This window comes from Grampus griseus, assembly GCF_964374135.1.
Source record: "Grampus griseus genome assembly, chromosome: 18".
Taxonomy (NCBI): domain Eukaryota; kingdom Metazoa; phylum Chordata; class Mammalia; order Artiodactyla; family Delphinidae; genus Grampus; species Grampus griseus.
The window spans coordinates 55,248,829-55,788,851 of record NC_139012.1 but is presented as its reverse complement, the minus strand read 5'-3'; the positions used below and the strand labels follow the sequence as shown (position 1 = coordinate 55,788,851).

The 540,023-nt window shown below is 40.0% G+C and overlaps 2 protein-coding genes across 2 annotated transcripts; one reads left to right on the top strand and one right to left on the bottom strand.

Annotated features, from left to right (window-relative positions):
- Positions 1-77,444: 77,444 nt before the first annotated feature.
- Positions 77,445-445,315, top strand: VWA8 (von Willebrand factor A domain containing 8; the record flags this gene model as incomplete). The annotated part of the gene is made up of 45 exons (XM_082676017.1): positions 77,445-77,607; positions 95,705-95,782; positions 119,964-120,094; positions 123,131-123,241; positions 145,053-145,220; positions 150,164-150,328; positions 150,922-150,971; positions 151,679-151,787; positions 153,774-153,878; positions 157,372-157,503; positions 159,666-159,800; positions 159,890-159,967; positions 186,245-186,405; positions 190,848-190,961; positions 212,221-212,389; positions 214,916-214,993; positions 219,087-219,202; positions 229,432-229,538; positions 232,540-232,646; positions 239,150-239,221; positions 255,910-255,986; positions 282,733-282,808; positions 284,859-284,994; positions 287,327-287,446; positions 290,430-290,635; positions 292,154-292,305; positions 312,980-313,088; positions 314,223-314,361; positions 316,939-317,138; positions 323,280-323,390; positions 324,364-324,428; positions 324,857-324,982; positions 326,247-326,356; positions 326,997-327,151; positions 331,058-331,250; positions 338,408-338,489; positions 342,321-342,525; positions 391,627-391,735; positions 395,132-395,288; positions 401,238-401,346; positions 420,906-421,031; positions 423,092-423,250; positions 436,889-436,987; positions 437,784-438,022; positions 440,063-445,315. The coding sequence occupies 45 exons, from the start codon at positions 77,445-77,447 to the stop codon at positions 440,169-440,171; spliced, it is 5,718 nt and encodes a 1,905-aa protein (XP_082532143.1). The 3' UTR covers positions 440,172-445,315.
- A 66,953-nt stretch (positions 445,316-512,268) lies between these two features.
- Positions 512,269-525,489, bottom strand: RGCC (regulator of cell cycle). The gene is made up of 5 exons (XM_082675473.1): positions 525,269-525,489; positions 524,538-524,723; positions 515,778-515,885; positions 513,943-514,005; positions 512,269-512,654 (listed from the first exon to the last, which is right to left on the bottom strand). Exons 1-5 carry the CDS (start codon positions 525,315-525,317, stop codon positions 512,647-512,649), a joined length of 414 nt encoding a protein of 137 aa, XP_082531599.1. The 5' UTR covers positions 525,318-525,489; the 3' UTR covers positions 512,269-512,646.
- Positions 525,490-540,023: the final 14,534 nt, after the last annotated feature.

Here is a 540,023-nt window from a genome sequence, read left to right as displayed (position 1 = left end):
AGCGGTCCAGGGAGCTGGGTGGCTCCTTTGCCCCATATTGCTATTCCATCCTCCAGGGTGTTGCCTTTATCTACATGGTAGAAGCAGATTAGGGAATTCCAGCTTGAGGAAGAAAAAAGCATGGAACCGAAACCCAAAGGCCTAGGCCCAGAGGTGACACACTTCTCATCTGCTCATATCCCATCAGCCAGAACTTAGTTACATGGTCACACCTAGCAGCAAAGGATCAGGAAAATGAGGCCACTAGCGGGGTAGCCATGTCTCAACCACAACTCTATAACCATGAAAGAAAGGGAATGGATTTTTGGTGAAAGCTAGCACACTTTGTCACATTATGATCATTATCTTTGAATTTATTACCACCCTCCCATTTCGTATTTATTTAACTTTCTTCCTCTTTGCTTCTTTTTTCTCCTTTCTCATCTCCTGTTCTAGTCGTTGAATTTTCTTAATATACTCCCTTTTTCTGAACACTTCTACTGATTTGGAATTTATACCTATTCTATTTCAGTTCTTTAGTGGTTACCCTTAAAACTAACGTACAGATGTAGCACCTAAGATTAGTCAATATGTTCATCCCCTTTCTTTAAAGATAATTTTAAACAAACAAACAAAAATAACTAAAACACTTTAACTCAAGTTCCTCTCTTATAAACTATCTATTGCTATCTTGTATTTTTTAATTCTCCCTGATGTTTATGCAGTGGTTTTCTCAGAGCAGGTTAGGAGTGTTTTCTTTTGGAAAACTACGCAAGGAAGAAATAAAGGCAAATAGAATGAGATTTGGCCCTTTGCCGTTTGAGGTATACTAACATTGAGTGGACGGTGCATGGGATTTGCTATTAAAGTGAACTGTGCCCAAATTCCTGCTTTTCTACTTATTAACCTTGAGACCTTGGGCAAGTTGTTTCCTCATTGTAAAACGAGCCTAACAAAACCAATTTCCCAGTATTGTTTGAGGACTAAATGAAATACTGTAGTAAAAATGTCTGGCATAAAATAGGTGCTCCTTACAAACATAAAAAAGCTCCAGCTGAAAAGGAAAAGAAGTGGAGGGAATATGACTTTTATGTCACATAAATTAGATGGGGAACATTGCCCCTCATTCCCTCAATGAGGGAAGTCATATACTCTGCAATTAGCAGCTCCTGGAATTAGAAAACCATAGATTTTGCCAAAGTTTACACGTAACAGATTTTTTAAGCTCCCTTTTAAGTAAATGACCCTTTGTTTTTAATCCTCAGAACAACCACATGGGGTAATTCTTGGCATCCTCATTTTGCAGATGAGGGGACTACGTTTCAGGGATTAAGCAATTTGCCTGAGGTCACAGAACTTGTAAGAAACAGAGCCAGCATGTCGAGTTCTTAGCGTGTAGGAGTCCCATCAAAGATGTAGAAGAAGCAGGAATAGTGGTACAAAGGCAGGAGCAGTAAGGAGAGTGGACTACATACTCTTCAAGAACTTTGTTGGGGGGCGGAGTTTGGTGTTGGTTTGTAGTCTAGGGAAGCAATCATGTTTCTAGGCAAGTGGGAAGGAGCTAGTGGAAAGAAAAGTGACCAAATGCCAAAGAGAGAGGGACTTATTCCCGGGAGAAGGTCTGATGCCCAGGTTGAGGAACAAGGCTTATAGAACTCTATTTCTTCAGAGCTGATAATAGAAGCATCAAGGAAGAGAAACGCACCATAAATGTTAACTGTTGTTATGACCTAGACTGGAATCTAGCCGTCAAGTGTGTTTTCTTTCCCGTTGCCCCAGGATACAGCAGCTGCCCTCAGTACAAAGGTCTGATCCAGACCGGGTCCAGTCTGTCCCTCCCTTTCCCCGGCCTCCAGCCCAAGACACCCCTTTACTAGACACGTTCCTTCCTGCACCACTGCCTGCCCACCCACCCACCCAGGGGCCTGGCCAGTCTTCCTCAGGTGCCCCTTCCTCTCATCCCTACCCTAGCCTTTTTAGCCCGGGGAAGGACCTGAGGGACTCCAAGCAGAGGACGGGACAGGACCTCAGAAGCTTTGCCTGACCCAGCTGGTGGGTAGCAGCTGTCACTGAGCCCAGAACAAAGCGGGTGTCATTCTATCTGCCCAGTCCTGCCTCTCCCACTTACGCAGCCCTGCCCCTGTGGACACCCAGTGAGGCTGGCAGCAGGCCGGGGGTCACAAGGGTGGAGGCTGAAGAGGTGGGGGAAGGGTAGAAACTGGGGGGGCTGGAAGAGTGGGGCTATTTGCATTTCATCTTCATGGAGGATGGGGGTGGGCACTGCAGCACCCAGAGAAAATATCATAGGGCCGCTAACTTGAACCTGAAAATCACTTAATGATACCTCTGCTTTTTGTGTCAGCCGGAAAGTGTCTCAAAACCTTACATTTTAATTTCTTTACTGATAAGAATTCATTGAACACTGACTTTGTGCAAATCATTAACGTTGGCTTTCCAGAAATGATGTTAAACAGTTCCCATTAGCTAAGTGTCTCTGGTCGTGAGGTGTGGAACTTTTAGAACTTTACAAATGGTTACACTGAAGCTATTTATTTAACGTATTATTTATTATTGTAATATTTTGGAATGTGTTAAAGGAAAATATTTTTTAAATTTATTACTTACCAAATCATAGGTATTCAGTTTATTCATTCAATAAATATGTACTGAGCACTTACTATACCTGAGGCGGCGTATCAGGGAGATGGCTGGACCCTTAACACAGAGAGTGATAAGTGCCATGATACATGATAAGTTACCAGAGCACACGGAAGGGATGCCTAAGTCAATCTCGGATAGTTGAGGGAGGCTTCCTGGAGGAAGTGACATCTAAAGTGAGACCTAACTCTCATTCATTAGCTGGATCAAGTCAGATATGGAGGGGTGGCGTGGAAGGAAAGAAGGCCGAGGGAAAGAACGGATTCTTTATAAGAGCTCAGAGGCAAAGGAGAGCTCTGCTGGTTCTTTCATGTTCTGAAAAGAATTGTCATATGGGTGTTAACCACAGTATGAGGTGGAGAAGTAGAGTTGCGGCTGAAGAAAAGAACAGATAATGGATCACGCAGGGCTTAATACAGCAGCGAAGGCTTTCTGAGTTCACATCTTTTTTTGTGGTACGCAGACCTCTCACTGTTGTGGCCTCTCCTGCTGCAGAGCACAGGCTTCGGACGCGCAGGCTCAGCGGCCATGGCTCACGGGCCCAGCCGCTCCGCGGCATGTGGGATCCTCCCGGACCGGGGCACGAGCCCACGTCCCCTGCATCGGCAGGCGGACTCTCAACCACTGCGCTACCAGGGAAGCACGGGAAGTCCCTGAGTTCACATCTTTAACATAATGATAAGAGCGAGCAGTGAGCACATCATCTGATTGATTAATGAATCCTTTGAACTCCGAGAAGGCAAGTTAGGTTTGATTATAACAACTTATTATCTTCCATCTTTAATACCTGATATTATGTCTTCAAAACTAGAGAGCACAGGTACCATTTTAAAAGATCTCTTTTCTAATAGTTTTTTTAAGAAGGCTAAAGAAGTAATGGAATCATAGGAGTGAAGATTGAAGCGGGGAGGGAGGTATTTTGAACAAGCTTGGAAATCCTCTGACTAACCAGTCTGGCATCTTGAAAGATCTGGAAATTAACAGTTTCCTCCAGGGTGGAGTAAGAATACAGGCTGGAGCAGGCTTTACCCTTTGGGGAGGGGGTGGGGGACACGGTTGGAAACTTATTTCAAACACAAGTTCTTATAATGTAGCTTTTAAAGCACTGCTTTGAATAAGGAAATCAAAGCGTATAAACAATTGCAGGTTCACCTGGCATATTATTAGAATAAGATATTCTTGCCTCACAGTCTAAAAACACACCCTATCTATGACTAGACATCAGATGAGTGTACCTACAGAGTGAACTTTCCTAAAGAGAAATTTCCTGTTGGAAACAGTCAGCGACTAGGCCACAGAATTAGTCATGTTGCTTAATTTGTTGAAACATATCATTAACAAGATTAAAGGCTTTCCAAAAGCTGGGATTGAAGGTAAAGGGTCATTAGCTGTGAACAACTATACGCCTCAAAATGAAGTGGTGATTTATGAAATTAATATTCTAACCGTTTCTTCTCAGTAGTAAAGATAATCGTAGGTTAGCGTTCTCAGCGAATTGAGAGAGAAGCAGATAGATTGTGACAGAAACCGAGGGCCCACCGAGGCCAGCTCTCCTCAAGGGTTCTTCAGAGATAAAGAAAATGCTGAAGCAGACAGCGTGCCTCCGAATTACTAGGAGGCTTTGTCCCAAACCGTGATGCAGTCCCTTGCTGAGCCAGGGTAGGCTGAGGCAGGCCTACAGTTGAGAACCAAAGCAGGCTTCTTTTGCCCTTTCTTCCTCGAAAAAACAAACTGGCTTTTCCTTGCCTTCTTTTCTTACTACTCTAATGGTGAGGAAAGAGCAGTCCAAAAAAAAAATATATATATATATATATAGTCACCCCCTCCACTTCCCCAGTCCCCAACCTCTCCTTAACTCCTGCACGATCCAGCTCTGCCCTTCCCCACCACAGAAGCCAGTCTTGTCAAGCTCTCCGGCATCCTCCACGTTGCCAAACCCAATGGACCCTTTTCAGTCCTCACCTAACTTAGCCTTTCAACAATACTTGACTTTTACACAGTTGACCACTCCCTGCTTTTGGACTTATGTCCTTCTCTTGACGTCCATGTTTACAAAGAACCAGAAAATGACACTCGTTTAGTTTTCTTCCCTCCTCACCTGCCACTTCTTCTCCATCTCCTTTGCTGGTTCCTCCTCCTCTGCTCATCCTCTGAATGCTGATGTGTCCCAGGGCTCAATTCCAGGGCCATTTCTCTTCTCTATGTACACCTTCTTCCCAGGGACTCTCATTCAGCCTCACGGCTTTTACCTTCCAATTACACGCTGATGGCATCTACGTTTCTATCTCCAACCCTGACTCTTCCTCAAACTCCATTCTTATATATCCACCTACACTCTTGACATTTCCATTTAGATATCTAATAGGCATATTACACTTAACATATCCAAAACAGACTTCGCCTGTAACCTGTTTCTCTCTCCATTTCCCCGCACCAGTAAAAGGCACCAATATCCACACAGTAGCTCAAGTGAAAGACCTACAATAAATCCTCTTTTACCCTCAACCCCCATATCCCCCATCACACATGCTGACAACTTTACCCCCAGAATGCATCTCTCCATTTCTAGCTCTCTCCACGTTGACCCTAGTGCAAGCCGCCGTGATTTCTCACTGGACTATTACACCAGTGTCCTTATTGGTCTCCACTATTGCCCCCCTTACTCAGTCCATGTTCAACATGGCAGAAAGAATGACTTCTTTTAAAGCATAAAATCATTTCAGTTATCTGATTAGTATTTACTAATGGCCTCAAATACCACGTGGAAGGTATCCAAAATTCTTGCTAACGTGCTGAAATTTTCAAGGTGTTTTAAATCTGTCCCCTGCCCACTTCTCTGACCTCATACCATGCCACTCTCCCTCTATTCGCTATACTCCAGCCACATTGTCCTTTGTGTCCCCCAAACATGTCAAGCATCTATCTTCCTGCCTTGGAGACTCTGCACAAGCTGTTCCTTTTGTCTGTGATGCTCCTTCCCTAGTTTCATGCAGTGTTATCTCCCCTAAGAGGTTGTCCCTGCCACTCTAACCAGAGTAGTGTCTCAGACTCTCTCAGTTACTTCACCCTTTTTTATATTCTCCACAGCACTTATCACGGCCTAATACTATCTTGTCTTTTTACTCTTTCATTTGTTTACTAACTGCCTCCCTTCTAGGATGTTTAAGCATCATGTAAGGACAGATCTGGTCTCGTTCACTGCTTTATTCTCAGTACTTACGTGCCCGACACATAGTAGATACTCAATAAATTATTGTTGGACGTACACTTTGTCTCAACGTCTAAAAGCTGACATTTGTATAACACCTGCTAGGAGTCAGAGACTGTTATAAAAATTTTACACATACGTCTTCATTTCAACCCCAAAGCACCCCTGGAGCCAGGTACCATGATTTCTGCACTTTACAGATGAGGAGAAGGTAGAGGTGAGAGGTAGGAAGAAGGAGCTGGGATTTCACCCAAGCAGCCTAGCTCCAAAGTCTATGCTCTTCAATACTGAATGATACTGCTTGGCTTACGTCGCCCACGGAGGCCTTCCCAGGTCGGGGAGGGGCCCTGCAGCCTATCAGTCCTCCTAAGAGCCCTGAGAAAAAGAGGACCGTAAGAGAAATTAGGAAAAGCTGAACACTATGTTAAGAGAGAATGTCATTCTGATCTTAGACCTTTGTGGCTAGTGCCGTCATAGTGGGATGCTCCAACCACCCCGTGTATGTGAGTGTGTGTGAGTCTATGTGTCCACTCCCACCACACCCCACCCCCAGTGCAGAGAGGGGAAGGAGAACGAGGGACAGCATTCCCCTGATTTGGGTGAGTCAGAGGGGAGGAGATCAGTACAGCAACGAAGAGCCCTGCCTATACCTCCAAGAGGCTGCTGCCCACCTGTGCCCTTGCCCATGAGTTATCCCCCTAGGACCCCGGACCCATGAGAAGGGGACTCAGCTGCTTGAGATCCACATATGAGTTTGCTATGTCTCTCTGGCCACAGCGCTCAGAGGGCACCTTTCACCCTTCCCAGGACATGAGACTCTTCAGCAGGGATTCTAGTTTCATCTCTGATCTTCCCTCTGCCTCTATAAATCACATCGAATCCAGTCACCAGTCTTGAACACAGAACAGTTCAATCTTGCAAAGCAGTCAGACCCAGGTCCACATTCTTTCCCCCTTTCACCACGCCAACCTGACCACTAACATCTCAAGCCACCACCGCTCTGGATCCTTTTCTCCTTCAGCTAAGTCTAGTCTGAAGCTAAGACTGTTTCCTGGGCGACAGCCCTCTATACATTTGTAACACCCTCTGCCAGCCCACAAAAGACGTCCCACTGTTTCTGTACCAATCGGACTCCCCTTAGCCCAGCCCATCAAATACTTTTTTTCAGTAAGGCCAATGTTTAGATTTTTGATGGTCTCACTTAGTCTTGCCTCTGTCCAGGAAGAAATTACTTTTGCTATGCGACAAGTCTGCCCATTCCTTTGTATTTGTTACTGATGGATTTCACCACTCTGGGACCCTGAAATCCTTAGCCACAATCTAGGCTTATCTAAGATGCACAGGGACTTCCTTTGGTCCTGCTGTCAAACCACAAAGATCGCCAAGCCAGGCTTTGTTGCTCATTTCTCTGACATCTCCCCACATAATTACAGAGAACAGAGATCTGTGACTAGAACTAACCTGTGAGCTTGAGGTAGCAAGTTCGGAGAGACTGCTGATGAGCCAGAGGCCTTCCCAGAGTTGAATACTCCACTTCCTTGATCCTGGAGTGGCTCGAAGATGCTAGCAAAGATAGGAAAACAGTAAGAAGTTAAGGAGCATGACCTGGGGCAACCAACCCAGAGGCACGTGCAATTCACAATTTAAAAGCCACAATTCTCACACATCAAAACACTGTTTATCTGAGGGTGACCCACAGTGACCAGGTGGAATTTCACCACTATTGCAGACAACCAGTAGTAGGTCACGTGCAAGCAAAGTGGGTAAAGCTAGATAGAGAAAGGAAAAATCTGGCTAACGCACAGAATTTTAATTCTGTCTGTGGAAGTACACAACATTACTTCCCACCCATCCTCAAAGGGGAAGGGTTCTATGTATAAATATGAATTCCAGTGATATTCCTCTGCTCCTTCAATGACACACTATCATCGACTGAATCAAGTTCGAGTTCTTTGAACTTGATTCAAAGTTCAAAGTTCTTTGAACTTTCAAAATCAAGTTCTTTGCTGTGTATTCAAGACCTTTAAAAATTTAGCTTCACCCATGCTCCCTTTTTTAGATTATCATTCATTCACTGTATTTCCCAGACTCTGGAATTTCATAAACCAGAGAAATGTTTAATGGAGAGATCAATGTGGAAGTTGTCATGGACAGCTGTCATTCAAGGCTGCTCAAAACCTTCTGAATACCCTCTACACAGTGTAATAATCCTCTATATTGGAAACCCTCCTTCCCAGAGTCAAGTCCACAAAGCTCCACTTCTCAGCCTCTCTGGTCTCTAGGCTTCAGATCTGTGACTGAGGTTCTGCCAATAAGACACACCCCCCAGGAGAGTTTGATCTTGGCCTGTGCTTAAGACTTTTGTTGTCTATGTGTATGTGCGGGTGTGGGGAGTGGCAATTTTCATTCAGAAATACACATAAGTTAGAGGAGGCAGTGAAGGGAGATACGATCCCACATCAGCCCAGGGAGAGCTAATAAACATGGCATCAGAGAACATCTTAGGTTCCTCTATCCTCCAGACAGTTTCAATAAAGGCAAACAACAAAGTCAGCTCACCTCCTCTATCTTTTCCTTGCTACTGTCCTCTGAATAATACCCAGCCTGCCTTCTGTAGAAAAAAATCTGCACCGTGAAGACAATTCGTCATTACCAAGTAGCCATATAATTTGTTCAATTTCTACAGTAGTTTATCGTTACGGTATTCTAAATTCATTAGCCTTGATGGTTTGGAAATTTGTTTTCCATTAATGTCTTTTTCTCTAGATCGTTGTCTTACATAGAACAAGGGAAAAAGAAAAAAAGAGGCAGAGAGATAATGAGGAGAAGACAGAACCATGGAGTTAAGGAGAGAAAACACCGAGAAAGAGAAGGAAAGAAAATATTTCAAAGCTAGGAAACATACTAGACCAAATTTCCCTTTCCCTTTGCATAGGTACCTTGTATTTCCCTGATGTCATCCCACTTAATTCTAATAACCATCATTTAGGTTGGTAAACAGACTGATATAGCAGATTCTGCCTAAATGAAGCCAGTGGCTATGCCATTTCCTTGAGAACACCTTCCCTGATTCCTAGACCCCTTTTCAAATACTCCTTTTTTTTTAAATTTATTTTTTGCGGTACGCTGGCCTCTCACTGTTGTGGCCTCTCGCGTTGCGGAGCACAGGCTCCGGATGCGCAGGCTCAGCGGCCATGACTCATGGGCCCAGCCGCTCCGCGGCACGTGGGATCTTCCCGGACCAGGGCACGAACCCGTGTCCCCGGCATCAGCAGGCGGACTCTCAACCACTGCGCCACCAGGGAAGCCCGACCCCTTTTCATAAGCTCACATAGCATCTTCTGTGTCTTCATTTTAGTACTGATCATTACTGTAAGTAAATAATTGTGCAGAAAGAACTATTACTATCATTTCATAATAGAAAGGTCTTTTAAATATATAAAATATTTAGGAAGAGACAACCTTATTTTAAGAAGATGCAAAATGTTTTCAAATGTAGAAAAATCACACCATAATTTAAAATACACATTTTATGTAAGTGTTTTTTATATAAGTTTATTGACTTTGGCATCTTTATTGGACACTGCAGTAAAGAAGGAAAGCTCAAATGTCCAACTTGCTGTAGTAGTGTGGTTTTTAACAGTTCACCGAGAATGTCGAGCAACGGATGCCACATTCTCACACAATCCAGCAATATTCTGGGTGAACTAAGAAAGGCTAAGGAACAACAGTTCCCACAAGTTTAGCTGCTGTTTCCGTCTTATCCTCAGAGAATGAGGCCAGGTGTCTGGCTGGTCAGGCTGCAAGAAGAACTCTCTGCCTGGGGCTGCCCAGCTCAGGCCTTTAATAGCCCTGAACAGTCAGAGATCCATATCAGAAGGCTGCTGTGGGCCAGAAGACACCGGGGAGGAACTGGCTTTAGCCTGTGGACAGGTGTTTGGAGACCACCTTGCTTAATCCTTCTAACCGTTCCCCGTACACGTTCCTTTTGCTCCCTTCTCCCGAGGTGTTAGAGGTAGGAGCTTGTGTTTTATTCGTATCGAGTTTAGAAGTATTTAAACACTTTTAATACTTTTTCCTCTTTGTCAGCCATGGTACATAACGATGGTATTTTCCAATATAATTTCAAAGTTTAACTGGGGTATTTATAATTTACTTAGGCAGATGCTCTGTAAAGATCATAAAGCTGTTTTTAGTTTCTGCATGAATATATAATAGCTTTACCATTTGTTGGAAGAAACATAAAAACAATCAGTCTTAATTCCATATGACTGTGTGTTTAAATTCTCAGTTTGACTCCTGTAAGAACCAGTTGACTTCTATACATCAATTCAGTAGAATTAATTCCCATAATAGGCACAGTTTACCAATCGGGTGTTATTAACACACAACCATGTCTAACCTTATAATTAATCAAAGTGATTTTAAAGGTCTTCTTCAACAAATATGACATTTTTTTACAACTGGCAATTGCACACCAGTAATATGAAGATCCAAACATAATGACTGAGTCTGGTATTGGATTTTCAAAATCAAATTTCTTGAGAGGAATATTTGAAAAATCATCTCAAAATAAATGCCCTCAAAAACCACTTGATAGGGACTTCCCTGGTGGCGCAGTGGTTAAGAATCTGTCTGCCAATGCAGGGGACACGGGTTCGAGCCCTGGTCCGGGAAGATCCCACATGCTGCGGAGAAACTAAGCCCGTGCGCCACAACTACTGAGCCTGCGCTCTAGAGCCTGCAAGCCACAACTACTGAGCCTGTGTGCCACAACTACTGAAGCCCGCCTGCCTAGAGCCTGTGCCCCACAACAAGAGAAGCAACGAGAAGTCCGCGCACCGCAATGAAGAGTAGCCCCCGCTTGCCACAACTGGAGAAAGCCCACGCACGGCAACGAAGACCCAACGCAGCCAAAAATAAATAAGTAAATAAATAAATTTTTAAAAATAATCAATAGCAATAATCAGTTGTCCTTTAAAAAATCCTATTCATCCCCTATGTTCATAGCAGCACTATTCACAATAGCCAAGACATGGAAACTACCAAATTGTCCATCGAGAGATGAATGGATAAAGAAGACATGGTACATATATACAATGGAATACTACTCTGCCATGAAAAAGAATGAAATAATCCCATTTGCAGCAACATGGTTGCAACTAGAGATTATCATACTAAGTGAAGTAAGTCAGAAAGAGAAAGACAAACACCATATGATATCACTTATATGTGGAATCTAAAATATTACACAAATAAACCTATCTATGAAACTGAAACAGAATCAGGGACAAAGAGAATAGACTGATGGTTGCCAAGAGGGAGGGGGGTGAAATAGGGTTGGATTGGGAGTTCGGGATTGGCAGGTGCAAACTGGTATATATAGAATGGATAGACAACAAGGTCCTACTGTAGAGCACAGGGAACTATATTCAATATCCTGTGATAAACCACAGTGGAAAAGAATATGAAGAAGAAACTATAGATATAACTGAGTCACTTTGCTGTACAGCAGTAATTAACACAACACTGTAATTCAACTATACTTCAATAAAAAACAAATTTTAAAAAATCCTATTCATTAAAGAAACAAAAGATATAACATATCTAGGGTAAATAGAAATGTGTAAGGTTTATATGAAGAAACTTATAAAACTTAGCTAAAAGGCATTTAAGAAGATGCAGATACATCCTATTCCTGCATGAAAAGATTTAAATATTATATAAATATAATATTTATATATACAGATATTTAATATATAATACTACTTATATTACATATAATGTTAATTTTCCCCAAACTGATCTACAAAATCAATGCAAATCCTAAAACCCCAATGCTTACATCCATCTGTAGACATTAACATGCAAAGATGTCCCTAATATATTTAAAAGCAATTTATGGGACAATATGTACAGTACGATGCCATATTTAAAACAAACAACAAAAACCCTGTGTGTGTCCACATATACATGCACACAAAAAGGTTTGGAAGTAAACTACTAGGAACGTTTTGTTAATTGAAAAAAATTCTAAATATCTACATTTATACAATCAATCAATATAACCAAATCTATATACCTGTAGATTAGATAACCAGTATATATTCATGCACAAACCAAACTATAAAATTATATATGATATACCACATACACTCAATCAATCAATATAACCAAATGTCAATTTACCTAATAAATCATGTACCAAGGAGTTATATTTGTCAAATATCCATCTGACAATATACAGAAAAGTTGAAGCTCCTTTGAAGAAGTTTTTGTTTTAAGATTTCTACTTTTGCCCAGCAATCCCACTACTGGGCATATACCCTGAGAAAACCATAATTCAAAAAGAGTCATGTACCACAATGTTCATTGCAGCTCTATTTATGATAGCCAGGACATGGAAGCAACCTAAGTGTCCATCAACAGATGAATGGAAAAAGAAGATGTGGCACATATATACAATGGAATATTACTCAGCCATAAAAAGAAACGAAATTGAGTTATTTGTAGGGAGGTGGATAGACCTAGAGTCTGTCATACAGAGTGAAGTAAGTCAGAAAGAGAAAGATAAATACCGTATGCTAACACATATATATGGAATCTTAAAAAAATGGTTCTGATGAACCTAGGGGCAGGACAGGAATGAAGACGCAGACGTAGAGAATGGACTTGAGGACGCGGGGAGGGGGAAGGGTAAGCTGGGACGAAGTGAGAGAGTGGCATGGACATATATACACTACCAAACGTAAAATAGATAGCTAGTGGGAAGCAGACTCGTAGCACAGGGAGATCAGCTCGGTGCTTTGTGACCACCTAGAGGGGTGGGATAGGGAGGGTGGGAGGGAGATGCAAGAGGGAGGAGATATGGGCGTATATGTATGTGTATAGCTGATTCACTTTGTTATAAAGCAGAAACCAACACAACATTGTAAAGCAATTATACTCCAATAAAGATGTTAAAAAAAAAAGATTTCTACTTCTGCATCCTCTGAAGATTATTTAACTAACTTATTTAACATATTTTAGGTAAACAAATAGATTTTAAGCTACTAACTGGAAAAAGGACCAATACTCTCATGAGAATAAAAAGAATCAGAGCATTTCACACCTCTTTGTCATCTCCTTCACCTTTTTCCTTTTGTTTTATTTTGACATGATGACAAAGAGGAAACTGAGACAGTATAAATGAAGTCATTTTCTCTGGTAAACTATAAATGAGCTTTTAGAATCATAGTTCATACTATATATCAAAATGAATTCTCAATGAGAATTACCAATTTTGGAATTGCTTCTGACCAAGGAACTAATTTTACAGCAAACTAGTGGTGCGATGGGCTCATGTCCATGGAATTCACTGATCTCACCAAGTCCCCATCATCTAGAGGCCCCTTAGAGAATGCTGAAATGGTACAAGGTTGGCATGCTGTCCTATAGGATGGAGTCCACCCTTTCATGCTTTGAGCCAGTGATCAATATATGGTGGTGTTTCTCTCACAGCCAGAATGCCAGCCCAGGAATCAAGGGAAAGGGAACCACTTGGGTCACTTTCACATGTAAGAACCCACTCACAAATATTTCCTTCGTATGCCTGCAACTTTAGGCTCTGCTGGTTTAAGGTCACAGTTCTCAAGGAAGTAATGTTTCCTCCAAAGTCTACAACATTTTTTCTATTGAACTGGAGGTTGAAACTATTAACTGGCCGTCTGGAGCTCCACTGAATTAACCTGTAATGAGGAAGAGAACACAAGGTGCCTCCTCCATCCTAAGCTCACTAAGAGAACAGCAGGCATCTTTAAAAATTCAACAGTAATAGAAAAGCAAATCCTAAGAGAGATGTCTTAAAATTTAAAGAAATTCAAGAGAAACCTGTAGGCCCAAAGAAACGGATCTCTCCAATTGAATCCGTGAACAGTGTTGCCAGAGAAAAAGAGAAGAAAATTCTAGAATGAGTACTGAAAGAGATAATTGAAAATAACTTGTCCTCAGTTAAGAAAGAACAAGAAGTCTGTCTTGAGTATGTGGAGGACTATTCCTGGATGTGTACTTGTCAAATTCTTGAACTACAGAGGCATACGATATTATTATTATTATTTTTTGCACTACGCGGGCCTCTCACTGTTGTGGCCTTTCCCGTTGCGGAGCAACAGGCTCCGGACGCGCAGGCTCAGTGGCCATGGCTCACGGGCCCAGCCGCTCCGCGGCATGTGGGATCTTCCCGGACAGGGGCACAAACCCGTGTCCCCTGCATCGGCAGGCGGACTCTCAACCACTGCGCCACCAGGGAAGCCCAGAGGCATATGATATTTACCGGAAACAGTTGAAGAGGAGAGAGAGCTCTCCCTTAAAGTTTCGAAGAGTAGATTTTTTTTTTTTTTTTTTTTTTTGGCTGCCTCAGGTCTTAGTTGCAGCACGCGGGATCTTAGTTGCGGCATGTGGGATCTTTCCTTGCAGCACACGCGCAGGCTCAGTAGTTGTGGTGCGAGGGCTTAGCTGCCCTGTGGCCTGTGGGATCTTAGTTCCCTGACAAGGGATCGAACCCACGTCCCCTGCATTGGAAGGTGGATTCTTAACCACTGGGCCACCAGGGAAATCCTGAGAGTAGAAGTTTTTTAAACTTATACAATAAAGAGGACATAAGCAAGCCCCAAGAATAAAATTATCATAGATCTCCTGAAAATGCTTGATTTTCACTGCAAATTCATCATAATGGCCTAATGGCCCTGGGGTTTTTTGTTTGTTTTGTTTTGGTTTGGTTATTTTGCTTTGGGCTTTTTTTTGGGGGGGGGGTGGGGGTTGTTGTTTGTGTTTAAGTCAGAAGAAAGTCTTTTGCAAACACAGAACGTGAAGGAATATTTGAACACAATCTGCATCTACAAAATAAATTACAAAAGATCGGAGCTATAGAGAGGAACAGTAAATTTAAGTGATTTTGATGACTATCACAGCAAAGGTAGTTAAGTACCTTAAGTAAAGTGTTATTGTTACGAAATCCAAAATACGAAAAGAGAACACAAAAAGTGAGAAAAATGTTTCTGATCTAAATTTAAAGTGTGAAAATGATACTAAAGGATAAACATAATCAATCTATAATAAAACTTGGTACATAGTAGGGAACTCAATAAATGTTAATTTTCTTCCTTTCCTATACCAAAAGAATCTGTAAAAACACAAAGAAACAAAGGAGAGGTGAAAAAAAAAAGCTGGATTTTATAAAAAGCTAGGATATAAACATATTGGAAAATTAGAAAGCAATTTTTTTGATAAACTGAAGCAAGGGTTGGTTTTTCTGTGTTGCCAAAATTGTTCAACCGCAGGATTAACTGGGCCAAAAGGGAGAGAAACCAAATTTAAAACTCTAAAATAAGGAAAGATCTATAATAAATAATATGAAAATGATTAGAGGCTGTCATATACAATTTGTATACAAGTTTTTAAACCTAAGTGTAAATTTCAAAGACGATATGAAATAGACATGATATGATATGACATGGTATGAAATAGAAAACAAAATCTGAGAATTCTTCTGTTCTTTCAAAGCTCAGGAAATTATTCCCTCCCTAGAAGTTTGAGATAAAGTCCGTTTCATTGTCTTGTCTTTGTAACCTGAATTACATTGATTCTGGCCTCCATCCAATCAGGCAGAAACTTCCACATTTTACAAAGTTCTACACGGCTCTCCCAAAATTTGGGGGGAGGTCCCTAGAAGGTACTTCAAGGAAGCTGTGATCAGTCCAAGTTGTTGCCTTCTTTGACTGTTGCCAGGCTCTGCTAATGACACTGTCTTTGCCCTTCTAAGGTGCAGATCTTCTCAAACCTCGTGGTGTTAAGACAAATTGGCACACTCACGTGAATGGCGGCTCTCTTCCACCTGAGTGATAGCCTGTTACAGGGCTCCCACAGTAAGATTAACGGGTTACAGAGGTGTGCCAGAGTATAGTAAGGTCTGTCTTTTGGTTTACACACAGCTTCTTCCCCTCAGGGCACAAACTATCTGTCTTGGTTGAGACCGTTCATATTGTGGCCACCACTCCCCTTTGACTCTGACTCTCTTCCCATCGTGCTTGACTCCTTTTACGGTGGGCTCTGCCACAGGGTTTATATTCTTCTAGTAATTTATCACCTCTCCTCACAACCCCTACCCTTATAACTCACCCACACATCAGTTCTCCTTGTGCCTACGTCTATGTCTACAGTCCAGGTAGAAGCCAGATTTTATTTCTCTTCAGGAGTCTCCTGGCTTCCATGTAAGTCAGTGATGCAAGCAGAGGTGGGCAAGGATAGCAGGTACCACATAATGGCACCTACCCAGTGAGTTCAAACTTCAGCCTTGACCTAGCTGGTATGTGTTGTGTATTAATGCAGACCCAGTCAGGCATCGCTCTGGGTACTGCAACAGATGGAGCTTGATACAATGATAAAATGCATGCGAGAGTGCTTTACAACACCACATACAATGGAAACCGTTTTTAATAAAGTCCCCAATGAACTCCTAAATGCCAAATCCACTGGACAGTTTACAGCATTAATATACTTGATTTCTTTGCAATATTTAAAGCTGTTGGACACTTTCTTCCTCTCAAAACTTTCTCTTTGCTTAGCTCCTCTTATACTTCTCCATCCCCCTATCTCCTGCCTGTCTACCACACTCTCTCAGGCTCTTCACAAGGTCTTCTACTTCCACCTACCTTAGCACTTGCTAAATATTTGCTGAATAAATTAGCACTGATAATCAAATATTTATAATATGACTTAAGCAACCATTTTAAAACAAAAAAAAAATCTTTCACTAAAAAAATTTCCAGGTTATCAACGCTTAAGCACTTTGTCACAGAGACTTAATTCAATTTTTGTTTTTCTGAAGAAAAAAATTCAAGACTAGAAGTGAAGTCGTGCACTTAAATCTCTTAAATGTGTTAAAATCAAAGATCTAGTGACATTTATACATGCCTGACTCCTGGTTTTGAGCTATGGCCTCAGACAATACTACCTCTTCAAATAATAAGCAAATAAAAATTCCCGGGGAAGTGACAAAATGCCAACAGGCATTGTTTCGTGTCATTTCCTTGTTTCAGTTTTAATTTACTTATTTGTCTGTTTGTTCTGTGAGAAAGAAGTTAAGAAAGAGCTATATACAACATGCATATTTCTATCTTGTCTATTTCTTTCTCTCCTCCACCCCTAATAATATTTTTAGAGTTTTGAAAAGTTGTTTTCACTTAAATAGATTTAACTTAGTGAGTTTATATATGATATAACAAAATTATTCATTTAAATTATTTTTTATTGAATTATATTCACATAAGTTCATTTTTAATACAACAAACTCACTTGTTGGAATACATTTAGCTTACTTAACTTACAACGTTGGATTATTTTACTGTAAATATTCAGCCTACTCTGCATTCGAAAACATTAATTGCTACTTTGATTGACTTTCCATAAATTGCTTAAGTGAAGTATTTTAGGGCTCTATGAATTGGTTTTTAAGATTTAGTCTTTGGACTGTGGGAAAAAAAAAATGCGATAAAAACAAGGTGGAATGGTTCCATAATTTGAATGTAGGCCTTCAAAACCCCACATGACGTGCTCTCAGTCCCACTCCTTAACTCTCTGGCTTTTTCTCCTTCTGCCTCCCCCTCACTCACACTGCTCTTCCTTGCTGTACTTTATTTATTTATTTATACTGGATCACTGGTTTATTGTATCAGGATATAACCCAGTAACAGCAAGATGGAAGATATGCATAGGGCAAGGTATATGAGAAGGGGTGTGCAGCTCCCAAGCCCTTACCAGGCACCTCCCTGAATTTCCACATGTTCACCAACCCAGAAGCTCTTCCTTGCTGTACTTTAAATATCTAGGCATGCTCTACCTGAGGACCTTCTACTCAGGAATGTTCTCAAAACCTCTCATGACTCGCAAGCTTACGTCTTACAGACCTTTGCTCAGATGTCACCTTCTCCACAGGCCAACTCTGACCACCCTGTTGAGAATTGCAACCTGCCCCTCCCTCCCAGGACACTCTGGGTCTCCCACATACCTTACTCTGCTCTGCTTTTTTCCATAGCACTTCTCATCTTCAAACATTCCATATAGCATGTATGTTCATGATAAATTTGTGGCTTTAGTGCTTACTGGGACAGAACTTAAGCTGAATTTGAGGCTCCCTCCCACTTTTGAGAAAGAGACAAGGCATAACCACCTGCTTATTCTGTTCACAAAGTATCAGCCAAGAGGGGAGGAAGATGCCTTAGGTTCAGGGCTTCAATCTTTGTTTTTTCTTTTTTTTTTTTTTTTTTTTTTTTGCGGTACGTGGGCCTCTCACTGTTGTGGCCTCTCCCATTGCTGAGCACAAGCTCCGGACGCGCAGGCTCAGCAGCCATGGCTCACGGGCCCAGCTGCTCTGCAGCACGTGGGATCTTCCTGGACCGGGGCACGAACCTGTGTCCCCTGCATCGGCAGGCAGAGTCTCAACCACTGCGCCACCAGGGAAGCCCACTTAATTTTTTTTATTTTTATTTTTTGTCAGTTTAAAGTCAGTGACTTATAAGCAAAGCAAAGCAAAGACAGTCTGATTAAGGCCGTTGCATTGTTCTGGCATTTTTTTAGGTCTCACCCATTTCTGTGGCCTTTTTAGAACCCAAGCTTCTAGGGCACAGAGAACTTCATCTTGACGTAGGACTGAGCAAATGCACGGAGAGGTTCTCAATAAATAGGCATTAAATTCTAAGTCCAGAAGGGGCCTTGAGATGCCCTCTCTTTACTCCTTGGTAGAACTGTTTTAACCAGCAGGGCTTCAATCTTTTAAAGGGACAGGTTTTCTGTATTTTCCAAGTAGGTGTCTTAGCTAGGACTTGCTCAGGGCTATGACACCGTGGAAGTCGCACACCTTACGATAGAAGGGTCTGCTGAGTCACTGATAACACTTAGATTTCAACAAGAAGCCTCACACTGCTAATAGCACTTGCGAGCTTTAACAATCATGACCTCTCTTGGGAGCATCCGTTTGTGTTCATTCACAGGAGCATCGGTCCTTTAGGAGGAGGGAGACACAAACGGGGTCATTTGCCTTGGTCTCCTCTCCTTTCCAGACCCACATAAAGGCAACCATATACCTCTGCCTACTTTCTGGAAATGATAATCAAAAACACTGGGAAAAGAGGAGGAAGAGAAGACCCTGACCTGGATAATCCAAAAATTATTGACTGAATTGTATGACTAAATTTAGTACTTTTGCCTGAAAAGTACATAATAGGAAAATATATGATATTCAATAAATGGTATTGAAACATTTGGAAAAAGATAACATTATATCCCCATCTTATACTTGATATCTTACACCTGAGTAAATTCCAATAGATTAAAGTGTGAAAAAGAAAAACCAAAAATATATAATAAAATATAAATTAATATGCATTTATTATTAGAGTGGAGTAAGCTGTTCTTTATAGATCACCAAAGGTAGAAAAGAACAAGTTTGAGAGAGTTCATAGATTTTACTCCATTCAAACTTTTATACAGAAGAAAAGCTATAAACAGAGTTAAAAACAAAGCATACCAAGGAAAATAGTCAAAGGCCTGATTTTCTTCATATAGAAAGGTCTTATACAAATCAATAAGAAAACAGAATGTTTAAGAGAAAGAAAATAGTCCAAGGAAATGAACAAGCAATTCATGCAAAAAGGAAGCCAAAAAGAAACCAAGAACAACCTTTACCTTGACGAATGCCTAGTGCTGGTGACGACTGTAGAAAACTGATGTTCTTAAATACTTTCTGTGGGAGTGTAAATTGGTACACATTTTTAGAGATAGTGTGGCAATAGGAACCAAGATGAAAAAATGGATATACTCTGTGATATAGCAATTTCATTTCTAGCAAAGTATACTACGGATATCTCATATACATAACCAAATATGTGCCTAGAAGGATGCTCATGGTTGCTTTTTTGAAAAGTCAAAACCTGGAACTACCTAAATGTCCATCAACAGTGGACATCAAATAAACAATAGTATATATCCAGACAATGACATTATGCAAGTGTGAAGTGGCATGAGGTAGATGTACATGTACTGATTTGGAAATACATCCATGATATTTCATTGAATGAAAAAAGTAAGCTATAGGGGCTTCCCTGGTGGCGCAGTGGTTGAGAGTCCGCTTGCCGATGCAGGGGACACGGGTTCGTGCCCCGGTCCGGGAAGATCCCACGTGCCGCGGAGCGGCTAGGCCCGTGAGCCATGGCCGCTGAGCCTGCGCGTCCGGAGCCTGTGCTCCGCAGCGGGAGAGGCCACAACAGTGAGAGGCCCGCGGACCGCAAAAAAAAAAAAAAAAAAAAAGTAAGCTTTAGAACAGTGGGAATGGAGGGATTATACTTGTGGGCAAACAAACAAAGGATATCTATAAATGTGGTGGAATAATCCTTTGAAGTGTTTACTAATGTGTCCCCCTCCTGCTACCATCACCTCCTCTGACACTGCCTTCCACCCCCCCACCCTCCCACCTCCACCCTCCCACCCCCCCCACCCCCCCCCAACAGCCAGGGCAGCCCAGGCCTTGGGGGAGCTGGACCACAATGGAACAGAAAACAAAAGAATCAATTCTCAGCTTTTTAGTTTCAAAAGAGAATTTTGAAACTCCTGGCAGAGACAATAGGTAAAACAATAGCTTTGAATGAATGAATGTTGATAGAAGAGCCAGTTTTCCTGCTTTAAACTAGATAAAAATATTCCAGGAGAGAAAAGAGAAGCAGAGAGCGGAGAGCTGGTGGGAGCAATACAGCGATGAGGATAATCACAGCGCCTACCTTGGGCTGAGCCACAGAGTCGGGGAGTCTGAGAGAATGCGGAGCTGTGCCCAGCTTCCTGTCTAGGGCCCCCAGAGAGTTCCTTTTGCTGCCTTGGCACAGAATAGAGGAGAGACACCTGTAAGGCAGCTTCTTTGGCTGGGGCCCAGGGAGCAGCCTCAGGATTTCTGTAAAGAATCAACAGCCAGTGGACACCTCTGGGCCAGCACGAGGCAACACCATCAGCAGATGCAGCTTCGGCCACCTGGCCACCACCAGATGCCAATCCGGAGGGCTGATGGGTGGTAGCCCAGAGCCAGAGGTGGTGGTGGGCATCAGCGTAGATGCCTGCGTGTGCAGGTCTGACGTGTGGTTGGCCATCTCCTCCACAAAGCCTGTGAGCCAACCTCCAGGAATGTAGAACAACAGCAATCCAGGGCAGAGGATGCTCCTCAATTGACTGAGAAGAGCCTGAAACGCCTGTGTTGCCTTTGCATTGACAAACATTTTCTGCCACTTGACAGAACTGGTGCTCAAAATAAAGCTTAAGATGTTATTTTTAAAAAAGATACATTTTTGCACTTCTGAATGTAGTGTCCTGAAAATAATCGTGCCTGCTATGTATAGATATATGCTTGTTTATAAATAGAGATATTCAGGATGGTATTTCATAAATTTAACGAGGGACACCTATGGGGAGTAAAAGTGAAGGGATGGGGCAGTAGGGACTTTTCACTTCCACTCCATTTGAATTTTTGAGCATGTATTCATCTTATAATCTTTCTTAAAGACCCTGTCCTTAAAGGGTCAGAATATATGAAATCAAGCAGACAGCTAAAGAAATATTTGCAGTAGAGTGTGTTACATGCTCCATTTCAATGTCCAAAGAAGCACAAATGAGACCAGACAAATGTTCCTTAGAGGTGACTCTGCAAGGATTTAGGTGACTCTTTGAAGACCCCGAGACCTGTTGTAGGTGCAGTGTCCACTGAAAGCCCCTCCATCAGGTTTATTTCAGATGTCTCCTGAGGACCTCGTCCGTGAGGAGACGATGAGTTAAGAATTAAATTTTTGACCTAGATCCAGGAAGAAAAGAAATGAAAACTTGAGCAATCCAATTATATTAATTCATTCACTCCTTTATATGAACCCATACAAAAGCTTGCAAATAAAATTCTCTTTTAAAAGACAATTTTTAGAGTGGTTTTAGGTTCACAGCAAGCTTCAGGGGAAAGTAAGAGATTTCCCGTATACCCTCTTCCCCACACGTGCATGGCCTCCTCCATTATCAACATCCCCCAGAACGCTGGTACCTTTGTTACAGTTGATGACCTATGTTTACCCAAAGTCCAAAGTTTACCTAGAGCTTACTCTTGCTGTTGGACATTCTGTGGGTTTGGACAAAATGTATAATAACATGCATCTATTGCTATAACATCATACAGAGTATTTTCATCAAATGTAACATTTAAAAAAGTCTGATTGGAACAAACTTTGCAAATAAGAGCCAAAAAAATTGATCGGTATCCTTGAAATATTTTTCACCATGTGTTTCCAAGGGTGGTACATGTCAAATGACATGTACATGACAATTCTGTGTCAAATGAACTTATCTACGAAACAGAAACAGACTCACAGACATAGAAAACAGACCTGTGGTTGCCAAGGGGGACAGGGAGGGATGGATTGGGATTTTGAGATCAGCAGATGCAAACCATTATACATAGCATGGATAAACAACAAGGTCCTACTGTATAGCACAGGGAACTGTATTCAATATCCTGTGATAAACCACAATGGAAAAGAATATGAAAAAGAATGTATGCGTATGTATAACTGACTCACTTTGTTGTACAGCAGAAATTAATGCAACATTATAAATCAACTACACTTCGATAAAATAAATTTTTTAAAAAAAGAGCATCTGTGTCTTTACTGCCTTTACAAGGTTTAAATCCTGCCTCTTCCCAGAGTGGCGAACGGAGGGACTACTTGTAAAACTTTAAACATGGAAGGAAAGACTATGTTTTTATTACTACTACTATTGTTATTATCATCAATATTCTTCTTATTATTGGTGGGACTTGGGAAGGGTAAAAGAATGAAGTGTCATTTGAGCAAAGGTTAAACAGATATCTGGGGGGCATGAATTCCAAGCTGAGGGAATTATAAGAGCAAAAGCCACAGTGTGGGAGCCTGAGGTGTTTGATGACAGCAGGAGGTCACACAGGTCAGAAAGTTCACAGGGCGCCACTATGAGGACTCAAGTTTTACCCTGAGTGCGATGGGAAGCCCAGGGGAGGGAAGGTTGTGCAAATACGACTTAGAATTTAATGTCATCATTGGGTTGCTATGACTGTCAGGGCAGGGGCAGAAACAGAGCCTCGTTAGAGGTTAGTGCAATACACACATTCTGTGCAAGACAAAGGGTTTGTCTTTCCCAGGTGGTGCTTCTGAACTGCCCCCAGGTGTCTTCTTTCTCTCTTTAAGGCAGGCCTCATTGTTCACTATAATTTAATCTCACCACGTAATAATGGTGAGTGTGATGGGTGATTAGGCCACAGTGATTTTGCCCCTCCAACGTTCATAAAATCATCTCTTTTGGGTAGTAATTACTGAAAACTGTAGGTAGGAAAACCAGCAAGATGGTAGTTAAGGCCTAGAACGAGAGAATCAGGAAGAAAGGCTATGTTTTTGTTACTATTACTATTGTTATTATCATCAGTATTCTTCAATATTCTTCTGATGTGGTGGAGACACAGGAGCTCAAAGATGGAGGAGTTAAAGGAGTGCAGAGGCATGGCCTGAACATTTAAAAATTTAAGACCATTTTGTTTTTTGGCCGTTCCATGTGGCGTGTGGGATCTTAGTTCCCCAACCAGGGATTGAACCCAGTCCCCTGCAGTGAAAGCTCTGAGTCCTAACCACTGGACTACCAGGGAATTCCCAAGGCCATTTTTAATCAAATTACTATCGTTTTATTTTGAAAACACGGGCTTCTTCGCACATTAGGGGATGGCCCTTTGTGTATCGTGATGTCCTTTCAGGCAGTGGAACTACCGCAGGAGTTCATAGTTACTCAGAAAAGGAGGAAGTACTTTCCCAAAGGGCTTCCCTAAATAGAACAGGTAATGAAGAGCGACCCATTCCCTGAATCTGAACAGCCTCAAGCCAAAGCTGGAATGACCACTTGGATTCTACGTGTGTTATTTTGCTAGGGCTGCTGTAACAGAATACCACAGACTGGGTGGCTTAAACTATAGAAGTGGGTCTTCTCACAGCTACGTCTAGAAGTTCATGGTCAAGGTGTTGGCAGGTTTGGTTTCCTCTGAGGCCTCTGCACTTGGCTTGCAGATGGCTGTCTTCTTGCAGTGTCCTCACATGACCTTTTCTCTGTGTGCGTACATTCCTCACGTCTCTGTGTGTGTCCAAATTTCCTCTTCCTATAAGGGCACCAGTCAGATTGGATTAGGCACATTCCAACAAACTCATTTTAACTTAATAACCTCTTTAAGGCCCTATCTCCAAATACAGTCGAGTTTTGAAGTACTGGGGATTAGGTCTTTCACATTTGAATTTGGGAGAGACAAATTCAGTTTATAGCTCAATGATTATATATGTTTTTAAGAACCACAAACATACATAACCAAAAATGGATTCCTACCCCAGGGAATAAGTATAAAGGAAGAATAGAGATGAAATTTAAATGCACGAAATTACATTGAAAAGAAAAAAAAAATGCTTAGTACAAGTTAAAGAAAAACATTTCCCCAAAGAGTTAAATCACTGTCAAATCATTTCAAGCCAGTGGTAAGCTGGGTTAATTGTCAAATACTTCAGCAAGATCTAATGGGGGAGTTAACAGCAGTTATTATCTTAAAAAGAACATATTTCTTTGAAATGCTATTATGTTTTAGAAGCACATAAAAGGTTTCCAAGGAGAGTCCCTTTTGTGTAATGGTGCAAATTGAACTGAGGGGTATGCATCATTTCTGGGTGACATCTGTGGGTAAAGTCAGAAAAATCCAAAGATTGCACACTAGATAAAGGTAAATTTGCTTGAACTGGAAGATTTGAGATAGCTTCTGCAGATGGAACACAAAAAGCTTTGTAAAAACAGAGACAATAAAAGGGGAAATAGCAGGTTTTAGAACCTTGTAGGTTTCCTGCTGTTTATAGCTCACAGATCCAAATATAGCTGTATTTTAAGTTTTTAAAACATTCATTTTGTGTGAAAATCCTTCTCTATAGGCAGTCTTTGCCTTAGTGGAACAGGCTAGGAATGGAATATCTGTTAACTTCATACGTCTCTTTAGCAGGAAATGATGAGTACCAAGGATTCCCTCGGCTATCTAGATTTTCTGAACATAAACGAAAGAACTTCTGGTGCAAGAATAGTGGAATAAATAATATTAAAATGGGAGAAAGGAAAATAAAATTATTAAAGATTAAAATTGATTTAACTTAATTTTAAAGTAATTAAAAATAAATTTAAAAGGAAAAAAATACATCCAAAGAGAGCCAAAGACTAATCCTTAGTCCAAAGGCTAATCCTTACTTCTCCTAAATTATTATTTTCTCTCCCGGCACCAATCCCCTTCAGAGACCGAGAGCTCCTAGCCCACTTCTTTATGGTCTGTTCCAGCTCTTTCTCCTGAGATTGGTATTCGAGTAGTATGAAACAACTGAACATTTGAAAGTGCCTTAGCAGTGAGTTTTGTTTTGTTTTGTTCTTTTACTGTGAATCCATTAGACCTCTGCCTTTATTACATCTGTAAATGGACCCTCAGTCTAATAAAGCTCTGGGTGCATCTAGGCCATGCCTCAAATACCTCTGAAGTATTTAGGTGCCACTGTGATGAGAACTTCATAAATAATTATATGCCAGGGCATCACATTATTCACTAGTGAAGCTTACTCTCTTTAAAAAGTTGTTTTGACAAAATCATCTGTGAAATTCCAGGAAAGGATTCATCCGTTTTTTTTAATCCCCCCCCCGAGCCTAGCCTACGTTGGCTGCCATCTCCCGTATTCCGTTTTGCTTACGAACGTCCTGAGGGAGACGGAAGCAGTTCGAGGGCAGTGCCGCTACTGATTCCATCTTTATCACTGTCTCACAGGTACTTTGTTCTAGTCAGGTCCCCCAGAGAATTCTTTTTCTGGTTTTGTTCATGGCTAATCTGAGATGGTGTGTCACAGTTGTAAGGAGAGGCTGCGTCTCATAATCGCTCTATCATCAAGAGAAAAACAAATCAAAAGTCTACTCTGTGTCTGTGTCCTACTTTTCAAATGACTTTCCAAAAATATTCTACATATGCAATGCGTTATTCAAATTTTTACCTTCACAAAGTGAGAGGTATTTCAGTAGGAATAGACAGCACGAAGCAAGTGTTGTTGGTCAAAGATTTGTCTTCCTTCCTTCCGTGTTTCTCTTCTTTCTCTCTTAACCTCTCTCTCTCCTTCTCTCTCTCCTACCTGCTTTTCCATATTTACATAATGTCTATTTTAATCCACAATGTCAGGGCACTGGCATTTCAAAGTGGCAAAGCTGAAAAAGGTAAAGCTTCAATGATAATTCAATGGAATAAGTGCTACGACAGCAGTGTAGACTGGATACTATTAGCGCATGTCTTAGTTGGGTAACTCCATCCACATAAATCAGAGCCTAAGAAAAATAGTTGGATACAGGTAGTTTATTTGGGTGGTCATGCCAGGAAGCAGAGGTAAGTGGGTGAATGAGAGAAAGAAGGAGGAAAGCTAAAATATGTCTTCAATGAGCAATGATGTCCTCAGGGGTATAGTCCCACTGGAGACCCTGTAAGTAACTGTGTGGAAAGGGCCTGAGATCACCGCACTGGATGATCCGCTGACTCTTTTTTTTTTTGCGGTACGTGGCCTCTCCCATTGCGGAGCACAGGCTCCGGACGCGCAGGCTCAGCGGCCATGGCTCACTGGCCCAGCCGCTCCGCGGCACGTGGGATCTTTCCGGACCGGGGCAAAAACCCATGTCCCCTGCATCGTCAGGCGGACTCTCAACCACTGCGCCACCAGGGAAGCCCAATCCGCTGACTCTTGTCCACTACTAATTGGGGTTTGCCTCTGGGGCTATTAGCTTCTGCCACACTTCCATGCTCCTTCTGCAACCAGGCTGAGCAGTTTCTCCTTGATTCAGAGAAAGCTCCAAGGCAGCAAAGTACAGAGACATTTCAGAGAGGACTTGATGCGGGGAGTGAGCAAAGCACGTAAAACTGTCCCCAGGTAGGGCCACAGGATGTGGCACAGAGCATCGCAAATATTTGCTATAGAGAGTATCAAGGGGCTCTTAGTTTGATCTTGGCGTGGTGGAGGAAGAGGAGGTTTCTTAGAGGAAACCAAGTCTAAGCTTAATCTAAAAATAAACAAATCAAAGTATTGATGCAAGATCCCTTCCCTTTTCACAATGTACTAAGTCCATAAAATGTATAATAATAATAGACTGCCATTTAATATACATTTCAAATGTGTAATATTAATAGACTCAACCTAATGGGAGCCCAAAAGAAAGAAGAAAGCACGTGAAGGGGACGTCATGGTTGAGATTGTCGAGTATTCAGGATTCATCCTAAACAGATTCTCCAACAGCCTCAGCACCATGGCAACTGTGAACTCAATTAAATAACTTTTCCTTTTCCTCCATCAGTTGTTAGCGATTTCCTAAAGTTGCTCCCCTTTGGATAAATTTATCTTTCCCTTTTGGCTCTACAACAATTTTTAACCAATCCTTGTATTAAATCTCCTCTGTCTGAAATGCTTCAAGTGTTTTTTTTTTCCTCCTGAACAGACACTCACTAATAAACATACACTGGTGTGTGTCTATGTGTGTGTGTGTGTGAGTGTGTATGTTAGAGAAATATCCTTTTATTTGTACTGGTAATATCAAGCTGTTCGTGTTATCCCATATTTCATTTTTTTAATTAATAATACATTTTGGAAATCTTTCCACATCATCTCATATGAGCTAGATACCTCATTGAATTGAAGAGCTGCAAAATTTTCCCTTGGTGGGACATACCACATTTTATATAACCCCACTGGCGAACATTTGGTTGTTTCTAAGGTTTTCACTATTACCAGCAATGCTGACATTAACAACCTTTCATGTATGTATTTGCATACTTGCACAAGTATATGGGGAGAATGACACGGAATTTCTGACTTGCTCCAGTTTTAAAAACTGCATTCAAGACCTAACCACAGTCTGCGGCCTACTTCTGGTAATTGGGTCACAGATTTGATTTTCCATGTGGGAGTTTTGTCTTTTTTTCACCAGTACCCCAGTCCCTAAAGAGCAAAGACTCTGCTTTGCTCTTGTCTAGACTAAAACTGCCTGCAGAATTGAGGAGGCAGGAAGAAGAGAAAAAACCTCAAAGTTAAAAGTTATGAAAATCATGGACTAATTAGGTGAGACTGACCACACACACACACACACACACACACACACACACACACACCCCTCTCTGGACCAAAAACAGGAGGAATTTACAAGCATCTCACTGAAACTTGTAGAGGGAAGAAATTCTTAAAAGTTTCTACTTAGCAAAAAGTGATAAATACAAAAAGCAGACTGCCAATTATTGTTAATATAATGTGTAGAATATCAACGTTATTGTATGTGGTACACTGCTTGCATTAAGTTAGGGAATATAAAAAATATCTATGAGGTTTTTAAACATTTATTCTCAAATTAGTCCTCATCATCTTTTTTTCCATAAAATCGTGAAGTTGTTAACTGGAGTCAGTGGAGTTTTTCAGGGCTCTCTCCAATTCCTACAGTCAGAAGGGCCTAATACACAGTAAGTCTACCTGGGGAAGGTAGTGGCATTTTCTGGTGGCAGTTGTGCCTGAGATGTGTCTTGAGTGTGAAGAATAGAGTTTGTCCATCTGACCAGATAAGAGGGGATCTCTAGGCAAGGAAACATCGTGGACAAAAGTATGTAAGCCTAGGGGCTTCCGGGAAGATGGCGGAAGAGTAAGACGCGGAGATCACGTTCCTCCCCACAGATACACCAGAAATACATCTACGCGTGGAACAACTCCTACAGAGCATCTACTGAACGCTGGCAGAAGACCTCAGACCTCCCAAAAGCCTCAGAAGCAGCGGATTAAAGCTCCACAATCAACTTGATATACCCTGCATCTGTGGAATACCTGAATAGACAACGAATCATCCCAAATTAAGGAGCCCTGTGGATGAAAGGCTCTTGGTGCTGCAGCCAGGAGTCAGTGCTGTGCCTCTGAGGTGGGAGAGCCAACTTCAGGACACTGATCCACAAGAGACCTCCCAGCTGCACATAATATCAAACAGCAAAAATTTCCGAGAGATCTCCATCTCAACGCCAGCACCCAGCTTCACTCAACGACCAGCAAGCTACAGTGCTGGACATCCTATGCCAAACAACTAGCAAGACAGGAACACAACCCCACCCATTAGCAGAGAGGCGGCCCAAAATCATAATAAGTCTACAGACACCCCAAAACACACCACCAGATGTGGACCTGCCCACCAGAAAGACAAGATCTAGCCTCATCCACCAGAACACAGGCACTAGTACCCTCCACCAGGAAGCCTACACAACCCACTGAACCAACCTTAGCCACTGGGGACAGACACAAAAAACAACAGGAACTACGAACCTTCAGCCTGCAAAAAAGGAGACCCCAAACACAGTAAGGTAAGCAAAATGAAAAGACAGAAAAACACACCGCAGATGAAGGAGCAAGATAAAAACCCATCAGACCTAACAAATGAAGAGGAAATAGGCAGTCTACCTGAAAAAGAATTCAGAATAATGATAGTAAGGTTGATCCGAAATCTTGGAGATAGAATGGACAATAGAATGGACAAAATGCAAGAATCAGTTAACAAGGACCTAGAAGAACTAAAGATGAAACAAGCAACGATGAACAACACAATAAATGAAATTAAAAGTACTCTAGATGGGATCAATAGCAGAATAACTGAGGCAGAAGAACGGATAAGTGACCTGGAAGATAAAATAGTGGAAATAACTACTGCAGAGCAGAATAAAGAAAAAAGAATGAAAAGAACTGAGGACAGTCTCAGAGACCTCTGGGACAACATTAAACGTACCAACATTCGAATTATAGGGGTTCCAGAAGAAGAAGAGAAAAAGAAAGGGACTGAGAAAATATTTGAAGAGATTATAGTTGAAAACTTCCCTAATATGGGAAAGGAAATAGTTAATCAAGTCCAGGAAGCACAGAGAGTCCCATACAGGATAAATCCAAGGAGAAATACGCCAAGACACATATTAATCAAACTGTCAAAAATTAAATACAAAGAAAACATATTAAAAGCAGCAAGGGAAAAACAACAAATAACACACAAGGGAATCCCCATAAGGTTAACAGCTGATCTTTCAGCAGAAACTCTGCAAGCCAGAAGGGAGTGGCAGGACATATTGAAAGTGTTGAAGGAGAAAAACCTGCAACCAAGATTACTCTACCCAGCAAGGATCTCATTCAGATTTGATGGAGAAATTAAAACCTTTAGAGACAAGCAAAAGCTGAGAGAGTTCAGCACCACCAAACCAGCTCTACAACAACTGCTAAAGGAACTTCTCTAGGCAAGAAACACAAAAGAAGGAAAAGACCTACAATAACAAACCCAAAACAATTAAGAAAATGGGAATGGGAACATACATATCGATAATTACCTTAAATGTAAATGGACTAAATGCTCCCACCAAAAGACACAGATTGGCTGAATGGATACAAAAACAAGACCCATATATTTGCTGTCTACAAGAGACCCACTTCAGACCTAGAGACACATACAGACTGAAAGTAAGGGGATGGAAAAAGGTATTTCATGCAAATGGAAACCAAAAGAAAGCTGGAGTAGCAATTCTCATATCAGACAAAATAGATTTTAAAACAAAGACTATTAGAAGAGACAAAGAAGGACACTACATAATGATCAAGGGATCGATCCAAGAGGAAGATATAACAATTGTAAATATTTATGCACCCAACATAGGTGCACCTCAATACATAAGGCAAATACTGACAACCATAAAAGGGGAAATCGACAGTAACACATTCATAGTAGGGGACTTTAACACCCCACTTTCACCAATGGACAGATCATCCAAAATGAAAATAAATAAGGAAACACAAGGTTTAAATGATACATTAAATGAGATGGAGTTAATTGATATTTATAGGACATTCCATCCAAAAACAACAGAATACACATTTTTCTCAAGTGCTCATGGAACATTCTCCAGGATAGATCATATCTTGGGTCACAAATCAAGCCTTGGTAAATTTAAGAAAATTGAAATTGTATCAAGTATCTTTTCCGACCACAACGCTATGAGACTCGATATCAATCACAGGAGAAGATCTGTAAAAAATACAACCACATGGAGGCTAAACAATACACTACTTAATAACGAAGTGATCACTGAAGAAATCAAAGGGGAAATCAAAAAATACCTAGAAACAAATGACAATGGAGACACGACGACTCAAAATCTATGGGATGCAGCAAAAGCAGTTCTAAGAGGGAAGTTTATAGCAATACAATCTTACCTTAAGAAACAGGAAACATCTCGAATAAACAACCTAACCTTACACCTAAAGCAATTAGAGAAAGAAGAACAAAAAAACCCCAAAGTTAGCAGGAGGAAAGAAATCATAAAAATCAGATCAGAAATAAATGAAAAAGAAATGAAGGAAACGATAGCAAAGATCAATAAAACTAAAAGTTGGTTCTTTGAAAGGATAAACAAAATTGATAAACCATTAGCCAGACTCATCAAGAAAAAAAGGGAGAAGACTCAAATCAATAGAATTAGAAATGAAAAAGGAGAAGTAACGACTGACACTGCAGAAATACAAAAGATCATGAGAGATTACTACAAGCAACTCTATGCCAATAAAATGGACAACCTGGAAGAAATGGACAAATTCTTAGAAAGGCACAACCTGCCAAGACTGAATCAGGAAGAAATAGAAAATATGAACAGACCAATCACAAGCACTGAAATTGAAACTGTGATTAAAAATCTTCCAACAAGCAAAAGCCCAGGACCAGATGGCTTCACAGGCGAATTCTATCAAACATTTAGAGAAGAGCTATCACCTATCCTTCTCAGACTCTTCCAAAATATAGCAGAGGGAGGAACACTCCCCAACTCATTCTACGAGGCCACCATCACCCTGATACCAAAACCAGACAAGGATGTTACAAAGAAAGAAAACTACAGGCCAATATCACTGATGAACATAGATGCAAAGATCCTCAACAAAATACTAGCAAACAGAATCCAACAGCACATTAAACGGATCATACACCATGATCAAGTGGGGTTTATTCCAGGAATGCAAGGATTCTTCAATATACGCAAATCAATCAACGTGATACACCATATTAACAAATTGAAGGAGAAAAACCATATGATAATCTCAACACATGCAGAAAAAGCTTTTGACAAAATTCAACACCCATTTATGATAAAAACCCTGCAGAAAGTAGGCATAGAGGGAACTTTCCTCAACATAATAAAGGCCATATATGACAAACCCACAGCCAACATCGTCCTCAATGGTGAAAAACTGAAAGCATTTCCACTAAGATCAGGAACAAGACAAGGTTGCCCACTCTCACCACTCTTATTCAACATAGTTTTGGAAGTTTTAGCCACAGCAATCAGAGAAGAAAAAGAAATAAAAGGAATCCAAATTGGAAAAGAAGAAGTAAAGCTGTCACTGTTTGCAGATGACATGATACTATACATACAGAATCCTAAAGATGCTACCAGAAAACTACTAGAGCTAATCAATGAATTTGGTAAAGTAGCAGGATACAAAATTAATGCACAGAAATCTCTGGCATTCCTATACACTAAGGATGAAAAATCTGAAAGTGAAATCAAGAAAACACTCCCATTTACCATTGCAACAAAAAGAATAAAATACCTGGGAATAAACCTACCTAAGGAGACAAAAGACCTGTATGCAGAAAATTATAAGACACTGATGAAAGAAATTAAAAATGATACAAATAGATGGAGAGATATACCATGTTCTTGGATTGGAAGAATCAACATTGTGAAAATGACTCTACTACCCAAAGCAATCTACAGATTCAATGCAATCCCTATGAAACTACCACTGGCATTTTTCACAGAACTAGAACAAAAAATCTCACAATTTGTATGGAAACACAAAAGACCCCGAATAGCCAAAGCAATCTTGAGAACGAAAAATGGAGCTGGAGGAATCAGGCTTCCTGACTTCAGACTATACTACAAAGCTACAGTAATCAAGACAGTATGGTACTGGCACAAAAACAGAAATATAGATCAATGGAACAGGATAGAAAGCCCAGAGATAAACCCACGCACATATGGTCACCTTATCTTTGACAAAGGAGGCAGAAATGTACAGTGGAGAAAGGACAGCCTCTTCAATAAGTGGTGCTGGGAAAACTGGACAGCTACATGTAAAAGTATGAGATTAGATCACTCCCTAACACCATACACAAAAATAAGCTCAAAATGGATTAAAGACCTAAATGTAAGGCCAGAAACTATCAAACTCTTAGAGGAAAACATAGGCAGAACACTCTATGACATAAATCACAGCAAGATCCTTTTTGACCCACCTCCTAGAGAAATGGAAATAAAAACAAAAGTAAACAAATGGGACCTAATGAAACTTAAAAGCTTTTGCGCAGCAAAGGAAACCATAAAGAAGACCAAAAGACAACCCTCAGAATGGGAGAAAATATTTGCAAATGAAGCAACTGACAAAGGATTAATCTCCAAAATTTATAAGCAGCTCATGCAGCTTAATAACAAAAGAACAAACAACCCAATCTGCAAATGGGCAGAAGATCTAAATAGACATTTCTCCAAAGAAGATATACAGAGTGCCAACAAACACATGAAAGAATGCTCAACATCACTAATCATGAGAGAAATGCAAATCAAAACTACAATGAGATATCATCTCACACCAGTCAGAATGGCCATCATCAAAAAATCTAGAAACAATAAATGCTGGAGAGGGTGTGGAGAAAAGGGAACCCTCTTACACTGTTGGTGGGAATGTAAATTGATACAGCCACTGTGGAGAACAGTATGGAGGTTCCTTAAAAAGCTACAAATAGAACTACCATATGACCCAGCAATCCCACTACTGGGCATATACCCTGAGAAAACCATAATTCAAAAAGAGTCATGTACCAAAATGTTCATTGCAGCTCTATTTACAATAGCCCAGAGATGGAAACAACCTAAGTGTCCATCATCGGATGAATGGATAAAGAAGATGTGGCACATATATACAATGGAATATTACTCAGCCATAAAAAGAGACGAAATTGAGCTATTTGTAATGAGATGGATAGACCTAGAGTCTGTCATACAGAGTGAAGTAAGTCAGAAAGAGAGAGACAAATACCGTATGCTAACACATATATATGGAATTTAAGAAAAAAAAATGTCATGAAAAACCTAGGGGTGAAACAGGAATAAAGACACAGACTTACTAGAGAATGGACTTGAGGCTATGGGGAGGGGGAAGGGTAAACGGTGACAAAGCAATAAAGAGGCATGGACATGTATACACTACCAAACGTAAGGTAGATAGCTAGTGGGAAGCAGCCGCATAGCACAGGGAGATCAGCTTGGTGCTTTGTGACCGCCTGGAGGGGTGGGATAGGGAGGGTGGGAGGGAGGGTGACGCAAGCGGGAAGAGATATGGGAACATATGTATATATATAACTGATTCATTTTGTTGTGAATCTGAAACTAACATACTATTGTAAAGCAATTATGCTCCAATAAAGATGTTTAAAAAAAAAAAAAAAAAAAAAAAAAAGTATGTAAGCCTAAAAGAGCAACCTGTGTTCAGGAACTGCAAGCAGATAAGCATTGTTGGAACATAAAATAGAAGGGGCAGTGTATTCGGTATCTATTGTGTAACAAACTACTCTAAGTTTAGTGGCGTAGAGCAACACCCATTTATCAGCTCACAGTTTCTGTTTTTTAAGAGTCTGGCGTGTTTCACCTGGGTCCTCCACCTGGGGTCTCCTGAGACTAAAATCAGGGTGTTGGCTGGCTGTAACTTCACCTGGAGGCTTGGCTAGGGAAAGATCTGTTTCCATGTTTCCTCAGGTTGTTGGCACTTGTAGGACTTGAGGTTATAGGACAAGGTCCCTGCTTTCTTGCTGGCTCTTGGCCGGGGACCACTCTCAGCTCTTAGAGGCTACTGTCAGGTCCTTGCCATGTGGCCCTTCCATTTCAGCAGTAGAGAACCCCCCTCACAGTGGATCCCTCTCTTGCCTTGAATCTTTCTAACTACTACTTCTGCAAATAGAAGGAGAAAACTCATTGCTTTTAAAGGGTTTGTGTGATTAGGTTAGGCTAACTTGGATAATGTTACTTTCAACTTACTAGTGACCTTAATTCCAACTGCCATCTTAGAATTCTGCCTAGCACAGGCAGAATCTGGGGAAATGATGTTGAACAAGCCATAGTTCTGGATGTTTCATTTTGAATGGATATTGACCACCTAATGGATGTCTAAAGGAAAGCAAACTGGATGATAAAGGACTGGAAAACCACCTAAAATAAAGTCTCTTGCTTCAGCATAACTGAGGTGCTTTGCCTCAAGAGGAGGAGACCAAGTCAAATTTTGAAAGGCTGTTCAAAGAGGATGGCTTGGCTTTATCTATGCAGCAGCTGCCTGTGGGTGGAAATCACAGGTAGAACTAGTGCAGTGGAATACAAAGAAGAACTTGTATTCTCTGCATTCTTGTATTTTTTTAAGGCTCTTAAAAATATTGATCCTGGGACTTCATCCAAATCTGTGGATCCAGAAAATCTGAGAGTAGAGCAAATGATCTTTTGCCCAGAGTCAAAAATTGCCTCTTTTTTTCATGCCTTTTCCTGTTTATTATAGACTTAGCCCACCACCATCACTAACACTATTTTGTTCCTTTGGGTTTCTCTTAAAGGGGCACTCAAATCATACCCCACGCAAACTTTCTGAAGCCCCTTTGAAGTAAAGTGGTATGAAATGTTGTATAGACATGAAAAGTTTAAGTGAATGTGGCTGCCTTTTTTTCAGCTACCAAATGGGAGATTGTAGGCACATGTTATAGCATAGATAAACCTTGAAGACTTTATGCTAAGTGAAATAAGCTAGTCACAGAAGGACAGATACTGCATGACTTGACGTATAGGAAGTACCTAGAGTAGTCAAATTCATAGACAGAAGGGGATGGGGACTTGTTTAATGGCGACAGAGTTTCAGCTTTGCAAGATGAAGTGTTCTGTGGATGGATGGTGGTGTTGGTTGTACGACCATGTGAATGTACTTAATACCCCTGAACTGTACACTTAAACGTGGCTAAGATGGAAAATTCTATGTTATGCATATTTTACCACAATGTTAAAAAATTTTTTTTAAAAACAGAGATTGTATCAGTGAAAAGGTTGGAGAGTTCCTTAGTGAGTGTCTTTCCCTGGTGATTCCTACTGTATCCTCACAGAACTAAAGCATTTTCATGGAAAAAATTTTCCCAACTCAATGTAATGATTTTTTTTAATTGAAGTATAGTTGATTAACAATGTTGTGGCAATCTCAATTTAATGATTTTTAAGAATGCTGGACTTCAGCCGTAGGCTGGCTACATATTGGAAAGGAGCATAGCTCTCTGAATACAGACGATTTTAATATATTTGATTTATTTTATTTGTCTGGTACATATTGTTAAACAACCACTTGACTAGATTGTGATATAGAGAGAAAACACAAACACCAGGACTTGTTTCCAACAGGCAAGTCTTCACAGAGTGATAATAGGTTATCTATAATAAGACCTCCTCTTCCTCTAAAATATGTGTACAAATAAGTAAATATTAGGGTTCCAAATTCCACCTACCTTCATATTCATGTCTAGTTGCTGAATATGCCTTGTTCTAAATATAGACCAGGCAAGAATCGAATGCTAAACATGATCAAGACCTGTCTAGAAATAAATGCTATTAGGAACATACAATGCTAACCATTATTTTTCCACTTCTAGGAGAGTTCCTAATTTTACAGTCTATTTCTAAACTATAGATTAATCTCCCTCGTTGCAAATTCCTTCTTTCTTAAATTTTCATATATAATATTCGATTTTAAAATTTCTACCCCTGAAGGAATTTTTTAATTTGGCATTAGCATAGTATTTGAGGTTTCATTCTTTCAGAAGCCATCATATACGTAATTAAACATACTGAAATTCCCCATACCCTGCTTCCCATGCTGATTTTTACAACACTCAGAAAGGTTTTAAAGTAAAGAATCTCATCTCAATGGGTTACATATTTTCTATAGCAGCCTCTGTCTTTTATGATAGTGATGAAATAACACCAGCATTTTGTTGCAAACAATGAACAGATCTGAAAATGAGGAATATTTTGTACTCTTCCTTGGGGACTTAGATGTAAACTCCCCATTAAAAGGCAATTAAAAGTTTATGTAAAATTATACATTATTATATATATGTATACATATATAATTACATAAAATTATTTATATATCATGGTAATGCTCAACACTCATTTGTTTATTTCTGAAGGCAGGGATTTGGAGTCATATAATTTCTAATTACTTAGGCTAATGTCTAACTCTGTTGTAGAGGCTACTGATTCTCCACCCGTGAGTCAGAGAGACTGGCGTCTAGGAGTTAAATATGACATAGGGTTAATTGCAAAATGCTTACAGCGCTACAGAAGGCACCCCCTTTTTGTGCCCAATCTGTCGACACCCACGGGCCCATGTTGTGGGGTTTGAGGCCACGGCCTCCACCGCTTCTCCAGTGTCATCATGACGCTAGCCATATTTGGCACTTATCTCTATTGGGTGTTTCATCACCATGACTCTGCATGCGAATGTGTGTACATGATACAAAATTAGTCCAGGCTGGAGGCACTTGAGAATGTTCTGTTCACTGACCACAAATTTTAATGAAGCATATAATCTGAACTTGGGCTCTGTTCAATTATTTGACTCCTTGAAATTGTTTACCTTTGTGGAAAATTGTCAGCAGTTACAATCCAATACTTTTTTCTTTTTTTTTTTCCCCCTTGGCTATAGACCTAAGCTACTGAATTTCTTTTCAGTTCACCATGGTGGCCATGCTATCACAGTCTAGCTTTTTTTTTTTTCCTGGTTGTGGCATTCTTTTAAAAAATTCTTCTCCTTTTTAATATATTCTATATACTACTAAATTTAACTTTTTTTCATTATATTATATTCTTTCCTTAAATATGTACACACTTGTCTTCCTCTTTTTAAATAAACCAAACTCTTCCTTATTCAAAAGCTCTGCCATGTATTAAAACTAAAACATTGTTTTTCTTAATTAATCTATATGAATAACAAATTGCATTATGGTTTTCTTGTTAAATGGAAATGGTTTGTATAAATAAATTTCAAAGAGGAAAGGTGAAAGGAATCACTTAGAGGCTCACTAAACTGCTAACACAGCATTATACTGTTTACATTTCACACTTAACTCAATCTGATAAGCTTGGTTAGATAACATAGCTAGAGTTTAACATAAGAAATAGAGTTAGGTTAGCATTTTTCCAAGAGTGTTCCATAGACCCTGGTTCCATAACATGTTCATTGCCATTATGCCTGCAATGGTTTTTTTATCCAAAAAATTGGGGAAGCAATGGTTTAAATAAAGTCAAACAAGCTTATTTACTGAATAACTTTTAAGCACACAGCATAACCTTTAACATACCAATGTGCACTGTATAGCTGTAAGATTTGGATACAACAAGTAGCATTTCCAGCATGAGTGTCCATGTTTAAGGACATCGATAAAACACACTCTGAGTAATACTGAAATACTGATGAATTCTTGGTGATTCGTGAATAGTCTGGTATGGTATACGGTTAGTTGAAGCAATGCTCTAAAATATTTTAGTAGTTTCTAAGAATCACATTGAAAAAACTGCATAAAAAGTCTTGAGGGCTTCCCTGGTGGCACAGTGGTTGAGAGTCCGCCTGCCGATACAGGGGACACGGGTTCGGGTCCGGGTCTGGGAAGATCCCGCGTGCCGCGGGGCGGCTGGGCCCGTGAGCCATGGCCGCTGAGCCTGCGCGTCCGGAACCTGTGCTCCGCAACAGGAGAGGCCACAGCAGTGAGAGGCCCGCGTACCGCGAAAAAAAAAAAAAAAAAAAAGTCTTTAGGTCCTCCACTGTCATTTAAGTAGTTAGCTTCATGTTACTATTTACACAGAGACAGATGAGGCATGAGGTGTGTGGCTAGGACATGAAGTGAGTAGACAGTAGTCCACTAGAGCAGCTGCTGCCAGGGGAATGTCTAACAATCCCACTCCGGAGATGTCACTGTAATGCCTGATGGAGAATCTGTTTCCAGCTTGGACCAAATGGAAAGTTAAAATTACTTCCCCCCAACCTCCGCTAACACACACACACACCAGTGAACGCAGGAGGCACTGGTGGGAGGGAGCTCAGTGCAAGTTTGCAGGTGTGCCTTTTCTCCTTCTTCCTTTGCACACAATGCAGACCCGTGGCTGAGAAGTGCAGCAACCAGAAGGTGACTGTGGGATACCTGAGAATAGAAGCTGATGGGCTAAGGAGGGCAGGGCAAAAAGGAGGAGAGAGAGCCTCCTAGAACCAGTGCACAGGCCCTGGACTGTGGCGTCTGAGTGTTTTGTCACAAGACGCAAATGAAATCCTATTTGTTTAAGCTACTGTTAGTCAGGCTTCATGTTATCTGTAGCTGGAACACCTTTGTAACCAAACCAATATTCTTTCTTGGCCGGGAAAGGACCGCTGTGGCAATAATACATCTGTAGAACAGGTAAACGGGAAGTCAGATGAGGCTGAGCATATCTGACAAAACAGTGGGATGAGCCTTCTGGAAGCACAGTTTCCTGAGCTCTGAAAGGCCTCTTGGGAGGAACTTGTCCTGTAGAAAGCAGATGCTAGACATTGTGAGACTGACTGGGTAAGAAAGCTTTGGTTGTTGGAGTAGGAGGGAGTATTACGGAAACAGCACTGATATTCAATTATCAATCTCAAGTATCAAATACTGATGCTTAAATGTGTTTCCCGACCCAGGACTCACTGGACTTCTGTTGGGTTATTAGGAGGAGGGTATCCATAAAAGAAAACTTAAAGGAGACCCTTACCTCCATGGAACCTCAGCACAAGCTTGGCTCCCTTCTGCTTTAAGAGCGTAACACGGAAGAGACACCCTCCTCTGCTTTGGAACACAACACTGAAACGCTCTGACGCCTTAAAAGCTCAGATGCGTCATCAGCTGCTTCGGGAGGTGCTGAGACTCCAGCAAGTGGGTAGATGCCAGGTGTGCTTTGGGGGTACCCAGTGAAGAGAGGAAATTTGTTTGCAGGGACATATAAGATATTGTCTAGGGACTCCCAGAAGTATCTGGAGGAGTGTTTGCAGGGGAGTTCCTCCTCCGGGTAAGCTGGATGGGGCAGAAGTCCATTTACCCAAAGGTAAATTCTAGTAACATAATCCCATCTATATCCATAGGCTGGTGAAACCTAAGGTGATTTACGTTATAGCAGCTGCAGAAGTGTTAAGCCACATACTTGGCTTCATCCCTTCCTTTCAGCCCCTCGGGGAAGACCTCTTCAGGGCTGGGGGCCATAACACCTAGCTGGAGGACTGACAGGATTATAAACCCATCTTTCCCTCTCCTTTCTCTGTGCTCTCTCTCTTGCAGAAGAAGGCGTGGGCTGTATGTGTCAGCTTAGGCAACATCTTTTTTTTTTTTTTTTTTTTGCGGTACGCGGGCCTCTCACTGTTGTGGCCTCTCCCGTTGCGGAGCACAGGCTCCGGACGCGCAGGCTCAGCGGCCATGGCTCACGGGCCCAGCCGCTCCGCGGCATGTGGGATCTTCCCGGACTGGGGCACGAACCCGTGTCCCCTGCATCGGCAGGCGGACTCTCAACCACTGCGCCACCAGGGAAGCCCAGGCAACATCTTTGATTCTGGCATTTTAGGAGGAAACCAGGTGAGGCTAAAGAGAGGAGAATGTAGAAGTTGGCTGCTTAGTGTTGGCCACAGGCTTAGGAAGAGGACACACCGAAGGTTACAGTGTCTGTGCTCTCCAGCTCGTTCAATAGGACAGAAAAGCAGACAAAGATGCAGAGAAGAAATTCAAGGAGAGTATGCATGTGGCTGGAATAATTCTCTGTATTTTATTTCTTATAAATCATAGCCCAGCAATAAGCAATAAGCAGGATTCAGGTACACCTAAGTGGAGAAACTCAGTAATACATACTTGGAGACTAAATGGGGGCAACACTGAAATGAGTTCATTTCTCCCTCCTTCTTAGTGAGCATGTGTAATCACACACACACACACACACACACAGCATCCCTGAGCATTCCTCTGCCCTACCCAGTAGTTGAACTTCTTCAAAAAGAGGGAGGGGACAGAATTTGGGAGGAAGGCAAAGAGATAGATACATAGAAAAGACCACAGACTTGATTCTTGGTTTTGCACTTGCTAACCATCAAATTGTGGGTAAGTCATATACTGTCTTGAATTCTTAGTTTCATCGCTTGTAAAATACTGTACTATCTACCTCAGAAGAGTATTGTCAGGAAAATAAAAGATATGTGTAATAAAGCACTTTGTAAGCAGTGAAGTGATATGTGGATGTTCCTTACTTGTGTCGTGTGTTCAGAATATGGTGGCATCCGAACAGGGTGTGCAGAAGAGGCCAGAACTTGGAGTGCTGCAGGGTGATTCCAGCAGGGATCCTGATCAAAAAGGTCAGAGAAATATGCAAGATTGGAAAGATTATCTGGATAGTGAGAATCAGGAAAGCTAAACGTTGAGTACAGGGCAGGAATGTCCAGATGTATTTCAAAGATTTTCATTTGGCTGGAATCATTCACTCTTTTACCTCCCAAAATTGTATAGGTCCAACAAAAAGAGAAATACTGTACAATTCCACTTATACAAGGTACCTAGAATAGGCAAACCCATAGAGACAGAAAGTAGAATAGAGGTTACCAGGAGCTAGGGAGACAGGGAATGGAAAGTTATTGTTTAATGGGTACAGATTTCCTGTTTGGGTTGATGAAAAAGTTCTGGAGATGGCTAGTAATGATGTTTGCACAACATTGTGAATATAATTAATGACACTGAATGGTACATTTAACAATGATTTAAAATGGTAAATTTTAAGTTATGCATATTTTAACCACAGAAAAAGATATTGGTTCAGTCTCCAAGATTTCAAAGCGTTCTAACACAGAAGAGCAGTAACAGCATGCTAATTTCAAGCCAAGGCCGTGGAAATACACACACTTGGGTTGAAAACCAGGCTTTTTCACCTAATAGCTACGTGAGGGGCCTTATCTGTAAAATGGGGATACTAACAGATCCTGCCTCATGATGTTGTTTGAGAGTTAGCAGAGACAATGTAGAAATGTACTTAGCAGAATGCTCAGAACATAATAGGTGCTCAATAAAGGTTCACGCGTGGCAGCAGTGGTAGTGAACAGGAGGCCCTGCTCACACTTATGTGCTGTGTGTGAGCAGAAAAGACTCACAAGTCTGGGCTTGCCCCAGATGAACAGGAAGAGTTTAAAATATGCAAATGAATCCTCACTACAGAGGGAGCAGTGGGGATAGAATTCCTAAGATGCTCTTGGAGAAGGAAATGGAAAGAGGATGGTTGATGATTGGGGTTGGGAGTCAGGATAATAGTGATTTTATCCTAAGTAGGGGGGGATTTAAGTTGCTAAAAGACAAGGAGGGCATCTTGTCTCATTTCTTCTAGTCTTGTACTTCAGGCAATGTTGGATACCTTATGGAAGGAAGAGAGGGAGGGAGGGAGGGAGAGAGGGAGGAAGGAAGGAATTAAGTCATCTTGAGGCTTCCTTGCTTCGGCTTCCATTTGTTGACACATTCGTTGACACATGCTCACACATTTTCCCAACCCCGCTAAGACAGCAGCCCTGCCGGGAGTGTAGGCTCCACTCTCTTTGATTTTATTTTCTCTGAAAACACCTGTACACAGCACACAAAAACTTCTGCTGCAGGAGGGCAACTGGAGCTAATGTGGAGAACTTAGGCTGGGAATTGGAAATGAATTTAGTATTTTTAAATTTTTCCCCCCAGAAATAGAATGAAATCTGGGCTTTTGGTTCCCCTCTGATCTACTAAATAAAAGCTTTCTTTTTCCTTTAGCTGATTTCTATCTCTAGAACTCACATATGATCCCGGGATTTAGAAGATGCACTTGACTTGCTAAATAAAAAGAATTTGAAGAGCCACACTTCTCCCTACACCTTCCTGGGAGCTGCCGCTCTCACATCTTGCTCAGTCAATGGAAGTGGCCTGTTTAACTTTTGAGAAATAGTCAAACTGTCTTCCAAAGTGGCTGTACCATTTTACATTTCTACCAGCATTGTACGAAAGTTCTAATTTCATGATATCCTTGCTAAGACTTGTTATGGTTGTCTTTTTTATTATAGCCATCCATGTGTGAAGTGGTATCTCATTCTGGTTTTGATTTACATTTCTCTAGTGACTAATTATGTTGATATGTTTTCATGTTTTTTTTGTTTTTTGTTTTTTTTCAGTACGTGGGCCTCTCACTGTTGTGGCCTCTCCCGTTGCAGAGCACAGGCTCTGGACGCACAGGCTCAGCGGCCACGGCTCACGGGCCCAGCCTCTCCGTGGCATATGGGATCTTCCCGGACCAGGGCACGAACCCGTGTCCCCTGCATCGGCAAGCGGACTCTCAACCACTGTGCTACCAGAGAAGCCTCTCTTTTCATGTTTTTACTGTACTTTAACATACCTTCTTTGGAAAAATGTCTCTTCAAATCCTTTGCCTATTTTTAAATTGTATTATTTGTTTGGTTTTTGTCCTTAAATTGTAAGAATTCTTCATATGTTCTGGATACAAGTCTCATATCAGATATATGATCCGCAAATATATTATCCTTTTCTGTGGGGTTGTCTTTTCACTTTCTGGAAAGTGTCCTTTGAAACAAGAATTGAGTATAAAAGCAAAAGAAACCATCAACAAAATGAGAAAAGGCAACCTAGGGAATGGGACAAAATATTTGAAAATCATCTATCTGATTAGAGGTCAATATCCAAAGTACATAAAGAATTCATAAAACTCAATAGCAAAAAAAAAAAAAAAACAAAACTGTTTAAAACAATGAGCAGAGACTCTGAATAGACACTTTTCCAGAGAAGACATACAGATAGCCATCAGGTACATGACAAGGTGTTCAACCTCACTATCATCAGGAAATTGCAAATCAACCCAATGAGATATCACTTCCTACATTTTAGAATGGCTATTATCAAAAAGACAAGAAATAAGAAGTGCTGGTAAGGATGTGGAGAAAGGGAATTCTTGTGCACTGTTGGTGGGAATGTAAATTGGTGCAGCCACTATGAAAAACACTATGGAAGCTCCCCCCCAAATTAAAAATAGAACTACCATATGATCCAGCAATTCCACTTCTGGGTATTTATCTGAAGGAAACAAAAACACTGACTTTAAAAGATATATATGCAACCATACTCAATGCAGCATTATTTAAATACCTAAGACATTAAGACAACCCAAGTGTCCATTGAGATGAATAATATCTATGTATTTGTATGTATATGTGTATACATATACACACACACAATGGAATATTATTCTGCCATAAAAAGGAAGGAAATTTTGCCATTTGTACAGACAACATTGATGGATCTTGAGGGCATTATGCTAAGTGAAATAAGCCAGACAGAGAAAGACAAATATCATATGATCTCACGTATATGTGGAATCTAAAAACAAAACAAAACTGGACTTCTAGATACAGAGAACAGATTGGTGGATACCAGAGGGAGTGAAGGTGGGCTGGGCACAATGTGTGAAGGTGGTCAAAATGTACGAACTTCCAGTTATAAAATAAGTATGTCCTGGGGATGTAATGCACAGCATGATGACTATAGTTAATAATACTGTATTGTATATTTAAAGTTGCTAAGAAAGAAGATCTTAAAAGTTCTGTCATAAGAAGAAAACAATTTGTAACTATGTGTGGTGATGGATGCTAACTAGACAGAATTTGGTGATCAGTTTGCAACATATACATATATTGAATCATAATGTACACCTGAAACTAATGTAATATTATATGTCAATTATATTTCAATAAAAGTAAATTTAAAAATGTTAAAACATAAAAAGAATTGAGTATAACTTTGCATGTCACGTATAAGAGTATCATTCATGAATTAGGTGAGGTGGAGAAAGAATTGAAAACCAAGAATGGCTGAAGGAGGTGTCAGTGTTTAACCTGGAAAGGAGAACTATAAAGTGATGTTTGCTTCAAATCTTTAAGTGTATAAAGAGCTACCATATAGAATGAACAGCAGACCTGATACGAGTCACTCCAAAAGGGAAAACTGGTACCAAAGATGGAAGGAATAGAGCAGATTCAGATTCAAATTAAATGACTTCTTTAATCTCAGAGTTGTTTGGCTAAAATGAGCTTTCCTGGGAGCTGTCTATAATGGAGGCATTCATGCAACAATTAAATGGTCACATGTCAACAATGTGGCTGAAGAGAATTCCGCATTCTATGGGAAGTTAAGCTAGATAATCTGCTGGTTTTCCTCCAGCGTAAATTCTGTGATTCTACTAAGGTACACATTTTCAAATTATAAAAGATAATATTAGCTAACATAAAAGTTTTTCTTTTCACTTAATCAAGATCTGTGAGAATTTTGAATAGTCATGGTAAAGTTATATTAAAAAGTAGCCATTCCAAAAAAAAAAAAAGTAATTTGGTAAGAACCATTCTAGAAATACTGCTCAAAACTTTAGAAGTTTGGAGGTTTTAGCATCCTAGAAAAACAATGTTTTCCAATTAATAGAGAATTATTTCATAATATGATAGTTCCTGTCATGTGTTAATAAATAACCCAGACAAAAATAAACACGATTCTTGCCCATTTAAGTTCATTTTTTTTCTCTCAATTGTAGGGATCAGATCCAAATATTTTCACAGAACAACATTACCCTACTCTCCTTCTGTGGGCATGACAGGTAGAAAAAAACTGCTAAATTGTTCACAGAGCATAATAGCCAGAGAATAAAAGTTCTAGAAAACATTGGTTAAAATATTTCCTGGCCCATGGTACAAAGAATAAAAGAAAAAATTCCTTTAGACACAGAGCTTAGTATAAAGAGCTTGAAGCACAAAAAAGGTCAGTAAAATCATTGTTCATTTCCCTTAGAAAAGTTACAAAGCCCAGAAATAAAGTCCAGGAGAAAATTGAGCGTGAAAAAGAAATCCAAGGATAATTATTTTTACTGCTATAAAGCAGGTTTAACAATAACCACTCAGACACTTGCCCAGGGCAGCTGAGAATTTGTACCAGATGAACGATTAATAAAGAATTTTGACTAGATTACTCTTATGGGAAGTGTTGACTGGTCAAAGCAGAATCACAAATTGGTAAATGTTTTAAATTTGTTTTCATTTTTGTTTAAGAAAGATGTGGGGAGAGGAAAAATAAAAGTCCCAGAAGGACTTAGGAAAGCAAAGAAAATACAACTTAAAAAAAAAGAAAAAACAGGGACTTCTCTGGCGGTCTAGTGTTTAGGACTCCACGCTTCCACTGCAGGGGGCAAGGGTTCAATCCCTGGTCAGGGAACTAAGAGTCCACATGCTGCACCTGTGCGGCCAAAAAATAAAAAAATACAAAACGAAAAACAGAGCATGAGCTCCTAGAGTACAGACCATTTCCAGGGCTTAACCAAAGGAGGTTCACCATAAATGTTAAAATACAACAACAATAACAAAAATAGGGACGGTAAAACAAGGTAGCAAATTCACCACAGGGAAAAGTATAAAGGATTACTTAGACGTAAGAAAATATTTGTTGAAAGAAATACTGATTCTGAGGGGGAAGCCCACACGGTAGGAGGACTTACATGCATCAAAGAGAAGCACAAACAACTGCGATCAAAAAGTTTAGAATTGGGGCTTCCCTGGTGGCGCAGTGGTTGAGAGTCTGCCTGCGGATGCAGAGGACGCGGGTTCGTGCCCTGGTCCGGGAGGATCCCACATGCCGTGGAGCGGCTGGGACCGTGAGCCATGGCCGCTCAGCGCCTACGCGTCCGGAGCCTGTGCTCTGCAACAGGAGAGGCCACAACAGTGAGAGGCCTGCGTACCTCAAAAATAAATAAATAAAATAAAACAATGGTCCTTTAAAAAAAAAAAGTTTAGAATTAGTAGGAAAAATGATTTTAACTTTAAATTTCTTTTAAATAATTAAGATATTAGAAAATACCTGCTCATGTAAGTTTTTCAACAAGTCCTATCATAAAATGGGTGAGAGTCTGATATAAAAACTAGGGGAAAATGTGTAGTTGTTTTGTTGTTGTTGTTTTTGTTTTTGTTTTTACTAATGCAGACTCTCATATCCCCTGTAAAACTCACTGTGGTCTCGTTTAAACAAACAAATGTGCTTCCTGGTAGCACTAGAGGCATCTAATGGTGAAAAAGTACTATGGTACTGCTCTTTGGAGGCCTGACTTCCACACCTAAAGCATTAAATTATTTCAGTCCCATAAGATGCCTTTCTACATTAGATTCAGTTATTTAATAGGAAATGGTGACCCAATGGCTGCAGTGTATTGCAAGACGGGGTGGGGGCGCAGTTGTGGAATAGTATAAAGAAAATCTAATTAACTTCTAGATGGGTGACTCCATTCTTCCATCTGTAAAATGGGTATAACAAAATCTACCTTTTGGGCTCTCATGGTGCAAACTCAGTAGACTGCAACCCACCATTGATGGCATAAGTTGCCTCTGGGCTTATTACCTAGGAACTAGGCCCCTCAGAGCAATTCTAACTGTTTTTGAGGGGCTCCAAGTGACTCCTAGGTGAGCTCAGGAATAGCCTCACTGGTCCTCGCTCCAGCCTCTTTGTCAAGCTGTCACGCTGCTACTACAAGGATCAAAGCTCTGCTGAGAGGTCCTCCTTCTACTCTCCCAAGCTTCCCATCTTTTCCCCCCTGCAACGTGGTGAATACAAACATGTGACTTTTAAAGGTGACTTTCTGACATTTAAGGGATATTAGAAAGGAATTATGACCGTGAGACTAACTGTAACTTCCACGCAGGTCCAGACCCATTCTAGGACCTCTCAGTGTGACCACCTCTAAACGCCTCCCCCATCCCCCCCTTCCTCGTGGCAGGGTGTGTCAGGCCCTTGGGGAAGCAGATGGGGGCATGGGGCTGGGAGTGCAAAAGGTTTACTGGGGAATAAGACCTGCGGGAAGAAAAGGGAGGCTCTGGGATTGGGTACATGAGCCATCAGATGAGATGCAGACCTGACAAAGATCCTTCGTCTCCAATGGGAACCCAGGAGCAGAGACTGTCTTTGCAGAGCTGGACCTGAAGGAGTTAACAGCTGGAGACTGTCACTGACCATACTCCTCACAGCTAGGCAAGAGTCTTTCTTGAAAGGTTCTCTGAGCAACACACATTCTCGTGTCTGCAACAAAGCTCAACACAAACCCCATTCCAAATCGTCAGAAATGCCTCAGCATCACTTTGCCCCCCATTCTAGCCGAACGGATCCCCAACCCCAAGAGGAGAGAAAGTCTGAGGCCTGATTTCCATAGCCTCATGTCCTACCCCAAGACAGACCTCTGTCCCACAGGACTGACAGTGGGAATGTCCATTCCACTCATAGAAAACCCTACTGCCACCCACAAGAGTGTGGCCTGGCCTATGGCCCTAATAAGATAAACACACCAAAGTCTAATATTAGTATATTCCCCAAATATGGATTATTCTATTTTGAAAAGTACCACATGTGTCACATCAAGAGCAAATCCAAATGACACTGTGCCAATCTCAGGAAAGATCCTTATCAGTCTCTTCTCTTCAACGGCACCATAATCTTGGAATCCAGTTGTATCAGGGACACCTTATTAAAAGAACAATATTATGTAGAAGTGTTCAGAGACACATTTTATATGTAAATGCAAGGAATTATCTATATAGTATCAAATATTTATGGGTGTATGAAAACATTCTTGACTGAATTTCTCACTTTCCTTCTAAATATAACTATCATGTACTTTCAAATAGTGAGTAATCAGCAAGAAAAAGCCAAAGTTTAAGAAGAGAGCATTTAAAGCATTTTCTGATTTTCCTCTTCATAGTATATACTTAATATGGTTAGTTTTGAGCTCAAGTACAGATATTTTCCAAGACCTAATTGCAAGACATTTGTTTGGAACTCAAAACTTACTGCCCATTGAAGCAATGCATTTCCTTTCCTGGGTGAACCCACAAAAGGCAAAGTATCTGGAACTGTAAGGACTTACTTTTTCTTCTATTACAAAATACACTTAGAGATATTTTTAAGCAGACAGATGATTCACTCCCTTTACAATACAATTCAACATGGCTACTCACCGGAAACGAAAACCCGAAAAATACGAACAGAAACTCCAAAAGGAGGAGGGACGAGGGGCTTGCAGGGTGGATGTGAGGAGAAAGGCTGAACTAATGTTCCCCTTCCTCTTTTCTGATTTCGATTTGTCTTGGCTTTCACCATCTCTTAATTTCTCCAGTCTCTCTCCATTTCCTTGCAAACACAAACCCATGCTGCTGGGAGTGATGGGAAGGGCAGTAATGGAAATTTCCTGTCCTTTCTCTCTCCTGCTTTTGCCTGTTCCTCCAGTGCCGTCTCTCATCTCCATTTCTCTCTCCCCAGTCTCCTCCATCTTCTCTCTTCTCTAGAAAGCCTTGTCTAGTGTCCTTCGTCCCTGAGCCACATGCCCCATGGTTCCTTATAATGTATTCTTTCCACCTTCCAATTCATCCCTTGTTTGTCTCTTTCTTGTGTCCTTGGCCACCGCTGAGGTCGGGCTCTCACCCTCTCTCCTCTGCAATTCACATGATTCTCCCTGCCTCTACTCTTCTGCTTTTCATCCACCCTCCATCCTGTAAGTAAGACACATTTCGTCATCTTGCTCTCTTACTTAAGGATCCTGGTACTCTCGGGATCAAATCTAAACTCCTTATATCTGGCTCCCGTCTACCTCCTGTCATGCCCTTGCCACTCCTCCACCCATTTCATCTGACTGATTCCTTCCTAGACCCTCAAGCATGGTTGGGCAGGACTCCTTATGGCCCCTCAGTGTATTCTGCTAACTTAGCATTTCTAGTTGCATCCTTCTGTTTCTCCTACGAAACTGTGAGCACCCTGAGGGTAGACACTAAGTCTTTTATCTATAGTAGAGTGTTGCAGGATTAAGTCCACCCTGCTCCCAGTTTTGGGCACAGTGACTAGTAAAGTGAGGCAGAGGAAAAAGGTGAGAAGTGATGAGAAGTGACAAGGTCTAAGGAAGAGCAGCACACATGAGAGACGTGTCATTCTGGGCATCAGAGGGTCTTTACTCGCATAAGGTAAAGGGATCCCCAATGAAGGAGGGAAGTTCTCAGCAGCTGATGTGAGAGAGTACCTCTTTCATAGCAGCCCGCTAGAGCACAGGCAAAGAACTTGGGCTAAATGGGCACAAGTAAGCCAGGAACTTCTCCTGTTGTAATATATTATACCATAAACAAAAGCAAATATTAAAAATCAGCATCACAGCTCTAATGCTTAAGTCTTATACGCTCCATTGAAAATGAATGCCAAAAATTCTTTGAAATGCAGTAATTCTTGTGAAAAAAACTTCCTATATTTTTCTAAAACAAAAAGAAACAAATATCTACATGTATATATCCGTTTATCCATCTGCCTATCTATCGAGTAAATTCTGAAACAAACCCTGCTGAATGGTACTTAATAAGGAATATTAGTTAAGACTCCCTTTTGCGTTATGAAATCCTCCTTTATTTTACAAAGCCTTTTCCTCTCAGGCAAATCTTGTCCTAAAAATAACAATACTTTGAACAAAAACAACAAAACTAGACCCAGATTCCTAGTAACACAAACATTTGTCTTAGAGTGTAAAATTCTTAGGAGTTGGGGTGGCCATGTATTAACCATGTCAGGCCATAAGGGAAACACCACTTCACTAATTCTGCAACAGAAATTCTTTTTCTTTTTTCTATCCAAATCTGCTGACACCCAGAAACAACAATAAAAATCAATCAAGGTCTACATAAATATGTAATTTAATATAGGTTTTAAAAAGATAAATAGAAAATGTTCCATTTCATACTTTAGTACAATGAATATTGAATATATACAGCAAATAAAAAATACTGTTGTTCTTTCTTTGGGTAATGGGGAAGGCAGAGAATAAGGGAAAATGAGGAAAGAAATAGAATTAGAAAGTGATAGAAAGATCCAGAGACAGAGACCCCAGAGAACTCAATATACAAGTGGAAAGATAGAGAAAGACAAAAAGCAGAGCCAGAAAGGTAGAAGGATTAAGCTTTGGTGGTTGATTGAATGTGAGGCGTGAGAAGAGAAAGATGTTGCAAAGGACATAGAGGTTTCAAATCTCAGTAGAAGGTGGTACCACTATCCCAGAGGAGGAACACCAAAGAGGAATGGGATAGGGAAAGGAGCTATCTTGATAGACATAGTTTATTTGAAGGAGCTGTAGATGAACCAGGTGAGGTTATACTTAAAGAGTTGAAAATACAAGACAGAGCTAGGGACTTACATTTTGAATTCATCCCTTTAGAGATGACAACTAAAACTGTGAGAGTGAAAGGAAGTGCTAGGTGGAGAGTGAAGAAAGAAAAGTGCAAAAGTAAACGTTTAAGAACGACCTCAGAGGAAGCATACAAACGGCCAACAGGTGTGTGAAAAGATGTTCAGCATCACTGATCATTAGGGAAAGGCAAATCAAAACCACTGTGAGACATCACTTCACACCCGTTAGAATGGCTATTATCAAAAAGACAAGAAATATCAAGTGCTGGCCAGGATATGGAGAGAAGGGAAGCCTTGTGCACTGCTGGTAGAAATGTAAATTAGGGCAGCCACTATGGAAAACCACTATGGAGGTTCCTCAAAAAATTAAAAATAGAACTGCTATATGACCCAGAAATTACACTTCCAGGTATTTATCTGAAGTAAATTAAAACACTAACTTGAAAAAATATATGCACCCCCTGTTCATTGCCGCATAATTTACAGTAGCCAAGGCATGGACACAACCTAAGTGTCCATATAGTATAGTATGTGTATAAACATAATATTATTCATCCATAAAAAAGAATGAAATATTGCCATTTTCGACAGCATGGAAGGACCTTGAGGGTGTTTTGCTAAGTGAAATAAGTCAGAGAAAGACAAATACCATATGATCTCACACGTGGAATCTTTAAAAAAATAAAATGAGCTCATAGACACAGAGAACAGTTTGGTGCTTTTCGGAGCACCGGAGGCAGGGATTGGGGGGTGGGCGAAATGGGTGAAGGTGGTCAAAAAGTACAAACTTCCAGTTATAAAATGACTGAGTCCTGGGATGTAATGTACAGCTTGGTGACTATAGTCAATACTGTATTGTATAGGGTAAGTTTCTAAGAGAGTAGATCTTAAAAATTCTCATCACAAGAAAAAAGTTTTTGTAATTATGTGTGGTGAAGGATGTTAACTAGACTTATCATGGTGATCATTGTGCAATATCTACAAGTATCGAACCATTATGTGTACACTTGTTATATGTCAATTGTATCTCAAAAAAAGTGAAAAAAGGAATGGCTTCATTAAAGTATTGTGACAACCTTTTTTTTTTTTTTTTTGCGGTACGCGGGCCTCTCACTGCCGCGCCCTCTCCCATCGCGGAGCACAGGCTCCGGACTCGCAGGCCCAGCGGCCATGGCTCACGGGCCCAGCCGCTCCGCGGCATGTGGGATCTTCCCGGACCAGGGCACGAACCCGTGTCCCCTGCATGGGCAGGCGGACTCCCAACCACTGTGCCACCAGGGAAGCCCTGTGATAACTTTTTAAAGTGAAAGCAATGTGATTGAATATGCAGCATTATTTTGCAATATTTTGGTTTGACATTTTGTGATAGATTGATCTAAATGCCTAGTTCTAATTTGATTTATGGTTATACTTTGCTTTAATGATAAAGTATCTTGCAAAGATACACAGAATCAAAGGGAAGAAGTGAATCATTGGCGCCACTTACTAAAAAAAGATGCTCATTCTTCTATTCTATACATTAATTATGCAAAAGTTTTTACTGAAATCCAGATGGTCAATTTCTGTCTTTCCTGGTATCAATTGGTTGTTTTCGCATATTAATTGGGAAGTGTTGTATTTTAAAATTTTTAACAAATAGGTTGAAGGCCCGCTGAAGCTCTTCATTTGGTAGATCTTTAAATTGGTTAGAAAATTATAGTTCCAAGTTTTCTCTCAAGTTTTTTAGGCGTGTAGATATGAAAGGTTTAGTAGGTGTCGTGTTTGCATTCATTAGGCAACAAAATCACTTCACAATGAAAACATCGCCGAAATTCAGTTTTCAAAATGCCCCTCTCTGTAATACAGGTTTGTTTTGAAAAGTAGTTAATTTCTCACTCTTTAGCTGACTTCGTTTCAGATCTGATTAGACCATTGCTGTTTCCTAATGTGGCTGACGGAAGCCACTTGCTAAAAGGTCATTTCTGCCATTTCCTGTTCCCTCACAATATCATCTTCAATTTGTAGCTACTTTGCAGGGATTATTAAAACCATTTGTTCATTTTTTGAGGATTGGTTTGTTGAAAACTGGTTATTATAATCCATACATCCATGTAAACTGCAGTTTGTAGCAACATGCTGAAAGCAAGTGAATGGATGAGATCACAAAGGTCAAACTCATCATTGCCATCCCCAGTCTTCCCTGGGACATCTTGTGTACCTGACGTGACGCAGATGGAGTGGGGGCAACAATGCTATTCTGTACATAGATGTTAGTAAAGCCTTGAAAGTGGATTTCAAAACGTTAGGAAAGCATAATTTCCTACTCATCTTTAGATTTAAGAATATATATATAAATAGGATTCTATTATTTTCTCCCCATACCCCAGGGGTTGGTCTTCTAAAACCCAGAGGATGTGTGTCCCCACTTTGGAGACTACTGCTTCAGAGTAGTAGTTCTCAAACTTTAGAGTATCCAAGAATTTATTGGAGGTTATTTATTTATTTGTCAGATTTATTGAGGAATAACTTACATGTAGTAAAACTGACCTTTATAAAAAATTTATTTATTTATTTGGCTGTGTTGGGTTTTTGTTGCTGCGTGCGGGCTTTCTCTAGTTGCAGTGAGCGGGGGCTACTCTTGGTTGCGGTGCGCAGGCTTCTTATTGCGGTGGCTTCTCTTGTTGCAGAGCACGGGCTCTAGGCACACGGGTTTCCGTAGTTGTGGTTCGCAGGCTCTAGAACTCAGGCTCAGTAGTTGTGGTGCACAGGCTTAGTTGCTCCGCGGCATGTGGGATCTTCCCGGACCGGGGCTTGAACCCGTGTCCCCTGCATTGGCAGGCAGATTCTTAACCTCTGCGCCACCAGGGAAGCCCTAAAATTGACCTTTTTAGGTATATAGTTCTACAAGTTTGGGCTGCTGTGTGTATAACCACCACCACAATTAAGATATGGAAAATTTCTATCATCCCCACAAATTACCTTGTGATTCTCTGCAGTCCGTCCCTTCTCCCTACCATCAGCCCCTGGCAATCACTGATGTGATTTCTGTCCTTATAGTTTTTCTTAAAAATTGAGATAAAATTCACATTAACTTACAGTTAACCATTTTAAAGTGCACAATTCAGTGATTTGTAGTATAGTCACAATGTTGTCCAATCATCACCTCTATCTGATTCCAGGAGATTTTTCATCACCCACAAAAGAAACCCCATGCCCATTAAACAGTCTGGAAATATTTATTTTAAAAGCTAGTTAAACATGCAGATTCCCAAGTCCCAGAGATTCTGATTTAGCAAATATATGTTGGGGCCCTAGAATCTGCATCTTTAACAAGCGTCCTGGTGTTTCTGAAGCAGGTGGTCGCCAAACCACATTTTCAGTAACTCTCTTCTAAAGAGAAAGCTATTTCAATGTAGCACAATACAGTCTAATTTTAGAAGAGACATACAAGTAGTAATCAGACTGTTTCCTTAGAAGTATAACCTAGATCTCCCTGGGACCTCACCATTGTCTTCCAACAAATGAGGTCTCATTAGCAAGGACAATTAAATTTTTTTCTTTCATTAACCCCCTGCTCATTCAGGACCTCTATCTCCTCAGTAAAGACTCTTCAGATATTTCTGAGCATCTACAAGGGATGTTTCACATCTCTTCGTCTCTGTCCTCTAATCAAAGTCACTTAAAGACTCCCTCTAGTGTCACAATTCATGGTGGCCATGCCAAGAATGTCAAAGTCCATGGCAAAGATACTGTCTTCCAAGCCTCCCTATCTTAGGCTGGGTTCCCTGACTCTGAGATGGAGAACTGTGGGCAGAAAGTTTAGGCAGGAATGCTCTCAGGAGATACACCTGCAAAGAAGTAAGGAAGGCAGATTGAGCAGAGGGAGAGGCCAAGAGCTCAGCTAGTGTTGTGGCCAAATCTGGAGAGAGGGTGGCATTTCAGTATTGTCCCATATTGAGGCAAGCCACCTGCACCTTTGTATTCCTATCCTGGTCTAGCTGGCTTGCCTAGTAAAATGACTCGTACTATCATTCCTGAGGAGTCTGAGCCCTTGTTACCATGATTCTGCAGCTTTTGTGATCTGTTAATTTACTATTAAAACAAGCAAGTGAGAGCCAAGAGATGCTCCTGTGGATTACTACAGCACCCTGTCGCCATTGTGTAGTGGCATCTCTTATCTCCTCCTGAAGATCAGGGTCTAGTACCCATCCACCAAGCTCCAGCGAGAAGGGGATTTTGACAGAAAATATCATAATACTCCTGAAGTCCGTGGAGCTTTAAGAGACCGTACTGTGCCTTTAAGATGCTCTGATGTGTAACTTGTTTATTAAAAAAATATTCTAGGTGGAAAAGAAATAATTTGGTGAAATATTTCTGAGTTGCTCTGTTCTGATACCACAAGAAACCAAAACTCGTTTTTCATCAAGAAATCAAAACTCTTCATTGATTCTGAATGCTTGTCTAGCTACTTCCCACCTCTTTCTTTTCTTTCAAGGACAAAATATTCAAAAGATAGTCTATACCAGCATTTTCCAAAGCATCTAAGAAATACTGGTTTCATAGTATTGAAAAGCAATTTTATGGTAAATGCATTTGGGAATCTTAGTTATTAGTAATAGCTAAGTTTTGCTGATGGCTTACTATAAATCAGGCATTATGCTAAGAGATTTCAAAGAATTATCTCATTTATTTTATTCAGGCAGTTACTCATTCAACAAATATTTATTGAGTTCCTACTATGTACCAGTCCCTGTAATAGATGCTGGGAATATAATGTAATATAGCAACTACAAAAGACATAGTTCTGGGCTTCCCTGGTGGCGCAGTGGTTGAGAGTCCGCCTGCCGATGCAGGGGACACGGGTTCGTGCCCTGGTCCGGGAGGATCCCACATGCCGCGGAGCGGCTGGGCCCGTGAGCCATGGCCCCTGAGCCTGCGCGTCCGGAGCCTGTGCTCCGCAATGGGAGAGGCCACAACAGTGAGAGGCCCGCATACCGAAAAAAAAAAAAAAAAAAAAAAAAGACATAGTTCCTACCCTCGAGGGGCTCACACTTTAGTGCAAAGAGAAATATTAATCAAAGAATCACAAACAAATGTAAAATTGCAGTGGTGCTTAATGATATAAAGGAGAGATACATAGTAGTATAGGAGAATGTAGTTGAGAAATTGAATTAGAAAAGTTATGGGCAAGGGGGGAAGTGGGGAGGTGGTGGTGGGATGAATTGGGAAATTGGGATTGACATATATACACTAATATGTATAAAATAGATAACTAATAAGAACCTGCTGTATAAAAAATAAATAAATAAAATTAAATTTTAAAAAGTTATGGGACTTCACTAAGGAGCTAGAAACTGGGCTTGGATTGGAATAATGAATAGGATAATTTCATTATGACATATATAATGAATATATATATATATATATATATATATATATATATAAAGTATATTCCAGAATGAGAAGAAAGAAAGAATGAAGAAGAAAAAATGTTTAAAATTATTGACCAAGAACATGGGATGTCTTTCCATTTCTTTGTATCATCTTCAATTTCCTTCACCAATGTCTTGTATTTTTCAGAGTATATGTCTTTCACCTCTTTGGTTAAGTTTATTCTTAGGTATTTTATTCTTTTTGATGTGATTTTAAAAAGGATAGTTTTCTTGTTTTCTCTTTCTGATAGTTCATTATTAGTGTATAAAAAGCAACAGATTCCTGCATATTAATCTTATATCCTGCAACATTACTGAATTCATTTGTTATAATAGTTTTTTTGGTAGAGACTTTAGCGTTTTCTACATATAGTATCATGTCACCTGCAAATAGTGACAGTTTTACCTCTTCCCTTCCAATTTGGATGCCTCTTTTTTTTGTCTGATTGCTGTGGCTAGCACTTCCAATACTATTTTAAGTAGAAGTGGTGAGAGTGGGCATCCTTGTCTTGTTCTTGATTTTAAAGGAAAACTTTCAGCTTTTCACCATTGAGTATGGTGTTAGCTGTGGATTTGTCATATATAGCCTTTATTATGTTGAGATATGTCTTCTCTATACCAAGATGAGAGCGTTTTTTTTTATCATGAATGGATGTTGAATTTTGTCAGATGCTTTTTCTGCATATGTTGAAATGATCATGTGATTTTTATCCTTCCTTTTGTTAATGTGGTGCATCACATTGATTGATTTGTAGATATTGAACCATCCTTGCATACCTGGAATAAATCCCACCTGATCATGGTGTATGATTCTTTTTCTATACTGTTGAATACAGTTTGCTAATATAATATTGTAAATCAACTATACTTCAGTACAAAAATTATTGACCAACATTCTTCCATATTTGATTTTTTAAAAAAATCAACCCATAGATCCAGGAATCTTGGTAAACTCCAAGCAGGATAAATACAAAGAAAACCATACCTAGTCATACCATAGCCAAATTGCTGAAAACCAAAAATAAAGAAAAAAATCTTAAAAGCAACCAAAAGAAAAAAGAACCCCCCCCCCCCCACACACACACAAAAAGAATCAAGCTGCCTTTCTGGTCAGAAACAGTGGATTCTAGAAGACAGTAGGCTTTAAAGGACTGAAAGAAAAACAAATTTTCAACCAGAAATCTACATCCATTGAACATATCTTCCAGAAATGGAGAGATTACAACGTTTTCAGATAAAAATGGAGAGATTCATTGCCAGCAGACTTGCACTTCAAGAAATGCCAAACGAAATTCTTCACACTGAAGGGAAATATCACCAGGTGGAAGTTCAGATCTACAAGATGAAATGGAAGACACTGGAAATGGCAAACATGTGGGTAAACATATACGATCATTTTAATCTTTTCTTTAAATTTTAAAAATCAAGGGCACGTGTGCTGAACTGCGTATGGTCAGGTTGGCACCACCACTCCCAACTGGGCTGCACTTCCTAGAATCCCTATGCCTGTGTGGTTCTAGGTAAGAGTTGACCAGAAAAGAACTTACCTGAGATCTGGAAAGCAGAAATAAAGCAGAGGTCATTACTCTGGAAAAGCTGTGGTGGTCAGACATACCGATAGACATGTGCAGAGATAACTGGCTGATTTCAGTTTGTCCTCATTCTCCTTCTGTTCTGTGTCCAGCTAACCTTGCCAACTACTGAACCTGCTCACCAAGAGTGATCCCCAGCTCAGCATCAAGTACTTGACTGCAGGCCCACAGAGCATTAGAATTACTTTGGTAAAAGTTGCCAACAACTACCATATTTTCTTTCTGATATGTGATACTATTTTTAGTCTTCAGCTTAACTGACTTCCCTTTATGGTATTTGACGATCTCACTTTCCTTAAAGCTATCTGCTCTACTCTTGGCTTTGTGGACACTATAATCTCCTGGTTCTACGTCACTGGTTGCTTTCCAGTCTCCTGATGTCATCTGCTGATCCTAAAACTGTGTGCCCTTCAGGGTTCTGTCCTAGGTGCTCTATTCTTCTCACCCAGCACATTCTCTGAGAGTGATATTGTCCATTAAATCAGCAAACGGAAGTTGGAACTGTACTAGCTACTGGGAGACCAAAGATAAAAGATACTGATCCTGCCCTCAGGGTGCCCAAAGTCTATTGGGAGAAACAGAATATTAGTAGAAGCTTGTTTATAATATAGCAGAGTGAGTGGGGGGAGAAGGTTGGACCATGAAGGGCCTTATGTAATTATAAGGAGTTTTGAATTATTCTTGAAGGTAAAGGGAAATCAGTCAAAGATATCATGCAATGAAGTGACATAATTAGATTTTCATTTTAGAAGGATCATCCCGGAAATGATACGGAGAAGAGATGAGAGGGTAACAAGATTGGAGAGAGAAAAACAGGAGGTTTCTGCAGCCAACCAATAAGTTATGATTAAGGTCAGAACCAGGGCAATGGCAGGGAGATTAAGAAGAGGGGAGAGAATAGATGGCTATGAAAGAGGTAAATTTGACAGGATTTGGTTATCATTTGGATATAAAAAGTAAAGGTATGAAAGGTTTAAGGAGGACCTAAGGTTTCTAATTTGGTTAACAGATTAAGATGGGTTACTACTGAATAGGATAGGGACCGAAGAGGAGAACTTTTTTTTTTTTTCTTGTGGTACGCGGGCCTCTCACCGATGCGGCCTCTCCCGTCGCGGAGCACAGGCTCGGGACGCGCAGGCTCAGCGGCCATGGCTCACGGGCCCAGCCTCTCCGTGCTATGTGGGATCTTCCCGGACCGGGGCATGAACCTGTGTCCCCTGCATCCGCAGGCGGACTCTCAACCACTTGCGCCACCAGGGAAGCCCTGAGAACAAGTTTTGAGGGAGGAAGGATGAGTTCAGTTTTGAGTCTAGGACACCTGCAAGTCCTTATATTAGGATTATTCAGTGTTGGCACTATTGACAATTTAGGCCGAATAATTCTGTGTTTTAAGCGGTTGTCCTGTTCATTGCAGGATCCTTAGCAGCGTCCCTGGCCTAACCTACTAGATGTTAGTACAGCCTTCTTCCTAGTTCTGAAAATCAAAAATGTCTCCAGACATTGCCAAATGTTCCTTGGGGGGCAAAATCATTCCCTGTCGAGAATCACAGATTTAGATGGAGGTTGTTCTCAGGGTTTCAACTGCCACGCATAAGCCAACATACTCAATTTGCATTTCAACCCACTTCTTCTTCCCAACTCTAGGCTCATGCAATAAACAGCTTACTAGACGTTTCCAGCTTGGCTGGGCAGGAAGAAGGCCCAATGCAGTTCAGGATGATATTTAAGTTCCATCTGCACAAATTCTGTTCAAAATCCCATTCAAGGTTGTGTCAGTTCTTTAAAATGCATAAGGGGCATAAACTGTTGTCAAATCTTGTCTGTATAGAGTTTGTATATTTAGGAATGTATTTTTGAGAAAGAAAATTTAAATGAACTAAAGCAGTGTTAAGTTGCTGCTCTTCTTAAAATAAAATTGTTTAGATTGTTTCTTTCTTTTTTTTTTTTTTTGCTCCAGCTCTACCTTCTAGAGGTTTCACTGCAATAAGAAGTAATGTTTGGGGGACGGTAATCCTCACAGGACATCCTGCAGATGTCACAGCACAGCTGACCTTTCCTACTTAACATATTTTGTACAATAGTGAAAAAAAGAGTGAACGGGAACTGTTTGGGGGATTCTGAGGTGCACCCACGAATCTTCATGAGCTGTGAAGTGAGAAAGAAAAAATTTTATTTTTATTTTGGGGCTCTCTTTTCTCCTGGGAATAATGGGTCCTTAGTACTTAAAGAGGTAGATCTCTTAGGACCTTAGGGAAATCTGTGAATTCAGAAACAGACTGTTCACTTACCTGACATTGGCCGGATAATAGGGTTGTCCTAAATTCATGGATTTAAGTATGTCAAGGAGAACTCATTCTCTCAGTGTGGGAATACAGGCGACTTTTTGGCCTTCATTTTATTATCTTCTCCAATAACACAATGAGAATATGTTTATAGTAGAAAAGTTTTAAAACATAAAAAGGATAAACAAACATGTTTACGAACTGGCTGCTCAGATATAACCTAGATTTTATAACCTTATTATGTGTTTTTTAAAAGTTGGAATCCTGTTGGATATATAGTTTTGTGTTCTAGCCTTTTAAACAATACATTGTGAAGATTTTATGACTCTACTATGATTTCGTTAGCCATTCCTAGTGAACAATTCGTTTTCAATATTATAAATAATGCTGTACAAAACATCCTTGGACCAAATCTCTGATACCATCTCTGTGTATTTCCTCAAGCTGGAGTCCTAGAGGGGTGTAAAATGTTTCCAGGCTCCTAATGCACGCTGCATTGCATCCCAGGATAACCGTGCCACTTTACACACTCACCTAATGTGTAAGGTGAGCCACTTACCCCATTCTTATCTTTATTATCAAGTCTTTTTAAAAAATCTTTGCCTGTCTGATGTGCATAAGCATTTTTTTTTCACCTTAGGATGGGCCATAAGATTTGTGTTATTAGTTGTTTTCTAAGGGGTCCAGTGCCCACTGTTACAGTGCGGAAGGAAAAGCATTCAGGCTGATCTGCTGCTTGGGGAGCCTAGGCCCGGTCACCATGGGGAGGGCTGTGAAGTGGGTTTGCAGCCCCACACCCTTTTATGCTCAGATGCCTCCTCCAAAGTCCCCTGCCTTAGCGGCGTCCAGCATCTTTACGCTTCTCTCCCCTATCCAATCTTGCTCTCTAAAGGATTTAATAGATGTTGGTAAGGCTAAATTTCTTCACCAAGGATAGGCATCTAAATTTTGATTTTATTTGTTTTACTTACAAACACAATGGTAAGTTTCTTCTACCCTGCCGGGTCCTACAAGTCTTGGAGGGTTAAGAGACGACCCCTGTCCTGAAAGACTGAGCTGGTCCTGAGATCTCGTCCTGAGAAAGCGAGATCCATGCCTGTATGTTAAGTATCTACTCTTGAAACCTGAAGGACCAAGTGGCAGAACAGAGGGAGGGAGGAAATAAGGCTGCCTGTGGGAGCAGGCAGACCTGGGGATGAGAGAGTCCAGTTTGCTCTGTTGGTTGGTGCGTTGGCTTTGTGATGTGTCTGTGGTGGTATAAGATACTCTTTCCTCTCTTCCTCCTTCTCTCCCTTCCCTTCCTTCCTTCCTTCCTTTTTCACATTACAAAAACAACACATGCTCGTTTGAACCTGCATTTGTTCCAACAAGCGTGTGTTATTTTTGTAATTTAAAAGAATACCAAAGGAAATAAAAGGTTTTCCCTTACCCCATCATCCGCCCCTCTGAGGCAATCATGTTAACAGACTGGTATGTGACCCTCCACACCTCTCCCTGCACTTACACACCACGTACCACTACGGGCTTGGCGGGGAACTCTTCCCTTCTTTTCCTTTTCTTATTATGCCTATTATCAGTATTATTGCTATTGTTATGCCTATTACTATTATTATTATGCCCGGTACCCTGCAGCTTGCTTAGTTAACTTCATAATACATCACGTACATCATTTCAAGTCAATGTACATAGGCTAATTCCTCCTCCCTTTAAAAAATAGACAGTTTTGGGCTTCCTTGGTGGTGCAGTGGTTGAGAGTCCGCCTGCCGATGCAGGGGACGCGGGTTTGTGCCCCCGTCCGGGAAGATCCCACATGCCGCGGAGCGGCTGGGCCGGTGAGCCATGGCCGCTGAGCCTGCGCGTCCGGAGCCTGTGCTCCGCAACGGGAGAGGCCACAACAGTGAGAGGCCCGCGTATCGCAAATAAATAAATAAATAAATACATAGACAGTTTTTCACTAAAGAGGAGCAAAGTTCAGGCAGTACAAATGCACATGGCGAAATGTTTGTCTGCCTCCCATCCTAGACCCTCAGTCCTTGTACCCAAAGGTGACAACTGTACATAATAACAGAATGTTAGGAAGGATTTTTCCTTTCTCCCCGGAATTGGCAAGTAGATCCAGAGCTGAGGACAAAGAGGCAAAATGACTGTACATTCTAGAGTCCTGCCAACATTTGGAGCTGGACACCTTCCCCTGAGTTGACTTGAGTGGCCGAGAGGCGCCCTAATACCATTAGCAGGCACCCTGCCTAACGCCCTAGTATTTAAGAAGAGGGCTGGTGAGGTGAGAGAGGAAACCGTTAACGTGGGCCTTGAGCGGAGACAAAAGGCGGTTTTCTCGTGCATCTTACCCCTCGCACCCCCGAAGCCAGGTGAGCGGGGAAGGGTCCAAGGGGAAGACATGACTGGGGTTGGCCATGGCTCAGCCGCTTGCCCATGACTTTGCTCAGCAGGGATGCCAGAGTTTCCTGTGAGTCAGGAGCACAATTTCATGGAAAGAAGTGAGAGCCACGTGGCTGCTCTACACCAGAGGGCAACACCAGCCGCAAAGGCTGTGGGATGTACCCCCAGGGCAGGAGCAAGCGGGGGCAGGAAGAGGAAGTTTGGTGAGAGGTGGGTGGTCTCCTCAGGACACTGCGGCGGAGGGGGGACGCTGGGCCTGTTGCCCTTGAAGTGCCCCCTTTGGACAATGGCCACACAGAGGGCAAGATGACCACGGTTTAGCTAGAAACAGTGTCAAGCAACAAGGAGAGGATTATCATCGTCCCCACGTAAATGAAGAGACCTTCATTCTCTGCCCCAGATGTCTTCTCAATCTGGGAAACTCTGGGCAGTCGCTCTCCACTGGAGTAGTGCCACCTTATAGGATGCAGTTTGGAAGTTTGTGGAGGTGGTTTTGGGAGCTGTCAGAATGACAGGGAACCATTCCCGGCACCCTTGTCGGGGACCAGGGATGGTAGATGACCTGTAGTGCACAAATGCCACCTTACTGTGAAATGTGTCCCACACAATTATTCAGTGCTCTGCTCACTCACGTAAGTGAGAAACCTGTATATGATTATCTGAGCCTAGGACCAAACTATGTTTTAAGTGTAAATATCTTTATAATCTCATTTTAATATGTATTCAAGTGTGTAAATACTAAATATAAATACAAAAATTATTTGCAATGTTTTAATATATGCTGAATTTCATTATGCAGTGATTACGGGTTATGATTTGGCATGACCCTTCTCCAACAATCCTAAACTTTTATCTAGGGGCTACGGGACACACTGTGGTATTTCTGCTATAATCGCAGAATTTCATTGAGTTTGTAAAAGAGTCTTAATAAATAGTATAGATTTTGAACAGGCTGAAATGGTTGCATTTCTGGTTTTTTTTTGTGGTACGTGGGCCTCTCACTGTTGTGGCCTCTCCCGTTGCGGAGCACAGGCTCCAGAAGTGCAGGCTCCAGACGCGCAGGCTCAGCGGCCATGGCTCACGGGCCCAGCCGCTCCGCGGCATGTGGGATCTTCCCGGACTGGGGCACGAACCCGTGTCCCCTGCATCGGCAGGCGGACTCTCAACCACTGCACCACCAGGGAAGCCCTGCATTTCTGTTTTGGGTCACTTATCATATTTTCCTCCTGCTCTAACTGCACACACTAAGGAGGAGGAAAGAGAATTACTGTCTGCTGAGAACCTGAAGTTTGCCGAGATACTGCTGTGGAATTAACTTGGAATCCTCAGGATCGTTAGTTCTCCATTTTATCCATGAGGAAAGTTAGGCATTCATTACGAGTAAAGTCACCTGCTTGAGTCATCCGTCTCTCCCTACTCCCCGCCCCCTCCCGCCCCTGGCCCTTTTCACTCACATTTTGAACTTCAGATGTTTTTGTTTGTCTTTTATGCAAAGTAACCACCTTTTCTCAAAGTGACATCCTTCTTCTTCGGTGGTCTGTTGATATCCCCAAACCCTGGTCTCCTTTGAGTCACAACCTAAATTGACTCTGGCTTCTTTCTCTTTTGATTTTCACAGATAGTTTTTCACATGTAACTTTTCTTCTACAGTGGCTCTTGAATTTCACCTTCTCTTCATAACCGTCAAGTCCCCTCATAACACTCAAGTCCCTTGAGGCTTCACATTTGTATACAGGTAGGTTATGTATCTTCTCTAAGGTTTTCCATTTGTGAAATAGAAATAACAGTGACTGCTGCTTAATAAGCACTCAGTAAAGGTTACCCAGGATGCCAGTAAGGAAAACAGAATTTACAAAGAGTACTGAGCCTTAGCAGGCCCTGAAGGGGTTCTATTCAGACCCCAATCGGTTGCTGCGATCCAGTTCTGGCACTGACCATCTGGAGTGAGCCCAGATCCCACAGGTTAAAGGGCATAGTCTACGGCATGACTCCCCTCACTTCAGACCAACTGCCTACAAATCTGGGGCGTTCCCAAGCCCCCCTCAAGTGCGATAATTCACTAGAATGACTTATCGAACTCAGGAAAATGCTAAGCTTATGATGACAGTTTTATCATAAAGGATACAAATCAGGAAGAGCCAAGTGAAGAGACACATAGGGTGAGGTCTGGCAGAGTTCCACACACAGATTTCATGCCCTCTCCCCATGGAATCAGGGTGCATCACCCTCCTAGCACACTAATGTGTTCACCAACCAGGAAGCTCCCCTGGGCTTTGGTGTCCAGAATTTTGATTGGAGTTTTGGCCATGTAATTAAGCTCAGTCTCTAGCATCCCTCTCGTCCCCAGAGGTCAGGAGGTTGGGCTGATATCACATGATTCAAGGCTCCAACCCTCTAATCACGAGGTTGGCTTTTCCAGCATGACTAGCCCCCACCAGGCTATTTTACTATGAGTCACCTCATTAGCATAAATTCAAGTGTGGCTCAAGGGGCTCAAGAGTAACAAAGACACTCCCATCCGTGCCCAGAATCTGAGACAAAGACCAAATTCTTTATAGGACAGTCTCCAGAGCACAGTGTGAAAACCATTGACCAACAGAACAAACTAAGCTTTTCAACATAATACAGCCTAAATAGATTATAAATTCCACGAGGGTAGGGACCTGGCTTATTCACTGCTATTCCTCCAGAGAAGAGCGCAGCGCCTAGCATACAATGCGTGTTCAATAATGTGTATGGAAGGGTTTCCTTAAACTCAGTCATATGTTGTCTTAGGACTTTGTTTTGCTAGTTACTTCAAGCACCAAGATGTATTTTCCCTCCGCCACATCTAGCGTGTAAGCTCCTGGAGGCTAGAGGCCATTGCACACTCTAAGCGTGTGATAAATGTGTTAATCCTCCACTGTGAACCGTCACAGTGCTGCATGCTCAGAGAATGATCTACATCAAATGGCACTGTAGCTTAACAGAAAACAGATACCATACACGATCTGGCCAGAACACAAATAATTCACAATGGCAATTTCAGAAAATCATTTACAATTAAATTCTGGTGTCTCTTGTTTCATTGAGAAAAGACTATAAAAGTTTAGGGTGTGTGGAATCACTTTAGAAAAAGGGTAAAGTGTCCTAAGAGATAGCTTTTTTTTTTCTTTTTTTTTCCGCTCTGTTGAGGTATGATTGACAAAACCGTAAGATATTTGAAGTGTACATCACGATGATTTGAGATATATATATATACACACACACATTGTGAAAGGATTCCTTGCTTCCAATTAATTAATACATTCATCACCTCATCTTTTTTTTTCTAAGAACATTTAAGTTCTGCTCTCTTAACAAATTGAAATTATACAGCACAGTGTTATCAATTATAGTCACCATATTATATATTAGATCCTCACACCTTATTCATCTTATAATGAAAGTTTATATCCTTTTACCAACCTCTCCCTATCCCCCCAGCCCCCAGCCTCTGGCAACCGCTTTTTTACTAAGAGATAGTTTTTGAAGCTGTTAGTAGATTTACATTTTATTATTAGATATACTTGTTAACATTTCTCTCACGCCAGTGATGGTCAGTGTGCTTGGTATGAAGTCATTTTAGACGATGAGGAACTACACTCTCTTTTCCTCCTTCTTGCCTCCCACTCCAACTATAAATATAAATGACTGTTTACTATAACCATTTGGTTCTGAGAAAAAAGATTTTTCCATAACCCACTGCCCACATCCATGCCTATTTCCTCTTTGCTAACTATTTTGATTGTTTTGCCCAGACCTAACCACTTCCTATTTCTTCTCTTGCCTCTATTTACAATTTTGTCCTTTGGAAATTACCACTAAATAGTACTGCTTGTCATCTACACCTGGACCTGCAGTCTTACAGGGGTATTGCCAAAGAATATAGTTAAAGTGACAAAAATGGACAGAAAGTGACCAAAATTTAAATATAAAAGAAACTAGTATCTACCTCATACCCATTAGGAAGGCTGCTGTCAAAAAACAAAATAACAAGTGTTGGTGAAGATGTGGAAAAATTAGAACTTTTGTACGCTGTTGGTAGGAATGTAAAATGGTGGAGCTGCTGTGGAAAACATCATGGCGTTTTCAAAAAATTAAAAATAGATTTACCATGTGATTCAGAAATTCTTCTTCTGGATATATATACAAAAGAATGGAAAGCAGGGACTAGAAAAGATACTTGTACACTCATGTTCATAGCAACATTATTCACAAAAGCCAAAAGGTGAAAGCAACCCAAGTACCCATCAGTGGAAGAATGGATAAACAAAACGTGGTGTATACATACAAAGGGATATTTTTCAGCCTTCAAAAGGAAGGAAATTCTGACATATGCTACATGAACAAAGTTTGAGGACATTATGCTAAGTGAATTAAGACAGTCACAAAAGGGCAAATACTGTATGATTTCACTTATATGATGTGTAAAGGAAAAAATATGTTGCCTGCCATTCCGGTTCTACAAGGATCAAGCCATTAGCCACTGCAGTTGCCCACCGACAGTGTGCCTGAGGGGAATTCAGGATGGTGAAAAACAGGAAGCATTCTGGGCTTTGGACACCAGTCCCTAGATAGTTAAGATACATATCTAAGGAAAAATTTCAATGACCCCAGATTCCTGCATCTTCCCATACATAGAAAAGCACTAACATCATTGACTTGAGATGTCTGTTCTTTGTGATAAGTGGTAATCTTTTGATGTTTGACTACATGTTTTTTATTTATTTATTTTTGGCTGCTTTGGGTTTTCATTGCTGCAGGCGGGCTTTCTCTAGGTGCGGCGAACGGAGGCTGCTCTTCGTTGCAGTGCACGGGCTCTAGGCGCGCGGGCTTCAGTAGTTGTGGCACACGGGCTCAGTAGTTGTGGCTTGCAGGCTCTAGAGCGCAGGCTCAGTAGTTGTGGTGCATGGGCTTAGTTGTTCCGTGGCATGTGGGATCTTCCCGGACCAGGGCTTGAATCTGTGTCCCCTACATTGGCAGGTGGATTCTTAACCACTGCGCCATCAGGGAAGCCCATGTTTTTTTTTTTCCCAGCAATAAAATTCATATATATCCTGGCTCCTCCTTTACTTCTTTGAAACAGTTTCTCAGAGCTATCTGAGAGGTTGTCTCCAAGGCTACAGTTCTCAGTAAGACACTGAATAAACTCAACTCACAGCTATTATGTGGTGTGTGTGTCTGTGTGTGTGTGTTTATGTTGACAGATGTGATGATTAATTTTATGTGTCAACTTGACTGTGCCATGGGATGTCCAGTTATTTGTTCAAACATTCTGGGTGTGTCTGTGAGGATGTTTCTGGATGAGATTAATATTTGAATTGGCAGACTGAATAAAGCAGACTGTCTTCCCTAACGTGGGTGGCCCTCCTCCAATCAGCTGAAGGTTTTGAATAGAACAAAAAGGCTGACTCTCCTGTGATTAAGAAAGAATTCCTCCTGCTTGACTGCTTGAGCTGGGACTTCAGTCTTTTCCTGCCTTCAGACTCCAGCTGAAACATCAGCTTTTCTTGGGTGGCAAGCCTGCCAGATTTCAGACTGGAGCTACACCCTCAGCTCTCCTAAGTCTCCAGCTTGCCAACCGAATAAACCGATAATAAACAGACTTCTCAGCCTAGATAATTGTAGGAGCCAATTCCTTATAATACATCTCTTTGTTTCTCTATCGTTCTGTCTATATTTATATCTATACATCCCGTTAGTTCTGTTCCGCTAGAGAACACTGCCTATTACATACGAGATACCAACAGTAGTCAAATTCATAGAGAGAGAAAGTAGAATAGTGGTTGGCAGGCGCTAGGAGCAGGGAGAATGGGGAGTTGTTGGTTAAGGAGTACAGAGTTTCAGTTTTGCAAGATGAAGAGTTCTGTGGATGGATGGTGGTGATGGTAGCACAACAATGTGAATGTACTTGATGTCACTGAACTGTATGCTTAAAAATGGTTAAGGTGGTAAGTTTTATATTCTATGCATTTTGCCACAAGTTAAAAATTTTTTGTCTAAAAAAATGACTAATAGTCTTACTTATTAAACATACCAAAGTTAGCTGTGATGACAATAACCAAATGTGGCAGTGTAACTGTCATTGTGTAATTTACCAACCTCATTATCCATGGTTTGTGTCATGAAATCTGGTATTGGTGGGAGTAATGGCAGTCATCACCAGCCTTTGCCAATTTCTTGAGACGTGTTAGAATGTAGAATAAGAAGAACATTATCATTTACTCAAGAAATATTTAATGAGCACTTACTCTGCCAGGTCATGTGTTACACACTTGGGAGAAAACGCCCAACCAGATACTCCTCCTGAAGCTTAGGGTCCAGTGAAGGAGACAGGCAATAAAACGCAAATAGTACTTATAGACTGTGATGAGGGTAATGAGATAGAAATTAAAAAATAGAAAATAGGGAAATACTTTGATAAAGTGAATAGGGACGCTTCTCTGAGAAGTAGAATATAAAACTGAGAACTGAAACTGAGAAAGAACCACTTGTGGAAATATTGGGGGAAGAGCATGACAGGAAGAGGGAACAGCAAGAGTAAAAGTACAATAATCCCTGAACTACTTAAGAAAGTCGCACTTACATGCAGTGGCGTGCCTGAAATGGTGCTGAATGAAGGGGACTTCTATAAGCTTACAGAGTAATGAAATAGGAGATGGGACAGTTTGGCTATAAAATAAGAGGGTAATTAATATTCTGTGATGACTGGATTCTTTTTAAGAAATATTTTGAGGATAAATGTTTGTACAAAACTTTTAAAAATCCCTAAAATAAACAGAATAGTTCTTAAAAATTTGAGCATTTGTTGATTTTTATCAATTAATTATATTCACTATGGGGAGACCATTTTTAAGAAATCTTGTAGATGATCCTTTTAAATAGAGAAAATTGGTCTCTAATTCAGCTTCTTGATAACTCATATATGATGAAATGGATTTGCAATTGTGGTCCTTAGACCAAACTCAGTACTAGAATAATTGACGTAATAGGTATTAAATCAAAGAGTGGCTCTGGCAGAACACTGGAAAGTATAGAGCAGGGACGCCTGGGTTCACCCTGCTCTCCCTTGCTGGCCTTTAGTGGTGCAGGAGTAAAGTCAAAGACAAAAAGAGCCTGACATCAATACTTCCTTAGTTATAAGTACAAAGGTTGATTACGTTTTTCCTGAATAGGCCCTGAGTGTGATGGAACTTATGGTGCTAGAAGGGTTGAGCTTTCCACACTTAACAAGACCTTACATTGAGTGGCCAGCTGTGCTGGAAGGACGTTCACCCATTTAGGAACTTTGAGGGCAAAGGGAAATACTCATGTGTGGCCAGCTTGCTTCCACCAAGATTTTCCTTTGCTAGTAAGTTAGGAGCTTAATGTAATTAATAATCTACAGCCCACCATATTTCCACATAGGTAAGGAGGCTCTATAAAGTGGTGAATACCAAGGACAGCCATATCTCTCAGTCAAGCATCTCTGGCAAGACTTCAGGGATAAAAACTCTTGAAATTATGAGTGACAGAAAGCTAAGTCAAACTTCATTAAGTAAATATTATTTACTCACAGATATACAAAGGGACGGTTCAAATTTGGCCGGTTCAGGGTTCAAAGAATATTGCCAGGACACTGTTTCTTTTGTTTCAATCATTTGCTTTGCTCTGCTTTTCTCTGGCTCAGGCACGCTCTCCCTGAATTACAGCAAAGATGGCTCTGAGAGTGCTTGACTTACATGGGGGCTGTGAACAACCGTAATTTTAGTAAGCAAGAGTCCTTGCACCCGTAGCCAGCTCTGATAAAGTTCGCTGGTGCTGAATCAAGCTCTGTGAGTCTGAGTCATGTGCCCAACCCTCATGCCCGGTGAGGTGGGACTAGGTAACTGACAGCCTCACCAGGTCTGGGAGATGCAGGTACTGAATGGAAAAGGGCTTACTTCCATTAGAGGAAGTAGAGGAAGTGGTTTCTCTCTAGTGTAGAGAGAAACCTAGATATTGCTGCTTTGGGGGAAAAGGGATAGAAGAAAGTTGTGCCGTTTTATAAGTTTTCAAATGTAACCATAGTTACTTAGTAATTAAGACTTCTAGACTCTCCTCCAAACACTGAATTTACATGACACTTAAAATCCTTTAAATTATCAAGTTGCCTAATTTCTGAAGATTGGTTACTCAAATTGTTAACATTTCCTGAAAACCTACAGTGTGATCTGCTAGACACTTTACATGTATTATTAAGTCCTCACAACACCTTACTGAGCATTGTTATTTCTGTTTAAGATGAGGACATTGAAGGCCAGAAAGGTGGGTAATTTGCCCAATGACACACAACTAGGAGCGATGACGTGTAACTGGAGCCCAAATTCACCGAGTTCCAAAGCCCATAGTCTTCCTACTTCCTACTTCTTCCTTGGTCCAACTTATTTGCTCACAAGTATCTGAGGACTTGAGCTGCAAAAATGCAGAGGAGGGAAAAAGCAAGGGTGTTGACAATCTACTGAAAAAGTGTTCATATTCTTAATATGGAGAGAATTCTTAAAATCAGAATAACATTTCAAAAACTACATGAAGGAGAATTAGACAATTAGTAACAGAAATACAAAAGACTTTTAAACTTATGAATAAATGTTCATCCTCACTGGTAATCAAAGGAATAAAAATTAAAATAGCAATGGATGTTAGTTTCGGGGTACTACATAGACAATGATTTCCTTTCTTTTTCTTTTATCCCCCCCTTCCTCCCTCCCTCCCTCCTTCCCTTCCTTCCTTCCTTTCTTTATGATATCCTGCGTAGGCAAGGGATCATGGAAGCTGAGACTCTTGTACAAACTGATGGGAGTAAATATTGGTACAATCCCTTTATTTTACCCAAATTTAGTTTTCTTAAGATTGTTATGAGAAACCATCCATCCCCTGAGCCCCCCTTCCCATCTCACAACTGTTTTCGAATACTTCAGGTGATTCTTGGTATTTATCTTAATATCTCTAACATCATGCTGGTATTGCTACTTCTTGAGTTCTCAGAACTATCTTGCTAATGCAGTCACGTCATAATTTTGGCTAGCTTAATAGTCAATGTTTACATCATCACGGCTATGTAAATACCAGGTACAGCTGAGCCACATACTACACTATACCTTTCCAGCACATTCTACTTTCCTTGAAATTAATAATTTTTTGTTCTTTTAGCTTTTCATGTATTCATCAGTAACTCACTGCATTCAAACCCACTAGTGTTGTTTTCCATTTTCTTGACAATAACTAGTGACTCTGACCTTCTTGAAGAAGTCTCTTTGAACCCTGATCTGACCTTATGGAGACTGGTGGCCTCCTGGCCTGTTGCACGGCTACCTCCTTTGGATCTCTCTTCACTGTCATTTGGGAATTCTCTTTTCCTATCTTGCATCACCATGTCTTTTCCCCAAGGTCTCTTCCTCTTTCTTGCCTTACTCCCTCTCTTCCTGTGAAAAGGTGCATAGGAAGTAAGTCGTTTTTGAGATTTTGCATGTCTGAAAATGTCTGTCTTCTGTCTTCACTCTTAATTGATAGTTTGGCTGGGTAGTAATTCTTGGCAAAAATTTTCTTTCAGAATTTTGAAGGCATTGCTTCATTGTCTTGTGGCTTCCATTACTGCTATAGCAAGGGCAATTTTCTCCCTGGGGGAAGTGTACTGTATAGCAAATATACTTCTTGCTATAATGTACTCGTAATTTAAAAATACACCACAAAAGCACCATTTCTGTATTCAATGTTTCTCTCTGGAAACTAGCAAACTCGTTTCTTTGTCCTCAGTTGACTGATATTTCACTTCCAAGGGCTTCCTTGGACTGAGCCCTTTTAATCTGGACACTTCCTTCATTTCTGGGAAATTTTCTTGAATTTTGATGATTCAGTGATTTCCTTCCTCATAAATTCTATTCTCACCTTCAGGAACTCCTGAACTCTGGACTTGTACATTGGACCTCCTGGATGGATCTTCTAAATTTGAAATATTTTCTTCGTCTTTTTGTTCTCCTTTCTGGAGGATTTAATCTAACTTTATCCTCTAAACTTTCTGCCGAGTTCATTTTATCTCTGCCATAAAAATTAGTCTTTACACATGACTAACTTTTGCCTTTGTTGATTCTTTTTCTTATCTTTTTCACTTCATTAATTTTTGTTTATGTCTTTATTATTCCTTCTTTCAACTTCCTTTGGATTTAATCTATTCCTTTTTTTTATACTTCTTAAGTTGACAAATTAGCCTATTAATTTTTAGGCTCTAACCACAATATGGCTTTAGCACCACATCACAGGATTTAATAGGAGGCATTTTCATTAATGTTCAGTTTCAAGTGTTTTCTAATTTTTTTTCTTTGACTCATGAGTATATAGAAGTATACCTATTATTTTAATTTTCCTAAAATTGATTTCTCATTTGATTGCATTAAGATCAGAAATAATGTCCTCTATTTTTAAATTTTTGTTGACACTTGCTTTGTAGCTTTTAATATAACCCATTTCTAATGTTTTACTAGTTCTTGCAAATAACAGGCACTCTCCAACTGATGCTTTTTGATTTTTTTGTATGTTCATCAAATAAAGCTTGTTAATTGTGCTGCTCAAATATCCTATATATCTACTGAGTTCACTTTAAATTAAAATCATTGGCTTACATTTTTCTTCATAAAATGCAAATACTGTATCATGCCTTAAACCCGTCTGAGTTTCAAGTAAAAGCCACAATTCTTAGAGGGAAAAAAATAGTTCTACCTAGAATCAGGAAGACAGATGTGATTTCTTGCTGTTTCCCTTTGCAAATTTTTTTTGTAGTCCACCATTTAGCTAACTGTGTAGCCCTTTGTCAGTTCTGGCTTTATGCAGTCTACTCCCTGCCCTGTTTCTGCCCCTATAGCTATGGGCACCAGGGACAGTAGATATCCCCAGGGCATCCGGCACCTTCAGTGAATCCTTACCTTCCCAGTCTCTTCTTCCAGCTTCACTCCTGGTTTTAGAGAATTTCCCCTACTTTCACATAAGTTTACAAATTCATTTTAAATGAAAATTTAAAATAGTTTATCCAGCATTATTAGGTGTTTTGTAGTGGGAGAGTTTCTGCTAGTGTAACTTTCTTACTTTACTCATCTCTCCCCCTTGCTCTTTTCCTGCCAGTGTCCTAAAAAACATTTTATGGATGTAAAAGGGCCATCACCTGTTTTCTTCTTTCCTTTTTCCCCCAATTCCCTGCTCAGTTTTTATTTTATTTTATTCTATTGTATTTATTTATTTTTTATTCTGGTTACTTGCAGATGAAGGGAGAGCACTTAACAAAGTGTTGATGAGGATAAAGAGGTGAGACAGCCTTCGCAGCAAAACAGTAACAGAAAGAACTGTTGTCTAGCTTTATAACTGAAATATGTGGGATGTAGGTGATCTCCTATACTTATGGCTAAAGATGCATCTTCTTGGGCCCTTGCAGACCTACTGGATCAGAATCTCAAGGGTAGGGGTGGGGAATGAAGCCTGAGAGTGGACATTTTAACAAGTTGTCCAGATGGTCAGGAGGCACACTAATGTCTGGGAACCACTTGTATGGACCTTTGATTTCTCAGTAGGGTGGGCAGTAAGGAGGGATGAAGCAATTGGACATAGCATGGATGGATTATTAATTGCACTTTCCATCCAGTTACTGTAATGTGGCAGGCAAGAAATATTCCTCCCAGACTCTGGAAAAAGTTTAACAGTAAATACCAGATTTTGGCAGTGTGTTTTATCAAAAGTACTAGTTATTTTAGGGAGAATTTGAGAGAGAAGTTACCTAGAGGTTATGATGGACATCTCTTAAAATAAAACACCTCTGGTTCATCTATTGAACATTCCTAAGGTCTACTCTTCTACTTGTTCTCATTCAGCGTCATAGCCACCAACTAGGGTCTCTTGTTTCAAGTTGTTGTTTTTTTTTTACCACCACATAGCTAGAACTTGATGCTTCCTGTCTTACTCAATTCATGGTTCGTCACAGATTAAAATATTATGATCAAATTGATCAAATATGATCCATTGTATCATCTAGTGGTGACCCAATTTGCCTATGAGGTCCAACTTCTTCATTTGAGATTACCCAGCCATTCAAGATTCTTCAGTCTATAATCTTTTCCGCTTTCTCTGACAATACCTTCCCACTCTCCAAAGACTATACCTCTCTCATCTGGCTGGTTTCAATGTCTCTGTAAATTAATCAGGCTTGTCAGGACTCTAAGCCTCTACTCATGCTTTCTATCACTCTTCTTTGTTTATCCAGATCTAAACTAGCATTGAAAGTGAAGCGCAGATGCTACCTTTGCTCTGGCTGCATTTTCTTCTTCACATTGCAGATCTGTCAATCCAAAAACTCTTCACCATTTTTCCATTTCCCAGAGGTTAAGATGCAAACTCTTTCCCCTTGCATACAACATAGCCCCACTTTCTCTTTCTGGTCGCATCTCTACAAACTACTTTAGGCACTTGACCTCCAGACACAGTGACTCACTTTCTGATTCTCAGTCTTGCCACGCATTTTTAGTTTTCTGTACTTTGTATCTGTTCTCTCCTTTGCCAGATATGACTTGCCCTTTTCTCAGCCTGAAAAATTGTTGCATATCCTTCAAGAACCTCTTCAAACATCACCTTCTCTGTGAAATCTCCCTGACCTCTCCCAGGTGAAGCACTCCACCCCAGAGTGGTTTGAGTCTAAATATCCTAAACATGTGGCTCATTGTGTTGTAATTCTTTATTTGTATATCTGTGTTCTATACTTGATGTGAGCCTATTGCTACACAGTACCTGGCAGAATACTGTTTATCTGATAGTTGCTCAGTAAACGTTGCCCAATGACTGAACACTGTAACCTGTACTGATCTCCCCAGTGCCGTAACTGCAAGGGCTCTTAGTGTTTATTCCAATCATTTTGCTAAATTGCCTTATATTATTCTTTCACTGTTTGAAGCATGTTCTAGATTCCAGTAAGATTAAATGGAGATGCCCTGGCCAAGGTACTTAACTCTCCCAGCCTCAGTTCCTTCATCTGTAAAAGGGGGGATAATAATAGCACCTCAATCAAAGTGTTGCTGTGTAAAATGAGACAATGCATTAAAATATTCAGCACAATGCCTGACACACTCAAAGTGGGAGAAGCATTTCATTAACTGTTACATTCTACATTTATGTCATTATCCCTTAGTATTCTCAGAGGGTTGTTGTGAAGATTATATGAGAACATATATGTGAAACCATGTTGTAATGCACTATGCAAACGTAGTTACCTTTATTTTCACTGTCTCCGCAACTAGGTTAGAAGCCCGTCTCAGCCTGAACACATTAAGTCCAATCGTCAGCAAGATGCACAAAGCCTTACCCAGCTCAGCTTCTTTCTTTTAAAGTCTCCCATTTTCTTCTCAGCACCTATCACAGGGTCATGCACATGTTAGGCACTCAAGGTAGATTTAAACATAGTAACAGCTCGAGAATTAGCAAGGCCTTTAGCTGATAGTGAAGCCTGCTGCATTCTTTTTGTTTGATGTTTGTTTTGTATAACTTGATTGAAACATTTTTCCTTGGTCAATGTACTCCTAATATTTTGGAGATGCTGTATAATTGTATTAGGCTTAGTTAGCTTTGTGGTAGGACCGCTTCCCCTTTTGACATGGATGCCAGGGAGGCAGCCTTAGCCAGGGTCCTACTTTTTTCTCTTACTAAAGACATAAATTATATAACTCTTGCATTGCAGAACGACTGAAAAAGTGCTTGATTTGGGTCCTTTCTGACATTTTGGCAACTTCTGTGTATCACTCCCGTTTAGAATTTATTAAGATGTGGTAGTAAAACATGTAGAAAAAATAAATTAAAAGGGTAAGGCTTTCAGGTACTGATTGGAAACACAGGTGTGGGTACAAGGAATCCAGATAGGTGAAAGTTCCCACAATCTTCAGAAAACGTACTCAAGTTCTGAAAAGGGTTTGAAGCAGTGTACAGGGAAAGCGCAATATATTAAGACAAAGAGAGTCGAATGCTCCTTAAACCCTTAAGCAACTCCCGAGCACAGGGGAACGACTAGAGGCCTGCCTGGGGAATCCACGGGGACCATCGCAGGTGAGGGCGAGGAGGGCGAGGCGCGCCCCGGAGCCACAGGCCTGCAGGTGCTCCGCCCTGTCTGCCCCGCGGCGGGGGCCGATTCCCTTCGCCCCGCTGGGCCAGGGCGGCCCGAGACGGCTGAGCCGGCCGCGCTGGGGGAAGGAGTTTCCGGCGGACTCGGCGCGGTGCCGCTTCCTGTCCCCCTCGTCGCGCCGTCTCACACCGCCCGTCCGGGACGCGGCTCGCACCGGACCCCCTCCCCGTGCCCGGCGACGCCCCCGGCCCCATGCAATCCCGGCTCCTGCTCCTTGGGGCCCCGGGCGGCCGCGGAGGCCCAGCTGCGCGGCGCGTGAGGCTGCTCCTGGGGCAGGTGGTGCGGCGCCAGCCGGGCGGTGACGCGCGGCGCTCGGAGGTCAAGCTGCTGCACGCCGGGGCGGGGGCCGACACAGGTAACCCCGGGACGCCTCGCCGCCCAGCGCTCCGCGCGGGGCTCCTGCGCACCTCCGCGCCACCCCCCCCCCCACCCCCGCAATCCCTGCTGCTTCAACTGGGGAGGAGCGCTGCGCCGGAAGCTAGGAGATGGGAGATGGAGGTTCTAGTATCCACCTCGCCGCTAACTGCTGTGTAACGCGGGGCCAGGCGTATGCACTCTCTGAGCCTCATGTAACCCGTGGGAACTGGACTTAGGTTTCTGATGACCTGGAATAGTGCTTTCTCCTTCCCGCACTGCTTCTTTCACCCCCCCCCCCCGCCCCCCGGGATTCTGACTTAGATTATAGCATACGCAGAGCTTAATGCAGCAGCCCTCAGAGGGTGTTGAAAGCTGGACTTGACCTTGCTCTCTGAGTCCCAAGGGCCTGGAAGTCAGTCTGTGCCATGTTCCAGCCAGGGTCAGTGGCGGCTTAGAAGCGTACGTTCTCGCCAAAGAACCCCTCGTTAGGTTTTAAATGTATCCACGAGTTTTTCCAAGTTTTACTTGGAGTTTTCATTTCTCACAGGTTCACAAGTTCTTAGAACTGAAAACCACAATTTAATTTAGTTAAAACCCCTGACTCTATAATGGAAGTAATTGAGACCCAGAAAGGAAAAGTGACTTCCAGAAGATCACACAGCTAACCCTAGGCTGTGAAAGCGCAAGAGTCCTAACCACTGGACCACCAGGGAATTCCCAGCTCTGATTTCTAAGCTCAGTATTTCTTGGCTCTATCTGAGATGGTTTTAGGGGTGTGTGTGTGTGTGTGTGTGTGTGTGTGAGCGCGCTGGAGTTAGAGCATTTGTGCTGGTTAAGGGAAGGGTTGTATATTGTTGCTCCACGTGAATGGCTAAGTGATTCTAGGCAAGATTTTGTCAGTGTCATTGCTTAGAATAAAGGAGGTATTCACCTGAGATTGCTAGTTTCATGGTTCTTCTTGCACCCCCAGCCCAATAATTTTCCTTGTCAGAAGTGAGGGAGTTTAAGTCCCATCCATTTCATCATTCATTCATTAAACAAATTTTTTTCTTTTTCCTGTATAGGGTTGTGATTTGAGATTTTGCCCCTTTATAAATTATTATGCTTCTAGGGTGTTTGTTTTTTAGTCTTTGAGTTTTTTATTTGTTAGTTTCTCCTTTGTCCTAGAAGGCAGAGGTCAATGGTAGAAGTGTAGCGTAATCCATAACTCGTGATTTGGAGTGAACAGTCTGAGTTGGAGGCCATTTCTGCACCGTCTAGGTGTGGGGATTTGAGGGTAGGTTACTTAATTTTGTGTCCCAGTTTCCTTAACTGTAAAACGAGGATAAGGAAAGTATATTTGATAGGGTTGTGGTAAGGATTTAGTTTATACAATCCCTGGCACATATTAATGTTCAATAAAAATTAGCTTCTTTATTATTCTTAGTATATGTTATTTTCAGCTATGTGAGATTTATTGTTTCCTTGGCTTTAGAAGAAATGAAACCAGTTCCTTTTAGGTTTGAACTGTGAGAACTGTCTAGGTAGGCTGGTGGAGCAGGGTTAATTCATGGGAACTTTAAAAAGAAAAATGTTCTTTATACATGAATAATACATGTTGATTATAAAAACATTAGACATGGCCTCAAAATTTGTGGTATGTCCAGCAAATCAAAGTACAGGCTTTGCTTCAAATGTGAGAGTCATGTACACATTACAAACAACATATTAACTTCTTAGACTCAGTCACTTAGCATGACACCACATGGAGTAAATTATGTTAACCCTACTTGCCTTGCCACTGCAAAGATTCTCAAGGTTGAAGGTATGAGGGCTGTGGATAAATGTACCTTTTGAAAACTCACCCGAGATCTGGACTCAAGTAAGAACAGCTGTGAGCCAGGTAAACAGGAGGCAAGTTCTGGGCTTCCCTGGGACATAACATTGGCCCTCAAGGTTGAAGTGTCCCATTTTGAACCAGATGTCACACACAGACAAATGTAAACCACAAATAGCATTATGCTGTAATGAATTACAGTTTAGATTGGAAAGATGCTCTCAGCTGCACTCAGACATGTGACTAGTAGCTCGCCTCTCTGCAAGTAATTGACCTTGCTTCCTAGTAGTTTGGAAAAAGAACAACACGGATACAAATTATATACTATTCTTATCTCTCCTGCGCTGTATGTATGTCTTATGTATCTTTATATTCCTTTTTGTGCATGTCAACTCTTTGTACCTAAGAAGTATTCAGTGGCTTATTATCTTCCGGTTTGTACAGAGAGGGAGCAGGAGAGCCTGGAATTGCCTTGCTGGCTTTCAAGATAGGAGCTTTATAAAGCCTGAGAAGCAGAAGGAAGAGAGGGTCATTTTGTTTAAAAAAAAAAAAAATCCCCAAACCCACTGCTTTTTATCTTTTGCTATTAGGTAGTCTACACATCCATAATTTGTAAATTCTTTATATCTCTTTACACTTCAATTGGTTGTATTGTCTCTTGGTTTTAGGAACAAAGTGGTTAACAAGGAGGTTAGCTACTGCAGAGTTGTTTTTTTTTGTTTGTTTTTTGGACGGCTGCGCGGCTTGTAGGATCTTAGTTCCCCGACCAGGGATTGAACCCAGGCCCTTGGCAGTGAGAGTGCAGAGTCCTAACCACTGGACCGCCAGGGAATTCCCTGCAAAGAGTTTTCATAACAATTATTGTAGTGTTTTCACAGAAGGAGCCAAATTAGTTCAGTAGGATTCTGATGTCAAACAGGCTCAGATATACCATAGATTAAGATCAAATGATAAATCTGGAAACATAACTATAAATCCACTGTGACATATTGAGTGCCATCCTTTTACACCCTTATTATTAAAGGGGTTCACTATTTTATCTTTCTGACTTTTGTGTATAAGTTTGTTTATAGAAATATTTAAAAATATTGATACTTTTTGTACAAGAAATCTATGTTCATTGTAGTGAAAAATATAGACAAATCCCCTAAAATATCTTTCCATGCAAATTCATGATTGTCATTTTTTTGTGTGTTACTACTATCAGTTTTTGTAAAAAATATATATAATATGCATTTATATAAACACATATTTCTTTTTCTTTAAAAAATGGAATCATGTATGTTTTACAGTTTATTCTCACTTAGCCATTATTGTTAATGTACTAACATAGTGATAAATATTGTTATATATGGTCATTTTAAATAGGCATTAAGTTCATACATTTATCCATATAATTTATTTTACCAGTTTCCCATGCTTAGACATTCAGGTTGTCTATTTTTAAATATATAAACAGTGCAATAAACATCCATCCATATGTATTTTTGTAACTTTAAGATTATATCCTTGGGTTATAATAGAACTAATGACTTTGGGGAAGGGAAATATAGAACTCCTGCTTCAATTCAGAAATATGGTGTAAAGGGAAAAACTGTACTGTGTGTGTGCAGGTCTTAGCTCTGTATTTACTAGGTATTGAACTTTGGGGAAATTATTAACTACTTTGAACCTGCAGCAGGCTATTTTGACCCTGAGGACATTGTGACTTTTGTGTATTAAAGAATTTAGCAGTAAAATCCCAGAACAGTTGTAACCTAATAAATTGCTGGACAATTTATTGGGAACATGCAGACTGGCCTGGAAATTGCTGATATATTTGGTTTTCTCTTGGGTCTAAGTTTTGTATTAAAAAAAACCAATGGTGACACTTAAGGGTTCTTAACCAGGGGTAATTCCCGTTCCCCAGGGGACATTTGGCAGTGTCTGAAGACATTTTTTGGTTGTCCTAACCAGGGGGAAGGGGGTGCTACTGGTATCTAGTGGGTGGAGGCCAGTGAATCTGCTGAACATTCTACAATGCACAGGACAGCCCCTAACAATAAAGAATCATTTGGCCCAAAATGTCAGTCGTGCTGGCTGTTGAGAAACCCTGACCTAAACCAACTTCTTTGGTTGGTTTAGTTCAAAGCTACAAGTCATTGAATTGTGAGTCCATTTCAGAGTCGAATGTCCTAAGGTGTGTATATTCATTAACTTAATTTGTAGTTTACAGTTCAGAAGGCATTAAGCATTAAGCATCTCCCATTTTAGGAGAAGGGCTACCACAGATGTGCCTGAAATACGTAACTAAGAAAAGCATTTTTGAGATTGGTAAAGATTTTGACAGTAGAACAGCTTTGAAATATCTGAGGAAAATACCCATATTTCTCCTGGGTTAGCCAAGAACTAAATAAAAATTATTAATCATATAAAAAATTTAAAGTCTTATTAGAAACTATCAATACAAAATAAAACTCTGACAAAGCTATATACTAAAAAATTTGTTATTGATTAAACATTGAAGAAAGAGCAAAATCTTTTTGGTATTCAGTCCACGCTGATGGCCACAAAGGAAAACAGAGTTGCAGAAGATATAATTGGTGAAATTCTATATGGACAAAAAAAGTGATTGATAAATCCTCACTATAAAATAATTCTTTAAATAAAAGAAAAATAAAAATGTGCTCTATAAAAATTGATCAAGGAGTTCTTTTGGCTTAATTTTGCTCGAAAGTTAACTTTGATGAAAATTTATGAACGCTAGTATCATTCTGATTAAAATGTTTGTTTTCAGAATATCCTCAGGGTCAAAATGTTATATATTCCTCTCTGAGTATGTATCTTCTTTGTAAAATAGGGATAGCTACACTTGCTTTGCCTGCCTTTACCTTACAAAAATTGTTGTGTTAGTCAGCAGTCATTAGGTTTTAAGTGACAGAAATGTGCACAGAAAAGCATATGATTGGTTCACATAGGTGGAAGGTCCAATGGCTTCAGACTGGACTAGATGCAGGATATTAGAACATCTGTAGGGCTTGGGCTCTCTCTGTCTTTCCCTATGGTTCCCCCACTCTCCACTCTTCCTTTATTGGATCTACTTTTTGCAGTATTGGTTTCAATGTCTGGCAGGCTTTCTTCAGCTGGTAGCAGTGACAGTCTTACTGACAGCCCCAGACTTTGACCTTCCTTACAGTTCACAATGTGAGAAGAAGACAGAACATCTTTTCCTGTGAGCTCTGAAAAATCCTGGCGAGAAATCTTATTGGCCAAGCTTGGATCACAGGCCCATCTCTAAAACAACCACTGTGGTCAAAGAGTGGAATGTTCTGGCAGGGCTTGTGCAGGGTACTCATTTCTGGGCACTTGGATGCAGGGGTAAAGGTTGGGAGGAGTGGTATAAACTACCTAAACCAAATTGGGTGGGTTCCTCACTGGAGAGAGGGATTCTGTTGTCAAAAGAGGAAAGAATATGGGCATGTAAAACAAAACAGCTGTCCACTAAAAATCAAGTGAGTAGGGCTTCCCTGGTGGCGCAGTGGTTTAAAATCCGCCTGCCGATGCAGGACACACGGATTCGTGCCCCGGTCTGGGAGGATCCCACATGCCGCGGAGTGGCTGGGCCCGTGAGCCATGGCCACTGAGCCTGCGCGTCCGGAGCCTGTGCTCCGCAGCGGGAGAGGCCACAGCAGTGAGAGGCCCGCATACCGCAAAAAAAAAAAAAAAAAAAAATCAAGTGAGTAATCTCCGAACAGGTTTGTACAAGAGTGTTATGTAAAAGATATTAATTTTTATCTTGAATATAGAAATTATTTGCCTGTAAACTTTTGGAAAATCCCTTTAACTTAAGATCATCGCAAGTGATAAAATCAAGCCTTGTTACTTTAAAAATGGCCTTAAATTTGATTTCGTTTGGAAACTCTTCGATTCTTTTCAGGGTTTTTAATTTTCAAGTCCATATTTTCCATGCTTGAATAAAATACATAATTTATTGGTAGTAGTAGTTATGTGACAGTTTGTGTACTGTACACGGATTTAGGTTAATCCGTTATGAGTTATGTGTGCTTGCTTTTTTGCATTATTTGTAATAATAAATGTAATTAAATGTTAAGCAGCTTACTCTATAACAATTTGTACTTTTTGTTAACTCATTCTTAGTTATTCTAACAATTTCCATTATGAGTATCTTATATTATTAACTAAAATCTTTTTAAAAAATGATTGCACTTGACCAAAGTATTTATTTGGTTTATTTGAAGAGAGGCATACGTTAGTTTCTTTTGCCTAAATTGTATTACCTGTTGTATAAGTATTGCCATTCTCCTTTAGATTAATACTTACACTATTTCACTTATATGAATCCTTTACAAATAAATGACTTGATTTCTTTTCTCTTTATTTTACATTTTTGGTTCAGTTTTTTTTTTTTTTTAATAACTTGATTTCTGAGCATGTTGGAAGATGGGCTGTTCTCAAAGAATACAGAAAACAGGGGGTTGAAACAATACTTAATTAAGAAAACAGTATCTAATTAAAGTGAACCAGGGCTTAAAACAATACTTAATTAAGAAAACAATATCTAATCAGAAAGTGGAATCATTCATTCATATATTCACTATTGAATACCTGCTTGGTTTGAGGTATTATTTTTGGCACTGGGAATACAAAGGTGATTAAAACATAGACTTGACCAACAAAATGCTATAGTCTTATGGACTGAACAGTGGTCTTAAAACATTTTTCTCACTTATATCCTAAAAGGGTTTTGCAAATATATATCCCTTTATACATTTTTAGGTTGATATCTAGAAATTTCCCTAATAAGTATGAATAGTTGAAGAGCATGTTGTCTCTGTTGTAAATATTGACATTTGACACAAAAATTGTTACAATACTCTTTAAAATGTATCTTTTAAATGTGTCATCTGAAAAAAATGCACAACCTATAAGTTGAGAGTTATGTTTTATTTGGTGAACTTTCTGAGAACTTCAAGCCCAGGACACATCATCTCAGATAACTCTGAGAGACTGCTCCAAAGAGGCAAGGGCGGGGGTGGGAGATTTTGCAATAAAGACCAGGTAGTTGGAACATCAAAAGATTACTGTTAATTAAAGAAAACCAGATTTATCTCAAGGAATTTAGCACTTTTCTATGTATGGGAATGTGCAAAGTCTGGGTTCATTGAAATCATTCCTTTGATATGCCTCTCAGGTATTTGGGGCCAGTACCCTGTGCTTTCTAATCCCAAGTCTCCTCAGGGTGCACTGTCAGGGGTGGCATTTTGTTTCCATCCTGAGCTCCCTCAGGGCTCACCTTAGGGGTGACTGTAATGTGGTGGCTTGATGGCTGCAACATCCTTTGTTTATTAATATGGCAGCCAGTATTTTATTTTATTTTTTTTAACATCTTTATTGGGGTATAATTGCTTTACAATGGTGTGTTAGTTTCTGCTTTGTAACAAAGTGAATCAGTTATACATATACATATGTTCCCATATCTCTTCCCTCTTGCATCTCCCTCCCTCCCACCCTCCCTATCCCACCCCTCCAGGCGGTCACAAAGCACCGAGCCGATATCCCTGTGCCATGCGGCTGCTTCCCACTAGCTATCTACCTTACGTTTGTTACTGTGTATATGTCCATGCCTCTCTCTCGCCCTGTCACAGCTCACCCTTCCCCCTCCCCATATCCTCAAGTCCGTTCTCCTGTAGGTCTGTGTCTTTATTCCTGTCTTACCCCTAGGTTCTTCTTGACATTTTTTTTTCTTAAATTCCATATATATGTGTAAGCATACGGTATTTGTCTTTCTCTTTCTGACTTACTTCACTCTGTATGACAGACTCTAGGTCTATCCACCTCATTACAAATAGCTCAATTTCGTTTCTTTTTATGGCTGAGTAATATTCCATTGTATATATGTGCCACATCTTCTTTATCCATTCATCTGATGATGGGCACTTAGGTTGTTTCCATCTCCGGGCCATTGTAAATAGAGCTACAATGAACATTTTGGTACGTGACTCTTTGAATTTTGGTACGTGACTCTTTTTGAATTTTGGTTTTCTCAGGGTATATGCCCAGTAGTGGGATTGCTGGGTCATATGGTAGTTCTATTTGTAGTTTTTTAAGGAACCTCCATACTGTTCTCCATAGTGGCTGTACCAATTCACATTCCCACCAGCAGTGCAAGAGTGTCCCCTTTTCTCCACACCCTCTCCAGCATTTATTGTTTCTAGATTTTTTGATGATGGCCATTCTGACTGGTGTGAGATGATATCTCATTGTAGTTTTGATTTGCATTTCTCTAATGATTAATGATGTTGAGCATTCGTTCATGTGTTTGTTGACAGTCTGTATATCTTCTTTGGAGAAATGTCTATTTAGGTCTTCTGCTCATTTTTGGATTGGGTTGTTTGTTTTTTTGTTATTGAGCTGCATGAGCTGCTTGTAAATTTTGGAAATTAATCCTCTGTCAGTTGCTTCATTTGCAAATATTTTCTCCCATTCTGAGGGTTGTCTTTTGGTCTTGTTTATGGTTTCCTTTGCTGTGCAGAAGCTCTGAAGTTTCATTAGGTCCCATTTGTTTATTTTTGTTTTTATTTCCATTTCTCTAGGAGGTGGGTCAAAAAGGATCTTGCTGTGATTTATGTCATAGAGTGTTCTGCCTGTGTTTTCCTCTAAGAGTTTGATAGTTTCTGGCCTTACATTTAGGTGTTTAATCCATTTTGAGCTTATTTTTGTGTATGGTGTTAGGGAGTGATCTAATCTCATACTTTTACATGTACCTGTCCAGTTTTCCCAGCACCACTTATTGAAGAGGCTGTCCTTTCTCCACTGTACATTCCTGCCTCCTTTACCAAAGATAAGGTGACCATACGTGTGTGGGTTTATCTTTGGGCTTTCTATCCTGTTCCATTGATCTATCTTTCTGTTTTTGTGCCAGTACCATACTGTCTTGATTACTGTAGCTTTGCAGTATAGTCTGAAGTCAGGGAGCCTTATTCCTCCAGCTCCGTTTTTCATTATCAAGATTGCTTTGGCTATTCGGGGTCTTTTGTGTTTCCATACAAATTGTGGCAGCCAGTATTTTAGTTCATGGTCTCTCTGGCCCAAATTTGACCAATGTTTGGAAGACGTTTCATGACCAGTTTTTTCCCATGTTGCTAGGAATTCTTATTCCTGGGTCAGGCAAAGATTCTTGTTGGTATGCAGCTCCAGGTGCTACTTTCTGGATTAGGCCCTGTTGATAATTTAAAATTCTCCGGATCCTCTGTCTTACTAGTCTGTTATGATCCAGGAGATATTTTCTCTTGTTGCTTCTTCACATACCTAGAATTACACTATTACAGTTATTCTATGTAGAGTTATAAATGTGATCTAATTCCTCAAGATGTTTAGCCATTATCAATTTTGTTGGAGGCCTGGTTACACATTGGGTAATGTAAGAGACAAGAATCTTATAAAATAGACAGGATGTAAGTAATAGAGCTGGTAACGTTGGCAGTCGTAGTGTAGCAGGGAGACACAAAGCATAAACAGTTTAGAAACAAAGAACAAATTAAAACAATGATTAGTGTAACTAGTTGTAATCTGGTTGCAATAAACCATCAAGAATTTGGAGAGAGAAAATTAAATCTAGTCTTGCACCAGCTTACTTTTAACAACAAAATTCACTTACTTAATTAACTTTAATCTAAACCTAGCCAATCCTGACCATCCACAAACCTTCCATTACTTTCTGTATCCATATTAGTTTGGCCCTTATTTTTTCCATCCAGAAAGAACCAGCTCTAAGATAAGCTTACTTTCTTTTCCCTTAATAAAATGCAATTCCATTTCTAATATCTTATTTACAGAAAAACACACATTCTACTTTCCTACTGTATACTGAAATGTTTACGTTATTATTTCAATTAGCTTTAATTACATGTTTAAATTTGATGGACATCTCAAAGACACGGGAAGAGAAATGCCAGTTCCCTCTACAAGGCTTTTGTTTAAGGTCAGAATTCTGAGAAGATATTTTGTCAAACTTTTTAACTTAACTGCATACACACACACGCACGCACACACACACACACACACACACACACACAAATTAGCCCAACTTGGCCATTTAAGGTTGAGATCTCTTTTAGTATAATTTAGGTACTTGCAAGTGTGATCTGGCTGGCGTATTAGTTGGAGGTTGGCTTTCTGATGCCCCTTTAAAGATGTCAGGTCAGCCTCCTCCCCAACCTCTCAGCCCAGACTTCTTGGTTTCCTTTACTGAGCAAATCCCAGGTTCCCCTAATGTCTTCCAATTAGGGGGGTCTCCCAGTGTTTTTCAGCCAGGCTCCCCTAATGTTACTGAGTCCAAGCTCACTCTGCTCGCTGCATAACAGGCCAATAAATCGGAGACAGGTGTTGAGGCAAGGAATAACGACTTTATTCAGAAAGCCGGCAGACCGAGAAGATGGCAGACTAATGTCTCCGAAAAACCATCTTATCGGGGTTTGGATGCCAGTTTCTTTTATACAACAGAGAGGGGGAGGAGACGAGGAAATAATGTAAAAAGGCCATAAGATTTGCAGCTGTCCCCTGGAATGGCCAGCCTTGGGGAGGGGATGTGTTAATTTCTTCTTTCTTGCAGCCATCCGCAGGTGGACAGGGTCAGGATGTACAAAGGCACTTTGGGTTTAACATTCCGGCAGAGGGGCAGGGTTCCCTGAGGCAGTCCATTGCGTATAGACAGCATCCTTTTAGTGAACAAAAGCAGCGGAAAGCAAAGGTTAAAGTAAAAGCAATAGATTCAACATATAGTCAGATTTGGCTCTTCCCTGTTACCCTAATAGCTTTAGATTAGGGGGGTCACTCCCTAATGTCTTTCAGTTGGGAAGCCAGGTACCTGTTAGATACCGCCAAATGAAACTCAGGATCATCAGCTGTTAACAGGAGATCCTAGAGCCAGGGGAGACCCAGATTTGTCTGGACTCTGAGGAGGCGGATGGGCACAAGAGGCCTCTTCTGGTATCAAGGTTCTGGATCCTTGTAGAGTTTAGGCAAAGGAGAGAAGTATGCTCTGGGTCCCTTCGTAATTGGTTGCCAAAACTGTCAACTGAAAAAAATGTACAACCTAGAAGTTGAGTTATGTTTAATTCGGTGGACAGTTTGAAGACTTCAAGCCTGGAACACAGGATCTCAGATAACCCGGGACTGCTTCATCGAAGAGGCAAGGGGGGAACCAGGATATATAGGAGTTTTTTCAATAAAGACCAGGTAGTTGGAACATCAAAAGATTACTGTTAATTAAAGAAAATCAGATATCTCAAGTTAAGGAATTTAGCGCTTTTCTATGTATGAGAAGATACAAAGTCTGGGCTCATTGAAATCATTCCTTTGAAATGCACTTAGATATTTAGGGCCAGTACCCTGTGCTTTCTTATCCCAAGTCTCCTCAGGGTGCACTGTCCGGGAGGGCATTTTGTTTCCATCCTGAGCTCCCTCAGGGCTCACCTTCGGGGTGGCTGTAACGTGGTGGCTCGATGGCTGCAATGTCCTTTGTTTACTGATATGGCAGGCAGTATTGGTTCACAAATGGAATCAGAATATCCTAGTGATTGTTAGCTACCACCTCTTTTTGAAAATAGATAAAAAGCTCATCCTTAACTGTCAGAAAGTGTATGTTATTTCTTTATTTCCTTGATTTGTATTGTAATTACACTTACTCATAATTTTATCTTAATATATTCTTATTCTTGAAAGTTTTATCTTTATCATATTTTTCTGCAATGAAAAATGTCTAAATGTTAAAATGTTTCTATCATTATAATTATTAGAGCACAGTTGTTCAAAAGAAATCAATATGTTTCAAATTTTCTTAGAAACTAAAATTTTGTGGAAACATACCTATTAATAACATGAGTAGCACTTTTTTCCAGTTGACTATAAATTACTGTAATGAATATTCCCTAGTTTTATTGCTGAAATATAAAGAATTTTGATATAGCAATATCACTCAATTTTTTGCAGACTTTCTAAGTCAAAAATATGTTGATTTATTATCAGAAATGATATTTTTAATGATCTATAAACTGGCAACTTGATTATAGCCTTTTCATTTTGTTCATGGCAAAGAATTGGAAACCACTTGACTTGCAAGTAAAGTCACTGACCCAGCCAATAGAATCATTCTGCCTGAATATCTGGGAAGTGCACTGAAAAGGCTTCACGAAAATTTATCAAATGGCTATGGTTATTTTCTCACGTAGAGGCTGCTTTTTTATTCTAATGTACTCAGAAAGAGTTGTTAAAATAAAACTTTCATTCGACATACCTTTGCCAGCACAATATTTTTTGGTGAAAACGCTTTTACTTTATCACATGTTTAAATACTTTCTGTCAAATTCTTAGTTTTCATAATTAACAAAGGTAGTCTGTCCTGTCAATCCGATCAGCCAAATTAGACTTTCTGACAGAAAAAGTATTTTTCCCTTTCAATTCAAATAAATGTGTTCATGTATATTTTAAGAAATGTTATAAAAACCACTGAAAAATAAATGGGACACATTTTGAAGGCTAGATTACTAAAGGCAGTAAAACCAAGAATAAAGGAATCTCGTGGTTACATATTTAAGTTGTTTATTTCATAATATATGATAATATAGTTTTGCTCTTTAATGTATAGTAAAGTAATATAATATGGTTAAAATTATTTATATAAAGAGGACTGTGGCAGAAGTCATGTTTTTTTTTTTTTTTTTTTTGTTTTTTTTTTGGTACGCGGGCCTCTCACTGCTATGGCCTCTCCCCTTGCGGAGCACAGGCTCCGGACGCGCAAGCTCGGCGGCCATGGCTCACGGGCCCAGCCGCTCCGCGGCATGTGGGATCTTCCCGGACCGGGGCACGAACCCGTATCCCCTGCATCGGCAGGCGGACTCTCAACCACTGCGCCACCAGGGAAGCCCATGTTTTTTTTATTAAATGTGCAATGAACTTTGTTTATGGGCCTTAGAGAACAATTAAATAGAAATCATGTATAACAATCAGTAATAAATTCATCCGTTTCTTTAGACCTCATGATCAATCTTTGACTTTGTATTTAGTGGAACAGAACACTATTTGGTTCAGAAGCTAGTATATAACATTTTCATTATAAGAGTTAGAAAATAGCATTTTATAAGATGAGGAATGACTATATTGGAATGAATATTTTATGATGATGTTTGAGAATAACTTTTTGTCTACCTTTATGAAAGATACACATCTGATCGGGAACATTTAAAACTTTTCTCTGTTCTTTTTATCCAGTGTATTGTGAAAAATTTGGTAGTGCTGAAACCTATTTCAGTTACATTAAAATGAATCAGGATTAATAATGTGTACTGCTTCAGATGTTCAGAGGTGCCTTTTTTTTTTTTTCTATGAATAGCATGTTCTCAAGATAAGAATTGAGAAAAGCTGAAAAAGTAGCTTACCTTTAAGGTTGTGAAAAGCCAGTTTTCGAAGCTTTCTTTGCTTTGCTCTCTGAGCTCTCCCATCTTGGATTTTTTGACAATACTCACTCACACTTCCTCACTCTGCAATATACTGTATCTGACACAGGCCAACACAGGCCAAACTACTCTGGTCAGTTCTAAAGCTACTCTTCACTTTTAGTAGAGCTATATGAGACGGAAAGAGTATTCCTAGGCAGGTTTATGTTGATTTGAATACTTCTGAAAGCAGGCTTCTCCTCAGCCATAATTAAATATGCCCCTTTGTTTGGTCCCCTGGAGCAACGCACCGTTCACTGTAGTAGTAAACTAAGTGAGAGAAGGGCTCCTGAAAAGACCCGTGGGGATGGAGAGCCTGTAGGGCCATTCTCAGTCAGGTCAATGTTAGGGAAGAACACATGGAAGTGAAGATCTGAAAACGGATCCCCTTCAGACTGTTACGCTCTATCCCCTTGGAAAGTCCTTGTGTACCCTAATTTAAAGACGCTTAATGTAAAGGAGCCATAATCAATAGTTGTACAGTGTGAGAAATGCTATTACAGAAGGATGAGCCAGATACTGTGCAGAAGGACAGGAATGGAGTGATTAGTTCTTGAGTGAGGTGGAGATGGTGCAAAAGGGAAAGTTAGGGTAGATTCAGTGGGGAGATGAAGATATCTGAGGAGTACTTGTGTGAAGGAAAAGTGTGAGAGATGTGGAAGGGCTTCTAGGTCAGGGAATAAATCATCGGTTCCTGAGATAAGAATACAAGAGGTAGAGCTGGTTGGACAACACACACAGAGAATACAGAGTTCCGTGTTTCTCATGTTAAATTTGAGGTGCCTCTGGAATACCATAGTGTCCAACAGGCTACTGAGAGATATTGAACTCGGGAGAGAGATCTGAGCCAAAGTAGACATAGAAGACTTTCATTGTACAGAGGTCAGATGTGGGCTATGGGTGTGGATTAGATGACTAGTCAAGTGTAGCATGGTAACCGCAGATGGCCAAGAACATGAGCATTTGAGGCAGGGAGGGCAAATGTCTAACCCCTATGAATGTCTTTTTCCTCTTTGCCTACAAATGGCTAATTGATCACTGCCCTGTTTCTTAATGAGTCCAGTTTCCATTGTGATTTCTTCTTTGGGTTTTTTGGAAGCCTGTTTCTTGATTTCCAAATGTTTAGAGATTTGCCAGTTATCTATTTGGTGCTAAGTTCTAGTTGAATTCCATTTTGATCAGAAAGCATACTTTGTATGATTTTAGTCCTTTGAAATTTATTAAGACTTGCATTATGGTGCAGCCAAAGATCTAGTTTGATGAATATTTCATGTGCATTTAAAAAGAATATGCATTCTACCATTGTTGGGTGTAGTGTTCTATAAAGGTCATTTAGGTTAAGTGGTTAATAAGGTTTTCAGATCTTTACTTCTATACTTGGTCTTAGCCAAAAGGCCAAGAACTGATTGTTTTTACTTCTATATCCTTCTTTTTTTTTCTGCTCTTCCATCACTTACTGAGAGAGATATAGTAAAATATGCATATATGATTTTGAATTTTTCTCTTCCTCCTTTCAGTTCTGTCAGTTTTTGCTTCATGTTTATTCCCCAGCTCCCTCTTTGCCAGTCACCACCTTAGGTTTGCTGTCTTCCCCCACAAAGGGTCACAGCTCCTTTCAGGAGTTATTCTAAATACACTCACTCTCTCTCCTTGCTCTCCCCTGGCCCCTTCAGGCTTGTGTCAGTGGTGGTAATGGCTTTCTGTTATTGCTAGTCCCAGGGTACTGGACCGTCCTTGCTGGTTTTCCCAAACTCTGCCCATACCTTCATAAATGGTTCCTTTATTATTCTCTCCTCAGTTATTCATTTTGAATGGACTACCAGTTTCTTGCTGGGCTCCTGATGGATAATGGATATATTTAGGAAAAGCATTTCAGTTAGTAGGAAAATCCAGTGCGAAAGCCTGTAATGAGTATATGTCTGACATGCTCAAGGAGTAGCGAAGAGACCCACGTGGCTGGAGTAGAATAAGTGAGGAGGACACTAGTAGGAGATGAGCTCAGAAGGGAAATGGGGTGCCAGATCAGACATAGCCTTTTAGCCCACTGCAAAGATGGGGGTTGAGCAGAGGACTGGCATTACTTGATTCCTATTTTCTTATGATCACTGTGGCTACTCTGTTGAGAATTAACTGTAGGGTGCCAGGGTTGAGACAGGAGATCTGTAAGGGAGTGAGAGGTAATGCTGTTTAAATGAGAAAATGAATTTAAGTAGTAAATCCCTACCTGGCTTGGGTCAGCATTGTGGTGGTAGAGGATGTAGAGGGAAGTGGGTAATACTACATATATATTAATGACAGAGTCGCTACAATTTTCTGATGGGGGGTGGGAGAGAAAAGTTAAGAATGGCTGCAAGATTTCTGGTTTGAGAAGCTGGAAGGATTAAGTTCCCATTAGTAGAATTGGGGAATACTGTGGGTGGAACACACACAGTTCAGAAGTTCAGTTTTTTTTTTTTTTTTTTTTTTGCTGTACGCGGGCCTCTCATTGTTGTGGCCTCTCCCGTTGCGGAGCACAGGCTCCGGACGCGCAGGCTCAGCGGCCATGGCTCACGGGCCCAGCCGCTCCGCGGTATGTGGGATCTTCTCGGACCGGGGCATGAACCCGTGTCCCCTGCATCGGCAGGCGGACTCTCAACCACTGCGCCACCAGGGAAGCCCAGAAGTTCAGTTTTGAATATGTCAACTTGAAGCCGACTATTAGGCGCCTCAGAGTCTGTTGGAATCCATGCTTCGAGTTCTGTGGTCTGGATTAGAGATATAAATTTGGGAGCAAGCAACATATTAGTTGCACTTAAGGGCATAAGCCTAGATGAGCTTATCAAGGAGAGGTTATAGATAGAAAAGAAAAGAGGCTAGAACCGGGCCTCCGCACCCAGGGAACGGAAGTTGAGGAGGAGAGGAAGAAAAGGCGAAGAAGACTTGAGTCATAATGAGGTAGGAGGAAAAGAGACAAGGTGAGAGGGCAAGGAGAGGGGGAGAGAGAGAGGTGGAATCCCTGTGGAGTGAGTCGTGATTGGATGCGGGGCTCTGACTCCACTCCAGATATCATGGTGGTTAACTCTTCCTGCTAACTGTACCGTGGCAGCCAAGCTGTGGCTAATGACGTAGGCTTGGCCAGTTCAATGTTCCTGCCCATGACTTCGAGTCATGAGGGAGTTGTGCAAAAGCTGCAGGAACAGTTTATTTATGGCAGTGCCCTTTTTATTAGAAGATATATCTGAAGACTTTAAGGATGAAGAATCATGACTTTTGCATCTTAAGGTAGTGTTTTTCCAACTTCCCTACAGGTTTGAGAAATATCAAAATAAAATGGGGGAAAAAGTTGTCCTCTGACTGTGTTGTCCCACAGTATGGATCTAAGGGTGCCTGGGGTGGTATCTCAGTGAGTTTATCCTGGGGTGTGACTTTGACTGTGCTTCCTGTTGCCTTCCCTAACATATTGTGGACTAGTTTCTGAGCCTAGGTCTCTTCATGATGGGTTCATGCTTCCTGTGAGGTATTTCATAGAACCGCTGTAACAAAAACCCCAGTGTCCTCATACTAACCTAGTTTGAGATGGAGTTTCTGTTACAGTAGTTCTCTAAAATAGCTCACAGGAACCATGGGTTACTTAGAGTCAAGATTAAATGAAATAACATAAATATGTCTATAATAGTATTTGCCAAATAGCTGGTACTCAGTAAGTATTAGCTGATGTCTAGACTAATTCAGAGGAAAATTCCTTTGATTCACACTCTAAATGTATGTGCATTGTGTATTAGAAATTATACCTGTGTTTTGTACAATGTTTCTACTTATCTCTTAATTTACCACATACCTGTAATATATTTCTTCATCTATAAAAACTTTTTTTTCCATAGATTTACAAATTTCCTCATTTATAAAGTCTCTGTCTCACATATTTGGGGAATGTGTAAAGGACTTAGAAGATAGTAATCATTCAACAAGTGTTGGCTGTTGTTAGTACCATGATTTAAGGCCTTGTTCTCCAGGATACCTCACTAGCTCAAAACTGGCAGTGTTGAAAGATGTGTTTTACACAGCTACTTTTTCTAAGTGTTTTTGAGCCCTTTGCAAGTGAAGTTCCAGTTGCAGATGGGATCAATATGTCTATTTTGCTGTTGGAGAGAGCAAAGCAGAGATTGTTTGGTTCACTCCTGCACTTTAGAAGATCAACCAGAAATTAATGTTACTTTAAAAACTTAGAACCATGTAGAAGTGACTGAGAGCTTTTGCTCTGTTTTGCTTGTTTCATGTAGGAATTCTTGGCATATATGCCACTGGGGCTTTGCTCTTTTCATGTACCTAGAAATGTTGAATTTGGGAGTTATGTTGCTAGAGAACTTGAATTTGTATGTAGTAAAAATAAGAACCTATAAAGATGTAAAAAGGTTGCCCATACATGTTAAAGGTACCACCTTATGGGTGCTTTGGACGCTCTTAAACAAAAATGCATCCTTCTGTATTGTTGACTTTATCAGTATTGGTATTAATGAGAAAATAAAGCTGGTTAATATATTTTATAGTATTTCACCTGTTTTGCTAAAATAGCATTTAAAAAGTGAATTTCACCGACACTTCTTCTTTATATATATAACTTATACTATGGATACTAGTTGTACAGCACAGTGCCTGACATAGACAGGTGTTTCTATGGATGCCCAACACAGACAGATCTGTGGTACACACATCCCTCTCTGTAGGTCAGGAGAATCACTGTTGCAAAAGCCATAGTGTGTTGTTTTCTTGTCTCTTTTAATGGTTGTGTTTCTGTATTCTCTTTTTAGGTGATACAGTTAATATTGGAGATGTATCTTACAAGTTGAAAACGCCTAAGAGCCCGGAACTTGTGCCACAGAACTACTGTAAGAACTAATCATTTATTTTATGAATTTATCACTTTGTTTCACTTCATCCATGAATATTTCAGTAAAATATTTATTTTTCCACATATTGCTGTTTCTGTTTCAACTGAAATAAACTTTACACTTAATAAAATGCACAGACCTTAAGTATTCCTTTTGATTAATTTTGACAATTTTATAAATGTGTATAACCACCAAGATTGCTTTCATCACGTCTGAATGTTCTCTTGTGCCCCCTTCCCTGCTCTCCTGCTCTCCTGCTCTCCTGTTCTGGAAGCCACTGTTCTATTTTCTACGATGGTAGATTAGTTTTGCTAATCTAATTCGTTCTTCAGCTTTCTATAAATAGAATCATATAGTATAGTTTTTTTTGTGTGTGTGTATTTGGTTTCTTTCCACCGAGAATAATTTTGAGATTCATCCATATTCCTGTACCAATCAGCTTGCTTTTAACTGCTGAGTAATATTCTATTGTATAAATATACCATAATTTATTTGTTCTTTTGTTGATGGACAGTTGGATGGTTTCCATTTTTGGACTTTTATGAAAAAGGTACTGTGAACATTCCTGTAGAGGTCTTGTAGTCATAAGTTTTCACTTATCTTAAATAAATAACTAGGAGTTGATGTGTCATAGGGTGGATGCCTGTTTAACTTTACTAAACACTGCCAAAAAGTTCTCCAAAGTAGTTGTACTATTTTACCCTTTGACCAACAGCAGTGTTCCACATCCTTGCCAACCTTGCCATCCTTGGTATTTCTAGTCTTTTAGATTTTACTCATTCTACAAGGTGTGAAATGGTCACTCATCATGGTTTTTGTTTTATAACAGCTCTATTGAAATACAATTCATATACCATAAAATTCACCTTTTTAAAGTGTACAACTCAGTGGTTTTTAGCATATTCACAGAGTTGTGTAACCGTGCCACTATCTAACTTTAGACCATTTTTCATCAAGTCAAAAAGAAACCTCACACTCATTAACAGTCACTCCCGGTTTCCTCCTCCTCCTCTTCCCCCTGCTGCCCCTCTAGCCTTTGACAATCATTAATATACTTTCTGTTTCTTTGGATTTGCCTATTCTTAACATTTCATATAAATGGGATAATATGTGGCCTTTGTGTTTGGCTTATTTCACTTATAATGTTTTCAAGGTTCATTCATGTTGTAGCATGTATCAGTGCTTCATTCCTTTTTATGGCTGAGTAGTGTTCAGTTGTATGGATATACCACTTTTTGTTTATTCATTCATCGGTTTGGGGATATTATGAATAATGTTGCTATAAATGTTCATATACAAGTTTTTATACAGACATATGTTTTCAGTTTTCTTGGATATGTGCCTAGGAGTAGAATTGCTAGGTTATATGGTAACTCTGTTTAACATTTCCAGGAATTATCAAACTGTTTTCCAAAGAGGCTGTACCATTTTACATTCCCACAAGCAATGTATGAGGGTTCCAGTTTCTCGATATCTTCAACACTTATTACTGTCTGTCCTTTTTATTGTAGCCATCTTCATGGGTATGCAGTGGTATCTCATTATTGTTTTGATTTGAATTTCTCTAATGACTCACAATCACTTCTTTGCTCAAAATCATGTCAATTCTTTTCTCAAAATTCCTTAAAGCACTCTAATACCTTAGGAACAAAGGTCAATCCTTACCTTTAATGATCTAGTCTCAGCCTCATCTCCTGTCACTGTACTTCCCCTGTTCTATGTACCAGTCATTGGGCACAATATAAAATATTTTTTTGTTCACTCTTCAGATTCTTTCAGTAGACAATGCGCTCCTTGAGGGAGAATATCTCACTTTCATCCAATACAAATTTCCATTGACTCTACCTCCTAAATGGCTCTGCGATCTGTCCTCTCCACTCTGTCCCACTTTTCTTTTACTGTATTTTTTTTGAGGTTTTTTCTGTTGGCTTTTTTTTTTTTTTTTTTGGCCATGCCACGCTCATGCAGGATCTTAGTTCCCCGACCAGGAATTGAACCCATGCCCCCTGCAGTGGAAGTGCAGCGTCTTAACCACTGGACCGCCAGGGAAGTCCCCTGAGTTATTTTCTTAGTGGTAACTCTAGGGGTTATAATTAACAGTTTAACTTAAAACAAACTTGTTCATATTAATACTAACTTAATTTCAATAGTATATAAAAACTTTGTTCCAGTATAGCTCTGTTCCCTTCTACTTTCTTTGTACTATTATTGTCATACAAATTATAGCTTTATATATTAAAAATCTAGTGACACAATTTTATAATTATCATTTTATGAAATTGTCTTTTAAATCAGATAGAAGAAAAGAGTTACAAACAAAAATATGTTTATATTGTTTTTACATTTACATATATTTTTTACATTTACATATATTCCAGTTACCTTTACTGGAATGCTATTGTGTGGATTTTAGTTACTGTCTAGTGTGCTTTTATTTCGGCCTGAAAGAAGGACACTCTTTAGTATTTTTTATAGGGCAGATCTGCTAGAGATGAATTCTCAGTTTTTATTTGTCTGAAAATTTCTTAATTTCACCTTTATTGTTTGAAGAATTCTTGGTTGACAGTTTTTTCTTTTCTGCACTTTGAATATGTCATCTTACTGCCTCTGGCCTCCATAGTTTCTGATGAGAAGTTATTAATTTTACTAAGGATCCCCTCTACATGATGAATCACCTTTCTTTCTGCTATCAAGATACTTTGTCTTTGTCTTTTGATAATTTGACTATGACGTGTCTGAACGTGGTCTGTATGAGTTTTCCTACCTGATATTTGTTGAGCTATATATACTATACTTTCATTTACATCACATACCCTTTGTACTATTGTCAACATATATTTTAATTCCATATATGCTAAAACACTATGATATTTATTGTCATTTTTGCTAAAACAGTGATATTTAGTTATTTTTGCTTTAAGCAATAATAGAGTTTTAAATAAAATAAATATATAGATATAAAATGAAGATAGTTTTAGAAGCTTTTAATATTTATTCATATTTTAATGCTTTATACTGCTTTTTATTCCTTTCTGCAGATTCAGGCATACATCATCTGAAAGCATTTCCCTTTAGCAAGAAGAGTTTCTTTTAGCATTTCTTTTAGTATGTTTGCTAGATATGCATTCTCTCATCTGTTGTCTGTCTTAAATTGTGTTTATTTTGCTTTCATTTTCAAAGCATTATTTTTGTTATTGTTGGATATGGAATGCCATTTTTTTTTCTTTTAGTACTTTAAAGACATCATTTTATTGTCTTATGGTTTCTATTGTTTCTAATAAAAAGTCAGCTATAATTTTTGTTTTTGCCTGTTTGTAATTTGTCTGTTTTCTGTATCTGCATTTAAGATTCTTTTTTTATTTTTTATTCTTCACCAGAAGTTTGGCTTGATGTACCAAGGTACAGTTTACTTTGAATTTATCTTTGTTGTGTTTCTCTAAGCTTCTTGAATCTATGGGTTAATAACTGTCATCAGTTTTGTCATCAACTTCTTGTCCATAACTAAGTTAATTGATTCTCTCTTCTGTTTCGTATGTTGTCTTAGTCCCATCTGATGATTCATTCATTTTGGTTAATATATTTCATTTCTACCATGTCCATTTGGTTTTCCTTTTTTTTTCTAATTTTTTGGCCACGCTGCCCCGCATGCAGAATCTTAGTTCCTCCACTGGGGGTGGAACCCATGCCCACTGCAGTGAAAGCATGGAGTCTTAACTACCAGACTGCCAGGGAAGTCCCTAGTTTTCCTTTTTATTTTTCATCTCTCATGCTTGAATATGTGAATGGGAAAGAATTGGTGGTAGGTGCAGATTTTCTCTGTTGCTGGGACTTCTCATCATGCCAGCCCATGTATGGCCGTTATAGGTTTGTTAAAAGTTCAACTTGTTTACCCTGACACATCTATGGCAGATTCTTCCTCCTCTTGCCATTCTACCAGGGATGAAAGTTAGCTGTGGGTCTCTTCTCTCCTTGAAAGGGCTCATTACTTTCTATAATCTAGTTCATTTAGATTTCTTTGTATCCTTAGCTGTATGATGGATTTTAAGAAACTGTGATTTTTGTAGATTAACTGGTTTGTCCTGGTTATTATGTTGGAAGTGAAATTCTCTTGCAGTTCTCGCCATGCTAACTAGAAGTGGGAGTCAGGAATATTTATTTTTGATGTTTATTATTTAATGGTTATGCCTAATCATATTATTTTAATAGACAGGTTTTCTTTTCTAGGGGTGAGACTATTGGCTTAATTCTTTAACAAGTTGTTATACTTGTCTAGAGAAAAATTAACAAAATAGATCTATAACATCTTACATGTCATAGGTACGTGATAATTGAAAAAAAAAACCACTCATTTTTCCTGATTTCTGGGTCTTTTCTCATTATGAATGTAGCTAATTTTTATAATAAACTTCAGATGTGAAGAATAATATCTGCTCTTGATAGACAATAAGAAAAGTGCTGTATAGTTTGAGTTCTGTAGGGAAACAACTACTTGGTGGGGGGAAATTATGTTTAAAATTTTGACTGTACTACTTTCTAGATGTATGAATTTCCTTCCTTCCTTCCTCCCTCCCTCCCTTTCTTTCTCCCTCTCTTCCTCCCTCCCTTCCTCCCTCCCTCCCTTCCTTTCTTCCTTCCTTCCTCTCTCTCTCTCTCTTCCTCCCTTCTTCCCTTCTCTCCTTCCCTCCTTCCTTCTTTCTTTTCAGATGTGTCAATTTCCGTAGTCATATAACTGTTCTGAGTCTCCTTGACTATATGGGGATGATCATTTTAACCTCACTGATACATTGTAAGGATTAAATCAAATAGCATATGTGAAATATATACGATAGTGCCTGGCACAAAGTGCTGAATACATATGAGTTCCAGATACAACCATTTCCCCAGTCTCCTGATTCTTGTTCCTTTTCATCTTCCATTATCGCATGCCTGTGACACTATTGAGTACGGGGATTACTAAAGGCTGCTGTGATTCTGCTTAAGAGATATGCTAAAAACAGTCATCTTCAGTCAGTCTTATCCCTAAAAAATGAATCTGGAATATATTTCAGCTAGATTTAATTTTGAATTTGCTCTCAGTTAGGTTGTTTGCAGATCACCAATGTTGGTAGGCTCTTCAAATACTTCAGTTTAAGAAGATCAAACTTAACACGTTTACAGTGTGGAAAGAATGTTGGCCTTTTCAGTCTCACCTAGACCTGAAGCATGGTCATTGCCTGATAGCTATCAACAAGGGATAGCACTACCCATCCCTTCTTTTAACAGCTAAGATGCCATAGTCTCTTGTCTGGGGTCTGCTGAAGTACTTTGTCATAATCACAGATACTTACTCATTTTGAGGATCTTCTTATTCAGTGAGAGAATTAACAAGACTGTCTGTACTAGTTTCAAGAATTCAAGGGATCCTAGCAATAATATCAATTTAAAAACTTACAAGCATGTGCTTTGAATGAATGTACTCTCATACTTTGCAAATGACTGAGGGACAATACAGTGGCTGGCTCAGACCAAGTCCCAGAGTGTAAAAGGTATCTGTTCCTAAATATAGCAAAACTCCCATAAATTGTCACGAAAACCCCCCAGAAAAACAAAGAAAAGCCCTCAACATTTTCTGGTTTACATACTTTCAATTTTTATTATTGTTTGCATGCATCTCTTATGTAATCAAAAGTTTTCTTTTGTGTTTCGTTATTAGTAGCCTACCCTTTGAAATATATCAGAAGAGAGTTTATACTGAAATCAGTTGGATGGTTTGTGCCTGCTATCCATTCATCATTGTTCCTACCATATATCAAGAGGATGATAGCATATGTTTTACCCAACAGTAAATTGTTATATTGCCTCTGCTAGTCTTTCTTACGAGCAACTGTGCCATTTGTAAGAAAAAGACTGTTGGGCGTTTGTTAACTTGAAATAGGAAAAGTGGCCAAGCTAATTCAACCAAAATCTCACATATTCACATAAGTTTTACGTGTTGGTTGCTACACATTGATTAGACAGATATATTGTATTGCGTAATATAATATGTTTTTATGCATCTGTTTACTGTATTATGTTCAAATACAGTTCTTTGAACGTTTTCTCCCTCTCTCAGGGACTGTTACCAGATTGGGAAAATTACAGTTCTTTGGCTTCATTCTTGCTATTACATGACTGATTAGGGATTATGGGTTTTGGCCATGAGAGAACTTTGGTGGATTTTTTCTCCCTAAGAGTTATTTTTTAAAATATGTTAAAATATTTTGGAAATGATGTTTTGTTGAAGTTTGATACCCTATTACTTTCCTTCCTGTATTTATGCTTCATTTTAGCTTTTTGCCTCTTGGATATTTAATATTTTGAAATGAAACATAAAATGATAGACTTTTGTTAAGGAAAGGAACTTTAGCAATTATTATCCTCTCTGGAACTCATTTTATAGCCGGGAAAGTAGGATCACAAGAAAGAGGTCAGAAGACTAATTAATTAGTAGCAAAACCCAGATTTCCTGACTTCTGTTTGATTTTTCTTTTATAGTCTGCCACAGTGTCTCTGGCGGCTTTCTTTAGAATAAGTCCTGCGATGTTGGAAAACTCTTTTGGAATTTAAAAGTGTGAAGGATTACTGAAAAATATTGAAATAGTTGAAGCATGGCAGTTTTATTTTATCTCTATCTTAAATTAAAGTTATTATTTAGAGCATTGAAAATCACTATTGTATTTTAGTAATGAAGAAATAAAAGTCACAATGTTGAACTATGGTCCCTGATATTCATATTAAGCGTCTATTTAATGGAATGGTAGAAATCCTGCTAACTGGCAGAAGCTATAGACTGGAGGTATTCTTAAGTGGAAGTCTAAAATTCAACTAAAAGCCACACAAAAGCAGTATTATCTCATCAAAGTAAAATTTAATTCACTGACCATTTGATTGAGATAATGAATGCTTATATTTTGTAGTCAGTTGTCAGCTTCTCATTTGAACTGTTTCTGTCTTCACAGCATTGGGCACAGCAGGACATCTTTTTAGCTCCAGTATCTAGCCCAGTGCCTGGCATATAATAGACATAAGAGTTGGACTGTTCTTTAGTTTTTTTATTATCTAGGTCTTGTTACCTCCTGCCTTGACCATTATAACTTCCACTTATCATCTTAGTCCCTAGTCTCTTACCTGCAAGTGTTGAAGTGGATAATTGAAGCTTTTTTGCCTTTTTGTATGAAAACCAAACCTCAAGGCTTAGTTGAAATTGGCAGCTATTGAAAAGGGGTTCCTTCATGTTTTTGTGCTTGAAGTTAAACGATATTGTATCAAAGCTGGTATTTCTTCCAAGGTTTGACTTATGAAGTGGTGCTCAAGGTAGCAAGTTTTCAAGAGATGACTTTAAACCTGACCTCAGAATTATATTTCTGCTTCCTTACATAATCTTCTTGTTGCAGTCAGTGAACCAATTATATGTGAGGTCATTTAAGGTTTACTGGACACACTGAACTCTTAGGGCCCATAAAGATTTACTGCAAGAATTACAGCATTGTGCTCTTAAAATGGCGAGTTTGGGCATAATTAACGGATGAGAGTTTTTTTAGGGGGGAAAGAACCTTTGTCTTTAGTTTGTAAATGATTTTAAGAGGTTTGAGAAATTCATCAATGTTATAAATGACAGAATAGCATGGAAAAGCTATGTCATTTTTGTGTCAGGGTAGATAATGTGGAACAATCATTGCAGCTACTTGTCAGTTTTAATAAATTAGTGACAGAGGTTACACAAAAGGCCTCCAGGGAGGTGTTACCTCAGATTCCCTTACTTAATCGTCAGTGCTTGAAAAACAATCTGAGAAGCAAAGCCTCCAATCCTTAAGACTTGCCTTAATTTTACTAGTGTCCTAATTGCCTCTCATTACATGAGAATTTACTTTGGAAAAGGATTTCATTTGAGATTCCTTTAGATATATTTTTAAGCATGGAGTCCTCAAAAGGAAGAGTCCCACCAACTTTTAAAGCTCCTGAACATGCCCTGAAGTTTCCTCTGGGGTCTCTATAGCAGTGTTTATTCAGTGCCTAGTTTTTCTTTAATTTTCTTTCTCCCAAGTACCATACTGAAGATGACTTAAAGTTTATTGATGTGTTTTATTGCTTTTTATTTTCTATTTAATGACTGTTGTTGCTTTCTGCAACTTTCATTGCATATGTACATTTTTTGAGCTAGGTAGTAGGCTTCTTTGTATTTACCCGGCAATTTAACCACCATTAATGACATTGTTTAAATGAATTCAAGTACTAAACCCCTAACTTAAAAATCACATTTTCAATGCATGTATAACATATATGATAGGCAGAGGTTTAATACCCTTTATATACAAATATAGCATATAAATTGATGAGAAACATCATATGATCCAGTAGAAAATAGGCAAAGGGTTTAAATAGGCATACCACAGGACAGGAAATCCAGATGGCCAATATGTGCATATGTACATATGTTCTAACCCTGCTTAGTGGTTAGAAAGATGCAAATTATACAATAAGATAGCAGTATTCATACATCATCTGGGCCAAAATTAAAAGGTATTATAATGTCCAGTACCTACAAGGTCGCAGGGAAATGGCATTTCGTACATTGCTGTGGAAGTGTGAGTTCATTTGACTTCTTTGGAAAGTAATATAGTAATAGCTATTAAAATAAAATACCTTCTGGATGTAGCAGTTTCTTTATTAGGTTCTGTCCATTAAGGGAAAAATCAGCACATAAAAAAGATATTTGTACACAATATATATTGAAGCATTTTGTTGTTTTTGATAGTGACAAAAACTAGAAGCAATCTGAGTGTGTCAGTAGAGGAATAGTTGAATAAATTGTTTTACAGATATATTATGGAAACTTCTGCAGCTGTTAAAAAAGAATAAATTAGATTTATATCTGTGGACCTAGAGGGTGTCCATATGATTTGTTAAGCAAAAATGGAAGACTGCAGAGTAGTATATAAAGTATGATACAATTTTTGTTTTTGTTTTAAAAAACAAACAAACTTGGAACACCCTTTGCAGGTGTATTATATGTCTCCCTGTACACAGAGAAAAGTGTGGAAGGCCGAGCTCCAGGCTCTTTGACTTCTTTCTGGGGCATTGGGTTAGGAGTGGGGTTGGAAATGAAAGGGATCATTTAATTTTTCGGATTTTTTTCTTTGTTATAGTAAGTATATATTAGACTGTAACTTTAAAAAGCTATTAAACTCCCATGTTTAAAGTGAAACTTTATTAAATTAGAGAATACATCCATTATAACTGCTTTTTCTGTGAACTGACTCATACAAATAAAAAGTTAATGCTTTGTGTTTAAAGAATTTGACAGGATCTAAAAATTCTTGCTTCTTCTGAGATGTGTTCATAACTGAAGGTCATTCCTTGATCTCATTTTATGTTTTTGATTATTGTTGTTTTGTCATGAATATGACTAGCTACATTAAGATCAACAAAGTTGTCTTTTGTAAATTATCACAATTTAGCAATAGTTTATGGATAAGCATTTTAAGAGGCTGAATTGCAAATTGAATTTGGGGTATTAAATTGTGATCTATTGATTAGTCAAAATATTCTAATATATGTCACCCATCAAATTGCTACTTTCTCTGTGTATCACAATTATTTTCTACTTCCAGTATGGCTATGATTACTTTGCAATATGGTTTTTCAAAAGAAATATAACTGTTCCTATCCCAAAAACAAAACATCAATACAAAAACTTGGGAAACACTGAAACAAAGGATAAAATGCAAATCATTTGTAAGCCTAATTATAAGCACTGTTAACATTTTAATTCTAATCTTTTAAAAAATAGTGTTACTAAGTGTAATTTACATACAACAAATTGTACATATTTAATGTACGACTCCATAAATTTTGACATATGTATGTAACCATGAAACATCACTAAAATCAAGATAATAATCAAACTCATCACTCTGAAAAGTTTACTTGTGCCCTTTTATAATGCCCCCTGGTTCCTCCCTTTTTTGGGAATCACTGATCTACTTTGTAGATTTATTTGGATTTTCTAGAATTTTATGTAAATGTAATAATACAACATGTGTTCTATTTTTGTCTAGCTTTTATCTTCATGTCCTAATGGCCTCCCAAAGACCCCACCTGCGAATACTATCATATTGGCAGTTAGGATTTCAACATATGAATTTTGGAGGAACACAAACATTCAGTCCATAACTGTGGTGGACTGAATGATGTCTTTGTCATATTTTGGTATTCGGGTAACACCGATCTCATAGAATGAATTGGGAAGTATTTCCTCCTCTTCCTGTGTTTCCTTATGCAAATACAAGAAAATTTGCATAAATACTCTTATTCTAACACCTCTACACAAAAAATGTATAGCTTGATACTTAATGTATATGTATATGCTCTGATTTATTTAATGTATATTGAAGTATTTTTCCAATTTTAAGGAAAACTGAATACCTTTTCTATGCTCAGTACTATACTGGCCATTGTTATACTTCTCATTTAATTTTGATTACAGCTATCGGTATTAGATCAGTCCCATCAGCCCACTTTATAGATGAGTGGCTTATATAAGCTAAGGCTTTATATATATGCATTTTTTTCCTTTGACACCTTCAAAGGATCTTATTGTACTTATCTTCGTGTTCTTGGCGCTAAGCATATAGAAGATCCTGAATAAATGTAACTGTGTGAATGATTTAATTTCTTAGTTCAGTTAGCGCATGTGGTAAATAATGAGGACTTTGATTCTAAACATATTGTATTATGCCCCTTGCTCCCCTGTTTTTCCCCTTGATGTCTATTATATCCTAGTAGAGAGTGATACACGGTAGATAGGTCAGTTTAGTAAATGAGCGTGCACTTGCAGTGAGATTAGTTGTGATTCTTTTGAAATCTCTCTTGAGATGGTAATGCATGCAGGGAGTGTGATGAGCCTGGGTTCACATTCTTCTGAGCAATCTTATAGGATGACTCTGGTGAATAAAATGTAATGTCTTGGGAAAGCACCTCACACAGGCTGTACTAGTTAGGTAGGTTCCTTTCTCCCTTATTTTTTCCGGGTGGTCTCTAGGTGCAGGAGGTAATTTGAGTAAACCCAGAAGCTCATTCATGACCACTGAATCCATACCTTGCAGCCTGCTGTCCAGGGTGCACACCAGGTAGAGGACGGTGCAGGTGAGGATGGGCTTTTAATATCCTTCCACACCTAGTTCTCACTATCTGAGGGACTGGACAAGGTGCTTTACCTATAATCCTCCCAATAACTGTACTCAGTAAGTATTATTACTGCTCTCTTGAAAATAAGAAAACTTAGGCCCGGGAGATTCAGAATACTTGTCCAAGGACACTGATAAAGGACAGGATGAGAAATCACAACTAGGTCTGTTTGGCTTCAGAGGCTTTTTCTTTCCATTGTATTATGTTGCCCCTTGGGATACTAAGAAAACATCACTAGTTTATATTTATTTATTTTAACGTCTTTATTAGAGTATAATTGCTTTACAATATTGTGTTAGTTTTTGCTATATATCAAAGTAAATCAGCTATATGCATATATATATCCCCATATCACGCCCTCTTGGGTCTCCCTCCCACCCTCCTTATTCCACACCTCTAGGTAGTCACAAAGCACCGAGCTGATCTCCCGGTGCTATGCAGCTGCTTCCCACTAGCTATCTGTTTTACATTTGGTAGTGTATATATGTCAATGTTACTCTCTCACTTCATCCCAGCTTACCCTTCCCCCTCCCCGTGTCCTCAGGTCCATTCTCTATGTCTGTGTCTTTATTCCTGTCCTGCCCCTAGGTTCTTCAGAACCATTTTTTGTTGTTGTTTTTTTAGATTCCATATATATGTTAGCATATGGTATTTGTTTTTCTCTTTCTGACGCACTTCACTCTGTATGACAGATTCTAGGTCCATCCATGTCACTACAAATAACTCAATTTCGTTTCTTTATTGGCTGAGTAATATTCCATTGTATATATGTGCCACATCTTCTTTTTCCGTTCATCTGTCGATGGACACTTAGGTTGCTTCCATGTCCTGGCTATTGTAAATAGTGCTGCAATGAACACTGTGGCACATGACTTGTTTTGAGTTATGGTTTTCTCAGGTTATATGCCCAGTAGTGGGATTGCTGGGTCATATGGTAGTTCTATTTTTAGTTTTTTAAGGAACATCCATACTGTTCTCCATACTGACTGTATCAATTTACATTCCCACCAAGATGATTCCCCTTTCTCTACACCCTCTCTGGCATTTATTGTTTCAACATTTTTTGATGATGGCCATTCTGACCAGTGTGAGATGATACTTCATTGTAGTTTTGAATTGCATTTTTCTAACGATTAGTGATGTTGAGCATCTTTTCATGTGTTTGTTGGCAGTCTGTATATCTTCTTTGGAGAGATGTCTATTTAGTCTTCTGCCCATTTTGGATTGGGTTGTTTGTTTTTTGATACTGAGCTGCATGAGCTGCTTGTATATTTTGGAGATTAATCCTTTGTCAGTTGCTTCATTTGCAAATATTTTCTCCCATTCTGAGGGTTGTCTTTTGGTCTTGTTTATGGTTTCCTTTGCTGTGCAAAAGCTTTGAAGTTTCATTAGGTCCCATTTGTTTATTTTTGTTTTTATTTCCATTTCTCTGGGAGGTGGGTCAAAAAGGATCTTGCTGTGATTTATGTCATAGAGTGTTCTGCCTATGTTTTCCTCTAAGAGTTTGATAGTTTCTGGCCTTACATTTAGGTCTTTAATCCATTTTGAGTTTATTTTTGTGTATGGTGTTAGGGAGTGTTCTAATTTCATTCTTTTATATGTAGCTGTCCAGTTTTCCAAGCAGCACTTATTGAAGAGGCTGTCTTTTCTCCATTGTATATTCTTGCCTCCTTTGTCAAAGATAAGGTGACCATATGTGCGTGGGTTTATCTCTGGGCTTCCTATCCTGTTCCATTGACCTCTATTTCTGTTTCTTGTGGCAGTACCATACTGTCTTGATTACTCTAGCTTTGTAGTATAGTCTGAAGTCTGGGAGCCTGATTCCTCCAGCCCCGTTTTTCTTTCTCAAGATTGCTTTGGCTATTCGGGGTCTTTTGTGTTTCCATACAAATTGTGAAATTTTTTGTTCTAGTTCTGTGAAAAGTGCCATTGGTAGTTTGATAGGGATTGCATTGAATCTGTAGATTGCTTTGGGTAGTATGGTCATTTTCACAGTGTTGATTCTTCCAATCCAAGAACATGGTATATCTCTCCATCTGTTTGTATCATCTTTAAATTCTTTCATCAGTGTCTTACAGTTTTCTGCATACAGGTCTTTTGTCTCATTAGGTAGGTTTATTCTTAGGTATTTTATTCTTTTTGTTGCAATGGTAAATGGGAATGTTTCCTTAAATTCTCTTTCAGATTTTCATCATTTGTGCATTAATTTTTTGTCCTGCTACTTTACCAAATTCATTGATTAGCTCTAGTAGTTTTCTGGTAGTATCTTTATGATTCTCTATGTATAGTATCACATCATCTGCAAACAGTGACAGTTTTACTTCTTCTATTCTGGTTTGGATTCCTTTTATTTCCTTTTCTTCTCTGATTGCTGTGGCTAAAACTTCCAAAACTATGTTGAAAAATAGTGGTGAGAGTGGGCAACCTTGTCTTGTTCCTGATCTTAGACGAAATGGTTTCAGTTTTTCACCATTGAGGACGATGTTGGCTGTGGGTTTGTCATATATGGCCTTTATTATGTTGAGTTAGGTTCCCTGTATGCCTACTTTCTGGAGCGTTTTTATCATAAATGGGTGTTGAATTTTGTCAAAAGCTTTTTCTGCATGTGTTGAGATTATCATATGGTTTTTATCCTTCAATTTGTTAATATGGTGTATCACATTGATTGATTTGCATATATTGAAGAATCCTTGCATTCCTGGAATAAACCCCACCTGATCATGGTGTATGATCCCTTTAATGTGCTGTTGGATTCTGTTTGCTAGTATTTTGTTGAGGATTTTTACTTCTATGTTCATCAGAGGTATTGGCTTGTAGTTTTCTTTTTTTTGTGACATCTTTGTCTGGTTTTGGAATCAGGGTGATGGTTGCCTCGTAGAATGAGTTTGGGAGTGTTCCTCCCTCTGCTATATTTTGGAAGAGTTTGAGTAGGATAGGTATTAGCTCTTCTCTAAATGTTTGATAGATTCGGCTGTGAAGCCATCTGGTCCTGGGCTTTTGTTTTTTGGAAGATTTTAAATCACAGTCTCAATTCCAGTGCTTGTGATTGGTCTGTTTATATTGTCTCTTTCTTCCCGGTTCAGACTTGGAAGTTTGTACATTTCTAAGAATTTGTCCATTTCTTCCATATTGTCCATTTTATTGGCATATAGTTGCTTGTAGTAATCTCTCATGATCCTTTGTATTTCTGCTGTGTCAGTTTTTACTTCGTTTTCATTTCTAATTCTGTCGTTTTGATTTGAGTCTTCTCCCTTTTTTTCTTGATGAGTCTGGCTAATGGTTTATCAATTTTGTTTATCTTCTCAAAGAACCAGCTTTTAGTTTTATTGATCTTTGCTATCATTTCCTTCCTTTTGTTTTCATTTATTTCTGATCTGATCTTTATGATTTCTTTCCTTCTGCTAACTTTGGGTTTTTTTTGTTCTTTCTCTAATTTCTTTAGGTGTAAGGTTAGGTTGTTTATTTGAGATTTTTCTTGTTTCTTGAGGTAGGATGCTATTGCTGTAAACTTCCCTCTTAGAACTGCTTCTTCTGCGTCCCATAAGTTTTGGGTCATCATGTTTTCATTGTCATTTGTTTCTAGGTATTTTTTGATTTCCTCTCTGATATCTTCAGTGATCGCTTGGTTAATTAGTAGTGTATTGTTTAGCCTCCATGTGTTTGTACTTTTTACAGTTTTATTCCTGTAATTGATGTCTAGTCTCATAGCATTGTGGTCGGAAAAGATACTTGATACAATTTCAATTTTCTTAAATTTACCAGGCTTGATTTGTGACCCACAATATGGTCTATCCTGGAGAATGTTCCATGAGCACTTGAGAAGAAAGTGTATTCTGTTGGTTTTGGATGGAATGTCCTATAAGTATCAATTAAGTCCATCTTGTTTAATGTGTCATTTAAAGCTTGTGTTTCCTTATTTATTTTTATTTTGGATGATCTGTCCATTGGTGAAATTGGGGTGTTAAAGTCTCCTACCATGATTGTGTTACTGTCGATTTCCTCTTTTATGGCTGTTAGTATTTGCCTTATGTATTGAGGTGCTCCTATGTTGGGTGTATAAATATTTACAATTGTTATATCTTTTTCTTGGATTGGTCACTTGATCACTATGTAGTGTCCTTTCTGTCTCTTATAATAGTCTTTATTTTAAAGTCTATTTTGTCTGATATGAGAATTGCTACTCCAGGTTTCTTTTGATTTCCATTTGTATGGAATATCTTTTTTCCATCCCCTCACTTTCAGTCTGTATGTGTCCCTAGGTCTGAAGCGGGTCTCTTGTAGACAACATATATACAGGTTTTGTTTTTGTATCCATTCAGCCATTCTGTGTCTTTTGGTTGGAGCATTTAATCAATTTACATTTAAGGTAGTTATCGATATGTATGTTCCTATTACCATTTTCTTAATTGTTTTGGATTTGTTATTTTAGGTCTTTTCTCTTGTGTTTCCTGCCTAGAGAAGTTCCCTTAGCGTTTGTTGTAAAGCTGTTTTTGTGGTGCTGAATTCTCTTAGCTTTTGCTGGTCTGTAAAGGTTTTAATTTCTCCATCGAATCTGAATGAGATTTTTTGCTGGGTAGAGTAATCTTGGTTGTAGGTTTTTCCCTTTCATCACTTTAAATATGTCCTGCCACTCCCTTCTGGCTTGCAGTGTTTCTGCTGAAAAATCAGCTGTTAACCTTATGGGGATTCCCATGTATGTTATTTGGTGCTTTTCCCTTGCTGCTTTTAATGTTTCTTTTTTGTATTTAATTTTTGATAGTTTGATTAATATGTGTCTTGGCATGTTTCTCTTTGGGTTTATCCTGTATGGTACTCTCTGTACTTTCTGGACTTGATTGACTATTTCCTTTCCCATGTTAGGGAAGTTTAGGAGTATAATCTCTTAAATATTTTCTCAGATCCTTTTTTTTTTTTTTGCGGTACGCGGGCCTCTCACTGTGTGGCCTCTCCTGTTGCAGAGCACAGGCTCTGGACGCGCAGGCTCACTGGCCATGGCTCACGGGCCCAGCTGCTCCGCAGCATGTGGGATCTTCCCGGACCAGGGCACGAACCCATGCCCTCTGCATCGGCAGGCAGACTCTCAACCACCGCGCCACCCGGGAAGCCCTCAGATCCTTTCTTTTTCTCTTCTTCTTCTGGGACCCCTATAATTCACATGTTGTTGCGTTTCATGTTGTCCCAGAGGTCTCTGAGACTGTCCTCAATTCTTCTCATTCTTTTTTCTTTATTCTGCTCCCTGGTGGTTATTTTCACCATTTTATCTTCCAGCTCACTTATCCGTTCTTCTGACTCAGTTATTCTGCTATTGATTCCTACTAGAGTAATTGCGTAATTGTTCAGTGTTCAGTAATTGTGTTGTTCATCACTGTTTGTTTGCTTTTTAGTTTTCTAGATCCTTGTTAAATGTTTCTTGTATTTCCTCATTTTGTTTCGTAGATTTTGGATCAGTTTTACTATCATTACTCTGAATTCTTTTTCAGGTAGATTGCCTATTTTGGCTTCATTTATTTCGTCTTGTAGGTTTTTAACATATTTTTTTGTCGTTTCTTTTTTTTTTTTTTTTTTTTGGTGGGTGGTTCTGTATCCCTGTTCTACTGGTTGTTTGCCCTGAGACGTCTAGCAGTGGAGTTTGCAGGCAGTTGGATAGAGCCATGTCTTGGTGCTGAGAACCTCTGGGAGCCCTCCCTCCAATTAATATACCCTGGGGTCTGAGGTTCTCTGGTAGTCCAGGGGTTTGGACTCAGAACTCCCACCACAGTAGCTTGGAGCTGACCTCCCGCAGGGAACCAAGATCCTGCAAACTTTGTGGCATGGTAAAAAAAAAAAAAAAAAAGAAAAAGAGAAACAAAGAAAGAAAAAAAGGAGCAGTACAATATCAAGAATAAAAAACTAAATAAAGTTAGAAAGATAAAAAATATATTAGGAAAAATGAAATATAATTGAAACAACTGCAAAAAGGTAAAATAAAACCATAACATAAAAAAGAGAGAAAAAAAGGGATGGGGGGAATAAGCAAAAGGAGAGAACAATAAGAAAGTATAAAGAATAACATAAGATTAGAAAAATAAAAGATTTATTAGGAAAAATAAAAATATAAAAGAATCCACAACAATGAATCAACAAGGTAAAAGAGAAACCGAATCTAAAAGAGGAAAAAAAAAAAGTCTTGCTATGGGGGCAGAACTTAGGCAGGGGTGGAACTAAGGGAGGGATGGGGTTTAAGGTGGGGTGGGATCTAGGCGGGTGCCTTTTGAGCATAGGGCAGGGCATGGGCGGGGCCTAGGCGGGGGTGGGGGGTGGGGGGTGGGGGTGGGGTGGGGTGGGGTGACGGGCGGGGCCTAGGCGGGGGTGACGTTCTAGCGTGGGGCGGGGCCTCAGCTTAGGACCTGCGGGGAAGGGGAGAGGCAGCAAGTTGAATGGGGCAACTCTGGAGTGTGGAGTTCTGGAGTTTGGAGGTAAGGCTCTGGGTGAGTGTGTGTGGGTGGGACTTAGGCCCAGTGCCTTGGAGGGGGTCTCAGAGGGGGTCTCTGAGTGTAGAGGTGGGGCCCTGGGGGGGTGTAGGGGCGGGGCTTGGGCTCTGCGTGGCAGGAGGGAGGCTCTGAGGGCAGAGGATCAGGCCTATGAGCCCAACAGGCTCCCCAGTACCTAAGTAGACAGGGAAAGCGCTGGCCCCCTTCCCTTCCATTCCTTCACGTCTGTCCCCCACTTTCTCCCCCAGGGTCTCCCCTGTTGCTGCTGGACCCCCATCTGTGGGTGAGTCCAGCTGGGTGTAAGAACTTCTCCCCTTCCCCAGCCACCCTTCAGGGGTGCCAGTCCCAGAGGTCTAGACTTTACTTTTCCTCCCCCTTCCCTCCCTCCCACTCCCTCAGAACCCACGTGGCTGGAGGGGGCCTAGCTGGGCAGAGGATCAGGCCTGGGATCTCAGCAGGTTCCTGGGGGTCTACGTGGGCAGAGGAAACCTGGCCACGGTCCCTTTTGATCCTCTGCCCTCCCAGTGGTTCCCCAATTTCCCCCTTCGGGCATTGGATCCCTTCCCCTCCTGCAGCTGCCCCTCAGGGATGCCAGTCCTGTCCAGCCTCCACTTCTCCCCCTTCACTCCCCCCATGCCCCATGTCATACCCGGTTGCTGGGGGCTTCCTCCTGTCCCCTTAGGTGTCCATGGTCCCCCACCAGTGCCTGATAGGTGCCCTAGTTGTGAAGAGATGCAAATTCCGCCTCCTCCTAGTACGCCATCTTGACTCTGCACCCCGTCACTCCTTTTTGAAGAATTTATTAAAGCTGAATTTGAGCTCTGCATAATTTTCTGAAATTTTAATCTTTACATATATGACAAATTTGAGTCTGTGGAGGGAGAACACTATAATTTATGTTCCTTTAATATAATTATTTTAAAGCCCTTGAATATGCCTGGCCAAAAAAATAGTACGTATTTTTTTGAAACAAGTATTGGCTAGGAATTGAATAAGGAATTTCGCCTAACTTGAACCTGATATTTTATTTTTACAAAGAGAAGGAAATCCTAGAATATAGGATCAAACTTGAACCCGATATTTTATTTTTACAAAGAGAAGGAAATCCTAGAATATAGGCTCAAGCTCTCTGGTATTACTCTGACATCGGTTTATCATTACGTGGACTCTTGAAAGGTAGCATCAAAACCACAATGAGGTATCACCTCACACCTGTCAGAATGGCCATCATCAAAAAATCTATAAACAATTAATACTGGAGAGGGTATGGAGAAAAGGGGACCCTCTTGCACTGTTGGTGGGAATGTAAATTGACACAGCCACTGTGGAGAGCTGTATGGAGGTTCCTTAAAAAACTAAAAATAGAATTACCGTATGATCCAGCAATCCCACTACTGGGCATATACCCTGAGAAAACTGTAATTCAAAAGGACATGTGTACCCCAATGTTCATTGCAGCACTATTTACAATAGCCAGGACATGGAAACAACCTGAGTGTCCAACGACAGATGAATGGGTAAAGATGATGTGGTACATATATACAATGGAATATTACTCAGCCATTAAAAGGAATGAAATTGGGTGTTTTGTAGAGATGTGGTTGGACCTAGAGTCTGTCATATAGAGTGAAGTGAGCCAGAAAGAAAAAAACAAATATCGTATATTAATGCATATATATGGAATCTAGAAAAATGGTACAGATGAACCTATTTGCAGGGCAGGAATAGAGACGTAGACATAGAGAACGGACATGTGGACACAGCAGAGGAAGGGGAGGGTGGGACAAACTGGGAGATCAGGATTGATGTATATACACTACCATGCATAACATAGATAGCTAGTGTGAACATTATAAAGCACAGGAAGCTCAGCTCCGTGCTCTGTGACAACCTAGCTGGGTGGAATGGGGGGGATTGGAGGGAGGTCCAAGAGGGAGGGGATATAGGTATACATACAGCTGATTCACTTCATTGTACAGCAGAAACTAACACAACATTTAAAGCAATTATACTCCAATTAAAAAAAAAAAGAAGATAGCATCTTGTGCCTGGAAACATTGAGTTCGGGAATTTCTCTCGTGCACTGGGCTGTGTTTATATTAGGTTATGCACGGCAGTTTGCCAGTTTGTTTTGCAGATGTTTGTAATGTACAGTCTTACATCTTGTTTCTATTTCTGGAACACTTTTAAGTATGACTCATGTTTTCTTGAGGTCATCCTAAAAATACAGCTAGTTTCAAGCATTAATGTAAAATATACCACAGACACCACACAGTAGTACCTAACGCTTTCTCTCAGTAGTTTAATGTGACTTCCTGACAAATTAAACGTTTTCTTTGACAAAATACGCTCTCCTAAAATATGAATAAGTGAAAATGGGATTTTTTTTGAGAAGTGAGTTCTCTGATAACATAATGTAAACAACAAATTGAATTTGAAATTTTAATAAAAGGAGGTATCACTGGTATCACCAAAGCCCAAGAAATAGAATTAGTGTCCATAAAAGCAAGTCCACTAAATTTGATGGAGCCCTGTGAGGTTCATACTTGTAGGGAAAGTCTTGGACCTGAAGATAGAGCCTGTTAAAAAGATTTTAGAGGAGCAGTAGGACATGGTGGCTGGAGTGCAAGCTTTGGACTCAATTTAGGTCTCAATCCTGGTTTATGAACTTATTAACTGTGGACAAATGATGCCACCATAAGAACTTTGATTTTTTTATTCACAAAATGGGGACAATGAATATTTAACAAATGCTTATACTACTATTGGACACTGTTCTAAGTGCCTAATTTAATCCTCATAACCACCTTATAAGTAAGTTCATTTATCATATCCATTATACAGATGGAGAAACTGAGCACAGAGAATTTAAGTAACTGATTAAGATTACACAGTAAACAGCTATACTAAAAAAAACAGCTATACTAAACAGCTATACTAAACAGCTATACTAAAAAAAACAGCTATACTAAAACAGTTGGGATTTAAACAGTTTGGGTTGAGTCTATATCCTTATATGCGGTAGTCTGCTACCTTCTAGGGTTGTTGTGAGATCTAAATGAGAGTATGAAAAATCATTCGTATTTTTACCCAGCACATGACAGGAAGGCAATAAATTATGACTATCATACGAGTTATTAAGGGAAGACAAAAGAAGGGAAAAGAAGAGGTCTTTATGAGGGTATAGCGTAGACTACAAGGCAAGCCACAGGGTTCAGAAGCTGCTTATCCATATTAAGAAACTTATGTAGAATTGAAATGTAGAGTCAGGCATTTCCAGATGCCTCTGGCAGGCATGGAGTAGTGGCAGTACTGCCACTGGTTGAGAACCACTGTTGAGTGGTAAGAGCAAAGGAAGGGATTGCTGCGAATTGTCAGATATGCCTTAGGGCCAGTGGTTCTCAGCACGTGAGGATCATGCTGAGTGGAAGACACTCCCATGAACATACTCAAAGTTCTACACAATTCCCAGGATCCGGCTTTAAATAACTCCATCTCCATGCCTTTCTCTCCCACTTAAGAAAGTACACTGGTGTACAAACTGCTCTTTTATTATAATTTTGATTCTTCCTTCAGTTTGCTAAGAAAAAGATAAATTATTCCTAAATGTCAGCACTTTGCTAACACTGACAACTTGTGAGGCGAAGACCTTACATTTGATTAGGAAATCCTACCTTCGATTTAAAAAAAAAAATCTTGAAAAGAAATATGAGTTCCAAGGTCAAGGCATTCAAAATGGAATGGAACTCTACTGAGACTCTGTCATTATGAATAGTTACAAATAGTTATAAATAATAAAAGGTGGAGGAAGCTGAAGAGAGCAACTTGGCTTTACCTGATAGAACTTTGGAAATTTCATATTTTAAATAGTCAAGTCCAGGTAATGAAAGGTCAGGCACATTTCCAAAGGTGAATACAAAGAAGCAACATAAAACTTTAAGAATAGTGTAGAGAAGACCTGTGGCCAAAGTAAACTGAGATTTGTGAAAATGTAAAATAACCCAAAGTGTTTTCGTTTTTAATTATATATTTGATATCAAAGTAAGAAGAGGTGGTAGATCTGCAGCATAGGGAACTTTGCGTAATTTTACTGATGGAGAAATTAGAGCTTCTTAACTCTTATTTTGTTTCATCCTTAAACAGCAAGCAGATGGACTTACCTTGAAATAAGAAAGAGTAGACCATATATGACAAAGATTTAAGCCTGGAGTAAGAAAGAAAAATAGTTAAGTGGACATCTGATAGTTAAGAATGAGGTACAGGTGAATTGCCTCCTAGCGTTGTGGAGCTCCTTGAGAGATTCTCAGAGGTATAGGTCTTGGGGCAATGTTTTTTATTCTGTTTTTCATTATTGGGCAATGTTTTTTATTCTGTTTTTCATTATTGTTCCTAAGAACATTTTCCCCCAATTGTCTCTCCCCAATTCCATGGAATTTCAATGCACAGATATATTGTATATCTGTTGATGGACAGCATCCCTTTAGTGGGCAACAGACCATTGTAATAGCTAAGAATTATTCTCAAGTCCCCCTCCAAGAACCAGTTTTTGCCCCCATGGATGGTGTAGAGGCTTCGTAGAGGACGGGAGAGAAGCCAAGCACCTCCACTTGGGTGATGAGTCTCCTGATTTTCAGACATAGAAGCATTGCTTTGGGGAAATTATAAAATGGTTTAATGTGACCCCAGTGATGTGATACACCAACCAGTCTGCCCAAAACCTTGTCCTTGATCTTCCCACCATGATTAAGAAAATCAGAAATTTATCTTTATTTTTTCCAATGATTTAATGTTAACTTTTTTCAGGGAGGGTAGGGGGAACCACCCTAGCAAGATTATGCTGTTGGTGGAGGGGGCGAGGGGAAGCACAGCTTTAGTCCAAGGCAAGCGTTCTTAGATTGATCTTTGAATTCTTTCATGACCTTCCTGGATGATTAAACAAAGATTAACAAGTATGGGTTATTCAAACATACAAAAGACTTTATGTTTTTTATATACATTTACACAATACATATATATACACACATATACATAACATCAGTATTGTATGTGTTTATGTATAAAATGCAACATAATAGTAAAAGAAACACTGTACCCACACCCAATTTAAGAAGTAGAATGTTACGAATACCGTTGAAGTTATCCATGAGAATCTCTCTGATTCCATGTCCAAGTATCCTGAATTTATCACTTTTGCATTTTTGCTTTTTCAAGCACTGTTTTATCACATATGTATGTATTTGTAAAGAATTCAATTTGCTAGTTTATTGAGCTTTATCAAAATAGTGATATTAATCATTAATGTATGATTTATTTTGTGACAAATTTTTTTCTTATTTAAGAGTTAAACATATTGTTGGAAGTGGTGGTAGTTCATTCTGGTTTTTTTTGTTGTTGTTATATAATATTCCACTGCATGCTTTTTATCCATCTCCTGTCTCCAGTTTTATTTTGAGCCACACTGCTGTGAGTATTCTATACGTCTCAATGTATAAGGGCAAGAGTTTTTCTTGTATACCTAGGGAAGCACTTGCTAGGTCACTGGGTGACTTATAAGTGAGCAAACACAAATTAATTGTATTAATACAAACATTTAAAAAAATGTTTAGGGAGAAGATGAGTGGATTGATGGGTGATTTAATAGTAGAGTTAGGGACTTCCCTGGTGGTCCAGTGGTTAAGACTCCACACTCCCAATGCAGGGGCCATGGGTTTGATCCCTGGTCGGGGAACTAAGATCCCGCATGCCACGTGGCAAAAAAAAAAAAAAAAAAAAAAAAAATAGTAGACTTAGAAGGGCATTATATGGAGTAGTCTTCTATTCCCAAAAGAGTTGGCATTAGACTTCCTAACTGTGAAGTTTGAGAGATCTCACAACCCAGTGCCAACTTATTATAGCTTTAAAAATTTTTTCAAAACTGTGATAATCATTAATTGTCTGGGATGATTTGGTCATATCCCCTTTTTAGAACAAAAGAGATGGGCTTTAAAATTGTGACAAAGTAATGGTACTAACTGCTCATATCACCCTTGAAAATCACTTTCATTCCTTTGGTGACACATTATTCAAGCATTCTTATAAGGTTTTTTTTTTTGGCCACACCATGTGGCTTGTGGGATCTTACTTCCCCGACCAGGGATCAAACCTGGGTCCACAGCAGTAAAAGCCCAAGTTTTAACCACTGGACCACCAGAGAATTCCTGTTTCTTAATAAGCTTTTAAGTATGGGATTATGTGGCTCTCTGTGATGTAATAAACTTTGTTCTGTTATAACATTAGATAATAATGGTTTTATTGTAAAACAGTGTGAAAATTCACCAGATGTATGTATGAATGTATATATGTGTATATGTATATATGCATGTGTGTGCATGTGTGTATATATGTGTATGTATATATAATATATATATATATTTTAACTTAATGTACTGTCTGCATTGGTTGCTTGAAGACTTATATGTAGTATTCTGATTTGCATTTCATTTTACCTTTTTTCCACCTTAAAGTTTCAGACTCTCTGGCTCAATCAGTAATTCAACATCTAAGATGGATAATGCAGAAGGATCTTTTGGGGCAAGATGTCTTTCTAATAGGACCTCCTGGGCCTCTTCGCCGCTCTATTGCTATGCAGTACCTGGTAAGCAATGAATTCTTGTGGATTCCTAAGGGTCTTAACTATGATAAGCTATTTTGTAAATAAATTAAGAATTTATAAAAATACCAGGATTAGTCATTGCTTTAAAACTGTTGACGTTGAAGGGTGATTTGTTTATAAAGCATTTGGAATAAGTTACTTGGGAAGTAAATGTACATTTGCCTTTCATAGCTTTAGCAAATGTTGTTGTAAGTAGAAAACCCTCCACTTCCAGTAGGAAAGAGATCTATCTAAATTCAGGCAATGAGTAGCAGATAGAATCAGCAACACTGAGATTACAAAACAAAGTGTAGTTTTATACTATTCAGGAAGCCTTCTTTTATCTTCGGTCCACATTTTGAAAAGCCAAATAATTCTGACTTTTTGATGTTATGTGGTCTTTAAAGGGAGCCTAAGGATTACAGAATCTCTCTTATGTGTTAACTTGCACTCTTTTTTTTTTCTTAAATAGATGAGAAAATAAGTTCAGAGAAATTAAATAACTCACTCAAGCTTTATACGTAAATGATGGAGCTAGACTTCAGATCTCACATTGCTTCCCCTTTCTGACATGTTATCCCCTTAAATGTTCGTAGTTCTCTGAGTACGGTTGTGAAGCAAGTTGAAATATTCAAATCTCGACACAAATTTTAAAAAATTACAGGACTTGTTTTCTACTACTTTGTCAGCGTTAATAGGCATTGCTCTAATGATTCAAGGAAGAACACTATCAGATAAGTAGGTCTGTCCCAAAGATACTTTTCCGGATGAAGAGAAAAAGCTTACTTAAAGTTTCCTTTGTAACTTGATATTAAATAATTGATTTCTAAGCTATTGAAATGTACTTCGCGTACTCTTCTATTTCGGTGGTGAATTTATCTTGGTACTTTCAAAATCATGTAGGGCAGAAATGATAAAAATAGAATGGACATATCAGAAACTAACTCCCTCTAGCTCATAAATTTCATATTTTTATTTGTTCCTAGAACCAGTTTGTGAGGTACAACGTGCCATTGTAGTATTATCCTCACTTTATTAATATGCAAGGCAAAAGTATCTTGTCTAAGAATGCAGAGTCAGCCACCGAAAATCCCAGGTCTAGAACCTCTTTAGTTTTAAGATGTGCACTCACTGCCTAGCTCATTTCAAAGGCCACAATATCTCACTTTGATTTTGTTTCTCACAAGACTTTGAAGCTTGTTAGAAATGTGGAATGAGCCAGGCTAGGAGATTATAGGAGTCTTGTTGGCTCAAAAATGCAACTCAAGTTTATAAGTACAAAGCTTGTATCTTAAAAAGACAACAAGCACCAAACTTTAAATTGTGAATTAGAGCTGAGGCAGCTTTAGGATGTGGAAATACATGGAAGAAAACTTAATAGCCTAAGCTGCCTTCCAAACTCTGTAATAGCTACTGCTGTCATGAGCTATAGGATCCTATGCATAGTAAGAGCCAGAGTAGATGACATCTTTAAAGGCAGAAATTTGGGGGCAAGCCTGTTGAACCAATGAGAAATTAAATAGAAATAATTTGATAGTTACGTTTATTTCATATTTCACTCATATGAAATGAGTTTTGTAGATAGTTCAAAGAAACCTCAACAGACCTCTGCCGCCTCTCCCATCTGCTGCTTCTGGTGCTGTTTGTCAACTTGCTGGTACCGCTTCTGTGAAGCCGCAGCTGAGGAGACCTTGGTGCTTGTCTTGGCTGGTGAAGAGTCCCAGGAAACTCAAGACTGAGGATAACATCCTCATTGTGGCAGTTCAGGGTGCTACCGTGGTACAATTTAACAGTAAGAGGCGTACACCACTTTGTCAACCAGTGTGAATGACAGGGTTTTTCAGTGTGGGAGATCGTATTCAGACAATCAATTAAACAAGACAGGAAGACGAAGTCAGAAGGAGGTATCTGCTAAAAGAAAACCTGCTACTTAACTTCAAAATTGTGCTCTCGTGGGCAATTCATTCTTATTTAGAGAAACATCATTTGGTATCACCACATCTTCACCACTATGGTGTATGTTTTCTCTATTTAAAACTTTTCCCTTCTTTCCACATATACTGAAATTTATGGGTGCATGGGACCCAGCACATTTTAAAAAACTAAATGACAATAATAATGTATTTTTATCAACATCACATGGAGACAAGGTGGAGAAAAAAATCCCATTGTGTGGAAATATCCCCTTTCACCATTAATGGCATGCTCATTCAACATTTTTCTTTATACTCGTCCAGTAAATTAATTTGTTCTTCCTGTTTAGTAAAAACATATTGTATGCCTTATTGGATTGGAGCACGTCATTGCTTTTAATTCAACATTGTAAAACCAAGGATAATGTTAGAAACTTTTTGTACATAGTTGCTACATATATGGCAAAATTAATTAGGGATAGATTAATTATTCTAAAAGAAATGGATTCTGGATGGTTTCTCCTTCAAATCAAATGACTTTTTGTGTGTGAAATAATAACCCCCTTACCCCTCTCCTCCTTCTCATCTTACTTCCTTTCCTTCCTGAATAGTTATGTATGTGTCTCTCCTGACTATTGATATTTACCTTATTTTCACACTTGTTAAATACCTAGCATATTGTATCAATATATAGTTGGTAAACATTGGCTCCTGGAGTAAATTAATTTAAATCACCCTTTAAAAAGAAGATGAACACTACTTACAGCGATGACTATCGTTTGTCTGAAAATCAAGTAATAGCCAAATTATTACTCTTGATATTTGAAAAGAACTCTACAGGAGACATTAAGATTTATAAGATCTAATTTTGATTATTATTGCTTAAGTAGTAAGTAATTAAGTCATAAATTATTGTGTACAGTAAAAGTAGAGCTCTGAGGAGAGATATATGCATATTTTGGTTAATGCTGCATTTATTGCATTTTTCTTAAAGCTGAGGCTCAAAAGGTTTTAATCTAGAATTACATTTAAAATGCTCTTCTGTAGAGTGACATCGTCAGATAACTGGCTCCAAAGCATACGTTGGGAACTTGATTTTTATTTTGGGACATGCTCTGCTCTTCAGGAGTTGACCAAACGGGAGGTTGAATACATCGCCTTATCAAGAGACACCACCGAAACTGATCTCAAACAGCGTCGAGAGATCCGCGCAGGCACGGCTTTTTACATCGATCAGGCAAGTGCCTGCCACACTCCAACACGTGACTGTTTACTCCTGGTCTTTAAGAAATTGATTTTTGAAGTAGAAAAAGAGTAGCTCATGTAATAGTGAAAGATGGATGTACTGTGCTCTCTCAAGACAGATTTAATTTAGGTTTTTGGTTTTCCTGTTCTTGGAAACGCCTTCTTAGTTTAGTACTAAATAAGAAACCATAGTTGAAATTAGTGGTTCTAAAATGTTAGCTAAAGATCAATATGCTGATTTCTTAATTTTCAGTTGCTTCCTATTAATTGCCTATAGAAATTTGTTTTGTTTTAAAAAAGAATTAAGGCGATTTTAATATAGGAAATTTTCTAGCACATTTATTAATGTATTCTCAATATAAAGGTCAAGTTTGTAAAGGTTTATTAAACATACTGAAATTAGATATATACTTCCAGGAACCGCAGCTTTTTGGAGAGAGTACTTAGGTGTAGGTTACCAGGGTACTTAGGTGTAGGTGTACATTTCTTTAAATATATTGCTTAAAATATTAAATATTGTTCTTTGTTAGGAATACCTAATAGAAAAAAGGACAGAGGCTTTAAACATTTCATAGAGAAAAGATTTCAAATATTCAATAAATTCGTGACAAGATGCTTGATCTTCTTGTTAAAAAAATAAAAACTAAAACACTAGTGAGCTGCTGTTTTTCCTTCACCTATCAGATTGGTAAAGATTAAATAATTTGCTAAGGTCCATTGTTGATGAGGAAGAAGGGATGAGGAAGTAGCATTGCTGTTAACGGGAGCATAGACTGATGCAATTTTGAAAGAAAATTTGGTGATTATCTATCAAAAGAAAATAAATTAAGCATATTTGTATCCAGCAGTAATATTTCTAGCAATTTTTCTTTCCAATGTTATTCACACAAAGCGTGTACAGTTATATATACAAGGATGTTTATTGTAGCATTGTTTGATATCATATAAAACTGTAAGTGAAAATTATAATGATGTACATTTAGGAGACTAATTAAATAAATAATGGTAAATAGAATTCTCTGTCACCATTTAAAAAAATGAGATGAATCTATATGAGGTGATAGGAAAGAAGTCCAGGATATATTAACGGAAAAAAAAATGAAGTTGCAAGACAGTATATATAATATGGTCCCATTTGTGATTTAGAAAAAAAGAAGAAATGTGTAAATGTTTGTGTATACATTGAAAATTTCCAGAAGGAAACACAAGAATCAGTAAACAGAGCTGACCTCTGTGGAGGTATGACTGGGCATTTGGGGTGGGGTGAGGAAAGAACATTCATAGTTCTTTAAATTTGAAGCTTTCCCAGGAGTACACACTATTACTTATAATTAAAAGAGTGAAATTGTAAGAAGCACTGAGTGAAAGAATTTTTGGAGACCAGAATATTCACATTGTCACATAGATGACTAATTAATTACAAAAGGAAAAATGTACTTAAAGTGATTTGACAATAACTACCTTAAACAGTGGTGAGCAAACTTAGCATCATATGGTGGGAAAATCTGAGAAGTTCAGACTTCCAGCAATTAGAAAAGAAATGCTTTGTGGATGAAGCACAGAAGTGTATTTAAAGAAATCCATTTTATTCACATAATGCCAAATGTTCACTTTATTTCTAATTATAAATGGGAAAAAATGTACTTTTACAGTGCTTGCTTCTTTTCGGGACCCAATGAGGATGAAATGAAGGAGATGGGATTTGAGTTGAGATAGTGGGCAGCTGAGGAGAGAGATTAGAACATGAGACCACAGCCTGTGTAGAGGAGAGGGGATAGGAATATATTTAAGTGACGATGAAAGAACTGGTTTTGTCTGGTCGAGCATGGATTTAAAAACATATTTTTTGAGTGGATTTTATACCTAGATGATGGTTGCAATGCAAAGTAAGGAAGAGAAAGGGATTTTTGTACGTTGATTATTTTAAAGACAGCTTAAAACTTTGCCTATTCAGAAATCTCAGAAATGGAGTTATTTCAGGTAACTAAGTTTATTGATTAGCTAAAGATTTATTTCTTGAAGCATAAAATAAATCATTTAGATGAAACTCTGATATTATATTCTCCTTGCCATTCTAAAAAGCATATTTTCAGATGATACCTATTTTACCATTTATAAAATATTGGAAGTGCTATGTAAATGTATGGTAGTATTTTATACTTTCATGTTTTCTTGGTGAATCCTACTTATTGTGATAAACATCAGCTATTTAGGATGCTGTAGTGCACTGACACCTTCAGAGCCTGTGATGGAGATATAGGCGTGTTAGTCCTTTCTCTAAGTTGCTTCAGGCTATTTATGAGATTGTATCTGATTTTCACATTTTTTTCTTCTCTCTTATTTGGCAGTTAATATTCCTTACTGTTTGCTCATAATCGGATCCTATCAGTTCCTTGTTTAAATCCATGCAATCCCATCACACCCAGAATAAAATCCAGACCCTTTAACAAGGCCACCACACTCTACAGGACCCAACCTTGTCAACCTCATCTCCTTTCTTCTTTCCCTTGCTTTCTAGACTCCAGCTACAGTGACCTTCTTGTCCTTTTAAAAATAGACCAAGTGCTTTCCAGCCTCAGAGGCTTTGTACCTGATATTTCCTCTGCTTGGAATGACCTTCTCCCAGATCTGTACATTCCTGCCTCCTCATCATTCAGCTTATAAATTCTCATAACATTCTATAATCACCGATCACGCCCATGCCCTTTCCACATGAACCCTGCTGTCATATACATAATGTAATCTTCAGAGCACCTATCACTCTCTGAATTTACCTAATTATTTGTTTTCATGTTGATTGTCTGTCTTCCCCACTAAAATGTAACTATTTTGCTTATCTCTGGCACCTAAAAACTGTTTGGAATGTAACTGACACTTACATTTTATGACAGGTTTCTCCTTTGGTTAATCAACCTTGTTGAAATTTTAAGTAAATTAAGAATAAATAGGCTCTGGATGGGACCAGGGGGCTTTCCAATGGAAAATACATCTGTCCTTTTGACATCTATTTTGAGTCATCAGAATGAATAATTACCATCTGAATTCTAAATATTTGAAGTTACCAATTGATTACCAGCTACTCATGTTTGTTAGAGTGAAAGATCTTTATTTTATTTAGAAATTTCTTTTATTTAATATTCTTAACTGTTGACTTTGATGTCTGGGATCAAGGGAAAGGCAGTATCCATATAACCATCAGGTGAGGTTTCCTAATGTAGGTGGGTCAACCTAGATGAGAAATACCTGTGGCCATCTAGTGGGTGCTAAGGAGAAAAAGTTTGGGGTTTTCAGTGTGGTTGACATTGTATGCACATATGACTGATGTCCAAGTAATTTCTACTTGACATTTCAGCTGGAAACCTTGACAAAACTCCCAAATCCGAGTTGGGGGTCATGGCCATAGACTGCTTTTTTTCATGCAGGATTTTGGATAATTGATGATGAAATGAGAGGTTGAGCTCAATTACTACTCTTGAAGATCAGAATTAGGTTAATAATTCTGTAGTAGGGAATTTATATTTTCTTTCAAAATAATGTTTATTTCTTCTGATTAATAAAGTCATAAATGCTAATTTTATAGATAAATATGTGTGTGTATACACATATAGTATTTATTAATTAATAAATATTTATTGAAATGACTGCTGTGTGTCTAGGTACAGTGAACAGAAGAAACAAATTCCTCCCATCATAGAGCTTATGTTTTAGTGGGGGAAACAAAATAAACATAGTAAAGAAGGATAGTATAATAGAGCAAGTGATAAAGAGCATAGGGAAGAATATAAAAATTATTTATCTTCCCCTTCAAGACCAACAGTGTGAATATTTTCTGTATTTCTTTCTATGATGCCTGTATTCATATCTATTTAATCAAGTATAGTAATCTTTACCAAAATGGTATACCATGCATATAAAGTTTTACAGTCTGCTTTTTTTAAAACATGATATTTTTTTAGGAGCATTTTCCTGTGATATTAGATATTCCTCAAAAATATGACTTTTAGTGTCTGTACAGTATTTCATCAAATAGATGTGACATTATATATTTAATATTCCCATTTTATCTACCTTCCCATGTTGTTGGCCATTCAGGTTCCTTCTAAGTTTTCACTGTTATAAATAACTCTTTGGTGAATATCTCTGTACTTAGATCTTGTTATTACCTTGGATGATTTTTTTAGACTTGAATGCTGGAAATATAATGAAAGGGTCTAGACATATTCAAGAGTTTCGATATACATATATCGCCAAATTGCTTTCCAGAAAGGGTGTTCCAACTCGTACTCTCATCAGTGTGCACTGAGTGATTGCCTCATGGATTCTTGTCAACATTGAGCATTTCCATATATGTACTTTGCCAAACCGATAGACTTTAATTTGCTTTAAAAAGTACTAACCAGGTTGAATCATTATTATGTTTATTGACTATTACTTCTGTAAGATGTCAATGAACTGAGTGGATATAGAAAAGGAGAGAGATACTGATGAAATAAATAAGTTACCATCTGTCAAGAAAATGTTGACATATACCCCATGTTTGTCTATGTAAATATTTACTGTAACTTACCCACTTGTTAATGTGAAGGTAACTTAAATATTTTTTATGCAATTGTTTTGCTAAATAGATTATAGGAACTTTTTGAAAAGAAAAATAGGTTAAAGAACAGAAATATGAAAATGTATATGACATATTATGACACTTATGGAGAAATAAGGAGATTAAGATTTTTTGCTACCATATTAACTTTCATTTGTCTTTGAAGGTAAAATAACCGAAGAAAAGTCTAAATTGTTGATGATATTCTAACCCTTTAAAAATCTATTACTCTAATTTTTTTCCTTACCTTACTTGTTGACATTTTTATCATTAATTCTGTTTATTGTCCTGTGAGCCAAAGAGTCCTGTGTCCAAAGAGCCAGAGAGGAAGACTTTTAAGTCATTATACATTGCTTGCATTTCTCAAATATAAGCTGTTACAAATTAGCTAAGCTACAAATAAATTGTGATTAAGTTTTTATGTCTGGCTGACAGGAGACATTCTATATAGCATTAATTTGGGGAGTAGAAAGCCAGGATGGGGAACTTCAAATGATTTTTTTCAACTTTTCTAAACCAGTAACTCTTTTCACACTAGAATCTTGTTAATTTGTTTGACATAATAATGTCAAGTTCCTTAATATACAATATACATATTTAATATTACATATAAAATGCACTTTAAACAATTACATAATATTTTAATGTATTCTCTGTTTTGGATAATTTTTTTTTTTTTTGCGGTACGCGGGCCTCTCACTGTTGTGGCCTCTCCCGTTGTGGAGCACAGGCTCCGGACGCGCAGGCTCAGCGGCCATGGCTCACGGGCCCAGCCGCTCCGCGGCATGTGGGATCTTCCCGGACCGGGTCACGAACCCGTGTCCCCTGCATCGGCAGGCGGACTCGCAACCACTGCACCACCAGGGAAGCCCTCGGATAATTCTTGATTCTCTTTTATTGGTAGAAAAATAAGGATTAACTTTTTTTTAATATGCTGCTTAAATGTTACAAGTCACTAAAAGTGACTCTTAATATATTGAATAACAGTGCTATTGATCAGAAGATGAGATTTTTATCTTGTATAAGTGCCGTTTACTTATTTTAGCAAATAGGGAAAAACATTGACTTGTTTTTTGAGAATGATTGATTTCTAGTACCTGCACCAAATCCCTTGCAACCGTATTGTTATAATATGTCCCAGTTGTCACTAGGACAGTTGGAAAAGGTCTCTCTATGTTTACTCTGGCCTCTGTATTAGTCAGAACTCAGGCCGTGGCTCCTTACCATGTTGCCATCTTGCTCAGGCCAACTCTTATCTACTCATATGTTAAATGTTTGACAGACTTATATAATTCATTTAAAAAGAATCAAGGGAGATAAAAAATAACTTTCATTGAGGGGACCTCTGTTGAGCTAGGTGCTTTATATGACTGCATTTAATCCTCAAAACATCCTTAGGATGGAGGTGACTTCCACATCTTATAGGTGAAATAAGAGTCTTTAGGGGGCTATGGTCATACAACTGATAAATAGCAGTGGTAAGATTTGAACCAGGATCTGTCCAGTTCCAAAGTGTAGCTTCTTTCTGTCATATGCTACTTCCTTGAAAGAGCAGTGATGATGATGATGATGATGATGATGATAATGACAACTACTACAAGGATAATAGTATTTGTAATAATAACAGGCAAGTGGTTTTCTTTTTAAGGTTTACTGTGTGCCAGAGGTTATCTTATTTAATCTTTACCATAATCTATGAGATAAGCACCATTACTAGAAAGAAATGGAGGCTTAGAGAGGAAAGTGACTTATCTAAGTCACCCATAGCAGGTGATAGAGCAACCAAAAATCAATCTGATCCTATTCTGATATTTCAAAATAAAGAACTTGAAATATATTTTTTTTTCATTTTTCTTTGGCTTCTTCAATGCTGTTACACTGTAACCATTTTGAGTATTTGAAGTTCTTTGGAATCTATTTTCATTAGATCATGACTGTATTAATAATAATTTATATTTTAATAGGTTTTACAGCTTTAAATATTTTTCTAGTACTGCGTTGATTCATGAATAGTGGCATTGTACAGTACCCCTTGAGGATATTCTCATTTAGTAAACGAGGACACAGACCTCCAGATGAATTGTTTGCCTAAGGTCTTTTATCAAGTCAGAAGCAAATCTAGAACAGGGCTTAGACAGTTTATGATTTTAGGTCATGCAGCTGCTTTTATCTTGAACTACTTTGTATCCATGTGTTAGGTGGTTAAAGCTGCTATATGGGGTGCTTTGTCCAGAAGGATCTTTCTGCATTTTTTCTGATTTCTATTTGAGAAATTAGGTCTCTGGAAGTTCTATAGCTTGAAGGGCAGGAAATGAGCCTTATGGTTGATCTAATTTCTACATTAAGGAATGATCACCAGTATTCATTCCACATAAAATATATATGCACTGCTCCCTTCTTTCTTTTTAAATTTCACAAGAAAGGTTACACCACATTATTTTATTTAAAAATCTGTATAGAAAAGTTTTGAAATATGTAGGCTACATCTCTCATGCTGACAGTTAAACTTGTCAGTTCTGTTTTCATATCAAGTGTGGGCATAGATAAGTATTCTTCATAAAAAAATTCTTTCTAAACTTACATAACAGCGTCTTTTAACTGAATGGTTACATTTTCATTCCATAAACACTAAAAGCCTGCTGTGAGCCAGTTTTGCACCAATATGACATAATAAAACAGGGTTCTCACTCCTTGAAGACCTAAGAATCCTGCTGGGAAGATTAAACAGGTATATGAGAGAACTAGGAAAACTTCAGTGTAGTGTTTCCACACTTTAAGTGCTGAGCAGACAGAGGGCAAAGGGGGCATTAATGCAAGGAGGTTAAGATGCTTGGGCCTCTGTTGGGCCCAAAACTTGTAACCATTTTTTCTCTCCAGCATCTCCTGTTAAGTCTGAGATTTATAGTCTGGTGCAATATGTTGCTGATATATTAAAGTACTTAATGGATTTGCTATTCAGTTTTTAATATCCTTCTTTACAAATATGATCAGACTGCGTTAATAAAGTTTGACAGTACTGATTAAAGTATTTTAATCATTTTATAGACTATTTTAAGAAAGAATCAGGAAGCAAAGAGATCCTAAAATAGTAACGTTTTCTCCTTTTAGCCAATAATTTTGCTTACATTTAAAATTTTTAATTTGCATATGCTCTGGGTATATAACTACATAACCAAAGGGCAAGTTGGGAGGAAAGTTAAAAATCTTGGGTGATCTTTTGCACGTCGATTTTCTTTCATTTTTTTCTAAAAAATTATAGCACTCTTATAAGTTTATAATCCTCTTTTCATATTCTTATCTTTGAATCCAATTGCACTATAAAGCATCCATCCTCACTGCCAATTAAATGTTGTAAAAAATAAATAAATAATTTAACATTGAATTAATAAGAAAAAAGTTTGGATTTTTTGAAATTAAATTTTTTTTTTTATTGAAGTAGAGTTGATTTACAGTGCTGTGCCAATCTCTGCTGTACAGCAAAGTGACTCAGTTATACAGATACAGACATTCTTTTTTTATACTCTTTTCCATTATAGTTTATCACAGGATATTGAGTATAGTTCCCTGGACTATACAGTAGAACTTTTTTATTTATGGGAGGATTTATTTATTTTTTTTAATTTTTAAAAATTATTTATTTATTTATTTAATTTTTGGCTGCATTGGGTCTTTGTTGCTGCATGTGGCCTTTCTCTAGTTGTGGCGAGCTGGGGCTACTCTTTGTTGCAGTGCACAGGCTTCTCATTGCGGTGGCTTCTCTTGTTGCAGACCATGGACTCTAGGCATGTGGACTTCAGTAGTTGCAGCACGTGGGCCCTAGAGTGCGCAGGCTTCAGTAGTTGTGGCTCACAGGCTCTAGAGGGCAGGCTCAGTAGTTGTAGTGCACGGGCTTAGTTGCTCCACAGCTTGTGGAATGTTCCTGGGTCAGGGATCGAACCGGTGTCCCCTGCATTGGCAGGTGGATTCTTAACCACTGTGCCACCAGGGAAGTCCCAGTGGGAGGATTTTTTAAATTATTCTTAATAAAGTTGCGGTAAACCACGTAATCATGTATCTTGCTGCTGAAATAGATGTTATAGATGGCATGATTCAGTCCCTCTTTTCCAGCAGGTAAAATTTCATCACCTTAAGGACGACTGAGGACTAGACATATTGAGATATGGTGCCTGTTCCAATTAGCTCTTTTAATAAAGAAGCAGGAAGTAATGAAGGCTCCCATTGGAACGGTGGCAGTGAGAATGAAGAGAGTTCATGGATGCATGAGATATTTAGAGGTTACACTTACATTGTTTGAGGAATCAGAAGTAATGAATACCGGATGGCAGGAGAATCAGTGAAACTTTAATTGAAATAGACATTAGGAGGAGGGCCTGGTTTAGGGAAGAAGTCATGAGCTCGATTTGATTAAGCATGTTGAGTTTGAACAGTCCTTATGGAGGTATTTTTAAAAGGTATTTGGAAATGTGAGCCTGGAGCTCAGGAGAAAGGCTAGGGTCACACAGTCTATTCCTCAAGAATAATGAAATAAAGAAAATGGAAAAGTCTTATCTATTGTTGTTGTTATACTTAACATAGCAGATAACAGAGCGCCTGCCATGTAATTAATACTCAATGAATGAATAAGAATTTGTGGGTGTAGGTTTGATCTTTGCCAGTGGAATAACCAATGAGAAAAGGGGGGGGAAGGTTAAGAATAAAATCTTGGGAAATACTTGCCTTTTAGAGGACAGGAGGCAGAGAGAGGGCTGGGGAAAGCCAAGGGGAAACCAACCCGGTAAATGTTCATAGAAGATAAAGCACAAGAGAGGATCAACGGAAGAGGATTGAAGGACAGGAGAACACAAAGATCAAGAAAAAGCTTGATTTTTGGCAGTTTTATTTTTGGTACTTTCAAGTGAGCAATTTCAGTAAAATAAGGGCGATGGATGCTTATTAGAGGCAGTTAGTATGTGGACTATTTTCAAGAGGCTTGAAAATAAAGGAGAGGAAAATGGGAGCATATTAAGAGGTATCAGAAGACTGTAGATTTTCTTAAAGTAGAGACATGTATGTAGAAGAAAAGGAATCTGAAAATGCAAATAAGATATGGTATAGTTGATGGAAGATTTTGGAGGAGGTGAGAGGGAATGCCGTAAGCTCAGAGTACAGAGAGCTAGTCTTGGAAGGGTAGGAGTGATACTTTGTCAAAGACAAAGTTCCTCCTCATCATCATTTGAATATGCTCAAGTCTTTGCATCATTAAAAAAAATGACTGCTGCTACACTGTCCCCAGCTCCATCTCCCTTTCTATCAACAGGTCCCTTTCTTCTTCTCTTCATGGCCAGTTATTTTGTAGAATGTTGCTCGGTATGGGTTTGTCTGGTGTTTCCTCATGATTTGGTTAAGATCATGCTTTTTTTTTTTTTAGCAATAATGTGAAATTGATATATTTCATTGCTGTATGTTAACTGATCACTTGGTTAAGATGGTATCTACCAGGTTCCTTCACTGCCGTGTTATTTTTTCCCTTTGTTGCTTATAAATATCTTGTTGGGGGAGATTTTCTTGAGTCTTTGCAAATATCCTGTTTCTCGTCATACTCTTTTTTTTTTTTTTTACCTGATACGCAGGCCTCTCACTGTTGTGGCCTCTCCCGTTGCGGAGCACAGGCTCCGGACGCGCAGGCTTAGCGGCCATGGCTCATGGGCCCAGCTGCTCCGTGGCATGTGGGATCTTCCCGGAACGGGGCACGAACCCGTGTCCCCTGCATCAGCAGGCGGACTCTCAACCACTGTGCCACCAGGGAAGCCCTTTCATCATACTCTTACCCACTAATTTTACCATCCATTGATGATTGTTGCTTCCAACAGTTATTACTATGGTGTGTGCCAAATCGTGACTTTCTATTTCTATCCGTCATTCAGAGTAGAGGTTCTTAACTTGAGGTCTCTACTGTAGACATATACCTGTGTGCATTTTACTCTGGAGAAGAGGTGCAGCATTTATCAGGTTTTCAAGAGGTCTTTTTCTATCCATCACTCCTTTTCAACTATATGATCACAGCACCTAACTCCATTAAGGTAGATGAAAGGAATCCTTTGTGTATTTGACTTCTGCTTCTGATCTCTCTCTGTAGCTTATTCCAGATTCCTCTGGAAAGGTGCAATGCATGATTGACCAAGGTCTCCTGGAGTAAATAAAAGCAGATGCAGTGTCTGTTGTTGTCCTATGTTGTCAAGATTTTGTCTTTCCTGGCCCACAGTTGGGAAACCACTAAATTTTGATATACATATCTCTAGTTTCATCTCAGAGAACATGTATTTTCATCTCTATGAAATGTTTAAAAATTAAATACAGGGCTTCTCTGGTGGCGCAGTGGTTGAGAGTCTGCCTGCAGATGCAGGGGACACGGGTTTGTGCCCTGGTCCGGGAAGATCCCACATGCCGCGGAGCGGCTAGGCCCATGAGCCATGGCCGCTGAGCCTGCGTGTCTGGAGCCTGTGCTCCGCAACGGGAGAGGCCACAACAGTGAGAGGCCCGCATACCACCAAAAAAAAAAAAAAAAAGTTAAATACAATATTTAGTCTGTTCTATAACTAAGATTGATAAAAATTTTAGTTTTTTAAATATAATATTGCCACAAGTTGTGACAACTTAGTTTTTTTCTTTTTTTTTTTAAATTGAGATATAGCTGAGTTTCTTTTTATTATGAGCTGTGTTTTCTTGGAGTAAATAGATTCTTATGAAAGAAAGCTTAATTGAGACCTTATTTGAAACATGAATTTTTATAAGAAGTAGTTTATGTTTTATTTTTAATGTTCTGGAAGCCATTTCTATAAATTTGTCCTTTTCTCAACTAGCAAAAATGAGATTCTTATTTTTTTTGTTCTTTAGGAGATACTAAGTCACTTCTATCCATGCACTTAAAAAAAATAAAGCTGCTACCACAAGATAGTCAGTTTTGTAGGTTTATTCATGAATTGATCTTATTTTTAAAATAGGATGATCATCTTGAGTCCAATTGTGGTTTTCATAAAAGTTTATTTTTTTATGATAGTACATAGACACTTGAAATGAATTCTGCAATATAGTGCAAAATTCAACAGCTTATTAAAAGGAGGCTTGATTAAGCAATGCCTGTGTTTTTTGCACAGTTGGAAAGTCAATGCTTTGCTATTTGAGAAATTTCTTTGTATATTTAGTCTCTAAAAAAAAATAGAGATCGTCTTTTTCCTCCCTTCAGATATTCAGATTGTTTGGGGGCGAATTACTATAGGGAAAATTAAATTTTAAGCAAAGGGGTCAGTATAAAACAGATTTTTCTAGTAAAGCAGTATGGTATATATAAGCATGGGGGAAATCTCAACCAGTTCACTGTTATAAAAATACCACGTGTGTGGCAACTAATATCAGGAAAAGTATTGGAATGATAAATGCCATACTGTGGTAGACATATATGTTAAGTTAAGGAGCTTGGACTTAGAAGGGAGGAGATCTGAGACTTAAGGAGGGCCTGAATTAGAGGAGTGGTAGAAGGAATGAGTTCCAGAAATATTAAAGAAGTCCAATCAGCAGGACATGGTGATAAATTGAATGTAGGAGATGAGATAGGAATCGAGGACCTGGCATGGGTGTATGGTGCTCCCACCTTAAACAGAAAGATAAGAGAAAGAGGAGGTTTTGGGGGAAATCTGATGTGTTCAGTGTTGTACAAGAGAGCCTGAGGTGCTTCTAGAGTCTGGTTGGAGACATCCATGTGACAGGACTATGTGGTGGGGCTCGCGGGGAGCCGGAGGCTGAGAGTCGTTAGCATAACAGTGGTGGTTGCAACTATGTGATTAAGTATGATTACTCAGGCCAGACCTTACAGAATAAGAAGAGTTTGGGGTTAAAGATGTAGTTCTGGCACCACCTACATGGAATGGGCAAGCAGAAAAGAAAGGTTTTTTTTAAGAGAATACAGTGCCATAAAGACCAAAAAAGGAGACTTTTAAGGAGAGAGTGATAACATAAGTTTAACAGCTTTAATCCTAGTCATGTTGTTAAGTACACAGGAGAAACGTCATTGAGGTTTTCTTTTTTTTTTTTTTTTTTAATATTTATCTATTTGGCTGCACCAGCTCTTAGTTGCAGCACATGGGATCTTCATTGCCACATGCAGGATCTTTTAGTTGCAGCATGTGGGATCTTTAATTGTGGTATGTGGGATCTTTAGTTGCGGCATGCGGGGTCTAGTTCCCTGACCAGGGATCGAACCCCGGGGCCCCTGCATTGGGAGCGTGGAGACTTAGCCACAGGACTACCAGGGAAGTCGCGAGATTTCCTTTTTTGTTTTAAAAGCAGATTTTCAAGCATTTTGACCAAAAGGTAGATTTTTCTATTTTGTTCAGCATCTATCAGTTAAAGAAAGATTTTTTTCACATCTTTAGTACTTTTTAAAAAATTATATTTTTCCTGCTTCTTACCATTTGGGGCCTACTTTATTTCCTATTTTTCTCTATTTCTAATTTTCTTAAACTTGGAAGACTTATAGGACTATGGTTATGATCAGCCTGCCGTAGGCCAATGTAAAACCTGACTCTTTTCTGTTTTGGTAAGTTGTTAATGTTGTCAGCATCGAACATGACACTAAATCTGAATCCATTTTGATGGTGACTCATTTAAAACATCACAGTCTTTTTTTCCTTTTTTTAAAATTTTTATTGGAGTATAGTTGCTTTACAATGCTGTGTTAGTTTCTACTGTACAGCAAAGTGAATCAACTATATGTATACATATATCACCATATCCCCTCCCTCTCGTGTCTCCCTCCCACCCTTCCTATCGCACCCCTCCAGGTGGTCACAAAGCACCGAGCTGATCTCCCTGTGCTATGCGGCTGCTTCCCACTAGCTATCTATTTTACGTTTGGTAGTGTATATATGTCAGTGCCACTCTTTCACTTTGTCCTAGCTTACCCTTATCCCTCCCTTTGTCCTCAAGTCCATTCTCTACGTCTGTGTCTTTATTGCTTTCCAGCCCATAGGTTCTTCATAACCATTTTTTTTTTTAGATTCCGTGTATATGTGTTAACATACGGTATTTGTTTTTCTCTTTCTGACTTATTTCGCTCTGTATGACAGACTATAGGTCCATCCACCTCATCACTACAAATAACTCAATTTCGTTTCTTTTTATGGCTGAGTAATATTCCATTGTATATATGTGCGACATCTTCTTTATCCATTCGTCTGTCGATGGACACTTAGGTTGCTTCCATGTCCTGGCTATGGTAAATGGAACTGCAGTGAACATTGTGGTACATGACTCTTTTTGAATTATGGTTTTCTCAGGGTATATGCCCAGTAGTGGGATTGCTAGGTCATATGATAGTTCTATTTTTAGTTTTTTAAGGAACCTCCATACTGTTTTCCATACTGGATATATCAATTTACATTCCCACAAACAGGGCAAGAGGGTTCCTATTCCTCCACACCGTCTGCAGCATTTATTGTTGATGATGGCCATTCTGACTGTTGTGAGGTGATACCTCATTGTAGTTTTGATTTGCATTTCTCTAATGATTAGTGATGTTGAGCATTCTTTCATGTGTTTGTTGGCAGTCTGTATTATCTTTTTTGGAGAAATGTCTATTAAGATCTTATGCCCATTTTTGGATTGGGTTGTTTGTTTTATTGATATTAAGCTGTGTTAGCTGCTTGTAAATTTTGGAGACTAATCCTTTGTCAGTTGCTTCATTTGCAAATATTTTCTCCCATTCTGAGGGTTGTCTTTTCGTCTTGGTTATGGTTTCCTTTGTTATGCAAAACGTTTTAAGTTTCATTAGGTCCCATTTGTTTATTTTTGTTTTTATTTCCATTTCCCTAGGAGGTGGGTCAAAAAGGATCTTGCTGTGATTTATGTCTTAGAGTGTTCTGCCTGTGTTTTCCACTAAGAGTTTGACAGTGTCTGGCCTTACATTTAGGTCTTTAATCCATTTTGAGTTTCTTTTTGTGTATGGTGTTAGAGAGTGTTCTAATTCCATTCTTTTACATGTAGCTGTCCAGTTTTCCCAGCAGTACTTAGTGAATAAGCTGTCTTTTCTCCATTGTATAGTCTTGCCTCCATTATCAAAGATAAGGTGACCGTATGTGTGTGGGTTCATCTCTGGGCTTTCTATCCTGTTCCATTGATCTATATTTCTGTTTTTGTGCCAGTGCCATACTGTCTTGATTACTGTAGCTTTGTAGTATAGTCTGAAGTCCAGGAGTCTGATTGCTCCAGTCTGTTTTTCTTTCTCAAGATTGCTTTGGCTATTCGGGGTCTTTTGTGTTTCCATACAAAGTGTGCAATTTTTTGTTCTAGTTCTGTGAAAAATGCCATTGGTAGTTTGATAGGGATTGCACTGAATCTGTAGATTGCTTTGGGTAGTGTAGTCATTTTCACAGTGTTGATTCTTCCAATCCAAGAACATGGTATATCTCTCCATCTATTTGTGTCATCTTTAATTACTTTCATCAGTGTCTTATAGTTTTCTGCATACAAGTCTTTTGTCTCCTTAGGTAGGTTTATTCCTAGGTATTTTATTCTTTTTATTGCAGTGGTAAATGGGAGTGTTTTCTTGATTTCACTTTCAGATTTTTCATCATTAGTGTGTAGTAATGCAAGGAATTTCTGTGCATTAATTTTGTATCCTGCTACTTTACCAAATTCATTGATTAGCTGTAGTAGTTTTCTGGTAGAATCTTTAGGAATCTCTTTGTATAATACCATGTCATCTGAAAACAGTGACAGCTTTACTTCTTCTTTTCCCATTTGGATTCCTTTTATTTCTTTTTCTTCTCTGATTGCTATGGCTAAAACATCCAAAACTATGTTGAAAAATAGTGGTGAGAGTGGGCAACCTTGTCTTGTTCCTGATCTTAGTGGAAATGGTTTCAGTTTTTCACCATTGAGAATGAAGCTGGCTGTGGGTTTGTCATATATGGCCTTTATTATGTTGAGATAGGTAGCCTCTATGCCTACTTTCTGGAGGGTTTTTATCACAAATGGGTGGTGAATTTTGTCAAAAGCATTTTCTGCATCTGTTGAGATGATCATATGGTTTTTCTCCTTCAATTTGTTAATATGGTGTATCACATTGGTTGATTTGCAGATATTGAAAAATCCTTGCATTCCTAGGATTAACCCTACTTCATCATCGTGTATGATCCTTTTAATGTGCTGTTGGATTCTGTTTTCTAGTATTTTGTTGAGGATTTTTGCGTCATTGTTCATCAGTGATATTGGCCCGTAGTTTTCTTTTCTTGTGACATCTTTGTCTGGTTTTGGTATCCGGGTGATGGTGGCCTTGTAGAATGTGTTTGGCAGTGTTCCTCCCTCTGCTATATTTTGGAAGAGTTTGAGCAGGATAGGTGTTAGCTCTTCTCTAAATGATTGGTAGAATTCTCCTGTGAAGCCATCTGGTCCTGGGCTTTTGTTTTTTGGAAGATTTTTAATCACAGTTTCAGTTTCAGTGCTTGTGATTGGTCTGTTTATATTGCCTATTTCTTCCTGGTTCAGTCTCAGATGGTTGTGCTTTTCTAAGAATTGGTCCATTTCTTCCAGTTTGTCCATTTTATTGGCATATAGTTGCTTGTAGTAATCTCTCATGATCCTTTGTATTTCTGCAGTGTCAGTTTTTACTTCTCCATTTTCATTTCTAATTTTGTTGATGTGAGTCTTGCTTTTTTTCTTGATGAGTCTGGCTAATTGTTGTTTATCTTCTCAAAGAACCAGCTTTTAGTTTTATTGATCTTTGCTATCATTTCCTTCATTTCTTTTTCATTTATTTCTGATGTGATCTTTATGATTTCTTTCCTTCTGTTAACTTTCTGGTTTTTTTTTTGTTCTTTCTCTAATTGCTTTAGGTGTAAGGTGAGGTTGTTTATTTGAGATTTTTCTTGTGTCGAGCTATGCTTATATTGCTATAAACTTCCCTCTTAGAACTGCTTTTGCTGCATCCCATAGGTTTTGGGTCGTCATGTTTTGTCATTTGTTTCTAGGTATTTTTTGATTTCCTCTTTGATTTCTTCAGTGATCTCTTGGTTATTTAGTAGTGTATTGTTTAACCTCCATGTGTTTGTAGTTTTTACAGATTTTTTCATGTAATTGATGTCTAGTCTCATAGCGTTGTGGTCAGAAAGATACTTGATACAATTTCAATTTTCTTAAATTTACCACGGCTTGATTTGTGACCCAAGATATGGTTTATCCTGGAGAATGTTCCATGAGCACTTGAGAAGAAAGTGTATTCTGTTGGTTTTGGATGGAATGTCCTATAAAAATCAATTAAGTCCATCTTATTTAATGTGTCATTTAAACCTTGTGTTTCCTTATTTATTTTCATTTTGGATGATCTGTCCATTGGTGAAAGTGGGGTGTTAAAGTCCCCTACTAGGATTGTGTTACTGTCGATTTCCCCTTTTATGGCTGTTAGCATTTGTCTTATGAATTGAGCTGCTTCTGTGTTGGGTGTTTAAATATTCACAATTGTTATATCTTCTTCTTGGATTGATCCCTTGATCATTATGTAGTGTCCTCTCTGTCTCTTGTACTTGTCTTTATTTTAAAGTCTATTTTGTCTGATATGAGAATTGCTACTCCAGCTTTCTTTTGATTCCCATTTGTATGGAATATCTTTTTCCATCCCCTCACTTTCAGTCTGTATGTGTCCCTAGGTCTGAAGTGGGTCTGTTGTAGAGCATATACGCGGGTCTTGTTTTTGTATCCATTCAGCCAGTCTGTGCCTTTTGGTTGGAGCATTTAATCCATTTACATTTAAGGTAATTATCAATATGTATGTTCCTATTACCATTTTCTTAATTGTTTTGGGTTTGTTATTGTATGTCTTTTCCTTCTCTTGTGTTTCCTGCCTAGAGAAGTTCCTTTAGCATTTGTTGTAAAGCTGGTTTGGTGGTGCTGAAGTCTCTTAGTTTTTGCTTGTCTGGAAAGGTTTTAATTTCTTCATCGAATCTGAATGAGATTCTTGCTGGGTAGAGTAATCTTGGTTGTAGGTTTTTCCCTTTCATCACTTTAAATATGTCCTGCCACTCCCTTCTGGTTTGCAGAGTTTCTGCTGAAAGATCAGCTGTTAACCTTATGGGGTTTCCCCTGTATGTTATTTATTGCTTTTCCCTTGCTGCTTTTAATATTTTTTCATTGTATTTAATTTTTGATAGTTTGATTAACACGTGTCTTGGCATGTTTCTCCTTGGATTTATCCTGTATTGGCCTCTCTGTGCTTCCTTGACTTGATTGACTATTTCCTTTCCCATATTAGGAAAGTTTTCAACTATAATCCCTTCAAATATTTTCTCAGTCCCTTTCTTTTTCTCTTCTTCCTCTGGGACCCCTATACTTCAAATATTGGTGTGTTTAATGTTTTTTCCAGAGGTTTCTGAGACTCTCCTCAATTCTTTTCAGTCTTTTTTCTTTATTCAGCTCTGTGGTAGTTATTTCCAATATTTTATCTTCCCAGTCCCTTATTTGGTCTTCTGCCTCAGTTATTCTGCTCTTGATTCCTTATAGAGAATTTTTAATTTCATTTGTTGTGCTGTTCATCATTGTTTGTTTGCTCTTTAGTTCTTCTAGGTCCTTGTTAAACATTTCTTGTATTTTCTCCATTCAATTTTCATGATTTTGGATCATCTTTATTATCATTACTGTGAATTCTTTTTCAGTTAGACTGCCTATTTCATCTCCATTTATTTGGTCTGGTGGGTTTTTACTTTGCTCCTTCATCTGCTGCATAATCCTCTGTCTTCTCATTTTGCTTAACTTACTGTGTTTTGGGGTCTCTGTTTCGCAGGCTGCAGGTTTGTAGTTCCCGTTGTTTTTGGTGTCTGCCCCCAGTGAGTAAGGTTGGTTCAGTGGGTTGTGTAGGCTTCCTGGTGGAGGGGACTAGTGCCTGTGTTCTGGTGGATGAGGCTGGATCTTGTCTTTCTGGTGGGCAGGACCATGTCCGGTGGTGTGTTTTGGTGTGTGTGAACTTAGTATGATTTTAGGCAGCCTCTCTACTAATGGGTGGGGTTGTGTTCCTGTCTTGCTAGTTGTTAGGCATGTGGTGTCCAGCACTGGAGCGTGCTGGGTATTGAGTGCAGCTGGGTCTTAGCATTGAGACGGAGATCTCTGGGAGAACTCTCGCCGATTGATATTATGTGTGGCCGGGAGGTCTCTGGTGGTCCAATGTCCTGAACTTGGCTCTCCCACCTCAGCGGCTCAGGCCTGACACCAGGCCAGAGTACCAAGACCCTGTCAGCCATGCCGCTCAGAAGAAAAGAGAGAAAAAAAAGCAAGCAAGAAATAAATAAAATAAAATAAATTTATTAAAGTAAAAATTTTTTTTAATTGTTAAAACAAAAAAAAGAAGAGATCAACCAAACCAATAAACAAATCCACCAATGATAGCAAGCACTAAAACTAAGATAAACATAGAAATCATAAACTATTCAGTTGCATACAGCAAACCCCAAGTCTACACTTGCTCCCAAAGTCTACTTCCTCAATTTTGGGATGATTCATTGTCTGTTCAGATATTCCACAGATGCAGGGTACATCAAGTTGATTGTGAAGATTTCATCCTCTGCTCCTGGGTCTGCACTGAGAAATTTCCCTTTCTCTTCTCGTTCGCATAGCTCCTGGGGTTCAGGTTTGGATTTGGCCCTGCTTCTGCGTGTAGGTTGCCCTGTGGTGTCTGTTGTTCGCCCAGACAGGAGGGGGTTAAAGGAGCGGCTGATTAGGGGGCTCTGCCTCACTCAAGGACGGGTACGGAATGCAGGGCCTGCCTGTGGCAGAGCCCGGCATGACCTTGCAACAGCCTGAAGCGTGCTGTGTGTTCTCTCTGGGTACTTGTCGCTGGATCACGGGACCCTGGCAGTGGCAGACTGCACAGACTCCTGGGAGGGAAGGTGTGGACAGTGACCTGTGCTTGCACACGGGATTCTTTGTGGCTGCAGCAGCAGTGTTAGCGTTTCATGCCTGTCTCTGGGGTCCGCACTGATAGCTGTGGCTCGTGCCCTTCTCTGAAGCTCATTTAGGCAGTGTTCTGAATCCCCTCTTCTCACGCACCCTGAAACAATGGTCTCTTGACTCTTAGGCAGCTCCAGAGTTTTTCCTGGACTCCCTCCCTGCTAGCTGTGGCACACTAGCCCCTTCAGGCTGTGTTCACGCAGCCAACCCCAGTCCTCTCCCTGGGATCTGACCACCAAAGCCGAGCCACAGCTCCCAGCCCCGCCCACCCTGGCGGGTGAGCAGACAAGCCTCTCGGGCTGGTGAGTGCCGGTCGGCACCTATCCTCTGTGCGGGAATCTCTCTGCTTTGCCCTCCGCACCCCTGTTGCTGTGCTCTCCTCCATGGCTCCGAAGCTTCCCCCTGACCCATCCCCCGTCTCCGCCAGTGAAGGGGCTTCCTAGTGTGTAGAAACTTTTCCTCCTTCACAGCTCTCTCCCAGTGGTTCAGGTCCCGTCCCTATTCTTTTGTCTCTGTTTTTTCTTTTTTTCTTTTGCCCTACCCAGGTATGTGGGGAGTTTCTTGCCTTTTGGGAGGTCTGAGGTCTTCTGCCAGGATCACACATAGATTTTTTTTTTTTTTTGCAGTACGCGGGCCTCTCACCGCTGTGGCCTCTCCTGCCATGGAGCACAGGCTCTGGACACGCAGGCCCAGCGGCCATGGCCCACGGGCCCAGCTGCCCCGCAGCACGCGGGATCCTCCCGGACCGGGGCACGAACCTGTGTCCCCTGCATTGGCAGGTGGACTCCCAACCACTGTGCCACCAGGGAAGCCCCATAGATGTATTTTTGATGTATTTGTGGGGAGAAAGATGATCTCCATATCTTACTCCTCCGCCATCCTGGAGGTCCTCTGACCCATATCTTCTTTATCCATTCCTCTGTTGATGGACATTTAGGTGGTTTCCATGTCCTGGCTATTATAAATAGTGCTGCCATGAACATTGGGGTCCATGTGTCTCTTTGAATTATAGTTTTCTCTAGGTATATGCCCAGTAGTGGGATTGCTGGGTCACATGGTAGTTCTATTTTTAATTTTTTTATGGAACCTCCATACTGTTCTCCATAGTGGCTGTATCAATTTACATTTCCACCAACCATGCAAGAGGGTTTCCTTTTCTCCACACCCTCTCCAGCATTTATTGTTTGTAGATGTTGTGATGATATGGCCATTCTGACTGGTGTGAGGTGATATCTCATTGTAGTTTTGATTTGCATTTTTCTATTTAAAAAAAGGAAAAACAAATACCATATGATATCACTTATATGTAAAATCTAAAACAGCCAAACTCACGAAAACAGAGACTAGAATGGTGGTTACCAGGGACTAGGGAATGGGGGATGTGGGGACATGTTGGTCAAAGGGTACAAACTTCCAGTTATTGATGAATAAATTCTCGAGATCTAATGTACAGCATGGGGTTATAGTTAATAATAGTGTGTTATAATCAAATAACTTATAAATTTATACATCAATTATACCTCAGTAAAGCTGAAATTTAAAAAAAATTAAAAGTAAATAAATAAAATAAAACCTCACAGTCTGCACGTGTTCTCACCTAGTTTATCTGATCTTCACAAAAATCTTGATAGGACAGATTGTAATCTTCATTTCTCGTTTCTATCAATAGTTAAGTAATCTGCTTCCTTAATTGCATTACTGATCCAAAGATAGCTCTTAGTTTTCTGTTTCATTGGGGATATATCTAAAATGTTACAGCTGAAATGGGAAGTAGCCACATGGCACAGGGAGATCAGCTGGGTGCTTTGTGACCACCTAGAGGGGTGGGATAGGGAGGGTGGGAGGGAGACGCAAGAGGGAGGAGATATGGAGATATATGTATATGTATAGCTGATTCACTTTGTTATACAGCAGAAGCTAACACACCATTGTAAAGCAGTTATACTCCAATACAGATGTTAAAAAATTTTTTTTAAAATAAAATTTACAGCTGAAAGGAGCCTTAGAGATCACCTCTTCTAATCACTTCATTTTACAAATGGGAAAGCAGGCCTAAAGAGAGAAAATTACTTGCTTAATATCGTATTGGCCGGAAAAGCAAAACTATGATCTAGAACCCAGCTTTCCTGACTCCCGGTCCCTATAATAAGAACCACAGTTTAATTTGCATTACAAGTAAAATCAGGCCATGCTCCCCTGTGTTTGATAGTCTCATATTGCTTTTGTTTCTTGGAAATAGTGTGCAGTTCGTGCAGCCACAGAAGGTAGAACTCTCGTTTTGGAAGGCTTGGAGAAGGTGGAGAGGAATGTTCTTCCTGTTTTGAACAACTTGCTGGAAAATAGGGAGATGCAGCTTGAAGATGGACGCTTCCTGATGTCTGCTGAGCGTTACGACAAACTTCTCCAAGTAAGAAAAGAAAAATTTGACTGCTTTGTCTTAGCTGTTGAGCTGTGGGTTGGCCATCTGTTGTATAAGACATGATTGTGTCAGAACGCGGACACATGTTTAGGTGGCGCATATCTTGGACAACCGCCTGAAGTCAGTCATGCGTTTGCAGTTTCGTATGGCTCTTCTGTTTTCCACATCACGTTAGGAGACCTCCCAGATTTTTACTTCTGTTTGCCTATCTAATAGCTATTCTTTCTTTCTCTTTTTTCTCCTTTTAATTCTTCTTCCCTTTCTCCCTCCTTTTCCATCTTCTTTTTCCCTTCTCTTCTTTCTCTCAACAAGCCTAATAGCTTCTAGACTGTGCTGGGCACCAGGAAGACAAAGCTGAATAAAGTCCACTTGTTGGGTTCAAGAAGCCCAAAGCCCAGTAGATATTGACAGAAATGAGTAAAATATTTAAAGATACCCTGAAGGTCCCAGCTACCAGCATCGCCTGCCTGAGTTGTTTGTAAGAGCTTCGCAACTGGAAGCCCTGCTTCCATCCTGGCTCCCCCAGGGCAGTTAGTGATTGCTTTAAACCACGAGGCAGAGCAGGTCGTTCCTCTTCTATAAACCTCTGATGCCTTCCTGCTCTACTCAGAATATAATCTAAAATCCTCACAATGGAGTACAGGGTCTTGGGTGGTCTGGGCCATTACTGCCTCTTTGGCCTTATCTCCTTCTATTCTCCTTTTTCATTCCACTGCAGCTACTAGTATTCTTTTTATTGTACCATAAACTGCTGGATATGCATTATCCTATCTTATCAGTGCTTTGCACGGGCACTTTGCTCTTCTGGAATGGTTTTCTCCCAGATATCTGCCTGGCTCATTCCTCTATCCCTTTCAAGTCTTTGCTCAAATGTAATACAGGCATACCTTGTCACATTGCACTTGGCTCTAGTGTGCTTTGCAGATATGGCGTTATTTACGAATTGAAGGTTTGTGGCAACCCTGCATCAAGCAAATCGATGGGCGCCATTTTTCTAACAGCATTTGCTTACTTCATGTCTCTGTGTTGCATTTTGGTAATTGTAACAATATTTCAAACTTTTTCATTGTTATTATATTTGTTATGGTGATCAGTGATCACTGATCTTTGACGTTACTGTTGCAGTTGTTTGGGGGCTCCTCGAACCACACCCAGGTAAGATGGTGAACTTCATCAATAAATGTGTGTTCTGACAGCTCCACTGATCAGCTGTTCGTTCCCCACTCTGTGTCCCTCTTCTTGGGCCTCCCTATTCCCTGAGACACAACAATATTGAAATTAGGGCAATTAATAATCCTACAGTGGCCTCTAAGTGTTCAAGTGAAAGGATAAGTCACTTGTCTCTCACTTTACATCAAAAGCTAGAAGTGGGACTACCCTGGTGGCGCAGTGGTTGAGAGTCCGCCTGCTGATGCAGGGGACACGGGTTCGTGCCCCGGTCCGGGAAGATCCCACATGCCGCGGAGTGGCTGGGCCCGTGAGCCATGGCCGCTGGGCCTGCGCGTCTGGAGCCTGTGCTCCGCAACGGGAGAGGCCACAACAGTGAGAGGCCTGTGTAACGCAAAAACAAACAAACAAACAAACAAAACAAAAGAAAAAGCTAGAAGTGATTAAGCTTAATGAGGAAGGCATGTTGAAAGCTGAGACAGGCCAAAAGCTTGGCCTCTTGCGCCAGTTAGCCAAGTTGTGAATGCAAAGGAAGAGTTCATGCAGGAAAGTAAAAGTGTTACTCCGTGAACACACAAATGGTAAGAAAGAGAAACAGCCTTATTGCTGAAGAAAATTTTAGGGGTCTGGATAGAAGATCACACCAGCCACAACATTCTCTTAAGCCAAAGCCTAATCCAGAGGAAGGTCCTAACTCTCTTCAATTCTTTGAAGGCTGAGAGAGGTGAGGAAACTGCAGAAGAAAAATTTGAAGTTAGCAGAGGTTGGTTCATGAGGTTTAAGGAAAGAAGCTGTGTCCATAACATAAAACTGCAAAGTGAAGCAGCGAGTGCTTATGTAGAAGCTGTAGCAAGTTATCCATAAGATTTAGCTGAGATAATTCATGGAGGTGGCTACACCAAACATCAGAGATTCTGTGTAGATGAAACAGCCTTTCATTGGAAGAAGATGCCATCTAGGACTTTCATAGCTGGAGAGAAGTCGATGTCTGTCTTCAGAGCTTCAAAGGACAGGCTGACTCTCTTGTTAGGGGCTAATGCAGCTGGTGACTTTAAGTTGAAGCTAATGTTTATTTACCATTCTGAAAATCCTAGGGCCTTTAAGAATTATGTTACATCTACTCTGCCTGTGCTCTATAAATGGAACAACAAAGCCTGGATGACAGCACATCTGTTTACAGCATGGTTTATTGTTAAGCTCACTGTTGAGACCTACTGCTCAGAAAAAAAAATTCCTTTCAAAATATTACTGTTCATTGACAATGCGTCTGGTCACCCAAGAGCTCTGATGGAGATGTACGATGAAATTCACGTTGTTTTCATGCCTACTAACACAACATTCATTCTGCAGTCCATGGATCAAGGAGTAATTTCGACTTTCAAGTCTTATTATTTAAGCAATACATTTTGTAAGGGTATAGCTGCCATAGTAATTCCTCTGACATATCTGGGCAAACTAAATTGAAAACCTTCTGGAAAGGATTTGCTACTGTAGATGCCATTAAGGGCATTTATGATTCATAGGAAGAGATCAAAATATCAACGTTAACAGGAGTTTGGAAGAAGTTGACTCCAACTCTCATAGATGACTTAGAGACGTTCAAGAGTTCAGTGGAGGAGGTAACTGCAGAGGTGACAGAAATAGCAAGAAAACTAGAATTAGAAGTGGAGCCTAAAGATGTGACTGAACTGCTGCAATCTCAGGATAAAACTTTAACAGATGAGCTGTTTGCTATGGATGAGCAAAGAAAATGGTTTCTTGAGTTGGAATCTGCTCCTGATGAAGATGCTGTGAAGGTTGTTAAAATGACAACATATGATTTAGAATTCAGAACATAAACTTAGTTGATAAAGCAGAAGCAGGGTTCGAGAGGATTGACTCTTTTTTTTTTTTTGCGGTACGCGGGCCTCTCACTGTTGTGGCCTCTCCCGTTGCGGAGCACAGGCTCCGGACGCGCGGGCTCAGCAGCCATGGCTCACGGGCCCAGCCACTCCACGGCATGTGGGATCTTCCCGGACCGGGGCACGAACCCGTGTCCCCTGCATCGGCAGGCGGACTCTCAACCACTGTGCCACCAGGTAAGCCCGGATTGACTCCAATTTTGAAGGAAGTTCTACTGTAGGTCAAATACTATCAAACAGAAGTGTCTGCTACAGAGAGTCACTTGATGCAGCGAGCTTCACTGTGGCCTTATTTTAGGGAACTGCCATGGCCATCCCAGCCTTCAGCAGCCACCATCCTCATCAGTCAGCAGCCACCAACACCGAGGCAAGATCCTCTGCCAGCGCAAAGCTGGCTGTTCACTGAAGGCTCAGAAGACGGTTAGCATTTTTTAGCAATAAAATATTTTTTAATTAAGGTATGTGCATTTTTTAGACATAACACTACTGCATACTTCATAGACTACAGTGTAGTGTAAACGTAACTTTTGTACGAACTGGAAAACCAAACAATTTTTGTGACTCACTTTATTGCGATATGTGTTTTATTGTGGTGGTCTGAAACCGAACCTGCAGTATCTCCGAGGTCTGCCTGTATTACCAATGAAGCCCGCCCTCACCCTTTTATTAAATACTTCAATGTGCCCTCTGCCCCCATACTCCTTTATTCTGCTCTATATTTTTCCACAGAGTCTTCTGATATCCCACATGATTTATTTACTTACGTTTGTAGCTCATTGTCTGCCTCCCTCTACTAGATCATACTTTCACTAGGCCAGGAATTTTGTCATTGTTGTTATCTCAAACTTTAGAACAATGCCTGGCACATGGTAGATGCTCAATGACTATTTGCTGAATTAATGAATAAGTGCAATGAAATCTTTAGATGGCGTGATATAAGAGGGTATAAAGAGGACAACAGCAAGGGACTGGGGGGCTCTTCAAAGGCTGAAGAACAGTGAAGAGACATTGGAAGGGTCAGGCAGAGAAGGAAGGTATGACATTTAACAGGTGACTGCTGTGGACCAGATACTTTCATTTTCACATGCATGATCACATTTAACTTTCGTAACAGCCATAGTAATATCGGTGGTATTATTTCCACTTTATAGATAAGAAAATTGAGGCTCAGAGGGTATGATAACAAGTTTTTGGTCACTTAGCTAGAATGTGCACCAAGCACTAGAGCCAGGATTTGTGACTCCGAAATCTAAGCTGTTTCCGGTCTCAGCTCCACCATATAGTAGTTGCAGGAATGTGGGCAAGTTATGCAACTCCTTTGAATGTCAGTTTATTCATCCATGAAAAGGAATTAAATGTCTATTTGGATTGTGGTGAAAATTAAATGAGAAAAATTCATGGAAAGTGCTTATCATGTATTAAGTTTTCAAAGAATGTTACTTATTATTATTAATATACCTTGGTAGAAATATATCCATAAACATAGTTATTTATTGAAGGTCCCTGGGCAGTCTCTGCTCTGCTGGTGGTCTACCCCTCTAGAACTACCATTTTCTAGCTTGAACCAGTTTATTTTCCTTGCTCTTCCGACTGTTCCTTTGTGTTATTGACTAGGGTTTAGAGATCTGACCCACATCGCCTTTGTTCCTGGATGATTCTCCTTTCAAACACCAGTCTTCATTCTGTGAGCCTTCCCTGGTATCCTGTTCCTGATTCCACTTTGCTCCCTTCCTTGACAGTTTGGCTTCAAGAGCGTTCTCCAATACAGTTTACCCAGCAGTCAGGACATAAATTCCTTAGCCTGACTCTTGCAGTTGTGATCTCTATCATTATGCTGTAATTTTTGATTTCTTACTCTTTTAGAATCATACCAAAACAGAATTGGATGCTTGGAAGATTGTCCGAGTTAGTGAAGATTTCCGAGTGATCGCCTTGGGCTTGCCAGTACCTAGGTACTCTGGGAATCCATTAGATCCCCCGCTCCGATCTCGATTTCAAGCCAGAGATATTTATTATCTACCCTTCCAGGTAAGTAGGAACAAGGATAATTTATTTTATTTTTAGATTTTTATTTATTTTTAATTGAAGTATAGTTGATTTACAATATTAGTTTCAGGTGTTCAACATAGTGATTCGATATTTTCATAGATTATACTTCATTTAAAGTTATTCTAAAATATTGGCTACATTCCCTGTGCTTGTAGCTTATTTTATACATAGTAGCTTATATCTCTTAATCCCCTCTTCTATCTTGCCCCTCTTCCCTTAAGGATAATTTATTTTTTAAATAGTTTTCCTGTTTATAATAAATTCAGTTACTATAAAAATGTTACTGTGTTTGTAGATGTCCCCCTCAGTAGTTGATGGAAAGAAAAATGGATACAAAGGTAAAGAAAATCTCTGGAAACTAGAAAGAAAAGTTATTGTGGTATTATTTGTCTGAAAGATTTTTTTAAAAGACCAACTCTTCTTTTAGAAATGACATGTATCAAGAAATGATTTTTTGCTATTAATTACATAGTGTCTGCTTAATTAAAAGGTTGAATTATGTCCGTCAAACATTTGCATTTAATCTGTTACATTCCTTATTAATCAATTTGATATGTTTTATGTTATTTTAGGACCAACTTAAACTGTTGTATTCAGTTGGAGCCAATGTTTCTGCTGAGAAGTAAGTATTTCAGATATATATATGGACACTTAACATTGAATTTGTTTTGCCCATTCATTGATCCACTGATTCATTCATTCATTCAACAACTGTTTGAAGAATTTTTCAGTAGCTATGGAACTAGCTAATGATAAAGTTAATAAGACATGGTCTTTGATACAAGAAACTCAAGATCTAGTAGAGTTTACAGATATGTGTATAAATACCTTACTTTAACAGTGTGGCAAGGGTCATAATTTCAGAGTATTGGGGGATGTTGTGGTTGAGACTTTATAAGGGACATTTGAGATGGGTCCTAAAGAATGAGTAGGCTTTTGACTGATAGAGAATGGAATTAAGGAATTCTAAGAAAAAGTTTTTAAAGCATGTCATGAGAATATATGCCTTATTCTTGGGTCTATGAAAAGCTCCCGGAGGCTGGAGTTTGGATTTAGATGAGAAAGGTGGGAGGTGACACTGGCAGAGTAGTTTTGGGCCAGGTTATGAAAAACCTCACATATTGGGACAGATTTAAGAAATACATCTGTGAACCTAATCAGCTTGAGTTTGAAATGGAATATTATAATATGGAACTATTCCCTAAGACTTAAATAGTGGATGTCAACTTTTTCAATTAATTAAATTGGCCCAGCTATTTTATATTTAACAGATTTTATGTATTATAACTATTAGAATAAAATTTAGTATCACTTCTTGTTTTCCCCTAGAATTTCTCAACTCTTATCCTTTGCCACCACTCTCTGTTCCCAAGAATCTTCTGCTCTTGGACTTCCAGATTTTCCTTTAGATAGTTTACCAGCTGCAGTTCAAATCCTGGTATGTATAAAATAAATTAATGACTGGTGTACCCAAATGTGGCAAAGAAAACTTAAAAGTTAACCCTTGGAGATTAATCATTTCCCTTTGCCTTGTTATACTCCTCTATAAATATTGCAAGGCCTGAGATTAATTTGCTGTGCAGCCCAGGAAACTGTGCAGAGACCAGTGATGTATTCTGAGTCCTTAAAGAGCTTACAGCCTTGGACAGGGGAAGGTAGACATGCAGCTCAGGTGAAAGTTCCACAGAGGGAAGGAGGACTTCTACCTGATCATGCAGAGGTCTGCAGCAGTGTAAGTCATGCCTCAGACTCGCCCCAACCTGAGGCAGGGGAACTGGGACTTTCACACTTAGCACCATCAGTCTCACTGGTTAGTAATTGTCCCAGGGGGCACACATTCCCAGGCACTAGCTGCTCTCCCATTCTGGGAGCCAAGCTGGCTTCAGGAGCTCAAGGGCAGTTTTCTTGGAAAGACCTGCAGCAGCTGGCTGTTGGAAGGGAAAGCTGGGAGGCACATGAAGGAGGAAAATGGGTGAGGGGATTTGGTGGAAAACAGACGTTGTCCACCGCAGTTTCACGAAGGTCATGACAGTAGTGTCTGGAGTGTTCCCTAGGCAGAGGGAACAGCATGGGCCAAAGGTGTTAAATCACAAAAGGGCCTGGTGTGTTTTTCGGAGCATGATAATAAATTGTATCACTGGAGCAAGCATGTGTACCACAATAGGACCTTATTGTGAAGTGTTTTGCATGGTGAGTGAAGTTGTCTGTATTTTCTGGTGTGGAAGAAGTGGCCCATTAGACATTATTAAGTAGATGGGATGTGTGGCAATCAGGTATATGTTGGAGGGAGACACCTCTGCTGGCAGCGAGGTGAGGTGGGGGGAGCGTGGATGCACAGGGAACAGGTAGGAGACTCTGCTAAGGAAAGCATAATCCAAGGTAGTAGTGACACCACTTAGACAAGAGACTTATTTTTAATCTCTTGTTGCGTTTTATTTTACGTTTCCTGGGTCAGGGTGTTAGGTTTCCCAGGTATTGTTTACGCTGTTCTATACATCTGGAACAGCATTTTTCCTCCTATTTATCACATCTTCTACTTTTCATTCTTTTTGTTTTTTCCTTGGAACTTTTTACTTTGACAATTCTCAGATCTAAGAAGAAGTTCAAAAATAGCAAAACATAAATCCATAATCCCTTTAACTGGAATCACCAACTTTTAACATGTTGCCACTTTTGTTTGCACTTTCTCATTTTTTTCTAAACAATTCTGAAAGTAAATTGTAGTCAGTATTCTTAAGTACTTCAGTATGCAACTTCTAAGAATTAGAACATTCTTCTATGTAACCAGAACACCGTTATCACACCCCTCAGCCTGTTAACAATAATTCTGTAATGTCATCTAATAAACAGTCCATATTGAAATTTGCCTAGTTGTCCTTGTTAGTAGACTTTTTAAGGTAGGATAAACCGAATTGGGAAAGCAATTTGGGGGGAAGGATTTGAGGATAATGAACACTTTCTAACTTTGTAGTTATAACAGTGAAGCTAGGAGTATGTGGATGAGATTAACTCAGATTAGGAGTAGAGGAAGAAGAGAAGGTACTTTGGAATGAGTAGGATAGGGAAGTGTGTTCAGACATGCTGAATGGGAGTCTATGGGACATCCGTATAGTCACATCTAATGGGCAATTGAGAGTTTAGGTCTAGAGCTCAAGAAAAAGGTCAGGACTGGAGACAGAGACATGGGAGCCATCAACACATACACGGCAGCTGAAAGATGAGAGTGGGTGAGTTTACCAAGGCAAAGGGTGTGGAACAAGAAGAGGAAACAATGAATATTTGCCTTTGTAGACTTCTGGGAAACAGGAGAAACTTATTGGGTATTGTTTATAATGCAATTTCAATGTCATATGTACATTTTGGTTAAATTTTCTGTGATTATTTTAGGTGTTCTTCATTCCTACGTATTTTTCCTCCTAAATAGGATTCCTTTCCTATGATGTCCATCGAACGTGCAATCCGGTGGCTTTACCCATACACTGTTTTACTAGGACATGAAGGGAAGATGGCTGTGGACGTTGTTTTAAAAGTAAGTATCTGATGGGGATATATGTATGTGTATAGCCGATTCACTTTGTTACAAAGCAGAAACTAACACACCATTGTAGAGCAGCTATACTCCAATAGCAATGTTAAAAAAAAAAAAGTTAAAAAAAAATGTTAAAAAAATGTTAAAAAAATGTTAAAAAAAAAAGCAGTGTCTGCTTCACTTTCTTTCCTTACCTTTCCCATTTTCTCTTCTTGTCCCTTCTTCTCATCTCTCTCTTACCCTTCTTTCCTACTTTTCTTTCTCCATCTTTCTTTCTTGCCCTTGTCTTCTCTTCTTTTCCACCTGTGGAGGCATTGTCATGTCAGTAATGGGGCGTAAACATTCCTTCTGCATTTATTAGTAGGCCTTCTACACTAAGGAAGAGCTTTTCCTTCTCCTCCGTGTATTAATTTATTCATTTATATCAATATGCACTTATGGATCCCTATTTTATTCAGTGGGTTATAATTGATTACTATCGTCATTTATTTTGATGCTAAAATTATCCCAGGTTTTGGCCAGTGGGAGCCACTTCAAGCGGACCCTTGGCGAGAGAGAGTCATTGACTCACCCCAAATAATTCCTTTTTATGAAAGACTGTTTTTGTTTTTCTTACACAGTTTGGGTCAAGGTGTATAGACTTCTAAGGAGTAGGTAGAATGTGAACACTAAGCTGTTGTGGTCTTGTGTGTAGGCCCTTCATTTCCTGGAGGCCAGAATTTGACATATGGAATGGTGTTAGTTTCTCCCTTATCCCAAAGAGTACACAGGGTCTTTGGGAGTACAGAAGTACTCTCTGCAGCTGATAATAGTGAGAAGGGCTCCGGAGAGTGGAACAATAGATTCTAGTTACTTCCGTGGGATTTTATTTCATATATCAGCCAACCCAAGAAACAGTACTTTCATTGATTGGTGATGTCAATCATAATAATAACAAAATAAAACTAACAAAAAGCCGTTCCTCATAAATGCTAAAAAGTATAGGTAGGGGCAGAATCTAAAAGAAAAGCATAAAGAAGCAAGGGGACAGTAATGGTCAATAAAGAGGCAAAGGAAAGTAGAAGAGACAGCAAAGAATAGAAGCAGGGCTAGGGACGGTGAAATAGCAGCCACTGATGAAAGGGAAGAAAGGGATTTGCTGTGTGTGTGAGAAGGGGTGAGGGAGAGGGAGGGGAAAAAGGAGAAGGTGGAAGGGTGTTAGGGAGGTAATGAAGAACCATTTGGAAATGGGGAAATTAATTCCTATGCTCAAGGAGTTAGGAAACTACCAGTCTGACTGTATAGTTCACTCTAAGATTCATTCCAGGCTCTGAAAAACAGAACTAGAACTCATCTTTGATTTAATTAACATCTGAGCTACTTTGACATTGGTCATTGAAATAGAGTACTTAGTGTTTAAGAAAAGAGGCTGTGATTACAGATGAGCTCCATAGATGCCCATCAGCACAAAGTCCACTGCCTTGGGAACAAGGGTACATAGGGTAGAAGAAAATGCCAGAGTTCTGATAAAATGAAGCAATGTAAAGTTTTGTGACACAACCAGGAGAAGGCATCCAGCGTCTAGATAAGTCCGTTATGAACAAAGGTCTTCATTTTTACTAAGAAAACACTTTGATGCGTTTCTGGTCTCTAATTTCAAAATTAGTCATACAAATTCTATAAAGTTATAGAATACCTTTAAAGAGTTGAGTTTTCCAAAGAAAGTAGTCAGTACTGCTTCATTTTGTTTGGCCTTTATTTTGACCTTTATCATTAAGGGGAACATAGAGCACTGATTGAGGATCCATATTACAAACAGGAATTATTTCAAATCTGATTGTAGAGTTTTAAAAAAAAAAGGAAAAAGGGGAATTTTGTTACTTATGTAAGAGAAGAAAAAGTGATTGTCTTTTCTTGCCTTAATTTTGTGAAGAATTATATATCTGTTTTACTCCTCAATTTCCTTTTTGATTAAGAGTCTTTAAATTCCCTATGCCAACACATGGTAACTCACCTTGCAACTTGAGTTCTTTTCCTATTTTAGTGTATTCTAGCCTACTATTTTTATTCTACTGAAATATTTTAGTTTGAATTATTTATAAGGGCATAACCAGTACAGCAAGTGTGGTTCAAGGCATTAGTGTTCATTTCTGTAATATAAATGCTCTGACGTTAACCCTATATCAAGTTAAACTGACATTACTCTGGCTGGAGTGAAAACATACCCTTTAAGCTCATATATATATTTTCTTAGAATTTAATGGGTCTAAGTTCTAAATTCCAGTGAATTTAATTACTTTGCTAAGGCTTCCTTTCCAAATTGAACCTCCTTGAAATACAGTGTACCCTTTTTTTTTTTTTTTTGGCATGAAATTATGGTGTCAATGATTGTTATTTGTCTACAGCATGGAAGCAATTCCTACCACATTGTGTGACACCATGGGAATTTGCATATATAAATTGTGCAAAGTATAAAACTTATGTTTTTTATGGTAGCACAAATAAACAATTTTTCTTAGGCTTGGGAAGAGGAATGAGTCTTGAGTACTTAAGACACAGCAATGAAAACATGATCTGGGCTGTTATGTTTACAGTGTTGAAGTTGAAAATAATTTTCTTCCCCAAAATATATTTTCTAGAGTTGAGTCATTCTGTTGAATAAGCAGTAATCTGTTCTTTCATTGAGTTTCAAGTCTTTCACTATAGTGATAATGTTCTAAAAGTATTGTAGGATTTGGGGAGAATAATTTCTGCCTGTTTAATACTAAAAATGAGTTAAGCTCTTCATAGTGAACATGCTGCTATTAGTAGGGCATAGGATTTAATTAATTTTCAATTAGCATCCTCATTTTTCATATACTTATTTGTGTTCTCTGTGTGCATTTTTTATATAACGAGCTGGGATTAGGGGGTGTAACCTAGTGTTAGAACATTGATCATTGGTCTACATGGAGAAAGAATCAATGGTCTGGGCCTTTTAAATCCAGTTTGACAAATATTGAGAACCTACACTGTAGAAGGCACTGTGCCAGATACTGTGGAAGATTGATTGTTATACTTTATTGTAATCAGTTAAACTAACCACACAAGCAATCAGCAGACTGGTGTCCAGGCAGCTATTAACTTCAGTTGATTTAAGAAATCAACTGATATAGGCCTTATTTTAATTTCCTTTAGCATGTTTTCAAGAGTCTCATCATCCTTTTCTAGGAAACTGGAACCTTCGATCATCAAGCATTGTAGGCTGCAAACTTCTACCAGATCAGAAACTCAGTGATTCCATTTCTTGGCATTTAGTAAATTTTAGGGACTATTTTCATATCACCTTAGTAATTAGCTTAAGTAGAATGAGTGGTATCTGTAAAAATAGGGGAAAAAATTCTCATTAATTTTTTTACCTTTATTTTTATAACATAGAGTGGGTTTCAGTTCTAATTAAGATAGAACCTTCCAGATATCCAACATTAATACTAAAATAAAAAGTAAATTACATGTCTTTCTGGTAATTTTACAGCGCTTTGAACTCCAAGATTCAAGAAGCTCTCTGCTTCCTGAAGAGGTTGTGAGAGTGGAGAAGATGACTGAAAACCATGTCTTCCAAGCTTCTGTGACCATCCGGATTGCAGAAAAAGAGGTGACCATTAAGGTAATGAATGAATCAAGGTTTGTACTTTCTAAGATGTGCCTTGTTCTGTCCATTTTTATGACCTAAATTGGGTTTATGATTCCCTTATAAGTATTCTTTGGTTCCATAGCATCATATCTATATACGTGTATCTGTATATCTATATATCCAGAGTCACATATGTTTGTAAACTGGAAAAGTTCAGGAGAAACATAGGGATAGCTTTTCATCAAAAACCAAAGTCAGCCTCTGGGAAAATCAAATAAAGTGTTTATTAATGAAAGCATTTTGTGTTCTGAGTCCTTGGTAAGAAATAGTCATTGTTTTAACACTTTTTTTTTTTTTTTTTTTGCGGTACGCGGGCCTCTCGCTTTTGTGGCTTCTCCAGTTGCGGAGCACAGGCTCCGGACGCGCAGGCTCAGCGGCCATGGCTCACGGGCCCAGCCGCTCCGCGGCATGTGGGATCTTCCCGGACCGGGGCATGAACCTGTGTCCCCTGCATAGGCAGGTGGACTCTCAACCACTGTGCCACCAGGGAAGGCCCTGTTTTCAAACATATTTTAACAACTAGGGAATGCTCCTTTCAAATAAAATCTTTGTCAGCTACATGAAACAGTTAAAAGATGAGCTGTTGTAGTTGAACAGTTTTTAGAGGAGGGGAACGATATTTGCTCATAGAGCTCCAACTGCTTGCTCTGCCTCCCTTTTTCTAACCCTTCCCTTGAGGGTCCTAAGAACCCTAAGATGTGATAGGAAGCTAACACTAGGAAACACAGCCTGAAAAATGCTGACAATTAGATTGTAAGTGAATGTAGGAAAGAATAAATGCTTGCCTTCTTATGTTATGACAGAGCAAGCATTCATGATAGGCTTTTTTGTTTGTTTGAACGTGATATTAGTAATACTTATTCAGGTCACTGTATTTACTCAATCATCAAACGAAACATTGATTATGTCTACCATGAGCCAGGCTCTGTATTAAAATCCACTCAGTGCCTGCAGTGTACTAGTTACTGTATTTTTCTCTTCACATATATTATGCCATTTAAATCCCCCAATAACCCCAGAGATAACTTTTATTATCTCCATTTTATAGATTAGAAAACAGATGTGAAGAGGGTAATCAATTCACCCATGGTCACCAGCTACCAAATGGCACAGCTGGGCCTTCTAGACAGCACACTCCACACGACACTCTTCTGTCTCCTTCAGATGAGTGACCTCACAGCTGATGGTCTAGGATAGAGGCAGATGAGTAAGAACTGCATTGGAATGGCTACGGAGATGTAGAGACGGAATTAACACCAGGAGTCAGGAGAAGGAGTAGAGAAAGTTTCAGAGAGGAGATGGGGCTTGAGCTAAGCCTTATGACACAGGAGTTTCCCAGTGGCCCAGGAGTGGAAAGGTGATAGGACATTTCAGGCGGTTTGAACAGAATGTCCAGGGACATGAGATATGAACGAGCTTTCATTATTTGCTTCCCTTTGGTAATGGCTTTCTAACATCATTGCCTCCCGGCCCTTCAAGTTAGCCTTCTGTGTTACCACCATTTGTTTTCTTAAAAACAAATCTGATCTTGTCGCTTCCAAACTTGTAATTCTTTAGGGTTTGTCTTGCCTACAGTATGATCAAGTCCAGAGTCCCCAGCAGGGCATGGAAATCCAGGAGACTTTAATAAGGAAGAGATAGGAAATAAAAGGAAGTAGGTGTGAAGGATGGGAGATTTTAAGAACAGATGCTTCTGAGTGGCAAACTAAAATAAGAGTGGAAAAAGATTTGTGGACAGTTTAAAAATCAGGAGATCTTTGGTGATTTTGGAGGGTCCCAGTAGACTGATTTTAAATTCTGTACTTATAACTGAAATTTGGGCAAAACCCTTCATTCTCAAGCAGTGACATTGTTATTATAAGTTATAAATAGTATGAAAATTACTTGATTCATATGAAAATGTCTGACAGCATAGGGCTTTAATTTTAGAGGGATGATTGATTTGGAAGTTTGATGAAAACGATTATCAGATTTGTGAATGAGAAAATAATTGTTGCTCTATTGAAATATCAAAAACAGTATAGAATTGAATTGAGCAGGAAATTAGTAGGGGCTTTCAAATGGCAGTTGTATGCTTTCATTTAACTATTATTTTGAGAAAAACATGTGCATATTATATTTACCTCTCTTTATAGGTGCCAGCTGGAACCAGGCCATTAAGTCAACCTTGCACATCAGACCGTTTTATACAAACTTTAAGCCATAAACAGCTACTGGCTGAAATGATGCAGTCTCACATGGTTAAGGACATATGTTTAATTGGAGGAAAAGTAAGAACAGCAGCCTCACTACTAAGTTCTGTTTCCTGACTTTTGGTGGTTTTGACTTATCCCTTGAATGATTGTGTTTCCATTTGTAGGGTTGTGGAAAAACAGTCATCGCTAAGAACTTTGCAGATACCTTAGGATACAATATAGAACCTATCATGCTCTATCAGGTAAGAAGTTCATTTTTAGCACTTGGACTATAAACATACTTTTGGACCGTCAGCAGAATTTGTGGGTATTCTTCCTTCAGTTGTACCTGTTAATTTTGAAGTAGATAAATAACTGAAACAGCTATCAAATTGGAGTGCAGCTATAATTATTTGGAATTTTTGAAAGTGTGTTCTAGGATATCTGATGTGCCCAACATACCAGGGTCTGTTTTTCAAGAGAGATCCATTTTACAAGCATGTGTACACACACACAGTACATTTAATAGTAATTTGGAAATCTAAATAGAATAGGTTTCAGCAGCAGTGGGAGATAATTAGGTATTCACCAAATAGATTATTATTTTTTTATTGTGGTAAAATGTACATAACATGAAATTTACCATTTTAACCATTTTTTTAATTTTATTTTTTTTCCTTTACTGAATATTTATTCTTAATTGAAGTATAGTTGTTTTACAATATTGTGTTAACTTCTCTACAGCAAAGTGATTCAGTTATATGTATATATACATTCTTTTTAAAATTCTTATCCATTATGGTTTATCTCAGGATATTGAATATAGTTCCCTGTGCTATACAGTAGGACCTTGTTGTTTATCCATTCTATCATTTTAATCATTTTTTTTTTAGTGTACAACTCACTGGCATTAAGTACATTCACAATGTTGTGAAACCATCACCACTAGCTATTTCTAGAAAGCTTTATATTCCCAAATAGAAACTCTATAACCATTAAATAATACATTCTCTGCCTCCCTCTAGACCCTGGTAACCTCTATGTGACTTTCTGTCCCTAGGAATTTGTCTATTCTAGGTACCTCATGTAATGGAATCATGTACTTTTTTTTTTTTAAACATCTTTATTGGAGTATAATTGCTTTACAATGGTGTGTTAGTTTCTGCTGTATAACAGAGCGAATCAGCTATACATATACATATATCCCCATATCTCCTCTCTCTTGAGTCTCCCTCCCACCCTCCCTATCCCACCCCTCTAGGTGGTCACAAGGAATCATACACTTTTTGTCCTTTTGTCTCTAGATTATTTTACTTAACATTATGTTTTCAAGGTTCATCCATGTTATAGCATATCTCACACGTTCATTCCTTTTTATGACTGAATAATATTTTTGTTTATCCATTCATATGTTGATGAACACTTGAGTTGTTTCTACCTTTTGGCTATTGTGAGTAATGCTACTATGAACACTGGAGTACAAGTATCTGTTTGAGTCCCTGCTTTCATTTCTTTTAGGTTTATATGTTGGAGTGGTATTGCTGAATCATATTGTAATTCTACCTTTAACTCTTTGAGGAGCTGCTAAACTGTTTTCCATAGCAGCCACACCATTTTACATTCCCACTAGCAGTGCATGAGGGTTCCAGTTCCGCCACATCCTTGTCAACACTTGTGATTTCCTGTTTTCTTGTTTTGTTTTGTTTCTGTGTTCATTTGGCTTTGCTTTTTATAATAGCCATCCTAATGGGTGTGAAGTAGTAACTCGTGGTTTTGATTTGCATTTCCCTAATGACCAATGATATTGAGCATCTTTTCATGTGCTTATTACCATTTATATATCTTATTTGGAGAAATACCTTTTCAAGTTCCTTGCCTATGTTTTAATTGCATTGTCTTCTTGTTGCTGAACTGTAAGAGTTCTTCATATATTCTGCATATTAAGGCATTCTCAGATATATTATTTGCGAATGTTTTCTCCCATTCTGTGGGTTGTCTTCTCACTCTCTTTTTTTTCTTTTTAACATCTTCATTGGAGTATAATTGCTTTACAATGGTGTGTTAGTTTCTGCTTTATAACAAAGTAAATCAGTTATACATATACATATGTTCCCATATCTCTTCCCTCTTGCATCTCCCTCCCTCCCAACCTCCGTATCCCACCCCTCTAGGTGGTCACAAAGCACCGAGCTGATCTCCCTGTGCTATGCGGCTGCTTCCCACTAGCTATCTATTTTACGTTTGGTAGTGTATATATGTCCATGCCACTCTCTCACTTTGTCACAGCTTACCCTTCCCCCTCCCCATATCCTCAAGTCCATTCTCTAGTAGGTCTGTGTCTTTATTCCCATCTTACCCCTAGGTTCTTCATGACCTTTTTTTCTTCTTCTTAGATTCCATATATATGTGTTAGCATACGGTATTTGTTTTTCTCTTTCTGACTTATTCACTCTGTATGACAGACTCTAGGTCCATCCACCTCACTACAAATAATTCAATTTCGTTTCTTTTTATGGCTGAGTAATATTCCATTGTATATATGGGCCACATCTTCTTTATCCATTCATCTGTTGATGGACACTTAGGTTGCTTCCATGTCCTGGCTATTGTAAATAGAGCTGCAGTGAACATATTGGTACATGACTCTTTTTGAATTTTGGTTTGCTCAGGGTATATGCCCTGCAGTGGGATTGCTGGGTTGTACAGTAGTTCTGTTTTTAGTTTTTTAAGGAACCTCCATACTGTTCTCCATAGTGGCTGTATCAATTTACATTCCCACCAACAGTGCAAGAGTGTTCCCTTTTCTCCACACCCTCTCCAGCATTTATTGTTTCTAGATATTTTGATGATGGCCATTCTGACTGGTGTGAGATGATATCTCATTGTAGTTTTGATTTGCATTTCTCTAATGATTAATGATGTTGAGCATTCTTTAACTCTCTTGATAGTATCCTTTGATGCACAAAATTTAATTTAATTTTGATGAAGTCTAATTTATCTTTTTGTTGCCTGTGTTTTTGGTGTTATATTCAATAAATCATTGCCAAGTCCAATGTCATGAATTTTCCCCTATGTTTTCTTCTAAGAGTTTTACAATTTTAGGTCTTACATTTAGGTCTCTAACCCATTTTGATGTAATTTTTGTATATGGTGTAAAGTAAGTGTCCAACTTCAATCTTTGCATGTGGATATCCAGTTTTCCCAGCACCATTTGTTGAAAAGACTGTCTTTTCTCCATAGGATTATCTTGGCAATCTTGTAAAAAATCAACTGACCATATATGTGATGGTTTGTGTCTGGGCTTTCTGTTCTACTCCATTGGTTTATATGTCTGTCCTTATGTCAGTATCACACTGTTTTAATTACCATAGGTTTATAGTAAGTTTTGAAATCAGGAAGTATGAGACCTCCAACTTTGTTTTCTTTTCCAAGATTGTGTTGGCTATTTAGGGTCCCTTGAGATACCAGATGAATCTTAGGATAGGTTTTTTTCTATTTATGAAAAAAAAAAAAAGTTGAGATTTTGATAGAAATTGCAGTGAATCTATAGATCATTTTGGGTAGTATTGTCATCTTAATATTAAATCATGTATTCTGTAAACATAGATGAATTTCTGTTTGTTTATGTCTTTTAAAATTTTTTTCAGCAATGTTTTATGATTTTCAGTGTACAAGTCTCATCTCCTTGGTTAAACTTATTCTTAAGTATTTTTGAATGGATTATTCTGGTGGACGTACATGCTCAATATAGTATTATAAAAAAGCAAACTTACAGCTGGTGTTTTTACAGAGTGAAATTTTCGGTCATGTATTTTTTTTTGTAATGATATCTCTAAGACATTTTTATCCTGCTAATTTACTGATTTCTACGTATTCGTGTTTGGCTGGTTATGGTATCTTTTTACCTCTAGCAGAGTCTGTTTCTTATTCTTGGAACAATTTTGGATAGTGGATGTGATATACTATTTACTTACATTTTAGGAAGCATTTTGTGTTTTTAGTTTATTCTTTTGTTTAACTTTTTAATTATTACTGACAATAAATATATTTATATTAAAATTGTTCTTATTTTTGAAAAATGATGTTTAAACCAGTTTCTTGCTGTGAACTTATCATAGAAAATTTTGTTAACAGCTCATATTTCAAATGATTCTGTTGAGAGTTTTTTCATGCTGCTTTAAGTTACTTTGTGCCTATGGGTTGAATTGGCCAGAGTTAGAAGCAATTATAATCACATGGTACTGGTAACTTTTGGGCTATAAGCAGAAAAATCTATTGTAAAAGATATTTGAGAATTCTCCCTGAAATTAATTTTTTTCTTTCTTCTGGGTAACTTAACTCATTCAAAGCACTAAGGTATCATTTAGTATTTTGAGTTATTTTGAAAAGAATTTTGGAAATGAAAGAGAAAGCATCCTGCCTTGGTATAAAACTGTGGAAGATTTATACCTCCTACTATTTTGTACAGTTTTTGTTATCATATTTCTAGAAATACAGGTAAAGGTAGTTATATAAAAAAATAGGAAAAGATAATTAACTGATTAAGGACTTAAAAGATTCAAATATTTACTAAGAAATACTGCATGATTTTAAAAGATGAAATTTATGAAGAAGCATATGATCCAAGCTTATGAAATCATGAAGAATATGAATTAAGATGAAGAGACTTAAACCAGTACTGCTATCCTGAGTCTTGAGCAATAAACATGTAGGGGAAAGAAAATAAATTTCTACATTACACAGCAGGTGACAAGTCTTAGAACCCACTGAAAAAATACATATTTATATATGTTTTTTCAAAAATATATTTTAAAGTGAGTCTTTATGAATTGATTCTAGGTCTACTGGATTTTTTAAGGGAAGTAAGGAAATTGGCAGGAGAGGGGAGTATATTTTTTGCTTAATTCATGGAAGATGCAATGAAGAATACCCTGCCCTCTTAGAAAATCATCCTCTTGGTGATGGTTAGCTCAATATGCTAGTTCATCAGGCTATACCTTTCCATAGCTCAGGTTAGAAGTGATCTGAGGATGGCATTTTATCATCTCACCAACGTGTTAACCATCAACTTTCTAGTTTCCAATGAAAATACTTTTCTACCAAATAATGGAGAGAAAAAAAATTCCAAATCATCAATATATTTTTAAAGCAAGTTAAATTTAATTATAAATATATCATATTCCACTTATAAGTCTAGAATAAATACAAGCATAACTTAACTTTTCCAGCTGCCATTGCTTTGAAATCATATGGAGAAGACCTTTTGAGGATAATATTTCTTTTCTCTTTGACTCCATCCCCATTTATAGTAATAGTACTTCTACAGTTGTACACATTATTATTTTTTACATTAAAATAAAAACTCCCGGGGCTTCCCTGGTGGCGCAGTGGTTGAAACTCTGCCTGCCGATGCAGGGGACACAGGTTCGTGCCCCGGTCCGGGAAGATCCCACATGCCGCGGAGCGGCTGGGCCCGTGAGCCATGGCCGCTGAGCCTGCGCGTCCGGAGCCTGTGCTCCGCAACGGGAGAGGCCACAACAGTGAGAGGCCTGTGTACCGCAAAACATAAATAAATAATAAAAACTCCCATTCTAATGAAAGCTGGAAATAATTTATGCCTCATCAATTTTTTCCAGACAGTACTCTTTCTGTATCAGATTTCTGTAGTCAATTTATGGTGATTCTTACACTGTAGTGATAAATTATCCTATGAGCATATACTTGAACTGTGAAGATTGCAGTCACCTCAACCTGCTATCCATTAAAAGAACCAAACAAGAGAGTATGTATATATCTATCAATTAAGCTCTCTCATCTCCACTGAAAAACTACCGAAAGTATCCTGCCATTGAGAATGTTATCTTTATGTATGAAACAATTAGTTTAATAGGTTGAGAACAGATTTTCTTATATATTTTTGGAGAGTGACAATAAGTTCACAAAAATATTATTTTATTTTAATGTATTTTTTTAACTTTCCTGTTGGTTGTTGATTGATAAATAAACAAAGGTAGGAAAATTATACTATTAAATTTGATGGCAGACCATTCTATTACCTGATACTCTTCTGAGATATGAAGTCAGTCTCTTCTAATTTCTGCCACAGGATAAGGTCATTTAGTCATATCTTATTAATCTTCTATCTGACAAACATGGATGATGATATTCAAAAGGCACACAAGTTTTGCCGTAAGAATATTTTGCCCATCCTCAGCATACACACTATCTACCTTATAGATGTCCTTCAAGGATTGGGAAAACTGGTACAGAGATAAGGAAAGTAATCACATATTCTGAAAACCCCTTTTCCAATTTTGCTTTTCTGCTCATTAATCTTTAGAGAAATGTCTGGGAGAAAAAAATGGTTTCTGAAGTATAGACTTCAGAAAGGGATAGAGAAGTGTAATAATGGAAACATGTTTTGTAGGTGAGTTTGTTTCTTTCTCTCTCCATATGGCTTCTTTCCAGGAACTGGATCAAAGCATATATTAGGCATTTTATTGACATTTGCAGGTTTTGTAAGCTGTTAATTAGTTGGTTTTTATGATAGAAACCAAGCTGCTGAGATTAATTTGACTCTTTTTGCTTATAATTTCATATTTATTAGTAACGTTCATCTATTTCTTTGGGACAGAGGAACTAATTTAATAGGATTAAAGATTAGATTTTGGTTTTATAATAATATAGCCCATATTAACAAAAAATTTCCAGAAGTTTGACCCAACATAGAGATTTTAGTGGGAATAAGTAACTCAACATCTGTTTTCCTAGAAGATGTAGAGATTTCCCTGTTACTTGTACATGTATAAAGCTACACTTAATATGTGGGTTTTGCCTTATTTTTAGACTTGACTATTTTTAGAACTGGGTTTCATATGAAGGAAAAGAAAAACAGAGCCTTTACACAGATTTGTGGCAGTACATAAAATAAGTTTTATAATAGGTTATAAAAATCTTAAATCATTTGGCTCAAGTGTTAGGTCAGATTCTTTTAACTGGTTATTCTTTTTTTAGTGTTGAAGTCAGTGATTTCATAGTATTGAAGACATACAGGTTACTATTCTTCTCTTTCACAACCAGATAAGGGCATATTTCCAGATTTCTTTCCACACCATCGTAAACAGCACCAGATCTGAGATCTCGTTTTTCTGTTTAAGTACTACTTGGATTAAAAGCCGAGTCAACTCCAATCAAAAATTTAGGTCAAATAAGTTTAAGAGACTTATAATGAGCATAATCACTGTCTAAAACACGTTGAAGTCTTAGGATCATTTTTGACCCCTTAGCTAAGTTTTTCTTCCTATAGCTAAACTCAAACCAAATCCTTTTCTTCATCTTCCATCTAATCTACAATTCCTCCTTCTTCCTGTGTATCCTAATACAGTGGAAATATCTTGACCTTTTAACCTTTTATTCTCTCTCATTTGTTTTCACTGACCTATGTCTTGGACTTCTTTTTTTTTTTTTTTTTTTTTGCGGTACACGGGCCTCTCACTGTTGTGGCCTCTCCCGTTGCAGAGCACAGGCTTCGGACGCGCAGGCTCAGCGGCCATGGCTCACGGGCCCAGCCGCTCCGCGGCATGTGGGATCATCCTGGACCGGGGCACGATCATGTCCCCTGCATCAGCAGGCGGACTCTCAACCACTGTGCCACCAGGGAAGCCCTGTCTTGGACTTTTTTACTTGCTTCTTGACTTTGTCTTGAATTTGCACTTTTTTCATGAAGATTTCAAGAGTCTGTATTCATTTAGGTGGTTTATATTCAACCTCAGAGACTAACTTTCTGTATGATTCTGTAGATCATTTTGTTTTCTTGATTTATTTTGCTGTAATCTGTCATCCTTTCTGTCTTCTTAGTATTTTTTCTTTTTTCCCCAAAGAATAACCTTCATAAGGCTCTCTAGGAATTTACTTGCCTCAATTCCTTCAAATTTCTTTTATTATAAAATTTATTTTTAAAAAATGTATGTCATCATGCAAGTTCTACATCCTCTGAATTTTGAAATAGAAATTATAAACGAAGAGTAGTTGTCTTTTCATAGAGCTCTTCCTCATTCTTTTTCTTTTTTAGTTGCATATTATTCCATCATGTGGTTATACCAGAGTTTATTCAACCAGTCTCCTATATATGGACAATTGGATTGTTTCCAATATTTTGTAATTACAAACTAAGTTGCAATGAATAACCTTTGCATATGTATTTTCACATTGTTAGAAGTATATCTTCAGGATTAATTCCTAGAAGTGGAATTGTTAGGTCAATAGGTAAATATATGTGTAGTTTTGTTAGGTATTGCCAAATTTTCCTCTGTAAGGATTATACCATTTTGCATTTCCACCAACAATGCCAACAGAGAGGGCCACCAAGCTCTTTAATGTTTGCCAATTTGATAGTTAGAAATGGTATCTAAGGAGTAGTTTTGTTTGTTTGTTTTTTGTTTTTATTTATTTATTTATGGATGTGTTGGGTCTTCGTTTCTGTGCGAGGGCTTTCTCTAGTTGTGGCAAGCGGGGGCCACTCTTCATTGCAGTGCGCAGGCCTCTCATTGTCGCGGCCTCTCTTGTTGCGGAGCACAAGCTCCAGACGCGCAGGCTCAGTAGTGTGGCTCACGGGCCTAGTTGCTCCGCGGCATGTGGGATCTTCCCAGACCAGGGCTCGAACCCATGTCCCCTGCATTGGCAGGCAGATTCTCAACCACTGTGCCACCAGAGAAGCCCCTAAGTAGTTTTAATTTGCATTTCTTATATTAGGAAAGAAATTGAAAATCTTTCCTATTTTTAAGGGCCATTATTATGGTCCTTAGTAAATTATCTGTTCATTTCTTTTGCCCATTTTTCTGCTAAGTTTTTGGTCTTCTTTCCTCTCAATATTTAAGTTTCTAATATTAGGCATATTTGCTTTTTATCTGTGATATATGCTGCATAAAGTTTGCTCTCAGTTTGTCAGTTATACTTTGATTTTCTTTATGAATAAATTAGTTTTTGCCTTGTAAATTAAAAAAATTTGTAGTTAAATGTATTAATATTTTATTTTATTGCATTTAGATTTTGAGTCATGGCTAGAAAGCCTTTCCCTATACCCAGGTTAGGGAGGAATTCACTCATGCCTTTTTCAGCTTCTACGTTGACCTCTGTCCGGTTCTTGCACATAACCCCTTATATTTTAGAACCAGCAGTGGAGAACTGAGTCTTGCTCAAGCTGCCATCTCTCTTTCTGACCACAGCTGAGAAACATCCTCCAACCTTAAGGACTCGAATTATAAGATTGGGCCCACACGGGTAATCCAGAATAATCTCCCCATCTCAAGGTCATTAACTTAACCACGTCTGCAGAGTTCCTTTTGCCATGTAAGGTAACATACTCACAGGTTCTGGAGATTAGGATATGGATATCTTTGTGGAGGGTATTCTTCTGCCTACTACACTGACCATTCTGGAAGATCACACCACTGAGAAGATTGCCACTGATGGTATTTGAGTTACAAATGTAGCACACCTCTTTCAGTGTATAGTTTTCATGTGCATAGTGATTCTACATGTAGCTGCAAGCATCCAACTTCATGATATCTTATGGTGTAGCTGTGCCCATACATTTGTTGAAGTGTGTATTACTTTTTAACAAGTTATTTTCCCTATAATAAAATGTAGGCATTATCCTGAATTTTTATTTGAAGTTATGTGTATAGGTATATTATATTACCTATGGAGTTTTTCCAGGCTATAAAGCAAAAATGACAAAATATTGTTTATAAAATGGGGGTGTTTATAAAACAGGGTTGGGTCTAACAGGATTGAGAATGCAGCAAGTTAGACCACAGCATAGGGCTTGGCATAAAGAAGATACTCAGTTGAATATGCACCATCCTAGAGGCCTGGGAAATCTTAAACTATTTTAAGTAGAATGACTTTTGTTTTTAAGTATGTAAGGGATAGATGTGATTATTCAAACATTGTTGTCATTCTCCCCATCAAACACATTTAAGAGCTTTTCCATTTATAGCGTTCTCTAATGCAGAAACGCAATAGAATTATTTAGATCAATTTCTGATTTTTGAGAACTAATTAGTTCTTACAGGATAAGGCAGGAAGCTGTTTTGAGACAAATTCATTTCAGTTTTAGAATTACAATCTTCTGTGTATTTCCTGTTTTTCAAACATAAAATTTTGTGACAATTTAATAATAGCTTTTTGCAGCCTCTTTGAAGTGATTCAAGTTATTTACTAAAATTTATAATTACTCTAAAATAGGCCAGTAAAGTGGTATTTCCTGGCTTTCAGAATTAAGGATGAGAAAGGTTAAGTGCCAGAGTTTATACCTCAAACAAAGCTTCTACAGCAGGTCCTAGCTTATTAATTTTCAAGTCATTTTCTTGCCTACTAGACTGTACATCTTTAAAAACAGTAAGTAACAGACAATGAGGCTCACTCTGAGATGAGAGGAAACTGGGTCAAGGCCCTAAAAGTATCATCTGTTTTTATTTGGAATGCTTTCCTTCACATTAGCTTGATTTGCTTTAGAATGCTAGGGTTCTTGTTACATCACAGTTTGTTTTTCAGTATTGGTCTGTTTTTCTACTTGCCAGCTTTTCAAAAACAACATAATAGAAAGGAGGAATGGAGGAGTTTGCAAAAATCAATGGTTGTTTTCAACTGATAGAAGTCCATCTCAACAGTGTATTATTTTTATAATTGAAACTTTGTGAAACGTTATCTTAGGCTCTTGTTTTGATGGAGAAATCATCTCAAAAGCTGAGTGTAATGACAGTTGTAGTATTTTATGTTAAGCTTGCAATTAGAACTACTTGGAGTGTTTATATGATAGGACATAGTACAAAGTTATGTATTGAAAAGGTAGGTTATTTGCTCGTTCAACTTGATAACTTATTAAACTTATATATTCTAAAAACGCAAAGTGTATCGTAAAGTTTAACTGTGCAATATATGTTATTAAGGTTCATCTTGTATTTGCATAAATTTGCCATTTAAAAGACAGTAAGTTTTATGTTTGCTTTTTAAAAAAATGTATCCAAACATGATATTGAAATCTTTTATAACTTTGCAAATATGTACTAGACTCCTTATTTAATTGAAACAGTGTACATTTTAAGTAACGGACAACATCTTTTGTGTTATGTTAACAAGTTAAGTTATCATGAAGTATTTATTAGATTTATAAAAGCACGCCAGGAGGCCTTTGGGCATGTGTATAAAAATAAACGTTACAGTAAGACCAAATCCATTCGCTCAAGGAAGAAAACAAAAGTAACCAAGGAATCCTACCAAATAAGGAATTCCAGCCTGAAAGGTATTTCATTTACCATCCTTGGCGATCCAGAAACATAGGATCCATAAACTTGAAGAGGGAAAGAATTTCAAATTTGAGGATTCTCTGTAGAATAGCTCCAAACTTAAGGACACTGTGTGATGAAGTCGAAGTACTGTTGTTGAGAATAAATTGTTATGCTTGACCATCTCCATTAGTTAGGACTTTTGTTTTAAATGTACTTTACAGTAATTTTGATTGGGGGTCTTAGGGCAATCTTTTAAGGGTCTTCAGGAACTTATAGTCACCAGAGATCACTGTAAGAGTAAGGATTTGCTAAAGGTTAGTGAGATTAATGATGAAGTTCTGTATTTATATTCTTATGAGGAACATGTCAAGAAAGAAAAGAAAGAGGATATAACTTTGATTTGATTTATTTAATTAATTTATTTATTTATTTATTTTTGGCTGCGTTGGGTCTTCGTTGCTGTGTGCGGGCTTTCCCCAGTTGTGGCGAGCAGGGCCTCCTCTTCCTTGCTGTGCGCAGGCTTCTCATTGCGGTGACCTCTCTTGTTGCTGAGCATGGGCTCTAGGCGCGTGGGCTTCAGTAGTCGTGGCATGTGGGCTCCGTAGTTGTGGCTCACGGTCTCTAGAGTGCAGGCTCAGTAGCTGTGGTGCACGGGCTTAGCTGCTCCATGGCATGTGGGATCTTTCTGGACCAGGGTTCCTGTGTCCCCTGCATTGGCAGGTGGATTCCTAATCGCTGAGCCACCAGGGAGGCCCCATAACTTTGATTTGATTTTGACTTTCACAAATTTCTGTAAGTACAGTATGTTTTATAAATATGTTTTATTCTTGGAAATAAAAAGTAAATATGTACTTCTCAGCTGTGTCATCTAGTTGCCTTTTATGATTTCTAAGTGCTTTGTTTTTCTATTCTTCCCCTATTAAAAAAAACCCCAATTACTCAGGATCCAGCCCATTTTCTGAATATATTCAATTTTATTGCTGATTTACAAACCAGTCTCATAGAAACAGGGCTTTCTGAGGTGTTTGAACTGAAAACCATTTGGCAGAACCAGAGAGATAGTCAAAAAGAACAGCAAAGGGAAAGGCATTAGCAGGCAGAGTTCAACTAGTGCCTCTGGGAACTGAGTTGAAGTAGCTTGGGGTTTAAGCTAGTAAAAGCTGTGAAAATCCTGATTTTACAGTCTATTGACTACTGTTGAGAAATTAACAACCTGAAGAGGGACCTTGGCCAGCCCAGCTCCTGGGATGCTTCGTGTTCATTTCCTGTGGTTCCCTGAAGCTCTCCCAGATTCAGGTAGCTGCTGGCTGGCAGCCTCTATGCAGGTGAGGAGTGGTGCCCATTATGCCCTCACATAGGTGGGAAGATGGACAGGGTGGGAGGGTTGCCCTGCTACCTTCAGCAGTCTGTTTCTTTAACCTTAGCAAACGTTTTTCAGTGCTGCTTCAAGCAGGAGACTCCACGTTTATCCTCAATGATGCTCCCTAAATCCATTAACTCCTCCTTATCTCCCACATAGGGAAAGGCGTTTGCTGCACAGTATCTCCCATGGGGGAGCGATTCAGAGAGAACAGCTTTAGTTTTTTGAGGAAGGTTCCAAAAGGGACACATTAAGCCAATAGAAAGCGTTGTCGAGTATTGCAGCCATGGCACACTTCTTAGCTTTCTCTCCATCCGCCATACCCACCCCACAGCCAATTGTTAGTCTAACATCATTTGCCTTTTGTAGGATCCGCTATAGCTATGGACATCTCCAGTAGCTCTAACCCACCAACCCTGGACCCATTTTTGAGAATTTGCTGGAAAACGCATTTGGCATACGAAATTTTACTTTATAGAGTTTTTTTTTTTTTTTTTTTTGCGGTACGCGGGCCTCTCACTGTTGTGGCCTCTCCCGTTGCGGAGCACAGGCTCCGGACGCGCAGGCTCAGTGGCCATAGCTCACAGGCCCAGCCGCTCCGCGGCATGTGGGATCTTCCCAGACCGGGACACGAACCCGCGTCCCCTGCATCAGCAGGCGGACTCTCAACCACTGTGCCACCAGGGAAGCCCTACTTTATAGAGTTTTTAAGAACACATCAGTTATGTCAGTTGGACATTAACAGACACTTATTCCTCTTTCACGCATGCAAGCTCACTCTCAGGATAACATTGAAGTTCTATTTTCTTAGCCAATTTCAACGATGTGATACAGAGTTATCAACTATAGTCACCATGTTTTATATTATATACTCAGATCTTAATTCATCTTATACCTGAAACTTTGTACCCTTTTACCAACCTCTTCCTATTTCCCCTACCCCTCAGTCCCTGACAACCACTCTTCTATTTCTAAGAGTTTGACTTTTTTTTTTTAAGATTCCACGTACAAGTGATTGCATACAGTATTTTGCTTTTTCTGTCTGGCTTATTTCACTTAGCACAATGCCCTGAAGGTCCAGCAAACGGCAGAACTTCCTTCTTTTTCATGGCTGAATAATATTCCTCTGTGTGTGTGTGTGTGTGTGTGTGTGTGTGTGTGTGTATCACAATTTCTTATCCATTCATTCATTAATGGGCACTCTTGGCTATTGTGAATAATGCTGTAATGAACATGGGAGTGCAGATATCTCAATATTCTGTTTTTGTTTTCTTTGGATATATACCCAGAAGTGGGATTACTGGATCATGTGATAGTTCTTTTTTTAAGTTTTTGAGGTACCTCCATAATGTTTTCCATAGAGGTGGCACCAATGTACATTCTCACCAACAGTGCACAACGGTTCCCTTTTCTTCACATCCTCACCAACATTTGTCATCTCTTGTTTTTTTGTTTTGTTTTTGTTTTATTTTGGATGATAGCCATTCTAACAGGTATGAGGTGATATCTCATTGTGGTTTTAATTTGTATTTCCTTGATGATGAGTGATGTTGAGCACCTTATGTATCTGTTGGCCATTTATATATCTTCTTTGGAAAAATATGTATTTAATTCCTCTGTCCTTTTTTTTTTTTTTTTTTGCTGTACGCAGGCCTCTCACTGTTGTGGCCTCTCCCATTGTGGAGCACAGGCTCTGGATGCGCAGGCTCAGCGGCCATGGCTCATGGGCCTAGCCGCTCCGCGGCATGTGGGATCCTCCTGGACCGGGGCACGAACCCGTGTCCCCTGCATTGGCAGGCGGACTGTCAATCACTGCGCCACCAGGGAAGCCCCTCTGTCCATTTTTTAATCAGATTTTTTTTTGCTATTGAGTTATATGAGTTCTTTATATATTTTAGATATTAACCTTTATCAGTTATATGATTTGGAAATAGCTTTTTCCATTCAGTAGGTTGCCTTTTCATTGTGTTGGTTTCTTTGCTGTGCAGAAACTTTTTCTTTTTAGTCTGATGTTGTCCCACTTGTTTATTTTGGCCTTTGTTGCTTTTGCTTTTGGTGTCAAATCCAAAAATTATCGCCAAGACCAAGGTCAAGGACCATACCACCTATATTTTCTGCTAGGAGTTTTATGGTTTCATGTCTTGACATTCAAGCCTTTAATCCATTTTGAAGTGATTTTTGTGTATTGTGTAACTTAGGGTCCAGTTTCATTCTTTTGCATTTGGCTATACAGTTTTCTGGATACCATTTATTGACACCATTACTGAATATGTATTCTTGGCTCCTTTGTCATGAACTTGTTCACCGTATATGTGTGGGTTTATTTCTGGGCTGTCCATTCTATCGATCTATGTGTCTGTTTTTATGGAAATACCATAAAGTTTTGGTTAGTATAGCTTTGTCATATAATTTGAAATCAGGAAGTGTGATGTTTCCAACTTCGTTCTTCTTTCTCAAGATTGCTTTAGCTATACAGGGTCTTTTATGGTCCATACAAATTTTAGAATTGTTTAATTTATTTCTGTGAAAAATGCCATTGAAATTTTGATAGGGATGGCATTGAATCTGTAGATTTCTTTGGGTAGTATGGACATTTTAACTATATTAATTCTTCAGTCCTTGAGTGTAAATGTCTTTCCATTTATCTGTGTCTTCTTCAATTTCTTTCATCAATGTCTTATACTTTTCAGTTATGGTGGTTGAACATTTATAGATAGTTATTTTTAAATTTATCTCTTTTTTGGTGAGAATATTTAAGTTCTAGTCTCTTTTGTAGACATTAAATATTTGTAACTATTTAATTAGAATATGTTACATTTCATAATCCATCCTCTAAAGAATAGTAGGAGTGACCTAAACCATATCATGCCATTTCTCTGTTTAGAATCTGTCAATGGCTTTCCATTATACTTAAAATAAGAACCCCTAGTCTTGACTTATGAGCCCTCCAACAGTGCTTTTCTACCTTGGCTGCCTATTAGAAACACCCAAGGAGCTTTGAAAAATTTCCATTGTCCAGCCCCCACCATTAGAGAATCTGAAGTAATTGGTTTGAGGTGTGACCCGGATTTCAGGATTTTTACAAAAGCTACTCAGTGATTCTAACAGGGAGCCAGGGTTGAGAGACACTGCCCTACCTGATCTCACCCATGCCTGCCTCTCCAGCCATCTCTCTCCCTGATGGACCCTCCGCTGGTTATGTTTCAGCCTCAGTGGCTACTTTCAGTCCCTTAAATCTATCTAGCTTTTTTCTGCTTCAGGACTTTTGCACAGGATATTGCCTCAGCCTGGAACACTCTTCCCCTGATTTTCACTTGGCCTTTTATCATTTAAATCACCACAGTTTCAGTATACTTAGAGGAAGCATCCTTGACCCATGGAGCCATTTGCTATCACGTTACCCGACATTTTCTGTGCAGCACTGACCACTACGTGATCGTGATATACATATATATATACACACACACACACACTTTTTTTTTTTTTTTTGCTGCACTACACGGCTTGTGGAATCTTAGTTCCCGGACCAGGGACTGAACCCACGCTCTCAGCAGTGAAAGCGTGGAGTCCTAACCACTGGACCGCCAGGGAATTCCCATGGTATATTTTTTTAATTTGCATCTCCTCCCTCCCTCCCTTCCTTCTCACCCTCTGTTCCCTTTCCTTTGTCTGTTTTTGTTCTCTTCACCCTGGAATGTAGGATCCATGTTTATCGTTTTCAGTGCTGTATCCTCAGCACTGGATCAGTGACTTGCGTGTAGTAGACAATCAGTATATGAAGGAATGGATACATACATTTTGAAGAATTTACATTATTTTTAAAGGATCAGCTCTGTCAACTTTTCTTTACTAATTTTTACGTTTCAATATTACCTTTACTTTAAATTCTAAGACAAGAATTTCTTTTGTCATACGGCATTGTTATTATACTTTTATTAGTGTTCCGAACTGTTAACTTAGATTTATTGTTAGATTTAAATTTTAATGTATTAGGATTTTGATTCTTCAATTGATTCAGATTCAGCTATTATTAAATACCCACTAGGTGCCAGACATTATCTCATTTAATTATAAAGATATTTTACTCACTTCACCCATTTATCATATTATAAGTCACAGAATTGGAATTGAAAACCCAGCTTTCCTTATACTGTACCCATTCTTTCAACTGTGTTACTTTCCATGTTGGCTGACTAGAAGGGATTTGAGTGTTGTTGAGTGAGGCCAAATGCTATAACTGCTCCATGTGTCTTTACTGAATACTGAACAGGTTATTAGCACATACCACAACTTTGATTTTATACTTTGTTACTATTGGGTTGGCCAGAAAGTTTGTTTGGGGTTTTTCCGTAAGATGTTAATGAACAAACAAACTTTTTGGTCAACCCAATAATTATTATAAGGCAAATATTATTTAAACTAGAATTGATTGCTACTTTCCCACCTGTTCTCCTAACAGTCAAACATATGTGATAAAATGTAGCAAAGTTTGCAGTACCATTTGAATAAAATGTGGTTCTTCAGTTTGTGTGTCCTGGGATTTTACTCTATAACATCTCTGCTTTTTGCCTTCCTTTTTGAAACTGTTCTTACCCTCTTTTATATATGTAGTTGTCCGTGAACATTTCTAAACAAGCTTTCATAAAGTTGGTTTACTTGTAAAAATTTATTATCCTTAGGTTGTGATTTTCGTTGCGGACAATAGAATCCATTTTGGCTGTCTAAAACTGAGAGGGATTTATTACAGAGTATTACGTAGCTTACAGAATTTCTGGGAGAGATAGGGCACAGTGTTTAGATTTTACCCAGTTAGGAATGACAGAGCCTGGAGAACTTCAGCCGTAGGTTTCTAGAAGAGCGAGTTTCCTTGTGCTGGCTGGTACTTCACTCTCACTGCCAGTTTCTTCAGTTCCCAGTTTTGTGTATGTGAGAATGCTTGGTAGAACCTGGGTCGTGTACAGAACTTAGCTGCAAAGGCATCTAAGAAATGATGTTTTCAGTTTTCTAGCCGCTGTACTACAGCAAGGATAGTAGAAGGGATTTGATTGGGTGTCTTCTTGGAATACATATTACATTATTTGCACTTTCACCGAACTTGACTTTATATTTTATTGAATGACTGTATTAAGATGTCCTTTTGTTGGGTCAGTTGTGACATAGTAGGTTTGACTTCTAGTTAGCTTCAATCAGAAGAATTTTGTTCTATGTTCATGGAATAAATCTTTAGAGTAGATCATCTTGAGATAGATCCCACTGGTTACAGTAAAGAGAGCTATAAATGAATCAAAATCGGCTTCTTCCATTAATAGCAGAGTAACTGAAAACAATCATGGTAGTCTTGTAATGCCATCATTATATACATAAAGGAAGCATTTATTATATGTGTGACAGGTTAAAAATAGTTGCTTAAAAAAGAACTTTAGGAAGAAGCATGGAAGAGTTTACAAATAATTTTACAGTGTATGTAAAACGAGAGGCCTTTTTGTTTGAGATCAAACGTAAATGACACAGGAATGTTGGCAGCACGCCTTGCATTTTGTTCACTGAGCGTGCTTAGACTGTAAATAATGGCTTCATTTCTATTTTGGGACCTAAAAATTATTAACATTCTGTGTTTATGCAATATTTGTGCAGTATTTTACACTAATAGTTATGGACATAATTAATCCCTTATTGTAAAGTTGGTGGCTTGCATCAGCTAGTCTTGGTGTATTCTTTTATTCCCTTAAATCCCAGATTTTCTTAGTATTTTATACTACTGGCAGGATATTTTCTGGTAGCTACTTTTTGCAGTTATTTATCAAACTAATTACTTATATCCAGGTTTCTCAAGGGAATCTCAGAAAAATTAATGTATACCATTCAAAGGTCCTAAAAACATTTAAGGTATATAATTGCTCCAGGGTTCAAATCTATATTCTCTGGTATATTTTGTGCAGTTATGCTTCTTCTCACTTTAATAAGACATTTTTATTTTTAGTAGGGTTTCTCTGTTGCAAATCAAAAGAGCAAAATTCAAAATGACACAGAATCTTAATATACATATATGGATGTTTTCCAGGGATCTGAATGAGGAGGTGAAATGTTTAAGTTTAGACAATGGTGGCTCTAAAGGAACTAGTTTTCATGTCCTGTTATTTCTAAATTTTTTAAGGAAACAGAAAGAGGAAATGGTTCGGCCTCTATGATATCATTAGTGCTATTTTTATTCTCTTAAGTTCAAAGGTTTCAAGGATAAGAAAAATATATGCAAAACTGAGGGCATTCATCTTTCTTGATTTTTATTAGTGTGCTTTCAAAACGCTCGTATGGAATCAGCACATTTCTTCTTAAAATTTTGTCTTTCCACTTGCTTTAGGGATATGTGTGTAGGCAGGAAGAATAAGGAAATGATATATATATTTTTAACAGTTCCATGTTACAGTATATGTTAAAATAAGTAAGGATATTAAAACAACTTCATGGTACTAAAACCCAAAAATTCTATAGACAGAAACATTTGAAAAAGCTGTTACTCCATTTTAAAGATTAGCTTAATATTGAAATCATGTTACTGACCCATTTCAGACTGTTCTGAAAAAATTCTGTTAATTAAGTTTGACTAGGTTCAGTTCTGTGAAAGTTCAGTTTTACTTTGGTGTCCTTGCACTTTCACACAATGGAAAATAACTTTCAGACAATTGAAAATAATTTCTTATTATACCTAATATTATGGAAAGTGGGGGCAATTATCTTTTTAAGAAAAAGCTGGAATTTTCATCTTTTCTCCCAATACAGGATCTTAATTATGAAAACCAACTACTTTTATTAAAGAGGATACTTTTTTTTTCCCCGTAGGAAGGTTTTTATTTTAATGCACAGATATATTAGAAATGAAGAATGGCTCTTTTTCACATGATAGTATGCAGAGACTTGATATGATAAAACTGATCTGAGTTAGTCTTTTAATAAATGCCAGGTGTTTTCCATTTTTTACCCCTCTGAAGATTGAAAAAAGGGAAAATATTTCTGGTCTGTAGTTGTGGTTGGCATTAATAGATTTGAATTCTGTTGGTCTATTACTGCTTGTTGTGTAGCAGCAAATAATTATTTCAGTTTACTTCAGTCAGTAAAAGGGAGTCTCCAACTGCTAGGTTGGAAAAGGGGAGCCGTACATACTGGTTGTCTTTCTCGTCATCTTTATTAGTAAATATTTACTTATTTGAATGAGGCAAGTATTGTAGACATTGTGTGAATTAACAAGATATGAATGTACTTTGGAATCATCCGTCACTACAAAATGAAGTAGTGCTTTTTTATATCTTGTACAGAATGGTGATTCAGGATGTGTTGGTATGAGAGTGAGGAATTTTCTCTGTCAAAATAAAAAAAAAAAAAAAATGTTACCAGTTGCTAGTCTCATCTCCTTAGGAGTTCGAACCTCTTATGCCAGAGACACAATCCTCATCTCCTCTTCTTGGGCCCACGCAAAAGGAGCTGAGTTGGGTTAGAAAACCATCTGTTTTCAGTCTGAAGCTGGGATTTTCAAAATTAACCCCCAATCATTTCTTTAACAATATGGTTTCAGTGGGATACCTTCTTCATGTTACCTCCTTTCTGAATAACAATAGAAATGCTTAAAGGAAATAAGGCCTACTCTTTCCTTTTTTTTCCTTCTTTTTTTTTTTCACCTTTTAATTTATACTACTTTGTTATACATTTTATTAATATATATCTTCCTGCAATCTCATAATTCCTATCAGAATAAGGAAGGGGTATAAATAAATGAGACAAAGTTTCACATTAAGTTAATGTCTCCTTTTTAAAGCTGCGCTTCCCACCTGGGAGTCATTTAAGATATCACCTATGTAATGTTCAATAAAAAATAGGTGGTAAGCCCCACCTTGGATCTACTGAATCCAAATCTTCAGGGTGATAAGGCCTAAGCTTCTATCAATATATTTTCCAGAATTTCCTCCAGCTGTTTCTGATACATATCTTTGACTTAGAACCACTGTGCTAAAGCATGTTTTCTGTTTGTTTTATGCTCTAGGACAATATGTAATGTAATATCCTGACTGTTTTTCTGGAATAATTAATACCAAGAGTTTTCTTTAAATTTACCTGTTTTTATATTAATTTTTTTAAAGGTTTATATATGTGTATATATATATATTTGATTTTTTTCATAATTCAATTATGAAAATGAAACATTTATTTTGAGTTGTCCTATTTTTCTTGCAAGAGTGATCCGTTTCCAGTTCTGTAGCATAGCCATGAGTGTGAATAAGCTCATTTTCACCATGAACCATCTCAGTAAACACTGATGATGATGATAGATTTAGTCTTACATGCTCATATAAATTGCATAGAATTTAAAGTTCATAGTTGAAAAATGAGATACCATGAATGAGTGAAGCTAAATTTTGATAATGTGTCAAAGTCGGATCTTTAGGGCTATGTTGCTGAGTTTTGTCAATGAAAAAAATGAATCAATAGTCAATCTAAGGAAGAAACGGAAAATTTTACTCGAGCCAACGTGAGGATTATAACCCAGGAGACAGTCTCTTAGAGAGCTCTGAGAACTGTTCCGAAGAGGTAAAGGGAGAGGTCAGTGTGTGTGTGATTTTTGCCGAAGGGGACCTTGCAATCAAGCACACATCTCAGTAGAAGGTCACTGCTAGTCATGAGGAACAGACATCTTAGTTAATAGTTTTAGTGTTTTTCTAAGTATGGAGAAATGCAAGAATCCAGGTTCATAAAAAGTTTCTTCTGAAAATATCTAACCACCTGAAGGCCAGGTGTGTCAGTTTCCCCAGAGCACAAAGTGCCGTATCCTGACCTTCACCCTGTAGGTCAGCGGCTGCAGTGATTACTGACTTGATTCTTGTAGAACTGGATGGTGGGCAACATTCTTTATTTTACAATCCCTTCCCTTTTAGTCTTAATTTTGACCAAGGTTTGGGAGGCATTATGTGACCAGTTTGTCCCATGGCAATAGGAATACTCATTCTCAGGTCAGGAAAGGATTTCGTTCACAGGTCACTCAATGTGTTATAGCTGGACTAGGCCCTGTTAGCAGTTGCCAAAAGCCTCTGAACCACCTAGCTTGCTAGTCAGTTTTGGTCTAGGAAAAGGTCGTCCTTTTATTACTTCTTCCCATACTAGAGTTACACTATTACAATCATTGATATATAGAACTGTATTGATAGAACTATATATTTGATCAATCATTTCAAGGCACCTAATCATCATTAATTTTATCTGAGGCTCAGTCACACCTTTGGTAATGCAGGAAACAGTAATCTTGTAAAATAGAATATAAGAAACATAGATAGTAACATTAATAAGTAAGTATTTAAGTTCTTAAACTTCCATTAGGTGCCGCCCAGTATCTCCCCAGTCATCTGATCAGTCTGTTCTGCACCAATCACTGTCTTTAAGGAAAATGATATATTGGCTTTGTACATGAAGTTCACCAGAGATGTTTGCACACATACAAGGCGAGTGGTGGGTCACTGTGACCCCCTCACTGGATTGAGAAAGGAATGCTGTCTTCTAAGGAGTTACATGGTTGGCCCCAGAAGAAGAAAAACTGATCTTTATGATTAAGTAGGCCTTTCTGCCATTGGGAGGTCTGGTTAATACATAAAGCAGATGCAAAATGCACACTAGAGGGGAGGGAGGAGGCCCAAACGGGCAGAGAAAAAAATTACGTTTAAATTTTTCTTGTCTTGCCTTAAAATGTGAATTTTTATTTTATTTTAAAAATTTATTTATTTATAAATTTATATATTTTTGGCTGCTTTGGGTCTTCGTTGCTGTGTGTGGGCTTTCTCTAGTTGCGGCGAGCGGGGGCTACTCTTCGTTGTGGTGTGTGGGCTTCTCATCGTGGTAACTTCTCTTGTTGCAGAGCATGGGCTCTAGGCGCATGGACTTCAGTAACTGTGGCACGCGGGCTCAGTAGTTGTGGCTCGCGGGCTCTAGAGCACAGGCTCAGTAGTTGTGGTGCATGGGCTTAGTAGCTCCGAGGCATGTGGAATCTTCCCGGACCAGGGCTTGAAACCATGTCCCCTGCATTGGCAGTGGGATTCTTAACCACTGCACCAACAGGGAAGTCCCTGAATTTTTATTTCATCAGTTTGAATATTATTGTTTTTCAAGTGTCATTATGATTCAATATAAGCCTATTTCTGCTTCCTAAGTCAGTACTGTTTTGATAGTGAGAAAATTGAAATGATCAAGACTTACATTTTAATCTTGATTTCAATACAGATTTGTTGCACATTTTAATCTTGATTTCAATACAGATTTGTTGCCACTGTGGATATAAACAAATTCATTCACTTTCCATCTTCTTAAGACTGGAGCTCGGTATCAAAGAATTTACAAAAGCCTTTACATTTTTGGATAAAATGGACTAAATGTTTAACTTTTGTTTGATATAAGTGCTACAGAATTTATCTGAAGTTGATAACACAAAAGAAACTATTATCTTCAACATTAACACATGTAAGAAAAAGTTATTCATATTATTAGCACCAAAATTTTTTACAGTAAGTAGATGTTTATCTGCTACTACTATTAATAGCTTGCTTAAACCTGTTACACTGTTTTAGCACTAGTACATTGTGTATGTGCTTTTAAAAATTGCACAACATTGTAAATCAACTGTACTCCAATAAAAATTAATTTTAAAACATTGCTTGTAAGTGCTATTGTTTGTCAATTCCTGTACCTCATCTGATGGCTGTCCTCCTCAGTTTCCTCCATTTTGAAGCCTCTTTATTTTATTTTATTTTTTTATTTTTTTTAACATCTTTATTGGGGTATAATTGCTTTACAATGGTGTGTTAGTTTCTGCTTTATAACAAAGTGAATCAGTTATACATATACATATGTTCCCATATCTCTTCCCTCTTGCGTCTCCCTCCCTCCCACCCTCCCTATCCCACCCCTCCAGGCGGTCACAAAGCACCGAGCTGATATCCCTGTGCCATGCGGCTGCTTCCCACTAGCTATCTACCTTACATTTGTTAGTGTATATATGTCCATGCCTCTCTCTCGCCCTGCCACAGCTCACCCTTCCCCCTCCCCATATCCTCAAGTCCGTTCTCCCGTAGGTCTGTGTCTTTATTCCTGTCTTACCCCTAGGTTCTTAATGACATTTTTTTTTCTTAAATTCCATATGTATGTGTTAGCATACGGTATTTGTCTTTCTCTTTCTGACTTACTTCACTCTGTATGACAGACTCTAGGTCTATCCACCTCATTACAAATAGCTCAATTTCGTTTCTTTTTATGGCTGAGTAATATTCCATTGTATATATGTGCCACATCTTCTTTATCCATTCATCTGTCAGTGGACGCTTAGGTTGTTTCCATCTCCGGGCTATTGTAAATAGAGCTGCAATGAACATTTTGGTACATGACTCTTTTTGAATTTTGGTTTTCTCAGGGTATATGCCCAGTAGTGGGATTGCTGGGTCGTATGGTAGTTCTATTTGTAGTTTTTTAAGGAACCTCCATACTGTTCTCCATAGTGGCTGTACCAATTCACATTCCCACCAGCAGTGCAAGAGTGTTCCCTTTTCTCCACACCCTCTCCAGCATTTATTGTTTCTAGATTTTTTGATGATGGCCATTCTGACTGGTGTGAGATGATATCTCATTGTAGTTTTGATTTGTATTTCCCTAATGATTAACGATGTTGAGAATTCTTTCATGTGTTTGTTGGCAGTCTGTATATCTTCTTTGGAGAAATGTCTATTTAGGTCTTCTGCTCATTTTTGGATTGGGTTGTTTGTTTTTTTGTTATTGAGCTGCATGAGCTGCTTGTAAATTTTGGAAATTAATCCTTTGTCAGTTGCTTCATTTGCAAATATTTTCTCCCATTTTGAGGGTTGTCTTTTGGTCTTGTTTATGGTTTCCTTTGCTGTGCAAAAGCGTTGAAGTTTCATTAGGTCCCATTTGTTTATTTTTATTTCCATTTCTCTAGGAGGTGGGTCAAAAAGGATCTTGCTGTGATTTATGTCATAGAGTGTTCTGCCTATGTTTTCCTCTAAGAGTTTGATAGTTTCTGGCCTTACATTTAGGTCTTTAATCCATTTTGAGCTTATTTTTGTGTATGGTGGTAGGGAGTGATCTAATCTCATACTTTAACATGTACCTGTCCAGTTTTCCCAGCACCACTTGTTGAAGACGCTGTGTTTTCTCCACTGTACATTCCTGCCTCCTTTATCAAAGATAAGGTGACCATATGTGCGTGGGTTTATCTCTGGGCTTTCTATCCTGTTCCATTGATCTATCTTTCTGTTTTTGTGCCAGTACCATACTGTCTTGATTACTGTAGCTTTGTAGTATAGTCTGAAGTCAGGGGTCCTGATTCCTCCAGCTCCATTTTTCGTTCTCAAGATTGCTTTGGCTATTCGGGGTCTTTTGTGTTTCCATACAAATTGTGCAATTTTTTGTTCTAGTTCTGTGAAAAATGCCAGTGGTAGTTTGATAGGGATTGCATTGAATCTGTAGATTGCTTTGGGTAGTATTGTCATTATCACAATGTTGATTCTTCCAATCCAAGAACATGGTATACGTCTCCATCTATTTGTGTCATCTTTAATTTCTTTCATCAGTGTCTTATAATTCTCTGCATACAGGTCTTTTGTCTCCTTAGGTAGGTTTATTCCTAGATATTTTATTCTTTTTGTTGCAATGGTAAATGGGAGTGTTTTCTTGATTTCACTTTCAGATTTTTCATCATTAGTGTATAGGAATGCCAGAGATTTCTGTGCATTAATTTTGTATCCTGCCACTTTACCAAATTCATTGATTAGCTCTAGTAGTTTTCTGGTAGCATCTTTAGGATTCTCTATGTATAGTATCATGTCATCTGCAAACAGTGACAGCTTTACTTCTTCTTTTCCGATTTGGATTCCTTTTATATCCTTTTATTCTCTGATTGCTGTGGCTAAAACTTCCAAAACTATATTGAATAAGAGTGGTGAGAGTGAACATAGATGCAAAAATCCTCAACAAAATACTAGCAAACAGAATCCAACAGCACATTAAAAGGATCATACATCATGATCAAGTGGGGTTTATTCCAGGAATGCAAGGATTCTTCAATATACGCAAATCAATCAATGTGATAAACCATATTAACAAATTGAAGGAGAAAAACCATATGATCATCTCAATAGATGCAGAGAAAGCTTTTGACAAAATTCAACACCCATTTATGATAACAACCCTGCAGAAAGTAGGCATAGAGGGAACTTTCCTCAACATAATATAGGCCATATATGACAAACCCACAGCCAACATCATTCTCAATGGTGAAAAACTGAAAGCATTTCCACTAAGATCAGGAACAAGACAAGGTTGCCCACTCTCAAGCCTCTTTAAATGAATAACTGTGGTGATTCCTAGCATGGCTTATCGGGAGAACTCAGCTGCAAGAAAATGCACATCATTGATAAGCATCTCCTCCCAGTGAGTTTGTATGGCCTCTAATTCTTAAAAAGGAATCCATATATTTTGGTCCTTTCAGGAGTAAAGCCAATTGAGTTAAATTCCATTGAAGTTGGGTAGAAATTACTGCTGTCATCTGTGTAGATACCAAGTGAACATTTTAAAAGAGGGGGAAAATACTAAATAAAATAGAGAAGAAAAACAAAACAAAAGAAAACCCGAACTATATATATTGTGTGGCTGAGTAATAGGAAAAAAATTCAAATGACCAAGAAAAGCTTCTGAATATCTTTCTCTTTGGATTGGAGAAGATGACTCCCCAGTTGTTGTATGGAATGTTATATTCAGAGAGAGGTAACTCTAAAGCTAAAGAAACTATCCTCCATGTCTTAAAAATTAATTCTGCATTTTCTTTGGTGGGTGTTGGGGATTGGTTTCAGGATATGACAGCACGTGAGTTGCTACAGCAGAGATACACGCTTCCAAATGGAGACACTGCCTGGCGGTCCTCACCCCTAGTAAATGCTGCTCTGGAAGGGAAGCTGGTCCTCTTGGATGGCATTCACAGAGTCAATGCTGGTACATTCGCTGTATTACAAAGGTCTGTATGAGTCACACACACAAAAACACACCTCGTAAGCAGCAGACGTGGAACTTTCTCAATCTTCTAATTTAAACTGGGTTACATAGTCCCTGAGGAATTTATAATTCTATATCCAAGTAGAACAGCAGATATTTTTATTGTTTTAAGTACAGTAGAGTAAAACTTCAAATAATGAACATTTGGGGAAAAGCCACCACCGTAGCAAAATTCTGTGTGTAAGAACTGAAAAAAGAAAACTTTTAAGTAGTAATTTTGAAACTTTATATAGGTTGATGGATATATGCAATGTCATACAGCTGAAGTTTCTGCAGTTTGTCAAAGCTTCACTGTTTACAAACTCCTTTTCAATCCTAAATCTAAATTATTGGTGATACTGTCAGCATTTTTCTTTTTTGAGAGAGAAAGTATAGTTCCATATATACATATATATTTACATATATTTTACATATATATTTACATATAGTTTACATATATAAAATGTATAACAGCTCTTTGATTATATTTTCTATAGGCTAAAGTTCACTTTGTGTTTACAAACTTGAACATTTGTGTCACTGTTGTTTTCTTGTTTCAGTTTAGGTGGGGCAAATATCCACACATTCCTAGTTAACTTCTCTTTAATGTTAAGACTTCATGTGTAACTTTCATGGAAACTATTCCCATCTTGTGTCACTTCGGGAGATTAGTGATACCATTTTTGTTTGTTACATCTTGATTCTATCACTTGTAGACATTGTTTTTAACTTTTAAATCTAAAGTTTAACTTATTGGGAAATTTCAAATAAGTGAAATAATCTAGTTCCCCAACTAACCATTCAAAAGTTTTTTGTGCTTGACAAGATGCAAATAGTGAGTGTAATTAAGGATTCTAAGGACGCTGCGTTAATCTCGATTCAATCTGAAAGCACTTAAAAGTAATAATCACAAACTTCCAGTGATTTACCGTAAACATTCTATAGATTTACAGTATTTTTCTCCTCTAGACAGGCAAATACAAACACAAACAAAATAATACCTACTGCCTCCTTTTACTGGCTGTCTCTTGCCTGTTAGGCCAAGTAGTGGTAATAGCAGCAGCAGCTACCATTAATTGAGTACTTTCTCTACACCAGGCATTGTGCTAAGCCAGTGTTTCTCAGATTCGCAACCGTGGGATCTCCTTGTGGGAATGAGGCTTAAAAATTACTGATGCCTGGGCTCCACCTCCTCAAATTCTGATGTAATTGATCCAGGATGAGGCCTGGACATTGGCATTTTTAACTGCGTCCCAGTAGATTCTAATCTGCAGTTAAGATTGAGAACAACTATGTTAAGCATGTGCCTTACATTAGCTGTTCAATTTTCACAGCAATACTGTGAGGTTGGTATTATTGCCCTAGTTTTATAAAAGATAAAATTTAAACAGGCGGGGGCTTCCCTTGTGGCACAGTGGTTTAAGAGTCCGCCTGCTGATGCAGGGGACACGGGTTCGTGCCCCGGTCCGGGAAGATCCCACATTCCGCGGAGCCTGTGCGTCCGGAGCCTGTGCTCTGCAACGGGAGAGGCCACAACAGTGAGAGGCCCGCGTACCGCAAAAAAAAAAAAAAAAATTTAAACAGGCGGATTAGTTCTTCCCCTTCCCAGTCCATTCAGCTAATAAGATACAGGGCTGGGGCTTGAACCCAGGTCTGAGTGACTCCACTGCCCATGCTCTTAACCTCTGCATTATGCAGTCTCTCCTCTCCTCAGTGCTCACCGAGCGGAGGTCTGTGGGGCGACTGTACTATGGGCATCAGGAAACTTTAGTGGTTGGTTTAAGACCTAGAACAGCAGGTTTCAACCTCTGCAACATATGGAAGACAATGCTGTTTGTGCTGTGGATGGCTAGGTCCCATCATAGTTGGTATATGAAATAGCATTAGTTATTTCATTGTAAAGATTTTAGATATTTTAAATCCTGTAATTGTAAAGATAGAAATATTTTGATAATACTACGCCTTAAAGAGTTATGTTAGACTCAAGTGAATATGTACCAGCTGCCTTGTTCATTAATATTTACCTCATGGTTATCCTGAGTCAGTCATTCAGCTGTTTCTCTTTTTGTTTTTTTAGTTGTTTTACAATGTTGTGTTAGTTTTTTTATTTTTTAAACATCTTTATTAGAGTATAATTGCTTTACAATGGTGTGTTAGTTTCTGCTTTATAACAAAGTAAATCAGCCATAGATATACATATATCCCCACATCTCCTCCCTCTTGTGTCTCCCTCCCACCCTCCCTATCCCACCCCTCTAGGTGGACACAAAGCACCAAGCTGATCTCCTTGTGCTATGCGGCTGCTTCCCACTAGCTATCTATTTTACGTTTGGTAGTGTATATATGTCCAGGCCACTCTCTCACTTCATCCCAGCTTACCCCTCCCCCTCCCTGTGTCCTTGAGTCCATTCTCTACGTCTGCGTCTTTATTCCTGCTTGCCCTTAGGTTCTTCATAACCTTTTTTTTTTGTTGTTGTTTTTTTAGATTCCATATATCTGTGTTAGGGTACGGTATTTGTTTTTCTCTTTCTGAATTACTTCACTCTGTATGACAGTCTCTGGGTCCATCCCCTTCACTACAAATAACTCAATTTCGTTTCTTTTTATGGCTGAGTAATAGTCAATTGTATATATGTGCCACATCTTCTTTATCCATTCATCTGTTGATGGACACTTAGGCTGCTTCCATGTCCTGGCTATTGTAGGTAGAGCTGCAGTGAACATTGTGGTACATGACTCTTTTAGGATTATAGTTTTCTCAGGGTATATCCCCAGTAGTGGGATTGCTGGGTCGTATGGTAGTTCTCTTTGCAGTTTTTTAAGGAACCTCCATACTGTTCTCCATAGTGGCTGTATCAATTTACATTCCCACCAACAGTGCAAGAGGGTTCCCTTTTCTCCACACCCTCTCCAGCATTTATTGTTTGTAGATTTTTTGATGATGGCCATTTGACTGGTATGAGGTGATACCTCATTGTAGTTTTGATTTGCATTTCTCTAATGATTAGTGATGTTGAGCATCCTTTCATGTGTTTGTTGGCAATCTGTATATCTTCTTTGGAGAAATGTCTATTTAGATCTTCTGCCCATTTTTGGATTGGGTTATTTGATTTTTTGATATTGAGCTGTATGAGCTGCTTGTAAATTTTGGAGATTAATCCTTTGTCAGTTGCTTCATTTGCAAATATTTTCTCCCATTCTGAGGGTTGTCTTTTCGTCTTGGTTATGGTTTCCTTTGCTGTGCAAAAGTTTTTAAGTTTCATTAGGTCCCATTTGTTTACTTTTGTTTTTAGTTTCCATTTCTCTAGGAGGTGGGTCAAAAAGGATCTTGCTGTGATTTATGTCATAGAGTGTTGTGCCTATGTTTTCCTCTATAAGGTTTATAGTGTCTGGACTTACATTTAGGTCTTTAATCCATTTTGAGTTTATTTTTGTGTATGGTGTTAGGGAATGTTCTAATTCCATTCTTTTACATGTAGCTGTCCAGTTTTCCCAGCCCCACTTATTGAAGACGCTGTGTTTTCTCCATTGTATATTCTTACCTCCTGTATCAAAGATAAGATGACCATATGTGCGTGGGTTTATCTCTGGGCTTTCCATCCTGTTCCATTGACCTATATTTCTGTTTTTGTGCCAGTACCATACTGTCTTGATTACTGTAGCTTTGTAGTATAGTCTGAAGTCCAGGAGCCTGATTCCTCCAGCTCTGTTTTTCTTTCTCAAGATTGCTTTGGCTATTTGGGGTCCTTTGTGTTTCCATGCAAATTGTGCAATTTTTTGTTCTAGTTCTGTGAAAAATGCCACTGGTAGTTTGATAGGGATTGCATTGAATCTGTAGATTGCTTTGGGTAGTATCGTCATTTTCACAATGTTGATTCTTCCAATCCAAGAATATGGTATATCTCTCCATGTATTGGTATCGTCTTTAATTTCTTTCATGAATATCTTATAGTTTTCTGCGTACAGGTCTTTTGTCTCCTTAGGTAGGTTTATTCCTAGGTATTTTATTCTTTTTGTTGCAGTGGTGAATGGGAGTGTTTCCTTAATTTCTCTTTCAGATTTTTCATCATCAGTGTATAGGAATGCAAGATTTCTGTGCATTAATTTTGTATCCTGCTACTTTACCAATAAGCTGTTTCTTTTCATTTCCTTCCTTCTTCCCCTTTCTAGCTCCTCCTCCTCCTCCTCCCTATTCACATCTAGTAACCATGACTACTGTCCTCCAGTACAGAAACCAACAGTTTTTGCCAAGTATAACAGCACTAGCCAACTTAAAATTTCGAAAGGTGCATTTAACAAAATTGCTAGACTCAGTTGCCAGTAATAATACATATGATTAAAATATTAACTGACTGATGCTACCTCTAATAACTTCAGTGTTCAAAACTGATTAATTTGTTTGCTGACTTTCCCCTATCCCATTAGATTGATCCATGACCGAGAGCTAAGCCTCTATGATGGCTCTAGGCTGCTGAGAGAAGACCGGTATATGCGTTTAAAGGAGGAGCTGCAAATGTCTGATGAGCAGCTACAGAAGAGGTAATTTGGGGTATAGTACTGTTATTCTTATTGTCAAGTGTACCTTTTTAAAAATTATTCTTCTAAACCTAGGGTGAATCCAAGATATCTTTGAACAGCTTAATAATTTGATGTCCTAGACAAGATCATGTTTTGGCACTTTTTAATGCTTGAGTTTGCTATCCGAGATGTACTCTGTACTTTCAGCCTTACTTTTACATAAGGGGTTAAACATTTTATAAGAGCATTAGTTTTAAGAAGATAATCCCTCTTCTGCTGTCCGGAGCAATTCAATTTTGGCCCCAAACTTTGTATCACTTCAGAACAAACAAAAAGGGAGCCTCACAGTTAATTGGGCCTACCATCCTGGGAAGTGATCAATGATTTCTGGGGTTTGTCACCTGTTGCAAGATTACCCTTTGTGCCTTATTTTAACATTCCTTCCGGAGCTGTAACAACCAAATTCAATGTATGAGATTGGATTGGATCCTGGATCAGGAGATGAAATGAAAACAGCTGTAAAAGACATTTTAGGACAATTGAGAAAGTGTAAATGATATTGAATTAATATTAATTTTCTTAGGTACCATACTGGTACTGTGTTTATGAGGGGGTTGACCTAAAACAAATAGACTCGAATTGTTTCTCCAGCAAAAATGTGTTTATTCAAGATCAACAAAGAACTGCAGTTTAGGATCACTAACCATGGCAAGCCACGTGCAAGTCCTTATGCAACAAGAAGAGGAGGAAGGACTCTTCTAAAAGGGAAAACGGAAGTCTGGAGAGCTATAGTGAACAAAGAATCCATTGGAGGAATTGAGAGTTCAAAGTGTAGTGGCTTTACATTGACTGAGTCCTGCTAGTCTCTCATTGGCTGAGCTCTTGCCAGGCAAGAAAAGGAAGTTTTTCTTCTTCCTGTTGGGCTCTGCTATTGTCACAGGGCGTGGGAGCTCCCACTTCTGGCCTTCCGACTACTTAATTGAGGTTTCTGTCTATTGATTTTTTTGCAAGGAGAATATTTCTATTCCTAGGAGCTGTATGCTGAAATAGTTAAGGGATAAAATGAAAAGATTTCTACAACTTACTTCCAAATGTTTCAGGGAAAAAAAAGACATGATGAATGGTTACAAATACACACACCACAAAGAGCAAGGGAGAGTGAGAACACAAAGTGGTAAAATCTTAACAATTGGTGAAATCTAGGTGAAGGATATATGGGTGTTCATATTCTATTCTTTCAAATTTTCTATGGGTTTGAAAAATTTCAAATTAAGAAGTTAAAAAGAAAGTATTTCTTTGAGCTGCACACTATAATTTCCTTTAGAAGAGGTTTAGCAATTATAAGTAATTTTCTGTCTCATTACATTTCCATGGATATTTTCATGTAATTAGAGATTGTTACTTTGGGGAATTCCTATTTACTTAATTGAATCTTATTTGATTGTAGCTCCCCCTTCCCCAAAAGGGCTTGCTGCCATATTTAAAACAATAAAATCCTACAAATGATAATTACATATATTTCTTATTGTGATTATGTTTTAAGGAGAATTTTGAAAACTTTCCTTGGAATTTTTTTCTAGAGTGGAAATATTAAATCTTACTATCTCTGTGTAAGTTATTTAAAAATTCACTTGATTACACAGCTATTTATGCTTCTGAGGTGCCTATCATCAGATTCCTCTACCCCAGTAGGTGGTTTGGTTGAGTGTTTAGGGAAGCAAATAATAAGGATCCCTCTCATATCATACCTGGGAATTATAACATTCAGCTACGGTACATTATTTACAGCACGCATCAGGGAACAGTTGTATTTTCAAGGGGATGAATCAAAGTAATTGGGCACTAACTATCAGCAAGACTGCCCATTGGTTTCCCTTAGGACTTAGGGAGCGGTGTCTTCTAGCCAAATGTCCAGGAAATGACAACCGTTTCCTATGAAAAGAACCCAAGTTCTCCCTAATGGTCATAAGCAGTTTTACAAATGAAAACACTTTCAGGAACAAAGTGGCCCTTAGCTTCACGTTCAGGATTTGGCTCAGACTGGTTAGTAGTCCTTCCTTCTCGAAGTGGCCTGTCTTCATTGCTACTGATTCTCATCACTCCCATGAATAGAAACCCAGCTCAGTTCTGTCTCAGAAGTCACTCTGAACAGGTGGAGACAGATCAGAGTGCTGCTTAGTTTCCTTCGCTTATTTTTAAATTTTTATTTGAGTTTTTGTTTTTTTAAACAATTGTTAAATATGCCTGAAATTTGATCCAGATAGTTTTCAAGGCTTTTAATGAAAGATGCCAGTTCTCTGTTATCTGTCCTGGGACACTTTCCTGTTTCCTGTTCCTCAGAGGCTACCACTTTCAACTCTGAGCTGTTTCTTTTGATATTTACCTCCATATCACTAAACAATATACTTTCATTGACATTTTTTGATTTACTTTTCAGTGTCAGGCATTGTCTATTGATTTCCTACTATGGAAAATTACAGTTTAGCTCTCTTTCACCATCCCTCTGCCCACTACACATACATACTTCCTATCTCCCATTTTTCCTAAATATTAGGTAATCATTTTGTTTAGAACTTCATTCAGTGTTTGCATTATTATCATGGCACAAGGACTGTACACAGCTGAACCATTCAGTAAACTACAGTTGTTTTTCTTTTCTTATATGCATTTTGTTTTTCCTGAAGTTAGTAATTGCCTGCATATGAAGAGAGGTAGATATAGAAATAAACAATTAAAATGCAACCTTTAAATCTTACAATAGAGGTCTCTACATAATGTTGTGGGAACACAGATGAGGAAGTGACCCGCTTTTCTTTTTTTCTTGTTACCTCACAGAGATTTATTAGTGAAGGCACGTGCTTTAAAACATTGGCAAATGTAAACAGGTAGTTTATACTTTATTTGCACCAAAAAAACAAGCTTTACAAATTGGCTTGAATTTTTATTTTTTTTTTACAGCTTTATTGGAGTATAATTGCTTTACAACGGTGTGTTAGTTTCTGCTTTAAACAAAGTGAATCAGTTATACATATACATATGTTCCCATATCTCTTCCCTCTGGCGTCTCCCTCCCTCCGACCCTCCCTAACCCATCCCTCTAGGTGGTCAAAAAGCACCTAGCTGATCTCCCTGTGCTATGCGGCTGCTTCCCACTAGCTATCTATTTTACGTTTGGTAGTGTATATATGTCCATGCCACTCTCTCACTTTGTCACAGCTTACCCTTCCCCCTCGCCATATCCTCAAGTCCATTCTCTAGTAGGTCTGTGTCTTTATTCCTGTCTTACCCCTAGGTTCTTCATGACATATTTTTTTTCTTAAATTCCATATATATGTGGTAGTGTACGGTATTTGTCTTTCTCTTTCTGACTTACTTCACTCTGTATGACAGACTCTAGGTCCATCCACCTCATTACAAATAGCTCAATTTCGTTTCTTTTTATGGCTGAGTAATGTTCCATTGTATATATATGTCACATCTTCTTTATCCATTCATCCGATGATGGACACTTAGGTTGTTTCCAACTCCTGGCTATTGTAAATAGAGCTGCAATAAACATTTTGGTACATGACTCTTTTTGAAATATGGTTTTCTCAGGGTATATACCCAGTAGTGGGATTGCTGGGTCATATTTGTAGTTTTTTAAGGAACCTCCATACTGTTCTCCATGGTGGCTGTACCAATTCACATTCACATTCCCACCATCAGTGCAAGAGTGTTCCCTTTTCTCCACACCCTCTCCAGCATTTATTGTTTCTAGATTTTTTGATGATGGCCATTCTGACTGGTGTGAGATGATATCTCATTGTAGTTTTGATTTGCATTTCTCTAATGATTAACGATGTTGAGAATTCTTCCATATGTTTGTTGGCAGTCTGTATATCTTCTTTGGAGAAATGTCTATTTAGGTATTCTGCCCATTTTTGGATTGGGTTGTTTGTTTTTTTTTCATTGAGCTGCATGAGCTGCTTATAAATTTTGGAGATTAATCCTTTGTCAGTTGCTTCATTTGCAAATATTTTCTCCCATTCTGAGGGTTGCCTTTTGGTCTTGTTTATGGTTTCCTTTGCTGTACAAAAGCTTTGAAGTTTCATTAGGTCCCATTTGTTTATTTTTGTTTTTATTTCCATTTCTCTAGGAGGTGTGTCAAAAAGGATCTTGCTGTGATTTATGTCATAGAGTGTTCTGCCTATGTTTTCCTCTAAGAGTTTGATAGTTTCTGGCCTTACATTTAGGTGTCTAATCCATTTTGAGCTTATTTTTGTGTATGGTGTTACGAAGTGATCTAATCTCATACTTTTACATGTACCTGTCCAGTTTCCCAGCCCCACTAACTGAAGAGGCTGTCCTTTCTCCACTGTAAATTCCTGCCTCCTTTATCAAAGATAAAGTGACCATATGTGCGTGGGTTTATCTCTGGGCTTTCTACACTGTTCCATTGATCTATCTTTCTGTTTTTGTGCCAGTACCATACAGTCCTGATTACTGTAGCTTTGTAGTATAGTCTGAAGTCTGGGATCCTGATTCCTCCAGCTCCGTTTTTCGTTCTCAAGATTGCTTTGGCTATTCGGAGTCTTTTGTGTTTCCATACAAATTGTGCAATTTTTTGTTCTAGTTCTGTGAAAAATGCCAGTGGTAGTTTGATAGGGATTGCATTGAATCTGTAGATTGCTTTGGGTAGTATTGTCATTTTCACAATGTTGATTCTTCCAATCCAAGAACATGGTATATCTCTCCATCTATTAGTATCATCTTTAATTTCGTTCATCAGTGTCTTATAATTTTCTGCCTACAGGCCTTTTGTCTCCTTAGGTAGGTTTGTTCCTAGATCTTTTATTCTTTTTGTTGCAATGGTAAATGGGAGTGTTTTCTTGATTTCACTTTCAGATTTTTCATCGTTAGTGTATAGGAATGCCAGAGATTTCTGTGCATTAATTTTGTATCCTGCCACTTTACCACATTCATTGATGAGCTCTAGTAGTTTTCTGGTAGCATCTTTAGGATTCTTTGTGTATAGTATCATGTCATCTGCAAACAGTGACAGCTTTACATCTTTTCCCATTTGGATTCCTTTTATTTCCTTTTCTTCTCTGATTGCTGTGGCTAAAACTTCCAAAATTATGTTGAATAAGAGTGGTGAGAGTGGGCAACCTTGTCTTGTTCCTGATCTTAGTGGAAATGGTTTCAGTTTTTCACCATTGAGGATGATGTTGGCTGTGGGTGTGTCATATATGGCCTTTATTATATTGAGGAAAGTTCCCTCTATGCCTACTTTCTGGAGGGTTTTTATCATAAATGCATGTTGAACTTTGTCGAACGCTCTCTCTGAAACTATTGAGATGACCATATGGTTTTTCTCCTTCAATTTGTTAATATGGTGTATCACGTTGATTGATTTGCGTATATTGAAGAATCCTTGCATTCCTGGAATATACCCCACTTGATCATGGTGTATGATCCTTTTAATGTGCTGCTGGATTCTGTTTGCTAGTATTTTGTTGAGTATTTTTGCATCTATGTTCATCAGTGATATTGGCCTGTAGTTTTCTTTCTTTGTGACATCTTTGTCCAGTTTTGGTATCAGGGTGATGGTGGCCTTGTAGAATGTGTTTGGCAGTGTTCCTCCCTCTGCTATATTTTGGAAGAGTTTGAGAAGGATAGGTGTTAGCTCTTCTCTAAATGTTTGATAGAATTCGCCTGTGAAGCCATCTGGTTCTGGTCTTTTGTTTGTTGGAAGATTTTTATTCACAGTTTCAATTTCAGTGCTTGTGATTGGTCTATTCATATTTTCTATTTCTTCCTGATTCAGTCTTGGCAGGTTGTGCCTTTCTAAGAATTTGTCCATTTCTTCCAGGTTGTCCATTTTATTGCCATAGAGTTGCTTGTAGTAATCTCTCATGATCTTTTGTATATCTGCAGTCTCAGTTGTTACCTCTCCTTTTTCATTTCTAATTCTATTGATTTGAGTCTTCTCCCTTTTTTCTTGATGTGTCTGGCTAATGCTTTATCAATTTTACTTATCTTCTCAAAGGACCAGCTTTTAGTTTTATTGATCTTTGCTATCGTTTCCTTCATTTCTTTTTCATTTATTTCTGATCTGATCTTTATGATTTCTTTCCTACTGCTAACTTTGGGGTTTTTTTTTCTTCTTTCTCTGATTGTTTTAGGTGCAAGGTTAGGTTGTTTTTTCGAGATGTTTCCTGTTTCTTAAGGTAGGATTGTATTGCTATAAACTTCCCTCTTGGAACTGCTTTTGCTGCATCCCACAGGTTTTGGGTCGTCATGTTTTCATTGTCATTTGTTTCTAGGTATTTTTTGATTTCTTCTTTGATTTCTTCAGTGATCTCTTGGTTATTTAGTAGTGTATTGTTTAGCCTCCATGTGTTTGTATTTTTTACAGATTTTTTCCTGTAATTGATGTCTAGTCTCATAGCCTTGTGGTCAGAAAGATACTTGATACAATTTCAATTTTCTTAAATTTACCAAGGCTTGATTTGTGACCCAAGATATGGTGGATCTTGGAGAATGTTCCATGAGCACTTGAGAAGAAAGTGTATTCTGTTGTTTTTGGATGGAATGTCCTATAAAAATCAATTAAGTCCATCTTGTTTAATGTGTCATTTAAACCCTTTGTTTCCTTATTTATTTTCATTTTGGATGATCTGTCCATTGGTGAAAGTGGGGTGTTAAAGTCCCCTACTAGGATTGTGTTACTGTCGATTTCCCCTTTTATGGCTGTTAGTATTTGCCTTATGTATTGAGGTGCTCCTATGTTGGGTGCATAAATATTTACAGTTGTTATATCTTCTTCTTGGATCGATCCCTTGATCATTATGTAGCTTCCATCTTTGTCTCTTGTAATAGTCTTTATTTTAAAGTCTACTTTGTCTGATATGAGAATTGCTATCCCAGCTTTCTTTTGGTTTCCATTTGCATGGAATATCTTTTTCCATCCCCTCACTTTCAGTCTGTATGTGTCTGGTCTGAAGTGGGTCTCTTGTAGACAGCGTATATATGGGTCTTGTTTTTGTATCCATTCAGCCATTCTGTGTCTTTTGGTGGGAGCATTTAATCCATTTCATTTAAGGTAACTATCAATATGAATGTTCCTATTCCCATTTTCTTATTTGTTTTGGGTTTGTTATTGTAGTTCTTTTCCTTCTCTTGTGTTTCTTGCCCAGAGAAGATCCTTTAGCATTTGTTACAAAGCTGGTTTGGTGGTGCTGAACTCTCTCAGCTTTTGCTTGTCTGTAAAGATTTTAATTTCGCCATCAAATCTGAATGAGATTCTTGCTGGGTAGAGTAATCTTGGTTGTAGGGTTTTCTCCTTCATCACTTTAAATATGTCCTGCCAGTCCCTTCTGGCTTGCAGAGTTTCTGCTGAAAGATCAGCTGTTCACCTTATGGGGATTCCCTTGTGTGTTATTTGTTGTTTTTCTCTTGCTGCTTTTAATATGTTTTCTTTGTATTTAATTTTTGATAGTTTGATTAATATGTGTCTTGGAGTGTTTCTTGTTGGATTTATCCTGTATGGGACTCTCTGTACTTCCTGGACTTGATTAACTATTTCCTTTCCCATATTAGGGAAGTTTTCAATTATAATCTCTTCAAATATTTTCTCAGTCCCTTTCTTTTTATCTTCTTTTTTGGAACCCCTATAATTCAACTGTTGGTGCGTTTAATGTTGTCCCAGAGGTCTCTGAGACTGTCCTGAGTTCTTTTCATTCTTTTTTCTTTATTCTGCTCTGCAGTAGTTATTTCCACTAGTTTATCTTCCAGGTCACTTATCCGTTCTTCTGCCTCAGTTATTCTGCTATTGATCCCTTCTAGAGTATTTTTAATTTCATTTTTGTGTTGTTCATTGTTGTTTGTTTCATCTTTAGTTCTTCTAGGTCCTTGTTAAATGTTCCTTGTATTTTGTCTATTCTATTTCTAAGGTTTTGGATCATCTTTACTATCATTACTCTGAATTCTTTTTCAAGTAGACTGCCTATTTCCTCTTCATTTATTAGGTCTGGTGGGTTTTTATCTTGCTCCTTCATCTGCTGTGTGTTTTTCTGTCTTCTCATTTTGCTTATCTTACTGTGTTTGGGGTCTCCTTTTTGCAGGCTGCACGTTTTTAGCTCCCGTTGTTTTTGGTGTCTGTCCCCAGTGTCTAAGGTTGGTTCAGTGGGTTGTGTAGGCTTCCTGGTGGAGGGGACTAGTGCCTGTGTTATGCTGGATGAGGCTGGATCTTGTCTTTCTGGTGGGCAGGTCCATGTCTGGTGGTGTGTTTTGGGGTGTCTGTGGACTTATTATGATTTTAGGCAGCCTCTCTGCTAGTCGGTGGGGTTGTGTTCCTGTCTTGCTAGTTGTTTGGAATAGGGTGTCCAGCAGTGTAGCTTGCTGGTCGTTGAGTGAAGCTGGGTGTTGGTGTGAGATGGAGATCTCTGGGAGATTTTTGCTGTTTGATATTATGTGGAGTTGGGAGGTCTCTTGTGGACCAGTGTCCTGAAGTTGGCTCTCCCACCCCAGAGGCACAGCACTGACTCCTGGCTGCAGCACCAAGAGCCTTTCATCCACATGGCTCAGAATAAAAGGGAGTAAAAGTAGAAAGAAAGAAAGAAAACGGATAAAAGAAAAGAAAATAAAGTAAGGTAAACTAAAATAGTTATTAAAATAAAAAAATAATTATTAAGAAAAAAAATTTCTTTTAAGTAAAAAAAAAACAAAAACGGACAGATAGAACCCTAGGACAAATGGTGAAAGCAAAGCTATACAGACAAAATCTCACACAGAAGCATACACATACACACTCACAAAAAGAGGAAAAGGGGAAAAAAGTATAAATCTTGCTCTCAAAGTCCACCTCCTCAATTTGGAATGATTCGTTGTCTATTCAGGTATTCCACAGATGCAGGGTACATCAAGTTGATTGTGGAGATTTAATCCGCTGCTCCTGAGGCTGCTGGGAGAGATTTCCCTTTCTCTTGTTTGTTCATACAGCTCCCGGGGTTCAGCTTTGCATTTGGCCCCACCTCTGCGTGTAGGTCGCTGGAGGGCGTCTGTTTTTCGCTCAGACAGGAAAGGGTTAAAGGAGCCGCTGATTCGGGGACTCCGGCTCACTCAGGCCAGGGGAGGGAGGGGCACGGAGTGCGGGGCGAGCCTGCGGCAGCAGAGGCCAACACGACGTTGCACCAGCCTGAGGCCCGACGTGCGTTCTCCCAGGGAAGTTGTCCCTGGATCCCGGGACCCTGGCAGTGGCGGGCTGCACAGGCTCCCCGGAAGGGAGGTGTGGATAGTGACCTGTGCTCGCACACAGCCTTCTTGGTGGCGGCAGCAGCAGCCTTAGTGTCTCATGCCCGTCTCTGGGGTCCGCGCTGTTAGACGTGGCTCGCGCCCGTCTCTGGAGCTCCTTTAAGCAGCGCTCTTAATCCCCTCTCCTCACGCACCAGGAAACAAAGAGCTTGAATTTTTTTTTTTAAGACAACTAGTAAGTATTCAGCTATCATACAGATACTTTGTGTGTGTGTGTGTGTGTGTGTGTGCGCGTGTGTTTATTGAAATATAGTTGATTTACAATTTTAGTTTCAGGTGTACAACAAAGTAATTCAATATTTTTATAGATTATACTCCATTCCAAGTTATTATAAATTGTTGGCTATATTGCCTGTGCTGTACAATATATCCTTATATTTTATTTTATACATAGTAGTTTGTACATCTTAATCTTCTATCCCCGTCTTGCTCCTCCCCGCTTCCTCTCCCCACTGGTAACCGATAGTTTCATCTCTGTCTGTGAGTCTGTTTTTGTTTATTTGTTTGGTTTTTTTATTTTGTATTTTTTGGGTTTTTTTAGATTCCATATATAAGTGAAAACATACAGTATTTGTCTTTCTTTGCCTGACTTATTTCACTTAACATAATATTCTCTAGGTTCATTTACATTGCTGCAAATGGCAGTATTTCATTCTTTTTTGTTGTTGTTGTTATAATTATGAATTATTGTTATCTTTACACCAACTTGTTATGCAGACTAATTTTTTTAACATCTTTATTGGAGTATAATTGCTTTACAATGGTGTGTTAGTTTCTGTTTATAACAAAGTGAATCAGTTATACATATACATATGTCCCCATATCTCTTCCCTCTTGCATTGCCCTCCCTCCCACCCTCCCTATCCCACCCCTCTAGGTGGTCACAAAGCACCGAGCTGATCTCCCTGTGCTATGCGGCTGTTTCCCACTAGCTATCTATTTTATGTTTAGTAGTGTATATATGTCCATGCCACTCTCTCACTTTGTCCCAGCTTACCCTTACCCCTCCCCATATCGCCGAGTCCATTCTCTAGTAGGTCTGTGTCTTTATTCCTGTCTTGCCCCTAGGTTCTTCATGACAATTTTTTTTTTTTACATTCCATATATATATGTTAGCATACGGTATTTGCTTTTCTCTTTCTGACTTACTTCACTCTGTATGACAGACTCTAGGTCCATCTACCTCATTATAAATAACTCAATTTCGTTTATTTTTATGGCTGAGTAATATTCCACTGTATATATGGGCCACATCTTATTTATCCATTCATCTGTCGATGGACACTTAGGCTGCTTCCATGTCCTGGCTATTGTAAATAGAGCTGCAGTGAACATTGGGGAACATGACTCTTTTTGAATTATGGTTTTCCCAGGGTATATGCCCAGTAGTGGGATTGCTGGGACATATGGTAGTCCTATTTTTAGTTTTTTAAGGAACCTCCATACTGTTCTCCATAGTGGCTGTATCAATTTTCATTCCCACCAACAGTGCAAGAGGGTTCCCTTATATCCACACCCTCCCTCTCCAGCATTTATTGTTTGTAGATTTTTTTGATGATGGCCATTCTGACTGGTGTGAGGTGATACCTCACTGTAGTTTTTTGTTGTTGTTGTTGTTGTTTTTGCGGTACGTGGGCCTCCCACCGCTGTGTCCTCTCCTGCTGCGGAGCAACAGGCTCCAGATGCACAGGCTCAGCGGCCATGGCTCACGGGCACAGCCACTCCGCGGCATGCGGGATCCTCCCGGACCGGGGCACGAACCCGTGTCCCCTGCATCGGCAGGCGGACTCCCAACCACTGCGCCACCAGGGAAGCCCCTCACTGTAGTTTTGATTTGCATTTCTCTAATGATAGTGGTGTTGAGCATCCTTTCCTGTGTTCCTGGCAATCTATATCTTCTTTGGAGAAATGTCTATTTAGGTCTTCTGCCCATTTTTGGATTGGGTTGTTTGTTTTTTGATATTGAGCTGCGTGAGCTGCTTGTAAATTTTGGAGATTAATCCTTTTTCAGTTGCTTCATTTGCAAGTATTTTCTCCCATTCTGAGGGTTGTCTTTTCTTCTTGGTTATGGTTTCCTTTGCTGTGAAAAAGCTGTTAAGTTTCATTAGGTCCCATTTGTTTATTTTTGTTTTTATTTACATTTCTCTAGGCAGTGGGTCAAAAAGGATCTTGCTGTGAACTATGTCATAGAGTGTTCTGCCTATGTTTTCCTCTACAAGGTTAATATTGTCTGGCCTTACATTTAGGTCTTTAATACATTTTGAGTTTATTTTTGTGTATGGTGTTAGGGAGTGTTCTAATTTTATTCTTTTACATGTAGCTGTCCAGTTTTCCCAGCAGCACTTAGTGAAGAGGCTGTCTTTTCTCCATTGTATAGTCTTTCCTCCTTTATCAAAGATAAGGTGACCATATGTGCGTGGGTTTATCTCTGGGCTTTCTATCCTGTTCCATTGACCTATATTTCTGTTTTTGTGCCGGTACCATTCCGTCTTGATTACTGTAGCTTTGTAGTATAGTCTGAAGTCCAGGAGCCTGATTCCTCCAGCTGCATTTTTCTATTTCAAGATTTCTTTGGCTATTTGGGGTCTTTTGTGTTTCTATACAAGTTGTGAAATTTTTTGTTTTAGTTCTCTGAAAAATGCCACTGGTAGTTTGATAGGGATTGCATTGAATCTGTAGATTGCTTTGGGTTGCATAGTCATTTTCACAATGTTGATTCTTCCAATCCAAGAAAATGGTATATCTCTCCATCTGTTTGTGTCATCTTTGATTTCTTTCATCAGTGTGATAGTTTTCTGAGTACGGGTGTTTTGTCTCAATAGGTAAGTTTATTCCTAGGTATTTTATTCTTTTTGTTGCAATGGTGATTGGGATTGTTTCCTTAATTTCTCTTTCAGATTTATCACCACTAGTGTATAGTAATGCAAGACATTTCTGTGCGTTAATTTTGTATCCTGCTACTTTACCAAATTCATTGATTAGCTGTAGTTTTCTGGTAGCATCTTTAGGATTCTCTATGTATAGTATCATGTCGTCTGTAAACAGTGACAGCTTTACTTCTTGTTTTCTGATTTGGATTCCTTTTATTTCTTTCCTTCTCTGATTGCTGTTGCTATAACTTCCAAAACTATGTTGAATGATAGTGGTGAGAGTAGACAACCTTGTCTTGTTCCTGATCTTAGAGGAAATGGTTTCAGTTTTTCACCATTGAGAATGATGTTGGCTGTGGGATTGTCATGTATCGCCCTCATTATGTTGAGGTTTCCACCCAGACAGACAGGGTTAAAGGAGTAGCTGATTAGGGTTCTCTGGCTCACTCAGGCCTGGGGGAGGTAGGGGTATAGAATGCAGGGTGAGCCTGCGGCGGCAGAGGCCGGCTTGACATTGCACCAGCCTGAGGCGCCGTGCGTTCTCCTGGGGAAGTTGTCCCTGGATGACGGGACCCTGGCAGTGGCGGGCTGCACAGGCTCCCAGGTGCTGAGGTGTGGACAGTGACCTGTGCTCGCACACAGGCTTCTTGGTGGCTGCAGCAGCAGCACTAGCATCTCATGCCTGTTGATAGCCGTGGCTTGGGCCCGTCTCTGGAGCTCGTTTATTAGGTGCTCTGAATCCCCTCTCCTCACACACCCTGAAACAGTGGTCTCTTGCCTCTTAGGCAGTTCCAGACTTTTTCCCAGACTCCCTCCTGGCTAGCTGTGGTGTACTAGCTCCCTTCAGGCTGTGTTTACGCAGCCAACCCCAGTCCTCTCCCTGGGATCTGACTTCCGAAGCCCGAGCCTCAGCTCCCAGCCCCTTCCCGCCCCGGCGGGTGAGCAGAGGAACCTCTTGGGCTGGTGAGTGCTGGTCGCCACCGATCCTCTGTGCGGGAATCTCTCCGTTTTGCCCTCTGCACCCCTGTTGCTGCGCTCTCCTCCGTGACTCCGAAGCTTCCCCCCCGCCACCCCTCCATCTCTGCCAGTGAAGGGGCTTCCTAGTGTGTGGAAACCTTTCCTCCTTCACAGCTCCCTCCCAGAGGTGCAGGTCCCATCCCTATTCTTTTGTCTCTCTCTTTTTTTTTTTTTTCTTTTGCCCTACCCAGGTACATGGGGGAGTTTCTTGCCTTTTGGGAGGTCTGAGGTCTTCTGCCAGCGTTCAGTAGGTGTTCTGTAGGAGTTGTTCCACGTGTAGATGTATTTCTGATGTAATTGTGGGGAAGAAGATGATCTCCAAGTCTTACTCCTCTGCCATCTTGAAGGTCTCTCCCGCCACTCGCTTCTTGTCTGCAAAGTTTCTACAGAAAAATCTCGTGATAGCCATAGGGGGGTTCCCTTATATGTGACTCTTTTTCTCTTGCTGAGTTTAGAATTCTGTCTTTAACTTTTGGAATTTTAATTATGATATGTCTGGATGTGAGTCTTTTGGGGTTCATCTTGTTTGGGACTCTCTAGGCCTCCTATACCTGGATGTCTGTTTCCTTCTTCAGGTTCAGGAATTTTTCAGCCATAATTTTATCAAATACATTTTTCACCCTTTTCTCTCTCTTCTTCTTCTGGGTTGAATATGAATATGATAATTATTATGAATATTAATATGAATATGAATAATATGAATATTAGTATACTTGATGTTGTCCAAGAGGTCCCTTAAACTATTCTTATTTAAATTTTTTTAAGTTTTTGTTTCTCTGATTGGGTGATTTCCATTATTCTGTCTTTAAGATCACTTATGCATTCTTCTGTATCACATAGTCTGCCATTAATTCCTTCTAGTGTATTTTTCATTTCAGCTATTGCATTCTTCAGCTCTGATTGGTTCTTTTTTATATTTTCCAATTCCTTACTAAAATCATTACTGTGTTCATCTATTCTTTTGCTTAGTTCAGTTAACATTCTTATTGCTAATGCTTTGAACTCTTTATATGGTAAATTTTTGATTTCTGGTTCATTAGTTGTTTTTTCAGGTTTTTTCCCTTATTCTTTCGTTTGGTACAAATTACTCTGTCTTCTCATTTTACTTGACTTTCTCTGTCACTATGAAATTAGGTAAAACAGTTACCTATCCCATTCTTGAAGGGGTGCCCTTGTGTGGGAGCATCCCTATGCAGTTCCCAGTGGATTTGGTGGGAGAGGTGAATAGGAAGTGAGCGTGGGTCACATCTTTTCCTAGGGTGTGCTGGCAGCCATCACCTTTTCAGGTGATGGGGCTGGAGATGGAGGGGCTAGAGCCAGAGCCAGGTGTGGCCCAGGACTTCTCCTGTTCTATGTGACTGTCATCGCCCTAGTGGAGTCAGGGTTGGGTCCCAACGTGCTGGAGCAGAAGCCCTGAGGGTCTGGTCTGAGCTCGTTCCATTCCCTCTAAGTGTGCTCCCTCCCCCACTCCCAGCAACAGCATCTTTGCCCTAGAGAGGAGCAGCGTCGGAGCAAGAGGGGCCAGAGCATACCCTTGGCTTGGGCTGGGACGTGGGCTGGGGAGGTCCCAGCACACCAGTCAGATCTTTAGACTGCTCCTGATGTGGCACCTCCACGAACACCAGTATGGCCACCCTCACCCCATTCAGATGTTGTGCTGGATCTGAGCCAGCTCCATCCCCCGCAGCTAAGCACTCTGCTCTGCAAAGGCAGGCTTCTCCCTCGTGTGGAGCTAGAGCTGGAGGGGCTGGAGCGGGTGCCTAGTGCTGGCTGGGCTGGGCTCTGGGCTGGTCTCTGGAAGCCAACTAGAACCCCAGGCAGTTTCAATCTGCTTCCTCCACCTTGCTTCCGGGAGTCAGCAAGTGAGTTTGCCGTCTTCACAAGCAGGTCTAGGTTTCTTAGAGCCCTCCTGTAAGTCCCACTGGTTTGCAAGCCAGCTAGGCGGACTTGTCTTCCCAGAGTCAGACCCCAGGACTGAGGTGCCTAATACATGTTTCGAACTGCTCACTCCCCAGGGAGGATCTCTGAGCCTGTGTTATCCCCCTCCTCTCTGTGTCCCCTCTCAGGGGCATAGGTCCCAAGCTGATCGCTTCTCTTCCCTTCCTACCCAACTCTGTGTGCATCTTTCCCTTGGGGGTACAAGAGTCTTTCTGCCTGTCTCCAGTTTGTTTTCAGTGAGAATTGCTCCACCAGTAGATGTGGATTGTTAGTAAATTTCTTTACCTTTTCCTGGTTAACCTTGCTTTAATTTTGTTGCCCATTTTTGTCTTTCTGAGAATAAATATGTGCTCTTTTAGGGTTGAAAAAGTTAGATTCTTCCTTTAAACCACTTGACTATATCTTTCAAGGCTGTGTTCATTGGGTAGAGAGCAGGCAGCTTGACTAAAAGGACGTAGCATAGCATAAAAACTGGGAAATTTGTACCCTGTGAGAAAATTAATTTTTTCATGGGTTGTTCTTATATGACCCATTACCTAGCTGAGTTGATCCTGTATTGTGTCCGTATCTAATATGTCACTCTTGGCATTAGTATTTGAAGTATAAATTAGAAACTCATAACCCAAGTCTCCTATCCTTTTATTCTGTACCTAAGCACAGAACTGAAGTTCAGCAAAGTGATTATTATTTGTCTTCGTCTTTAAGTAAACTCAGCTATTAATGCTTTGTTTCTTTGTGGGGAATTTTGAGATAGAAAAAATATCAAAGGTAGAATGAAAGGAAATCAGAATTAAGCTTCTTTGCCTCTAGACCCAGTTTGATAAATTTAGATACTTTTGGCTTTTAGATAGGAACAATTTTCATATTTGTGTTTGGCAGGAATCCTGTAGCTACAAGTAAGAGCAACAAAAGTAAAACTTTAAATTCTTGCAAAAAGGAATTTGGGGGTATCTCACATGTTCAAAGGAAGGGAAAGGATGCTCTTGGGCCTCAGGAAATAACTGGAACCTAGGACTTTAATGTTGTCCAGACTCTGTTTTGCTCTATACTTCACCTCGTTGTTTCGAGTGTCACAATACCTGATACGTAGTAGGTCACTTAGTAAATGTTTTTGAAAAATAAATAAATCTTAACCTAGAATAAATTCTAGAAAACTCAAGGTAAAGTAATTCTATGAATCCAGTTTTAGATAACTTTCTGAGCTAGCAATGTTTCCTTTTATGAACCTACTAATTAGTAATACTTTGGCTTTTAATGACAAACCTGATAACATGGGGTCTCATAATTAACATCTACTAGCAGTGAGCTACCAAGCCTTTCAGCTTCATAGGATGAAACCCAGTTTCTATACAATTATATTTGACTCCTTTGCTTACCTTCATTGGGGTCTAACCCTTCACCAAGATCATATACCTTGATCGTTTCCTTAGTATTCTTTGCAGGTAATGACATAGCTAATGTTCCCTTAGAAATAGCTTAAGAAGGGCTTCCCAGGTGGCGCAGTGGTTGAGAGTCCGCCTGCCGATGCAGGGGACGCGGGTTCGTGCCCCGGTCCGGGAAGATCCCACGTGCCGCGGAGCAACTAGGCCCGTGAGCCACAGCTACTGAGCCTGCGCATCTGGAGCCTGTGCTCCACAACGGGAGAGGCCGCGATAGTGAGAGGCCCGCGCACCGCGATGAAGAGTGGCCCCTGCTCGCCGCAACTAGAGAAAGCCCTTGCACAGAAACGAAGACCCAACACAGCCAAAATTAATAAATAAATAAATAAAAATTAAAAAAAAAAAGAAATAGCTTAAGAAATGTGAGAGACTTTCCTTCTTCTGTTGCAAGACGCCAGGAATACTGTGGACATGGTCGTTAGAAATAACATGATGGCCACACACACCAGACACCATGCCTGCATTTCTCACAGGAAATAAGGACCGAAATAGAACTACTTACTTTGATGAGAAAACTTCTTTGGGGAAAGGGGGAGTATACTATAGGCTGCTAAATGTGTCCCTTCCTGCTGTTGGTCAGAGCCTAGATGAGGGGGATGAGAGTTTCTATGAATTGCTAATAGTTTATTTTACCAAAAATAAGGCCTCTGGTTATCTCAGGGAAGAAATAAAGATTAGGGGCCTAGTCTCAGTTGTAATTATATATGCTCTAATGTTTTTGCATTTTTATTGAATATTTTTATTGATTGTGATTAAACATTGAAAACAGTTTATAATCTCCCAGTTTTTATTAATCAGTTGTGAACGGTAAGTGGACATTGGGCACAATCCTCAATCCGTTACATTCCCTGGACCCTTTTACTCTTACTCATGTTTGAAGATAGTTACGATTCAAGCATTCGAGGTAGGTACTCTCCTACCTCCCCCAGAAACCTCAGGATCTCTTTGCTAGAAAATTAGGCTGTATAAATTTTTAACAAAATTCAAGGTAGATCTAGGGTTTTATGCCCAAGTCTTTGTGTTTGATTTCAAAACAAAGCGCTGTATGCAAATTCTGATTTTGAAAAATCATGCTAAACATTTTACAGTCAAGGGAAAGTTCTAAGCTCTGTGCCTTTGAAGGATCTCATTACTTATTATTGTGTGTATTGCTTATGTCTTTTTTATACACAAATGTGTCACATATTTGATATAAGAATGAACCTTGTAAAAAAAAAATTCATTCAAGACCAGATTTAGACTAGCTGCTCTCCTTTTGAAGGGGAAACCATTATTCTCAGTTCTTATCACTTATCTTTGTTTTGTCCTTGCCACCAAAGGTCTTCAAAAATTTTCTTGCAGTGGTGGTTATTAACAGCAGCAATACATTTATCTATCTATCTATCTATCCATCCATCTATCTATCTCTCATCTGTCTTTCATCACACTAGACACTGTGTGGTATAAAGATGTGTTAGGTGTGTCCATGCAGTTTGCTACATTGCAAAAAAGGAGAAATATGGACTGTGTACAGGACTGCATAACCTCCAGGTTCTGAGTTGGAACATTAGTATTATAGTGTGGAAGGCCAGTTACAAAATCCTCTTCCAGTTCATGATTAATATCTTTATAAAAACCTTCTATATTATGATTTCAAGTTCCTTAATAAACACATTTGACAAAAATGTAGCATATAATTTCCTTCAAAATATAGAAATTTATTGAATTTTTTGTTTTATTAAAGCTCTGTTGAGGTATAATTGACATATTAAAAACTGCATATTTAAAGTATACGGTTTGATAATTTTTGGCTTTTTTATACACCTATGAAACCATCACCACAATCAATATAATGACTACATCTACGATCCCCAAAGTGTCCTTGGTCCCCTTTATAATCCCTCTCTCTCTCCCCTTCTCACCCTCCTCTTCTACCCCTAGGAATCTACTTCCTGTTATTCTATACAACTTGTATTTTCTAGAGATTTATATAAATGGAATCACACACTTATTACTCTTTTGGACCTACCTTCTTTCACTCAGCATAATTATTTTGAGATATTCCATGTTGTTATGTATATCAGTAATCCATTCCTTTTTGTTGCTGAGAAGCATTGGAAAGTACTTTACTCTCTAAAAACCTATGCCCCCAAACAAACATATTGACCGCAGTATTTTAATTTTTTAAGTCTTTGTAAAAGATCTTTTGCTTTAAAATTTTTTAATCTTTATGAAATAATATCTGTTTATCTGAAGTTAATCCATATCTTTAGTTTCATTTGTTATTTGTTGTTAAATTCCAGTAAAATTGAAGTTAACCTTGATTTTAACTTTTCATAGTGCTATTTCCTAATTCTCAGTTATTTACCACTGCTTCGGCCTTTGTGTTACCCACCAATACGTCAAATCACCTGAAAGTACATGGCTGATCCTCAGGCGTACTCTGCTCTAACTTTCAGGCTTGGAGAACCTAGCTTCATTAGGAAATGACTTTCCATATGACCTATTTATATGTAAGGAAGCCTTTGCGGAGATCCTAACAAACAAAAAGATCCTTCTCATCCTGTTATTCAGTACTTCGATGGCTGTTTTTATTGTCAGCATACACTTCTCTGCCTGTCAACATCAGCTGTCTAACAAACTGCCCCCTTTAATTTTTTTTTTTTTTTTTTTTTTTGTGGTACGTGGGCCTCTCACTGTTGTGGCCTCTCCCGTTGCGGAGCACAGGCTCCGGACGCGCAGGCTCAGCAGCCGTGGCTCACGGGCCCAGCCGCTCTGCGGCATGTGGGATCTTCCCGGACCGGGGCACGAACCCATGTCCCCTGCATCGGCAGGCGGACTCTCAACCACTGCGCTACCAGGGAAGCCCCTTTCCCCTTTAATTTTATCCAGCTCATTTGGGTACCCTGCTAGAGTCAGTACCAGAAAGCAAGCCACAGACAATGCATGTCATAAGCAATAACCATCCCCCTATATTAGTTAAAACCACCTAGCTTGCTTTCATGTTAATTGTTCTTCTAGGCCTGAATTTACAGCTCATCTATGGTACCTTTTCCTGACCTATTGGTTTAAGGTGTAAATTGGACTTCCTCTTTTGGCTTGCTTATTGGATTTTGGCTTTGTTTATTCCCTAATTTAGTATCCCTCACTGTCTTGAGTTAAAAATTACATTTGCAGCTTTACTTTTGAACAAAGCACAAATAAGCAGACTCTGTCTCTGCCACCTTCTTTTGTCCCGGCTAGGAGAGAGGAGGATCAAGGATGAATCCAACATCTGTTGCTGGGCCATGAAGCAGACTTTTCTGGATTATAGCAAATCACTTAGCAGAAGTGGAAAATGGAATAACCTTTCCTTTTAGCTTTCAGATCATAGAATTTTCTCTGTCCAGGTTCTGTTAGGTGACTGTCTAATTACTAGCAATCATGAGTGATCGTGTTATCCTCAGGACTTTCAGGCATTATCTGTGTCGTTATCCTTTCCTCTTTTCCTAGAACAACTCCTTTGAACAGATCATCCCCGTGCCATTCTTGGGGAAGTCTTTTTTTTTTTTTTCCTACCCAGAGAAATGAAATGGTATTTGGTAGCTTTTAGGAATTCATCCAGACTTTTCATATGACCATTTCTAAAAATTGCTTTTCCCTGACTTACAAATTATGCTGTCACCCCCTAAGATTACAGATCATGCAGTCAGGGACTCAGTGGACCTACCTTTTCTATTGGGAGGACTTTTTCTTATCTGAAATCTTCAGAGTATTTATTTGATTCTTTCTACACATGTCCTATCTCCTGATATTTTCACTGCGCAATCACATAACTTGAGTTCTACCATGATAGTTAATGGCAATGAAGAAACGCCATTTAGGTCCCTTTATTTTGGTTTTTCTGAAGATCTTCGCAAGTGTTTGAGTTTCACCTCTCCTTTCTCAGCAAGGATGATATAACCCTCAAAAAGTCTATTTGCCCTGCAATTTTGAAAATTGATAAGAACTGAGGATATTACTCATGATTAGATCATGATAAAGGATTTCTAGCTCCTTCTTCAAAAGCTACTCAAGTCATTTCACAAAGCATGGGAAGTCTTATTTTATTTCTCTGTGTGTCCTAGAATATTTACATCTTCAGATTCCCTAGCAGAGATTTATCAAAGAGATTACTTTAAAAATCATATTGTTTCCTATAAAATGACAAACGAGTGAGTTATATGGAAGTTCACTTTTCTCTACCTTTTTAAGACCTAAGTATTCATATTGCCAATCCAAAGTTTAATTTTAGTCCAATCCCGTATGCTCCTTAAATTTTCTATATTATAAAAAGTCTTCTTATCCTGAATCATACTTCTTGGTATTTCTGTGGTTGACATAGAGTGGGTTCCTTGCAAGACAGGAGATTTTGACTAAACACAGGGGACCTATGAAATGAATATGGACTGTTTGGGGTTATGTTTCAAGGGACTATGGAGAAAATTTATCGTAAGTATAACAACATATCCAAAACGGTGCTTTGTACCAGGGATGGAGTTTCATCAGTGGATGTGGTACATCATAAATATTAATGGTTGGTGATTCTTCTTTTGTTTTAATCTTAGGTTTTTAGAGTGTCCTGACTTGTTTTTTCAAAGCTTGTTCTTTGGATAATAGCTTTAACTGTAGTACAGCCTTATTATTGGCTAGGCTTTAGCTACCATATCTTAATTTCTAACATAAAAGGTTATGTTTTGAAAATTTTTTTTTTCCTTTTAGATCGATTTTTCCTGTCCACCCCTCCTTCAGAATCATTGCCTTAGCAGAACCCCCTGTTACTGGAAGCACGGCACAGCAGTGGCTGGGACCAGAATTCTTAACCATGTTCTTTTTCCATTACATGAAACCACTTGTCAAAAGTGAAGAAATCCAAGTGATTAAGGAAATGGTAAGAGTGAGGCCAGCTCTAGCCTGTTGCCTTCAGCTGTTCTCTTTTTAAGGTCTTTGTGACACCTGCTTGAGCAGAGTTGGATATTTTGGACTTTTTCTCACTGTTAATTTCCAGATTTCCTCATAAAATGGTTCTCAGATGTCAACATTTTTCAAACTCATCTGGAGGGCTTGTTAAATGACAGATTGCCAAGTCGGTGGTTCTGGGATGGAACATGAGAATTTGCACTTCTAAAGGTGATGCTGACAGCTGCTGGTCTGGGGACCACACTTTGAGAACCATGAATGTTAGGCTATCTCTCCGTTTTCCTCATGTGGAAGCAGTTTGGGGATTCCTTTTCCTTTTATATTCAGCCGAAGGTGACTAAATTTTAAGTTCCTACTATTAGGAGAGGCCAAATATATTTTAGTTCCTTAGATTTTGTAGAAAATACTAAGTAGTGGTTCCCTCGGGATTGTAATATATCCTATACTTAACTGATTAGTTGTCTAGTGGCTTGTTGTGTATGTAAACTATTATTGCAGTGTCTGCCTTAACCAAGCACTGTGTTTAGCACGTTTGGAGTTCTAGAGCTGCACTATTCAGTGTAGTAGCACTAGCCACATTAAATCAAATTCAAAAATTCAGTTTCTCAGTCTTATTTCAAGTGGCCGATAGCATAGATAAAGAACATTGCCATCATCACAGAGAGTTCTATTGGACAGTACTATTCTAGATCACTAATAATTAACTTTTTACATAAATGCGCTCATCCCCTTTGAAATACCAGAATGAATGAATTAATTTTAGGTCTTATGAGCATGGTTGTGGATAAGGGCATAGGCTTTAAAGTCAAATAGCTTGCCTTTAAATGTCAAATCCACTACTGATGAGCTTCTAGGTCGTGGGTAAATTACTCAACTGTAGGCTCTTCATCTGAAGATGGGGATGATACTACTTCTTACATCACAGGATTGATTTAAAGAATAAATGAGTATGTACTGAATAGAGCTTCAAATTTTAAAAGTTCCAATTACTTAAATGCCCAAAGAAACCCTGAGCAGTTTATTTCTGAAATAGTCACGTGATACCAGTCATTGTTGTAACAACTCCTGTTCTTTTTAAATTAAAATTTTAAACTTGTTATTATTTATGTAAAAATTTCTTATTATTCAATACAAATACATATTTAATTAGTTTAAAATTGGTGTACTTAAAAGCAATCAGTATATGTTTTGGGGCAACTGTTCTTCAGCGTTCATTGATAAATAGATCATGCCCCTCAGGTATGTGGTTGGTTTTTATTTATTTATTTACCTTAATGAAGTATAGTTGATTTACAATGTTGTGTTAATTTCTACTGTACAGCAAAGTGATTCAGTAATGCATATATATACATTCTTATTCGTATTCTTTTCCATTATGGTTTATCACAGGATATTGAATATAATTCCCTGTGCTATACAGTAGGACCTTGTTGTTTATCCATTCTCTGTATAATAGTTTGCATCTACTAATCCCAAACTCCCAATCCATCCTTTCCCCACCCACCAGGTATGTGGTTTTAAAGTCCTTGAAAAAATGGACAGCTTGAGCAACCGCCCTTTATACAAGGATACCTTACATCTCTTAGTAGACATAGATATAAGATTACTACTAAATGAAGGAGTTTGGTTTCAGTAAGAAAAGTGCCTAAATTAGAGTTGAAGCTAACAAAAAAGGATATAATATATGAAAAGTTTCTTATGGGTACACTCTGTGCCAGTTTTTAATTGGTTAGAGGCTCCTTTCAGTTTTGTCCTGGTGATGGAATTAGAAATGAAGAGTGGCCTGGTTTTGATTACCTGATTCTTTTTCTTTTTTTAATTGAAGTATAGTTGATTTATAATATTGTGTTAATTACTGCTGTACAGCAAGGTACTCAGTTATACATATATATACATTCTTTTTCACATTCTTTTTCATTATGGTTTATCACAGGATATTGAATATAGTTCCCTGTGCTATACAGAAGGACCTTGTTGTTCATCCATTCTATATATGCCAGTTTGCATCTGCTAATCCCAAACTCCCAATCCATCCCTTTCCCACCCTTCTCCCCTTTGGCAAGTCTATTCTCTATGTCTGTGATTCTGTTTCTGTTTCATAGATAGGTTCATTTGTCATATTTTAGATTCCACATATAAGTGATCTCATACAGTGTTTATCTTTCTCTTTCTGACTTACTTCATTTAGTATGGTAGTCTCTAGTTGCATCCATGTTGCTGCAAACGGCATTATTTCATTCTTTTTTGTGGCTGAGGAGTATTCAATTGTATATATGTACCACATCTTTTTTACCTGATTCTTAAAGAGAAAGCAGAGGCAGATGTGTTTCCTGAGAAAATGAATAAGCAAATTTATCCACAGGTTAAACATGATACCTATAATCAGAGATTTCAAAAATTATAATTCTAATATTGTTTGATAAGTAGCCATAATTTCTGGTTGATTGATCATATATCCCAATTTATTCTTTCTTTCCTTAATTCTCTTATAAAATAGGTCCCAAATATGCCTCAGGAAGCTTTGGACAAATTGTTATCATTTACACACAAACTCAGAGAGACACAGGATCCAACAGTAAGTCTGGGTTATTTTCCATAGGATTTTCTGTTGTTGACATGCTGCTTTATATTCTTAGAGTTCAGTGCTGTAAAATCTATTTTTTAAGCTGATATATTTATTCCTTATGCTATGCTTTCTCCTATGTATATATCTTACTGTTTCAATGACTTTAACATTTCTTCCAGCTCCTCATGGCTGGTGTCATAGAAAACAACTTTTAACTTTAGGGGAGTACTTGGGTATTCCAGGAGGTTTGGGTCTACTTCTCTGTCTCCTGTGCCGAGCAATCTCATGTATTCTTATGGCTTCAAGTATCACCTCTGTGTTAATGCCTGCAATTTTATCTTCAGTTTCTAACTTCTTCCTCACTGATTCTCTATTTCGGACTGTATTTACATTTTGGGATGTTATAGGGGCAGGAAACTTTTACCTTCTTTTGTTCTAGGTCCTTTGGCTAGCCTAGTAATTAAATTGACATGACACAGTTTAATAGGAGAAAAACAACAAATTTAATTTTGTACATGCAGAAGCCCCATAAAAATCTGAAACTCAAAAAGTGAGCAAAGCAGGTAGCTTTTATACCTTTTAGTCAAAGAAACAATAAAATTCTGAAGAACTGATAACACAAAGAAGTTTGGGCTTGGGGTAGTAATTAAGTGAAGAAGAAACAAGGTTTATATAGCCTTCTCAGTCCTAAATTTCCTATTTCTGGTGATAAGGATGCTTTCTACCCTCCTGGTACAGGGAGGGTATCTGTTTCATGGGAGATTCATTTCCTGCTTTCAGGGGGACAAAGGAGGGTCAGAGCGTCCTTGCACCAGCTAAGTCCCATCCTGGTGCCTGGCACATACTAGAAAATTAACAAATGTTTGCTGAGTGCATGAATAAATTAATTAATTAGTTATTAATTTATTTAGTAGATTTCCCTGGAGTTTTCTCTCCCAGAGAACATTACATTTTCATAAAAGAAATGAGGAAAAATAGAAAATTTATTTTTAATAATTTTTGAAAAGACTTTTCATATTTTTAAGCTGAATTCCTATTATTAATCATGTTAATCCAAAAAAAAACCCTTGAGGTGTGCTCTTAAACTGAATAACCATGGTAACTAAGGGAATGTGCTCACATCCTCACCCTTTTTTTGCAAGATAAAACTGCAGTTAGAAATTTGATATTATAAGTGTTAAGTACATTAGGATTTTTAAATTAAAAGTACATTCTCAATTTTCAGTTGGTAATAATGTGAGAACAGAAATAGCAAACCCTTTACTCAACACATAAGTGGCTAAACTTCTTTCTGATTTAATCCTGGATGTTATTGCAAAGCATTTTGGCATTATCAACTGATGTGGTATTTTTTTTTTCTTTTTTGTTTTTTTGCGGTATGCGGGCCTCTCACTGTTGTGGCCTCTCCCGTTGTGGAGCACAGGCTCCGGACGCGCAGGCTCAGCGACCATGGCTCATGGGCCCAGCCGCTCCGCGGCATGTGGGATCCTCCCGGACCGGGGCACGAACCCGTGTCCCCTGCATTGGCAGGCGGACTCTCAACCACTGCGCTGCCAGGGAAGCCCTGATGTGGTATTTTTTAAACTCATGAGAAGTCCTTACTGATCACTGGAATGAAATGTGAAGCCTGAATTCAGTGTCATGTTTGGAATTAGGTTAGAATTTTGTAACCTGGAAAGTTACTGTATGGTTTAATAGGACTCTTGTCATAAGAATCTTCTGGTTGGAGTCATTTGTCATACATTTTCCATGATTAAAATAGGAATTTTTCATGGTCTCAAATATTAAGATGAGAATTACTATCATATTTAACTTCTAATACTTTCGATCATAGTGGCTGAAACAACCTTATCCTTAATTCTTCCTACTTTCTCACATCCGTCCTTCTTTCTCGTATCCATAAGTTGCCAAGTCCTTTGAAACATTGGTCTGATCCCTTCTCCCGCTTCTTATTGCCAGTAACCTTACTGTAGGACTTTCTCTCTTTATAAGTAGGTAACTGAAGTAGCTTTCTGATTCCTGTCTCAGTTTTCTCTGTCCTTAAACTACTTTGTATATTCCTGCCAGTTTAGTCTTTCTAAAATCATGTTACTAAGTCCTATTGCCTTTAGAAGAAGGGCCAAACTCCTCAAAAAGTGATTTACGGGTCTTTGATATTAGGGAGCAAGCTTTCCAGCAGGACCCTCTAGTAAAGCTGGGCTGGTTTCCTCACATTCTGCTTGTATTTCTGTTCCTGTTGCTTTCGTGCCTTTGTTCATAGCATTTCTGCTACCCATTTGAACATTTTAAGCCCCTATAGCAGTTTTGTCAAGTGCTCCACTTATTTTTACATTAAATTATATGCTATTTTGAATTGCAATTTATGCTTTCTTATATGTAAATATTGTCTCCATGTCTAGAATGCAAATTTGTTGAAGAAGTCTGAGTCAAATGTTTTGCTTTTGAGTTCTTTGTAACTTAGAACGTGTTTTTTAATAGAAAAAAGGATATGTCATAAATGGTGGTCATGCTCCTAATCTAGTCCCCAAAGGAGTGTTTAACTCATGTTGTAGCTGAAATATAATGCTAATAACAGCAGTCCAACATCTCATGGAGCTGTGAAATACACGATAAAGGAGAAACCAATTCACTTTCTACTTCCTTGGGATGTATAGAGATGGGCTTAAGCGAAGTGATAAAAGGAACAAACAACGTAGTGTAGTTTTGGCATCCTCCTACCATCCATTCTGAATCCTCGGTTAATTTAATAGAGTCTCCTTCTCCATTTCCTCTGGTGCTCAGGGCCACTTTATTGCCCTTGTCAGACTCTGTGACATCTCACCCTGGTCTCTTCTGTGCCTCCCCACCACCACCACCAGTGGACCAGTTTACTTCAAAAGTTCTCCTCTTCTCTTGATTTTCAGTGAAAACCACTATCTTCTAATGCTGCTGATCTTAGTTAGACATTAGGCGAGTAATAATCTGATGCATTAGATTCCTACTAATGTGTAGGTCCCGTTCCCTTCCTCTGTTAGATTTTTTTCATTTTGAAGAGGCTGACTTTAAATAATAATTGCTGGACTTCCCTGGTTGCGCAGTGGTTAAGAATCCACCTGCCAATGCAGGAGACACAGGTTCAATCCCTGGTCTGGGAAGATCCCACATGCTGTGGAGCAGCTAAGCCCGCAAGCCACAACTACTGAGCCCTCGCGCCACCGCTACTGAAGCCCGCGTACCCTAGAGCCTGCGTGCCGCAACTACTGAGCCCATGCGCCACAATTACTGAAGCTTGCGTGCTCTAGGGCCCGCATGCTGCAACTACTGAGCCCATGTGCACCATGAGGAAACTGGGGCTTCAAGAGACTAAGAAACTTGCCAGAATCAACACAGCTAATAAACGGAAGACCGATTTGTCTGACTACAAAGCTTATAAACTTTACTATTACATTATGCTGCCTGCTAAGGTAATTTCAAATTCAAGTCAACAAATATTCATGGATACTTACCATGTCCTGAGTTCTATACTAGCCCCTCTATTAATGGGATTTGGGGAAGAGTAAGAACACAAAGGGAAATTATTCTGACAGTGTCAGAGAAGGATTCCAAACTGTAAGCTGCCCCCCAAGTGACAACTGGTTGACACCTCTATAATCAGAAGGCTAAATTGTCCACAACTCCTTTTCTATTTCAGAAGTCATAGATTTACTTAAAACTGTAAGCATTTCTGGCCATCTTAACAGTTTGGCTTTGTGTAAGCAGGAAAAAAAAATGAACAAATGGTTAATTGTACATAAGGGCTATTTGTAAGTCAGGTTCAATCTGTACAATGTAACATCTTTCCTCCATCCAGCCTCCTCCCCCCCAAAAAAAACATATATGCACAGTACTTTAATTGAATTTAATTAATAAATAGTTTTTATGGAATTTTTTAAAAATGTCTTTAAGGATGTTTTAAGTGTAAATTGGTTTCTGTTTATTTTATTTGTAATTCATTAACAGTACATATTTATTTTAAGTTTGGCCTTGTCCTTAGGAATAATGAATTCTGCTATGATACCCATCCAAGGGGACTTTCAGCAAGTTGCAACAAGACTCTTAACAGCCTGTCTTTGCCTTTTGGTAGGCGCAGTCATTGGCAGCATCCCTTTCTACCAGACAGCTGTTGAGGATTTCTCGTCGGCTGTCACAGTACCCTAACGAAAATCTTCACAGTGCTGTCACTAAAGCCTGTCTTTCCAGGTAACCATATTCTCCTTTCTCACTGAATTCAACTTTCTGGGTCTTTGCTAAAACAGTGACGTAAGTTTCATAGTCTGTACTCACAGGTCTGGAAAAAGTATCAGTCTGAATATGTAGCTATTTCAGCCTTGTGTTCAGTTTTTACAACATATATTACCTTACTTAGGCATAGTAATAAAGAGATTTTTATAGATGAGAAAACTAAGTCACTCAAATCAGACAGTAGTAAATAAGTAAAAGTAGGTTTGATAGTTGAACACTGGCTCATGTGTCTTCTGAGCGAGTGCTCTTATGTACTTAGCACCTCCCAAATTTGCACTGGAACTTTCCATGCTTGGTAGTACTGTCCTGTCACCCAAATTTGACAAAACTAACATCTTTTCAGTCTACACTAATATTTTTCATACTTGTTTGGAAATTATTAATAAAGCATCAGCTTATATAATTTCCTTACAGAACCATACTTGCATGAAACTATTTTAAAAGAATAATAAGAAAAGATTAATAGCAATGTCCGATAGACCTGGAGATTTCTTTTAGACTCTTTTCATATGATCTGGTAATTATTTTTATGGTGGTTATACCTGTTGTCCATTCATTCCTTGATATATTAAAGGAATTAAAAGAGAATCTATATTCAGCTTAGGAGGATCTCTAACTGCCCTCTATAAGTTTTCAGCTTAGTGGACAATTTTTCTTGTAGTTAAAGTAAGCTCCTTATGTTGCAACTTGAATTTGTTCTGTGGTGAAATGAGGCTAAAATGAGGTTTGTTTCCAGTGTCTTTGGGGTACTTCTTTGAATAACTAATAATTATGAGAAATAATAAAGTTGATTCTCCTTTTCTTTTAAGTAGATTAATATTAATCTACTTAAAAGTAGATTTTCATTTGGAAAATGAAAATTTTCATTTGGAAGATCCAAATGAAAATTAGAAAAAAACATGCTTCAATTGCCTACTTTTTAGGCTCATGAACTGAAGAAATTATTGGGTTGCCCAAAAAGTTCGTTCTTTTTGGGCAACCCAATATATACAGAAAGATTCATTATCTACCCAGTGTTTCCTTAGTCAGAACTTGGTTATAGATGTGTATTAATAGAAGTAAATAGTCAATGCCAAGTAATACAAACAGTTTCAGAGCCTAAGGGAAAATAATACTTTGGAATGAATGAAATAATCATACACAAAGCATTCTAGAGACCGTTCTAGAGAGCAAACAGTGAAAACAAAACAGTTCACTCTGAGTCTAGCGTAATCTTGATGCCTAAACCAGACAAGAATAATGTGTGAAAGGAAAATTATAAATCAAATGCATGGAATGTGAACAAAAATCCTAAATGAAATCCAATTGTAGCTAAATATATATCATATATATTTATATGATATATATAATTTATTTATATATATAAATATGAGCAATTTGGAGTTATCTCAAGAATGTGAAGATTTACTATTCTTTTTTAAAATTCACCATATTAACATATTACTGAAAAGAATATCATTTAAATAAATCAGTAAAAAGGATTGGATAAAACTCAACAGCCAAACTTATAAACAAGCCAAAGCAAAAATAAGCCAAAAATATTCTTAGTTAACCATGAATGGACGGAAAATTCTTTAATCTGATAAAGGATATCTACTAAAACTTTATAGCGAACATTCTTATGGTAAAATACTTGGCTCATTCCCTTTAGAGTTAGAAACAAAACAGGAATGTCACCTTTCTATACTTTTAGATTGGCTAAAGATTATATGATTGGCTACCTAAAAAATTCAAAAGAAGCTACATATAAACTACATATTAGAACAAATAAAATATAATGAGATTACTTATGCACCCAAGTCAGTGATATTCCTATATTCCAGCAAAAATCAATAAGGAAGTCTAATTTTTAAAAATAATACCATTCAAAATAATAATGGAAAGCTTTGAGCATCTAAGAATAAATCTGATGAGTGACATATAATGCTTTTATGGAGAAAAACATAAATCTTTATTAAAAGCTATAAAAGATAGCTGTGGGAAATGGGAAACTGTACTATGTTCATGAAAGGGAATATTAAGTATTGTCAGGCTGTTTGTTTCCCCCCCAAGTTGATATGTAGATGTAATTTGGTCAAATACAACCAAGGTTATACTGAATTAGACAAGCTGATCTCGAAATTAATATAAAGGGCCAATAATATCCAAAGAAATTTTAAGGAAGATTTAAGTGGTGTGCTTTCTCCATCAGATATCAAGATCCATTATACAGTTATATTTACTTACTTATTTATTTATTTTTAACATCTTTATTGGGGTATAATTGCTTTACAATGGTGTGTTAGTTTCTGCTTTATAACAAAGTGAATCAGTTATACATATACATATGTTCCCATATGTCTTCCCTCTTGCGTCTCCCTCCCTCCCACCCTCCCTATCCCACCCCTCCAGGCTGTCACAAAGCACCGAGCCGATATCCCTGTGCCATGCGGCTGCTTCCCACTAGCTATCTACCTTACTACGTTTGTTAGTGTGTATATGTCCATGACTCTCTCTCGCCCTGTCACAGCTCACCCTTCCCCCTCCCCACATCCTCAAGTCCGTTCTCCAGTAGGTCTGCGTCTTTATTCCTGTCTTACCCCTAGGTTCTTCATGACATTTTTTTTTTCTTAAATTCCATATATATGTGTTAGCATACAGTATTTGTCTTTTTCTTTCTGACTTACTTCACTCTGTATGACAGACTCTAGGTCTATCCACCTCATTACAAATAGCTCGATTTAGTTTCTTTTTATGGCTGAGTAATGTTCCATTGTATATATGTGCCACATCTTCTTTATCCATTCATCCGATGATGGGCACTTAGGTTGTTTCCATCTCCGGGCTATTGTAAATAGAGCTGCAATGAACATTTTGGTACATGACTCTTTTTGAATTTTGGTTTTCTCAGGGTATATGCCCAGTAGTGGGATTGCTGGGTCATATGGTAGTTCTATTTGTAGTTTTTTAAGGAACCTCCATACTGTTCTCCATAGTGGCTGAACCAATTCACATTCCCACCAGCAGTGCAAGAGTGTTCCCTTTTCTCCACACCCTCTCCAGCATTTATTGTTTCTAGATTTTTTGATGATGGCCATTCTGACTGGTGTGAGATGATATCTCATTGTAGTTTTGATTTGCATTTTAAGTGTGGTATCGGTGCTAGAAAAGACAAATAGACCATTAGAATAGACTACAGAGCCCTGAAACAGCCCCACATATTTCTGGGAACTTAGTATATGTTAGAGTAGCATTATGAATTAATGTGGGAATGGATGGACTTGTCGATAAATGGTTAAAAATAAAAAATATCCACTTTATTCCCATACGGAAATGTAAAATCCAGACATATGACAAAAACACCGTAAGCCACTCTACAAGTTATAAGCCACAAACTAAGAGATGTTTCACAAGATTTCTAATCTCAAAAGGATTGCTATTCAGGAACTATAAAGTATACAAATTAATGAGATAAAAGCATCACCTCTAAATGGCAAGAGGATTAATAGATGTGCAGGAAAAGTTAATTCAGATAACCAACAAACATTTGAAAAGATGCTCAACTTACTATTGATCAGGGAAAATGACATTTAAAACAATAATCCGCTATCATTTTATACTTTTACAATTTTTACCTGTAAAAATAGCATTTTCCATGAGCAGAATGAAATGGAATTTCATGACTGCTGTTGGGATGGAAGTCTTGTCAGTTTGGGGGTGATCTTACAGTATCTTTATGCCTTAATATATTAATACTCTATGAATTGACAATTCTACTTCTTGATAATCACCTTAGAGATAGATTTACATGTATGTATAAGGAAGCATGTAGAAGAATGTTCATTGCATCATTGTTTCTAAGAATGAAAAATGGGAAACAACCTATCAGTCCATCAGTAGGGAATGAATATATAAACTGACATATTCATATAATGAGGTACTATACAGCAGTTAAAATGAAATAGATCTACATGTATCAACAGATATGGATCATGACAACATCAAGTCAAAAGTTTGAAAGAGGAGATTTCGTATATGATGCCATTTATATAAAAGTTTAAATACAATAAAAGTGCAATATATTTTTTACTTACACATATGCAGCAAAATAAAAATATGGACAAGAAAGGTATACACCAATTTCAGAGTAAGAGTTAGCTTCAGGGATAGAGAGAGATGAATACAATACTTAATATACTGTAATTTTCTGTATGCTTGAAGTAGTTCATGGTTAAAACTATTTAAAAACTAAAAAATACTTTCCATATTCATACAAATATTTCACTGAATCAAATAATACATTTTTCCACTGTTATCAACTGAACACAGTAAAATTCTATTTTGTTACCACCCCATGACCCTTTGCAAATAGTAAAACAGCTATCTTGTTTATGTATCATATGTTGACTTTAGCAAGGCTGCAGAGTCAAAAGCCTTTTTATTAACCTTCTCTTTAGGATAGCACAATGGCAGGAAGGAACAACAAAAAACATTTCATAGAAAATTTTAAAACAAAAATATAATATGATTTATATTCATGAAGTCTATTATTAAGCAGACAAAATCAAAAGAAACTCTCTAGCCTAAATTTGTTAAACATTAAATTTATTAAATATTAACTTGGCTCTTTTATGTTGTTAATTTAATTTTAAAAATATTTTTCATTTACGTATTGTTTATGCCAGTTGAGTTCTGACTGGAACATTTCTTCATCTGAGGAAATGGCTCCCTAAGCACCTCTCATAGCCTATAATATGTGCATCAAGTCTTGGAGCTAGATGCGTAATTCATTTTAGATAGTTGAAAACCTAAGAGGCCAAAAGGAAGAAAACTTACAAGGTTAAGAAGATATCAGGTATTCTGTATTCCAAAAATTACTTTACTGTGGAAGAGTTAACTAGAAATCCCTATAAAAAGAGTTTTACTCCATTCAAGTATTTTGCATTACATTAAATTATTTACTTTTGGAAAATCGTGGGGTGATGATCCCTTAGCATAGAAATTTGGGGCAGAGTTATAAGAATTTAATCAGAAATGAAGATTAACTACCTTTAACATTGAGGTTATGAGGAAATTTTCCATTCATCAAAAACTTAGCTTCTGTACAGTATTTTTCAAAATTCCCTTGTGACATAAAATGAATAACAACTATATAAAATTTCCACTGTTTAAGTTATTAGCTAATTAATTTTTCAAAGTTATAAGCCTGCTAGAACTAATACACAGTGTTAAATGAGTATAATGATTATTGTGGGTGTGAATTTTTTGTTTTCCTGAAGAATGATTTTGTTTGCAGGAAAGACTGTTCAGGAATTTTTGGCTTAAAAACTGCTGTTCAGTTTTTTGTGTTATTTTTTTTTAAACATTTTTATTGGAGTATATTGACTTACAGTGGTGTGCTAGTTTCTGCTTTGTAACAGAGTGAATAAGTTATAGATATACATATATCCCTATATCTCTTCTTTTTGTGTCTCCCTCCCGCTCACCCTCCCTATCCCACCCTTCTAGCTGGTCACAAAGCACCAAGCTGATCTCCCTGTGCTGTGCGACTGCTTCCCACTAGCTATCTATTTTACATTTGGTAGTGTATATATGTACATATATAGACTACCACCCTCTCATTTTGTCGCACCTTACCCTTCCCCCTCCCTGTGTCCTCAAGCCCATTCTCCAGGATGTCTGCATCTTTATTCCCGTCTTGCCCCTAGGTTCTTCATGACCACTTTTTTTTTTTTTTAGATTCCATATATATGTGTTAGTATATGGTATTTGTTTTTCTCTTTCTGACTTACTTCACTCTGTGTGACAGACTCTAGGTCCATCCACCTCACTACAAATAACTCAATTTCGTTTCTTTTTATGGCTAATATTCCATTGTATATATGTGCCACATATTCTTTATCCATTCATCTGTCGATGGACACTTAGGTTGCTTCCAGTCCTGGCTATTGTAAATAGAACTGCAATGAACATTGTGGTACATGACTCTTTTTGAATTTTGGTTTTCTCAGGGTATATGCCCAATAGTTGGATTGCTGGGTCGTATGGTAGTTCTATTTTTAGTTTTTTAAGGAACCTCCATACTGTTCTCCATAGTGACTGTATCAATTTACATTCCCACCAACAGTGTATGAGAGTTCCCTTGTCTCCACACCCTGTCCAGCATTTATTATTTGTAGATTTTTTGATGATGACCATTCTGACCGGTGTGAGATGGTATCGCATTGTAGTTTTGATTTGCATTTCTTGAATGATTAATGATGTTGAACATTTTTTTAAAAATGTGTTTGTTGGCAATCTGTATATCTTCTTTGGAGAAATGTCTGTTTAGGTCTTCTGCCCATTTTTGGATTGGGTTGTTTGTTTTTTTGATATTGAGCTGCATGACCTATTTGTAAATTTGGAGATTAATCCTTTGTCAGTTGCTTCATTTGCAAATATTTTCTCCCATTCTGAAGGTTGTCTTTTCGTCTTGTTTATGGTTTCCTTTGCTGTGCAAAAGCTTTGAAGTTTCATTAGGTCTCATTTGTTTATTTTTGTCTTTATTTCCATTTCCCTAGGAGGTGGGTCAAATAGGACCTTGCTGTGATTTATGTCATAAAGTGTTCTGCCTATATTTTCCTCTAAGAGTTTGATAGTGTCTGGCCTTACATTTAGGTCTTTAATCCATTTTGAGTTTATTTTTGTGTATGGTATTAGGTAGTGTTCTAATTTCATTCTTTTACATGTAGCTGTCCAACTTTCCCAGGAGCACTTATTGAAGAGGCTGTCTTTTCTCCATTGTATATTCTTACCTCCTTTATCAAAGATAATGTGATCATATGTGTGTGGGTTTATCTCTGGGCTTTCTATCCTGTTCCATTGACCTATATTTCTGTTTTTGTGCCAGTGCCATACTGTCTTGATTACTGTACCTTTGTAGTATAGTCTGAAGTCCCGGAGCCTGATTCCTCCAGCTCCGTTTTTCTTTATCAGGATTGCTTTGGCTATTTGGGGTGTTTTGTGTTTCCATACAAATTGTGCAATTTTTTGCTCTAGTTCTGTGAAAAATGCTGTTGGTACTTTGATAGGGATTGCATTGAATCTGTAGATTGCATTGGGTAGTATAGTCATTTTCACAATGTTGATTCTTCCAATCCAAGAAAATGGTATATCTTTCCATCTATTTGTATCATCCTTAACTTCTGTCATCAGTGACTTATAATTTTCTGCATACAGGTCTTTTGTCTCGTTAGGGAGGTTTATTCCTAGGTAGTTTATTCTTTTTGTTGCAATGGTAAATGGGAGTGTTTTCTTAATTTCACTTTCATCATTAGTATATAGGAATGCCAGAGATTTCTGTGCATTGATTTTGTATCCTGCTACTTTACCAAATTCATTGATTAGCTCTAGTAGTTTTCTGGTAGCATCTTTAGGATTCTCTATGTATAGTATCATGTCATCTGGAAACAGTGACAGCTTTACTTCTTCTTTTCCGATTTGGATTCCTTTTATTTCTTTTACTTCTCTGATTGCTGTGGCTAAAACTTCTGAAACTATGTTGAATAGTAGTGGTGAGTGTGGGCCACCTTGTCTTGTTCGTGATCTTGGTGGAAATGGTTTCAGTTTTTCACCACTGAGGATGATGTTTGCTGTGGGTTTGTCATATATGGCCTTTATTATGTTGAGGTAAGTTTGCTCTATGCCTACTTTCTGGAGCGTTTTTATCATAAATGGGTGTTGAATTTTGTCAAAAGCTTTCTCTGCATCTGTTGAGATGATCATATGGTTTTTCTCCTTCAATTTGTTAGTATGGTGTATCACATTGACTTATTTGCGTATATTGAAGAATCCTTGCATTCCTGGGATAAATCCCACTTGATCATGGTGTATAATCCTTTTCATGTGCTGTTGGATTCTGTTTGCTAATATTTTGGTGAGGATTTTTGCATCTATGTTCATCAGTGATATTGGTCTGTAGTTTTCTTTTATTGTGGCTTCTTTGTCTGGTTTTGGTATCAGGGTGATGGTTGCCTCGTAGAATGAGTTTGGGAGTGCTCCTTCCTCTGCTATATTTTGGAAGAGTTTGAGCAGGATAGGTGTTAGCTCTTCTCTAAATGTTTGATAGAATTCGCCTGTGAAGCCATCTGGTCCTGGGCTTTTGTTTGTTGGAAGATTTTTAATCACAGTTTCAATATCAGTGCTTGTGATTAGTCTGCTCATATTTTCTATTTCTTCCTGGTTCAGTCTTGGCATGTTGTGCATTTCTAAGAATTTGTCCATTTCTTCCAGGTTGTCCATTTGATTGGCATAGAGTTGCTTGTAGTAATCTCTCATGATCCTTTGTATTTCTACAGTGTCATTTGTTACCTCCCCTTTTTCATTTCTAATTCTATTGATTTGAGTCTTCTCCCTTTTTTTCTTGATGAGTCTGGCTAATGGTTTATCAATTTTGTTTATCTTCTCAAAGAACTAGCTTTTAGTTTTACTGATCTTTGCTATCATTTCCTTCATTTCGTTTCATTTATTTCTGATCTGATCTTTATGATTTCTTTCCTTCTGCTAACTTTGGGGTTTTTTTGCTCTTCTTTCTCTAATTGCTTTAGGTGTAAGGTTAGGTTGTTTATTTGAGATGTTTCTTGTTTCTTAAGGTAGAATTGTATTGCTGTAAACTACCCTCTTAGAACTGCTTTTGCTGCATCCCATAGGTTTTGGGTCGTCGTGTTTTCATTGTCATTCGTTTCTAGGTATTTTTTGATTTCCTCTTTGATTTCTTCAGTGATCTCTTGGTTATTAAGTAGTGTATTGTTTAGCCTCCATGTGTTTGTAGTTTTTACAGACTTTTTCCTGTAATTGATATCTAGTCTCATAGCGTTGTGGTCGGAAAAGATACTTGATATGATTTCAATTTTCTTAATTTTACCAAGGCTTGTTTTGTGACCCAAGATACAATCTATCCTGAAGAATGTTCCATGAGCACTTGAGAAGAGAGTGTATTCTGTTGCTTTTGGATGGAATGTACTATAAGTATCAATTAAGTCCATCTTATTTAATGTATCATTTAAAGCTTGCGTTTCCTTATTTGTTTTCATTTTGGATGATCTGTCCATTGGTGAAAGTGGGGTGTTAAAGTCCCCTAATATGATTGTGTTATTGTTGATTTTCCCTTTTATGGCTGTTATTATTTGCCTTATGTATTGAGGTGCTCCTATGTTGGGTGCATAAATATTTACAATTGTTATATCTTCTTCTTGGATTGATCCCTTGATCATTATGTAGTGTCCTTCTTTGTCTCTTGTAATAGTCTTTGTTTTAAAGTCTGTTTTGTCTCATATGAGAATTGCTACTCCAGCTTTCTTCTGATTTCCAACATCTCTTTTATTAAAGGTTATACTCAAGGCTATGGGAACCACCAAAGATTTAGAGCTATGGAAAACCTAAATTAGAAGTGTATGTTTTAGTATGTTTATTTGAAACATAGGGTTAGTTTATAGTAATATAGTACAGGCAACCATGGATTAAAAAGTAGTTCTGTGGGCTCACTTGTGATCATAAATTCCAGATATAACTTTATTTATGTGTGAGGGAAACTCTGTTTTCATATACTAAGCCTGTCATATTAATACAATGGAATTGTAAATATAGAATGCCTCTGTCACTCACAAGATAGTTGTTTTGACAACATACATATAGAAGAGATAAACAGGTATATTTTTTAAATGGAAGGAAAAATCAAGCTGAATAATCTTAAAGTCATCTAATAATTTTTATTAGAAAATAAAGAAAACCTCATTAATCCACCTCCACTAATCTGAATTTTTGATTGCCCATCTGAAGTAGGTTAAATTGTGGTTGTCTTATCTATTTAAGAAAATTTGAATAGCCAGTTAAATAAGATGTATGAGGTATACTAAATCCATTTTAAAAAGCAAATTCTTTTCATTCTTGTCCTGCAAAATGTTGTATATAAACACATACTGCTAATTACACATTAGTTTTCTTTATTAAAGGTGATTCAACAAACATACTTCATCTTCACACATACTTGAAGTTTATATTTATTCTGAAATATTTTATTATCTAGCTTTCACAGATCAAGACTGATCATCCTTAATTCGTTATAATTAGTAAGAGAGAGAGTGAGTGAGTCTGTCTGTCTAAGTGTCAAAAGATATTTGGGAATCATAGAGAGCTTTGACTTTATCAATCCATCCTTCCCACCCCACCAGGTTTTTACCAAGCCTTGCAAGGTCAGCATTAGAGAAAAATCTGGCAGATGCTACAATAGAAATAAGTACTGACAATAACCTGGAGCCAGAATTGGAGAATTACAAATGTAAGTATTTGATTTGTTTCTTTTTTAAGTGAAATAATATTTATTAAGCATTTGTATTGTTTATTATTTTAATTTCAATTAAAAATGTTTTTGGTTTCTACCCATCTTGTTTTATGTATTGCGTTGAAAAAATGAATCTTTTATTTTAAAAAAAATGTTTCCAGATACCAGATATATTTCCTCCCCCAAGAGTTGCAATTGACATGAATATATTAAAGGCTCAGAGAATTCCTACTGTAAATAAACATGTAATTTTGTTTTACCTTTTATTCCAAATGTATATTTCACCACAGGTTCTAGCAATCTGTTTTCTTTGCACAAGATTTACATTTTGGGGACTACCAGTGTCCTACATGTCATGTTTTGGAAACTGTTCTAGGTTGATGTAGACTAAACTGATATTCAGAGTCCCATTTCATGCCTTCTTCCTCCTTTCATTTCCACCCGTATTGTCTTCTGTGGTACTTTTCTTCTTGATAGCCATAAGTGTAATTTAGAGTTTTGGGGAAGTTTAGATCTTCCTGTAAAAGTACCCTATTCTTCATTTAAAGCACAATGAAAGGTTCTCTGTTTTTTGAGGGTAATTACCTGTCTTATCAAAATATCCAATGTGTGATCACTCTCTAAAGGGGAGACTTATTGTGGCTCTCTTTATAGATGTTTTTAATAGTCGGGGCTACATCGAGATAAGAATTTGATGTTAAGGAAATAGGTGACTCTTTTAGAGTAAAATTATAAATTCAACATACTGATGGATCTGGGTACAGATACGCAGAGCCAACTCAAAGAGACAGAGTAACTCTGGGATTTGGAGATTCAGAACATTACTTACTTGAATGGTTTAACGTATCCAAAGAAAGACTGCATCATTCAGACTATAGATTGTTTAGTCTTGGCAACAGGCCAGTGTTAGCAGTCCCCATCTAAGCCTTGCATAGGAGGTAAGGAGCCTAAGTTAAGCAACTTTTGATTCATCTGGTCCCATTCAGTTTTAATATCATCTCTGTTGTAGAGAATTCATGTAATTCATTCTCCTTGTTCAGAGGATAAGTTTCACCAAAAAACCTTCTGATGAGGATTTGGCTTTCCACGCAAGGCTCCGTCTATATAAAATGCTGATATGGCAACAAGTGTATCATATAGTCTCTATGAAATTTGCAGTTTTCACTGCAATGTAATATTGCAGTTCTGGTTTTATATATCAGAATTTATGTATAGATCAAAATATATGTCTTTAATGTTCTCCTGAGAGTTAGGTTTGCCCTCAGTCATAATGATAAAATCAAGTTTTGAGCCTACCAGACTGAAGGCCTTGACAAATGTACCAAAATAATGCCATCCTATGAGATTTCTCAGGAGATAGCTAGCCAGCTTTCTCCCAGGGAAGTACTAGCATCACCATTCTCTGAGTTCATTTCCCTTTTCTAGCCTGAAATTTTAGCAATAAACATTAGTTGAGTGAATTAAATCATCCTAAAGCACTAAATGTACTGAATAGATATCCTCCATAAACTAAACTGTAGATGGTATCAAATGCTGTTTGAACCTGAAATCACGTGTGTCATCTCAACATACAAGTATGCAGTAAATTCACTGACGCAATCCTGGTCTTTCCCTTTACAGTTTTATGTTGGGTCTATTTCAGAGACCTGAAAGTAGTCAATAAACAGTAAATTCTCAGCACAGCAGTTCATGCTTTCCTTCCCTATAGAACTTGTGAATAGAAGGAAAATGGCAAAGAAATATTGGAGGGAGAGGTCTACTGTGCTTTGGCAAACGTGTAGCACTCAGCAGTGATTAAACAGGGTGACAGTGTAATTATTTTTAGCTCAGAATTGTTCACGGTACTCCATAGATGCAAATGTTGCTTTCTCTCCTTGTCTTTCGAAATGTGTTAGCACAAAAACAGCAATTTTCTTATTTGAAATAGGAGGAAAAAAAGATGGGTCAGTTGCTTAAGGCATTGTAATTGTCTGTCTGCTTGCTCGGGTATTTCCACAGGATGGAATATTAGTTAGAGTCCACATTGCAGAAAGAATATCGGACTCTACTAAGTTCTGTTTTTAGCTCTACCCATACTAGCTGGGTGATTTTAAGCAAATTATTTAATTTATGTTCTTCTTAGCTTCCTCATAATTCTTGTCTTATTGTTAAGAGATTTCCATGAAATTATATGAGAAAACAGTGAGCTGAAGCTAAGGTCCTCAGTAAATGATAGCTTCTATTATGGTCAGTACTACTACAACAACTACCACTATTATGTTATTATTATTGACCTTGGAATATGTCAGGTAGTGAGCATGTGTATCTCCTTTCTGTAGGGAATACATGTGAGATATGTACCCTGACATAAATTTATTACTTAGTTCCCTGGCTTCAAGGAGCTCATATTCTATCCTAGACCAACTGTTTAAAGCAAATAGGGGACAATACAATAATGATTATCACAGAATAACTGTAGCACCTGTGGTGCATATTTGGAAGTACAGATCTCCTGGACCATTCCTAAAAATAGTAATTTGAGAGGTCTGGGGTCAGTTGGTTCATCTATATTTTTAGCTAGAGCTCTAGGGGACTCTCCTATGGGGTTTTTCAATGGGTGGGTCCTAAGAAAATTATATTCAAGGTACTTCAGAGCTTTCAAATGTATGTATTTTAGAGTTTCTGACCAAACAAGCTCATAAAGGTGGCTTGACTGAGTTCTGGGTTTTTTTTCCCCTTCTCTTTTTTATCTCTATGCTGTTTGCTACATATGTTGTTTTAAATAAAAGTTATTACATTTTGGAACATCTTAAGCCTTTTTGTAGAGATTTTAAGCTTTTTACGTAGTGCTATGATGTTTTATTACCACCTTCAAGCTTATTTCTTTTAGATGTTAGATGAAAATTTCTTGATGAGCCCACAAGGTATTAAAGATGCAGTACTCATTCTATTTGGGCTGGACTTGGCTTCTCTGAGGACAGTGCTACCAGTAATTCTCTGTCCTGTGTGAAATGTTTAGGTGAAGTCACATCTGGATCTCTGAGGATTGGAGCTGTTAGTGCACCGATCTATAATGCCCATGAGAAAATGAAAGTGCCTGATGTTCTGTTCTATGACAACATCCAGGTAAGAGCAGGACTTTGCATTCGTGGATATATCCCTCTTACATTGTGGTAATTAACCCCAATTCAAGTGAAACTGATGTTTATGTTTGTAATTTGCTCAGTTCAATTCAGATGATGCAGAATGAGGTGACAGTCAAAACATCTTTTATTAAGTCGTTGTAAAATTATAAACTCTTCCCAGAGTTACTTGAGAATTGGAAGAGTTGCTGCAATGATTAGAGTAATAAATTTTAAATGCAGACATAACTATACTTTAATAAATAAAATAAATATATTATTAAATTAAAAACAAAAGGCACTAATATTCATCTTCTCTTTTGCGTTCCTGTTAAATCATTTCAAGTAATTCAAAAAGGGATGTGTCCTATGCATTCTTTTCCTCACGTTTCTTTCCTTTTCCCAAAAATGCCTAGTATTTTTCTAGTCTTTACTTTTTCTTATCTTTTTTTAAGAAAGAAGGATAGATAATTTTCCACTTGTAAACTAACCAATAATTATGAGCTTCCACTAAGACACAGAAATAAGTGTGTACCCAGAAAGCTAATTTATAGATGTTCACTTTAATAAGAATTTTTTCCAGAGAAAATTACCCATAATATAAAAAGATTTTTTCTTTTCCAGATTTTCTGTGACGTTCTTATGTATTTATTTTATAATAAAAACCATACTTAAAATTTTCTCTAATATTTGGTCACTATTCTGCATGTAAATAATAATCCTACATTTACAAATTATGTTTGAAGAACTTCTACTTACCATTTTCACTATATTAAGGAATTAGAGAGTTAAAGTAAATTAAAGAATTTCTTTATCTGCTATTTCCCAATCCTATTTGTTGTTCAATGGGTAACAGAATGTATATCTCTACATTATGTTAACAATAAACGGTATCTCAGCAAATTCTTCTTTCTCAGGAAAAGTCTTGATTAAATGTTTTTGAAATCTGTCCAGATTATAATTATCTATGACATAGCAAAAGGCATAACCTGAATTTGTTTTATATTCTTCATTCTATGGGCCATTAACTAATATTGGTTTTATTTTTCTTCCAGAGCATTAATGCTCTTATACAAGCAGTGGACAAATGAACAGAAAATAAGGTTACTTATAAGACACAAAGGAATAAAGAATCTTGCCTGTCAAAGACAAAAACATGATGGCAAGGAAAATGTAATATTTTCAAGCATTTATGGTATCACACTCTGTTCATGTAGTAGAAAGGCATAAAGAAAAAAGAATCAGGGAGATGTCTCTGGTGGCACAGTGGTTAAGAATCCGCCTGCCAATGCAGGGGACACGGGTTCGATCTCTGGTCCGGGAAGATCCCACATGCTGCGGAGCAACTAAGCCCGTGCACCACAACTACTGAGCCTGCACTCTAGAACCCGCAAACCACAACTACTGAAGCCCGTAGACTGAACACCTACAGTCCCTGCTTCACAACAAGAGAAGCCACTGCAATGAGAAGCCTGCACACCACAACTCAGAGTAGCCCCCGCACACAGCAACGAAGACCCAACGCAGCCATAAATAAATAAATAAATAAGAATCAGGAAACTTTGTCATAAGTGACAGTTTGAAAAACTCTATGGCAACAAAGGTTGAAAAGACTTCCCAGCGTATAAAAATGTAGGAAATTCAGTAGCAGGGAGGGCCATTGTACCCTTGAACACAGTGTCTGTTGCCATGGTGTTTGTGACATAGACGTTGAGGACCGCAGGGCTGCTGTGAACTTTACACAGTGGCCCTGAGGGATTTTCTGCAGCCTGTCTCCAAACGTACCTTCTCTTCATAAAGCATTATGAATTAACCATTAATGAAAAATTGTAGCTGTACCAATTCTAGGAATGGTGGCTTGATTAAATTTGCTTTTGTTGCATATATTATTATTGCATATTATTATTGTGTTTTATGTTGCACTTCACCTTTGAAACAGTGGTCTTCAGTGCCTCTTGAGTATTTGGTGCTTCTATGCCATCTTGTTCTATACCCTGTGGTCCCCTTGCCACACCGTGTTGTAATTGATTTTTTAAAACATGTTTTCCACACTACTAAGATAAAGCCTTGTTGTTGTTGTTTTCATTTTAATTTTGTGTCTCTAGCAAATAGCACAGTGCCTGGCACATAGTGACTGTTGAATAAATATGCGTTGAGTGAACTCCTGAAAGAAGGAAAAAGATTTTGAATGTTCATAATTAGGAGTATTATTTTATTATATCTGTCATGAAGGAATTATAGATCGGTGCCCTAACAGCTCCAGTCCTCAGAGATCCAGATGTGACTTCACCTAAACATTTCACACAGGACAGAGAATTACTGGTAGCACTGTCCTTAGAGAAACCAAGTCCAGCCCAAATAGAATGCAGTACTGCGTCTTTAATATCTTATGGGCTTATCAAGGAATTTTCATCTAACATCTAAAAGAAATAAGCTTGAAGGTGGTAATAAAACATCATAGCACTACGTAAAAAGCTTAAAAGCTCTACAAAAAGGCTTAAGATGTTCCAAAATGTAATAACTTTTATTTAAAACAACGTATGTAGCAAACAGCATAGAGATAAAAAAGAGAAGGGGAAAAAAACCCCAGAACTCAGTCAAGCCACCTTAACACTTGCAGTAGTAAGGAGGAGAAATTGGAAGAAAGAGAGATTAATAGCTTCTTAAGCCTAATGAGCTTTAGATTTGAAAAACTTTTAAAAAATATCTACCATGTGTCAAGCCTTTCTTAATACAGTAATTAAACACACACACACACACACACACACACACACACACACACACACACACACACACACACACACACACACACACACACACACACACACACACACACACACAGTTCCAGGGCTCAAGTTGCCAGATTCTGTTACTATAGAGCGTGATGGAAGTACGCACAGGTTACCGTGGTAGCATTGATGAGGTGATGGTCCCAGATTGCAATGATCCTGGAAAATGAGTTCCCTAGGCAACGTGGAGAGGGAGTCTCAGGCAGAGACACTAGCATTTGCAGAGACGTGGCTATGTGAGAGTGTAGATTATTCAGGGAGCTACATCTAATTAATTGTCATGTCCAGAGCTGAGATTCAAATGGAAGAGTGACAAGAGATGAGGCTGATGAGTTAAAAGGTCAGATTATCTGGACCTTGCTAACTGAGGAATTTGGAAGCTATTCAGAAGTGAGGAAGCCGTTGAAAACTTGGAAGCACATTTCTACTTTTGTTAACTTTGCATTCATTCTTTAATGTTGTCTATGAGTTGGAACAAAGGCAGAGAGGGACTAGTTAGGAGGCTGTTTCGATAGTCCAGGTGAACCTTATGAAGGATCTGAACGAAGGCAGTGATAGTGGGGACAGAGTGGAGGGGACACATTGCAGGGCTATGTAGGAGGTAGGTAGAGTCAATGGAACTTTGTGTTGGATGAAAGTCAAAAAGGCTTCCTTACGGAGCACATAGTCTGCTGGAAAAGTAAGCAGAAGAGTGAAGAGAAAAAGATTCTACATTGCGCCCGTGATTGGAACACACAGTAGGAGAGTGATGGGGGATGAGACTGAGACTACATCAAAAAAATAAGGAGTGACCCTTGTTCTGAAGGTATTAGGAGTCATTTAAGGAATTTGGGGGGAAAAAAAGTGACATGATTGTGAACAGAGAAGTGACTGTCAGTACTGTGGAGAGCACATTGACTCAAGGAGAGACTGAAGTCAGAGATGCCACATTGGCTGATAAAAATCTAGGCCAGACATGATAAAAACCTAGATGAAAGCTGTGGGGATGGAATAGAAATGGATAGATACAGTGGACTTTTAGGTGGCTGAATAGCTTAGACTTGGTGTTTAATTGACTTTTGATAAGGGCCAACTGAGATGGACAAGAAGATGATGATGCTAGGCTCGGGTTGTAGAAGATGATGCTATTAATTGGGATAAGAAGTACAGGATAAAGAATGAAGCTGAGGAGAAAGGAATGAGTCAAGTTTTGGATGTGATGAGTTCGAGGAGACTGGGAAATAGCTAGCATAGTTCGATAGTTGCTCAGAAATACGGGGCTGGAGTCAAGAAGAAAAGTCTTGCTGTTGAAGATCAGTGTAAAGTTGGTGGTTGAAGCCATGGAGTGGATGAGAGGATTTAGGGAGAGCAGGGTCAGGAGTAACTCGTTGAGCGCTGATGTGTGGGTCCCCAACTCTGAACATAGCCCTCCCTCGCCCGGTGGGTGCCCACGTACAAGTAGGCAGAAACTACTCTGCCCTATACTGTGACCCCCCAGGAAAGCATGTAACAAGGTAGTGAAAGAGAACAAAAGAAGGAAGAAAATCAATATTTAAGGAACTGCTACCTAAAGAAGATACAAAAGACCACAGAGAGAAAGTGTTAGAGAGGTAAGAGGGAATCAGGAGAGAGAGACAACTGGGAGAGAAGACTTTTTTTTTTTTTTTTTTTGCGGTACGCGGGCTTCTCACTGTTGTGGCCTCTCCCATTGCGGAGCACAGGCTCCGGATGCGCAGGCTTAGCGGCCGTGGCTCACGGGCCTAGCCACTCGGTGGCACGTGGGATCTTCCCGGACCAGGGCACGAACCCGCATCCCCTGCATCGGCAGGCGAACTCTCAACCACTGCGCCACCAGGGAAGCCCGGAGAGAAGACTTTTAAGAAATTGTCTATGTACCAAGTGGGACAAGAGGTTAAGGAAAGAATTATATAGGCCGTGACCTTAGCCTTAGCTAATGTTTGTTGACTTGAATAAGTTAGGTGCAATGAGGGCATGAAGTAGAAGGACATGAGAAAAAGTTAAGAAGACAACAAGTATAGTTTAGATTATTTTTCAATGTTTACATTGCTTTTTTACCTGCTCTCTAGGTGCTTATTCCAACTTTCCTATCTGTTCTTCATGCATATTAGCCCAGGTATTTCTGGAAGAACTTAATGTTGTCTGGAAATTGGCACTGATTTTTCATCTTACTTAGAAGGACGAGGTCTACAGACCACATTATCACTAGAACCCAGATTAAAAGAATGTTCTAGGGACTTCCCTGGTGGTGCAATGGTTGAGAATCTGCCTGCCAATGCAGGGGACACGGGTTTGATCCCTGGTCCGGGAAGATCCCACGTGCTGTGGAGCAACTAAGCCTGTGCGTCACAGCTGCTGAGGCCTGTGCACCTGGAGCCCGTGCTCCGTGGCAAGAGAAGCCACTGTAATGAGAAGCCCGTGCACGGCAACGAGGAGTAGTCCCCCGCTCACCGCAACTAGAGAAAGCCCGCACGCAGAGACGAAGACCCAACGCAGCCAAAAATAAATAAACAAATAAATAAGTAAATAAATTTATATTAAAAATAAGAATGTTCCAGGGCTCCCCTTTAACTAGGATAACCATGTACCCTCCCTCATTTGCTTAAGATAGTCCCTGTTTACATTTGTTGTTCCAGCATATTAATAACACCTCTTTTTATTCTAAAAAGTATTCCAGAATGAACAAAATTGCTCACCCTACTTCGGACCTTGTTAAAACTCCAGTTCCATGGTTTATCTGCAAGCAGTTTTAAAAAATTAAAATTACCAAGATAAACGTTAAGGAATACTCATCTGTTCTTGAAGGAGGGAAAAAACTTTCTCAATTTTTCTAAAAAAGAAACTCTGAGGGAAGCATTGCTTAATGTGGCAAGAAAAAGGAAAAGATTCTAGATGTCAAAAAATTCATAAGCCAAGTTAAAAAGAGAAAAGTGAGTAGCAAACTAGAAAAATATCTGCAGCATATGTGAGATAGAAAAGGTCAATTTGCCTTTTTTACAAATAGAGAACTACAGTAAGTACTTACGAGACCATTATTGTTTTGATACAGAAAACCAAGAGAAAGTAATAGGGACATTAACTGTTCTGGGATATAGTTCTCCCTTCAACTCCCGGATGAGCCTTTGTGACCTACTTATGACTGTCCTATTTTTCAAGATACAAAAGAGCAACGTAATTTCCTCTGTGCCTGTTGTGAACAGCTTTAATCTTGTTCTTTGACTGTATTGTGTCATGATTTGAATTTAAAAATATGAAAGTGAATAATATACTTTTAATTCTAAAGCTATATGTACTTTGAAGGTAATGGTTAAGAAGAAGTCAATGTAAAATGTTCCATGGAAATCTCCAGTTATTTTAGAAAGCCTTTGTATATTTGCATTAGTGTTAATTTAAATATTATATTAAATTATAAGCCAACACTGCATAGTACAATAGCTGAAAGATATTTGAGTTGAATCATAAAAACTCTTTGAAATACGTATTGGTCAGTGGTTGAGTCTTGCTAAGGGGGACCATTTCAGGTTTTCAATATCAGTGACCAAGTTGGTTATATAACTTATTTATAACCACAGCATTACTTTTAATTTTTTTACATAATCAAATTGAGTATTGTCTATTATAATAGATGTTTTACTTTCCATGAAGATATCTTTATAGTTAACTTTCTTATTTCACCTTGATTTTGCAAAACACAATTAACCTCTAGTTGTTTTTCCTCTAGCACATGATAGTGATGGAAGATATGCTCAAAGACTTTCTTCTTGGAGAACACCTATTATTGGTTGGGAACCAGGTGAGTTATGGCTGGAACTCAGGTACTAATGGATAAATGATAGTAGCAGTTTAAAAGTAGTAAGTTTCTTTTCCTTGTTGGAGTACGTTTTTAGAAATGATTTTTTCCCCAGTTAAATGACTAGTTGAATTAAACAACAAGGGTCTTCTACCTTCTAAACCTTAGAATTACCTTATACGTATCTGCTTTTCTTTCCCACGTCTGTCACCCTAGCCCAGCTCGTCATCACCTATCGCCTGGATTACAGCCATGTTTTCCTAATATAGCTTCACCCCAACCTTACTTCCACTGTGATCTACTCTCCACTCTGCAGCCAGATTGATGCTTGTGAAAATAAAATCTAAGTCTCTTTTGTTTTGCTTAAATTTGCTCCCCATCGCCCTTAGGTGTAGGCTTGGCTCCCTCCTTTCTTGCATTTGGTGTTAGCTTGAGCCACTCAGAACTTCTTTCAGTTCTTTTTTTTTTTTGAGCACAGGCTCCGGACGCGCAGGCTCAGCAGCCATGGCTCTCGAGCCCAGCCGCTCCGCGGCATGTGGTATCTTCCCGGACCGGGGCATGAACCCGCGTCCCCTGCATCGGCAGGCGGACTCTCAACCACTGCGCCACCAGGGAAGCCCCCTCTTTCAGTTCTTATCTCCCCTCTGGTCCTTGGCGCATGCTCTTCTCTCTGCCTGGAGCACTCCCCGTTCCCTTCCCACACCCGTTTTCTCTAACTCCGGGACATGTTCCCTTGTCCATAGCTTTTAGGTTTTCCTGCTTCTACATAACTTCCTTCCATCTCTCCATCATCACACTCATCATGTGTTACTGTATTTACATGTAGAATGACTGTCTTCCCAACTTGTCTATATGCCCGTCAAGGGCAGGGACCATGGTTCTCTTGCTCATCTCTGTGTCCTCAGTTCCTGGCACAGTGCTTGCTGCTACATAGTAGATATTGAATGTGTTTATGGATGGAGTGGATGGACATTTTATATCTAGAGGCTTCTGATAATTTTCCTCAATGAAATTAACAGACTCATAATGAACAGCACCTTTGGTTTCTTAAATTAGTTTGAAATTAAGGATAACAAGCTTTCAGAAGAAGTTTGGTCTTTTTGTTTTTTAACTTATTAAAACAATACATATTCTTTATTTAGTCCCTCAAACTTACAAAACAAATTTTTTTTAAAAAAAATTAAAAAGGGCCAATTGAGTGGTTTACTGGTTGAGTTCACAGGCTTGGATGTTAGCTGGCTAGAGGTCCAATTGCAACTCTTTCATAGATGGCTGTGACTTTGGGCAAATTGCTAATCTTACTAAGACTCAGTCTCCTGATATCTAACCTAGGAATGCAAATCACGTGCACGCTGTCGGGCTAATGTATGGGTCACATGAAATAATGCATGGAAAGCACTTCACACAGTCCCTGGCTCATGATAAGTGCTCAGTTAGAATTAAATCTGTGGGTCACTGTTGTTAAAAAGGACTTTAATACTGTTTTATTTTTTTCTGAACAAGAATTAAAGGGTGAGCAATAAAGTATTCATGGTCTTTTTTTTTTTTTTAACAATTGTTTTAAGGTTGCTTATTGCTGATCCATGGTCATTTTTCACTATTTAAAAAGTCCTGGTGAGTCTATGTACCAGAGTGGGAGGCTGAAGATCAGTTAACAGTCCAGTATTCAGTACTTGATATTGAAGCCCAGGAGGTCAAGTTCTCATCTGACTCTGAAAACTGATGACTCTCATCTCACTTTGCAAAATGATGGCTTCATAGCCCAGAGTACCTCACAAACTTTTTATAAGTCATTAAACCCTGGTATACTCAGTGTGTCTTTTTCAGGTCTTCTGTTGTTATTTGAATTGCCTGAGACACAGTCTGCTGGCATCTCAACAGCTGCAGACCAGAGAGTAGACCAAGAGAGTAGGCAAAGAAAGGACCAAGAATACACAGAGCTGGGGCTTGAGGAATAATTTTTGCTGAGGAGCAGGCTTTCAAAAGGAAGGCTCCTAGGGGTCAAGTTATGATGTTCAAGCAGCTTTGAAATATCCTAGATGATACTGATGTCCTTGGGGTTTAGTGGGTGGGATACAGAAGGAGTTTCCTGGTAAAGGCAGGGTTTACATTTGAGTTAGATAATAGAGTCAGGGTTTCACAAGAGTTGTCTAGGTTGAAAGGTTAAAGTTAGAGCCTAGCCAGTAACCAGAGAGACAGGGAGAACATTCTAACCCCTGGGAGCTGGGGAGAGCTGTACAGGATGAGGGCTGAGGTGGAGCAGAGGATTGCTTCTTCTTTATGATAAATTAAAAAGAGGCTATGAAAGTGCTTTGAAAGTACTCTAGAGTGCTATACAAATGTCGATGTGAAATCCAGTATGCTACCTCTAGTCTATTTCGAGTCCCAAAGAAGAGAACAAGACACTAGGACAAAGGGCTAGGCATTGGGTAGAGCGAAGAGCAGCTCCCTCTCTACACATACATGGGGGAACCCCAGCATCCGGTGAGGATGGGAGATCCCACTGGTTTTCAGGCTTGTGTAGAGTTGCCTAAGGAACCTCTGGGTAGAGCCTGCAAAAGATGCTCAGGAGGTGCAAGGCAGGAGGCAGGGGCTTCACACAAACGTTGTCTGTCAGTCAATGCTGTCACAAACCCTGCCTGTCGTCAGCAGATCAGTGTCTTGCCTTCTTTTACCCCTAGTCTGACACCCTCCACTTTGGAGAAACAGAAAAATTGAAAAATGGAGATTGTATTCATTATAAATTTGCTACACTTAGCTGGCGTTTTTCATGGCAGAAAGCTTTTTTATCCTTTCATTATAAACCTCTAAGACACTGATGGTCTTAGATTTTATAAGTAATTTCTGCTACCTGTGTCCATGAAATTAGCTAGTGAAAAAGTCTAAGTCTTTTAGGCTATCATTTGATGTCTTCCATTGTCTCATCCCACTCCGCTTGCAGCCTTGTGTCTCATTTCTCCCCTGGAATTCATGTCCTCAGATAAACACTCTGTTTTCCAGATACCTTCTTATCAGTGTTATATTTTAGCCTTTGATTGTCACCAGCGTGCTCTCTTCTTTCTCCCATCTTTGCCTATTGAAATCCTTCCAATCTCAGAGGGCAGTATGGTGTCGTGGAAAAGCAGAAAGCTGGGAACCCAAAGATCTATCTTCCTGTGCAGATTTTTCAACTCTGTATGTGATATTGGATAGATTGCTATTCCTCCTTAAAGGGCTTTGTCTTTTTTCTTTTCTTTCTGTTTCTTATCTATAAAATGATAGGATTGGAATGGGTGTTTTCTAAGGTCCCCCTGGCTGTAATATTCCATAATATGCTTCTTTAATAAAGTCTTCCTGAACACTGCAGCCTGAAGGTTTGGCCTCATTCTCTGAACTCTTAGAGCACGTCATTTCTAGATTTCTTTTGACTTCTGTCACACTTATGCGTCCACCTGCCACCTCTCTACTGAAAAGAGAGAGCCCCTTGATAAGTCTTAGTTATTTTTGCAACCTCCCTGATGCCTTGCATACAATAGACATTCAACAAATATATTTTAGAGGACTGCCTAGAATAAATTTCTAATGAGTAGCCAAAATGATTTAGAAGTAATATGAATTTAAAATTTAGGCTTACTTGGTTTATTTTCAGGCGATTCTAAGACAAATTGACTAAATTTCTTATTCAGTAAATTTGCAACTGTTTGGTGAAGGAAACAGTGAATAAGACAGAATCTAGGGAGTAAGAGAAAATACTTAAGTGGCCCAGACAGCTGGGTATGATTATATTACTGATGGGATCTGATCAGAGACTGGCAGCATTATCACTAGGACAGAATAATGAAACACTAATTATTTCTAATAATAATTAAGTGCTAATTAGTATTTAGCTAATTAAATGAGATATAACTTTGCACATACTTACATTTACCAAGTCAGCGAGTGAAAATTGGATTTAAGGTGGCTGGTTAAAATCTAAATAGAGGGCTTCCCTGGTGGCGCAGTGGTTGAGGGTCCGCCTGCCGATGCAGGGGACACGGGTTCGTGCCCCGGTCCGGGAAGATCCCACATGCCGCGGAGCGGCTGGGCCCGTGAGCCATGGCTGCTGAGCCTGCGCGACCGGAACCTGTGCTCCGCAACGGGAGAGGCCACAACAGTGAGAGGCCCGTGTACTGCTAAAAAAAAAAAAAAAAAATCTAAATAGAAACTCTGAGTGCTTTAGCCAACTTCAGTTCCTTTCAAACTTGTTTTCAAAAACGAACATCTGTGTTAAGATATGAACAAGATTCTATGGTTAGACTTATATTTTTTCCCAGCTTTATTGAGGTAGAATTGACAAAAAAAAATGTATTTGAAGTGTACAACGTGATGATTTGATATAACCATACATTCTGAAAGGATTCCCCCCATCAAGTTAATTAATATATCCATCACCTCACATATTTACCTTTTTTGTGTGAGAACATTTAAGTTTTACTGTCTTAGCAAATTTCAATTATGCAATACAGTGTTATCAACTGTAGGCACCATGTTATACTAATATATAATATATATTATGATATATATTACTAATATATATTATATAACATATATATATATATATATATATATAAAACTAATATATCCTCAGACCTTATTCACCTTATAAGTGAAAGTTTGTACCCTTTTACTAACCTCTCCCTATTTCCTCCACTGCTCAGATCCTGGCAATCACTTTTCTACTTTGTCTCTATGAGTTCAACCTCTTTTTCTTTCTTTTTAAGATTCCACATATAAATGATACCATGCAGTATTCATCTTTCTCTATCTGGCTTATTTCACTTAGCATAAGGGTCATTACGGTTAGACGTTTGATTGCTTCCATTTGGTTGTATGAGGGGGAAGGAGCCACCTGTAGTATTTGCTAGCAAATGCAGAGCAAGTGCCCCACAGGGATGGGGCACTTCTTAAAAACTTAAGAAGTTTTTAAACAATAAAAACATTATGCACCTATAAGCTCAATCTATAACCCAAAATATTCACAACAAATACTTTGTATATCAAATAGAATATAGCTCTGCAAATCAAAAGAAAATAAGATATGGGGAGGAAGAAAGCTTATTCTTGAGTAGAGTTGTGACAAAAAAAAGCATTACTGGCTTGAAAGTAAATAGCCATTTCTCTTTTTTCCCTGTCAGTAAAGCTGAAATAAATAGAAAGTCATGCTACGATTCTTTTAAAATGCCAGCATGAAACTCCTAATTGTATGAAAGGTACATGTGATGTTATAATTACAGTAAGTAGAATATAACGCATGTAGCAGCATACTAAAGTGGTTCTAGGACATGAAGCATTGTATACTTAGGGAGCATCAAACGTGTAATTTCAGGGCACCCTATCCCTTTTGGCTGACAGGCAGCAATTCTGCTTCATTTACTGGAGGGTCGATGTGCTGTGCCGTAACATCCCACAAAGAAAATCGGAAAGATTAAACGAAATAATTTTATTTCACCAAAAGAAGATGTGGCCTACTTTATTTTGCTATGGTAGGTGATTTTATAGACTCGTTTTTAGCTTCCCAAGTGTTATGAAACCTTGTCTAACGTCAAAGATTCTTAGAAAAGATAGTATGACATGGAAAGAAAAGATGGGATTTGGCTCAATAAAGATAATAAACCTTGAGATACCTCAAAATCAACACTTACTCCCTTTTATTTCCTCATTGTAAAAGTTGCTACTGGTAACAGCAATCTTTCAAAACATCTCTAAATTGACAACTTTGCCTATTGAAAAGTTTCTTTCATGAACTTCAGCCAGTTTTTAGTTTGCAAACAGAAGGATGGGTAAACTGTATCAATCTATAGACAGTTTGTATTAACAGCATTCATTACACTTTATTGTATAATTATAACAACCCACTACTGGCTTCTCTGCCAATATTTAATCCCCAAAGCTTCAATTCTAACTGACTTGTTTTTTTGTTTTGGGGTTTGTTTTTTGAGTAGTCATCATATAATGTTTTAGAAAGAGAAAAGGAGCCTGATCAATTGCTACAAATGGTTTACTTAGTTTCAAACTAAATCATGTAATTGAAATAGGTGTTTTCCAGATGGTTGTCACTTTTCATTTGAGGGAAAACACCAGTGACACTACCCGGGGACAGCTGAGCATCAGTAGACCTTAACTTACCAGCTGTAGCTTCACTTCCTGGTCTTTTTCTTTTTTCATTGTTTTGGTTCACAAGACGGATAAAGGGTGAAGATGAGAAGGTGTGTAAGATATTAAGGTACTGAAATACCACTGATAAATAAAGTAGGGTGTTTTCAAAGGTATCGACAGAGGACCTGAGTTACTATGACTGCAAAAGTACACACTCCTGAAAAAGATATCTCCTAGATGATCAGGACTCAGAGGAAAGCACAGGGAAAGAGAACATATAACTGCATACCAGTCCGTGCTCCGCAACGGGAGAGGCCACAGCAGTGGGAGGCCCTCGTACCGCAAAAAAAAAAAAAAAAAAAACCCTTAAGAATAAACTTCTGTTTCTGAATAAGAATACTTAAGTTTTGAGAGGTTGAAGGAAGAAATACTTTAGTAATGTGGCGTTCTAAAATGCTCAGGTACCCCCCTTACGTAAGAATTATTTTTAAAATATATAGTATTTGTTTTAAGAAATGAAAATTTAATCATCTGCATATAATGTTTCCTGATTTCTGATGTTAGACAAATTGCAAAGCAAGTCATCAAAATTTAATTTATATTTAATGAGGCAAAACTAATAATTCACAATTACTTCTACATGAATATAGTCCAATAATTTGCCAGATTTGTCAACCTTTTGGTTTTTTTTTCCATTTTAAGCGAGTCCTTTGTATCATTTTGCCGGATAATAGCACTCTGGTGAAATATTTATACTTAAGCTGTCCTTGTATTCCACAGTCCATATTTTTTACCTTTACCAAAATTCTAATATATTTTGTCTTCCTTAAAAAATAAAGAGTCAGCTCTGGCTGATTTTCATAGGGGAGGCCTTCTCTGTCTGACTTTCTTGTGCTTTATGTTTCTAGAGTACTGATGCTTTAGGTACTCTTTCCAGTTCCATGGCACTTTCTGCTCTATCAGCAGTGAGATAAATCTTAGAAAGCAACTCTTAATTTTATGAATATTTTCCTGCTAAAAGTTGAAAGTGGCTCCCCCTTGCCTATCAGATAAAATCTCTTTCATAGGGAAACACTCAAAACAACCTATGACCTGGTTCCAAACTTCTTGTATAGTTCTAGTTCTTCCAGATCAGAGTTTCTTAGCCTCCCTAAGTGTACTATGCCCTTTTGTTCTCCCAGCCTTTTTTTTTTTTTTTTTTTTTTTTTGCGGTACGCGGGCCTCTCACTGTTGTGGCCTCTCCCGTTGCGGAGCACAGGCTGCGGACGCACAGGCTCAGCGGCCATGGCTCACGGGCCCAGCTGCTCCGCAGCATGCGGGATCTTCCCGGACCGGGGCACGAACCCGTGTCCCCTGCATCGGCAGGCGGACTCTCAACCACTGCGCCACCAGGGAAGCCCTCTCCCAGCCATTTTTCATATTGTTTGTTTCATGTGGTGCTTCTTCCCCTCATCTTTGCCTATGAAAATCCTACAGTTTTCAAGAGCTCGGATTTTTTTCCTCTATGAAGCCTGTCTTAGACACCCCCAAATAGAAATAATCTTGTTTTCCTCTGAACGTTTATAGTATTTTATCACTATCTAATTCATCTTTCTCTTAAGGTTGTTGTGATTTTTTAATTTCATCTATAATTGAATTACAAATTTCTTATGAGCAAGGATTAAAAATAGTAATAATTGTTATGTTTTACAATTTCCAATATACTTTTAAAAATCATTTCATTTAGTTCTACAGCAATGCTTTGGGATAAATATTTTTATTTTCCATACTTCACAAATAAGCAGACTGAAACTCGAGGTTAAAATATTTGCTCAAGATCACATAGCTAGTTAATGATTGAGTTAGGACTCAGATCTCCAAAGCTCATGCACTTTTTTCACCATACCACACTAACTCTCATACTAGTAATACAACAACAACAATAATAGTGTATAATAGCTCACTTATGTTGAGTGCTTATAATAGGCCAGGAACTATGCTTTACATACAGAGTACAGGGCATTTTAAAATTTTCTATTATGAAATTTTTAAATATGTTCTATAAAAAGTAGGGTATATAATGAACTCCTTTGTACCCATAACTTAGTTTCAACAATTATCAGCATTTTGTTCATCTTGTTTTATCTGTATTGAACATACTATCTATATGTTATCTTTTAATACATCATTCTTTTACATAATGCATTTTTCTTACAGTAGCTCAGTTTTTATCTCTGATATGATCACAATCCCATTATTACTCCTAACAAGTTAATAATAACCCCTTAATATACTCTGATACCCTGTTTTCCTCCGTTATCTCCAAAGTGTCATTTTACAGTTGGTTTGTGTCAGTCAGCATACAGACAAAGCATGATCACTGCACGTAGTTGATGTACCTCCTGAGTCCCTTTGAAAGTTGAAAGATACATTCTCCTGTTCTCTTTATCCTTAGAGGTATTGACCCACTTTCATGAATATAAACATTTTATCAGAATTATACCAATATCAATGAACTTCCAACGAGGAAGTATCTTCTGAAGTAAATTTCATTAAGCCAATTTAACTTCTTGATTAATTTACATAATGAAATTAAACCATATTCATTTCTTCCAGGCTAGAAATTTCTTTTTTTTTTTTAACAAATTTATTTTATTTTTGGCTGCGTTGGGTGTTTGTTGCTGCGTGAGGGCTTTTCTCTAGTTGCGGTGAGCAGGGGCTACTCTTTGTTACAGTGCGCGGGCTCTAGGCGCATGGGCTTCAGTAGTTGTGGCACAGGGGCTCAGTAGTTGTGGCTCGTGGGCCCTAGAGCGCAGGCTCAGTAGTTGTGGCGCACGGGCTTAGTTGCTATGCGGCATGTGGGATCTTTCTGGACCAGGGCCTGAACCCGTGTCCCCTGCATTGGCAGGTGGATTCTTAACCACTGCGCCACCAGGGAAGCCCTAGAAATTTCTTTCTGAATTTCTTCCCAGCCTTTTTTTCCTGAATTTTCATAGCATTTAATTTTGAAATCTTTTATACACTATGAAAATCGGTAAACATACATTTAATACTCACTAAGGAGGACTCTATACACATTGTTATTACATAATTCTATATAATCCTTTGTATCTCATACCATCTATTAATTAGAGGCTTGTAATTAATGGACTTAGTTTTCTCCTGGTATAGGCTTAGTAAATGTTTGTTGAATTATTTAGTATTGAGATGCTGTGAATATTTTATTGCCAAAATTAAAGAATGTGTGAATTTTGTTAATTAATCATTTGAACTGAGCCCTGGCGGATTGCTAATGTGTCACATCAGAAATATACCATGTTGCTATGCCAGAATAATTATCTAATATCTGTAGAGGGGCTGAACAGTGTGTCCAGAAATTTTCCCGCCTGTGTCCCCAGCAAGTAGTGGCAGCAGGGAATTTGATAACTAAATGTGCCCTGTTTCTAGTAGCTACAGCGGCCTAGGAGTCCTAAGGCTATGAAATATTTGGTTTCATCAAATATAATGACACTCATCTTTATTTTATATTACATTATTTGTATCCTTTCTCAAACCTCTTGCTATGAAGTTGCCTGAATTGCAATATGGAAGTTCTTTGCCATGCTGCACATTCTCTCTAACATTCAGTTTATCTGTCCAGTGTTTCTTAGTGAATATTTTTCTTGCCTTTGTTCTGAATTTGTGTATTACTTTTGTAGACACACTGATTTTTTTTTGCCACAGTATTTGTTATGGATGCTTTGGTCATACCTAATGACCAAACTAGCAAAGAATATATCTTTGCCATTTATAGCAACACATTATTTCAAAGGGAAATTGCAGGGAGGTGGATTTTATTATTCCTGTTTGGAAAGGAGGTTTTGACTTTGCCAGGGAACTTTATAAGTATGTTTAAAGCCATGCAAACTGGTAGTGCAATTGAAAAGCGTGTTGTTTTGTCTGACTTCCAGGTACCGTTTTTTGAATCTGTTACAGGGAACCCATTTATGGAAATGTTGGGATTGTGTACTATTTAGTTTTAATTTTTTTCTGATTACATAACTAATGCATGTTCACTGAGAGAATTTGGAAAACAAGAAACTTCCAGTGAGTCATAAAGCAGTGACCTCTCATTTTGTTATTGGATTAAAGAATATTAGAACAAGATAGTGTTTAGAGATCAGCTTGTCTAGGCCCTCTTTATTCAAATGAATAAAGATGGTAGTAGAAACCTGCACCTGAGACAGATTAAGGAGGGATTATTGTCTGAGTCTCCCAACTGCTAGTATAGGGAGTATATTTTCAGGCACTTTGGACAAAGAATTAGAAGTTTCAACGTTTGATGGAAATTTTATGGTTATAGAAAAGCAGCCGCAATTTATTTCTCCTGATTTTGTTGTAATGTTAGTTTTCTCGTTGTTATTTTTGACTGCAGTTGGTATTTGTTGATGATATCCATACAGTAGCTTTTCTAAAAGGAAAATTAGGACCCTATGAAAAAAGTCTTTAAGTATTATACAAACTGAGCTATGAAAATTATTGAAGAATTAAGGGGAACTGGAAAGAAGGCCCAAACGTAAGAGGCTTCAGAGACCATGAGGGAAAGCTGAACACCGGCTGTGGCAAACACTCACTTGGTGTCCGTTTCAAAAGTTACTACAGAAGAAAAGTTCCAGCTTGACTTCCTCACCTTCTCCCTCCTGAACCTTGGATACCATACAGGGAGTTCCTGGACACATGTTTTAGACTATTTTATAATCTTGGAGTAACTGATCTTTGACTCCACGACATTAGCCTATAAACTCTCATGTAAAGCAATTCAGGGAGGCTACCTCCTGACATTCTGTTTTGCCATATAGTGAAACAGAAAACAGCCCAATCTTTTAAGTCAGAGTGGATTTGCCTTCAAAATCCCATTGTGTGCAGGGTCTTAATTGCTTAGAACTTAAGTTTGCTTTTCTCTAAAACAGGAGCATTACCTCCTACTGACATGGCTGGCTTGAGGATTTGAGTGGTAAAGCACTGAAAGGGTGTGTATGCGTATAGCAGCGGGCTCCATAAATGCCAGTTTCCTCCTCTTTGTTGACACAAAGGGAGCAGAATGTTCTGGAAGGAGCTTTCTACCTCCTTTAGCAAGAGCACATCATACGACTGCCCTTTCCTTTTCGTCCCGTCTTTCCTCAAATGTTAATAGTTATGACCTGCAGGTTACATGTGCGTGCCGGTGAGAGAGACACGGAAGAGGGCCGATCCCGGCCTCCAGGAGTGTGTCTTTCTGCCGAGGCACCTGACACATCACTAAGGTACAGTGTGGTGAGGCCTGTGAAAGACAGTTGTTTAGGGACGCGAAGAGGAAACCATGCTGGTGCTCTGAGTTGAAAGAGAGAAAGCATTGGGACAGTCAGGCAAAGCTTCAGAGAAGCTGGGACATTCATCAGAACACTAAGGAGTGAGTGGAAGATGGCAGAGAGATGGGGAAAGGCAGCCTAAATGAGTCCGAAAAAACAACGTCCGCAGAGAAACAGCAGCACAAAGGTTCTGGAGACGGCTGGCTGCTCTTTGGGTGAGACTTCGCAGAGGGCCATCATGGCACGCTTGCAAGTTCATCCGCTGTGAGGGATCCTTCAACATTTCTGTCCCAGGACAATTACTCTTAGCCCAGATCCCACCCCGAGACCCATTTTCTCTTGTCTGCTCTCCGTTCCTCTTTAGCCCTTTTCTTCTACTCTGCTTCTTGCCCCCCTTGACAAGATATAGATTGACTTTCCCAGTCCTGTATCTTCTAGTCCAGGAAGGCAAGCTCTTTTTCTTTACAGGATTTTACTTATGCTCTCTCTGAGGAAACAGCGTAACTGAAATAATGAGCCTGAGAACGTTGAACGAGTCCCAGAATCTTTCAAAGTTCTTGAAGTCATGTCTCTGATCCTTTCTCTCACAGAAGCTGGTAGCAGGTTTACCTCCTGTCCTCGTGTCTGTGGGGCTGAATATAGCCCTTCTTCCTCCTAACCCTGTAAAGGGCCATGTGACTCCTACCTCTGTGAAGGTCCTTCTTTCTAGTATGTTGTCACAAAGAACACAATGGGATGGAACAGTAATGATAACAGTAAGCATCATCCTTATGAGACAATTTGTAGTTTGTTGTGGTTTTTTTTTTTTTTTGCGGTACGCGGGCCTCTCACTGTCGCGGCCTCTCCCGTTGAGGAGCACAGGCTCCGGACACACAGGCGCAGTGGTCATGGCTCACGGGCCCAGCCACTCTGCGGCATGTGGGATCTTCCTGGACCGGGGCACGAACCCGTGTCCCCTGCATCAGCAGGCGGACTCTCAACCACTGCGCCACCAGGGAAGCCCGACAATTTGTAGTTTTTAAAATCTCTCATTCTACAGGTTGCTTCTCCCTTTTTAAATTTTCACTCACTAAATATTTTCCTCAGTAAGAGTCAATTATGATGTAAAAACTATTTATTTTGTGCTTTTTAAAATTAAAGGATACACATTGTATATACAGAATAATGACTAGTAAAGATAAACATGCACAGGAACAAAATGAAACAGATTTACTTTGGCAGCTGCACGTTGGGTAGTGTTTTGTTTTCGAAATTTCCAGTTAAGAAAAATGAACATGTGTAGTTTTTATAATGGAAGAATAAGATACTATTTATGTATTTATTCAATTAAAAGTAATCCTGAGGATTTTCTGTTCTAGGTGAAAATGATGGCTGGAAAGAGCAAATTGCTGTAACTGTTTCTTTTTGCTCAGGATATTGACAGAAATTCCTTCCTAGGTCATGCTTTTAGCATTTCCTTGAAGGAATAATCAAAGCTTTTCAAATGAAGCCAGAAATGACCTGTTGAGATCTCTGTTTTAGAAAAATAGCTAAACAAATTGTGGACTGGCCGGTTGTAAGTCCGGAGGCGAGACCAAAGAGGACCCTTTCTAGGAGTCAGAGCACGATGATGATGGGCTGCCCTGGAGTAGTGAGAGCGAATTAGACAGGAACGAGCAGATATGGGAAGCAGGCACTGCAAAGTGAACATGTTCACAGTTAAACTGCCTTTTTTTTTTTTTTTTTTTTTTTTTTTTGCGGTACGCGGGCCTCTCACTGTTGTGGCCTCTCCCGTTGTGGAGCACAGGCTCCGGACCCGCAGGCTCAGCGGCCATGGCTCACGGGCCCAGCCGCTCCACGGCATGTGGGATCCTCCCGGACCGGGGCACGAACCCGTGTCCCCTGCATCGTCAGGCGGACTCTCAACCACTGCGCCACCAGGGAAGCCCATAAACTGCCTTTTTTTAAACCAGACTTTCCTCTCCCACCCAGCAAATGCACTTCCCCTCCCCTATTTCTTGTGTCGTAAGCAGCATCACCTTCCACCCTGTGGCCCAAGACAGAAAGGTTGATTTGTCCAGCTCCTCGTCCCCACATCCAGTCCATCACCAAGTCCTGTTAGTTCTTTCCCTTAAATCTCTCTTAAATACATTCATTTCTCTCTGCTCCTTACTTTAAGCCACCTTCATCTCCTGCCTGAGCTTTCTAAGGAATTTCCAAGTGGCTTTCCTTTGCTTTCAGTCTTGCTCTCTGCCAGATCATTTCACCAGAGTGATTTTCCAAAAATGAAGATCTGATCCTATTACTCCTCTGCTTCAGTGGCCTTTTGGTGCTTTCAGGAAGCAGTCCAAACGCTTTTACGTGGCTTCCAAGACTTCCAGAGCTAGACCCTGCCTCCTGCTCTAGCCTCCTTTCTCACCCTTCCTCATTCTTGCTGCTTGACATCCCTCAGACCTGTCCAGCTCTCCAGCTCACTAGTACCCACAAGTCTTTACACATACGGTTCTCCCTTCCTGGAACACTTCTCTTTCTGCTCCTTCCTTTACCTCTTTAATTCCTTGATATTTCAACTGAAATATCACTGTGCATAGTGGGGCTTCCTGAGCCCTTAGGTAAGTCTTCAAGCCTTTTGGATGTCCCACAGCAGAACACTTATCACATGTATATCTATTATGTTTGCTTAATTGTCTGTGTTTCCTACTAGATTGTAAGCTATGAGTGTGGCTCAGGGGCTGTAGCTATTTTATTTACCGTTGTATCCTACTCAGCTAGTGCAGTACCTATAACAAGGGAGGAAGGAGAGGAGAGAGAGAAAGAGAGAGGGAGAGGGAGAGGAAAGAAAGAAGAAAGAAAGAAAAAGAAAGAAGGAAGGAAAGAAAGAAAGAAAGAAGGAAGGAAAGAAAGGAGGGAGGGAGGAAGGAAGGAAAGAAAGAAAGAAAGGGAGAGAGAAAGAGTGAGAGAGAGTGGGAGGGAGAGAGGAAGGAAAGAAGAAAGAAAGAGTGAATGAAAGAAAGAAAGGGAGGGAAGGAGGAAAGAAGGAAGGAAGGAAAAACGTTTTTCAAATAGAGACTACAAAGATTCTAGTGACAGTTTGAATGAGATCAGGGAAAAGATAGACAAAAACATTCCGAGATTCATTCATTGAGCAGCTGGGTACATGACAATACTGTTATATTGGGGTGAAGAAAAAAGAAGAGTAAGTCTGGGTGGAAGCATAATGAGTTTAGTATGAACATCTGGTGCAGAAGTTCAGTTGACAATTAGGAATAGGGAATCTCATCTCAGCTAGAGCTTAGGAAAGAAGTGTGAGCCATATATGATGACTAAAGTCAAGGGAGTGGGAGGGAGTGGGTGAGATTCCCAGAGACAGTATATGGAACTAGAAGATGTCTGAGGTTGGAGTTCTGAAGACCCTAACCTTTGTTAAAAACAAGACAACTGGCCCCAGATGGAGTCACCTATGCTAAATCCTACGTCACAAAACCCAGACTTAACTAGGTAACCGTTTCAGCCTCTCCCAGAAATGGAATCTTAAACCAGTCAATGAGGAATCACTGGTCAGCACTAGTGAGGTCATTTGCCTGATAGACCCCCTGCATTCCCCTAAAGGAAAGTGACCTTGTCCCAACCTAGTATAACAATTTTGCTAGTATAACTTCCTTGTCCTGCTCCCTTCTGCCTATAAAAGTCTTTCATTTTGTACAGCTCCTCAGAGCTCCTTTCTATCTGCTAGATGGGATGCTGCCCAATACATGAATCACTGAATAAAGTCAATATGCTCTTTAGGGGCTCCCCTGGTGGTGCAGCGGTTAAGAATCCGCCTGCCAGTGTAGGGGACACAGGTTCGAGCCCTGGTCTGGGAAGATCCCACATGCCGCAGAGCAACTGAGCCCGCGCACCACAGCTACTGAGCCCACGAACCAAAACTACTGAGCCTGCACGCCTAGAGCCTGTGCTCTGCAGCAAGAGAAACCCCCGCTCGCCACAACTAGAGAAAGCCTGCGCACAGCAACGAAGACCCAACGCAGCCAAAAATAAATAAATAAATTTACTTAAAAAAAAAAGATCTTTAAAATTTACTCAGTTGAATTTTTTCTTTAAACGCATTTAAAGCAGACACAGCAAAAGAGCTTCTTAGTGGCAGCTTGGGACTTCACATTGCTTTGTCCTACATTCGTGGGCCTTGTAAGCTCCTGAAACAGTGCTCAGGAGGAGTTTGAAAAGGCATGGCTGATTCTGTACTCTTGCAAGTGGGGAGGGAGCAGGACCTCCCCATAGTGGTTTTTCATGACTTGTTTCTTTCAAGAAATCCTTTGTATTTCTGACATTACAATGCATTTATGATATATGTTTTTCTCTAGGTTTCTTGAACAGAGCTGATATATCAACACACATTTTACTCAGCTGAATTTATTTACTTAAAATTTTACGTTGATTGCGACATGCCATTTAAAGCCCACATGGCTATTTTACCGTACATTCGAATGTGAACATTATAAGAAATCAATGTGTTATTTATTGCTGGAACATACGTTACAGAACTCAGCTTTTTTAACTACTTCTACTCTTCCCACACAACCCACTTGTTAAAAGATTTACATCCCATTAATAGAGTATTCCACCTCTAAGTGAAGACTTTAAAATGGAGCAGTAGCATGGGAATGGATTCCATTTTTAACAGTCTGTCCGCTATGAAAGGACAGCAACTCTCGCCATCAGTAAGTGGTAAGGAAATGAGGGCATTTCTAGGAAGAGCAGATACAGTTGAGACTTATTAATAAACCCTGGTTATAATTTTAGGTTTCCAAGGTTTTAAAGGACTAAAAAGTAGGATAAAAGGAGAAGAAATTAGTGTTTGATTAAAACAAAAGTACAGTATTGTATTTATCTTTATATAACTAAAACCACACTTCTGAAGAGCTGATTAGAAAAAATCATTGTTTTTACACTTATTTGATTTCCTTTAATGCCATTCTTCACATCTGAAATAGATAATATTCTGCTCTAATGTCTGCACTTCAGTGTAAAATTATAGAATAGAAAAAACAAGTCACAGAAGGTTAAAAATAATTATGAATATCCTTTTAAATAAGAACTTAGAGCTACTGTATTTAGAAGTAAAATTTTTTTTGAAAAAGCCTTTATGTCATAGAAGATGTGCTATATACGTTCACTCGTTCGGTTTTCCTTAACAATAAGCTAAAACAGTAAGTAGGTTTTGGTAAGAGATTCTTCTGGTTTGTTTTACCTCCAGACAAAAGTTACTTTTAATGCTTCTTTGTGTAATTACAGGGCGTAGGAAAGAACAAGATTGTTGATAGATTCCTTCACCTGCTCAACAGACCTCGAGAATATATCCAGCTGCACAGGTAAGAGGATGAAACCCACAATCTCTTAAGATCTGGTTTAGTCATTTATTTTGCTCCCAGTACAATTTAAAAATACTTTCTTAAAGGCCCATTTTTAATACACCAGTTTAATTTCTGTTCCTCCTACTGTTATCTCTCCTCTCCTTAAAAGGTAATAAACCCATGCAAAATTTATTTTTAAAGTTACTAATGCTTTATAAACATGAATTAATAGATATTTTGTGGACAAAGAGTGATGAACATTACATTCAGGAAGCAGTTTTCATCAACATAAAGGCTCCTAAATTAGAAGAAAAATATGTAGAGACTAAGCCCACTCTCTAACAGGAAGCTAAAATAGCTCACAAGGAGAAACATAAGCTATATGAATCTCAGGTGTGAGATAAGGAAGGCAAAACTATGAAGCAGTAAGTTATTAGTCTCCTTGCCTTCCTTGAGGTAGATTATTTAATTTTGCGTGGTTAGAATGCTGGTCCAGGGATAGCTTTTAATCAAATAGATTTTCTCAACATGGATTGTTTTTAGCTTTATCAATGAACCTGTTCTGAATATTTTAAAGATAAAATATAAGCAGCAGATCCACCAAAGGGGAGAGAGAAAAAAAAATAAATCAAGGAATATACCAAGTAATAAGCAACTTAAAAGTAGACTGAATTGTTATTGTTTTAATCCCAGGAAATTAACAAAAATATTGTGTAGTGGAAATAACACTGGATTGAGTTACAAGAATTGGTTTCTGGTTTGGATCCTTTCACTAAATAATGATGTGTTCTTGAGAGGAAAATGTAGGAGAAAAGAAGGTAGAGTTAGTGGACTAAAGGAGAAAGAGAAGAGGACCAAAGTGAAGCTGAGAGATGGTCAAAAACTCCTTCTTGGCATTTACACCTCTGGCTGTGATGGAGTAACTAATACCAGGTTAGTCCTACCACAGTAAAGAACTATAAAACTGGACAAGACTCACAAACACTGGGAAAGGAACAACCACTAGGGACTGGTGAGCTGAACAATTACCAGAGTTCCCACATGGTTAAGAGACTTCATTAAACTTACTCCTGGTATTCATAAGATATCCTGTAAAGTTTATGCTTTAGAAGTAGGATCAATCTGCCCCTAGAGTAAAAGCTACTTTATGCCTACCCTTAATAAGTTTGAAAATAACACTTGAAAAAACAAGGATGTTTGCTATTTAACCCTATTTTGTAAGTTTTTCTCATACAAAATGATTTTAAAAGTTAAGGGGATGTATGTTGGGGGAAAATGTTTTGAAAAAAATCAAGCTGACGTGAATTAACTGCTTAGCTAAACAAACTTACCGAGCAGTGAAAGAAGACTACAAAATCCAAACATTTAACAACAGAGCATTCACAATATGAAGCATTCAATAGAATATTACTAGGCATACAGATAAGCAGAAAATAGACCCAAATGGTCAATAGAAATAGACCCTAAAATGACAGATGATAGAATTAGCAGACAAGGACTGTAAAACAGTTGCCTTAAATATGTTCAAGCATATAAAGGGCATATAAAGGGGGAATGAACATAATGAGGGAATAATTAGGAATTCTCAGTACAGAAATAGCAACCTTAAAAAATCAGTCTCACATATGGGCAGTTAGAGTTTCAAAAAAAAGGACAAAGAACGGGGCAGAGTAATATTTAAAGATGTAATGGTGAAAAAATTTCCAAATTTGATGGAAACATGAAGTCACCAATCCAGGAAGCTCAATGAACCTGTAGCAGGATAAGCAGGAAACCACAATAAAGTACATTATAATCAAATTGTTGAAAATTGAAAAGGAAATCTTTAAAGCTGCCAGTGAAAAAAAGACATATTACATATAGGAGGAAAATCATAAAAATTATGACTGACTTGTCATGAGAAATAAATACCACAAGTCAGTGAAATAGTTGTTTTTAAAGAGCCAAAAGAAGAAAAAAAAGTCAGTATACAATAGTATATCTGGCAAAACATTCTTTAGAAATGCAGACATTCTTGGATGAACAAAAACAGAGTACTTTTTACCAGCAAACCTGCATAATATAAGAAAATTACAGTTCAGTATTAACCATGAGCATAGATAACAAAAATCCTTAACAAGTATTAAATCAAATTCAACAATATATAAAAAGGATAATACATCATAACCAAGCTGGTTTTATCCCAGGAATATAAGGTTGGTTTAACATTTGAAATCAAATAATTTAATTCACTCTATTTACAGCATAAAGGAAAAGCCATATGATCATTTCAGTCATTGCCAAAAAACAAACAAACAAACAAAAACACTTGATGAGATGCAGTGCTCATTCATGATAAAATGTTACAGCAAATTACAAATAGCAGGAAACTCCCTCAACCTGTTAAGATGCTTCTATGGAAAACCTATAACTAACTTATATTTAATGGTAAAAAAAAAAAACAACTAAATACTTTCCTCCTATGATTGAGGAAAAGGCAAGGATATTCACTTTTCATCATTATTCTAGTGGTCCTAGCCAGTGCAGTAAGGCAAGAAAAAGTAATAAATGGCACATATGTTTAAACAGAAGAAGTAAAATTGTCTAGAGACAACATGATTGTGTATATTAAAAACCCTAAGAAATCAGAAAAAAAAGAAAAAAACTATCAGGACTAAAAAGTAAATTGAGCTAGGTCACAGGATACAAGGTCAACGTACAGAATCAGTTGCATTCCTATCTAATTGCAATGGACAATGGGAAAATTAAAATATTTAGATACCTTTTATAATAGCATAAAAACATGAAATACTTAGGAATAAATTTAACAAAATTTGTACAAATTTTAATTTACTAATCTTAATAGGGCATGGCAAGGTCATCTCAACTCCTAAACTTCTATAGCTCACCTAATACATAGCTTCAGAAAATTTCTAGCCTATTCCCATATCATCTCACAGTTCTTTATATGAATTACGCCTTATGTAAACCTAGGAATTTCAACTTACCTTTTTTCTTTTTTTAAGAATTTACTATGTCAAGATTACAGGACTAGGTGTTTTAGGAGATATGGAAAGAAATAAGAAACATAATCTCTATCTTTAAGGAGCTGTAATACTGTTCTTGTTTGTGATTATTTCAGTCTTTCATGTTCCACTTAATCTAAAAAAATAACTCCTTTTTTTCCTCACCTTTAAGCCTTTCCACCAGTTTTTTTTCCTACGTGAACAAAGTTTGGGGGAAATAATGAAAGAATCAAAATGTTTGCTAGTTTCACCTGAATAACTTATTTGTAACATATCACAGTTCCAGTTTTTGAGCCACAAGACACGTGGCAAGACCTATATTTTATGTTTTAAGGATGATACAGTGAGCATTGCAGTTATTCATTCTTATTTGTGCTATTTTATCTCTTTCATTTTGGTTTCATTGTGTTTAGTCTGTACTGTTTAGTGGTGCTCTTAAAAATACGTAATTACTTGAAAGTTTTAATGAAGCGTATACTAATGCCACTTATAAATTAGAGCCAAGACAAATGAATTTAAATTTTATATTTTAAAATAATCAAGCAGAAAACCAACTTTTCTCTTAAGGATGACTTCAGAGGTTGAAATCAGCTCTCAAATTTATGCTCAGAAATATGGAAGTCACTTTATATGAGGGTCCCTTTGTATGGTGAGGCAGTTTTTAGATTTCTGTATATTGGACATTAGAATATTTTTAAAGAAAGATACATTAGGCTGAGCTAGCTCAATTAATTCTGATTGTAGATTATGAAGGTTAGTTAATACAAGCAGCAAGAAAGGAAGCAAAGAAATGTAACATGTACTTAGTAATTATTCTTGGGTCTGTGTCACCATCACATTCATTGTAAACAGGCCTTTTGCTTATAATTCATTATCTTTAATAGTTACAGCCCTCAGAATGGGAGAAAATATTTGCAAATGAAGCAACTGACAAAGGATTAATCTCCAAAATTTACAAGCAGCTCATGCAGCTCAATAAAAAAAAAGCAAACAACCCAATCCAAAAATGGACAAAAGACCTAAATAGACATTTCTCCAAGGAAGATATACAGATTGCCAACAAACACATGAAAGAATGCTCAACATCATTAATCATTAGAGAAATGCAAATCAAAACTACAATGAGATATCATCTCACACTGGTCAGAATGGCCATCATCAAAAAATCTAGAAACAATAAATGCTGGAGAGGGTGTGGAGAAAAGGGAACCCTCTTGCACTGTTGGTGGGAATGTAAATTGATACAGCCACTATGGAGAACAGTATGGAGGTTCCTTTAAAAACTACAAATAGAACTACCATACGACCCAGCAATCCCACTACTGGGCATATACCCTGAGAAAACCATAATTCAAAAAGAGTCATGTACCAAAATGTTCATTCAGCTCTATTTACAATAGCATAGCACAGGGAGATCAGCTAGGTGGTTTGTGACCACCTAGAGAGGTGGGATAGGGAGGGTGGGAGGGAGGGAGATGCAAGAGGGAAGAGATATGGGAACATATGTATAACTGATTCACTTTGTTATAAAGCAGAAACTAACATACCATTGTAAAGCAATTATACTCCAATAAAGATGTTAAAAAAAAAAGAAGTTTTAATAAATCTTATTTTTCTAGGAATTATTCCTTGTCTTCTAATTATTGGCATAAAGTTGTTTATAATACCACTTTACGATATTTCAATGTCCTTAGGCCCAGAAATGATATTATCATTTTTATTCGTGGTATTGGTTATTTGCCTTCTCTCTGTTTTTCATGATCGGTTTTGCCAGGAGTTATCAGTATTATTGGTCTGTTCAAGCAACCAGCTTTTGGCACTGTTGAATGTCTCTTTTGTATGTTTCTTTTCTATTTCAATAATTTCTGATTTTATCTTTATTATGCCCTTTCTTTTATTTTCTTTGGATTTAAAATGCTGTTTATTTTTAAACTTTTTTATATGAATGATTAATTGATTTTCAACCTTTATATGTGTTTGAGGCTGTCTATGTTTGAATCTCTTTTTGAGTCTTGGTTTTCTCATCTCTGAGTAATAGAAGTTGACAAGGTCATTTTTAATATCTCTTAGGTCTTTATTCTAATATCTTTGAATAGGCAAGAAGAAGACAGTATTCAATGTGCTTTAGAAAGTTTAGAAGATTAGAGATACAGTCATCCCTCATTATTTGTAGGGGATTGGTTCTAGGACCCCCATGGATGCTATAATCCACAGATGCTCAGGTCTCTTATATAAAATGGTGCAGTATTTGCATATAACCTGTGCACATCCCCCCATATACTTTAAATCATCTCTATATTACTTACAATACCTAATACAATGTAAATGTTATATAAATAGTTGTAAATACAGTGTAAATGTAGTGTGAATATTTGCCACATGACAAATTCTAGTTTTGCTTTTTGGAACTTCTGGAAATTTTTGTTGTCCCAAATATTTTCAATTTGAGATTGATTGATGCATGATGCAGAAACCGTGAATACAAAGGGCCAACTGTACTATGCTTTACTTTCTACCTAGAATGTCCCTTATATCAATCTTTTGTTGAAAAGTAACAAATAATTCATAAATAGTAAAGAAGTACCTGCTGATTATATCCCATGGTAATTCTGATATTGGCTACATAAATATATTTTCTATGAAAAAACTTTCTAAATTCAAAATGTAATAAAATTTTCAAAGTTACAGATTTTTATTATTTTTGCTTATATCACTCATTGCTATATCATTGATTGATGATAGTATTACAAATAAAATATCTACTCATTTAGATACTGGGGTACCTCTCTTTGTCAGTATTTGATATTTAATTTGTTATGTAAAGTTGGAAGTAAAAAAATCTCCATTTGTGTTTAAAATATATATTATTAAAGGATTTTCATTAAATAGACTGACATTCCCACTAATTTCAATGTGGACGGTTTTTTTCTTTATTATGTACAACTTTATGACTATATTTGTCATAAAATTAAAGCTCATGAAATTGCCTTAAGAGAAACATATGTTTTAAAAGATCTAAAAATAGCAGTCAAAAAAAATGTTTGGAACTTCTCTGATCTGTGGGTGACCTATTTAATGTCATTAACTCTGTCAATTTCAGATTCCTTTTAATGGATTTGCAATGTTACCATCTAAGTAATCAGTCACACTGAATTTAGTTTATGGATGCATTCCAACAAAATTGGTTATGTGCCATTCAAAACATAATCTTGATAAGTAAAACCGTCACCAAACATACATGAAGAAAACATACAACCAACGTACTTCGGAGTGTGGCCGTCTTATGTTTTAATGATCAGATCTCATAAAATGAGCAAGCTAGGCAATTCATGTTTTTAGTTAAAATCAAGCTGTTGTCCTAAGAGTATGATTTAGATAATTTAAAAGATTAATGAGTATAATGACTTTTACGGTATATATTTCAAGCAGAGGAGACTACATGGCTCACATTTGTGAAGTGTATTTATTTACTTCTTTTCCCACAATAGTATGTTAATTTGACATTAAAGAAGACACTTGATATGTCAACTTCTGTAGCTATATTTCCTCTTTGGATAAAAATATACTTCTGTATTAAAATCAGAATTATCTTAGTTTTGAAATTCTTATGTTACCAGATTTTTTTCATCCGCTACCCTTCATATAAGAAGACGACGGCGCAGGTCCAGTCATTAGCATGACCCATATGCTTGTTTATTTTTCTAATACTGGTGCCCATTGTAAATATAGAGTTTTCAGGTCCCGCAGCAAAGTCCCAACTTTCTCTTCAGTGAGATGTTCCCAATGTATGCTCAACTTATTCCAGACTGAACCATTCTCTGTCCTACTCACAAGTTTTGAAGTTATATGCATACCTGTCTTTATTCTTCCCTCTAAAATATACTCTGTTTCTCCCCGAATACTTCAAGATTTGGTCCACTGTTACTTCTGCATGGAACTTTTCTGATTTGTCATTCTGGGTGTATTTGTTCCCTCCTCTGAAACTCCACAGGACTGAATTTGTACCATTGTGATAGAAAGAACATGGATTTTAAAAGATAAAATCATGTCTCTACCATTAACTTTTTTTATAATTATTAAAAACTTTAATAATTTTTAAAAATTTAATCATTTAGATTTTTTTTAAAACATCTTTATTGGAGTGTAATTGCTTTACAATGGTGTGTTGGTTTCTGCTTTGTAACAGTGAATCAGCTATACATATACATATATCCCCTTATCTCCTCCCTCTTGCGTCTCCCTCCCACCCTCCCTATCCCACGCCTCTAGGTGGTCACAAAACACCGAGCTGATCCCCCTGTGCTATGTGGCTGCTTCCCACTAGCTATCTATTTTACATTTGGTAGTGTATAAATGTCCATGCCACTCTCTCACTTTGTCCCAGCTTACCCTTCCCCCTCCCCGTGTCCTCAAGTCCATTCTCTACATCTCCATCTTTATTCCTGCCCCTAGGTTCTACCATTAACTTTTATGTGGCCTTGAACTCCTTGAGTCCTGATTTCTTTACCTACCAAATTGAAATAATAATACCCTTCAAGATGGTTGTGAAAATTAGGTGAAAATGTTTGCCAAGGACCAGCCACAATGTCTGGCACATTTTAGGTCCCTAAATACTCAGGCTAACTCATAAGTATTAGTTTCTTGCCACATAGCCCACTTCCTCTCACTCTGATTTGCATTATAATTTCTATATCTTATGTCTATACCCCCTTCCCCAGTCATGCCTCTCCAACTAAATAAGGAATTTTTTGAAGGCAGGAGTCAGGTTTATTCATTATATATTAATTCATTTCACCTAATTTGTATTTATTAGATTCCTGTTGTTTGCCCATAGCTGTTTGGGGGCACGGATGATGTACAGTCATTCCTAGTATCTGTAGGGGATTGATTCCAGGACCCCCACGAATACCCAAATCCAAGGATGCTCAGGTCCCTTATATAAAATGGCATAGTATTTGCATATAACCTACACATGTCCTCCCATATGCTTTAAATCATCTTTAGGTTACTTATAATACCTAATACAATGTAAATGCTATATAACTAGTTATAAATGCAATATAAATGCTATATAAATAGTGGCTGGCTCACAGCAAATTCAAGTTTTGCTTTCTGGAACTTTAAGATTTTTTTTTTTCAAATGTTTTCAATTCACAGTTGGTTGAGTCCTTAGATGCAGAACCTGTGGGTGTGGAGGGCTGACTGTATAGATGATGATCTTGATTTTGACTAGATGTGCTTGCTTGCTTGTCAGTGGGTGAGAATACATCAACATTTATAATACAGTGTTGTATATAAGCCAGGAAAGAAACATGTGCAGGTTCTGTGGGACCCTTGAAGAGAGGTACCCAACCCTCTGAGTGTATGCATGTGATTTGGTGGAAGGGTCTGGAGAAGGTGGCACTCAAACTGAGTCTTTAGGGATAAGTAGGAGTTTTCTAAGTGCAGAACACAGAACAAGGCATTGCAGTTACTGAAAACAAGCTGTCTAGGGCTTCCCTGGTGGCGCAGTGGTTGAGAGTCTGCCTGCCGATGCAGGGGACACGGGTTCGTGCCCCGGTCCGGGAAGATCCCACATGCCGCGGAGCGGCTGGGCCCGTGAGCCATGGCCGCTGAGCCTGCGCGTCCGGAGCCTGTGCTCCACAACGGGAGAGGCCGCAACAGTGAGAGGCCCGTGTACCGCAAAAAAAAGAAAAAGAAAACAAACTGTCTAAAAGTAGGACGTGAAGGCAGCTTGGGCAGCATGGAATGTATGTGGGTAGATGCAAGAGCTGATGCCAAGAGGAAGATGTGGACCTTGTGGGGACTTCATGGGCCTTGCTGAGGTTGGATTTTATCCTGAGTGCAATGTGATGGCATTAAAGCAAGATCATTAGGACCATAGTCTGTGGGTAGAGCAGGGTCAGATGAGACTTGAATCACAGAGAACACTAGGAGGTGATTGCAGTAATCCAGATAAAATTGTTGGAGCCAAACAAACATACTGGCAATGAAAACGGGAAGAAGGGAAGTGGTGAAGTGGGTTTAACTGGCTAATTTTAGGTTGATAACTTTATGGAGGCTGAGGAGAAAAGAAGAGTGGACAAGGGGAGGACGACTGCATTGCACTGTAGATGGTTATTGTTAAAACCCTTGTCTTTCCCCTGTCATATTTTTGTATACTTTTTCTTTATGAAATCAAATGAGATAAAAGGAAGTGTAAAACTGTAGCACTGACCTTCTCCATATCAAATATCCTGGAGCGAATGATGACATGCTTTAAAAAGCACAGCATAATTCAGCATACAAGGCTTTCCTCAATCTGAAGAAAACTGAATGTGACTGTATAAATTTTGAAATTCACGAAGTCCCAAAGGGCAGATAGATGTATCGGTAAGAAATAGAAAAACTAAAAGCTTTTTTGAAGTTTCATGGAAAAAAATATTATTGATCCATCAAGACATTCTGATAAGAGCAATAGAGAACTGGAGATGTGTCTGATGTCATAGGCTGCCGGGATACTCCTTCTGTCTCATCTTCCGCATTATGAACTTGGAAAGGCTATTTTAGAAACATTTTTATCAGCAGTTAGACGGTAGTTTTCCCACTAAGAATGCCTTCTACTGCCTTTTCTTACAGAATGAATTATGCCACTACCTCTAACTTTTCCATGTAGATATTTAGGTTTGTAATAATTTTTGACTCCAAATCCATTTAAATTTCTGTACTATTTTTGCTTTTTCATTTAACAAACATGTAACTAGCAGCTACTCTGTGCTAGGCACTGTTCTACACTGTTTTCAAATTGCAACTCGTTTTTGCACACAACTCTGAGTTCAGTACTGTTACCATCCCAGTTTTGCAGATGAGGACAGAGGCACAGAGAGGTTAGAAAACTTGTCTGAGGTCACACAGCTGTCTTCATACAGTCTGGCTTCAGCCCTATGTTCTAACCACTGCAGTGTGCTGCTTCTTGACTTTGTCATGCTGATCAAATAGTATTTTAGTGATAGTAGCACTCTAGTAAGTACCTCACTAAAGTACTAGCCATGTGTTAAGATTGTTGGTCAACCAATTCTTAGATTTAATACTTCAATCTACATATAATAGCTTGATTTTTTAAATTCTTGCTTCATATTTCTAATCCTTGCCCAGCTTGATCCCAAAGCCTTTCCTTTGGCCAGTTATTCCATATTCCCTTTTCTTTCCAATAATAATATCCTTATTAAATTTCATTTTCTGTTTTCTTGACTACTTCTCCAGATTATTAAACTTCTTTTGTGTCTTAATGCACCTCTCCTGAGGTGTATCATCAGTGTACTTAACAGCTCTGTTTTCTGTTCTGTCACCCAGGTAATTCATAAAATTGTAAACCAAATCATTTCCTGTGATCTTTTATATGATGTTCCTCCCAGGCAGACACGGCTTCAGTTCTCGGTGCACTCACCAAATGGTTGTTGTAGGTTATAGAGGTGGGTGAGTCAGAGCTGCAGACAGACCCTGAAACTGGAGACCCCAGCCAGCAGGCTGCTCTAGACTGTCTTGGAAGAGAAGACTGGAAACAAGCAGGATTCTATGGGATTCTTTTTTATTTTTATTTCCTAAATCACAAGCTAAATAAGCTTGAGAACCACTGATACAGTGTGTGTTTTTTCTTAGTTTTGTTATATCCTTTGCCACTAGAGAATAGCTACATTCTTTTCAAGTGTTACACACTTTTTTAGTTTGAGAAAAATTTCAAAAATCAGAAAAATGTAAATAAAAACATGTAGCACATACCCAAGTTTATCACTCATATTTAACAACTATTAGTATTTTTCTCAAATTTGATTCTACTCTTCTTTTTGCAGAAGGGAAACACTAATTATAGCTGAAATCCCCTTTACCACCACCTCCAATCTCATCTCCCCTTCTTCAAGTCAATCACTATTCTCAATTTAGTTTATAACCTTCCAGTCATTTGTATGCATGTTTTTTAAAATTGTAAAGCAAATTTTTGTTAAGAAAATAGTTATTTCACACTGACTTCCACTGTAAAATCAGTGATGCTCTGATGGCGGGGGCGGGGGGGAATTTTTTAAAACTTTTAGTCCTTAGTTGTAATAAAAAGTAAACTCAGTCTTACAATTGTTTCAATATCAGATTATCTTAACATGCTTAACCTTGCGCTCCAACCACTGAAACCTGCTCTCCTCTCTCTGGAGAGCTTCACCTGCAGGTTTCTTTCAGCAGCATCCTTAGTTAAGCTGCTAGAGTGAAGAAGTATCTTGGGCCAGTGTCATATACTTCCCAACCGTCTTTTAATTCATTAAGATCTAACATGTTTTTTTGTTGAGCTTTATAAAGTGCCAATTCTTATAAGTGAGACAGATATTGCTGTAGCCAGACTCTTCAGATGACAGCAACAGTGACACCATGAGCTGAAGGAGACGGGGTGAGGTGCTTAAATTAAGCAGGTAGATTTGTGTCCTAATGCGATCACTTAGTTCACAACACCGTTATCTATTTCTCTTAATGGATATATATCTGTAATGTTTTGTGCAAGAATTAAGAGCACTACTGGAAAATCTAAGAATTTCTTCTTTATTTCATTTGACTTTATGCACCCAAATAGTCAACAGATATCTAGGTTAGGTACTCTAGAAGCAGAACCAGAGATGGAAATATCTGTATAAGTGATTTTAGAAGGAGAGGTTTTAGGTGAAACTTTCGGGGAAGTGAAGGAATCAGGATAAGACTGTGGAAAAGAAGTGGTTGTATTTATTTTTTAGTTTTTTAGTTTTGGCCGCCCCATGCAGCTTGTGGGATCTTAGTTCCCTGACCGGGGATCGAACCCTGGCCCCTGTCAGTGAGAGCACGGAGTCCTAACCACTGGACCGCCAGGGAACCCCCAAGAAGTGGTTTTAGGTGAAGTCTGGCCTCAGCCTCCTCACAGGAAGCTCTGGAGCACGAATGGCACTACTCAGTTATCCCACCTGGAAGTAAAAGAGCCAGGCTTCTTTGCTCCCACGTCAGTGAGGCATTAGTCAGGAGAGGGATCAGGGAGAACCTCTAACTTCCCAGGCATTTCTGGACAAGATACTCCCCAGTGATGGAAGGCAGTTCTTTGGAGAGGGGTGCAGCTGTGAGCTTTTAGAAGTCAATGCTACAGTAACTGTGGGATGGGTGCCTTTGGTAGCAAAGGAGATCTGGGTAGGACACCAACAACATATACTACCAGCCACCAACAATATACCCTACCAGAAAACTCAGCCTCCTGTTGAGTGCAGCCCCTAGCACTGTTCTAGGCCTTGAGAAATGCAGTGATGAACAAGATAGACAAGGTTGTTGCTGCCATGAAGCTTTCCTTCTAGTGGTAAAAAGGAGGCATGCAATGAACAAATAATTCAGTAAACTGGAAAATATCAATGCTATAATGGAAATGATATAAAAGGTTTTATAGGGTGATGTGATAAGGAGGAAATGAATAAGTTTGGCAGTAGTTACTATCTTCATAATTGTGCTGGGATTTACAGCAAGACGTTCTAGCATTTTAGCAGCTTTGTCTGTTCTGCAGATTCAGTGGTTGAATTGACCCTATGTACGATGGATCCATAAAAGATTACAGATTATAGTAACTAGAGACTTGTGAGAACTTGGACTAGTGATAGTTTGAAACAGGATTCCAGCCAACAGCTGAAGTTACCAGGCCTAGCTAGGGTCTGACCCAGGGGGAATAGGGTTTTCGGGACAAGGGTTACTAGGGATATTTGTACTAGTATCAGTACATCCCCAAATAGGAGATTTATAACCTCTCTGAGCAAAACCAATGAGTCATGTATCTCGTTCCCTGGTTAGAATAGGAAATCAGGAACTGAGCAGGGCTGAGCCTGCAGCAGCTGAGTGAAACTGAATAAAGTAGGGATAGCACTATAAGCTCAGCAATCTACTAACAAAGGTGTCTTTCATGTTATACACACCACATTCTGAATGTGATTTTTTTTTACCAACTCTTAGTGGTAGTGGTTTAAGTTGTATATAATTGAATATCTTTTTCCACCAAGGACTTAAATTCTGCTGCTGCATTATTTGAACACTTTTACTAATACATATTTACTGGTTTCTGCTGGCAGCTGATCAGATGACAGTAGTGCTACATAGTCAGCAGTGTTCATTTGTTTTAAGACATGGTTTTTAGGAATACATTGCATCAAAAAGTATAAACCATTTATTATAAAACTGGGCTAAAATAAAACAGAAGCCTCAAATTTTTAAAAGAAAAGCATGAGTTTGGGTAACCTCTTTGAGCCTGAATTTCATCATAGGATTGTTGGAGGTATTAAATGACATATGTCGCATGTGTCTAGGACAGTGCCTGGTGTGTGGTAGGTACCCAGTTAAAATTAAATCTCTTCTCTATAAATCTGTATTGTCCATATACCTCCTGCCCCTTCCTCTCTTCTTAGCTTTGAATCTGCAGTTTTCTTTTTAAAATATCCACATTGGTATCTCTGGAGCATTTCAAATCCCAAATGTCCATCTCTTCATACCAAATTTTCCTTTATAAATGTCCTCCAGCCCCTTTTCTATACCTCATTCATGGTGGGTATCAGTAAAGCAGTGCTTATGATTGGTAAAGGAAAGAATGGATGTTTCCTCTCTGAGCTTATGGAATCCTGTATCCAGTCACCTGGTCTGTAATCGATATACCTTTTTCCTTTCCCTGTCCTTTATCTTGACAGCCAGTTATTACAGAATCATGTCTACATTTTTCTAGGTCTCCCAAATATTTTCCTCTTTGCCTTTCCTACAGTCACTAGCCATACCTAGACTATTAAAATAGTTTCTTCTCCTTCAACCTAGAATTGTGACCAAGTCCTTTCAATTCCATCCTCTGGGCCATAGATCCATTCCTAATTTTCTCTTGCCTGGATTTTTACAGTAGCCTCCTGGTTAAAAACTCAGCCTTCAATCTGTCTTTCCCAAGCCTCGTACTGTTCCATCAGTAAAGTTGATCACTTATTGTCCTGCTCAGACCCTTCAATGATGCCCATTGCCAACAATATCAAGTCCATAGTCCTTAATCTGAGCCCCATCATTTTTCATTTCGTTAGTCTTACTTCCAACCTTTCTCTCCCACATACTCGGGCTTAATCCATATGAACAGCTTGTGGTTCCCAAGAATCACGTGCCTATTCACGACTCCCTCACTTGCCACTTGCAGCTTTTATAGCCTGGAATGCCCCACTCTATCAAGTCTATCTGGAAAGTTCTTACTTTTTCTTCAAAATGCAAATCAAAGTCTTTTCTTCTAGGAAAATTTCTTAGACCCTTCCTTCTCCTTTTCCTTCACAAGCAGATGTTTCCTTTCTTTGTGACAACATTAGTACAAAGCGCTTCTTAAAGTGGGGAGCATGTACCAAGAAGTTCAAGACCATCCACTGGAACATGGGAAGACATTAGAATTTATATTTACTTTGCTTTTAAAAATATGAAATAAGCATTACCAATATTTAGTATACTGACTGACACTGGCACCCTCATTTGTTCAGTTTGTCACATATGGGAAATGGGACGTATCCAGAGACAACTGTGGGAGTTTGTATTATGGGAAGATGACAGTGGCGCTCTCAGGTATTCATCTGATTGCACAATATGACAACACAGAACAGTTTACTGTGCCCAGTTTAGCAGATTTGTGGTTTACGTTACCCAGTGTTAACTAAGCCAGCCCTCATATAATGGATAGTGGTTTAAAAGATTCTTGAAGAAGCAACCCTGGGTTGAAAATATCGTTAATAATATAAACATAAACAAATGACATGGAATCGGCAGAAAATTATGTAAGTATAACTATTGATAGAGCATCTGATTTGATTGGATAGAGACAAGACTCTTAAATAAGGTTACAGAGGACATCACACATGAAATGTATTCACTCCATGATGATTCAAAACAAAACACTGCCACACAGATTGAAAGCAGACTTGCACCCAGTGCTACAGGATGTCACCAGTTAGATATGTCACATAAAAACAAGAGCTTTAAAGCAAAGCCAGAACTATTGCAATGTTTTGGAATAAGGTAGGAACTGACTGTGAAAATCTTTCATACTACACAGTCTCACTTATAATCTCATTGTAAAGTATTTAAAAGATCTGTCAAACCTGCCCATTTGTCTTTTACCAAGTCAAGAGTTCACAATTTGTTGATCTGTCTGTGTTAATGGCTGTTAGAGAGATGCTATGTAACAGATACTTTAAAAATTAAAAAAAAAAAACACACATTTAATTTGACCCTTCAAGCTACAGGTCATGTTTTAGCAGTAAAGTAGAAAATAACTCCTTAAAAAAAACTTCTCTGGAGAGAGTGTTTTTAAATCAGATGTTTATAACTTTCAGTTAGTTTTTTTGTGGCTGAAAATAATGTATGTCACTCTGTGATATTGTGATATAATAATTATATGTTTGGTTTTCATTCCCTTTCCCAGCACAAGAGCTTCTAAAACGCTTGTAATTTCCTGTGTTATAAGGGTATCTTTTGTTAAAATATTTGGTCTTCGTCTTCAGTTCTAAGACCCTTGGAATCTCCAGAATGATAAGAGAGTCTCATAAGATGACTCTAGGGTCTCTAGAGAATTGTCGGGTGTGGAAAACCCACATATTTGGTGTCAGAAGTAGAAATAGATCGTAGTACTCCTAAAATGTCTCATGTCTGCACACTAAAACAATTTAAAATACAATTTCCTACAAATGAAGAGTTTCAATGAGTTTTGAACCTATTCGTTCAAAATATATATAAAATGTGACGCTGTCTGATTAGTTTGCAAAAACACTGACATCAGGAAAGATGGAAATTCCCAAGCCTAACTGTAACGAAAACCTTTGTATGTTTTGATAGATGAGATTGAAAAATGCATGTTGAGCTATAGGGACTGCAGTCAATATTGCACTTCTGTTTGGAGCTACGAGTCTTTGTGAGCTCTTTTTCAGCTATAATAAGTATTGAAATAAACTCAATTTAGGACTGGACCTTTAAATCACACAAGTAATAAAATGTATTAATCACATTATTCTTTTTAAAATATCCTTCTTTAATTTTTAATGAGAACAAAAAGGGGTTCTTTTGTATTATTAACAAATAAAATTTTAAAGTGTTTTTAAGGTATTGTTTTTCATCTTTAGCTCAATTGTTGTTTCTATTTTGGTGTACTTTAGAATGTATCTTCTTAAAACAAAAACATTTTATTAATGGTACATTTAGAGCCACTGACCTAGAGTAGGCTCTGCTATTATACACGTCGTTCTTTATCACAATCACGTGTTTCCACCTCTGTCTTCCCTGCTAGACAGTGTTCTCTCCCTAAGGGCAGGGGCATTTCTTTGAACTGCCTCCTCCAGCATGATTTCTGGAATATGGTAGATGTTTGATAAGATTTGTTAAGCAAATGAATAAATGCAATGTCTGTTCCTTCCCATCCATCTTTGAGACATCCATTTAGAGAATCCTCTCTCTGAAATGGATAGATGATTGGTCCTCCATTCCCATGAGATGAAAGTCAGACTCTTAGCACACGATATTTAAGAAGAGTGTGCACTCCGACTCACCCCACCTATCCAGCTCTACTCCCCTCCATGCAGCTCTGTTCTAGACATGCTCGGTTCTTCCCCAAACTACTCTTGTATCTCCAAACTTCGACGTGTTTTCCTATTCCTCTATCTGGAAGCACCTTCCACCCATCTCTGCCAGTTAAAATCAAATTTAATCATCAAGATCCTGTTTTCTTCAGTCAGAATTAATTGCCTTCTCCTCTGTGTACACATTGAACTTTGTTTTAATTTCTATTATAGCCCTTATCACATTCTGATGTAAGTTATTTTCATTTTATATTTATTTATTTATTTTGGCCGTGCCGGGTGGCATGCAGGATCTTAGTTCCCTGACCAGGGATTGAACCCATGCCCCCTGCATCGGGAGCGTGGAGTCTGATGTGAGTTACATTTATCTTATATATCTCTTGTCATGTGAGTTTCTTGAGAGCAGGAGCTCTGGATTATTCATTTTATAACCCTTCATACCTAATAATCTGCTTTACAAATTGGTAATACATAATATAGTTTTAATACACTCACGGGTTTATTCATCCTTTATGCAAACATTTATTACATGCATAGAAGGTACAAGGCATGATGACAGGCTCTAGGTATATTAAAAATATATATATATATGATATCCTCTTGTCTATAGATGGTATGCCTAGTGAGGGGACAGTCATAGAAATGTTACCAAGCAAGGGCTCTCTGCCCAATGTACATAGAAGCCAATACCAGGGCTCAAATCTGTCTCCCCAGTCTGGGGTTCAGTCAAACCTTCATGAGTTAGGTGAGGAGGGTTGGTATGCAGAATCACTGGCAGGGCACGTTCTGATTGGAGGGCTTTGGAAAGTGGCCATTTGTGGTTAGGTGTGGTAAAGGGGGCTTCAGCACTGGGTCTTCCTGGACGATGGACCCTTCGCCTCTGAAAGGGATCCCGTGTTCAGGTTCTGGTCATGTCCTGGTCCTTTGGTTCCATGGCCAGGGGAAGGGGTGGGTAGAAATTTTGGTTCTAGGTGTTACTTGAGGACAAAATTTTCTCCTCTGTGCATGCTTGGCCTGCATGACTTGCAGTTTTGTTCTGCTGTCTTTGAAAAGTAATTCAGTAACTTGTTAGAAACAGGATAGGGCCAGTTTGGGCTGGTTCTGCGGTTACCTGAACAACTAAAATGTTTCATGAGTGTAAAATGCTTTCTATGGGCCAGTAGTTCAACTGGGAGTATAGACGTGAGAAATACTTAATGCTTCAAAGAGGAGGCAGTATTTGAGTTGAGCCTTTAAGGAACGGGCCTTAACAGTTTGTCAGGTAAAGTGGGGAGAAGGGAAGAAAGAACTTCCCAGGAAAAGTGCACACAACTGGGCACAGTGCTTAAGGAATTACCAGCAACTCAGGGCAGCCTAGGGTACGTGACTGGAGTAGCTGACTGGAGTGCACCCATTTCAACAAACGTTGTTGAACACCAAGTAGATGCTGCTCACTTTTCTAGCATGAGTGACTGCAGCAGGAACAAAAGAGCTAAAAACCCCAGGTTTCATATTTATATTCTAGTTGCTAGTGAGAGAGAACACTAGCAAAAGTATGTAGTCTGTCCGGAGCCTGTGCTCCGCAACGGGAGAGGCCACAACAGTGAGAGGCCTGCGTACCACAAAAGAAAAAAAAAAAAAAAAATGTAGTCTGTCAGATGGTAGGTGCCATGGGGAAAATAAAGCAGGGAGGGGGGGCAGAGTGAGGTGTATAATTTTCATAGGTTGACCAGGGAAGGCCTCCCTGAGAAGTTGACTTTTGAGTAGCCCTGATGGATAGTAGCCTATTTCCAGCCTTTTGCGCCTATAAACATGCCTTTTATGTTTTAAGTTTTATCTGTGTATTAAGTACTCTTTTTCAGGTTTTCGAGATCCTCTGGCTAACCTTGAATCAATAGCAATAACACCTAAACTCAAGTGAGAGAACAGGACAAATGGACCACACCTTCATTTTCATCCTGAAAGAGTAGAAGAGATTTGCCCGGGAGACGGGAGAACTTTTCAAGTCCCAAGGTGACCTGAGCTGCTGCTATTTTGAAAAGGTGCAGTAGTTGAGATGCCCAGCAGCACCAGTCAGAAAATGCTGCCCGTAATGCCTCAGCCTCACGTGGGAGGCTCTCCACAGTGATGATCCTGACACAGTTCATAACGCAGTGAAAACAGCATTTGCCATTTCATACCCACTCATTTATTTCATTTGTGGTTCAAGGAGCGTGCTCGATACCGGAAGAGAAAAAGCGGCCAGAGACTGAACTGGCTGAGCAATGTCAGCCGTCTTCCACTCACCCCGGTGTCCTAGACAGCAGCTCTTTGTTGCTGTCTTCCTAACGATGTCTTACACGCGTTTGTATTGGAACAGCTAGGTGTATTATGGAATGGCATTCAAAATCTCCATCAAATTTTAAGGAAAAAAAGGGAGATGGCGAAGAAACGTGCTAGAGGACTGCTCTGTCCTCTGCCCTCTGACTCCTCAGAGGTGTTTGTTCCTTCTCCTCTGCCATTAAAATCACACTGGAAAATAGGCTGGGGTTGAAATGAACTCTTTAACTTCCGTTGCCAAAAGCAATATATATTATTTTTCTTACGATTCAGCAGTGTCTTCCTTTAAGAACACCTATCATAAAAACTTAGTAAAATAGGTATATTACAGAAAACTTAAACATCGATTTCCTTTAAGTTAAGAGTTCTCCAAATAGAATGCTCATTTACATACTGTTTTCTGTTTGACTCAAGTGGTTCAAGTGTGATAAATAAACCAGAGCACTGGGAATTGTTTCAAGTTGATGAACAACCAGAAATTAGGATAAAATAATTCATGGATTATAGTATGCCGAATACTATTATGGTAATACAAAATGCAATTTACATAGTAAATTTTAAGCTGTAAGTATCGCACAGGAGGTGTATTTTGGGTTATTAACCATCAGAGGCATGCCTGACCAGTTTCATGGAGAGCTGGTGGACTTAGGTCTTCTCTGACTTAAATAGTTGAAGGCTGGGCTTCCCTGGTGGCGCAGTGGTTGAGAGCCCGCCTGCCGATGCAGAGGACGCGAGTTCGTGCCCTGGTCTCGGAAAATCCCACATGCCGCGGAGTGGCTGGGCCCGTGAGCCATGGCCGCTGAGCCTGCGCGGCCGGAGCCTGTGCTCCGCAACGGGAGAGGCAAGAAGAGTGAGAGGCCCGCGTACCGCAAAAAAAAAAAAAAAAAAAATAGTCGAAGGCTGTTTATCATTTGTCTTAGTGATCAAAAATACTTATTTTAACTTTATTTTGAATTGCCTGTGGTAAAACATCTTTTGATATTTAATTTCATGCAAGATCCAGTTTCTGCTGTGTCAAAGGTGGCACATTATTAGTATGGTAAGATAAGTTTACTTAAATATATTACGAATTTAAGCTCAGCAAAGGAAGGAATGTTTACTTTCACAGATACTTATCCATCTTATCTAAAGCAGTGCCCATTAATAGATGTCCAGTAAATATTTATTGAATGAATAATTATGGTATATCCTGATATGAAAATGTATTCACTTAATTTTTGACTCTATCAAACTTTTATATTGTTACCCAATTAACGAGGCATTTAAAAATATAAATTACTAGATACTATATTTTCTTTTTCTTTTCGCGGTACGTGGGCCTCTCACTGCTGTGGCCTCTCCCGTTGCGGAGCACAGGCTCTGGACGCACAGGCCCACCGGCCATGGCTCACGGGCCCAGCCGCTCCACGGCATGTGGGATACTCCCGGACCGGGGCACGAACCTGTGTCCCCTGCATCGGCAGGTGGACTCCTAACCACTGCGCCACCAGGGAAGCCCGATACTATATTTTCTGATAAAGATTTATCCAGTGGATACAATATTCACCCGCCTCACACTCTGGTTTCTTCTGTGTGTGCATCTTTGTACACTCATTTAGTTTTGTACTTTAATCTTCATCTCATTTTATTCCTTTTCAAAAACTGTTTAGAAAATGGCTTATTTAATGTCAGAGGAAAAGTTAAGTAAGAGGCATGCATATTGTTTTTCTTTTTTTGTCTGGTAAAGGGGAAATGAAGTTCCTACAAAGAAATTAGGTCATTTTGAGTCCCTAAAATTTACCAAGCCAGAAAGCTAGTTTTCAGAGTAAAGACAAAAGATCCTGTGTTTAATATTCTATCTTATTATATTTATTTTTAAAGACTAGACAACTTATAAAATGTTCAGATTTTGTTAAAGTATTTGATTATCAGCGTGGCTTTGAATATTGGAGGAATTTCTTTTTTAATAAGTATTACTATATTGCTAGGAGACGTGGTAAGGAGGGTAAGTAGATTTTGAAAACTATTTTGAAAATTTTAGCTTCCATCAGATGACTGTTTTGCTGTGGCTATTTTCTACCTGCTGTTCCCAGAAGATCCTACCTCTGGAGAGCAAAGTGCTGCACCACAGTAGAATTCCTTCCATAAATACTATCCCCCTAATGTCTTCCTTCCTTTTCTGGTTTGTTAGCATTTTATGCATCTGGACATAGTGATGAGTGATTGACAACTAAATAAACTATCTGTCCTCCAAAACAAGTATTTTAAGAGCTGGAGTCACTTTGGCAGAAAAAATATTTTGTTTATCTTACTAAAAGGACTTTTCCCTCACAGCATTCAAAGCACATATAATAATAATGTCTCTCTCACTTTTATCTTTCTTACTTTTTACTCTACTGTATTTCCTCATATGTTCTATTTTGATTCCCTCTGTAGAGATGAGTCATCTTGGGTTTCAAGAGTTTAAGTGATTGGGACTTCCCTGGCAGTTCAGTGGTTGAGACTTCACCTTCCAATGCAGGGGCTGTGGGTTCGATCCTTGGTCAGGGAGCTAAGATCCCACATGCCTCACGGCCAAAAAACCAAAACATAAAACAGAAGCAATATTGTAACAAACTCAATGAAGACTTTAAAAATGGTCCACATCAAAAAAAAAAAAAAAGTAAAATCTTAAAAAAAAAAGAACTTAAGTGATTGACCAAACTAGGAGGACTCAGAATTAGGCCAGTGCTGGTTTTCAACTAACACTGCAATAATCATAGTTAATTTTTATCTTCCTTTTTTTGTAGTGTATGGCAACACTGCTTATATTAATGACTGTTTCTGTTTGAGAACTCAGGGAAGTTTCTTCCCCAACATGGCAAAATAAATATGTCTTTCATAGGCAAGGTAGGAAGGGAGTGTTCAGAGAGCCCAGAATATTTGTAAACATTAATTTATTCTCATATTTAATTAATTCTCAAATTTGTTTGCATCCCCTGTGTCTAAGTACCACTCTCTCTTTTATTAGTGATAATTATTAGTAGTACATCTTATCTTTATTTCATTGCTTGCTTTAAAATAAGCCTTGTGGAAGTGATGTTCTTGTTTATTCCATGACTTCTTCACTTGAAAATATCCTTCAACAGCACTTCTCAAGTAATGGTATGGTTGTATCTTATTTGTGAAAATTACCGTTTAATTCTATTTTTATAGATGATTTTTATAATCATCCCACTTTTTAAAATATTGAGCAAATATTTGTTAAGTGCCTCCTAAGTGCCATATTCTATCTTTCCTTTCTCATGCTTGGCTTATAATAATGAGTGGACTGTTACTGTAGCCATCTCTATTTTAATGAACTACAAAGTTAGAGAAGATTTCTATTAGCTATTTAAAACTCTTGTGTGTCTTTTTTCTTCCGTCACCCTTGTGTTTAACTATTATTGTTTTTCTAAAAGACAGCTAACCATAAACCAATTTAAATGCAACTTACTAAAATATTATCCTCAGAGTAAACATTGCTATTTTGAGATCTTTTGCTCCTCAATAAATTCGAAGATATTAGCTTAATGTACCTTTATACGCAACGTTGCGAGAACGGATTGTGCTTGCTCTCCAGAGGCCAATTTTCTTTCCTTAGTTTAATAAAAACCTGGTCTTTATTCAATCTAATTACTTTTTATTGCATCTGGAATCATTTTAAATTACTATTGAAACATTAATAACTCCAACTTAAAAAAAAAACTTTAAAATCACAGAGTTAAAAGAAGACTAGAGTTTAGCACCATATTTCTTTGAGTAGCCCCTTTATTGACACAGGCTTTAATTGATGGACTGCTTTAGTTTGTAAGAGAGTAAGAAGTGAGAACAATTGGTGCTAACATAAATGTCAGCAATTAGCTGAACATTCTAATTAATTCCTCAAGCATTGCTGATAACTGTTATGTACTGGAAAGACATCCCTTTATTAAACTGTAGGCTAAGGAAATGTTACTAAGATGTGTTTTCTTCTCCTCAGTATTGTTGAAATTGTTGAGTCTATTTCAACTTTTATGAGTTTATGTTTCAAAGCTGTTATTGAGAGGAACAAATCATAATAGAATTGAAATTGTAACAAATAAAATATTCTCTTAGGGTCGTTGCTTATTTGTGTGGAGAATAAATATCTTTTGATCCAAGATGCTCCTAAATACAAAGCAATGATTTTAATCAAATATTTTCTGAAAAAGAATCATTATATTGTCTTTACGAGTCAATTCACATGCTACTGTGACAATAGCCATCTGATCATTTACTTTGTTGAAGTTTATAATATTGTAAGATACCTTGGAAAAGCAAGCTTTTTTCTTGTTGTATGAAGTACTAATCAGAAGATAGTGGGTTCTTTTTTTTTTTTTTTTTTTTTTGTGAGGTATGCGGGCCTCTCACTGTTGTGGCCTCTCCCGTTGCAGAGCACAGGCTCCGGACGCACAGGCTCAGCGGCCATGGCTCATGGGCCCAGCCGCTCCGCGGCATGTGGGATCTTCCCGGACCGGGGCACAAACCCGTGTCCCCTGCATCGGCAGGCGGACTCTCAACCACTGTGCCACCAGGGAAGCCCAGTGGGTTATTTTCTACTCTTATATAATAAGGGACTTACATATAAGCCAATCCATTTTTTAAAAGTTGAATGTAATTTTACATATTTTGCTAGCCTTTGCAGTCCTTTGATATATAAGACAAAGGACCAATAATAAGAATAGAACAAAGCCACTTTTTTCCTTTAAGCTCCTCTTTCTCATAGCCTACTCCACTGAAACCCATGATTCCCATTGGTATTTATCCTCATTTGTTGTCCTTTTTGGGAATCATCTGTTTTACGCTTGTTCTCTCAAACCTATGGTTTTTATTTCTAACACAAAAGTCTTTTGAGAAATCTAATTTGGCAAATTGTATGCTATCAGAATTCAAGTGTTATAGAACAATTTCATTTGCCTTTTTAAAATTGGAATTCAGCTTGAATTTCCTGTTCTTAATCTGCTATGAAGCACTCTAATTATTAGGGTAATGGCTGAATTTCCTTTCTACTGACAATGATACAAGAGTTCCTTTTTCCATTTCAGTTCTGGGGGGTGTCATGTTGTTGCCCATTAAATATATGACAGCTGAGGTGTGAAATTCACTATGTTGCTGTAAAAAATCTGTGTGAACATGTCTCTTTCTCTTCCTCACTTACCCCCTTCTGTATTGCCAGGATATTAACAGTGAATTTAAGTGATATTCATTAAACTCTGTTCTTATTTGTTTAAAACCCTAAAAAAAATTTAGCAGACTAGAGCATAAAGTATATCCTACAGTAAATTTATGAGACCCAGGGATACAAAAAATGGATGTGTGACTATATATCATTATATTGCATAAGAAACATTTTAGTCATACTAAAGTTGATAATCACCAATACATGTCACAATATATTTTCACTTTCCTTTAACATCCCTCAAGGCTTTATTTTAGATACATTTCAATTTGAAAGTTAGTGAAGATAAAAGAATAATGTTGAATTCTTTATAAAGTGTAGTGCTAAGGCTATAGCAAACAGTAGATCACCAGACAGGCACCAGGCCCATGAGAGCCGGTATGAGGCTGGGAGCTTGGAACAGAGGTCAGGAATGGCAATAGGCCAGACCTCCAGGGAATAAATTGAAGAAACCAATCACTGTTTAGTCAAGTTAGAGGGAGAAGCCTTTCAACCTAGGTGCAAAAAAAGTCAGGTAGTCTAGAAATTGTAAATGTCAATAATCGTACTGCCAACATACTTGCTCAAGCCCTGGTAAATGAGAACTCTGATGCAGAAGTTTCCTGCTACAGTAATAAGTGTAAATCCAACTCAATTTGAAATCCATGATGGATGTAGACCATCTCCCCCTCCGTCCCCTGACTAGTCAATCCCAAGTGTACGTCTCAACATGACTGTACCTTCTGATATACACTCATAAGTGAATTAGGAAGATTCCTTACCTTAGAGTCAGCCTTAGTCTAACCCAACGTTTATTAAAGTGGGTTCTGTAGTTCCAGATTCTCTGTTAAAAAAAAAAGAGTTCCATGATCCAATATATTTTGAAGTCCATATACTGTATGTTGCACTTTTAACTGTTAACATTTTTGTTCATTTCATTCATGGATTCATTTATTCAACAAAGATTTATTAAATTCATCCTGTGAGTCAGACATCCACTAGATGCTGGGGACAGGATGAGGAATAAGGTAGGTATGGTCTACACTCTGAAATCTTAACAGTCTGAGTAGAACGACAGATAGTAAAAATAAGCAACTACGATATAGTGTGGTAAGGACTGAAATAGGGGTGACCCAGGACTCAAAGGGAACATACAGCAAAGCCACCTAATTGGTCTAAAAAGGGTCCACAGGGGCTTTCTAAGAAGTATCATCTGTGCTAAAAACCTGAAGGTCAAGTAGAAGTTACACAGGAAAGGAACTTTTAGTCACAGCAGCAGCAGTAATGATCACAACAAATAGATAAAGCTGGCATGTCATTTTACTCTTTCTCTCTGCCATATATTGTGCTAGATACTTTCCCAAGCGTTCTATCAGTGATATTTCTGGGTAGGTTTTATTATTTACTCAAAATCATCTAGTTAATAAGTGGCAAGAACTAGAATTTGAATCCCGTATGGTCTGACTCCAAAGGGTTTTTTCCGCTCCTCCGCAAACTGCCTTTCAATGCAATTAACTGATTTTGATTAAATTTGTTCTGCTAAGGCAAAAAATGACTTGAGTGATATCTTAAGTTTGCTTTATCAGTGATTGTCATGTAGTATTTATTAGGTTTTTTTTAATAGAATCACATTTTATATTTTAATAGTTGTGATAAAATTTAGCATTTGGGTAGAAGTCTCAGAAGTATATTATGGCACTGAGGTCTGAAGTTCACATTCCAGATAGTATCTTACACAGAGAAGGTCCTCAAAACAACACGGTGGTGACATCACATTTTACGTTGAATAAGTGGTAGCGTAGTTTGAAAAGATAAGTTTGAACTCTTGTAAAGAAAGATGCTACTCACATTTTGGAAGTAATTTAATTCTCTGTACGACATGATCAGGATGGCCGTAGGATTTTTTATTTTTTAGATAGAGTATATGCAGAAGGTGAAGATATGAAATCGATCTCCTTAAAAAATGTCTGCACCTACCTATAACCAACAGCCTATATACACACATTTTTGGCAAGAATATTCATAGGTGATGTGAACTTCATATCTCATCATGTGTGGAGGTGCATAACATCAAGATAACTCACTATTAGTACTTTTGAAAATCCTGATCTAAAGGAGAGTCAGGTAAATAGTAGTAGGTAGAATTAAGAAAGTAAAATGGATTGCCCTAATCCTAGCAGAAATGTTCAAAATCCCATGGTTCCTGGAGTGAGGTGAGACAGTCTTGCTTTTGCACCTAGTGATGGCAGATTGGGCCAGAAAGTGTAATTCACAGACCTGCTATAATTGGCCACGCCAGCATGCCAGTCATCACCAAACTCACCATCAAAATTATTTTTAACGAATCTAAATATTGTATATAAAATACAAATATATTTTTTAAAATTTCTCCTTTTCACCTTCAGGGAGTTATATGAGGAGTGAAATGGTCACAAGGGAAATTACTGGAAGAAAAAAGAGAAGTAAAAAACCTGGATAATCTGTAAACTTGGATTAATTCCCAAACTGTTGTAATTTATATTGACATCAACAAAATACTATTGCTGACTGGAATTTCATTTGCTTTTTTATTCATCTTAGGGAAAGCTGGATGGGGGTGAAAAAAGAAATGCTCTTGTGTTCTATTTTATTCGTGATCAAATGTCAGTTTATTTCCTTACTTACTATAAAATGTGTTGGTTTAACTTTAGGGACACCACGGTCCAGACCCTTACTCTTCAGCCTTCTGTTAAAGATGGACTTATTGTGTATGAAGACTCACCTTTGGTTAGTAATACAATTATATGAATATTCTCAAATGTATTTTTTTGAATGATAATTATATTTCAGCCTTTGAGGGTGAGAAATCTCCCATTGGTTCCAATATGTTTCAGTCTTAACTGGAAAACACTCATTCATATGTCATTAGGAGAATGGATATTTGAATGCAAATTACTGGGAAAATAACATGTTTTCTTATTCTGTTCTTCTCTCTCCAGAGTGAGAGATTTTGATATCCTCTAATGATTACTTTTCTATTCCAGAATTTTGAAAAAAGAAAGAAGTTTGCTGTTTTCAGATGTACAGACTTCGAAATTAGATAATGCTTCTAGAATGTTTTAAAAAATGATTTTAATTAATAAAATATTCACCCAATGTTTTAGGCAGCTGAGAAGATCATTCCTCAGCGTCTCACATAAGATGCAAAGAAATCTGGCCTGCCAGGCACACCTCTCTGTGTAGATAACTCCTCGGCAGCAATGGCACAAATAAGCCACCATGAGAACCTCTGTGGTCCAGACCCCAGCGATGGGAGTCTTTAGGACCTCCTGCCTGAATTCAGCCAGATTAGAACCGACTTTTCTGTGAACAAAGATGTGAAGGCTGGAGTTAGGAGTAGAAGCTACACGTTTTCTCTCTTTTTTTAAATTCAGCTTATTTTTACGCTAAAATTAAAAGGAAAAATCCTTATTCATTTATTAGAATATGTAATAAAATATTTGTGGTAGAGAGAATCATCTGTGTCTTGATCTATATTTCCTTAAAATTATTTGCCAAAATTATGTAATGATAAAAGTTTATGATATGGTCCATTTTATATTTCTTACTATGTAAAAAAATAATCTTTGGGTTTACATTGAAATTCATTGACTATCACCTCCTATGCACTCTTTATTTTATTTTTTTTTTAATTTTTGGCCATGCCGCTCAGCTTGCAGGATCTCAGTTCCGTGACCAGGGATTTAACCCGGGCCATGGCAATGAAAGTACCAGGTCCTAATCACGAGGCCACCGGGAAACTCCCTCCTATCCACTCTCTAAAAATGTTTTTAAGGATTTTTCCGAACTTTTACCTTTCTTCTAATAATGTCACCACTTAGTCATCTAAGACCTGGAACTCTTTCTTATTTTTCCTTTCACTTCTTCCCATCTGATCAGTAGCCAAGGCTATAGATTATCCCTCTGGAAAACTCTTCAGATCAATATGATGCTTTTTATTTCCATTTTTCTCCCATGCCTCCTTCCCTAAAATCAGGTCCTCACACCACTGTTTTACCAAATTGTTATGGTACTCCCCTTTTAGTCTATTCCGCATATTTCTACAGGATTAAATGTACTAACGTGTAGCTCCAAACTCCATTGTTATCATGTCTGAACTCATAAATCTTTAATTACATCCTATTATTTAGTGAGATCAAGCACGTATTTTTTGGTCTGGCAGGCAACTTTTTAGTAGTAGAGACCCAATCTACCCTTTCAGATCCTATTCTGTCTTTTCTTACATTTAACGTCTGCTTCAGCCAAGATAGATATTCATATTCACTCTTCCCTCAGTGGGCTGCAGGATTTCTTGAGTTTGGCCATTGATTTTCTTTGTCTTGACTACCCATCTCCTCACCATACATACTGATCTCATCTCTTAAAATCATACACTCTTTTAGAGCCATCACAAGTGCAACGTTCTGATATCCAGTATTGATTGTGATGTCTCACTCCTCTTAACCCCCATGGCACTTTAATTTCCCTATTCGTTATACTTGTTTTAATACTCCCCTACCCTGGGGTGTGAAATGTTGTGAATTCCGCCAGCATAGGGATAATTATGAAGCTGAAGGAAAGTAAAGTGCTTACTGCAGAGTTAGCCGTTTAGTAACTATGAGAAGCTTTTGGTAGAGATCCATAAATTTTGTTTCCGGCTCTGCTACAGACAGTTTTGTGATAGTGTATTTATAACTTACATAAAACCACCTATTATAAATCCAAATCAATGAGTGATGACATTTTTAAAACGTTTGCTTTCATTTTTTTGTTTATGGTAAATGTTCTGTCTTCAAAGGTTAAAGCAGTAAAATTGGGTCATGTTCTGGTAGTAGATGAAGCAGACAAAGCCCCAACAAATGTCACCTGTATTTTAAAAACTCTAGTAGAAAATGGAGAAATGATTCTAGCAGATGGAAGGCGCATTGTTGCAAGTGAGTATAAAAAAGCAACTTTTCTTTCAGTATATGCAATTTTTACATCTCTGGTATCAAATCACACACTTGGCTGGCTATTTATCTGCAAACAAGCACAAGTTAATGTAAGTCAAGTTGTCTGTATTGACAGTTATTTGTAAAATTCAATATGTCTGAATCTAGCTTTGTCAGTTTCACTTTCGTATAGCCAGAGAGCATCTTTGAGCATTTCAATCGTAGTTTTAGGACAAATCGGCTTCATAGTTTTTCTACTCTGAGAATACAAACATATAATCCTTTGTATACTCATCTCAATTATTTGTGTGCAATTTATTTTCTTTCATTGTTATCTGGAATTTTTAAAGCTCTATCACATTTCTGTTACTCATAATATTAAAATTAATGTTATTAGCTCAGTATAATTAGAAAAAAATTGCTGGGCATTTTATATCTATCATATATATGTATGAATATATCGGTGTGTATACATATATTACACACACATACCAGCTTCAGGAAGAAGTTAGTTATTCTCTGTTTTGGAGTATCTTCCTCCTTTTATTTTATTTTTGTTGTTGTTGTTAGGGGAGATGTACATAGATAAATCTCATAAGTCTGTTTAAGCTACAAGGAAAAATTGTCTAATGCAATGTGAGAACATTTTCTGGTTTCTAATACAAAATTTTTGTGTCATGAAAAGACTTGAAGATCTATAACTAGCCATTAAAAATATACAGTCAATAGTAAGGAACCAAACAAGTTGAGACTAATAACTGAAATCTTCAATATTCAAAGAGAGTATAAACAGAAGACTCCATAAAAATGTACAAGTGCATCACCACAGAGACTTCTTCTTGGGCACTGTCATTGCAAGACTGCTGTTTCTAAGCCTAGGAAACTCAGCACTAATAAAAGTATTCTAACATTTCAGTGTCACAATGAATTTATGGGAAAAAATGAGAATTTGACTTAAACAGCCTGATTACTATCTTTTAGAAAGATCATTCAGACTCTTAAGATTAGAATGCTTCCTGCCCTTTTTAGAGGCATTACGAGGACAGTGAAATGGAAAGCAAGAAAGAATCGCTGAAACAAACTTATAGTTAAACAGTGACTATGTCCTGGTAACCCTTTACATTTTTTTAATATATTTTTGAAGGATAGTCTACAAGCAAAGGAGTCATCATAATTCTTAAATTCAAGTTTGATTGTAGATGACATTTTAAACACGAGCAACTGAAGCTCTTTCGAACATGGTTTCATAAAGCATCACTTCTACGGCTATGTTTCTCATTTTCTTTGCCTTTTAAAATTTTCATGTTTTATTGCTATTTTTATTTTAGTTAACTAATTAAGTAAATTTTGTGTGTGACCGCATACCCTTGTATTTACCACTACTGAAATTAGTGGAGATCAAACGTTAAAACTAATGGTGGTATTAGCATGTGAATATATGGCACGTTGGAAGGTTACTTTTTGGTATCATAAAAAAATACAAGTATAAGTTCTCACAGACTCATCTCAGGTAAAACTCCAGGTGTTTCACAACTATCATTTCTTAAAGATGGACAGCCTAAGGCTAAGATTTAAATAAACCCAGATGACAGGTATTTCTTCTTAAAATAACCATAATAAAGTTTTTACTATCTTAAATTATTGTTTGGCCCAGCAGTTCTATCTGAAATGTACATCAGCAAGTAGTTTATAATATTCACTTCCTTTAATACCTTAAACGTTTGCACGAAGAAAGTTCCAGTCAACTTGAAATTATGTATTTTAAGAACTATGGTAGAATCCCTTGAATGGAAATTAATCACCTTTGCTCTAATGAATTGACTAGGTGGTCAAGACCTTTATTCTATGTGGTTAAGTTTCAGGGTGCGTAATCTAAACAGGAATTCCTCCTTAGCTACAGAATGAAGGCTTTATGCAAAGTGATGCAGCTGCTGATTGGATAACAACTAAAGGGTGTTTGGATTATCCTTTGCGTATTCTTTGGATTATCTATTGGAATAGATTCTTTTTTTTAAAGGAATAATAGCATCTCAAGCCAAGTTTTAAGTACCATAAGACAACATTTAGACAAGTTTGCTTTTTAGACATGCATTTAATTTACATAAAAATGCAAGTTCCCGTATGGTTTAGTATACACTTTATCAGTATTCTGTTGCTAAGCAAACTTTCTCAAAAATGTTTTTGTTTTCTGCAGCCAAATTGTTACAGCCAGATTTCTTAGAGTTGTTTTACCATTGAACAGTATGACTACTTATGTGATTTTAAAGGCTGTAACTTGATACTCTTAAGAATTATTAAATATCTATAAAGAATAAATAGAAATTATGTTTTTCAGATTCTGCATTAGTCAATGGAAGAGAAAATGTTGTTGTGATCCATCCTGACTTTAGGATGATCGTTCTGGCCAACAGACCTGGATTTCCTTTCCTAGGCAATGATTTCTTCGGCACCTTAGGTACAAAGAATCTTGATAATAATAATAAAAACAATAGCAATAACAGTAAAAATATTGTCTTAGTAACAATACTGTAATGGCTATCACTGAATGCTATCATGTGCTGTCATCATCACAGCCACCTTGTGAGAGTATGTGTTATCCCCATTTTAGAGAAAGAGAGTATCATATTCAGAGAGATTTTTTTTTTTAACGTCTTTATTGGGGTATAATTGCTTTACAATGGTGTGTTAGTTTCTGCTTTATAACAAAGTGAATCAGTTATACATATACATATGTTCCCATATGTCTTCCCTCTTGCGTCTCCCTCCCTCCCACCCTCCCTATTCCACCCCTCCAGGCTGTCACAAAGCACCGAGCCAGAGCCAATATCCCTGTGCCATGCGGCTGCTTCCCACTAGCTATCTACCTTACTACGTTTGTTAGTGTGTATATGTCCATGACAGAGAGATTCTTTTTTTAGGGTCACTCAGATAAGTATTAGAATGGCTTCATATCTATGTGTTTTCTTACACAACTAAACTATACTTTGTTATTTAGGGCCTCTTAGAGTAAAACACAAAATAAGGAACGGTTTTTAGTGTTTGGTTTTCATCATATCCCCCTATGAAAAGGTTTGAGGCCAGCTCTGGGGAGACTGATTCTCATTGATTGGAGAGGCCCTGGGATAAACTGAAGCATCAGGAGCCTTTAAGAATAGCTTCGTTTCTCTGTGGCAAGTAGGTAATTCTGGATACTGGGCATTCCATACTCAACGTGAAGCGAGCTCAGTCTCCTAGTAGGATTTTTCTTTTTTTAAACATCTTTGTTGCAGTATAATTGCTTTACAATGGTGTGTTAGTTTCTGCTGTATAACAAAGTGAATCATCTATACATATACATATATCCCCATATCTCCTCCCTCTTGCATCTCCCTCCCACCCTCCCTATCCCACCCCTCTAGGTGGACACAAAGCTACGAGCTGATCTCCCTGTGCTATGCGGCTGCTTCCCACTAGCTATCTGTTTTACATTTGGTAGTGTATGTATGTCCATGGCACTTTTTGATCTAGCAATTCCACATAAGGAATTTAACTAGGGATATTCCCCGTGCAATGATTAAAGTACAAGGATAGGCAATATAGCATTGTTTATAGTAGCATAAAAAAGGAAAAAGAAGAAAACAACCCACATGTCTATCCAAATGGGACTGAATGAAGAAATTCTGTTATATCCACACAGTAGATTACTGTGCAGCTGTTACAAACAAATGGGATAACTTTGCTCATGCTGATACCAAACAAAATCCTGGAAATATATTAAGTGAAACAATAAGAACGGCGTGTGTAGTAGTCGACCATTTGAATTAATAGAGACTAACAGGCAAGGGGGATATGTTACATGAATATGCTCGACACGCGTAGAACTTCTCCAGAGGCACACTCGTCTCTTACATCCTCTTACCTTGCTGACCTTGCTTCCTGCTCTGCTCTGTGCTGCTCTCCTCAGCACTCACCCTCTTCCAGCCGCTCTGCTCTCCTGCCTCCTGAACAGGCCAGCTGTGCTCGCCTAGGGCCTTTGCGTTAGCTTTAACTGCCATGCTGTTCCCTCATATATCTGCATTTGCCCAATTGTCACCTTCTCAGTGCGGCCTACCTGACTGACTTCCCCCACCATCACCATTTCTGATGTCCTATAGTGTGCTTTTCCTTTTTTCCTTGAAGCATACAGTTTCTAACATTTGTAATTATTGTTTATTGTCTCCCCATGCCAGAATATAGGCTGCACGAGGACAGGGCTTTTTGTGTTTTTGATCTCTGAGTTATATAAAGTACGTAGAGTATTACTTGGCACATGGAAGGCATTTAACACTTATTTGATGAATGAATGAATAAGGGTTCAAATATAGTTTTATATTAGTGTTACATTTGATTTTCAGCAAAAAAGACAAAAGCTGTTCTTCACATTTGTATTTGAATGGGTTTAGCTTATGAGATACAAGCAGGAAGGTGTCATGGTTGCATTTTATTCAGTTGCTTTCATGAATATATGATAACAATAAAATAATGATTTGAGTGGTTTCTAAGTCAAAGTAAGTTCTAAATATCCTTTCTTTCTAAAATGAACATACCGAATAATGCAAATCTATTTACTTTAACTTCCTTTGGCCCCTTGTCCTTTGGCGTATGAATCACAATTATGTGAACATTTATATGAGAAATTCATTTCTCTAGAGCATAGATTATATTTTCTAGTATGTTCTCAGTTTTCTAAATTATGGATGAAATATTTTGTGTTTCTACATTCCTTTTTCTTGATTTTAATTTAGACATTGTCTCTGCAGGTTTACTTTTCCAAAACCTACTTCTAAAGTATATTCTAGCAATCTGCACAAGATATAAATTGTTTAGAGAGTGATGATACTAATTCCCCCTTTTTTAGTATACATGAAGAGACATGCGTATATGTATATAATTTCTGAAGATATTCATCATGTGTTAAAGTTAAAAATGCAGGCTCAGAACCATATGAGGAGTATTTTCCAATTAATGGAAAAAGAATAAATTATCAAAACTATATATGTTTGTATGTATGCATTTTAAAATATACTAATATGTATGGAAAAATGAAGACACTGAACTATTAACACTGGGTGCCTATGGGGGAAGGAGTGAGATTAGCAGAGACACGAGAGGACTTCTTTTTTGCTCTTTGTATTTGAATATCTCCCAGTGAAATTGTGTTCAAGTATTATACAATTTTTAACAAAAATAAATCTATGTAGAATAAACCACACATCAGTCAGTGTCATTTTCTTTTGCTTTAGTTATTTGCCTTTTTCTCTATACCTATTTTTGGACAGGCTTTCTGTGCAGTTTTACACACTTAAAAATAGAAGTGCTTTGGTGAGCAACCCATGGCTCTTTTAACGACCATTCTATATTTCCTATGGCATTATAATGGATTAGTTGCACGCTGAATGTGAATCTTTTTTCTCTCGTAGGTGATATTTTTAGCTGCCATGCAGTTGATAATCCCAAACCCCACTCGGAGCTCAAGATGCTCAGGCAGTATGGCCCCAATGTGCCCGAGCCCATCCTTCAGAAGCTCGTGGCTGCCTTTGGAGAGCTGAGGAGTTTAGCTGACGAGGGCATTATTAACTATCCGTATTCTACCAGAGAAGTTGTCAACATAGTCAAGCATTTACAGGTATGGCACACGCCTACGCTAAAAGTTTAAAAGAAGCCGTCAATCTTGTTTTTTTAGACTGCCTAATTTATACAAAGTCTTTCCATTTCTCTATAATTCTGATTCAAGTGATATAATATGAAATGTCTGTAATCTAAATGAACATTTTCTGTTTAACCTTTGAATTGACTTTGGCAAGGTTCTGTGCCACGGCCATTACCAAGGAGCTAGGAACTTTGGTGGAGGTTTTTTGCGGGGGTTGTGGCGGGGCGGGCGTGGGAAGACAGGAGAGTGAGACAGCGGGGAAACTTTACTACTGTTTGACTTTATACAACAAGCATATGGTATCTGAGTGAAAAATATTTTCATTTTGAAAAAAAAGACTTGGAGATAAAAAACAGACTGGGAACTAACAGTATTGATTACATACCTGTAAATACTGTGAGAAAATTTTATAAGATAGAGTAAGTGGGCAGGAGAATGGAATTCCTTATAGCCATTTGTGATGCATAGCCCACCTCGGTAAAGAAGACAAAAAGCCCATGTAGATTCTACTTTTATAGCAAATAATGGTTTCCAAGCTAACAGTCACAACCTAATTGACTCTTGACCTCTGCTCCATCCCCATCCTCCAAGGAAAACATAGAAAGGAAAATAGAAAGCTTTGTTCTGCCTGTAAAACCATGATAAGTCCAGCTCAGATCCCAGCGCCTAAAGAAAATCAAGACAGAGGCAATAAAGCACCCAGACGACCCCACCAGTGTGAAGTTAGCTGTTAGTAGTACTTGTTTTCTTCCCTCTGCTCTTCCCTATTTCTCTATTCTCTGTACTTTTTACATTCTTCTTCCCTTCTTTTCTTGCTCCTTTATCTTTTTTTTTCATTTAGTCATAACTTGTGACTTTTCTAAATACTTCTGTATAGATATTCAACACTCTGCTTTATTTATTTTTTTATTTTTATTTTTTTCTGCGGTCTGCGGGCCTGTTCCGTTGCGGAGCACAGGCTCCGGACGCGCAGGCTCAGCGGCCATGGGTCACGGGCCCAGCCGCTCCGCGGCATGTGGGATCTTCCCGGACCGGGGCACGAACCCGTGTCCCCTGCATCGGCAGGCAGACTCTCAACCACTGCGCCACCAGGGAAGCCCCACTCTGCTTTATTTAAGTAGCATTTTTAAGTTTGGTCAATCCAGTACTCATTTTAAAAGCAGGAGATTTCAGAAAGTGGTGGAAGTCACCAAACACCAGGATCTGAGTACCGATTTAACATTTGAGACAAAGAACTGTTCCTCCTCAAATTCTGATATTTATTTAAAAAGAAAAATATTAAGTCATCAGAGCAAACCTTCAAAGAGAAAAATATTCCTCCTGTCTATAAAATATTCCTCCTATCAGTATTTATTATCTGACAAGGCTAGTAAAGAAAGGTCTGGTAAAGTTCATTTGATCCTTATTGTTCTGTCAGTTTGGGAAATCTTTATAAGACCGTGTATTTTATCACATGGTAATAAGGGAATTTTTTTTTTTTTTTTTTGAATACAGAAATTTCCCGCTGAAGGTCTCTCCAGTGTGGTTAGGAATGTGTTTGACTTTGATTCCTACAACAACGACATGCGGGAGATTTTGATTAACACTTTACACAAATACGGGATACCTATTGGAGCAAAACCTACCAGTGTGCAGCTGGCAAAGGAGTAAGGCAAATACTGATAAAGTACTCTTGAGTGTTACTGTTCTGGTTCTCAAATACTGATTATTCTGAATCTACTGTCATACGCTACTAAACTGAGTTGGTGTGGAAATTACTTTCCATGAGTAAGCGCTTCAGATATATGTTGCTATTTGCTGGCTGGATTCAGTTAAATAGCATTATTTATAGGTCTGTAAATTGAGAACTTCAGTTATTTCGAATGTCCCATGAGTAGATGTAATGTAATCAAATAAAGGGAAATATTTGTTTCTTTACAGCCTCTGTCCTTTTGTTGAATTCCTATGACTCTCATTTTTTCCTAATCTAGTGCAAACTCATTGTACAAACATGAAAGCTACATGAAGAGATAATATGTATTTAGTTAAGATGTTCTTATTTATGTCACCATATATTTTTCTGTTATGATAGTTTTCTAAATTTATAATCATATTAACTTGAAATTTTGGGGTTACTTATTTCAGCCTGACAGATGAGAGAGGCAGGGAAAACAAGTGAGTTTTGTTTCGTGTGGGCTAGTTGCCTGCCTTTTATTTTGTAATAACAGGCTACGTGCTTAACAAAGAATCTTGCAAATATGATGTTGTTGACCAGAAAGATAATTGACAGTATTTATTAGTAGGGAAATTAAGTCAGTGCAAATTCACTAGAAAACAGTTTTAAATATGCATAACTTATTGATAATGCATCTAATGCTGTTTTTGTCTATAAGAAAGTCAATTATCATAAATTCCCAAGGGACAAAAATTACCTTTAAGTTATTATATAACTGTCATCTCATATAGGAGGAACTCTCTACCTTTCTCAGGAAAAATTTGTTAAATATAAATTAATGATTAATCCAGCTATATATGTATATGTGTGTATATATATACACACATATACATATATATTCTAAGTGTTTACATCATCATTATTTATTCTGTTAAGTTATTATAAAACTTGTTAGAATATATGCCAATAAAAATAGTTAAAGCTTTAACAATTTCTTCAAGGATGTCTTAAAGAGAAACAAATATTTCCCTTTAGTGGTAAAAGAGCAAGATGGAGTTATGTTAGAAATTATCAGTGAATTGGTTTATATTATTAATAAGTTAGTAAATTTTCTTTTAGAGAAGAGTGATTTGGTGTCAGTTGCTAATATATACACTTTTCTGTGAAATACTATTTTGCTGATTGATTACCAGTATTTATGGGCATTTTGAAACTAGTTTGGTAATTTAATGGGTATGGCTTATCTTCTATATTAGAGAGTTCAAGAAATGTCTTTGATATGCAAACTTCTATTCGTACTCATGTTTTTTACTTCCTTTTTATAAATTATATCTTTAGTTTCAATTGGAAATAAGATGATTTTTATTACCATGAACACATTTATATAGAGTTCTAACTTCATGGAAACCAGGCTTGTGATTTTAAAATAATTTTTTTGGTACTCTTGTACAACTTGAAATAAAAATTCAAATACATATTAGTTGGTAAGATCAATCAAAAGAAAATTGTTGGCAATTTAAGTTTTAAGGAAGACAGATAAAATGATTTAACTTATCCATTACTGTCTCCAGTTCTAAACTGAAAAATTCTTGCCATGGCTTGTTCATTGTTGCCATGGCAAGTTAATTACAGCTCTAGTACTTACTTATGAGTGGAAGCAAAAGTACATTGAGCCTGGAAACAAGATGGTCATGCCTAAGACCAGGATGGAAAGAACTAGTTGTCCACCCACTCTGTATAGCTAAAAATAGACTTGTAGCCCATGTGGGGGATGTGTGAGTTTTCCTTCAGGGTGGAGATAGTACTAGACTACGATTTGCACATTCAAAGCGTTTTTTCCTCACCTGTAAATTGCAATGACTTGAGCAGCTCAAAAGTAGTGATGTTTTATTACCCTTTAGTGAAATCCACAGGTTCCATATGTTTTATGTCTATCGAATTATCAGCCTTGTACTTTGAGAGGGCAGCATGGTAAAGTGAACAAAGCAATGTCCTGGGAATTCAGCAGTTAGTCACATGTTCAACCTGTATGTCTGGGTCAGACATGAAGAAACAGATTTTACCCTGTTTGTAAAATTGAGAGCATTTTATTCTAGATAGCATAACCATATACCTTTTCACCTAATTAATACATTTTTTAGAATGAAAGGGCACTATTAATAATAACTCTGTAAAAAGAGACGTACAATAAGACTGTCCTAGTGAGGCCAGAATATATTTTCATCTTTATAAGGTTAATAAGGTTCATTCCTATTCTGACATCCTTTGCATTTTAATATAATCTTAATTTTCTCTCATCTGCAAAAACAAAAACAAATTAAAAAGAAGTGGTACCAACACTTTCTGTTTCCCCCCTAGAGTAGCACAGTTAATAGTAATCACATAGACCTCTGAAGATTTAAAGTTGTCCTCATGCAGTCTTATGATTTGCTTTGACTTTTCCATACCTTTTGCTAAACCTTCTACTTCACTAGACCTTTTGCTAAATCAGTGCTTTGAGGGTGCTCCTGCCCATCTCTGGAGATCCTATGTTACTGAAGAAGATCCACATTGGATTTCTGTCCCCAAGGAAGAAGGACCAAATGTTTTCATTACTATTAATATCCTGTTGCCCGGAATGAAAAATTGTTGCTGTTAATTTTCTTGTTCTCTAATCCAATCTTTATTCGATAGGAGCAAAATTACATTGAATCCCGAATAAGATGGTCACATTCACACACAAGAGAGGGATGGAGAAGTAATTGACCATCCACTGCATATACGTAAAAAGAGATGTAAGACAGATGTTGTAGAAGAGGGAAGTTTTCATGTGTCTTCTACAGCACCTTCCTCCTCAGCTGAAATCAGAATATACTTTGGCTGTTTGGTGATGTCCCATTAGTGCTCTTTAGTGAAATTCCTAAGAGAGATCCTGTCACTTTCCCTTTTATTCTCCTAAATAGTGCAGTGATGCTACCTATCCCATAGGTCTCTGTACATTTTTTTTTAAAAGGCCTATTGTGATATTATGAGAGGAACAGGATTTATCTTATTTACTAAACCTTTGCTAAACCTGGTACTTGCAGGCTGCATCATACTGGGCTGTTATCTTACCTTGCTTGATTGAGCCATAATGCAGCTCTTCTTCCTGATCTGTTGAATAAATAGATTCCGCATCTTAGTATTGGGATCAGAATTGGCTCCCTAGACACCCACATTGCATTTGCCCTTTTCCACTAGTACTTCCTGAGGTTTTTCTGTTGTTTCCTTTTAAGTTTTGAATACACAGGAAAGGATATGCCAGAGAGATGGCAAACATAATGAAAAGAAGGAGGCACACTGGGAGAAATTTAGGCAGAAATAGGAGGATTTAGCTTAAACTCTGAGCTCTTAAAAAAATAATCTGAGCTTTTGAGTTTCAAATGTCATTATTGGGGAAAAAGATACACATACACATACGTACATATATATGTATAATTAAGTGCAAACATCCAACCAAAGGCATATAGATTATCTGCTATAGTAGATACAGATCTACATTTCAAAGCAACGTTTGCTTGTTTTACCCTCAAATGAGCTTTTATTTTTTTAAAGTTTCTTTTATTTGGGAATAAACATACTGCTGGCACATTAGCACTTCCAAATATAAAAGTGTGTTTCAGAGTAATTTATGAACTCTAACATGCTAGGGAAACATTTGTTTTAAAGGAAGAAAAAGTCCTTTATTTTGGTACATCCATTTTTAAGAGACTTACACAATATTTTATCTTAATAAATGTAATATTATTATTGCATTTTATAGATAAGGAATTTGAGGAACAGAGAGGTTACATCACTTGCCTAAGGTTGGAAAGCTGATCGGGGCAGAGCTATAATATACATAATTTTAATTCCAATTCTAAGGACAGATATAAGCAGATCCATATGCAGATTGTAGGCAGTTTCTAAATCAGAGTTATTCTTTGGATACTGAAAATTAAAAATAGCTTTGGTTTAAAAGGACCCTAGGATTTTCGATAATCAACTTGGAAGTCATCATTGACCAAGATGTCATACGTGTAATAGACATATGCTTATCCTTCAGAGAGTTGTGATAGATTCACATTTGGGGGGTTTAGCCATATTTCACAATGACAAGTAAGTCGAAAAGCAGGTTAATATAGACTTTTGGCATAACAAAAATCATTCTAAAGACTCTTCATCCCCAATTAAGCTTTCCTTTTATTTTTTTTTAAATAATGGAGGTTCATGAAGTAAAACACAAGGTAATTCATTTCGAAAAATAAAAACTCTAGAAAACTTTATTTGGCTACTATATATAAGAAGCATACTAGCCATCATTCCTTCCTGATTTGGAACACAAGAGGAATTTATTGAACCTTCTCAAACGTTGTAGTCATATTTACATAAATCAAACATACAGAGAAATTATCTCTACCCTCTGAATTTTAGCTTCATGTATTTTTCTCTCCCTGTCTTCCCTAGGAGACACACATAATCTATAAAATATTTAAATGATCATCCTTCTTGATCCACATTCTTTGTCCTCAACCCTATTGATTTTTTTTAATGCTGCTTAGTTGATTCTTTTTTTTTTTTAATAAATGTATTTATTTATTTATTTTTGGCTGCGTTGGGTCTTTGTTGCTGCACGCAGGCTTTTTCTAGTTGCAGAGAGTGGGAGCTGCTCTTCACTGCAGTGCACAGGCTTGTCATTGTGGTGGCTTCTCTTGTTGCGGAGCACGGGCTGTAGGTGCGCGGGCTTCAGTAGTTGTGGCACATGGGCTCAGTAGTTGTGGCTCACGGGCTCTAGAGTGCAGGCAGTAGTTGTGGTGCAAGGGCTTAGTTGCTCCGCAGCATATGGGATCTTCCTGGACCAGGGCTCAAACCCATGTCCCCTACATTGGCAGGCGGATTCTTAACCACTGTGCTACCAGGGAAGCCCTGCTTAGTTTATTCTTAAGCCAGTTTCTTTTTTTTTTCCCAAAGCATTTATTGCCTGTTTGTCACTGGCAAAGTATCTACAGTCTACCAAACATTTATTTGTGTAAGACAAGTAGAATAAAAAATTTGAGGAAATTTAAAGGCTTTTATATGTAGGATTTCTCTATGATGCATATTTACTAAATGAAGAGTGATATCCCATTTATTTTTTAAATAAATCAGCAAAAAGAAAATTAAAACACTAATAATTCCACCATCCAGAGACAACCATTGTTTAATCCTTCTAGATCTTTTCCTAGGATTCTATGTGTTATTTCAACTGAGAAATATTTCTTTCTAGTTTTTCTTTCCTGAGTTTTTCTTCTTAATAGGAGAGACATGTCCCTGAAAGGAGATCCTTTTATAAACACTTCATTCTCACTCTTCTTTGTTGAAAAGAAATATATCTATAATGGTTTAGATTCGAGTATGTATGACATTCCTCCCATTACCCCACTTTTGTCTCCTTCCCTCTTGTTAGTTGAGTTTTTAGACTTAAGATATTTATTCTAACGTAATGAACAGATCATATAGCATCTAAGGTGCTTTATCCCAGGCATTTCTCTGGCATTTCAACACAAAGTAAGGAATAAACACATTAACATCAACACTTTGTGTCTTTATGCATATGTTTCAATGTCATTATCCTTTACAGACTCATAGAAATGCTGTTGCTAGACAGACTGTACATCTAAAAATGACTGTTATATGTGACTGCTCTTTTAAAGTGTCCCATAGCTGGTGAAGAAGCCCTATGGAGTCTTGTAATTACTCCTCCAGTGTCCTCTTGATGTCTATATTCTCTCTCTGCTTTCAAATGCTTTATTAAAATTTTATTAACTTCATTTTTCAAGCAAAATAAGGTAACTTTATGTGGTCTAAGACCATATTAGCCAATATTTTTATTAAATTTCTCTAATAGGTTCGCATTTTAAATAATTTTAAAACACGGTGGTAGCTGTTAATAGTAGTTGCCTTTGGGAGAGGCTCTGGAAAGGGGAAAGGGGGCCTCACTTTCTATTCTAACATGTGTATTATTTTCTATATTTTATTTTTTAAATGTCCATAGACTGTCTGGGCCCTGGAATTTTTCATTCTGTTTTCTTATTTAAATAAAATTAAAATGTTAAAGTAAAGGTCTATTCTGAAATTGCTGTTTCGTGGGACCTTTGCCCCCAGGACAGCAAAGCTTACACCGCTCTGCAATGCCTACTGTAAGGGTGTAACATTGGCACCCTCACCAATGACAAATGAGAAATCAAGTTAACCGGACATTGCTATGGCAGTTCAACACAATATAAGTAAGCTTTATGCATTGGTAGACATCAACATAAACGTATCAAGGGAGAGAAGACAACACATTTTTAAGGCAGCAAAAATTAAAATATTGATATTTATCAAATGCTTACTAAGGGCTCTAAGCACTTCACAAATACTAACTCAATCTATACAACAATTCTGTTTTTTCTATTGGGCAAGTAATTCCTTCCTATTTTATTATCTAGTAGGTGTAAGAGTGTGTGTGTGTATGTGTTACAGATGAAGAAACTGAGGCTCAAGAGACTCTAAGTAACTTAACAAATTATACAACTAATAAATGGCAGGATGGGAGATTCAAACACAGATCTGTCTGTTCCAGAGCCTTTTGTTCACTCACCATGCAGTCTCCACATTCTTGCATGAGAAAGCAATGTAATCAACACTGGACTGCAAGATTTTAAACATAATGTTTCTAAAGAAACTTCAGAGTTGTTTTCCAAATTTCATTTCCTACCCTTTGGGGACATGTATCATGCAAAATATACATTTAACTTTTATGTGGTGACTAGGCCCATCGTTTTAATCACAGTGTCCTTTAAATTAATGCCATTTGTCATGGATTACAGAAGTAAATAAAAACATCTTTTTTATATGATGCAAGCAAATTTGCTTATATCTTTTCTCCTACAATAAGGATTTGATTTTTGAAAAGTCAAAATAGGTGACATTCACAAATTCTTCAAAATGAGTAGAACGATTCTTTTCTTTTTTCAGTTTATTCTATATAGAATCCTTTACTTAGAACTACCATCCTCAAAATCACACTCATTATATAGTTAGCTTTGGCAGAATAATTATAAATCACTGTGCATTTTCTGTGCATCTGTGAGTTGCTTCTAAGTCATTACAAATTAGAGTTGGCCTCCATCGCGGGGCCAATAGCTCCTGTGTTCAAAGGTGGAATGGACTCCCCAGGGGAAAGGTAGGGTATACCTTCTTGTAGTCCGGGTTCAAAGAGATCAGGATGAATCTTGTTGGGGAGGTACTCAAGTGATTCAAACTTAGAATACCGGATTAAATAGCTTTTAATGTCCTTCAAACTCATAGATTCTATGGTTCACTGCCCCTAGATGAATTGGATACCTGAACAAGTTGTCACTCTTCTCCCTTATATCAGCAACCATTCATTACTTTATCAGCCAGTCTCACAGCATATTTTAACAGAACTCCCGATGAAGGTAACTAAGGTCATGATTTCCTGTTGTAAGAGGTGTTGATATTTCATTGCAGTGTGTGGTACCTGATCATGTTTAGTATTGATCTTTCTGTTTAGAGTAGTGCCAGGTGTGCACATTTGCAGACAGAATAGCTTCATCTATAGTGAATGTGTCTTAAAAGGGTATCTGTCTAGAATCAGTTTTCTACATTAAGACTTATCCTATGTAATTGGAACATCAACAGCAGCTGCTGCTTCTCTGACCAAGACCAACTACGGGGTCTTCCAAGTACCAGAGACATCAAAAACATCCCCAACCAGGGCCTCCCTTAGGAGTAATTTCATAAGGTGTATCTTTCAATATAAGAATGATTATCCGTTTACTATTTATCCCATTAAATTAAAAGACGCACTTCTTAAAGTTTTGTGCTTCTCCTTCCACTTTCCAAACTATTATATGGTATAATTTTCTTTTTGAAGTCTGGTTTTTACAGATGAGTTCATTATATCATTATATATATTATATATATATATATTGATCGTGAAGTTCTAAGGTCTGCAGTTCCACTCTGCATCATGATTTACTTGCACTTCATAAAAGAGCTCTCAGTTTTCAAAAACAGTAAGATTTACATAGTGACACTATTATAAGCAGAAGGGTGGTATTGGGCTTTACAGTTTCATAGTCCTTGCCCTTTATTCTCTTGGTATATTATGAAGTAGCTTCACAGCCATTTTATTTGCTTTCAGCTCCTTTATGGGGGTGCAGAGAAAAATTTAAAAATATAACCAATCTACATAGAAATTGTCAAGATCTATGAACCTTCTTCCATACTCATCTTCAGCAGTCTCACAGAATTATCCTTGATCCTTTAGGCGTTTGTAAGTGATATCTGTCACCTGGCTGAGTAGAAATCCCCAATCCCGACCAATAGGTAACTCTTCCAAATACACTTGCAAAGTAGATTGCATTGTTTGTTGAGAGTCATGTAGTCAGGATGCAGTGAGGAAGATCTGCCATGGTGGTTTGCAACTTGCCATCAAGATGAGAAACAAGTAGGTGAAGATGTTGTCCGTTGTAATGTAACCAAATATTCATTCATTGAACAAACACTATTGTACATTTATGTGGTAAACACTAAGTAGGGAGTCAGAAATATAAAGGTGAAGAAGGCTCAGTACCTGCCTTCAAGGAGGTCATTATAATTGGGGAAGCACTGAAGTAGAGTGACTTGTGTTCTGTGAGAGCCACACAAGAGCGAGTGAAGAGGTGGGGTTGCTGCCTTCTGCCCTGGGGGAGATTCAGGGACAGTAACCAAGCTGAATCTTTATAGGATGACTAGGTGTTCTCCAGGCAAATAAAGGAGAAGAAAGCGCTTCAAGCAGAGACAGTTTTAAGAGGTCATGGTGCCTTTTGGAAAATGCAAGTATTTTGGTGACTAAAACTAAAGATTAAATGAGGGCATGCTATGTGGTGAGACTAAAAGGAAGAGAAGAGTCGGGGGAACCCTAGAAGAATTTGAAGCCAGAAAGTAGCATGGTCTGATTCATAATTTAGGAAGACCCCTTTAAGTTTTCTAAAGATAAGAAACTGAAAGGCAGTGAAACTGAAGGCAGGAAGACCTACCTGCTGAGAAGCAACTGCAGTAATCCCGGTGATGAACAGTGAGAGCTTCCATTGTGGCAGTGGGAATGAAAAAGAGGGACGCCGGTGAGAGAGGTTTCCGTAGCAGAGTCGATGGATTCTGAGTGCCAGAGATACAAGTGAGTAAGATGTCAGCCTTACCTTCAATGAATTAACAATCTTGGGAAAACATGTAAACTCCCAACCTTATTACGCAATTTTATGTTCAAAGTACTACATTTGCAGTAGGGTTTCTCATCCTGTGAGTCCTTTTTGTGGGAAATAACAGGACTCAAACAACCTTTTTTTTTTTTTTTACTTGGGCCTCTTACTGTTGTGGCCTCTCCCGTTGCGGAGCACAGGCTCCGGACGCGCAGGCCCCGCGGCCATGGCTCACGGGCCCAGCCGCTCCGTGGCATGTGGGATCTTCCCGGACCGGGGCATGAACCCGTGTCCCCTGCATCGGGAGGCGGACTCTCAACCACTGCGCCACCAGGGAAGCCCCAAACAACTTTTGTTTGTTTGTTTGTTTTCTGGGAAAATTTCCAACTGGGAAAGTTTCAGTCCCAGTCATTATTCATGTGAATAATTAGAAACAGAAAGAATTTAAGATAGGAAAATACTAAGATGTAGTTGGTAAAGCAGATGGCAGAAAAAGAGAAGTTTTTGCAGTGAAATTTGAAGAGAGATGAGGGAAAGGAAACCCAAGCCCCAGAACTGTAGTTTCACATCTTCTATGAAGAAGAAGAAAGCCAGAGATATGTGGAGCAAGGTGACAACATCTGCTTTAGCACGGAGTGACCCTGGGCAGCAGCACAGACCCTGCGCAGTGTCACGCTGGATACCAGGGAGCAATTTGAGAAGTGTTAGCCAAGAATAACAGGTCTCCCTAAATCTTTTTCCATCCTATATCCAAATGAATCTTTATTTCTGTGACCACAGCAGGACCTTGGTGGCAGAGGTGCACAAGTCTAAGTTATAAAGTGAAAACAATAATGTCTAAATGCAGAGCCAGCCAGTGAAAGGGAAAGCACATGTACATACTTGTGTACATATCATTCGCAGCAAAGCAAAATTTATTTACCAGCAACATGTGTGACCATAGGGAAGGGAAATTCAGAAGTTTCTAGCAAACAAGGGAGGGTAATTGGGGATAGTAGTACCCATTATTACTAATTTAAAGTGTTTAGAGTGACATTTCTGTTTTCTCTATGTAGTGTGTTGACTTTTTATTTTAGTAAGTATAAATATTTACAAGGGATTTCATAGATTCACTTCTGACCATGCTCTCTAAAACTGTTATTCTCTATCAGGTCTTAAATTTGAAAATGGCAAATTCTCCAGAACTCTATCTTAAGAGTTTCTAAGAGTTCCATATGTACAAATTTCCATGGAAACCCAGAAGAGCAAGAGATTCATTCTGCCCAGAAAGAAATATGGGAGAGGGATGCAAGGGGAAGTAACATTTGAATTGGGCCTTAAAAATGAGAAGGATTTCATCAAAGAGGCAATAGCAGAAAGGAATTCTGGGCTGAAGTAATAACCTCATGGAAGCATGAAAATGCATAGCGTGTTCAGGAACAGCAAGTAGCAATTTGAGGTAACTAAGGCATACATTAGCTGGAGAGTAAGAGGAAGGGGTAAGAACCAAAGGTGGAAATATTTGTCAGTGTTATTCTATTAAAGGTTCCAGTAAACTCAGTTAATTATTACCAGAGGTTAGATTTAAAACATTAGGAATGAGTGAGGCCTGCTAAAATTGGAGTTGTTCTTTTTCTTCTCAAAGATGGTAGTAATTGGTGAATTTTTGAGTGTCGGTGGAACTACCCAGAAGGGTTCCATTATTCCCATGAAAATTAGTAGTTCTTGTGGTAAGGAAATGTTTTAGGAATTGTTGATAATAGGTATATCAACAACTTTTGCAGAATGCCCCTAGAAAGATCCAAATCTTTTTCATGTGTTTCTTTCATACTCCAGAAATAGTATTGGCAAATGTTCAGAGAAGGCAGAAGTTTGCCAGAACATACTCTTTAAAACCCCAGCTCACCTCTATGGAACAATCTTAGACAAATCTCTTGTATGTCATTCAGACTCTATAACTCAACTTTGGTGTCCGTGTGCACCGTGTTATGAAATGTATGCATGCTTAAAAAAAACTTTTTCCTTTCTGTAACTTGGCTAAGTGCTATAATTTGACCTGAGTCATAATTTTGAAAGTCACCTTTTTTTTGAGTTAAAAGTTTTTCTTCCAGATCTTTATTAATTCTTCCACAAGGGATTAAGAAACATCACAACATATGAATTGAAATACTTCATTGTTTTAAAAAACATAAATTCATGAATGACATGATAAAAAGTAGTACTATTAATAAGTCTTAAGTTCATCCTCTTCCCCTTTAAAATCAAATCCAGACATCATTCCAGCTAGGACTATAACAAACTTAAACAATACAAGTGACAAGATCTTAAAACTATGGAAAATGGCATTGTTGTTTCAATCAGGTCAGGTATAACAACTTAAGTCTGGTTGGAGTTGAATGACAGATTTCAGTAATGGAATATAGGGCCTTTTGCTAACTGGTTAGTAGTTAGAATTACCCCCAAATTACTGTTGAATATGTCTCGAATTCCAAAGCTTATTCATACACTCAGTTATAATTCCCCTTCCCACTAACTACTAACTTATTGAAGGGGAGAGAGTTAATAACCATCAAATTTTTCCACAACTTATTGGGAGGACTTAGTGGAAAATAAATGAGGGGCTTTGGTTTACCTCAGTTGGCCAGCCTGGAGCCCACAGGAAGTCTAGAAACAACTCCCTGTGTTACCAAGGATCTGACAGAGTCAGTTTGATTGTGCAACAGCAGAACACCCTGCGTATGTGACTTTCAGTTGCAATTGTTAACGCTAATAGCATCTTGTTATGTGGTTCTGGAATAGCTTCTATATGGGGCACCTGAAGGTCTTTCCCATACTCTGCCAACCAAACTGCTAGTACTATGTTTAAATGGAACCAGGCAACCTGTAATTTCCATGACTGTTACTTAGAATGAGTTGGCAAGTTCAAAGCAGCTTTCATGAATATCCCTGGGGGTTGTCAGTAAAAATTGGAAGTCAAGCAAAGTTACTTTTTCCCAAATGGATAAAGGTTTTTGGTTTTGTTTTGTTTTTAGCATCTGTATGATACTTTGTGGGATTATTAAAGGATATATTAGACATTTTTTAAGGCTAGATTTCAACCTATCAACCGAGCATCATTTTTATTAAGCAGTTCTCCACTTCTGATTAGATTTCCAGATGTGTAACTGTTTCTCTTGTCTTCAAAGAGCCAATTTAGGATGTATGTAGAGCTCCTTTTTAAAAAAAAAAAAACAGCAATTTTGTCTATCAGGCACCTATTCTATTGATAGGTATAGGTATAGATAGGTATAGATAGGTATAGATAATTTCATTCTGTTTATTTATTTTAACTCCAGAGCACTAAGGTAATGTAAGATCTACCACTGGTACTTCGCTCCACTCACTTTAGTGATCATCAGAGACCTCCCCCAGCTGTAAGAAACCAGAACCTTACAGATTATCCCTTTCATCTCACAAAGGAAGAAATTAACACTCAGAGAAATTGTCTAACTTTTCCCTTCACAAGTTTGCTAGTTAATAAAAGAACTAGCACTAGAACCTACTAAGTCTTCTACACTAGAGGGAACTTAGGTGTGTCTCCTTCCTTTGTTTTCTCCTCCGTATTTAGAGACTTAATTCTCCTTTGGTGAACTGCTGAAAGCAATGAAGAATCCTGTTCATTCCCTAAACAAGGACAGGGAGATTCCAGTCTATGAGATGTTTTCAAGATCTGCCCTTTTGACACGGAAATGTGTTTTTATAACATTTAAGAGAGAACACAGTAATAGTAAATCCTCTGACTCACTGCCTCTTCCACCTCATTACCGGTAGAAACATGGAAATAAGTGGATGACCGATCAGGATAATTGTCCACGTACCTAAAATGTATTTTAAATGACAGATACAAAAACACATACGTACTTCCGAATGATTTATGACTTAGAAAAATTTCAATGTAAATTTCTTTTAAATTTCTTTCCTTCTGTGTTAAACATTAACATTTCAAAGGACAAAAATCATATTCCACCAGAAAGCATGGTTTCATATTCTTTTTTTTGTACAATTTAGCAAACCTTTTTTAAATTTAATTTTATTTATTTTTTATACAGCAGGTTCTTATTAGCTATCCATTTTATACATATTAGTGTATACCTGTCAATCCCAATCACCTAATTCATCACACCACCACCACCATCCCCCGCCACTTTCCCCCCTTGGTGTCCATATGTTTGTTGTCTACATCTGTGTCTCAATTTCTGCCCTGCAAGCCGGTTCATCTGTACCATTTTTCTAGGTTCCTCATATATGGGTTAATATGCGATATTTCTTTTTCTCTTTCTGACTTACTTCACTCTGTATGACAGTCTCTAGATTCATCCACATCTCTACAAATGACCCAATTTCATTCCTTTTTATGGCTGAGTAATATTCCATTGTATACATGTACCACATCTTCTTTATCCATTGGTCTGTCACTGGGCATTTAGGTTGCTTCCATGACCTGGCTATTGTACCTACTGCTGCAATGAACATTGGGGTGCATATGTCTTTTTGAATTATAGTTTTCTCTGGGTATATGCCCAGTAGTGGGATTGCTGGGTCATATGGTAATTCTGTTTTTAGTTTTTTAAGGAACCTCCATACTGTTCTCCATAGTGGCTGTATCAATTTACATTCCCACCAACAGTGCAAGAGGGTTCCCTTTTCTCCACACCCTCTCCAGCATTTGTTTGTAGATTTTCTGATGATGCCCATCCTAACTGGTGTGAGGTGATACCTCACTGTAGTTTGGATTTGCATTTCTCTAATAATTAGTGATGTTGAGCAGCTTTTCATGTGCTTCTTGGCCATCTGTATGTCTGCTTTGAAGAAATGTCTATTTAGGTCTTCTCCCCATTTTTTGATTGGCTTGTTTGCTTTTTTAATATTGAGCTGCATGAGCTGTTTATATATTTTGGAGATTAATTCTTTGTCCGTTGATTTGTTCGCAAATATTTTCTCCCATTATGAGGGCTGTCTTTTGGTCTTGTGTGTAGTTTCCTTTGCTTTGCAAAAGCTTTTAAGTTTCATTAGGTCCCATTTGTTTATTTTTGTTTTTATTTCCATGACTCTAGGAGGTGGATCAAAAAAGATCTTGCTGTGATTTATATCAAAGAGTGTTCTTCCTATGTTTTCCTCTAGGAGTTTTATAGTGTCTGGTCTTATATTTAGGTCTCTAATCCATTTTGAGTTTATTTTTGTGTATGGTGTTAGGGAGTTTTCTAATTTCATTCTTTTTGTTGTTGTTGTTTTTGTTTTGGGTTTTTTTTGCGGTACACGGGCTTCTCACTGCTGTGGCCTCTCCCGCCATGGAGCACAGGCTCCGGACACGCAGGCCCAGTGGCCATCACTCATGGGCCCAGCCGCTCCGCAGCACGTGGGATCCTCCCGGACCGGGGCACGAACCCGTGTCCCCTGCATTGGCAGGCGGACTCTCAACCACTGCGCCACCAGGGAAGCCCTCTAATTTCATTCTTTTACATGGAGCTGTCCAGTTTTCCCAGCACCACTTATTGAAGAGGCTGTCTTTTCTCCATTTTATATGCTTGCCTCCTTTGTCATAGATTAGTTGACCATAGGTGCGTGGGTTTATCTCTGGGCTTTCTATCCTGTTCCATTGATCTATATTTCTGTTTTTTTGTCAATACCATATTGTCTTGATTACTGTAGCTTTGTAGAATGGTCTGAAGTCAGGAAGTCTGATTCCTTCAGCTCCGTTTTTTTCCCTCAAGACTGCTTTGGCTATTCGGGGTCTTTTGTGTCTCCATACAAATTTTAAGACTTTTTTTTCTAGTTCTGTAAAAAATGCCATTGGTAATTTGATGGGGATTGCATTGAATCTGTAGATTGCTTTGGGTAGTATGGTCATTTTCACAGTGTTGATTCTTCCAATCCAAGAACATGGTATATCTCTCCATCTGTTTGTATCATCTTTAATTTCTTTCAACAGTGTCTTATAGTTTTCTGTCTACAGGTCTTTTGTCTCCCTAGGTAGGTTTATTCCTAGGTATTTTATTCTTTTTGTTGCGATGGTAAATGGGAGTGTTTCCTTAATTTCTCTTTCAGATTTTTCATCATTAGTGTATAGGAATGCAAGAGATTTCTGTGCATTAATTTTGTATCCTGCAACTTTACCAAATTCATTGATTAGCTCTAGTAGCTTTCTGGTGGCATCTTTAGGATTCTTTATGTATAGTATCATGTCATCTGCAAACAGTGACAATTTTACTTCTTTTCCAATTTGTATTCCTTTCATTTCTTTTTCTTCTCTGATTGCCGTGGTTAGGACTTCCAAAACTGTGTTGAATAATAGTGGCAAGAGTGGACATCCTTTTCTTGTTCCTGGTCTTAGGGGAAATGTTTTCGGTTTTTCACCATTGAGAATGATGTTTGCTGTGGGTTTGTCATATATGGCCTTTGTTATGTTGAGGGAGGTTCCCTCTATGCCCACTTTCTAGAGAGTTTTTATCATAAATAGGTGTTGAATTTTTTCAAAAGCTTTTTCTGCATCTATTGAGATGATCATATGGTTTTTATTCAATTTGTTTATATGGTGTATCACATTGATGGATTTGCCTATATTGAAGGATCCTTACATCCCTGGGATAAATCCCACTTGATCATGGTGTACGATCCTTTTAATGTGTTGTTGGATTCTGTTTGCTAGTATTTTCTTTTTTTTGCTGTACGCAGACCTCTCACTGTTGTGACCTCTCCCATTGCGGAGCACAGGCTCCGGACGCGCAGGCTCAGTGGCCATGGCTCATGGGTTCAGCCGCTCTGTGGCATGTTGGATCTTCTTGGACCAGGGCACGAACCCGTGTCCCCTGCATCGGCAGGCGGACTCTCAACCACTGCGCCACCAGGGAAGCCCGTGTTTGCTACTATTTTGTTGAGGCTTTTTGCATCTATATTTATCAGTGATATTGGTCTGTAATTTTCTTTTTTTGTAGTATCTTTATCTGGTTTTGGTATCAGGGTGATGGTGGCCTCATAGAGTGAGTTTGGGAGTGTTCATTCCTCTGCAGTTTTTTGGAAGAGTTTGAGATGGATGGGTGTTAGCTCTTCTCTAAATGTTTGAGAGAATTCACCTGTGAAGCCATCTGGTCCTGGACTTTTGTTTGTTGGAAGATTTTTAATCACAGTTTCAGTTTCATTACTTGTGATTGGTCTGTTCATATTTTCTGTTTCTTCCTGGTTCAGTCTTGGAAGGTTGTACCTTTCTAAGAATTTTTCCCATTTCTTCCAGGTTGTCCATTTTATTATCATAGAGTTGCTTGTCGTAGTCTCTTTGGATGCTTTGTAGTTCTGCGGTGTCTGTTGTAACTTCTTTTTTGTTTCTAATTTCATTGAGTTGAGTCTTCTCCCTCTTTTTCTTGATGAGTCTGGCTAATGGTTTATCAATTTTGTTTATCTTCTCAAAGAACCAGCTTTTAGATTCATTGATCTTTGCTATTGTTTTCTTTGTTTTTATTTCATTTATTTCTGCTCTGATCTTTATGATTACTTTCCTTCTGCTAATTTTGGGTTTTGTTTGTTCTTCTTTCTCTTGTTCCTTTAGGGGTAAGTTTAGAATGTTTATTTGGGATTTTTCTTGTTTCTTGAGGTAGGCTTGTATAGCTACAAACTTCCCTCTTAGAACTGCTTTTGCTGCATCCCCTAGGTTTTGGATCGTTGTGTTTTCATTATCATTTGTCTCTAGGTATTTTTTGATTTCCTCTTTGATTTCTTCAGTGATCTCTTGGTTATTTAGTAACGTCTTGTTTAGCCTCCATGTGTTTGTGTTTTTTTCCTGTAATTGATTTCTAATCTCATAGCGTTGTGGTCAGAAAAGATGCTTGATATGATTTCAGTTTTAAATTTACTGAGGCTTGATTTGTGACCCAAGATGTGATCTAACCTGGAGAATGTTCCATGCGCACTTGAGAAGAAAGTGTAATCTGCTGTTTGGGGATGGAATATCCTATAAATATCAATTAAATCTATCTGGTCTATTGTGTCATTTAAAGCTTGTGTTTCCTTATTAATTTTCTGTTTGGATGATCTGTCCATTGGTGTAAGTGAGGTGTTAAAGTCCCCTACTATTATTGTGTTACTGTCGACTTCCTCTTTTATAGCTGTTTGCAGTTGCCTTATGTATTGAGGTGCCCCTATGTTGGGGGCATATATATTTATAATTGTTATATTTCCTTCTTGGATTGATCCCTTGATCATTATGTAGTGTCCTTCCTTGTCTCTTGTAACATTCTTTATTTTAAAGTCTATTTTATCTGATATGAGTATTGCTTTCTTTTGATTTCCATTTGCATGGAATATCTTTTTCCATCCCCTCACTTTCAGTCTGAATGTGTCCCTAGGTCTGAAGTGGGTCTCTTGTAGACAGAATATATATGGGTCTTGTCTTTGTATCCATTCAGCAAGTCTGTGTCTTTTGGTTGGAGCATTTAATCCATTCCTGTTTAAGGTAATTATCGATATTTGTGTTCCTATTACCATTTTCTTAATTGTTTTGGGTTTGGCTTTGTAGGTCCTTTTCTTCTCTGGTGTTTTCCACTTAGAGAAGTTCCTTTAGCATTTGTTGTAAAGCTGGTTTGTTGGTGCTGAATTCTCTTAGCTTTTGCTTGTCTGTAAAGCTTTTGATTTCTCCATCGAATCTGAACGAGATCCTTGCTGGGTAGAGTAATCTTGGTTGTAGTTTCTTCCCTTTCACCACTTTAAGTATATGATGCCACTCCCTTCTGGCTTGTAGAGTTTGTGCTGAGAAATCAGCTTTTAACCTTATGGGAGTTCCCTTGTATGTTGTCATTTTTCCCTTGCTGCTTTCAATAACTTTTCTTTGTCTTTAATTTTTGCCGATTTGATTACTATGTGTCTCGGTGTGTTTCTCCTTGGGTTTATCCTGTATGGGACTCTCTGCACTTCCTGGACTTGGGTGGCTATTTCCTTGCCCATGTTAGGGAAGTTTTCAACTATAATCTCTTCAGATATTTTCTCGGGTCCTTTCTCTCTCTCTTCTCCTTCTGGGACCCCTATAATGCGAATGTTGTTGTGTTTAATGTTGTCCCAGAGGTCTCTTAGGCTGTTTTCATTTCTTTTCATTCTTTTTTCTTTATTCTGTTCCACAGCAGTGAATTCCACCATTCTGTCTTCCAGGTCACTTATCTGTTCTTCTGCCTCTGCTATTGATTCCTTCTAGTGTATTTTTCATTTCAGTTATTGTATTGTTCATCTCTGTTTGTTTGTTCTTTAGTTCTTCTAGATCTTTGTTAAACATTTCTTGCATCTTCTCGATCTTTGCCTCCATTCTTTTTCTGAGGTCCTGCACCATCTTCACTATCATTATTCTGAATTCTTTTTCTGGAAAGTTGCCTATCTCTACTTCATTTAGTTGTTTTTCTCGGGGTTTATCTTGTTCCTTCATCTGGTACATAGCCCTCTGCCTTTTCATTTTATCTGTCTCTCTGTGAATGTGGTTTTTGTTCCACAGGCTACAGGATTGTAGTTTTTCTTGCTTCTGCTGTCTGCCCTCTGGTGCATTAGGTTATCTAAGAGGCTTGTGCAAGTTTCCTGATGGGAGGGACTGGTGGTGGGCAGAGCTGGCTGTTGCTTTGGTGGGCAGAGCTCAGTAAAACTTTAATCCTCTTGTCTGCTGATGGGTGGAGCTGAGTTTCCTCCCTGTTAATTGTTTGGCCTGAGGCGATCCGGGCTCTTTGGTGGGCCTAATGGCGGACTCTGGGAGGGCTCACACCAAGGAGTGCTTCCCAGAACTTCTGCTGCCAGTGTCCTTGTCCTCACGGTGAGACACAACCACCCCCTGCCTCTGCAGGAGACCCTCCAACACTAGCAGGTAGGTCTGGTTCAGTCTCCTGTGGGGTTACTGCTCCTTCCCCTGGGTCCCGGTGCACACACTACTTTGTGTGTGCCCTCCAAGAGTGGAGTCTCTGTTTCCCCCAGTCCTGTCAAAGTCCTGCATTCAAATCCAGCTAGCCTTCAAAGTCTGATTCTCTAGGAATTCCTCCTCCCATTGCTGGAACCCCAGATTGGGAAGCCTGACGTGGGCCTCAGAACCTTCACTCCAGTGGGTGGACTTCTGTGGTATAAGTGTTCTCCAGTTTGTGTCACCCACCCAGTAGCTATAGGATTTGATTTTGTTGTGATTGTGCCCCTCCTACCATCTCATTGTGGCTTCTCCTTTGTCTTCGGATGTGGAGTATCTTTTTTGGTGAGTTCCAGTGTCTTCCTGTCAATGATTGTTCAGCAGTTAGTTGTGATTCTGGTGTTCTTGCAAGAGAGAGTAAGAGCACATCCTTCTACTCCGCCATCTTGAACCAATCTTCTCTGGTTTCGTATTCTATGCAAAAAATATCTAAGCCTTGTGTGGTCTTATTAAGTATATGGAGATATTTTGTCAGATTACTCTTTCACTGAAAATAAAATGATTTTCTAAATATCAATATGTACTCTTTTAATGATCATCACGCTCATTTCAAGCATACATTTCAATTTATAGCCACATATACGTGCCTTATTTTTGAAGAACTTTTAACTCTGCATCATTTTTGGCCTTTACTTACCATGGAATAAGAAATTTATAATGAATTAAGTGACAAATTAATGGTTCCTCTTTTAAAGATTCAAAGAAAAGGTAGCATGATTAAAAAGTAAAAACTTATTCTAAAGAATTTGTGGGTTTGTACTTTAGCGTTGCTATATTTGTTTTCGCAAGTTATTTTGTTTAAATGTAATTTTAAATAAAATGGAATCTAAACACAGAATAATTCCATTAGAAGTCAGAATAGTAGCTCCCTTGGTAGGGGTAATGACTGAAGTGGTCCATGGGAGTTTCTGAGTGTTGGTGATGCTTGGGTGCTGGACGCACATGTGTGCTCAGGACTAAGTGGCACATTTATATGAACGTTTCTGTAGGTATATTATATGTCAAGTCAAAGTTAAAAAAAAAAAATTAAAGTGCTAAGATAGACCCTATGAAATTTGCCCTGTACAACTTACAAGCATGTGACTGGTAGTACTGTGTACTATTTATTATTTGATTTCAAATTTAGGAGAATAGAATGAAAAAATTGATGGATTGCTCCATTGTTTTTCCTAAATCCTTCCTATACTGTAATGGGAATTTGATATTAAATTGCTAAGTATTTACCAATTCAGGGAAAAAATATGTAAACCCTAATTATATTTGTCATTAAGGTAAAAACAGACTAGGACCTTACCTTCTGAGTTTCTGAAATGTGAAATCTTTTTCTTTTCAAAGTATGTTTTAAATATCATATTAAAGACTATCTTTTAATAAAATTAAATATAACTCACTTCTAAGTAAAGCATTCCTCAAATTTGCTTGTGTGGTCGGTAATATATGGCTCATTATTTTTTCCTATGACTTGGAAACAAGAAGAAATGTTTATTCTTCAAATTAATCCTTGACAGGTTGCCTTTGCCACAGCAGACCTTCATGGGCTATTGGACAATTGGTCAGTCAAGAAATGGAATGCAAAAACTATTGTGTCCAGCAGAAACTCATCGTATAGATGTAAAGGTTGATATCATTCTTCCTTCATTAGAATATTGAATGTTATCCATTTTTCTGTATCTTCCCTGGAGAAAATCCATTCAATCTCAGAAATGACTTGTTCTGATGTTATTGTAGAATAGATTAACTTCTGCTCTAATTCTTAAGCCAGTCTGGCCTCTGAGGGACTCAATGTAGGTAATGGCTAATGACCAGTAGAATTCCTAAGCGCTATCCTGTATTTCAGGAAAGTCAGATAGGATGGTTACTCCATTATATTTGTTTTCGTGAAAAAGGGCAAAGGAATATCCGTCACTAGTTGCAATAGAAACCCCTCTAGGTTTGACTGTGGGGAATTAGATGCTTATAAAATCATTAGAAAGGACAGGAGGAACAGAGTCAAGGGACCATCGCTGGACTTTTGGTTTCAAGATGAGTGTTTTTGCTTCTGCTACCACCCCTGTTGTTGGGAGCTGCACAGTAAGGCAGGCTCAGCAAACTTTTCCTGTAAAGGGCCAGATAGTAAATATGTTAGGCATTGTGACCATACAGATTCTGTCACAACTACTCAACTTTGCCATGGGAGCAAAAAAGCAGCCTCAGACAATACATTAACTAGTATCAGTCACTAGTTGCAATAGGAGTGTGAGGAATATCGTTTTTAATCTTCTAGCTCCTAAGATACAGCCTAGATAGAAGGGGTGAGAGCGCCCATGGATGGCAAAATAGTAAATATCTAACCCAAACATTTTTGATTAATTAAGGACTGTAAGGGCATGCAAATCAATGTTCAAGAGTCAACTGTATTTAAAAAATTATTCTGGTTTGGACAGCTCTGTGTCCCAATACTTGAAGTTCAAAACTTGCTTAGGAAAGAATGAAGGAATGAGAACTCCTATGGGATTTTACATCTGCTATATTTTGTGAGTAAAAAAAAAAAGAAAGTGAGAAATTAAATAAGATAGCACATGTGAAAGCATTTATAAATGCAAGTATATGGTATTATGATTGTTATAAGTGTCATGCTAGTCAGTAAAATGAGAAGAGGCATATCAAGATGTGGAATATTTGAACTGAAAATCTGTATTTTGGAAGAACTTTAGCTTTTCTACTTTTTGCCAACTACACAAATGTCTTAACTCAGATAACTATTTTTTGTAGGGTCCAGCACTTATAAACATACAGGAGTATCCAATAGAAAGACATGAAGGAAGATCCCAAACCTTTACTGAAGAATGTGCCTCCTGGAAGTTACCATTGGATGAAATTAACTTAATCTGCGACATCGCTACATCACATGGTATGTCAGTTTATTCTTTTGATTTTTCCTTCCTGCAGTGATTTTTTTAAAAGCAGGATCAAAATAACCTGTAGACATCAAGAAGTCTATGATAGACTCAGTAACTGTGTCATTCTTGGATTGGATGGCAATTATATGTAATTTAGAACTAATTTCCTATAACAACCTAACAAAATACTATTGTGAAATCCACATAAGCACTGCTGAGTTTATATGCATATGTCTGCTTCTCATTACCATTGTAGCACAAAGTTAAACACACCCAGGCGTGTGCTAAAAATAGAAGAGGGAAAGAAAAAGGAAAAACATTGGATTTTTTTTGGCTCGGATTCCCGTTTGGTGATTGCATGAACCCTGAAAGCAGGAGGATTTGCAGTCATTAAACCTCTTGTTGTAAAGAATGGCAAATAAAGGATGTGAATTTCTGGCATCTGCTTCTCTGGACTGTTGCCATTACCTACTGATTCATGCGGTGTGCCCTGGGTACTTTTTGGCAGAAGTTTTCAATTGATGGCAGTTACCAAGGTGATATAAACAGAAGTGATGGCAGGGGAAAGGGAGAAATTCTCTAACTTGTCTACAATGGAGGTTATTCAGGCAAAAATTCAGAAGCAAGTTTTTGTTCATGTAAGTTCTGTGGATGTTGTCTCCAACATCAGCTATGTTGAGTAAAAATATGTGCTTTTAAAATGTACAGGGTTTTTGTTGGTAACAGATTGGTGCCCCTATTAAGATATTTTACATTCACTAGTAGAGACTAAGTATGAATCTTACGGATAAAATTTGAACTTTGCCCTTGTCTCACATTTAGAGATTGTAAGTAAGTATGCTGTGATCCTCTGCCCCATGCCAGTGACACGTGTCATTAAACCTTGTCACAGCCTCACAATTCTCACAGGCAGCCACTGTGAGCCAGTCAGAATTGGTCCTTAAAAATGAACTCATTTGCTGTCCCTCACATAATTCAACCCTCTATTTTAGTGTTGTCCACATTTGCAAGCTAGGTTTTTGTGTTGTTTTTTATTTCTTTGTTTTTTTACCTATTCTATATTGGTGAGAGGAAAGAACATTTTCTTGGGTTAGCGTCAGGGTTAAATATACATATATATATGTGTGTGTGTGTGTGTGTATATATATATATATATATATATATATATATATATTTGAGCCGAAGACCAAACAGCACTTAATGCCTGCAATAAGAGAGAGCAATTGTAAGTTCGTGAAGTACATTTCTATTTATTTTTTTCTTTTTACATTTCTATTAATACTGTTATTATATTCCCTGTTCCCTATACTGTGTACAAAGGTGCTCAATAAATGTTGAATTGAACTTATTTGTGCTGATAGTAGAAGCATTAAAAAGATTCTTAAATTATAAGTTGTGTGATTCTATCTGATATTTAGAACTGTAGCACACATACACACACACACACACACACACACACACACACACACAGAGTTCACATTGTCTCCTAAATCATATGTCTTCTTCTGCCCTTCCATTGATTTGTGTTTCTTATCAATGTTAGCTTATTTAAATTTACCATATCTTTATATATATTTATATATATTTAAGTTTTCTATATCTTTATATATATTTAGTCTTTATGTGTAGACATGACATATACATGCACACACACATACACTATATTTTTTTTCCAGATTTTCATATCTTGTGTCTTAGTTTTGGGTTCAGAAAATATGACCACTGTAAATAGATACCTGGATGATGAGTGATGTTAATAGCATTTATTATACAGAAGCAGCATAATCCCTTGCTTCAAGGTTCCCAGAAATAGAGATTATGGGAAACATAGTCCAAAGTCTGGCTTCTCTAAGGGAAGCCCTCAAACCAACAGCAGTGACATCTCGTGGGAGCTTGTTGGAAAAGCAGAGTCTGAAACCCCACCTCAGACCCACTGAATCAGAATCTGCATTTTCATTAGATCCCCAGGTGATGCACATGCACTTGAAAGTTGAAGAAGCACTGAACTAGAATTCAAAAAATGGACCTAATCAAGTACTAGTTTGAAAAGACAGAGACTTTGTAATAATAAATACACAAATATGAAAAAAGATAATTTGGAAAATAAGATCCATAGAGCTAAGAACAAAAAATGGGATTACTTATTTACTAGAAAAGCCTAAAGATCTAGTAACTAGCCGGGAAATGCCAGATTAGCAGATAGAAGATGTTGACCAGCTGTTGTCCATCTGAGCCAATAATAAAATAAGAGGGAACAGACTTTTACTGAGGCATAAAATACTTTCATGCAAGGAAGAATTTCCTGACATTGAGGAGTGTTAAATATTTAATGGTGTTAGCATGAGATGTTATAGATTCTTTGGGGACCAGATACTTAACTTCCAGGAATAGGTAGGTGTGACCCAATGTACATTTACAGCAGGTGTGAAATTGCTTCTGCAAGTGCTCTTCAACCTAATCAATCCATTTGCAAATCATCTGCTGAGTTCTGATTGTGTGCTGCCTCACGATTCAGTTTTCACTGGACCTTTTGACCAGTCAGAAAATCTATTGCAGACCATGGAATTGACACTTTTTTGTCATTTCAGAAAATGAGGAAAATACTCTCTATGTAGTTGCATGCAATCCCGTTTCCTTATACTTTATGAATATGACTGGGAAAAGCGGCTACTTTGTGGACCTTTTTGACATCTTCCCAAGAGCGGCCAGTGGAGTCTGGCACCCATTTGTGACAGTGGCGCCGCTGGGAAATCCCCTCAAGGGTCAAGTGATTCTCCATGAGCAGCAGGTAATGACATGGTCTAATGATGCCCAGGGTAACTGATGCAAAGGAGAAGGCAAGAGTGTTTTTCAACCTATAACTAAAAATATGTGCTTTCATAAAGATTGAGGTCAGGGACTGAAGGACGGGATCAGGAGTTGTATTTTATCAGTACCACAAGGCAGGCTAATATCTTCGTCTCTGCAGAGACTTCTCAACCTCATCACTAATGACATTTGAGGCTAGATAATTCTTTGTTGTGAAGCTTACATTCTCTTTGGGGGGATAGACAACAAACAAGTAAGCCAACAAATAAATACCAATTTCAAGTAGTGATAGGTGCTGTATAAAAATAAGGTAAGGTCCTAAGGAATGATGGGGGTAGGGTAGGAGGAGATGAAAGGGTAAACGGTACTCAAAAGAGTGGTGAGATATCTCCCCTTAGGAGATGACATTTTACCTGAAACCTGAATGGCATTCTTTATGTGGAGATAGCCATGTAAATATACTGAATGGAATTGTCTTAGTCTGTTTGGGCTGCTGTAACACAAGTACCATAGACTAGGTAGCTTATGAACAGAAGAAATTTATTTCTCACAGTTCTGCAGCCTAGGAAGTCCAAGATCAAGGCGCTTGCGTATTCAGCGTCTGGTGAGAACCCACTTCCTAGACAGCTGTCTTTTCATGGTAGCCTCACAGGGCAGTAGGAGCAGGGATCTCTTTCGTGTCTCTTTTATAAGGGCGGTAATCCCATTCGTGAAGACTCCACCCTCATGACCTAATCATCTCCATAGGCCCCACTTCCTAATATATTGGGGCTTAGGACTTCAGCCTACAAATTTGGGGAGGGCATCAGGCCATTGCAGGAATACACTGAGATTCTTTAGTATCTAATGATGCTCAAGTTCCAGCCATCACTACTATTGTAAAACAACACTAATGAAAAGTACAGGTGCCCAGAGTCAGGCTAAAAGTAATTCCAAACAGAAGATATAGGTCAAAAGACAGTGTTTCAATTAATGAGAATTCTCCAGGTCTAAGTTAATCTGTACTATCCAATAGAAAGGAGTACAATGTTTTTGCAGACCTATTACCCACCTAGTATCTACCAAATAGTATACTAAGCATATTATTCATTCATCAGATATGTATCATGTGCCTACTATTAGGGATACTGCCATGAACAAAACAACAAAAATCCTTGTTCTCAAAAGCTTACGTTCTGGTGCAAAAGGTAGACAATAAGCAAAGTAAATAATTACATCTTAAGTCAGAAGATGAGAAGCAAGGGAGAGTAAAATAGAAGGCTGGGAGGAAGGTTGCCTTTAAAAACAGGGTGGGCGGGCAGGGATTGCCTAACTGAGAAAGTGATATTTAAGCAAAGATCTGATAGAGGTGAGGGAGAGAAGAGATATCAGGAATAAGAGAGTTCTAGGCAAAGGAATTGTAAGTTCAAAGGCCCAGAGGCTGGAACATGGCTCTCCATCTTTAAAGAAGCGTGGTGGGGAAGACTGAATGAGGGGGAGGGTATAAGGAGGTGGGGTCAAAGAGGTCACTCAGTGGGTTGGGTCAGGGACGTGGTGGAAGGCTGGGGAAGCAGAGGTGTAGAGCCTTGTAAATCATTCTAACGTTCTGTGGCCTGACTGTGAGGAAAGGGGAAGGTCTTAGAGGGTTTCAAGCAGAGGAGAAGCAAGATCTGACTTATATTTTTAAAAGATTTCTCCAGCTCCTCTTAGGTGAATAGTCTGTAGGTACTAAAGCAGAGTGAAGGAGATTAATGAAGAGATTTTTACATTGGTCCAAGCAAGAGATCATTGCAGTTTGGAGGAGGATGGCGGTCATAAGTAATGATGGATTCTGGATATATTCTGAAGGTGGAACCAAGAAGATTTCTGAACAGATCAGATATATGAGGTGAAAGAGAGTAAACTAAGATCAACTTTAAGATGTAGGGCCTGAGCAACTGGAAGGATAGACCTGCCATGAACTGAGATGAGGAAGGAATTGATTTGGAGGGGAAGATTAGATGTATGATTAAATTCGAGATGCCTATAACATATCCAAGTAGGTGATCCTGGTGTTTAACGGAGAAGTCAGAACAGGAAACATACACTGGGCATCACTGGCATATAAATGTTATTTAAAGTCATGAAACTGAAAGAGATCACTAAGGGAATGAATGTGGGTGGAAAAGAGAAGTCTGAGGACTAAGCCCTGGGGCAATGAAATATTAAGAAATGAGAGAGGTGAGGATGAATCAACCCAGGGGAACTGAAAATGAGTGCCCAGTGAAGTAGATGGTTACACCAGGGTGTGGTATCCCAGACGGCAAGTGATGAATATCTCAAGGAGGAGGATCAATTATTAAATGCTGACAAATGTGTCAAGGAAAAGGTTACATACATTATTGTGTGTTATTCTTCCACAGGCCCAGCGAGGTAGCTTTAGCAATATTTACGTGTGAGAAAACTGAGTCTCAGTAAGTTTAAATAACTTGCCCAGTAAATACATAGTAGAACTGAGGTTCAAACCAAATTGGATTGACATCACCAGAATTAAACTTCATCCATGCTGTCGCTCACTGCAGAAATGTGGGGAAAAGAATGGTCTGAAAATTTTTTAAAGTATTCATAATAGGAAAATATGGAAAAAATGTAATGTTGTTACTTGTTAAGTATTTAAACACACTGTGAAAGTAAAGTGTTACCTAGAAACAGTACTTTTAGACTGTTTCTAATCAAGAATAAAAAGTTGCATAAGTAACACAGCAGTATTTCGTTGAGTAAATAAGTTAACTTTAGACTTTGCCTAAATAATTATCATAAATTCTGAGTTAATAAAATTTTTTCTGGTTTTCACAATTTTTTGCAATATGGCTTTCTCCTAGAAGCAGAATTTATCAATATCCAGCTATTGCTTATAAAGGTTTGTGTCCATCACATTGGAATAAGGGTTTTACTTTATAGATTTCCAACAAAATACCAATGCCATTGAATTGAATTCTATAGCCAGAAGAATCTGTCCTAAAAAGCACATGTCTTGGTGATTTTTGATTCAGGAAACCAATCAGATTTAAATAGGAGTCTGCATTTGGAGTATTTATTCAAACAATCTTGCCAGATTTTCAGCTGTCAGATAAACTGTCAAATTTACATATACCAATTCTTTAAAAGTACGAGATTTTCAGGTTCTCAGGAAGTATTTTATTTTCTCAAAAGATCCAGTTATTTGGCAACATTGCTGACCAATACCCTGCTCACTTATAAGGACTTTCATCAAAGAAAATCTGTTTTTCAGTGTAAAGCTGTGCTTGACTTGCACAGCCCACACTTCCCCTCCTGGCATTCTTGCATGCTACCTGGCTTATCCCTTGGACCAGTTTCAACAGTTTTCCAGAAGGGTACCTCAATGCCCTGAGCAGGCACGCACAGCTTATCAGGATACTTTCGCTACCTGTACTCTGAACTGCCTCTTCTTTTCCTAGAGAGGATATATCAGCTGTCGGTTTTATATTATGTCCCTGCTAGGATCTAAGACCTCCTTAATTCCAGATGAACAGCATGTAACTGTAAAAGTTAACAAATGATAAATAATTGTAATCGAATAAAAAATGTGTGCACTGCCATCAGTTCGTTCTCCCCCATTCTGCCCTGACAAAGGAGCTAAAATATTGTAGAGAAGTACTTCCATTAATTCATCTCTCCCTTGTCTTTATACAGCTTGGCAACAGATACATTTCCCTGGTTAGTTTAAGAAGTTGTTCAAAAATTCCTGGCTAAAATAAAATCTTAAGTGAGGAAAGGGAAATTTTGCCATGCCTAAAAATAAAGCCTCCTCCCCCCACCCGCCCCATGAGATTACTTATTACATCTGTACAAAGTTTAGAACTTCAGACTTTAGGACATTGAGGTCATCCAGAGGTTACTTTTCTCCCAGTCAAATACAAACATAATAAAATTGCTCACTCGCTTCTCCTCCCTGCCCCCCTTAAAAGAGAGCCAAAACCACAGTTACATGTACTCATATGTGATGCAGAATTCTATTTTTGAACTCAGACAGAATATATCATTATTCATTTACAGAAGGAAACCATTAACATCTAAAAGGATGGAGCAGCAGAACTCCTTCATGTTGCCAATTGCTTCTAGAACTAATTCTAAATACAGCAGTGGCTGGAAACATATATATGTGTGTGTATATAAACATATATATATATATATCTGTATGTTTTCTGTTACTTAGAAAGATGCAGTTTTTCAGTTCACTTATGCAAAGTTATGAGTATATAAGTATTAGACCCTAAAAAGGAAGAAAAATGCAAAACTGTACTAATTTTTCTGCATAATCATATCTGTTTAATCATCTGCTTATTCTTCTACTTAATCATATTTTGGGATCAAACATTATTTTTAGAACTTTATGTTGCTTAGAAAAGTTAATATTACCCCAAATTGCTTAAGTGCTAACAATTCATGTTAATATTGTACATATTTATCATAAGAGAGAGTTTCTCCTTTAAAAAATACTTACTCAAAAAAGATTTAATCTAGAACAGAGACTGTAAATTTTTAACTTATTAATACATTTTCTTAAGGAAAACTTTAAGAGTTTTCCTTAGGGTTTTCCTCATTTTCAAACTTTCAAATGCCAGGAACGGTGCTTCTTATATGACATGTTGATTTTAAAAAGAACATTACTAACACACATTCTTAATGGAGAATTACATATTATACAGAATGATGCATTCTAAGAGTGTTTATGGAAAAATTTAAGCGTTGTCAACATGCTTGGTAGAATTTTTTAATACAGCCAAGATTCAGAGTATATGGAATAAAGGAGACTTTGGAACAAATACTACTTTAATTCTTGAGCACTTCGGTAAAATTGACTAGTAAAATAAATTGAAACCACACTATGAGGTCTCAGATTTGCAGATGAATCATTACTCTCCTTACATTTTTTATTTCCCTCTAACTGGATTAAGTAATAAAGGGCAAGGGTCATGGTTAATTCATCATTGTATTCTCCTTTGTGCTTTAAATATAAGCTGCTCGATAAATGTTATGGAACAAATGAACAGACTTTTCATGTTTTGTATATATTTTGCAAAATATATATTAATTCTTCGGGTGCTTTGTGCTTTTATTTTCCCCAAAGAAAGTTCTTGAAATGAAAAGTTCATAAGGGTTAAGATAACTGAAGGGGCCCCAAATTTAAAACAAAACAAAATAAGACAAAATAAACAAAAACAAGAAAGAAAGAAAAGACAGTTCCTGACAAAAAACTTTCTGGTGCCTTTTTGTAAACCTGTTAGTATAATCTTCAAATGTCTTTAAATTTTAATGAAAAAAGCCCACTTCTTTGCATGTCTTTAAAATATTTAATCTTTTCTGGCTTTCTCAATTTTAAATTCTTATTTCATGTGTTTCTGTTCACTTATTTTAATGCCTAAGGTTAATTTTTTTTTTAATTTTTTTCTTGAAAAAGTCCTCCTAATTACTGAGAGATTATTACTTCATTTGCATAACTGTGATAATGCTGCTGGAGCAATCTCTTGTCTGTACGTTATTACAGCACCAGCTATGAAAGTTCTCAAGCTTAGTGAATGTCAAGATGAAACACTCATTACTAGCTAGGTTCTTGGGGTCCTTGATATTTTCTTGCTAACCCATCTTTATAACATGTACATATTTTCTGAGTTGAACCTGGATTTGTGAAAAGAATAAATGAGATTCAATTATGCACAGCGTAAGAGAGTTTTCAACAGAACCTTCTTTAAGTGTAATTTTGATAAAAGTAAATGGGCTTTTAAAATTATCAATTCTCTTACTTTCCTCATTTGTATGTAATAAAACAGCAATTATGGTTAAGCTAGCCTATATTTACAAGGCGATGGTTTTAAGATAAAATCTTCAAAGAGAAGATTCTGCATTACATAATTAGAAATATCTTCATTAAACCATCTAATACTTTAAATTCTGTATTAGAGAAAAACATTTAGTGTCTTCATGGTGTCTCTTAAATATTTCAATATTGTCGTCTTCCCTTTGGTTTGTTTATCGCTATTCCCTTTATTCCCAGGCTGCCAAGAGGCTGCTGCTAAATTAATTAAATAAATAAATAAATAAATAAACAGGCAAACAAACAAACTGTTCTCTTTATTTCCAGAGCAATGTCATCCTGTTGTTGGATACCACTAGCCAAGCCCTTCATCGTCTCATCTTACCTTCAGAAGAGTTTACACTTAAGAAAACTTCCTGGTGGAACAAGGAGGAAGCTGTAAGAAATACCCAACTTGTCCAGCAAATTGCCAAGGATTTTCCATAGCTTTCTAACCGTAAAAATGCATGCCTGCCCATCCCTTGTGGTGCCTTTTGTTTGCTATAATGCACAAGAGAATTCTCTTATTACTTGTAAATTTTAATATGATACAAATAGGTAGAATACATACATATATAATTCAATATCAGTAGCTTCTTTTTGTATCCATCATAGTCACATGAAGACTTGTCAGGACGCAACTCACAATAATAGGACATCATGAGCCATTTGAGTGTGGTGTTCATGACAAATCCCTAACATGCACTTTAATAGTCACTTTAATAGTTTTCCAGTTACGAGTTTATGTTTGGATTTATGTAATGAACCTATGAGTGCAACAGCTGATTACATTTACTAGATAAATAAACGTTTTAGCTTATTAACTAAATTAAACTAGTAAACATTTTGGCTAACCAACGAGAATTTTTTCTGCCATTTAGAAAAAGATAATGGATATAAAATAAGGCTTACCCTCTGCCCTGCACGACAGCATACTTAGGTCTTAAAAGACCACGAAGAAAAGAGATATTTTAAATGTCATAAATATATCCAAATCTAAGAAACAAAATATTTCCTATGTATTTATGCTATGGTACAAATTCCACAGTTAATCACCAGATAGCATGTTTATTTCTAACCAGTATTTGGCATTTTTTTTAATATTCTTTTTTAAAAATATTTATTTATTTATTTGGTTGGACCACCAGGGAAGTCCCCTAAAACATTATTCTAAAGATGTTTTAGTATGCAGTTCACAATTAATTTTGAAATATATTTTAATCTATGTTACCGTAAGAGTCTTGGAGTGGATAAAGAGGTAGCTTCTCAGAGAATTACATGTTGCAGAACTTTATTTAAGGAAAAGCAGCTGAATAGACATGAATGCATCTGACACATTTAAAGTGAATATTTTGTTTTGTTTTGTCTCTAGGAAACTTACAAAATGTGTAAAGAATTTGCACACAAAAACTGGCTAGTATTCTACAAAGAAAAAGGGTGAGCTCTTTGTTGGAGATTTAATCTGGGATCCTTATTGTGTCCATTCTATTTCCTCCTTTAATTATGCTTGTTTATTGTAAAACTAATGTAATAAAATTAGAAATATTTTATTCTAAAAGTATCTTATCCCACATTGCAGAACATTGAAAAACAGACATAAGAAAAGACACTGCCCATAATTCCGTCTACAACCACTACTAGCATGGCCGCTCTCACTTCTTATTTTTAATTCTTATGCATACCTTTATATAGTTTAGAGTTTTATACATCTATTTTCTCAATTAACATTTTTCTATGTTATTATCTAGTCTTAAAAACATTGTTTTTAGGGTTGTATAATATATCATGAAATGACTGTGCCATGGTTACTCAACCAATATCCTCACCATTTCCTTTCAGACAGTTTTCTTTTTTGTTGTTTTCAGGAACACCCTGGCTGTGCTGGATGTTCTAGAAGGGCGAACTCACACCATCTCACTTCCCATCAACCTCCAGACAGTTTTTCTCGTAGCAGAAGACAAATGGCTTCTGGTGGAGAGCAAAACACATCAGTGGGTAGATCTACATAGCACCTCATGGAGTGTGCTCAGTTAGCCAGCATCCTGTCTCAGTTAGCCAGCTCTGTCTTCCTGTGTCTGTCTTTTAACAATTTCTGTATTTGGCAGCATCTCTATAGGTGAAACTTCGAAGAAGAGGGGACGGGAAAATTTAAATAAATTAAATGTAACTTTGCAGAGTAATTATAAAAGTGTTTCAGAAGATGACCTTGAAATTAACAGTGAAAACATAATGACTTTTACAACTGATCTGTATTTCTTTAGGATTTTTCCTGTTAGCACACTGAGAATTCACTGTATTCTTGCCAAACTAGAGATACTTCAAAATAGATTTTTAGTTTATCCTCTCTTCAAAGGGCCACAGTCTCCATCCAAATGCTGTTGCTTTTTTGTAACTTCACAGGATCCACCCCTTAGAAGTTTCTTCTTCATTTTATCTCGTGTGCTCTTATTTGGTTATGTTTATGTTTGTGTTGCCTCTTCCATTGGACCGTATACTTCTTGATGAAAAGGACATTATGTACACTCGGCATAAGTGGGGTGCACAGTAAATTTTGAGTCACCCTCCCTCATGCATTACACCTACTGGATTCATGCAGATTCTCTGGCCCTCTGCTGACAAGCAGAAGTGACCTGCTGCAAAAGATTCCTGGCTATTTATATATTCCTATATTAGAAATCTTATAGACAAGTAGATCAAGGGGTTTACAGCAGTGAGGGCTTCTGTCCCTTAGCTGGTCACAAATCAGAGGTTGGGCTCCCCCATACTTGCTGATCAGTCATATTAACAGCAGGCTCCATGATAGTACGGATGTGTCTCTTTAGAGTCGCTTTTCTTTTTTTTTTTAATGGCCCTTCCTCTTACAGGAAGTACTGGATTTTCAGTTCACATTTATTACTGCGTTGTTATTATGCACTGCTCTTATACAGTGTTAAGAAGTTATTTTTTTAATTCATGATGAAACTCTGAAACTGCAAATTATACTCAGAATATAAAAAGGAGGCTTTGGGGCTTTCCTGGTGGCGCAGTGGTTGAGAGTCCGCCTGCCGATGCCGGGGACGCAGCTTCGTGCCCCGATCCGGGAAGATCCCACATGCCGCGGAGCGGCTGGGCTCGTGAGCCCTGGCCGCTGAGCCTGCGCGTCCGGAGGCTTTGGCGGGGGCGGGCAGGATATGGGAACTCTGATTTTTCCTAGTCTGGCCTCGTAGTTATTAGAAAAAGAAAGACTTTTCACTTAGATGTTTTGTCTGTTTACAGGAAATATCTTTTAACTAAGCCTGCACACATCGAATCTGAGGACAGTAGGGTTTGCCAGTTGTATGTGCTGAAAGAGGAGCTGCCTAGCACAGGGTTTGGAGTCACACAAGGTAAATACTGTGTTCTGTGTGTTTGTGGCTGTATAGGTACATGCCTGCATACACACTGTCCTCTAGAATCATTTAAGGACAACAATATCAACATGTTAACTTTATACCAAAAAAGAAATCTTAGTCACTACACTAGAAACAGTAAGCAAGAATCTATCGTCTTTTAAATTCTGTCTTTGAATTTTTTAAACTAACAAGTCAGAATGTTTACATATATGTAGGTTCCAAGTCTATTTTAGGATTGCATCATTTCTTTTTTACACAGCCCATCAGTATTTCTACTTTGTTCATCACAGTTTTGGAGGGATGAAAAGTAATTATGAAAAAAATTCTAAAATATACCATTGCTAAGACTGGTTTGGGCCAGTTTCACCTCTTTCTGCAGAGTGCTATTATATTAATCTTGATTGCTAATAAAAATTTGAATTCTTGAATAAATACTTGAAATCACTTTGAGAAGATGCCATGATTGTGAAAACTGAGTTTTCTCAGACAAAAAGCCATGAGTGTAACTGAAAGCGTTTTCTCTTTTTTGATTTGTGCTTTTCTGTTTGAGTTGGTGAGAATGAATCTTGCAAAAATTAATTCCTGGAGCATTTTAGGGGCATATGGTGTTTAACATTTCTCTGACACTTTTTAGAAACAGACTTCAGCATACCTCATAAAATTTCAAGTCATCAACTATCATCTGAAAATCTGAGTTCAGCTGTGGGACAAAAGATTGCCTCTCCTAACCGAATTCTTGCAGATGAGAATAGTTATGCTACAGTCGTTGTTGGTTTCCCAGATCTCATGGTAAGCATAAATTTCTTAAATGATTGAATAACTATTTCTTCCCCCCGTTTTGGCCTATACTCTATAAGCCTATTTGAGGGGTAATTAAAAACGTAATAATTTTCTGGTAAGCATTTCAGATCAACCTTCTGTTTTCCAGACCAGTCATTAAAAAATTCATTCTATATGGTTTCATTGCTTGTTAAAAATTAACATATACATTGTAGTGCAATTATATAATTTAGTAAAGGAAAACCAGGATTCTCCATACATGGGAGCTCATGTGACAGGTAAATAGTTAACCTACTGACAGTGATTTTATATCATGCTATCTTAATGTGTGCTCATGTCATCTGTCAAGAGGGACAATTTGAGACTAACAAAATAATATTTCTTCCAGAATTTTTTAAAGTGAAATATGTTGGAGTCTCATAACTGTAGGTTAAATTTTTCAACACTCATGAACACCAGTCCACTTTCCACTGAGTTTTGCTCTGATTTATATCTTTGCTGCATCCAGATTATACTATAAATGCTGGTGGTCTCAATTTAATTTGCTTTTAAATGGATCCTTCTGCTGTTATTTACTATTATCTGTAAAGAAGAGGCTATTCATAATTGACTTGAGGTGAAACTAGGTACCATCTTCCCCTGATGGAAATGTGAGAACATGAAATATAAAGGTTATTTCAGCCCAAGGTACATCTCATAACCTTAGATGTAACTCCATGTGTTTTGATTAAACATTTAATTTTCATAATTTCCTTTGTAGCTTTTAGGTGGGATGATAGAGTCACTTAAAGATAAAAATAATGGCTCTGCTTAATAGTACACCAGTCTCACCTGCCTCAAAATTTTAATGTAATTAATGAATGATGAGTACTTCAGGGTATAAGACTTTTGAAATCCAAAACCCGGTGGATAATGTGTGGCTTAGGACTTTGCCATATGTCTTCTTAATTATCAAGTAAAAAACATTTGCTGTGGATTATATATCTGAAAATGAAACATGTTGTTGGAATACGGCATCTACGGCAGCCTTGATTAAGTGAAAGAGTTATGTTTAATATGCTTTCTACAATGTTTGCTGCTATCAGTAGAGAAAATACTGGAGCTACTTTTCTGAAGGTGGAACTGTTTTAAAAATTGATCTTTTGATTGAAGAAATGAGTATAGAAATATAATGTCACTATAAAAAGGTAAGAAAGCTGAGTATAAGGTAATGTTTATATTGACCCTCTAGAAATCCTTTGTAGACTGTAGGACTAGTGACCTTGTTAAATTAAAAGCTGCATCTCCATATTTATTACCCACCGTATCGGAGATGTTCATGAATTTTTGTTTAATGATAGATTAGATCATTCAGTTAGACAGCCTTTCAGCATTTTATGAGAGCAGTCATATTTTTTAGACCCCAACACAAGTCAGGCACTCTACTATTCTAAACCATTTCGTACATGATAATTAATTTTTACAACAATTGCACAAGGTTTTATAGAGAAAGAAACAAAAACAGAGAGGATATATCCCCCAGGCCACAAAGATACTGAATAAGGGATCTGGGATTTGTGCTCAAGGGTGACTGACCCTCAAACGCATATCCTTCCTACTATATATTACAGTGCCTTTCTGACTTGATGTGAATTTCTTTTGATTCTTCACAAAAGGGCATGTCATCTCTTATTAACTTTTTATAGCATTATCAAAGGCACCTAAATTATTATGAACTTATTATAACTCTCTTAACCTACTACCAGATGGCTACAAAAACCGACAGCAAGTATCATAGTGAATCCTCAATAGTGAAACGTTAAAAGCATTTGTTTCGATATCAAGAGTAAGACAAGGATACGCACTACCACCACTTCTACTAAACATTGTTCTGAGCGTCTTAGATATGATCCATTAGAAAATTTTTTTAATACCTTGACTTTCCTCAAAATTAAAAACCTCCATTCTGTAAAAGAGACACTGTTAAGAGAATGAAAGGGCAGTCTACAGGCTGGGAGAAAATATTGGCAAATCACATGTCCAACAAAGGACTTGTATCCAAAATATATAAAGATTTCTTAAAACTCAAGAGTAAGAAAATAATCCAGTATAAAAAATGGGCAGAGTGGCCCATTATGAGGTGTCAGAGGTCAGAGACTGAGCAGATGAGCAAGATATCTGTGGTGTGGGAGGGAGTAACAACTGGCGATTGGGAATCAAGTCCAGCCAGGATGAAGATGGTACCCCATGAAGGGGCAGCCTGGTGTGGGATGTGGGAGCCCAAGTAAGGTGAAGAGTTTGTTGATACATGCGCATAGCTCACTGTGGGCTATCAGGCCAAGCAGAGTGAGGAGGGCATTGGCCTGGAAGGGAAAGTTAGTGGTGGAGATGGGAGATGAGTCATATACAGTGGGACTGAGCCAAAAAGTAAGTATATGAAGGGTAATGACGTCTAGGTTTCTCACTGTTAAAGAAGGGAGTTACAGATACAGAAGGAAAGGAAACTAGAGTGAGTCCTATAGTGGTTGGATTGGAATTGTGTGTATCTGGGTGAACTCATGGTTTTCAATGTATTTAAGTAGATATAGAAATAAAATCGGAGGTAAATGTATAAAAAAAAATGGGCAAAAGACTTGAACAGACTCTTTACCAAAGAGGATATATGGATGGTAATTAAGTACATGAAAAGATGTTCAACATCATTAGTTAATAGGGAAATGCAAAATAAAACCACGATGAGATACTACTATTGCCTATTAGAATGGCTAAAATAAATAAATAAATAAATAAATACTGACAATACCAAGTACTGACAAGGATGCAATGCAAATGCAACTCTCACACATGTTTATGGAAGAGCAAGGGCAAACAATACCCAAGACATTTCTGAAGAAGAACCAAGAATGAAAAGCAGAGGTAGGGCTTCCCTGGTGGCGCAGTGGTTGAGAGTCCGCCTGCCGATGCAGGGGACATGGGTTCGTGCCCCGGTCCGGGAAGATCCCACATGCCGCGGAGCGGCTGGGCCCGTGAGGCATGGCCACTGAGCCTGCGCGTCCGGAGCCTGTTGCTCCGCAACGGGAGAGGCCACAGCAGTGAGAGGCCCGCGTACCGCAAAAAAAAAAAGCAGAGGTACTTGCCCTACTAAATTTCAAGGCTTATTAAAAAGCTTTAGTAACTAAGACCACATGGTATTGGCCTAGGGGTAGAAAAATATACAGTAGAACAGAATGGAATGCCCAGAAACAGCTGCCTACATACATGAAACTTTTCCGATAACAGTGCTGATCAGTGGGCAAAGGTTAATGATATTTGAACAATTAGCTATCCATGTGAAAAAAAGATAAGCATGGAGCCCTGCCTCATACCACTCACAGAAATAAACTCCTGAGGGGTTAAGGAACTAAATGTGAAAGGCAAAACTTCAAAATGTTTAACAAATACATAGGAGAATATCTGTGATCTTGGAGTAGAGAAGGATAAATAGATATGTGGTAAAAATTTTAAGTAAAGCAAGAGAAAATAACACAAAATTTCAGAAGAATTGAAATCTAGGGAATATGAAAGAGAGGTGATTGAAAAGGGGCCTTCCAGGGGCTTGAGAAATACTGGTAATACTATTCCTTATGCCAGATAGTGGATGCTATAGTATATTTATTTATAGTTACTTAAATTACCTGTATTATTATATTCCCTCTTTTTAGCTATAATTCAAGATAAAAAATGTGTTGCATATTTCACACTTGTCTGAAAATTATGATTATTGATGAAGCAGCTCTCTTCTGTACCAAATTCAAAAAGGTTAAGGAATAATTTGATTTTCTTATATTTGTGAAATACAAGTTTACCACTGGTATCTGCTTAAAGGACTGCATTGTAAAAGTTGTGAATGTACTTTATAATACTTCAGTGCTTGAATTCCTCTCCTTTTTTTTTTAGTCACCTAGTGAAGTTTATTCTTGGAAAAGGCCAACGTCTTTGCATAAATCGAGGGTCACTGATACATTCTATGGAGGGAAGAAGAAAATTGGAACTCCAAAGCAGAGCAATTGTGTGACGCTTTTGGATACTAATCAGATAGTCAGGATTTTGCCCCCAGGAGAAGTCCCTCTAAAAGATATCTACCCAAAAGGTAAGAAACTTACCAATTCCTATTTTATCAAGCTAGTCAAAGGTAGTTTGGTTTTGGTAGGGATATTTAACTTATCATTATCATTTTATATTTATGAATATGAATAATTTTAACAGGGTTTAGTAACTAAAAAGACCTATATGTGCTCAGAAGGGTTTCACTAAACTTCTCATAGGAGTTTAAGACTTTTGCCTTAAACTCCTGTGTCTAAAGGCCAGGGACTTATGCAGCCTGATTCACTTACCAGTGCTCTGAAAGTCAACTTATGTTTATTACTGCATATCTTATGCCAGGTCCTGTGCTGATCACTTTTCCTTGTATAAATTCATTTAATCGTCAAATTCCCATTCTATCTCAAGTTTATATGCAGGGAAACTGACTGAGAGGTAAAGTAACTTGCTGGGGTTCTCCCCAGCCGTGGTCAGCAGAGCCCAGATTTGCACCAAAGTCTTCCAACCCAAGGCCACAGCTATGCTTACTGAACCACACTGGCTTTCATCATAAAGGATAATTATGAAAATTTTTGATCATCGAGCCACTGATTATTATTTGCATCATAGTGGTAATAATATTGTCCTGTGTTTACATTCATTATATTAGTGTGGACTTCATAAATATAATACTAAACACATTATCATAATCTGTTACTGGGTTTGAAAAGTCCTGGTTATATGATAATGTTAGAATTAGTTCCTTCCAAATAAATCACCATTTCCTTAGAATGTTTTTTATGGTAGAAGAGGCAGGTGAATACACTGACAATTGCAGTGCAGTGCTATAGGCATATTCACAAGGTGATATATAAACACAAAGGAGGAGCTTACAAGCCAGGCTTGTGATTCCGAGCTGACTCTTGAAAGATGAATGGGAGGGAATCGGATGAAGGAATTGTTCCAAGAAGAGAAAACCCCATGAGAAAGGTGCAGAGGCATTACAGAGTACTCCAGGAGTTACAAGAAATTCTATACCAGAATTCAGTGCACCTTCATCCACCCAGAAACCAGTGGGTCAGCCCTGATGCTTCTCCCTCACCCTCCACATCATCATCAATCACCATGTCCTTTTGATACAACCTTAATATACCTTACATCCACCCACTTGTCTACAGTTGAGTTGCCAACATCCAAATCACCACCATCTTGAACTGGAACGCTGCAGTAGCTGTCTGACAGAGTTCCCTCTTCCATTCTTCCCCCACCCCCCATTCTCCACACATCAGACAGAGTGTTTTTATTTAAATATTTTATTGTTCTCATTTGTTCTTATTAGGGACCAGTTACACAGAGTAAAATTCATCCTTTTTAGTGTATGTTGCTGTGAATTTGACAGATACATACAGTTGTGTAACCATCACCATAACTGACAGAGAACAGTTCCATCTCCCCAAACACCTCCCCTGTGCCACTCTGCCATCAAGCCTTCTGCCTTCCCCCAGACCCCCACTGATCTGATTTCTGTCCTTATTGATTTGCCTTTTCCAGAATGTCATATAAATGGAATCACACAGTATGTGGTCTTTTGAGTCTGGTGTCTTTCACTTACTATTATGTATTTGAGAATCATATATGTTATGTGTACCAATTGTTTGTTCCTTTTTATTGCTGAGTAGTAGTCCATTGCGTGGATATACCACAGTTTGCTTATCCATTCACAAGTTGATAGATATTTGTATAGTTTCCAGTTCTGGGCAATAACTAATGAGGCAGCTATGAACATGTTTGCACAGATTTTTAAGTGAACATAAATTTTTGCTTCACTTGGGTAAATATGTAGGAATGGCATTTTTATGTCATATGATAAAACTGCCCAACTGGTTTCCAGAAGAGCAATACCATTTTGCATTCCTGTCAGCAATGGTGAAAGTTCCAGTTGCTCTGCCACCTTTTCAGTGCTTGGTATTGTCAGTTTTTCACCATTCTAGCAGGTGTGTAGTGATAGCTCATTATGATTTTAATTTGCATTTTCCCTAGTGCCAAATGATGTTGAGCATCTTTTCATAGCTATCTTCTTTAGTGAAACGTCTCTTCAAATCTTTTCCCACTTTCTGAATTGGATTACTTGCTTTCTTTTTAATGATTTTTGAGTGTTCTTTATATATTCTAGATATAAGTCCAATATCGGATACATGCTTTCCAAACATTTTCTCCCATTTTGGTGAAGGGCCAAATCTCTCATGTTTTCTTCTAGAAATATCATATTTCTAGATTTTACACTTAGGTTTGTACTCCACTTTGAGTTAATTTTCTTATATGGCGCAAGGTGTGGATTGAGACTCATCGTTTTGCGTGGGGATAGTCAATTGTTCCAGTACCATTTGCTGAAAAGATTGTCCTTTTTCTATTCAGTTGTCTTTGGACCTCTTCAGAAAATCAACTGACCACGTATGTGAGTCTGTTTATGGATTTTTGTTTGTGTTCCATTCATCTATATTGTGTTGGCCAAAAAGTTCGTTCGGGCTTTTCTATAACACCTTCCATAAGATGATACGGAAAAACCCAAACGAACTTTTTGGCCAACACAATATGTGTCTATCCTTTCACTAATACCAGACTCTCTAGATAAAGCAGAGAATCTTTGTCATCATCCACACTTCATTCATTTTCACTGCTGTACATACAGCACAGTCAGTTTATTCATCTGTTCTCTATTGGTACATGTTTACGTTCTTTACAATTTTTTGCTATTACAGGTATTCTTGTACCAGTCTCCTTGTGTATATGTGGGGAGTCTGTAGGGTATATATCTAAGAGTGAAATTACCAAATTGTTACCCAAAGTTATTGTTCCAGCAGCATAAAAGATGAGGCTACTCTCCATCCCCATCTTCTCTTGCAAAGGTCAGACCTTTTATTGTGCACATTCTTGATTTCTAGTAAGTTTGAGTATCTTTTTATATGTTGTGATTTACTCTTCTGAAAATTGCCTGTTTATATATTTTTGCCATTTTTCTCTTGGTTGCTAGGAGTTTTATTTATCCTCATTTTTTAAGGTAATGTTCCTTAAATATTCCAAATGTATAGAAAGTGCTTAGGTTAGTGTCTGACACAAAGGAATAATATTTTAAATACATTTACTTATTTATTTTTGGCTGCACTGGGTATTCGTTGCTGCGCACAGGCTTTCTCTAGTTGCGGCGAGCAGGGGCTACTCTTCGTTGCGGTGCGTGGGCTTCTTATTGCGGTGGCTTCTCTTGTTGCAGAGCACGGGCTCTAGGTGTATGGGCTTAGTTGCTCCGCAGCATGGGGAATCTTCCTGGACCAGGGCTCGAACCTGTGTTCCCTGCATTGGCAGGCAGATTCTTAACCACTGTGCCACCATGGAAGCCCAGGAATAATTTTTTAAATGTGGGCTGTAAAAAAAAAATCCTAAGAGAATGGTAAAGGGAGATCTCAGGATGCTAGCTGTGCACAGGCCTAGGAATCAACCAGATTCCTAGGATTAGAAAAGTTGAGAAGATTTCAGGAGAGATGCCTCCAAGACAGTGAAGTTGATAAACCCAACTATTTGAACACATTAAGAAATTTTGACATAGGGAAAACTTCGAGGATGAATTTGTGCTAGGTACGTAAAAAAGTAAACCAACAACAAAGCATGATTATTAACTCCATGAAAAGAAAAAGCAATAATGCTATGATAAGGCATAGCTCAGCTGTAAAGAGCATTTATATAATCATAACAACATAAGTGCTGGATGTTAATCTCATGAAAAATTTTCATATAAATGTACTGGGGGATGGGAAAAATGAGGTGGTAGGCAGGGGGAGGGGTATGTGAAGAGTTAAACTCTCATCTTACATGGTGAGAAGTCAATAAATAATGCCTAAAACTAAAACATGAAGACAGCACCATAAGGATGAAGGTGAATACCAAAGAAACAGCTTTAAGAAGTTGAAAGCATCTCTGGGAGCAGAACATGAGGGGTGAGAGGAGGAAAGTCAAGGCTGATGATTTTTTCCTTCCGTCTGTTTGACTCTTTAATCTATGTGCCTATAGATCTCTAATGATAATTCAAGCTAAATTAATCTTTTTAAAGTAAATAGAATCCCACCACCTGATTAGTCAGGAACTAATGCACATCAGCCTTTTATTAAAGAAATCAATAGCAATTGTAAAGGCTACTCTCCTGGTGGCTTTTAGAGAGATGGTATAAATTGTGGTTAATGCAGATGGGGAGAGATTTACTTCTTTCTTCCAATCATTTTCCTTCTAGTTAAACATTAGGTTTTTTTTTTTTTTTACTTTAAATCATAGGCCTCAGCTCTTTAAATACAAAATAATGACTCTTGATTGAAAGCAGTGTACTGTTTTCTGAACTTTGAGTAAATTCAAAGATTTGGTATCAGCACAATCTCAGGGCACACATCACTCTTTTAATCTGTGAATACAGAAGTACATTTAACCTAGTAGTTAACAGAAGTACATCAAATTACATTGCTTGAAGGAGTGAATTTTTTATATAATTTCATCTTCCCTCTGAAAATGCTCTTGGTTACTTTGTCTGACGGTTTTTATACCCCCTCCTAACCTTCGCACTGTGCGTCTAAGCTGTCCCCACTCTATATGGGAACCGCGCACTAAATGCTGCAGCAGTGACTTCCCTTTAATCATTAGTGAACTAATCCTGAAATATTTATACCTCTCTTCGAAATCCACCTGGATTATAAATGTAATGGAAATTTCCTGAACCTCCATCCTCTCTACAGTTTTGAAACATTTAAAATGGATAGACAAGGATTTGGCTAAGTTTGGAGGGAAATCTGGCCACAGTTTTCACTTCCTTAATTCAATCATGTATTCTGAGCTGATTTATTTTCAAATCCAGAAACATCCATTCTGATTATTTTTCAAGCCTTGCCATTACCACCATCACTACCACCACCCTTAAAGTGCTTTATAGCCACAAATTGCCTTTTCTGATACGTGAAAATATGTTTTAGCGCAAGGAATAAAATTCTTGCTTTCTCCTTCCTGAAATAGACACAGCCATTATTGCATTTTCTCATCCTCTTTATGCCATGGAATTAACTTTGCACACTGAAAAAAAAGAAAGAAAGAAAGAAAGAAAGCTGTAGAAAGAAAGATACTTAAAATGTGTTGGCTTACTTTGCTTTCTCAGGCAGTCTAAAAGCACTGGTGGCGGTAGCTCAGTCTAATACTACTACTTGTGAAGAGGAGAATGCGTCTAAGTGGCAGGCCAGATGCAGCTGGCTAGCTAGGCAGCGCTAGTGATCCCAACCGCTTCAGTAACTCATCATTTTTGGCAAAGAACCAGGGTCTATAAGTAATTCAACCCACTTCAGTTAGGTGCTAGCCGCAGGAACTGTCAAAAATGATATATGGTGCAAAACTTTGTCCAAGACTGACCTTATATCCCAGGCAACGTTTCCAATGCAGGCGGTGCATGACTTACGATAAGCATGTTGGCTTTGTACAAATGGCTATCTGAGGATGGCCAATTCAGCTGGGTGGTCGGGTTACCATAGTAACTCTCCTTCCTTACTCTCTGCTGTCCGTGGACATCACTTTCCCTTCCTCCTGCCCCCTTTTGCCCTCTGGGACCACTCCGTGCCTAGCTCTGCAGCTCATACCTGGCCCCAGGGCTGTGATTCCCACCCTAGAATCCTTTCGAAGTCCCTAAAGGCTCACAATGATTTAAAACAAAAAAAAGGAGCTTTCCTCTTTATGCTGTGGGCTCCTCAGACAAGGCAGGAACCACACACATCTCTTTCCTGTGTATCCCCAATGCTTCGTATAGTGTCTGGTGCAAAGTAAGCTCGATCACGTTTGTTGAATAAATAAGAGATATATTGAGGTTTTCGGATGGCCTACTCAAAAAACTTCAGCTGCAAACATGAAACTAAAATGCCAAGTTTCTTATTTTTTGTAAACTACATTGGATAAATTCAATGTGGACATTCCGGATATCTCATTCTAATCAGAAATTATAATAAGAGGTAGACAACAGACAAAATTCTTTAAGAGTATGGGTTCTTTGTAGGGGGATTTTTTTTTTTAAAGAGACATTGGTGGCCAAGATTTTGTAAAATAAGGCATTTTTAAATTGCTGCCCTACGGTCAGCTCAGGTAGGATCTTTGTGGAGCGGTGGGCAGAGCAGAGATCTTAAAGCCAGAAGAAAGACCTGGTTTTGAAAGCCTTCTCTGTCTATCACTCTCCAGGCAAGTCCCATTATTACACCACCTCTGTTAAGTCTCTACTTCCTCATCTCTCAAACAGGAATCCAAGGTCTTTGTTGTTGTCAGTGTTAAAAACACTATCTACAAAGACTAAGCAGTGTTCCTGATGCAGTGTTCCTGACACAGTGGTGGCAGCTGGTGATGACGAGCATGGTGGTGGTACTCAGGGCTTTGGGGAAAAAGTCAATAAACGCCTGGAATTTGCTGGGAAACAACTCTAGAATTGGAGTTGAGGACTCTGTCCCCCCATATCTCATCACCCTCTCCTTCCCCGCCTTTTCATATTCTTCATGACCCAGAGTCCTCGCCCCACTGCTCAGTCCTCACCTCACCTTTTCTTGTCTTGAAGGGTCCTAATAATAACAGCCACTGTGGGTGGAGCAACTACTAATTGGGTGCAAATAATGTTTATGATGCTCAGATGCTGTCGTTATCCCCATTTTACAAATGGTGAAGGCAGGTCTCAGAGAACTAACTTGGCCAGCGTAAAACATAGTTAGGAAATATCAGAGCCAGGATTTTCTACCAGGCCAGTCCAGTTTCAAAGTAGGTGCTGATTCCACTGTGTTATACCGTCGTCGTTGTGATTTCCTGGGAAGGAAAAAGAGAATTCAAATGATGAAATATTTTCAAATAAACTGTAAGTGCTAAAATAAAACATTGACCCATTTGGGGAAGCTATCAAAGAAAATGAAAGGAATTTAGGTAATGCTCTTGACAGTAAAGAATCACTAACATGCATCTATTTCACAGTCTCTGTAGTTCCCTGACAAAAACATAATTCTGAGAGTCTAGCCTCAAGGCTGGAATTGGCCAGCGCAGGACCTTGTCAAGTGGGTCCCAGAGTTCTGCTCTACGCTCTAAACTTCATTCCACTTTTAGCAGCGTCCATGCTTTCTTTAGGTCCTATTTTTGTATCATGCAGTAATTTAACCCTCGGCTCATGTCTTGACTTGTTTGCAGATGTTATCCCTCCACAAACAGCTGGTTATATAGAAGTCACTGATCTCCAATCAAAGAGACTCCGATACATCCCTATTCCTGGGTAATCTGTTTTCACCTTTGTTCTTAGCTTGTGTGTCAGATTAAAAAAATGAGTGAATTCTTATCGTGTACTCTGAATAAATGTGTGCTTTTTGCTTCCTTAAATAGCAAGCTCTTTTTTGGTTTTTTCAATTACAGTTGGTTTATATCTTGCTGTCCTGCATTCCTTTTTTTTTTTTTTGGCCATGCCGCACGGCATGCGGGATCTTAGTTCCCTGACCCATGCCCCCTGCAGTGGAAGCACGGTGTCTTAACCACTGGACTGCCAGGGAAGTCCCTGTTCTGCATTCTTTACTGCCATTTTTATTTTCATTTTGGAAAAATGTTCAAATGTTACCTAGGTATAAGTCTAACAGCCTTCAAGCCTTCATTTTTCCTTTTTGATCTGTCCTAATGATACATTTTTTTGAAACAGCATTTTTTAGTACAGCAACACTTTTCATATTTATTAACTCCGTATATTAGTTTTCTGAGGTAAATGTATTCAAGATGTCAAAGGAGTTTAAATAGCATTGGTTTAATATTGTTTTTAAATATGTAACTGAGCATCTACCATTGTGAAGGCTGTACAGTAGCCAAAGGATTCCAGAGATTTGGAATGGAGCTCGTTACCACTGGCTGCCTTTATTACTGTTCAGCAGTGGAAGCAAAGCATTCGAACTAACTAGACTAAGGGTATAAAAGGAGAAGCAATGATGCTCCATCTCTCCCTTGACAGACACATGTGTCCTCACCTGTAGCCCATCCCTTTCTGGATGCATCCATGCCCGATCTCCCTTTCTCATCCTAAGCGTGTGCCTGCTTTTGTATAGACTGATGTACATCCCCTCCTAACATGTACTCCCTCACAGGCAACTGAGGCCTCACAACACAGTGGTTAAAGGCTCACCCAAAATCCTGGGGAAAGGAGCCTGGAGAGGCTTCCAATGTCAGAGGAAGGCCAGCTACCCCTGTCAGTCACCCAGACGTCACCAGACCTCCTGTTGACCCACGCCTCCAACTCCCAGGAGAAAATTGCTCAGCGTGACAGTACAAAATAACTCAGACACACAGTTTCATTTCTTAGGACCTTTTAGGCAGGTCCGAGAAATATGAAGAATAAAAGTATTATCCAAAGAAATTGATTTACTTGTTCCAACATATGTAAGAATGTCTTCCTGGAACATCTTAATGTGTCAGTTTAATGAAAAATAGCTTTTCGTCATTTGGGGGAATTTCTTATTCCATTGTATGTTCATTAAAACATACTACTAGGGCTTCCCTGGTGGCGCAGTGGTTGAGAGCCCGCCTGCCGATGCAGGGGTGCGGGTTCATGCCCCGGTCCGGGAAGATCCCACATGCCGCGGAGCGGCTGGGCCCGTGAGCCATGGCCGCTGAGCCTGCGCGTCCGGAGCCTGTGCTCTGCAACGGGAGAGGCCGCAACAGTGAGAGACCCGCGTACCGCAGAAAAATAACACATACTATTAGTTCAAGTAGCAAAAGAAAAGAACACCTTTTTTTTTTACATTTCTAAAGCATGATGATTTTTTTCAATATTTCTCTTAATTTCTCCCTAATTGACCCTAGCTTTTTATTTCAGTGCTTTTCTCTTTTAACTTTCTGTATGAACCATATGTTATACCTGCCATAGAAGTAACATCTGGAAGGGCAGGTATATATATTCAGCCAGTGCCAGCTGATCACCATACTTCATTCATTTAGTGCTGTGCTGTCCAATAGAAATAAAATGTCAGCCATATATGTAATTTTATGTTCTTAGTAGTCACATTAGAAAAGTAAAAAAAGAAACAGGTGAAATTACCTTTAATAGTGTTTTATTTAACCCATTATATTTAAAGTATTACTGTTTTGAAATGTATTTAATATAAACATTTTAATAATACTTGACATTCCTTTTTTCTTCTGCATCTTTGAAACCCAGTATGTATTTTACATGTACAGAACATCTCAATTTGGACTTGCCATATTTCAAATGCCATGTGGTTTAGAGTCTGTTCATTATCAGTATATCCTGAGTTTCTCTTGAGATTAACTATTGCCGTTTTTGGCATATATGTAATCCAAGGGAACAACCCATCTGGATTTCAGTTTTGTTGCTGGTTGCTTAAATTTAGTATTTTGCTAGATAGCAGGAATTTTTCCATTTGATGGCTAACTTCCAATAATAGAAAACACAGTAAAACTATATGTGACTGCAGGGCCAAAATGAATACATCACTTTCACTCTCAGTAAAATGTGAGTATTATTCCTCAAATTTTTGTATTATTTGCATTTGTAAAATGATACTACTTAGCTCTGATATACAGGAGTATATAAATCTGGGCTTCACTCTACTATAATTCTATGTATTCCTTAAAGACTTTGTTATCATATATAAAGGGAATGTGCATTTTTTTAAAAAAGGTGAAGAAGAGATTCTAGACCTGGCGTGCAAGTTGTAGCAAATATGTGATATCTTCAAGCACATTTTTGACATACTGAAGAAATTGCCCCTGTAAGTTTAAAGTTTCATGGTGGAGAGTTAAATAAGCAACCAGTAGGTACTGTGCTCAATAGAATCATTCATCTTGAGCACTTGTGGCAGAGTTTTAAACATCGTAGGTGGAGAAATTTCATTACTCTGAGTACCCTTTTACTTCACCATCTGTACCTACTAATGCTTTTCCTAAGGCAAATATTTTTTGAGAGAGCACCATGAGATGAATCCTGTATTATATCAAATGTTATCTTCGTTGAGTCCTTCTAGTAGTTCTGAAACACTTCTTCCATCCTACTGTTTTTGTTCTCTTCATATAAACATTTTCTAAGACTTCCATGTTCCACAACGGCTGGCTTTGTCACTCTGTGTTTAGTATCTACTAAGGCAGACTGATAAAAAGGCTAAAGTCACCTTGATCTATTCTTTAGTATATTATAAGAATTTACCCACTATGTAGTAGTTTTGTGGTTTTAACAAATCTACATTGATAGTGTATTATGTTTTTATTATCTGTTAGATCATCCCTTTAGACCATTTATTTCATGCAGAAAATATCAGAGGTATTTAGAGAGCCAACACTGGTAATTAGAATTTATAATCTGTGTTTCTTTTGTGTAGTGAAAGCTATACTGAGGTAAAGGAAGTGTGCAGTTGACTCTTATAGGTGAAAGTTGCATTCCTAGAAATGACTATTTCTGATATATAATATCAGAAATAGGTATATGTATGAAATATATAATACAAGAAATATATAAATTCTTTATTATAAATCCTTATAACTTTCTAAGTTAGAAAAGGCAAAATATTAAATATAAATGCAATTAAAGCACATAAACAAGACATTAGTTTCAGCACTGACCTTAGACCCCTAAGGAGTGTGTCCAGCGCTGAGGGTATGTGAGGTGTCAGTTGGTGTAGAGTTTCTTTCTTCCTGACAGTGAAGGCTAATGTCATCCAGGATCTACAAATACAGGAATATGTAAATAACCAGTAAATAACTATGTATTTTTTCCTTACATGTGGATCTGTTGGTATCTTTTCTTTTAATTGTGCTTACTATTAGAATGTTTTTTTTAAAGCATTACTTTTCTTACTGAAGTATAGTTAATTTACAATGTTGCGTTAGTTTCAAGTGTAAGCAAAGTGATTCACGTATACATATATATATTCTTTTTCAGATTCTTTTCCATTATAGGTTATTACAAGATATTGAGCATAGTTCCCTGTGCTGTACAGTAGGTCCGTGTTGTTTAACTATGAGAATTCTTTGTAGGAAGTTTAATGAACCTAAATCAGGTTAAACTAACTTCATTACCTGGACTTCACTGGTTGAACACTGATTTCTTTTGCAGATCAGACTCTCTCTCACCATATACCACGTGGCTATCTACTATCTCGGACACAGATGCACTGCTGGCTGAGTGGGGCAAAGGTGGCGTTGTCACTGTTGACATGGGAGGTCGCATCCGGCTTTGGGAAACTGGACTGGAACATCTGCAGCGGTCACTCATGGAATGGAGAAACATGATTGGACAAGAAGGTGACAGACTTATGCAGGTACCATTTGAATTGACCTTACCTCTTAAGGGTACACATTCAGTTATAAATTCATTCATTTAGTCGCAAATGCCACAGTCGTGGAAACTCCCGGCCCAGTGACTCAAATGTAGTTTACTTAAATAGCTAAAATAATTTTGGGACTCATAACAGAAAAAGACAGATCTATCCTTCTAGATAGTTAAAAAGTAAAAATGTGCCTTTTTTGTCTGTCAGTGCTTAAATATATAGGTTCCTCACCTCACAACATGCAAATACAATTATCAACTTTTATTTTTTAACCTTAAGCATTAATCAGTTTCCAGCACCACCTTTGCATCTGTTCTCACTTCTGCCATTGTCGTCAGCATCGCCCCATGCTACCAAGGAAACAGAAATACTGAGCATCTAAAACGCAGCGCATTAGTATAAGGCCAAAACGTTTAGACCAGAGAAGATAAGAAGAATTATGCATCCAATAGAGATGTGTTTTTACCAACCTCCTTATTTCCAGAGAATGGAAGTTTAGCAGTCATAATAAGTAGACCCAACCCCGCACTAGCAAGAAATATGGGAACAGGTCACCACAGAGGGAGGAAGCTCCACAGCTCCAGAAATGGCTCAGTCACCAGCTAATCTAGTTGCTGTCTGGAACTAATGTGAGCAGTGAGGAACGCTGTGTACCCATAAATGCTAAACCGAATTGTAAAAGGATTTATTTTATTTGTAATTTATTTATTTTAACCTTCAGAGGAAAACTTCTTTGTTTACATTTCATTTTTATCCAGCAAAAAAAAAGGTAGGTTCCTGCCAACTGTGTTGCTCTTGTAAAGAACCAGTTAACAAGATAAGAAATTTCTACAAACTACTCCATTGATATCTGATTAATAATTACTATTTTCTGTGGTTATTTTTGTGATATTCCTTACAGGAGAAATATATGTGTGTGTGTGTGTGTGTGTATTTGTAAATGAGTAATACATATTCCTAGATTATAGGAACATCTTGAAAATCGCAAACCAATATAGGCCAGCAGCCCCAAATCCTTTTGAAAGGGTATGAGTATATTAATTTAATTAAGCTAAAACAAATGTATTACTCTAAAATGAACATGTCATTAAGTGGATCTATCACAGTAACAGACTGAATGTTGGTCACTATCCATGACAGTAATTAGAAAATTAATTAACTATGGTTCTGCTTCTTTCATTATTCTGAAGATTAGTTTCTTCTCCCTTTAAATTAAGCTCCTCTTTTCATTACAGTAATTGATGCCTAATAGTAAATACTATTGTGTTTGAATTTCTTATATTTTATTTCAATTTCTCATGTGTTATAACAAGGTTATAACAATTAAGTTTATCTTTCACAACAGAACTTTTAAAAGGAGTGTCACTCATGATTTTGATAACGGGTCTTCACTGGTACAGAAATTAACCCCTATTTGTGTTTTAACCATGTAACTCTCCTCTTCCCAGTGACTTTCCTGCCTCTGTTGTACATCGTTGTATCTCCAGGTTTTAGCATGATTACTGGTACACAGTAGACAGATATGCTTGTTTATACTCATATATACGAAATTGAAGCTTTTTGACAACACATGGATTCTTTTAACTGTCTCAGTTTATCAGTTGTAACTGAATAAGTATTGAATGAATATATATAGTTTCTAAGTTAGAAATGAACAGAAATATAGTATCTGACATCTCAAAAATAATCAAAATACTCTGCTGTATTATACAAGGCAGTATCTGATCCTTCTACAAACCAAACATTTTCTAGGAAATGTGTAACTTTATGTCTCCAGTTCGAAGTGCAGCTATAATAGAAATAACTTATTCAGTAATAAAGTTACATAATTCAGAATTGAATGATAGTTCCATTTGTAAAATTAGAACGTTAGAATGTTATCTAACATTCTCCTTCAATCTCTGATGTTTCTTGATCCATTTTGTTGATATTGAAAATATACACTTACACACATACTCAAACTTTGGAGCAAATTATGAGCATATATCTTTATGTCTAAACAGACAGAATTCATTGTCCACATAATCTGCCATTGTTGTAATTTTTGGTCACATCTCTCGTCTTCCTTCTCACTGCTTGGTAAATAATGAGACGGCATACTTAATTGCTTTTATTTAGACCAGCTTATGTTACTATTTACAAGTAGCTTGTACAACCAAATCTAAGTATGAATCATTCCAGGAGCAATGGTAATAACAAGCAAAAATGTGTCTTTTACAGCTACCTTCCTAATCCATCCCTCAACCTACTCCTCATTTATGGACCCTTTATTCAACATTGGTTTGCTCCTGATCTGGGCTCTTGGAAAATACCTTCCATAGAAGTGCTGAGAAAAGAGAATAGGTTCTCAGTACCATACTTATCACTTGCTGACTGCCAGCAGCTTCCCTGTCAATGGCAGAGTAACCTGATCTCCATCTAGTGGCCAAATGGACTTACTTTACATCATAGAAATTAAAAGGCCTGGTTTACACTCCAGTAGTTTGAGGCAGCCTCAGACCTGCTGTTAGGGGAGGTTTATACAAGCCTCTTCAGCGGTTCCTATTGGTCGTGAGATGATCCTTTAGGTCAACAGTGAAGGCCAGGCAGAAAGTCTGCCATGCCATTCACCACTTATTGACCCCCATCTTTCCCTGATCCCTTTGCCTGGTGTCAAAAGAACTGTTTTATCTTTAGATAAACTGTCAGTTACATGTTTTATCCCTATCCTTTGTGACTTTGCTACATTTCAGCCTTCTTGAGGTATTAGCTTTGAAGCCACTGTTGCTTTGAATTTTTGTTTTTGTTTAATGTATTCATTGATAGTTTTCTTTAATGAGTACAGCTTGCAAGAGAGATTTGTTGTTGTTGATGTTGTTGTTGTTGTTTTTTGGTACGCGGGCCTCTCACTGTTGCGGCCTCTCCCGTTGCGGAGCGCAGGCCCAGCAGCCATGGCTCACGGGCGCAGCAGCTCCGCGGCATGTGGGATCCTCCCGGACCTGGGCACGAACCCGAGTCCCCTGCATCGGCAGGCAGACTCTCAACCACTGCGCCACCAGGGAAGCCCAAGAGAGTATTTTTTGAGCTTCATATAAAATGTGTTCATTAATTTTACATGCTTTGATAGGAACATGTGTTTTTCTTATAGTAAACAACTGTAACAACAAACTCGAAGTATCACTGTAACTGTAGTCTAAGAACCCATTATTAAGAATTCATATTTACTACTTTTAGACTCGGTATTTTCAGAAGCACAGGTTAATTATAAGCAAAATTTTTCTGACTAGGTTTTATAGTGTTCTCTATAAAGCATAGTTTTCATATTTTTATTTAGTTACATTTGGATTCCTCCCAAGAAGGCTACACCACAGTTTTCCTCAGAAATCAAATCATCTTCTCTAAAAAGCTCCTGGTGACTCTTCTTGTGGAAGCAAAAAGGCTAAAAGGTTACAGTTTTCAAACGTTATTATCTAATTACAATAAACTAATCAGAAACTAAATCCTTCATATGTTACTCGTAGAATCTCTTCGAGGCCTTTGAATAATACTTCCTTAACTGTATACTTTAAAACTTGACAGAATCTTTGAAACAATGTGGGACTGGAACTTATTGATCCTTATAATTAAGATAGTGCCTGGTACACAATAGATACGGTAAATATTGAAAATAGAGAGAGGCATAGACAAAAATACATAGAAAAGATAACCAGTTTATACTAAGTACCTCTAATCTTTCAAAGACGATATTCTAGGAATATGAGGAAATGTCATTTGCTGTACTTTGGTAACTAGGCCTAGCCTTTTCTTTAACTACACATCCAACGCTTACGATTTTTTAAGAATGTTAAGGCCCACTTCCAGTTTTGGAAACCACAAGATTATTTAATTGGTACTCTATTAGTAAATTCAGTTTTTGACTCCACAAGCTACATTATCTCCAGATCTTCTGTGAAAGTTTGCAATTCTTTGTTCTTCTTAAGGAGCATAGTTCACTCTTGTACTTCACTCTTAGCTTTGCTCAGCAATTCTGAAAACACTTAACAGTCTGATTAAGTGTCTCATTGTTGTAGAGTGATATACATTTTATAGAACTGTTATATGTACATATATCTTTGGGAATCTTCCTTGGCCCAGAAAGGCAATACTTCTTAAAATTTATGTTTATAATTTCCCACCATATCTCTTAGTGATATATCAGTAGAAGTGGTTTTCATCAAGATGGTCTAGCTATTTGCCTACGTGGTAACACTTGGGCAATGCCTCTAATGATTTTTTCCTTTGTTTATTGCTGTTAGAGAAATCCCAACCATAGAAATTCATTTTGAATCTAGACTTTGAATAAGGTTTTCAGGCTTACCTAATGAAAATGCAAGATCCCCTGGAGAGTGTACTACCCAGTAGTGTGCTGACAGCCCAGCTCTCTGGCAGGTGGGGGGCAGTTTACAATGTTTGCCAGTTTTCAAGATGTAAATACTCCCTCCATGGCTGATTTAAAGCTACCAGAGGTTAACAATCTACTCACAAAGTCTCTGAATATTTAGCAAGCATCTCTCGCAAACTAGTACAATCCGCTTCCAGCATGCCCCTGGCTTGATTAAGCCTTTAACTAACTCCCCAAGGAGAATTATGACAGTTACCAGACTGCACGGTCCTTCAGAAATAAGACAATGGAAATGTGGTTAAGAAGAGAGAAAGGCAAAAGAAAAAAAGAGGTACTGAGAACACAGATAAGATGGTGTCATGATATCTCTGGGAGATGTGGAAGCCTACAGTTGTCCCAGTTACAGATTAGCAATGCTCTTCTTGAACAAAGAATTCAGTTTGAGCAAAGAATTGGAGAGAAGTCTATACTCAAGTGGGATAACACTCATGGGTACATGCATAAGGGCCTCCTTTCTTATAAACTCTTTCAGAAGGAAATTGCCAGTCGATTTTTACATTCCTCCAGAAGTAATGCTCCCATTGGATCACAAATTTGTCAGTAATTGCTAAATGTAACTAAAATTAAATCAGCAACCACCTTCCCAAGACAAGCAAATCAACAAGTTTATGAGTTTAAAGAGGCCATGAGTTTTCATTAAACTTTTGTGCATATCCAACAAAAAAGATAACCATAAAAATTATGAAAATCATGGGTATTAGAGTTTTAAAGTAATATTAAAAATAGAAATATCATTTAGCTTTTACATTTTAGAAAAGGCCTAAACTTAGGTAATTGCTTTTCAAATCATCAACGGCAGAAATATTTCAACTCTTTTCTCTCATGACAGACCTTAAGATCATTATTTTATATACTATATCCTCATTGCATACTGCTTGACAATATAATCAGCAAGTAAAGAAGTAATCTTAGTAATATTTATTTAAAGTATAAGGAAAACAAATTAATTCTGTAATATATCAGTTATAAATTGAGATATCAAATGCAACGAATATGTTGACAGTCAATGGCTCTAGAATTTTTGTGGTTCTAAGCTCATTATGTATATAGTTATGTATAATCAACACATTACAATGGCTATAGAAATAAAACCTTGCTGTTATATTTATAGAGAAAATTGTAATTTTACTTATAAGTGGTATAGCCTATTGTTTAAGAGCATGAAATTTTAAGTGGTCAAACCTAGGTTCAAATCCACGTACCACTTTTTAAGTGATCTTTGGCAAATTACTCATTCTTGCTAATTTTCACTTTCCAGTCGTAATATAAAGACAATGCCATTGTACTTTACAAGTTGTCATAAGAATGAAATGCATTCATACTTGGCACAAAGTATTTAGTAAGCAGATAAAAATTAGAAACTCAGAAGTTAGGTAATATTGGGCTACAGAATTCTTTAACACTTACATGGAAACAAAACCAAATTAAAAGTAAGCAGTGTTACCCAAACACCTAATATTACATCATGACCCAGTGAGTTACATAATTCATCATCTGTCTTAGTGTTGAAAGTGAGCTTTGCTTATAATCCTGTTTAGGAAAAGTTTTGTCAGGCCCAAAAAAGGAATTGAAAAAATGGTCTGGGCCTAAACTTGTCAGCTTGAAGAAAAGCAGGAACTCAATGATAGGACAATTGTCAGCCGAGGATTATAGTGTTATTTAGCCTTATTCAAAAGACAAATGAGAACAGGACCAAAAAACCCACAGTGAAATATGCATCATCTCTAGCCTGAGTCCTGAGAACGGTAAAGAGCAAGCCAAACTTGGAGCTGTCTTTCCTAGTTTTTCTGTATACCGTGTTCTTTTGTCTCTATAACATTCTACAAATGTCTCTCTTTTTATTTTCTGTTTCCTTACAAGGTCAGGCCACAAGTGCCATCTCTAACCTCTCCCTTTTAATAGTTCCACCCATTCTTACATTTATTTATTTAATTAACATTCGTTGATCACCTAGACTCACTAGGATAAAGAAATAAATAAGAGACAGATACAGACCCAGGGAACTTACAGTCAAGGAGCACTATAACCAAATAAACTACGGTGCAGTGTGGTGAAGAAAGTGATGGAAGCGTGATTAAGGGACTGGAGGACAGCAAAGAATACTTAACTCTATCTTTGGAAGTGGTTTTAAGATAAAATAATACCTGAATCTGGTTTTTACGGAAGGGGAAAGGGACTCCTGACAAATCGAATACAGGTTTAGTTTTGCCTCTTACCAAAATCCCAGTAAGAAAACAATAAAGGATCAAAAAAGGTACAAAACCACAAGGACAAAGAGAATTAGAGATGCAACAACACTTTGGAGGATTAAAAAATACATGTGTAGGTGATGACCGAGTTAGTGACTGGAGAGAACTAAAACCCTAAAATTCCTCCGGGGGGGAGACGCAAGCTTTACTCTGTGGAAGCCCATAAAGCATCAGGACTTGAAGACACCATGTTCCAAAGAAGGTTAGAGTACAGGGCAGCACTGAAAATTGGCAGATTAGTTGAAAGCCCCTATAGAGGCCATTTAGAAATACAGATTTTCTCCTCCATCTTATGCAGCTGGTCAGCCAGCTCTCCTCTGCCCTTGCAAGAGACGGGAGCCACAATGGAGATCTGCACAGTTTAAGACAGGAGTGAGACCATATAGCCAACAAGAAGATAAAGTGAAAGTCTCCTTTCCTTATTTAGATCGCATGAAGCTGGCATCCATATTTATATCCCTTAAGCAGGAGATTGGGAAAAATCCTTTCTGGAAACTGACATGCCCAAGAGAAAAGCCTTTCTTTTTTTCACTTTTTTTTTTTAAGGAAAATATTTTTTTATTTGTTTCCTTATCATTTTGAGTCAATATACACAAATAATACAGTCTGTAGGATGAAACAATCATTTTTGAGATACATTAAGTTTATAAGGAGATAAGTAAAAATGTACTAACATACAAAATTACATTAAAATTAGTACATTGCTTATCCATAGGAAAGCTTGTATCCTATCAAGTGATTTTTTTAAAATTTTTATTTGAGTATAGTTGATTTACAATGTTGTGTTAGTTTCAGGTGTACAGCAAAGTGAATCATTTATAAATACACATATATCAGGCTTCCCTGCTGGCGCAGTGGTTGAGAGTCTGCCTGCCGATGCAGGGGACACGGGTTCGTGCCCCGGTCCGGGAAGATCCCACATGCCGCGGAGCGGCTGGGCCCGTGAGCCATGGCCGCTGAGCCTGCATGTCCGGAGCCTGTGCTCCGCAACGGGAGAGGCCACAACAGTGAGAGGCCCATGTACCGCAAAAAAACAAAAACAACAACAAAAAAACCCAAAATAAATACACATATATCCACTCTTTTTTAGATTCTTTTCCCATATAAGCCATTACAGAGTACTGAGTAGAGTTCCCTGTGCTATACAGTAGGTCCTTATTAGTTATCTATATAGTAGTGTGTATATGTCAATCCCAATCTCCCAATTTATTCCTACCTCCCCCTACCCCCAGTAACCATAAGTTTGTTTTCTACATCTGTGACTCTAGAGAAAAGCCTTTCTGATGCTGACATTTGGAAATTTCTCCCTACTAGTCTTACAAGAAGACCCACTTGTTGGCAAGCCCTACTTTATGCAAAAACAAAAAACAAAAATTTCAATCTACTTTTTAATGCCTTATTCTTAAATATTAATGGATAGCCTCTTATATAAAAGATGGAAATCAAAACAAATGAACAGAGAAATAGAGATGATACAGAAAGCAGAAAAGCATTTCACAAAGTGATAATTGATATTCTCAGAGAGGTAAGAGAAAATATTATAAAACAGAAACATAGTGCTATTTTAACATAGTAACCTTCAAAGATTAAGAAAGATCTCTTGGAAATTAAAAAGTAGTAGCAGAAATAAATTAATAAAAGGGATTGGACATTAGGGAACTCTCCCAAAAGACAAAGAAATTGAAAATAGAAGAGAGAAGATAAGTCTTATCTGACTAATAAGAATTCCAGAAAGAGAAGATGAAAGGGCAGGAAATGACCCAAAAAGTAATTTAAGAAAATTTCACTAAACTACAGGACAGATGTTCTATTTAATAACTGGAAAACACACACCCTCACACATACACCCCAAAGTATATTCACTTGAAATTTTAGAACCCTGTGGGTAAAGAGACAAAGCTGAAAACTTCTAAGTTGAGGGAAATGGGAAACAGGTTATATAAAATGTACTATAAATCTTAATAGCATTAGGCTTCTCCACAGCAGCATTGGAAGCTAAAGGGAAAATTATTTCCAACCGAGAATTTTATACCCAGCCAAGCTATTAATCAAATGTGACGGTAGACTAAAAACATTATTAAACATGCAAATCTCAAAAAACTTTCATTCTTTATACAAAAGGAGGGAATAAATCAAGAAAGAAGAAGAAAGGGTGGAAAGAGTGGTCTTAGCCAGGGAAGAGGCAAAGGTAATTCCCAGCATGATCATTAAAGGATGTTCTAGAATAACAGCTGTGCCTGAAAACAACTACTCCAAAGCGAAGTGGGCAAACAGGGTTCCAGAAAGAATAGATGTCTTCAGGGGAAAAAAAGGAGCTGGTAATGTGATAGAATAACTATATTGAGAGAATTTTACAGCTCTGCTGGAGAATTTGGGGAACAATTAGTGAGAGATAAATAAAGTAAAGCTAAGAATTAGTAAAGAGTACATATTAGTGGGAAAAATGAAAAATTATATACAATAATAGTATGTGATAGTATATATAACTATATAGTAATATGTATTATTATAATTAGAAATATATAGTAATATATAGTAACATATATTATTGCATATAGTAATATAGTACCATATAATAGTAATAATAAAGTAAACAATTAATATTGATTTAACTCAAGTTTATGATGGCACTCTATTAGGATGATAAGGGGAGGGAACATGAGTCATGTATGTTCTAGGTAAGATGGGTGAAATAATCCTTACCCTTCATAGTAGGAAGTCAATAGATAATGTCTGAAACTTAAATATAAAGAGAATGTAAGAATATTATTTAGAAATATGAAGGTAAGTAGCAGGAGACATAGTAAGCAGAGTTGAAGTGGCTGGCTACCTTTGGGGAGTGGGATTTGGGGGGTGAAGATGGTGGAGCTCGAGGTTGCTGTTTTTGTTATACATCTTGTACTCTTTGGCTTATTAAACTATTTACATTTATTACTTTGATAAAAATTAAAAATTGGTTTAGAATAATAGCAAGTGGGAATTCACCAGGTAAATAAGAGGAATAAGAGTAGCCATGAAACAAAGATATCATTTAACTCATCTTTGGATCCTAGACACTTTAAAAAATACATATTTTTTAATAGAACTGAAGAAACTGGTTAATTTTCCTTATTTCACTTTGAAATGACTCAAGAGTACTAGTTATGAATAAGATGGAGTAAACACACACTTACCCTGTGTTTTCCACTGAATTCAGCAATAAAATCCGGACAGGATACATTGAGCAACTATTTGAGGTCTCTGAAAAAGAAGTGATAGCACATGGATTGAGGAAAACCAGAATTTGAGCTACCATTGAACTAGATGTGTTTCTCTTTTTCCTCCAGAGTCTCCTGGTCTTGACTCAAGGCCATCTGAAAAGGAAGTGGGTACTCTCAGCAAACTAGAAATAGAAGAGAACTTCTTCAGCCTAACAAAAGGCATCTGCAAAAGCCCTATAGCTAGCAACATATTTAATGGTGAAAGACAGTGCTTACCCCCTAAGATTGGGAATAAGGCAGGAACAACCACACCCATACACCCATCACTCCTTTTCAACGTCAGACTGAAAGTCCTAGCCAGTGCAACAACAAGAAAAATAAGTAAAAGTATACAGATTGGAAAGGAAGAAATAAAACTGTCACTATTTGTAGACAACATAATTGCCTACCTAGAATATCCCACAGAATGTACCAAAAAAAAGCAAATGACGCCCAAAATAAACCAAGTCTTTCAACTAATAAGTGAGTTTAACAAGGTCCAAAATCAATCATATTTCTATATCCTAGCAATTAATAATTAAAAACCAAAATTTTAAAATATTTATACCATTTACAAACAGTTCCACCTAAAAATGAAATACTTAGGTATAAATTTAACACGGCATGCATAGGATATGTATGCTGAATACTACAAAACACTAGTGAAAGAAACCAAAGATTTAAGTAAAAGGAGAGTTCACAGATTAGAATTCTCAGCATAATAAAGATGTCGATTCTCTCCAAATTGATTTGGAGAGTTCCAACCAGAATCCCAGTAGGATTTTTCTTATAGTGATAACAAGCTGACTCTAAAATGTATATGGAACAAAAATACTCAAAACAATTTTTTAAAAGAATAAAGTTAGAGGAATCATACTACACAATTTTAAGGTTTACCATAAAACTACAGTAATCAGGATGGTATGATGTTAGCAAAAGAACAAACACATAAATCAATGGAATGGACTAGAGTATTCAGAAAGTGACCCAGAGACATATGGCCGGTTGATTTTCAACAAAGGTGCGGAAGCAGTTTAATGAAAGGATAACCTTTTCAACAAATGGTGCTGGAACAATTGGACATCCATTGGCAACATGAAAAAAAACTGTTAATTTTATTTTATTTTATTTATTTATTTTTTTTGCGGTACGTGGGCCTCTCACTGTTGTGGCCCCTCCCGTTGCGGAGCACGGGCTCCAGACGCGCAGGCTCAGCGGCCATGGCTCATGGGCGCAGCCGCTCCGCGGCACGTGAGGTCTTCCCAGACCGGGGCACGAACCCGCGTACCCTGCATCGGCAGGCGGACTCTCAACCACTGCGCCACCAGGGAAGCCAAAACTGTTAATTTTAAAAATAAAAATAAAAAAAAATAAAATGACTCAGTGGCTGCCAAACCAGGAATAATAGTAGTTGACTACAGTAAATGGCACCTTCCATGTCATCTTTCATTGTTGCATTAAGTGGAGAATGTAAAGCTAATTCCAAATCCCAAAAACTCCGAAGGTAAAGAAAGCTAATTTGTTTAGAGAGTTTTAAAAAAAAAGTCTTAACCTTTGGTATATTTGGGGGGTAAGAGAATGCTCCAGGGATGTAATTCACAGATGGAGAAACTCAAGCTCAAAGACATTAAGCAAGTTGACCAAGGTCACAGGGGTAAGTGGCAGAGTCAGTGGTTCTGTAATGTGTGCTCTTTAACCACCATGCACTCCGGCCCTGGCAGCTTTATCAACTTCCACCCTTTAGTCAGGTATCCAGGGTGCCCGCCCCCTGCCAAAACCTGAAAATGCCAGTGGCATTAAAACTAGGCATTTGTCTCTGTATAATCCCATCAGATCATGTTGGTTCCCATGGAAGTCAGGAGTCAAGGAATATTATACAGCTCTGTGGCAAACAGTAATAAGAGTCTTTCTTGGGTGCTTTTTAATGTTAATGATAGAAGACAGAATTCTGAGTGATTCTTACACCATTTCTCAAATCCCTGACACTCTTTCTTTTGATAAATAAATAAAATAGGTTAAAATATTGCAAAATTTCCATGTTGTTCAAGTGAACAAGGCAGCAGGATCTGAACTTGGTTTCTAGAAGAGCAAGCCTGGAGAGGGGTAATGACAATCACAGGTGTGGGGTGGGAGGGTATGATTCAATGAGGAGAAGAGTGGATTGACTGGGTATCCATCATCACCACGAAACAACCTTACCATTGTGTAGCAATGATCTCATCAACCTTTCCTTCCCCAGCGCTAATGATTAACTCTGGGGAATCTTTCATCTCTGTTTTAATAATGGGACGTCGGGCTTCCCTGATGGCGCAGTGGTTGAGAGTCCGCCTGCCGATGCAGGGGACACGGGTTCGTGCCCCGGTCCGGGAAGATCCCACATGCCGCGGAGCGGCTGGGCCCGTGAGCCATGGCCGCTGAGCCTGCGCGTCTGGAGCCCGTGCTCCACAACGGGAGAGGCCATAACAGTGAGAGGCCCGCGTACCGCAAAAAAAAAAAAAAATATATATATATATATATATATATATATATATATATATATACACACACATATATATTGAAAAATGGGACGTCGAAAGACAGGACCGACACATAAATACAGCTTATCCTCAAGGATGTAGGTGAATCACTGTGGAATGTTTAGAGGAAAACTGATATCTCTCAAATTTAAGAAGGGTGCTCATCAGTTCCAGTCACCAGTGAAAACAGTAATGCTGTGATTGTGAGAAGGCACAATTCCCAAGTGTTTACCTATCTCAATATCATTTTTAAAAAGTGTTTGTGATAAGATATAGAGAACAAACTAGTGGTTACCAGTGGTGAGGAGGGGCAAGAGAGGGCTGGAGGCGTGAGAGGTACAAACTATGGGGTTTAAGATAGGCTCAAGGATGTATTGTACAACACAGGAACATAGCCAATGTTTTGTAATAACTGTAAATGGAAAGTAATCTTTAAAAATTATATAAAATTAAAAGTTAATAAAATTTTAAAGTGTTTGTGATAAAGCAAAAGAACATCAAAGAAAGCAGAGGTCAGGTGGCACAGAGAAAAATAAAGAAACTCCATCATTCCTTTTTTTTTTTTGCGGTACGCAGGCCTCGCACTGCTGTGGCCTCTCCCGTTGCGGAGCACAGGATCCGGACACGCAGGCTCAGCGGCCATGGCTCACGGGACCAGCCGCTTCGCGGCATGTGGGGTCTTCCCGGACCGGGGCACGAACCCACGTCGCCTGCATTGGCAGGCGGACTCTCAACCACTGCGCCACCAGGGAAGCCCCATCATTCCTTTTGTGACAGATAGGTTATGTTAAATCTGTGATCATTTCATTTGCTAGTACTTTGCTTAACCACGTCAGCTTTTAGAACAGCATTGGTTCAGTGTGCTATCTCATCTAAAAGTTTAAGCACATTGAAAAGCACAAGGCCTGACAGGGGTTAAAATGATTTTCTAGAACTGGTTTCACTTGAACCTCTTAGGATATGCTGTGGGAAGATAGAGATGTGAGAATAGGTCTTCTATATAATTACTGCTCACGGGCTTCCCTGGTGGCGCAGTCGTTGAGAGTCCACCTGCCGATGCAGGGGACACGGGTTCGTGCCCCAGTCCGGGAAGATCCCACATACCGCGGAGCGTCTGGGCCCGTGAGCCATGGCCGCTGAGCCTGCGCATGCGGAGCCTGCGCTCCGCAATGGGAGAGGCCACAACAGTGAGAGGCCCGCGTACCGCAAAAAAAAAAAAAAAATTACTGCTCACTTTCCAGGCAGAGCACAGCCCTTATATTTCCTCCATGATTGCCTCATAACTAAACCATCAATGTTCTCTGCTTCCATTAAAAAAAAACACTGAAAGCACTGGATCCCAGAGAGAAGAGTGTACTATTGCTAGGGTGGGAGTGCGAAGCCCACAAGCTGCAGGGCAGAGCAGAAGCCTGGCTGGGACACAAAAGCTAGAGGAAATGGACCAGCTGGTCTGTCGCAGACAAGGCTGGCATTTTATTCACTTAGAAGTTGCTTTTTTTTTTACAAACTGCTGTGTTTGCATGATTTTATTTAACCTGTCGAGTATCGATCCTATTTCAGCCATGTTTGTATACCCACAAAATAACTGTCACTGCCTTTTTTAGTGAATTGATTTACCAGTAATTGTCTGCATGTGAATAAAGTGAAAACTTTTAAGTGTAATCTCAATCTGTACTAATGAAGAGCCTTCCAGCGTTCCCAAATTTCAAGCAGCAGTTGATACCTATAGATCCAAATATAATTACATATTTGTCATCATAAATACCTTTTTCGTTGGGGAAGTTTTCCTGTCATGTCATTATGTCTACAGTCTAATGGTTCTATTAGTTGAATCTCAGTTCCTTAAGAACTCTGTCTTCCTGCTCCCGTATTTCTAGTTGATTCTCACATAACAACAGTGTTTATACTCTAGACCTGGCTTTAGGAAAGTCAACAAACCATAATTTCCTAGAGAGATGATGGTGATCCAAGCTGGAGAGTTTCTTTGTGGCATTGGCAGGTTGTCATCTATTGAATTAAGGAAGTTACGGACCAGCAATAGATATTTGAGTCACTTGACAATCAGCCAGCCAAGTGTTCCCGTGGAGCATTACTCTGTAGCACCAGCATAGGCCCTGTGGAGGGTCAGAGAATACTGAAGTATGAAGCATGGTTTTTACCTTCAGGAAGTTTATATTATATAACTAGGGAGGTCAGACTGATAGTCATGAAACAGCAGCCAGTGGTACAAAAGACTGTGTAGTTGAATGTTAACTTGTGGAGTTTGAGCCCTGTGCTGTAGTAGTTCAGAGGAGAGGCACCAATGCAGATGAAATTCATAAGCAGAGGAAATGGGGCTTTGGTTGAACTTTTCTTCTATTTATGTATTTGGATAGTTGAAAAGGAGAGGAAAGGGCATTCCAGACAATCCAAAAAAAAAAAATGACCACAGGCACAGATACGAATGAGCACCGTGTGTTTCCTTAATAAGAGGAAGAATTGTGCCGTAGGCTCGGATCACCGCAAATCCCTGAGTGACGTGGACACAGATACCAGAGGAACAGTGAGCAAACATCACGGCCGATTTGATGCAAGCACAAAGCCCAGAGGGCAGATCCAGATTCAACAACAACTATCCCAAGAAAACAGGGGAGTGTACACCAGACCAGAGGCAGGAGTACGAGCTGGGTCTGGGACCACCAGAAACGTACAGGCTGGGAGATTTTCAGAAGAGAGTGTGCGATTTACTTTCAGCACAGCCTTGCTGGCGTGGGACTTTTTAAAAGCAGTTGAAAGAAAGCTCACCTTCTTGGCAACCCTTGGTCTGTCTTAAGCGTATCTGTAGCATATTGTAAGACAAGCTTAAGGGAAACAAATGGTGTTTGGGGGGGAGTAATGCAATAAGGAGTCACCTGAATAGGAGGAAGCAGGCCGTGTGAAGGCCCAGTGAGATTTTTTAGGTTCCCTGTGCCCAGGAGCTGCTGAAGGTCATTGAATAAGGAAAGTGTATGGAGTAGTGAAGGATGTATTAGGAGGATGGACTTGGTAGTGATGTGAGGTCTGGAAAAGAGCCCTGAGTGGAGCAGCCAACCGGGAGGCTGAGGTATGGCCAGATGTGAGCCGATGGCGAAAGGCCAAATAGGGACCTGGATGTAGGCGTTCTGCATGTCTCTAGTGTGGGTGTCTGGCAGACCATTGAAGGAGTCAGGAGAGCAGAGAGGAGAGAGGGTTAGGGCATTTTAAGTGTGCTGAGTTTGAAGTAATGGTGAGATATTCCATTGACATTGCACAGTCAGTAATTGGAAAATAACAATTGGACTCGAACTTCAAGCTAGCAAGAGTTCCAGTGATCCTTAGCATGGACGTTTTCACTGAAACCATGAAAATGGTTAGCTGCTAAGGAGAGTAGAGAGATCAAGCAAAATGATCAGGACAAATAAGCTATTGAGAAATACGTAGAGTCAGATGTTCCTGAAAGCATATTCTCAGAACCCTTTTTAGTCAGGAATCCGTGTCCACACTGTTGGAAAATACTGTATAACCTAGAAGACGCTTAGAGGTGAAGTTACAATTAGTAAATATCTGGCTTTGAGAAGTCCCAGTAAAGAAACCTCTTTAATTTGTTTAACCCAATAGTCCCTAAATGTGTTCAAAATCTTTTTAATACTTTAGCAAGTTGCGGGTCTCTGTATTCCTGGTTTTCTTTGCTCCAGTTCACCATGGACCCTCTATAGTAGGTCTCTTAGGACAAGAGCCTTATGCTAATTCTAATCCTGACTCATGATACAGCCTTGTTGCATGGCATTTATGACTAAAGAGAATATATTTGGAAGGATAGGGTTAAGTTGACAGTTAAAAGAATAGTTTCCCTGCATACCTTTGAAGAGAGGACCTATTATTTCATGTGATTCCATATTCATTATGGAAAAAGAAAAGGTACGGAAAGTGACAAAAATTCAGCTCACACTAACTTAAACTACAAAAGGGGGTTTATTGGCTTATATAACCAGGAAGTCCCCAGGCTTTAGGCACAGCTCAAACCAAAGGCTCAACATGTGTCACGGGACACAGACTCTGTCCTCTTCTTTATGCTTTTTCTGAGGTGGCTTTATTCTTACAGTCTTTCTCCATCTGGCGGCAAAGATGGCCCTGGTAGCATTAGGTTCTGCATGGTTCTCATAGCTGGTAATCCCAACCAAAAGGGAGTGTCTTTGCCAGTAATTTCATCAGAAGTCCTCAGAAGTGCTCCAGCTGGTCTTTGAGATCTCATGCCCATCTCTGAACCGATCACTGTGACCAAAATGATGGGATACTCTTAAGTGGTCAGACCTAGGTCATGTCTCCACTTCTAGAGTTTGGGATGAGAGAGAACTGTATCAGTCCCATCTGAACCACGTGTTAGGAATAAAGGAAATACCCCAGGAGAAATACTGACTAAGCAAAAAACATGACCGTGTGTTTTGGTTTTTTTTTTTGTAATTTTGACGGCTCCCTTCCAAGTGACAGCTGATGACCTTCCAGTTTAGTGTTTCCTGGAGGCCAAGACTATTGTCAGGTTTATTTTGTTTTGCACTCGGGATGACATTCATGAAACATGACCCTTATCAAATGCAAAATGATGATAATTAGGCCAGTGATGATTATATAGCATCCATTAAATTTATCTTCTGTTTAATTCCTAGACTGAATACCTCAAAAGTATGTGCTTGGTTTTCTAAGTACATGTAGGGCAGAAATAAATATTCTAGTTACAGTTTTCTTATGAGATTTTCCAGTTGCCAGGGTTGTGAATGAAATTGTCAAGTCTTTCTTGACAGTGCTCTGATGATATTCCAGTGGGTTTCCCCCCCCCCATGAAAAGAATTCACTAACATTGAATAATTTTCATTATTTTTTCCTTTTATATACATCTGTTGTAAATACTATTAAAGCCCTATATTTCACATTGCTGGTATGGGTTGAATAATCCTTTCCGTAAAGAACAACGACATCTATAGAGCTCTAGTAGGGAAATCTAAAACTTAAATATGTTTTGTGCCAGCTGAAGGGAAAAATGCTGCATTTGATTGGGAGTCATCATGACCTCAACCACTCTGCCATCATATTTACATAAGAGTCATTGCCCAGAAGGAGAAAACCGTGACGTAATGTCAGAAACAAATTCATGTGTTCTGAGTCTGATTTGAGTTAACCCATAGAACCCCCAACAAATACATAAGGCTATTTCACAGCAATAAATAATAGCTATTATTGTTACTCTGGCTCTCTTAATACTAAAATGTGATTTTTTTCCTATCCTGTAGTCCATAATTACTTAGAAGTGTAAAAATAGGCTGCATGTCTCTCTGGTAAGGAGAAGCTTCTGACTGCTCTCTGGAGTAAATAGCAACAGACCTGATGATTCTGAATATAACTCTTCCTCTCACCGAAACTCAGGTTGAGAAATATTTAGATAGATTTATAGACAGACATATATTTATATTTACTTATTTCTATCTTTATATTATTTTATTTTATATTTACTATTTATATATTATATGAATATGTTATATATTACATTAATTATAAATTATATTTATAAATAAAACCACCTCTGAGTTTTTCACTCTATCTTCTAATCTTTGGTGAGTTTGACAGGAGCATATGTTCACCAAAGGCAGCTGATAATAAAAACAACAGAAAGAAAAAGCACTCCCCCTCAGAGCCTTAAATCCAAGCTCTATTTATAATTTCTTTTCTCAGGTATAGACAAATAATTTACCCTTTTGTTTTTCTTCACCAAATCTAATTACATCTTTTAAAACTGTTTGCTTATTTTACCTTTCTCTCTCTACATCTTTTTCCATGAACCACTTTAAAGTAAGTTGTAAACACGATTTCCTGTTACCTCCAAACACTTCGATGAGTATTTCCTCAAAACAAAAGCACTCTCCTACGTAACCACAATACAGACCTTAAAATCAGGAAGTTAACGTTGATACTACATTAATGTCTAAAACGTATACAAATTTCAAATAAAGATGTTTAAAAAAATAAAGCTCTTTTAGAAGATGAAGGAAGGGAAAATGCCTCCTAATATGCTTTATTGAGGTCAGAATAAGCTAGTTTCCAAAATCTGACAAAGGTACTACAAGAACAGAAAATAACAAAGTAGTGTTCTTCATGAATACAGACCAAAAATAAAATAAAACTTATACAAATTCCAAATGTCCCAATAACATCCTTTGTAGCAAAAGGAAACAATCCAGATCATGTGTTACAATTCAGTTAACACATCTCTGTTATCTTTCAGTCCAAAACAGGTCCTCATCTTTCTTTGACTTTCATGACCTTGACATTTTTGAAACATATAGGCCAGTTATTTTGTAGAACATCCCTGGGTTTGGGCTTATCTGCTTCAGTTTATGCATCTTTGGTTGGAATATCCCAGAAATGATGCTGTGTTTTTCTCAATGTGTCCTATTAGATGACACACAGGATGTCAATTTGTCCCATTACTGGTGATGTTAACTTTAAACATTTGGTCAAGGTATTATCTCCGCTGTATTTCTCCACTGTGAAGTTACTGTTTCTCCCCTTTATGATTAATGCATGTGTCTCATGAGCAAACATTTCAAGACTAGGCAAATATTTTGTTTCTCATCAAACTTTCATCCATTAACTTTATCATCCATTGGTGATTCTTGCTCGAATCAATTATTACTACTATGGTTGCCAAGTGGTGATTTCATCTGATTCTGTCATTCCTTCTGCATTTATTGCTGGCATTCTGAGCTAAGGAAGTGCTCTCCCTTCTCCCTTTGTTCGTTTGTTTTTTATTAGTCTGGCTTCGTGGATTTCTGTCTTACTTAATAGCTTATAGTCTATTGCCATTCTTATTTATTTTAACGCTCAAATTGTTCTAGACTTATCCATTGGGAACCCCTTCAAGCCAGTTCCCTTGTCCTTTTGATATGCCTCAATCATTGTTTTGAGTACGTCCTTATTTTGTAGCACAAAAAGTAAATCCAATTGCCTTTGTCACTGATTTTCTGTACTGGGACAAATACTGTTTCTTTGAGCAGTTTTGGGGGGCGCTGCCTGTTCATTTAGGTCAACCTGTTAATACAAAAGAAGCATTCTAACCTACTTCTGTTTAACCAACTCACCAATGAACCTACCGTCTTGAGTGGATGTTGAGAGCACCCAGAACATTTGCAGCTCATCAGCTTCTCTCCAATACACCCTCATGCGTCTGCTCCCACCCATTGAGTTGTAATTAACATTTGATAGAAGATATTTCAGCAGAGCCCTCAGGTTTAACTACCCTACACATAGCCATCCCCTATGCCAGGGGTCTCCAACCCTGGGCCACGGACAGGTATCGGTCCACGGCCTGTTAGAAACTGGGCCACACAGCAGGACGTCACTGGCGGGTTAGCGAGTGAAGCTTCCTCTGCCGCTCCCCACTGCTCCCCATCGCTCCCCATCGCTCCGCATCACTCCCCACCGCTCCCCATCGCTCCCCACCGCTCCCCATCGCTTCCCATTGCTCCCCACCGCTCCCCATTGCTCCCCATCGCTCGCATTACCGCCTGGACCATCCCCCTACCCCCGTGGAAAAATTGTCTTCCCCAAAACCAGTCCCCGGTGCCAAAAAGGTTGGGGACCGTTGCCCTACACGTAGCAATTGCACTCAGAGTCCCAGAATGCTCTGTCATTCAGAATCACTGATAGGGGAGGAAAATCTACAAAGATCTGAGATAATATAGCCACCACATATGTTGAATATTTTTCTTCATTATAACAGAGTCGTATTGTGATCAAGCCCTAAGTAATCATCCATTATAATCTTTTTCTCCTTAAAGATTTGGTCTGAGATAGATAACTTTTCCCCAGGCCATTGGCCAGGGCCTAAAAGAATATAATTATAATGATTTTTTATTATTATATTATTTAACACTTATCTACCAATCCTGCCATACTTCATCATTAACTTTAAATAGCTCCAGATTTTTCTTGATCCTTTGGCTGGAATTGTTATTTCTAGTGACCACACGAGGGTGTCTGTGAGCTTGGAACAGGAGTATTTCAGCTAACTTCAACAACTAATAACACTTCAACAACTAATAACTGTCGTCATTTCACTATATTTGGAAGATATAATTTAAAAGTGTAGTCAGATTAGCCAGAAGACTTGAGTCAATGTTCCTTCCGTTAGAAGATCTCTAGACTCTGAAATGAAAGGCTTTTATAAAAAGAATTCAGAACGTTTAGTTCTGTCATGGGGTACAGAGGAATTTCCTGAGGTCAAGAACTAAAACTTCCATATCCTCTTCCTGGTTCCATCACTGATGAGTGGCTTTGGGCAGTCATCTCTCTCTGGGCCTTAATTTCTTTATCTAATATAAAATGAGATAGATTGTAAACTGATCCTTTAGGCCCTTCCACAAAAGGCAACAATGAAGACGGTGTCTAAAATTAAGATATACATCAAAGAACTTCTCCATCCTAGTGATTCATTTTTTATTGACTGATTAGAATGTGCTAGCTGCTTTCAATACACTCTCTGATATATCATTACAACCACCATTTCAGGTTATGTATTATTGTTCTCATTCTGAGACTGGGGTAAGTAATTTGCCCCAGGTCACTCTTCTAACAGTGAACAAAGCTGAGATTTCAGCCTAGGTGTCTCTAACTCAGATGCACACATTTTTATTCCTGTTCACCACATAGCTTCCCTAGAGCCAAAAGACTAGTTTCAGTGGAGATCATTCTCTGCACAGTGGTGTTTAGACCAAATGCTCACAGGTACTGTATGGGGGTGGGTCACAGGCCAGGAGGGTCTGAGGTAAACAGGAAGTCATGCCTCAACTAGGAAGGCAGTTTCTACTTAGCTGTTGCCATGTGAAAATGCAGGCTTGTTTTCTAGAGAAGACCAAAATTCATATTTTCAAATGAAATCTCATTAATTTGGAATTTGGGCAACAAAATTCGATTTTGGGGGGTTAGGAGGATGGCAGAACACTTTGGGACCCACAGATCTCTCTCCCATCTCACCAGGGTGCAGGTGGCCTCAAGAAGGGAAGCCTCATTCTCTTCCAAGCTTTTCCAAGTAATTAGCCTATGTTGGTAAATTTCCTTACTTGCTCCACAAAACTCTTAAATTCTCCTAATGGCATTAAGCATTTAAAACAGGGATTGGCAAATTATACCAACTGTTTTTGTATGGCTCACAAGCTAAGAATGATTTTTACATTTTTAATGGTTGAAAAAAATCAAACGAAGAACATCATGTGACACATGAAAATTATATGAAATTCAAATTTCAGTGTCTATAAATAAAGTTTTATTGGAACACAGCCCCATTCATTTATCTATGTATTATCTGTGACTCCTTTTGCACTCCAAGGGCAGAATTGGGTAGTTGGAACATAGATCATATAGCCCAAAAAGCCTAAAATATTTACTATTTGACTCTTTACAGAAAATATTTGCCAATCCCTGGTTTCAAATACAAGAGCCAAAAAGATACAGTCTACCTCTGCTTTCTGCCCTGTTACGTACCTACCCTGAGATAATTTTTTAAAATGGCATCTGCTTAAATCAGAGGGAAGGAAGAAAAATAAACATCTCAAAGTATTATCTAGGTATAAATAGATAAAAATTACATTTCTTCTCCCAAAGTTATATACACGTCCTCTAACAAATCTCAAAGTATATCAAATATGTATTTAGTTTTGCATGAGGTTTAAGTCACAATAATAAACAACATAACAGTATTAATTGTCAGGGGAAAACATCTAATCTGATGAATGGATAAAGAAGATGTGGCACATATATACAATGGAATATTACTCAGCCATAAAAAGAAATGAAATTGAGTTATTTGTAGTGAGGTGGATGGACCTAGAGTCTGTCATACAGAGTGAAGTAAGTCAGAAAGAAAAAAACAAATGCCGTATGCTAACACATATATATATGGAATCTAAAAAAAGGATTTTGAAGAACGTAGGGGCAGGACAGGAATAAAGACGCAGACGTAGAGAATGGACTTGAGGACACGGGGAGTGGGAAGGGTAAGCTGGGACTAAGTGAGAGAGTGGCATGGACATATATACACTACCAAATGTAAAATAGATAGCTAGTGGGAAGCAGCTGCATAGCACAGGGAGATCAGCTCAGTGCTTTGTGACCACCTAGAGGGGTGGGTTAGGGAGGGTGAGAGGGAGATGCAAGAGAGAGGAGATATGGGGATATATGTATGCATATAGCTGATTCACTTTGTTATACAGCAGAAACTAACACACCATTGTAAAGCAATTATACTCCAATAAAAATGTTAAAAAAAAATCTAATCTGGCCTGGAATGTTTTTATTGTTTATGCATCTTACAAGTGACAAAGCAAATTCTCCAGTCATAGAAGAATGAGAAGAATGAAGCTAGAACACTCTCCACCCAGCTCTTAAACATGCATTTCCATGCCCTGTGCCTTCCCTCATGTTGGCCTCTCTGGTTGCACTGCCCACCACCCACTTCTGTGTGTTGTCCTTCAGGGCTGAGCAGTTGACTCCAGCCCGCCCACCCCCAGCAAATTCACCCCTCCCTCCGTGGCGTCCGCCTGCCCTGGCCACACTGCAATCTCTTGCTTTGACGTGTGTCAGGAAGGCAAGCTTCCCAAGAGCAGAATTCGTGTCCCATTTCGGCATCTGCTGGAGAGCCTGACACCTGGTCAGAGCTCAGTAAATTCTTGATGAATCAGTGAATCTGTACATGAATGTATAATTAATTTGGTTATTTAAAGCTTTTATGAGGTCCCTCAGAGGGATGGCAAAGACCGCAAACTCCTTTGGTGATTTCTAGAAGGCTGAGTCTTTTGTTTCTGTGAGTTCACTGTTCACTAGCTGACTGTTGCCTAGGTTGGCAAAGAACCAAATAGTGATAAATCTCCCACCCCCTAGTTTTTCCTACACTGGTTAGTTTGTGGCTCCAGAATGAACACCTGTGAGCCAGGTAGCTAGAACTGAGTTTGATTTCCAGTTGTAGCCAGTGACCGTAGGCATGTCACTTAACCCCTCTGAAGCTGCATCTCCCATCTGTGAAATGAAGCTAACCATAGCAGCCACGGCGCAGAATTGTAAAAACCAAACGAGATAACATATGTTCAAGTGCTCTGCAAGCTGCCAAGTAGTATATGAATGGGAGATGTTATTACTTACTATCGTAGATCTGTATAATAAATGGAGGAATGATGATAGAGCATGGGGAACTAATTTTAAAATTCATAAGGAGCTATTGAATTAAATTTGAAAATTTTAGGAATCATGTTGAGTATGTGCAGTAGCCTATTTTATTGGAGGAGGGGTTAACACTTGGATCATAACGTACATAGATTAGGATGAACAGTCCAAGGAATTGGATTCTTTCCTGTCCCAACCAGTTTTGTGGAGGCGTGATGTTTGTTGCAGGATGATTCTAATTTTATTTCTAACTTGTGCAAGCAACCACTCATGGTAGAATGTCTTCCTTCTGAGATAGGGGGCTTAGTACATGCAGAAAGCATTCTGGTGTACTGTATTTCCTTCAGCTCTAAAAATTCTGTGGTTTGATATAAGGCTGGTTACTGGAAATGAATTCTGTTTTGCCACTAATAGACATTATAAAGTTGGAAATGCATTTCAACAGAAAAAAAAAAAAGCACCCCCCCCCTTAACAAACCTTTGGAAGTTATAGGACGAAAGAAAACACAATAACCTTGTGATTAAATACTAACAGTACTTTAAAAATTAGCAGTGCTCAAAATAGCAATCAAAAAAATTTGCTCTACTCAAAATTACTCACAAAGAAACACATACAAAGTAAAAGTATTCCACCAGAAATACAGATAATATGATTATCCACCTGACTATAACTCATAGACTGTTCATCTAATTCAATTATTCCTCCTGATTCCCTAGCATTTCCTTATAGTATTCTTGAGTAATTGAAGATAAAAGTAAGTTACCCTAAACATTACCATATCTAATCTTCACCTAAAAATGGAAGTTTGCTTGAGGTCCAGAGTCTTCTTACTCTGATCCCTTCTACATAGACTGCTGAGTTAAATTTTCTTAAATAACAGCTCTGAACATGTCACTCTAGACCAGAAATCTTCAGAAATTGTGCCATTGTCAATCTGAAATACAACCGACTCTTCCTGGCACCCAGGGCCTCCACAGCATGCCCCAGCCTGCGAGCACCCAGTTTACACTCTAGCCAAGGTAAACTACTCCCAGGACACAGCCCATTCTTGCTGTCCCCTGCACTTTTGTTAGTGGTTGCTTGCCATCTGCAACCCATTCCTTTCTACCACTCCCTCTTTCCTGTTTCTGTAGGTCACAGCCATCCAATCTCACAAGTCCATCCCAAACGCTTCCTCCTCCAGTCTACCCCACCCCCAAGGTGGATGTGACCTCTGACTCCACCCACTAGGCTTATACCTTTTGTGTGGTACTTACACAACCTGCCTTGAATTACTTGTGAAATTGTCTTACCCTCCTTTAGAAGGTTTTTAAGTGGTTAGAGCCAGGGACTGTGTTTTCCTCATACTTATTTTTCCTAGGTCCTGGTATGTATTATACTTAACAAATTATCAATAATTTCTCAAAATTAAAGCATTTAATCCAGCAATGATTGGTGTTAGGGGTTCAAGCTGGTGAAGGCCCTCTTCCTGGTTCATAGCCAGTGACTCTACGCTCATACAGTGGAAGGGTCATGCTCTCTGGGGCAAGCTCTCTGGGGTCTCTCTTATAAATGCACTAATCCCATTCATGAGGGCTCCACTCCCATGACCTAAGCACCTCCCAAAGGCCCTACCTCCTAAAACCATCACATCAGGCATTAGGATTTCAACATATGAACTGGGGGGGACAGAAACATTCAGAACATAGAACAAATCAAACAGTAAGGCTTCTGATCCATGAGCATGTATGTCCTATTTGTTTAGGTCTTCTTTAACTTTTTTCAAGAATATTTCATAGCTTTTAGGGTGTGAGTTTTGCACTGTTTTATTCTTTTTGATGCTATTTAATTGGAATTGTTTTCTTAATTTCATTTTCAGATTGTTCATGGCTAATGTATAGAAATGCAATTGACTTTTATTATGGATCTTGTATCCCGCAACCTTGCTGAACTTACTAGGTCTTATAGTTTTTAGTGGATTCCTTAGAATTTTCTATATATATATAAGATTATGTTCTCTGCAAATAATGGTAGTTTTACTTCTTTCCAATCTGGATGCCTTTTGTTTCAGTTTCTTACCTAGTTAGTCTAATTGGCTAGACTCTCCAGTACAATGTTAAACTGGTATGGCATGGACATCCTTGTCTTGTTACTCATCAAGGAAGAAAGCACTCAGTCTTTCACCATTAAGTGTGATGTTAGCTGTGGTTGTGGGTTTTTTGTAGATACCCTTCATCAGTGTGAGGAAGCTTCCTCACATTCTTAGTTTATTGAGTGTTCTTATCATGAAAGAGTGTTGAATTTTGTCAAATGCTTTTTATGCAGCTATTAAGATGATCACGTGGTTTTTTTCCCTTCCTTCTATTAATGTGGTGTATTATATTAATTGAATTTCATGTGAAACTTGCATGATAATATGCAAACTTGCATCCCTGGGATAAAGCCCACTTGGTCATAGTGTGTAATCTTTTCTTAATATATTGCTGGATTTAGGTTCACTATCATTTTGTTGAGGATTTTTGCATCTGTTTTCATAAAAGATATTGATCTGTAGTGTTCTTTTCTTGTGATGTCTTTTTCTGGTTTTGGTATCAGTATAATACTGGCCTCAGAATCAGTTGAAAACTGTTCCTTGTGAACAATTCTAACAATTCTTGCAAAGAGCTTCTATTAATTCTTCTATAAACGTCCAGTAGAATCCAGTGGTGAAGCCATATGGGCCTGGACTTTCCTTTGTGGGTAGTTTTTAAGTCACTAACTCAGTCTCTGTACTTGTTATAGGCAACCTGAGATCTTAAGGGTATTAGGTTATATGAGGCTAGGACTTAGGAATGTCTTACCTATTGCTTACACCTTCCCTCCACAGGATTCCAAACCAAGGGAGCTATAAACACAAGAAAACTAGCCAAAAGGGACACAAAGTACATATATATATATATATATATATATATATATATATACACACTAATTTATGAGTAAATGGACCAGTACCCAGCTACCCTTGATGCAGGTGTAGCAAAAATGAAGAAAGCAAGACCTGGGCCTGGCAGCTGAAGCAGGTCTTCTTGCTTCCTTCCCTTAGACTCTAAGCCATATTTGCAGAAGCCCCAGCCTTAACTCCCCTCTCAGGTACAGGCACAGGAGAGGTAGAGCAGAAAGAAACAGACCAGCTGGATTTCCCTAAAGGACGTAAGTCATAAACTGGTCAGCTCACTTCACCAAAGTGGGAACTACCAGGGAGCCCATTACACATTTAATGCACAGTGACGGCACACTTGGAAAATGTAGCCCAGGGGGTGACCTTTGCCAAGTCAGATTGGCAATTCCTCCGTGCCAGATGCTAGGAAGGGAGATATAACAGACAAAGGCTGGAGGAAGGAGCCAAACTTCCTCTCCTACAAGGAGCAAAGCTGTGGATTATATCCAGTTCATTCTTCCGGTCCCAAACTAATGGTTCCTCTTTTTTAACAAATGACTCACACCTGTTTATTATGGTGAAAATCACAGAATGGAGGAAATCTGGCATAACTCATAAAAGAACCAACTCTAAAACTGGACAGACTAGCCTTTGTATCCTGGCTCCACTCCGTACTAGCTTTGTGACTATGAACAACTCACTGTCCATCTCCAAGCCTCTGTCTCTTCACATTAAATGGAAATGATAATACTTGAAAGGGGAGCTGTAAAGATAAATGAGATAACCCATGCGTATGGCAAGTATCAATATATGATTCCATGCATATTTCAGCATGTGGCAAATATTAGCGCTCAGTAAATGTTTGGTATCGTTAATACCTTTAGGTACCTCAGAGATCACAAGGCATCCCGATGAGTAAACTGAGTCCCAGAAAGATTAAGTGACTTATCTGAGATTATACGTTTACTTCATGGCAGAAGTTGAAGGCTGTTCTATATTTTTAGGACTCTTCCTTTCCTTAGGAAAGGAGAACTGAGGAAGAGGGAATTGGGGGAAATCACTCTTTCTTACTAGTTTTACAGCATGAACCTTATGATTCCTCTGCCCACCTCAGTCCCCTCCGGGAATGTGGAATCTCATGCTCCTTCCCCAGGAGAAGCGCTGGACCCATTCCAGCCAGGCGTGGCCTCTAGGAGATGCCATCACCCTCTCTCAGTGTTATACCCCCTTTCCTCCACATGGGATAAATCCTTCAGGAGCTGCTCGGTGCCCTCCACTCTTGCAGAAACTCTGGGGAAGCAAGAAGCTCCTTTTTCAGTTTGACCAAATGACACATTCCTTCCATGATACTGGAAAGAACCAACATTGCCCAGATCCGTGGAAGTGGAGGTACAGAGGAATGTCACACAGATGCTGATCTCTGAGGCACACTAGCCCTGCCACTGCCTCCACTCTCTCCCCACACCCCGCGGGGTCCTGGAGAACATCTCATTCTCATTTTATGTTCATCATTTGAAAACAGAAAACCTAAAAGGAAATCTCAACATCCTCTGACCCTGAGTTGTACTCCTTATAGATCATATCCTAGAAATAGTGCGATCCTTCCATAGTGATGGGAGAAAGAACCCTAGCAGCTGGCTGCAGTGGGATTTGGGCTGATGATGGTAATCATAGGATGTCTGCAAAATCTGCAGCTGGGAAAGGAAAGATCTCTGGCATTTCATAATAATTATATAATTTGGTTATAGCATATAACTCTATTAAATATTACAAACATAATTACCAGCATCAATTTTAAATTTATTATAACTAGGTTTATAAAGAATAAGACTTTAAAGTAGGAAAAATTTAATGTTTTAGCTAACTGACATCTCATAATTCCTGTCAGTTTCAAATATTAATAGTCTTCTATGATCATAACAAAATCTGTTTTTACTACTGTATAGCAGAGGGTAGTATACTCAATATTTTGTAATAACCTATAAGGGAAAATAATGTGAAAAAGAGTAGATGTGGGGGCTTCCCTGGTGGCGCGGTGGTTGAGAGTCCGCCTGCCGATGCAGGGGACACGGGTTCGTACCCCGGTCCGGGAAGATCCCACATGCCGCGGAGCGGCTGGGCCCGTGAGCCATGGCCTCTAAGCCTGCGTGTCCGGAGGCTGTGCTCCGCAATGGGAGGGGCCACAACAGTGAGAGGCCCGCGTACAGCAAAAAAAAAAAAAAAAAAAGAATAGATGTGTGTGTGTGTAACTGAAGCACTGTGCTGTACACCTGAAACTAACATAACATTGTAAATCAACTATACTTCAATTTTTTAAAAATCTGTTTTTAAACTCCAGTGCCCTGTAACTTTTAAACTCTTACGCTAAATGGAAAGCATCAGCCTAACATTTTATACTTTCTCATAAAGCATTTCTTTATTCCTGAAGTCTCTAGGCATAAATGATGTCACTCGAAATTTATGACATGACTTGCTTTTAGCAGTACTCTGATCTGTGTGTTATTATTGCTATTATGAAAGTAATTATAATTGTATCACTCCTGAGACGATAAAAAAAAGTTTTTGTAGGTCTGTATGCAAAGTATTTGAAGAAAAAGATTATTTTACTGCCTACCAAATGTAGCTTCAAGCAAGAACTATTGTGCAGGACCTTTTATAGACATAGATGAAATTCCTTTTGCCATTTGAACAGTGTTTACATTCAGGAAAGTTCACAGTTAAGTCTTTGACATACTGTGAAAGGATCTTTTGTTCTCTAGAAAAACATACTTCCTCATCCTTTGAGTCACCTTGTTTTTATTCCCTTGTTTACTTTTCAGGGGAAATAATGCCCCCCCCAACCTCCCCCCCGCCCCCACCCAGTAATGTCAAGGGAAGAACTGTTTCAGAAATCAAGATTGTTCTCCAAGAGGGAAAGGGCTTGGTTATTGGCAGAAAAAAAATCAGAAATATTTTTAAAACCTGAACGACATAAATAATGTAATCTCAAGCTTCAGAAAAATTACTTGGGTAGGATTTTTTTCCAAGGCTAAAAAAAAGGGAATCTTTTTTTATCATCATAATTAACAGCAATCAGGCTCAGGAAATCTGAGACACTCTACTTGGGGCTACAGACAGAGTCCAGAGGCACACTTTTCTATTGTGTTAGTAAAGAGCTCCTCTGCTAACCTGTGTAGATTCTCTAAGACATGCATCACTTAATGTTTCCTCCTGGTTGGTGGGATCCAGAACTAGTTTTATGATAAACTCAGACTAAGGCCATTCCTATCTAGAGTTTCTTAGTGATATTTATTTATCAACAGAAAATGTGACTAATTCCATGTGTGACTTCAAAACTGATTTTGAAAGGAGGAAAAATTGCTCTTTTTTTTTTTTTTTTTTTTTTTTTTGCGGTACGCGGGCCTCTCACTGTTGTGGCCTCTCCCGTTGCAGAGCACAGGCTGCGGACGCGCAGGCTCAGCGGCCATGGCTCACGGGCCCAGCTGCTCCGTGGCATGTGGGATCTTCCCGGACCGGGGCACGAACCCATGTCCCCTGCATCGGCAAGCAGACTCTCAACCACTGCGCCACCAGGGAAGCCCAAAACATTGCTTTTTTTTTCATCACCATATGCCCAGTGCTGGCACAGTGCTCTGAACTTACTGGACACCCAGTAAACATTTGTTAATTGAATGAATGAAATAAATACATTCACTTTCAGGAGGACAATTTCAAATAACAGTCTTTTGAATGAACTCATGTGCTTGCTTTTTTTTCAATCTTATTAGTCTGTAGATATACTCTATGTGTTCGTGTGGTTATATATCCTTACTTAATTTGCATAAGTGAAAGATTACTTGAGGTTTAGGGATTATCTATTCAAACCCTTCTTCAGTCACCCTATACCTGAGTCACCCAGAAAAACGAGAAAACTGTATCCTGAAAGCTTCTATTCCTCATTTACATCCTAGCTGGCACCACTAGCAGGGCATCAAAGGCAGCAATCTTCATGCTCTAGGACATTTCCATCAGAGGTATTTTTGGTCTGTAAATGCTAAACAGAGATATGCTTTACTACGGTTAGAGAAGCTGGTGTGTCGTATGTGGGACAAAGGGAAGGGACTGAAGCCTGCCCATCACTGTTAAGCCTTCTATACTGTCCTCCATTTACTCTTTGTAGTGCTCCATGTGACAGGCGATGATATCCCCATTTGACAGATGAAGAAACAGGATCTCATTGTGTAATATGGCGATACCTAATGTCCCGTGGCCAGTAAGTGACACTGTCAGCTTTGTATCACAGAGCAGGCCTTGAGTCTGCAGGTCTTGTTCAAGATGAGCTGGTATAAAACTGATTCAGACCATATATAAATAGTATATTTTACTAACCTTCTGGAAGAGATGCTAGCCCTTTGAACCAATGTCCAAATAACTGGTATTCATTACTTTCTATAAATCTGACATATATTAAGAAGGAAAAAGTGATTGTTTTTCAGAAATATTCCTCACTTTCTTAAACCATGATATGCTTTATAAAACATTGAATTCTGTAACTCTCAAGAACACACGTATTATTTAAAGACCATGTGATGATAGAATAAAAAAGAATCTAATAGACCTGGCTTTTGGAATGAGATAGACTGGGATTTGAATCCTAGCACCACCAGTTAATTGCTGTGTGACAATAAGTGGCTTAACTTCTCTAGGCCTTGGATTTCTGGCCTGTGAAGTAGAAATAACCATGCCTAATATGGAGAACTGTGAGTATTAGAAACAATATATATGAAGTACCTGGATTGTAGGGCCGGGGTCATGAATGTGTTGTTCACAGTCTCTCCCCAATGCCTGGAACAGGCACATGGGAGACACTCATCATCAGTATACATTGAGTGAATGAATGAATGAATTCCTCTCAGCAGCAAGATTAGGTTCCATTGTTCAACTCTGCACATATAAATCAGGAACATTCTTTCAGACGCTTTAAAGAAAGAAAAACGTAGTACACGTTTTCTTCTTTGCATTCTTGGAAATGCCTTTCTTCTTCCAGATGAATATCACTTTAACAAGTGAACAGTAAAAGTAATTGAAGAGCAAAGCCTAAGTTGGAATTTTTAGGCAATGAACTGCCTTTTCCTTGGCATAGTTTATTCTCATCTTTTAAGGTACCCATCTCTCTCAGATCACTTGGAGCTGCCGTACGGCTAGAAATGTTTTGAGTCTCCTTCATGCCACATCTTTTGCAACTCAGAGCAAACGTGTTTTCAAGAGCTCAGAAGTCATCAAGTTCTCATTCCAGCTGCCAGAGCCATAAAGGGGCTGCAGCATTCTGGGCAGAGAGAGCATAACGTTAGGAACATCAGTTTGGGATTTGTAATACTTGCAGTACCATTGGACTTCCTGTGTGAGGTCGTGAATGAACAGCAAATCATGAGCGTTAGTATAAGAATGGGACATAAGTGTTATTGTAAGAGTTATTATAAGAAAATGGAGTGTTATTTGAGTGTAGAATTCTCATTCAGCCTAAATTTCAGAAAATATCCTTGATTAAAATCCTGAGTTACTTTTTCCCAATGCTGATATTAATCTGATATATATCTGGTACATCTCTACTGAAAAATGAATGTTTTGTACTAACCAGTACCTTTTTCACACTCAGAAAATAAAACAATAGTAATAATAGCTAACACATACAGCACTTAGTGCGGCCAGGCACAGTTCTCGGTGAGGATGTGTCTTAACTCTTTTTAACCCCACAGCATCCCTATGACGTAGGTACCATTATTATCCTCATTTAATAGATGGGGTACCTTACACAGCTAATAAGTGTCAAGAGCCAGGATTTGAATCCAAGCCAACTGGTTCCAGTGTCTGTGCACTTAGCCACTACGTTAGAGGACATTTTCGAGTAGCAGGAATACAGGTCTCTGTTAAGACTGAACAAAATATATATTCGATCATCCAAGAGAAGTGCCTATAGGCAAGGCAGACCCCCCCCCCACACTCCTTGACCAGGGATCGAACCCATGCCCCTTGCGTCTTAACCACTGGACCGCCAGGGAAGTCCCGACACTCTGTTTTCTTCACGTGCGACATACCTAAGTATCACTTGTAGATTGAAGGCTGATATGAGGAAATCCTCTGAAAGAGCCTTCCAAGGATTCTCCCAAAACTAACAACATTCACCTCACTTCCCTGGGGGAAAAAATGCTGTAATATAATAGCACAATACAAAACATCCGAGCTAGTCAGCTCCCATGCTAAAGTTCTTATCTTCAAATTCTGATGACGTCTGTCTTTATGAACTTCCAAGCAGATTTATTCGGTTTTACGTATAATAGGAAACAAGAAAGGAGATAGCAGATTCACTCCGTCACAGGGGCTTTTCCTTAAGAGCTGCACTTACCCAAACTCACTAAAACATTTCCTTGTGGGAGCGATCATCCCGCTAGGGCCTCTTCCGGCACATGGGCCACCATGCAGAACTAGAGAAAGGCTCTCCTGGGGGGAGGACGGATTGCCAAAGGGCCCTCTCTGGATAAGCCAGTTAGGAAAAGATAGCCACTCCCTCCAGGCTGCTCACCCCAGAGCCTAGCGCCGGTGATGGGAGCACAGTGGGAATTTCAGCCCCAGTCACGTGGCCTCAACGTAGGCTCACCCTGTACAGCCCCAGGCAGCTGCCCCATTAGGGACACACCAACTACCCAGGCCCCTGGATTCTTTAAACTCTGTGCCTGTGTTAACTCATCCCAAAGCCATATACATGACCCTTAGCTCCCTGAACCCTGTTACAATGGAAAGAGCCAGGTGGAAGTGGCACTTGGAAGGAAACCCAGCTCCAGGCAATGAGAAGGAAGCTTTGCGTTCATTCATCACTCAACTGCCTGTTGAGAATCTCCTGTGCACCAGGCATCTTACTGGATGCTGTTCAAAGACGAGAAGTCCTGAATGTCTGTCCTTACTGTCAGGAACACAGGCAAAAGAGAGAATCAGGAGTGTGATGGCTGACAGCGGCTGGGAGTCCAGGTAGAAGAGGTTCCGGATCAGGCAAAGGGATCCTTGAAGCTCCAGAGAAAGGACAAGGCAGGGAACCAGAGCAGAGATGCACTCGATAGGGAACCAAATTGGGACCTGGTTGCCAGAAGAGGGATCCAAGGTAGGGCTTGTTCCCAAGGGAAAAGGCAAGGGATCAGATAAGACGAAGCGCAGAGAGAGTGGGACCAGCGGCGGGACAGGCTTGAGACTGAGTGGGATTTGGGGCTAAGGCCATAGCTGGCAGGACCACCTTAGCCTGGGGCCTATAAAAGTACCTGAAAAAGCTGAAATGTGTCTATTATGCTGTAAGTTTTCATAAAGAGCTGTAAGAAACAGATACCAGAAAATTTATTGGTGAATTGTGCAGACAATATTCAAGTTTCCAATTTTTTTATTTCAAAATTTTAAAAAATTCTGCTCTCAAAAAATTGTTAGTATGGGGGGCTTCCCTGGTGGCGCAGTGGTTGGGAGTCCACCTGCCGATGCAGGGGACACGGGTTCGTGCCCCGGTCCGGGAAGATCCCACATGCCGCGGAGCGGCTGGGCCCGTGAGCCATGGCCACTGAGCCTGCGCGTCTGGAGCCTGTGCTCCGCAACGGGAGAGGCCACAACAGTGAGAGGCCCGCGTACCGCAAAAAAAAAAAAAAAAAAAAAAAATTGTTAGTATGGGCTTGGAACAAACAGATCTTTATAGACAAATATAAACAAACATGTACGGAACCTTCTGTCAGATGGTGAGATGTGTATAACCCAGTATTGCCTGAGGCAATTGCTGCCCAGAAACAGAGTTTAACTCAATACGCAAATGGCATAATAAACTCCTCCAAAGGGTTGGGTTCTATCTACCTGCTTGGTTAATACAGGATGATCATATAATTCCACGTATAAGACTGAAAGGGGTGCTATTAATAATTACATTGGGACAACAGGCATTAACAGGGACTGTCCCAGCCCAGCAGGACATACGATAAACTGGTTATTAGTCATTTCATTTCTATTTGTCTTATTTTATGTAGAATGCAGTTTTGTAGGATCCCTCTGATATTTTGGAAATATAAATTCAGAATATATGATCATATAAAACATTTGCATACCAGGAAAGGGTTTTCCCACTCTTCCCACTTACTGTTTTTTTTGTTGTTTTTTGTGGGTTTTTTTTTTTACGGTACGCGGGCCTCTCACTGTTGTGGCCTCTCCCGTTGCGAAGCACGGGCTCCGGACGCACAGGCTCAGCGGCCATGGCTCACGGGCCTAACTGCTCTGCGGCATGTGGGATCTTCCCGGACCGGGGCACGAACCTGTGTCCCCTGCATCGACAGGCAGACTCTCAACCACTGTGCCACCAGGGAAGCCCCCCCACTTATTGTTTTTTAATAAAAGTCTTCTTTGCATTATAAACCCATAATGCATTCTAGAACACCACACAGTATGAATTCCAGTTAGCACGGCTAGCTCGCTACCTGAGATCTTGGGGTTGCCATGGGAGACGTTATTCTCATGGTCAGAATCTCCCAAGATTGATGGAAATTGCTTTCTTTTAATAAATAGGAAGAACATAGCAGCCACCTTAAAACTAATCATCGACACCACAGCAGTAACGGCTCCTCCCTGGTAAATACATGTTATAACACTTTACAGAAAAGCTCAGCCAGGACACCTAAGAAGATTTAGAATTCCAAACGAACTTGACCTGCTGTACATGGCCCTAACTGAGCAGGTCCCCCAGACATCAAATTTCTAAAGAGATTGCAAAGTGAAATAATCTATCTGACTTAGACTAGCACTGTAATTTTTCTCAAAACCAGGGATCTCTAAGTGCTTTGAAAACGAATTATTCTTTATAGAGTTAATCTTTTAGCTGTAATTTGTTTTGTTTTATTAATACTTAAGGTTACCTTTTCTCTGAAAGAACTGTTACTCTTACTCGAAGTGCTTATTCTAGTACACTCCTTGCCCCAGAAAATGCCTCCAACCCTTTTATCCAGTTCTTGCCCACAAACAACGTAACTCCCCTGCTCTTCTTGTTTGTCGTTTGTCTTCATCCAAGTAGGTACTTGAAGATTTTTTTACAATATACATATATATCTTGGAAGAAGAAAACAAGGATTCTTTGGAACAGAAAGTGTGCTGTTCTGTGTAAACGTTTTGTCGATAAACCCGGTGGTTATCAGAAATGAGGACTGGATAGGAGAACTTCTCAGACTGATTCCCTGTTTCCCTCTAACCTGTTTTTGTTTATCTTGTCCTCTGTTATTGTGGGTTGGTTTTGTTTTTTTTTAAGCAGAATAAAGCAATTGTTTGGATACTTTACTTCAATAAACTGGAAATGTCACTTTCCAAAAGTAATCTAACGTTTCATCATCACCAGAATAATCCACTGGCTTGACTTATTATCTGGTGATAATTGCCGCCAAACAAAAGCTAAATCGGTAAGAAGCCTCCGACTTTGAAATTTATTCTCCCTGCTGTTTTCAATATAAACAAACCAGATATGGGACAGAAGCTCCAGTTTTAGCGTTAAGTAGCCCGGTCACTAGATAAAACTCATCCAGTGTGTTTAAAACTAGGCCCAAAAGCTAGAAATGGAGATTTTTCACTAGCAAGCGTATGATTTTTAAATCACTAAATTGGTTCTCCTATATGTTTCAGTTAATCTACCAACACTTTGAATGATTACTGTTTTTGCCAGATTGATTTATTTTCCCTCTTAGTCTAGCCATCTTTCAGGTTTAGAACTTTCAGGTTTACTGAGCAAAGGGAGTATCCTAAAAAAATTCATTGCAGGGCTTCCCTGGTGGCGCAGTGGTTGAGAGTCCGCCTGCCGATGCAGGGGACACGGGTTCGTGCCCCGGTCTGGGAAGATCCCATATGCCGTGGAGCGGCTGCGCCCGTGAGCCATGGCCGCTGAGCCTGCGCGTCCGGAGCCTGTGCTCCACAACAGGAGAGGCCACAACAGTGAGAGGCCCGTGTACCGCAAACAAAACAAAACAGAACAAAAACAAACAAACAAACAAAAAACAAAATTCATTGCGTCTTGGTTTGTGTAAGTGTACCAGCAGGAGAATTTTACCACTCCCTCGGGGTGACTCAGAGCCCTTCAGGTCTGGCTGCCTGTTAAACTATTTCTCTTTATTTATGGTCTGTGTAATGTGTGGGAGAGCGAAAGTTGGCCCTCGTGAGCGTTCCCTAAGCCTGCACATTGCTTTGCTTTTGCTCCAAACACTGACGTGAGTAGACTACCACAGACCAAAAGGTCACTTTGCCATTTTGTTCAGATTGAGAAATACTTTAGATAATTATCTGTCTTTTGTATCTAAAAAGAATAGGAGCAGGGGGAGGGAGTTGTTTCATTTCCTTTGCTAGACTGCGCGGGGGCTCTCGTGAAATTGTGAAACAGAGTGGAGATGCCGCCCACCTCAAGAGCATGTTGCTCCCAAGCGTGGCCCACCCATTTGCTGATAGGTTGCTGTTTCTGGAAATCCTTTGTTCTTACAAAGATAGCTTACTTTATGCCCTGAGAGTGTATCTCAACGTGTATGAGGCCAATCTATATAAATCAGATAATATTTCCTCCTCAACTATTTCAAAGGTTGCAAACATTTATTGAAAGGCACACCATGTGGTTCAGCTATGGGCTATGGGCTGGTGCCTTTAAGGTGCCTAGAGAATAGAAGAGGGAAAGCCACACATGGGTGAATAAGACTGTTGTGTCACAAAGGACAGTAAGGAGAAGGCTAGAGTGCAATGAGAGCCCAGGGAAATGAAAGCAGCTTTTGTTTGGGAAATTTAGGAACGACTTCTAGAAGGTGTCATTTTCAGGATTACACTCCTCATGTCCAGATACCTGCAATTTGTCCAAATTATAGCTTTGGATTTCATTAATCTACCTTCCTTATTGTTTTTTTCACAACCAGCCTCTCTCTCTCATACTTAATCATCTCCAGGCAGATGGCTATATTCCACAAAACTTCTATTTAAAGGAACGTGTTTGGAAATTTTAAAATTCTGTTGACTTTTTTAAAAAGTCTTTTAAGCCTAATCTCCATGACTCTCATACAGTCCCTACTTTCTTCAAACTTCAAGCTACACTCCCCCATATTCTCAGACAATATTTCAGTCTTGTGCTTCTGAAAGAAAATAGAAGCGACCAAAATGCAGCTCCTCCAACTTCCCAGGCTCAGAGGTACAAGCCCGCCCGCCTGCCCTGTGCCAGGACCCCACCCGCTCCATCAAAGGCCGGTCTCTCCTCCCACCTTCACAGGCATTTTGCTCCATCCTTTGTCTCCTTCGTTCTCTCTCCTTTCTGGATCCTTCCCATCAGTATTTAAGCACGCTCTAGTGTTGTTCTAGACGCCACAGCTCTCATTTGCTATCATGCTAATTCATGTGACTCTAATCCCTTTCACAGCAAAGCCTCTTAAGAGAACTTTCTACACACACAGACCTCCAGTCACTCACCTCTCCATCTAATGACTCCTGTCCCCTTCCCCCGCCTTCTACAGAATTGCCCTTGCTGGAGTACCAGCTAACCTCCACATTGTTGAATTCCATGGGTACCTTTCCAGTCACCATCTCTTTGGCCCTCACGAGCATTGAACTCTGCACACTCTCTCTGTGTTGAAGCCCAGTCTTGCGTTGGCTTCCTTGATAACCACAGCCTTTTACTGACTCCCCTTTGCCTCTCTTGCCTGCCCTTCTCAGTCTCTTTTGCTGCTTTGTTTCTCTCCTGGGCCACTACCCTTTTCATTCTGAACGCGTTTTTCAGGAAACTTCATTGGCTTCCATGACTTCAGGTGGCTGTGCTTGTCAAATATGCTAACAAATAAAATAGAAAAATGGTGGGAATTTATAAAACTGTAAAAAAAAATAGAGTTCTCCCTTTTCTTCTGTTTTTTAATAATTAATAATATGTCTCTACTGCATCATATATTTGAACAATACTTGTGTTTTGAAAGCATCTTTGCATAGATATAAACATGTTTCAAACTGGAAACGACACATGGGAGCCTTGCTGAGTACAACCCCCTTCGTTCTGTAGATGCAGAAACTGAAATACAGAGAGATTAAGTACTTTTTCTAGAGTCACACAGCTGCTTTGTGTCTTATTTGAACATCACAACAACTCCATGAGGGCATGTGCACTTCTTAACTATTTAAGAGATGAGAAAGCTGAGGTTCTGAGAGTTTGAATTTTTCCCATTTGCATAGCTAGAACTGGAACTCAGGTAACCTAGTTTCCAGGCTGCTGGCATGCTCCGTACTGCTTCTCTGCGTTCCTAGGATTGGTACAATTAAATTATATCCAAAATTAATTAAATTATATTTAAAAACTGAGATTGTCTTTAAAAAGAGAGAGGCAAACACACAACAACAGCTGCAGCGTGGACCATTACAGCACGGCCTGATTATGAGGAAGAGTAAGAAGTTAGGAGGAATTTCACATGATAAAAATTCTACGTGTTTATCTAAAGACTGAGGTAGATAGGTAGGGAGGTAGGCAGGTAGGTTGGTTTTTTAAATGTACCTGCTGATTACTGGTGAACTGATACCACAGTGATCGATGCATTTCTCCCTGATGTTCTTCAATAAGGGAGAATAAGTTTAGGAGTGATGACCCCTAACTTCTCCTTTGGTTATTGGGGTTTCCACATAAACCTCAGTGTGCTCTGATTAGCTAATTCTACTTTGACTTGGCAGAATGGATGGGTTAAGGGATGAGGCGTTTCATAAACCTCAATGAATATGCCTTTATGCAGGTAGATTGTACGGGGTGCTGTAGCAAGAGCTGTTTGAGCACAGACGAAGGTCTCTCCGTGTCAGCTATCACCTAATCCCCTTGTCTCCAGCTCAGCACCCCTCCTCCTGTTCCTTCTGCCTGAAATCCCCAGCCACATGGACTGCCCACCTCTTTCTCTTCCTTCAAGATTCTTCTTGGGCATTGCCTCTTCCAGGAAGCTTTCCCTGATACTTGCCCCCAGAAACTAACACAACATTGTAAATCAACTCTACTTCTATATATATCTATATAAAAGATTTAGCTCACTTTCACTTTCCCATCCCTACTGTATGATACACAGTTAACATCTCCCTCCCCCCGCTATATGATTTACACATCCTCTCAATAAATTTGTCCTGGGATTTTGGTTAAACCAGCGTTCATGTTGTGATGAGTATCAACCAGAAGAATCACGTAGTGTACTTAAATTCCATTTTTGCCAGTCATGCCCCTTGATTTTCAGGTAAAGAAAGCTAAGAGGAGATAAGTAACTTTGGCCAAAACCATTTCACCAGTTAGTACCAGAACCAAGATCAAAAGCCAGTCTTCTAATTTCCAGTAAAATGCTTTTTTCCATGACATCGAGCTGCCTCTCCAAAAAATTTTTTTAAGTTTAGTCTTAGTGAATCAATTTGAAGAAAAACCAAACTTTTACATGATTATATCAAAATATTCTTTACACTTCTCTTTTATTTTACTCAAATTGATTTCCATGACAGCTCGTATTTCCTATAAACTAGGATCAAAGTAAATGTAGATAAGGATCCCTGTGTAAAGAATTTAGAACTAGAAAGAACTTAGTCTGGTTTTCCACTTTGAAAATGAGTAAAACTGAGGCCCAGAAAGGTTGAATGATTTGCTCAGCATCACACAGCAAGGGAGGGGCCACACCGGGCTGAAATCCGGCTTCAGCCGGCAGGCCAGTCCTCAGTCTGCTGCGTACCACCCTCCTCTGAAACACTACTTAATTCCTCTCAGGCGCTTTCTTTCATTTAAAATCTGTCTCTTACAGATGCCTGATCTCATTCTCTATCTACATTAAACTTACTCATCCCTAAAAATGACATTAAGGAGTCAAAATAAGTCGGAAGTGGGGTATAAAGCGTGTCTCTTAAAACCAGGGTTCTGAGAAGCTACTGTGCTCGGCTGCACAACTAGAACACTACACTGTGTTAGCAACTGGGGTACGTGATGTCAGTGGAAGGGGACAGGGTGAAAACATTCCTAAGCATCATACAGCATTAGAGTCACACCACAGAAGTCAGCACAGACACTGGGAGGACGCAGGGGACGTCTGGCTGCCACTCGCTCACCCCAGTTCAGCCCCAGGGCCCCAGGTTAATTTAGGGTCTCTGTACTTTGTCTTACGTTCTCTCCTCTTCCCTCCGATGACCCGTTTCATTGCCAGGTGGCCAGGTCACGGCCACACATACACAGCTTCACATCTGGAGTCCTCAGATGGGGGCACAGAGCGAGATGAGTGGGGTTGGGGCCCAGGGAGAGGGGGCGAGCCACGTGAGACAAAATGCGGAGGGAACTCGCTGGGAGGGCAGCCGGGGCTCTGTCCTGTAAGGAGTGTGAGCTCCAGGGTGTAAACAGGAAACAGGCAGAGTCACACTGTCGAAGAAACTGGAGAACTCACACAAAAGAGAAAAATGACAAACTCACTTATGTTTGATTATATAAACCCCTCACCAATTACAATCATTCTAGGAATCGTTTGTGTCTAATTACCATGTAGCTCAATATCAACGATACATAACATAATTTGTGTCATAACTATGGCCTACATTTCATTAAAAAGCTTTACCCTCTGGTGTTCAGTGTTCTAAGTTTGTTGCTCACAAAGAGCCTTCACAATCTAAAATTAAAAGAATATCTTGCAAAGCAAAACCCAATGGTATTCTTTTCTCCTCTCCCAAATGTCCTGCTTTCCAGTTTGCCTCCTTCGGTTCCAGGAGAGCAGTTGTCAGGCTTCCGTATACTCTTGGTGACATATACCCCGCTGGAGCCATTCTGCAGCTTTGGAATGGCCACAGAGGCAGTGCCTGTCGTGCCGCCGTTCACTTATTCACCACACATTTACTGAGCTTCTGCGATACGCAAAGACCAGGTGCTAAAGCTGATACGAAGAATAAGACCCAGTCCTGCCCTCACAGTATAGAACTGATGCCACTTTATACATGTGGCCACATTTTCCAGTGCACAGCCCGTAGCACTGATTTTTATCACTTGAAGAAATATTTTCTTTAAAAATGTATGTGCATGTATGCATACAATAAATGCATACATTCCAGCTATTCAGTGTATGTATGTTGCCCACACGCTAAGTGGTGTTTTACACTCTCAGTCCATTTGAGCTAGTTCAGCAGCCTGGAAGGGTCCCTCACCCAGTGAGCTTAGAACAGAACCATAATTGCTCTCAGCCGGTGCGTGACCTACCACATTCTCCTGAGCTCTGTGTATGTGCAGTGCATATGGCTTATTTCTCTACGGCCTCTCTTTATGCCAGTGTTTTGTATTCTGGTTAATAGTTTTGACTCATCATGGTTGTCAAAAAGTGTGGGAGACCAGGGGATAACGGGGGGAGGGATAAATGGAGAGATTGGGATTGACATATACACACTACTATATATGAAATAGATAACTAATAAGAACCTGCCGTATAGCGCAGGGAACTCTACTCAATACTCTATCATGGCTTATATGGGAAAAGAATCAAAAACAAAAAAAGGAATGGATATATGTTTATGTGTAACTGTTTCACTTTGCTGTACACCTGAAACTAACACAATATTGTAAATCCACTATACTCCAATAAAAATTGGGGAAAAAAAGTGTGGGAGAATGCTGGGCCTCCTGGAAGCAAAGGAAGACTGTCTCGCTCGATGTGAAAACACAGGTTTTACAAGAACTCCATGTGCCTTGAGGAAATGGTTGAGGAAACTCAGGGTAAACATCAGTAGACAATGATTTCATAAACATTTAGAGTCTGAGATGATGAACCAGCAATGGTATGAAGAATAGCTGGAAGAAATGATGGCTGGTGACATAACCTGACTTTAGCATAAACAAAACAGAAAACCATTTGCCAGTGTTTGATGATGGAAATACCTCTCCATGGGGAGGACGCTATGATAACTTGTCCAGCACTGATTCAGTTAGCATTCCTATTTTCAGAAAAGAATTCCTCCACGCTAAATGTGTTTGCATGGAGTTGTACTCAGTGCTTTCAAGAATTTTTAGAACCTGGGTCTTATTAAAACCCCCTTTCGCTTCTCCCTACCCTAGTGGTAGGATGGCTTTTCTACCCACGCTTCCTTTTCCTAGCTACACTTAGCACCTCAGAGAATTCTGTTGACAGGGGAAACACAATAGTTTTAAAAACTGCCAAGTATGGGCTTCCCTGGTGGCGCAGTGGTTGAGAGTCCGCCTGCTGATGCAGGGGACACGGGTTCGTGCCCCGGTCTGGGAAGATCCCACATGCCGCGGAGCGGCTGGGCCCGTGAGCCGTGGCCGCTGAGCCTGCGCGTCCGGAGCCTGTGCTCCACAACGGGAGAGGCCACAACAGTGAGAGGCCCGCGTACCGCAAAAAAAAAAAAAAAAACTATAAACACGGATAGAGAAATAACATAGGATGCACATAGGGTTGTATTCCAGAACATCACATCAGATAGAGGAAGGAGGGTGTTTGCGGTCACGGTTTCAAATATTTTAAATTATTTACCAAGCACATCACTTGTACCAGAAAACAAAGTATGCATCGTCTCTAGGAGTGTTCACGCAGAAAGGGGGAGAGTAGACAGAATTAGGTTGAGTCTGGGGAGGTGGGCAAAAGGTCCCCTAAGTCAGGAGGGAGGGCTGCTGGTCGACTTGAAGAAGCCTGTGAGAAAGAACAGGAGTCCTTTCTGAACCAGAGGCTCCACCCACTCCATCAGAGCAAGAGCTGCTCTGGGACAAGCCACAGACCGTCCCTTCTGCCTCTCACCTGTAACACCACAATCGCCTCATAAGCATTTGTTTTCAGGGCCAGGGAACAGGCCTAGCGTGCCCCCCCGCCAACCCACTACCCTGTCCCCCACCTCAGACAAAGGAAAGAGGACTTTATTTCCCAATCAAGGGCACTTACAGTGTGAATGCCCTTTGGGTTAATTATTTAGTGCAAATGAATATCAGCTACAGCATAATTGTTTAATATTAATGATCGAAAATCAGATCATCCCCTGCTTTCTTTTTTTTTTGCGGTACGCGGGCCTCTCACTGTTATGGCCTCTCCCGTTGCGGAGCACAAGCTCCAGACGCACAGGCTCAGCGGCCATGGCTCACGGGCGCAGCCGCTCTGCAGCATGTGGGATCCTCCCGGACCAGGTCACAAACCCGTGTCCCCTGCATTGGCAGGTGGACTCCCAACCACTGCGCCACCAGGGAAGCCCCATCCCCTGCTTTTTAAGAACTAGGATGGATTAAAGAGGGCAGGAAGTCATTGAATATTTGAAAGCGAATGTTGCCACCAGCCAGGGAAAAACTGGAGATAAATTACATACTTGATGGCTTTGCCAGAGATTGAAATTGGGACACATAGAAACTGCCTATGGACAATGGTACTTTTGTCATGCGTTATCGTTGTAGAAGCTGCATGTTGTTTATGAAAACTAGGTAAGGTTTTTTGTTTTGTTTTGTTTTTTAACAAGCTGTCTTCATATGAAAGACCATCATTCCTAGGGTCATGTTATGTGACTTTCATTGTATCTATGATAGAAATTTCTAACTTTCTAGTGTAGAATAAGAATAATCTCAGACAATAATCTTTTAGGCAGATGTATTCAGTACCTTATTATGGTCTGTATTACCCTGTGCTGTGACTTCGTTCCACTTTATAAAACATCCTCCTGGAAGCAAAGATCCTGTTTCTTGTTATCTCCGTTATCTCAGTGAGTAGTAAATGTGCCATAAACATACACAGAAATGTTTGAATAAGAAAATGAATGAGTGAATGCATTGAATTGCCTGCTAATCATCAAATTGTAGGCAACTGTACTGATATTATTATGACAGTTTTCGATGTCAGAAAATTTAAAGCACATCTTCTGGAAGTAGGACATCCTCCAAAGATCAAGACCGTGGCTTCTGCCCTGCTGCCTCTCATTCATCCTGTAATGAATGAATCAATTAGTTTGCATGCAGTAGACCCCAAGTAGCAGAAAACCCAACTCACAGTACCTTAAACTAAGGACATTTCTTATTTGCTGATGTAGAAGACCAGAAGCAAGTGACTCCGTGGCTGGTTCAGCAGCTCAGCGGTGTCATCAGGGACATAGCCTCCTCCATCCTCCCCTCTGCCACCTTCTTCTCATTGCCACATGGTCACCAGATGGAGACCACAGCACTAAGCATCACATTCTCACGCCGTGTGCCAAGGCAACAAGCGCATGTATGTTGCAAGGGAGGGGAGGGCGGTCCATCCAGGGCAATGAAAGAGCTCTTGACATGAGAGGAAAATCTTTCCCGGAAACCTCCTGATTTTCTTACATCTCGGGTCGCCTACCTTCCCCTAGATCAATCAGTGGCAGAGGGGAATGGGGTGGCCGGGCTTCATCCCAGCTAACCGTGGTGCATCTGACTTCTGTTTAAAAGGGAGAAAGAGGGAGTGGACGTTGGGGAGGCAGCTAGAAGCATCTGCTGTGCCACACCTAGTCTCCAGCTGGAAAATAAGAATAAGCTGTGTTGTCCAGTCAGTCCTCCAAGAAGTAACTTTCCCTCCAAGATTGTATTCTGGCTATTTATGTCATTTTACTGATGGTTTTTAAAAATCATGAGTTTGAGGAGGAGCCTGAAATATATGGGCCTTGCCTAGAAGGGCTTTCATGAGTCATGTCCCTTCCCTGCTCTGGCTTTGGGTTGCTTTACTCTGGGACATTTTTATGAGTTATAATTTACAAGCTCCATGTTTTTTCCATTTTGATTCATCTGAAAGAGGATAACAGTTCTTATGATTATAGCACGCTTATCTAAAAGGAAGTAGGTTGTGTCAGCTGTGAGTGAGAAACACGTCAAAGGCCTTAGCACGTGTATCCATTTGCATCAACAGTTGGTAAGAGTCCACAATACTTTGTGGTTTGGGAAAAATTTTGATCCATTTAAGTGAATACATTAAAGTCTATTTCAGTAACTGGATTGACTCACTTGAGCTCTTTCTAGATGAAACCAACCCTCGAAGGAAATGCATTCCAAGTCCTTCCAAAACACATCCTTCAAAGAATTCAGCAGTTTATCAACTTGAATGGCCAGAGGCTCTATAGCATCCTCTGTCCCTAGGAAACAAGCTTCCTCAAATAATAGGCCTTCCCTAGTATCTGTTCTAGTTTCTGTCCTGTGTTGGACTTTCCTAGACTTCCTGCCTTGTAACTTTTATGAGTCATTGTCAATTCACGTAAGAGACTCCCTAAAATGCTTTGGAAACCACTTGTCAGCTGAGTTCCTCCCATCCACCTAGAGAAATAGACTCGTGTGAGTATAATGGCATGCATAAAATGACACAGAATTAGATAAACTCCCCAAATGCCTCACTTTTGAGTATTTCTCTGGAATAAATCAGGTTTGGGCTGATGATTGTTTTTGTCAAGCATTTGTCAATTTTGAAACATGTCTAGACTCCCATTCGGGGTTGGTGTGGGGCTGACTTGTTGTGAGCCACGCCATTCCCCAGCAGGTGGCCTGGAAGACACACAGGTGGCAAAGAGCACACCAGTTCCTTTCTGCCCAGAAAGTTCATAGCGAATTTTCTGCCTCCCTGAAGGCCCATTAGAGGTGTCTTTGCAATTTTAAGAGTGTGATTTTGGAGGTAGCTGAGGGGGGCTATTTGACAGGCTTTTTCTTTTCCCTTGTGCCGTCATTTTTAGTACTTCTTAAAAGGCTATTCTCTTACAGCAGAATAACTGAATTGTCGTGAAATGTCTGAAGGAGATTGATTTTTGATGAAAGTAAAGTTACTAGACACATAGGACTTTGCTTTCTATACCTCTTCTGAGGTTCTTTTATTTATTTATTTATTTGTTTATTCATTTATTTATTTTTATTGATTTACAATGTGTTAATTTCTGCTGTATAGCAAAGTGTCTCATTTATACATATATATACATTGTTTTTTATATTCTTTTCCATTATGGTTTATCTCAGGATATTGAATATAGTTCTTTGTGCTATACAGTAGGACCTTGTTGTTTATCCATTCTTCTATTTATTTTTAATAAATAGTATACACACACACATACCCTAAAGTGAGGAAAGATGTTCAGAACAGTTATTCCAATAATGCTGTCATTGCCCAGACCATTTTTGGAACTTCATCTTTAAGAATTGGCTTGTAGAAGTATCTCAACTCTTATAAAGCAAACTAGTCTCATTATTGTATAATTGCGCCTGGTTTTGACTAACATCCCTTATTTACCACATTTTGAATCGTTGAATCAGCTAGAGCATGTCAATGGTAGGTGGAATGGAAGAAATTATTTAGTTGAACCCACTTAGTTTCTGATGAGAAGGTTGAGGCCCAGAGAAGTTAATTGACTTTCCAAACGGTACAAAGCAAATTAGCAAATAGTTCATACCAGAAATCGGCTCCAAGTATCCTTTAGCTATTTATTAAAAATCAAATCTATTTTTAAAGAATACAAAATGGCCACCATTAAAGATATTCAAATAGAATCTGTTGTGGATTCCGCAGATCCTTCCAGAAACAGTCCAGAAGTGTTTTGAGCAGCATTATTGTAATAAATGTGTCTTTATGTATGAAAAATAAGCTTACCATCTTATTATAATAAACGTATTTCCATATGTAAGTTCCATATGTTTGTTTAAAAAAAATCAGTTAGACTGTAGTCATAACTTTTCTATAGATTTCTTAAAATGACAACAGAATAAAACTCTATCGCAATTTTGAAATGTTTCTTGTTTTTCTCATTTCTCACGGGAAACATCTATAAGATACCGCTAAGATAACCAAACATTATCTCCCGGGCTGAGGCAAGCTTGTCCTTGTGCTGTGCTGTCTGATGAGATACCTGCTGGCTACATGTAATTTAAACTTGAATTTTAGTTAATTAAGTAAGACTTAAAAATCACATCCTCGAGTGCTCAATAGCCACATTGGGCTAAAAGCGACCATGTTAGACATCTCAGTTATATATATTTCCATCAACACAGAAAATTTTCTTGGTTAGCGCTGGTCTAGAATTCGCATAGTCAGTATACTTATTTTAATTTACTGATTATCTCTTACACTGCCTCTAGAAAAGCTGGAAAGTGGTGGCAAGTTTGGGGGACAGTATTTGAAATGCTTATTTGTTCTCTAAATGTTGCTAGCTATGCTGCATAGTTTAATTTTTAAAAAGAAGAAAAAAATTATTTTCACCCATTTTTTCGAGCATGATTATATGTGTGGAATTCATATCAATTGTCATGTCCTGGCTGCAAAATTTTAAAGTATGCTGAAGTTATGGCAAAAACTCTGTTAATGATGCCAAAGCTAAGGGTAGAAAGATCTGGTTAATTAAAATCTCTTTATGATGTCATAACATTTGAAATGAACTAGTCCGGACATAAGACAATGGAAGTTAAGTTGAATGCGTTCTTAATAGCCGTTTTATTTGCAAAGGCCTTAAATTATCTACCTATCTTCGTTAATTCTAACCTCCAGAATGAAAAGTCCAGTTACTAACAAGGATTGGGTCAGCTCTCAAGACTGACCTGGCATCATGCTACAGGTCTATTTGCAGGCTCTCCTGTTCCACTGTAAGCAATTTGAGGGCAGTGACCAATCCTCCATGGCTTTCGTTGGCCCCATGGTAGTTCAAATGAAGTCTTGCCAATACATTTCCCGTTAAGGGTTATTTGAACAAATAAATAAATGTTGGATCTGGTCTGCCTTGAAAATCATTATATTTGGGAGCAGGCTCATAGAGCACATGGATATATGGCTGCTTCAAGTTCTTTTCACTGTGGAGTAATATCTACTGAGCTGACTGCTAGGATGGAATTCCTGCGTGGTTATCAGTCCTTTTGGTGAATCTGTGCCGAATTAAATTAAGGACCAATGAATGAGCCACAGGCTCTCTAAGAGGAAAGCTAGTGCTGCGTATTCTGTTGGATTTGCAGGAATAGTAAATCCAGTTTCAAAATCGAGATGAACTAGGAGAGCTATAAATACCGTAATAAAATCAGAGTGGGTCCAGGAAATAAGCAGTTTTCAGTGTCTGTGTGTATAACATATATCACTGAAGCACACAAAGATACATTTTCTGTTTTTCTTTTCCACATATTTTATATAAAGTGGCATTTCTCTGAGGAATGGGATTTCTTGGAAAAGTAAATAGGTAAATGTATATCTGCTGTGACTTGGCTGGACCAGCTGGGCAGTGATCCTTTTAAACCATTGAGAGCTCTCTCAGTCAGTCTCTGGAGAGATCCATTTCCCCTGCTTCCGGTGGGTCTTGTTCTTTATGTAAATGCTCAAGGCATACTCTGCGCTAGAAGAATTCTGAAGCTGTAACCCAGTCCAGCACCTTTTCTTTAAAGAATATTTTTTAAAATTAAACTTGTCTCCTTCCCAACTAAATGGTTGTAAAATCCGGTGAAACTTTTGCCAGACATTAACAGCATCTGTTGTGTCCTGTGGCCTGAGGTTACGCCATACCTTAAGGACTTAGGGGGAAACAATTCTTTCTGTCCTGCAGCTCCTGGTGTTGGTCACGGAGAATGATAATGTCTTATTTCTTCATTTTTAGATAACAATCAACAGAGAGAGCGGTGAAGACGTGAGTTCCCCCAAACACGGCAAGGAGGACCCAGACAACATGCCGCATGTGGGCGGCAATACTTGGGCTGGCGGCACAGGTTCGTAGCGCGGCATTCTCCTGGGTCAGGCTTCCAGAGACTTCGCAAGCCCGTGTGGACATCACAGCAGCCCCAAGAAGGCTCAGGAATCGGCCTGCCTTCTCTGTCTCCCCCGTTAGTCGGCTGGAGTGTGCCTTTGCCCTCTGTCCCAGCGTGACATCAAGACACGGAAAAACCCTGGCATTTGGAGTCCCGCAGACTCTACTACCCTCTGACCTAAGACCGTTCTGGTCTTCCCAGGGTTGCTTCATCCATAAAAGGGGCATAATATTAACTGCCTCGCAAGCTTGTGACGAGGATTCAATGAGATTATGATTGTAAGGCGCTGAGCTCGAGACCTGGCATGAAGAATGTATTCATTAAAAGTGTTAATCCCCTCTTTTAAATTCCATGCCCTTGGGAATCATGCCAGAAATCGACAGTACATTCTTTCTTGACCAGCTGACTTTGAAAAGAAATGGTCCTGGTCCTCCACATCTCAGAAGTGAGCATGTTGAGGATGCAGGGTTTTGAGATAAGAGGGGTGGTTGTGGTCTGAACCGATGCCTGGGGTCCACTCCTTCCTCTTGGCTGCCCAAAGAGAGCATTGTTCCCACAGCTGCTGCTTTCCTCTTTCCTCTGCGGCAGCTGGAGCAGACACATCTGCAGAGCCGCAGGAATAGGGCCAGACTGTGTGCGCACTGTCTGATCTTATCACGGCCATGAGCGGTGCTGGCATGAGCTCTGTTCTTCGCCTTCCCTGAGGTTGGTCTGTGCCTCTTGGCCTTGACAGCCTCGGGAGGAAATGGGTTTCTGTGTTCGGACAATGTGCTATCAAATCGGCCTGTGGACTCCTTGCCTGCTCTGTTTATTCATCAAGCATCAGCTTGAAAGAAAGGATATTTTGAGAAATGTCCTTTGATCTGGAAGTTAGTGTCAAGCCAGCAAGATTTAATCCATATGGAATGCATTGTGGGACGAGCTGACCAGATGCAGGTTTCCCAGCAGCAGGCTCTTCTGCAGCAGACGTTCTCGCTTGTTATTCAGCTTGTGTCGACTAGCTCACGTATCTGTCCAGGCTGAAGACCCTGCTTTTGCTTCCCCCAGCCTTTATTTTTCAATTTATCAAGGCTCTTTTGCTGCAATTTTTTTTTCTCTTTGTCACTCTCTTCCCTCAGAATTCTCTATATTGAACTGAGCTCTGACCCAACAACTCATTTGATTCCTTCTTTGTCATCAGAACCCGTCCATTGCCTCTCTCCCCCTTACCTTAACAGATTTAGGATGTTCAAGGTGAGCTTCAAGATTATACCTTGAAGTCTGGACTCTCTGGCAAGCATTTTCATTTAAGAAGTTTAAATTAAAGGCTCTTGGAAGTGGAGGACGTGAAGAACTCTGTCCTCACGCCCTCTCCAACCCCGTATGACTTTGCCAAGGGACCGTGCTTTCCCGTGCTGTCCATCACTCACACCAGCCTCTAAACGGTTGTGGGTCCTTTCCTCATTTCACCAAAAACGATGTCATCTCAGCGCCCTTGAACTTTCAAGCTCTAATTCATGACCCACCCATACCTCCAGGAGGAAAGGAGTCAGGTCCCAGAAACCTGACTCTGTATCTCAACATCATCGTCCAATTACCAGTCCCCTCCACCTATAGGCCGTCCACAAGTGACAGCCAGGAATCACACACATCCAAGATGGAATTTTCCACAAGCAATTTCTAAATAAAAATGAAATAAGATGTGCTGGAATCAGAGGATAAATATACTATAATTAATAGGCTGTTCTCATGGTATTTCCCAAAAGGAAATGACCTACCTGGACTTTGATAAGGGAAGCAGAGTATGCGAGTTCTTGCTTTTAACTTATTACACCACTTAAGCCTTCAAGGGAGAAAAGAAAAATGTAGCATAATTTAACCAACGCCTAAAACCTTTCAAAATTTCCACTTTATGAAACTTAGAAATGACCTCATTCTATGTGACTGGTAGTTGTGTAAATAATAGTAAGAGCAGTCACTTACAGAGTTCTTATTTTGTGCCACATACTGTTCTGAGCATTTTAGCCTCATGACAATCCCATGAAGTAAATAATATTAGTATCCCCATTTTACAGGTGATGAGACTGAGCTACAGAGAAGTTAAGGAACTTCTGTCAAGGACCCATGACTAGTGCATTGGAACCAGGATTCAAACTCAGGCAGTCCGACTTAACTATAGAATAGAGTACTGTACTATATAATACTAGTATACTATACTATACTATATAATACTATAGAATACTGTACTATATAATACTAGTACTATATAATAGAATACTGTACTATATAATAGAATACTGTACTATATAATACTAGTATACTATACTATACTATGATATAATATTCAATATTATGCTGCCCCTCCAATATTGGATTCTCTTCTAAGTTCCCAAGTTATTTGTGAATGAACAAAAGAAACTGATTACTAGTATTTTAATCATTATAAAGCAGGGGTAATAAACTGGTAGCCCAGGGGCCAAATATGTAGCCAACCTAGCCAATATATGTATTTTGGGGGTCAATGCAGTGTTTTAAAATAATATGAATTTGAATGTATTTAGACAAGGCAAGTCTTCTCTAGTTAGCCAAATTCTCACCACTTCTTATAATATTACCTACCTAATCTTCTAGGCATTTAATTTTAATTAAAAGTTATACAATATTACATAATGCTCATTTTCAAGCATGTAAGCTTGGGTTTATATTTAAAAACTGTCCTGAAGCTGGCAGTGTTTATCTGTTGTCTATTACTCTAAGCTAAAAGTCAAAGTTAGTATAATAATTGGCTTCTAATCTTGGCTCATCCACTGATATGAGGTCATGAGTAGGTGACTTAACCTTTCTGTGCATTATTTTTATCATTTGCAAAACAGAGGAAACAGGATCGATAGCCTGGTCATCTTTCTTTTATTTTAAGGAAAAATGAGGTTACATGTGAGGGAAGAGGAGTGTCGTTCACCGAATTAACAAATATATACTAAGTATTTATGGTGTTCAAGCCTCTTATAGGTACAGAGCTACAAAGATATGTAAAATATAATCCCATTCACACTATAGGTGACAAGAAAAGAAAAATAAATTTTAAAGAATAACAAATAGTGCATAGGAGTATTGACCCCTGTGAGGTAGAGTCATCAGGTGAGGGGTCATGGAATTTGGACTGAGCCCTGAAATCTGTGTGGGATTGGCTGGATGGAGAAGAAGAAAGCGTCCTTGATAGGGGGATGCCCTGTGTTTCCAGAAGAAAGTCATCTGAATGTTTAATTACTAGTTAAGTACAATTAATATACTGCGCAGGACTGCCTTAAAGCCATGATTTGACGTCTGTTTTGTGATCTGGATCAGACCAATCACCTGGACTTTCTGGTTTCCTCCCAGGGGGAAGAGACACTGCAGGTCTGGGCGGCAAAGGAGGTCCTTACCGGCTGGATGCAGGCCACGCCGTGTACCAGGTCTCTGAGGCTGAGAAAGATGCAGTTCCTGAGGAAGTGAAGAGAGCTGCGAGAGAGATGGGCCAGAGAGCGTTTCAGCAGAGGTGAGTGGACCCCACTGCATCCGGAGCAGTGTCGGCCACCGTGGTGAAATGTCAGTGGACCCTGAAGTAGACCCCAAATTCGTGTGATTCTATTCCTCATGCAGCAACTTGGACCCACAAACTGAAATCCGTAGCCAGCCCCCTCCCAGTGGAGACAGCCGAGTGAACATAATCTCCCAGGGCCTCTACTCAGGCCCTTTTACATGTATTAATTACATATGGTCATACAGAGGAAGGGCTTGAGCACGTTAGAAAGTAAAACCAAAGATACTTCTCTTCGGAGAAACTAAAGGTCAAATCATTCCATCCACATCTGTTCCCAGGCCACATAGGGAATTCAGATAATGCTGCATGCTGGTCCCTTCCTGCCCTCAGGAATCTTGTGGATTCACGTGGAGACAGGACTAGTGTACACACACGCGCTCACGCTCACACAGCCCCTGGTTAAGTGCTGAAGTCCTGTGGTACGGCGGTGCAGAGAAGGGTAAGGTCCGTGGGCTGATGTGAGGTAAGGTCTGAGCTCAGCCAGTATTTGGACATTCCAGGAAGGGTAGACTAAGGGACCAGAGGCGCCAGGGTAGGATGAGCAGAGTGACTATGGCAGAGAGAGCCAGCTCGCCTATGCAGAATAAAGGGTACCAGCTGGGGGCAGTGGGGAGTGAGGTTGACTGTGGAGGCCCTGTCAGTGGGTGGAGGGCTTGAAATCCAGGCCAACCAGCCTGTAGCTTTCAGATGTTCTGGAACCATCCGGAGCCACTTTGATTGGAACCATCTAAAAAATGAGAAGAATCCGCATGATGCTTTCACTAGACATCCACATGTGTTCATCAGCTAAAAGTGAAAAATACCCCAGGAGCAGCAAGATCTCCTTCAGGAGCGAGGGCATAGACAGTGGTCCGGGAGGCAGATTTATACTGCTGTGCTCGGTGAAAGGAGCTGGGTGCAGTTCAGGAAAAGCACACTCCAGGGTATGTGAGTTCCGAAATTCCTCCCACGCAGGACATCTGGTTTTACATTACGTGCTGTGCTTACACATCCTGCAAGTAAACAGTCCAGAACAATGGGGACACAAAAATGCAGGTCCCTCCTGCCACACCCTCAGGAAAGCCTGCAAGGCTTAGGACCCTCACGTACTCAGCAGGTAGATAAGACGAGAGTGTCACTCCCAGCCCTTCTGCTGGCTTCCCCGGAGACCTCAAACAATTAATTTATCGTCACTGGGCGTCAATTTGTTCTTCTGATGGTGACTCCCTTCTCCCTTCCTCTCAGAGAGGCTATGAAGACAAATCACTATGTTAGGAATGAAAGCAGTTTAAACTTCTCAAAAAAAGGATGGGAGGGATCCTATAATACAAGGTCTTGTTAGAATTAAAATATGGCTCTACGTTTCATATAAACAATAAATATTTATTTAGGAAAAGAACCAAATAATTAGATACACATCATCATCTCCTCCCCAAATGATGAGTTCCTATTGTCTCCACGCTGAAAACCTCACAAGTCCTGTCTCAATTTTTGTGTAAGCAGACAAATGGATAGAGGAGTTCACAGGGAGAGAAAAGGACCTGTAAGTAGTGATGGGGTAGAAGTACACGAGCCCTTCTCTGATTTCCATGATAAGGGTGAGGAATCTGGTTCTATTAAGGACCATCGCGCCACCGGAGAAAGAAAGTAAGGAGCATCTGTAATAATAAGGCAACTAAATTTAGTGGCTATAAGGGAGGAAAGAGAAAAAGTGGAGAAGGGAATGAGAAAACCAGACACCTCTACTAAGCGCTGCAGAGAAGAATCTAAATCCGCGTGAAAGAATACTGGAAGGTGGTTGAAATACAGAGGAGATGGACAAGGGGATGAGAAAGGAGAAGATGAAATAAAAGCACATGGAGACCCTGAGAAAGACAGAAAACACACAGAAAAATGTTGCTTTCTACTTTTGTGTAGTAACAGTCCTATTTGATGGGTATTCAATTTAGTACCTGCTAAAGAGTTTTCTTAAACTTTTTATTATGAAACTTTTTAAACATAAACAAAAGTAGAGAGTAATGTATAATGAACCCTGTGGACCTGTTCCCTCAACCTCAGGAAGAGAAATCTGATTCCATTCCGAGTCCTTGAAGCTAATGCAAGATTTTCTATCTTTTCATCGTAAATATTTCAGAGTGTGTCTCTGAAATATTTTACTTAAAAAAAATAAAAATACAAAACTATTATCAGGTCTTTAAAAAGTAGTCATTCTTCACTGTCATCCAATAGTTTTGGATGCTTTAGTTTTAAAGCTATTTTGCAATTTTAGGTATATGCAGAATGAGGTCAAGTCCCTGCATTTGTGCTTTTGTAGCACCCTGTACCTTTTCTCCATGGCTCTTAGCACTTTTTCCCATAGTGTTATTATTTGTGTGAATAGCTTATTTCTTCTCCACTGACTTCAAGTTCGTTGAGGGCAGGATATTTTGCCCTCTAGTATATCCCCAGTACCTGCGCCCAGAACCTGGTACCTGGCAAGCACATACGTATTTGTGGCATGAATAATACACACGTGCATACAAGTAATGGTATCACCCTTTCACACTTAATTCAAAGACTGGCTAAAACCAGACTGACAGCCAGGCCTATCCATCAGCCCAGAGGTCTACCATATTGCCTCAAAGAGCCTAATTCTACTGATGGGTTCTTGATATTGTCAACATAATATTTACTTAGCGTTCATTTGTATCCGGATTTCAGCTAGATAGTGGTTCCTACATATCAAGAATTGCTTAACTCAGGAAGAGGAGCAGGTGGACAAGGGTAAGACATGTATAAAGCAGAACAGAGACAGTAAACCAATAAAACAAGAATGAAATAGATGGCGAGGTACTTTTACATGCTTGGAAAAGCGTTTAAGGTGGACACCAACTGTGGAAACTGTACCCACCACCATTTGCAAAACTAATCAGCCCTACACACTAGATTTCAGCTTGTGTTTGTTTTCCTCATAATTGATCCAAAAATGACCTATACGAAAAAGTAAAATGAGAACTAAAATTCCCAGACTCTTACGTAACAATAAATATACCCTTTAAGAATATACTGTGCCAACAAAGTGCAGTCAGTCCGCATAGATTACTAGGATGTGAAGCAGCTGTGCCCTGAAGTTTTGATCAGGGTTAAAGCAGCAGAAAGACCTATTTTCAGCTAGCTTTGTGGGTTTGAGAGTATTTGCACTGGGAGTCTTGTCTCAAACAGAGGCTAAAATGTCCTATTTTCTTTCACTGCTCCCTGCTTCGGTCTTCATCTTTCAGAATGTTATCAGCTTTGAACACCTTGTAGGTGATTTTTGTGAAAGCTGACACAGCTTGGAATATGATTTCCAGATCTCTTAATTAGAGCAGCATGTGGTGTGTTTTGGGTGCAACACAATCGTGCCAGAGGTATCCCTATAACTGGAGTTAATTCTGATCTCTCTACAATGACCAGTCTGCCGGAGGTGACTTACTAACTGCCTGGCTCCTTCCTTGATGTGTGTGTGTGTGTGTGTGTGCGCGTGCGCGCGCGCGCGCGTGTGTGTGTGTGTGTGTGTGTGTGTTTCGCCTGCTAAGCACAAGCTATGCCTACATTTTTTTTCTAATCTCCCTTCTTTGGAAAAGTACTAATCTCCCTTCTTTGGGAGAGAGAGCACATTAGCCTCCCAGGTATGAAGGGGTTGGTAGCATGTCCTGCAGTGTCATTGTGCCCAGCTTCTGTCAGGCCTGATACTTGAGACATACCTTAATCTAATGAAAATTTATAGAGACGTTTAAGAGATTGCCAAAACTAAACATAAGAGGCATTGTTAGGAGGTCAAGTCCTATACACATATTCCTTTTCGTCCTTCAGAGCAGAGAGTAACTTAGACTTAGAAGGACACCTTGGCATGTCACCTCAGGAAACAACCACGCAGATATTATTTACTTTTCAGGTATTTACCTTTTGATAGCCAGTGTTTTCAAAAGTGCTATCCAACAGCATTTATTGAATGCCACTGGGTGCCAGGGTTCGTGCTGGTACTGGAGATTCTAAGAAAAAATAAGACATGTTCCTTACCCCAGAGGATTATAAGAGAAAAAATGAGAGTACGTCACATGTAGTAAAGGTATTTTTCATTAAATTTTTGGCTCAGGTATACACGCACGTGTGTGTACATGCATTTTCGTTTACTGGATCTCAATATAAAGCTTATTTGCTACTGTGGAAAATAAAGTTTGAAAAACACTATGATAGGGCAGAATAGACATATGTATTAAAAGCAATGAAGTTTATAGGTTCCATAGCAGATAGCTGTGGAAGATAATGTGAAAGAGAATGATCGTGAAGGGATTGAGCCAGACTTCATAGGATGTAAACTTTGAGCCGGGTCTTGACACCTGAGGTGGCGTTAGCTAACCCAGCCAGGTGGTAGGGCAGGAATTGCATATCTGCCCTCATGGTCTAAGCCTAACATTATGTGATTCTAATAAGCCTTTAGTGCTCTGCCCTGTAATGGGTGGATTCTTCCCAGCGCTTGGCCAGACAGGGAGGAATAGAGACCATTCATCCTCATTGAGCATTTGGGGGTTCTGTTCCAGCCCAAGGCAATAAAACTATACTCCTGATAAGAGTTTCAGCTCTGCACCTAGGAACCATATCTCCAACATCGTGTACATGCACACACACACACACACACACACACACACACACACACAGAGAGAGAGAGAGAGCAGCTTAGAATACTGTGCTGTGGTTAGGCTTTTGAGATATGCATTCATCATTCCCTGTCCTAGTATTAGTACCCTTTACATTTATAGAAATTTGTAGAAATGTGTATTATGGATGGAACACTGTAAAACCTTCTACTTATAATTAGTTTAAGATGCTGCATTTTAAATAATTGAGTCTTATTTGTATTTCAGTCACTCATATCAATTTATTTTGAGCATCTGTTATGCTAGGGATCATGGTAGGCACCGTGCAGTCTTTCTCATCTAAAGATGAGAAAGACTAAAGGAGCAAAGAGTTCAGTTGGGGAGACAGGAAGCAGACAACTATAGCATAGGTAGCAATGCTCTGACAGAGAAAAGCATGAAGTGATTCGAGAGCACAGAAGACAAATCTGAAGATCAGAGCAGGCTTCCTGGAGGAGGTGACCATTGATATGAGCCTTGAAGAGTTCATGGAAGTTAGTAGGCAAAGAAGCAGGGAAAGGCACTCTGGGTGGGAGAGAAGCCCATGCAGGGGCTCAGGGACAAGGGCACACAGTGGGTTGAGGAAACTGCAAGTGGGCTGGCAGGGCTGCAGCAGAAGCAAAGAATGAAAAATGGTACAAAGGAGCACTGTCCTGGGAGGACAGAATTTCAATGCCACAATAAGATTAAAACACAATTATCCTCTTAAAAGTACACAGTCGATTTCAGAAAATTCCTATATTTTACATAGCAACACATTTATTTACATTCTCTGGGCCTGAACTGTTATCATGATCAACCAAATATATGTCCTTGGTCTTAAAAAGCAACCCATGGGATCTCTCTAGGAATCTGCCACACGAACTGACCATCTGCCAGCACCACGACACGTGTTTGGGATACAGCAGCAGCGTGCTGCAGAGCTGAGTCATACTGGCTCGCATGAGCCAGCCGCACATTTCTCCCTAACTCAGTGCTCAGGGGCCTCACTATTGACAGCTTAACATCAGCCACCACAGACATCAACAAACACTACAAATCAGGCCTGCTTTTGCCTATGCAGGGCGACTTAACCATTTCCTAGGGCATCACTGCACACACATTCCTCTCTTTTGAAACATGAGCTGGAGACATCACTTCTTGCTTTTTTTCTCAAAGGCCTCCTGAGTTACCGAGGAGTTTGCTACAGTTCTTAGCAGTAGATGAATGGAAGTAAGAGAGGCACAGGTACAGGCTTTCAGCTGTTGTCTTTTTTGCCCTCTGGTTTTAGGTTAAAGGAGATCCAAATGAGTGAATACGATGCTGCAACCTACGAAAGGTTTTCAGGGGCTGTTCGACGGCAGGTGCACTCCCTCCGAATTATCCTGGATAATTTACAGGTAATCAACATGTATGGGCCAAGAAAATAATCTGGGCCCCAAACTAGGCCCACCCCAAAGCTATTGGAGAAAGTTATCTGAACCCTAATCAGCCAGTCCAAAAATATTAGTCAATGCCAAAATGTTTGCATAAAACTGTGGGTCACTCTATGGCTTTCTTAGTTCAATTTGTCAGGTAAAAATATTTGACCTCACCTTTCCTCCTGTCCAGGAAGCAGTAATTTAACCAGTGACTCTAAAAGGCATCAGACTTCCTGATTCTCCTCATCTAGATCTATGAGTGTCCCATCTCTACTAGAAATCCACAGATAGAATTCTCTCCCTACACATCATTTTGTTGTGAATGACTCTCCCAGGCAATGACAGGAACATTTTGGATCATCCAAGCTGTGCATCCCCTATGCACCCTGACCCCTCCTCCCCTGGTCCCCACATTGCCAGCCTCTTTGCAGTTTCATAGGCTAGTCGTCTCAGAACTAGTTCATGTCGCTATTGCCCCTAAAAATATTAAGATGCTTCAGTATTTCTTTTTTTTTTAATATTAAGTTGTTTTTGCATTTGATTTATAAGATAAACACCTCATGACAGAGTCTGTAAAAAGCATGTCTGTATTATCTGTGATAACAGAGACTAGTAAGACATTTAGCATTATTAATAAGATTTCAGAGGATAAATTTTAAATGAACAAACTGCTTTCGAATCCATTAGAAGCATAAGATGCTTCAATATTTCTTAAGCAAAGATTTGTTATTTGAAGATTTTACACTTAAGATTGTGTTCTGACCAATTTGCACACATTATTAAGGAAGGGCTAAGTATTCTGAAAAATCACAAACTATGTAAGATTGTTTTGCCTGAAGAGAGAGAGAAGCCACATTTCGGGGAGAAGGGGCAGGGTTAGGAGCCAGGCTGTGGTGTGCTTCTCCGTTCTACTCTGGAATCTTCTGTCCTTTCCTTTGAAGTTCATGGCCTTCAGTTATGCCCTTTCCCTCTTTGGTTCTTTTGGGGGGAAGTTTTATTATTATTTGCTAGTTATTGGAGGTAAGAAGTTTTCATTATGCACTTTTAATCTACCATTTCAACCTCAAACTCTGAGAAAGCCTCATTTCTAAATAGATCTAAACTACATCAGGAGTTTAGGAAAAGTTACATCACTTCCAAAGGGTAAGGCAGGAGAAAGGTCTTTATAATGATTAATTAGATGCCTAATTTCAAAATCTAGGGAGTGTAAGACTTAAGTCGTTTGCTTTAAAAAAATCCACATACAGTTATTTAAGATAAAACAGCATAAGATTTTGTATAAATTATGTGAACAACATAATATCAAATGATTGGATTTTCTTCCATAGTCACTCACTTAAAAAGTACCCATTTCCCTGAACACTGAGGGCAACTTCTGGGTGAGCTCTGAGCTCCAGGGCAAGACAGTAGGCAAATAAGACCCAAAATGAGTGGCTCACAGGAGATGAGGGTTATGGGAGGTATGGTGCTGGTACTAAGACTGAAGAGTGAGTACAGTCCCATCATTAGTTCATTTCTTAAGTTCTTGATGGGTTAGAAAAATAAAATGCAGGGCTCCCCTGGTGACGCTGTGGTTAAGAATCTGCCTGCCAATGCTGGGGACACGGGTTCGAGCCCTGGTCCGGGAAGATTCCCACATGCTGCAGAGCAACTAAGCCCGTGCACCACAACTACGGAAGCCCAGGCGCCTAGAGCCTGTGCTCCGCAACAAGGAAAGCCACCGCAATGAGAAGCCCGCGCACCGCAACGAAGAGTAGCCCCCGCTCGCGCAACCAGAGAGAGCCCGCACGCATCAACAAAGACCCAATGCAGCCATAAATAAATAAATTTATTAAAAAAAGAAAAGAAAAAGAAAATGCAGTCCCTGCTCTCAAAGAAGGAACTTCAAGAAGACAAGCAGTTTCCTAAGGTCTGTAGAGAAGTATGTGCATGATTCTATGGGATGAATGAGAAAAGGCTTCACCGAGGATGCAATACTTGAGTTCACTCTTAAAAGAGGCTGAGGAATTTTCCAGGTGGTTGAGGAGTGAGGGCATTCCAGACACAGGACACGGCACATACAAGTGCACAGAGGCATGAGAGAGCACAGTGAGTTCAGAGAATAGCACGTTATGAGTTCAGAGAATAGCACGTTATGCAGTGTGACTGAGAAGACCGTGTATGTGGTGGGGGACAAATGGCAAGGGAGAAGGCTGGCACAGTTGTAAGGACCAGATGGTGATCTGGCCCTGGATGCCATGCGAACTTGCACACAACATTGGGTTTGACCCGGTGGACAAACAGGCCATTGGAGGATTCACAGTACTAGGAAGAGATACAAGAATACATTTTTAATTGAAGGAATCAAAATCCTCATCTGATATTAGTTAATATCTTGATTGATATTCATTGGGCACCATGCTATAGTTACTTTTACAAACATCAATGCATTTAATCCTCACATCAACCCTTTAAGATAAATGATACTATGTTTACAAGATCAGTCAAAGGAAGAAAAGTCAGGCCCAGTGCTGGGACTTCTTAAAATAGGACACCAGTTAAACCTGGGTTAGGATTAGGGTCAACATTAAGGAATGACTCTTCTGGGAAACACCACAGCAATGAGACCAGTATCAGAAAACCATGTTTAGTTTTGCTTCCAGCTTGCAAAGAGAGAAATGCAAGAAAATTGTGAAGGACTCAAAGAAAGGCAGCAGATAAGACTAAATAGATGGAAAAGATTTTTTTTTTTTGGAACCAAAAAAAAAAATCTGTAAACGTATTAGGGTTAATAACTCTAAATACCCTCAAATGTAGTAAATAATTGTCTCAGGGAAGTTTTCATTCTCTTCTCCCCTGGAAATCTGAAAAAGAGAAAACAGGCTTAAATAATGGCAAGGAAGAGCTTTAAGATATAAGAAAAGGAATAGAAGTAATTTAATCCTTAAATGAGTACCTAAAATGGATATGGAACTTCCATCTCTAGAAATCTTTACAGATAACACCAGCATTTTCATAACAGCAAGCATTTATTGAGCAATTACCACGTGCCAGCTATTCTACTAGGTGCCTTACGTTAGCAGCAGCATCATCAAGATCTCTTCCATCATCATCAACACCAACAACATCATCGTCATCATCATCCTTAGTGGCTAATAATGCCAGCTCTGGAGCCAGACAGCCTGGGTTCTGTAAAATGGGAAAAACAGAAAGAAGGCAGTTATTAAGATTAACTAGGATGATTTGTCTTTTTTTTTTTTTTTTTTTTTTTTGCGGTACGCAGGCCCCTCAATGTTGCGGCCTCTCCCGTTGTGGAGCACAGGCTCCAGACACGCAGGCTCAGCGGCCATGGCTCACGGGCCCAGCCACTCTGCAGCACGTGGGATCTTCCCAGCGGGGCTCGAACCCGCGTCCCCTGCATCGGCAGGCGGACTCTCAACCACTGCGCCACCAGGGAAGCCCTGGATGATTTGTCTCGTAGGAGCAGATATCAATGGTGCCATAACAGGCTCAAGGGCAGTCAGAGCAGAGACAGCATTGTGGGACCCCCGCCATGCCCTCCAGTTTCCTTCTTTTATGTTTTCTTCTTCCTTAAAAGAAAAATTAAATTTATTTGTGATTTAAAAAAAAAAGATGAAGATGATACGCATAAACCCCTTAAAACAGTGCCTAGCATATAGCATTCTCTACAGAAGAATTAGCTTCATCATTTCCTTCATTGCACTTGCTAATAGTCATCAACCTGGACTGCAGGCCCCCAGTCATGTACTTTACATTCATTGTGCTATTTAGTCCTTACAATAACCAGTTAGTATTATTTTCTACATTCGATCGATAAAGAGACTGAGTCACATAAATCATCTCAATTCTCAACAATCTTACGAAATACAGATATTTTGTTCCCACTTTCTAGTGAGGGAACTGAAGATTAGGAAGATGACGGAGGCTTGTCCTGGGTCCCTGTGGCTAGCGAAGCAGGTGTCTGAGCCCAAAGCCCACGTTCCTATGATCTCTTAAGCCTGTTACCTTCTTCCAACTCTACAACTCTGTGCAAAGTATAACTTTCACATATACTCTTCAAACATTTTGCATCGTTATCCAAATGCCAACACAGGATCCTCATCTGGTATTAGTTAATGTCTTGGTTTAGTATTCACTGGGCACCAGGCTATAGTTACTTTTATAAACATCATTGCATTTAATCTTCACATCAACCCTTTAATATAAATGATGTTTTATTTACAAGATCAGCCAAAGGAAGAAAAGTCAGACCCACTGCTGTGACTTCTTAAGTATTTTCAAGTGTTTCCCTTATCGAATCTTCTTTTTTTTTTTTTTTTTTAATCCAGGGTGTTATTCTCAAGTGGGGCTTCTGAGGTCCTCAATTTGGAAAGATAGTGCCAGTTGCAAACAGCCGCTGGCCAAGGATAGACAGGACCTCGTGTGGAATGTGAATCCTTAGATTGCAACAAAAACAGGAAGGCCTGGATTTGGTCACCTTTTGGCCATCTCCTGCCAGTCCTGTGTGGTTCTGATTGACTAATAACATCCAGCTGTCTTGAGGTTATTGTGTAATCCCAGTAACAATGGGTGTTTCCTCAGTGATCAGCACGAAGTCAGGCCAGGAACTGGCAAATCATCCTTCGGGGTGACTTTGAAAGCACAGCTTCAAGCCCATGCATTGAGAGGCTGGGCTGAGATCCGAGGAAAGGGAACATCTTGCCGCCCGTGTCAGCGCTGCTTCCGCATGTGCCTCTGTTGCATCACGGGTCACTCTTCTCAATTAAGACAGCTGTCATCAGTGACCTTCCTTTGCTTCTGGACTGGATTCTTCATGGGATATCATAGAGTCCCAGTGATTGGACCTTTTATGAATCAGTAGCAAGAGTTTTCTCATTAGAATAGTAGGGTCTATAATAACTTCAGTTGTACTCGGTTCAGAATCTGAATCTCTGATTCCAGCTTTCCCTAACAATAGAAAATATCCATTTCTACAAAAAGCCACTGATTTTAATCATATCTTCTCTCCATTGTTTTTTCTAATCTACAATCAGGAATTTCATTCTCAGGCTAAACTAAACTAGCCTTTTTCTGATTGCTTTGCCTAGCGTGATATCTCCATGAACCAACAATTACGTTCCTTTTTTTTTCCTTTAGTGGTTCAAAATGAGCTTGTGTTCAGATAAATGATGTTTGTGAACACTGATGTGTGACGTGCACTGTGCTTGGCACTGAGGGCACAAAGATTAATAAGATATTGTCTCTGTACTCACAAAGGTATTAACTTCAAGAGGTGGGGAAGACAGGCACCTGCACAGATCATTTCTGTTTAATGTGTAAGCGTCTAGGTAGAGGAATGAACGGTATGCAGTGGATGCCCAGAGGAAGGGGATTCTAGGATAGATTTTGAAGGAAAGAATCCATGACCTGAGTCTTGCAGGACACACGAATATTAACCAGACAAAGAAGGGTAAAAACAATGCCCAGCAGAGGGCACAGCACAGACAAAGGCCCGACACTGTGATCTCAGGTGTGAGCTGAGGTCCGGCCAAGGGCAGGATACCACTCAGTGTGAGATGCAAAAGGCTTTGAGGCTGGGAGGCAGGTTGGTGCCAGGTAAGGAATTTTATTCTGAGCCCCTACTTTGCTGTATGTAAAGAATGGAAAGCGTTTCCCCATTTGCTTTGTTTAATCTGCAGTAATTGTGTTTCACCCAGTGGACATTTACTGAATATCTATTTTGCCTAAGAGTTCTTGCCTTCAATAGCTAACCTTCTAGTGAAGAAGACACGTTTAGTTGTAAGAGAAGACACAACATGGTAGATGCCACAGAATGGTTTTTAACAGAGCGCTATGGTTATGTAGACAGATGTGCGAGCAACTTCTAGGTTGGGCAGTTAGGGAAAGACTCACAGAGGAAATGTCGTTTGAGCTGGACCAAGAAGGATGAGTATGGTTTCAATTGGCAACTCTTCTAAGGATGCAGATGGGAAGATGGTCTTGACCAGAGCTTCTCAAACCTTCTATGGAGAGGGGCCAGGTTTTTTCTTCAACTGATCACAGACGAATTTTTCTTTTTTTAACCTTTTTTTTTTAAGGTCAGTCCTTCAAACACATTGTTAATTGGGAAAATAATGCCTTCACGTTTGTGTTTCTGTAATGTTCAAGTAACAAATTTAGTGGCTCCTAAGAAGCTTATTTCTATAGCAGCTCAGTAGATTGTTCCCAGTAACTCTTTACAAAGACTACCTTGTTCTTCAACTCTCTTTTCCTTTTCACGGACTAATACTTTTATAAAATAAAATAGAAATGAATTACTGAAAAAAAATGATATAAAAAATAACATACGAAATACAAGCCCATATTATTTAATATTAGATTCAACAAACATAAAATTGCTTTGTCAAATTGCTGTATAAGTTTCTAAATGATTACTGTCAACTTCTGTGACCTGTTTCATCACAGACCAGTAACAAGTGTTCACACACCAAAGGCAATCTGGGTAGCTCTAGTCAAGACAGAAGAAACCTATGAGCAGGGGGCAAACACTACAAAGAATACAAGGCTGTTTAGAGAATGGCAAACAGTCCAACGTGACTAGAGTTCAGAGTTTGGGGATGGGCTTGTGGGCAGGGAGTAATAGGAGAGAAAACGAGAGAGAAGGTGAATCCATGCTGACTGTCTTTTGTAATCAGTGAGGAGCATGGATGTGACTGAGAAAGGGAGTGGTGTGGTTTGATCTTCTTTAAGAAGTTTCATAATCATGGAGTTAGTAAGTCTTAGAGGAGAGAGAGGTGGAAGAAGCCAGGAAATTATAACATTACTTCAGTTATTCAGTTAAGAAGTGATAGGAACCCAAACCAGGGTAATTGAAGTGAAAATGCAAAGGATGGGACAGTTGGGAGGTATGACCAGAAGACAGTGACTGATGGAACATGAAGTGAAGGGGATGGTGAGGTCTTCAAGCCCTAGGGGACAGAAATAAGGAACACAGGAAGAGGAGAGGCTTGTGGAGAAAGCAGATGTTTGGTTTGACTGTTATTATGTTTTCTCACTACTGGGACACCTATGGAAAAATGTCAAGCAAGCATGGTATTTGAAGATTTTAAGATATGACTCGAGTTGAAGAGCAAGGTTAGGACCAGATAGGCTTACATATCTGTATAGATATGTCTGTATTTTTATGGTCATCTGTGTAGAGAAATGGCCCAAACCAAGAGGGAAGATGTGTTGATGACGGTGAGGGTATAGAGCAAAGAGGGGGAAAGGTGAGGATGGGCCTGTCAAGGAACATCTGCATTTCTGGGGAGAGGAGTAAAATGCTAGTTACTCTTTCTTAGCACACGAATGGCTCGTCACTTAGCATGTGGCATCAGTGGCCATGAGAGGACAGCGTCAGCCGAGCACAGCCTAGAAGTACAGTCCTGACTTCCAGGCTGCGTGAGCAAAGGCATCGAGCTCAATCTTTGCCGGGTGACCATTAAAAGGATTAAAATACTAAAAAGCTGTAAACAGGACAAAAAATAGCATTCCTAGCAAGTAAGTACAGGAGACCACAAATCACATTAACATCTCTTGCTTGGAGAGGCAGGGAGTGGAAGAGAGAACCCTAGAGCTGGTGAGAAGCAGATCACTTGCCCTCCATGTTGTCACCGCCAAGCAGCAGCATTTGAAAGCAGCAGCTCTGAGGAGCAGTGGAGGGGTGGAGCGGTCTAGACTTTATGCAGTGGCATAACGTGACAAGCTGGAAAGGCAGTAACTCTGGGAAAGGGGCCAGGCCAGCCTCAACTTATACTTGGCTTGAAGACCAGATCCAACAAATGCCAAATGGCCCCATTGCAATGGCTTTTCCAAACAAAATAAGAAATGATGTAGAGATGAAGTTCTCATGCTGTGACTGTCCATAGTTCCAACTCCTTCCCTGCAGAGCTCTTGAGCTAGTAATATAGCTTTGTTTCAACTACTAACACCAGTCTAAAATCTTCAAGGAGAATTCTAATAATAACAAAGTGGAGAATCCATCCAATCTGTTGCTGAACAGTTTTGAACAGCCATCCTATCATCCAAGAATGAGGACACAAAAAAAATAAGATGAGCTCTATGAAATACTTCTGCAGTGAGACAGAATAATAGAAATTCAAGATGTAGAAGAAGAAGATGCTGATAGGCTAGAATATTTTCTTCAGAAAACATCACATTTTTAGAAAACATCTGCTTTGTGTTCTCAAAATTCAAAGAAACCTGAAGTATGTGAAATAAGGAGAGACTAGAAGAAGACTACAAGTGCAATGCCAAAGCTGAAATCTACATTAAAAGTAGAAAGGACAGACTCAATCCAGTCTTGAGTACTAATGTGAAAGGAAAACTTGCATTGTTATTCCATACTGAAGAGGTAAAAACTATGAGAAAGCTGGTCAACAAAAACAGAGCAGAGAGCTAACACATAGAGCATGAGCCATCCCAACATGTAGAACAGTACTTGGCCCATGGTAAGTGCTCAGTAAATATATGTTGTACCAACGATATTCCCGAAGAAGCCACCAAAAAGCACGCATAAACAATAATTCATGTAATAGTAAAAGAAAACTGTGCTGAGCCAAAGACAGGCTTAAGTCAATGGATCAAAAGACCTTTACTGAGTACCAGGCAAAGTTAATGAGAAGAGATAAGCACCTCGCCACAGCCTCATGGAATTTTAACATTTCAAAAACAAACAAAATAAGAATGTAAAAAAAAAGAAAAAGTAAAAGAAAATATCCTAAAAGCATACAGGCAGACAAAAACTAAGCTACTGGGCTTCCCTGGTGGCGCAGTGGTTGAGAGTCTGCCTACTGATGCAGGGGACATGGGCTCGTGCCCCGGTCCGGGAAGATCCCACATGCCGCAGAGTGGCTGGGCCCGTGAGCCATGGCCACTAAGCCTGCACATCCGGAGCCTGTGCTCCGCAATGGGAGAGGCCACAGCAGTGAGAGGCCCACGTACCGCAAAAACAAACAAACAAACAAACAAAAAACAACTAATCTATTGTCCAAGAAAGAAAAATTCATCTTACATTAATTGTCCCTGAAACATTGAACACCAGAGATCGTGAAACAACGTCTGCAGGATCTGGGGGGAGAAAAGTTGTGACCCAAGAATTCTCTACTCAGCCGAAGTACAAAGGTGACAGAAAGACATTTTCAGATATTCAGAGATTTAAAATATATGTCACTTAAGTATCCTTTTGAAAATAATTTTGAAGTAAATATGTATACACACATGTGTACACACACATCTATACATACATATGTGTAAATATTCCAGCCAGTTAAGAGAGGAATCAAATTCCTTAAGAATGGGAAACCTGTGGTATAAAAGGACCAGCAATGAGTATTGGAAGCAGTTAAACACAGAATCAGATCTAAATAATTGTGGTAAATATGTTTAAAAGAAAACTCAAATATCAAGAATAATGTTTTTAAAGATACACAATATAAAAATAGTACATTTAAAAATAATAAACAGGGCCTAAATTCCCATATTGTCTCAAAAATTAAACAAAAATCAGAGGTTGATATCAAGAAACAGAAGGTTTGTAATGAGGTGGATGGACCTAGAGTCTGTCCTACAGAGTGAAGTAAGTCAGAAAGAGAAAAACAAATACCGTATGCTAACACATATATATGGAATCTAAGAAGAAAAAAAAAAAAAGGTCATGAAGAACCTAGGGGCAAGACGGGAATAAAGACACAGACCTACTAGAGAATGGACTTGAGGATATGGGGAGGGGGAAGGGTAAGCTGTGACAAAGAGAGAGAGTGGCATGGACATATATACACTACCACATGTAAAATAGATAGCTAGTGGGAAGCAGTGGCATAGCACAGGGAGATCAGCTCGGTGCTTTGTGATCACCTAGAGGGGTGGGATAGGGAGGGTGGGAGGGAGGGAGACGCAAGAGGGAAGAGATATGGGAACATATGTATATGTATAACTGATTCACTTTGTTATAAAGCAGAAACTAACACACCATTGTAAAGCAATTATACTCCAATAAAGATGTTAAAAAATAATAATAAATAAATATTAAAAAAAACAAACAAAAGAAACAGAAGGAAGCAAAAAGTGGGATAATGAGAGCGACATATGAGAGCGACAAATACTATTTCCTTCCTGAAGATGATTAGAGAAATTGAAGTTAAGCCAGGCTTTTTACTGAATGCTATGTATTGCTGAAGTAATGCCAGCAACATTAAGACATTTTTAAAATAAATTTATTTTATTTTATTTATTTATTTTTGGCTGTGTTGGGTCTTTGTTGCTGTGCGCGGGCTTTGCCTAGTTGTGGCGAGCAGGGGCTACTCTTCGTTTTGGTGCACGGGCTTCTCATTGCGGTGGCTTCTCTTGTTGCAGAGCACGGGCTCTAGATCGCAGGCTCAGTAGTTGTGGCTCGCGGGCTTAGTTGCTCCACGTAAGCCAGGCTTTTTAAAAACTTAATTATGCTGATATTTTTTTATTGTATTTCTTGCAAGTTATGACATGTTTTTATAAATATTCCTGATTATTTTGTGGAGAGGGGACTGAAGGGGGCAAGAGTAGAAGCAGGGGGACCACTGCAGTGGTCCAGGTGGGAGGAAATGACAATTGACCTAGGGATGACTTGGACACAGTAACATATGGTCGGAAACCACCGGAAGTTGAGAGGCTTTGCCAGTGGTCCAGATGCGAGATGTGAGGGAAAGAGCAGTCAAAGATGATCCCCAGGTATGTGGCCTGAACAGCTGAAAGAATGGGGTTGCCCTGTTGCCTTTCGTTGAGAGAACTTGGGGAGAGTGGGCGACGGGCTCTAAGGCTCAGTTTTGAACTGTTAAGTTTAAAATGCCTGTTATACATGCTCACTGATATGTGTAGTTCCCACCTCCTTTGAAGTACAAAATATCTAATTCTTGAAGGAAAGATGTGAAATTGCTCACAAAAACTCCTTGTAAAATGACAGTAAGTTGTCACCCAAAGTAATAGTTTAGTTCCACGTCACCATCCAAGAGTACAAACTCTTCTAACAAGAATCGTCTTTGTTAAGTACATGAATCACCTTTTTTTTTTTTTCTAGCAATGGGATGTCACTTCAAGAAACAGAGAAATCCCTAAAATAGGAAGGTCTGTATCTGCTCTTTTTTTTTGGCATTTCACCGTTTAGAGTAGCTGGCAACCTAACAGGTATTTAGTAGAATATTTTTTTACTATGTCAAAACATCGAGAATCAGGGACTTCCCTGGTGGTCCAGTGGTTAAGACTCCACGCTCCCAATGCAGGGGGCCCGGGTTCGATCCCTGGTCAGGGAACTGAATTCCACATGCCACAACTAAGAGCCCGCATGCGGCAACTAAAAGATCCTGCACGCCGCATCGAAGATCTTGCATGCGGCAGTGAGGATCCTGCGTGCCGCAACTAAGACCTGGCACAGCCAAATAAATAAACAAATATTTTTTAAATATATTGAGAATCACAAAGAAAGTTTTTTTTATTGTTTCCACTGATTTATAATTTATTTTACAAATACTGTATAAAAGTTTACCTTAATTCTTTTTCGTTTGAATGGCGCAAATTAATAGCCAAAAGTATTATGTTGTTTGAACATGGAGAAATGTTAAAATAATGGGAGCTAATGTTTAATGAAAGAATCACTGCTCCCAGGTATCCTCAATATCCGTTTACATGTATTTGTTCACAATAAGTATTTAGTGATGGTCATCGATATGTTTTACTCTGTAGAATGGATGTGATTTCTACAAAAATTGCTACTTAAACCTTTCTAATCTTTTCATGAAATAATTCTAAAGGAATAATAGAAGATTGGCTTGCTTGTAGAGTTGATAGATAAAAGAAGTCTTGCTTAACCATAACCCAAATAAGTGAAGACTTAAGACTTAGAATACTTTCAGGGCTGAAATCACAAGACAAAGTTCACAAACTGCAAGATAATTGGTTTTTGTCAAGTTTATTCCTCCTAAATGTCCTCACTGCTATAGATGTGTGTGTGTGTGTGTGTGTGTGTGTGTGTGTGTGTGTGTGTGTACGTGTGCTCATGCTTTCTGGTAACCAAATTATTTCTCAGAAAATGAATTAACCAGAATATGTTATCCTCTGAGCATTTCAGTTAATCTAAGTGTTCTTTACATGAAAGTAATAAAACTATTTCTTTTTTAAGAAAGTCTGTAACATAGACCTTTTACTAGTGAAACCTATCTTTATATATAATGAATTCTCATTAGTATGAATTTGTTACATAATACAAAACAGATGGACATATTTATAAGAATACTTTTCTTCATGCAGTAGGAATATACAATAAAGAATATGTCTGGCCCTTTGTTATAAATAAATGCATTTATTTAAATACAGTAGGAACTTACTATTTAAAGAAGTATTTCAATGAGTCCCATAAAATACACAGACCAAAATAATCAATATTTCTATTCCAGCGCTCAGTAAATTTTTAAAGAACCCCCCTTCCAGCCCATGGCCTTTAAGAGCACCCATCCTGACGGGCCTCTTCCTGTTTTGAGTTTCCAAGTATTGGTGGGCTGGCTAGATGATAGATAATAAATTATCTGTCCATATTTATCTGCAAGTTATATACTTGAAAATGAATGAATAGTGCTACTATATAAAAATGTCTTTGTGCCCATAGTTCTGGATCAAAAGGCTGGTACATACTTTCACTTCTGAAAAACAAAAACTACTGATTCATTGATAAAAATTTCAATAACAAGCAGGATCAAAAGTAATTCATTTCGGGACTTCCCTGGTGGTCCAGTGGTTAAGACTCCACGCTCCCGGTGCAGGGGGCCTGGGTTCAATCCCTGGTTGGGGAAATAAGATCCTGCATGCTGCATGGAATGACCTAAAAAAAAAAAAAAAAAAAAAAAAGTAATTCATTTAGCCACAAATAAAAATTTTAAAGAATTTTAACCACCAGAATGGCTAAAATTAAAAGAAAAAAAGAAGCTGTCAATGTCAAGCGTTGGTGGGGATGCAAGCAAAGGGAACCCTCATACACTGTTCCTGGGAATGTAAATTGGAAAAACTACTTTGGAAACCTGTTTCACAGTATCTCCTAAAGCTGAGCATATCTAGGATTTCCACCCAACAGAAATACACACGGACCTGCTGCAAAAGACATGTTCAGGGATGCTCATGGCGGCATTACTCGTAATACCCCCAAACTGGAAACAACACAGTTGTAGATGAGAAATAAATTGTGATGCATGATCAAAATCACATGATTGGACATCGTTACAGCAGAGACAGAGAATAAAGTGCTGCTGAGCACAACAGCGTCGGTGCCTGTCCTGGGAATGATGTTGAACCAAAGTAGCCAGACACAGAAGAGTACATACTGTATGATTCCACTTTATGAAGTTCAAAAACAGGCAAACCTAATCTGTGATGACAGAAGTCAGGTGGGGGGTTTCCTTTGGCAGGGGCCAGGTCAAGTCCAGAAGAAGAGGCCCAGAGAGGCTGGGAAGGTGCAGGTGTTACACTGACTCTGCACTTAAGATTTATGCACTTTATTACAAGTAGGTTACACTTAAATTCTAAAAGCTGACCCGAAAAAGGGGGTAGCAGATTTATTGGAAAAAGCATATCCCTTCTTTACTCTCACCCCAAATTTTATTGAGTCTTTTTCTTTTATTGGTATACAAAACAGAAACAAAGTCTTCAAGCTAGAGAGGACCTTAAAAGATGATAATCATGTATAGGAAGAGAAGCAGACCAGCACAAGAAAATTAAGACCTGTAGTCCCTAGTTTCTTACATAATGGTGAGTCCAGAGACAGCAGACAAACATAATATTCTAAGGGAAAAATAAGTATTTTGTAATTCGATAATCCCCTTACCAAGGGCAATAATAGGCCCCCTAGAAAGGACCCCCCTTTTATTATCATTTTTATGAATTATTAGCATGTACACCAAAAGAAGAATTCTGCAGTGCTGTTGCGCTGGTTGTTTGACATACATTCCCTGGGCCGTGGCCCTATTGCTCTTAAGTTGGACCTTTTCCCCAAATTCCCACCACCTGTAATTCCCTTCTTGTGCCTTTAGTCTGTGACAGCAGCCTCTGTGCTCTAACTCTGATCTGGAATTGACATCAGTAACGCAGGATTTTGCAAACCTCTCATAAGGAGTCAACATTTGTTCACTTATAGTCTTGAAGAACTGACTCATAATAAATTAGCTTTGGTAGTTAGCTTAGCTGGCTGGAGAGATTTCTACCTCACAAGCCTGCTAAAGAAAATTGAAGACAAAGTTCTTCTGGTAAATGATAAATGTACTAGTATACTTCAGTCAAATATAGGAATATCTAAAATAGCAAACCATTATTATTCCACGTAGCTTCATTACAGTGAGATCTTTATAAATATATTTAGAAGATAACCCACTAAATAATTATATTTAGATAATAATACTCCTATCTGATTGTCATAAAGCATGCAGTTGTCTGTGGTATTCTTTGGCAATCTTAAATTTAAATCTCAGGAGTATAAACTAGCATAATGGAATGCTTTCCTGGGTGTGACATTCAGTAAATCTCATCACTTTTGTTGTGGTGATAAGGTCATTTGTTTGTTTATGTGGTTTTACTTAATTATGTCTGTATGCTTATTAGTATAGTTTTTAGATATTATTCAAAAATATATATCCAGGGACTTCCCTGGTAGTGCAGTGGTTAAGAATCCACCTGCCAACGCAGGGGACATGGGTTCGAGCCCTGGTCCGGGAAGATCCCACATGCCGTAGAGCAGCTAAGCCCATGCGCCACAACTACGGACCCTGCGCTCTAGAACCCGCGAGCTACAACTACTGAGGCCGCATGCCACAACTACTGAAGCCCTTGCACCTAGAGCCTGTGCTCCGCAACAAGAGAAGCCACCACAATGAGAAGCCCGCACACCGCAACAAAGAGTAGCCCCTGCTCACCGCAACTAGAGAAAGCCCGCATGCAGCAACGAAGACCCAACACAGCCAAAAATAAATAAAATAAAAACAAAAATTTATTTAAAAAAATATATATGCCATAGCATAGGCATTCATGTGTTGATATAAATAATGAACCTTATTAACGGTTCTGATGTCCTGTTTCTAGTATAATTGTTCTTAATATTTCTTAGATCTGACTCTATCCCAACATAGAGAACAAGCAATTGCTGAGAGGCTTAGATAGTTATTTAGGAGAGTTTTAGTATCCCTAGAACTCCAGATAATGAAATGAAAGATTTTCATCAAGTTGTAAATCTGCTAGGTTTTAGCCGTTTTGTGCTTTCTTTTGAGTGCTGATGTTGGGGCAGAAAGATGAAGTTTGGAAAACAAAGTATGTTTCCTATAATTAATTATCCACCCAAGTCTCAAAATGCTTTATTATCAATAGCAAACTAGCTTAAAATAAACTACATCGAAGCTAATGTCAAAATAGACATGGAATGAACTAATTTCCTAAGCAGGTATTTTCTCCATAATTCGTTGCACTTAGCAGGCAATTCAGCTATTTCTATTATTGAAGAATAGATTTACTAGTGAAAAAAACACATTCCTTCAAAGTCACTTTTTAGACTTTGATTAACACTTAGAAGCTTACAAATTAGGGACAATTCCCAGCTATTTGAGAAAATATTATTGTCTGACTTCCCTGGTGGCGCAGTGGTTAAGAATCCGCCTGCCAGTGCAGGGGACACGGGTTTGAGCCCTGGTCCTGGAAGATCCCACATGCCACCCTGATCAACTAAGCCCATGCACAACTACTGAGCCTGCACTCTAGAGCCCGCGAGTTACAACTACTGAGCCCGCGTGCCACAACTACTGAAGGCTGCGCACCTAGAGCCTGTGCTCCACAGCAAGAGAAGCCACCGCAATGAGAAGCACGCACACCACAATGAAGAGTAGTCCCTGCTCGCCACAACTAGAGAAAGCCCTCGCACAACAATGAATACCCGACACAGCCAAAAATAAAATAAATAAAATAAATTTATGAAAAAGAAAAAAGAAATACAGAGTATCAGGCCCCAGCCTGGACCTACTGAATCAGAAATTGCTTTTTAACAAGATCCGTAAGTTATTTATCTGCCCATTAATGTTGGAGAAGCCCTGTTCTCCATAACCTGCAAGCTGTTCCCAAAAGTATATCTCATAAAATTATAAAAGGATATTTTTAAATCCTTTTGAGGAAGAAAAAAAAGGAGCATTTATTTTTTTAATTAGAAAAGTCACAAACTCATTATATGAAGACTGGAAAATACAGGAATTTAAAGAAAATAATATCACCCGTAATTCCACAACACAAAAATAACCATGACTATTAATATTTTTGTTTTTTCCTGTATACTTTCTTTGCATATATATATATATATAAAATATACATGCATATACATTGAGAGAATACTATATATGCATGCTTTTACATCATACTTTTATCACTTAACTTTTTTTTTTTTTTTTTGCGGTACACGGGCCTCTCACTGTTGTGGCCTCTCACTGTTGTGGCCTCTCCCATTGCAGCACACAGGCTCCAGACATGCAGGCCCAGCGGCCATGGCTCAGGGGCCCAGCCACTCTGCGGCATGTGGGATCTTCCCGGACCGGGGCACGAACCCATGTCCCCTGCATCGGGAGGCGGACTCTCAACCACTGCGCCACCAGGGAAGCCCTATCACTTAACATTTTATAGTAAGCAATCAACTTTTGTTCAATAATTTTTATTGAACACCAGCTAGGTATCAGGCACTGTTCTAGAAGCTGAAGTTATATAAGGGCTCTTATCCCCATCAACCTTACTTTCTAGCAGAGCAAGCAGATAAGACAAAGAGATAAACAATACATTTGTAAATAGTGATAAGTACGAAGGAAGTAAAACAGAGTAATAAGCTACACAGAGACACAATGCTTTTTTTCTTTTTTAATAACCCATGCTCATGATCTGGCCCTCTTCAGTTCCTTTAAGATTGACAGTATAATTTCTAGTCTTACAAAAAACTGTGATATTCTCTACAATTACTATTTGGATAAACTGAGAGTTACGTGTTTTACTTAATTGAATTACATAACACTGGAAATTTAACAGCTTCCCTTGAACTTTTATTTATTTATTTATTTATTTATTTATTTATTTATTTATGGCTGTGTTGGGTCTTCTTTGCTGCGCGCAGGCTTTCTCTAGTTGTGGTGAGCGGGGGCTGCTCTTCATTGTGATGCACGGGCTTCTCACTGCGGTGGCTTCTCTTTTTGCTGGGCACAGGCTCTAGGCACGTGGGCATCAGTAGTTGTGGCACGTAGGCTCAGTAGTTATGACTCGCGGGCTCTAGAACACAGGCTCAGTAGTTGTGGCGCACGGGCTTAGCTGCTCCACGGCATGTGGGATCTTCCTGGACCAGGGCTCGAATCTGTGTCCCCTGCATTGGCAGGTGGATTCTTAACCACTGTGCCACCAGGGAAGCCCCTCCCTTGAACTTTTAGACGGGTGTGCAGTGTGTGAGAGATAGTTCTTCTTGGTCCGTGAATCAGTCACTCCAACTTCTGCTAGCTCTAAGCATGCTGTGATCTATATTACAAAGCCTAGGGGGTTCTCCTCTCTTTAATTGCAAGATCTGTCCTGTGAAATGTAGCCCTCTGTGCATATGTTCTCCTAACAAATTTAAACCCAGATTCCTCCTCTCAGGGAGTCTAACCTTCATAGGTCTTGTTGGAAGTGTTGTCATTTCTGCAGCAAAGAATCTTGCTTCACTTATAGTATATTTGCATCCCACGACTTTATCTATTTGCTCATTATTCTTATGCTCTACTGTAGTGTAATGTTTTTTTTAATCCATTTAAATAATAATTGGGAATTTTAGTTCAAATTAAAAGTCAATTGCCTCTGCTGCCAATGGAAATAATTCAGTAGAAACCTGCTATGCCCAGCCAAGATCATATGTTTGTCCTCCAGATATGACAACCAGGTCACAATTAACCCCTCTGCCTTTTACCTTGGCAAGTTTCTTTTGCCATCAACTATAAGATATATTCTGTTTTCAGACACACCAAAATCTGGGGAGGGGAGTAGACTTATTAGTTAGAATTCATTGAGCTATGCTCCAGTGAGTCCCATTGTCCTATAAGATCATGGGTCTCTTACCAAGATTACACATCAGGAAAGAACATATTTCCAAGGGGCACATACCTGGTAGTTCCTGAAATTAACTACTCACCAAATTTAATATCTTTATGCCGGTACCTTAGGAGTTTCTCTCTCTTTATTTCATGTACACGTGAATATATATCTGTATTCAAATGTGGTATTTTGCACCTGGTTGCAGCAAGGGTATCAGGAACAGGAAAACAATACATAGAGTACTACCCAGAGTTATACCGTGTGGAGCTTCTTTGTGTAGTGGTTGATCTGCCCCTGAAATAGAGACTGGCTGCCTAAAGCTTGACTTTTTCAATGACAGTGCTGTCATACAGCCACCTCCAATGAAACCATGATGAAAGTGTGCTTAAAGTAATGTGGACTTAATTGTCCATAATGTTTCTCACCATCATCATCAGCATCATCAGCATCATCATCATCAACATCATCATCACCATCAACATCATCATCACCATACCAGCTAACACAGATTGCCCAGGCTCTTTCTCAGCTAATTCCATGTAGTATCTCATTTAATCTTTACAATAACTCATTAAGTAGAAACTAGTGTTGTCTTCACTTTTAAGATGAGGATGCTGCAATGCAGACAGGTTCAATAACTTGCTTGAGGTCAGATACCTGATCATGGTGAAGGAAGGACTGGAGTCAGGCTGTCTGACTCCAGAGCACATGATCTTAGCTACAGCTCTAGTTTGTACACATAAAAGTATTTTAGCTTTTCTTCCCACTTCTTACTGTAAATATCAGCTGTGATAAACCTGTACCTGGATTGGGATATTGTAACTCTTTATCATGTATGGCATAGTTTTAAGCATTATGTGCGAATATCTTTAGAAGAGTAATTCAGGAGGTTTCTGAATAGAGATGATCAGAGCGAAAGTGGGGTACAGAATGTTCACGTACTGTTGTTCTCAGCTGTTCCCGTTTGCACTGTAAGTCACAGAGAACTGGCATAACAACTTCTCCAAAAGGAAGAGTCCAAAGATCACGTTTTCTCTGTGCTTGCAGACAGTGTTAACAAGTTCAAGCTGATTATTGTGTTACCTAATAAATTCTCTAAGAGTACCGTGACAGAAAATCCATAAGAAATGCATCACCATTACATTTCCAGATATTGCATGTTTCTCCAGAGGTTCATTTTCGTACCGTTTTCCTGTTCATGTGTGTTGTGAGTTCATTTTGTCATTCCATATGTTAAAACACTTATAATGAACAAAATCTACACAAAGGGCATTTCTTTGTCAGCGGAGCAGAAACCAGTCCATTTATGAAACTGTGTCCATGCAGAACCATCACATATTGAAAAGATCCCTGGTGTGTTTCCTGTTACTCTTGCGTAAAATGTGTCAGGGACCCTGCAGAACTAATTAAAGTAAGGATTTGTGTGTATGTCATTGTAGGCTAAAGGTAAAGAAAGACAGTGGCTAAGACACCAAGCTACTGGGGAACTAGATGATGCCAAGATCATTGATGGGCTGACTGGAGAAAAAGCCATCTACAAACGCCGGGGTGAGCTGGAGCCACAAGTGAGTACTGGTGCGCTAGGCGCCTCCGATCTGCAGTTTGGTCTTTACAGGCAGGTGCTTCCTTGAGTTGCTGTCTTTGTCAAAACACCATAAACCCTGAATATGGCAATCAAGGAAAGCATTACACTTTTTAAAATTAGAAAAAAACAGAAATATTTTACTGTTTATTATATGAGTCAAGATCCCAGCCTGAGTCAAGAAACACCAGGCACACTCAAACTGAGCAATTTAAGGAACAGTTAATGTTTACAGAAGTAAGGGTGGCGTTTGCGAAATCCAAAAAGAGATGGTGTGGTCTCCCAACAGCAAGGATCTGACCCATCCTTCAGTCTAAAAGGACAGAGGAGAGAGCACTTACTGGAGCTTAGAAAAGGTGATTTATGGAGAGGGCTGGCCATCAGGGGCTGTGGCCTTCAGCAGAAGGAGAACCCACCCACGGGCCACAGCAGAGAAGGGGCTGAGGGAGTAAATATTTCACCCTCACCCTCTGATCTCCTGCCAGCACCTTCCATCAGCAGAACCCACCGGAAGCCAGCAGCCAGGAGAGAGGCCAGTGCCATTTGGAAAACAGATCAGCTCCCAGGACACAGGGCAGGGTGCCCTGGAGGGGGAACTGAAGACACTTAGTGCCACTGAATCCCAGAGGCTGATGCAAATGAAAGCACGAGAGCAATCTTGGTGGTTTTCCACTGTTCTGTTCCTTTAAAGATCTGTGTCTATCTTATAACCGAAGAAATTTCCAGAGAATAAGGAATTCTCCCTTAAATAACTCTAATGATAGTGTGTAAAGTTTTTGACAGCCATAATATTAAAATATTTGCAATAATACAATGGCCAAAAAATGGCAATAAGGTGAGTCTCTTAGAGGGTTCTGTGACTTCCAGTATCTCCAAGTAACCAGAATTGCTGAGTAGCCACTGAGAGCTGGGGGTGCGGTGACAGGTGGGGGGAAGGGAGCCACTTACTCCATCTAAATGTTGATTCAGAGAGGTTCCTGGAGTCACTGGGAGAGTTCTTGCCTCTGTGTCCTTGGTATGCGTCAACAACTGCTTTCTTCACTGACTCATTGTGGTCCACAAATGTGTTTAGATTCATCTGAAATTGTGAGTCGCCGTGGAGGTGGATGAGGCGCTGTTTTTAATTCTGGCAGACTCAACAATCTTTCAAGACATATATTGAATTTGTCTCCAACCATTACACTCCAATACCCACAGTATTTTCTTGAAATGACTACCTCTGCTCATTAGTTTGCATACATGTCAGCGAGTGTATAGTAACAGAATCATCTGGAATTTTTCTTCTTTTTTCCTGTAAGTAAAAACTGACAAGCATACGTCTGTTTTTCGTTCTGCAAATTGGCAGGCCCGGGTTCAAAATCAAACTGAAACTCATAAGAGTTTCACATTTTAATTGACAGTTGTTGCTAAATTGCGGTTCCACGCCGCTTTCGTGCCGTTAACTGCCAGGAAAAGTAAAGAGTAGTAGTAATTCAGGAACTGGAAGGAGGAGAAAACTGAAAGCTTCCTAAAGACAAAAGACACGGAAGAGATATTTTCCTTTACTTCTTTGCTGGAACCCCCTGCCCCTCACATCGCCTGGTTTTAGGAATCTGACATTTCTTGCAGGCTGTGTGGAAGTGATTTTTAGCTCACTACACAACAGGTACTGGTAAAATTGCTGTGGGCTTCCAAAGGAGCTCTATCTTGCTAGAGAAACTGATGTGAACATGAAATGCTGGGGTTTATATTCTTCCAGATAATTGTTTTTAAGACGACATCAGCCTCACTAAGGGAGTCTTACTAGACTAGGTTTGTCCTTGAAAGGACCATATTCCAAAGGAAAATCTTTCCCACGTGGCCCCAACTACCAGCACAAGTCAGAAGCTCCATTTACTGAAATGTAATCCATAGGTGCCTCCCCACCCGCCAGGACAGCCTTGTGCTGGGCCTAGCCTACAGCTGATGTGCCTGCCTGGCGGCTGGGACATGCATGAGGGCCCCAGAACAGCAGCCAGTGACAGTTTTCTGGTTCACAAGGCTTTTCTGTTGTCTCTCCCTCAGCTGGGCAGCCCCCAACAGAAACCCAAGCGCCTGCGTCTGGTGGTGGACGTGTCCGGCAGCATGTACCGCTTTAATGGGGTGGATGGCCGGCTTGAGCGCTCGATGGAAGCCGTGTGTATGGTCATGGAGGCCTTTGAGAGCTATGAGGAGAAGTTCAAGGTAATGGCGTGAACTGAGGCGGAGGAGAGGCATCCCCAGACCCTCCCCCATCTCTGCTCAGGAGTCAGCCCCGAGTCAGGGTGTGAGGCTGGCTAGGGGATGTGCACCCAGAGTGGACAAGAATCTGCATCTTCTCGTCAACTCATCTGTCGGTGTAGAGAAAGTGAACCTTTTGTTTCATCTGCTCTAATAATCAAAGAATGATAAGACCATAATTTAAAGACCAGTTGCTACAGAAGAAAGCACTGCACTTTACAAGTTGTGTGATATTATCCATGAGGGCAGGGCGAGGGGGGGAGCGGAAACAGATAGAAGCACCACAAGTCTCTCCCCAGATTTCTCAAGGGCACCATCCCCATCCCAGTACCCCTCCACCCACCCACCCATTCTTTCTCCATCGCCAGCCAGGTATCCTCGCAAGGTTCTCAGTATTCGCGCATGAGCGAGTGCTACACAGTAACAGGCGTGCCCCCAGGTGACGATGAAGGTTCTTACCCCTGGGAGAAATGCAGCTTCTCATTTAAACGGTTTCCATTTTGTTATCGCCAAGTTTGCTCTGGAGTCAAGCAAAGGAGTCATATACCTCCTCCTTCGGAGACCTGAGCATTGAAGAGGGATCTCCTGCCGCCATGTTACTGCCCGAGACGAGCCCATCAGTCAGCTCTTAATCAGCCACAGGGGCACCCGCACTCCTGGCTTTGACCAGAACAAATAACCTGAACACTGTGCTGGGTAATTATTGTCAGAAATTCAGTTGAGAGGAGCGGTATATGTGCAGACATAGGTAACGGGTACTCAGTCTATCCATAGATAATTCTCAACTGTGTTAAGGATCAGACAGGTCCTTCAGAAATAGCCCATCTTAGATGATGATTTAGCTTGACATCCTGCCCACACCTTGGGATTGCCGTACTGAGCCGTGTCCGTGTGCCGTGATGGATACAGAAAGAAACAGACTGAAACCCATCCCTTCATTGACTTTAGGCCCACTTTTTTGGCTCCGAGGCTCCCAGAGTCCCTTGTGTGAAGCTCTACATGAGAGATTCCTTTTAGAGTGAAGGGGTAGGGAAAAGGCAGATTGAGTCAATGAGCGCTGTGGTTGCCAGGCTCTGCCTAAGTACAGGATACAAAGACAAGTAGGACCTGGACTTTCACGATGGGAAGCAGCTCTGTTTCCCTGAAGAGCTGGAATGTGCTTCCCCTTGTGATCAGTGAAAACGATGGAGCTATTCCAGACTCCCTCTTGGTTTTAGCTGCCAGGAAGCTCCAAGCTAAAGTCCAAGACCGGCCAAGCCAAATTTGTTATGTCTTATGGCTCTCAGACTAGTTAGTGTTCAGCATTTTCCTTCCCTTGACCCTCCCGGCCTTCAGATAAGTTTTTCTTGATTTTTTTTTTTAATTTTTTATTGAAGTATAGTTGATTTACAATATCATGTTAGTTTCAGGTATACAGCAAAGTGATTCAGTTGTGTGTGTGTGTGTATATATGTATATATATATACATATATATATACACACACACGTATATATATTCTTTTTCATATTCTTTTCCATTCTAGGTTATTAAATGATATAGAGTATAGTTCCCTGTGCTACACAGTAGGTCCTTGTTGGTTATCTATTTTATATATAGTAGTATGTATATGTTACGCATCCTTCTAATTCATCCCTCCCCCCCCCCCCACTTTCCCCTTTGGTAACCATAAGTTTGTTTTCTATGTGTGTAAGTCTCTTTCTGTTTTGGAAATAAGTTCATTTGTTTTTTTGGGTTTTTTTTTTAGATTCCACATATAAGTGATATCATATAATATTTGTCTTTCTCTGTCTGACTTACTTCACTTAGTATGATAATCTCTAGTCCATCCATGTTGCTGCAAATGGCATTAATTCATTCTTTTTATAACTGAGTAATATTCCATTGTATATGTACTTTTTATTTTTTATGGGCTTAATATTTTTTAATGTTTTACGTCCTTTCTAGTATAAGGTGGAGTATAATTCTTAAATCACTTGGACCATTGATCACCAGTGAATGGTTAGACATCCATTGCATCAGCATAAATCCCACCTGTGTTTTAAAACCTTGGGTTCTGCCAATAGTTGGATCAGCCCATTCGCCTCTCTTGTGGATCCTGAAGGCCAGAGTACCTCACCTCTCTTTGAGTTACATGAAGAGTTTAACCCCTTATAGACCACAGCAAACATACCACTATTAAAACTGGCATATTCATAGTTATCTAGAAAAAAAATTTACAGTTAGAAAGGATTTCTATATCTCTGAAAGCAGAATTGCTCCGTTATGTGAAGCTACTTCTTCCAGGTGTTTAGAAAGATTCAGTAGAAGTTCACCAAGAAATTGATTGACAGAGCTCCCCAGGACTGGGTCAAGGATGACAGAAGGCCGGAAGTGGCAAAGCTAACAGGGAGTGTGTGGCATGTTCCACTGCATCTCACACTCGGAGTGTATGGAGAGATTCATATTTGTCTAATTCTCACCATTAAAAGTCTGTAATCGGGGCTTCCCTGGTGGCGCAGTGGTTGAGAGTCCACCTGCCGATGTGGGGGACACGGGTTCGTGCCCAGGTCTGGGAGGATCCCACATGCCGCGGAGCAGCTGGGCCTGTGAGCCATGGCCGCTGAGCCTGCGCGTCCGGAGCCTGTGCTCTGCAACGGGAGAGGCCACAACAGTGAGAGGCCCGCGTACTGCAAAAAAAAAAAAAAAAAAAAGTCTGTAATCTGGAAGAATGATTAGTAAAACTGGACATGTTGCATAAAAAAGAAATAATGTCAAGGAAATAGCATTTCACAAATTGTTATTTTGTATTGTTTTGACAATTAGAAACAAAACTGTTGCCATATGACCTACTGAATTTCAACTAAATTCAACAAAATTACAAACATAGAGCACTTGCTAAGAGCAGAGTACTCTGCTAGGTACAGAGTTCCCTGCCATCCCTGAGCTTGTAGCCTTGTGAGGGAGACCTATAAAAACTAATTCTGGAGACTTTCCTGGTGGTCCAGTGGTTAAGACTTCGCCTTCCAATGCAGGGGGTGCGGTTCGGTCCCTGGTTGGCGAGCTAAGATCCCACGTGCCTCGCTGCCAAAAAAACCAAAACAGAAACAATGTTGTAACAAATTCAGTAAAGGCTTAAAAAAAAAAAAAAGGAATTCTGATAGGACATTCAATGAGAGGCACTGAGTACAAAAGGCACAGAAAAGCATGCCTCTCTAGACACTCCCCTTCGGGGCACCATCCTCGAAGCAGTATTTTGCTGACAGTCTCTTCCATTGCCACAACACTGTAAAGAATTTCCTCGGTTTTCATCTGTAAAACCACAGAAATATTGAGAAGATACCATACTAATATATGACTTTTTAAAAAAAAATCTATTGAAGTATAGTTGATTTACTGACAAATCCAGGGGAAATTCTAGTAAGACACCACGATAAAATGAACTTTTTTCAAGGCTTGAAGAAGTTTCATCATGTTTCCTGCTATTTGATTTTTAACAGGAAGTACTTTAACGGTTTTGGTTTTGTGCATTTTCGTATACTTATAAACATAACCCCTCACATTTACTACATAAGTCCCTTCAGAACGTTTTTTAAGAGCATAGAAAGTCTGATGAAACTAGAGCATTAAAATCTTTCCAACAAAAGGAGAAAACTCTGAAGATTTCACAAAACAGGCTCTTTGAGGAAAAGTGGTACTTAGATGGGTATCTGGAGGGATCAGAATGGGAAGACAGGACGAGAGAGGACTGCCAAGTCCTGTGCCTGCAAATTCCTCATTATGACCATGGCACTTAGAGCTGAGGTCACCTCTCAGGTCATTCCCTCCAGTTTCCTCATTCCTCAGACAGGAAACTGAGACCCAGAAACATCAAGGGCTTTGCCCAAAGTCAGAAGGCTAGTTGGAGACAGAATAGGATAGAGCCCAGGTCTCTTCTCCTTGTTTTCCCTTTTTTGTTTTGTTTTTAAACATTCTCCTTTATTTCTATTTTTTTTTAATTTGAAAAAATTTTAATCTACAAAAATGTTGAAAAAACTGTAAAATTAACACCCATATGCCTTTACTTAGATTCACCAAGTGATCATTTTCTCCCCTCGTTTGCTTTATGTTTCTCTCTAAATACACAGTCTTTTTCTTCTCTCTGATCCATTTGAAAGTAAGTTATAACTATCATAATACTTAACCTCTAAATATTTCATTATGCTTCTGCCAAGAGTAAGGACATTCCCTAAATGATCTCAATACCATTATCACGTCTAAGAAAATCATCAATAATTTTATAATATCTTATAAAATCGAATCCATGTTCACTTTTCCCGACTATTCCAATGGTTGCCATCCTGAGCTATAGAATATAAACCATCCCAATAGTGTCTAATTATTTTTCCCCCTACAATCTGGGATCCAGTCAAAGTCCTCACCTTATTTTTGATTATAATGTCTTGTTAGCTCTTTTTTTTTTTTTTTTTTTGCTGTACGCGGGCCTCTCACTGCTGTGGCCTCTCCCCGTTGTGGAGCACAGGCTCCGGACGCGCAGGCTCAGCGGCCATGGCTCACGGGCCCAGCCGCTCGGTGGCATGTGGGATCTTCCCGGACCGGGGCACGAACCCGTGTCCCCTGCATCGGCAGGCGGACTCTCAACCACTGCGCCACCAGGGAAGCCCTTGTTAGCCTCTTTTAACCTGTAGCAGCCGCCTTTCCTACCACTACCATTCTGCTTTTCATGATGGTCACTCTCTTGAGGGTGTAGATCATTTGTCTTGTAGAATATCCCTCATCCTGGATTTATCTAGCTGTTTTCTTATGGTACCATTTACCTTGTCTCTATATTTCCAGAACTCCTAACAGGCTTTCTCTCACAGCAGCTACCCTGGAGACTTTGTAAAATCTTCCCACCATCCCTGCCAACATAACTAAGATTTTGAGTGGCCACAGGCTACCCAGGCTCTGCTGGGGCTCGCCAGGCCTCCTTTGTATGGGGTGAGCAGGTGGTGGGATGGAACCTACTTGCATTCTGTGAGAACTTTGCCTGTTTATAATGAAGTATTTTGAGGTATAAGTAATGGGTACACATAGTACAAAGTGTAAAAGGCACAAAAGGAGTCAGAGTGAAGAGTCAGCCTCTGCTTCCCTCTCTCAGTTCCCAGTTACCCTCCCTGCTGGTGACCACTGTTGATACTTTCTTGGTGTCTTCTCAGAGACATTTGATGCATATTTATCAAGTGACAGAGTACCGTTCACTCTGTTCTGTGTCTTTACACTATATGATCTTATCCAATTCGTTTAATCTCTCTGTACTTCAATTTTCTCTTTTTTTTTTTTTTTTTTTTTTTTTTTTTGCGGTACGCGGGCCTCTCACTGTTGTGGCCTCTCCCGCTGCAGAGCACAGGCTCCGGACGCGCAGGCTCAGCGGCCATGGCTCACGGGGCCAGCCGCTCCGCGGCATGTGGGATCTTCCCAGACCGGGGCACAAACCCGTATCCCCTGCATCGGCAGGCGGACTCTCAACCACTGCGCCACCAGGGAAGCCCAATTTTCTCATTTTTGAAGGAAGCATAAGGGCAACAAATAACTAATGAAAGCACGTCATTTACTTAGCAAATATAAAATGAGGCATGAGCAAATGACAATTTTAGGAGCTCCCAGTGAAAAATGTATATTCCATAGCCCAGGATGGCATCACATGTTAGGAATTCAGCAGTGTATGCTGAGACTCCCCACTCCCCAGTTCCAGAAGTTCTTCATGTGGTCTTCCTGTAGTTATCCCTCCATTGTAAAGCTGTCTAGTCTGTATTTGCTTTGAAGCATTCAGAAGCCAGTGGCCTGGCCTGCAGATCTGGACTCTTCCCCCACAGCCTCTCTCTTGGCATCTGCTTCGCATTCTCTTTGGCTTGGGCTCAGCTCCCGGGCTCTGGGTCATTAGAGTCCAAGTCCAGGAGGCTCATTTGGAGTCAGCCTCCACTTTTATTCCACCTTAGCATGACCCATGAGCAAGAATGACTGAGAAGGAAAGGAGCCTTGAGCGAGAATGACTGAGAAAGAAAGGAGCCTTGAGCGAGAATGACTGAGAAGGAAAGGAGCCTTGAGCGAGAATGACTGAGAAGGAAAGGAGCCTTGAGCGAGAATGACTGAGAAGGAAAGGTAATTCAATGGCAGGACACATTTCAAAGGCATCTGGAGTTTTTTAAGTTTTTCATAATTGTTCTACCCACTGAATTCAATTATTCTCAAGAACAGCATTTACAGTAGGCTTAAGACAGGAGCAACATTATTTGCTAATAATCAGCATAAAGTCCTCTAATCTTATGATCTGCAGAATTTTTGATGGTCACATAGCACTTAAACGCTGGTATGAAAAGTGGAATGGTAACGGTTACGGGAACCATGTCATTTAAGTCAGGAAGCATTTTGTTCCTTACCTTCATTCCAGTTTGTTCCTCTTGATGTCTCCAAGCCCTTGGAAATGTTTTCACTGTAACCTTAAAGTAGACCTCCTTTGCAAAGGAGGTCTACTTTAAGGAGTTTTTTACTCCTTAAAGGAGTAAAAAAAGGAGGTTTTTACTCCTTTACTTAGGAGTAAACAGACCATTTACATAAAGTATTCTGTCTTCTCCTCCCCTTAGCACTCCATCCTCCAAAAGAGGTATACTAGACATACTTTTCTCAAAGATATCTTGGTCGGAAATATGTGGAAAGATGTGACTCACAAACCAGAACCGCTGGGAAAAATTCCTTCTATCAAAAATGTAGTTCAGCATCTGTAATTCACCTTTCCCCGATGTCTCAGGCATGTTTCAAATGTTTAGAAATGGAAATCTATCATCTTATCAGGCTCAGGCTTTGAATAAATTTTTTAATTTATTTTTTTTGGCCGTGCCGCACGGCTTGTGGGATCTTAGTTCCCCGACCAGGGATTGAACCCAGGCCCATGGCAGTGAAAGCTCTGAGTCCCAACCACTGGACCACCAGGGAATTCCCTGAATAAATTCTTATTGCTGCTTGAATGTAGGACCAAAGAAGGGTGTACAGACTTCTCTGAATCCATTCAAAGTTAAACACGAGTTCAGAATTGACTCAGTTGTAGATGTGGAAGTATTGGCCAATCTAACTATTCAAAAAGCCTAAACAGAGATTGGGAGAGGGCGGAGGGGCAGGGGAGTAGTTAGGGAACGGTTACTTCTCTATAGTAAAAGCATTGGCCTTAGAGTCAGAGCACCTGGGTTTGAATTCCACCTCTGCCAGCACTAGATCTCTGACCTTAAGAAAGTCTGTTAATCTCCGAGCATCGATTTTTTTATTTGGGAAATGATGTTAATAACACCCACCCCAAAGGTGTGGAGAGAATCAGAACGAAATGAGATATCCAGAAGCACTTTGTAAACCATAAAGGATGGTACGAATGTTGACATTATACTCATTAAATGTATAGTCCTATCCTTTCAATGACCCCATGAGGTTAGGTGAAACAGAGATTATCCCTACTTGTCACAGAGGTTAAGTGATTTACAAGCATACAATGTTAGAGGTCATCTAAACCAGCATTATTTATAAGGTAGAAACAAGATTTGGAGGGGTTAGGTGACTTGCCTGAGGTCGAAACCTTGTTAAAGTCAGAGCTAAGTCTAGAATCTTTGACCTTCAGAACATTGTTCTCTTTACATTAACTTCCATAAGAAGAAACGTTAGCTAACGAGTACTGTAGATTATTGACCATACCCTAGAGTTCTGTTAGCACATCTCTTGACCTTTTAAATTATATTTATCTTCTAATCCTTTGCTGCCGGCTGTCAGCAGTGCCACCTAAGAATGGTGGGTTTGTATGTCTAGAAGGAGATTCGAATTTCACACATCATCAGGCTTCCGAAATAGCCTCAAAGGATTCTCTTACCTACTTAAACTATAGATAAGTAATCAAACATAACTTCTCCTAAAGTTAGCAAATGATTATCCTTCCCAGTAAAAATTTAAACACAACTCTTATTCATAAAAATGCTAGTAGCTCTTTGTTTGAAGCAAAGTTTTCTTTGTCATCTAAGTATTATAAATCATCCTCATCTGGTGATAAATCTTTGTGTCTTGCACTGAAACTCAGCATTTGTTTTCATTTTTCATACCTTTCTCTAAACAAATGAGATTTTCAAAAGAAAATATAGCAAAAGGGCATTTAAACAAGTTTCTAAATCAAAAAAAGTATTAAAATTGTTCCTCTCTAGTTGAGGCTTTTCTTTACTGCTGTGGTTTAATGTTTATGTTGGATGTTAAATACGAGACTCCACGGAGATTTAAGGGATGCTCTGAAGAGCACAGAAATCATGATCATAAAAATTTTGAGCTACCCAGAAAAAGTTATGATCTAAATGTTAGGTGGTTGATAACAACGTAATGTTCTTGTTTAGTGACTCCTGTGATTCCTGCTTGGAAGCAAGCTTGAGACCCTATCAGGTCTGATTGGACAGTGGTCACGGCAGAAGCAGACTGGGTGAATGGCAGAAGCAGGCGTTAGAAATACTAACTACTACTAAGTATAGTTCATATACTTTTTCCTTTAGCCCAGGCAATTTTGAGGATTAGCTCTCTGTAAAACGTGTTGGGATCCTTGGAGAGCAGATACTAGATAATTATGACAGAGAAGGATTGTTTTTCATGGAAGCTTAAAATGATCTACAGTAACACCAGGGAATGCCCCACATTTGGATGTACTTTGAATTCTTCTCAAGCAGTTTATTTACTTTGGGCACAGAAGAATCCCCAAGCCCATCTGGAAGATGAGAACCAGAGCCTGCAAACCATTTTATAAGCCCCATCCTGTCCTTTAGGTGTGTCTTCTCAGCCTTTGCAATACTAACGAGGCCCAGACAAAGGCAGATCCTTCTGCAAATTGCACTTTCCTTACTGCAAATAAAGGAAGGAAAAAAAGGAGGGAAAGAAAAGGAAGGAAGAAAGGAGGGAGGAAGAAAGGAAGGTCTGCAGCTCACCTATCTCATTTGCCTGAAAAAGTATAGGATGCTTTTTTTCTCCTGGGCAGATAATTAAATGGTAGATGATAGATCAATCAACTGGTAGATGGATTTGTGACTAAACTATTTCTGGAGTGTTCAATCAGTCTGTTGTTGATAAAGAGCATCCAACAATTCATTTGACTGCTATTTGTTTAATAATTAACTAGCAACATTTTTCCTTGCAGTAACCAGTTATGTCAACCCTGTAAGCAGACCCCATGGTCAAATCTTTATTTATATAGTGTCACCCATGGTCATCGGGTTAGTAAGAACTTTAACCATCAGTTAAAGGGAAAGAAAAAGTCTAATATATATATATATGTATATATATTTCAAGGAACTGATCTAACCCCCTTACGTGTAAGATTTCCGTTTAACAGATTATTTCACCAGCCCCCTAATGAGAGCAGCCTGCCCGGCACCTTCTCAGGAGAACCTTATTCTTGGCTCAAAACGTTCCTGCCGTGACTATCGTCAGATCAGTGTGGACGGGGCCTGGCACATGTTTCCATGGAGGAATCGTGCAGGTTTTCTCCACATCCGTGCCAATCCTCGCACTGAGCCCGTGGTGACCTTGATCAGGCATGTACCGAAACCAGCACTCCCCTATAGTAATCCATCGTCCAGAGCTGGGCCGCCTTTAGGTTTCAAGTTTTGCTACCTTTTCACTACGTGGACAGCAAACTATACATAGAGTTTCTTTTCGTATATGGAATTTGTTCCATCCCTGGAAAGCATTTACTGCCGAGCTTTTTTTTTTTTTTTTTTTTTTTTTTGCGGTGCTCAGGCCTCTCACTGCTGTGGCCTCTCCCACCGCGGAGCACGGGCTCCGGACGCGCAAGCTCAGCGGCCATGGCTCACGGGCCCAGCCGCTCCGCGGCATGTGGGATCTTCCTGGACCGGGGCACGAACCCGTGTCCCCTGCATCGGCAGGCGGACTCTCAACCACTGCACCACCAGGGAAGCCCTGAGCTTTTTTAATGTATTGGAAATTTTCCCTCACAGTTCTTTTGTATCATCCTTTGTGTTTTTTAAAAAAAACCCTAAAACCAGGCATAGAATAATGTCCCTGGCCCCTGCCCAAGGCCCCTCTCTGGCTCTTCTCTGGCCATGCCCCTACCATCGGGGGAGGAATCTATGGGGCCAAAGGGACAAGCCCACTTAGAGCTTTTTCTCTAGATCATGCTCCCAGTTCCTGGGATCCCCAGCTATCCTGCTCGGGTGACCCCAAGTCTGCTCGTTGGGCCTCTTTGTTAGGTCCATCTTTCTGGGGCAGACTGGCCAATTGTGTGAGCACCCAGAGCTGAGGATGACTGAAGGCTGTGATGGCATGTGGACGTGAGGACTGGGTGTCCACACACGTGCATGTGAGGCACCTCGTGGTGGGGGACAGAGCCAGCTACAGAAAGAGAAGGGTGTGGGCTGCAAGCCAGGGGCCAGGACTACCCACACAGCCACGTTCTAGCACAGAGCTTCGAGAATCCGAGTATTCGAAATTTGACCCTGGCTCTCCAAGTCATTATAATGTATGTTTATCAAAGTTGGAGGACAGAACGTATTTTATTTAACAATTTGTAGCCTGATTTATAGCTTTCAAATATTTAGACATCCTATGTGGGCCTTCATTTGTCCACTTACTTCTTCAGTTATACACTTGTCTCTATCCACTCTCATTCTCTCTGCCTTCCTTTTAGTCTCAGAAAAAGGAGTGTCCTCCCTCCCACTCCAAACTTGACCCTCTGACTGTGACCCTGATCTCCTTCCCCACTGCCTCCGCTCTGCTGCCTATAAAACGCAGACGCCTCTCCCCCAATACCCATCTAGCTGCTGTTCTATTTCTCTTTCTTATACCACAACCCTTTCACTGAAATTATCCCCACAAAGGTCACCATGGATTCTGATGCCCAGAAGTCATCAGTCACCATTCTCCTTCATGGTTATCGTTAGTGTAAGTCAGCACAGTTGCACAGCTGCTTCCGAAACGCTACACACTGATTTCCAGGGCCATCCCGGTTACCCGCATCTGCCATTGCCCTTCCTCCCTCTGCCCTGTGTCTTTCTTCCACCCCAACAAGGATACTCCCCAAGGCTCGGTTGAGGGGGTCCTTTGCTCTTCTCTCTCTAGGCATTTCCCCTTGACAGGTGCACCTCTCCCTCCTAGGGATGACAGCCAAGTTTCAGACAGCAAGAAATAAGTTTCTTCTCTGATATCTCCCTGAACGCACGATACCAGCGTGTCTAGAATGGAGCTCATCTTCCCCAAGTAACCCAACTGCCTTCTGACTTCTTATTTTTACATAAAAATTATTTCAGCAGAAATGTTTCTACTTTTCATTTTTCATACAACGGTTTCAGTTATGTTATGGGTTGGTTTTTTTTCTTCAGCTAGCTTGGGCTAACCACCATTTATCACGTGAGTGCTGGGAGAAAAAAAATGCATTCCAGCTTCCAAAGAGCTTATTTGTAAAAGAACGTAGCCCACATGGGAAAGGAAAGCTTCTTAATGCCCCAACTTGATTGCAAACTCTCTCAAAATATTTCAGCAATTAACAGACCAGCCACACTCATAGATACTAAAATGCGTTAAGATGAATAAGATACAGGCTTGCCTTCAAAAACCTCACCAGTTAAAAAAGAATAGACGTGAAAAGGAATCATTGCATTGCCCTCAACACCTTAAGTAGTGTTTTGCACATGGTAGGTGTTCAAAAGACAGCTGTTTATTGATGGTCAGATGGTGAATAGACAGTAGTAATTCTTAAGCATTTTGACCCATGACACTCCAAGTAATCCCTAAAATATTTTGCCCCAGACCCATACCCAGAATTTTCTTTGCAGATCCCCCAGTTGCTCAGATACCCTAAGGTCTATTCCAGTCTTTATATCAGCATCACAAAAATTCTTAGAGGGAGGACTTCCCTGGTGGTGCAGTGGTTGAGAGTCCGCCTGCCAATGCAGGGGACACGGGCTTGTGCCCTGGTCCGGGAAGATCCCACATAACGCGGAGCGGCTGGGCCCGTGGGCCATGGCCGCTGAGCCTGGACGTCCGGAGCCTGTGCTCCGCAACGGGAGAGGCCACAACAGTGAGAGGCCCGCGTACCACAAAAAAAAAAAAAAAATTCTTAGAGGGAGATGGGAGGAGAAGAGGGAATTTGGGGGCAAACCCCATGATTGGAGAGAATCACCTTGCCCCAATTATAGTTGCCTCAGATCCCAAATTTCTTTCCAGATTCTGTAAAACTGCTGCACCTTTCTCTCAGCTCCAGCCTTTTCTCAACAGACAGGACTTTCTCTTGTGTATTGTGAGAGAGGGAATTTAAAAGGTATTTCCTAAACTGAAAAATCTGTGTCATGCACTATTAAATAGAAAAGCAAATTATAAAATCACATGGTCAACATTATCCATTAGTTAAAAATAATGTTGATGCAGACAAGCATGTGTGTGAATGTGCAACCCCTTACACATATATTGAAAGGAAATTCAAGGTTAAGAACTTATACAAGGAAACATTAACAGAGGTTATCTTTGAGTAATGGGATCATGGATAATTTTTACTTTCTTTTGTTGTGTTTTTCTATCATTTCTGCAGTGAATGTTTCACTTTTGTGTTCAGGAAAAAAGTATATGTATTAGTTTTCTATTGCTGTGTAACATATTACCATAAACATAGCTTCTTAAGCAATACCTTCTTATTAAGTCATAGTTCTGTAGTTCAGAAGTCCGGCCAGGCTCAGCTGAGTTCTCTGCTTATGGTCTCATAAGGCTGAAATCAGGATGTCAGCCAGGCTGGGCTCTCACCTGAAGGCTCTGGGGAGAATCTGCTTCCAAGCCCATTCAGATTGTTGGCAGAATTTTGTTCTTTGCAGTTGTAGAACTGAGGTCCCTGTTTCTGTACTGGCCCTCAGGCAGGGTTGTTCCTAGATGTGATGCTTGGGGTCTAGCTCTGTTGTCCCCACCATCTCAGCCACAGATAACTCCCACATGTCAAATCCCCCACACACTTCAAATCTCCCTGTCTTTCCCTCCTACTAATAGCCAGAAAAAACTCTTACTTTTTAAGGGCTCATGTGATTAAATTAGGCGTACCCAGATAATCTGTTTTGATCAACTCAGAGCCAACTGACTAGCAACCTTAATCACATCCACAGAATGTTACATAACATAATCATGAGTGATATCATATTCACAGGTCCTGCCCACACTTAAGGGGAGAGGATTGTATAGGCGGTGTATACCAGGGGGCAGGAATCTTGGAGACCACCTTAGAATTCTGCCTACTACTCTATGTGTGTGTGTGTGTGTGTGTGTGTGTGTGTGTGTGTGTGTGATTTTTTTTAAGTCTCCCCTAAAAGTTAAGAATGGAATTCTTGGTAGCCCCTGTAGCCCTCATCATACTTTCTACCTCCTGCTGGAAAGCAGAGATCACACAAGGACTGACCAGAAGTGAAGGAGCCTGGAATTGTTTTGCCTTGTTGATAAACACACATCCATCGCTCTGCTTTTCTCCACGGCCATATGTTGAGCAATTCTGGGCAATAACAAACCAAGGAGTTGGAGGCTTATAGGTCTAATGACAGTTCTTTAGGGGACAGAGGCTTCTAACTCTCTGATTCTCTTGCCTGTAGTATGACATCGCTGGACACTCTGGAGATGGCTACAACATTGCTCTAGTTCCAATTAACAAAATCCCCAAGGACGATAAGCAAAGACTGGAAATTCTCAGGGTAAGTACATTCAGTTACCTCTATATCATGAAAACTTCCACCAGATTCAGTAAAGTATCTTCTGGTCACTGAAAAGATTCACTGAAGAAGCAGCAGTTACAGGAAAGAAGACGACTTTCTGTTTCACAAACATTTAAGCGTTAAACTGAGAAAGCACTGATCATGCCTAAATTCCTTTTTTACACCATACAAAACTTAAACTTTGTTCCCTACATATTTTTAGGGTACTCAGGATTGTATTGGGATTCTATTCAGCCCCCTATATTTCAGAAGGAAAAGAATGACTCCTTCTAGAGTACTCTCTAACCCAAATTTTATGTATTTCTTAGTATTTTCTAACAATAAATTCAGTTTCACATACTTAGATATACAATAGAAACACACTCACCGTGATTCTCAAGTAAATTTCCTCCCTTACTATTGATGTAAGTACAATGTTTAGTGTTGTAACTTTATTTATTGGAAACTCAACCCATTCCTTATTTTTCTTCTGTGTCATCTCCATTCTCCAGTGTGATACCAAGTTTCATATTTTCTTACATTTTCTCACTTTAAATGGCAGCTTGAGCCTTCAAAATCAGTGCCAAATGGGATAGTTTTGGAACAGTTCCTGTTTTTAATGAAAGTCTTAACCACATTCAAATATCACTGTGTATTGTTGTCACACTAAGGTGCAAATTAAATAGAACTCGCTCAGAGTATTTGTGCTTTCTCATTGTCAATAGAAAAATCATCACGTTTGTTAAAAAAGGGAGCTTCTCGTTCATGGCCTTTGTACGATGTCTCTTCCCCCCAGACGATGCACGCCCACGCTCAGTTCTGCATGAGTGGGGACCACACATTAGAGGGGACGGAACACGCCATCAAGGAAATCGTCAAAGAAGAAGCTGACGAGTACTTTGTCATTGTCTTAAGTGATGCCAACCTGTCACGCTATGGAATACATCCTGCCAAGTTTGCCCAGATCCTGACAAGCAACCCTCAAGTAAATGCTTTTGCCATTTTTATTGGATCTTTAGGTGATCAAGCAGCCAGGTAAGTGTCATCCCAGGATGCAGCAGGGGGCAGGGATGGAGATACTGAGTACCTGACACATGCCATTTCATGGGCTTCCCATCGTGAGGGGCAGTGGCAGGGGAGGATGGGAATGGAGGAGAAACGGAAACCAGAGTTGCTGCCCCCAAGCAGCTGAGAGTCTAGGTGAGGGGATGGGACGTTCTAGCTTATATTTGGATGAGCAATAATCCTTCAAGTTATTTATTTTTCAGTTTATATTTAAACTGACCAACAATAAAATAAATAGCAAATTGATTTGTCCACCAGTAAATTAAACAGTACTTTATACATTTTGCCTTTTACATGAAGGTGCTAAGCTCAGTTCTATTCAGTTCATGCTCAAATCATATTCAAAGTAGCAAACATCTACTGTTTTCCTAACATCAGAGATTGGGGGTCTGTGTCTCTACATTGTATGTAGACAGACACACACATACATGTAAATAATATGTAATATGTGTGTCTACATATTTATAGACATAGATCATCTTCTCTCTTATATTTCTCCTTCATGCATGTCTGTAATTATAGTAAGATGCCGCACTGAATATGCTGATTATTCAGTAGAGAAATTTATGGTCAGATAATAAATACCATTGTGGATAGTCTGAAAGGAGAGATCTGGAAACACTTTTATTTCTTAAACACACTAACATTTATCTTCTTGAATTATAAACAGGAAGACTCACGGTTTTTCTCTGCTTAAAGTACTTGTAAGAAGCAGAAAACGCAATTGCAAGTATACCTCCTCAAAAAAAAAGAAAAAAATCCAGCCTCCACACAAAAGGCCACATACCCTTTTGTTACTCCACCCCTTTTACCTGTCACCCCCTGTGGTACAGAGTCCTACAGACTAGGAGATGTTTTAGTGTCCAAAGTGCTGACATATTTTTCTCTTCGCTTCACCTTGCTGCAGGATTGCAGAGTACGGCTAAGAACAGACTTAATATCACGTAATTACAGTCACTTTATTGCAACTGAATTTGCATTTTTTCTCCGTTGTGTGTGTAAGCCTCTTCAAGGACTTCCGTGTCCTCAAACGTAAACCATGCCTTTCCACTCAGGTTGTCTTCAGGACGAGCCCAGGATGAACCAAACGGCAAGCTCAACAAATATTGGTTGAGCTGAAAGAGCTGTTTTGTCTTTCTAGTGAACAGATCCTGTTTGAATACTTAAGAAAACACAATAATACCCTTGTGGTTTCCTAGGGAAATGATCCAACATCTACTGGCAAAAGATATGTTGCAGAATTAGCTGGTCTACTGGGCATGCCAAATGTATGATACTACACAGGATGGTGGACTTTTATTAAATGTCATTCCAAAACCAAACTTTGTTGGCACAGTGAAAGGAGGCGTTCTTTTGGGTAGAACTGTGTCTTGTACTTATATTGCCTCCAAAAATGTCCCTTTGTTCCAAATGATAAATTGGCATTTTAAAAAATTATCATAAGCCTGTATAACCTCAGTGTCATCAAAACAGCAATTGCATAAGTCAGATTACATTTCACATTGTATGATGTGGGGCAAAAAAGAGAGAGAGAGAACGTGTGAGAGAGAGGAAGAGAGAAAGAACCACTTGAGGTCTGGCTGGGCAGCGTTTTTCAAGACCTGTTTTCTAAGGCAGGAAAAGCAGTTAGAAGTACAGGGTGAGGCCAACACGTTCAGTGGATCCAGGTGAGCTAGTCCCAGATTGGTCCCTAGGGCTCCGTTCTGTCCAGGGAACATAAAAATACCAGGAAACTACAGTAATAAAAAAGGAGAGAATTTTTTCTTTGCAAATTCGCTGATTTTGTCACTGAAAAGACCTTTCTTTCGGTTCAGTGCTTTCAGTGTGCCTCTCCCTGGAGCTGTTGTTGCCTAGTGACAGCGGGTTCCACTGCAGGCAGGGGCAAGGTATTAAAGAGTGAAAACTTCCCTTCCTAAGAAACCATTCGGATGCTGAGGTTTGCAGGGGCAGGAGATGGAAGGGGAGCCCTGATTTGCAATGGTAATTTTCTTTCCCCATCCATCCTGACAGGCTTCAGAGAACTCTACCAGCTGGCCGGTCTTTCGTTGCCATGGATACCAAGGACATCCCTCAGATTCTACAACAGATTTTCACCTCCACCATGCTGTCCAGTGTTTAAGAAGCGGCCTTTATCATCCCGATGACCCTGGGATTTGAAATAAGCTAGGAAGAAAGTATTCTGAAGAAAAGAAGAGGTCTATAAAGTGCCCCTGAGTGATGACTGGCTAATTCTGGCATTCCCGGGCTTTCCTGCGCTTGCTAAGTAATCAGAGTTCAGCGAAGCAACCAGAGCGGGGCCTGTGCATGGAAATCTACAACCATTGATGGGTTTACAAATCATTAGAGGAAGCGAGTTGACCTGCATTATACAAAAGGTCAGGGTTAAGGGAAGGTGGTTTGAGAACTATGGTGCGTGGTCTATTTCCAAAAACCTGACGGAAAGAGTACCTTGCTTTTGCCTTAACACAGCACCTGGTCACCTAGGATAACAAAAGTGACCCCAGCAAACTAAGCCTTTGATGCCACATTCTGACACTGGAATACAAGTCTGTGCAAACTCACCCAACCAGCTCCTCTTCAATAATTATTTTTATTTTCTCCTCCACCCTGTACTGCCCAACAAACAATGACTTTACAGTATTTAACCCACTGAAAAGTCCTTTCAACGGCAATATTCTATAGAAGGTTGGGTTTTCTCAATAATTTCATTTTCTTAGCCAAAACCGAAAGGAATCAAAAGATCCTTGGATTGCTTCCTTTCCCACGTGACTTTTAAAAGGCTTTTTAAATAATAAGGAGCAAATGTCCTATTCTCTGTGCTGCTGAGATTGGAGGGATGTCTTGCCTTAAGTTTCCTGTTTCTTCTTCTTCTTTAATGCTCCTCAGAAGTTTCACACTCCTCCGTTTTGGTGTCCAAAATGTAATGCTCAAAATAACAAATGCTTATGTTTTTACATAAAGCAAAGTGAAAACAAGGCAGTATGTTTGAACTGAATGGTAATGAGCTTTCTTTAGCTATAAATATATATATATTTAAGCCTCATTCTTTTTTTTTATTCCCATTCTCTCTTGGGCTGACCTTTACTTATCAATAGACTTGATGTCAGTTTTTTTTTTTAATCAAATGCTCCAGCAGAAGTCAGTCTCTTTCCAACCATATAATAAAAGTTTCTCTTCACCTTTGATGGTAAAGTCCGAAATGCTAGGGGCACCATTGTGTCTGTGCTTTCATAAGACAAGTTGGAAAAATTAGTCTTGTTAATAATGGTAAGTTATTCACCCATACATAATGGGAATTGTACGATTCATTTTACTTTCATTATAGGAAAGAAAAATAGATGACACACATTTGTTTCACCAATCCATCTCCCTATCAAAGAAATAAAAGCAATCAGATTTCCAGCGCAGTATTGCCCAGCAAGTTTGCGTGGCTTGTCTTGTTTCTCTAGACAGACGCTTGCTTTGTGTACTGAATCATCCAATGATGCAAACAATTTCAATCCAAGAAGTATCTTTAAAAATGCAATAGCAGGGCTTCCCTGGTGGCGCAGTGGTTAAGAATCCGCCTGCCAACGCAGGGGACATGGGTTCGTGCCCTGTTCCGGGAAGATCCCACATGCCGCGGAGCAACTAAGCCCGTGCGCCACAGCTACTGAGCCTGCTCTCTAGAGCCTGCGAGCCACAGCTACTGAAGCCCACGTGCCTAGAGCCTGTGCTCTGCAACAAGAGAAGCCACCGCAATGATAAGCCCCTTCACCGCAGCGAAGAGTAGCGCCCACTCGCCCCAACTAGAGAAAGCCCATGCGCAGCAACAAAGACCCAGCTCAGCCAAAAATAAATAAAATAAAAATTAATTTTAAAAAAATGCAGTTGCATTAATAACAATAATGATAAGAACGGCAGCTAGCATTTACTGATTACTATGTACCAGGTATGCTAAGTGATTTCATACATTATTCCATTCAATCCTCACAACAGTGCATGTAAAATAGGTATTTTTTAGCTTCATTTACAGATAAGGAAAGTGAGGCTCAGAGAACTTAAATCACTTTCCCAAGATTCCCATTTCTAGACTATTGACTAACTACTCATTGTACTATTAACATCCTCATTTTACAAAGAGGGAAACTGAGGCTTAGGGAATTTCAAGAAAATAGGGGAAGGGGCAGAGCTGTGACCCTGGACTGTCCCCTCTCATGCTTTATTCTTGCAAACCTAGATGTCGAGCTTTTGGTGCCTTTTTCTCCTTTCTCCCAGTGCAGTTTCTCTTCTTGCAAAACGACCACGTTTCCTAGAGCTCCCTCTCTGCGGTGCTCAGAAACTATCTACACGATTTGAGCACTTAGAGGAGGGAGTGGGGACCAAGGACATGGGACACTGCTGGAGGGACACTTCCAACTGCTCCTTCTTGGGCCCACAGAGAATTGAGGAAGTGTCCATCCAAGGGGCAGCTTAACCCCTAGGGGTGCCCCTCTGCTAGAGGGTCACAGCCCCTGAAAGCCTTTGGAAGTTGAATCCAAGAGTGATTGACAGAACAGCCTTTTAATGAATCCTCCCTATGGGTAACTACCTGGGTAAGCAGAAGCCTTTTTTTTTTTTATAACATGGAAAGAATGTTCTCAAGTAATTTAATTTCCCTTTCCCCACCGGCCAGACATCCTTTGCAAAAGTTATTTTTTAAAAATATGTAACTCCTGGCTTTTCTGATTTGTAAGAGGGAAGGATGATGGGGGAGGGGAGTAGAGAGTGAGAAAATGAAGGGCTTCTTTTCACTTCTTGCAATACCTAAGAAGTTGTGCCTTTATTATTAAATGCACTTAATTATAGGCCACTCCAAGCTATTCCCAGGCCCTTCTTAGGGCCAGGACGTTATAATAAACGCATTGTGTGCCTCAGGGGGGGGGGTTCCAGAGAAAGGCAGCTAAATCCGTCCTCAGGGAGCCCGTGTAATGCTGAGAGGGTTCATTGTGATCCCCGGCAGCCAGGAGGAGTGAATGCCATGAATCGTCTCAGTAGAGGATGCGTTTTCCCCCTGGAGTTCTTTGTGTGCTCCAGCAGAATGACCTCATCACATACAGGCAGCTCAAGCACAGCCACAAGAAGAGGGTGAGAGCAGGCATACCAGAGCCCAGCACATGTTTGGAATGAATCATTTAATTCTTTACATTACACCCTTTCCTGTGAGCCATGAGCAGGAGAAATCCATCAATGCCAGAAAGGTTTACTCTAAACAAACTTCCAGGCTTTGAGAGCCATGTAGAAGTGGTTTTCCGTGGGGAGCATTGACAGCGTCCCTGGAGGCAGCTCCGGAGGCTCCAAACCCTCCCTCCACCTGGTGCCTTCTCACGCCTGTCAGATCAGCCAAAATGAAATTCCTCGGGGAACAGAGGAAAGAGATATGGGACCAGGGAGCAAGAGGCATCCTCGCTTATTTGTTGCGTTTCTATTTGTTTCCTCCCATCGCAATTATAAGAGATATTTCACAAGTCTAAGCTGATACCTCATGTGCCTAGACAGACATTTTTTTCTGGAATTGCATCTAAGGAATAGTCAAACGTCCATTCGTATTTAGTAAACTGTACGTCACTTCTTCAAGTTATTAAGAAATAAAATGTCCCCTTTTTAAAAATCATTCCAACCACTAACATAGATGGCTTTTTAAAATACTAATTGAAGGGTCTAATTCACTACCAATTTCTGGTCAGGGTTATATCATAAAGTTCTTACCTGTTGCTTTTCCTTTACCTTTTTTCTAAGACTTGCTGTGGCCAAAGTACTACGGGTCATGGAAAGGAATTCCGAAGTTCCATCTTGTAGTGGGAGGATTTCCAAACTCTGGGTAGAATTAGTCAGTAGGAAGGAAGTTCTCAATGCTGCTCGGCTGTTAACTACCTGTGCAGACTTGGGCTAGTCACTCGTGGGCCTCAATTGCTTCATCTCTGAATTAAAAGACTTGGACAAAATGATCTCTAACACTGAAGTCCCACGTTCCTTTAACTCCTACAGAACTGACTTTGTCCCTTGTATGTCTTAGAGAGTCACATCATCTCAGTGTATTTTTGTCCCAACCTCACACGCATTTTAGCCCCTACTGTACAGAGAATTTTGGCACGTATATCAATCGCCGTAACAAAAGTGTGTTATTGAATGAATATGCATTCTAAAAGCTACATAAGCTTCATTAGAATTGGTCAAGAGGGCTTTTTCCCCCCAGCAGTTGGACAGATATTTCTGTTGGATCATGATTCACAAGATTTCTGCCCATTGTCTCTTGCTTTGCATTTTGCAGCCATAAAATAAAATTCCATGTCTGCTGATCTGCACAGTGGGATCAAAAAGGATCAGGAATTGGAAAACTACTGTGTGCTGAGAGCTGACCTTTGTGCCACAGCTGAACAATGTACAATTGTGTATGTGGTTTTTTTTTTAAATTGTTAGATCCTGTAAACAAAAATCTCCTCCAGAGGAGAAAAAAAATGCTTGCCAAGCAAACTCTCAAGATGAGAGCAATTTGACACTCTTTTTTTTTTTTTTTTTTTGAGACTAAACGCTATCTGGGGCTTTCACCTTCAAACAGAGACAGCGTCTCTTCTGGCCCAGCCGTGCACATTTGCTTTAGAATGCCAGGGTTACATAATTTTAAAATTGAGTGGCACTTGTGGTATTTGGCCACTCAGAGCAAAGTATAACACTCTTTTAAGGTGGCTTGGGTCCTTAAAAGGTGGCGAGAACATCGTGTTCTGCTCTAAGAAATCTCAGCAAGGGACCTGTCAGCTCTAAAAAGCATGGACCACCACGCATGGTCCCCCCATCCCGCCCTCTGCAGGCACCAAAGGCACCCTGACCCTTCGTTCTTCTCACGGGCTTCAGTGAAAGGGTTTGGAACTGCCAGCTCTTCCCCTATAGGAACAACTGAACGATTTGTCAATAAACCCTGACTCCAAAGATGGTAGGTATGACCCCAGAGGAGTTCCAGAATATAAGGATTTATTGAAATTACGTGCAGCTCTGAAGCATTAGTAACAGTAACTGGAGCTTGACCTGGAAATGGAAGGAAACTGTCTGAATTTCCCAAAGCGAGTGTGTCTGTCATGCCGGCCGGAATGTGGAGAGAGAGTAATGAACCTGTCAAGAGTCCTTTGTGTAATTGGTCTCATGATACCATACTTGAAGCCTTATTCGTTGAAACTTGAAGAAAAATAAAGTGTATTTACTCAGACCTGACATTCAAGTTGGACTTTCAAATGTAACATTTATATTAATAAATACCAATGCTAATTTATTGAGACTGACCATTTCTTCATTTTGGAACTAATAATTAAGAAATCGTCCATCCTCAGGCTCCAGGAATAGAGTGAGTATCAACAAAGCTAGGTGGTCCGTTTCCTTTTACAAAAGATTTTCTGGCCCATATGAAATTCAGCGCTGAAAACGCTGGCCCAGAAAGGAGCGCTTAGGGACCAGTGGAAATAAGTGGCAACACTGGGGAAGTGGCCTGTTGACCACCGTTGGCCTTGCCTCCCGGCATGTGGGATGGGGGATGGGGGTGTCCCCATAGATCCCAGAGCCGGTAAGGAATCCAAGGGTCTCTGTAGCAGGCCAGGATGCCCAGATTCCAGGGTGTATGCACACACAATTAAAAGGACAGATGATGGACTACCTGGGAAGGCCTAAGGCTTAGTTAATGGACACAGACACTGGGGAAATACAGCTGTTTGTTTTGCAGTGAACAAAGAAATGGTCTGTTATCTGAAAAGCATCCCTTAGGACCCAGATGCTTTTGAACAACTATTTTCCAGGCGGATAGAATATGCATGTCCATACATGGCAGGCTTGAGTACAAAGATGTGATATTCAATGTGTGGTGCCTGAACTAAAGCATCTCTTCTTCTCTCTCTGACCTTTCCTACAAACTGGAGAGAACTCTCTGCAGAGGTGGAAGATTGTCACAGCTCCACAAAACCTCCTGAAAGCAGACATTCAGTCACTTGGCAGGAATACAGGCCTGCACAGCTGGCCTGGCACCTTGCCCCCTCACATCTGAAGTCTATCTTTAGAGAGGGGTTTCTCAGCGAGAGGGGCTCCCCTCCTTTAAAATGCAAACAGCTCTGGGAGGCCATCCATCACACACACCTTGGTTTGAATCCCTCATTCACAGGCTTTCCTCCTAGCCCAGCTGAGATGAAGGTCCTCAGACAGGACTGCGACTGGGGGGGAGGAGAAGAAGGGGGTGAGGGACGTTTGCCACTTGGAGCAGCACTCAAGCAGAGGAATGGGCCTGGGACACAGCAGGAGGGCATGAGACATGGGCACATGGCGGGCTGTGTATTTGGTCCTCCTGAGAGCACTCACTGAAGGCTTCCATGGGTGTGCATTGGTGGTGGCTTGGTTCTCTTCCATCTTGTTTTTAATTTTTTAATTTTTTTAAGGAGTTTAAGTCCTTTTTTTAAATTAATTTTTATTAGAGTATAGTTGATTTACAATGTTGTGTTACTTTCTGCTGTACAGCAAAGTGAATCAGTTATACATATACGTCTCTCCACTCTTTTTTTGGATTCTTTCCCATATAGGTCATTACAGAGTACTGAGTAGAGTTCCCTGTGCCATACAGTAGGTCCTTATTAGTTATCTATTTTATATATACTAGTGTGTATATGTCAATCCCAATCTCCCAGTTAATCCCCACCCCTTGCCCCCTTGGTAACCGTAAGTTTGTTTTTTACATCTGTGACTTTATTTCTGTTATATGTGGAATCTAAAAAATAGGTACAAATTGAACTCATCTTGCTTTTTTAGAGACATCAGATTTCCACCTGTATTTTGCCCTCCATCTTATGGAGGCGCTACCTTTCTGACATCTGGGTTACAGAAGCAGGCACAGCAGACATGTCTGGGAGGGAATACCCTAGCCATGATTAAGGGCCTTCAGCCCAAGGGCAAGGCCTTTCAACTTTGGAAACCTACTCCACAGCCCCTGAACCATGTCTCTGGTGAAGTGAACAAATTGGATTCCTTTTTATGCCCTGTTCAGTTTGCTAAGAGAAGAACTCTTGCCCTGAGCTGGGGACCTTTCAAAAGAGAACTTGCACCTCTGAAAGGCTGCAGCATTTATTGGAAGCCACTTTCCTCCTTGCAGAGGCAGAGCTGGTCTGCGCCCCACAGGACAGCCCAGCAAGCCATGGGGAAGTTCTAGTGCTAAGAGCTGTGGAATTCCCAAGCTCCACCCTGGTGAGGCCTGAAATGAGATCAATGTGAGTCTCTTCAACTCAGAACATTCCTTTTGTGGAATGAGTTCTGAGCACACTTCTACTAGAAAGTTTTCTGAAGTGTCTGTAATTCAGCCTTTAGGAAGAAGATGTTATGTAACAGTTTCTAAAAGCCCTTAAGGATGTCCTGACTGCTGTCTGCTGTATACAGTGGGGTGTTACTCCAGGACCTTGCTTCAGACAGGTCTGGACTCAAAGAGGGCTAAAAATCCTCAACAGAAACTCTCCAGTAATTAAGCAGCACCCAGCAACAAATGAGCACAGCCGTGTGGCTGACAGGGTCTTTGTGCTTCGGCTGGGAGTCAGGCCTGTGCCTCTAGGTTGAGAGAGTCAAGTTCAGGACATTGGTCCACCAGAGACCTCCTGGCTCCACATAATATTAAATGGCAAAAGCTCTCCCAGAGATCTCCATCTCAACGCTAAAACCCAGTTCCACTCAATGACCAGCAAGCTACAGTGCTGGACACCCTAAGCCAAACAACTAGCAAGACAGGAACACAACCCCACCCATTAGCAGAGAGGCTGCCTAAAATAATAAGGTCACAGACACCCCAAAACACACCACTGGACGTGGTCCTGTCCACCAGAAACACAAGATCCAGCCTCATCCACCAGAACACAGGCACCAGTTCCCTCCACCAGGAAACCTACACAAACCACTGAACCAACTTTAGCCATTGGGAGCAGACACAAAAAACAACAGGAACTACGAACCTCTAGCCTGTGAAAAGGAGACCCCAAACACAGTAACTTAAGCAAAATGAGAAGACAGAAAAACACACAGCAGATGAAGGAGCAAGGTAAAAACCCAACAGACCAAACAAATGAAGAGGAAATAGGCAATCTACCTGAAAAAGAATTCAGAGTAATGATAGTAAAGATATCCAAAATCATAGAAACACAATGGAGAAAATACAAGAAATGTTTAACAAGGACCTAGAAGAACTAAAGAGCAAACAAACAATAATGAACACAATAAATGAAATTAAAAATTCTCTAGAAGGAATCAATAGCAGAATAACTGAGGCAGAAGAACAGATAAGGGACCTGGAAGATAAAATAGTGGAAATAACTACTGCAGAGCAGAAAAAAGAATGAAAAGAATTGAGGACAGTCTCAGAGACCTCTGGGACAACATTAAACACACCAACATTCTATTTATACAGGTCCCAGAAGAAGAAGAGCAAAAGAAAAGGACTGAGAAAATATTTGAAGAGATTATAGTTGAAAACTTCCCTAATATGGGAAAGGAAAGAGTCAGTCACGTCCAGGAAGCGCAGAGAGTCCCATACAGGATAAATCCAAGGAGAAACACTCCAACAGACATATTAATCAAACTATCAAAAATTAAATACAAAGAAAAAAATATTAAAAACAGCAAGGGAAAAACAACAAATAACATACAAGGGAATCCCCATAAGATTAACAGCTGATCTTTCAGCAGAAACTCTGCAAGCCAGAAGGGAGTGGCAGGACATATTTAAAGTGATGACAGGGAAAAACCTACAACCAAGATTACTCTACCCAGCAAGGATCTCATTCAGATTTGATGGAGAAATTAAAACCTTTACAGACAAGCAAAAACTAAGAGAATTCAGCACCACCAAACCAACTTTACAACAAATGCTAAAGGAACTTCTCTAGGCAGGAAACACAAGAGAAGGAAAAGACCTACAATAACAAACCCCAAACAATTAAGAACATGGTAATAGGAACATACATATGGATAATTACCTTAAAGGTAAATGGATTAAATGCTCCAACCCAAAGACATAGACTGGCTGAATGGATACAAAAACAAGACCTGTATATATGCTGTCTATAGGAGACCTACTTCAGACCTAGGGACACATACAGACTGAAAGTGAGGGGATGGAAAAAGATATTCCATGGAAATGGAAATCAAATGAAAGCTGGAATAGCAGCTCTCATATCAGACAAAATAGACTGTAAAATAAAGACTATTACAAGAGCCAAAGAAAGACACTACATAATGATCAAGGGATCAATCCAAGAAGAAGATATAACAATTGTAAACATTTATGCACCCAACATAGGAACACCTCAATACATAAGACAAATGCTAACAGCCATAAAAGGGGAAATTGACAGTAACACAATAGTAGGGGACTTTAACACCCCACTTTCACCAATGGACAGATCATCCAAAATGAAAATAAATAAGGAAACACAAGCTTTAAATGATACATTAAACAAGATGGACTTAATTGATATTTATAAGACATTCCATCCGAAAACAATAGAATACACTTTCTTCTCAAGTGCTCATGGAACATTCTCCAGGATAGATCATATCTTGGGTCACAAATCAAGCCTTGGAAAATTTAAGAAAATTGGAATTGTATCAAGTATCTCTTTGGACCACAACACTATGAGACTAGATATTAATTACAGAAAAAAAATCTGTAAAAAATACAAATACATGGAAGTTAAACAATACACTACTAAATAACCAAGAGATCACTGAAGAAATCAAAGAGGAAATCAAAAAATACCTAGAAACAATTGACAATGAAAACACGACCCAAAACCTATGGGATGCAGCAAAAGCAGTTCTAAGAGGGAAGTTTATAGCAATACAATCCTACCTCAAGAAACAAGAAACATCTCTAATAAACAACCTAACCTTACACCTAAAGCAATTAGAGAAAGAAGAACCAAAAAAACCCCAAAGTTAGTAGAAGGAAAGAAATCATAAAGATCAGATCAGAAATAAATGACAAAGAAATAAAGGAAACAATAGCAAAGATCAATAAAACTAAAAGCTGATTCTTTGAGAAGATGAACAAAAGTAATAAACCATTAGCCAGACTCATCAAGAAAAGATGCAGAAGACTCAAATCAATAGAATTAGAAATGAAAAAGAAGTAACAACTGAAACTGCAGAAATAAAAAGGATCATGAGAGATTACTACAAGCAACTATATGCCAATAAAATGGACAACCTGGAAGAAATGGACAAATTCTTGGAAAAATACAACCTTCTGAGACTGAACTAGGAAGAAACAGAAAATATAAACAGACCAATCACAAGCACTGAAATTGAGACTGTGATTAAAACTCTTCCAACAAACAAAAACCCAGGACCAGATGGCTTCACAGGTGAATTCTATCAAACATTTAGAGAAGGGCTAACACCTCTCCTTCTCAAACTCTTCTAAAATATAGCAGAGGAAGGAACACTCCCAAACCCATTCTATGAGGCCACCATGACCCTGATGCCAAAACCAGACAAAGATGGCACAAAAAAAGAATATCACTGATAAACATAGATGCAAAAATCCTCAACAAAACACTAGCAAACAGAATCCAACAGCACATTAAAAGAATCATACACCATGATCAAGTGGGGTTTATCCCAGGAATGCAAGGATTCTTCAATATATGCAAATCAATCAATGTGATAAACCATATTAACAAATTGAAGGAGAAAAACCATACGATCATCTCAATAGATGCAGAAAAAGCTTTCAACAAAATTCAACACCCATTTATGATAAACACCCTCCATAAAGTAGGCACAGAGGGAACTTACCTCAACATAGTAAACACCATATATGACAAACCCACAGCCAACATCGTTCTCCATGGTGAAAAACTGAAAGCATTTCCTCTAAGATCAGGAGCAAGACAAGGTTGTCCACTCTCACCACTATTATTGAACATAGTTTTGGAAGTTTTAGCCACAGCAATCGGAGAAGAAAAAGAAATAAAAGGAATCCAAATTGCAAAAGAAGAAGTAAAGCTGTCACTGTTTACAGATGACATGATATTATACATAGGGAATCCTAAAGATTCTACCAGAAAACTACTAGAGCTAATCAATGAATTGGTGAAGTAGCAGGATACAAAATTAATGCACAGAAATCTCTTGCATTCCTATACACTAATGAAGAAAAATCTGAAAGAGAAATTAAGGAAACACTCCCATGTACCATTGCAACAAAAAGAATAAAATACCTAAGAATAAACCTACCTAAGGAGACAAAAGACCTGTATGCAGAAAACTATAAGACACTGATGAAAGAAATTAAAGAAGATACAAACAGATGGAGAGATATACCATGTTCTTGTATTGGAAGAATCAACATTGTGAAAATGACTATACTACTCAAAGCAATCTACAGATTCAATGCAATTCCCTATCAAAATACCAATGGCATTTTTCACAGAACTGGAACAAAAAATTTCACAATTTGTATGGAAAAACAAAAGACCCCGAATAGCCAAAGCAATCTTGAGAAAGAAAAACAGAGCTGGAGGAATCAGGGTCCCGGACTTTAGACTATACTACAAAGCTACAGTAGCAAGACAGTATTGTACTGGCACAAAAACAGAAATATAGATCAATGGAGCAGGATAGAAAGCCCAGAGATAAACCCACATACATATGGTCACCTTATTTTTGATAAAGGAGGCAAGAATATACAATGGAGAAAAGACAGCCTCTTCAATAAGTGGTGCTGGGAAAACTGGACAGCTACATGTAAAAGAATGAAATTAGAACACTCCCTAATACCATACACAAAAATAAAGTCAAAATGGATTAGAGACCTAAATGTAAGGCCAGAAACTATCAAACTCTTAGAGGAAAACATAGGCAGAACACTCTATGACATAAATCACAGCAAGATCCTTTTTGACCCACCTCCTAGAGAAATGGAAATCAACACAAATTAAACAAATGGGACCTAATGAAACGTAAAAACTTTTGCACAGCCAAGGAAACCATAAACAAGATGAAAAGACAACCCTCAGAATGGGAGAAGATATTTGCAAATGAAGCAACTGACAAAGGATTAATCTCCAAATTTGACAAGCACCTCATGCAGCTCAATATCAAGAAAACAAACAACCGAATCCAAAAATGGGCAGAAGACCTAAATAGACATTTCTCCAAAGAAGATATACAGATTGCCAACAAACACATGAAAAGACGCTCAACATCACTAATCATTAGAGAAATGCAAATCAAAGCTACAATGAGAGGCTTCCCTGGTGGCGCAGTGGTTGAGAGTCCAACTGCCTATGCAGGGGATATGGGTTCGTGCCCCGGTCCGGGAAGATCACACATGCCGCGGAGCTGCTGGGCCCGTGAGCCATGGCCGCTGAGCCTGCACGTCCGGAGCCTGTGCTCCACAACGGGAGAGGCCACAGCAGTGAGAGGCCCACGTACCGCGAAAAAAAAAAAAGCTACAATGAGGTATCACCTCACACCAGTCAGAATGGCCATCATCAAAAAATCTAGAAACAATAAATGCTGGAGAGGGTGTGGAGAAAAGGGAACCCTCTTGCACTGTTGGTGGGAATGTAAATTGATACAGCCACTATGGAGAACAGTATGGAGGTTCCTTAAAAAACTAAAAATAGAGGGCTTCCCTGATGGTGCAGTGGTTGAGTCCGCCTGCCGATGCAGGGGACGCAGGTTCATGCCCGGGTCTGGGAAGATCCCACATGCCACACAGAGGCTGGGCCCGTGAGCCATGGCCGCTGAGCCTGCGCGTCTGGAGCCTGTGCTCCGCAACAGGAGAGGCCACAACAGTGAGAGGCCTGCATACCGCAAAAAAAAACCAAAAATAGAACTACCCTATGACTCAGCAATAGTCATCAACTATGACTGGGCATCAACCCTGAGAAACCGTAATTCAAGAATAGTCATGTACCACAATATTCATTGCAGCTCTATTTACAATATCCAGGATATGGAAGCAGCCTAAGCGTCCATCAACAGATGAATGGACAAAGAAGATGTGGCACATATGTACAATGGAATATTACTCAGCTATAAAAAGGAATGAAACTGAGTTATTTGTAGTGAGGTGGATGGACCTAGAGTCTGTCATACAGAGGGAAGTAAGTCAGAAAGAGAAAAACAAATACTGTATGCTAACACATATATATGGAATCTAAAAAAAAAAAAAAAAAAGAAATGGTTTTGAAGAACCTAGGGGCAGGACAGGAATAAACACGCAGACATAGAGAATGGACTTGAGGACACGGGGAGGGGGAAGGGTAAGCTGGGACACAGAGAAAGAGTGGCACTGACATATATACACTACCAAATGTAAAATAGATAGCTAGTGGGAAGCAACTGCATAGCACAGGGAGATCAGCTTGGTGCTTTGTGACCACTTAGAGGGGTGGCATAGGGAGGGTGGGAGGGAGACACAAGAGGGGGGAGATATGGGAATATATGCATATGTATAGCTGATTCACTTTGTTATAAGGCAGAAAGTAACACACCATTGTAAAGCAATTATATTCCAATAAAGATGTTAAATTAATTAGTTAATTAAAATAAAAGCCCTTAAGTATTATTGCCTCAGCACAAAAAAATCTAGTGCCTCTGAAAAAGGAATGTGATCCCTTGAAAAATAGCTCTTTTTTCCTCTTCTAAGGAAGATCAGGGGTTCTTTGTTTGTTTTTTTAGGTATAATTGACATATATCATTATATTAGTTTCAGGTGCACCACATAACGATTCAATATATGTATATATTGCAAAATGATCACCATTATAAGTCTAGTTAACATCCATCGTATAAGGAGGACCTGTTGTGCATTTCCTGATCCTTGCTCTGCCAACGACCTCCCTCCCCTTCATCACTGCCTCCCCAAAGTGCTTACAAATAAAGACCATGACCTCAATTTCCCTCTTAAAACCACTTCAGCTCCGCCCTATGATGATCTCATTTGTCCCGATGTTGGGACATCACTGAATCAGCCTGCCCCACCCAGGTCTCCTGTGAAGAGGTCACATGGCTGGCACCCTGAAAATATTATATGAGTCAGGACAGGGACAAGCACAGAAGGCAGGGAGAGGTTGATGTTTGTTATGAGAAGAGTCACCCTGCTTTCTGTAGCCAGAACCATCCCCGCCACGCCGTAGCACCTGAGAAACCCACACTCAGCTCTGTGTGGCGCAGACTCAGTATCCGTGAGTTCACGGTGGATTTCTGGACCCGCCCCTATCAGCTCTGTGACTTTAGGCAAGTTTCCTGGTCTCTCTGAGCATCACTTTTCTGACTTCTGAGATGAGGACGATAATTCCGTATCTCAGGGTTCATGTGAAGATGAAAGTAAAGAAATGAAAGCACCTCATAAACAGAAAGTGAGTCCAGATCAACAGGCATTTGGTTTAGGCCCATAGAGGGACGTGGCCCCTTGGAAGGTGAGGGTTTCTTTGACTAATTTTGTTTGGGGACCTCAGGCCTGGTCAGACAGTTCAGAATGGATGCAGGGCCTAGAGTGGCCCGTCCCTCAGGAGGAATGAAGTGGGGACCAAATAGAGGAAAATGGAGGGCAGAGCAGCTGGGGGTGCAGGGCAGATGATGGGCAGCCACTCAGCCCTAGGGCTCTGATCCCCCCCATGCTCTCTGCCTTACTTACACTTACTTACACTTACAGACGCGGTTGCGATCATGACGTGTTTCCTGGTCAGAACTTTGTTTCTGTCTCTGGCTGAGGGGAGTTGAAATGGCCTTTCTCAGGAGGGCCCCCCAGTAGTTTGCAAGGCAGCCACAGGCTCCCCTTTGGGAGCTGTTAGCACTGGAACTGTTTTTAAAATAAAGACGATAATAGAGGCCATCTGGGATGTCTTCCTGGCCTGTGCCCCTTCCTCAAACCCATGGGAGAAGACCTGACTCAGCCAGGTATTCAGATATTCCTTGAAAGAATTGGTCCCTTTAGTGAGTCCCTTGAGGGGGAGGCAACTGAGGAGCCTTAGAAGGTTAATTCTGGGCTGCCGTGTTCTATATGCTGGGAGAATAATAAAAATTATTATTATTAAACAAAATAATAATATGTCCCACGTGCCAGGCACTTCCTAAGCACTTTACATAGATAAACTCATTAAATCCTTACAACAATTTCATGAGACAGCTAACTGTTCTTACTCCCATTTTATTTAAAAAGCAAAGACAACCATCTAAAAAATACAACAAACGAGTGAATAAAACAAAAAAAGACGCAGACTCACAGATACAGAGAACAAAGTAGTGGTTACCAGTGGGGAGAGGAAAGGTAGAAGGAGCAATATAGGGGTAGGCGGGGCAAAGGGTTATTATGGGATTATATGAAGTCATGTGTGTGCAACTTTTTTTGAAAATTATAAAGCACTGTAAGATTTAAAGAATCACTCAATTAAAAAATTTTGTTTTCATTAAAAAAAAAAAAAGCAAAGACAACCAGTCTACTCCAAAAGAGAAAAGAAAAAGCCAACTTGCAGACTGAGGGAGAGAGAGGTACACGCGGCAGGCACCGTCATCACAGTGAGAACAGTCTCAGGAACTGAGTGCGTCGTGTCGTCACTGTTCCCAGGTCTGACTTCCCTGTCGCGGGGAAGAACAGGTATCAAGACTCGTTTGCCTTCAGCCTGGGCTCGAAAAAGCAATCAGGAAACTTGAATAAGGAGCTGTGGGCTGCAGGGGCACCGTGGTCCTGGGAAGCGGGATGTGGGCTGCCTCTCAAGGGTGAGCAGTCAGGGAGGCCTGCGGGGAGGCGGGGGCCAGAGTGGTCCAAGCCAAAGCCTGAAGCTGGGATGTCCCAGGGGCAGCGGAGGTGACAGCCCTCACAGGACTGCTCTCCGTGCTTAGCTGCCACTGTCCCGCCCTGAGAAGCAGCCTCCTCCTCAGAGCCTCCAGGGTGGCCTTCTGGGCTGCCCAGCTGCCAGTTCCAGCCTCGACTGGCCAGGGGGTCGGGGGGAGGCCAGTGGGCAGCCCAGGCCCTCCGGGAGCCCAGAGTCATGACAGCACCACAGAGCACGCCTCCTTCCACGGAAGGACTTCGTGATGTGGCTGTTCTGTTTTGCTTCGCATGTTTGTTTCTCCTTGAAAATGAGCTGAGAACCTTTTACCCAAGATTACAAGTTGGGCGGGTGATGAAAGGTCTGTGCGGTGCCCAAGGAGCCCTTGGGGAAGAGCGTTCACATTTGCAAGCGCTTTTGTTGAAAATAGTTTGCTCTGTGGAAAAAAAAGGGAAATTAGCTGGGAGGATCCGAATCATCTTGGCCTCTGTGAGGCGGCCTGAGATCCCTGGCTCATCATCATGGCTGCCAAACATTTCAGTCCTACACACAACCCAGTAAGACCTCTAGATTCATAAAACTCTAGAAGGCTTAGGAAAAAACCAGTCGGCCCATGTTCCCAAACCCAGGCAAAACCATGGTTCAGCAAGTCGTTTTGCAAAGGGCCTGACAAAATATGGATTAGTCAATGGGATGGATGGATGGATGGATGAATTAGTCGGGTAACTCAGTGGGTAGATGAGGGGGTGGATGGATTGAAGGGGAGAAAGTCTACCCTACTGAAAATACCTCAGAGAAAGGAGATTCCCAGGTCTCTTGTTAGTACCCACAATAGTACTAGTGTAGCAGAGGTAGAGAGTCAGCTTCAGCCTAAGCTGGAATTCCGTCACATCTGCCAGCATGGCAACATAGGACCACTTCTAATCCCCTTAAATGAAAGATGAGGGACCTTGTGAAAAGGATTTCATCCCAAGAAAATAGCAAATCAGACACGTAAGCTTGACCCTATAACAAAATCTTAGTAGTGGGAAGGACAAGGATGCAGGGGGGTATTGAGCATGAATTTCTGTCCAGGTCAGCCCCTAGTGACAAGGAGACATCCAGGCAGCTGTGTGCAGAAGACACAGTGACATCCAGCAGAGACCATTCTTTACGGGCACCTGAGAAAGCTCCAAGGGACCACATACTGCTTAGCAAGGCACAGAGGCCTTGACAAAAAAAATGTCCTCAAGCTCATGGGCATCAGATTCGAATCATGACTCCTGTACTAACCAGCTTTCTGTCCTAGGGAACTTTTTAAAAGTTTATTTCTGGGACTTCCCTGGTGGCGCAGTGGTTAAGAATCTGCCTGCCAATGCAGGGGACACGGGTTCGAGCCCTGGTCTGGGAAGATCCCACATGCTGCGGAGCAACTAAGCCTGTGCACCACAACTACTGAGCCCGTGTGCCACAACTACTGAAGCCCACGCGCCTAGAGCCCATGCTCCTCAACAGGAGAAGCCACCGCAATGAGAAGCCTGTGCACAGCAACAAAGAGTAGCCCCTGCTTGCCACAACTAGAGAAAGCCCACGTGCAGCAACGAAGATCCAATGCAGCCAAAAATAAATAAAATAAAATAAATTTATAAAAAATATACTTCTATTAAGATATAATTCACATACCATAAAATTCACCCTTTTTTTTTTTTTTTTTTGCGGTACACGGGCCTCTCACTGCCGTGGCCTCTTCCGTTGCGGAGCACAGGCTCCGGACGCGCAAGCTCAGCGGCCATGGCTCACGGGCCCAGCCGCTCCGCGGCATGTGGGATCTTCCCGGACCGGGGCACGAACCCGTGTTCCCTGCATTGGCAAGCGGACTCTCAACCACTGCACCACCAGGGAAGCCCAAAATTCACCCTTTTAAGGCATGCACTTCTGTGGTTTGGAGTATATTCAGACAGGGTGGCAAACATCATCACTACCTAATTCCAGAATATTCTCATCAGCCCAGAAGGAAATCCCATGCTCATTAGTAGTCATTCCACAGTGTTCTCCCTAGTCCCTGGCACCGCTAATCTATACTTTCTGTCTCAGTGGAGTCTCCTACTGGACATTTCCTACAAACGGATTCATACAATACGGCACTTTTTTTTGCTTCTTTCACTTACCACAATGTTTTTAAGACTTATCAATGTTGCATCATGGATCACTACTTCACTCCCATTTTATGCCCAAATAGTATTCAGCTGTACAAATAAACCATATTTTGTCTATCCGTTCACCAGGTGATGGACATTTTGGCTGTTCCAGTTTTGGGCCAATATGAATAATACTGCTGTGAACATTCCTGTACAACCTTTTGTGTGGACATATGTTTTCAGTTCTCTTAGATATGTAACTAAGAGTGGAATTGCTAGGTCATACAGTAACTCTACGTTTAACTTTTGAGAAGTTGTCCAACTGTTTTCCGGAGCAGCTGTACCTACCATTTTATATTCTCACCAGCAAGATGAGGGCTCCAATTTCTCCACATCCTTTCCAACACTTGCTATTTTCGGTCTTTTTAACTATTGCCATCCTAGTGGATGTGAAGTGGTATCTCATTGTGGTTTTGATTTGCATTTTCCTAGCAACTAATGATATTGAGGACATTTTCATGTGCTTATTGGCCATTTGTGTATCTTCTTTGGAGAAATATCTATTCAAATCCTTTTCCTATTTTTTAACTGGCTACTTGTCTATTGTTGAGTTGTAAGAATTCTTTAAAAATTCTGGATACTGGACCATTATCAGAGGAATATGATTTGCAATTATTTCCCTCATTCTGTGGGTCATCTGCACTTTCTTAATAGTGTTGTTTGAAGCAAAAAAAGTTTTTTAATTTTGATGAAGTCCAATTTATCTAATTTTTTCTTTAGTTATTTGTGCTTTGGGTGTCATATCTAAGAAACCATTGCTTTATCCAAGGTTGTGAAGATTTATGCTTATGTTGTCTTCTAAGGGTTTTACAGTTTTAGCTCTTACATTTAGATCTTTGATCCATTTTGAGTTAAATTTTGAGTAGGATGTGAGGTGGACATACAACTTCACTCTTTTACACGTGGATATTCAGTTTTCCTGGCACTGCTTGTTGAAAAGAGAATTCTTTCCCAATTGAATTGTCTTGGCATCCTTGTCAAAAAGTAATTGACCATAAATGTATGGGTTTGTTTCTGGACTATCAATCCTATTCCAATGATCCATACATGACTATCCTTGTGCTACTACCACATAGTTTTGATTACTATAGCTTTGTAGTAAGTCTTGAAAATGAAAAATATGAGTGCTCCAACTTTGTTCTTCTTTTTTAGATTATTTTTGCTGTTCTACATCCCTTACATTTCCCTCTGAATTTTAGGATCCGCTTGTTGTCATTTCTAGAACAAAGAAAAGGCCACCTGGGATTTTGGTAGGGATTGCAGTAAATCTGTACATCGCTTTGGGGAGTACTGCCATCTAATAAAATTAGGTCTTCGTGAACAAAAGATGCGTTTCTATCCGTTTAGGACTTCTTTCATTTCTTTCAGCAATGTTTTGTAGTCTTCAGTGTATAAGACTTGTGCTTCCTTTTTTTTTTTTTTTTTTTTTTTTGCGGTATGCGGACCTCTCACTGTTGTGGCCTCTCCCGTTGCGGAGCACAGGCTCCGGATGCACAGGCTCAGCGGCCATGGCTCACGGGCCCAGCCGCTCCGCGGCATGTGGGATCTTCCCGGACCGGGGCACGAACCCGTGTCCCCTGCATTGGCAGGCGGACTCTCAACTACTGCACCACCAGGGAAGCCCGCGCTTCTTTTTTTATTCCTAAGTATTTTATTCTTCTGGACACTATTGTATGTGAAATTATTTTCTTAATTTTATTTTCAGATTGTTCATCGCTCATGTACAGAAATACAACTGAGTTTTGTATATTGATCTTGTATATGGCAACCTTGCTGAACTTGTTCTGATGCAAGTGAAAAGACCACGAAGCTCACTGTTCTTACTAAGCTCCAGCCATTTTTCTTAATAAATGCTCCCAATTCTTGCAGGCCTTTGGTTAATTTCCAGAGTTCTGAAAAGTTGATTCTGACCATTCTTCCAGTGTTCTCATCACTTTTATGGAGGAGAGGATTTTTCCGAGGTCCTTAGCCACCAGCTTTATTGACATCACCCCTCTTAAGGAAGCGTTTCATACCTCCATTTCCTCAACTGTAAAATGTTTTGTTATTGTTTCACAGTTTGGGGGAAATGATCAATAAGACAATGTGGTCACAACATTCTCAATCAAATATACTTCAACTTAAGAAAAATAAGATAATGTGGTAAGCACATACCACCTGGCACTAGCAAGTACTCAGGAAGGCTCCTATCGCTGGAGAAAGAGGAAGGAAGTGGCTGTGAAGATGCAGCGGCCGCCTAGCCTTGTTCACCATCGCACAGCGGTGCAATCCTCAAACCACCACGCTTATACCCAAATAACCCTCCCCCTAACCCCAGCCTGGGCTTATACTCAACTCCTCGCATAGCAAACCCTCCCTTTCATTCCTGTCTCCCTGTCAAAGCCTACCTTTCCCGAGCTGCGCGTCGTCAGTGTCTGATGTCTGCCAGGCGGTGACGTGCCAATGACTCATAAGCCAGCCTGCCAGGCGGCGACGTGCCAATGACTCATAAGCCAGCCAGCCAGGTAACTGAGGGTCTGAACCGAGCTATGCTCACAGGTCTGAGTGAGGTTCACCAAGCCTGACAGCAGCCACGGCCAGCTTGGCAGAGGCAGAAAGAGGCAGATTTCAAACCACACCAGCTCCATCCCCCTTGACCTCGGGCCCAACCTGGAGAGGAGGACTTCCGTGGTTTATGAGTGATACTAAGAAGGCTAAACCTGGAGGTTTTCAACCAGAGAGAGCAGCTGAGTGCTCATGATAAACCTCGAAGCCCTGCAGGCCTTCCTTGCATCTCAGCCCCCTCAGCCTCACGACAGCCCTGAGGATTAGTCAGTTAGCTGGGCGCCCAGCCCCCGGAGGATGTGATGCTCCCCCAGCCCCGTCTCCAGGCCACCACAGCCTCTGACTGACCTCACATCTGCTGCCCCTTTGCTGGACCTGCCCTCCCACCCCCTCCTCCATCTACTTGCCCCTAGTCTTTCAAGGCCTAACTCACGTGACCTTCTGAGAGAAGAATTTCCAGAGAATCTTCTCGCTACTGCCCTGCCTCATAAATTTATCCAGCACATATTTACTGAGCAGCTGCTATGTTTCAGGCACTCTCCTGGGTTGGGGATACAACAGTGAACTTGCTCTTGTGGAACATACATTCTAGTGGCAAAAGCCAAAAAATAAACAGGAAATATGTAGGCAGTGATAAGCTCTGAGAATAAAAATAAGAGGGTAAGGGTTGTATTGGGGGCACTATTTTAAATAAGGTGCACAGGGAAGCCTCTCTGATAAGATAACAATTGAGCAGAAACCTGAAGGAAGTAAGGTAGTGGGCTGCTCAAATATCAAAGAGAAAAGCATTTTAGCCAGAGGGAACAGCAAGTGCAAAGGCCCTGAGGTGGAAGCGTGTTTTACAAGCTTGAAGAACAGCAGGGAGGCCAGTATGGCTGGACTGGAGTTAACAAGGGGGAGAGTGTCAGACAATGAGGTCAGAGAGAGAGCCACCCCTAAACTATGCGGGACCCTGCAGTTCACGGTAAAAAGGTTGGATTTTACATGATGCAAGTCTGGTAGTCAATGAGGGTTCTGAGCAGAACAGTGACATACTCTGAATTGCATTTTGAAAGGATCACTTAGGCTGCCATATTGAGAATAGATGGTGGAGGGTCAAGGGTGGAATCAGAGAGACTGGTTAGGAGGTCATGGCAATGATTCACACATGGCACGATGGTGGCAGGGCCCCAGGGGAACAATGGAGGTGGTGAGCGGTGATCAGAATCTGGATATATTCTGATGGTGGAGCCAGCAGGATTTGCTGATGGGTTAGTTGTGGAATGTGAGAGAGAGAGAGGAATCTAAGATGATATTAAGGCTTTGGGTCTGCAGAACTGAAAGCAGAAAGTTGCCACTTACTGAGATAAGGAAGCCAAGCAGATAAAGTAGAAGGGGTGATGCTGGAGTCACCGCCTTCTGCCTCCAAGGCCGGGCTCCTCCCTCAGAGCACAAAGACCCAGCTGTGGCGAAACATCCCTTCTGCGGGGGGTTCCTGAGCCATCTACAGACATCGGCAAGTTTTATCTTTCCACTCTCCATGGCTGTGGACTGGAGGCGCTTTGGACATCTCCAGCTAAGATCCTCTTTCCTCGGGTCACATCGTCTGAATAGGCTGGGAACCAACAGAGTTTGTCCAGGTGCCAGCGGCTGACAAGAGGCAACGCCCTGGACTCCCACATGGGCAGACCCTGAGCTGAGACTCCACAAGGCTGGCAGGGGAGGGAGACAGGACATCAGAACAGCAGTTCTCTGCCTGGTCTGCATACGGGTGTCACACGGGGCAGGCCACACCCCAGGCCAGTTCATCACAAAGTCTGCCGGGCCGGGGCGGGGGGCCATGAGGTGGAGCCTGGCGTCTATGAGTCTCAGTTTCCCACATGATCCCAATATTCAGGTTGAGCACCACCACCTTGGATCAACAAGTACTTCTCCAGGGCCTCCTGGGGTTTCCTGATCCAGCTGCGCTGGGCCAGGGGCAAGCTCTGTGGGGGGATGGAAGCACCCCTGTCCTTACAAAGTCAGGGGAACCAGGCAGGGGCTGCCGAATCCCTTTTGCTCAGAACTAAAACCAAATCCATCTCTATAGGAAAACACTGAGGCTCACCCAACCCCACTCCACATCTCCACCTCCAGCCCTGCTGTGAAAGTCAGCATAGTTCTTTCCTTGTCTCTTTTTTTAAGGCAGTCTGGCCAAGTTCTGCCCGGGAATGTCTCCCAGCCAAGCCCACCTGTATGTGGAATGTGGCTGAGAGGCGAGAGAGCTCAAGGTTGAGCCGGGCGTTGGGTGTTCATTCCCACCTGCGCACTGGGACAGAAGGGGTGATGGCAGGGAATTGATGGAAACAGGTCAGATTTCAACTGCAGACCCAGGAGCCCGGAGACCTGCTCCCCAGCAAAGCCCAGGGTCAGCCGTTCCACAGTCAGCAGACAGAAGAGCCATTCATCCCACAGAAGCTCCCCCCAGGCCTGCGGGCAACTGGGACCCCCTGCCCGGTCATCTGGCTCCCCAGACACTTTTGTGGACAGAACTCAAATAACTTGATTAAGGTAAGATGAAATGAGAAACGTTTGCTCCTTGAAAATTGCTAACATCTGGCCTGGCCAGCACACCAGAGCAAAGGCTCTTTGTAACTAAGGGAAGGGGTCCCCAAGGAGCTTGGGAGGGGGATCGCGGCTGCTCCCTCCACACCCACCTCCCAGCCCGCCCACGGGAGCCGCGAACTGTGATGCAGGGCCGGCGGGGAGAGAAGAGGGTCCCCATCAGCCCAGCTGGGCTTGAACCTCGACGCCGCCATGACTGTGCATGCGCTCTCGAGATGCCGTTTCCTCCCAGTCCTGTCCAGAGCGTCCAGCGGATTCTGTGAGCGGAGCTGACACAGGAACGTCTTCCGTTCCCTTAAGTCTCCCTCCAGGCTCCTCTCACCTGCCCGTGGACCCATTGTTTGATAGACTCACTTATAGCTGGGTCAGGCTCTCATTCCCACACCCCAAAGACCTCCTTTCTGTGGGTCCAGAAAGAGGAGAGTGAAAGGACCTGGTTGTAATCGGAATATTTGAGTCCCCCCAAAATTCATATATGGAAATTCTATCCCCAGTGTGATGGTATTTGGTGGTGGGGACTTTAGGAAGTGATCAGGTGATTAGTATCTTTATAAAACAGCACTCTCTCTACGCCTCCGCCAGGTGAGGACACAAGGAGAAGACGGCCGACAGTGAACCAGGAAGAGGGCTCTCACCAGACATCGAATCCGCTGGCACCTTGGCCTTGGACTCCCAGGCTCCGGAACTGAGGGAAATAAATGCTTTTTGTCTAAGCACCCAGTCTATGGTATCATCATTATAGGAGCCCCCAAAGACAAAGATAGGCCAGGATGGGGCCAAAGCCTGACCTCACAGAGGACACGTGGGGACAGGTGTGGCTTCAGAGTCAGGTCAGGTGCATGACTAAAGAATGGCACACAGTGAGGTGACTGACGACTGGTCCCAGAAAGATCCCTGTGTTGCCATTCACAGGCAATGACAGGAGGTCTGGAGAAGCATCTAAGGATGTTACCGTCACCCTTGGCCTGTCCAAGGCAGTGACAAGACAGGGAAGGAGCAAGGGACGCAGTTCCGGATGTCCCACGTCTACGAGATGGCATCACTTAATATGGCTGCAGCTCCCTCCTCCTTCCAAGCTGACTCCAGGTAGGAGCCCTGTAGTGGATTAAATGGCCCCAATTCTTTGCTGTTCTCTAATCGGGAGGTGGAGTTTATCTCGCTCCACCTTGAGCCTGAGCTGGCTGGTGACCGCCTAACCGTCGGAAGGTGGTAGAAGTGATGCTGGGCCAGCCGCCTGCTAGGCGCTGGAAGGACTCCTGCTGCGGCACTTTGGGGAGCCCTGAGCCTTCATGTAGAAAGCCTGGCTCCTCTGCCAGGAAATTGCATGGAGACAGCGTGCAGGGAAGGCCACGTGGGAAGCGGGGCCTTGAGACAACCCGGAGAAGCCACCTGTCCTCAGGCCCCAGGAGACCCCAGCTGACTCCAGCCCCAGGCGGCATCTCATCGCAACTGCATGGGAAACCCCAGGTGAGACGAGCACGAGAACTGCCCAGCTGAGCCTAGGTAACCCGCAGGAGGCAACAAAATGGTCGCTGCTTAAAGCCATCAAGTCCGAGGGTGGTTTGTTCCGCAGCAATAGATGACTCTGCAAAAGTCCCCCTGCCGCGCCACGTAAGAGTCAGACCCTACAGTCAGAATCACCCCCCTTCCCCCATCCACAGAGCCCCTCAGCTGCACGTGCTCCTTTAGCTCACCTCAGCCTTGCTCTGTGCCACACAGTGTGTAAGTGCAGAGGCCTCCAGGATGGGACACACACGGAGCTGCGAGACTGTAGTCTTTGCAGACAGGTTTAAACCACTAGCAAACTTTCCACTCCCCTTCTGCCCTCCTCCACCCACCCGAGTCGTCCCGCAATTCAGAGCCTCACAGCCAGCATCCATCCTTCCCACTCACTGCCCTTCACCTGGTCCGCACTCCCCCGCCCCTCAGGGCCCACCTCCAGGTCGGGCAGCGTTCTCCCAGCCCTGAGCCCGGGCTCTGCCTCGTGGGTTCCCTCCACAGCCTCCCGCTTCAGGACAGCTCTAAGGGGTGGACTCAGCAACCTCCTCCCCAGAGCATTCCAGACCCTCCTCCCCCACCTCTCCCACCGGCTCTCCCCGCGCACCCACCTGACAGGAGGCCCCGTCTTCCAGATAAACAGGAGGATATTAAAAACCCTCATTCCGGGCTTCCCTGGTGGCGCAGTGGTTGAGAGTCCGCCTGCCGATGCAGGGGACACGGGTTCGTGCTCCGGTCCGGGAAGATCCCACATGCCGCGGAGCAACTGGGCCCGTGAGCCATGGCCGCTGAGCCTGCGCGTCCGGAGCCTGTGCTCCGCAACGGGAGAGGCCGCAACAGCAAGGAGCGCGCGTACCGCAAAAAAAAACAAACACAAACAAACAAACAAACAAAAAACCCCTCATTCCGCACCTGGGACTGCACTCAGAAATGAAATCAAATAACGCTCCCCAGTAGGAAACTAGGAGGCCCTTTCACTCGACTTAGTACCTGACCTGTGCCCTACTCTGCTTTTTTTTTTTTTTTTTTGTGGTACGCGGGCCTCTCACTGCAGCGGCCTCTCCCGTTGCGGAGCACAGGCTCCGGACGCGCAGGCTCAGCGGCCATGGCTCACGGGCCCAGCTGCTCCGCGGTATGTGGGATCTTCCCGGACCGGAGCACGAACCCGTGTCCCCTGCATCGGCAGGCGGACTCCCAACCACTGCGCCACCAGGGAAGCCTCCCTACTCTGCTTTGAGGGCCAAGCGTGACTTATGGATATTTTATGGAAAATTCCAAACATAAACATAAGCAGAAAAAGAGTGGATTCTCAATGTTCTCAACACACACAAGGTAACCATATAAGGTGATGAATATGTTAATAAACTTGATCGTGGTAAGAATTTTACGATGTATATCAAAGGCCATGCTGTACACCTTAAATATATACTATTTTTATTTGTCAGTTACACCTCAATAAACCTGGGGAAAAACAACATAAGCAGAGAGAGAACCAGAATAAACACCCACGGACCATCCCCGGGGCGCACAGCAGATCTTGTTTTCTATCACCTCACCCGCTCTCCCCCAATACCCACCCTCCAGGTTGTTCTGAAGCCAATCCCAGACATCACATTCTTTCATCTCTAAATATTGCAGCATGTATCTCTAGAAGCAAGGACTATCCTTTGCAACCACAATACCATAGTTCATAGGTTTTGAGAAATCTCATCTGGGCCAGGCCCTGCCCGTACTGCCAGGTAAGGCCCACGTGTGGAATGTGGCACAGCGATGAGAGCGCCAGGCGGGCTTAGTTCCTACCAGTTCTGGGCGCCGGATGGGACACGGTGGGGTGGGGAGCCAGAACAGTGAAAACCACAGACAGACAGGAGGGAGACTCCCAGAGCTCACTGGACTTGCAGTCATTCCCCCTCTTGTCACCGTCCTCCACCAGAGCCACCTGTGAGGCCCAGGCCACCTCGGGTGGTCTCAGAACTGTGGACGACCTGGAGGTAAAAGTGGGTCTAGGGGTCCACCATCACCCTGAGAATAGTGCAGAGTCCAGTGATTAGCCACCCATGGCAAGGGCCACAGCCCATGGCCTCAGACCCCCACCCTCACCCCCATTCTGCCCTTCCAGCCCCTCCCAGAATGCCTAGCCCAGGAGCATGGCGGGACTCCTATCTTTTCCATACATCTGAAGCCTGGGCCAGAACAGGGAAAAGAGGTGTGGAAGATTCAGTGCTGTTTCTATTAGGTAGCGTTTTGAACATTTGAATCTTGCAAGTTCCTAAAAGACTGTAACTGTGCCTTATGCCTCTTTGTATTCACTTATTGTTTCCATACCAGGGTTTCCCAACCTCAGCGCTATTGAATTTTAAACCAGATCATTTTGGGGAGTGGAGGAGGGGGCCTAGTCTGAGCATCGAAGGACACTGAACGGCACCCTTAGCCTCTACACCCCCACTCCGGGGGCCGGTAGCAGCCTTTCTCCTCCAAGTTGTGACAACCAGAACCGTCTACAGATGTTGCCAAATGTCCCCTGGGAAGCAAAACTACCCTCAGGTTGCGAGCCACTGATCTGGACTCAACTATTAGTATCTTTATTTATTTATTCTTCTAATCTGTCTTAAATTCCTTCTGAAAGACATGGTGATTTACTGTGTTAGATAAATTAGAAACGAAGGACTGATTGGGGAAATTCTCCTCCAAAGCCTCCATTTGTCTGTCTTAAGGGTTTTGATCAAATTTTCCAGCAGTTTTGCAATCATAATTGTTATTAAGTGTTCAAATACGTAGATTAAATTTAAACCAGAAGCAGCTCAAGTAAATAAAAACTAAGCCATCAAAGCAAATAATTGTGGTATGTTGAGTGACTGGGTTCTGTGTAAATTTTTTTTCTGTTTTTCAAATTTTTATTTTTGCAGTTAAAAAACAAGAGACTGTCCTGAGTTGGGGATAGGAATAAGCCTACATGTTGTGACATTTTTCCCGTGGAGTCTCTGAGAACTGAGGTCTGTTTTGCAGACCTTGACTAGAGATTCCAAACACCTTCTTATTCCATTATTTTTTATTTATTTATTTACTTTTTTTTTGCAGTATGCAGGCCTCTCACTGTTGTGGCCTCTCCCACTGCGGAGCACAGGCTCCGGATGCACAGGCTCAGCGGCCATGGCTCACGGGCCCAGCCGCTCCGTGGCATGTGGGATCTTCCCGGACCGGGGCACGAACCCGTGTCCCCTGCATCGGCAGGCGGACTCTCAACCACTGCGCCACCAGGGAAGCCCAATTATTTTTTCTTTTTTAGCATTCCCAGAAGAGGCAAAACACCCTTCAGGATGTCCACATTGCAGCAAAAACTATAACAGCTGTGGAATGATTTACAACCAGGCCGTGGAGCCTTTCTTGGAGCTACCAGTCTTGCTCGTGTCTCACTTCTGCTGCTGATTCCAGTTGATCACGATTTCACTCCAATCTACCATCAGAAATGTAAAATGTCTTATTTGAACCCACAGACACTGGCGCCGGAGAAGGTCCCCAGGGTGACGGTGGTCGGCCAAAGGCCGGCTGGCCTGGGTCGCTATAGAAACGCCCTGCCGAAGGTTCCATCCCACTCACTTTCGCCAGCCCCTGAAGGCCTCGTGCCCTGAGGGGCAGCTCAGCCGCTGTAGGGCTGGCATCCACTTGCAAGTAGCTATTCCAGAACCCCGGGCTCATGTCAAAACAGGTGTCACAGAGGCCCTGTGAGAAGCCTCTTAATCCGAAAAATTAAAGGAAGGAAAATCTGATCTGAGGACCCTGCTTGGAGGAAGGTCCTTGTTTCCCAAGGAATCCAGAGTGAGTGAGAAGCACATGACCGGGGTGTTCCGGGACTCTGGGGGTGGCCTCCTCAATGCCTGGGAGGCCGCAGAGCCTTGTAGGGTAAAGGTCTTGGACCCCAACACGTCCCCAGCTGCAGGGCAAGGGTTCCTTCATAAATGAGCTATCACTTTAGAGAGCAGAGAGCAGGGCCATTAGGTAATTGACTGAGAACAGGCCGGGCTGATGAAGAAACAGAACGAGGGACCGTGAATGTCTGTGGCCCCTGCAGGGAGGCAGGGAGGCCAGGACAGGGATGCCCATCAGCTCGGAGGCTAAGCTGCCTTCGGGTCTGTGCCCGAGACCAAGCCTCTCTCGGCCCCCGGGCCCAGGGCTGCCCGTCCCCATGGCCACATGGGGTGGAGGTGGCTGAATGGCCTTCTCCAGGGGCACAGCCAAACTGCCCGCACACTGTCAGCCTCTCTGCTCTGAGGCTCCAGCCCAAACCCCGCCCAGGAAGGGGGGAAAAAAAAGACTCTTGTCAGAGACTGAGTCACAGCAGGAATCTCCTTAAGACAGAAGATGGAAATTTCAACCTTTTCTACTTCCTGAGCAGGGCGGTGAAAAGGGAGACTGTTCAAAGGATGGGGACTCCGGGCACACACTGGGCTTCGGGACTCGAGTGCCCTTGGCCAGGGCTCACAGGGCAAGGGGTGGGAAGCACTGACCCTCTGGCACATAGGATGCATTCAGGCCCCCGGGGTCCCAAGCACCTCAATGGGCGCCCCAGCCTGGCCGGGGGCTGCCTCTCTCCCACAGTGGGAAACAAGGGCAGCCTTGGGGGGCTGCCCAGACTGTCCAGTAAACCCACTTGCTGAGCCCAGCTCATTCCATTGCCACCGCGGGGGCCCTGGGGACTTGTACAGAAGCCCATGCTGCCAACAGAGGGGGCTTTGTTTCCTGGACTGGGCTGGGCTTTTTGCTCTTCCCCCTTCATGGGGGGACAGGGCTACTGAAGGGAGTTTATATTATTGTTATTTTCAGCTTGGCAAAACTGTAAACGTGAGAGTTCACGCCGACAGAAAATAGATGGCGTTTTCTCTGCGGGCCATCACACGCTGCTCAGACCAGGCGGGCATCTCCCCGCAGAGGGTCTGAGGTGCCAGGAAGACGGTATGGTGGACTCTGTTCTTCTCGGAGGAGGAGACCTGGGAGACCCACGCAGAGCAGCGGCAGAAACCGCACCCTGAGGTCAGGAGTGAGCTGCGCCCTGGTTCTGGAAGCAACAGGAGACTTTGCCGCAGCGTCACCTGGGCTCTCCCTCCCGCTGGGCCCCGATGCTCAGACCAGGGCCTTAGCCCACCCAGGGCCTCCCCCAGCCCGAGCTGCTGACCGCCATCCCTTCCCTCCGCAGAGGAGGAGTCTCTGTTCCTGGAGCTTTCACAGTATCTCAGTTAATCTTCATGACAACAAGTTCATTCATTCATTGAGTCATGCATTCATTCATCCATCCAACAATACTTATCGATGGCCAGGCTCTGGGGTCAGAGAAGAAAACAGGACAGATGTGGAGTAAGGAGCTGCTGGGGAAGGCAGAAAGTAAACAAATAATGACAAAAGCGTTGGGTAAGTGGTAGCAGCCACAATGATAACCACTAATTATTAAGAACCCGTGGTGTGCTGGGCATATATAAGCTCACTTAATCCTCCCGATTCCTAATTTTACAGAGAAGACTAAGGAACTTGGCCAAGACCACTCAGGGGGTAAGTGGTAGAGCTGAGGTGACAGCATCAGAGATGCCCAAAGCCTGCTCCCCCAGAGGCAGCCCTCAGCTTACAGAGGCCCCGGGTGGCCCATCAGGAGCCTGTGGTAGAGACCCAGGAGCCCCTCTGGGGATCGGGCTGTTTGCAGAGCCCCGGCCTGATCTGCACGATCAGAGGCCGATCCTTTCAGGAGTTTAAGCCATGCCTTCGGGAGAGGCAAACACTGCTGACTCGGTTTCCGCCCTCCCGCTGCCCCAGACACGCTGGGGTTGTCTAAGCCCATCCTGCCGGGCTGGGTCCTGAGGATCCAGAAAGTCACGTTGCCAGAAAGACCAGTCCTGACTACATGCTTCCAAAATCGACTTAAGCAGGACTGTAACATGTGTATAGCCAGTGCCCCAGGCCCTGGCCTTAGAGGAATGGAGGAAAGAGCTTGGACAGGGAGTCGAACAGCCCAACCCTAGACCCCTCTCACCAGCTGCGTGAAGTTGATTAAGACACTTGCTGGGGCTTCCCTGGTGACGCAGTGGTTAAGAATCCGCCGGCCGGGGCTTCCCTGGTGGCGCAGTGGTTGAGAGTCCGCCTGCCGATGCAGGGGACACGGGTTCGTGCCCCGGTCCGGGAGAATCCCACAAGCCGCGGAGCGGCTGGGCCCGTGAGCCATGGCCGCTGGGCCTGTGCGTCCGGAGCCTTTGCTCCGCAACGGAAGAGGCCACAGCAGTGAGAGACCCGCGTACCGCAAAAAAACAAACAAACAAAAAAAGACACTTGCTGTCACTGGTCAAATGTTAGGGCTTGGGGGGACCCAAGGTCAGCTCCAAGGTTTCCAGCCTGGAGCACGTGCACTGTGAGCGCGACCAGGGACCCGGGGCGGGAGACTGAGTCAGAGGAAGTGCTAGTTGGATGCAGGTGGAGCTCTCCCAGCGAGAGCGTCTGCCCAGCCTGTGAGATGAGTGTGACTTGGGTGTACACGGGTGGAGTGAATGTTGAACAGAAGCTCCATTTGAACCCAAAAGGAGAAGGTCATCATTTGGTTTTGCTTATTAGACCAGTGAGATTAGGAGACAGTGACCCAACATCTCAAAAGAGCAACAATCCAGGGGTGAAACCAGAAAACAAAGTGCAACATATTAACCCAGGTCAGCAGCTGTAATGGTTCAGGAAAAGGGCAGGGGCGCTACCACTGTCAACAATCCCCGGACCCTGCGCCCCTCCCCAGGGAGAGCCAGGTAGCACCCGAGAACCTGTGGCTTGTGGTGCCGCCCCTCCTCCACTTCAAGATGGGGCTCAGAGGGGGGCCTTGGTTCATCGGAGACACTGGTGAGAACTTTTTTAAATTTCTCATCGTCTCCCGCTTTGCTTGACAGAAAAAACCAAACTGTAAACCATGACTTTCTCGCTCGTGAAGCCCCACGTGAGTCATCCCCGCAAACCACCTGAGAACCCAAGCGCTGGGAGGATAGTCCCGTGGGCAGGAAGAGCTTCTCAATAATGAGAAAATCCAGAGGAAAAATATCCCCAGCATCTGGGCTCCATTGAGCAACCAGCCACTCTGGAGAGGCCAGCTGAGCACGATGCTCCCGGACCTGGGCTGGAGACAAGTGTCCAGGTCCCCCTCCACCACCTGCAGGGCCTGGAGCTCCAGCCGCTAGTGCTCTTCGGCCGACTCCCCAGTTCTGTCCTCCCACCTCTCCCTTTGTTCCCTAGAGCAGCCACCCTCGGTCACCCCCTAGATCCTGGGGACGCACCATAATGAGGATCCCTCCCAGGAGACTGACCCAGGAAAACCAGAGCCCAGGAGGGAGGCCAAGGCACGTCCTGGAAGCAGGCCAGCTGGGCAGGGTATCTCAGGGCCCCAGTCCCCGGAATGCAGGCTAGGAGGGCGGGCTCGCTTTCCAAGGAGCAAGGCTCCTTAGCCCTCCAGTTTTTCCTCCTGTGGGTCAGAGTGCAGCTGGAGGAGAGTCAGAGAAGCTTTCTCTAAAGCGGAACCCACGCAGGGTGGCCCGACTCTAATGGAAATGCCACATGTGTGGAAAGTGTGTGTGTATCCACTTCTTTCCCTCCCTCTCCCTCCCTCTCTCCCTTCCTCTCTCTCTCTTTCTCCCTCCCCCCCCCACATACACACACACACACACACACACACACACACACCCCACACACACACAGAGAAAAACCAGTTAAGAAACAAACAAGTCCTCATTCAACAGGCCTTTACTTAGGCAAAAACTACGCTGCGGCAGGAGGGGTTTTCTGTCCTTTCAAGGTTTTCTTCTGAAGACTCACCTCTGGTGGGCAAGGGGACATTTTAAAATTATGTTACATCAAAGTTGGGCCAAGAAAGAGTCACGTTCGCGAGAGAGAATGCGTTGGCCTGCCCGATCTCTACTATGATGATGTAACCACCATCACCTTCCAGGCTGGGGGGCGGGGAACAGGTGGTCCAGGGTAGGACACTAGGCAGGAGTGGGTCACCCAGCACCTTGGGGGGTGGAGGGAGAGACAGAAAGGGACACCTCAGGAGAACAGGTATGGACCCAAGGCCAACAATGAAAAAATGTTCTTCAACCTCTTTGTTCTGTGTTATTTGGGTGACAGTCAGTCAGGTTCAGTCACAAGAGGAGACATGGGGAGGTCCAGTGGTTAAGACTCCACGCTTCCAATGCAGGGGACGCCGGATCGATCCCTGGTCGGGGAACTAAGATCCCGCATGCCACACAGCGTGGCAAAGAAAACAATAACAACAGCAACAGGAGACACGGAAGAGACTCGAGAAAACTATGTGCCCCAGAGCGGGGGTCATGGGGAAGCAGCAGTACCAGTCAGGAGGCAGCCAGGAGACAACAGGGCGAAGGGAGAGCTTAGGTTGTGGCCTTTACTGGGGTTTCTACAGGGAAGGCAAAGCAGGGCAGAATGAACAGCTGAGGACTGGCTAGTTGGAATCATGTCAGCAGGCTTGCATATAAACAATACAATCCCCTTGACTCTGAGTGTCTTTGTGATTAGCTCCAATAAAGAGTGGGCTCTTTCTGGAAGTGGGCGGCCCCCGAGGGGTAATGAGCTTGGCAGGGATAATGACCTTGGGCTGACCCACCTGAAATCACTGGTGGAACTCAAAACTGAACCAACACTGAACCAAGGCACCTGACCCAAAGTCCTCCCTCCCACCTGTGCCTCATGTCTGGTGTTGGAGCCTTTATGAGGCTGGCTCAGTTACTCCAGACTGCGTCAAAATGTTATTTCAGGATCGTTGCTCTCCTCAGAGAGTGTGGCCAAGACATCGGTACCACCCCGCCCAAGGCTGGCCACATCTCACATTTCTGCGAGATTAGGAGAAGCTGGAGGAAGCCCTGACAGCGTGGAGAAGCCACCAATGCATCTGGTCTCCAGACCGTGGGAGGGGACCCAGTCCAACAGCAGTAATAAGGCAACAAGCCTGGAACTAAAAGCAAACAAGTGGGGGCCAGCAGGGCAGCACCCAGAGTGAACTCATTGATTCAATGCGTTCTCACCACAACCAGATAGGCACGGTCAAAGCTAGTCTGAGCCATCGCCCAGGATGACCTTCAGAGGAACTGAGCTGCATTGGATGGAAAGCTGCCTGGTGACAAACCAGCCTCTCTTGCTGGTTGTCTCTGGGCCATCTTCACAACCACACCTGCCACCTGCCTGCTCACCTTAAGAGTGAGGAGGCCCCAAGGTGAAAGCCGAGGAATGTGCCCGCAGTGACAAACTTGCTCTACTGGACTCCGGAGCAGATCGTTTTTAACATCCCTCCATACGATGAAATTATTTGTGTTATAATAATGAAATGAATAAAAATGCCCAGAGAAAAAACAGCAGACAGTATTGAACTTTGCATATGTCATTTTGCCATTCTTAAATGAAAGGCGACTCACTGAATAGGAGAAAATATTTGCAAATCATATGTCTGATAAGGAGGTAATATCCGAAATATGTAAAGAACTCATACAACTCAATAGCAAAAAAAAAAAAAAAACAATTCCATTTGGGGCAGAGGATCCGAGTAGACATTTTTTCCAGAGAGAAGACATACAGATGGCCAACAGGTAATGAAAAACTGGTCGACATCACCAATCATCAGGGAAATGCAAATCAAAACCACAATGAGATATCACCTCACGCCTGTTAGAATGTCAGTCATCAAAAGGACAAGAGATAAGTGTTGGTGAATATGTAGAGAAAAGGGAACTCTTGTGCACTGTTGGTGGGAATGTAAATTGGTACAGGCATTATGGGAAACAGTATGGAGTTTCTTCAAAAAAATTAAAAATAGAGCTACCATATGATCCAGCAATTCCACTTCTGGATATTTATCCAAAGGAAACAAAAACACTAACTCAAAAAGCTATATGCACCCCTATGTTCACTGCAGCGTAATTTACAATAGCTAAGACATGGAAACAACCTCAGTGTCCACCAACAGATGAATGGATAAAGAAAATGTGCTGTATATACATATATATATATATATCTACAGTGGAATATTGTTCATCCATTAAAAAGAATGAAATCTTTCCATTTGTGACAACATGGTTGGACCTCGAGGAGGACATTATGCTAAGTGAAATAAGTCAGACAGAGAAAGACAAAACCCATATGATCTCACTTTTATGTGGAATCTAAAAACAAAAACAAAAACACCCACCAAACACAAAGGTTCAAAGAACAGATTGGTGGTTACCAGAGATGGAGCCTGGGGTGTGAGCAAAATGAGTGAAGGTGGTCAAAAAGTACAAATTTCTGGTTAGAAAATAAGTCATGGGGAGGAATGGTTGACTATGGTTATAATACTGTATTGCATATTTGAAAGTTGCTAAGGGTAAATCTTAAAGGTTCTCAACACAAGAGAAAAAAAATGTTTTAACCATGTGTGGTGACGGATGTTAACTAAACTTATTGTGGTGATCGTTTCCCAATATATACAAATATTGAATCGTTACATTGTACACCTGAAACATATAATGTTTTATGTCAATTATACATCAATAACAATAAATTAATAAGTAAATTTTTAAACAATTTTTAATAAAAAGTAAAGCAAGTATTATAGTACAAAAATTTAAAGTCCTGGATTAACACTTTTAATTACACTAATGTATTTTTTAAGGTAGGGGCATGCATGAAGAAACACGTCTAAAAGAGTTCAGAAAATGACTCAAATCTGGACAGACAGAATTGAAGCAAATCAAGTTCACGTGCTATTGTTGTTTATTTCCAACCTCCTGTTTCAGAGCAAGAAGATGTAGTACCACAGGTGTTGAAATGGAATGCACCGAAAGCAAACTCCAACAATTCTGAATTGTCACGCTTACAAACTGACTTGAAACAAATCATGTGACTGACTCTGCAGGTATCCAGGGTGCCTGTGTCACTGGAAGGTTTCCAAATTAACTTCCGTGTAGAATGCAATGTCTATTAAATTTAAGAAATAAAAATGTGCACACTTAAAGCTTAGTTATGCATCATTCAAAGGTACCACTAACAGCCACAGTCGTTTAGAACTTAGACCAATAAACAATTTGTAGGAGAAAGAGTGCTTTATCATGGACATTGTTTAGAATTCTGGTGTATAATGATTTAAAAAAAGAGGTTAACCCAGTAGACAAACAGATCAATGGAACAGAATAGAAAACCTGTAAATAGACCCATGAATAGAGTCAGTGGATCTTTGACAAAGGAGCAAAGGAAATTCAATGGAGCAAAGGTAGTTTTTTCAACAAATGGTGCTGGAACAACTGGACATCCGCATGTTAAAAAAAAAAAAAAGAATCTAGATGCAAACATTATACTCTTTACAAAAATTAAATCAAAATGGATCATAGACCTAAATGTAAAATGCAAAACTATAAAACTCTTAGAAGATAACATACAAGAAGACCTAGATGACCTTAGGTGTGGCAATGACTTTTTAGATATATTACCAAAGTACAATCCATGAAAGAAAGAATTGATAAGCTAGACTTCTTTAAAATGAAAAACTTCTGCTCTTTGAAAGACAAGGTCAAGAGAATAAGAAGACAAGCCACAGGCTGGGAGACAATATTGCATAAGACACATATGATAAATGACCGTTATTCCAAATATACAAAGAACACTTAAAACTCAACAATAGGAAAACAAACAACCTAATTGAAAAACAGGCCAAAGACTTTAACAGAAACCTCATTAACTATTACAAATGGCAAATATGCATGTGAAAAGATGCTCTGCACCATATGTCATCAGGGAAATTCAAATTAAAACGAGATACCACTACATACCAATTAGAATGGCCAAAATCCAGAATACTGACAATGCCAAATGCTGGTGAGGATGTGGAACAAACAAGAACTCTCATTCATTGTGGGTGGGAATTAAAAATGGTACAGCCATTCTGGAAGACAGTTTTGCTATTTCTTACAAAACTAAACACTCTTACTATACAATCCAGCAATTGTGGTCCCTGGTATTTCAAAGGAGTTGAAAACTGTGTCCACAAAAATGCCTGCACAAAGGTGTTTATAGCAACATTATTGGTAATCGCCAAGATTTGGAAGCAACCAAGATGTCCTTCAGTAGGTAAATGGATACACTGTAGTACAACCAGATATCCAGACAATGGAATATTATTCAGCACTAAAAAAAAAAAAAGAAAGAGCTATTAAGACAAAAAAGACATGGAGGAAACTTAAAAGCATATTACTAAGTGAAAAAATGCCCATCTGAAAAGGCAACATAGTGTATGATTCCAACTATAACTATATGACATTTTGGAAAAGGCAAAACTATGGGGACAGTAAAAACTCAGTTGTTGCCAGGGGCTGGGGGATAAATAAGTGGAACACAGAGGATTTTCAGGGCAGTGAAAATACTTTGTATGATGACATGATGGTGGATACAAGTCATTATACGTTTGTCCAAATCCATAGAATGTACAACACCAAGAGTGAACCCTAATGCAAACTATGGACTTTGGGTGATTATGATGTGTCAGTGTAGGTTCATCAGTCATGACGAATATACCACTCTGGTGGGAGATGATGCGGGAGGCTGTGTAGGTTGGGGATGTGGGGTAAATGGAAAATCCATACCTTCCTCTCAATTTGGCTGTGAACTTAAAACTATTCTAAAAATAAGAAAGTCAAGGAAGGAAGGGAGGGAGGGAGAGAGGGAGGAAAAGGGAAGGGAAGGGAAGAGAAGGGAAGGGATGGGAAGGGATGGGAGAGGAGGGCTCTTACTTATAGCAGAGTGTCAAGAGTTGACCAGTCAATATGTAGGGGGCACTGGAGTTGGAAAAGCATCATTTTCCAACCATCCTAGTAAACGTTGGATCAGGCAAGAGTCGTCAATATATACTAAAGTAAATTTTGATGAGGAACAAGATATTTGCATGGGCTTAGTGCGTCTCCCCACAAACCCTGTGTTAGTTACAAGGAAAAGAAAAAAGAGGAAACAGTAACTCTATAGTGGAGAAATCAGACAGCACTTTAACAAAGGGATCAAAATTAACATCACCAGTGAGGGACACTGTGTGCTTCCGGATGTGATACTCTGAGGATGGTACCTAACCGAGGCTGTAGTCCAGTAGAGTATAAATAACCTGGATCTAATCATGAGAAAGCAGCAAATAAACCCCAAATGAAAAATGTGCTATTTTTTTAAGAAAAGGAGGAGGGGACAGTATTCTTCAAAAATATCAATGTCATAAAACACAAAGGAAGGCTACAGAAATATTTTAGATTAAAGGAGGCCAAAGAGACCTGACAATCAAATGTAATGTGACCCTAGACTAGATCTTGTACTGAAGGTAAAAAAAAAAAAAAAAAAAAAAAATGCCGTAAAGAACATTTTTCAAGTGACAAAATTGAAATGTGAATGGTGGTATTGTAGCAATGTTAAACTTACTGAGATTGATAACTGTGCTGTGGTTTTGTAAGAGAATACACTTCACCCCTTAAAAACATCGAAGGGGCCATGACGTACTAACTTTCCATCAAATGATTCAGAAAAAAAAATGTGTGTGTTTATGTGACACACACACATGCAGGTACATACATACAAATGATGTAACATGTTCACATTAGTGAATCTGGGTAAAGGAAATACAAGTGTTTTGATGCTATTTTTATTTTTGCAACCTTCCTATAAATTTGAAATTATCTCCAAATAAAAAGGTTTTTTTTTTTAAATTGCAATTGAGTATACAAGTCTGGAGTTCCAAGGAGAGAATGGGACTAGAGACAAATACAGGAGCCATCAGGACATAGGTGGTGTTTAAAGGCATGAAAACAGATGAGAGCTACTGGAGGAGAACATCAAAGAGGAAGAGAAGGGCCAGGACCGTGACCAGGAAACACTGGTGTTCAGGAATCAGACAGAGAAAAAAGCAGAGGAAGAAGTGGGTGAAAGGAAACCAGAGGGGTGAGGTGTCATGGAAACCAAGAAAAGACAGTATTTCAAGAGGAAAGAGTGACTAACTGTGACAATTGTTGCTAAGGTTGTCTAAGATGTAAACAGAGATATGACCACTGGATTCAGCAAGATGGAGGTCACGGGAGACATTAATAAGAACAGTTTCAATGAAATCACGGTGAATGAGACCAGATTATAATGTTTCCAGGGTCAGTGCAAGGTAAAGAAATAGAGCAGCGTCAGAAGCTGTTGTAGTCAGTTCCTATCACTTCATGCCTTATAGGGGACAATTGTCATCTGTCTGGTCACTAAGGATCTGTATCTTCTATGCTTGTGCCCTGCACCCACCTTGTGAGGCAGAGTCCACTTCTCACTATAGAAACCCGAAGTACCAGAGGCTGGCTACTCCAGGTCCCTGCCAGGTAGACCAGGTAAGCGACCTGGGCTCTGTCACTTACAAGAAGAAGCTTGGAGAGCTCAGAATGTATCCTGGCAAAGGGCAATGGTGATCAAGCTGGTAAGACCTCCCGTTCCTACAGGCAACAGGGGCTCTGTTTCCAGTCAGCACCCAGAGGCCAGTATTGAGGTGGCAGTGAGCCCTACAGCAGAGCGAATGTGTCTACACCATTCGGGACCTATGGAAGGAGTTGGGGTGTTCTACCTGGCCGTGAAGCTTCCAAACCAGGTGCCCCAATGCTGTTGGAATGCTACAAGCTGCCCCATGTCTTAATAAACTCTCTCTCTCTCTGCGTAATCAGTCAGGGCCAGTTTCTTTTGCTTGCCACTATGAACCACTGAAAGAGGATGTTGCATTTTCTTGGCGAAGGAGAGGATTCCGTTACGCTGTCTTGCCCAAATTCTGCCTCTCGAGGATATCTCAAGTATCCAGTGTCCTTGGCCAACAGTCACTGTGGACAGAATGGCCTCCCAGTGGTCCCCCTCTGAAGATATTCCTCAGCCCTGATACCTAAGACCTCCAGTGTCTCAAGACCTCATTACCACTGGAGTGAAATGCCCCAATGTGGATGTGTGTGCCTACCCCCCACTTTATCTTGGCTTTCTAAACACTCAGCTCTCGCCACCACCATCTCTTCTCCAGGGACTCCTCGGAGCCTGTGGTTTTCTAGCTACTTCCCTGTTGAGTGTGGGAAAGGAGATAAGGGAAGAACACAAGGTTGAAATGCTTCCAGAAGCATCTCGTAGGTTTGTCTCTTATTAAGACTGGCTTGCTATTCTCTGCCTGAAATCAGACCATGCCTGTCATCACCCTGGGCTGACGCAGGATGAATCAGACCCTGTAGATCTAGGGAATCCTCAGTGGTCTCCCCAGCCACACATGGCACAGAACCCAAAGCAACTGAACAGAGCAGCCAGGATGGATTTCTAACCACGACACTGACAAATGCCAACACCATGCACTGGCGCCACCTCCTCGGTCCACTGATTCTCCATATGGTGGGTCTTTTCCTTCACATATGACTGTGTCTGAGAAGCTCGACACCTTCCCAGAAGCCTCCCCACACTAATTGCACGTGTGGTCTCTGAGGGGGCCTCATGCTGCCTTTGGAGCTTGGGGGCAGTCAGCACCAGATGGCAGAAGACTCTGCGCTTGCCCTGCTCCTGTGGGCATAGGATTCCCGGGGCAACATTCTCATCTTTTCCAAAGAACTCTTTTGTCACGTGCCTTATCCCATTGATATACTGCAACTTCCCTTGAGGTGGAGAGGGTATCGATTTTGTCATCCAGCTGGGAAAGGTGGGGCATAGAGAGAGCGGGAGGGACTTTCAGTGTGGCAGAACCATGCCCGATGCCAGTTCTGGTCTGTCCACATCCACTCTTGATGGCATCATCCACTGTGCCTAGCCTTTGGTGGATGAAGCCTCCCATTTCCTCCCTTTCTTATTCCTCTTGCAGCCATTAAATGAAGCATTCTTTGGAAGCACATCATTCCCTAGGGATTCACCAAAGCTAAGTTATGATTCCTAAAATCTGGACCAACAAAAAGATGGTGTAGCTTTGCCCCCAAGGAAAAGGGGCTTATTCTCTTTTTTTTCAACCCCAAACTCCCAGTCCATCCCTCCCTCACACACCCTCCCCCTTGGCAACCACTAGTCTGTTCTCTATGTCTGTGAGTCTGTTTCTGTTTCGTAGATAAGTTACAGTCCACATATAAGTGATATCATATGGTATTTGTCGTTCTCTTTCTGACTTACTTCTCTTAATATGATCATCTCTAGTTGCATCCAAAAGTGACTTATTCTTCAAACCGGATTTGTGTTGCTCGGTTCATCATCTCCTGGGCCACTGATCTGTTTCCCCTGGTGGGACTGGTCTACTCCAAAGCTGGGACATCTTCCCACCCATGGGGCTGCCCTAAAGGAGGCTAGACAGAGGGTAGGGCTTGGGGAGTAGAGGTACGCTGGAGTCACCCATGAGGACAGAAAAACACTACCCAGGTGGAGCTGTGGGAGATGGTCACCCCAGACTCCCTCCACCTCCTCTCCTGGGGTTGGAGGTAAAGATGGGAGGTTCTGGAATGCTCTGGCCTCATTGTTTCTGACTCCACAAACGTCTCTTCCATGTCCCTTTCCCAATCACAAGCCATGGCATGTCAAAGCTGTAGGGCTCTGAGACTGTCCCCAATGCCTCATTTGGCAGTCAAGGTGACCTTGCTTCAGACATGTTGCAAAGACAGAGGCAGAAGGTCAAGCAGAGGCGTGTTCTGGGGTGTGACATGGAGAACATGCTTGGGACTCATACATGGGGCTCTTTGGCCCAGCCTGAAGCCCAGCATGTAGCATAAAGGAGAAAAATGGCTGGAAAACTCCCGAAAGCTGACTCTGCAATTCTTCTGTATTCTGCCCACCACAAACATAGCCGAGTGTCCGGAATGGATGAGAAACAGAGCAGCGGCCTCTTGGTTTTGGAGTCCAGCCGGGCACCTCAGTCTAAGAAATGGGTCTGCGTCCCGCTGCCTGCTGCCTGCTGAGAACCCAGGTCCTCGGTGATGCAATCACCTTGTTTAAATCAGAGCCCAGTCATGTGAGGAAAGACAGAGCCATGCTTTTGCAGATGAGGAAACTGAGGCCCAGAGAGATGGAATCGTTTGCTCAGGCTCACCTGCGGCTACTGATGAGCCTGTGCCTTACTCGCCTGTCCGATTTCCTCCAATACCAACCAGCTCCCGGAGGACGCTCGTGCTGGGGCCTTCGTACCTTCATCGCCTGGTTCACCCTCCCCATCCTGCAGTCCCCTGCTCTGTCCAGGGCCAGTACTCGCTGTAACTTTGTGGCTTTGCTGACGGCCAACTGCCCCCTACCTTGTCCTTCCTGTTTCCACAGCCGTGGCTGGATTTGCTGCCCACGGTCGGGCCCCCCTGGCTGCAGTTCACCTGCCGTCTCCCAAACCCCAGCCCAGATGAGAAGGAGGGGAAGGCGGGAGGAGTGGGATGGGGGGGGAAGAAGCAGAAGGAAGGGTCGCTTCCATGTCAGACGTCTGTGATGGGTCTAGCAGAGAGTGAAAGGACGTTGAGGACCCAGTGCGGGTCCTGGCGTCCCCAGCCCCAGTGACCTGCCTACCCTTGTCACTGGGAACTGTCACAGGCATGGGGTGTTCACTATACCTGGCCACTGAACCTTCCTTACTTGCTGCTCCCATTCAAGTGACCCAGCTGCTAACTAGGGGTCCTGGCAGAACCCTGTCCTGCAGATTTCAAAGCTCAGGGAGCTCGTGAGCACAGACCCAGGGTGACACTCTACAATCTGTGAGCCAGTGGCATTGGTCTCAAAGAAATGAGACCAATTGGTCTCTGAAATGCTTTTCCGCTCCACGGGTTTACTTTGCAAAGGAAGGTCCCAGGCAAAGACACTGACCTTTCTCTGCCACTTACTTTGAATTGCATTAAAATTGGGATATTTTCCCATTTTATTCACAGCCCATCTCAGAATGATAAACACCTCAAGAAAAACCAGTAGCTTTGGGAGCTTAACAGCAGGAACATTGTAATTCAAAACATATGATTCTTTGTTCCCAAGGGAATCTGTTTTCAAGGATAAGTAGTAACTGATTTAATGTTAAAATAAATGCAAAATGAGTAACCGCACTGAAAGTCTGACATCACTGAACAAATGGGGAAAAGATTTTGTAAAATGTATTTATTTATTAAACATTAAACTCTAAGACTGCTACAACTTTGGGGTGGCAGCCCAGGTGTCTAAGGAATAAAAACTTGGATGAAATGACTCCCAAGGTAATTCACCTCACAGCATCTAGTGAGTCAAGGCAGAGCCCTCAGGCCGCAGACTTGCTGAATGGCAGGTGCTGAGTGCTTGCCTTAATTGATTACGGACAGCCACTCCCCTAGAGCTCATTCATCCGCCATCCATTCAGAGATCACTTACTGAACTCTCCTCTGTCACATTCCCCTGTTTTAATTTTTTTTCATAGCACTTGTCACTCTTTGAAATTATTTTTTGTCTATTTGTTCCTTTTTTTTTTTTTTTGGTCTGTGTCCCCCCTCGAATGTGAGCCCCACGAGAGCAGGGACTCTGTGGGCTCTTGTTAGCTGCAGACCCTCCAGAACCTGGAACGACGCCCGGCGTGAGTGGGAACAAAATACATGTGTTGTAGGTTAATGCCATCGTCATTAGCTTCCATCCTCACTGAAAGGCGGGTTGTGCTGGAGAGCTTGAGTTCAAACTCCAGCTCTGCTGCTAACTAGCTGCCTGGTAGGCAAGTGATTTAACCCTCCTGTGCCTCAGTTTCCCCATGTAACCACCAGAGTCTGATAATGGACCCTCTCTCCTCCCATCCATTGAGTTAACATATGTGAAGTACTCAGGATAGATTCTAGCATATAAATTGCTCAAGAAGCAGTAGTTATAATTATTGAGTCAGGGCCAAGCCCAGGCAAAACTGTTTGTCTCCAAATCCCATCCTCACCCTCACTGTTGCTGGTCTGGTCTCTTCTCATTTTCAGCCCCATCTGATGGAGGTGCCTGGCATTCTTAAATCCCCCCAGCTTCTGAGAGCCTCCCACTGCACACGAGCCCGGAGCACCTTCCAGGGCCATGCACCATGCTCTAGAATGAGCCTCCAGCTCCAACACTTCATTTCTCGACCTAACACTCTCCAACCCATTGCCTGGGAACCAAAAGATCTGGGCAACCAAGCTGCATCAAAGTGTGCTTACAAACCTGCTATCTCCCCTGACAAATAGTTCCTGGACAGATGGTAACTAAATTACTGCGATGATCATTTTGTAACATATAAACATATTGAATCATTGGACTTCCCTGGTGGCACAGTGGTTAAGAATCCGCCTGTCTATGCAGGGGACGCAGGTTCGAGCCCTGGTCTGGGAAGATCCCGCATGCCGCAGAGCAACTAAGCCTGTGCGCCACAACTACTGAGCCCACGTGGTGCAACTACTGAAGCCTGCACACCTAGAGCCTGTGCTCCACAAGAGAAGCCACCACAATGAGAAGCCTGTGCACCACAACGAAGAGTAGCCCCCGCTAGGCGCAACTAGAGAAAGCCCGTGCTCAGCAATGAAGACCCAATGCAGCCAAAAATAAATTTAAAAAAAAAATTGAATCACTATGTGGTACACGTGAAACCAATATAATACTAAGTTAATTATACTTCAATTAAAAATGAAAAAACCAAGCTCACAGTTAGAGTGGTGGCCAGAGGCAGGGGCTGGGCAGTGAGAGAAATGGGTGAAGGAGGTCAAATGTACCAACTTCCAGTTATAAAATACATAAGTCCTGGGGAAGTCACGTACAGCATGATGACATATAGTTAATAATATTGTATTGCATATTTGAAAGTTGCTAAGAGAGTAGATCTTAAAAGTTTTCATCTCACGAAAAAGAATTTTCTGGTAACCGTGTAGTGACGGATGTTAACTAAACTTATTGTGATGATCATTTCAAAATGTGTACAACCATCAAATCATGTTGTACACCTGAAATGAATATAATGTTATATGTCAATTATATCTTAATTAAAATAGAGAGAAAGATAGATAATTTTTAAGAAAAAACATAGTCCCTGGACCCTCCCAAGTGGGCAGTGGAGTGAAAAGCTCAGCATAAGTAGGGTCAGCTGAAGGCCCAGCCCCGTGTCCTCAAGAGCTCCTTCCCCTGGGGACCTCTCCATAATGACCTCTGTCATCACACATGGCCTCAGAGGGGCTGGCTCAAGTGCAGGCACAGGACTGTCCCTGTTTCCCTACAAGACAGCAGAGGAAGGTTAGAACATCTATTGACTTTCCTAAGCCTCCAGGATGATTAGAGGACTTCCCTGGCAGTCCAGTGGTTAAGACTCTGCGCTTCCAGTGCTGTGGGCTTGGGTTTGATCCCTGGTCGGGGAACTAAGAACCCACATATCACATGCTGCATAACGCGACCAAAAAAAAGAAGAAGCTACCTCATACAGTGGTTGTGAGGATTAATAAAAAAAAAAAAAAAAAAAGACAATTAGTGTCTCCTTTCCTTCGTGCCACTTTAATGCTGCATCCTCAGCTGGGTAGGGGGATAAAGACCTTCCCTCCACCCTCTTACGTTCTGTACCTGGGCCTGAGAATTAAATTGACATAAGACAGATTGACAGGAGAAAAGCATACACATTTGATTTAATATTTTCACATGTACCTGGGAGTCTTCAAAAGGAAAGTAAAGACCTGAAGAAGACGTTCATCCCAAAAGCTTATATACCTTTTTACACAAAGAATGATAAATTGTGGGGTTGTGACGACATAGGAGCTTGGGTTTGGGACAGTAAATTGTGGGGCAGTGACTAGGAAATATAAGGGGGAAAACTAATGAAAGATGAGTTGTTTTAGTGGGCTGGTTCGTACAGATCCATTTAGGCATTACCTCCTGGTCTCCAGTGGTAAGAATGTTCTCTGGTAAGGGGAGGGCACCTTTCTCAGGGGAAATTTTATGACTTGCTTTTAGGTGAAAGAGGGCCGTCAGGGAACCCTTCCTGCACCTGCTATTTCTCAAGTGTCCTCAGCTCAAAATAATCAAGATGCCAAAGCAGTATATTTGTGGTGACATGTTCTGACTCCCTTCAGCTGGAACACTCCTCCCTCTCTCCTTCTCCTGCCTACGTTCACTCACAGTCTGTGTCTTCAAATCTGTATAGATCCACTTCCTCCAGGAAGCCCTCCCTGACAGGACAAGTCTGGGCAGGATCCCCTTCTTATGCCTCCTGCCCAGGCTCCTACTCACGCAGCATCCTAGTCACCTGGTTCCCTGTCTGAACCCCCGAGAGCGGGGCCACAGCATCTTACCCATGTAAGATGCTCTCTCCATCACCAAGCACAGGGCCCAGCAGGGATCGAGTGTTGAGCTGTTAACCTAAAATGTATTTAAATACTCAGATGATGTGTTTCTTTGCTTCGGGTTGGAAATTCAGCCGCTAAATATTGCTTTAAAAATTGATTTCCGTGAAACATGAGAAAGTGAAGAACGTAAGGGGAAAACAGGAGGAATTTCCCCTCTGTCATGCTACCTGCAGCTCCCAGGCTCTGCCCACAGACTCTCCTCCACAGCCAGCTGCCGCCTGAGAGACTTCTAGGCGGTGGAAATAATCCACAGTGGGTTGGGCTGAACTGTTCCGGCTGGGGCAGGCGGCAACCACGTCCTCACACACTTGTCAGGCTGCGGTTTGGTGGGATGGTTCCTAGCCTTAAATTAAATATCTTCTTGGACAATGTGGGGATGAAGGACGGGTCCTCTCAGAGGAATTCCCCGCATCTCACTTGGCCACACGCGGTGTACCGGGATGCCAACCATTGGTAAACAGCTCGAGAAGGCCTTGCACTGTGTGGATACATGACAGATCCTGCCTCGTGCAGGGGTTGTCCTCACTTACTCTACTGGGGAGAAGCCAGCAACGTTCCCTGAAGAGAAAAAGAGAGAGAGAAGAGCTCCTTGAACTGTAGCCGTGAGAAGCCAGCATGTCTGAGTTAAATGTAGTCTGTCTGAGACCAGACAGAAAAAAAGTTAAATATATATGTATTTTTTAACATCTTTATTGGGGTGTAATTGCTTTACAATGGTGTGTCAGTTTCTGCTTTATAACAAAGTGAATCAGTTATACATATACATATGTTCCCATATCTCTTCCCTCTTGCGTCTCCCTCCCTCCCACCCTCCCTATCTCACCCCTCCAGGCGGTCACAAAGCACGGAGCTGATAAAGTACCTTTTTAATATATATTTTTAAAGGTGATCCATGCACATTGTGAAAAAAAAAAATCAAGTAGTACAAAATTTAGTGAGAAGAAATCTCTTCCCACATGGGATCTTCCAAGACTCTAGCCCCCTCTCGTTCCAGACTCTTTCAAATATGTCATCTCGTTTCATCTTCATTTTATATATTTTTAAATTTTTAAATGGACTTAAAAATTTTTTTTTCCTTTCAGTATTACTGAGATACAATTGGCATACAGCGCTGTATAGGTTTAAGGTGTACAGCATCATGACTTGACTTAACATACATCGTGAAATGATTATCACAGTAAGTTTAATGAACGTCCATCACCTCATATAGATATAAAATGAAAGAACTAGAAAAAAACCTCTTTTTTTCTTGGGATGAGAACTCTTAGGATTTACTCTCTTAACTTTCATGTATAATATACAGCAGTGTTAATTACGTTTCTCATTTGGACCTTACATCCCTCATACTTATTTATCTTATAATTGGAGGTTTGTACCTTTTGATTGTCTTCATCCAATTCCCCTTCCCCCCACCCCTCACCTTTGGTAACCACAAATCTGATCTATTTTTGTATGGGCTTGTTTGTTTTTGAAGTATTATTGACCATGTAAGTTCCTGTTACACAACTTAGTTTCAAATGAAATAGTTTCATCATTTCAAAAAATAGTTTCATCATTTCAAAATGATCACCACGAGTCTAGTTACAATATGTCACCATACAAAGATATTACATAGTTATTGACTGGACTATTTTTACTAAATGCTAATTTTATTTTATTTACATATTTAAAAATGAGTTAATTAAACAAATGATAAATAATAACAATGTTCATTCTCCTTGAAAAATATTAAAACATGATAAAGGTTTTAAAAATAAGACTGACAAAAGATTGAAATAAAATAGAAAACTAGCAAAATGCTAACAGTCAATGATGGGGCTCTAGGTGATTTTTTTTTAAAATTTCATACCTTTCTATTTTTACTAAAAATTCTACCATAAATAATATTGTTATATCATTTTAAAAATCACTTAAAAAAAGACTTGGGGTATTTTTGACATACAATAAACTGCACACATTTTTGTGTACAATTTGATACATGTTGGCATGTATATACACCTGTGAAACCATCACCATAATCAAGATAAACAATATATCTTCTCTACCTCACACCATACACAAAAATTTACTCAAAATGTATCAAAGGCCTAAATGTAAAGCTAAAATTATATAAACACTTAGAAGAAAGAATAGATGTAAATCCTCATGACCTTGGATTAGGCAATTGTTTCCTAGATACGACGCCAAAAACACAAGCAACAAAAGAAAAAAATAAATAAATTTCACCAAACTTTAAAGGTTTTGCACTTCAAAGAACACTATAAGAAAGTGAAAAGACCCACACAATGAGAGAAAATATTTGCAAATCATACATCTTAAGAGGAAATTGTATCCAGAATATACCAAGACCTTTCATATTTAAACAATAAAACAACCACCCAAATTTAAAATGAGCAAATTTGAAAAGACATTTCTCCAAAGAAGATACATAGATGGCCAATAAGCACATAAAAGTATGTTTTATATTATTAGTGAATAGGGAAATAAGATATCACTTTAGACCCACTAGTATGGCTATAAGAAAAAAAGACAATAACACCTGTTGGCAAGGATGTGGAGAAAATGGATAGTAAGTTGTAGCCACTTTTTTACCATCAAACAAAGCTGGTATGAACGTTTGTATACAAATCTCTCCTAGCAGTGTCTTTCAAAGAGTAAACGTTTTTAATTTTGAAGGGGTCTGATTTATCCATTTTTTTTTTCTTTTAAGGATCTTGCTTTCAGTACTTTTTCTAAAAAATCTTTGATTTATCATGGAAATCTAAGAAATCAAAGATTAAAAAACCCTATGTTGGGACTTCCCTGGTGGTGCAGTGGTTAAGAATCCACCTGCAAAAAAAAAGAATCCACCTGCCAATGCAGGGGACACAGGTTCAATCCCTGGTCCGGGAAGATCCCACATGCCGCGGAGCAACTAATCCCGTGCGCCACAACTACTGAATCTGCACTCCAGAGCCCGCAAGCCACAACTACTGAGCCCATGTGCCACAACTACTGAAGCCTGTGCACCCAGAGCCCGTGCTCCACAACAAAAGAAGCCACTGCAATGAGAAGCCCGCGCACCGCAACGAAGAGTAGCACTGGTTCACTAGCAGCTCTGGCTCAACTAGAGAAAGCCCACATGCAGCAACGAAGACCCAATGCAGCCAAACATAAATCAATAAATAAATTTACTTTTAAAAAAACAAAAAACCCTATGTTTTCTTCTAGGAGTTTTATAGTTTTACATTCAGGTCTTACTTTGTACACGTGGATATCCAATTGTTCCCACACCATTTGTTGGAAAGACTGTCTCTCTAATACTTTCAGCTGGCTCTTTTCCCACCCTCAGCTAGTTTCCTCACATACATGCTTCTGTATTCAATACTTCAGTACTCAGTGAAAGAACTAGAATTCTTTTTCTTTTCTTGCAACTAGACTTCTTTTTCCTTTTTTTTTTTTAACTTTTTGTTTTATATTGGAGGATAGTTGATTAACAATGTTGTGTTAGTTTCAGGTATACAGCAGAGTGATTCAGTTATACATATGCGTGTATCTATTGTTTTTCAAAAGGTTGTTACAGAATGTTGAGCAAAGTTCCCAGTGCTATACAGTAGGTTCTTGCTGGTTATTCATTTTAAATAGAATTCTTCTTCTGTGCATTCTTCTCTCCTCTTGGTCTCCCCAAACTCTCAGATCCAACTCGTCAACTCAGGGAGACCAGCAGGCTCTGTCTCAATTCCCCTCCCTATGCTGCAGCCTGGAAACTCTCTTGAGACAGTAAACTGGAGCAATCGTAGGGCTCACCTTGTTTATTTGCCACATCTCAGGGATCACCCGTACTTCCTTGCCTGACCTGATTGCCAATATCTTAAACACCATTGTTTCATGTAATTTGTCTGTTTTCTGTTATTTCAGGCTCAAAAGAGAGTAATTCCTGTTGCTGTTACGGCATTTTGGCTAGAAGTGGCAGTTCAAGTGAGTTTTTTAAATTGACTGCTAGATTTTGAGAGTAAGTATAAGGAGGCCAATCTCCTCTGGAAGATCAATTTTCTAGTTAAGTTCCAAGTCTAGAAAGTAGGAGGGAAAGAGTCACTATAAGCATTGAAATTCACGTCACTCTCGCTTTCCAGGAACGTGGTACCATTTTGCAGAGAGAAGTTGTCCACGCTGGTGTATCTAAAGAATGTGGTAAAATTGCCTTCTCTGGAGGTTCTAAAACCTTCTAATGGTTCCTTTCCTCTCCCTTATCAAAACTCTATTCAAATTCCAAGAGAGAGTCATAGCTGTTAAGAGGACTAGCCGCTATAACCAAACCTCAGCCTAGCACCTGCAGTGTTTCCCTAAGGGAATATAAATCTAAACGAAATAAATAACCAAATAATATACACACATAGAATAAATATAGATAAAATATACATTTTAAATAGTGCATCTGAGGCAATATCAGTGCCTGTTACAATTCCATATCAGATATATTTTGCATTTGGTTTTTCAGTTCTTATTCTGTTTCCTCAGGCTCCCTTCTGCTCCTCGCTGGTCTCCTCTGCTTTCTTCCTGGTTCTTTCTTCTCTCCTGCTTAATCCTCAGAGAACCCTGGGTGCACTCACAGGAACGGACACACTCAACCTCAGCTCAGAGTTGCCAGACAGCTTTGGACTCCACCTTACCAGCCAAAACAAAACCCAAAGAAAATTAAAACTCACCTTTAATTAGATTGCTGGTGTTTTTACTTTTAATATACTAGCACATTCGCTGCTTATTTTAGCTCAGGTTGAAAAATCAACCTCTAGCAGAGAGAAGAAAGATTAATAGCCATTGTGGATGGCATATTGTGTGCCTGGTGTTACATAGAATGAGCAAGCGTCATGGTACGAAATCATAAACCGACCTCCCTTCATAACCATCCTATTGGGCTAGTTTTTCTCCTGTCCTGGCTGAAAACTCAGGCAGGTCTCAGGATTCTTCTGGCCGTCCAGTGAGAAATTAGAATGCCCAGTACCTTATAATAGTCAAAGCCCAACTTTTTCTAAAAGCCCAATGACTAGCCTTCCCCCACAGCTCAGCCTTACCGTAGGCAGAAAGCCTATAGCACAGAAGGGAGATATAATTACCTTTTCTCTTTTCCTCATCTTTTTTCCAATTTTACTCCACTTACTCATCCTTACCATTTTGCTAACCATCATTTCTGAGCCCTCCTGGGTCAGTGGGTGGGGAGACAGGGAGGAGGGAGAAGTGGGGCTTTAGAAGAAGGAAAGTTCCTCCTTGTCGGGTTCTGTCATGAGCTGACTTTGCTCCCTCTGGAAGGAGAAGGTGTTGAAAGCTGTCTTTGTCTCATGGGGTAGGCGTGGGTTCTTAGTACATGCCCCCTATCAGCGGGACTCTCTTGCAGTCCCCTTGACAAGAACATGTACATCCATCGTCTAGTTGATCTAGATGAAGAAAACACCCCAGATGGAGGGAACGGTGAGCACAAAGGTCCTGAAATGGGCGCACACAGTTCACGTCCAAGGAACAGAAGAGGCCCATTTGACTGAAGCACAGGGAGTAGGGGCATAAGCGGGAGGAGATGAGGGCAGAGGATAGCGGGGACTGGAGCGCGTGGGGCCTCCTAGACCAGGACCCTGACGGTGCTCTGGGTGGGGTGAAGGGGAAGTCACGAGTGTTGACGGGAGGAGTGACATGATCTACCTCTGGCTTTGAAAGGATCACTCAGCCCCTGTGTGGAGGATAGTTTTGGGAGAAAGGGAAAGTGGGAAAGACTGAACATTTGGAGATTAACTGGGAGGATTTGCAATAATCCAAGTGAGAACAGATGATGACCTGGACCAGAGTGGAAGTGCTGGAGGTAGTGGGAGGTGAATGGGGCATATTTTGAAGACTGAGTCAATATCATCCATGAAGATTGGATCAGGAATGTGAAAGAAAGAATAGAATCAAAGCTGACTCCAAAGTTTGGGCGTTAACAAGTGCAAGGAGGGGTTTGCCTGAGGAAGATGGCATATTTGAGATAAAGATGGAATCAGGAGTTTGTTTGGACAGATTAATTCGGAGATAATGTTAGATAGCCAATTGGCAAAGTCAAGCAGGCAGCTAGGGGCATGACTCTGGGATCTGCCTAGAGACATAAATCTTGGAATCATCAGCATATTAGATGTCATTTAAAGTCATGCAACTGAGTTGATCAAATGGGAATGAAAGTGAAGAAAGAGAAGTCCAAGGGCTAAGCCGCAGGGCCTGCAACCTTCAGATACAGAGATACAGAGAAACAGCAAAGAGACTGAGAACAGCCATTAGGAGGAGAACCAGCAGTGTCCCAGAAGCCAGGATGAAGTAAGCCTTCAGGAATGGCCAATTGTTTCAAATGCTACCGAGATCAAGAAGTTGTGTTGACCACTGGCAACATGGGGGTCATTTGTGACCTTGGCAATGACAATTTTGGCAAAACAGTGAAGACTGATTTAAGTGTGGCCAAGAGAGAATGGGAGGAGAGGAAGCAGAGACAGTGAGTGAGACAAATCTTTTGAGGACCTTTGCTCTAAAGGAGAAAAGAGAGGTGGTAGCTGGAGGAAAACGTGGAGTGAATGGAGGTTTGGAGTTTGGTTGTGTTTGTTTTTCAGGTAGGAGACATTAGAGCGTGTTTGTGCATGCTAATCGGAATACTGCAGGACAGAGTGGAGAGAATTGCCAGCATGAAGTGCTTAGGTGGTCAAGAAAGGAGTAGATCTAGTGAACCTCAAAGGGGCTGGTCCCATGATGGTCTAATTACAAGAAGGAGGGCAGAGTAAGCGGGCACCTATACAAGCAGGATGGTGGAGGGAGCATGTGGAAGTTCTATTCATTTTCCCAATGAAATACAGAGTGAGGTCACCAGCGGAGAGGGAGGAGGGAGGAAGAAAGAAGAGAAGGTGTGAAATAGCAGTTTAGGAGAAAGGAAAATAGAGTCAGATTGCGGGGCAAACCAAGGGCCCACTTGAGTTACGGCGTTAAGTGAAACCAGGCAGCAAGGGTGTGCGCGCTTCTCCAGTCTCTTCGGCGACCCCAGGGCAGACATGGAGTAGAGACATTGACTTCAAAGAAACGCAAATTAAGATAAAATGCCATTTTTTTCCTTTTTTGGCCATGCTGCGCGCGCGCGGCGTGGCATGTGGGATCTTAGTTCCCCCACCAGGGATCGAACCCACGCCCCCTGTATTGGAAGCGCAGAGTCTTAACCACTGGACTGCCAGGGAAATCCCAAGACAAAATGCCATTTTTTAAAAATTCACTTTAACAGCCAAGATGTTTAAAGTATCCTCAAAGCATACTAGGGAAGAGTGAAATAAAAACTCTCACACATATCTGGCAAGAGTATAAATTGGTACAATTAACTTCAGAAATTATTCCCTGGCTCTTAAAAATACTCATTTTGCACTTCTAGGAATCTATTTTAAGAAGACAATAAAAACTAAAAACAAATGCGCACAAGGACATTTATGTAAGTATTATTTATACTTGGGAAAAATTGGAAATAATTAAATTACTAACATTAGGGGAGGAGTAACAAAAATAACAGGATAACCATCTATGAAATAGCAACATTCATTGAAATTGATGTTTACCAAGAGTCTTTAACAACATGAAAAAATCCTTAAGATATAAAGTTATGGCACTAAAAATAGTCAAGATAAAATGCATTTTTATGATTTTTTTTTTTTTTTTTTTTTTTTTTTTTTTGCGGTATGCGGACCTCTCACTGTTGTGGCCTCTCCCGTTGCGGAGCACAGGCTCCGGACGCGCAGGCTCAGCAGCCATGGCTCAGGGGCCCAGCTTCTCTGCGGCATGTGGGATCTTCCCAGACCGGGGCACGAACCTGTGTTCCCTGCATTGGCAGGCGGACTCTCAACCACTGCGCCATCAGGGAAGCCCCTAAAATGCATTTTTAAAAGTCACTGGGAAAACACCAAAATGTTCATTGTAATCATCTCTGAGTAGTAGGATTATAGCTGACTTTCATTTTCTTCATTATTGCTTTCTGCATTTTCCAAAATGGGTATTTCTGTCATAATCAGAACAAAAATGCTATGTTTAAAAATATGGTCCATCCTTAAAGGATTGGATGGATTTGAAGGCATTGGGGTCCTTTCTAGTCACGTGGTGTCCTCACAGTCTCACATTTCAAACTGTGCAAATTCCAGGTACATCCAAAGATTCCCTCCCAAGCAGTGTCAGTTTACCTCATCAGAGTTGAACATTCTAAAGCTTTAACCTGAAGATAAAATGTAATAATTCATTTACAATGAACTATTTATTCAAGGTATAATAACAGATTCTTGTTCTGGAATGATTAGTGTCTCCTAACTCTTTTTTCTCTAGACTTGCCTCAACCCTTCTCAGAAGTTGGAGATGGCCTTCTGGACTCAGGAACTTTAGACTCCAGCAGATATCCTAACTAAGGTTTGTAAAATTCTTTTTTTTTTAATTGAAATATAGTTGACTTACAATATTGCTTTAGTTTCAGGTGTACAGCAAAGTGATTCAGTTATATATTTTTTCATATTATTTTCTATTATAGGTTATTCAAATATATTGAATATAGTTCCCCGTGCCATACAGTAAATCCTTTTTGCTTATCTATTTTATATATATAGTAATTAGAACACTCCCTCACACCAGATAAAAAAATAAACTCAAAATGGTTTAAAGGAGACTTCCCTTGTGGTGCAGTGGTTAAGAATCCTCCTGCCAATGCAGGGGACACAGGTTCGATCCCTGGTCCAGGAAGTTCCCACATGCCACGGAGCAGCTAAACCTGTGAGCCACAACTACTGAGCCTGCACTTTAGAGCCCGCAACCCACAACTACTGAGCCTTCATGCCACAACTACTGAAGCCCGCACGCCTAGAGCCCGTGCTCTGCAACAGGAGAAGCCACCACAATGAGAAGCCCATGCACTGCAACAAGGAGTAACCCCAAGTCAACGCAACTAGAGAAAGCCTGCACACAGCAACAAAGACCCAACATAGCCCCCCGCAAAAAAAGATATATATTAAAAAAATTGGTTTAAAGACCTAAATACAAGACATGACACCATAAAACTACAAGAAAACATAGACAAAATATTTTCTGACATAAATCCTAGCAATATTTTCTTAGGTCAATCTCCCAAGGCAAAAGAGATACAATTCTTTTACTTATGAATATAACAAAGAAGTGCCTCAAAAGGAACTTCTACTCATGTATCAGCCAGCTATCACTACATAACAAACAACCGCAGAATTTCAACGGCATACAATAATAAGCATGCATTGCACTCATGCACTTGTGTGTATTGGCTGAAGCCAATATGATACCGGCTGAGCTTACTGGGCAGCTCTAAACCACAGGTTGAGACCAAATCTGCTCCATGTGGCTCTTATCCTCCTAGGACTAGTGGGCTAGCTTGGCATGTTCTTATGACAATGGCAAATGCATGAAAAAATAAGCCCAACCATGCAAGTCCATGTCAAGTCCTTGCTTGTAAGTCTGTTAACAATCCATTGGCTAAAACAAGTCACTTGGCAAGCACAAAGACAAGAACAAATAAACTCTGCCTCTCTAGTGGAAGGAACCACAGAACCACACAGAAAAGGGTGTGAAATCAGGGAGAAGTGAAGAATGAGCCAATAAATCAATCTACTATAACCAGGAAAGAAAGAAAAACAGAGAAGATGCAAACATGAAAGGTGGAAACTAATTTAAAAAGAGTAAATTCTTCAGTCAAAATCTAATCATGGACAGTTTCTATTCCTAGTTACTTTTACAACACCTCTGTTGAAACCCAACCCCCAAAGCCCCAATATTCAGTCCTTGAGCATTTCTCATCCCCATCTCCTCCAGAGGAGAGATGGGAGCCAGAGATACAGCCTCAGTGGGTCAGCGGGTTAATGGACACCATCCTAGAGAAGAAATGCAAACCTTGGCTTTTCTCTATCCCAGGAGTATCAGACACTAAACCCTCTTCCAGCCCTGTAAGCCAGCCTCAAGGCCATCCAGTCTGTCCTGCACCCCAAAGCCCCATCACAGTGATGAGGAAACAGGTCTAGAGGATCATTTCTTCAATCTTTCCTTGAGGCTAAAGGCTGAAGCCCGAGCTACGTGCTATTAGGCTCCTTCTAAATGGGAGCTTTGGGGATTCTCTCATTACAAGGGGACAACCATTTATCTAAAACAGAAAAAGAAACATAGCTTAATGCCATTAGAATATGCTTAATGAAAATTTCTCCTTCTCCCTCTCCCCCTCTCTCTCCCCCTCCCTCCTCCTCTCTTTCTCTTTCTTCCTTTCAAGCCCACTTCCAAAGCTGACCTGAATCTCCAGCAAAGGCTCTGAACTAATCCAACCACACAGCTTGGGGCCCAGAGAGGCACCATAGTAATGATTTGCATTCCCACGTTATACTCGCATCGCTCACAACAGTCAGCAGTTCTACATGCTGCTCTGAAACATGGTCGTTAAGACAATTTGACTCCAGGTTCAGACAGACCTGCACGGACACCTGTCTCCTCTTCTCACCTACCATGTGACCTTAGGCAAATTGCTTAACCCCCACAGGTTCCTCATGGGTAGAATGGGGCCAATAACAGTGGCAAACTCATAGGACTATCGTGGATATGGTGAGATAAAATATGAAAGTGCTTAGAACAGTGCCTGCCACGTGGTCCACGCTCAGTCAAGTGCAGCTGTAATAACTTGATGTGGAAACCATAACCCTCCAGTGGGAAGACACTCAACCCTGGTGAACTCCGAGGAACAGGAACCCCAAATCGTGAATCTTGTGTCTTAAAATACTGGTTCCCATTGTGGAGGTAAAAGGACAGCATTTGGACCAATTTGGAGTTAACCACTCCTGGGTACTCAAATGTTACAACGGGGATTTTTGTGGTCTGAGCAATACATGCAAAAACGCAGGTGTCTGTGGCCAGTGAACTTAAACATGAAGCAACAGTCACCCAGCAACAAGCCAGGAACACCTGTTGGTGTCTGTTAGATGCCACCGCAGGGCACAAACCAGCTCTTTCCTCCTGCATCACTGGGTGGATCGACAAACTTTTTCATGTGACTGATTAAGACACTGGTTGTCATCACAACTTCACTTTTTTTTGTTGTTTGTTTTTGTGGGTTCTTTTTTTTTTTTTGGTTTGGTTTGGTTGGTTTTTTTAAATTGAAATATAGTTGATTTACAATGTTGTGTTAGTTTCTGGTGTACAGCAAAGTGATTCAGTTTTACACATACACATATATACACACACATATATATATATCCTTTTTCAGATTCTTTGCCCTTATAGGTTATTATAAAATATTGAGTATAGTTTTCTGTGCTATACAGTAGGACCTTGTTGTTTTTCTGTTTTATATATAGTAGAGTGTATATGTTAATCCCAAACTCCTAATTTATTCCTCCACAACTTTACTTTCTAAATAAACTGTGTCTCCTTTTGGTAAATTCAATGTATTTCCTAGCACCCTTGATTCAATTTGATAAAGATGTGTGGAGTGTTTGCACTGTGGCAGAGGCTGTGGGTATCTGAAATGGAGAAAGAATGAAAGTAGGCTTTTTTCGAGTTCTTGCTATGATTAAACAACCTTGTGGGTGTTTATGAATCCCCTGCTCTACTTCGTTTAAGGAGGGTAGATTCAGAGAAAGATCATTTGTGTGACTAGGAGTAAGAAGGTAAAACGGGAAATACTAATGCTTCGTGTAAGAAAAATGAAGCCATTTCCATGACCTAAAAAAACACAGGTGGATTCCTCACTCCCAGTGCGATGTTCCTGGTCAGCCTATGGCTTCCTTCCATGCAGTGATTCAGGCACCCAGGCTCCTTCCTTCTCGTGGACCTGTCATTCCTTATGGTCTCAAAGTCCCCTGCACCCTAACTGCAGAGGGAAAAGATCATGGAGAAAATCCACCCACTTCTTTTTTTTTTTTTTTTTTTTCTGGTAGGCGGGCCTCTCACTGTTGTGGCCTCTCCCGTTGAGGAGCACAGGCTCCGGACGCGCAGGCTCAGCAGCCATGGCTCACGGGCCCACTTCTTAAACACTCCCTCCCAGAAGCGACAGATTCATCCTATTCACATTCCACCGGCAAGAATTAATCACGTGGCCACTCCTGGGTAGGGAATCCTACCACACGGAATCCTCTTTCCTGTTGGGACAGCAATGATTCCCCAAAGCATAAACTTTTGGCAAGGAGCCAGCTACCCATGTGTATGCAGGTTCATACATTGCTATATTATTTGGCCTCTTTCCCCCACTCTGACGTGAGCTCCATAAGAGCAGGGATTTGTCTTTGTTCATTGTAGAATCCCCAGCTGGTGGTGATGCCGGAACTGAAACTTGGAGGAGTTGCCCAGGTGGAGAGGTCAGAGAAAGGCCATCCAAGGAGTGGATGGCACGTGAAAAGGCAGGAAGCATGAGGGCGTGGTGTGTTAGGAGAGCTGGATCTGCCTACTCTGGCCAGAGATAAGAGTGAGGTCTGGGCCAGGGCATAGCAGGAGCCTGAGTGCAGGGCCCGGAATGGGCAGGGCCCTGGCCTCAGGCTAAGGAGTTGAAATGTATCCTTAAGTACCACACAACTCAGAAATTCCACTCCTAGGTATAGACTCCCCCAAAAAAGGAAAGAAAAAAGAAAACTATGTCCACACAGAATGTTCATAATAGCCAAAAAGTAGAGACGACCAAAATGTCCCCCAATAAATGAATGGATAAACAAGACGTGGTAAATCAAAACAATGAAATAGTACTCAGCCATAAAAAGGAATGAAGGACTGATTCGTGCTACAACTTGGATGAACCTTGAAAACATTACCTAAGTGAAAGAAGCCAGACACAAAAGACCACATATTGTATGAGTCCATTTATATGAAATATGCAGAAAAGACAAATCCAAAGAGACAGAAATAGACTAGTGGTTGCCAGGGATTCAAAGGAAAGGGGAATGGGGCGTGAGGACTAATGGGTACAGGATTCCTTTGGGGGGAGATGACAGTGTTCTGGAATTAGATAGTGGTAATGGTTGCCCAACTCTGTGAATAGACTAAAGACAACAGAATCGTACTCTTTAAAAGGGTGGCCTCTATAGTACGTGAATTATATCTTAATAAAGCTGTTATTTTAAAAATCTATCCTTAGGACAATAAGAAGCCATGAAAGTTTCAAGCAGGTGATGATCACGTGGTCAAGGTATGACACTGGTGGTTATGTCGACAACGGATTGAAGAGGATGGAGAACAGAGCATGGAGCCTGGTCCTCCCAGTGAAATGTAACAAGCAACTGAACTAAGCCCCCAGAATTAACAGCCCCCAGGTGAGTTAACACTGGGTCAAAGGACAGAAAAAATGGAGAAAGCACAGAACCAGCTTTGCGGCTCTCCCTGTAAAACCACATCTTCTAAGCTGTGCCGGCAAGACATGCACAGAGGGACTTCCCTGGCAGTCCAGTGGTCAGGACTCAGCGCATTCACTGCCGTGAGCCTGGATTTGATCCCTGGTCGAGGAACTAAGATCCCCCAAGCTGCACACTGAGCGGCCAAAACAAAAAATGCTCAGAGCCCAAGAAGTACCAGGCATGCTTCTACTCCTTACATTTGAGGAGCTACTGGATCGCTATGCCACTCATGCTGCTGGCACAGGAATTCACCCCCCAGGCTGTTTGTCTTTTCAGCACCAAAACATGGAGCAAGTTTCCAAGGCTCTCACCCCTGACAATCTGTGTTGTGCAACTCTGGCTGCTGGCTCTGTGGTTGACATTGGTCATTTCTCTTTTAAAGTATTAATAAGTAAATGCACATATCGGAAAGCCATTTGCATATCCTTGGAATAGCAGGGAGTCATGTTTTGCGAATTGGTAGGTAAGTGATGCAGGCAACAAATTCAGTACCTGCCACGTTTGATGCCCTGCCTCACACCAAACTCTACAACTCAGGTGGGTTTCACAAACACCTACTGTGTGCCAGGGACCAAGTGATACAGAGTGGATAGGAAAATGATCTGTGTTCTTAGGAAGCTCATAGGCTGGTGGGAGAGAATGACTCTGAGGCAGATGGCTGTGAGTTTATGGAAGTGCGCTGATGGAGGGATGTGCGTGCATCTAGCCCGCGGGGTGGGGAGAAGTCATGGGAGGCTTCCTAGAGGAACACTTCCAGTCTTGGAGGACTCCACAATCTGTGGGCCCTGGGGCTGGCCTTGCATCCGTCAACTCATGGGGTAACTTCCTGGGTAGGAAAACTCAATGGGCACACAGAATAAAGGCGGTGGTGGGGGAGTGGGGGCGGGTGTTTCTGGGATTGTAAAGACAGACCAAACATGAAGACTTTTCAGGTAATATTCCAAGACTAGAGAACAGGAAAATCCAATCTATAGTTGCCTTTGGGAGTTTGTTGACTATGAAGGGCCCCAAGAGAGTGTCTTAGGCTGCTGAAAACGTTCTATATTTTGATTTGGGTGATGACTGGAGGAGACAGAGAGAAAGAGAGTCTTTAAGAATACACTGGGGCTTCCCTGGTGGCGCCGTGGTTGAGAGTCCGCCTGCCGATGCAGGGGACACGGGTTCGTGCCCCGGTCCGGGAAGATCCCACATGCCGCGGAGCGGCTGGGCCCGTGAGCCATGGCCGCTGGGCCTGCGTGTCCGGAGCCTGTGCTCCACAAGGGGAGAAGCCACAACAGTGAGAGGCCCGCGTACTGTAAAAAAAAAAAAAAAAAATACACTGAAGAACAAAATGAAACCTTTGACTACTACAATAACTAGACTTATTCATTACATTTTTTAATAGCACAAAAATTATTTACCATGTAGTTACTATTTACAAGTGTTTTTTTTTAATTAAAGTATAGTTGATTTACAATGTTGTGTTAGTTTCAGGTATATAGCAATATAGCAAAGTGATTCGGTTATATATATATATATATATATGTGTGTGTGTGTAAAATATATATTCTTTTTCAGATTCTTTTCCATTATGGTTTATCATAGGATATTGAATATACTTCCCTGTGCTACACAGTAGGACCTTGTTGTTTATCTATTTTATATATAATAGTGTGTATCTCTTAATCCCAAACTCCTAATTTATCCGTCCGCCGACCTCCGTGTGTTTTCATCTCTGTGATCTCATTTATTTCTCTGAATAAGCCTCAGCTTATTCAGGACACATATTTTATGCCAGAAACTTAAACTCCAACGCATTAAATAACTTGCTCAAAATCATCCAACCAGGAAGTAGCAGAGCCAGGATTTGAATTAATTCTCCTAGCTCGTAATTCAGCTATATTCCTGTTACCCAAGCTAGTTTAAAAACTGGGAGCTGTTAATGCCATGTTCTAACCACAGGTCGTGCCAAGAAGGTCCAAGAAACATCTCTTAGCTGCTTCTGACACGAACTCCTTTCAACTCAGTCCAGCCAAGCCTTGGTCCAGCCTGTACCAGGCACAAACCAGCACCTGGGGGACCTGGAGTGGGGGGCATCACCTACACCTTCCAACAGCTCATGGGCTAGTGGAGGAGACAGGTCGTGCACACCTGGTTATGGCCGAAGCAGAGTATGAAACAGGGGCTACGCTAGACACACAAAGGACCACGGGACGGCAAATGAGGCTGCCACGGTTTTCAGTTGGCATTAATTTCATACCCAGTAAATTTGACTGTCTTGGGAACCAAGCTGGGCAGTTGCCAAGCTGGCTCCTGGAGAAGCTGGTTCTATGTACTTCTCCAGGTAATTCCTGTCCCCTCTTTTCCACATATTCTCTGGGCCTGGCCTGGGAAGCAAGGGGAGCCTGGAACTTCACTCATCAGCCCCTCCTCTGGAAGCCGCATGTTACCATAGCAACACTGACCTCGGTTCTGACATGGTCAGGCACCAGCTGGAAGGTTGGTGCAAACACTGGGTTTCACTGACAAGAGGCAAAGTCTCTGAAATCACTGCCTGATCAAAGTCCCAAGAAGGCCAACCTCTGACCCTTGAGGGGCAGGAGGCCAACTAACCCAGATTTTTCCCGAGGGCCAGCTGGTGTGATAGGAAGAACACGAGCTTAACCCAGGTGAACCTAGAAGTGGTCCAACTCTGCCGCTCTGTGCTGCCAGGACCTAAGCCTCAGTCCCTCATCTGCAGCCGGCCTCACGGAGCTGCCCTGAGAGTGTGATGAGAGCACCTTTGTCAAATGCCTCACGCGTGGTGCTCTTATAACTGGCACTGAATTTGAGCCATGAGGAGAAATTTCAGAGCATCTCTTTAAAAGTTCTGGCCAGGATTCACGCAATATCTCATTCACATAGACATCCCTCTTTGAAGATTACTTCACACTCCTTAAATGCTAGACTTATCTATTTAAATCCCAGAACAGGATGTCTTCAACTTCGGAAACGCCAGGGTGACCTCAGAGGCCATTGTGCATCCCTGGAAAGGGTGCAGTTCATGTGACAGTCACCTCACTCCGTGGCACAGATGAGATGCAGCTGAAATGGTAACTTTAGGTGGCGCCTGCCCTGCAGGCTCTGTGGACAGCCCAGCCACGCAAGTGGAATTCAGTTCCCTAAAGTAGAACAGCTCAGGAGGCCCGCAGGGAGGACCAGAGACCTGGGAGGGACAGACATGGGACAGGACAGAAAAGACTTAAGAGGTCAAGGACCCACCTTCATCCTTCACAAAGGGTCTTCCCTATACCCTTCAGACAAATGATACTCTATCCTTTAAAAATGAAAAAGTGTCAACCCCCCTGCCCACTCACTATCAGATTAGTGTGTCCAACTTAGCCAGGATCCCTGTCCCTCCTGGTGATATGGAAAGAGGTGACACCTTCAATTGCCATTCAGTCTTTTAGGGAAGCAGGACAATGGAAATGAGAGCTTGTGTTTCCCGACCCCTCCACCTCCCCTCAGACCATCCCCAGGTTCCCTGTGTCTCTCCTGGATCGTGGAGCCAACGAGAGATTCAGAAAACAACCATCTTGACTCAGCAAAGAAACCTGGAACAGGTGCCCATCATCTTAAGAGAGATAAAGTAGTGATTGTCTAGTGCAGAGTCTTAATGATCAGGAGAAAAAGCTAATCCAACCTTTCGGATATGTTAGTGTATCTATCTCTTTCTCTTCCTTGCGGGGAGGGCGAGGGGGGACAGTTTTGCCTTTAAAAATGGGACTTAATACAACATGAAAATAATCCTGGATATCAGGATGTGGCAGGATTGAAAGGCAGAATTCACACAAAGGAAGAGTGACTACTGTGGTAACTCAGATCACAAATTACAAACAGTTGTGTGCAGTCTAAAAACACCATTCAGCAGCTGGTCAAGGAGAAGCAATCTTTTCCCTTTCTCAAACGGGATTAAAAATTAGAGGAATCTAAAATATGGCACAGATGAACTTTTATGAAACAGAAACAGACTCACAGACACAGAGAATAGACTTGTGGTTGCCAAGGGGGAGAGGGGATGGGAAAGGGATGGATTGGGAATTTGGGGTTAGCAGATGCAAACTATTATATACAGAATGGATAAACAACAAGATCCTACTGTAGAGCACAGAGAACTATATTCAATATTCTATGATAAACCATAATGGAAAAGAATTCATATATATATATATGTCTAACTGAATTACTTTGCTGTATAGCATAAGTTAACACAACATTGTAAATCAACTATATTTCAATTTTAAAAAATACAGGGACTTCCCTGGTGGCTCAGTGGTTAAGAATCCACCTGCCAATGCAGGGGACATGGGTTCGATCTCAGGTCCAGGAAGATCCCACATGCCACGGAGCAACTAAGCCCGTGTGCCACAACTACTGAGCCCGTGTGCCACAACTACTGAAGCTGGCACCCCCTAGATCCCATGCTCTGCAACGAGAGAAGCCACCGCAATGAGAAGCCTGTGCACTGCAAGGAAGAGTAGCCCCCACTCGTCGCAACTAGAGAAAACCCACACACAGCAACGAAGACCCAATGCAGCCTAAATAAATAAATACATAAATGAAATATAAATAGATTTTAAAAAAATACAAAAGGATCCAGATGTCATTTTGCCATGTGCCCTGGTACCCATGGGGCCGTGGCGCTAACCTGTTTCATAACTTCTCTGAGGACCAGCTCCAAGCACAATGGGCTTCCTCAGATCAAGGTGACCTCTCTCCCAAATGTTTTCCTCAGCTGCAGCTTGCTGGCTCCCTTGCCTGCTAGCGTTACGCAACTTCTCTTATCTGCACGCGAGCAATTGATAAGTGAATGTCCTTCTGGACACAGCTAATCTCCCCATCAGCCCTCAATCACTTGAGATTATAATGGTTAATTATACTTCAGGTTTGGGGAGCTCATTTTCCCCCTGGTACATTCATGTCTCTGATTTCACCTTCCTGAAACTTTTTTGTCGGAGACACAATGTTTGGTCACTTAAAGCTTCAGCCACAGCATCAGTTTCCTTGTGTCTAAAATGAGGCAGCTAGGGACTTCTCTGGCGGTCCAGTGGTTAAGACTTCCCCTTCCAATGAGGGGGTGTGGGTTCCATTCGTGGTCGGGGAGCTAAGATCCCTCTATGCCTGGCGGCCAAAAAACGGAAACATAAAAACAGAAGCAATATTGTACCAAATTCAATAAAGACTTTAAAAATGGTCCACATCAAAAAATCTTTAAAAAAAATAAAAAATAAAATGAGGCACCTGGATTGGATGAGCTTTTTGTGTTTCAGCCCAAGGAAATGCTGCCCGTCGGGGCAGAGCTGGGACAGGGAATCAGATGCAGACCCCTCTTCTGTTTGGGAGACGTGCAGCCAACCCTCCTTCCAGAATGATCCTGAACTCTGCGTCCTTTTAAGTTTCCTTTCGTTTGAGTCTACACACCTACCAAAAACCTCACTGCGTAATTTATCCTGTTTCCCAAGTTCCTCTCTGTCTACCCGAGTTCTCCCAAGGACGTACTCCATACTCCTGTTTCCCTAGACAGGTAGCCCCTCACTCAGAATCCTTCCATAAGCCCGGTGACTCTGCTGCTCTCTTCACCACGCCATGCCCTCCAGTTACCCTTGACAAGCGAGAGGTCACACTCTGGTCCTGCCCCTCCCAGACCTGTTCTTGGCAGGGCAGGGGCTTCCTTTGACTTAGACTCCACAACCAAGCCGTGACTCTTTTGGTTCCAAAACAGTCTCTGGCCCTGAGCCCAGGACAGTAGGTCACAAGCCTCCTGGGAGCACGTGGAAATGGTCCCTTCCCATGCGATGCATGAAAACTCAATTACAGAGGTAATCCTGTTTTGAAATGTTGACAAGCAAGGACAAGCTCAGCGGAAGAAGGGCCACTCCAGCCCAACAGACAGACCAGGCTGTTACCAGCTCTACACCAGACCCTCTTGTGGCTCTGCCCCCTCCTCCAGGTCTCCAAAACCAGGGCCCACATCTTTGTCTCCTTCCGTCTGATTCATAACACACACATATGCATACACAGGCACACATATACATACAAGTGCACACACACAAGCACACATGCATACATCTACTCAAACACACCCATGGTGTGCTGACACCATGTTCTGTCACCAGGGGGCTCAGAAGACTTCTCTGACTTTAGAAGCCTTGAGCTCTAGGAAAAGGTAAATATTGTGTCAGGATCAGCCTAGCATCAGACATCTCCCTGGAGTGACAAGGAAGTCCACCTCTTCCCCTTACTGCCAGTCATGGTGACTGAAGTTCCACCATTAGAGATTCATTTCTTTTGACCTCAAAGGTCTCTCAGTCTTCAGAGCTCTCTTCTCCCCCAGCAAATTATAAGTAGATGGGGAAAGGATTATTATGGGCCCCCAGCACCAGTCTTGGCCCTGGATTCATTTTTCAGTTGCTTTGGCAGGATGGGAGCAAGGCCCTAGAGAAGGGAAAGCAAAAAGACCTGCGAGAGGATGGTAGCCCAACGAGGGAGCAGAGGGAACCAGGTGAATGAGCACCCCAGACACAGTGTCATGCCCAGCCTGCCTGGGCTGTGGAAGAAGTGAGCCGTTTTAGTCATTCCGTCAACAAATATGAACTGAGAGCTTACTATGTGCCGGGCACCATGGCCAGCACTGGGGATACATGGCAAGCCAAACTAGAGATGGTCCTTGCGTTCGTGGAGCTTATGGTCCACTTGCAAGAGAGTGGGGAGAAATTAACCCAAAAAAATCACCCAAATGAACATGTCATTGCAAACCAAGATGAGCGCACTTAAAGAAGGTGCTACAAGAATAGCACCAAGGACCAACCTAGACTGGGGACCAGGAAGGCTTTCTGAGGAAGTGATGCTTAAGCTGCTCCTAAAGAAGCAGAATTAACCAGAAAAACAGAGAAGAGCAGGCAGTCCAGGGAGAGGGAATTGTGTGTGCAAAGGCCCTGTGGTGGAAAGGAACCACCCAATCCTGCCATTGTGCGTAATCCTTTACCCTTCAGTAAACTTTGAACTTGAAGGAAAATATTTCTTTCTAAAAATGTGTTTCCCTTTCCCCTTCCCCTTCCACTTACCCCTGCCCTTCAATCAATACAGAGTGACACAGAGAAAGGTGAGCTGGGCAGGAGAAAGCCTTAAAAAAACAAAAGCTGCAGACAGCAGCTATGACAGCTATTTCCCGTTTGGTGTCTCTCACCACAAACCTCCTTAGCCAAATAAATTAGCACAGGAAAACATTTTGGAGAAGGGTGTGGAAGAAACACATACTGAAAAGCCAAACATATGCCATCTGCTTTTCTGAGAAGAGCTGCAAGTCTGAGGTAGAGGCCAGAGCCCACTCAACTGTAGGGGCCAAAGAGACTCGTGGACATTTAGTCCTAGGTCTGTGTTTAACCTGGAGGAAGCTGAGGCCCAGAGAGGGGCCGGGATTCACTCACCGGCAGGGCTGAAGCTTGAAGTCCATCTCCTGGCCCTTTGTCCTGTGTTCTCTCCCTGCCTTACTCCCTCGGGGCCCATCAGACCAAACCTGTTGGTTTTCTTCACTCAGACAAGGAATAGTGGGGTTGGAACTGCCCTCTGTGACCACCGTAGGTGACGCTTAATTTTGCCTTGGGTGCAGGAGCCCAATGTCCTTGTGTTATGAGGTGGAGGAGGAAGAGGGCTAGATGCTTTACATCTATATTCGGTTTTCACAATGACCCTGGGAGATAAGGACTCACCTCCCCATTTTATAAATGAGGAAACAGAACGTCTGTGCCCAAGATCAGCCAGATACAGGGCGGCAAGGTGGGATTTTTTTTTTTTTGCTTTGCGGTACGCAGGCCTTTCACTGCTGTGGCCTCTCCCGTTGCGGAGCACAGGCTCCGGACACGCAGGCTCAGTGGCCATGGCTCACGGGCCCAGCCGCTCCGCGGCATGTGGGATCTTCCCGGACCGGGGCACGAACCCATGTCCCCTGCACCGGCAGGCGGACTCTCAACCACTGCACCACCAGGGAACCCCAAGGTGGGATTTTAACCTGGTCTGGTTTGAAAGCCCATACTTTCATCCCATCCCAGAGGGGTATTTCTGTGGAGAATCCTCTTCAGGGTCCCCAAGCTCAGCTGGTTGTCAGTAAAGCCCCCATCACCACCTACTGCCCCTCAGCTCAGATGTGCCTTCTCACACTTGGGGCCGAGGTGCCGATACGGCCCGCCTCGGTCATAATTCCTCAAGAAGACATGCCGTTGGTTCCTCCGGCCCAGCCCAGAGGCTGGCTGGGGTGTGGATGTGTGAGTTGGCACTTGAGCCTCTCATTTTGGGTGTGTGTCATATTTTTGTTTTGCTTTAGCTCTCCCTCCCAGGAGTTTGAACAGAAAATTCCCAACTCAACAACATACTATTCACATCCTACCAGCCCTGCATGCTCAGAATCTGGTTTTGTTCTGTTCCAGAAAAGCCCACTGGCTGACACTCTCCAAGGAACAATCAAGCAATTTGCAAAGGCCATGCTGTGGGCACTCAGGTCTTGGAGGAGGTGGAGTTCAATAGACCTCACTGGGGTGAGATTACCTACAATGGCATTTCCCAAGGTGCATTCCAAGGAAGACTAATACGCTGTGGATTACCGGTATTTTTTCCAAACAAAAGAAAAAAAAAAGGCAGGATTTTTGGCTACAGGATTTCTCAAAGCCTTCAACATTCTGTGGCAGAGATGACTAATTATCCTCCAATACCCATCCTCTTTGTCTTTCTTTAATAAGAGAAACCTCAAATTTTATTTTTATTATTTTTTAAACTTTATTTTTTATCTATTTATTTTTTTGGCTGTGCCACGCAGCTTGTGGAATCTTAGTTCCCTGACTAGGGATTGAACCCAGGCCCTCAGCAGTGAGAGCATGGAGTCCTAACCATTGGACTGCCAGGGAGTTCCCAGAACCATCAAATTTTGGTTGAGCACTTATCTGCCCAGCAAGAGACTTTTTCTCCCAGCCTCTCTTGCAGCTGGGAATGACCATCTGACTAAGATCTGGACAAGGGAATGTGAGCAGAAGTAATTTGTGTCCCCTCTAGTCATGTTGCTGAAAGAAATAAGCCTGTGCTTGACTTGCTTTTTCTCCTTTGTGTTGGCTGGGATGAAATGTGATGACAGGAGCAGGAGCAGCCGCTTTGCACCAGAGAGTCACTCAGCCATCCCTGTACTGCTCACCTCTGGGCTGTTAGTGAAAAAGAAACTCCCATCTTGTTTAAGCCACTATATTGGGGGTTCTCTGATCCATCACCTTAGACTGAACCCTACGTAATTTATGTACTAATGTGCACAATAAATCTCTAAGTGAAGTATATGCAGCACTTTTCAAGTACCTATGACCTTAATACCTAGTCTTCAAAACAGCTTAGGAATGTGCTCTTGAAATGCATCTTGGGAAACATGGAAAACACTCTTTTCAACATTCCCAGAACCCCAAGCTCTGACTCAGCCCACAGCCTGCTTGTCCCCAGTTACTCATCCAACAGAGGTTAGAGCACAAACTACCCTCCTCCCAACACTCTTCTAAAGGAATCCACTTCTTTTCTCCAAACCACTGACCTTCTCCTCACAACAGGCCACAAAGCTCCCTACCCTGCACATCTAACTTTGGGAGTTCAGGTTCCAGGAGACCATAAAGAAAGAGCTGGCAAATGAGGTAGATCCTCAAATCCTAAAGAGGCTACTAATAAAAAGGTATAGTGTCCCAGTGGAAAAAAAGGTTTATCCAAAGCAGATAAATGTTCCCAAGCATGAACAAAAAACAGTTCCAGGTAATGGGAAAATTATGTTTAGAAAACAAGTCAAGGGCTTATTTGATGAAAAAAGATAATATTCCCACATCGTACTTAGTGGTGAAAGACTGATAGCTTTTCCTCTAAGATCAGAAATAAGACTAGGATGTGCCCTCTCACCACTTCTTTTCAGTATTGTACTGGAAGTTCTAGCCAGGGCAATGACGCAACAAAAAGAATTTAAAAGGCATTCAGATTGGAAAGGAAGTAAAACTATTTCCATTTGCAAACGGCATGATTTTGTATATAGAATTGGCCCCCACCACACACACACGCGCAAAACCCTATTAGAACTAATAAATAAGTATAGGAAGGTTGCAGGATACAAAATCAATATACAAAAATCAAGTGTACTTCTCTGTACACTAGCAAGGAACAATCTGAAAATAAAATTAAGAAAACAATTCCTTTTACAATAGTATCAAAAAGAATGCTTAGAAATAAATTTGACAAAGGAAGTGCAAGATTTACACACTGAAAACTACAAAACATAGTTGAAAGAAATTAAGAAGATACAAATAAACTAAAGGACATTTCATGTTCATGAATTGGAAAGAAGACATAATGTTGCTAAGATGGCAATACTTCCCAAACTGATACACAGATTTGACACAATTTCTATGAAAATCCCACTGCCTTTATTGCAGAAATTGGCAAACTCATCCTAAAATTTATCTGAAAATGTACGGAATTCAGAACAGCCAATATAATTGTGCAGAAAACAAAGGTGAAAGACTCACACTTTCTGATTTCAAAACTTACTGCAAAGCTATAGTTATCAAGACTGTGTGGTACAGGAATAAGGATAGACACATAAATCCCTGCAACAGAATTAAGAGTCCAGAAATAAACCCGTACACATAGGGTCAACTGATTTTCAACAAAGGTGTCAATACAATTCAATGGGGAAAAAAATAGTCTTTTCAACAAATACTGATATGACAACTGGATATTAACATGCAAAAGAATGGAGTTGGACCCCTACCTCACATCATACACAAAAATTAATTCAAAGTTGACCAAATACCTAAATGTAAGATTTGTATAATCTTATAGAACTTTTAAAAGAAAATATACAAGTAACTCTTCGTGACCTTTAATTAGGCAATGGTTAGATATGACACCAAAAGCACAGGTGGCAAAAGAGAAATAGATAAATTGGACTTCATCAAAAGTTAGTGCTTCAAAGGACGCTAACAAAAAAGTGAAAAGACAACCGACAAAATAGAAGAAAAATTTTCAAATCAGATGTCTGGTAAAGAACTTGTATACAGAATACATAGAAAACTCCTGCAACTCAACAATAATAAAGACAACTTATTTAAAAATGGGCACAGGCTGTGAATAGACATTTCTCCAAAGAAGCTACACAAATGGCCGGTAAACACATAAATAGATGTTCAACATCATTAGTCATCAGGAAAATGCAAATCAAAACTGCAATAAGATACCACGTTACACCCACTAGGATGGTTATATTCAAAAAGATGAACAACAGCAAGTGTTACCAAGGGTGTGGAGAAATTGGAGCCCTCGTACATTGCTGGTGGGAATGTAAAATGGCGCAGCTGCTACGGAAAAGTTTGACAATTCCTCAAAACAGTTAAACATAGGGTTATCGTATGGCCTAGAAATTCCACTCCTAGTTATATACCAAGAGAAATTAAAACATATATCCACACAAAAATGTATACATGAATATTCATCAGAGCAATATTTGCTGGCCAAAAAGTAGAAACAACCCAAATGTCCCTCAACCAAGGAAAGGATAAACCGAATATGGTAGAGCCATACAGTGACTATTCAGTCATAAAAAGGAATGAAGTAAAAAGGAATGAATACAACATGGATGAACCTTGAAAACAGTATGCAAAGGGGAAGGATCCAGACACAAAAGACCACATGTTGTATGATTCCATTTATAAGAAATACTCAGAATAGACAAAACCATAGAGGCAGAGAATTAGATAGTGATGGTTGCACAACTCTGTGAATATAGGTACTCAAAACTACTGAATGGGGAATTCCCTGGCAGTCCAGTGGTTAGGACTCCACACTTTCACTGCCAAGGGTGCGGGTTCAATCCTGGTTCAGGGAACCAAGATCCTGTAAGCCACGTGGCGTGGCCAAAAAAATTTTTTTAATTTATTTTAATTAAAACTGCTGAAATGTACACTTCAAAATGATGAATGTTTGGGTATGTGAATTACATCTCAATAAAGAAAATATTTGGGTTCAACCCAAAAGCTTTCCCAGAAATTTGGGGGAAAGAAAAAGGCTAAAGAAAAGGTACTTTATTGAATAGTTGCACAATGCCCTGAAAAACAGATCAAATTAGTAGTTAGCTTTCGAAAATATAAATAAAATTATAAGTACTTATGCTTTGGATTTGTGTTCTACAGGAACATAAGGATTGGAGTTTTTTAATAACTTGATTCTGATTATCAAAGTAATGCCTGGTTATTTTAGATGTTTTAAGGATAGAAAAGCATAGCTAAGAAAAGTATGGACTCTCCTGTTTTTTATGCCTCTCCCCGTCCTCCACAGAAGGCAGGTGCGGGGTGGGGGGGGGGTGGGTCACTGGCCTCTACAGGCGAAGCCCACTTTATGGGAGACCTTGCATCTGGACCCTCCGGCTCCACTGAAGCCACCTGGACATTAGCATAGAGGCCAGCACATCAAATCTTCCTCAGCACACGGATTTTATGAGAGCACCATCATTTATAAGTCCTCCAGCTGCCCCAACTTGCCCTGGATTTTGAGTACACCTGGTATTTCCCCTAATTGAAGGAAAGAACCCGTGACACCTAAGAAAGGAGGAGAATGGAGATAGAAGAGAAACCCAACTTTCATTAAAACTGCAACCCTCAAATTAAAATTTCCCACCAATCGTATGCCAGTGTTTCCCTTTAGAGCCCCGAATGAACTGCAAAGTAACACTTCCTCTCGTTTACCATCCTAGTGCCTAGTGCAATGCGGCAGCGCCCAGGGTCCATGTTAGAAGTCAAGCGGCGTGTTATTTCCACTTGAATACTAGCTGGATGGACATATATTGAAAGAAATCAAGAGAAAAAAAAAAAGGAAAGCTTACAAAAGACAGACTTCCAGTTCAAACTTTATTTGCATACAAAAATATATTATAATGGGAAAAGCATAGTACTGTCTCCAACTATATATAATTAATTACAAATATTTTCATAAAAGCACTTTAAATTACAGAAAAGCTATGTTTTAAGAGGAAATACAACATTAGCATGAGTCATCTGTTCTAATACGCTGCAAGCGGGTAAACAAAGTCAATTTCTAACTTGCCCAGAGATGAGCCCAAAGGCATTTTTAGGACAAGAATGAGAATGGCCTGGTGGTAGATGAGCAGCATCTCTGGCCCCTCCAGCAGCAAATTCTGTGGCTGATTTTATCAGGTCCTCAGAGCTCTCTGAAGCTTCTCCCTTACGATGAAAGGACCCAGAGCTTCTTGCTTCACATACCTGTCAACAGGAGACAGAGAAGGTGATCCACTCACAAAAGCCAACAATTCCTATGCTTAGCCAGAGCACACCTCTCAGACAGGCATCAAAGCACCAAACTTAATGGCAGGCTTCCCACGTAGTATATGTCTGATTAACTGGTATGACTGGTAACCTGTTGCAATTTCCATGAAGTCCACAGGCAGGTCACATGGATCTAATATAAACTGTGCTGCAATTACAATCATCTCTGTCAAAACAGTCTTCTGATGGAGGATGGTACAGCACATAAGAAAATGGGCAACAAAATCTTCCAGTAAACAGAAACTGCACAAGAACTTTCCACCTAATACTTAGGTCTGTCTGAAACCATGTTTAAGAACAGAGTTCTTTTTAAATAACCGGCTTTGGATCTATTTTTTCAGATTCTACCCAGCTATTTAGCAGAGTATAGCGTAAAATATTTCTTAAGGAAAATCAACTCTTTCATTGTAAAATGAAAGGGGCTAGGATGCAATTCTCCAGGCCTGTTCTGTGACCGAACAAGGCCCCCCAAGGGTAGAGTTGCTGAAACTGTCATCCGGGAAACTCTAGCTGATCCTTCCGGCTCTTGCAATCCTGTTCTTTGGAAATAGACTGGGTGGACTGATTCTCAGGGTCCCTTCTTCTAGGCGCCCCCGTAGCAGTTATGATCCAACATCCTCAGGTCTCAAAATGTTTGGTCACGGAAAATGGGGTGCCGTTAGTGTGACTGCCAGTGGGAAACAAGGTACTGCGTACTTAATCCAGGTCTTTTAGTAACTGGCGTGGGTCTTTGGTTTCAGGATCGCCCCAAGCCAATTCTCTCTTTGGAGACCCAACCCTCTAGAAATCAGACCTCACCAGACCCCTGACCTAACTTGTGAAAGTTTCTCTGGCCCCTGAGATGGAACCCCCTGGCTTGTCAGTGTAATGCTTGACGGTCAACAGGCTGATTTTTTTTTCTGAAAAGCCTGGCAGGCCACCATGCTCGTAAGGCTCCAATCTTGCTCTAACTACTACTTTACTCTCCATTTCTCAGACAAAATGCCATTGTTTGCTGGTGGTCAGTTCTCACGGTTTGGAAAGGCACACGGTCTACTTCAATGTAAGCTTACCCTCAGAATTTCTTTCTGAGCCACTAGGGTCCTGTTTCTGAGCCTAACGAAGCCTTATGATGTAACTTCCTGCCCCAGGCAAGCTGGTAAACATTACAGCACTTTATCAGAGGTGCTGGTTGGGTTTTCTGTTTGATTTTTTTTTTTTTTTTTACTACCAGGCATGTACTCACTTGCTAAGGTTCTGTCGAGATCAGCAATAAAGTCTTCTAGCTCTTTTGTGTCTCCTAGTTTGGCTGAAAAACAAGAGTTGGGGCTCAGTTTCCATATCCAAGAGAGCTGATGACTCCGACTTTTCCAGAATTATGTGACCCCATCTCTTTGTCTTCAGAGACTTTATTAAAGAGTGTCCTGTACCAACCCTAAGTGGCTGCTCCAGGGTTTACTTAGAGTCAACTCGGAAACTTATTCTGAAGATTAGCCTAAATGTTTCTTTCTGGTTTTTGTAGTTCATCACCCACCCCCATACCCCACCCCTATCCCAGCAACCTGGAAGAAGTATCTCCCTTCACTACCTTAAAAGTTGGGAGATGCGGGGAGACAGGGACAGGGAAGGAAGATTAAAAGTTTGAACTTTTTGATTGTGTAGGATTTGAGTTAGTCAAAATATTCGGGGAGCACGGCACTGTGTGGAATGGACACCCAGATTTCCTAATTCCTGCTAAACTTCTCCCCTGACGCAATTTTGTTCATGCTATCCCTCCAGGGCAATGCTTCAGCCCTCATGGTACCTCCAGGATGGAATGAACTAAGCACTACAGTTCCGTGTCACAATGGTACAGAGAAGGCGACAGGAAGCTCCTGGGTCTAGACAGCCTCATCCCATCCAGGTGCCAGCACAGAGTAACAAGTCCTCATTATGATTTTGTTCCCTCTATATCCTGAGACATGTACTTCTTTCTGTGTATCTTACTTTTTTCTCTAGAGTTCATCATTCATGCCCTCTCTGAATGCACTACTGGATATTTTTATTAATTAGCCCCCGCTGGCCACAAATAGCTCATTGTTCTTAGCTCTTAAAGTCAATTTGCCACTAGGGCTTTCTTCTCCTCTTTAATTCCTACCTCTTGAGGATCAGGTAACAAATCTGGGCACATTTTAAGCCACTTTCTAGACTGTTCTGTCTCTCTCAATTCAATAGATCCATTACAGATGAAGGGCTGGACAACGGCAGAGTCCCCTGTGGCTGCTAACATTGTTATGTTGAGAAGAGAATTTTAAAATGTCCTTTTGAAAAAGGGGGAAATTCTGCCTTCATGCCAGAGGGAGAAAATGATGGAATCTTCATACTTCTTTTTAACTATGTTCCACTTTTATTGCATTCTGCAACTATTTTCAGCAAGTATAATGTTTCTTAAGGGAAAAAAACTGCTTTTGTTTTCAAAAGGGCAGTTGCTCAATATAAAAGAACATTCAGCTCTCTGGCTGGAGACACGTTACTAGTTCCAAAATATAAGAAACTGCTCATGCGTCTTTAAAAACCTTCTCGGCCTATTAATATCACAGTAGAGGCAGGATGGAGCTGCCATTCTGAATTATGTTAGATCATTACTTGTTTCTTAATGATGACCCCATTTAATTGCTAAATTGGTCATCTGAAAGCATTAGTTAAAGAGTTAATGCAAGAAAAAGAACCCAACTTTCTGCAAAGCCTAACTGCTGAGTTTCACATTCTAGAACCAGCCAGTCTTGGGAGGGCACTGTCATTTGACACTGTCTTGATGACACCACAAGACAGAAAGCAAAGTCTAGAGTCTAAACGTCTTTTCTCCCTGTGAATTTGGTTTCCTGCCCCCCAGTTATCTGATTTCACTTTCACGCTGATCAAAACCCTGAGAAATAACAAAATCCATTCCATGCTGTACTATACTAAGATACTAGTCTTCTCTATTTGTTTTGCACATTTGGGAAAGATTGGTTAGGGGGAAGGGGGAAGAAAGAAGAGGCTGAGAAGCAGGAGGAGGGAGGAAGGAAGCAAAAACACTCACAATCCAACTAATGAACTTACCTTTCCGAGGAGGGACAGCGGGAGAGAGCAGAGCTGGAGTGCTGTTTGTTGGAGAATTCAGTTTTTCATCACTGAAGCTGAAGCTGTTCCTATAAAGTGAATCTGCACCTTTCAGGAAAGAGAACGTAACTCATTAGAAACGATTTTCAGTCTTATGGTCTATTGCCAACCAACAGTTTATCTCCCAAAGGAGCAAAGTTATAAAGAAAATAGGCTGGTTTCCAGATTTTATATTTATGCCCCCAAATGAGTTGAGGCAGGAGAGTGTGCCTGTATATGTGTGTGTGTGTCTTCAATCAGGCACACCAAAGGCCCTTGCTTCCCTAAAAAAAAGAAGCGGGTGACAGGATCATCATGACCAAACCAGCCTCCTTTGTGACAAACCGGAGCCCACTGCCCAGTGGGTGTCTAACTGACAGCTAAGCCAATGCTTGGCCGATGAGGGCGAGGGGCTTCCCTTGGGACTGAGACATAAGGAACCATCTTTCCTGAAAAATGTCCCTTCTGCCCTCTGAACCCCCTAAAATACAAAGATAAGGTTGGATCCCATGACTTGATAATCCTCCCTGCCTGCTCATGAGAGAGTCTTTGTCATGGTTTTCCTGAGCTCCTACATTCTGGGGATAAGCTAGAGGGTCAAAGATAAAGATCTCTTCTCCCACAGGTTGTCTATTACAGTTTGGGTGATTTGCTGCCTACATTGTCATACCCTCAAAGACCAGAGCAAGAGCAAGGCAAGGTCCCAGAAGCAGGGCTGAGCTGAGTTAAGGAAACCAGCCCAGCTACTAAGTATTCAGATGCCCTTGAGAAGATAATGTCTCTGGGCCTCAGTTTACCCATCCATAAAATGGGAAGCTGGACTAAATAATCCTTAAAGTCCCTTCCAGCTCTGAAGTTCTGAGATTCTATTTCTCTAAGTTCTGCCAAGGGGGAGGAAACCAACCCACGGCCAGCCAGCTGTGTGGCTGTGACAGAGAAAGGAACTGCTGGCTGAGCTGCACTAACTCAAAGGCTCAAAGGAAGACCCAGCGGCGGAAGCAGGATGTGGCCTCTGAGGTCACAAAGGAACAGCCTTCCCAGTTAAAACAAAACACAAAGCTAGGCACGGCTGTAGCAGAGATGAGTTCTGGGAAGGCTGTTCGGGTGAGAGAGGGTGGCTGAACCATGAGGACCTGGTCAGGCTCCCTGTCCTCCTTGGGATTCGCTCAGTTTCATCCAATCACCTCCAGCTCAGGAAGATGCAAAACCACCCTTCTTTGGTCCCCTTAACTCAAAATGAACAGGACTAAGTTACAAAAGACATGTCCAGGGCTTCCCTGGTGGCGCAGTGGTTGAGAGTCCGCCTGCCAATGCAGGGGACACGGGTTCGTGCCCCGGTCCGGGAGGATCCCACATGCCGCGGAGCGGCTGGGCCTGTGAGCCATGGCCGCTGAGCCTGCGCGTCCGGAGCCTGTGCTCCGCAACGGGAGAGGCCGCAACAGTGAGAGGCCCGCGTACCGCAAAAAAAAAAAAAGACATGCCCAGAATAAAAAAGGGTTTTCAGAAGCAAAGGTTTCTGGTCCTAGGAGAATTCCTCTTCATCCCTAAAGACTGCTCCAAGTTCCTGGAGCAGTTCCTGAGGCCTCCTTCCTGGTCCTCCCACCCTCCCCTGACCAGGTGGCCCCGGAGCCATCTTGTCTTCCTGGCCGACACACCCATCGCATTCAGTTTTCCAAACATGCCCAGCCCTCACAGTCGATTCTTCCTTCTTAGGTCCAGCCCGGGTCACCTAAAACGACAACAACCCTTTTTCAAGGCTTTGATGATGAACACCTACTGAGATCTGAAACACCAAACCTTACCCTTACATTTCCCCAGAAATTACTTCCCAGAATAGTGGTCCTTTGAGAAGAACTGTGTGATCAACGAACTCTAAGAAACACCAAGCACCCCTGGAGAGTCCTCTGATGTAACCCCACTTTAATGTGCCGGAGGCATCTTGTGATAAAGAAACAGACTCAGGGACTTCCCTGGCGGTCCAGTGGTTAAGAATCCGCCTTCCAATGCAGGGGACGCAGGTTCGATCCCTGGTCGGGGAACTAAGATCCCACATGCTATGGGACAACTAAACCTGTGCGCTCTAGAGCCCGCGAGCCACAACGAAGAGACCAGGCGCCGCAACAAAAGATCCAGCATGCCGCAACTAAGACCCAACTCAGCCAAACAAATGAATAAATAAATATTAAAAAAGAAAAGAAAGAAAAGAAACCAGCTCAGCCCTATTTCCCTTGGTTTACTTGCCCTTGGGACACTTTTTCGGTGGCACCTCTATTAATATTTCTCAAGACGCTTGTACTCAGTGGAACTGAACATGGGAAGCCCTTCTGCTCGCTTGTCAGCTGGGCCGCCCTCTGCAGCAGTCTGGATTTTCTCAAGGGGAGGCCTTTTCCCTACGCACAGGAAAGTGGTCACGCCCATCGCAGACCTACCGCGTCTCGTTACTGCTTGTCGCCACGTCAGAGTCAGGAGAATCGCCCCCAAATAGAACCCGAGAGACTTGCGGGGAAAAGATGAGGTAAGACTGAGGGGGCAGGAAAACCACAGAGGGCCCTGGGGAAGCAGGCCTCGTGCCCGGACTCGAGAGCCAGGAGAAAGGAGTATGAGGCCTCTGGAACGTCATCCTTGGCTCCAAAGGACACCTGAGAGCATCACCCCCAACCCTGGCCCAGAGTGCTGAACCCAGGACTCGCTGGCAGCACCCCTGGTCTCAGTCTCACCACCACACCCTGCACCGCAGGCCCTTCTCCTGACTTGGGACTTCACCTCTGTTCTGCCCCGACTCTCCATCAATTTTACGTCCATGTATACTCATCCCTTGGGAGGGGGCAAACACACACACCCACACACCCACACACACACACAATCTCAGCACCAGTTCACTGCTACACTTTGACGTCTCTCTATTCCCATGAGTTCCAGTGCACAGTCTGGGCCCAACCTGACTCCAGGCTCCAGAGTGTTCAACCATCAAAAGGAAATGAACCCCCAGCACCCCTGAGCCAAACTTCCCCACAGTTGAGTTCCACCCTGTGTTCATAACTGCTCTACACGTCATTCCCAAAAACAACGACCAGGACAAGCGCAGGAGCTCCAGAAGCTGCCACCCTAGAGATGTGTGGCACCGAGGCCGTGTGAAAGCTGTGTGACCCTGTGCAAGTCACTTCATCTCAGAGCCTTAGTTTCTTCTCTTGCGAAAGGGGAATCAGTAAGCCAGGCGCTCCATGTGATACCTATGGTCTTCATTGCTTTTATTCTGTTTTCCCAACAAAATGGAGGAGGACACACTCAGGAGAAGAAAGGTCACCACAGAGAGTAAGAAGACTCAAGATTCTGGAGCCAGGCTTCTTCCACTTCTTCCGATAAATTCCTAAGAGAAAATTTATCTTCAGAGGTGTCCTAGAACAAACCTTCCAAGAACAAACCCACAGACACGGAAGTACCCGAAGCTCTAGACTTCTCTTTACCCTTTATCCAATAAAATTTCAGTCCACGGACTTACAGTGAACAAGATTTCATGCTAGGTGTATATTAAAAGGGAAGCAAAGCCTGACTTCCCGTTCTTTTCATTCCCCTAGAACTCTATTTCTTGAGTTCTAGAAATAACAGCTCATTAGTCTGATAAAGGACAGGAATGTGTCACAGGCTGATAGCATACTAATGTATTGCTGCCCCACCCAATATTAGGTGCTGCCATTAACAGGGGTTCAAGGGACACATAACACTGATGATTTGGGGAACCGCGGCAGGTGGCAAGACCAGATATTTTAGGGCCTTACAACATCTACTGCTATCAGCTCTAAAGCCCCATCAGAAATGTCCTCGGCCAGTCAAGTTGGTGCACTGAAGCCAGGAACCGCGAATTCAGGGACCAAGTTTTCTAAGACATCATCAAAAGCAATGTGAACATATTAAATATGCAAACATCTAACTGCAGGAGCGCCAGCAGAGCTTGGGAAACTCAGCTACAAAAACAGAGGCTTGTTTAAAAGGTAGACGTGCTTTTTTCGTTTGGGGGTGGAGAGAAAGGTAATTTGGGGTTGGCACCAGCGTGTGCTACTCCAGAGGAAAGGGAAACCACAGACAGTAACCCTGGCCCAGAGCTCTTGTAAATATAGAACAATCCCACACATTTCAGGCAAGCAAACCACAGTAATTAACTGAGAAAAAGAAAGCCTTGGACCTGTTTCCCTTTTGCCACAGGGAATGGTATGCGGGTGTTGGGGGAGGTGGGTTGAATCTCCCCCTCAAAATCTAAATTCCAACAGCCTCCCTGAAAGTGGGATGAAATAAGAAAACGTTTCTCAGTTTCAGCACTATCGCCCCCGCTTCCCTTCTGAGACTGCTCAGTCCCTCTAGATACCCCTCCAGGTGTCAGCCAGTGACACCTGTCACCTGCCTGGAATTCCTAACACACACGGGGACACCCTGAGGGCTCCTAACTCCTCAGTCTCTCCCGCCTTGAACAAGTTCAAGTTCTGGTCTCAGTGGCTCTTAGGCCAGATCAGCCAATAGGCTACCTGTCATGCATGCCCCCCGCCAGGGGCCATACAGTCCCCTCTCCCAGGGCCAAGCTAGAATAGTCGAGGCAAAGAAATACAGACGTTCTAGGTCCTGCACATGCTAAAGAAGCCAGTTCCTCATTCCCTACAATGGCCCTGCAAAATCATAATAGCCCCAGCATACGGAGTAGACTTTAGACATTTTCTGTTAAGTAGCAAAACACTTCCCCGCTCAAAGGAAAAAGGAAACTCCAATCCGTCAAAGATAGAAGTTTGCATCACCTTTTAAAGTTCCAGTTAATATTAGAAACTTCTTATAAAATCAATCGGTGGAATCATAAATTAACACATTGGTTAAAATTTAGTATCTGATGAGTTAAAATGTCATTAAACACATTTCAGAAGTCATGCTGTGCGCTTACGGTTTTGAAAATACTGAAAAAACAACAGATTTTTCAAAATACGTTCAAACCAAAGATGTGCACAATGCCTGAAGCACGTCTGAGTATCGCGTTTGAACCTCGCTGCCGTCCTAACTGTGCAGCCCTTTTACGCCAAAGTTGAAACTGCTCTCATGAAAGTGCCTGGTGTTACCTGTTGGAACCGAGATCTAGAAGAAAGAAACAAAAGGAACTATTTTCATCAACCCCCATTTGAATGCCACCCCTTATGTGAAGTTGTCTTGCCACTGTTATTTTGGTCCTCTTCACGTCTTAGAAGGATTCCCAGTACGTGGAAACAGGAAAGAGTGTTTCCTTATTAAATATCCGTTCTTCTCTCCTATCTAAGTAACTTGCTTCTCTGGGTGAAAGAAGGAATGTCTACTTTTTCTCCTTTGGATGCAAGCAAGCGAAATATTTTTTAATTGAAGTGTAGTTGATTTACAATATTGTATTAGTTTCAGGTATACAGCAAAGTGATTCATATATATATATATATATACACATACATACATATATTCTTTTTTTATTCTTTTCCATTATAGATTATTACAAGATACTGAATATAGCTCCCTGTGTTATATAATAAATCCTTGTTGTTTATCTATTTTATATATAGTAGTATGTATCTGTTAATCCCATACTCCTAATTTATCCCTCTCCCCACTTCCCCTTTGGTAAGCATAAGTTTGTTTTCTATGTCTGTGAGTCTGTTTCTGTTTTGTAAATAAGTTCGTTTGTACTACTTTTTAGATTCCACATATAAGTGATATCATATAATATTTGTCTTTCTCATCTTTTTTTTTTTTGTTTTGAGAGAAAAGGAAGGGTTCTTCAAAAACCAGGAATGCAGTAGGTACATCTTCAGAGTGATGGAGCTGTAAAAGGTAGAGTGAAAACCAAGGTCCCAAGGGTTTAGAGCTTCATACATAACATTTTCACACAAGACGCTGGCTCAAATGTCTCTGACCTATGTGACATAGCGTGACATGTGCATTTTATTATTTTCTTAAAAGCATCAAACAGAACAAATATTTTCTTCCTCATCATGAGCTTATGGATGTTTCTAACATCATCATTAAATAGCATTCTTTCCATTTCACAGCTAGAGAAAATGAGGCCCACTCCTCATGCAGGGCCCTAACAGAGCTCAGCCTGGGCTCCACAGACCCGGCCAGGTGACCACTGCCTTGAAGAGACACCTTCAAACACAACCACCATTGATAAGCAGGCACATGATCCCTGTCCAGTGAGACATCAAGTCTATCCCGGAGGACCTGGTTCACATACCAGCCAACCATCCATGGTGACAGAGCAAGGCCTTAGAGAGAGAGACAGCCCAACTGGTTCCACTATTTTATCAGAAAAAAGGAGACAACAGTGCCTACGTTCCAGGACTGTAGCAGAGATCATATGAGATAACACATTTAAAGCAAAGCAAAGAGATCATTAATGGTTAGAGGTAATAAACAATAATAGTAATCATAGAACGAGCCTGGCAAAAGAGAGCTGCTCCTCCACGCACCGCAACTACTGAAACCCACGCGCTGTAGGGCCCGCGTGCCGCAACTACTAAGCCTGTGCGCCTAGAGCTCGCGCTACGCAATAAGAGAAGCCACCGCAATGAGAAGCCCACGCACCGCAAGGAAGAGTAGACCCCGCTCGCCGCAACTAGAGAAAGCCTGCGTGCAGCGACGAAGACCCAATGCAGCCAAAAAATAAATTTAAAAAAAAAAGAGAGAGAGCTGCTCTTATTATGATCATCCTGGTGTGTCTCCCCTTTGGTGGGCTAAATTTCAGTAGGATCCACATCTCTCAAATATTCTCTTCCACAGAAAAGCATTAAACAGACAAATGAGTACAACAAATGTCTGTGATCCATTCTTAGCGGCAATTAAGACACATCTTATGCGTCCTTAAGAAATCACTATTTAGATACACACTGCTTCTGCCAGGACTATTTCTAACCTGCCTCGTGCAGGCCAAACTACACAGTTATAGAAAAGACTAATGTCATCTGAGCCTTCTTTACACCCTCCCATTTACCTCTCTAACCACCAAACTAAGGGTTAGTTTAACAGTTAACAACAAAAGCAGGAAACAAAGTACACACACATACCCTAAGAAAAATTACAGACTATTCCAAATATCTCCCCCCAAACTGTTAAGAATGTGTTTCGAGTGCCTTTTCTTTGAGGCCTCTGAAAACAGATCCCAGATCTGAAACCCTACCCAGGGGGAGTTGCAATCACCCATGAATGGGTGAGCTCAGACCGTATTCTAGCCAAATGCAGCTGTGGTTTAGAAAGGAGCTGTTCTTTGCAAGACAGCGGCTCCGGACAGACTGTGCCAGCTTTCTTTCCCACGGGGGAGAGAATTTGTACTTGATGAATAACTTGCTCCATGCCCCAGTAGAAGGAGACATATTTAAGTTTGGCTACAGACATGGAGACAAATTTCAAAATTTTTTAGACTTCTCTTTGAAATTGAAAATAAGCGGTCTGGTCATTAGCAACAAAGTCCAAACATACTGAACGGAAAATTAACAGCATACGATTCCATTCCCTTTCACCTCAAAAGCTGCAATTATTTCTAACGCTTGGGCAGGGCTGCCAAGAAAAGTCAAGCTGGAACTCAAGTTTCTGACTCAAAGCCTGAACTGGGTGGCGAGTGTCCTTTCTTCCTTTTCAGAAGGACAGCTCATGTGTAAGCCTAGGACTGTATCTTTGCCCTGTAACAAGGGGGAGCTTCGGATTTCAAAAGAAGGGAATCACAAGGAAAGGTCATTGTTTTTATTTCCAGAGTCAAGGACAACAAAGGGAGTGACATTCACGCTTGTATCCCATCTAGGGAATGAAGCCTTAAGAATTTCCCAGAAATGTTTAAAATTCACTTTGAAAAATAGGAAGTAATCCAGGTTGGGTAAAACACCAGTCACATAATACTGAAAAGTCACCCGATTTGCCATTTGATGCCTGAAAAGGTATCCAAAATCCTATCGGGACATTCGAGTTCCTGGAAAAAATGGTCTCTCTTTGTAACAAGGTTGTTTAGGACAGAGAGACGCGGGGGGTAGTCGTCACTATGAGCAAAGTCACCAGAAAGCAACTCTGGGCCCATCTGCTCTCTGCCCACCCCCAACTGGGTGGGGAGTCGGAGCCAGCCGTCCACGTGATGGACCTGCTTGAAGGATGAGGGACACTTTCTAAATACTTGAACTCAGCAGTGCCAGGGATTCTTTCAAAACTTCGGGCAGTGTAGCAACAAGTCTGGGAGCTCAGGGCCAGAAGAAAGTGCAAGTGTTTCAAAAATCTAAGAACGGGAGCTTATGAAATCTTTCCTGGTTTCACAAATATGTCCATATTGTGCCCTCCCATGCGCCCCGACCCCATGCCTGTAGCACTTGCTCCACAGCCTCTGAAGATACGGCTGAGAGGGGAAAGAAGGGGAAAGGAGAGGAGGTCGGGGAGCCGCGGGAAGGCCTGGCTGGGGTCCCAGGAGTCCTACCGCTTCGACCCTCCTGCGTCCTGACACCTGCCGGAGGCAGGTAGACCAGCCTGCCCTCCAAGAGCCTTCCCGAGACCATCCTCAGAGGTTTTGCCCCCGCCGGGCCTGCAGCCCCGGAGACGCCTAGAGTCCTAGAGACCGCGCTGAGCTTTGGGGCTATAACCCCGCCCGGCCCCGATAAGCAAGCTGAGCCCCGAGCCCAGAGCGCTCCTCCGCGGGCCGGGTACGGGGAGTCCCCAGGGCTCCGGCACCTTCCCCGGCGGGGCCACACTTACTCTCCGAGTCGCTGAAGCCGCTGCTGTCGCTGACGCTGGCGCTGCTCCGCCGCTTCATGCGCTCCAGGTGCTCTTCGTAGTGGAAGTGGCGCTCGTGGAAGGGCGACGCGAAGTCGGCCAGCACCGCATCAAACTCGCACAGCGCGTCGCTCAGGTCCCCCGCGTCGGCCGAGTCCAAGGCCGGGGCTGGGGAGGGACGGCGGGCTCAGGTGAGGGTGGGGTGGGGCGGCCGTCCCACCCCGGGCCCGGCAGGGGCCGCACGGTTCCCAAGGATCGCTAACTAACGCTGACCGCGCGCTGGCCCGGGGACAGCCCGGCTGTCGCTGCCCGTTGCTCGCTGTTATCTTTTAATACTCACCACCACCCCCTGAAGTGCGCCTTGGTGTCGCGCCCGTTTTCGAGATAAAGAAAGTGAGCCTCGACCCGGGGAAGTTGCAGGCCAAAGGTCACGCATCTAAGTGACACAGCCGAACTCTTTCCCACGCGCTGTCGGGGACTCTTCCCCGCGTTCGCTCCCCGGGGGCGCGTGTGAACCGGGTGGCGGTGGGAGGACTGAGTCAGGATGCGCCCGTGACGTGTCGGGCTCGGACCCCCAGCCCCGCGTGGGGAGGAGGCTGAACCCGCCCCGGGGCAGAGTCCCGACGGTGAGGCTGGGGGAGGGATGAAACGAGACGACGCGGGATTCCGCTTCTTTCGCGCAAGGCCCCGGCTTTAAGGAGACCCCCACTCACTTGCGGCCGCGGCGGCCGCGGGGCTGCCCTGCACGGCTGGCGGCTTCATGGGCGGGCTAGGCCCGGCGCGCGTCGGGGAGTCCTGCGAGGTCTGGGCGCGGGATCGTGCAGGCGCTCCCGCTGAGGCCGTCCGTCCCCTCTCCTCGTCCCGCTCTGCCTGTCCCCTAGTCCGGCTGCGCTCCCGCCGCGCAGCTGCCTGCGCCGTCCGCCCGCCAGATCCTTCCCGGGCCGCAGCCACCAGCAGTCCCAAGGTCTTATAGCCGCGGGCGGGGGCGGGCCGGGGCGGGGCCACGGGAGCCTGGCCGCCGGGTCTGTCCCTGTCGCCGCGCCAGAGACGCCCCTGTCCCCCAGGCACCGCCCTCGCCACGCGCCCGCTGGGGAACCGCAGTGACGCGGAGTCGCCGGAGCCCAGGTTACAGCCCCAAATATTTACCCGCCGCCTTCCCCGCGCGCCCTGACAACGCGCCCCACGAAAGTAGCTTTGGCGACACCAAGGCCCCAAAGGGTTTAGGGCTGGTGTTCGGCTGATTCCCGCCCTGTGCCCTGAAGCTCCACGAGCCTCAGTTTCCTCATCTGTGAAATGGAAATGCTGAGCCTCCTGGGTTTGTTGCGAAGAATAAAGTAGGCGAAAGCCGTGGAAGACCCAGACCCATATGGGAGCCGCAGAGGGAGTCTCCCGCGCGTCTCCTCCCCATTGCCCCCGAGGGACTTGAGGGTTGCGGGCGGACAGAATAGAGAGGGTAGGGGGCCAGAGGGACAGAAGTCGGTGGAGTCCAGGAGTTGACGAACCTTCATTGTTCCCATCCCCGAGCCCCAGAGCCTGACTACGGTCCTGGGTGTTCACTGCAGCCCCGACTTTGTTCAGGAGAAGTTTAAGAGAACAAATTACTGCGTAGAGGGAGAGCCGCCTGGCAGGCGACGAGTCCTGACCGTGAAAGCCCTGCACGTTGCACTGCCCGATGCGGTAGCCACTTGCCACGGGTGGCTTCTTAAATGCAAAGCAACTAAAATAGAATAAAATGACAGTTTCAGTCCCTCAGTTGCACTAGACACATATCGAGTGCTCAACAACCATCCTCGCTCAGAGTGCTATTGGACGGCGCTCCCAGTGTCTCTGACCCACAAACCGGTCTCAGAGGGAAAGGAGGCATCTTACTGCGGTTATCAAGGGCCTCCTAGGGCAGGTCTTGGCATGCACCATTTCCAGGCCCACAGCAACCCTGAGAGGTAGAACTACTGCTTCTGTTCTACACAGGAGGAAACTGAGGCACAGAGAGGTTAGGTGATAAGCTAGTCACATAGTGATGGAAAGGCAGGTCTGACGGAAGCAACCTCAGTGCCCATCAACAGATGAATGGATAAAGAAGATGTGGCACACATATACAATGGAATATTACTCAGCCATAAAAAAGAATGAAATTGAGTTATTTGTAATGAGGTGGATGCACCTAGAGTCTGTCATACAGAGTGAAGCAAGTCTGAAAGAGAAAAACAAATACCATATGCGAACACACATATATGGAATCTAAAAATAAAATGGTTCTGATGAACCTAGGGCCAGGACAAGAATGAAGACGCAGAGTACAGAATGGACTTGAGGACATGGGGAGGGGGAAGGTTAAGCTGGGACGAAGTGAGAGAGTGGCATGGGACATATATACACTACCAAATGTAAAATAGATAGCTAGTGGGAAGCAGCTGCATAGCATAGGGAGATCAGCTCAGTGCTTTGTGACCACCTAGAGGGGTGGGATAGGGAGGGTGGGAAGGAGATGCAGGAGGGAGGAGATATGGGGATGTATGTATATGTATAGCTGATTCACATTGTTATACAGCAGAAACTAACACAATACTGTAAAGCAATTATACTCTAATAAAAATGTTAAAAAAAAAAAAAAAGGCAAGTCTGTATGGTTTCAGAGCCATTTTGGGCTTCACCACATCCTCCCTTTCTCCACAGTGTAAGGTGGAGAACTGAGCAGACAGGAGGAAGAGGTTCCAAATAAGAGTGCAGATAACCCAGGTCCTTGAAGCAACAGTCAAGGCACGTGCATCTTTTACTTCCTTTTCCCACCTCCCTTATTAAATTCTTTTTTCTCTCCTCGTGCTCTTTGACTTGCTGTGGTACCCACTGGGCATGCCCTGGGATAACGGAGCAGCAGCCGGTCTGTGAGCTGAGGCCAGGGGGCTACCTTCCAAATGAAGCTCTCCCTCTTTGGTCAGGCTGGGATGTAGGGTGGCGGACACCCCAGTCCAGCTCTTGCATGATGGCTCAGGGGCCCTCTCAGCTAAAGAATCAGTTAAGCTGATCTTCAAAAGAGCCTACAGAGCAGCCCCACTTTTTAACAGCCATGCCAATTTACTAAGAGAGTGACAGTGAAGATCACCTATTTCTACCAGGAGAAGTTGGTTGGTTGATGTCTTCTGCACCCCATTGTAAGGGAACTCCCTTGCCCAAGCGCTGGGGAGATGAATGGGCAGGGGCCTCAACTCAAAGTGTCACCACCTCTAGGACGGTGTCACTTCCATTATGGAGAACTACTGCTCCCTCTCTTTCCTAATTATAATATGAACGTACAGGAAAATATAGAGAATTCAGTAATAGCACTCTGTGTACCCACCAATGAGAACTAACACATGCTAATATTTGGTCATTTTTGCTTCAGATTTTTTTGAGATGTAACTTATATATGATATAGTATGCAAATCTTGAGTGCAGTTTGGTAAATTCCTACCTATAGATACACCTGTGTAATTACTATCCAGATCAAGATGTAGTATTTTGTCATCACCCCAGAAGGGTTCTCTATGCCATTTTGCAGTCAACAGCACCCCATAAGTAACCCCTATGGTAGCCCCTGTTCTGAATTCTGTCACCAGGAATTACTTTTGCCGACTAAAACTCCTTAAAATCATACTGTATGTATTCTTTTCTATCTGGCTGCCTTTGTTTAACATAATGTCCAGGAGGTTCATCCACGTTGTTGCGGTATGAATCCGTCCTCCTGTTGGTGGAGATTTGAGTTGTGTTGCTGCCGTTGCTACCGTAATGTAGTGCAGCAAGGAGTATTCCTGCACATGTCTCCCAGTGTATAAGAGTAAGAGTCTCTAGGGTATATATCTAGAAGTAGAATAACCAAATGGTATGAGTATCTCTAGTCGTTGGCTAGTATGAATAAAGCTGCCGTGTACAGCATGGGCATTTCTTTTGGTGCACATAAATACTCACTTCTCTTGGGTTTATACCTAGAAGTGAGTTTCGGAATCACAGGATAGGCATCTGTTTAGCTTTTGAAGATACTGCCGAAGAGTTTTCTGAAGTGGTTGAATGAATCTACATTCCCGCCAGCAATGTAGAAGAACCCCAGTTGTTCCATATTTGTGTCAACACATGATACTGTTAGACTCACTCATTTTAGCCATACTGGTAACTGTGTACTAACATCTTACTGTGGGTTCTTTTTTCTTCTTCCTGTAGCTTTAATTCACATTTCCCTAATAAGTAATTAAATTGACCACCTTTTCATATGCTTCAAACATTTCTTAAGAGAAATAGGACAATGCAGAAAAAGTTGAAATCCCCTTTTTCATCCTTCCAAGTCCTATCCGCTCCCTCCCCAGAGAGGAGCATTACCATGAATTTGGTAAGTGCCCTCCCAGTCCACGTTTTTGTACCTAAACTATATTTATATGTTCATATTAAAAAATATAGTATTACTTTGTATGGTTTTTAAATTTACATAACTAACGTGAACATGCTCTGTTTTCATTCAACTTTGTTTTTACATACGTTGGTACATACAGATCTAGTTTATTCAACTAGATCTAGTTTATTTATTTTTATCTGCCAAATAGAATTGTATTGAATGACTACAGAGTAATTTATTTCTCCACTCTCAAGTTGATGGACACTTGGGTTGTTTCCAATCTTTCTCTCTCACAAACAATACTTAGCTAACATGCTCTTACCTATCTCTTAGTGTACACATGCGAGTCTACTTCTCTGTTCACCTTGAATCCTTTCCTAGAACCAGACGAAAGGCAAAAGTTAAACCCTCTGACCCTTGAGGCTTCTGGCTGGGTTCCATTTTCTATTCCAGGGCTTCCTGTGGTCCCCAGTCACCTGATCATAGTGATGACGATGGTAAGTAACCTCACCGTTCAGATGTGACCTTTTCCCTCACTGAGGAGGGCTGGGGAGCCTTGTCTTTCATGAACCCTGAACCTACATTAACCATAAAATCTTTACACTACAGTTTATACATATTTCAAGTTACAGAGGTCATTCATTCACACAGGTCTCCTTTGAGAAAAAAACTTGAGGTCGCTATAATTTTGAAACAGGAAATCAGAACTTCTTATATTTTTAAAGACCAGTTCTTTATCTTAATTGGCATCTCTTCCCCTTGTACACTGTTAACCACTGTCTCCTTAAAGTTTTTCTTGAATATCCATCTAATCACCTCACCATTTCTTCTCAGGGCCCTGTTGAATCCTCCTTTTTTTTTTTTTTGCAGTACGCGGGCCTCTCACTGTTGTGGCCTCTCCCGTTGCGGAGCACAGGTTCCGGACGCGCAGGCTCAGCGGCCATGGCTCACGGGCCCAGCCGCTCTGAGGCATGTGGGATCTTCCCGGACCGGGGCACAAACCCGTGTCCCCTGCATCGGCAGGTGGACTCTCAACCACTGCGCCACCAGGGAAATCCCTGAATCCTCCTCTTCGTAATTAAAGACACCTACAGGTCTCTCCTTGATCTTTTCTTCTCATCTATACTTTTGCCAGGCTATCTCATCCCTTCTCAAGATTGTAACTAACATTTCTAAGTTTTCAAATTTTTATTTCCAGATGAGATTTTTTTTTCTCCTTAAGTCTCCTATAGCCAATCATCAAAAACTCCTAGCATTCCTTTACAGACACTGTGCAGAAGAAACTTCTGTTTCCTAATATCAGCTCTCCCCTTCGGACCCATGGATTCTTGAAATAAAGACTGTATTTCCCAACCTCCCTTGCAGCTTAGAGTGGTCATGTGACTTGATTCTGGACCACAGGCTTTGAGCAGAGATATTCTATGCAAACCTCTAGAATGTAATCTCAAGGGAAGGGGGCAGTCACCCTCGTCCTTGCTTCTCCCTGATGGATAGAAGACAGACTTGCAGCTGGATTTCAGAGCATGAGGTGGAAGCCATATATTGAGGATGGTGGCAAAAGGATGGAAGAATCCCAGATCCTGATGTCTTGATGCCTCCATACCAACCGAACCCTGGTGAGAGACCTACATGAGGGAAAAATAAAAGACAATGTCTGGGATAGGGAGGGTGGGAGGGAGATGCAAGAGGGAGGAGATACGGGGATATATGTATATGTATAGCTGATTCACTTTGATATACAGCAGAAACTAACACACCATTGTAAAGCAATTATACTCCAATAAAGATGTTAAAAAAAAAAAAGACAATGTCCATCTTGTGTAAGCCAGTATTGTGGGGATTTCTGACCCTTATAATTGAACCTCATCCTAACACCTAATACTTCACATGAATCTCACCAGAAATTCCTCAACTCTGGAGGTGTAAGAGATAGTCATTTCCTTATTGCTTAAGCAAGTTTGAGTTGTGTTTCATTAACTGTATTAGTTTTCTAGGTCAGCCGTAACAAAGTACCACAGACTGGGTGGTCAAAACAAAAGAAATTTATTCTCTCACAGTTCTGGAGGCTAGAAGTCCACAATCAAGGTGTCAGCAGGGTTGGTTCCTTCTGAAGGCTGTGAGGGAGAATCTGTTCCATGCCTCTCCCCTAGCTTCTGGTGGTTTGCTGGCAATATTTGGCTTTCTTTGGCTTGTAGGTACATCACCCTGATCTCTGCCTCCATCTTCACATGGCCTTTCCCCTGTATGTTTTTGTCTGTGTCTCTTCCCGTCTTCTGAGGACACCAGTCATATTAGATTAGGGGCCACCCTAATTCAGTATGACCTCATCTTAACTTGATTACATCTGTAAAGACCCTTTTTCCAAATAAGGTCACATTCACAGGTACAAGGGGTGAAGACTTAAACATATCGTTGGGGGAAGGGGGTGACCATTCAACTCACAACAGTGATATAAGCCAAAAATTGACCTATAGTAGTGAAAATCATCTTAAAGAAGAGAGTAACATTACACTACCTGATTTCAAGACTTCCTGTACCACTACATTTATTAAAACGGTGGTATTGGCCAAGGATTGGCAAATAGACCAATGGGACAGACAAGAGTTCGGAAATACATACACACATACTTGGTTAATTGATTTATGAGAAAGGTGTCAATGCAATTCAATGAGGAAATAAAAATCTTTTCAACAAGTGGTGCTGGAAGAACTAGATATCTATACAGAAAAAAATTTACAATAACACCTACTATACACCCTACACAAAAAATTAACTTGCAATGGATCATAGACCTAAACATAAAAGCTAAATTTTCAAAGTTTCTAGAAGAAAACATAAGAGAATATCCTCAAGACTTGGATGTAGGGAAAGATTTTTGGATGGTATATAAAAAGCACTAATCATTTTTTTAACTGAGAAATCAGACTTCATCAAAATTTAAAATTTTTGTTCATCAGATGTTATTACAAAAAGAAAACTGCAAGCCCCAGACTGAAAGAAAATGTGGAAATCCATATAATAGCACAGGATTTGTTTTTAGGACATAGAAAGATTATCTACAAACTAATAATAAAAAAACAACCAACCTAGGAAAAACAAAACATGGTCAAAACACTTGAACACACACCTCACAAAAGAAGATATAGGAATGACTAATAAACACATGAAAAATCAAACATGCAATTATCCTGTGATCTAGCAATTCTTCTACGTTTTTATCCAAGAAAAGTGAAAAACAATATAAGAATGAATTTTTATTCATAATAGCCAAACACTGGTAACAACCCAAATGTCCATAAACAGAAGAATAGACACACAACTGTGGTACAGTCATATACCAGAATACTGCTCAGCAAAGAAGCAACAAACTACTGACACAAGACAACATGGACGAATCTTAGGAATACGATGCTCGCCAAAGGATGCTGCAGCGGGTTGAATAACAGCCTCTCAAAGACATTCAACTCTAATCCCCGCAGCAACATTGCAGAAGGGAATGTTGATAATGGGGGAGGCTGTGTTTGTGTGAGGGCAGGAGGTATATGGAAAGTCTCTGTACTTTCCACACAATTTTGCTGTGAACCTAAAACTGCTCTTCAAAGTAAAGTCTATTAAAAAAAAAAAAACCGTAAATGAAGTCATGGCATAGAAAACAAGTGACCTTTCAAAGAAAGAAAAATACCTCCACGTGATTTTTTTTTACAGAGTTATCTCAATATAATCAACATACAATAAACTTCACAAATTTTGAATATACAATTTGAAAAGTTTTGACATCTGTTCATAAGATAGTGAATGTAGCCAACACCCACAAAGGTTTCCTCCTGCCCCATTGTCACCCCTCCAGCCCCATTCTCAGGCAACCATTAATCTGCTGTCTGTCACTATAGATTAGTTTGCATTTACTAGAATTTTAAATAAATGGAATCATACAGTATATACTCTCTTTCTGTAATTATTTTGAGATTCATCCATGTTGTTGTGGGTATCAATAGCTCACTCATTTTTACTGGTAAATAATATTCCATTGTATGGATATACCACAATTAGTTCATCTATTCACCAGTTGATGGACATTTGGGTCGGTTCTAGTTTTGACTATTACAAATAAAGCTGGTACACAAGTACGGGCAGATGGTTTTGTTTCTCTTGGATAAATACCTAAGAGTAGAAAGACTGGATCATATGGTAGGTGTGCTTTTAACTTTTAACTCCTGAAGAAAGAAAACACTTTAATGTGATTTTAAACCAAAACAACCCACTGTGAGTCTCAGGCAGAATCAAGACAGGAGTTTCCCTAGTGCCAGGTTCTAAGACTTTCTGCTGCCACCATCTGGGGAGCAAAAAGAGGAGAGAGCTGTCCCCAGAAGTCCACTCCCCGCACCAGGATCTTGTCCTGTTTTCTCTGCTCTCTCCTGCAATGTTGCCTCCACCCCATCATACCCACAGCCCCCAGCCATTCAAAAGCCATTTGCTTAACTTGATTACGGGTGAAGAATTGGAGTGGTTCAAGCCACAAATATAACTCAGTGGGAAAGAAGAACATGGGCTTAAAGCTACTCTCCAGCCCTTTGTAGCATCTTAATGTCACAGAGGAAAAAAGAACTTCTAATTCTGGAAATGAGCTAGCACTTTTTTGCACCCCAAACCACCTTGGCAAGTTGCAGAGGTGCTTTTTATTCCAGCGCCAGGCACAAGGTAAGTACTTAATTTTCATTTGAATGAATGAATGTCTACCACACACATTCCTCTAATTAGTCACAAAAGATACAGTTGGAGAGAAAAACAAGTATCGTATTTGTTCCACATAACGCATGTATGTGGAACCTAGAAAAATGGTACAGATGAACCGGTTTGCAGGGCAGAAGTTCAGACACAGATGTAGAGAACAAAGGCATGGACACCAAGGGGAGAAAGCCGGGGAGGGTGGGGATGGTGGTGTGCTGAATTGGGCGATTGGGATTGACATGTATACACTGATGTGTATAAAATGGATGACTAATAACAACCTGCAGTATAAAAAAACAAACAAACTAAACTTTCTTTGGGTTATTTGTATGGAAATATGTTAATATAAATGTTTCAGACATTACATGAAATTTCTAAAAATCTTATATGTTCTGGTATAATGTTATAAGTCATAATTCTAGTTATTACTTTAAAATGTATATCTCAGAAATAACTAAATTTCCTTGTCAATTGCATTATTATGAACTTTCATCAAATCTTTAACTGTGTCATTTTTAAGTCTTTTGTCATTTACAGACAGTTCTGGGTGTACTCTGATGCTTTTGCCAAAATGTTCCTATAAAAGGGTTTCATCTTCAAGGAATTCATGGAAAAGACTCTGACAAGTACAGGTTTCTGGTAACTGACTATACGGCTGAACTGAATGAATAAGCATTTTCAGAACTCTAATGGAAAACTGGTGAATTCATAAAAGTGTTAACAAAAGATAAAGATAAAAAAAATTAATTACGTGGGACTGAGTGAACTGATGAGGATGATTATAATTTTTGTGACTTTCTGTTTGAATAATAATAATAAAAAAAAAGATACAGTTGGTTTCAGGCAAGAGCATGTAGTGAACTAGCGGTCAGAAGGCCTGGACTCTGGTGCTTGCCTTGCCATTAATCTACCTGTGTAGTAGGGGGAGGACATGGAACTTTTCTGAGCTTCGATTTCCTTAAATGTAAGATAAGAAAACAACCTGACTTCTTTAGCTTTGGGGACATTTAAATAAGATGACACATGCAAAAATCCTTTATAAAATGTCTACATTTACAAATTTATCTACAGATGTATTAGCAAATAAAAAGAGTTATACAATATGACTTTTTTTTACATTGTCTTCCAAGATCTCAAAGCTGCCTCATACATTTAGCTCTACTTTGTTAGGAAGTTAAGGAAGAACAGATTTTTGCCAAGCCTGGTACCAAGCAGTTGAGCCACAAAGAGTTGAATTGACTTTCCGAAGATCACCCAGGGAGTCATTTTTCCAGCAAACTCGAATCTGGCACTCCTTTCTGAGGACAAGTTCATCTCTTAATCTCCGGCTTTCCATCAGAACTTCTCTGTACTGCTGTAAACCTCTGACACTGCTAAATGTGGAGCTGGCTTAGTCAGTCTACCTGAAAGCAAATGCTAATTTCTCCATTGCACTATAGAGAATAATTAACTTGATTATTTTATAAGTGGTGTTAGTTAATCTTCTCAGATGAAGACCACCTAGCTCAGGACTCCCCTGGTGGTGCAGTGGTTAAGAATCCACCTGCCAATGCAGGGGACACGGGTTTGATCCCTGGTCCAGGAAGCTCCCACACGCTGTGGAGCAACTAAGCCTGTGCGCTACAACTACTGAGCTGCGTTCTGGGGCCCGCGAGCCACAACTACTGAAGCCATGTGCCACAACTACTGAAGCCCGCGCGCCTAGAGCCCATGCTCCGCAACGAGAAGCCACCGCAATGAGAAGCCCACACACCGCAACAAAGCGTAGCCCCCGCTCGCCGCAACTAGAGAAAGCCCGCCGCAGCAGTGAAGACCCAATGCAGCCAAAAATAAATTTAAAAAAAACCCACCTAGCTCAAATACATAGTCCAATATTTTAAAATTACAGTAAAACTAACAGTCTATTAATGCAAGAGATTATTTCCACCATTGTTAGGGGGAAATAAAAAAGACATACAGAGATCTAAAATTCAGAATGGGCCAAATCTTCATTTGACCTTTATTTGCCTCCAGCTTTACATTGCCCATCTCCACTACCCAGGGTTTAATTTGGATGAACATCTGATTTGGGTTGGGGTTAGGGGACATGACTGTAGATGTGAAGTGGTAAATCATGGCCATCTGAGGTCCTGACGGTGGATTCTCCATCTTCTACGTTCCACGACACTGTTTTGTGCATTCCAGTTGGATCACTTGACTTTTTCCTATGTTCTAACACAGATGCCCACATGAGTAGAAATGAATAAATGAAGAAACACAAACTTAGCAGACACACCACCAGCATTGTACGTATGGAAAGAAGTAGAGAGAAGAATGCAAAATTCCCTTCTGAATAACACCTTTTACCAGACTCTCCTGGTAGAGAAAACTTTGAGATGACAATACTAATTGCAATGAAATATAAATAAGACAACGATAGGTTTTCAATAATAAAAAATAGACCAGCTACAGGGGTTCCCAGGGCGGTGAACGTAACATACCTCGTGACCCCACCCTGTGGAGAGGAACTTACTATAAAGCTATCCTCTTCTCTCCCTGGATGGTACTTTCATCCTCTTGAAATATTCTTCAAAAGGATGACCTTTTGAGAAGGAAATAAAGTCTAATTTTTTAAAAATTAAGAGTTTGGGTAACTTTGCATGAAAAAGAAACAAAGAAAGTAGGTTCTATGTTGTCAATTTTAGTGTCGTTGAAAATTTTAGTGTTCAATAAAACCTCATACTGTAAGGAAAGTAGAATCCAGTAACTTAATATGTTCAATGGGAAAAAAACATCAATGTGTGTACAGAACTTTTAAGCTCTCTCATTGAATGTGTCCCAACATCAGCAGCTGTTCTTTGGTTCATCCCCAAAACGTGAACATCACTAACAGTAGGAATTTGTTCTGTAATTTCACTAAATGGAAAAAGGACTCCTTGCAGAGAAGCTTATTGAATATCTTAGGGAAGGGGAAAAAAAAATCAGTCTGAATCTGGATGATCTTGTTTCCAGAGAGCAAAGATGCTTTTCAAAAACAGCTGCAGTCGAGTAACTCAGAGTGAGCTCCCACTTGGCACGTAATGACAATTTAAGTGTCATCATCTTCATATACAGTGTAAATCAGTGGTTCTCAAACTTGAGAGAGCATCAGAACCATCTGGAGGTGTTCAAACCCACATGGCTGGGCCCACCCCCAGAAGTCTGTAACAGGGCCCAAGAATCTGCATTTCTAACAGATTTCCACGTGAAACTGCTGCTGGTGGTCCAGAGACCACACTTTGAGAACCATTGGTATAAATTATCTTAGTTGAACTGGGTGATTCTGTGAGCATCTATGAGTTCATTATGATCCTCAAAAGAAAAAGTCAGTATTGGGCTTCCCTGGTGGCGCAGTGGTTAAGAATCCGCCTGCCAATGCGGGGGACGCGGGTTCGTGCCCCGGTCCGGGAAGATCCCACATGCCGCGGAGCAGCTGGGCCCGTGAGCCATGGCCGCTGAGCCTGCACGTCCGGAGCCTGTGCTCCGCAACGGGAGAGGCCACAGCAGTGAGAGGCCTGCGTAACGCAAAAAAAAAAAAAAAGAAAAAGTCAATATAAAATGTACAGATAGGCAGTTGTAAAAAAAATTAAATTTCTTAATATACATGGATATTTGTATCTTCCTTTTAAGTACATGTTGGTTTATAAAATTGGTTTATATAGTTCTTTTAAAATCTGTGAAGCAATGAATAGACATCCACAGGTACCAAAAGCAGGAAAAACTAAATAACATGATAGAAAGGAATCCAGTCCTCAGTCAGCACCACTAGAACACAATAACTAATCAAAATTCTTGTGTTCAAAGATGACAAACTAGCTAAATGGCCCAAAGAAGAGAATTAACTTGGTCCCTCATCATCTAGGGGGAAAAACCCTCTACATGCTCATTGTAATGAGATGTTCACACACTCATAGCTCAGTGATATATTTTCAATTAATATATCAAAGGAGGTTAATATATAATAATGGCAAGACAATGAGTTTGGCAATGTCAGCCATGTGGAACCCAAACCTACAACCTTTCCGAGGAAGATGTAAGTTTCATAAACTAAAATCTATGAGAAAGTAATAGACTTAAAATTCCCACTGATAAAACCAGGTGCAATTGAAGTATAAAAGGTATTTAAGTAAAGACTCAGGTTTATATTACCGTGGACTATAAAACCAAATTGAGGTATCCACCAAGAACCAATCAGTGGACAGTACACAAGACCTAATACTGTCTTGCTTTGTTTTTATCTTTAGAATCTGGTAAGGTTACTACAACCACAGAAAAATGCAGAAATAGAATCAGGTCAAATTACTGTTAACTCCAAGAGGATGTCCCTGAGGAGATATAAGAATAAAAGTAAGAATAAGAACAAAATAAGGATAAAATCCTGTAAACTGCACAAAGGCTGACGTGTGAAGGCTAGTAGCAGTTTTATTCATAATAGCCAAAATTTGGAAACTACCCCATTAGTTTCCATTAGTAAGTGAATCAAATCCCCATTAGTAAGTGAATCAATAAGCAAATTGCAGCACATCCATACTATGAAATACTACTCAGCAAAAAAAAGGGAACGAAATATTGATACATATTACAACACGAAAGAATCTCAAAAATATCATAAGCCAAAGAAGCACAGTATGATCTTTTAATTTTTTTTTTAATGGCACGATCTTTGTGTTAGTGTATGTGGAGTAATTCTTTAGGTGTTTAAAACACTTATAAGGAGTTAGTTTATTGGACTGGTGACTGCATCAAATGTTTAGAAAATTTTGATAAGACAGTTTTCAGTCAATGTTGAAATGCATGGGGGAATTTAATTTGTCAAAATTCAATGTTTTAGTTTATTGGTTGTGGAAGTCATGTAAATACTCAAAAGGATATACATTTCAATGATTAAAGGAATGTTAATTGTCCAAAATATGCATAAGAAGAATACATTGTTACATTAAATAAGGCATAATAGAAGGAAGTGGTCTTCGCTTGCACAAAAGCCTCTTACACATTCAATAATGCACCAGCATGCATCGTACAAACACCTCCAGTCTTGGTCAGCACGAGCACATGCATTTGGCAGAGTTCTCATCAGTGTGCGTAGATGATCCTGGGTTCTGTTTTTTCCACTTAATGACATTTCATATGTACGATATTAGCTATAGAAATAGCCCACAGGACTTCCCTGGTGGTGCAGTGGTTAAAAATCCGCCTGCCAATGCAGGGGACACGGGTTCGAGCCCTGGTCCAGGAAGATCCCACATGCCGTGGAGCAACTAAGCCAGTGCACCACAACTACCGAGCTTGCACTGTAGGGACTACCGAGCCCTCGTGCTGCAACTACTGAAGCCCGCGCGCCTAGATGCCGTGCTCCGCAACAAGAGAAGCCACTGCAATGAGAAGCCCGCGCACCGCAACGAAGAGCAGCCCCCGTTCACCGCAACTAGAGAAAGTCCGCTCACAGCAACGAAGGTCCAACGCAGCCAAAAAAAAAAAGAAAAAGAAAAGAAATAGTCCACAACGTTGTTGTTTTTGAGATTCTGATAAGGCATCTGTGATATACCATAGTTTGCTGATCTTTTCCTCCATTGTTGGGGCTTAAGTTTTAAAAATTATAGTTACCAATCGTTTCTTTCTCGCCATGGTACGCTAGCAATACCCAGACCTGGCTCAGAATCCCAGCTCCACCTTATCAGCCATGTGACCTTGAGCAGACCACCTGACCTTTCTGATCCTTACTTATCCCAGGGTTTCCAAAAAGGATACAATAAGGCACACCTGCAGTTCCTGGCACATAGTATGTGCTCAGAAATGTTGAGCCCTGCAGGGGGCGACGGTTCTATCCCTGGTAGGGAAACTGAGATCAAAAAAGAGAAGAAAGAAAGAAAGAAAAGGAAAAGAAATGTTGAGCCCTAGATCTAACACATATTTTCCTGATGTACATACACTTCAGAGTATCCAAGCCTTTCAATTTTAGTGTAACAATTATACCACTTTGGACCTGATATTCTTCATATTCTAGACATAATCTTCACTGTTTTTCTGGGGGTTTTTTGCGGTACGCGGACCTCCCCTGTCACGGAGCACAGGCTCCGGACGCGCAGGCTCAGTGGCCATGGCTCACGGGCCCAGCTGCTCCGCGACACGCGGGATCCTCCCGGACCGGGGCATGAGCCCGTGTCCCCCGCATCGGCAGGCGGACTCTCAACCACTGTGCCACCAGGGGAGCCCGCTTTTCTTTTTTGAGAGTTGATTTACACTTCCAGTTTTCATTCCTTCAATCCATTATATTCCTAAGTTTTGTTTGTTGTGTTTGTGTTTTTGCTCCTAGTTTTTCCATCTGCTACTCTGTCTGTAATCCATGGCCTTCAAATCATTTG

Excerpts from the sequence above, each read along its gene's own strand:
- RGCC (XM_082675473.1), bottom strand. The coding sequence starts at position 525,317 with ATGAAGCCGCCAGCCGTGCAGGGCAGCCCCGCGGCCGCCGCGGCCGCA. Across the intron at positions 524,724-525,268 it reads CGCGGCCGCCGCGGCCGCAA|CCCCGGCCTTGGACTCGGCC; the intron begins GTGAGTGGGGGT and ends GTCCCTCCCCAG. Across the intron at positions 515,886-524,537 it reads CGGCTTCAGCGACTCGGAGA|GTGCAGATTCACTTTATAGG; the intron begins GTAAGTGTGGCC and ends CTTTCCTGAAAG.